At 35.4% G+C, this 549,344-nt stretch overlaps 6 protein-coding genes across 13 annotated transcripts; 2 read left to right on the plus strand and 4 right to left on the minus strand.

Moving 5' to 3' along the window:
• Window positions 1–20,575: 20,575 nt before the first annotated feature.
• LOC134748841 (uncharacterized) lies at window positions 20,576–34,593 on the minus strand. Its single transcript, XM_063683650.1, has 7 exons — window positions 34,492–34,593; window positions 32,278–32,442; window positions 28,880–29,058; window positions 26,523–26,736; window positions 24,395–24,827; window positions 23,270–23,373; window positions 20,576–21,787 (listed from the first exon to the last, which is right to left on the minus strand). The coding sequence occupies exons 1-7, from the start codon at window positions 34,550–34,552 to the stop codon at window positions 21,681–21,683; spliced, it is 1,263 nt and encodes a 420-aa protein (XP_063539720.1). The 5' UTR covers window positions 34,553–34,593; the 3' UTR covers window positions 20,576–21,680.
• A 19,144-nt stretch (window positions 34,594–53,737) lies between these two features.
• LOC134749076 (uncharacterized) lies at window positions 53,738–234,431 on the minus strand. The gene is made up of 9 exons (XM_063683981.1): window positions 234,326–234,431; window positions 233,429–233,536; window positions 232,879–233,345; window positions 232,469–232,571; window positions 231,431–231,526; window positions 230,085–230,240; window positions 58,097–58,105; window positions 56,882–56,915; window positions 53,738–54,123 (listed from the first exon to the last, which is right to left on the minus strand). Exons 1-9 carry the CDS (start codon window positions 234,341–234,343, stop codon window positions 53,738–53,740), a joined length of 1,377 nt encoding a protein of 458 aa, XP_063540051.1. The 5' UTR covers window positions 234,344–234,431.
• LOC134748817 (gonadotropin-releasing hormone receptor) lies at window positions 124,853–197,931 on the minus strand. The gene is made up of 6 exons (XM_063683623.1): window positions 197,856–197,931; window positions 158,740–159,408; window positions 154,027–154,210; window positions 137,035–137,234; window positions 133,317–133,441; window positions 124,853–125,040 (listed from the first exon to the last, which is right to left on the minus strand). Exons 2-6 carry the CDS (start codon window positions 159,373–159,375, stop codon window positions 124,911–124,913), a joined length of 1,275 nt encoding a protein of 424 aa, XP_063539693.1. The 5' UTR covers window positions 159,376–159,408; window positions 197,856–197,931; the 3' UTR covers window positions 124,853–124,910.
• A 6,140-nt stretch (window positions 234,432–240,571) lies between the features above and the next one.
• Window positions 240,572–487,328, minus strand: LOC134748806 (small conductance calcium-activated potassium channel protein). 8 transcript variants are annotated; one of them, XM_063683601.1, is made up of 18 exons: window positions 486,600–487,326; window positions 393,546–394,291; window positions 392,058–392,159; window positions 358,700–358,732; window positions 263,601–263,803; window positions 261,307–261,436; window positions 260,876–260,971; window positions 259,474–259,647; window positions 258,913–258,933; window positions 257,446–257,588; window positions 256,653–256,757; window positions 254,795–254,930; window positions 253,159–253,269; window positions 251,877–252,004; window positions 251,512–251,581; window positions 250,376–250,495; window positions 249,821–249,963; window positions 240,572–247,963 (listed from the first exon to the last, which is right to left on the minus strand). In XM_063683601.1, exons 2-18 carry the CDS (start codon window positions 394,284–394,286, stop codon window positions 247,816–247,818), a joined length of 2,604 nt encoding a protein of 867 aa, XP_063539671.1. In that variant the 5' UTR covers window positions 394,287–394,291; window positions 486,600–487,326; the 3' UTR covers window positions 240,572–247,815. The 8 variants fall into 8 exon arrangements, with proteins under 8 accessions (XP_063539671.1, XP_063539672.1, XP_063539675.1 ...); XM_063683602.1 differs by lacking the exon at window positions 258,913–258,933 and adding an exon at window positions 258,446–258,469 and having other exon boundaries at window positions 250,376–250,477; window positions 486,600–487,324; XM_063683605.1 differs by lacking the exons at window positions 253,159–253,269; window positions 254,795–254,930; window positions 258,913–258,933 and adding exons at window positions 253,324–253,434; window positions 255,293–255,428 and having other exon boundaries at window positions 486,600–487,328.
• On the plus strand, window positions 443,020–444,562 carry LOC134749077 (uncharacterized). The gene is made up of 4 exons (XM_063683982.1): window positions 443,020–443,877; window positions 443,983–444,112; window positions 444,202–444,336; window positions 444,438–444,562. The coding sequence occupies exons 1-4, from the start codon at window positions 443,020–443,022 to the stop codon at window positions 444,560–444,562; spliced, it is 1,248 nt and encodes a 415-aa protein (XP_063540052.1).
• Window positions 472,162–475,167, plus strand: LOC134749078 (uncharacterized protein K02A2.6-like). Its single transcript, XM_063683983.1, has 2 exons — window positions 472,162–472,342; window positions 472,673–475,167. The coding sequence occupies exons 1-2, from the start codon at window positions 472,162–472,164 to the stop codon at window positions 475,165–475,167; spliced, it is 2,676 nt and encodes an 891-aa protein (XP_063540053.1).
• Window positions 487,329–549,344: the final 62,016 nt, after the last annotated feature.

The following is a 549,344-nucleotide window of genomic DNA, read 5'->3' on the forward strand; positions in this document are numbered from 1 at the left end:
TTTAAAAACGCGGCAAAAATCGAATGATGGAATAAGTTCATACACATAGTTTTGTTCGGATTTGTGTAGTTATTAAATAAGTGATTCCTTATTGTGTAGTATAAAAAAACATCCCTCACACTAGGCTTTTGTTTGTCCAGCAGCAGAATATTTCCAAATAATTATATAAGTAAATTAATGTTTAATAAGCAGAAACGTCTGCGAACTATGCTATTAAACTTAGAATAAATTTAAAAGTGGAAAAATTACTGCCCTGGGTGAGACTTGAACTCACGGCCTTTGGATCGATACTCCAGCTTCGCCAACTGAGTCACCAAGACCTCATCCATAGTCAGCAAATCTTCCCACTATATGGGTCTAGGGGACCCTAGCGACATCTACAATAAGAGCATTAAACTTCTTAAACTTATTATTTCTTTTAATTTTATTGATAAGTACTTAACTGACAGTTTTAAAACTGTCAATTAAACAAAAAAATGTGCAAATACCCTTTGGGAAAAAGGTTCAACGAGGTAGAGAGTCTTAGTCTGAAATCCCTTACTTTAATTGAACGACGATGCCAAGGTTTCTTCAGCTATCTTAATAGGCAGATTTGCAATCGGAGCACTTAGTTATACCGCAGCAGAGCAGTAAATAACACCGCGTCTCCAGCATGTTTATTTATATCGTTCCTCTTCGTATTGTGCGTTTTCGTATCTTAGTAATTAATAGACAGAGTATAAAAAAGTAGATGTTTAATAACCAAAAAACAACTGTAACTGTAAGTAGAAGTGGTAAAATATTACATAGGATGTTAACTCGTATTATTAGCACTATGAGTTACTGGTATAGTAACTCGGCACAAATTTAATGGTACCCGGATTGGCGCTGAAAGGTTCTTGAGTAGCGACCACACACTTGAAGAAAAAGGAGAGAGAAAGGTGACCCTGGTCAAAATAGCAGAAAAAATCTAAGCGACAGAGAGATAATGAGAGACGACCGATCGTTGTGGTGGTATTTTGGGACGGTTCTTAAATTGTATAATTTTTCGTTATATTTAACACATGATAAGATAATTAGTAATGATTACTAAGTCAAGGCAAAGATGGTGTTTTTCAATTTATTGTCTGAAGGCTAATAATGACATTATAAACAGAAGATCACTTACCACGATTGTTAATTCATGAATACCTTAAAATAAGCAAACATTCAAAATCTTTTTTCTCATTCTCTCCGCATAAACTGGAACAAATTCAGGGAACAACGTTGCATAAAAAGCAGTATAACCGCATTTAAACAAAAATATATCCTAAACCCAACTGCGTAAACATTAATTTTGCTCAACGTTAAATTTTAAATTTTACACACCAAGCAACATCAGCCAATTTATCAGCGAGCTAGTTTTGCGAAGGCATTTTTGAACAGGCACAAAATTAAATATTTGTTGCCGCACATTTTTTTTTATACCACGTCGGTGGCAATCAAGCATACGGCCCGCCTGATGGTAAGCAGTTACCGTAGCCTATGGACGCCTGCAACACCGGAGATATTACACGCGCGTTGCCGACCGTAACACTCCTCTCCCTCGTTGAGCTGTGGCAACCTTACTTACCGGCAGGAACACAACACTATGAGTAGGGTCTAGTGTTATTTGGCTGCGGTTTTCTGTAAGGTGGAGGTACTTCCCCAGTCCCCGACTGCCTACGCTTTGGGCCCACAATATTTTTTTTACCTTAAAATGGTAAACCACTTGTTTATTAACTGGCGAAATTCTGTGTCCTAGCCCTAAAATGTGTTTTTAACAATTCGCATTGGATGCATGCCATTGTTTTCTCTAACGTGTAAGAAAATATTTGCAAATAGGACAAATATATTCACGGTCTTATTGGGATATGTCGTGTATAAAAATCTGTGTTGTAGTGAATAAAAGGTAAAAGTAGATTGTAGTTGTTGGAAAGGGACTATGGTGAATTTAGGATAATGCCTAAATAAGCCTACGGCAAAGTATTGTCCTATTGGAGTACAAGGACCTCTTGTTACATCTAAACCTAGCAGGGAGATTTCAATTGACAAGGCCATCGGTAAGAAGGTCCCTACTGTACATGGCCGCTAGGGCAGTGGTCAGTTTACACCCTTATTTCTATGCTAGCGGTCGCGAGGTAGAACGGGACGTGAAATTCCGGCCGGAATAAGGTACAAAAGTTAGTGCACTCACGAAACTTTCATGGACATCGCTGCTGGTACGATCCCGATGTCGGTAGCGGCGACCAGAGCGCCGGCCGAAAAGTGCGGGCGTCCGTCAAGCCGGGCTTAGCAAAGCCGGGCTGAGGACAGGCCGCAAGGGCTGGCCCTTTGTGTATGGGACCCACATGAAGCGCCTTGGAGTCACGGTTAGGTGCACAGCCTGTGGGTCAGAACTGCGTCCTACGGCGTAAGGTACGGCGTCACTGCGCCGCGCCGAAAAGCTGGCGACGGGCACCTGCACGCTGAGGGGCGCGGTGTTCCATGCTGCCGAGGGAGTGGTGGCGATAACGAGTCCAACCTCACGCGCACCACAGTAAATCACACGCGGAATCACGAGCACTCGACGCAGGCGTCGGACGGCAGGGGACAATGGTTTGTTCGTTCCCCGAGCTTCGCTAAAACGTTGCGTCCCGGGCCCACTCAGTATCCAATCTGTCTTTTCTCCAAGAAAAAATGTCCTACCCGCAGATAACGTTCCAATACGCGCTCGCCTTCCGAACGTCAAATCACCTCGAACTACTTTCTAATTCGAACAATGCTCAAACAAAATATATATTTGTTAACATTAATAATACTTTAAAAGACTAATGTTTATTACTAATAATTATATACTTAATGCCATTCTTTACTTCGTTTTATTTACAATGTCGTTTATCTGTGCGTAGAACTAAACCGTGAGAATTGTCACTTCAATGTTTGACAGATAAACGTCATTGCCTGATGTACCTACAATTCTTACTTTTAAATCAACCAATGCTTTCATATATGATTTTCAAAATACTAAATAACTCGAAACGTGACCGATCTAAATAGCTTCAGTGAACTGCGAGGAACATTTTGATATGCTTTTGGCCAAGTTCTGTACAGTGGTTGTGATGTAATTTGGATGTCGAGTTTCGCCAAAATCATGCGGTTCTCTTGACCTGTTCTTCGAAGTTGGCTGATTAAGAGGCTGGATATCTTACTCAACCTACAGCTGAAAAGGTATGCTTTAGTCTTACATAAGTGTTATACTGGAAAACATGTTATTTTGTTGAAAATACGACATTGATGTTTTGGAGGTTAAATGGTAGGTTCTCTTGTATATCAATGTATGTAGCATCGCTACAGATATTGGGATAAATAATGGGTTCATTTGACTTTACTTTCCCAAAATTTCTACTATTTTGAAGATTAAATCATCGGTATGTGATTTAATTTTCACTTGGTAGTAGTGATGGGTATAGACTTGATGAATGTTCCAAATTAATCATTTTCGGCTGTGATACGACCGTCGAATTTTATGATCTTCTTTTTTAATATCTACCTGCATTAGAAACGATTGGTAGTGTCCAAGTTTTATTTATTTGAGAAGAAACTTAATAAAAGAATGAAGGGTGCTTTTGTAACGCTTAAAAATTTCATTTTTTTTCTGTAATAAAATGAAAAGGGCATTTGTTTATACACTGACCTTTGGATTTAAAAATATACTATATTATTAGCCTTTGCCCACGACTTCGCCTGCGTGAAACTAGTAATTTTTTAGCTTATTTTTTATCCAATCTGCTTTTTATTGATACCCCATACAAACTTCCACTCCCTTTTTACTTCTAAAGGGATGTCTTATTCTTTATTTCTTACGAAAAGTTTTATCCTTTTTTTTTAAAAGAAACTATTGATTTCCATTACAAATTTCCACCTCTCTTTTTACACGGTTTTCGGGGATAAAAACATTAAAAACTAGTATCCTTCCACATAAGTCTAACTTTTTTCGTACGAATTTTCAACTAAATCAGTTCAGCAGTTATTGATTCCCCATACAAATACAAATTTATCGTCGGCGAGGCTTAATTAAAAAAAAATTACAACACTGAAATAACAGCAAAATCATGGGACATTTAGAAACAAACATTCTTGGCGATACTCCTCTAAAATAAAAAGACAGTTAACGGCTTTGTTTCATCAATATCTTGTTCAGAAGACCACTTACAGCCATTAAATAGGCGGTGAAGCCTTCTCTGCCCGTGTTCGTCTTCTAGGAGTGCTTATTAATTTTACGATACTAGTAAAAGAAAAACTGCAATTAACTCCCGGAGCGAAACAGCGAAGAATATTATTTAAAAACTCGTTTAAAAGTTTTGGATTACACTCGACCACTACTTCATTAAAATGATTTTGTCGAGGGTTTTAATGTTTTCTTGAAATGACAATGCAATTAAAAGTTTCATTTCTTCAACTGGGGCAAAAATAACTTGTTTCGATATAACCTTATACGGTACCTAAAATCTTGTGGGAGGTGATCATACGGTGAGTCGAATAATTACACATACCTACTTTACTACTTAGTACTTTAATGAATTTGAAAAATAAGGTATAATAAAGTTCATCAGTGACATTTAGGGTTGGTTGCACCAAACTGTTTGTCATCGTTAAAAATTTCGCAAAATTTTATAGTATGGAAAGTTTATAGTAGACCGCCGCGGCGCGTCGGGTGACGTTGATCAGTCTGTCAAGTGCGGATGGTGCAACTGGCACTTATGCCAATTGATTTAAAATACATACGAGTAAGTATTAAAAACGCAAAAAGTAGGGTAAGTATTCAAATATACCAAAATATTCACCACCTATCTTTGTACAGGCACAGAATAAATAATTAATAGTACTTACTAGGACTACTAGATACAATTAAGGTTCATTCTCTAACAAAACGCGTCTAGCGCAAGCGCGAGCAGACGTCCGTTCCGTAACGGTGCACGGCAACTTTTCTAGACACCAAAATTGGTGTGGGCCGCATGCAGTAGGGAAGACCAAGGTGAGTTTTGAGGTTTGACAGAGAAGAGTGCTGACATAGTCGAGTTTTTGGAATCTATTAACTAATAACGAGCTCGCAATAGCGCGCGTTTGTTAGTTCAAGTTACTAGCTAACAAACGCGCACTGTTGTGAGCTCGCTAACAGTTAATAGGTTCAAAAACATCGACAATGTCACAACTCTCCTCTGTCACAAGTCACCTTGGTCTCTCCTACTTGTAGCGACGCGACGAAATCGCGGAGTGAGCCACGCCAGCCGGGCTAGCACATGATTGGCGCGAGAGTATCTCGCCGCGACATAGACTACCCGTCTCCCTTTAATTCATACAGTTAGTAAAAGACGGGTAGTCTATCTCGCAGCGAGATATTGTCGCGTCAATCATGTGCTCGGCCTACTGGTACAGTATGTAGGTATACCTACTCAGCTACAGGAATATTTTGTTGCGCCATTCATGTGAATACCTACGTGCTACGAATTTGTTATTGTTAGAAAATACGCTTTTTTTGGCAATTATAGAAAGAAATCTGCTGAAAATAGCACATTTATTTTAGTCTCATTTAAAGGAATAATGTGAAAAAGTTGATGTTGACGTTGTTCAGTCAGCAGCAGAAGTTGCTAAGCGGGCGAGGTGTTCAAAATTACCTTGACACGCTCTTATTCTCTTAACAAGAAGTCGCGTCAAGATCATTTTGAACACCTGGCCCGATTAGAAACTTCTGCTGCTGACTGTAGTAGCCACGTGGATGCAAATTCATTGCGATGCGCCATGCTAACTTGCTACGTGCAAAACATAGTTACAGCCCGTCACTTTAAACTTCTAATTGGAAAACACATTCAGCTGATGCGATATCCGGGTTTGTTTAAATTCGAGAGAGGACGTTAAGGTTTGTTTTATATTAAATATATAAATCTGTTGCCTAGATTCTTTTTCACGACTTAGAAAGGCTATCAAAAATTAACAAATTGAAAGCCCATAACATTTATAATAAAAGGGGGACTTTCAAATCCTATGTAGTTAAAAAAAATTGGTTTCATCCGGTAGAAAGCTTGAAGGAGAAGATGGCCATTACGTACAGGCTATTACAGGTACAAATAAAAAGAAATAAAAACAAGTGATTTTTTCTGTTTTATTTATTTTTAACCTAATTACTCAAGATTAAAATAGATTTGTATAAAGAATCTAAATTGCGCATTTATATCCACCATTTTATTTTTATATCAATTATTACCTATAATTATTACATAATATTCTCTTCGGTTACCGCGGTAGTTACTCATGAAATAAAACAATGAAATCGGATTATATCGCGTATATTGAATTTAAAATAAATATGCACAGCTAAACTGTGGAATGAACTGTCGCCTGCGGTATTTCCGGTCCGATATGACCTTCAAACCTTCAAGAAAAGTGCGTACTCCCATATTAAAGGCCGGCAACGCACTTACAACCCCTCTGGGGTTGCGGGTGTCCATGGGCGGCGGTAATCGCTTACCATCAGGTGATCCGTCTGCTTGTTTGCCTCCTATTTCATAAAAAATATATATATATATATATAAATTTTATATATTAGAAAGGGATAGCATGATTCGACCCTGAACCGCTGTCAAACTTCGGTTCTGTAGGAAGTTTCCTTTCTGTACGGTAGTAAGTACTATTATTTATTCTGTGTCAACACGAAAGAGTACAAAACGTACAAATGAGTGCAAGAAACACACATAACCCCGTTTTGTGCATTCACCGGAGACGGATTAAAAGCAACTTACTCGTCCATCCGTCCATGCTCCCATGAGTCCCATGTCCTACATATTTCACTAAAATTATTTAGATCCCTGTGGTATGCTCTATGAATGTCAAATGGGGGAAAGTTTTCAAAAGAATAAAGGTAACTTATTTTTATTTCGCAAAGGGACGTGATAAAGTACAGAATTTGGCTGGAATATTTTTTATAGTTTTTCCCCTATCAATTTTTATGCACGTCGTATATCATCATATTCTGTTTTGATTCGTGGCGGTTATTTTATTTAACTTAGATTATTATTTATAAACATCACTCGTCATTTTTTCATCACTTATGAACTGTTTAGTTTAGCCTTAACCTAACCTTAGCGTAACCTTATAGTATCATAGTTTTGCTTTTAGCTTTTAGGTAATCGCTAAGGAAGAGCGGTGTCCGTTAACACAAGTTTTTATATACTTAAAAAGCGACACCAACCTGTATTTTGTTAAAAAAGCTTGTTACTGAATAAATCATTTTTCATTTGTTTATTCTTTTTTTTTTCATTTATTTAAAAAAAATTATATCATCATTGGTATGTTTGGGATGAAGCGTGTTGCTGATTTGCATTTGTAGCCTGTTCAGTATTTTGATATATTTGACTAGCAGAAACCATAATTTGGGAACTGTGCCGTAGTATGCAGCTTCCTCAGGGGCCCCTGAGGGCCTACCGCGAACCACGTTCGACGTGTTGCCTCCCTGTCACACTTACATATTATGAATTTTCAAGTCCGACAGGAAGGGCCTTGGTTCACTTCGATAATGTAGAATCTCGTAGGCTGGCGTCGAAGAACGTCTTCTTGAAGCACAAAATGTGCTGGGCACTTGATACGATTTTGATTTTAAGGCTTAAGCTTTCGGAGCGAGCGGTTAGCGACGGCGTGTTCAATTTGAGATTGTTGAGAATTGTATGTGGCAACACTCGAGCTTCGGTGTTGCGCGCTATGAAAAAGCGTCCCGTTTTAAGCCGCATTCAGATTTTTCTGTCGTGTTGTGTTGTAACGGGTATCGGTTTCATATATTTAATATGGTTGCGTTCACATTTGTCTGATGCCTGATGTAAAAAAAGTTTTCTTTAATTTGTAGATTTTTGTACATTACCTTAAGTTGAACCCTAGAAAACTATTGATACTGGATAGGAATGGAATCGATTGGCACAAAAAAATAACATGTGAAAAATAAAAGTTTTCATTTTCATACAAGTTGTATGGGAAAAGTTTTATTTGATTGTCTACTGTCTAGCTGTTAATTTGTTTTGGTCCTATGCAAGATTTTGATCCTGGATAGGAATAGGATCGATTGGCATCAAAAAAAAGTTTTCCAAAAATGACCGTTTTCTCGCACCTGTATGTTTTTTTATTCAAAATTTGTAAACGCCAAGCTTCATTCATTTGAAATTTAGGGAAGGTCTTCTAAGACCATATTCGCGTAGCAGCACGGGATCTGGTAGCTGCCCTCACTGACCCAATAAGAAAATCCACCCTGTATACCTTATAATACTGAAATCAGCCACAGGACGGCTTTTTCTCTCGATATATGACATCTGTTTCGATTTATAATACACTTACTTACTCGGTTGGCTCAGCGACCCAAAATGAGACTTGGCTTCCGACACAAGACAGCGCCAACTTTCTCGGTCTTGTGTGACCTCTCGCCAATTGTGGTGACTCGAAGTTCGCGCATATCCGCATCCACCATGTCGCACCAGCGATACCTGGGGCGTCCGATAGCACGTCTTCCTGCTGGGCGGCCCAGGAATGCCCTTTTCACGCTCAGATCTTCATCCATTCTCTCAAGAGATTTATAACAAACCATTGGCGTAAATACGGCGTGGTAAATAAGGATCGACACAAAAACAAGCCGTGAATTTAAACCACGTGTGACCTTAATCTCGCTATTATACACAAAACCTTTTACCGAAAATCCTATGAATCAATCACGTATATTGAACGTACATTATCGTGGACATAGCCACAGATACTTTTAAACCCTTTATAATATTAACAAGGGTAAAGTATAGGCTGATTATTGAGTAGGTAACTCAAAATACATGGAAAGCGATAGTAAGTATAACAGTAAAGTTAAGTATTGATAATGTTTTAGGCTTAGAAATATTATAGATTAATGTTTATATCAGTTACAGAATTTAATTTCCGTTCCATTTCGTACCTTGTCACAGTACAAAATGGTACTGAAATTAAATTCCTTGAGCTTACTTTGCATAAGAATTATTGCATAAGACAAATATTTCACAAATTTATAATAACATAATTTGTCTAACTTTTCATCCTTGTCAAGGTTCTTTATTGGAAGTCCTGCATACGAAATAGTTACTCACATTTTTTCTTAGAAATAATCCGTTTAGGAAAGGGATATTATTTATTTAGTGACTATGACTATGGTAGCAAAGTCACCTTTTACAACTTTCTGTCAATAATTGATCAACAGTACGTATTTTTAGTTGCAGGACCTCTTGTTATCCTAGGTTGGCTAGGTTTATAGTCTCCTAATAGGTTTAAACATATGTTTTTGCTATGCTCGGGGTTCCTCTGCGTGATAGAGTCAGAAATGATGATATCCGCAGTAGAACTAGGGTCACCGACATAGCTCGCAGAATTGCAAACCTTAAGTGGCAGTGGGCGGGGCACATTGCTCGCAGAACTGATGGCCGGTGGGGCCGGAAGGTTCTGGAGTGGCGTCCGCGTACCGGAAGACGAACTGCCGGTAGGCCTCCAACAAGATGGAGCGACGACCTGGTGAAGGTCGCGGGAATTCGGTGGTTGCGAGCGGCACAGGAACGGTCGGAGTGGCGAGCCTTGGGGGAGGCCTATGTCCAGCAGCGGACGTCTATCGGCTGATATGATGATGATGATGATGATGATGAGGCAAGCGCTGTACTTATAAAATCCGTTGCGTTAATACATAGAACAAAAACAGCGTTGACGAAAAAGTTTTTTTGATTGGGCGCGACGTAACGCAAAAATATGCACCAATGCACAATCTTACGCTTGCGTACGTTCTGATATTCTTTGTCAACGGATGGAGGAAATGAAATTGTCTGGCATAAAAAATGCTATTTATTTATTTAATTAAGTTAAGCAGCTTAGAGATCCAGGGCGTTAGTCCCGTAACTCCCGTAAGCTGAAGACGTCGGTTCGAATCCGGCCTCCGCTAATTAAGGGCATCTACTTAAAAAAAAACACAAATCAAACATTTAATTAAATAAGGCCTGATTCGTAACAAACTTGCCAAATTTAGGGTGCTTTTTCTTGAATATTTTCTAGCTTTATATATATATATACTGCACTATAAAAATTGAGAGTATCACGAAAAAGTGAACGCCGAAAATAATTGTGCGCCAAATTGCTGTCAAAAACTTGATACGTGTTGACGAAAGTTGCTTATAACTTATTTCCAACATAACCTGTTTACCATCATTATACCACTACTGATACTACTATAGGAGCAAATACCAAGGGAATCCATGCACACTGAAGGAGGCAGTTAGCAACCTGAAGACTTTGCTAGGCTTCGTGGAGGAGCTGGGTGGTTAGAGTAGCGCTACCGCATTTCACGCAAAATAGGCACATTTGGATGTCGATTTGTGCGGAAAATGCCCAGCAAAACTAATTAACTAACTAACTGTTGGCAACCCTGAGCGCGCCCCAAGATTCTACCTGCTGCGCGGCCGGCCAGGTGGTGGTGGCGCCCCTCCACCAGTATAAAAAGCGCTGCGACACCGGCGACCGCCTCTTTTGTGATTTAGACTTCGGCTTCGAAACGTGGCTATTACTGAATGCATTTTGATTTATTGTACATTTATTTTTAATTAAAAAAGTATTAAGGATATTAAACTAGTTTTCTTGAGTAAATTATAGTACTGCTTACATCAGAAGTGGTAAATTATTCACGCAGTATGGGTAGCTCTCGAAGAAGCCGTAAGCGTAAACGTGCTCGTGTTACCAGCAGTTCCAGTAGCTCACACAGTGAAAGTACCAGAACTCCGTCACCTCCGCCTCCCAGACGCAAGAAGGCATCGCGCTCGACAAGTAAGGCGAGGGATCATTCGACAAAAAAGGCAAGAAGTGGATCCGAAACTGTGAGTCACACAAATTCTAATACCTTAAATAATATCATACCCGAATTCGACCCGCTTAAAGACGATATTGACGCATGGCTCAGTATTATTAAATCGTATGCAAAGACTTTCAGCTGGTCAGACGAAATAACCCGGTATCAAGCATTAAATAAACTCAAAGGCTCTGCCAAGGTGTGGTACGATTCCCTGTTGCGTACTGATAAACAATGGCCGTCGTGGAGATGGGTTGATTGGCACAACAAGTTATCCGCGAGCTTTAGGATTCAGAGAAATATGTTTGAGTTGTTAAAAGAGGTGGTAGAACAAAAACCGCGCGAAAATCAATCGTTGTATGAATTTTATTTTGATCAAAAGTGTAGAATCGACCGTTTGCGTTTGAACTTTTCTGATCAAGATATTATATCGATTATACTAGGAAATATAGGAGACGGAAATATCGAAACAAACAGCTTCAGCTCATGCGATCAATTAGCTAGCTTCTTGCATAGTCGTACATATAAGATAAAAAAATCTAACTCTAACGTACCTTCAAAGTCGAGTCAATCTCAGTCTACCGTGTCTAATATTTCTACCAAGGTACCCTCGAGTCAAGCTGCGTCGTCACATTCCGGTAGCGTTGATGAAAGCGGATCACATTCACAAACGCGGCGGGTGATTAAATGTTTTACTTGCGGAGGTAATCATAAAAGAAGTCAGTGCGATGTGAAATGCGATTTTTGCAGTAAAAGGGGTCACATTGAATCTGCCTGTTTCCATAAAAAGGGCTTAAAAACTGAATCAAAGGTAGATAAACAAGAGATTAAATTCGTGTCATCTACGAATGCCCGAGATAAGTTTTTCAAACAGATTGTTCTAGACAATGTGGTTACCCATGACGCATTTATAGATCCAGGGGCTAGTTGTTCTCTTATTTCCAAATCGCTTGCCCAAAAACACAGTTTAAAATACGACCATCTCACATCGCCTGTTTTATTACAGGGGTTTCAAAAGGGTATTACAATAACGGCTAGATATGCGTTAAGTGCAAGTTTAAAACTCGATTCAGTGCATCTAGAAAGTGTTGACTTTTACATTATCGATGAGTTAGAAGGATGCGATATCTTAATAGGAAGGAATGTGACGGAGCGCCCTGACTTAATGTATTCGCGGATTGGCAACGTATTAGAATTTAATTATGCAAAACAATATGACGAGTTTTGTAAGATAATTAACGAAACTGAAATTGACGCCGACTCGAATCACGCTGAATTACTTAGTCTATTTAGTAAGTATAGTGATTGTGTAGCAAGAAATTTAAGTGAATTAGGCAAAGTAAAGAACCATGAAATGACAATAACCGTGACAGATCCGCGTCCTGTACAAAGTAGACCTTTTAGGTCCTCTCCCGCGGATAGACAAATCATTCGGGATATGGTTGAGGAACTACTAGCTAATGAAATCATTTGCAATAGCGATTCTCCTTACGCTTCGCCCGCACTTCTCGTTAATAAGAAAAATGGGGAGAAAAGGCTATGCGTGGATTATCGCGCATTGAATAAAGTAACAGTAACCGATAAGTATCCCATGCCACGCATCGAGGATCTGGTAGATAGGCTTCAGGGTAGCAAGTGTTTCACGAGTCTTGATCTGAAAAGTGGCTACTATCAGATACCTCTAAGTGCCGATTCAGTACCAAAAAGCGCGTTTATTACCGAGGATGGGCACTATAATTTTTTACGTTTACCGTTCGGGTTAGTCAATGCCCCGTCCTGCTTTCAGCAGATGATGAATAAGGTGCTGGGTAATCTGCGCTTTGGCAACGTGATCGTTTATCTCGATGACGTCTATTTGGTAACCCGAACGGTAGACGAAAACCTGAAATTGCTAGAGCAGGTGCTTAAGATATTTCGTGACAATGGTTTAACACTAAATTTAAAGAAATGCCATTTCTTCAAAACAGAAATAGAATTTTTGGGCTATAAAATCAAACCGGATAAGGTGATGCCAAATGATAGTAAATTAGAAGCAGTGAAGTGTTTTCCAACGCCCAGGACTGTGCATCAACTACGTCAGTTTTTGGGGTTAATCAGTTACTTTCGCAAATTTATAAAAAATTGTGCCATGATTTCATCACCCCTAACGAAGTTGCTTAAAAAAGATAGTGCTTGGGCGTGGGAAGAGACACACGAGCGCGCATTTCAGATGTTAAAAGAGAAGTTAATTTCCAATAACGTACTGACAATCTTCGATCCCACGAAAGATCACGTACTGTATACTGATGCGAGTAGGGAGGGTATCGCCGGAATCCTTATACAAATAACGGAAGAAGGTGAAAAACCCGTCCATTATTACAGTAGACAGACCACACAAGACGAAAAACGTTACCACTCATTCGAGTTAGAGTTGCTTGCAATTGTTGCTTCGCTACAAAAATTTAGGTTATATCTGCTAGGATCCCCATTCAAAATTGTGACAGATTGTAACGCGGTTCGATATGCACTCACTAAAAAGGAAATCATTCCTCGGATTGCACGATGGGTTTTATCAACGCAAGAATACTCATTTGAGATACAACATCGAGAAGGTGCACGTATGCAACACGTAGATGCGTTGAGTCGAAATCCCGTGCCATCTGGTGAAAGATCTGAGTGTGAGGTCGTTCTTTCAATAACAGAAGCTGACTGGATGCTGTCTGTTCAATTACAAGACCCCGAGTTAGTAAAAATCAAAGAAATACTCGAGTCAGGACAAGCCGATGACAATAGGGACACTTTTAATAAGTATGAGCTTTTAGGTAATAAAGTTTACCGAAGAACGTCCCGAGGTAGAAAATGGGTGGTGCCAAAAAAATGCATTTGGCAAATCCTAAGAAACACCCATGACGACCTGGGCCATTTTTCGGTTGACAAGACTGTCGAACGCATCAACCATCTTTATTGGTTCCCACGAGTGAGACATACAGTTAAGAAATACATCAAAAACTGTATAAATTGTTTGTATTTCAAAAACAAAGGCGGGCCAAAGGAAGGTGAACTGTTTCCTTTACCTAAGCATGCTCAACCGTATCATACATTACATATGGATCACTTAGGTCCATTTGTCGAGACAAAACAGAAAAATAAGTATTTATTAGTGATGGTTGACGCGTTCACCAAGTTTGTATTCATTTATGGCGTAAAAACAACAAACTCTGCTCACGTCATTAAAGAACTAGAACTCATGTCTAAAACGTTCGGATATCCCAGGCGCTTGGTCACTGATGCGGGGACAGGGTTTACGTCTAGTGAGTTTACACAATATTGTCATAGTAAAAACATCCGGCTGCATACAGTTGCTACGGGTATGCCACGGGGGAACGGTCAAGTGGAACGCTTTAATAAAACTATTTTAGACGCTATGAGGACGTTAGGCGCTAACACGGATGACGATTGTTGGGACCAATATGTTAAAGTATTACAACAGGGACTCAACAGTACTATACATAAAACCACCAAAGCAGTACCAAGTGAAGTGTTCTTTGGTTATCGTGTAAGAACAGCTAGCGATAATTTATTGACATCCGAGCTTGATAACGGGGTATTCACTGATATTTCTGACTTGCGGAAAAAGGTCGATGAAAATATTAAAGCCGATGCATTATATCAGAAAAAGCGATTTGATGAATCACGAATTCAACCGTGCAAGTATTCGGTGGGTGACCTTATTTTGCTGAAAAATCAAAGCAAAAATAACGATGGTCAAAGTAGGAAGCTAATGGCAACTTATAAGGGGCCGTTTCAAGTCAAGTGCGTCCTAGGGAATGACAGATACGAGGTGACGGATGTGCGAGGCTCTGAAAGAAGTACTAAGCGCTATTCGGGCACAGCCGCGGCGGAAAACATGAAGCCGTGGATTCGAATAGGAGATTGGCCTTCAGATTGAATGTAAGTCTTTATTTTTATTGTTGTTTCGTGTTGGCAAGATAAAAAAAAAACTATGTTACATTAAAAGCCTTGTCACATACCTACTCGTATAAATATATACTTCATATGTGACGTTTTCAATCAAAAGGTATCACATTGTAGCTTGTCGCTTGTCAATTTCTAATTGAAGCTATATGGAAATAGCGCCTTACTGACAAGCGACAGTAAGTAACCTTTTGGTTGAAAACGGCACATATATGTTTTGTATCAGACTTTGACTCTTAATAACTAATTTTTATCATGTGCTGCACCATAGACAAAGAAGACTTGTTATGAAGTGAATTTGGAACGCTTAAGTGAAGTTTTTCGCTCGTTGAGTGCAAATGACTTTATAATGAGAATGAACAGGTTCGATTATAATCTAACTCGGTCTCTTGGAGTTAATAAGTGCGAGTGATTATTATTCAGAACCTGTTTAATAGCTGTATTTAAATTGTCTGGTGCTAAGTGGTCAACACTTGGTAAAATATAAGTCTATCATATAAAGCTCATGTCGTGCAAACCAGTTGAAATAATTACTGGGAGAAAAAAAAAACGTAAAAAAAGTACATATTTTAATTATATGTAATTTCGCATATTACAGGAGTACAGGACCCTGGATGGATCATGGTGGTGTCAGGGGCTGACACATTGCAGAACGGCCGTGTTGGCAACCCTGAGCGCGCCCCAAGATTCTACCTGCTGCGCGGCCGGCCAGGTGGTGGTGGCGCCCCTCCACCAGTATAAAAAGCGCTGCGACACCGGCGACCGCCTCTTTTGTGATTTAGACTTCGGCTTCGAAACGTGGCTATTACTGAATGCATTTTGATTTATTGTACATTTATTTTTAATTAAAAAAGTATTAAGGATATTAAACTAGTTTTCTTGAGTAAATTATAGTACTGCTTACATAACCACTACTGAAAGGCAATTTCTTTGCGATTCCCATGGAACAATGAGAATGTAGACATGTCTTCAAATATATGGTGTATGGTGGTGGTAGGTGTGGCTATAGTAGTATTATGGTGGATTCCCCACTGTTACTTTGGTTCATTGGCTGGCTTACCGCTCGTGATATGTCACTTTATGACACTGTGCGTCAACGAGAGACTAGCGATTTATCACGCCATGACATTAAGCGGTAAGTACGACTGTGGTACCTGCGAGATGCCGTAGGTGCCATGCAAAAGAAGCTAACTTGTGCTAAAAGAAGATGGCAAGATACCCGGATCTATAATCTCGCCTCGAGTTCCATATGTTGCTGTGAAAAAAGTCAACTTTTTAGGAGAGTCAAAACAAAATTGGCACTTTTGTTTGCTATTATTTCATGAACTAAGTGGCCTACAAAGACCCATGTTTTAATTATTGAAAAAAGGCCTTATTACCTTCTATTCTGGATAAGTGACAACGTACTTTTTATACAATGGAAAAGGCGGTATTTATGCTAAATTTATTAGACTTTTTACTTACTACTTCGTTGGCTCAGCGACCCAAAATGAGACTTGGCCTCCGACACAAGACAGCGCCACTTTTCTCGGTCCTGTGCGACCTCTCGCCAATTGGTGACTCGAATTGGTGTTCGCGCAGATCCGCTCGCCGGGATTAGCCTTTGGATTTCACGCAATTGAACAGTACAAGAGAGGCATAAAGTTGTATTTTGACCTAATATTATAGGCAGGTCTCAAGTTTAGATCCAAAACGTAGTATTGTTATTAAAATTATAGGCAAAATGCCGTATCTACTGATACACACATCACAAATTATCTACATTTTAGATGCATAAAGTCTCAAGTCATTTACCGCCAACCAGTGTTGTTGGCCGAACGTTAATTGCAATTAACCATTTAATTGCATTAACGTTTCGGGCAACACTGCCGCCAACCACAATATCGAAACATTTGAGACGCAATAGTTGTGTTGATATTTTCTATGGAACAGCTATTTTTGGGATTTCTAAATTAATCCGAATATTACTATGTTCAAAATATTAAAACAATATTTACCCTTTTATTAAATAAGTTTTGGAACTCCAAATTGACTCTCATGACTGAATAAGGCACGTCAGTATATAAATGTATATTTTAAGTTGTTGAATTTAGAAACAAACTTCACTGCATATTCATGTAGTATGTAAACGAAGATGTATGTGAGAAAATGCTCCAACGTGCCGTAAGTCCAGTACAACTCCTCACAAAATAAGGGATCTAAAAGATACCTAGACATCATTTAAATAAATATCCTAATTGAGTTAGAAATCGGCAATATACCTAAACGATTCAATAAAAAAATAAGTTAGCATAAGGTTTATATTGCCTTGAACCTTCTTCTCAGCTCTAAACTTTTTATTCTCAGGTCACGTATTGTTAAAGTGCAGACTCGAGTACATATATGCGGGAGATTTTTCACAAAGATTTCGTATAGAACTTGGAATATTTTCTATAATAGAATGTAAATTTCATTTAAAATATTGCACAAAAGAAACCCTTACAGTACAAAAGACGACTTAATGGTTAAAAAAATGGCTTTTCAAGTATTTAACAATGACCCGGCGAAGGACTTTCAAGGAGAAAAACTTGGATTTAACACTATTAAAATAAAAAATAACAACGCCTTATTTAATGAAAAGTGAAATGTAGCATTTCAATGGCCTTATTAGAGTAATTAGTTGATCACTTTATTAGCTACAGCCCCGTACAATTGTAGTTCCATAATACCAATAATCTTTAATCTTCACAAATACACATGGATAGACTCGTGAGGCCGGTGTCGATTTTGGAGCAAAAATGTAAAATTGATAGATTTAGTCGTTGAAATTATACACGTTTTGTTACGTAATATCTAAATAACAAGTATTGGTTTCTATTAGCACGTCTTCTCATCTTGCCTTTTTATAATGATGTCGCGAGCGTGAGTCGCCGGTAATATATGAAGAGAAGGGGTAGTTTTTGAAAATTCATCAAAAAATTATGGTGGTAAATTATACAAATTTATGTATAAGAATAGTTTCAGCAAATGTTGTAGATTGTTTAAGTATCAAAATTACGTCGAAATAAGTAGATTTCGGGTTTGAGGTCATTTCTGGAAAAAATTGAATTCGTTTAACTTTCATTTCCTCGAACTCTAAGTCATATAACAAAAATGTAATCTGATAAAGGTCAAGTACAGAATATGTGTAATACAAATTTACCATTTTTAGCAGTGCAAACTTTACGAAATTTACAAATAAGAGTGACAAAATCAGTGTTTTACGCGCGTTTACCTAAACGTCCATCAGAAAAAATAAAAAAATTACTAATTTTGTGTTTGTATCTGTTGTTTTGATCTGATAAAAGGCAAGATAAGAAGACGTGCTAATAGAAACCAGTACTTGTTACTTCAGTTAGGTAACAAAAGTTGTACAATTTCACAGACTAAATCTATCAATTTTACATTTTTGCGACTAAAATCGACACCGGCCTCTTAATGTTGCATCAGATACTATCACAATCGGAGAGAGGTCGCATTAAGAAGGCACGTATCTACGTCGTACAAGAATCGAACCATAGACAAAGAATATATAAATGAAGACGGATTAAATAGCAATAAACCAGCCTTAAAAATATGTGTCGAACAGGACAAAAAGGGAGCTTGTAACCATTAGTACATACGTCGTAATCTCGTAATACGTAGCATTTACATTAAAACATCGTTGCCAACATCGTAAGCGCCAATAGCACTAAGGTTCATTTTTACGTGATAAAAGGTTTACACGGATTGTGATGATTGATTAGTTGATCATGATCGGTGCTTTTACTGAACATGTCTGCAATAAAACATTTTTCATTAACCGTGTTTACCATATTTAAATTAATAATTCACATTTCAGACTTACCAACGTTTAATAACAAACTAATACATATATTTGTACTAACACATTTTTTACTTTATATTTTGTCGCACTAGTTTGGTTTTGGGCGGGACATGTTGCCAGACAGAGTGATGGCAGGTGGGCCAAAATGTTAACGGAATGGTGGCCGCTTTCAGACGAAAGGAGTGCCTGGCGTCCGTTGGCTCGTTGGGTGGACGACATTCGGAAGACTGCGGGTCACTTTTGGATGAGATTGGCTCAGGACCGGGATAAGTGGCGTACGCGAGGAGAGGCCTATGCTCAGCAGTGGGCGATAGAAGGCTGATAAGAAGAAGAAGAAGAAGAGTTTGGTTTTACCTTATACTTTTGTATGTTAAGTTAGTAAGTTAAGTGTTTCGTACTAATTAAGTGTCATTACAGGACTTCAAAGAGAAAAGTCTAATAAACTTCCGCGTACAAAATTCCTCATTACTCACCCAAGAATTATTTTTGAAATAGGAATCAAAGAATTTCGTAATAACGGTGGAGTAGTGAATATAATTTAAAATTGCGATCAGAACGGACTAAGCAAATAAACGCGTGCAGGAAAAGCTCGTTTGTAGAATAGCGCAAACATTTGCAAATGATACGCCAATAAGAACGTACACTGACATTAGAATGATAATTTTTTGAATCAGATGTCAGTTTGATATCAGTGTACGATCGAATTGGCCTGTCAGTATGGAGATTTTAGCCTGATTGTTGATATAACAATGATCAATGATGAAATTAATCTAAATACATTATCTTCAAGTATGGATAGCTAATTATAAACCGAAATAGATATCATACACCAAAGAAAAAGTGACCAAGTCCACCGGTGGCCGAGGCGGGAATAAAAAAATAAAAAAACAAAATATTTCATAATTGGATAGCTAAGTTATAAATATGTTTTTAAAACGAAACAATGCATCACTAGGTATTCACTTTTTATGCTTATCCAGGTTAAAGATTTACACGAAGATTTCAGTCTGGATCGTGGGTCTTTTATTTACTCTAAACTCAACCTGTGACCGCTGAGATCACATTTAAATAGCATGCCGTATTTTACTACAGTGATAAACATTAGTAGGCATAAAATTATCTTGGCGCGATCTGTGGTCGGCAAATTTTTATGGTTGTTACTAAATAATTATATTTAAAATACCTCAAACAAAAATTGTAAGTGTAGGTATATACCTATAACGAGTAAATCACGAGTTTAATTAACATTTGCATAAAAATATACTGACATCAAACCGATATTAGAATGATATTGGAATCATATCAGTTAGCTGTCATGTGTGGGTACGTTAGAATTGGCCCGTAAGTCAAAAAAAAGTTACTTTTGTAAAATTAAATAGCAGCATTGATTAAACCAAATTTTGGCAATTGCACCACAGCCTTTATTATCTACCACGCAATACGCATAACAGCGGCAAAATCAATTGAAAAATCAGTTTCAAACAGTAGATTGAGATTTTCGATAGCTGTTAAGGCTATTATGATTGGTCAATCACACACACAGACAGAGTAGCGATATATTTTTTTACAGTTGTATTGCAAGTTTATTCAAGCTATAAATACCAAAATTGAAAAATATATTGAAAGTTTCCGACTGACGGCTTTACAATGGCAGCCATCTTAAGCCTCACATTGTTAATAGAAACATCAGCATCAGGGGTTCATGCTTCTTTATTATCAATTGAAGTCAGCTGTATAATTGATTTTCTACGCCGTCGACCCCCCTATTCCATTTTCCTGAAGAAGATTATATTGAAAGCGAGAGCGCGTTATATTCAAGATGAGGTTTATCTATTCAAAAAGCTGACAGAAATTCTGAACTCGCGAATCACGACTACGCACAGAGTTCAAATAATGAAGTAGGGAAATAAAACAGCGTGGTATCATTATTAGATTTATTTTATATAATTTACAGTTATTTAACCTTAGTCGCCTTGTTTCTGTTAAAAAAGAGAATTTAAGTGTTTGTTAACATAATTGTGCAACAACATATATAATACTTTTATGAATTAAAGAGCTAAATGGCTTTGCCGTTTATGATCGTTAATAATACAGATAAGATCTTTTCATTATTCACAATAGTCCAATCGTTTTTAACTGTACACTTACATTAAGTAAATACACGATGAAGTGATTATCTATTTGACCTACCAATATAACACTGAAATATATTACGAATATGTTCTTATGTTATGTCTTTACATAGAAAATAATTCTAAGTAGAGAATAAAACTCATTATTTACAGTCTACGTATATTAACGAGCATATTTTTTTCTTAAGATAACAATGATTATATAGTTAATCACAGTTTCTGTAATTTTTAATTAAAAATATAATTATTACGGTCAATGTTAGGTAAACACTTGAACCTTTGATAGTTTGTTATGATAATTTTTTAACATACAGGATTCTGACAAATTGGAACCCTCAAATAAATAAATAAATAAAATCTTTATTTACTTGAAACCTAATACATTAAGCCTTGCTTTTTTAAGTCAGTTAGAAATGGTTATTCATGCAAGTATTGTCCTTTAATCGTGTTTAACAATTCGAATGTACCTTTTTACCTAAATGAAATAGGTGTTAGGTATAACAAAATATTGTTAATACCATAAAGCAAGGAAAGTATCCAAACTCTGTTTCTATCTGTTCATCTTAATATTTAAAACTATATTTGAAGCACACCGGAATGACTTGATTATTTAATACAAAGGGGTACATTTTTTGTATTTTAATTGCATCAACGGTCTTATCAAACTTCCTGCTATTTTTTAACCATTTTTACTTATTACTATAGTTTGTTTACAATTTTGAAATAAGAAAATAATAATTTCAAAGTAATGTTTATCTGCTCTATTGAATTACATACAATACTTACTCCGAAAACGCAGTTTAGTATTTTTTTACAATATTCTCTAGTATCACCAATCGTGTACTATTTTTATTAAACAATGTTTTATAACATTCTCATAGTAATTACTATTTCAAGTAGCAAATATTAGAATAATTGAAAAATAAATTAGAGAAATACTTCGCCAAAATAAGGTCCCCTTGTTCCACGTGTCGTGGTGGACAGCAGCTTGGTTTTCACCTGCCAATAAAAAAAATAGGTATTATGTGCACTAAACACCTCAAAATTTAGATGTACAGTGAGATGCGAGATTTCATGGAGAAATTACGAATGAATTCATATACTTATTGCTATAGCAATTAATGAGAAGGTAAATAATTTTTGTTTTTAATTTAACAAATATTAAGCTACTATCAAAAGTTATTTGTAATGCATCCAGTTAAATTAACATGCAACGCTTTATAATCTGTTACCGTTTTAATAGCTTAACCTCATTCCCGGTATTCGTTTTATTGCATTATCGGGACAAAGGTTGACCAAACATCAATTTGCCAATGCATATAATACTGGTTAATTGACGTTAAGTAACACATGTTGCAGCACCAATTATTTTTTACCTTTTGTATGTACTAATACTCGCATGTGAGTATAATTTTTTACTTAAGGTGGACTGCATGTATTAACACTAATTTAAAAAAAAACAAGCTACCTGACACATGTGAAATACGCCTAGGGTGACTGCTATATTTATCGGCCACTCCATAGTAAGGCCTAAGCCGTCCCACGCATATACTTATAATGAACAAGGGAAGCTTTATTGTACACAGTGCGACCAGATATTTAAAACAAAGTTCGGTTTTGCGAGCCATATACGAGCTCATCAGAGGAGTTTGTAAAGGTCGCCGTTGTCGGACACGACATGGACGACTATATATATATATAGTAAGGCAAAAGGAACAAGGCAATAGAAGTCTCTTTGGATTTCACGGGCCTATACATCCCGGTCTTTTGATAGGCTCGCGTGGGGATATAGATCCAACACGTAGAGGCCCCTTGGAGAGCTTAAATGTCATGGAGAACGCCTGCAGGAACCCGTTCACAGGCGCAATTGGAGACAGGCATTGGGACTATTGTAAATAGAAAAAGTGAATTACATAATATTAACGGTCTATATATGGATTGAAGTTTGGGTGGACAATGAGACTGGGTTAAAGAAGTCTTATTGTTAAGTGGCCAATTAGCCTCATGCATGAAGTTTATATTTGAAAGAAATATGTTTTATTCGGATGTTTGTTACCGTTATATCATGTTACAAATGCATTTCCGTTTTTAAACTACCATTTAATTACTTAAAATTATAAATAAAAAGTACAAAAATTTGCCCGCGAAAAGCTAGCGAGCGAAACGCTCGAAACGCCACGTGACGTCACGCGTTCGACAGATTAGTGTCATTTGTAGCAAACGTCAGTTGGGCCGCCCAACGTGTGACGTCATCACGCTCTGTCGAATTCGCGCCAAAAATTATGAGCGTTTCAACCGCTCAAAAATTTTCAACATTTTAAATATTTTTTAATAAAATAATGTTAAGGTTTACAAAAGTATTTTTATCATTTCCGGTGTTCCAACGATATAAATTATGAATCCAAAAATAAAAATAAATTCATGCATGGAGCTAATTACTATGGAGGGGTTAATAACGATAATACGTTTCTCTAAACTTACCAATCAAAACATGAACGTTGATAATAACTTGAGAATGGTTCTGTAAGTGGCAAGTATATGTGCCACTGTCGTTCTGCGACGCTGATGTGACGCTGATTGTGGCACTATAAAGTTTAAGTTTAAGTTTAGTTTTGCCTATAAATATCACTTCAACTACTTAAGACCTCCAAGACCATGCAGGTGCTGGGCCCCAAAGTTTTTAACAAATTGCCAAAAGTCATCACCACGATAGAATCGCCCAACTCATTTGCGCGTGAATTAAAGAAATGGCTCCTCTCCCATGCCTTTTACAGTCTGAACGACTTCTACAATTTATAATTTAATTGACATCCAAAAAATAATTTTAATGTAACAATACTAATTAATATGATAAGGCTCACAATTGTAAAATTAATTGACATATTTGTACCTACACAACCCAAAACTTTAAAATAATGTAATCTATTTCATGTAATTAAATGTAATTAAAATAATGTAATCTATCTCATGTAATTAAATTAAATTTTTGACGTGTAATATGTAACAATATTATTAATAAATGAGTATGAGTATGAGTAAGGGGGTTTAACTTCTGATCCACGACGACCATTTCATGAAACTCAATAGCTAACCTTATCGCATCTAATGTAGTTGCATTTTCATTTGTACGCTTTGTCATGTATCAGATCAGGTGTTATCAAGTCAGTGGCGGTAAAAGTACGCTGAGAGGCATCAGTAATGAACATTTTATTATTAATACAAATAATTAAAATACATATTACTATTTTTGGTTGTTGTAAAATCAATGTATTCATTTTTGGTTTCGTTTAAATTAAGAATCAATGAAGTTTTTTTTCGCACTTAAACTATCGTGAGACATATTACAAAATATTTATCAGTACGGTTTTTACTTTGAAATAATAGTGAGTAAAAACCGTACTGATAAATATTTTGAAGTATTTTTTTACTGATTAAGGCACGTCTAACAACAGTTAACCATTATTTAAAATTACCTACGTAAAATTTAACGGAAAATGTTAACAATTGCTTGAACGTAGGAATTCGAGAGTAGATATATAATTATAGGTTATATTTTGCTGCAGTGCGACAAACTTTTAAAGATTAAATCTCCTGTAAACTACCCACCTCATATTCCGCCACGATACGTTCTCGTTAAATTCTTTTCCCTGCTTCTTCCAAACCATCCCGTAAATGTTATTCACCACCGTCGGGACAGTTGATATTATCACAGGGGCTACCGTTGTCTTCAATTCCGGCATATTTTTTGTAGTTGTACTAACACTAACTGTTGAAGTTATAGTTGTAGTCTCCACACTCCAACTTTTGTTCATCATCAAATCTATCCTATTAAAAATTGTGCTCATCTTTGTAGTCATTTCAGTTGTTGTAGTTAAAGGCGTGGTTGTGGTAGGGACAGCCGTAGTTAGGGGCACCTTCGTGGTTAGTGAGGCTACGTATTCATCTGATATGACGCAGGACAATTTTATAGAGCTTCCCGCTTTGTAAAATCTATCTTTCAGTTCATGAGTCTGGTCTCCATTTATCGTTAAAACTGGAGCTGTAAAAATAAACATATATAAGTAAATACGAACGTTTGTTGAAAATTGAAACGGCAACAAAAGAGTTCCTACGTTTATTTGATCAATCGGTCGCCTGCACAATATAACATTTCTGCAATAGTTCAATTTGATAGCTTAGTTTATTTTTATTGGTTCTTTGTGTTTGTGTCGCTATTTTATGTACCTATATAGGTTTGTAAATCATTAAAATTTGTAAATCATTGTATTAGTCTATTGCTTCACAATTCATTGTCGACATACAGCCCTGTATTGTATGGAAAAATCCTAGTTATAATATCTATTATTTTCTCACGTGTTGTTGACGAAAAAAACCTAGTGCGAACTTTTAGCTACTAAACTATTTAACATGTACATGTTACATTATTTGTATTTGCTTGAATGAAGTACCGTGATTGACCAAATCTTATATTAATCATACGAAAACCCTAATTCTCCAAGAAACAACAGTCCCCAATTTTTCGAATCTTTGTTTAAAAAAAAATGTATGCATTGAATATTCAATAAAACGTTTAGTTACGCTTTTAATTAGCGTAAATGCGTTTGTTTGTATTTGTACTATCACTATTCATAGCATAGTACATTCAAGTGCATAGTACTCCTGTACCAATCAACCCTAATTAATTTTCAAGCCAGGCCAATTTATCTAATTGCTACTAAAGACTGTCTGAATAAATGAATAAAGTAGAGGTACCGCTTGGATTCTGCCGACTGCTTTACTACACGAAATTACAAAAAGGTCATTTTGTCGAGATAATTATTTATATTAAATTTGATGTTACGTGCATTGCTGCCGCAAATGAATAAGTCATTCGCACACAAATAAGTAATTGCACAAGTAAGACATTTGCGACAGCAATGCAGTCGGCAGCAATGTCGCACTTCAATACTGTCAGTTACGCTGGTGTAGTCAACACAAATACCTACTCACCTACTTATCGCACACCTCAATAAAAATACTAAAAACCGGCCAAGTGCGAGTCGGACTCGCGTTCCAAGGGTTCCGTACATTACACAATTTAGACAATGTGTTTTTTATGTGAAACGTGAGTGAAATGTCAAAACCCGTAGGGGTCGGATCAAAAACTAAGTAATTAAGTCCGACTCACGCTTGACTGCAATTTCTAATTAGTTTTCCTGTAATCTATTGGTAAAGATCTATTTTGTGTATTTTTTTCAAAATTTTAGACCCAGTAGTTTCGGAGATAAAAGGGGGAGAATGGTCATTTTTTGCCTATTTTCTTGAATAACTTCTAAATTGTTTATCCTAAAATTATAAAAAAATATATATTTGAGATTCTCACAATGAGCTCTTTCATTTGATATATAACAACTTTCCAAATTTCAACTTAATTGGTCCAGTAGTTTCGGATAATATAGGCTGTGACAGACGGACAGACAGACAGACACAGACGCACGAGTGATCCTATAAGGGTTCCGTTTTATCCTTTTGAGGTACGGAACCCTAAAAAACAATACAGAAAGAGAACAGGAATAAAACTAATCTTACCACATACAATTTAGTGTCCCGCTCACACTAAATTGCATGACGCCTTTTGATCTTTAAAATCAGTTATTAACCTTTGCTTATAATTATAACTATAATTAGATTCAAGTTTTTGTTAAAGGCAAATCATACTAAAACCTTATAAAAATATGTCTCTTTCAATACTTACGCAGAACAGTTAAATTAGCTAATATTGCTTTAGGTGGATGTGTTGATATTTGGCACATATACAGGCCCGCATCAGACCTCTTGACGGGGTTCATGCTGAGCCTCCAATTATTGGGGTACTGGAACTTGACAGCTATCCGATTATCACCGGCGTACGGAGACCTCCCAACGGTGAGCAATTGTGCGGAATCGGTTGTACGCCGCAACCACATTACCTGGACAAATGAGGAATCAATCAAGGCAATTGATTAAGCTATCAATCTAGTTTGAGCGGGTCTGATCGCATGAAGCATTTTGATCTTTAAAATCATATTTTAACATTTGCTTATAACCATAATTAGATTCAAGTTTTTGTTAAAGGCCAATCATACTAAAACATTATAAAAAGGTCTCGTTAAAACTTTAATGACGATTTACTAGGACTTTTCAAAAAAGTATGCTTTTCCATTTACTATATCTTGTATAACGTAATTTTCATGAAAAAGTTACACTGATATTTTGAATCCTGATACGATAGTTGGCTAAATCAAATCAATCAACGACGTTAATCTGTAAAATGTTATCAAATATAGCAACACGACAAAATTATTAAAACCACCAATATATTATACTAGCTTTTGCCCGCGACTTCGTCTGCGTGGACTTAGTAACCCTAGCTAGAGTAAGAATAGCGCCTGGAGAAAGTCTTATAGCAATTATTCAATTTGAGCATATTATGCGAACAAATTAGCAGACACTTCTTTAATTATCTCAATTCCACCCCGCTTTTTACTTTCTTAAGGGATGATTTTCGGGATAAAAACTATCCTATGTCCTTCTCAGGGACTCAACCTATCTCTATGCCAAATTTCATCTAAATCGATTCAGCGGTTTAAGCGTGAAGAGGGAACACACAGACAGACAGACAGACTTTCGCATTTATAATATTAGTATGGATATGCACAATACGATTAGACCTGTATCAAAACATTGATATTTTAAATTCTAAATTTATCCTGAACAGAAATACTTTGTGCTTGGACTGGTATGAGCTTGGTATAATTAGTAAAACAACTGACATTATGTTGATTAGACCTAACTCATAAATAACTGGTTTTTCTGATCTTATCTACACTTACACTTTACACACCCACTTTACTGGGTACAGTGTAACCTATTTAACAAGTATCATCAAAAATATTTCAACAAAATTTTATAAACAAACTTTGTTTCTAAAACCCTGAAACTTCCAAAAACTTCGTTCTTAAAACTGTTTAACTTTCAGAATTATAATACTGTAACTTAAATTGTTTATGTTCTGCTTCGCGTTGTTTAGTACGCCTACGGATAGGTTGTATAATATTGACCTTTCCAGATATGTGTTTATCAAACATCACACATCAACATTAAAATTTCTTCAGCAGATAGGCCACAAGGGCACTTTTACACGTCAATATTGAATTTACAATAACAATAATAATAGGTACATCAACAATTATGAAATACAACTAACTGCAACTACCGATTCAAACTAACGTAATACAATTACTTAGAGATGTATAAGGTCTCTTAATATCGAATTACATAAAAAACCAATAATAATATTTAAAAAAAACATATCTACATTAGTTAGTAGGTGTAAATGGCTCTAAGTGTCATAACTATACCTAGGATTAGTTTATCAAATTATCCTCAGACATGTAAAGGATCTCCAAGAGTCAAAATCCTGTACAACACATTAATACTTTCGCAATCAAACTTGCTCAACAAACTATTTAGGTAAAATACAATTTATTTAACCAAGGTTACTACCACATTACTGATTCGTTCTAGTCAAGAGCACGTAGAAAACCATTGAACATTTTGCAATTCCAGAGGCCCCAGGGAAACAATGTCGGCACTCAATTTACTGTTTACCATACGAAGTCAAATCACGTGGTCCGTACAGGCAGACTGCCCACAAGCACACAAGCAGTATAGGGTGTTACAAGATTTTCTTTGTAGAAATTTTCATTTTCCCGTTCTCAAGGAATATACATTTAAACTCTTTTGTAGTCCTCAGTTTATGAAACTGCGAGCTAAGTTTGACGGAAAATAACTCCAAACTCTTATTAAATCAGATTTGAAAGTAAAAAAGAATAAGCACTAAATGAGATGACCGTTTGGTAATTTATTCCCCTATCACTTTTTTGTAGGGTTTGCTCCCGCGGGAATTCCCGGTTCTCGCAATACAAACTCAGTACCGGGAGCAAACCCTACTTTTATGGTTATATTTATGTAGAAGACCTTGATATGGTGGTTCTTGTTTTATTTGGTTTTATGTCGATTATATGGATTCAGCATGATTCGTTCTGTACAGGGACATCGTAAAACACTTACTGTTTTATCCTTTAGCATGCCAACCCTACAATTTAAAAGGGCCTCGGCCCCCACATGTGCCGTCACTTGCATCGTGCCCTCGGGATCGCCCACGTCGCCCTCAAAGTAGGGTCCCCAGTGGTGCTCGTGATGGTGGTAGCCCTGATACTGTCCATAGTGACGGGATTCTTCTAATTTACCTGTGGAAAAAAAAGGTTGTTTAGTAAATATATGTTTGTTATTACAGATTGTATTAGTTGAGTGTGCTCAGGCCATAAAAAACTCAAATACGGCGTTCTCTGAACAAAAGATTTCCTTTGGCAGAATAAATCTATGTGTTCCTAAGTTGTATTTAAGAAGTGGAGCCACTCAGATTTTTGATGCAGATGACAAACCTTTATGAATGCCATTAATATTGGAATTATGTTTCTCTTCGGTTTTGTAACAAGGTTAAAGAAAGGTTTTCTAAAGATGAGTCTTATATTTGTCTTAATTAAAAAAAAAACAAATCTGAATTTCTGATTTAATCAAAGCATAAAGTCTGTATCTATATTTAGTCGTATTAATTAAGATCGGGTTATAACGAATAATGACAAAACCGTAGAAAGCTTCAATGCAATTTATCGATTATCTGCCACTCGTGAAAGTGAACGGCACAATCGGAACTAGGCCAAGAAATAAGTTGATTTAAAATATGGAGACATTGTAGATGGATAAAATAAAGGTGGAAATCTGAAGCATCAGTGGTTATAGTCGAGGAACTTTTTGATGGCAGGAATGTTGGACTTAAAAAAATCAGATTCCTTAATAAATAGGTACTTAGACCTGACTGACAAAAGGACGTGTGCAACATTGACAGACTTCGCACGAAGGCCGATACCCAATAAGGGCAATAAGTAAATTCATTCTCACGCAACTCATTCCAAAATTTGACAGCAAAGGATTTATTGTTAAAGGGCCTACTGATTACCAGTCCGCCGGACGATATCGGCCTGTCAGTTGTTCGGAACTGTCAAATTTTTGTTCCAACTGACAGGCTGATATCGTCCGGCGGACTGATAATCAGGGGCCCCTTTATCAATCTCAATATCATACATCGTACTCGAGGGGGCATTTTACGTGTTAGTGACGTTTGAAATCAGATAACATATTTGTACTTACTATTTGTAACGGTATTTAATCGTAATGACGCATAATTTTAATTTGTTATACCTCTCGCGTCGAATGATGATTCCTATGACATTTTTTTTATACCACGTCGGTGGCAATCAAGCATACGGCCCGCCTGATGGTAAGCAGTTACCGTAGCCTATGGACGCCTGCAACACCAGAGATATTACACGCGCGTTGCCGACCTTTTAAAAACCTGTACACTCCTTTTTTGAAGAACCCCATACTGTAGCCCCTCGGGAAAAACTCGAGTTTCTACAAGTCTCTTTTGGTTGGGTTTAATAAAAAAAGAATAGATTTTTTTGTTATATATTTTTCTTTGGTTCGAGAGTAACGGTCTCAAACTAAATACTGATAAAACAAACTACCTAACTTTCTCTAGACATACCATTAGTATACCTTATGAGTTGCCGCTTCCCATAGTAAAAGCGGATAATACAAAGTTTCTGGGAGTTGAACTGGACGAGCAACTGAGATGGTCTAATCACATAGACTCCACACGAAAAAGATTAGCTAGTGCTTGCTATACTCTTAAAAGTTTATCCAAAACTCTTACTTCAGCAGTCCTTAAGACGGTATACTTCGCCTATTTTGAGAGTATTTTAAGGTACGGTCTGGAGGTTTGGGGAAGCAGTGTTCACGTAATTGCAATACTTATTTTACAAAAGAAAGCTGTTAGAAGTATTGGAAAAGCAAAACCTAGAGAACACTGTCGCCCTCTTTTTATAAAACACCAAATTATGACTGTAATATCGCTTTATATCTACTTAATTTGCACACATATTCATAAAAATAAATTTAAATACAGGTACAAAGGTGAAAACAAGGTGCATGCATTAAGGAGTAACAATAGTATTGAGTTACCAAAATGTAATAAGTAACTAATTACGTTTAAGAGAAGCCCAGAATATAATGGAATAAAAATATACAATGCTTTAAATAACGACATCACAGAATGCAGTAATTTAGATAAATTTAAACAGAATTTAAAATCATTTTTAATCAGTAGACCTTTCTATTCCTTAACGGAATTTTTCGAAAAAATATACGAATGAATATAATAATGTTGACTATTTTTGTTTTTTTTTTTTATCGTCATGACTGTTTCATTTATTTTAATTGTAATTTTGAACGTTTTATTATTTATATGTTTCACAATGTGTTGATTATTAATGTATAATATATAATATATTAATTTGTGATTTGTAATAAGTTTAAATGTATACCTATTAGTTAGCTAAGAAGATAGGCTAATTATAATTTTAGTGTAAGATTAATATTTTGCATGCCTATTGTGGCGTAATATGCACTCATGAATTTGTACCACACTGACATGACCAATATTGTATCTGTGTATATTAGCAAAATAAATAAATTGAAATTAAATTGAAATTTCTTATAAGCTACAGGATCGTGATTTTATGTGAGAGAACTACTCTTATTTTACACCATTATACAAATGGATGAGGCGAGCGCTACATTAAGTATTAATTCTTTGTTACATAAAAAATATATAAGCAATAATAAATAAGCATATAAAAATAACTATCTTCCATAAAGACCTGTAAAACCTTATCAACCTTAACTTTTGTCGTAAACTGTACTTAAATTAGCGGTTTAAAGAGTCCTATAAAATTTAAATATTATTATTGGCACTGTGCGAAGTGCATGGTGGGGGTAAGTCAAGCGATCGCAGCGCATGCGGTGGTAAGAATTGGCACTATCGGAAGTTAGCGTCTAACATTTCATACAACTTACATGGCCCGAAATGAAACTTTATTTTAAGATTACTCCTGAGATATTCATTTAAATTGTATGGTGTAAGGGACCATTGTAATCTGTACGAAATGCATAATATAACTAACGTATTTAATTTGATAATTATTAATAATGTATCCGTGTAAATAGCTTTGTAAATACCACATATTATGAAATCTTTTTGTAAAAGATAAGAATGGGTATAGTAAGTTATATTTGAAAGAGAGACATACACCATTGCGGACTTTTTTTATGTGTTTGCTGCTGTCTTAGAATAAATATTCTGTGCAACGGTACATAATTAGGTCTTAAAATTCTCGGGCCTGTATTTACAAAACTTCATTCCGTTTTGTAACTTCGTCCCTTGAATTTTAAGAACCCTTATTATGTATCTGTTATATATTTATCCTACTACTACTACTACTTATACATACTACTAAGTATAATACTTTTTTATAACACGCACGTACTCTAATAAATTGAACACTCACTATGTAACAAATGGTCGCTCCTATCGGTCGGTCCTTCACGCTTGATGTTCTCTCGGAGTTGCTTCGTGATATTCCTGAATATTTCTCTGGATAGGGCGAGACCGTCTTTTTCGTCACTTCGCCGAAATCGGCCATGCGTTTGGTCCTCGGTGAAGCGTAGTGGCTCTGTATAATACATGCAACAGATAAAATATGGAGATAATATAAATTAATATTGAATTCCGTAAAGTAACACCTGATTCTATTCATTATTTATTATTACTGTTTATTAACATCCGTCCTATTTAAGTGATCTGCTTAAATGTTTCGTGGCACTCGTAATAATAATTATATGTTTAATTAAATACAAAAATGTAACTACACTTATACTTGAAATAAAGGATTCCCTAATTTTTTAACACAATTCCATTACAGATTCGATTGAATTAGTGCGGTAGAGTTAATCAAGTTGAAGCAGAAAAGAAACTCGAAGCAGTCTTCCAAATGAATTCACTCGTAACTACGTGTTACGTCTAGTTTAGTGCTTACTCGATTTAATTCTAGCGTAAACAAGTTTTTCCTAAGCGAAACTAGACCATTACAATAACAGCTAAATCTTTTATGCTGCGATAATTTGGATTGTGTACAAAAAAGCACTCTAGTGAAATGAAAAATACTTATTTAATCACACATATTTTAATATTCTACCTTTTACGAGTATACTAACAAAAGTACAATTAATTTAAATATTTATACCTTTAAACGAGTAATTCTTGTATATGTCTATCTATATATTTCGGGGATCTCGGAAACGCCTCTAACGATTTTGACGAAATTTGCTATATGAGAGTTTTCGGGGGCGAAAAGTCGATCTCGCTACGTCTTATGTCTGGGAAAACGCGCATTCTTGAGTTTTTATATGTCTTTCGAGCAAAGCTCTCCCAGATAGTATAAAATATGCAAGGCAAAATTATTTGTAATAAGAGTAAAATAAAAGCAAACTCAGATGGATTCATGCATACATGCAGATACTAGGAAAAAAATAAAACGTCAATTAGTAAATTAAAGCGCAATTTTTAATTTCAAAATTACAAAAATTAAAGTTATGATGGAATATATTCAGCGAAAACTCACAGATGCCCTTTTTTAGGCCTCCGTACCCAAAGGCTAAAAACGGGACCCTATTTCTAAGACTCCGCTGTCCGTCTGTCACCAGGCTGTATATCACGAACCGTGATAGCTAGATAGTTGAAATTTTCACAGATTATGTATTTATGTTGCCGCTATAACAACAAATACTAAAAAGTACGGAACCCTCGGTGGGCGAGTCCGACTCGCACTTGGCTGGCTTTTTATTTATTCATTGTATTTTTAGTAGACAGTACTATAATTACAAATTATTTATAAACACAAAAGAACCGCTTAAATGGTGGTCACAAAAGAACCGTTTTATATATATTTTGTTGTTAAAATTGTAATAAAGGATATTGAAAAATCTATGAAACATTAGTTTATGCCTATTAAGGCATACTTAGGTATGTGCGCCTATAAAGGCCAAAATATCTTCTCTTGGACCAACGCTGCGTCTTACGTAAGCGAACAACGCGAAGCGAAGCGGCGCGGCGCGGCGCGACGGGCCCACGGCGTTCGCGTTCGCGACGAGATCGCCCACGTAGAACACTTCTATAGGTATCAAAGGATTGATCCACCCTGCGCCGTATCGCTGCGCTTCGCGTTCGCGTGTCTTTCGCCTACGTAGAACGCAAGCAAGCAGCGGCATTCAGAGTTTAAAAACCTGTTACTGATTTCGCTTTTGCTTATTGGTGAGAACGTGACTCGTAGAAAGGAATATAATATTGATACCAAATTATACAGTTTTTTTATAAATGCCGCTATTATAGAAGTATATTTAATTGTAGACATTACATTAACAACTAGGTATAAAATAATATTTACAAAAAATTTAAAGGTCATAAAAACAACGCAAAATAAAATAGGTGTTCACGTACATATGAACGGTGGGTAAACTAGTGAAAAACTAAACAAACTAGGTACTTTTTATGCTAGCTGAGCCACAAAGCAGGTTGTGATAAAGAACAAATGCATCGGAAGTGTAAGCTAACCTCAAAAAGGCATAATGAGCGAGTAATTTCAAACCAGCCTAAAATAATCCTTAAAGCTAGGACAATTAGGTTCAAACTCGTGCGTTAGCGTTAAATTTTAAAGGTTAATTACCAGACGTTGTTTGCAGGCAACACAGTGCTAAACACACGATGTAGACACTGCCCCACTGCATATTAGACGAAACATCACCGCGCGCATACGCTACTCGGTTACCTGTAATAAATATTATAGCATTAGTTCACTAGAGAAACGAGTCACGAGTACATACAGAATGAGATCCTTTGTTCATTTCGCCACAGAATAAATAATAGTAATAGGTACAGAAGGTTCACTCTTTAACAAAACGTTTCTAATACGATAGATATGACCGTAATGTGGCGCAAGCGCGAGCAGGCGTCCGTTCCGTAGCGGTGCGCGGCAACTACTATGGCTAGACACCAAAATTGGTGTGGGCCGCATGTACTTGTAGCGACGCGAAGAAATTGCGGAGTGAGCTACGCCTGATTTCGCTCAGACTTGTCCGCACAAGTAATAGTGCAAGCGAGATGCCCGCGCGAATGACAACTAACTGCTATGATTGCAATATGATTCTAATATCGGTTTGATGTTAGTGCACGTTCAAAATGGCCTGAGTAGGGATCTCGCCCGCGAGATAACTACTCGGCCCTCTATAATTAGGTAATACAGTATTTAACGGCCATATGACGTTGTTGGTTGAAGAAACTTTTGACACTGACAGATCGGTATCTTATCGCTGTGACATCTTAAAAGCATTATTCGAATACGGCCATGCGACGGGTAGGTAGTAGCGGCGCTTCTGAGCTAAGCTTAGCCCACTGGACATAAAGGGACCATGTTAGCTGGGCGTCCCTCTTATATTTTTTAAACGGTGAAAAAGAATACAGGATTATATTAAATAGTATAAAACCTTTTTTTTTCTTTATTAGTCACAATAAGTCAAAAAATTGTTATGTCAATTTTATAAAATATTATGTTAAAACGATCTATTTTATTTTGATTCAAACATGATACATTTCAACAAAGTAAACTATAGAATAAAATAAAAATATTGTAGGTATTTTTATTTTATAATTTATTGAATTATGTAATACATAAATATAAAAACTTTTACAACAAAGATAACTATAACATGCTTTTATTTAAAGTTCATCCTATCTCAAAACTCATTCCACGAAACGCTTCAATATTAAGACGAACGTAAAGGACCTCATTTTCCTCCCTGGACATTATTGAAAATATTTTTTGACACAATTATCAACCGTATATCAACCACAGCTATGCCCCTACGTTTGATTTTTTTCGAATGTTTATTATAAGAGTATTTAGAGTAGTATTTAAAAATTTCTATGAAATCTCCTTTTCGCTCCTAATTTTTACAATAATCAAATAATCGAAAAAAGTCAAACGCAGGGGCATAGCTATGGTTAATTTACATCAAATTATGTTAAAATCTTTTGCATAATGTCAATATCCAGAGAGGAAAAACTAAATGGGGACTACGTTTATATGGAGAAGCGGCCATCCCCTTTCCTCTTGATATCCTCTAATAGAGTTAAAACAACTTAGATTACTTCCCTAAGACGTACCTATACTTAATATTTGAAGTGTTTGAAATTGTTTCTTGCGTGAACTTGAATTAGATATGGTATCGTATGTGGTGGACTTAGCCGAAATTAGATTGGCAAAATTTGGTGGGATGTTAAGTTGTATTGAATATTTAATTACGTAAGTACCTCATCGCACAACGTATCAGCATTGCGATACGAGGAAATGCCGCCAGCATCCTTAGTACAAAATAAACGCCTCAAGGGCCTATTTTAGATTAAAGCTAGTTATTAATTTAGTTTAGTACTACGACTGTATATATGTTTTATGTAAATAAATGTTTTATTCATTACGTACATAGAATATTCCATGTCCATACCAATATTTTTTGAACAAATGTAGTAGAATTCATCAATAGTAGTTTATGCAACTGATACATAATGAAAGGCCTTAAAACACAAGTGTGGTTTTATGAAACGAGCATTAGTGAGTTTCATAATAGAATCACACGAGTGTTTTAAGGCCTAATTATGTACAGTTACATACACTACATTATCTACACACATATCATAAGTACTCTAAGATGGGTTCAGAAGCCGTAGGGAAATGACCTGCATTGCTACTAGTGTTACCTGTAAAATATCTATAGACTATAGATATTAAAATAATGCAATAAAAAATAAATTAAAACAAATACAGAAACAAACTACTCATATTTTCAACTAAAATGTAAATTAGAAACAACTTTTCAAAGTTCTACTTTCGTAACAGCAAAAAACCCAACAAACAAAATGACAACAGTAATGGCGGCAATTCGATCCTCCGTCAAGACAATTTTTTTTTAATTTTACTGTCACTCGAGACCAAATATCGTGCGGTTTATGTCGAGCTTTGCTAATAGTTATTTTTTGCAGTTTTGGCAGTATGATTTTTGGCAATAAAGTTCTTATATAACATTAAAAAATTTTAGGGTTCCGTACCCCAAAGGGTAAAAACGGGACCCTATTACTAAGACTCCGCTGTCCATCCGTCTGTCACCAGGCTGTATCTCATGAATCGTGATAGCTAGACAGTTGAAATTTTCACAGATGATGTATTTTTGTTGCCGCTATAACAACAAATACTAAAACAGAATAAAATAAATGGGTATTTAAGTAGGAGTGTGTACTCTCTCTTCCGAAAATCGTTTTTTCCAGATCGCAATTTTTGCCACTCGCTATTTTTACCATTTAATTTTTTCACAATAGCTTCCTTTCCCGAAAGCATTTCTAACAATTCGCATATTTTTCCATTAATTTTATTTTCCAGTAGCTTATTTTCCTGCTACGTTTTCTAACCATGCTCATATTTTCCCATTTTTTTTATTTACCAATATCTTATTTTGCTGTTAGGTTTTCTAACCATTCACATTGTAACTAGACGCACTAGCTGAACTAGTTAATTTATAAAACTAGCGTCCCGCCCCGTCGTCGCACGGGTGGTTCAACTGATTTAAACAAAATCTTTACAAGTTATACATATGAACCTTCCTCTTAAATCGCTCTATCTATTGGGGAAAATCGCATCAAGGTCCGTTGCGTGGTTTTGAGGATCTGGGCATACATAGGGACAGACATACAGACAGCGGAAAGCGACTTTGGTTTATACTAGGATGATCGACACAGCTGATCAGTCTATAATATTTTCATAAACTTAAAATCTTGATTACTAAGTATCAATGTTACATATAGAATACATGAAAGTAAATACGTATGCATTCAGTAAATCAATATGTAAATAAAAGCAAAAGTGTTCTCACGCCAAATTCCAAACAACAAACAAAAACTCTAACCAAATCATGTGTCCAAGTGGGCCGTTAACCAGAAAAAATGATTGCAGACACCAAAGAGAATAGTTTGTTAAGAGGGTTGTTGTTATGGTAAATTCTAGGTTTGTGGTCTTATAAAATCAGATACGTAATGCTACGTACAGTATTTTGTATGTATTAAAAGTGTTTGATATTTGCCTATTAGATATAGACAATAACTATGATTTGTAATTTTTATTATTAACAATTTGATTATGATTATAATTTGTTTTCTACCATCTGTCGACTCAGCATAGAAACTAAGAATGAAAATGTATAAAAATATCGAAAAGATTTATATATATATATGTAAATTATTGTTATTGGATCATCATATGATTTTGACCCATGTTATTTCGTTAATATGTGTTAAAATAGGATTTTTATTGTAGTTAAAATAAATGAAATGCATGGAATAAAGCATCGGATATTTATTGGAAAAACATAGATAGCAGTTGTTATGAAATACAAGTTATATTTAATAAATCAGATAGAATTATAAAAGGAGGATGAGATGACCGTGACGTCATTATGTGGTGTTTCATATGAATTCCATATTAGCGGGGCGATTTGACCGTTCTAAAAGGAGAAACTAGCTCGATTGGAGGGATAATACTCTATTGTTAAGTATCAGAGGTGTGGCACCATCTGTTTGAGAGTGATTGTTCCTTGGTTTCCGATGAGCGTTTTTTGCTTAAACTTTGCTTCTCTTATACGAGCCACATAATATCTTTGCAGAAACTATTCAAGTATGGTGCTCGAGTTATTAAAAAAGCACGTCGAGGAATGCGTTTTCTTAATGTGTTGTATGGTTATAAATACCCCTAAACCAAGCGGGGAAGGGGTTATTCAATTTTTGTTCGTCGGATTGTCACAATCTCTGGCTAATTCGTAGACGTTAAAACAAAGGTGGTTATTTTGACGGTTGAAAGCTTGACATGACGTAGTTATTATGCTACTTTTTGTCAAACTGTTCAATTGTTATTTTTAGTGTCAGTGCTTACCTATTTTTGTGATTTTTATTGTGTTTTAGAGCCAGATTTGTGTCAGATCGCATGGTCGATCTACCGGAAACGCCTAACCTTGCGGCTGTTAAACAGGCATTTCCGGGAATCCAGTAGAGTGTTAGGTCCAGGTCGCGAGAGGGGCCTGGCGTCAACCTTTTTACCAACACAGGTGACGAATATACCTCTTACGTTCTCTTCAAGGTCTGACAGAGGGATGTGAGGGTCTCACGTGTGGACCATTTGGAGTAATCCAGGCTCATTGAAATCTGTTAGTAATTGAAGAAGCGTGGTCTTGTTATGTATATTTATATATTCACATTATATATCTGGATAGGGCGCCTTACTCGTTTGTACCCTTAGCTTCGGCTTACACAGACGGGGGGAGGCAAGAACACAGACACTAGGGTTTGCATACCTCGGTTTTGTCGGCCGAACGTTTACAGCTTAGATTAGGGTCCCTCTTACACATTCCTCCCTGTAAAACTAGTGGTTCGCTTCTAGTTTTACTCATTAGAATAGGTGAAATTGGGGTAGAGTTAGGGTAGAGTCATTATTTGGGTGTTAAGTTTATTTATTTTCTTTCACACATAGTTCGATTGCGTACAGTATTAAAAAACTTTATAGTGTTAATTGGTTCAAAATACAAAATAAATATCTAGATTCAGTAGCATATGGATGGATTTCTGGGGCTCGTACATTAAATATGATATAAAGGTTTACACATTTTTTATATTGGGTGAGATAGGGGAACAAAGTTATTTGAGGACATACTAAATAATTTTGTTATAGGGAGCTAGTGACAGGCAGAGCAGTTCACTAGTGACAATTGAGCTTTTCTATAACTGGGTAAATAAGGGTATAAAATCATATTTAATAGACGATTGTTTCAGTATTTCATTCATTTAAAGTATATTCAGATGAGTTTCTTGGCGTTTCTTCTCGTCTGAAATTAGGTTACGAAACGCTGGTAAAATAAATATTACATAGTGCATAGGAATACCTATTAAAAATAAAAATAAAATAAAATGGGTATTATCTAGATTAGGGACCCGTCTTCATCCGGGCGTGGCAGTAGATAAAGTAAGTTTGTACGTACTATTTTTACATTACATTAATACAATTATTTTCCTTTAGCTAGCTAGGTTAGCGAATGGATATATATATATATAAAAGGAAAATATAAGTTTTAAATTACAAACTAAAAGGACTTACTACTATCCACGGTAACTGGTCACGGTAGGGCCCGGTAGGAGATAAATTCAAAAAAATATATATTTTACTCTTTATTTATCATACAATAGAGTCATAAAAGAAACATAGTAGCAATATTTACAAATTTATTAGAATATTTAGGGATAGTATTTGAAATCCAAATCTAATCAATCTGCACATAAAAGACGATGGGTACTAAGGTTCACAACGTATTTTTAACATTAGACGATCACATGGCCAAATTTATATATTTTATTTAATCTTTTTCAAACAATTCTGGTAGTTTTATTAAAGTAATAGTAGAGAGGTTAGGGTTAGGTACAACATGATTTCCCAGTATACATATATATATATTTTTTACAATCACTGAAGACAGAAAATAGTTAGGTGCGACGACGAGCGATGCGAGGAAGAGTGGGAAAATAAAAAAAATGGGAAAATATGCGACTGGTCTAACCAGTCGTATATTTTAACGTAACGTAGACGTAACAGGAAAATAAGCTACTGGAAAATAAAATTAATGGGAAAATATGCGAATGGTTAGAAATGCTTTTGGGAAAGGAAGCTGTAGTGTATAGACGTCTCGAGCGCTTACGTCATGGTGACGTCACTGACAGTTAGGGTCAGTCGATGACAGTCGACAGACCGCGGGCAGGGCAGTGTGTATCACGTGGTGTTTGCGTAGGCGAGCCGTTGGAAATACATTACATCGTATGATTTACTGTGGGAAATACAGTACATTACAGAAGCTATTGTGAAAAAAATTAATGGTAAAAATTGCGAATGGCAAAAATCGCGATCTGGAAAAAACGATTTTCGGAAGAGAGAGTACACACTCTCAAATAGGGCTCCAATACAACAAACGTGATTTTATGCCGTGTTTTGCGTAATGGTACGGAACCCTTCGTGCGCGAGTCCGACTCGCACTTGGCCGGTCTTTGAGTATAGACAAGACTCAAAATCGTATCAAAACAAGTTGGAAACCTTAACAATTTATTGAATCAAAATCGGTCTATATTTATATATACGGTTGTTTCCGCGAGACTTGAGACGAATAGCGTTCACCGTATCGATGGATGAGGTTATCCATCTTATGACGCCGACTCAGTGATTTTGTAAGTCAAGAAATGTTATACATAACATTTTATAATATTATTTATGTTACTACGATATCTGACCTTGTAGTAAACATGTTGAAATTTCATGGAGTAGGGATTCATACCTTAACATTAAAAGAATCTTCTACTCTTAATTATTAAATAGCACTTTTTTCTTAAGATTAGGTGTCACATAATATTTGATTTTATTCCAATTAGTTAGGAAATTACTGGGCATCCATCGTAAGGAAAAAGGAACCTCGACACGAAAAGAAGAACTTACATAGGTAATAAGTTATATCACAATAAATGAGAGACTGCTGAATATGTAGAGAAACCCCCTTTCAAGCCGTTGTCACAACTAAAGGGGAGTCTTAGAAAAGATTACGCTAAGTGTACCAACACTAATATTTTTATTTTTTATTTATTTTTTATACCACGACGGTGGCAAACAAGCATACGGCCCGCCTGATGGTAAGCAGTCACCGTAGCCTATGGACACCTGCAACACCAGCAGAATGAAGAAGAAAAAGAAGAAGCAGAGTGAAGAGTATTCACGAAGTTAAGTGTTCTTATTGTTATTAGCTTTGCAAAGGTACTGCAAACTCTCATATTGATTTAATATATTGCTCATTTAGCTAATTATGAGGAACTGAAAAACATTTTTATACTGTATTTTTAAACATAAACAAGTACAAAACTTTTGTACTTGTTCAAGAGTTGCAGAAAGAACCGAAATTTAAGTACAGAATTTAGAAAACGTAAACGTATGTTTAGATAACTCTTCGTCTCGAAAAGAGACATAACAAGAAACTGTAACAAGCAATTACAACATTACATTTATATTCAAGCGCCGAAATAGGCATGCATTATTTAATTTATATAGTATAAACATTTCCCAATACTAAATCACATTTATGATCGGGTCTATCGCGAAATTATTTTGTTACCTTTATTTACCGACGTTTACCGAGCTTCGAGAGATTAGTGCTCAAACACAAAGTAATAGTACAAGTGTCTAAATGCGAAAGTCGAAGTCCAAGCTCCGCGATAGAGGGCTGAAGGACTGAAGCCTCTAATAGGTACGTACGAATATCTCAATTGCGAAGAACCATGGCTGAGTTCTGCGTCGGGCAGAAGACCCGTAGCGTTCGGGAGAGAACAAAATAAATTCGCTATAGACCTGATTATAATCATAATCATTTATTAGACTTCTTCAGATAACAATGGTCCACAATGATAATTAAACATTACAATTAAAATAAAATAAATGTGATGTAATAATTATAAATGTGATTTAATATTATGTGTTCAAAGCACGGAGGTTTTAAATAATAATAAAGAAGGAAAGTTTTAATATGTTTATAATTAAATACATACTATTAAACTCCAACGAACTTTGCTCTAAAGGGATGAAATATCTATCAAGAGCGGAATGGGGCTGTGTAAACTATAAGTGAATAGTAATCAAACCAGAAACTAATAGGTTGATCTGTTTTGGTAAATTTACTCTCCACGGTATGTAATTACAAAATGTTGAGGGGGACTCAGCAAGCTCGGCCGAATTTCACCTTCCCATACAAACGAAGTTTCGTTCTCATTTTAAAACTACTATACGTGATCGATTGTAATGAAACTTTGCACATACGATGATTATATATGTTTTGTAATTAGTTTGTATAGCTCCAGTTTATAAAACAAACGAAATAGATCAAAAACAAGTTTGGTATGAACACCTTAAAATCGCTGTTTTTTTTTAACTATGATATCTGAAGCTATATAAACTAATTACAGGACTAGATATATATCTTATTCTATTGCATAGTAACTATGTTTGTATAGAGAACAGAGCTTGCTGGGGACTCTTAAATTGTTGAAATAAACATGGCTTCCATTTAACACAAATCTGTATTTTTAAGCTGATGAGTGCGAACACGCATGAGACATTGCGACAGGCGTTATTCAAAATGATTTTTTCACTTTTAATTAAAATGTCGACTGTTCGCTTAATTGTGATTGTAGTAGAGAGAAACACGTTAGTTATCACTACATAGTATAAAACAGTCGCTTCTTGCTGTCTGGATGTATGTCTGTCCCTATGTATGCTTAGATCTTTAAAACTAAGCAACGGATTTTGATGCGGATTTTTTCAATAGAAAGGTTTTAAGTATAACACCTGCGAAGCAATAAGCAAAAAATATAAACCGAAAATATTTTAATTATCATAGTTTTTAAGGTTCGTTTGGGTTGTAACAACTTTGTTTGTTTTTTTATAAATTGATCGGCAACTGTATTCTCTAATGAAAAGTAATATACCTATTGAAAATTTTAAATTTTGCTATAATAAAGTCCTTAATTACACTCGCAGCGACTGGGTTTGACACTTTTGACATTTTCCTTTAAATTCAAAACATTTATCCATTTCATCGGGTGACAAGCAAAAGTCACTAAGTACCAGCACAAGTTCATAGCCATTGTGAACCGTATTATTATCCGAATAACGTTTATTTTTGTTTAATTGCGTTTTCAGTAATTAGTGAGTTTTGCTTGCCACCTGACGATTTGATCTTTTTAGTTTAATAGAGTATCGATACTGTAATCAAATCCGGTCACAAATTGACATCATTGACTGACATGAATTGAAAAAGGTAACAGAAAAATACGTTTAATTAACACGCAGTAAAACTCAGTGATGATCTAGTAAATCAGTGAATAGGATAGGATCTATAGGATTCGCTCCAAAATGTGAGCCCAATCATTTTCAGAACATGAAATGGAAGCTTTAATAAAAGTCAATGAAAAGGTTGCGTCCTATTCAGCGTTCTTGCAGGCATCCATTGAGTAAAAACTAGGTACGTAGGTAAGGCAAAGGCAATTAAAAACGTAGCTTGGGAGATTAACCATGAAATAAGCAGGGCTTCTTGTCATAATTTTGATCTTATTGTTTTTTATCCGGTAAAATATCGTATTGTAACGTAAGTATCGTATTTATGAATGAATGATTTATCTCCGGCATTTATCTTGGAATTTTGTGAAATATTAAAAAAATATTTAAAGATAATTGGGTTCCTCGTTTACAAAGGCCAGGTTTGGTTGCGCCCGATTATAGATTTGGTATGCTTCCAAACCATTAAATACCATTCTATTAATACCAAATCGGAATTAGCTAAATTAAAAAATATCCTCTTAGTTTAACTATAGGTTCTTTGAACCCGACAAAATATCTATTTATACTATTTATATAGAAAATGTTACATCATACCTTGTCAGTTTTTCAGCAATAGGTACAGCTTTATTATAAATGTAGTTGCTCTTATTAATTCAATTTATTATATTTTGTGAAGATAATGATATATTAAACAAACTTCAAACTATCAAGAAAAGAGCGTACTCCCATCTTAAAGGCCGGCAACGCACTTACAACCCCTCTGGTGTTGCGGGTGTCCATGGGCGGCGGTAATCGCTTACCATCAGGTGATCCGTCTGCTCGTTTGCCTCCTATTTCATAAAAAAAAAAAAAAACAAATGACCGTGATAGGTAAATTAGCAATTTTACTAAGCGCACTAAACTTCAGTAAAAGACTTCAGTCATTGTCATAACAAAACGAAACGGATGCTTAGAAGGAGCACAGCATAATGCAACTGCAAGTCATCATGGCTCTGGTTTTTCGTGTTACTTCAATAATGAATAGCTAGGTAAATATTTTCAGGTTTCTAGAAATTTAATGAACCTCCATTTATTTTTTTAAGATATCTCCATTTAAGATAATTTATGTGGAGCCCACGAGGCAGGATCAACAACAACAAGCCACAACAAAATAATTATACAGGACCAAATAGTAATGACTAAATGTCATAATCACAATCATTACATTATGACTTTCAATAATTATGTCAAACAATAGAGACCCGTTACGTGGAACTTACACATTTATACACCTGCGCTGCCCGAGACTGCCCTTTTTCACTAGGGCCACAGAAATTTATATTTAACTAGCAATGCCTACCCACGTGGGATTCGGTTTGCCTTATTTCCTTTTCCTCACCCAGGGAGAGAATCACAACATTAAGTAGGTAGCCCATGTCCACATTTTGTGCTTATAGATTTTAACATCCATAACAGTATTTTATTCCGGATTTTATCATTATTTTAAAAATGGAAAACAATTTTAAGGTCCGTGGCTCATTTTCCATAATTTTGCTAAATGTTTTCCCGTTATTATTGTGTCACTTGATCAATCGCATTACCTTATTTGCGATAAGTTGATAAAATTTAAAAAATGATCGATAATGCAAAAAGAAACAATGTTTTACAAAAATGGATCACCATGATAGACCAAATTTGACATTAATAATATGAAATTGTTCCTTAAATGCTCCAAAAAACTGTTGCAACTTTAAACTGTAATAGATGTCTACAGTTTATAATTTATATATAGTAGTGTGACTACTTGAAAAACACAAATCAAAATGTTTAATAAAATAATTTGATTTATTTCCAAAACTTGTTGTTGAAACTTTATTATGATAATTCACCTTAAAGAAGTTTGCAATTCATCGGTATTTTTCATAAAACCTACTAAGATTTGTCTTGTCAGATTTGTACACAAGGCATTAACTAGATCGTGACGCGACAGATCGTAAATACTTAGAAGATTTATGAAATGTCCAATAGAAGCGGGAAGAAGCTCTCGCAACTTAAATTCAGCTGAGGTAAGGTGACTTTTGTGAAAAGTGGTGATGTCTGCAGCTAAAGGCAAAGATGTAAAAACATGGCGCGAGATATTTATCACTTTATAATTTCCACCATATCATATAAATGACTAGAATGACTATCACTAGAACAATAATCAAGACTTACTTATTTTTATTATTACAGATAAGTTATGTTTCATTGAATTCGCGTATTTAAAATTCCACCTAAGGTATACACATATCTAAATGCCAAATCGAATATATCGGACGGCAATTACTAGGCCGATTGTCAGTTGAGTTCTTGGAAGTATTGGCCGATTGTTATTAACAATGTATGTGGCTGTCTGTGCCAATCGATCATTATTAAGGTATTGTTCGGACTCAGACTTCAATTATAATTTAGTATTAAGACGCGATATTGCTGCCACAAATGACAAAAATCCGGTCAGCAACATCAGCTTTGATATTTGCGGCAGCAATGCAGTAGGAAATTATATCGCGCTGCAATACTGCAGCAGTAATGCTGCCGACCCCCTGAAAACGCCTAAAAGCTACTTGGTGGAGAAACCTAGACACATCATGGCGCAAACATGTTTAGAGAGGTGAGCCCAAATAATCTGATAAGAGATGGAAAGATTATTCGAGGATAAAAAAAAATTACAACAAAAATCTAAAAGAAATTAAAGACAGTCGACTCGAAACTTGTTCAAAGTGTAATGCGAAAACGATCAGAAGCATGTACTTAACAAAAAGTTAATACAAGGGAGCCTTTTAGTATAAATGTTAGCATTTGCTTTCAAAGTTGGATATTATCTAGTTTTTCATTATAAAATCCAGAGACCATTAATTAATAAATAAATAAATATTATAGGACATTCTTACATAGATTGAGAAGTCCCACAGTAAGGTCAAGAAGGCTTGTGTTGTAGGTACTTAGACAACGATATATATAATATACAAATACATAAATACATAGAAAACACTCATGACTCTGGAACAAACATCTGTGCTCATCACACAAATAAATGCCCTTACCGGGATTCGAATCCAGGACCATCGGCTTCACAGGCAGGGTCACTACCCACTAGGCCAGACCACTAGCTATTGTCTTTGTTTTTATGTTTTCGAAAATAACAATTCTCATTACTTTAAGCCAACCCGTCTAGCATAATTTATAATGTAATTTCATATTATGAGAATAAATATCGAAATATAAATCTTATCTTATTTTACTGCCCAATTTATATTTTCCATAAAGATAATTATAAGTAATTTCATATTATGAGAATAGATATCGAAATATAAATCTTATCTTATTTTACTGCCCAATTTATATTTTCCATAAAGATAATTATATCATTACTTTATAGTAATTTTATTCAGCAACATGCTTATTGAACATGTACCTACACTGTTCTGAATGTGGTGTGAAACCATGAGAACCTAACCACATTTTTCATGTAGGTACTTTTCTTAAGCACATGAAATTCTGATTCTCATTTCAAAATATAAATACGCCTCCGTATAACCAAATCTAATAAATTTCACTTTTTGGCTTTAATATAAGAAGCTTTAGAAAATTCAACGCAAATCACTCGATCAATTCATCACTGAGATGCTCGCGCTCGAACAGAAACACAAATCACGGACCCCTTTGGGGTCCATAGATCATTAGGAACCCCGAACTAGTGCAGTGAATTCGTACCTACTCACTATTTAGATAGATAGATAGATACAAACTTTATTCAAACATAACTTACATGCTTTGTGACACAAACAATAACAAGAGACAAAAAAGAAATGGCAACATACAATTTGACACTAAAGGCCCATTTACATGGTGCGAGTTTCTCGCCTCGACCATGCGATTATCGTAGCACGAGAAAAAATATCTCATCATGTAAACTATACGTACGATATCGTACAAGTAGGGGCGATAATCTCCTCGCTTTTGATGATTGGATGTCTCCGTGTAAACAAAACTTAAATGCGAGAATCGTATTTCGAGTTTATATGCTTTTCAGTCATCATCATGAGTGCATTGCAAGAGGCTGTTCTGATTGTGTCGGTACTTAAATTTATACGTTTTAAATTTTACTTTTACATTTTAAATGTTTTATTAATCGCCAAAACGCACAACAATTTTCTTTGAATGCTGCTAACTACTTATTTCCCGCCAACTTTTTTTTCTTAAGGGCAACGTCACGCCATTTCAGCCAAGAGCCAATATTAAAATAAATGCAACTTAAATTATTTTAAAATCATTAAATTAATTTGTTTTTGTTAAAAAAAAAAAAACATTTTTGACAGAAGATATTATCGCTGACTGTAGATTACTTTACTAATACTTTAATACTCAACTAATACACTTCGAGAGAATTTTAACGAACCCTAAACACATTAAGGTTGCGTTGTTTTATAAGAGTTTTCATGGCCACCTCCTCTGTTTATAATCAGACCAGTTCAATGGTACCATAATATTGCATTGTCACCCAACTCACATATGTATAGGAAAGATTTGGCCAGAACAAACATATTCAAACAAACAAACATTTGCAAGTTATATAAAAGCTTGTAAAAATAATATGAGAAACAAGAAATATTATTATATATAAGAAATATTAGTATACCTAGTGGTAAATGATTACCAACTAATCACGTAACTTGACTGGCAAAACTCGTATGAAAATCGGTTCAGACAGATTCGTGCGATACTCGCACGTACGTGAAAGATGTCATACGAGAACGAGTTTAGACGAGTCGAGAAATCGTAAGCAAATAGCTCCCTAGACTGCGGCTCCTCGTGTAAACTATTTCGCCTGGCGATAATCTCCGTGCGAGTATCGAATGAAATAATCGTAGGCGAGTTTATATTTCTCGCATGAATGTAAACATTTTTATACGATACTCACCTGGCGATTATTGCATACGATAATGTCATACGATTTCTCGCCCCAAAACGTGCGAGAAACTTGTACCATGTAAATGGGCCTTAATAGATGGATACAGTACAGTCTAAGGAAAAACGTCCCTCTAAAATCAAGAAAATTTGATTCTCGATTAGATGGCGCCACTACCTTTGGCCTACTCTCGTATAGATGGAGTTGACGGTTTCGTTTGTTATTTAATAATTTTAACGCATATCAGTCAAATAACATGGGTCAAAATAATATGCAAATATTGCAAAAGAAATAATTTATCCATATATATGTATACATTTTTTGATATTTTTAGTTTTAATCATGTGTCGATAGATGACAGTGAACTTACTGCGGCTACAAAATTTACTATGACAGTACCGCTCTATCCTATTAAATCCTGTTTGGTAGAGGGGTATTTTACGTTCGACCGTATGGTAATTTATGATAATTGCAGTAAGTAGCCTCAAATCACTATCACTAATTACTAGTGCAATTAATTATGTAAAATATGCAGTAATGTAAATTACCTATTTAGTTTCCGCAATGTAAATTCGATATTCATATTATGTAAGTCCTAATGTGTTCAGTAAAATGTTTTATTCTCATTCAGGTCCAATTTGGTTTGTGGTTGTAACTCAAAACGAAAATATTAAAATACCTAAATTAATTAATCTCGGATCAGCATTGCCATCCAGCGGGGCAATGCGGCCGGCCGACCTTCTGGGCACCGGGACCGAGCGAATTAGACTTAGGTCAAATATTTTATTATTGTTTTTAATTTTTAAGTGTTAGTTTAAATAATAAAATTAAGTAATTGAATAAAGAATATACCGAAATCTGATAGTAGTTAGGTACTAGGTATTTACTAGTATATACCTATATTATAATCCCTACTTATACTATAAAATGCGAAAATTACTCTGTCTGCCTGTTACGACGTCTAAACGCTTAATCCACTGAACCAAGTTAGATGAAATTATATAGTTTAAATTAGACAATTTAGATAGTTTTAGGCCCGGGGAAGGACATACGAGACGAAGGCATGGGCAGAAGCTAGTATTATAATGGTTCTCTGCCTTTTCGCCGAAAATTGTATTGCAGAATTTCACTTGGCAACCAACTTTTCGCCAAAGTTTCATTTGGCCGAATTTCATTTCGCAACTTTACATAATCCAACCTAACCTAACCCAACCTAGTACGTCATTTTTATTTCCCAACTATGGGGTTGGGAAATGAAATGGTTGCGAAATAATTATTTGGTAACAATTGGTTTGTCAAATGAAACTTTGGCGAAAAGTTGGTTGCCAAGTGAAATTCGGCAATACAATTTTCGCCAAAAAGGGAGTACAGCATTATAATAAAAAACCGGCCGTGCGAGTCGGACTCGCACACGAAGGGTTCCGTACTATTACGAAAAAAAAAACAGCAAAAAAAATCACGTTTTTTGTATGGGAGCCCCATTTAAATATTTATATTATTCTGTTTTTAGTATTTGTTGTTATAGCGGCATCAGAAATACATCATCTGTTAAAATTTCAACTGTCTAGCTATCACGGTTCATGAGATACAGCCTGGTGACAGACAGACAGACAGACGGACGGACAGACGGACAGACGGACAGCGGAGTCTTAGTAATAGGGTCCCGTTTTTACCCTTTGGGTACGGAACCCTAAAAAGCGTGTTTTTCGTATTCTGTGCTAAAATGTACCACTAGAGAGTTATGAAAGCGCCTACGCCTGTTATCTGTCTTTTATTCAGTATATAGGTAACCGTTTGATATATAATAAAAGGAAAATATTTAAATGCATATTTTTTATAATTAATTCAAACATAATGAAGGTTGGTATATTTAGGTACTTACTTAAACGTAATAAATTAATTAAAGTAGATAATTTAAATAGGTAACAGAAAAGTAATGCGAACTTATTTAAATTACTTACCATTTGGATATATGAATTAATTATTAAGTAACAGATGCATATTAAAAAAATACATAAATATAATTATTATATTTAACTACGTACGTAATTTAAAATTGTTTTAAAAGTAAACTTTAAAAAGAGCTGCCCATTAACGTAAACTTTTTCCCGTTAACTAAAATCTTGACAAATTCCACTGTTAAATTTTAGGCGATTTTACTTACATCTTAAATTGGGTAAGAAATCAGAAACAAATGCACACAGACACGTCAGACACTGCACTCCTCGCGCGACGTTCGCTCGGCGACGCGGCGCCCTAACCGAGAGGCTGCGTGGTACTGAACTAGGAGAGAAGTGACGCTCGCGTCACTTCACCCCCGGCTCGGCTCACACTGCATCCTTCGTTCAACTATGATATTGGTTACAAATACAGTTTATTTGGACGCTTGGAGAGCTTTTATACCTCCAAATCTTATTTCTGTTTTAATTTGTCTGACAGTGGGAATATACATTTTCAAGTTTAATGTTTTAATACTTAATAAAGATTCTGTAATAATGTATACTCAATAGAGATGGAAAGGAAAGAAAAAATTAAAATATATCTGCAATAGTCAACGATATAGAAAAATATATTTCACATGTTGTCCTCATTTCATAATAATAATTCAATGATAACCGCCTCTTGTGTCTGTTTCATGAGCTGCCATTTTGCAGGTACTTAGGGTAAGCTAGTCTAAGAGCACACATTCGATAAGTACATCAAAATCCACGAAGCTGTTTAGGATACGTGCTTAATAACTTATTCGTGTTCTGAAGTCAACGGAGGATAGAAGTGCTATGCGGAAAATAATGAAAAATTCTGTAAAAAATGTAAAAAACAGAAGATATGTAAGTTTAGAGATTTTTTCTAACAATCTTAATTATTTTTAGTATTTTGAGACAAGACTGTTATTACATTGTCAAAATTATGTATACAGTTAAATCTCCAACGACGTTGCCTACCGCGTTACACGGGAGCGTTTACGATATGGCCACTGTGTGCAAGAGTCCGCAGTAGTGTATCGTGTAAGAGTACGCGCGTACGCTTACACGCCAACTGTTTTTTTATTACAGAATCAACCGTTGCACGTTGGCAGAAGAATCTCGAGAATGACAGATGGCTCAAGCAATTGATGATGCCGTACAAATTTCCCAATCAGCTAATGATGACCGACCAAAAAAATTACCTATTATGGATTATCTAACCTAGTTCAAATTGCACAATGACAACATACAGTACAGTAATTGAGGCACATATTTTCCAGGCAGACAGAATATATAGACGGTGAGAACCCAGAGTTCGCAGCCCTTATGTTTAATATTTGATCAGTTTGTCTCCAAATTCCAAATGTTGAATCACCTTTTGTACCGCTCGGAGATAATGTCCCTCTACCATGCGCTGGATTTATTTCTACGCGCCAGAGAGCAAAGTCAGATATATTATTTTGAGTAGGTCTTCATACAAGCATGCTGTCGAGGGTCGAGAGGGCTTTTACCTAAAATAAAGTACTAAAGAAAGTGGCAAAAATAATCTCCAAAGCTCCTCTTCAAAGGACCCAAGGCTAGTAAAAGCTGTAACTTAAGGGTCAAAGAGAAACATTTTATGACTTCTGCGAGTAAAATAATGTAGTTTTTTATCGGCGTTAACGCGTACTCTTATCCAATAGGGGTTGTAATAGTACGCAATTAGAGTTTTGAATGATTTACGGTTAGTTTCACTAGACTTATATTATATACAAAATAAAACACACAAAAATAAAAAATACAATAGGTAATCACGGTCTATATCCCGGTCAATATAAGCCTACGTAATTCCCACTTTTGTTAATTGTTATTATTATTATTAGAAAACTATCTTAGTTTTGTTACCTTTTATGTCACTTTATGGAATATGATTAAATTACACAAGGAATAATGGCAAATTTGATTACATACCTTTCAAACTTTAACTGTGTACTCCCAGACCAGCTTACCCTAATCATCCATAAAATTTAATAACGCAGTAGGTAGGTACTATCGATCGTTACTAAAACTGGCACGCAATAAATTCCAATTCCAAGGTGGTTTTCCAATGTGCATAATGGTACAGAAAAGGCTTCTTTTATAGTCGGAGTTCTGTAAGAATACAATTTTAACAGTAACACCCACCCACATACCCAGATACATAAATATAATTAAGAAGCTGAAATCCTTAACTATACGTGGGCGGAAGAAAATCATCATTCGCTTGCCCTTGTCCCATTCACTTGGGGTCGGCGCAGCATGTCTTTTTCTTCCATACATCTCTGTCACCCGTCATCTCATCATTCACTTGCGTTAGTTTCATATCATCTTTCACACAGTCCATCCACCTTTTTCTCGGTTTTCCTCTCCTCGTACTTCCCTCCACATTCATTCTTAATACCTTTCTTGTCACATGACTTTCATCCCTCCGCATCACATGCCCGTACCATGCTAGGCGATTTGCCCTTACTTTTTCTGTTACTTTGTCTGTGGGCGGAAGAAAATGTTGCTGTTAATTGTTTGTTGTAATGTTTTACCGTAACTATTTCGTAGCCCACATTTAATTATTTCTATTTGTTTTATAATGTTTGTTTTTCTCCTACATGTTTTCCAAAACACTTTTTTTTTTCACGACTGTTGTGTCAACCGACCTTACCCTATCTGTACCACACCGAGTACTGGCCTCCGCAATACAGGCTTGCCTAGTGCGGGGACCACCGATACCGAGTTTGCATCGCATGTTACGATAAGTTTCTTACATAGTAAATTAGTGAATAAGTCTGTAAATATAGGTTACTTAATAAGTTTATTGTACCTACTTATCTTAAATAAATATTTTTTCATTTTCATTTTCATTTTTCAATTTTCCACACTTGTTTCCTTTGGGTCGCAGTGTACAACAACCTGCCTTGTGGATACAGTAACGCCGTCGAGATGACGAAAGCGTCATTTAAATACGCAAAGAATAGAAACACTGCCTAACGACACAGCTTTACATATTAATTAAATGTATTTATACAAAATACCCTTATTTGCATTAACATTGTTGCGACTACACCAACCAGCCGTCGAACGCCGATTGGTATGTGCCAGACGTTACTTCTGACAATGTACGGATTGGTAGACAGAGAACCATGGAGCCAGACATGCTCGGCATCAAGCTTCGAGACCGAGTGAGGAATATAGAGATTCGTCTCACCACGTAGGATACGTTATTACCAAAGTAAAATGGAGTTGGGTGGGATATGTTGCCAGACGTGGTGGACCAAAATGTTAAGGGAATGGTGCCCGCTTTTGGATGAAAGCGCCTGGCGTCCGCTAGCTTCTTGGGTGGACGAATTTTGGAGGATTGCGGGTCACTTCTAAATAGGATTAGCTCATCAGGACCGGGACAAATGGCGTACTCGAAGGGGTATATGCTCAGCAGATGACGAACAACTGAAATGATGATGGTGATAAGATGCTTGGTAATAAAAAGTGAAATGGATGTGAATTGGACCCGGGTATGACCTTAAACTACGTCCAAAAGAGAGGTATGGGCACTGTGAATGACATCTCGCTTTGTGTGGTAGGGCACAGGACAGCGGATGTCATTCCAGATCTAGAGCAGAGCCCAACTGGGGAGGTACCTCCACCTTACAGAAAACCGCAGCCAAATAACACTAGACCCTACTAATAGTGTTGTGTTCCTGCCGGTGAGTAAGGTTGCCAGAGCTCGAGGGAGAGGTGTTAGGGTCGGCAACGCGCATATAACTCCTCTGTAGTTGCAGGCGTACATAGGCTACGGAGACTGCTTAACATCAGGCGGGCCGTATGCTTGTTTGCCACCGACGTAGTATAAAAAAAAATGGAAAGAAGAAATATCAACGTAATTTTAATTGCCAGTGTATGGTCCGTATTAATTTTCTCTTCCGCATTGGTTTCTCGCTCCGATATCTGCTGAGTAACCTAATCCTTTGGCAGACTTGCTCTACTTTTTTTTTCGGACACATTTTTTTCTACCACTATAGGCTTTAAATGAGGCGGTAGGTAAGAAAATATTAAGGTCAGCTATTACGGACTGGTCGAAGGCTTGGCTGCATGAAGCTGATTTTTATGATGTTAAGTAGAAATTAACTTTTTTACCAACCGCCTAAGATAGCTAAGTGGTAGAACTATAGCAAAACCTAACGTTTTCAACCAATAGGTACCACATTGTCGGTTATCGATAAGGTTGATTTCAAATTGAAGCTATATGGAAATAGCTTCTTATTTACAACCGACAATAAGTACTAATACTTATTCGGTTGAATATGGCACAAATTATTAAATTATATTACCTATGTTATACAGGTTCCCAGAAAATCATTCGTAACTACTGAGGTTAAAATCTATTACATTTTAGGAGCTTAACGCTCTCCCATTCAGCTAGATATATAGATTCAGCTATACAGAAAATCGTCCCCGTCTAATATGTAGGTTGATTGAACATCTAGGTATGCTTTAAATTTTAAATTGACAAGTTTAAAAAGTTGTAACATACATCTTGACAATGATTTTTTAGGGTTCCGTACCCAAAGGGTAAAAACGGGACCCTATTACTAAGGGAGCTAACGACCGCAGTCAAACTACTGTTTTGTATGGCTTCCTGTTGAATACCTATCATCGCAGCGGAAATGGTGGGGGGCTTAATAAGATTATACCAATATTTAGGTGACCCACATCATAATATTTATAATTATTATTTACAATGTCACATGCGAGTTAAAAACATATAAAAGTACCAAAGATATTGCAGGGTGCGATTGCCATGCTGCTTGCAGCACGAATTAGGTAGGTTGTATTTTTAAGAGAGGAATAATACATTAACAGGTTATTAGTAAATATTAGTACAACATAGTTTTATCGGGTCTATCGCGAATTTATTTTGTTATCTTTACTGCAGACTTTCCGACGCAGGTTACACTGATCTTGTTCGCGGATATAATATAACTGATGTCTCATTAAAACATCAACATAGAGATTTGTGCAGGTATGTAACTACCTGGCGAAAAGTCGATGAAAACGTTGGGTGTAGAAATAAATTCGCAATAAATCCGATAACATTATCAATTATTGAAACGTAATAGTTAAAATGTTATAATTATTAGTATTCTATAGTTACTATATTTTAGTAAGTATATTGTAAACACGCACCGAATTGGGCTCGTTGTAACAATGGAAAAGTGGGGCTAATAGGTTCAGCATTCAGCCTCAAAATTAATTTATACACAATTTAATATGTATCTTCTTATGATGTAATATTATTTTTCTCTCCGAAATTCTCGTAGTACTTTACTGAATACAGAAATATTTCTCATTAACTCCCGGATAATACCATCATGAGATCAAAAACGCCTTACAATTTGAGTGAAATCGCAAGTGTATGTTCGTGGTATACCTATGAGTACGTCTCTCTTTTTGACATGAAAGACGCCGTCGCATTCTGAGGCAAAGAAGCTCTTTAAAAAAACTCGAGGTATTAAATGCTAGAAGATTTCCTAATAACCTTAATTAACTTAGGCGAACAACACGCAAACGCGATGCGGCGCAGGGTGAATGAATCCTTTGATACCTGTAGAAGTCTCCTACGTGGGCGATCTCGTTGTGAACGCGAACTCCTTAGGCCCGCCTCGCTGCTCCGCTTCGCTTCTCGTTCGCAAGTTATTCGCTTACGTAAGACGCAGCGCAATGAGACCCGAGACACGGCGGTATGATGGGTCAAATTTTCTCGAGAAAACGCAATCTCTTAAAGGTGCTCTTTGGCCAACTATAATGTAGAACAGTATGGTTCAGTGCGGTTTGAAATTTACGGGTCCTATTATTATGTATATAAAACGAAAAATTGCAAACAGTTCTTCAACAGGAAAATAAAGCACCTACAATCCACATAACCTTTTCCACGGGCTTTAGGATAATTAAAATATTTTCATGGAAAATAATTTAATTTGTTCTTAGGGCTTTAGGATGTTTAAAACCGTAAAGACGAGTTCTAACGAAAAACACCAATGTTCCCATTCACTCCCTTACCTTGTCGTCGGGATAAATTATAGATCTCCGAGAGCAATATGTCGTAACTGTACAAATCTGGTTTACAAATATTAGACGTTTTGTGTATGGAGCGTGGTAGTTGGCGGTTACAAGTTACAACACTTAAAACGTGCCGAGCATTACTTACTTGCTGGAGTGATGGGATTGTCGCTAGCGGTTTTCTATAAAAGGATGTTGTATAATACAAAATCACAGTATTTTGTTCCAAAAATACGTTAATGTTTGATACATAGGTATATTATATCAGATCAGAAAATAATAAAAATCAAATTTTTCAAATATAAATTCAAGCAACAAAGCTCATATTACAACTACCTTTAAACATACTGTTACGTAGGGTAAACATACATATTCATAAAATTAAAACTAAATACTATTGTACAAAATTTTCTACTTATAATAACATTTTGTTTAGGCATTGACATTTCCTGCTGAAACTTTAACTAACTTTTAGGTGCAACTTTACTCGTACTAAACTACACAAAAGTATACTATGTTTTCTTATTCTATGTTTTTTTATATTAGGTAATGTCTCATATTGTTTGTGCTTACGAATAAAATTATATTCTGTGCTAAGAACGTTTCAAGTAAAGTTATACCATAGATACTTACTTACTTTACTGCTGTGGCGCAACGACCCGAAGTGGATCTTGGCCTCCGCCACCAAAGACCACCATGCTACTCTGTCCAAAGCCATTTCTGTCCAGTCGACGGCGCCGAGTTCGCTGAGGTCTTTCTGTACTTCGTCTCTCCAGCGATACCTAGGGCGTCCAGACGGTCTTTGGCCACTTCGCTTGGCTTGGCTTACTCCCTCCAGATTGCGCGATCTTCTCCCATCCGGACTACGTGCCCGAGCCATCGGAGTCTGGCGGCTTTCGTTTCTCCAATGATGTTCAGCTCGAACACCAGATCTTCAATCTTCTGGTTCTTGCGGAGTCTCCAGGTTCCATCCTCTCGACCATAGATGATCATACCATAGATGATGTGTTCATATGAACTGAGATCGATTAAGGATCCAAACTTTATTTCCGAGGAGACCAGGGGACATCGTGTCGTTCAGGTGAAAATGATAATTTGTGTACCCCAAATAAAAAGTAAAAAAAGATAATTATCTGAATAAGAGAAAAGGCTAAAAAGCCTGTCCTCTATTGGCTTTATCGATTAGGTATTTATCGTCACTGCATGCACCCTAAGAAAACTTTTAATAAAAGTGATGCTAAACGTCATGGCTAGGCGCTATTGGGCTAACTAAGGCGTGGTTCATTACAAACTTCGAAAAAAAAAGCGTTGCTACTCTTCTGTTTATCAAAAGGAATAAAATGCAATACCCGAAAACAGAAACCTTCAAAATCTATAAGTCAATTTGTTTGTCGCTGAGACGCGGAATGTATGTTCTGTATCAAAATCAGTTATTTGGTTAGTTAACATTGTAAACAACAATAGCTTATTATTACGTTTCCCCGACTGAGTTAATCCACCTAATAAAATACTTCATAGCGTCGTAAAGTTTTGATTGTTGCGAAACAGCAGCGTTTAAAACTACGGCCACTGATATGCTTGTGCGAGCTCCATTCTAAACTCATTTTAGCCTTGAGCTTTGCTGTCTGTTGGAGCCATTTAAATGAAATGAAGAATAGTTTCGAAACAGAAGTGTTGAGCGTGCGGTGAGATTGGTGAGAATAAAAGTAGCTGCATACACTACGTGATTTTTACGGGGCGATGCATACAAATGAGGTTACGTAGGTACGTGTGTATTTTTTCTACTCGTCGACTGTTAATGGTTAAATTAAGATTTCGTATACCGAACTATAATTGCGTACTTTTCATGTATGGACTCCCAACTCAACTATAATATTCATTTCGATACGCTGTAGTTAACTATAAAAGAATTGACTAATCACGTGCCGCCGCGCTCCTATAGAAATGACATAAACGCGCGACTATTTTTGTCTGCAGAGATACTTATCTTTGATGAATTATTTAGGCTTTATAGTAAAAATAGTATTATTTTAGATGACTCGTAGAAAAAGTATTGTATACAATTAAATAGTAATATAATCAAGCTTTTCAATCTCTTACCTCACTTAGGCAACTAAGCAAGATTCGTTGCCTAAACACGGTACTCGACTGAAAAGCTCTCTATTATATCACGATTGTATAAAATACCATTACAGATCATCTGGTGCCCTATTACGACACCCTGTGCTATAATAAGCACATTACGTAGCTACGTCGAAAATTAAGAGGGCCATATTATGTACTGTAAAACGTTGTACGATACACGTGCGAATAGGTACTTGTATCGTAAAATTATGTATGTTAGTCTACAAGGTACTTATAATATATGTAATATGAGTCTTGTTTAATTGAACTTTAAAATAAATATGGTTATGGCTATGGTTTCTTCAGAACGTAATAACCTTTTTTTTTATCTTGCGGGCCAATTCGAATTTTAGTTCGATCTGTTGCCGATACCATACATTTCTTTAACCGAAAACGTCGCTTATGACACTGACAGGTCGAATAACTAAACATCGAATTTGCCCGTTGGTTGTGGAAAAAATTAAAAAAATCTTAGAATGCAAATCAGTTTCCTGTCTACTTCATTTAATGTCATCTTAGCTTCAATTAATATTATAAGTACTGAGTAGAAGTGCGTTAAAAAAATTTGTGTCTTAAACGCCATTTATTTTACTTAAGAACGTTTTCTGAACAGCGATGGAATTTCCTTAATGTTTTATATATATGTCGTGGACATGGGGTGCGTGTGGGGTGGCCTATAGCGGTGGCGGTAGTATGCGATGTATGCCTACACAGCTAAATAGTATACTACCACTGCTACCAGTGTATGAAATAATACTACGGACTCATCAACCTAGTGCCTACTATACTTTCGTACTGAATGATAAAATAACTAGTCACTCTAGCAACGGAAATCGATTTAATTTAAAATAAAAGAATTACAATTAAACGTTCAAATCTTTATTTAAGTAGGTGGGCATATTACAATGCGATTATGAACGTCAAACAAAGCTATTCCGGTTCCAACCGTACACCTCTTGACCCGAGAAGATTTAACCCTATAGGTATGGGACCGGCAACAAACTCGGCGGGACACATCTTTTAAAAACAACACTTATTTTCTAATTTTTACAATAGTAAACCTCTAATGACTCATAAGAAATCAAATTAACACTCGGGATAAAACACTTAGCTAAATGATTAAATAATGTTGGAATCTATAAGCTTTCAAAATAATCCTTCAGGTATAAGCCTTCAGGAACGTAGTGAGTTTAGGCACGAGGTTGGTTAACGTCCGATATCTAGCACGGTCTGATCGAGAATGATGGCGGCAGCCACATTGCTTCCGCCAAAGTGAATGTAGGCCAACTTGCTTGACCAGTTACCAACAAAACTGCCAACTCGTACCTAACTTCACGCAAGCTAAACCACTTGACGTTCCGAAGCCTGTACCTAATCTTATTTCAACAAGAATGCCAATAGATGGCGTTACTCTCTACATAACTCGATAAATTACATTATCAACTAAGTAATACATAGCAACACTTTGCTAATCGATTGTATACAGGCGTCTAAAACTGAAATGTAACGCTGCAATGTGTCCTTCTGGAGTCACGCTCCGACATATATATATATTTTTTTAATTGATTAAGAATAATATTTATCGATGCTTACAGCTTTGTTTGTCTTGGCATTGTCAATCTAAATCATTTTAGTTATATATATGTACAATGTTGGTTATAATACCCAATTTCCTCTTCCCTAACAACAGTTTATTTTGTAAACATTCTTAATTAAAAAGTCCAAGTAATTATCAGTCACAATTTTACTTTCCAATGCCAATATTTTATTATTTCTCATTCCAAATGTGTCCTTGCCTCCAATTTATAAGGAACGTGATTATCATAGCAACTAGGCAGCCAATTAATGGAGCTACGTACCTATTTCACTCGATAGCGTGAAGAGCTTTTGCGTTCTATTTTTGTATGGGATTTTGAACAGCGCTCCAAGCGGGACGTTTTAGAAAATCAAAATCCCATACAAAATGACACGCTATAGAATTAAATTTACACTAAGGGTACTATGTGTGTATGTAAAAATTGGGACTGGTACGGAATAAACATAAATGGATCCAAATTAACGCACCTCAGATTTGCAGACGATTTAGTCGTATTTGCTACCGATTCCAAGTCTTTACAGGACATGCTCATCCAGCTTACCGATGAAAGTGAAAAAGTTGGCTTAGTGATGAACATCTCTAAAACGAAGGCTATGACTAATAGTAATAATAAAGAAACAATAATGGCGGCACCCTAGGTTAGGTTTTTTTATAATTTGTTTATATGTATTTTGTATTGTTTTGTAAGTGTTTTTATATTTTACTTTTATATGCATATTATAAAAAACCTAACGTAATAAAAATAATAAATAAAGAAACAATAAAAAAAATCAAGAAATAGAATATGTAAAAGACTATATATTCTTAGGCCAACTAATATCTCCACACAAACAACAAACACAAGAAATCCAAAGAAGAATTATAAACAGCTGGGCTAGATACTGGTCTCTAAAAGAAATTATGAAGTCAAATTCAATGCCAATCTCAGGGAAAAGAAAAAAATACAACTCATGTATACTCCCAGTACTAACATATGGTTGTGAAACCTGGGCCTTAACCAAAGAAAATGAGCACAAAGTCAAAGTCACTCAACAAAGTATGGAGAGGAGTATGCTAGGAATAAAACTAAGAGACCGATGCAGACTCACAGATATTAGGAAAACAACCAAAATAGAAGATGTTTCCCAGAGAATCCGAACGCTCAAATGGAAATGGACAGGGCACATGATGCGCTCACAAAAAGACAAATTTAATGGACAAAAGATGTCACAGAATGGTACCCAAGAGGAAAGAAAAGACCCCAATGTAAATCATACAAAAGATGGGAAGATGACTTTCCTGAAGACTGGAGAAGACTCTCAAAAAACCGCGATGAGTGGCGCCGCCTGGAGGAGGCCTATGTCAGAGACAGCCTGACAAAGAAGCAAGAAAAAAAAAGAGCATAAATAAATAAAATATAGATACATATACTAATATAATTGTAATGTAAAAACTGAGTCAGGAATAAAGGCTATTTCAATTTTAATTTCAAAATTTCAAGGGTAATGTGTGCATTGGAATTCATCTTTTCATACTCCTATGTCATCGAAATTAAGCAAATCGTTCTAATAATAGAATTGTTTTCCTAATAACATTTTATGCAGAAATTTAACTGAACGTCTGAAATCTAACCGTTATTTATGGAGTAGATTATCTTTACCGCCTTAGAAGATAGTATGCAGGGGGGGTAAGTCAAATATGAGAATGCTGAATTAGTACAATAGCGCAGAAATATTCGATAGATACCTGATGTGGACTTGTTATACCGCGCCCTAGGGGAGAATATGAAGATGTATGTAATATAATACCAATTTATTCCAATATTACGCGTCGTGTTCAGTTTGAGGAATTTTTACACTATATGTTTTAACATGAAGCTTTATACTATTGTAATCAGTATAGGTGTCGTAATAATTTTAATTTAGTGGTTATGTATAGATCGCCCACGTAGGATACTTCTATAGGTATCAAAGGATTAATTCACTCCCGTGCCGCATCGATTCGCTTCGCGGTCGCGTGTTGTTCGCCTACGTAGTACGCTGCGTAATGGTTGCAGCTGACAGCTGTAGTTGACATTCGCATGTCAACTGCGGCTGCATTATTGTTGCGGCATAAATGTCGCCGCTGTATCTGTCAATTTACTTGGTAAAATGAGTGATGTTCGCCGCTGTGTTACTGTCGCGATTATGAAGTTCAATCCGTCACTCCACCATCCGAATTTCACCTTTAAGAAAAAAAATATGTAGGTAAACGACGAACAGTAAAAAAGGCCAAGGATGACAACTCTCAGGGCGCAAGTATGATTCACTTGTTATACTACTTATACAGGATGTCCCTAGGCATTGGACAAAGCCGAAACTACATATATGCATTGGGGTATTTAGAATTTTATACAAAGTTTTATAACAACCGGAGTAGCGGACAAAATTAACAAATTACATTTTTTCTACTTTGAAGCAGCCTGTATATGTTAATAGCTCCTTAGGTCTTAAATAGTATGAAACCTTCTTCGACCTTTTTGATGATCCTTTTTATTAATGACACTAATAAGACTTTGACGTCAGACAAATATGTAATCATTGCCGCATATTTTCGAACAAATTGTCAAAAGCACTGCCAATGATTAATACAGTATGTTTCTTTTTGTTGTCGATTATTGGAAATAACTTTTGTTAGAATTTTTTTTTTTATCTTTTGATTAGTTCTTATTTAAAAAAAAATAACGTAGAGCTGCATTCCTGCGAAGTAACCCTAAGTGGGATTTCAGGGTTTGTCCAATGGTTAAGGTCAACCTGTATATACCAAATAAGAAAAAGCACTGTAATTTATTCAGTATTACAGTAGGTAATATCCAATATCGGTAGAAATACCAACCATTTGGCAACGACGAGCAGCAATATTATGTATTACAAAGCGCGATTTCACTGTTGCTAGGCTTTAATAACCCTAGGGTGTACTTACGCTTTTTATAGGTCGTGGTACAGCCAACAGCCGAGAAAACTAAACGGGAAAAGTGGTAACAAGGATCTGAACAGTCTTTTTCCCTTAAATGTGACACCTTATCATTAAATGTGTCATATTATCCGCTTGTATAATTATAATTAGAAAAATAGTCTGCGTAACTTGTAATGTAAACGATTGTAAATATTTTGTCATATTGCATTCTGCGGCTGAAAAATATTGTACGATAATCTTATACTGCAGGATACCCCACTTTAATAATAGCGGTTTTCTGGCCTTGTGATATTAACTGCGATGGTTATTAGCAGAAGGCGTTGCTCATGAATATTGTTTGTCTAAGGTTGCATAGTTAAGAAAATGTCATATTTATAATATTGAATTTGTATCAAACAATAATACGGTTGAATGTTGTCGCACATATAATATGATTCAGCTCTCGTAAAGTAAAGTACTAAAATAAGTGGCGGTGTCAAAAACAACGTAAACATCTAAATATAATTTCTGACTTGACTGTCATATTATGTGCGATAAGTGGCATCATAATATTCTTGCTAAACGATGAGATCGACGAATGATAAACCTTTTAAGACAAATATGATGTCCCAGTTAAAATAATTTACTAGTTTTATTAAAAAGGCAACCAAAAACAAAGCGCCAATAAAACAGCGCCCTACTTTTTAACAACTCATAACTCACAATACAACAAGCTTTACTTTGCTCTCTGAGTAACATTATATGCCAATACATTAGCTTAGTAGAAATAGAAGTTGGTGATTATGAAGCAATAACAAATAATATTATGTGACACAGACAATTCCTGCTGTTGTGTTTATTTCATAAATGTGTGTATATCTAAGTGATTCATATCAAGTTATGACGTTTTCTATCATCAACTATTGGTGTCTGGCATGAAAATTATTCTCATAGCTGATTATGCGCAAGCGAGCTTTTATATCAGAAACTTCCTTTGCGCTCTTAGTTTCCTCAAAGCTAAGGTCACCAGATCACACTTGTAACTGGTTCGCGCCGGAGCGATTGCTCGCATATGCAGCAAGTGCTAATAGCAGCTCTGGTCGTCAACAATTGTTAAATGGAACGTTTCTCGTCGCTGGTTTCCTTTCTGTCCAACTATCCGATAGTTTACCCAACAGGAGGATCTGTTCGAAGTAATACTACACATTGTTCGAGAGTTGTCCGTACTTGCTAAATCAAACTATTCAGGACACACTTGGCTGGTTTTGTTTGTCAATAATTGTTGTATTAATTAAACGTTGCCGTTGACAGATTTCATGTTGATCAGCGCCAGAGCTTATGACTCATAATCATGTATGTCTATTGTCTGTGTGTTTAAGAATAAAAAATATTCTATTCTATAAGTCATAAGCAATTTAATACATAATTTCTGTTGCTACAGTAGAATTTGCTACCATTTTAGTAGATCTAATATAGAAAATTCAATCGCAATTTGAGAATTCAAGTTGAATGAAATAAAAATTAAGTGTTAAGCACATCAAAGCAATAACAGGCGGCTCACGTATTGAATACGAAAATCTAACACAAAATTGAAAAATACACACTGACGAAATAAAAATACAGCGTGTTGACGTTTATTCGTGCCATGTTCTTTTTCGACATACGTCAATCGGCTTAAAGGTTTATTTTTACGGGGACAGTTAACGGTCCAAATCACAACATTGAAACTAATAAAATATTCATCGTTTTAGGGCTTTGCAGGCTTCTACTTACAATCTATATGTATAAGTACATCGTTGTCCATCAAAGGGTACAATCGAGTAGGCTACTTAAGACGGAGCATCATGACAATTTTTGAATGTAATATTGGAAAAAGTAAAGCTGCGATTGTCTAAAATACTATAGTTTTCTTGTTAATGGACGGTAAAAAATAAATTAGGCATTTTGAGGACATTTTAACAATCTCTCCCTGAAAGGGATAAGTTTGCCTTTGTAAAAATAATGTGTTTTTCCTGTTTTATGTTTCTTTTTGTACAATAAAGAGTTTTACTACTACTACTAAATCACATTTACATTTTTAATCTTTTTTTAAAGTAACAAAATAAATTCGCGATAGACCCGATTATAAATATGATTTGATATACATTTTGTCTACCGGCTGTTTTGACTTACTAAGTAGCCAGTTACTGTGTGTGAGGTCAATTTAAGATATAGGATAAACAAAGGCAAGGAAAATCCGAACATTTTGTAGCGATTCCCTCATTGAAAGAAACAATCATCGTTGAATTTTCGCACGGTATGAGTTAGCTGATTGGCTGTCAGTGCACATGCACAAACGCAGTGAAAGAGGTGCGGGCATAATAGCAACACGATGGAGCATTGCTCTATCCACGCCCTGCGATGGCACCTTAGAAGTTGATTGCTTTGCAATACCTGTGATCTAGGGCTGTCTGAAATGAGGAAATTATGGAGAAAACGTGTTAGGATTTGGAAAACTCTTTAATAATTCAAGCCTCATTGCCAATATGTACTTAGCCTTAATTCAGCGTTAGTAAAAAGAAATAAAAGTTTACGGCGCAAATTTTTGCTTTCCATCAAACGATGTAAAGATGTGACGTGACATTTAAATGAAAGGCCAATAGCACCTAATCCCGGTAAGCTGCTAGATGAATGATAAATAAGATATTCTTATTTAAATAATTATTTAGAACAGTAGGTAGCTGCAGTCACCCATTACTACTCTCGATCAAGTAGACTTTTAGAATCTATATTATATGGAATCTATATTATTTGGAATATATATTACTACTCTCGATCAAGTAGATTTTGGAATTACTCTGCTCAAATGCCAGATCACGGATTATTCATATCCTTAGGAAGTGAATAATCCGTGATCTGTCATTTGAGCAGAGTAATTTGGTCTCCTAGGTATTTTAACTAATCAGGTATTATGGAAGAAGGCAAATTTAAGATAAATAAAAGTAAGGAAAATCTGAAATGTGTAGCAATTCACAGTGAAGAGGTTTATTCAACATGATAGGTGCATTGCTCCGTCCATGCGGTACCTAAGAAGTTAATTGCTCTAGCTGTCTGTGGTAATACGGTTGCCTGCGCTTTGCGAATTGACATGAGGAGCTGTGTCACGAATCTAATTTATATTTGTTACCTAACCTTTGAAAGGTTCAAATATAAAAGTAAAAACTTCTGCATAAATTGTACAAAAATATAGCGAAGTTAATTTCGCCTAACATAAAAGCGGTTGAAATTAAAACCTACGATCGAAATTTGGTGTTCAGTCACATAAAAGTAAGGTTCAGAAACGCTGAAACTTTTTTTCTTGTATTTTATCAACATGTCTTTTTACAAAGTTTCAAGTCCCTATAAAACTTGATATCCATACAAACTTTCATCCCCTTTTTAATCCCCTTAGGTGTTGAATTTCTCAAAATCGTTTCTTATCTCTTGTACATATTATAAATGTAATCTGGTGTGCAAATCTTATCTTTCTAACTTTTGTAGTTTCGGGTCTGCGGTTATGAATCAGTCAGTCAGTCAGTCAGTCAGTCAGGACACGCGCATTCATATGTATACCCATATACTTAGATAGAAGATAGATAAGAATCATGTATTATTGTGGTATTATGCAAGCACGATCACGCAAGATTGATGCACTTGCGATCGAGATAGGAAATGGTGGGTCAAAGTACCTACGAGATGTGCTTAGAGTCCTTGATTTAACTTATAACGAGATTAAGACACATGGATAATTTATTCAAAAATAACAAGAAATCAGTCCGACAGTGTTAAGCCAGCATCAATATAATATTTTTTATTTTGTTTTATTTAAACTATAATAATTTAACACGCTGACATCAAACTTCTAAGATTATAAATATCCTCTTATCGTTGCGAAAACGGTTATGAATGAAAATAATATAAACATGAAAGCACTGCTTAAAATACAGGTAGCATTAGTCGTTTTCTCGGGTAATTCCCCATGATACAGGTTGGCAAATGCTCGTACTCGGGACTATTTAATTCAGTAAAGAAATAAGTGACGGGTGCACTAATGGCTATGTCGGGGCACTGTCACAGTAAAATTATTAGCTATACATGCAGTATTAGACCTTCAAACAATAACCCTCTTATTTAAATTATATTCTATTCTAAAAAACTGTAATAGATGTTATATATTAAAGAAAAAGTGACGAAGCCCTCCAGTGGCCGGATTCGAACCGGCGTCTTTAGCTATCGCGGCTAACGCCATGAACCCCTAGGCCACCCCGCCACACCCGGCGGCTGTGTGGCGGGGTGGCCTAGGAAACATCTATTACAGTTTTTAATTTATATATAGTAGTGTGACTACTTAAAAACACAAATCAAAATATTTAATAAAATAATTTGATTTGTTCCCAAACTTGTTCATATTCTATTCTGTTCTGTTCTGTTCTGTTCTATTATATTTTATTCTAAAGTGTGGGTCACTACTTAAGAACAATTATTTTGTTGGCAATGAGTAGATAAGATACAGGTGTGCTTCACCACGTCTAACATCAGTAAGTTAAATTTTAAAAGGTACAATTATTTTCCGTATTCACGCATAATTATTTCCAATTTTAAACGTGGATCCAAAGTCACCACGGAAAGCTGAAGCCTTGTTACTACTACGTTTTTCTGTGAAATCGGAAAATATTGTCGTTATCGTTATGCATTCTGTTTCATTATAAACACAGTCACTTCAAGCTTCGTAGGTGAATATGCAGTAATTCATCGTGCATCGGCCGTGCTCACGGGAGTACAGCTTAGTGCCTATAGATCGTTCATATTCGTAAGGTACCTATCCGGTACGAATACTACCGGTAACTCTGGAAAAACAATATTTACAAACCACCAATTTTAATTCAAAAAAATCGTCTCAGCCCAAATTGAGGAATATTTTTACTTACGGGATGAAATAATTAAGCAGGGATCGAGAATACTGGATGGGATTATATTTTGATTGATTTTTAGTCACCTGGTAAATTTTCCTGTCTGAATGAAGACGTTATACTGAAAATGATGCATTTACTGCGACTCTGGTGGTCACAATTATGCACTCTCGCGGACCGCAATGCAGTTTGTGTCACGTTGCTGTTTAACGGACTTTGCTTTGTAAATAATAAAATATGTACATTATGTAAATTACATCCAAAGATAATACTAACCACATAGTTACTAGGTAAGTGGCTGTACGTGCTAAGTGGTTTCAATCTATGTAAAATTCAATCAAAAATGAATTTTTCACCATACCAAACTGGTAAAGGCTCTCTTGATTGTTCAAAAACTGATAAGAAAGTTGAAAATCCACATGTGTAGCAAAGTAATCAGATGCAAATTTTGAGTTGTTTCCTTATGTTAATCGGTATAATTGACTTTTAAAGGATGATTTTGAATGATATTTTAATTAAACTGTAGAGATCTATTTAAAAACTTTCATTTGGATTTGTGAAACAAAATTTGCCACCGAGTGAAACACAATAATTGCTCCTCGTGCTTTGAAACCCTCGCAACGCTCAAGATTCCATTTTTCGAATTTGGAATCTTCCGCTTGCTCGGGTATCAATATTAGGACGAGCGGTCAGTCAGTATCAAAGACTTTTAATACTGACTACTGCTCTACTAGTGCTACTTGCTACTGCGAATCAGAGAACGCGTCAAAAGTATCTATACTGTATCATTATTTATTACTTAACAAAAAGAGATGATACGTGTATGTCTATATGTCGAAGAATTAGACTATGACAGATGCCTACTAACGCGAACTGTAGAAATAATATATCTCTATTTAAAAAAAGTATTCCAAGGTGGCAAATACTTCTAAAAGTCTACTTCAACGGGCATTACTAATGAACTTTAAAGGGCCGTCACAATAGATCACTGCTCGACGTGGCAGACCCACAACACCCCAATAATAATAAATACTTGCCACCAGGGGGGCGCTGTATCTGTGAGTGAGTTCGCCGCCGCATTACTGTCACTCATTCTATCAAAGATATTGACAGATGGGCGGATCAACTTTTTTTATTATTCTGTAATGCGGCTGCAGTTGACTTTTCCTCCTCCTCTTCTTCATCCTTTAGGCTTACAAATACAGGTTTTGCAGCGAATATTATCACTACACCCTACCCCGCTCCACTTCCTTTTCGTAAGGCATACATTACAAGGACATTATGGAAATATTCACCAACAGCAAAGTTGCGTTGGTGAATATTTAAATAAGTAAAAAAAATCTCTCTTTCCTACCATATACATGAAAAATGCTTTATCTTCAATAAAGAAGTTAGAGTGGGCGGGAGATAAGTATGGAGGATATTATCATTTCCGCGTTAAAAACACTCATTCCAAATTATTCTGCTATGATAACAAGTTTGACGGGAGCGCTTGTTAATAGATTAGTCAAAACATTTCAATACATTATTATTATTACGCATAGGATCCTAATTTCTTTCAGCTTGACATTTTTCAGATCACTCAGCCACACTTTGATATATGCGCCTTGTAAGTAGGGGTGAAGTGGCATGAAGGAGCCAGGTTTTGAAAGCCATTTGAAAGAGCTCGTTGTAGGTAATTAATTTTCAACATAAAAAATATAAAAATTACTTATTTTGTTTCATAAAATAATTACAGTCACATTTTTGAGAACAGAAAAGTTTTTAGACTAAAGTCAAGATTATAAGACTACAGTCAACTTATGCTCATGAACTAATCCCAATAAGGTCTTGGGTTGGAAGATCAGATGGCAGTCGCTTTTGTAAAAACTAGTGCCTACGCCAGTTCTCTAGATTAGTTGCCAAGCGGACCCCAGGCTCCCATGAGCCGTGGCAAAAGCCGGGACAACGCGAGGAAGAAGATAGTGATTTCAAGTAGAACACTAAATCTACTCAGGTATTAAGGCGAAATCAATAATTAGATAGTATAAACTTGACCACCTTATTGAGTTTCAGGATAATATATGTATAAGTATTCCATCCATCATCCATTTGGAAATTAGGTTGACATGGCAAAGATAAGGAATATAGGGACAGTCTTTGATATTGCCACTGTTACTGGGTGTCGCGACGTATTCTGTAAAATGCGCGCGTACTCGTATTGGACGCTCACTTTAAGGCCGTTCCATCGGTTTGCCGCTATCACATTTCGCAAGAAAGAACGGGAAAGATCATACGCGCCAAGTGTCCATTTTGATCGAATTTTGTCGATTTTTATTTATTTTTAAAACGTTACCTTACAATATCGAAATTTGAAAGCTATGAAATTACCATTTAAGTTAAGATTGTTTTTTCTTCCTTTTTGTTTATAGTATCACATAATAAAAAACCGAGGTAAGTTTGATTTAAAGTCCGAGTTAGAGGTTACTTTGGGAATTAATTGTATCGAGCGAAGTGTCATAATTCGTGTATCGGAAGCTATGTTATTAAAGATAATATAGTCAAGAACTACATATATTTTTTCCACGGCTACGAATATCAACGCCTCTTAGAAAAACATGATCATATAAGGAGATTTTTCGCCTTCTGGCTCAGGGAACCGCCTTAAGATAAAAATTAAGAGCAATCGGATGTTATTGCGATTGCGGAATATCACTATTTATAACTTTTAAATGTAGGACCCGCTGACATCTCTAGATTCATTTAGATCGTGCACTAGCTAGCTCGAATAAAGTGTAGCCTCTATAGATATTAGACACCATATTATTGCTAAATAGCCACTACCGTGACCATGACCATTATTCCGATAACGACACAATTTTCCGATAACGTGATAACGACACAAAAAGGACACCATAAATACGTCAAAGTTTGCGAGCCTAGGGGAAAGCAGAAAAGGTCCGCAGGGTCTTATCATAAGGTTACGTATCGATAGAAATAATTAGCGCGCGGATATAAATCATGTTATCTTATATCCTCGGGTAGACCTCGACAGCCAATAAGCGTTTTACGTGAATTACGCCAAGATAAATTGCCAGCGTCTGACATTAATGCGAACTTTCTTGCGAAAATAAATTACCTGTATCAGTTCGTCCGAGACTGTCGGCAAATCGCTTGATAATTTTATAAAGCTCTTATTTTACCTCATTTTAAAATTATAAAATCAACCTTGATACCTTTAGCTTTAGTTTAAATTTGCAAATATTTTCGATGGAAATTAGTTCCTCAAGTTCCTAATTGGCGAACTTTAGGAACTAATTTCCTATATTCAGCAACGTATCTACTTAAAGTGTCGTAATGACCCGATAGATTTTTGGTTATATTTGAATTAACGTCAGTTGTCATATAGGACAGTCCAATTAAGTACTTAGCATGCAGCATTCAAATTAATTAGATTATTTCAAGTAAGCAAGCATACTCCATCTTCGACCATTACGTCATTTACCTTACAAAAAAGAGAAATGTCCAAACTTACGTTTATTTATGGCCTATACGGCTACCATCAGTTGGCACTGACATAAACGCTGGCGTGAACGTAACTTACTTTCTATGCATCTCGCTCGTACTGACATATTAGTGCGAGCGAGATGTATAGAAAGTAAATTACGTAGACGTTATGTATATGTCAGTTTTGACACTGTCAGTGACTCATGGTACGGGTACTGGTCTCGTGTTAGTTTTAAAATGATGAGTGAAAATCGTGTGTTTAAATCAGTATAGAAATGTCTAAGTCCAAACATTACATTTGATGAGAGATTTTTCCGGATAAATACTAAAAACTAATATTAGCTTTCTTGTAACATTCGACCTTGAAAGCAGACCAGTTCGATCATTAGGAGCCTTTGTTCAACAGCCAAGGATATCTTTTGTCTGATTGGCTGATTTTTATAATAGACAACTTGAAGCTTATCACTGTCATCGAATAAAAGAGATAAAAGTTTTTATTTTTAGGGTTCCGTACCCAAAGGGTAAAAACGGGACCCTATTACTAAGACTCCGCTGTCCGTCTGTCCGTCTGTCTGTCCGTCTGTCCGTCTGTCACCAGGCTGTATGTCATGAACCGTGATAGCTAAACAGTTGAAATTTTCACAGATGATGTATTTCCGTTGCCGCTATAACAACAAATACTATAACAACAACAAATAATAATAAAAACAGAATAATATAAATATTTAAGTGGGGCTTCCATACAACAAACGTGATTTTTTTGCTGTTTTTTTCCGTAATGGTACCCTGTCCCTTAGTGCGCGAGTCCGACTCGCACTTGGCCGGTTTTTTTTAGTTATTTAATCTGGTAGTAGGTTTAACAATCTTCTCTTATCTGTGCCTCTTTGACCAAGGATTTATATGGTTGCTATAATTTCATCGCTGACTATGCGGGCTGCGGCGTAACTTACTTTTGCAAGTTATGCTAACTCAGTGGCCTTTGAAACATGTGGCTGAGATGCTATCGTGCTAACAATTTGGTCTACCTCTACAGAGTTGGGCAAAAATTTTCTATTTACGAACAACCGGGAAGATAACTATATCGTCTTTTATTTGAAATAACTAAATTTAATAATCCGTCATTTGTTATTTTGAATTTATCTAGATCAGTTTCATTTTTATCTAGATAAATTAGTTGGGATTTTAAATAAAAGATGAATGTCAGTAGTACAGTGTCAGTGTGACGGTTTGACATACTATAAATTTATTATTATAAGCTTACTTCAATAACAAACGAGGCCAGTTATCTTCATCTAGATAATTTATCTAAATAAAAAAGTTGTCAGCGCACTATTTGTGATTGAATTTATCTTCGAATAAATTTATTTGAAATGATTTTATTTCAAATAATTATATAGATAAGAAATTATCTTAATAACGCCCAACTCTGCTCTACACTGACACTGCTCTACAAATAACGTACTAAATTAATTTTTAACAAGCAGAAACGTCTGCGATCGATGCTGTTAAGCTTAGAATAAATTTAAAAGTGGAAAAATTACTGCCTTGGGTGAGACTTGGGTCTTGGGTATCCAGAGGCCGTGAGTTCAAGTCTCACCCAAGGCAGTAATTTTTCCACTTTTAAATTTATTCTAAGCTTAATAGCATCGATCGCAGACGTTTCTGCTTGTTAAAAATTAATTTAGAATGGGTAGCACATCGTAACTGGTGAATTTCCAATATGACTTGGAACTCCGTGGCCGTTTAAGAAGTGTAACACTTAGTGGGAAGATTTGCTGATTATGGATGAGGTCTTGGTGGCTCAGTTGGCAGAGCGCTGGAGTATCTATCCAGAGGCCGTGAGTTCAAGTCTCACCCAAGGCAGTAAATTTTCCACTTTTAAATTTATTCTAAGCTAAATAACGTACTTTCTAGACTAACTCATAACAAAATATCTCGAACGTACACTTGACATCACAACGATAATATATCTAAATGACATATCATTATGCGCGTTCATTTTGTTTGGACTTGTACGTACCTACATGTATATTAGCGCGAGCGCAGCGAGACGCACGGGCGGATGATAATTAAGTGACATCATTCAGAATAATTTCAGATATTGTTTTGATGACAACTGTACGTTCGAGTTGGCCTGTAACCTTACCACGACTGCCTTAGCAGTATTCAACTGACATGCGAGTACGAGTGACACATGCATAGAAAGTAAGTTACGCACACGCATGCGAATATGCCAGTGTCAAACTAGTGGTAGCCGTAGGTACTGTTATTCGCCGTCACTTTTTTAGCTGTTGAACTAAAATAGAAACGATATGCATGTTACTTACAACGATCACGCCAAAAATTATGCATCTAATATTCGTCCAAGTGCAAGTGAGATTCGCACACTGAGGATTCCGTAGAGTAAAATTATTTATATGTAAAACGTTACGTTGTAAAGTTTTAATGCTCGATTTCTTATATTTATGCCCATGCCCAGTGCAGTGCCTACTTGCTTAGGTATACTGTTTAGAGAAAAGGTAGAATGTCATAGGCAAGACAATTTTTCTGCAAAACAATGCAGCCAAAAAGTACCTACTAAAAATGGCGTCCTATTACTAACGGCCCGATTCGAACAATGCTTATAAGATGTTACAGCGATACGATACTGATCTGTCAGTGTCAAAAGTAACATTTTTATTTTCTACCAAAAACGTACCAGTGAAAATCGATGTTTTAATTATTTTTTTCCCAGAATCAGTAAACAACTATGTAACACATTAATTCAGGCAAAAAGAAAAAATCATGCATTTAAGGGTTAAAGTGCCTTTTTGCGAACATGATAGATAGATATATAGATAATAGTTTATTCATCAACACATGGTAATAGATACATTTAAAATACACAATATATACATCATGTACACAATATCTGTACTACTAACAAGTGCGACTAGTCAGGAAATTATTGAACTAAGGTGCATGCATGACATAATTTGTAACATTTACATTTCATTGAATTCATTTATCTTATACAAAGTGTTTTTTAATAATAATGATTATTAAATTCAGAAGTAGTAGGTGTGTTTAACCAAAATTAAGTCGTTGAAATCTATGCCTTACCATAAATGTAAACGCCCGACTATAATAAATTACAGGCTAGTTCGAACGTACACTGATATCAGAACGATATTAGAATCATGTTATTTTGTTATCGTGCTTCTCGCCTGCTCCAATACATGTACGGACAAGTACATGCGAAATACACGATAACTGAATGACATCAGTTAGATTACGTTCTGATATCAGAGTATGTTCAAATTGGCCTGATAGTCTACTCGTAGCAGCTCTAATTACAAATAACAATACAAGCCCAAATAACGGAGCGGAAATAAATACTATACTTATTATTTAGTTGTACTTTTCCCCACTACGTTTTACCACATATTGTCACGGTTATAGGGTCCGAAATTGCGTGGCTGAGATTTCTTTTATAGACTCGGACATAATAAAATCCAATAATGTTTTGTTACGATTTACATTATTAGCTACGTTATTAAGGCTATATTAACGTTACCACTCGCTACATGTTCCCATGGGTTTTCCTTTGCGGAAAATGACTGCTATTGTATGTGGGTAAAATACGTTCTCGTATCATAATAAGAACTTGTCGGTGCTGTTAGCTGTAAAATTTGTTAAGAAGGCATGGTGTTCAAAACGAACACAACACACGTTTATTGTTAACAGGATAAGAGTGCGAGTGTGTGTAAGTCATTTTGAACACTTCACCCGATTAGTAGAAATATTAAAATGTTTATAGATTTCTGTAATCCACATAGGTACCATAGAAACAAATGTTCATAAAACCCGGACCCATGGACCCGGGTATGTCCTTAAACTGCGTCCGGACCCGGATATGTCCTTAAACTACGTCCAAAAGAGAGGTATGGGCACTGTAAATGACATCTCGCTTTGTGTGGTAGGGCACAGGACAGCGGATGTCATTCCAGATCTAGATCAGAGCCCAACTGGGGAAGTACCTCCACCTTACAGAAAACCGCAGCCAAATAACACTAGACCCTACTCATAGTGTTGTGTTCCTGCCGGTAAGTAAGGTTGCCAGAGCTCAACGAGGGAGAGGAGTGTTAGGGTCGGCAACGCGCGTGTAATATCTTCGGTGTTGCAAGCGTCCATAGGCTACGGTAACTGCTTACCATCAGGCGGGCCGTATGCTTGATTGCCACCGACGTGGTATAAAAAAAATCTAAAATGTATTCTGAGAGCTCTTTTACAAGTCAATAAAACATTAACAGTGACATCATATTTATAGTGACATGAAAAATAAGTAATGAGAAACCCTTGAATAAGTAAGAACTAATAATGGTTATGTCTATACCTATAAATATAGACGGAATATTATGCTTCAGAAAAAAAATAGAGCTCATTGATGGGTAACTAAAGAAGATTTTATTTATAATGAAATACTTTGCGAGTATGCAAAACATTTATTTTTTATGTCAAGAGCAAAACGGATACTTTTAATATTGATTAAGAACTACTTATCCCGCTATTAATAATCACAGCTTTGTTTTGAAATAAAGATTTTAGGCTCATTAGTAATTTAGTTACATGTACATGTTTACCACTGTTATTAAAGATTTGCAACAGTAAAAGTTTTCTCATCCATTATTTACTGCTGACATAGACGGATCCATTCCACTCGACTGTATCAGTGGCACTATAGGATGAACAAATAAACTGATATCTCGTTAGTGTAAAATACAGTATGCAATTAAAATAAATTGCAGTCTGGGTTTTACTACGAAAGTGCAATTTTATTCGTACTAGTAAGAAGACACGATTTAATTTTCAGATAAAAAACCTTTCTGCTAAACAGCGATAAGACTTGAGTTTATTTTCTGCAGAAGGTACAATATCAGGATTAAATGGTCTGAATGCGATCATCTGATACTAAAATATTTTTTGTTTTGTGTTTTATTTTAATTAGAACAAACAATATTGGCATAGTTGTACCGGAGAGAGAAGTACTCAAACAGACAGCGTTTTATTAAGGCCAACTTTATTTAAAATTCTTTTATCAAAATGAAAATGTTGTTCTTTTAAGTATAAAAAAAATAACTTTTTTATTTTGCCAAACATTATATCAAAAATAAACTATGACTTTTTAGGGTCCCGTAACCAAAGGGTAAAAACGGGACCCTATTACTAAGAATCCGCTGTCTGTCTGTCTGTCTGTCCGTCTGTCACCAGGCTGTATCTCATCAATCGTGATAGCTAGACAGCTGAAATTTTCACAGATGATGTATTTCTGTTGCCGCTATGACAACAAATACTAAAAACAGAATAAAATAAATATTTAAGCGCGGCTCTCATACAACAAACGTGATTTTTTGCCGTTTTTTGCGTAATGGTACGAAACCTATCGTGCGCGAGTCCGACTCGCACTTGGCCGGTTTTTTTCTTTTGAGTTTCTACATTTCTTTATGTCTTAATTTTAGAAGAGCGTGTGTACGTGTCCTTTAGTACCCAGTATTAATAATCCAATGTTGTGAGTGCTCCATTTCTTGGGAGAATTTTTATCGCCTGATAGCATCTATTGAACCGATAATAGAAGCGGTTAGGACATCTCCCGACTGTCAATACGTCCGAGACCGTCCCACTTTGCGGATAATGTATATTGCGTCGATATAGCTTTTGTTCTCTAGAAACTACTGGATATAAACAGAAATTATTATTAATAAATAACATTGAAAGCGATCCCAACGAGTATTTACGAGGCAACCCGATCGTTTCGTGCCTTCAGAGGCAATTTCTTTCGACAAGGCAACTGAATACGCCTTTTTTATGAACTTCTTACAATACAAGGAAAGCTAACAAGCAGAAATATTAGAACACTCACAGAAACCAATCAGCTTCGGTTGAATGTGTTTAGAAATACTACTACTGAAGTAGAGATACTTGAACTTGGATAAATAGATTTCTTTGTTTGTATAATTACTATTTTGAGAATTCGCTTGAACAAAATGACAGCCTAAATAAGACGTTCTTTTTTGTGCATTTATGCAGTAATATATTTCTTTTTTTTTTTTACTTTTACATAAAATTGGATGCTCTATTTTGTATCAGTTTCAACGTTAAGTACACACTCATTACACCAGCTTACCATGAAAACTAGTTACTGTAAGAAAAAATTGTGACACACTTTTATTGCTGACTACTTCTTCTCATTCGCATGTCTATCAAGAACATCTCGAGACCTTTCTAATGAACCCAAACTCGATGTGCTCGTGTTTTTCCATCGAAGAGTTCCGTTTGTTACCTTCCGACTGCATCATCAGATCAGCTCCAGGTTAGCATATTATTGCAATGTCATCTAAATTACGGATGTACTCCAAATTTCAACTGAATCAGACACCGGCAAGTGGTTCAAAATTTAAGTTACAAGATTTGAAGCACATAATATATAGGTGTACAAACATAGTTTGGATATACGAGGTCAAGCTAAGAAAAGTGTGTAATAATAACAAGTATAACCAATACTATATTACGTATCTTATGATAATATGCCTTATATACGCAAGCAGATTGATACAATTATGCTATGGGAATCGCGTTTGCACAGATGGCGCATTACAATATCTGCTTTTAATTCACGTTTCGGGTCAAGGAGCCACCCGGAGTAATCCAGAGCTCCGTATATAGAAAGGCATAAAAGACGGCTGTATAGAAATCTTAGAGAATAATATCACTCATATTGCTTTACAGGCAAAACATGCCTACATGATTCGATGAAATAATGATAAACTAAAAGGATAAAATAAGCCGGATGCCATTTTGTGCTCCTTATCTAATATTTAATATAATCCGCAAAATTTGTGATATCCGCTCCACAACAAAGAATTCAATCGCAAGTCTTCTTGTTAATATAAATTTTGTATTAAAATAAATTCTTCCGCTACACGTTGAAAGTCAACCACACAAGATCAAGACATTTTCTTTCTTTTCTTCTATCTCAGTTTACTTTTTCTAATTCCAGATACAAGATTAGTTTGTATAAAACTATGTCTATTTTAGGGTTTGTAGATAAAAGTATATTATGAGAAATATTATCAAGAATATCAAGATCATATTTAAATATCAAAAGCAAGTTTTTAAGAGCTCGTAGAGCATATGAATGCTTATCATATTAATTGAAAGGTTTTGCTTGGTTACCTACAAAAACAACTCCTGGAATGCAACTTATTATTGTATAAAAAATATTCCCAAATATTCCCAGTAGCTAAACGCAGCCGTCGGCTTCAGCTAGGCTCGAGCAGCGCTCCACATATTTTGTATCGCGGCCAATTAGAGGTAACTAAAATTAATCCATTTTGTACTGTTTCAAATCTTGCAAATCACTTTCATCATCCTCCATACAATAACCACCACTTCTGCACTTAACCGTTTTGGCGAGAACCTTTTTTCTAAACCATCCTTTTGGAAGATTAAAATAGTTTTGTACAAATCGTAGCTTTTTATTTGAGTCGTCGTATCCTAACCTGCACGGCGGCTACGAATACCATAAACATGAGTATTTTCTTCGACAATATTGTTATTGGCTAACCATTTTATCCTTATAGGGGCTACATATTTGCTCACATAACAAGGATTTCGCATAGAAAAAGAAATTGAAGGGTTCAGTGGAAAAAAAAAACTGATAATTTTACATTTTTTAAGTTATTTATTATTGACATTAACATTTGTGTGAATTTCTCTAATTATAATTACGTGGAAATTATTTTATTTTAATTAGATAATAATTATCTTAAAAATCAAAACGTTGAAGAAAAAAAAACAAGATTAGATAAGGGGTAGAGTAGAGGGATATCAGTTTAAGAACTTCTACGTAGACGAAATCGCAGCTTAATTCAAAGTACTAGAATAGCTATACCTATAGAAGCCTAACAAATATAACAAAAATAAATACCGCAACTGTTCAGCGCGCAGTTTGACTACGCCATTATAGGACATTCTTACACAGATTGACTAAGTCCCACAGTAAGCTCAAGAAGGCTTGTGTTATGGGTACTCAGAAAACGATATATGTAATATACAAATGCATAAATACATAGAAAACACCCAAGACACAGCAGAAACAAATATCTGTGTTAATCACACAAATAAAATGCCCTTACCGGGATTCAAACCCAGGACCATCGGCTTCACAGGCAGGGTCACTACCCACTAAGCCAGACCGGTCGTCAAACAAACCAACCAACCAATGACAACTTATTTTTAATAGCGGAAATTGTGTATTGAGTAATGTAACAATAGTGTTCAAAGCTCAAAGCTGGGGTGGGGTAAATTTAATTTTATGGCGAAGAGAAAACTGTCAGTGTAATATCCGGACCGTTGTCGGAAGCTGTGTTTGTTTTGAAAGCTTAGTTGACCCAAGTCCATGAGCGGTCATAAGTTTACTAAAATAAAAATAAAAAAACAATAGTTTTGTCGATTTTTTATAAAAGAGCGGGAAATTTACAAAACGAATTATAAATATTACGTATAAAGAATTTAAACTAGTACGGATGCTGACGACCTGTTTATATTGCAAAAGAAGTGCCTGCGTATTCTCTTAAATATGCGTCATGCAGAACCATGTAAACGTTATTTCAAAGAGTATAAATTCCTCACTCCTCCATCCATTTATATTTTGGAGGTTGGCATGTTCGTCAGGGAGCACATGCACTTTTCTCGCCAAATAAAAGATGCCCCAAGTTGAAGAATAGCAACTCGTCATGAAAACAGACTAGGGCTGCCGAAATCAAATTTAATGATACACAGAAACAGCCCATATGTTAGGTTTATAATACTATATAATAAAATCCCTGAAAGTATAAAAGCCGAGGACAAACACCACATATTTAAACGTAAATTAAAGAACTTGCTTACAGAAAAAGCGTATTACACTATTGATGACTTTTTAAATGATAATAACTTGACATGGTAATTTAATTTTCTATTTTAATTTATTTTCTTATAATTGTTTTAATCAATTAACTAATTGACTTTATTTCCTTTTGTATTATTTTTGGAATTGATACTTGAAATTTTATACAGAAAAACTTGACATGAAATATGATCTAGATGTAAGTGACTGTAATAATGTAAGTGCAATGGTTGTAAATATATAAATAACAAATGTGATATAATGTATAAAAATAGGACTATTACATATGGATTTAAAAAAATATTATGCATGCATAATATTTTTTTTTAATTAAAAAATAAGACTAAATAGAATAGTAAATGATTGCGATTATTGTAAATTAAAATATGTATGACATTGCAATGCCCTGTCAGGGCTCATAATTATGACTCTGAATGTACCTAGTTATTAAGACCTGTACTACACTATGGTTGCAATAAATAAATAAATGACTAAAATATATCTTGATGCAACGAGGTAGAGGGAGGTACGAGGAGAGGAAAACCGAGGAAAAGGTGGATGGACTGTGTGAGAGATGATATGAAATGAACGCAAGTGAATGATGAGATGACGGGTGACAGGTATGGAAGAAAAATAAATCGCCGAACCCAAGTGAATGGGACAAGGGCAAGCGAATGATGATGATTTTTTTTTTAATTATTTACTAATAGGACTTTCGTGAGACACAGATATATCAAATATATTAAAAACGGATCACTCGGGGGTTTTTGTCGAATATTACTCAACAAAGAGAAACTTCAACAAGAGCAACACGCGTTGGCTTGATTGCCCCGTTTTAATATATTTACTATCAAAGCCTTCCTTTTTTGTCTGAAGCTTTTTATTATAGACGCGTTTGACTAGTTTATCTACCTATATAAAATAAAGGCAAATCCTGTATCTGTTTTGATTGTTCAAAGTCGTCATAAATAAGCAAGAATTATTAACAAAATACTAACAAGAGGAAGTGCACTTTAGCATTTATTTAGGTATTTTATTTCTCGGAAGCTTTTCATTATAAAAAAGACGCTATAACTTGTTCGTTTCGTATGTATGTATGTATAAACTCTTTATTGTACAAAACACAGAACACAAATATGGCATAGAATAGAACTTATCCCTTTAAGGGATTTCTTCCAGTTAACCTTTGAGTGGATAACAATGGATGAGAACGTTTTGTTTTCAGAGAGAGTAACAGTAACGGTTTATTTACCCATATAGCATTAAATCTTTTCTCTGGGTGTAGCATCCGTCCATTTTTATTGTTTTTATGTTTGTAATTCTAGTTTGAGGTCAAAGCGTTGTAGCCTGACGTGCTGTTTACGCTGTGGTTTACGACTGATCCTGAGATTGGAATTGTTTACGTTCCTTTTTCGTTTCCACTAAAATGTTTACACTTTCTCATTCTACTATCATTAATTTTACGGCTTAGTTATATGAGAAATCAGTGATATTGGTAAGAGTTAACTGCAAGTTCCCAGGTGGGAATAATGTTATTGGCTTTATAAATAATACGTCAGACTTTAGTAAGTCAACTGATAGTATTTTACTATAATTATAGTAAGTTGCAAGCTTCATGCGTTTGAAACCGGTCACCTGCTGTTTATGACTTCTAAACGTAAAAGGCGACTTTCCTGGCCGCTGTCAAATGCACAAAAGTACTAGTACAATCAAAGCAGAATAAAATCGTTTTAAGCATAAGCATATTTTTATTTAATGGCACCATCTAGTTTTTAGGATTCCAAAACCTTTTCTAAGGGCTAAAAATGCTCTATTGATGCTTTAATCTACTTTGGTGACTATAATCATATTATTTATGTAGAAGTTTTACTTCGCTCAAAAGTTACGTTTTTTTTTGTTTTTTTCTCAGTGCACCCACCTAAATGCTTTTCTGTTTACCCCTATGGTTGACTGGTAGAGAATGCCTATATTAGCATTAAGTCCTCCTGTTGTACACTTTTTATATGGAATAAAGTTTAAAATAAATAAATATAACTGCGGCAAGTATAATTTTAGGTTTTGAAATTATAAATAGCTGCGGTGGCAGTTTTCATATGCAAAAAAACTAAAATATTTAAATAATACTTAAGGCCGTTCCATCGGTTTGCCGCTATCACTGTCACATTTCGCAAGAAAGAACGGGAAAGACCATGCGCACTAAGTGTCAATTTTGATCGAGTTTTGTAGATTTTTATTTATTTTAAGAACGTTGCCTTACAATATCGAAATGCGAAAGCTGTCAAATTAATATTTAAGTTAAGATTTTTTTTCTCCCTTTTTTGTTTAAAGTGTCACATAATAAATAACCGAGTAAAGTTTGATTAAAGTCCGAGTTAGAGGTTACTTTGGGAATTAATTGTATCGAGCGAAGTGTCATATTTCGTGTATCGGAAGCTCATAAATTAAAGATAATATAATCAAGAACTACATATATTTTTTCCACATCTACGAATGTCAACGTCTCTTAGAAAAATATGATCATATAAGGAGATTTTTCGCCTTCTGGCTCAGGGAACCGCCTTAACACAAGACACGACTTACGAGTAAATAATTTAACCCTTTGATGGAGCTCTGAGTACAATATAGTTAAAATATTATAAAAGAAAAATCACTAGCAAGAACAAGATACTAATTTAATGTTCTCGCTTGAACTAATTGTGAAGTCAGTGAAATGTTTCCGAGAGCTAACTGAGAAATATCACGCTATCATTCCCTGGAATTAACTAACGTAACAGCATTTCGTTATAATTGCAATTTTCTGCAATGAGTCATGGCTGTAGGTCACAGGGGATAAGTTGGAGTGCAATTACTTAGTTTGTTCAGTTACTTGCATCACTTGCACCATGTGAGTGTAATAATAATTATATTAGGAGTTTTATGAGTTATTTCTACTCTCAATAGTCACTTATGATTTCCACATTTAAAAAGGTGGAAGCTGAAGATGATTATTCGGTTGAATGTTTTTTTTTAGTTATGATCCACTATTATTAATTTTTGAGTTCCGCAATGAAGAGCTAACATCGTAATAAGTCATTTAAAATAGGCACTATCACAGACTAATCACTCATCGTTACATTACATTTAAAGTTTTAGGGATCATGATACTAATTGAATTTTATTATGAAAAATCATTATTGACCGAGCGTTAATAAAGGTCTCACATTCAGCTTCGTCAAAAATGTTTTCGTAGGTATGGCCACATTTCTCAACCGATTCTAGTGAAATTTTGTGAGTAGGTTTGGTAGTTAGATTTTTTTGTCTTTCAGATTTTTGGAATGGAAAATGTTCATAATAGTGAGAGCTAGTATTTGATATGTATTTGTTGTATTAATTTGGGGTTGACATCGCTCAATAGACTGATCTAAATCCGGCTGGTTTTAATTGAAATCCTGAACATAAGCCAACCAGTTTGTTCGTGCACCTGCTATGAGATTCTTAACTTCAAAACTCGGCAAGTACCATAACTCAATAAGTTCGCTTCACGAACTATTGGTAATCGGAAAGCAATGAATCCACCGCGGATGAGTTTTCTGTCACTGAAAACTAATTTCATACTGATTTATAGTTATTCCGAAACTGTTGCTTGCCGTTAAGCATAAAATTATAGTTAAGGGGCTACCTGAGGTTTTCATCGATTTTTGACAAGTTTTGAATCGTATCTCCTACTTTTGCACTACATATAGAATTATAAGACAAGCGGCTATCGGTTCTTCAATCTTTTATCTCCATTTTTGTCTACCGGATTGTGAAAAAAATGAATACTTATTTATTTATGATTGTTTTAAACATTGTCTAAAAAAACACTTTTTTCGTATCTCGATTGCTGTGAAAGATCTTACTTATACGAAATCTACATATTTGGGTTCGTCTTAGACGTCTCTAAAAATTTGTCCAAGGTTTTAATTTTAAACTAATTAACACAAAAGTTATGGCCAGAAAACCTGTTTTTTGGCCTAAAATTGTTCAACTTTGATGCCAAATATTTCGAAAACAATGAACTTTGAAGTAAATATGGGATACTATATTGCTGTTAATATGATAAGCTACAAAAAACATTAGAAAACTAAGGGATTCAAATCGAAGGTCATTGGGGCATGGGATCCCCTTAAGGTAATATTTTTCCTTTGTTTACAACTCGCGACAAAATACTAAATATCATAAGATCATACATTTCAGTTAAGTCGATTCTGGCAACTTTGAAGGTTTCGATAGCATTAAACACTGTTAACAAGTTTGGGTGTTTTTTAAGTAGTAAGATTTGACCTGAGATATTTAAATGTGTAAGTTTATTAAATAACTTAAAATATAGTTCTGTTATTACTTATTTTATAAATTCCATCTTCTAGCTGAGCATAGTATGTCTTTTTAAAAGTACTAAGCTTTTCTTAACGTTTACTTAATGTTAACTTAATGTTTTAAAACCTAAGCCTGAAATTAAGCATCTCGCTGTATTAAATTAAGTACCTTTTTAATCCTAATGACTGTAGTGAAAATTTGGAGAGCTTATGTTTAGACTAAGTGGTAGGTAGTAGGAATTCATTATCTGTAACTCTATGTAAATAATTAGATTGAGCACACTACTCAGCTCAATTAATGTCATTCACTCTGGTACTGGAAGCCTCCATTAAGTGCCATTGTAAAGGATATACTAAATAGGTTGGGTTTCTTAGAAATGGAAAGCGTTAACTCAGTTTAAGAATCTTAATGTTTTAGGGTTCAGGTAAGTTCATTAACCAGCAGTTTGTAAAGTAATGTATGTAAGTTATTTTACTACTTTTGCATCCAATCCGGAACCAAAATACCTACTGGTTCGTTTCATTGAAATGGAAAAGTTAAAATGTAATCAATCGATCAATCGTTTATTAATTACAAGCGTTAAACGTCATTTAACCCTTTCGACGCCGTGTCAAACACAAAAGCTGTCATCCAGACGCTACGTCACTGAAGTGTCAAAACTGAAATTGAACTTTATGCATATGCACGTAGGTCTATGTTGCTCTGTGGTATATGACCGATTAATCGGTCTTTGGCGTTGAACCTACGGTGCGTATATATCGGTCATTGGCGTCCAAAAGGTTAAAATGTTCTGTTTAGCACACTTTATATATCATATTATCATAAAGAAAAGCGGAGATGTTTGTAAGCAATTACTTTGGAGTCAGCGGTTAAGCCCGTTAATACTTAGTAAATAAAAAAAAATAGATTAATATGCTTATTAAAAATAATTCCCTCTGAAAAAAAAATACACCGCATTATCTTCACGAGATTGAATGATAAAAGTATCCGTCTTATATTTAGTTTAGTTCTACAACCATTCATATATATATCTCGAGCCATTTCCCGCGAGTTTGCCCGCGTAGAAGTCTTGAAACTGCGGGCCTACCGCGAACCACGTTCGGCGTATTACCACTAAAACCCAAAAGCTACGCTAACTCATTTTTGGAATGGCTCGAATACTGGCCACCGATACTTAAAAGGATCAACAAAACTGTCAAACAACCAATGTCATCGTATATTCGGTTAAAGAAACAGTATATAGAAAAGTTAAATTTTATTCTAATTTAAAACATTCAGTGTGATTAAAATTAGAAATAGGGAGCGAGCAATCATCAGAGGCCTTAGCACGCTTGGGGCCAGCAGCAACAACGGTAAGCCAAACTATTTACATCTGGATTAGCTTAGCAATATTCACATTTCTAAAATTTCAGTCCACTACCCACTTACGCAACACTCAAGGTACGTCCAATGCGTTCCATTGCATTCTCTGTGTACGGGGAACGGGTACGTAGGTAGGAACGAAAATCCAAACATTCAAACTTTCACATTTACAATATTAGTAGGGTCTTAAAGCAGCCTTCTTTTCTAGCTAGCAATACTCATACGCAAAACCTTTATGAAGTTTTAAAGTTTTCTTTTCTTAAAGTTAACATTAGAACTTTTCCGGGAGAATAAAATTGGACTCTACGTGTGAGTCTTTGCAGTAGCGAATAGTACGGTCTGTATTTCCTTCATAAACAGCGAACGCCTTCAGTGCGGGGCCAAATAACGCCGAGGAAAGTTTCCAAGTGCAAGTATTGTGAAAATGAAGAAGAAAAAAGGTGCATTACAGTTTGAATAATCCGTTTTTAATTCACAATTTACGGCATCGCTGCAGTAATGCGCGCATTGTTTGAGTTTCCAAGCTAATTAAAGCATTTTTAAACCGCTATTTTCTGCAATTATTGTTCCTGGTGAATTGGTAATGTCAGAATCAAATCAAATATCACAAAACTTATAATAAAGGTAAATTATAAATTAACTTTGTATCAAATTACAACATTATAAAGTTAAATTTGTTATTTGAACATTTTTATAATTGATAAAGTTTGATGATCTTGTTTCGTGATTTAATTGGGTTATTAGAATATAAATATTCGTTGCAATATTTCGTAGGTACCTCTGTTGTTGTTGGTTGGAAGCTTTTCCTCCATGGAATAATCCCCAACGATTCTTCACATGTCAACTAGCACGACTTACGTATGACATAGCATGAATGGAACTGTCTCGCTAAGCTCGGAATATACAGATTGATTACATTTAGAACAGACAAGCCTATTTTTATTTATGACCTCTTCCCTGTTCACATAGAATATGTATTTTTTGTGGTGAAACAATTTCTGTGTTCTGTTATTTTATAGTGTAAATAATAGAATAGATACACGGTACGGGTAAAGTAAGTAATATGTTGCCTAAACCAGAGAATTTAGTAAAAGTTACATTACGTACCAACCATCTAACGTTGTATTTTTGTATAAAATTAAATAAATAATATTAATATTTTTAATCTGTTTACGTGAGTATCCTACAAGGTAAATACTTATTATAATGGTATCACGCTATCCTAAGGTTGTAATGTTCGGGTTAAGTCATTTAGTAGGTAGCCCTTGAAACTAACAATCAAACTACCTACTAATTGGATAGCCCACATAAGTGGTACTTTTTAATAAATGTGTATTTCCTATTGCAAATACAATTATGTAATAAAAATATATTAATTTGGGCACAAAATAAGGTTTTAGAAACCTGAGAAACATAGTGTGCAGATTTTGCGCAAAGCTAATAAATTCTTCATATATATACACGGTGGCAAAAAAATAAGTGCATTCCCGTTGACAGGGAGGTTTTGGGATTATACTGAGCAACTTGTACTATAGGATCAACCTCGAAATCGCGAAAAAAAATTAGGCTGTTTCATACATTTTGGCTGGTCCATTTCCTATGGGAGGATAATTTTTTTTTCGCGATTTCGTGGTTGGTCCCATAGTAAAAGTTGCTCTGTATAATCCCAAAACCTCCTTGGCAACGGGAATGCACTTATTTTATAGCCAACCTGTATAAATATATTATTGCAAAGCACTGTAAATATTACACATAGCAAAATTTGCTTTGTGAACGGACGACGCTTAAATTGAACTTACAAAACGGATGTTAGTAAACAGAAAAGGGGCTTATCAACAAACTGTCGTCCTTTTCGGATATTCTTTAGATCTTTTTTATAAATACTTTTATATACGAGGCGGATGTTATGACTCCGATCGTAAATATTTGATATCTCACAAAAGTTGTCGCGACTTTGTGGTTTATAATCATGACGAGATCGACGCGAGAACAAATCAGGTTTTTATAAAAAAGGTTTCCACAGAGCCCTAAAATCGGATTTACGGGGCGTTATTGAGATGCCTCGAGAATTTATTTGGGAAACTATTGAAAAAGTATATACATAGAATGGTATTTATTGATAACATGCATAATAGTGCAGTATATAATATAATGTATCTATTCGTGTTATTAAAGTGTCGAAAGGGTATCAACGTATTCGCTTCGGCTCCGCACGTCTGCCAAAGGTCCCGTCCTTCTTCCGTGAATGGAAATGAAACAATTTCGTTATTAAATTTGTAGCCCTGCACAGCATGATTCTGACCTATTGTTGGATAATATCAGAATACAATAGGATGAAAAAAACCGGCTCGCGCACGAAGGGTTCCGTACCATTTATTTTAAATATTTATTTTATTCTGTTTTTAGTATTTGTTGTTAAAGCGACAACAGAAATATATCATCTGTGAAAATTTCAACTGTCTAGCTATCACGGTTCATGAAATTGATAGACAGACAGACAGACAGACAGACAGACAGAGGGACAGACAGACAGACAGGCAGACAACGAAGTCTTAGTAATAGGGTCCCGTTTTTACCCTTTGGGTATGGAACCCTAAAAAACGTTCATGAATTTTAAATTCGCGTATCAAGTTACATCAAATTTAAACCTATTGTTTGCAAAGTAGAAGAAAGTATTGTAGGTAAAATAAGAACTGTTTTTTTTGCAGGGAAGCTTAAATAAATTGTTTCTTTGATTTTCTGAAAGGTAACCGTTCTCCTTTATCTACTTGTCACTTGCACGTGCTCCATTATACTAAAAAAATTAGATAGCTGAAATACATTTTTAAAACGGCTATAATAGGGGAGGATTAATTAATTTGATAAAAATATACCAGTAAATTCTGGCTTGAGTCAGACAATGATATTATTATTACCTACTATAAATAGTTTGTACTAATAAATACACAAGGAACGTAAAATATACTTCCATATTAAATTTATTTCTTTACCTGCGAATTTATTTGTTTTTGTTGATCAATTTTCGAATACTATTTATCTTTTTTACACTCCTTACTGAACATAAGCTTGTCTCTTTCTCTTTCGGTTCGATATAATAGCACGTGCACATTAAATTTCTCGCTTGTAGGCGAGACTAAAGAGCAACATATGCGTACGATTTGTACAATTTTGGAATACTTATAACCTGCCTGGATTATTCATTGGAGTCAGAGCAAAATAATCTCCTTAATAATCCTTTGTATAAAGGTAAGGTAAGGTAAGGTAAGGTAAGGTATTTATTTAGGTACGTCGGTTCCGTAACATAAGTATCCACTTTTCTATACAATTAGTATGACGACGTGGACTTACGTTGGGACACCGACCTTACACTCTTTATTAATTTTAACATAATAATATCTACGATCAAGGAATTTAATTTCAGTGCAATTTTGTACCTTGTCACAGTGAAAATAGTAGTAGGTACACACCGGTATGAAAGTCGATATTGATTGTCATTGTGACAAGGTACGAAATGGTACAGAAATTAAATTATTTGATTGTATCTCTAAATAGTGTATCTCACAATAAGTAAGCAGATGCAGATCAGTTTTAAGAACGCCTGCCCTGAACGAACGAACTTTACTATCCTGTTTCTGCTATTTTATTAGATTTGGTCGTTTTCTAAAATAAATACTGAAGACCTGATTCATACAAATCTGGACATTATTGGGCTCATTCTAGTTTGAATCGACAGCATTCTCCATTTTGCCATTAAAAAAAGATGTTCCAAAAATGTCCATTCCATTACGTCACGTTTTAGTGTGAAATTTTTTTTTCACGTGTATGTGCGTGACGTAGTGTAATGTACAATTTGCATACAAATTATTGGGACATTTTTTTAACATCAGGATTGAATAAGCTAGTGATTCTGAGTTGAAAGAACCCAAAAACACCAAGATCTGTGAGAATCAGGTTTTCAATATTTAGTTTGGAAAACACACAGTTACATTATTGTCTTAATATCAATAATAATAGAATATAAAGCATCAAAGCCTAGATATGCGATACACTCTATTACTTTATTCAGGAAACCAGATCTAATTAATACGGTCGGTCTGGCGCTCTCCGTTTAGACCATTAATGGAATCAAGAGAACAGTGTTTGTGGTTGTATTGCTGGATAATCTATATATTTCTCCACATTTCATTTACAAAATTTACACTACTGTAATCTATTTATTTATTTATACATATTTAACATGAAAAACATTTTTGTACAAAACTATTGGATGATTACCAAATTGGTTTCCAATCATTTCACTTATTGCATTAAGAATAAAACGTGTTTTCTAATTTTCCACCATATTAAATTTGTCTTTGAAGATATTTGTGAAGTAGGAAAAATTATATTATACATTTTTCTTCATTAACTGAGTCAAAAGTCAGGTCATTCAGATTTTTGAATCTTTTTGGGTAATACTTACGGGCTTATTATTTATTTATTGTATGATGTGGTTACCAAAACTATTGTACACTTCTGTTTTTAGTTCACGTCACATCTCCGACTTTGAACATAATATAGGCCTCCTTATCTTTTTATTTACATGCCCATTTGCCCCTAATTATCATATTATTTTTAGCGTCGATTCAAACAATAATGCTGTATAACATTATATAGTTATTTCATGTTACCTAAATCCAAATTACCAAGAATCTCAGTCCAGTCACTGACGCAAAAAGGTCACTGCTAACACTTGGAGTGTAATTAGCAGGAATAGCTCGGTTTGTAATTTTAGTTTAAGGACAAGTCCACTTCAGTGTCAACAACCCCTAAATTAAGAGGTTATTCGCCTTTTAATAACGGCTTATTTTGGTTCCCTGTTTAATTCAGACGGATTTCAATCACTTAAGCGCTCTTTTAATTAACGACGCTAAAATGTTAATTATCGTGCTGCTAATTTATTATAATTCTTCGCTCTTTAATAGGTGTCTTTGGTTAAAACGCCATCTCTGAAAATACCAGAACGTGCTGTTAATGGACAATTTTATACTTAAAAAGGCGATGGATCATTTAATTTGGAAGTACGTGTAGATAACAATTATGACATCGAAAATGTTTACCTCATCTTCCTCGCGTTGTCCCGGCATTTTGACACGGCTCATGGGAGCCTGGGGTCCGCTTGGCAACTAATCCCAAGAATTGGCGTAGGTACTAGTTTTTACGAAAGAGACTGTCATCTGACCTTCCAACCCAGAGGTAAACTAGGCCTTATCGGGATTAGTCCGGTTTCCTCACGAGGTTTTCCTTCACCGAAAAGCGACTGGTAAATATCAAATGCTATTTCGTACATAATTTCCGAAAAACTCATTGGTACGAGCCGGGGTTTGAACCCGCGACCTCCGGATTGAAAGTCGATTATAATGGAGAACAATATTGATAGGTAAGTTTTTTTTAAATAATCTGTTGTGTAACCTCTATTCTGATACTTAAACCATTGATATCAGCTTTTGTTATTTGAAGTGTGAAATAAGGAGTTATTGTATCGTATTGTATTGAATATTGTACCTGTACCAATCTATACAGTGTGATATATTTTATCTTACTGCGCCTTTTAAACCCATAGTACAGTTATAAAAACGTTTAACATTACCAACTTTAATAACAAGATTTTGCCTTTTTGATCGTAGAGCTGGCAGCTTCCTCGCACAAAGAGTAAGCATTGCGATATAGCGAGGAAATGCTGCCAACATCTACAGCACCATGCCGCGTGTCGCAGGGGAATATTATAGTTTTTAGTTATTTATTTTTAGTTTTAGTTTTTTAAGTTAGTTGTTTATTATTTATTTTTAACTATATTTGTTTAGTAATATTAACTACATGAGTAAAAATTACATGGAATAAGTACTGGAGTCTTAAGGAAGTGTTTAAAAGTAAAATGCCAATAAAGCTGAAAAGGAAAGTTATGAACACATGTATAATTCCATGTTTAATATATGCAAGTCAAACGTGGAAATTCACCAAAAAAAATCCAGAATTTAATAATTACATGCCAATGAGGTATGGAACGTAGCATGTTGAACTTGAAAAAAATTCAAAAGATACGACACACGAAGATAAGAACCGCGCTTAAAACTATAGATGCTCTCAACCAAGCTCAAAAGTTGAAATGGCGATGGGCCGGACATGTGGCACGACTTAAAGACCGCAGATGGACGAAAATCGTCACCCTATGGAAAGGCCCTCAAGGCAAGCGACGCAGTGGAAGGCCACACTTACGCTGGGACGAGGACATCATTAAAATAGCTGGACCAAACTGGCATCAAACCGCACTTGACCGATCAAAATGGCAAAATTTGGAAGAGGCCTTCACCTGAGAGGGGTTCCTGTTATATACAAATTATTTAGTAAATATTTATAAGCAACTAACAACCAAAAACTAGTATATAAGCAAAAAAAAAACAAATTATTTTTTTACTAACCATCATAAAGCAAGAAATCGTTAATAATGTATCTGTAATAATTTAGCGGGAAATAAAAGGCTTTTTATTTTTTATTTATTATAAAAAGATAAGCCTAATGTAGGGGTTTTATAACAACTCAAAATAAACCGAATATTATTCCGTAGAAAGAAGCGCGGCATCTTTGATAGCAGGTAAGACGTCGCCATCCACATTACAAATTTCACAATTAGCTTTAAATAGGCTAAAACGAGTTGAGGAATATCTTGTTATAAGGCTGGCAATGTTACGGCTGTAACGGGCAGCCTGCAGGCGGCTTCATTATCACTTCAATATGACTTTAATAAGACTGCCTATGGCGCTCGGCATTGGTGCGTTCCGCTTATGAATCTTATTCAGCTTATGATAAATAAAAAATAAATAAATATATAAACGTTTATTCAAAGATCTTACTTACAACTAAATACCTATTTTCTTCTGCCAAACCACACAGTGGTTTGTTGGCAGACGAGGCTCCTTTGCGTTTGTGTTAGCTGTTGATATGCAACTTAACTTTATCTTAAACCTAAACTTACCTACTTAACCCTTTACTGCACGCGCAGCCTTATATGGTTGTTATGTTTTTAGCTATTATCGTGATCGCTATGATCGTGAGACGAGATTTAAATAACAATAGAATATATTTTTCTAGGTGTTAAATTATAATCAATGTATAATTCACTTGATTTTAAACAGTTAGTCAAAGGTACCTTATTGGGACACATTCATAAACATTCAGTCAGGTATTAACCAACAAACGCTGTAAAGGGTTCGAAACGTCGGGATGTATTATAAATTCCATATACGCGATATAATCCGTTTCCATAGTTTTATTTCAGGTATTAATTTGTATGCTTATTAAGGCTGTATCAAGACAATGAACTGAAAAAGTTTGGATATTGGATGTTTTTATTCAATAATTATAAATTAGGTATCTCTTCTAATTCTACTAGCTCTAAATGTAACATTTATATTGTGTTATACAAGCTTCATGTCTCTAAGGCCTGAAAGTATTAGATGCAGACGTGAGTTAAGAAACATTTTTTACCAAAACACAAGACCTATATTTTATTTAAAAAATTCTAAAATACTGAACCAGAAATTAGTTTTTTTTATTAATCTCCTACATGTTTAATTCATTTGGATAGAGAACCAAAAGTGGAACGGAGCTTGAACGACGAACGTCGCAGCATCTGGCGCACTGCCCTGCCTCTAAAATTCCAAGGTCTGCATGCTTCCTTGACAAGCCTGTATAGACTGCATATTATAAGATGGGTACGATTTTGAATGCTTTGTTTTGTACTCGTATTAAATACAAACCTTGCTTTGCATTAACTTGTAAATAGGTAATTTGACTAATTTGTAACCAGGATTGTTCTGAAAACTGGCTGATCGGTATTTTTTTGGTAAATTTCAAGAAAAGTAGGGTACAACAAAATTCTCCTCTGAAATTCTAAGCTCTTTAAATAAAAAAATAAATAATTAGTAAGCGGGATTATTAAATTGCTTATCGGTAAAATTTGCAATTCAACTAGGGAAGAAATAAAAAAATATTATTTTACTAGCGACCCGCCCCGGCTTCGCACGGGTGTAATGCTGATAAACATACATAAACATACGTCATAAACCTTCCTCTTGAATCACTCTATCTACTAAAAAAACTGCATCAAAATCTATTGCGCAGTTTTAAAGATCTAAAAATACATAGGGACAGACAGACAGCCGGAAGCGACTTTGTTTTATACTATGTAGTGATTAATCTAGTGGTCAAGACGTTAGCTGCGCTGATGAAGCGGGCGCGGGTTCGATTCCCGCCTCGGCCACCGGTGGATTTGGTCACTTTTTCATTAGTGTTCATATCGACAAAGTAAAACATCTATTTAGCTAATTGATTTGCTTGCTTTTGATTTTGTTACCTAGTACATAGTTATAGTTAGAGTACAAGCATTGCCCTTGTACCTATACAAAGCCCCCACCCCCCTAAAGGCAGAGCCCTAGCTCAAGCTTTGGCAAGTTTGGGCTAGGTCAAACGAGTATAGTTGAGCCCAAAACCCCAATACTTTTCCTTTCTAGAAATAATGTTGTCTGAGCAACACTCGTTCCAAGATATTACACACAACACCATGTGTATAACTGTAAGCAATTGTATTATAAATGTGTGACCTTTCTGAATTATACTACGATTGCGTTGAAAGTCGACAACATGACCTTCGATGATTCCCTAACTAGTCTAAATACTAATATTTTACTATTTTGTATTTTATTTTTTTGATAATTTATTTAACAGAATTCTTAAATGAGTTACTGTAGGCATTAATAATTCGTGTTAACTTTAAGACCTTGTAGCTGAAGTCTAGTCTAAATTATTTAAAGATATCGTACAATTTTTTATTAAGCTTACACATTTGGTAAAATATAATTTTTAGGGTTCCCGTACCCAAAGGGTAAAAACGGGACCCTATTACTAGGACTCCGCTGTCCGTCTGTACGTCTGTCCGTCTGTCTGTCTGTCACCAGGCTGTATCTCATGAACCGTGATAGCTAGACAGTTGAAATTTTCACAGATGATGTATTTCTGTTGCCGCTATAACAACTAATACTAAAAAGTACGGAACTCACACGAGTCGGGTGCCGGTCACCGAGGGTGCACTTGGCCGATTTTTTTATAGGTCACGCGGTCACTAAGACTGGAGACTTCGGTCCATTGCGCACTAAAATAAATCCTCACTTAATAACGCACCATGCCTTTGTCTGATTCTCCCAAAAATCTCTGTGCAAAAATAAAATTTCAACAGTTTCCACTCATTGCGGGAATGCTTTTCAAAGATTTTATTGTTACGAGTATGAACGTGAGCCCTGGGGTCCGTGTAATTTCGTAAAGTCTCATCCCACGCACGCACACAGATGTACTTAAGGGCAGTGTATTTCCAGTCGTTGGGAATCCGTATACCATACAATGTGTTTGTGTATCTGATATTTAAGGTTTGGTATGGAATTCATATGCAACATGTCTCTTTATAATTGTGTCAAAAGAACAAGAGCCTGAGTGATAGCTAACGGGGTGGACTGTATGACGAGATGGGATAATGGAAACACGTATTATAATTTATACCTTTAATTAAATATTAAACCACAAAATACGGCACAATATTTATAGGTGACAAGGCAGACTGACAAAAATAGTATCTGACATACAAGAAGAAGCAAGAGCAAAATGATTTTACAAAATCACATGTTCGAAAGAGGTCGCATGCCAGCCAGTCGCCAACACTGAGAATATAAGAATGTTTAATTTTTTTGGGTTTTTTTAGTCTGACATTATGAGAGCACAATGTATGAATGCGAATCATCATTGGCATTGCCTACGACGTCGTAAATGCAGTTTTCTTATTTTGGTTTTACTCCAGTTAAAATGTTTTAAATATTACAAAATAGCACAGTGCTAGCAGATTAATTATTATTCATTAATTCGTCTTAGGTATTCTGAAAGCAGATCTATCGTTGGACACATAGCTTAAACATAAAAATGTACCTAAGTATTAAAAGTACATAGAAGCCATAGCATTTTAAATTGTGACTTGCAGTGAATTTAATGGCATATTTTAAATGAAGTAATATTTAAGTGTGCTTCAGCACTAAAATCTACTTAAAATGTTACCGAAATGAGCAATTATAAGATGAGATTTCCGATGTGTATGTAAAACATCATTCATTCATCATTATTCTATGTATTTCATCAAATCAAATCAAATCAAATCACTTTATTGCCAAAACATGATAGTACAAAGAATAGCAATACAACAATACAATACATCCATATTTCATCATTGATTCGTATATAAAACATTAAAATTAAAGCTACATTTATTTATTTTTACTTATTTTATCGTCGTTTTTACCTTGTATTACGGTAATTAATAACTAAAAGTCACTTCTTAGACTATCGAGGCACGATAGTGTTCGATGCATGTTCAAAATTTTTAAAAAGCTATGATTTTCCATTGTATCGGATATCTTCGCTAAATAACGCGGCGGTAACTACCTGTTTTCCTTAAACAACAAGCTAACATCTTCGCTAAATAAAGGTTCTTTTCATTGTAATATTTTTGTAAAATACTCGACTACTTTTTAGTATGAGTCTGACTCGCGCAACCAGACTTCCGTGCCGTCATAGGTACGTTTTTTTACAAATACGATGCCGAGATAATATATAGTAACCACTCAAATATAAATGCCAGACTCATTCGAAATATATCACGCTAAATATGAATGCATATTATACATTCCTGAACTTAGACAAAAGATAGGAGCATTCAATGGAGGTGTCTACCGTTGCCCCGTTCAAACGCGAATTTCCTGAATATGAGAAATGATCAAAACTATGTCCATAAAGGAATCATCGGCTGTAACGCCGGACACAAGTTCTAGTACACGAATTAAAATGCATTTGTGCGGACAGCCCGTGAAATGCTTCTAAAAAGGCAGATAATTTTATATATCTAGGAAACAATTGTACGGTAACCGTCGCCAAAACTGAAACTCCGGTCATTTCCGCCGACAAATTCTCGACCGGTCACCAGATGTGTAAGTGGTAATTTTGCGGATGCAGGCTTATTATATAATGGAGTAAATACGCGCTCTGTCTGTCCAAATAACACTGTTTGTTTTGCATTTAATTTATTTAGGTACGACTCGCTTTTTTGCTTATTTACTTAGGTCGGTACGCTACATGTTAAGTATTACCTACCTATACTTATGTATAGTTCTCTCACTTACTTAGTTGCATAGTAGTAGTTACTAGAAGTAAAAGCAGGGGTGCGAAACTCGCCCTTTCGGGTATTCTCGGCTTCGTTCGTTGACGTCCCTTTGCGTGTGCAACCACAGATAAGATAATGACTTGAATTTTGACAACCCTAAATAGCCGAAAGGGATAGTGCCATGTATTAGAAAGGGACAGCATGATTCGTTCCTGAACCGCTGTCAAACTTCGGTTTTGTAAGAAGTTTCCTTTCTGTACGGTAGTACTATTGTTTATTCTGTGGTAAAAGGTAGCTTAATTTTGTGACTGAATCTGGTTGAAACACATTTTTTTAAACAAATAAGCAGTTAAGGGTTCAATAAGTCCGTAGTTAATTAATCATGATAACTTCTAACCAGCCCCTTTTAGATGATTGGTAGACCTTCGTAAGTCAATCGAACATTGTAGCGTATTGTTTGAGGATTTTACTGGTTTGAGTTTACTTATAGGTAAATATAATATAATATATGCAGATAAAGTTCTATGATATATGTACTGTAGGTACAGTACAAGATGAATTAAGATTGTAAAAACATCTTGATTTTATACTCTTAGCGGATAATGTTTGCACTGAAGTATTATTAATATGTGATGTGGTTTATAGGTAGTTCATCGAATACAAGTGCTGTCTGTATACCCTGGCAAAGTACACACACTATTGTTTAGGAACAGTACTGTTTGTCGGCAAACAATCCACGTTGCTTGCTTAGAAGCCACATATACCTATATAATTGTCTGGTCAGGGGCCCGTTTCTCAAAGGCTTGTAACTTGTAATACAAGTGGAAGTCCTTTTTTTAAAAAAAGCTGTCCAAAAGTGACATGTATTACAAATTACAAGCTTTTGAGAAACGCGCCCCTGGTCAATGTGGTGATGTGGTGGTGAATGTGTGTATGAACGGTGAACGTATTTTGTAAGAAACTTACTAAAAACACCAATATGAGAGTTCGAACCCACGACTTCCGTGACCAAAACATTGCCCCTGTGACCACGCATATGAATGATCACCCAAATCGTTTGATTAATTAAGAACATTGTCACCCAATCTGTCGTCGACGTGTCACTAAGTCAGCAACTGTCCTTGATTGAAAGCCATCTAAATGCATTGCTAAACATGTGGCACATCTCGATCGATAACTAATGCTGAAGTAATGAAGTTTGATGATGATGCGCTTTGAGTACCGACCAAATAGGAATATCGCAACATATTACTAGGAAACATACTTTTTATTTAATTATTTTTATTAATAATTTTAAATTGTATTATTCTAAGCAGACGTCTCCATTAAGTATAAACTAAAAAAGTGGTTGCAGCAGTAGTAGAATCAGTGGTTATCACGTCTGTCACGAATGCAGAAGACGTTGCTGAGCGCTGGTTCAATCCCAGGCACTTGAGACCTTGGTCACTTTTTCTTTTCTATCTTTATTTCAGTTTATCGCAGCTTATACTCAGTACAAACTATTAAGTAATACCTATAATTACTGGCTATAGAGGTTGATTTTTCTGATAACGGCAATATAAAAGTTCAATTGACATTCGCATCAGCATGTGCATTGCGAGTATAAACTAATTTTTCGGTTTAACCACGTATTTTTAGTCAAGCGCAACATGTTTCGGAGAGTCTAGGTCTCCATTTTCCAGTACCAATAGTGCTAAACACTGGTTAACGTTGCATTGTAGTGTAGGCATGACGCGTTTCTACGTATAAAAGGTTTTTTTTTTTTTAATCTTTATTAGAAAAAGGGTTTTTTCACAAATGAAAATGTCACCCTTATTGTGACATAGCAAGACAAATCAACTCTTATTATCTACGCTTAATACCTAAGTTAACAATTTAATATATTTTCATCGCCTTTTTGATTGCGGGTTGGCCAAAATGAAGTTAACTTCACCTATGTTATATAAATTACAGTTGTACTTTTGCCTAAAGTTTATTCTCTCTGCCTCGTTTCGGACACATTCCACCAAGATATGGAACACATCTTCTTTTACTCCACATTCAGTACAATTTTACTATTTTATTTAATTTTAGTATTTTAAAGTTTTATTTTATAAAAGGTTACGTCCTAATTATAGATAATAGAAATATTAATTATTTATTCAAATATTAAATGTCATATATAATCAAATTAGTATTGTTCCAAGTATCTGCCAATTACTACCCCTAATGCCGCACAACATAGCATAGCTAAATTTATTTGATTATTGTATCTCAGGTTATTAAATTCATGCCTTTGATATTTTATTAGCGTAATTATTAATATTTATAAATTGTACTTCCACTTTAATACTCTGGACCCGTAAGTCGATTAGTATTTCATTGTTTTTGATGAAAATTTGATTCATAACCATTGTCAACAAATATTCAATAAAAAATTGTGTGAAAAAAGACTTAAAAAAAAACTAAAGACTTTTAAGGAATTCAACGACGCACGATTCTTAATTACTCGAGAATTATCTCGGTGCTAAATTGCTTTAACGAATAGCTCGGAATAAAACATTATGTACGTGAATAAATTTAATGCGGTCTTATTAAAACTTTCTTTCAAATTATGTGGGTTCAAGTTTTATTATAATGTTGAACTGATAATCGTTTTATGATACATTACGACATAATGTTTAGGCATGAGAATAAAGCTAAGTTAATAGTTTATTTTTGTTTTGTAAGAAAAATCCTCATGAATATTATTCAAGTTGTAAAATATTTGTTGTGATTTATAATTGCATAGGTAAATAATAATAAGTATATCAATATATTTTTCTGAAATGAAATAGTCTCGGTTTGCTCTTCTAATATTTTGTAAAGCAGCTAAATTGAATTGAAAATACTTAAAATTTTAAAACATCTAATTTTTACATTTACCGTAGTCATGACCACAATAAAATGTATCTAAACCCAACTATAACTAGAATGCTTATACATATAATAGAAATAAACGGCTCAGATGAAATAATTCAACAGCTAAACACGATACCCTAAAGTTCTAATTCAGTAGACAGTGTCACGACCGGAATAGTTTAGGGATAATTCAATTATAATGTGGACTTTGCGGAAAATAGAACAGATTGTCCTGCTGCGGACACTTTTCTTACGTTAATTCATTGTTTCTGTAGCAGTTAGGAAAGTGTGAAATATTAAATGTATCCAGACTTCACTAAGGACATACACTGATACAAGTATGTAACGTAGAGGCACCAATGACCGATAAGAATCAATAATCGATACTTTTTAGGGTTCCGTACCCAAAGGGTAAAAACGGGACGGGACGGGACGGGAAACGGGACTTCGCTTCTGTCTGTCCGTCTGTCACCAGGCTGTATCTCATGAACCGTGATAGCTAGACAGTTGAAATTTTCACAGATGATGTATTTCTGTTGCCGCTATAACAACAAATACTAATTAAACAATAAAATAAATATTTAAGTGGGGCACCCATACAACAAACGTGATTTATTTGCCGTTTTTTGCGTAGTGGTACGGAACCCTTCGTGCGCATCCGACTCGCACTTGGCCGGTTTTTTTCATTGGTTGGCTAAGTTTCATGGTAGGATTGTAGTGATCTAGCAGATGAACATCACGGGTAATAATCGATAACTGGGTGTCGGTAACTGGTAATGTCGATAACTGGGTGTTGGTTACTGGAGATTCAGTGTCGATGATTGGAGATTTAGGTATACCCTTTTTCCTTTTTTTTGGATTTTGTTTTAGCCTGTGTACAGTTAAGTAATAAGTTACTTTTGGCTTAATGATAACTCTTTATTTTATAGAGAACCCCACTATCTCCTAAAAGTGTCGATCATTGGTGCCACTACGTTACTAAGCTGCAAAAGTTTCTTATTCGTGTTAATTAATTATTTCGGTAGAAGTAAGGAAATTGTGAAATATTAAATGTACCCAAACTTTCCTCTGGGTAGCCTTAATATAAAAATAATTACTAACGTAATTTTTTGCTTCTCGTTTGCACTTTGGTGAGAAAAATGCTAGTTTATCGCGGTCACAATAAAAAAAAAACAACAATGGTATCTGATTTCTGTTCCGCCTTTTTTCAATCTGAATTTTTTTAGTCATTCAGAATACAATTGTCATTAAGGTTGAATACAAAAAGACAAGTATTTCAAGAAAACTCATTTCCTCAACCACCACACTTGATTTTGCTAATCTGCTTGACGTTATCGTATCGCCATCTCTATCACCTCTTAATGTTCAAAAGACATACTTCCAATTTATCCTTCCTCTAATTTCCAGTGCCTGATACCATGATTGCGTTTCTCCAAAACAGCTTGGTTAATACACCGTCAAAAGACGGCAGTTAGGTGCGTTTGCGCGTGACAAGTAATTAGCAAGACGTCTATTGTCGGCCTGCCATCGGTCAAGATGGTACAGATGTAGTGCATAATAGGGATGTTGACATGAATCGCGAATATATAAAATGTTATGCTTTTACCATAGCAGGGAATATTAGAATGCTGAAAATCATATTTTGTAAGTGTAAATATGCGTAATAAATTAATGAAAAATAATTTAAAATAATGCCCAGCATCACGTGACTGCAAACGCAAATCAGAGCGCGTGATGTCACGTTGTGAGAAACACGCACAGACAAGTTGTCAAACCTGGTGGGGAGGACCACCAGGTCAGTGCCAGAGGCGGCACTGACAGCAGTTTGTTTATCACATCGTTACGTCTTCAAGATCACGTGACAGCTTGGAGCGTTTTTGGGCGAAATTTAAACACTAAACGCACCTGTCACCGTGGTGAAATAGGGGCCTGGATGAATTATTTCTTATTCGTCTCATTATTTAATTCATTCTATACAATAAATACCCACTATTATCTGAATCCGATTTTGAAAATAAATACGTTGGGCTTGCATTCAGCTAAAATGATTTCATTCTATTTTAATAATTAATTTAAATACTTTAAGCTCAATACATAAAATGTATTTCGGTGTATAAAATAAACAAATGAAATTCACTCATATTTAATCATGATTAGTTCAAATTCAAAATTTTAATCGAATGTCAGTAAAATATTTATAGTAACATAATTTTATGATGACTTGCATGATAAAATATAATTCGAAGTCCAAATTGTAAAATGTTTTGGAGGGGTTGCCAATGGTTAATTTCTTGGCTAGATAGGGGATTGGGTCAGCTTAATATTATCCAAAGAACAAACGTTCCAAGCAGCATCGCCAGAGACAAAAGTGTGTACTTACTGCACTTACTTCCCCCCCTAAAAGTATATCCTAATATTCCCAATGCTTCACTCACACACACAAGGGGGCTTGAACTGAGTCTTTACCTATAGAAGCCTAAAACGAAAGCAATCTTGGTTAGTGAGGTTAGTCAATAGCACAATTTTTGCAGCAATAAGTACACGCATATTTCATTTCCTAGGAGCAATATTCGGCACTGCAGGATGTTGGCTTAGCTTTTCCAATTTCCCCCTTGCCAAGCTTTATAGGTTTGATTTTAGAGCTTGAACAATTTAAGAAAAAATATCTAGTTTCCTTCAATGACATATTTTAACATTGAGTTATTTTTCTATACGCGTTTTATTATTATTGTGTGGAATTCGAACGATGTCACGGTTTATTCATCCTGGTCAGAAAAACAATTCAGCTACATTTTATACACTAGAGTACTTTGTATGAAAAATCAAAACAAGTCAGCACTTTTCTTTGGTATTGTATTCAATTCCTATTTTTTTCTCGTTTCGATCTCTAGACTGTGGGTTTTTACACCATCTAAAGTGGAATCTAGAGCATTGAATGTCCAATGCCATGCCAGCTTATACTGCTGTAAGTTATTATCAAACAAACTAAGGCAATATTTTTGGTAGTACCTACTCGTATTTAACGCAAACAAAATCCGATGATATCGAACACATGTGATTTTAGTTCATTGCTTTTTATCAAAAGTCTGTGTAAACAATATGCCTATCGGTTTCAATTTCTATTCGAGTAGGTATCATTTTACGCTTTAGTACTAGCTATACTAGTAGACTTTACGGATCTTTATGCTTTGCTAAATTGCGGTATAAAGATTTGAAACATGTCGATGAAGTATTTACCCTTGGGTATTATATACCAGGATTATCCTTACCTATTTATAGTCAGGGCAAGTCCGTCCTACTTATTTAATATTATATGAACAACTAGTAGAATATATCTACACTCCGAGTAACACTATTAAAGTTTTTCAATTCTTGAGTTGACTTGTTAGACTTGTGTTTATAACAGCACTCTCAAAAATATCCTCGGTGCTGGTACTGCAGCCTTTCTGGCCGCAACACCAATCTTTTAAAAACTTAACCAGTCACTAGTGTTGACCAAACGATTGATTGTAGTCATTGTGAAAAATCTAATTTAAACAGTCTTAGCAAACAAAGAACGCGGTACACCGTTCTTTCTTTTCTTAGTTAGTCATTATTTTATTAGTCCAGCTTACAAGGATAAGAGTAGAGTGCGCTATTGTTGTAAATATTATGCATAATATTTTACCATGTCAAACCATGAAGACAAATACCGGGAAAATATTTTTAGAAGAGAGTTTCTCTTAAGTAAATTAAACCAACATGCAACACCCGTAAATAGCCCAGCTGGTTAAATTATTTTGAATCGAAAAATATTAGCCCGAAAAATGGGCATTAAATTCTTTACTTTGGATTGGAATTCGTTTTCAAAACCTACGTTATTCCAGTTTCCATTAAAACTGCTTGAATTATGCATGTGGGACTGTGCGTCAGCAAAAATCATCACCTGGAAATCGTTATTTTGTCTGACTAGTTTTGCCAGCCTGCTTTTAAGCTTACGTACTCTTACAGGTCAGGAGAGACCTAAAACTTTTATTCATTTGACGTCATCAGAAATTAAGCTTTGGTAGTGAGTTAGAACCTCGGTTTACACAAATGAGTTTCATGAAACTCATATCCTAAATTGAATTCTGCACTTAACCTATTATAGCCGGTACCTCTTAATGAAGACAAATAGTTACCAACAGTACGATTTTTGCCGAAGTTTTAATGCTGATTTAATTTTTCCAGCTAATTTTGAACTGAACTTATTCCTATGGCCACATTCCAGAAGGTTAATCCTTAGAATCTCCTGAATGACCTTTAGGAAAAAGTTATCGAGAGACACTGCGAAGTCATCGCCGAGTCTCTTAAGCTCAATGCACACACACGGCGGGAGTGGGCCTGAGCGGGTGTGCGCGGGCCTGAGTGGGCCCGCGGCGCAGTGTGAATGGTTGGCGGCGGATCCTACGACCGTAGACCGTAGAAGTTAAGGTCCATTTTAGGACGCGGGCCCGGTCGTGCGCGGGCCTGAGAGTTCGTGAGCGAGCGTGCGCGGGTCGGGCCTTTTTTCTACGTTGTACATATTTTATTAAGGCCCTCACGCTCTCGCCGTATGTGTGCATATGATGTTTAGACGACATCCTTTATTAACAGGCTTTGGTCCCTCTGTTGTGTTTCGATGAATGTTCTAAGAAAATATTTCTGAGAAACTAATCTATTCGATTTGATTCGATTGAGTTGGGTGCTGGTCTGATTTTTATAAATATTAGTGACGGGTTTCCTGAGGGACACGACACTTTGTTTGCTATAAATTAACGATGATGCTATAGCTCAAATTATAACATAATTTTATCGGGTCTATCACGAATATTTTTTTTTTTACTTATTGTACAGCTACACCATGTGAATGATTTATTTCTCAAACGTTTTTTCCTACTTCATTTTAATATAATGTACAAATTTTGTACATGGTGTAGCTATACAATAATAATAATAAAAAATCGTGATAGACCCGATAAAATTATGTTTTAATTTGAGCTATAGCACACATATTTATAAGTGTTTCTCAACCACCACTCAAAATTGAAAAAAAAAATACATTTTATTTTTATGTTTAAATACAATGACTTCCATCTTTAAATGAGGTTACTTAGATATCATAAAAATTATATTAAATAACCTACCATTAGGAGTAGAGTAGGTAAAACCTCATAATTCACATTTAATGTCCGAACTTGATTGAGGAAAGATTGGATTTCATATTTCATCTTTATTTATTGCAACCATGGTTTGGATTTCGAGGGGTATTTCGGCAAAAAAAAAAACAATTAGTTATAGATAAAAGAAAAAAGTAATGAAACAATTGAGAGATTTTCGTTTATAGACTAAACTTATAATTTTACAGTACATATGGTGCTACTTTTTCGCACTAGTGCGGGAATGAGCACTTTTCGTGCATATGTCGAAAGTTTAAAGGGCCATATGTACTGTAAAACGTTGTACGATACACGTGCGAAAAGGTAATTCGCAACTCGTGTCGATTTAAAAGACTCCCTGCGGTCGTGTTTTATTTTATCGCCACTCGTTTCGAATTTCCTCTTTTCCGCACTTGTATCGTAAATAACTAATGATTATGTTATATAATTAGGATTTCCTATTTCTGATGTTAACATTTCAAAAATGTGTGTTTTGATGTCGCTATAGCTCAAGCTAGCTATAGCTACACGTACACATTTGTACTACATATATGTACGTGTATTAGCTATTCAATAGGTAAGATAGTAGCTAGGAATTTATGTTAAGTCTGGCAGATGTGTATAAATGAACAATAGTTATTTGTTATACAAGGGTGCAAAGTTGTATTTTACCCGCGAGTGTGGAATTGAAACTTCAACACACGAGAAGTAAAATACATTTGCACCCGTGAGTAACACAAAACTTTTCCCCTCACTATAGCGAGGAAAGTGCAACATCCGCAGGCGTTAGATCATCTTCATCAATGGAATCACTCTTTTTTTTTACAATAATACGATATTATAACAGAAAACTCTGGAAGTTGTGTATTTTTACGTGTCGGAGTCGGCGAGAAAATTTTTGTTGACAATGTTGACATTTCTGACAATACGTTTTGAAATTGCATCGACTCAACTTGTGCGTTCAGAATTACTTTCAACATCATTTAAAAAAACAAATGTTTCTTATGGAATTTAAGGTTTATGACTTAAAATCATTAAATAAAGCTAAATTTGGTATTTTTTATTAAATTCTCAAACCATTTATTTAATGATAATTAATATCGAACGAACCATTATTATGAGCGTTTTACGTTTTGTTATCTGTCAAAAGCTGCTTAAACACGCTACATCCAAGGTCAAATTACTTTCCCCACTAGTGGATGAACTGCGTTTTTCCCCGCTTGTTTTAAAGGATAAAAGACGGCTTTCCGAGCTAGTGAGGGGAAAAGTATATTTTGTGTCAAGACTGCTTTTAAAAGCCTTTAAACTAAATGACGGTTGCGTATTTGTTTTGACTCAGCTGGACTTCGTTCAAGTGGAAATTAACTAAGGCAATTTGGCCCGGTGATTTATATGGGTAACAATGGTAACATGCTTCGTTTAAATCCTAAATTGTTTTATTATAGTATTCCTATCGTTGATCATTATAGATACTTCTGTTGATATTTCTTCTTGCCTTTAATTCAGCTTCATCTTCAAGGATCCCAAAAAGGGTGTAAGCACAAATGAAAAAATGAAACTATCATCTGATTGTTTCCGTAAAAAGGTCTTAAAATATTTTCTCATTTAATTTTTTTTTTGTTAACCGTGGGGGGTATGCTAAATGTCAAGTGATACTCCAAAGTGATGATAATGTATTTGTTACAAGCGGTGCAAGGTTCGATCTCTCGATTTCAGGCTTGGAAGCCGCGAGCCTAACCACTCTCTCTTTATAATAAAAAAATACTTACAGAAGTTTAAAGACCACCCCACTTTAGCGTCTTTTAACGTCGGCGTCTAATCAGCGCTATGGAAAATGGCGTCGCGACACAGTTGCGCCAACGTTGTGTCGAGCCGCCCATTGACTTGACTAGACGCTGTAGCTCGGGAGACGCTAGTCTAGGCTAGGCTCTAAATAAATAAAAAAAAACAATAATTTATTCTGGCGAAATAAACCCTATTTTAATAAAGAAAATTGAATAATAATAATTATCATGCATAACAATAATATTGCCCGCAGGGCAGCTTGTGGCGAGCTGTTGGGGAGTGACGACCCCACGGACCCGAGTGCTCCAGAGAGTCGGTCAGGGTCTCCGTCTCCGGCGTGTCTTCGTCGGTCGGAGTGGACCCCAAGGGGACCCGCAGGACTCTCAGCTCTGGCTTGCCTTCATTGGCCGTCCAGAGGGGAGTCGTAAGAGCTATATGCTCCAGGGGTGGAAGTGAAAGATGCATAAGACGCGAGTTGGCACAGTGGCTGTTAACAGTCACTGGGTAGAAAGCGGTGCACACCTCTCGACACCCCTGAGCCGCTCACACCGGTGTTGCTCCTGGTCGTCTTCACGACGGCAGTTTCAGGGGCCCATCTAGTCAGCGGCAAGTCACCACCTGCCGCGATAACGTGTATTAACATTGTTATGGCAGGTGTCCGGAGTTCTTTACAATAGCCCAGTCTCATTGCCCACCCAAACTTCAATCCATAGACCGGTATACTGTTCACTTTTTCTGCAATAGTCCCAATGCCTGCTGCGACCGGTTCATGGGTGTCTATTGTTGCGCCTGTGAACGGGTTCCAGCAGGCGTTCTACATGACATTAAAGCTCTCCAAGGGGCCTCTACGTGTTGGATCTATATCCCCACGCAAGCCTATCAAAAGACCGGGATTTATAGGCCCGTGATATCCAAGGAGATAATAATAATACTAAATGTCTGCATGATAGAAGGCAGAGGATGCTGGTGATGCTTTCTTTAATATTAAGGATGCTTGAGGCACGAGAATGTACCCCAAACGCGGCGGAAAGTAAAAAAGTATAAATATTTTCCAAGTCCAGTCAGCTAACAATTTATTTATAGAAAAGTATGTATGGGATGGGATGGGATGCATTTAAATATTTTTAACTCAATTTAACAAATGCTCAGCTGTTTCTTGACATACCTTGTAAAAATGAAACATTGTTATATTCTCTTATTTAAAATGCTATGAAAATTAAAGTTCCCCGCGTATTCCTTGTTTGTGCTTCCTTTTACATATTTGATTATATTTACCATATAATGTGGTAGTGTTTTGTTCTGAATTCATTTTAGGAAGGCATACAACGTAAGTGAAATTGGATAGGTACCATATCAAGTCACCCCATGTTTTTGGATACCCAAGGTTGTATTGTAGTTGGTTTTTACAAGTTGCCACTTCAATTTTAGCTCTTTAAAACGAATGCTGTATCATTATAATATAAAGTATATAGGTTTTAAATGGATAATATAACAAAAGTACCTAGCTAATGCATCCAAAACATCATGTATGACTATTCAAATGTACCAAAAAAATGTTGATAAACAGTTTTTTATTTACTATTAGCCATTCACTGATTTAAAATTTTGAAATATTCAGAGTTCATAACTTTAAATTTATTGCGATCATTTTATTATATAACTGCTGCAAACAAATAGGTCTACAGATCGTCCGTGCATCTTCAGGATATAATGCTCGTTTTCTACCTGTTTATCTAGATTATTTTGTTACTAGCCTAAAATAAACAGTATACGGAATATACCATAAACAATCTTACTTTATTAAAACATTGCCATATTGTGTATTCATACCGCAATCGCACGAAAACTCCATTGCAAGTCAAGACCCTCAGCTAAAAGCCAATTTGCTAAAATGACTCCCGTTAGAATGATAGCAAAGTCAACACTCCATGGCAGTAATGTTAGGTTCTTCACATTTTACTCGAACAGGAAGCAGGTAACGTTGAAAGTTATTTCCTGAACCTATTTTGTTCAAAAGTTCCTTAAGTCAAATATTTTGTATGTATAGGTGTATTAAATTGATTTCAGTATTTTGTACTCGTAAAGCAATTTTATTAAATAGTTTGTATACAATATCTTGCTAGCAAGACTTAAGTCAGTCCCCGCTACGTCTAATTTAATTTAAAATAATAATTTAATAGACAAAAAAAAAAAAAAATCTCGTCTATAACCGAAAGTTAAGGATACTGGAATCTAATAATATATCTATTCGTAACTTAAAATATCGCCCGAAACTGGTACCTTTTCCTACACTTTTAAGAACAGAAAATAAAAAATAAGAAGTCTAAGTCTGGTAACTTCCAGCACTGCCAGCTAAAATAAAAGGCACTTATAAATGATAAAACAAATGAGGATAAAGAATTATTTTTTGCTTGTAGCAAAGAACACGAAAACATACTTAATAAATGATGTAACCTCCCACTCTCGCTACAAAAACATTTTAGGTTAAAGATTATCTTGAAATATGAAATTCAAGCGGAACGAAGGTATGTTTGCTCATATTTTTATCGGGGCTAAGGCAATCTAGGCACAAAAATTTCCCCAATCGATCCTTCCCATTCTATTTTCGAGGATACTGGACAAAAGCTGGCAATGTACCTACTGGATGGCTCATAAATTTGAGCGCGCATAGTCAAATCGTGAGGACTACGCTTGTAAAAATAGGACTTGATTTTTGCTTTAATTAATTATTACTACGATTATATATTTTGTTATTTGTATAAGCTTTGGTTGACGCTGTTTTGTTTAATGAGTGTAGAAGCAAACAATGAGGTCTTATAAACATTTTTGACGATGAACCACAGACTGACGATGTATCTGTCAGTCTGTGGTTTTGTTAAAATATATTTGATTTTTAAATATTTAATTGAAAAAATACTTGATGACTATGTATGTATATGAAATATATGGATATGTATATGAAATTAAGTACTAGGTAGCCTATGGAAAAAGAAGAATCAGATATAAGGAAATAAAAGGGATACATGTTTAAAGCTGTGTACCTAATAATTGCTGTAAATAGCTGAACATATATCTTATATCTTAAAATATGAGTACAAAACGACATTTTTTTTATTCTATCAAGGACCCCACTTCTTATTTTTAGATGCCTATTTACAAGCGGTAATTTTAATAAAATACGTAATGAGACTCGTGACTTGCATGGAGATTAACCGTCAAAACTAAATTATACAACCTATGCGTATGAAAAGTAATAAAAATGCGTATGTAAATTCTATTTATTTCCATTAAAGTAAAACGTCTTTTGATTTTATTTATTTGCGTTAGGTATAGAAACAGTTTTCATATAAAATACACATTGAATAACTCAGCTATTCAGGCTTTTACATATTGAATGTCTCAACAAAATAGTAACCTTTTTGCAAGAAGCACTTACGCAAGTTGATATTCTTAACATCATTTTACCGTTTTTCTGCGAAAATTGATTTGTATTATCGAGACGGGCCTGTTGAGTTGCTAAAGCTAAAGCGCCTTCGTTACCTGTATTATAGGATTTTTAGGTGTCGGTGTAAAATATAAAAACTTGTTATGTAACTACTAACTTGTTATGGCATTAAGTTCGCCTTATGTACATTAAGTTTTTCTTTTACGCAATAAAGTTTAAATAAATTAATTAATTAACAAGAAAAAAATTACCACCATATACCGTCATCTTATTGTATTTTCGTAAGCAGAATTTTTGGTACCTACTAGTTATAAGGTTGAGTAACAATGAGTTTTGAATAGAGGATTTCTAATAATCTGAACCATAAAGAGTTAACATTTGGTGTTAGGTAAATAAGTATTAGTAAATATTTTTTCCATATATCGACATATAACTCTTTTAGATTAAGTTGTTTTAATAATAAAATTGTAAACCACACGAACGTTTAGCAAATAAATAACGGTGTAATTTCCATTTCCCTCAAGAGTCATACAGCTGATAGATACTTGCAGGATAGAGTGAGTATGCCGGCTGCGAGTGAGTGCATCCACATGTTTCATAAACCACTATCCACGTCCATGAAATGAAAATTGATGGGAAAAAGCATCATTCTTTTTCTGATTTTCATTTTTGTGTGACTAAACGAGCGCGCTGCTCGAGCAAAGCGTCTTCGTTTACAGGCAAACATGTTTTTGTAATTTTCATATGTCCGACTGTTTTTCCGTAGGTACATTTTGCATTTCTCAGGTGATTTTAACCTTCTAAAACCCAGCCATACAAATGGAAAACTCAAAATTTGCCACTAAAATTTGAACCTATAGTGCAGGGAATAGTTGATCTTTATTTGTTTGATAATTTAACGAAACAAAAGAAATGCAACTTTGTTCCAATTGAATATGGTTTAAATTTCGCCGAACTGAAGAATTACTTGGACCTAAAGTCCGTCGTCAATGGAACTTGCAAATAATGTTAACAAACCATTTTACCTTCATTACTTCGTAATCTCGCTCTTTAAAAGGACAACCTTGACCTTATCAACAGTCTATATACTTCAATATTTTATTTATATAAATTTTTAGGTAAAATAAATATTGCTTATTAATATTTCAGGGAAAATAACCTTCGCAAAAATGTTAGGTTATGTGTCAAACGCTAACAAAATCTGTCTTATTTGTTTACATTATATGCAAGTTCTATTGACGACGATTTTAGGAGGTTAATTTTGTGAACTGTTACAGTTATTAATAAATTGATTTGATTTGAATAAACTTTATGTAGTTTAAGTATTTCGTTTTTTTTCTAATACCTTTGAAGCTTTGAACCTTTGGGGCCAAATTAAAATGTCAGCAGCAGAAGTAAATAGCTAAGCAGAATAATACGTTCATATAATGATTTACACAGAACCTTATTCGCTTGACATTAGAGTCCGTGTGTAGATCTTTTTGAGCACTAGGCCTACGTAGCTACGTACTTCTGCTCAGCTGCTGACAGTACAATCCAGCAGTTAATGTGGGGGTTTTCAGAAAAAAATGGTACCATTTATTTCTTTTTTTGAAAAATCTTCAACTTTTGAGTTATTTAGACTCAGAATCACGAGTACTATTGAATGAGACAAAGAAATAGGTGTCCTCAGTTTTTCATACAAATTTTGGGTGACAGTTTTGTAACGGTCCATACAAAATGTATGTGAAAATGCGTTACAAATCTGACATTTTTTTGGGACATATTTTTTTTACTTTTTAAATCGATAGTCTTCGTGATTTTGAGTAGAAATAACCCAAAGTAATGGATTATTTATCAGTACGGTTTTTACTCACTATTATTTTTAGTCGCTTGTGGCGACATGTTTCGGAATCTTTGAGAATCTATCCTCAGGCACGAGTGTCCACGGCGGTTGTACGTCGTGCACTGATAAATATTTTGAAATATGTCTCACGATAGTTTAAGTGAGTTAATGGATTTTCGGAAAAAAGTAAATGGTACACTTATAAGTGAAAATGCCCATGTACATACATACGCAGCAGCAGAGACGAGACGTTGTTGTTGAAGAGACGTTAGCAGCAGCGTAGGCAGCTAGCGTCTCTACAAGATATATTGTATGTTGTAATGCATGAATGATAAATTGATAATTTTGAATACCTTTTACGCTTGGTTACTGCTGACTTACTACTGTAAAATCACATACTATAGGTGACATCTATTGATATTTAACCTGACCATAATCATTGTAGTCTTACCCTGTAAGAAATAAGGAGTATTACTGCAATGTTCTGCCGCCAGAGTGCAGCACTAGTGCACAATACTAAACCATAGAGTAACATACTAGGCCTTAAACAGTTTTTTGACAAGTTTTCATTATGACATTGATGCATTAAGGGGGTTTGTTTACAGGTGGCCTACCGCGAAACGCGAAAATCGAAATTTCGTTATCTGCCTCTCTATCGATATCAGCAAGAGTGATAGAGAGGCAGAAAGCGAACTTTCGATTTTCGTGTTTCGCGGTAGACTATTGTACTAGTGACGCCCTCTACGCAGAGTTTTGCGTAATATTCCCTATAGACACGGTTTTGTCCAACCAGTCAAGGACTTGCCTCAGCTCAAGTTCAAGAATAGCTTTAGTATAACCAGTGAGATGGCATTAGTTTGCCTTTGCTTTTAGCGCCATCTAGCAGTAAATGCAGACACTGTAAACGTTGTGTAAATTGGGCTAAAAGTTTAAAACCTTGAGAGGACTTTCAAATGTATAATACTCTCTTATTCCTATAGATGTCGTTAATTTCGTGTACGTTTATGTACAACGTATTGCAGTTTGATGAAGATTGATGAAGATAAAGGGGCCATCGAGAACTATTGCGAAGTATATTAAATTTCCATTAATATTTCCTGAGAAATTGTGGCTACAATATCGCTTTTATGTTCTCAACAAGAACGTGAAATCAATACGCAAAGAAATATAAAATTAGTTGAAAAATAATTATTTACTATACAAGTGCGAAAGATAGGAAATTTTAAAATACGACCGAAGGGAGTGTTTTAAATCGACACAAGTTGCGAATTACCTATTCGCACGTGTATCGTACAACGTTTTACAATACATGTGGCCCTTTAAATTTTCGACGTAGTTACGTATTGTGCTTATTATAGAATAGGGTGTCGTATCGGCTACTTGGTGCCAATTTGAAGTACGCTGACATAAGAATGATATAATTTTACGGCGCTTACGACGTTTTCGTCGCGTGTTACAGGCTGTGATTGCGACAAATTTCATTGTTTGGTATGTCGTCTCTGTAGTAATAAACATTGTTAAAATCAAGACAATAAGTACCCAGCTCCTTCACTAAAACATCAAAGTGACAAGTTTATTCATTAGTTTGCCAACGGAAAGAGGATATAATAGGATAGAGCGGTACTGTCATAGTAAATTTTGTAACCACAGTAAATTCACTGCCATCTATCGACACACTTTAAAACTAAAAATGAAGATTTATAATGATATGCGTTAAAATGGTTAAATAACAAACGAAACCGTCAACGCCCTCTATACGAGAGTAGGCCAAAGGTAGTGGCGCCATCTGATTTAGAATCAAATTTTCGTGATTTTCGTGGCACGTTTTTTCCTTAGACTGTATCCATCTATTACGGAGTTATATCTATTTGGGCAACGGAAATACTATTACGTCACAAACAATCTAATCATTGTGACACGTGTGTCATACGGCCATCCAGAATAAAATTATAATCCAGTCATAGATTAGCAATAATATAACCCAATTACCCATTTCAATTGACTATTGTTTCCTAAATAAGTGACTATCGAATAGAGTGCTGCCTATACATACTGCCGTATTTAATTTAAAGTAGGTATTTGGCCCCTTTGGCCACGAGTCCGACATATCCGTCCTAGTTCCCCGGCTAGGCGGAATGCAAATCGGCCATGTGCGAGTCGGACTCGCGCACCGAGGGTTCCGTACTTTTTTAGTATTTGTTGTTATAGCGGCAACAGAAATACATCATCTATGAGAATTTCACCTATCTAGTTATCATGGCCCATGAGATACAGCCTGGCGACAGACAGACGGATAGACGGAGAGTGGAGTCTTAGTAATAGGGTCCCGTTTTTACCCTTTGATTACGGAACCCTAAAAAAGATTTCTTATTCATCATAGGATAAAAACAAAATTCACCAGTTTTCTAGGAACTAAACTCGGCTAGAACTTTTTGTTCTGAGAAGCCCCTTATATTTCAAGTTGGTTCAGACAAATGTACTAATAATATACGGGGTGGTTAAAAAATAAGTGCAGAGGTTTCGGGATTATACTGAGCAACTTTTAATATGGAACCAACCACGAAATCGCGAAGAATAAATTTACCCTCCCATAGAAAATGGACCAGACTAAATGTATGAAACAGCCATTTTTTTCCCATAGTAAATCTTGCTCAGTATAATCCCAACACTTCCCTGGCAACGGGAATGCGCTTATTTGTTAGCTACCGTGTATATGCACTGCACCGTGTATTAGCGCAGCTCAAACTGGAAAAGGAACCTAGACTATCCACCATCTGTCTTCAACGAGTACTGAGATACTACGGTGGTGACGGGAAAGGTGAACGGCAGACGGCCCAAAGGACCGAGTCCAACGAGACGGTGTGACCAAATATCCGCCCATATGGACATCACACTAAGCAAGGCTTTCCACAAAGCCAACCAGCCAGTTGGCAGGGAGAAGTGGACAGCTGGCGTAGGGAAAATTAGTAAGCGGAGTCACGATCCTGAGCAGTGAGGGACCGACTTAGAATAAGAAAGATATGCACTGCACCACCTGTCACTGATTGTTGAGCTTACGAACTAGCGACATTTCTTACACAATATTCCTTAGACCGGGGATCGAGCCGCGCGACGTTATCTCAGGAGCGTCAGAAAACGATAAGTTCGCTTTTCCAGGATACTATTTTAGAACTAAAAGCATATCTGTTCTACTCATTTCCTCAAACGTTAACTGGAAGAGATCCCATACAGGGATAAGTTCGCCTTTTTTGTTTTATTTTTTAATTTTTTATTATAGGACATTTTTACACACATTTGACTAAGTCCCACGGTAAGCCCAAGGAGGCTTGTGCTATGGGTACTCAGACAACGATATATATAATATATAAAAACTTAAATACATAGAAAATCCCATGACTCAGGAACAAATATCTGTGCTCATCACACAAATAAATGCCCTTACCAGGATTCGAACCCAGGACCATCGGCTTCACAGGCAGACCCACTACCCACTAGGCCAGACCGGTCGTCGTATTTAATTTGCTCTGTAACTATGTTTCACGTGTTTTTATTAATATGTACAATAAAGTATATATACATACATACATACATACATATTTCACTGCCAAGGGAGTCGCAAAAAAAATAGGAAATTTAAAAGGAGTAGCACTGTACAAAGATGGCTTACACTAATACAGTCATATTTGATTTTGATGGTGTAAAAATGCATTTTTATCTGATTTCATTTATATTTGATTTTGAAGGTGTAAAGCTTTTTGCATATTTGGTAATCAGTTTTATTTCATTTACTCTGTATACTATTACGGTTCAGAAAATAGATTGGATTTCATTTAGTTCCAGCGACTTCGATAACATAATAAATTCGATAACATAAAATCCGATATAAAAAAGCTAGACACATATCACCTAAGGTGTCTAAGACATATACTCAGAATCAAATGAGAAGACCGAGTTCCAAATTCTGAGGTCATGCGTCGTTCCGGGCTCTATGGTATGGAGACTCTGCTAATGCAGCGACAGCTAAGGTGGTGTGGGCATGTCCTCCGTATGGATGACCGCCGCTTGCCCAAAACCGTATTCTACTCTGAATTGGTGGAAGGCAAGCGGAAGCACGGCGGTCAGCATCTGCGTTATAAGGACGTGCTCAAACGACACCTGAACGCTTGCAACATCGATCCTGAGCGTTGGGAGGAGCTTGCTACAGACAGGTCATCTTGGCGATCGACCATCTTTAACCGCATCAAATTATTTGAGGAAAACCGCCTCAATACCTTAGATGTCAAACGCCAACAACGTAAAGAGAGACCGAAGCCCTCGTACGCATATACGCATAACGCGTCTGGGCAACTATTGTAGCACCTGCAATAGTCTTTAAAACCAAGTTCGGCCTGGCCAGCCACATTCGAGCCCATAATAGGCGTAATCCATAATTGCTGAGGTCGCCGTCATCGAAACCGATGAGGAGGACTATATGCGATGTTGTTCGACAGATTTTATTAAAAAGTAGCTGCTATTATGTTTTCCATGAGAGTTCGATTTGATGTGTAAATTCTAAGACTAATTCGTACTTTAAATTTAACAGTTAATATAAATGGCGGTATACGGGCCCGTCTATAATATTTTACAGTAACTTTACAACTCTGGTTACCAAATATTTACAATAAAGTGGTGAAGGCCTGCAACATAATTATCTAAAAAGTCTCCTCTTGAAGCAAAATTTGTAATTAAGAACTGGTTCAAAGGTCTTAACTACAGTCAAAGTGCGACGCTGCTGAAGGTCATCACCTAATCACTTACCTACATGCTGACACACACACACACACACACACACGCACGCACGCACGCACAAGAGACAAACTTTTTCTTTCTTTGCATTACATTACCTATTAAACGTACATCTCTCTTGATAATGTTGCCTAGTTTTTACTTAACCTTTGGCTGTATATTATGAATCCGGCTACCACGTGACAGAGCCTAGTGTGGGGCCACACACAGGACATTAACAAATATGAATATGAATTTTTATTTTAAATAAATATTCTTGTTCTTAAATGCCAGTTACCACAAAACGTGTATGAAACCATATAGTGCCATCTAGTGCAGCTATCAAATTAGGAGTAACTTAATTTTTTTAAACTACCTACTTCTTACATTATGGATTACATTACCATATTGGATATCCAATATGGTAAACAGCAAATTATTGCCTTCTCGCATTTCTTTAATGCTACAATTGTGTAACAGTGTTCGAAAGAAAAGTGCTCAGAAAGATCTATGGTCCTGTAAAAGAACATGATATCTACCGTCAACGCATGAACCACGAGTTGGATTTACTCATAGAGCACGAGAATATCGTCAGGTTCTGTAAGTCGCAGCGGCTGAGATGGGCAGGTCACCTTGAAAGGATGCCGGACAAGAGGGCAGCAAAAGTAATGACAAGGTGGACGCCGCAACAAAAAAGACCGCATGGCAGGCCTAAGAAGCGTTGGATGGATTGTGTAGAGGAAGATCTAAGGAAGATGGGAAAGTTTACCAACTGGAAGAAGGTCGCCAGGCACCGCGACAACTGGAGGAAGATTGTGGAGGAGGCCAAGACCCACAAAGGGTTGTAGCGCCAACGGAAGTAAGAAGTAAGTAAGTTGTGTAACATCTCAAAGTAACCTTCTTTAATAGGGTACAAATGTATTTATCCTCAGTAATTCGCCTTCGGTATTGGGAAACTCCATGCTAACTTTTGAACCTGTCGCTAACTTAGCTTTTACTGGAATATCCAACTTTCCTAACCGTAGGTATATATATTTATATAGATAAACGTTTTGTATAAGGCTGTAGGGACATCTGAAACCCTATACAGAAGTATGTGTGCAGCAGGAGAAACATGTCGAGCAGTTTTTAGACTTAAATACTTGAGTGATCCGTCTTAAAATATTGAATTATGTCTATGTCCCATGGAAGTTTTGTTACTCGACACTTGCTCTCTCAAAGCCGTCAAGACGGTTGCCTTCATATGGCTACAAATACACTATCACAAAGTCTCATATTAAATAAGAAAACGTATAAAGGAAATAGTTCTGCACATTATTCGACGAGTTATCCTTTCTCTATGAAGAGCGTCGCCAAATGTGACGCACATTACACGCATGAAAAGTCCGACACGTAATCAACGGCAACGGGAACTGGAATGGGTCTTAATATTTCATACGACGTGGCAATCTAATCACAAATAAATCTATTTATAAGTCTACTGTTTACCCGACGCGATTGAAGAAGTTAAAGTTGATTTGTATAAAAAATGTTAAGTAAGTAAAAATGTATAAACTAGTTTTACACTGAAAACTAAGCTATTTTCTAGTAATAAATAATTGCGCAACTTCTTTACCAACCCCCTCAGACAAGTGGCAGGCAATTAATAGGTATGCCTGCATCTTTCAAACGGTTCTATGATTAATTCACTGACCAATACGTGTTCACATGATTCGCTGAATTTGAAACGTATTTTTATAAAAAAGGTGCCTATCTCTCACAACTAAAAGTAGGTTCATTTCTTATTTTACAAAGTAGATAGATGTACTAAATCTAAAACTGGTCATATTATTACTGAAGAAGAATTTTCAATATCCTTTTGCAAACGTTTTTTGAATACTGAATATTATTGATTGTCGACTTGATGGATTACCTCATCAGTTTTCAGTGAGGCCAATTAATGGTGTACCAAATATAAGTACGATGTATAGCTACGATAATAGGGCCTTTTTTTGTCGTCGATATATTTCTAAATTAGATTATGGTGTAATAAATACGGAATAGCAGCAGCAGAACTAGAGTCACCGACATATCTCGCAGAATTGCAAACCTTAAGTGGCAGTGGGCGGGGCACATTGCTCGCAGAACTGATGGCCGGTGGGGCCGGAAGGTTCTGGAGTGGCGTCCGCGTACCGGAAGACGAACTGCCGGTAGGCCTCCAACGAGGTGGAGCGACGACCTGGTGAAGGTCGCGGGAATTCGGTGGATGCGAGCGGCACAGGATCGGTCGGAGTGGCGAGCCTTGGGGGAGGCCTATGTCCAGCAGTGGACGTCTATCGGCTGACATGATGATGATGATGATGAAATACGGAATCTCATTTTGGGACCAAAAAAAAAAAATTTTTTTTTTTTTTGTTTGCCTAGGTAATTTTCCGTTGTTACGAAAATACCATACATTTTCGTAACCGGGTTTCGTAACAAGACAACGAAAATAATTTTAATTTTCGTTGTCTTGTTTTTTGTCCCCAAAAAATGTGACGGAGTGGAGCTCTTTGTAAGGCGTGAAATTTAGGTTTTAATTTTCCTTAAGGTATTATAATCTACAGCCAGAAAGACATGCAATAGCACTGAACTATTATTTATTTATTTGATAAAAGACAAAAATAGAAGCGTGACAGTGACAGAGTGATCAGAAACAAGACAACGAAAATAATAAAATTTTGACCTAACTCAGTGGAAGATTTTTAGGAAATATGGTGAAACTGCACGTACTATGTACAAAACAGGAAACTCCATCTATCGTCCAAATTTATCGCAATCTAACAAAAAAAAAACAACAGCAAAATAGTAAAAGGTATAATCTAAAAATGTCATAATTTTAAAAAGTTGCTGAACAAATGTTGGTCAGTTTGAGGCGTATAGCCTCCAGTTCATTTTTTTTTTATACTACGTCGGTGGAAATCAAGCATACGGCCCGCCTGATGGTAAGCAGTTACCGTACCCTATGGACGCCTGCAATACCGGAGATATTACACGCGCGTTGCCGACCCTTTAAAAACCTGTATACTCCTTTTTTGAAGAACCCCATACTGTAGCCCCTCGGGAAAACCTCTTATTGCTCCTGTTACAGGAAACACCCGGTAAATCGCCGTTTGCACTTACTAAAACAGATGTTTCCGGTGTTGCAGGCGTCCATAGGCTACGGTAACTGCTTACCATCAGGCGGGCCGTATGCTTGATTGGTACCACCGACGTGGTATAAAAAAAAACTAATCGGCCAAATAAGGCAAAAGTGACAAAATTTAAATTACGTCTTTTGGCACTTAAGACTTTTTAGACAAAATGTGAGACTACGATAAGGATATAATGATAATAGCGTTTTCTCTGCTACTCCTGTTGAAAGTGCCATAAGACCATCTTTTTCGGATTTGGTACCATTATTAAAGCTAATAGGTAAGTCTACGCTATTTTATACTTGCTCTTACGTTTCCAACTTTTGACGCAAAATATTGTGACTGACGTCATCTAAACCCTCGGTGCGTGAAGTAGACTCGCACTTACCGATTTGTACTTAAATGTTTTTTTACTTACATAATTACTAGGTATCAATTAAAAATACAATATGATTTTAAATCTTTATTGGTCTTAAAACTTTTTTACGTCACAATAGACAAATAGATTTCGTAGAAATACATAATTCGATTTATTGTTTTTACACACGTTTAAATTTAATAAGTAATTACATGTGCGTGAGGGGTCAATACTGCAAATTCAGCAGCTGCAGCTGCTTTACTGTTCCAATAGTAACGTCAATTTATTGTCAATTTCCTTGATAAAATTAGTGACGGATTGATCGTTCTAATTGCGGCAGTAATAAAGACAAATTCCACGCGTTTACCACGTTCAAGACACATTTGCCGCCGCATTACTGCCGCGATATGACGTCGCTCATTTTATCCAGTAAATTGACAGATACAGCGGTATCAACGTTGCAGGAGTAATGTCGCAGTAATAGAACTGCAGTTGCAATCAAAATGTCACATAATAAGACACTACAAATACTGTTTACCTAAGCATCTCCGTAACTATCTTTTTTATCAACGTGTGTACCTATATTAATTTACACGACTAGACTTCTGTACCGATGTTGATGTTATTTGGTATGTAGAAAGCTGTTTGCCCTAGGAATTAACAATTGAGCATACCCAGCCAATTTTAGTTTTAGAATGCCACCCTTAAGGAGAGAAAATTACACATGTCATGAAATCCTACGGGGTGGATTGTGGGCACAGCTTATTAACGTATACATATGGCAGACTTAAATTAGGCATTACAAAATGTGTAGAAACTGATAGAACATTTGTATTTCCTCTTTAGGGTTCCGTACCTCAAAAGGAACCCTTATAGGATCACTCGTGCGTCTGTCTGTCTGTCTGTCACAGCCTATTTTCTCCGAAACTATAGTTTACTACAGTATACTGGATCAATTAAGTTCAAAATTGGTTCTTTATTAGATCACAGGAAAACCTATTAGAAATGTGCAGTCAAGCGTGAATCGGACTTAATTACTTAGTTTTTGATCCGACCCCTACGGATTTTTAAAATACATTTCACTCAACGTTTCGCATAAAAAATACATTACATTGTTAATAATTCTGTAATGTACCGAACCTGTGAACGCGAGTCCGACTCGCACTTGGCCGGTTTTTAATTAATACAAATATCAAATAAAGAATGTAAAGTGGAAAACGTCCTTATTTCTATGTTAACAAACGTGTGTTACAATGTATTTGATGCAGACTGTATCTACGCAGTCCATCACAACAACAACAACAACAAGGTAATAGGGATATTGACATGAATCGCGAATATATAAAATGTTGTTTTTACCATAGCAATTAAAATGCTGAAAATCATATTTTGTAAGTGTACATATGCGAAATAAATTAATTAAAAATAATTTAAAAGTATTTAAAATAATGCCCAGCATCACGTGACTGCAAACGCAAATCGGAGCGCGTGACGTCACGTTGTGAGAAACACGCACAGACATCACAAGTTGTCAAACCTGATGGTGAGGACCACCAGGTCAGTGACAGAGGTGGCACTGACAGCAGTTGTTTGTTTATCACATAGTTACGTCATCAAGGTCACGTGACAGCTGGGAGCGTTTTTACGCGAAATTTAAATACTAAACTAATAAAATTAGTCAATTTTTTATTCAAAATTTAAGAATAAAAATTTTAAAAACTTTTTTTTAATAATTATGTGTCTATCTATATAATGAAAACAGTTCAAAAAAATTGTCAACATCCCTATTGATTACAACATTTTTCAATTGTGAAATTATGTTACATTATACACATCTTGATGCCATGTAGTTTCTACTTAAAACATTTATTTTTATGCTACTTACTCTTAAATCTACTTTACACTTAGTTTTTATAAGTAGTATTTACACTAAATCAATTATTTTCTTAATTAATAACTTAACAGAGCATTTTATTAAATTTCTACTTTTAATTTCTTTGAGTTAAATTACCTTAGGTCTAACAGTTTATTTCAAAGCTAAATGCATTATAAAATACATTACTTTTATTATTTACTAATTATAAAAAAAAATAGGTAGGCGATGTATACAGGGAGCATTTTCATACATATTTACCAGTAATCCAGAAACGTATTCTGATTTTAATAACAGGTTATGGATTTGATCTGGTTTTGCTATGGATTAATACCAAAATATTACTTTGCTAATCCTCAAAAAGATTTGCTTTTCGTGGATAAGCAAAGTAATATTTTGGTATTTATAGATATGGATTTCCGCAAAGTAACGGTTGATTCTATTCATTATTTGCTATGGATATAATTTATCAGTGTCGAAAGTGACATTGCTTTAAACAAAAACGTTGCTTTTAACACTGACAAAATACACCCAGTACAGTGATCGATGTCCTATCATAAGGGAAATAAATCAGACTATAATTCACAAAGTCGTGATAGTAATCATATTTGTTTACAAACTATTGCCGCATTTTGTTTATTTTGTTTACTTTTAAGTTACATTACTCCTATGTTTACATTACAAATTTAAAAAAGATTGAAACAGTACTATCATTGCTTAGGTAAAGTAAACCTATAATAATATAATAATAACTTTATGATTAAAATACAATGCAATATATTTTACAAGTAATAAATTCGTAATATAAATCAAGGGCAGGGAAACTTTTCAAGTAATTCTTGAGAAACTGTCTAGCAAACAACTGGAGGAGTATTAAAAGTCTTCTCGTCTGTTATTTTCTGAGCTCAGTTCAAAAAGTAAAGTTCAGTAAGTAATGCATTTCTTAGTTTTAAACGAATTCAAGTCTCTGGCATAAGCAGTTGTAAATATGTTTATGTTTATGTATACATGCAGTCTGACGGGTCTAAAGCACTCAAAGCTCTTTATACAAGGGGTAGACTCTGGTTGGAGCAAAAAGCTTTGGAAACTTAGCAAACGGCAACTCCAAATAATAACGGGGGTGTTTACTGGCCATTACGGGGTCAAGGGAATCCTGGCCAAGATGGGGCACGCTGACAACACCGATTGTCGTATGTGTGGCGAAGAGGAAGAGACAATAGAACACCTTATGTGTGAATGTCACGCCCTCGCCAGACAAAGAATGAAGGACTTTGGAACAGGCTACCTGGTACCAAAGGAATTCAAAAAGCTACCCATAAGGTCCATCATCCGGCATATGGAGATGGTGGGGAAGGCTCTTGAGTAGCGGACGGATCTTTTCTAGGGGGTAACTGCACAAAAGATCCCTATGGGTCGAAGTGTATCCGAAAGGGCCCCCGAAACTATAAGATAAGATAAGATAAGATGTATACATGGCGTGCTACAATAGACAATTTTATTTGAATAAACATATTTAGTAGCACATGATTTTTGGTAAGTAATAAAATTAAACCAGGGATTCACTAGGGTATAATTACTGTTCCGCGGCCAGCCGTTGACATGTTTATCAGTCAGTTGAGCAACTTAAATTTACATTTTAATTGCAACATCATGGCTTCTGACTCCCATGATGTAAAAAAAATACATTTTATTCGTACATTATTATTAAATTCGATATTTTCTTTATTTTTTTATTATATGCATAAAAGCACAGCAATGCTTTCGTTATTATAATAAAATCTTGAGCGAGGCTATATTTTAGAAGATGATTACCTACTTTAATTAAAATTCAATGGCATACAATGAAAATTGAAACTTAATAATTCAGAATTTAACACAGACCTAAGAAGTAAATTTTACGCCTAACGGAAGATAACATAACACATAAATATAGAATTAGATCTAATTATATATCTAATTAGATCTAATATACTGAACATTAAAGCTAAGTCGAAGTTCTCTTTACAATTGGGTATAAATTACTGCCTCTACGTAGTTACAATAAGCTGACATTGTTTCCGTTGGTGTATTTGCCTGAGGATCTTATAGACCTGATCGTAGTCAATCTCACGGATGATGTGTTGTCCCCACGTCTGAGGAGAGATGCATGTTGTCCACCAGAATCTCTGAAACAAAAAATACTTATTATAAATTTATAGGATGTAGGGATGTGCGGTGCGAATCTTTCCATTCCTTCCCTTAATGCTAAATGCCTTAGGATGGCAAAAGCGGCTTCTACCTGTGAAATTCGGTCTTAACAGGCACCGGAGCCTCAAATTACATTGATAATTCTTTAGTAACAATGTGCTAACCCATACTAAAAAAAAAATTATCAAGCAGAAACGTCTGTGAGCGATACTACATTTTTTTAATAAAAGGCATAATGGAAAAAATTCTGGTAGGCCTCCGTGGCTCAGTTGGCTCCAATGGTCTCAGGTTCGATTCCTGCCGGAGGTGTAAATTTAGGATATCACGCATAATGGATATTTATGTTTTAGTTTTGTACTCTGCTTTTTGCTTCAATTTAGAGTTGTTGTTGTTGTTGTCCTATGGCACCCCAGAGGTGCAAAGGGCCTTCACGAGCTCGCGCCACGCCTTCCTATCTTCAGCGACCCTTCTGGCCTCGCTCCAGCTCAACCCGACCGCTCGTAGCTCACTCATGACGAACCGCTGCCAAGAGTGTACAGGGCGCCCGGAGCCACGGCTTCCGGCCGGCGGTTTCCAATCGAAAGCGACGGTTGCGTTATTCGTTTCCCCTCTTCGAATAGTATGTCCTATCCATCTCCATTTCCGTATCGCGATTTCTTCGCCAATGGGTGTTTGCCGGCATATACTCCATAGGTCTTCATTTCGAATAGTTTAGAGTCAATTTAGAGTAGGTACAAGTATGTATTTGTTTAAACTAACACTACAGTAAAGTTCCGCACTGAATTAGTGTGACTCCTGCTCGACAGCTTTGTGACTGTACGCGTTATAGCAAAGATACCGTAATCTCGATTAATATACTTATACATATTCCAAACCCAGCCTCTATTCAAAAACCTATGTCCTGGTAGTGAGAGAAAGCCGACCACGGGATAGTTTACCGTGTCTATTTTCTGCAACCTGCATTTATTTATTAATGACGAACTTTGCGAAAACGAGAAGCGAGAAACTACTTTCTGTAAGACTTGTTATTGCAAAATTGTGGAGTTTTTTAGCTACTTGAAAAGGACTGATTGACATAATAATTCGTAACGTTTGAAGGACTGTAGCGTAAAAGCAAATCGGAGTATCACAGACAGGAAATTGTATTTTGCTCTTACCTTAACCAACAAGGACTATTTTTTATTATATATTCTGATTTTGACCATCGTTTTTGATATAAGAGAAACACGCGCGTATATGGTCTCAATGTTTCTAACGTACCTAATAAACAATCCAGTTTATTACTTTTTACGCTGAAATTACGTTAAAAAACTTATTTGCTGTTTTTCCATTCACACAGATATTATTCATAAGAGAATGCCTCAAGGCATTAAGTCCGCCTTTTGTACTTGTTCTTGTGCAATAAAGTTTAAAATAAATAAATAAATATCTCATCGGAAGATCAGCGCTGGAAGTCGCCAGCAGCATGCTGAGATGGGGCCATTTCGTGACACTTTAATTTCACTATGTTCTTTTAATGTATGTCTACCTGTCTGTGTGTTTACGTAAAGCAACGCGAAAAGAACAGACGAAACTATTTCAAAATGTTTAATTAATTTTATTCTTCTTCATTTCTTGTCCTAAGCCTTATCCCATTATCTGGGGTCGGCTCTCCTTGTCTGCCTTTTCCACTGTTCCCGGTTTTGGACTACGGTGTTGTCTTTTCCTATCTCTTTTAGGTCCTTAGGTCTTTAGGTCCTTAGGTCTCTTAGGTTTTTTAGGTTTGATTAATTTTATTATTCATCTATTTAAACTGTATTGCACTGTAATGGCGCGCACAGCCGCGCATCACAACACCACGCCGCGGCCACGTGACGGACAGCGAAGCTACCTATCGAGCCGCGGCCACCGATCGAGTGCCAGCCCACTCGCCCCACCCGCCGCGCGCCGTGCCGAGAGTATAAAAGCGGCGCGCGCCCATACAACAGCGTCAGTTGGGCTCACCGCCTTCCGCAGTGAGGACAGCTGATCTCCCGGTCGAGCCGGCGTGTTTTCAGACGCGTAGGCACCCGGTTCCCCTCCGACCCTTCCTGATTCCCGTAGCCCAGTCAGAGCCGGCGTGTTTTCAGACGCGTAGGCACCTGGATTACGTAACCTGTCCTACCCTGTATCTTGGTCAGAGCCGGCGTGTTTTAGACGCGTAGGCACCCTTGATACTCCCTATCGCCCTGGTCAGAGCCGGCGTGTTTTAGACGCGTAGGCACCCTAGGCGCTCCCCCCCGATTCGCATATCCTTCCCGTCTCGCCATCCCCTTCACTCTTAGGGGATACCGTTCCCGAATCCGCGAGTAGCTTAGGGTCCGCGCCGTACCGTTGCGATAATTAGAAGCCACCCCGCGTCGTACCTAGTTTAGGATACCTAGACCTAAGGAATCTTAATTTATAATAAACCGGCATAAAAGCCCGCCGATTTGTATTACAGCATTAAACCTGTGTTTCCTTATCTCACTCTGCACCCTCTCTCTCCTCTGAGCTAACTAGGAAACCCTTGCTCCCGTCTGGAACAAGGGAGGTGTATGAGGCCGCGCCCGCCCCGGCGAACGTGACCCCATCACATCTGGCGCCCAACAAAAAAACTCACGTAGGAGTCTATACGGTATCCTGGAAGGAACCATTGCTCGAGAGAGGGCAGAATAAATGAATAAAGAGAGAGTAAATAAATAAATAAATATTTAACATATACCGCACCGTGTACTTATATATTCCGTACAGCCGCTACACGTAGCATCACCGCACCGAGACAACTGGGACTGTCGCATCCCGCCCACCCGTAGACCATATCTAGCTCCCACGAAGGTACAACAGGAGCCCCGACGCTCCATCCAAGTAATAAAGTAAAAAAAAAAAAAACCGCACGGACAACCGTGCACCGTACAACCGCTGCTTACCGGTAGGTATTAGAAATGCCTACAAGTTGGATATACCGACTGAAAAAACCCGAATTATTACAAGAAGCCACGGCACGTGGCGTACCGACCGAAGGCTTAACCATAGAGGAGATACGTAAGGGCTTGGTGGAGATCCTGAAGGAGGAAGAAGCCGAAAAGATGGCAGAGAACAATGCAAAGGTAATAACAAAGCTAATAAAAGAGTGGAACCTGTCATTTGAGACCACAGACGACGCCGTCGAGTTCATAGAAAGGATGGAGGAACTCATCAAGGCGAGCAAGATTAAGAAGGAGGACATACTGCCCGCATTACCACGCATCTTAAAAGGTAGAGCACTGCTCTGGTACAGAAATTACGTGGACTCATGGACCGATTGGAATCAATTCCTGCAAACATTTAAGCTGTACTACTTCCCGGCCAATTATGAAGAGGATCTCATAACCAAAATTGTCACTAGAAAGCAAGGAGCCCAAGAGAAGTTTACCGACTACGTCACAGACATTCTGACGCTGATGCGCAGGTACGGAAGTCTCGATGAAGCAGCGAAGTTACACCGCATCCACGAGAATATGTTACATAGCTACAAGCTATACATCAAAAGGCAAGACTATAAGACCTTACCAGAACTATTGAAATTAGGAACCGAGTATGAAAATATAAGGACACCCACGTACGGTGCAACGACGTCGTCAGGAGCATGGCGAGACGCCAGCGACAACAACAAATGGAGGGAGGACGAACAAGCAAGCAGCGAACAAACGACCCAAGGTAGGGACGACCGACGCCATAACAACCAGAAACCGAAACCCGAACCGAGAGAGAGTACGAGCCACACAGTGCATCCGAAGTACGACCCCAAGACCAGCTGCTGGTCCTGTGGGAAACCGGGACATAACGCAGACACCTGCAGGGGCAGACGCCAAATGTTTTGCAGCCAGTGTGGAAGACTGGGAGTGCTAAGCAGGACATGCTGCAAGAAACCAACCTGGATAGGGCAGGAAAAGCTAGGAGCAGCCGATAGCCCACAGGCGAGCGACAACCGCATATACACCGATTTGCACATAATGGGAAGAAGATACCGAGGCGTAATAGACACAGGATCCACCAACTCGTACATCAACCAGCAAGTATATAATGAATGTAAGAGCAGCGCTTACCAGAATAAGGTAAAAACAAGAGAAGTAATTCTAGCGAATGGAACCAGGACACAAACCCACAATAACCTGTTGGTCGACATAGTAATCAAGGAGGTAACAATCAGACACTGGCTGAGGGTGCTGCCGTCAGCCACGGACATTATTATAGGAATGGACATCCTGAAACGACTTGGAATGTCAATAAAATGGCCAGGAGAGAGCCAAGACGAAGAAGACCCCGATGAAAAAGTAGACACTCCAGAAGAAAACCAGAATAGCACAACCGCCGAATCCAGTCAACAGCAGCCAACCACACCGTTCACAAAGGTACATCACAGAATAGAACTAAAGCACACAGGACCCGTAAAACCGAGATACAATCCGCGAAATCCGAAACAGCAAGAAATAACCGACAAACACGTGAGTGACATGCTTCAACAGGGCGTGATCGAGAGGTCACACAGCCCACATAGTTTCCCCGTCGTAACAGTGGAAAAATCGTCAGGTCAGTACCGATTCCGTGTAGATTACCGTGAGAATAACCAGATATCCGAAAAGGATGCGTACCCGCTACCACAGGTAGATTTACCACATACCAGGAACATTGACCAGATATCCGAAAAAGGTAAATACACAACAAACCGAGTCCCGCACCGCCGAGCAAAAGCGAACCTTACACAACACACACAGAGTCCAGCGATAAAATACAACCGGAAGATGAAAATTCGAAAAAACACAAACCACGCAGCGCGGACACGAACCGACTTCAGAAATGGAACATAAACGTAAATTTAATAAAAGAAAAATAGATATCGGAGGGATAACAAAAAGTAAGTTACAGATCGCCAGCCCCCTGGCACCGGCACCGTCCTCGAGACCAGACACGGAGGGCGGAAACAAGAAAAGGACGCGCAGGGCGGGCAGAAAGAGGAACGGCGGCCAACAACACGGCCATACCAGAAGGCCGCGAACGCGGCAGGCGCACCCGCCCTACGAACGTCACAGCAAAAGAAAAAAGGGGGGAAAAGAAGACTAAATAAAAAAAAATTGTGAAGTGAAATAATATAAAAATATAACAGTGATTATATTAAAGTACCGTAATAAGAAAAACAAATAGTGTAGTAAAAAAAAACCGTAATAAAGTGTAGTAAAAAAAAACCGTCAACAGATTTAAGTACCGTAGAAGTATTAAAAAAATGTGTATAAAAAAAAACCTATTGTTTAAATAAAGTAAAGTAATAAAATGAAGAATAATTAACATGCAATCAAGTGTGACCAGTAAACCGCAATAGATACTTAATATAAACATAAATAAACCCGCGACATGGTGAATAAATAGAATAGAATAATACAAGCACATAGAAAGAATAGGTTACAGACCAAGTGGGTACATGACACTGAAGTGAACCGATAACATTAAGACAAGTGAACAACAATACGGTGTGGTATAATAGGATAGCAACATACTTACAATAAATAATTTAAAAACAAATAACTTTACGACGCGGGTCAAACAAGGATCATAGGCTCAACTTAAATCAACATATTACAAAACAAGAGAACAAACAGGGAAAATAAATAGAAAAATGATAAATAAACACAATAGCATCCAGTAAATAAAAAAAAACAATATAAAAAAAAATAAAAAAAAAAAAAAAAAAAAAAAATCCTTCAGCCAGCATCTTCTAACGGTGATTTTTCCCCATAGGTAAAAATCTCCAGACGGGCGACGGGACTGTAATGGCGCGCACAGCCGCGCATCACAACACCACGCCGCGGCCACGTGACGGACAGCGAAGCTACCTATCGAGCCGCGGCCACCGATCGAGTGCCAGCCCACTCGCCCCACCCGCCGCGCGCCGTGCCGAGAGTATAAAAGCGGCGCGCGCCCATACAACAGCGTCAGTTGGGCTCACCGCCTTCCGCAGTGAGGACAGCTGATCTCCCGGTCGAGCCGGCGTGTTTTCAGACGCGTAGGCACCCGGTTCCCCTCCGACCCTTCCTGATTCCCGTAGCCCAGTCAGAGCCGGCGTGTTTTCAGACGCGTAGGCACCTGGATTACGTAACCTGTCCTACCCTGTATCTTGGTCAGAGCCGGCGTGTTTTAGACGCGTAGGCACCCTTGATACTCCCTATCGCCCTGGTCAGAGCCGGCGTGTTTTAGACGCGTAGGCACCCTAGGCGCTCCCCCCCGATTCGCATATCCTTCCCGTCTCGCCATCCCCTTCACTCTTAGGGGATACCGTTCCCGAATCCGCGAGTAGCTTAGGGTCCGCGCCGTACCGTTGCGATAATTAGAAGCCACCCCGCGTCGTACCTAGTTTAGGATACCTAGACCTAAGGAATCTTAATTTATAATAAACCGGCATAAAAGCCCGCCGATTTGTATTACAGCATTAAACCTGTGTTTCCTTATCTCACTCTGCACCCTCTCTCTCCTCTGAGCTAACTAGGAAACCCTTGCTCCCGTCTGGAACAAGGGAGGTGTATGAGGCCGCGCCCGCCCCGGCGAACGTGACCCCATCACAGCACAAAACACAAAAATAATGTACAAATGGCGGACTAAATGCCTAATGGCATTCTCTACCAGTCAACCATCGGGCCAAACAGAGACACGTAAAAATGGTGCAAGGAGAAAAGTAAAAATGAATTTCATTAACATTTGCGGATTTATAAATACTTACGTGCCCAATGAACTTTGGAGTTCCAAGAAGAAAAATTAAGCCGTCGGAAAATAAGTTCAGTATAATTATAACATAACATGCCTATTGACATCATCTCGACATCGACTCTCTTGTCGATTGGTCTAACTGTTTATTACAAAACGAACTGACACTGACACTTCCGCGGGTAATTGCAGGAAATAGGATTGTTTACATATAAGGAAAGAAAAAACGAAATCATCTTTGTCGCTCTTACGAGAAATATATATACAAATTGTCTTCCCGATGAAATTGCGATATAGGTAATTTATAAAAGGAATTCAGAGGGAAAAAACAACAACAAAAAATAAATTGGAGTTTCTTTTCGTGGCTTTCGAATAATTATTACGTTAACATATGGATGGTATAGAAAGGATCGCAATCTCTTATGGCAGAATTGTTGTAAAAGTGACCGCGTTCAGCTTTAAATAATAGTTCCTAATCTCTCCGGTGGCGCTAGTTAGGCTCTGGGACATGAGTATAACATGAACCATATAAGGCAACAAATAACCCGACCAAATTACGTAGGTTGTTTTTGGTAGTATTTCGGTGTATGGTGGCGCCGCCTAATTACTGTTTTTTGATGGACACTTTTCATACATAGAGATTTGGCTCCTTTATACAGTCTCCATGCGTTAACAGAAAGGCGTTACAAAGTATTTCTTACATGACATGAGCGAAGTTACATTACATTATTTTGTTTTCATCACACTTGCTCGAAAAAGATCTTATGTCATGCAGTTGTACTGAAGGACAAAGGCCTATATTGTTCCTGCGGGAGTTCTGGATTGTGAAAAAAAAAGCTTGAACTCACTAGGGAGGCCTTTTTTATTATGATATACTAATTCATACGATTAACTAGGTATAAATGAGTTTCACATTTAAAATACTAACATTTGTTATTTACTATTTTCATTTCATTAAGAATATTTAATTTGATTAATTTAATAGGCGTTTAAAACTTTTTAAACAATTTTCTATTGTGGCTGAATGCCGGATAGGTATGTGCCTTCGATGCCCAAAACTGTCAAAACATGACAGACGAATGTTTGACATGTCACCGTATTTAAGAATAATTTCGTTTAAAATTTAGTTTTTTCGTCGCAAATGTGATGGAAAACATTTGTGTGTTTCGGTCAGAATATTGCAAACTCGAGTCTTTAATTCACTCCAGTTTGCGGCTGTCGCGAATTAACACCCTCGTTTCCAATATTCCACTTACCCCCTCATTGCACAAATATTTGGTTCTGAGTCATGGGTGTTTTCTATGTATTTAAGTATGTATTTATCTATATAAGTACTATGTATATCGTCGCCTAGCACCCATAGTACAAACTTTGCTTAGTTTGGGGCTAGGTTGATCTGTGTAAGATGTCCCCTAATATTTATTTATTTATTTATTTATATTTATATATGGAACAACATTTGACACGAGATGTATAAGCTAAACAGGGTTGTCAATTATAAGGATCTTCATAATTGAAGTACCTGTCACTATGTCTGTGTGAGGGTTTCTTCCGGGGCCACAGGTGAAAGGCGCCGTATATAACAGGATTCACCAGGCTGTTCGACATCCCGAAGAAGAAAATTCCACTCAGGAGATCGTCACTAAGCTGTAACAAAAAATAAATATTTAATTGATTGAATTACTGATATATACTACACCACCAGTAATACATCTAAAACACCATATGAATGCTGCTATAGACTCTAAAGATTTAACATTTTCTCAATTTATTTATCCGATAACAATCTCGCTGGGCTCTACGCAAACTATACTAAATTATTTTTGCGTTTATACGCATGGCCTTTAGCAGCCAGTGTACCGGCAAACTAACTTCCGAAGTAACGAAAATCTAAAACCCATCATAGCCACCTTACAACAGCTGTACGATAGCGATTGGAGAGAGATCAAAATGATACTCTGAACATCTGTGACGTTATCTATGAAGAAAGACCTTTTTGTTTATGGCGGTTAAGTCACGCGGCGTAGCATTTCTATTGGTGTATGGTTAATAATTAGGAAGATCCTCCGTAAGATACTGGGCCCCAAAAAGACCGGATGGAAGCTGGACAGTCCTTAAGAACCGTGAGATTGAAGAACTAGTGACTGAACCTAACATCATGGGAGAGACTAAAGCTCACAGACTCCGTTGGTTGGGCCATCTTGAGAGAATGGATGAAGATCGGAACGTGAAAAGAGCATACCTGGGCCGCCCAGCAGGAAGACGTCCTATCGGACGCCCCAGGTATCGCGGAGGCGGATCTGCGCGAACTTCGAGTCACCAATTGGCGAGAGGTCGCACAGGACCGAGAAAAGTGGCGCTGTCTTGTGTCAGAGGCCAAGTCTCATTTGGGGTCGCTAAGCCAACGGAGTAAGTAAGTATCGTTAATAATAGCGTAAGCGACACAGTCAATAAAGTCCTTCTTTTAAATAACATCACATTTTATCCCGTATCGCATTTAGAAAATTAATTATTCTGACTTAGATTCTGATTAGAGAAATATTCTGTTAATTTAAGATGCTTATTAAGGAAGCCACAACAAAACCCTCGATAAATTATGCTCATTTCATTTTACGAATATTCTAAAAGATTTTTCCTGGAAATTAGAAGACGGTTTATCTTATCTTTTTGTAAATCAGACGACTTCAACAAAGATATTAAATCAAATTTAGGTACATGCTAATAAATGTATTTTTGAACCTATTGATAGGAATACATGAAGCCATAGCTCCTTATTTACGATGAAATATTATAATAAATATACCTACCTGATATATAGCTTTCTTTTAAAGGGAAATAATCTCTATTTGTCAACTCGATCCTAAATATTGCTACAAGTTGTTGACTACTCTTTGATTATTGGTTGGTGTGTATATGCTCAAAATGAATGAAATGAAATAATTATGCGTCGCGCCAATAATCGTCCTTATTTTAGTGATAAATTGTAATATAAGGTAAGATGGGGCAAGCGAAACACTTGTGGGCATTCCTCATACTGTTTATCTTGTCCCACATGACCTTGAGTACGTTACTTCATCATCATCATAACTTAAGAGTTTTGCTCTTGTCGGTGGAGTATTCGCCAATCACTTCTTTTTTGTGCCAGTCTTTTAATTACCTCATATAATACGTAACACTGTCCATTCCACACTTGTGGGCATTCCTCATACTGTTTATCTTGCCCCACATGACCTTGAGTATGTTACTTCATCATCATCATCATAACTGAAGAGCTTTGCTCTTGTCGGTGGAATAATCGCCAATTATTTATTTATTGTGCCATTCTTTTAATTTCCTCATACAGTACGTAACACTGTCCATTCCACACTTGTGGGCATTCCTCATACTGTTTATCTTGCCCCACATGACCTTGAGTACGTTACTTCATCATCATCATAACTGAAGAGCATTGCTCTTGTCGGTGGAGTAATCGCCAATCATTTATTTCTTGTGCAAGTCTTTTAATTTCCTCATACAGTACGTAACACTGTCCATTCCACACTTGTGGGCATTCCTCATACTGTTTATCTTGCCCCACATGACCTTGAGTACGTTACTTCATCATCATTATCATAACTGAAGAGCATTGCTCTTGTCGGTGGAATAATCGCCAATTATTTATTTCTTGTGCCATTCTTTTAATTTTCTCATACAATACGTAACACTGTCCATTCCACACTTGTAGGCATTCCTCATACTGTTTATCTTGCCCCACATGACCTTGAGTACGTTACTTCATCATCATCATAACTGAAGAGCATTGCTCTTGTCGGTGGAGTAATCGCCAATCATTTATTTCTTGTGCAAGTATTTTAATTTCCTCATACAGTACGTAACACTGTCCATTCCACACTTGTGGGCATTCCTCATACTGTTTATCTTGCCCCACATGACCTTGAGTACGTTACTTCATCATCATCACAACTGAAGAGCTTTGCTCTTGTCGGTGGAGTAATCGCCAATCATTTATTTCTTGTGCCAGTCTTTTAATTTCCTCATACAATACCGTAACACTGTCCATTCCACTCGACCCATCAGCCTCGTGTTAACTAGTTTAGTCACTTAACAAGATCAAATAAGGAACTCTGAAAGCCCTGGAACTGTACCTACTTCATTAATTACTTTCGAACAAAACTCTCTAAATCGTCGTCTTATACCAACTTTAAAATTGAATAAATCGTATTCCCGAGAACGCGTAATACGTTTTAATTGCTTTGAATAATCATTACCGGAGTATAAAGCATGATTGATTTATTCACGATAAATACTTAAGGATGACAAAAATTTAATAAAAAACAATTCGTTAAAACAATCGATCATTACCGGAGCCACGATAATTATTAAGAATAAAATATTTAAAAGGAAAAAAGTATTCATCAATTTGATCATGTAAACGAGTGTGGTGTTGGTAAATCAGTTTACTAAGCGTGGGGTGGATGGGAGCAGTGGGATGGTACAAGCACCATTCCACTAACCCTGGGTTAACCAGTGTGAAATTGTACTGGTAACCATGGTAACTCCAGGTTTAACCGGTTAACCCCAGGTTAGTGAATGGTGCAAGTGGCCCTAAGTAATTAAGGTTCAAAGGCTATGATTTATTTTTGTAAATTCCCTTTTATTCTTTTTTAATTTGTGTCAATCGCTTCACCCACTGCACTGCACTGCACTATATAAAGAGAGGGTTCTCTTTCTCAACTACTGGAGTACATTTACTAGTAGAAATGCTTAGTCATTCTGAGTAATTTGAGCGAAAATTATTCACTTAACCTAACACTGAGCGAAATAAATTTTATTAAATTCAATTTCTTGCTCTTCTGGGATCAAAAATTATAAGGCACACTTGCACACAGATAGATTGCACCTATTTCGCACAAGATGTACTGCAAGTTGCGTCAAAATCGTATCATAAAAATAACAAATCAAGTGGAAATTCATAGTTAGAATCGTCACCCTGTAGGCTACTGCAGACTACCCCCTTTATTCATAAAACTTTACAGGCCTGATTTAGTTAAATTATGTTTTATCCCTTTCTTAAAAATACATAAGTCAAAATGACAGATAAAGACAAAACGATTCATGGCTAATTCAGGCCAGTATCGCGAACGCGTTTATGAATAGCGACATACTACTACTGTAGTAGCCACGTAGCGCCGCAGCGGCGCCACTCGTGCTAAGCCAAATGAAAAGAATTTAGCACTTACATTCTTGTCAGGATCTAGAAATGTGAATATGATCATCATGACGTAATACGGCGTCCACCATATAATAAACGCTGCCACGATAACGACGGACATCCGCAAAGATTTCATCTTGGCTCGGTCGATGAGTCTCCGTCTATTCATGTCTGGCGTGAGATATTTTTCGTGTCTTATCACCTCCGGTTTGAAAACTCTTTCGCTTTCTGAAACAAGAAAGGATAAAATCAAATAGAAATGATCAAATTTCACTTTCCGTTAAGTTATTATTTGGTGATTCCTAGATACAATTTTAGTGTTACTATAACCTAAACAGATAACGTCACAAAATTTATGTGTTTCTACACATTTCGTAATAAAAAAATTCTGGTTGTCTAAGATACAATCGATTAACATAAAACAATGGAATTTACGTCTCTAAAAAGTTAGGTCTAAGAAAAAGTATCGTATACCGTCCCTATCCCCCTAAGGCCCAAGGATTATCCCTCTTCAGTTCAATGAAATCTAAATCCCATTCAATTGGAACAGTCACTTTTGATTCGTTTCGTTTATTTTTCCAATAATGCAAAATTAGCTCTATTTTCTACACTACCTATATTATAGGTTCAAAATTTCAGTGGCAAATTTTGGATTTTTCATTTGTATAGCTGGGCCTTAAGATGTTATGACAGTTCCTTTAAGTCTCTTTCGGTTGGGTGTAGTTTAAAAAATAATTGAATAAATATGTTTTTATCGTATTTTTATTACTTTAATTTAAATGTTTCAAAAGAAAATAATACGGTGAGACTTCAAAAAATATCTACAAACATTTTACTTAACAGCTGCTCCATATAACAACCGGCTAAGTGCGAGTCGGACTCGCGCACGAAGGGTTAAATACGTTTGTTGTTGTTATAGCGGCAACAGAAATACATCATCTGTAACCTAAACAGTTAACATTTTACGTCAAAAATGTGACAGTTACGTAGGAAGTGGCGCCCTCAATAATAATCTACAATTTCTTGTCGGACTAAATGGGGTGCGTTGGGGTAAGATTGAAGGGTTTTTTATGAGGGGTAAGTTGAAAAGTCGTCCGTAATGCGTTGGCATACGGATTTTTTTTGTCTTACCGCTCATAAAAAACCGGCCAAGTGCGAGTCGGACTCGCGCACGAAGGGTTCCGTACCATTACGAAAAAAAACAGCAAAAAAATCACGTTTGTTGTATGGGAGCCCCATTTAAATATTTATATTATTCTGTTTTTAGTATTTGTTGTTATAGCGGCAACAGAAATACATCATTTTGCATGGAGATGGACGACTGTGTACCGTGAGTGTCTGAAGTATTGTGAGACGATCGATGATAGGCCTTCCACAGTCGGTGTATGTGATGTGTTATTTCTGTTTCTTCCTGTGTATTTTGTATCTTGTACCTACTTTTGTATTATATTTTTCTTGAAATGAAATATTCTGTTAGGTTAAGTTTCTCGGCGCATTGGTGTTTGCTGTAATGCCGTTAAACCATAATTGTATTAAAATAAATAAATAAATAATCATCTGTGAAAATTTCAACTGTCTATCACAGTTCATGAGATACAGCCTGGTAACAGACAGACACGGACGGACAGACGGACAGCGGAGTCTTAGTAATAGGGTCCCGTTTTTACCCTTTGGGTACGGAACCGTAAAAACCCTTCAATCTGACCCCCAACGCACCCTACGGCAGAATGAGCTAAGCGTTAACTGCCTACTACGTTCAATGGCGATTTCAATACATTTCTTGTCTATTGTCACTGTAGGATTTTCTCGTAATACATTGTTAATGAATGACTTTGCAAACTTCGGAACGGAAAGCTTCTAATTGACAAGAAAAGGGTCAGGATCCATTCAGGTTGCGAACTTCAATACTGACGCAGACATGATTTATAGATGGTTAATAGTGAGCGTATCTTTTGCAAGGTAGAATACCCTGTCATCTAAAAATACCCATGACGTTATCCGAAATTACCAATCATCTGATATCTTTTGATAGGCTTGCGTGGGCCGTTGGGATATAGATCCAACACGTAGAGTCCCTTTGGAGAGCTTTAATGTCATAATTATTATTATGATATTACTCACTATTGCACTATTCTCTTTATATTATATTTCACTTATCTACGGGCGAAGAATAATACCGATATCAAACGTGCAAAACTTTTAAAAAATCCGAATGCCGCTCCAAGTGTACCTAAAGCTAAGCGTTACACACATTTATACGTATAACTACCAATTAATAAACCCCTACTTAATATTATAAATGCGAGTCACTCTGTCTGTCTGTTTGTTACCAGCTCTTCACGCTTAAACCGCTAAATCTAAGTAGTTCAAACTTGGTATGGAGATAGGTTGAGGCCCGAAGATGAACATAGGATAGTTTTTTATTTTTATCAATCACCATGATCATCTTCCACACGCAGACGGAGTCGGTGGCAGATACTAGCTTCTGCCACCGACTCCTAAATCTCCTAATATAACATGAATTGCCTATATACAACGTGCACCGGTGCCAGACAGTGCGCGATTCTTATTAAATAATAGCATTAGCGCGAGAAGGCTGAAATTGGAGCATAATAATTCCCTCAGAGGTGATGTGAAAAGTAGCAGTATGTGTCACATGGTAGCAAAATTATTTCCACCTTGGGCGTAAACACTTGAATCCCTCACTTCGTTCAGGATTCAATGTCCGTAATGTCATTTTGCTCCTTTGTGTCACAATCTACTAATATGGTATATATTATAGGGTCGTTAAGTTTTATTGTATTGTCCACAAAAGTTTTTCTAAAATGTGTTTGACCCATTATACAAAAAGTACTGATTATGTAAAATTACGCATTATCTTGACCCAAGTAGTAAAGCAAGTACAGCTCTTCAAAATTACTCCAGCTACTAGATGTAATTTAACTAAATTGCAGAACTGAGGTTTTACAAAAGACTCCTCTTACAAACAAACATCTAAATGTGTTTTATTTCGAGACCTAATATTATTTTTATAGGCACAGATGGCCAATGTTTATAATATTAGATTTTTTTTCTCACTTGATACATTGTTTGAATGTAAATTATACGGAACCAGGATTATTTGAAATGCTTGTGCTATGCCAAGCCAACATGTGAAGGCCTTCTAGAGAATTTAATGAATGTTAGGGACACACTGAGCGGATGCTGCTGCCCTTACCGTTAAGGACGCACGCATTGATATTGTTCGCTAAGACTATTGATATTCAATGGATTTCAAAATTTCTTAAGGCTATTGAATGAAATAGAATAACCTATTTTGTTATTAATTGAAAATACTGAAACCTGTCTAAACTAGAACAGTATCGACTATCAGCAGATGGTGCCTTTGTGGCGTTATTCGTCAACGTTTTTCGAATCTAACAAACCGTTAATAATCGTTTGTCCCTATCCGTAATTTAGACATTTGGATTTGTTAGAAAGAGACAAACTTTAACAGAGGTTTGTGAGAGATTGCTGCTCAGTTTTATGAATATAGGGGATAGTCTCTATAATATACCCTCACAAAAAGCAACATCAATAATGCGACTGCCCTACAAGTACACGTCTCCAAAATTTTCAAAAACAGTTATTGGATTTTGGAATCTTCTGATTCAGGCGCATCTTTCACTGAAAGAAAAATTGTGAAATAATGTGTATTTTGAAAAATATAGGCGTTTTTAAAATCCAAGTATCTTTTTTTGGCTCTGTATTTTACGCTAAAATCAAGTAACTCAAAAGAGATACTTTTTATTCACATATATGACTGAAACATATGCTTTTATTATTTACCATTTACTTGCAAAGTTATAAAGTGGGTACCCTTTTTATTACATAAATATACGAAACAAGTTTGCTTATATTGAGTCTTCTTCAGGTGCCTCTCCAACTATTGAAGATTAGCAGTCAGCTTCGCATATTTATAACTAACAGCCCAAAACAAAAAAAAATGTTTCTCGGTAGGTTATATAATTAGCTTTCATTTAATACCATTTTCTTCAGGGTGGTATGAAAATTGTAAAAGTATTGTAAAGTATTTAAGAAGGTAAAAGTGCTTGCTATTTCAAAGCTAAACACAAGATACTTGAGTTAGATTTTCGGGCAGTAATCTACACAGAATACAATTTTTGCCTGTACAAAGTTTAATTTACAAGAATTAAAAAAAAAATCTGCATAAGCTTAATTTTATCGCCCTTAAAATAATTGCATACACAAATTGACATTTTACGTTTGTTTGCTCTCCTCGTAAAATTGTCAATTGTTTTCTGTTTAGGACAGTTCGTAGCTCGACTGTTCAGAGGAGAAGAAGAGTTACACTAAACTTTATTAACAGTGAAACAACTCTCGTAGTAGCATTTAGGTAGGGGACGTCACTAGCTTCAAAACCTAGCTATAAGTTTCCCTGTGTTGACTAATTGGGCGATGGATTCAAAATATTTCTACGTATCGTTTCATCATTATCATCATTATATTCATTGCTGTTTATATTTATTATCCAGTTAGTGCCTGAAGATACAAAACTTTATGTGTTTTCCTGTAATAATAAATACATGTAAAAAAACAATGTAAGTAGTTTAGCATCTTTATTACACAATAAAATATCTTTATCTTTATCTTGTACCTACCCCTAATCTACTCTATTACTACTTTAATAATACTACCAGAATTGTTTGAAAAAGATTAAATTAAAATATATAAATTTGGCCATGTGATCGTCTAATGTTAAAAATACGTTGTGAATCTTAGTACCCATCGTCTTTTATGTGCAGATTGATTAGATTTGGATTTCAAATACTATCCCTAAATATTCTATGAAATTTGTAAATATTGCTACTATGTTTCTTTTATGACTACCTATATATTGTATGATAAATAAATAGTAAAATATATTTTTTTTGAATTTATCTCCTACCGGGCCCTACCGAGACCAGTTACCGTGGACAGTAGTAAGTCCTTTTAGTTTGTAATTTAAACCTTATATTTTCCTTTTATATATATCCATCCGCTAACCTAGCTAGCTAAAGGAAAATAATTATATTAATGTAATGTAAAAATAGTACGTACAAACTTACTTTATCTACTGCCACGCCCGGATGAAGACGGGTCCCTAATCTAGATAATACCCATTTTATTTTATTTTTATTTTTAATAGGTATCCTATGTAATATTTATTTTACCAGCGTTTCGTAACCTAATTTCAGACGAGAAGAAACGCCAAGAAACTCATCTGAATATACTTTAAATGAATGAAATACTGAAACAATCGTCTATTAAATATGATTTATACCCTTATTTACCCAGTTATAGAAAAGCTCAATTGTCACTAGTGAACTGCTCTGCCTGTCACTAGCTCCCTATAACAAAATTATTTAGTATGTCCTCAAATAACTTTGTTCCCCTATCTCACCCAATATAAAAAAATGTGTAAACCTTTATATCATATTTAATGTACGAGCCACAGAAATCCATCCATATGCTACTGAATCTAGATATTTATTTTGTATTTTGAACCAATTAACACAATAAAGATTATAATACTGTACGCAATCAAACCATATGTGAAAGTAAATAATTGAACCTAACACCCAAATAATGACTCTACCCTAACTCTACCCCAATTTCACCTATTCTAATGAGTAAAACTAGAAACGAACCACTAGTTTTACAGGGAGGAATGTGTAAGAGGGACCCTAATCTAAACTGTAATCGTTCGGCCGACAAAACCGAGGTAAGCAAACCCTAGTGTCTGTGTTCTTGCCTCCCCCCGTCTGTGTAAGCCGAAGCTAAGGGTACAAACGAGTAAGGCGCCCTATCCAGATATATAATGTGAATATATAAATATACATAACAAGACCACGCTTCTTCAATTACTAACAGATTTCAATGAGTCTGGATTACTCCAAATGGTCCACACGTGAGACCCTCACATCCCTCTGTCAGACCTTGAAGAGAACGTAAGAGGTATATTCGTCACCTGTGTTGGTAAAAAGGTTGACGCCAGGCCCCTCTCGCGACCTGGACCTAACACTCTACTGGATTCCCGGAAATGCCTGTTTAACAGCCGCAAGGTTAGGCGTTTCCGGTAGATCGACCATGCGATCTGACACAAATCTGGCTCTAAAACACAATAAAAGTCACAAAAATAGGTAAACACTGACACTAAAAATAACAATTGAACAGTTTGACAAAAAGCAGCATAATAGCTACGTTATGACAAGCTTTCAATCGTCAAAATAATCACCTTTGTTTTAACGTCTACGAATTAGCCAGAGATTGTGACAATCCGACGAACAAAAATTGAATAATCCCTTCCCCGCTTGGTTTAGGGGTATTTATAACCATACAACACATTAAGAAAACGCATTCCTCGACGTGCTTTTTTAATAACTCGAGCACCATACTTGAATAGTTTCTGCAAAGATATTATGTGACTCGTATAAGAGAAGCAAAGTTTAAGCAAAAAACGCTCATCGGAAACCAAGGAACAATCACTCTCAAACAGATGGTGCCACACCTCTGATACTTAACAATAGAGTATTATCCCTCCAATCGAGCCAGTTTCTCCTTTTAGAACGGTCAAATCGCCTCGCTAATATGGAATTCATATGAAACACCACATAATGACGTCACGGTCATCTCATCCTCCTTTTATAATTCTATCTGATTTATTAAATATAACTTGTATTTCATAACAACTGCTATCTATGTTTTTTCCAATAAATATCCGATGCTTTATTCCATGCATTTCATTTATTTTAACTACAATAAAAATCCTATTTTAACACATATCAACGAAATAACATGGGTCAAAACCATATGATGATCCAATAATAATCATTTACATATATATATATGTATATATATATAAATCTTTTCGATATTTTTATACATTTTCATTCTTAGTTTCTATGCCGAGTCGACAGATGGTAGAAAACGAATTATAATCATAATTAAGTTGTTAATAATAAAAATTACAAATCATAGTTATTGTCTATATCTAATAGGCAAATATAAAACGCTTTTAATACATACAAAATACTGTATGTTGTATTACGTATCTGATTTTATAAGACCACAATCCTAGAATTTACCATAACAACAATCCTCTTAACAATCTATTCTCTTTGGTGTCTGCAATCATTTTTTCTGGTTAACGGCCCACTTGGACACATGATTTGGTTAGGGTTTTTGTTTGTTGTTTGGAATTTGGCGTGAGAACACTTTTGCTTTTATTTACATATTGATTTACTGAATGCATACGTATTTACTTTCATGTATTCTATTATATGTAACATTGATACTTAGTAATCAAGATTTTAAGTTTATGAAAATATTATAGACTGATCAGCTGTGTCGATCATCCTAGTATAAACCAAAGTCGCTTTCCGCTGTCTGTATGTCTGTCCCTATGTATGCCCAGATCCTCAAAACCACGCAACGGACCTTGATGCGATTTTCCCCAATAGATAGAGCGATTTAAGAGGAAGGTTCATATGTATAACTTGTAAAGATTTTGTTTAAATCAGTTGAACCACCCGTGCGACGACGGGGCGGGACGCTAGTTTTATAAATTAACTAGTTCAGCTAGTGCGTCTAGTTACAATCTTTTATCTTTATGTACTTAATTATAACATGAATACCCAAGGCGTAAACTTTTTTAATTTGGTACGAAAGCCATAACCACAGCTGTAGCATGTGTGGCACAACTTAGGAATCTATTAAATATATTAATAACGGGTCACGGAAGTTTTTTAATCAACTTAGGAATCTGTTTAACTTGTTTGGAGAACCATGGGTTTTTAATGGTATAGACTTCTAAAAACTACTATCATAACAAAATGAGTTCCGATTCCAGCTATTAAGATGTTGCGAATAATATTAACCTATAAGATAATTGACGACAAATTAAAAGTAGTCAAAATCGTTATGAATTAAAGTGAAGACATATTTTATTAAAATCTACTTCCTCGTTGGAATAAGGTGTGAATGTGGGCATTGGTTAGGTAAGCAAAAGCTTTATTTTAAGCAAAATTATTTCTCCATTGATAATTTTAAGACTTGTTCATAAAAGTTACTCTTTCTACTGAAAATTACTTGTGACATAATATACTACTATATATATAAATAAGTACAAATAATGCCTAGTGACTTACGTTAGTTTATTTGTGGTGAGCGTGTAATGGTCTGTGAGCTTCTGGCTAAAATTTATCGTATTTCAGCTCAGCTAGCGGTTTTACAAGCAGCAGACGCAAAAGAGTCACGTCACTTATTGTGTCATCTGAGTCATATTTTAGTTTGGTTAAATGGTATTTATTTATGGGCTGTTGATTCCTATCTTCTTCTTCTTCTTTGGGTGCTATTGCAGTTTGGCAATCATCATGACAATCTGAACCTTCGACACAGCAGCTTTGAAGAGTGACATTATTGTGCTTCTTTGGATCCATTGACGCAGATTTAACCACGATATTCTATAAAACCCTTATATATATTAGTTGTTTTACTTAATTCAGACCGAAATGGCCTATATAAGAGTGATTATTTTCCATTAGTTAAAGGTACCTTTATAATCTCCTTTGGCATTACTAAGGCAAGCTGCGCATATGTAATTTAAGAAACCCTGTCATAAACTGATAATTATTAGAATGGTATTGAGTGTATAATATAAAATGTAGATATACCTTAATTGTTTTTAAATTTGGCAAATATATCACTATGAAACACGTCTTCCCAAACAAACGTAACAAGTGTAAATAGCAGAATATACATATTTCCTATTATTGTAAAAAAAATAAGTAATACCTACCTACATACATCATTATTTTTCCTAGAAGCAATGTACCTAAGGGAAAAACGGAAAATATCGTAACTAGATGTCGCAACCAGAAAATCCTTATTATATGTACGAGTACTGAAGTCGAAAGCTCTGCCTCTAAAATGTTTAGCATGTCTTATTCAAATGCCTTGTTGCTTTCCGCATTCGATACCAAAAATTAACATAGTTACCTAACGCTTTTATATTTTAGGATTTACTTACAATAATTTAATTTTCATGAAAAGTGATTGTGATACGTGGCAATACTAATCTATCTGTATAATAACATAAGAGGTATATAAATCGAATGGGTTATTACACCATTTATAACTCAAGAACGGCTGGACCAAATTTAATGATGTTTTGTTTGTTGAATTTGTCTCTTTCTCGATTCAATTCAATGTTGCTGTCATTTATTACGCACAATATATAAGTTTACAGTACAACTATTGAAAATGAAACTATTTGAAACTCTAGGTCCATGGGGTCCCAGCGCGCATAAGTTGTTTGCAGAAATCGCGAAGCGACTGGTTGACGTAACTGGTGACCGAAGAGCTGGCGGCTTTCTCGCACAACGTATCAGCATTGCGATACAGCGGGGAAATGCCGCCAGCATCCTTGGTACAATGCCTCAAGGGCTTATTTTAGATTTAAGCTAGTTATTATGACAAACAAAACAAATAAAAAATAAGTGTGTTAAAACGATTATCAGAATAGCTATAAAAAAATCGAAAAATCACGAAAAAAAATGGTAAAAAAGTTACGGCTGACATGTTGGTACTTTTTCGTGAAAGAATTTAGTAAAAGTCATCATGGATATTGTTTTCTGGGTTCTCAGTGGTGCGAACCCGAATATTAAGACCATTTTAGAATATATACTTTTATATATACTTTTACGTAATAATCGTCATGGCCATGGCTATCGTTTTCTAGCGGATTTCAAAAATTATGCAAAAATAACAATTAGGTATTAATTTGGTTTTGATGCCAGCGTACCCATAATAAAAAGGGAGATGCACTTCAAGTGACTACAGACTATTTGTGTATCATCTTACTAAGTTTAAATAAGAAATGCAATATATCTACAAAAGTGTTGTAAATAAAGAAACATACAGCAAATCATCCCCATGCGGATCAGATTTAAGATAAATTTGGAAGAGATATGTGGATTGTGGGACTGTGGGTGTCATTTGTATGCGAACAATTGCTATCAAACCACACACAGAGAAAAGGAACAAGGTTATCGTGAACTCAGAAGAAATAAAATCCCTAAGATGCGAGTTCGTCCCAAATAGTTTGGAGGACCTGAAAATTGTGAATTACGAGTACCTCAAAAAAGGGATAACAACTGGAAATCAAACTCCATTGTCCATTGCCTGAAATATCTAACTTGTGCTTGTATCTACATAAGAATTTGTGGCATTTTGAAATACTGGTGCTGATGATAAATATATATTTACAGTAGACTTATATTGACCGGGATATAGACCGTGATTACCTTTTGTATTATTTGTGAGCTCCCGGTATATATTTACAGCCCTAATTTGAAGCTATACCGACCATTTAGGCAAACAAACATAACTTGAGGGTTTTTACTCATTAGATGTTTTTTTGTGGTTGTTGGATATTGGACAGTTCATTTATTCTTTATATATTATATATGTCGGCGGCAGATCGTAAAATCGGGCATATCGAGATATTCCTAGCCGCCGGTAGTGTTCCGGATGCAATCTAACCGCAAAACGTTATTAAATTGAGTAGACAGTAGACAGTTGGCAAGCAATCAGTAATAATAGTACTGTCTATAAAAACCAGTCGGTGATTTAATTTTAAACCCTTTTATTACCTTTTTTATATTACTAAAACGTAATATATTTAATTGAACTGTCTACTTTCCCATAACTTTTCTTCGTAAAATGTATTTTTACGAAATAAAAAGTCAATCGTTGCCGTGACTTTTTATTTTAAATATCATCTTTAGGAAATGAGCCTTTTAAAAATTTTAAAATCGTATTTCATTTCATAATAAAGCGTAACATAACTGTAACTTATTTTTTAAGGTCTTATAAATGCTCTTAAACATATTGAAGTGAGCTGGGTTATTATTAAATATATAAGTATTTACTATATACAATGTAAATAATAACACAAACAATGATATATGTAATAAAAGTTTACAAAATAAGCCAGGGAAAGTGTCATGCGCTGACGAAGAAATCTTTGAACGCGTTTTACCACAATTCTCGTTTTTCGTCTTGTTCCCGTTTATCACTAAGCGAGCGATATATAGGTATGCTAAAGTAAAGCGGTTATCACAATGCCTATCTGATTTTATTTATTACATGTAGGTATTTAGGAGTTTAGAAGAGACTAAAACAAACATGTGTATGTTGTCATATTATCTATCTGAAAGTATACCCTTCCCTTCAAACATTTAACGTACCCCTTTAGAATATAATACTCTATATGCGGGTTCAATACTCGAAGAATTCACCGCAGGACCAGTGACATTGACAATTAACGATTTAGTGACGAGATTTTTTTGCATTTTACTCTAAAATGTGGGATATTAGAGAAAGTTCCTTTTGTAAAATAGAATATTATATCACATTTTACTAGCATGCTTAGTAAATTACCCATTAGGGAAAGTGCTTAAAACTACCAAAAATTCATGTGTAGTGAATTTAAATAGCATAAAACCCTGGTTTTTAAAGCGTTTCCATGGTGGACATTGGGGGACGTAACCTTGCCACGGTTGTGCCACGCCTGAAAAAAAAGTTGATTGACCCTTAAACTTACTTATCCTCGTTACATTCTATCTTTGGAAAAAAAAAGAAACGATAAACCACTATCTGTCAATTTATTTCCACATGAGCTACCATTTACGGGTAATGAAGGTTTAAGTGTACCGAAAATGTCAACGATTTTATTTTACGTTTATTACCAAGCGATTCAATATCACACGGTTGGGTCATGGTCGAGGATAACTGGTCCCATCAATGGAGATGCGGGTAGCAATGGTTGTTCGACGAGATTTCAATAAAATGTATGGTGAATCACTGAATCATACACAACGACACAAAATGAAACTCGACAGCGAATAACACTAGCCTTGCCACGAGTTTGACACTGACATGTTCGCTAGCGTGTGCGTAACTTACGTGCATCTCGCTCGTACTGGCATATTAGTGCGAGCGGGATTTATAGAAAGTAAGTTACATAGACGTTAGCGAATATGTTAGTGTCAAACTCGTGGTAAGGCTACAGGACGGCCCTTCTATTATTTGCATGCTCTATTGACTGTACTTAGCTAAGAAACCGATAAAGGCGGGATTCCACCGTCCATAATGCAGCACTGTGCGGAATTTTTGTACTGAATATGGTTGTGCCGCACACTAATGGAATCCCGTCTTAAGAATATAAAACATACAAGTTGACGAAACTGAACCGATGAGCCTATATGTTTTTTTTTCTTAAAACTATAATGTTTCTTGGCGACGGTTTCGAGTAGATAAAATGTTTTATTATCCAATAGCTATCCTTACAGACACATTCCAAACTATCCCTCTGTTTAAACGAACGACTTATGCAACGTCAACAACAGATAAATCCTGATTTTATTAAACCGGAATTTGAACTTTATCTGGGATTCAATGTCAAAATTGTATGGGCTAAGCTGAACATTAATGCTTTGCAAAATGTCAAATATTATTTCGCAAAATAAAATTGTACAGAAAATGGTGGACTTAAGAGGCCGTAGTCGATTTTGGAGCAAAAATGTAAAATTGATAGATTTAGTCGTTGAAATTATACACGTTTTGTTACGTAATATCTAAATAACAAGTATTGATTTCTATTAGCACGTCTTCTCATCTTGCCTTTTAATAATGAGGTAGGGAGCGTGCGTCACTGGTAATGCATGAAGAGAAGAGGCAGTTTTTAAAAATTCATCAAAAAATCATGGTGGTAAATTATACAAATTCATGTATAAGAATAGTTTCAGCAAATGTTGTAGATTGTTTAAGTATCAAAATTACGTTGAAATTAAGTCGATTTTCAGAGAAATTGTCACTTGTTTTGAAGTAATTTCTGGAGAAATTTGATTTCGTCTAACTTTCATTTACACTACTTCAAAGTCATAATAATAAAAATGTAGTCTGATAAACGTCAAGTACAGGATATGTGTAATACAAAATTACCATGTTTAGCAGTCCAAACTTTACGAAATTTACAAATAAGAGCGACAAAATCAGTGCTTTACGCGCGTTTACCTAAACGTCCATCAGAAAAGCAAACATTACTGATTTAGTGAGTCTGTTTTCAAAAAATTGATCTGATAAAAGGTAAGATAAGAAGACGTGCTAATAGAAACCAGTACTTGTTATTTCAATTAGGTAACAAAAGGTGTAAAATTTCACGGACTTAATCTATCAATTTTACATTTTAGCGACTAAAATCGACACCGGCCTCTTAAGGCATCCTCTACCTATCAACCATTGACAACTTTTGAATTAGATTTATCTAATGGTATAACATATTATAAGGCTATACAGCCTTATATAATAATAATAATAATAATAATAATGTCTCGTGTTTGTATTGATGCCAAGTTGGCATCTCCAAAATTTGTTTATTATGTTGGCATTACGTAGTATTTTAAGATCATAATACTGCTAAATATGATGTGGTTCATTAGGTTGATTTTCTTACATTTTTTTTTAAATTTGAAATGTAAAAATACCTATGCCTCTAAGTCAAATGTTAACTTTTTCGACAGCCGAGAAGTGAATGATGAAAATAGGGGTATTTATAAACAAAAATACCCATTAACACTTAGCAGCTTGTTAGCCCTAACAGCTGTTTTTATAGGAAACATGGAGGCTTAGAAAATGTTATTTAGCAGTTGTTATTTAGTATTAAATTCAAGGGAGTTTATTTGCTTCGTCGCTGTTTGAATAATAAACGGGTGTAAGGATAAAATAACCAGCGGACAGAATTAAAAGTTGTGGAATTTTAAATGGATTTGAAATGACGGGACACGGCTTCTTCAGTATTAACGACCTAAAGAAATATAATTTTAAGGCAGTTCGCTGAGATTGGCCTCACACTTAACTTCAATAAGCATGAGGTTTTTATTTCAGAAAAGCTTTCAGCCAGCGCCCGGGCTGCTTTGACTAAGTCTCAACTCTGTCGCGCCCAATTTCACCTTTGTTACACGAGATTCCCTCGTACTTCTCGGCGCCCCTATTTTCGAAGACGCATCGCTTTAGCAAAAAATTCAAAATTAGATAACTTTCGCATATAGCCATTTACATCTTACGATTGTGTTTATTTTCTCCAAAATTCTTATACATTTTACGTCGTAGTGTTTGGAAATTCTCGAGTCTCGCGTCATCCATAGACAACATATAAAAAAAATCGGTATGCAAAATTCTAAACATCTCTTTTAGCTCTCAAAGCTGGTCCCAGGCAATTCTGCCTATTGATTATGGTGGCCTGGGTATTCGCTCTACGGGCGATCTGGCTCTCCCCGCTATTCTCTCGTCTGTCCACAGCGTCGCCCATTTCATCTGTCGCATTCTTAATGTCACCAATCCCACGGTTGTGGTAGCGGCGAGGTTGGCAGATGTTGACTTGGAATGCTGGAATCCCGGCGAGAGCCCACCTACCAAAAAAGCCAGCCAAGCAGCCTGGGACCTGATAAAAATAAAAATAAACCACAAATCCCTTTTGGACAATAGCTCGAACCCCTGCGAACGTGCTAGACTGCTCGCAGTATCAGAACTCGAGTCAGAGCCTTCGCTGCGCGCCTTTCCGTCGCGGAACTTTGGTTCCCTTTTGGGCCTGGTGTCACCGCGCGTAGCCGTACGCCTCAGGCTAGGTTTGAAAGCCTGCAAGCCACACGCTTGCTCTCGCTGTGGAAGCCATGTTGACGCTTATGGGCACCACGGACTCCACTTCCAGTCAAGCGCCGGCCGATTTTATAGACACACGGCTCTAAACGACCAGCAACCCTGAAGCCAGTTGGTCTATCTGCGGCGGATGTCTACAGGCCTGACGGCTGCCCGCTCGTACCTTGGTTCCTGGGACGGCCCCTGGCGTGGGATGAAACATGCGTTAATACGCTAGATGGCCCCATCTCACGTCCGGCGCTCTGCCAGGAAGCCAGGGACGGCAGCAGACGACACCCAAATTTCCAAGTGTCGCAAATATGCATTTTTGAAAACTAATTACATATGAATTTTTGTGGCACTTGCGATTGACACTTTCAGTCCTTCGTCGTCAGACACCAAAAACCCGTTAAAGAAATTTCTACCAAACTTACGACTTGCGACCTACGAGCTGGCGCATTTTTTGCGCAAAAAAAGCCTCTTTGCAGAGGGGGAACGCGGCCAGTGTCCTGGGAACAATGCCTCAGGCTAATTTAGGTTTAGACTTATGATCATTTGTTAAATCTCTGTTTTAAATTTGGATATTATGGTGTGTATGTGTATATAAATTTTATTGAATTGCATTTTGATCCAATTTGAAATAAACAAACAAATTATTGGCTGTAAGCCATGTCGGTACAAATCTCAATATTGCAACTGATACATAAATATTGAATTTACGACTTCCTTGATAATATTCCGTTAGTGGTTCTTATTCTCGGTCTCTACCAAAAATAACACACAGGGAACTTTGAACTGCAATTACCTACCAACAATTTAGGCCAGGAAATGAATGCCCAAAAAAGGTTATAGAGGGAAATGCTTGGAACACAATTTTTGACTTCGTAGCTTTGTTTGGACTAGTTAGGGGGTGAACATATCAAAAGTCCCCGGCCGTAAACATGGTGCTGGCGGGGAGAGGGGGGACTGATGCGAATGAGCGACATGGCCACTTATACAAAATGAAAAGTGATTTAATTTGTTACAAGTTTTATTAAATCAAGTTTTTCGATACCTTGTATAGTTTTTGAGATATCCGCTCTTGAAGGTTTATTTGGGGTTCTCAATTTTATTTTGATATCTACATCAATGCTTGATGGGTAGGCTTAACAATTCGTAAAATAATAATAATAAAAAAGAACGAAACTAAATCTAACTACATATTAATCAAATACCTAGTTAAACAGGCAAAACTTGTAATATATTTTGTAACTGAAACGGTACCTCATCTGTACGCCAAATAATCTTTAGATTATAACTCCCATTCTGTACAGGTTTCTGCAATAATGATTCATCAACACGCCCACGCTATCTTTGCATATCCATACTAAGAGCACGTCATACATTTTGTGCGATTTATCTTGTAAGAGTCTTATTTAGTATCACAGGCTATACAAAAATGTTGATGATTGGATACTGAATTAGGTAAGTACATATTTAATCAAGACACATGATTAAAATGTTCGGTTATTGACTCTAAATTGAGACACACAATGGGTATTTATTTATTTTTGATTTATCGACTAGCAATGTTAACGAAAGGATAATAAAACCTTCAAGCCCTAACCGCCGCGCCGTTATTGATACTCAGCATTTGCATAATCCGATCGTATTGGTTTTTTACACGTGTAAAGAAGTGAAACGCGTGAAGTAATTTGACGTTGACATCCAATCTGTCAGTGTCAGCGAGAATTGGTTCATTAAACGTAGTATACGGGGCTTCTTGTCGACCGCCATCTAGGTGACATCGGCTCGTGATTAATTTCTTTGTTTTTTTATAAACTGATCGGCGATTGGCCCTAGTCACACCTGATGGAAAGTGAAGACAGGGCCTAAGATGGAGCTCACCACGTGTATTAGCGGTCCTTGATTAAATAAGACAAATCCTTTTTAAATCAGTGGCTTGTATTTTGATTTAGTATTCCTTTACATTGATTTTTCTTTAAAAACCACTGTCCGTAACCACTGTATCGACTGTTGAGTTCAGCTCCGATCGTCCTATGGCCGCCTGCGCACCCGCCTTACCGTCATTTATTTTTTCAAAATCAGCTACTACCCTTTTAATTTCGCAATTTGATTTTATGCGTTTAAGAAGGATGCTAACACGTGGAACTTTCACGTTGGCGAAATCATCGACACTATCGATGGAGCCATATTACCCAAAGATTGATTGAACGTAGTATACATTATACAAGTGACTCACATTATACACAATAGGCAAATAAGCCAAATAAATACTTACGAGCAATTGTCCGAACAGTAGAAACGTAAGTCGACACAAGAATCAGGAGTGGCAGAATGAACATAAAAATCAAGGACAGCGTTGTATACAATTGCTCTTGCCACTTCGCTGAGTAAACTCCGTGCGTGACACATTGGTAGAACTCCTCAACAAAAGGGCCTTTTGCTACTTGAAACACTATCATCTGAAACAATGTAAAAAGCTGATTAGGATAGCATCGTCACCCTCATCTTAATTTAATTTACGGCCCCATTCGAACAATGATTATAAGATGTCACGGCGATACGATACCGATCTGTCAGTGTCTAAAGTGACTATTTTGCTGGTTGAAAAATGTTCCTTTTGATAATGACAGATCGGTATATTGTATCGGAATCGGATCGCTATCATGACGGAAATTTTAATTTAATTTTAATTTTAATTTAATGTACCTATTTCACTACACTTATATTGACCGGGATATACTTAGACGGTGATTACCTTTTTGTTTTGTATAATACAAAAGGTAATCATCACGGTTTATATCCCGATCAATATAAGTCTAGTGAAACTAACCGTGAATCATTCAAAACTCTAATAAATAAATAAATATAAATAATAAATATTATAGGACATTCTTACACAGATTGACTAAGTCCCACGGTAAGCCCAAGGAGGCTTGTGTTATGTGTACTCAGACAACGATATATATAATATATAAATACTTAATTACATAGAAAACACCCATGACTCAGGAACAAATATCTGTGCTCATCACACAAATAAATGCCCTTACCGGGATTCGAACCCAGGACCATCGGCTTCACAGGCAGGGTCACTACCCACTAGGCCAGACTGGTCGTCTAATGTACCTATTTATTGATATTTTAATTGTGCTCGTGATTTTAATGTAATATAGATCTCGTTATGTGCAATAAAGACGAATAATAATAATAAAAAACCGGCCAAGTGCGAGTCGGACTCGCGCACGAAGGGTTCCGTACCATTACGGAAAAAAAAAGAGAAAAAAAGTCACGTTTATTGTGATTTAAATATTTATATTATTCTGTTTTTAATAGTATTTGTTGTTATAGCGGCAACAGAAAATCCATCATCTGTGAAAATTTCAACTGTCTAGCTATCACGGTTCATGAGATACAGCCTGGTGACAGACGGAGAGACGGACGGACAGACGGACAGCGGAGTCTTAGTAATAGAGTCCCGTTTTTACCTTTTGGGTACGGAACCCTAAAAAGTATCGCTGTGACATCATTGTTCGAATTGGGTCGTTAGAAGTAATAGGGACAAGGTTTGGTTCGACAAATCCCGAAAAGGATTATTATCCTAAATTGGGTCTATTTTGTCCTATTGTAATTTTAACATTTAAGTACCTACAGAAAATAAAGCTTTGAAAAAGTTGTTTCTTATTACAGCGGCGGCGGGCCTTGCGTATTACAGCGGCCACTATCAGCAAAAACTGTTTGTTGGCTTAGTTGTCAACACAGCAAAGGGTCAGCCCAAAAAGTTTTAGGCGTTTATCTTTTATTATAATAAACACAAAGAAATCTCCGTTTTTTTTAGTTTAACGTGAAAAATATACTAAATACCTACAGTATATAATATTACCTACTAAAAATATATTTAACCGATTTTCTTCTTTCAATGGGCAGAGCTACTAAACTTCAAGTATATTATATGTTCGTAGTTCCTTCAAAAACTCGTTTTTAACTTTAAATCTGCCCGGTGTAACCTAATATCTATCAACTCTAAAATTAAACTAGTCTAGACCAGGCAGACTTAAGACTACCTGTCTGAACTTTGGATTTGACCTAGAACAAAATTAAACCGCAGAGAACAAAGATAACGTTTTAATTAACAGCATTAAAATTGGGCTTTAAAATTAAACATTTTTATTTTCCTAAGAAAATATACCACATTCTATAATTCATAACTAGTAATTAACACAAACTTTGGACAGATTTGGGACATAATAATTATGCGGTATTATTTAAGAATAGTGAAGCCTCATAATGGAAAGTGGTTTACGCCGACGAGCCATTTGGGTAGATCAACAAAAGCTTTCGCATCCTCGACAATATTGTAATCATTACTGACTTGTAACACGAATCATTGACTTAAATATTACTTCGTAAAGACCTTACACGGTTATTACTAAGTGAGCTATCCTTGGTATTAAAATCACTTTTGTAACACCAACGCGGTTTATACGTCGGCAATTGTTGGCGTTAACACGAAAGTGGAGGACCCGCCCATGTAACAAAGTTTTTCGGAACTTATGTACGAAATATTATTTGATATTTACCAGTTGCTTTTCGGTGAAGGAAAAACATCGTGAGGAAACCGGACTAATCCCAATAAGGCCTAGTTTCCCCTCTGGGTTGGAAGGTCAGATATCAGTCGCTTTATTAAAAACCAGTGCCTACGTCAATTCTTGGGATTGGCTGTCAAAGCGGACCCCAGGCTCCCATAAAGCCGTCGCAAAAATGCCGGGATAACGCGAGGAAGAAGAGACAATTTGTTACAAAACTGACGTTACGTTTATCTACTAAATTCAAATTGACAAAATATTCTAGACTCGTTTTACACTATTTAACTATGTTTTTTTATGAGAAACACTAGAAATATTATCATACTCCTTCTATAATATTCGAAAATAACGATACATGTACTATACCAATAGAAAATTCGTTACAAACCTGACTAAAAAAATGTGAACGGTAACCAGTCCACTGAAACAGACTCATTTCATAGAAAAGTTTTGTACACTGGAGGTTTAAAATGGTGGCCGTTTAATCACATGATATGCAGTGTTGCCATATATATATAATATGAATTGGTAAAATCTTTCATGCAGTTTCGACCGTTACAAGTCTGACATGTCAGGTGGCATCAGTTTTAGGTACCGTTATTTAAAATTCGTTTTTAATTTAATAGTCAAATGTAAAAAATTTAAAATACTTTCGTGTGACGGGCTTCCCAATCTAGATTAGGGACGTCATCTTTCTTTATGGACGTTTCATAGTAAAAAAATAATGTCTCCACTTGTAAAATGTCAATAGTACCACTGGACACCTCAAAAACTGTTACCCGCGCTGCTTTAAAAATGTAAAATAATTGCATAATGCGCATTAACATAATAAGTTATTATCGCAATCACTAACTTAATATACGCTTTATACATATATGTCTATATTGTTCAAATTATGAAAAATACGTAGCTATCACAGTAATAAATTTTTGAACGCGAGGGACACCATCAAGACGGGGGTACATGTTAAAGTGAAAATGCCTGTTAGTACTGCTACCTCTCTCAAACGTCTGAGTTTAACCTGTATTTCGCAAACCATAAAATTTCATTCCCTGTTCTTACCGGTAAGAAGAGGAGACGATTTTTTCTTGTTCGCGTTATAACGAAAAACCGTTTTTTTTATTAACGATAGTTATTTTTGCCACCGAGTGAAACACAAAATTGTTTACCATACCAACGCGAGGAAAATAACAATAGTAAATACGAAATCAAATCCAAATGAACGTTATTAAATATTTATCATTCAAAATCATCATTTAAAAGTCAATTCTACCAGCCAACATGAGGAAACAACTCAAAATTTGCATCAAATTACTTGGCCACTCTTGGGGATAAAATGCAACTTTAGTTTCTCATCAGTTTTTGAAAAATCAAGCGAGCCTTTATGAGCCGGTGTGGTCAAAAATAATATAACGATTTTGGATCAATATTAACTGCTATTTCAACACCTGTTCGGAGACCTGCTGACAAGTATTTTAAGTTACACGCATAAATATTTTCTCTCATTCAACGCTCTAATAACTGTTCTAGTTTAGGATCGGATTACCTGACCTTATTTACTCTTAATCTGTAGGTAAGTAGTTGTTAAATTTACTGTTTAGATGTTTATTATAATTAGAAGTTCTAGAAGATATTTTACTTATATTTTTCAGTAATATCATACGCAGTACTGCTTACATTTTAAGACCCAATCATTGGTATATAAAGCGAAGGCGGAAGTTGCCTAACGCTTCTTTATCTATTTTGGAATCAAATTAATGAACGTTAGGGGTTTCTTGCTTCAATTCCACGTTAATAATCCAAATACTTTACATGTAATAAATAGTCTCTTTTCGTATTTAAGCTCGTCATTTTCAAATTACGCAACTTCTTTTGTCAACCCACAACAATAGGTAAAATCCAATTGAAAGGTATTTTGTAGATTTTGTACTACCTGTTATTTAATGCTTTTGTCGCTTTCAAACACATAATTGAAGGGAGAGTTGAGGCAAGGAGACGGAGGGGGAGACCAAGGAGAACATATTACAAAGATCAAGTAAAGGAAAAACTCAACGTAATTTCGTATCAGGCTGTCAAGGAGAAGGCAGAGGACCGACACACATGGAAATCGCTCCACCGATAAGATAAAAATATGATGATGATATCGCCTTCAAAATGTATTCTAGGGATGAAATAGAAATGGTCTATTTTATCGTTCTTAATGAAATAAATGGCACTGCTTCTATGACTGAAATCTTCCTAAAATAGAAATAAAAATTGTTTGGCCATCGGATTCAACGAAACTATCATATCATATTATTCATTGTCATATATTAGGACGTCTTTTTACGGATCAATCATTTCATTTTAATATAATTCCGTGATTACCTAATAATTGACTTATTTAAATGAACCATAACACTTACCTGTGGTATACTCAATCCGAAACTTAAAATCCAAGCTAAAATGACTAGTCGTCCACTTCTCGTCGCCGTACCAATACTCTTCATAGGGTATTTAACAGCCAGCCACCGATCAACTCCAATCAACACCAATATATTTGTACTCAAATGTAGTGAGAACATTTGCACAAACTTAAATAACTTGCATCCCACATTGCCAGCGTACCACTGCACTGTAAACATCCAGGCGGCTTCCCCTCCAATACAAAATACTGTTACGAGCAAATCAGCGATGCTCAGTTGAAATATTAGACTGTATATCGCCGTCCAGGATGGCCTCGCCCTGCCTCTGCTTCGCTTGCCTCTTCTTATACTTATTATAGTTGCTACATTCCCAAAAAACGATAATACTGCTATAACTGAAAGCACGCTACCTCTTATTAATGTCCCATTCTTCAGTACTGGTGAGTGCTCCCAACATCTTAGACGAGTATCGTTGTACAAAAACTCACTTTGAGTTAGATTTGTTGGATCTGTGCTATTATCTATTATCGCCAATCTGATGCATTTTTCTATAGGCCAAATCTCAAATACAGGTAATCCTGGGAAACTCAGGTTTTTATCGTCATATAATGTGGTATTGTTGCCTAAACTCCCCATGTTTCGTCATGCGTTAGTTTTTTTTTTGCCAATCTGAAACAAAGGATAAGAAATATTTTTATATGTATATGAACAATACTCGTAAATAAACGGTTATTAAACTTATCCTAAGGTACCTTGTACAAAGATGTTCTAATAACTTTTATTTGATTTAATTATGTATACTTGATTAAAAAAGCAGCGGCTGAATTGCAAAATTTTACATAGTTAAGGAACTACTAGGACTAATTAGTCAATTAGTCTAAAGTTAATTGATTCCATTGTGTTACGACAATTAAGCCTAACGTAATCAAGTGCAATAAAATTATTCTTTAATCAAATTTATTCTTTATTTAATTTATATTTAATTTTTAAATATTAAAATTGGAATCAATTGATACTCAAAACAAAAAAACTGAACTGAAAAAAATGGCATTAACTTATTATGATTCACTTCTTAAAGCGACGCTCAAAATTCAATATACCTAATGCACGTGTCTTTTAAGTTTATTTTACTTTCTAAACATCTAGACAGTTACGCACCCAACTGAACATTAAGAAACACCAAGTAAATACTAGAAGGACAGAAAATACAGATGTTACTTCTCATTGTTAAAACAAGTCTTTATTATTTAGGCAATTCAAGCTACTTGAATAACAGTTTAGAAATAATGTAAAAAATATACGTAGGAAAGATATTTCACTAATAACATTTTCAAACGTTTTGAATAAAATATCGTCGTCTGTAAATATTTCGAGCGTGATTTCTACACAAACGTACGTATTTTGTACTTAGTAAGAAAATTGAGAATTTATGTGGGAGCCCCTTTTTTTTAAACGAGTCTCAAAGTAAAATTTTTATTTACAAAGCCATCTTGAGGTTTTTACATGGGTAATGAGATTTTTATTATTCAACCTCGAAACATCATGGCGAAGTAAAACAGGCCTTCAAAGGAATTAGGGTTTTGCACTAAAAATAATAAAATTTCATCGACCCGTTAATGGCATTAATTAAAGTAAACCGCTCTCATTAAATAATTTTACGGTTTAGACTCACTTGTTTTTGGTCACTCGCGCAACTTGAACCAGTCACCTTTAAAATTGTGTCTTAGGTCAGATTTAATTAATGTTGCATTTATGAAAACCGCTTTGTATTTGAAGCTAAATGCAACATGAGGCACTTTCATTTGCGGTAAAGCAGACTCTTTACTTATAGATTTTAGTACATTGATCTACTTGTTGCTGTTGCACGCGTATAATTATAAAATATTGCTGTCAGCTTGCTACCTACCCCCACCAGCTGGCTCCCCGTGTTATCGCATATTGCTCCTCCGCACATCAGAAGAACTCAGGCTGCTGCACGAGAATGGTTAAAACATCCACACAGGCACTACCCTAGGAGGATATAACTAAACGGAGCCGCCACATCTGTAATTTGCTGTACAAGAAAGTCTGCCAATTTTTGCGGGGGAGGGGAACGTCAAATGTATACGTAACGTCAAAATAGCCATGTCAGATAAACGTCAGTCCATACATTGTGTATGACCATTGGCCGACTATTTTCGACAGAGGGGAATGCCTGTTAATGGCTACTCCGTTTGGTTATATCCTCCTAGACACGTTGGACCACCTTCCTCGAGCGCGCCTTCCATCTCGCAAACCTATTTGGTCCGACTACCAGCTACATAACAGGCCCAAGAGCCATTTAATGTCTCCGCGTACGTATTTAAGTATAAGATAGAAAAGCTTAAAAACGAAACATCGTCAATAAAAGGTAAAAGAGCTTCCCGCCGGGGCAAGACTAAGACGAAAAGAGACGACGACACGTGACCACTTTTCCATACAAACATACGTCTCACTTTTCCTCTCTGGATATTACTACGTTTGTATGGAAAGCGGTCATCTACTATCCTCTTAAATCCGAAGAAAATTTTGCACATCACGTTTTTTTAGGAAGCGTAATATTCGCCCGTGACCACAGCTGCTAGTGTAACCTGGCTGAAACCACAGGGATCACTTGCGTTTCTATGTGTGAACGGCATGCCTGTTATGTACCACGCGTCATGCGTCATTGTGTGAGTAAGTTGCTTAAAAACAGTACTGAGCGGTCGGCAAAAGGTCGTCAATCTGCTGTCGCGGGGCGAGGTAATTCGAATCGGGGCGGGGCGGTGCGTGGCCGTTCTGTATACTATTACTTATTCTGTGCTGAAACGTCGGATAGAATGTAAAAAAATGAAATTTAATGGCGTTAGACCCGTTAATGAGATTAAATATGTGTACAAAACGCGAGAGTTTAAAGTGTTATAAAATACATATTAGGTTATTGACAACTAGGTCCATTATTGTAAAGAAAGACTGAAACTAATTGAGAGATTTATGCTGCTCGCTAGCTGATGAATGAATAGAACGCTGAAATGTATTTAGTTGAAATTGTTGAACTGTTTTAAAACGAAAAGTGAGTTTGCGTATAACGCAGAATGTCTTAATTTAGAGGATTCAACGCGTGTTGGACAAATATTCAGGATTCTGGTTCCCTCCAGGCTCAACATTCTAGCACAATATATAATTATTAAAAGAATGCTTAGTTAATGTGTTAATGTTGAATCCTTTGCACAAGGAACCGTCTCTAATAGTGAACAGTGAAGTTAATTTATTCCAGTAACCCACATTTCCATTAAAGCGGCTTTAACCGGCCCCATATTCTTTAGGATACTTAATAACTAATTATCCCTTGTTGGAATATTTTTGTTGTTATGCACCGCAAGCTTCAGCAAAGTTTTTGGTCTTAGCAAAGATCTTATCCCTAATTATACTCACAATTAATAAAATTTTACTTGAATATGAAAATAATATTAAAATTCGTAAGTTCTTCGTAAATCTTTCATTAATAAGCGAACACTTAATTATTGTTGGTATCTTGAATGCATACAGTTTGAATTATGCTTACAACAACAAACTAATTTAAACTTTTGCTAGGGCTGGCGCTGCTGCCGATGCGGCCGAGCGTCTCAAGCGGCGCAAATATGCAGCCATTGACACCGGCTGCATGTTTGAGCCGTTTGGTGTGGAGACGCTTGGGCCGTGGGGTCAAGGCGCGCTCAGCATATATAAGGAGTTGGCCAAGCGCCTAATAGATGCAACGGGTGACCGGAAGGCTGGAGCATACCTCGCCCAACGCATCGGCGTTGCCGTTCAGCGCGGCAACGCCGCCAGCCTTCTACCCTACCGGACGGCACAGACCTGGGGCCAATTTTTTATTTATAGGACTTTTTAGGTAGTTTTAGTTTAGTTTGTTTAGTTCGTAGTTAAATTTATTTTTATTAGTTGTAATTTGTTTTTAGGTTTATAGGTTAATTTTAATAATAGTTTATATGTTTTGTTATTGTTTGTTATTATAGAGATTATTAAATAATGAAATTACATTTAAACTCGTAATAACTACATAGGTACGTAACGCATAAACTGCTCCGATAAAAGCGATCAAATAATACACTTTAACACTATTAACCACTAATAGTCAGATTTATATTTATAAATAATAAATCGTTTAACTCACACGATGTCTTTTGTTACACATTGTAGGCACCACAGTTAACAAATCACCCGTATAATTTATGCAATGGCTTACTTGACATTGGCATTGGTTGACTCACTTCAAACAGTGCACATTTAGATTTCGTGTGTCAATCTTGATAAGCCACACTTTAGTTCAATGAATCGTATGGTAATAAATGACGTTCAGAAGAATAGTCGGGCGAATATCGAAAAAAATGGAAAGTAATTAAATAATCAGCCGTTTTTAACTTATTTGCAAAAAAAAAACAGACATTACATCACATTACAAATTATATTGTTAGCTTACAAACGAAAAAAATTGAACAATTTGTCTCACCTCTTCAAAACCTTGTGTGTTATATTTAGGATATTTTGGATGTCGGTCGACGATGATGCAGATTATTGATGCTTATATGTTTTACTTGCGTTTGCGGTGCCGTGGACAGGACCGTCACTTTTCTTATCGACTTTAAATAATGTATGTATTGGATGTGGGTCTTTCTTTCCGTAGGTATAAAAAGTAAAATTTTATTCTGCTCAAAATGTGAACAAGTTAAAAAAGGTATGCATACTAATAAGTTGGAGTGCATAATACATGTGTATTGTATATATCATAATTATAATATTCACAAGTACTACTTGTCTTATTTTTTAAATTAATAAAAAAAATATATAAACATTTTAGTTTCAAGAATTTATTATAATAAAAAAACACTACCTATATTGTTAGATTTGATACGCAATTCGTATTCAAATGAGGTCTGTCTCAAAATTAAAAAGTCATCAACATAACAAATTCAAACGAACTTGCGTGCCTCGAATCGTTTGTAAAGTTACGAGTAAGTAGTTTTCTAATGTACAAGAACTTCTCCCTATTTTCAGTCAAAATAACTTGGGCATAAATTAATCAAAATTTAATATAGATCTTATGATATATTTTTTACAATATCCCATTTGTAACAACACAATTTTATTAATGTTTACCTTAAAATCATTGAAATTCCAACATTTAAGAACAAAAGATTTAGAAGCTTCATCGAGGTTGTAGTAATTGGTTTTAAGTAAAGTTCACTGTAAAGTCAAGTTGGGTAAGTGAAGCATTCTTTATTTTGCATGGGGCAAAAGAAACAGTATTAAGTTTCCATACAAGTGTTTCTCTTACCCCACTTGACCTTAATTGTCTTTGTTTGTAATATTTTGACTATTTGCTTTGCATTCCATTTGGCAAGGACATACTAAATCACAATGGTATGTAATACCGCCGTATTTGTTTTTCATTACAGCTCTGTATCACTTACTTTTCAATACTATGGTGTATGTAAAGTATCGGCATAAATAGTTTTGTTTATCCCTAATTTTGCTTGAATTGATATTAAAGCAAAATATGATATACTACCTACTACTTTTTGAAAAATATTTCCGTTTTTATAACGATAACTAATCATGACGTAACAATCGTATCAAGTAACGTTTTACCTTTACTTAGCTATCTTTTATGTTATGTGGGAAATTGGGCCTAATTGACGTCCAATTAATTAGGTTTGGGTATTTGAACGAGTATGACGCAAACTGAGCTTAATAACGTAATGAAGTGCTTAAATAAATATTTAAATGGGGCTCCCATACAACAAACGTGATTTTTATTTTATTTGAATTGACAGCGTGCCATGTAAAGCGGAGCGGGACGGAGCAGCAATTGGCAGAGCGTCGAGCGAGGGGCGAAGGGGGATGTCCGCGGCGTTCTGATATGCGCGGACGCATTTGTAGCGAGAATATATCTTATTTACTGTTAACATAGAGTAACTTATACTAGAGCGGTACTGTCATAGTAAATTTTGTAACCCCAGTAAATTCACTGCCATCTGTCGACACGCTTTAAAACTAAAATTGAAGATTTGTAAAAATACGAAAAAATGTATTTAAATATAGATAAATGATTTTTTTTATTTGCATTAATTATTTTGATGATTTTGACCCATGTTCTTTCACTGATATGCGTTAAAATTGTTAAATAACAAACGAAACCGTCAACCCATCTATACGACTGTAGGCCAAAACTAGTAGCGCCCTCTGAACGAGAATCAAATTTTCTTGATTTTCGAGGCACGTTTTTTCCTTAGACTGTATCCATATTTTACGGAGTTATATCTATCTTTGACTGTTAATAAATCAACCGTAGCTTAAGTAGAGATAATTTAAGATGGTAAGTTACGCTAAAAAAATAGACATCTAGACGGCACTCAGGTTCTAGACTCCAGAGAAGACGATGCGGCCGATTTAATTAGTTTCTGTTTTATAATATAATTTTATTGTAATCTGGTAAAATCAGTGTTTGCGGAATCTGCAGTTATGAATTTTAGAATGATGTATACTACAGTTGGAACTGTGACGCCAAAAAACCTTTTCCTATTCGGTAATTAAAAATACCCAAAGCTTTTTGCGCGGTTAGATAAGATAGTCTGGTTACATTAATAGTTATCGATTTGCGGTTCAGTCACAAACAATCCTGTTACGTATGCTACTGTATGCATGTAAATATAACATGTTAAAAAATAATTGTGTCATCGATCTCGAAAAGTTCACATTATAGAAACCATCTCTGAATGACGTCATACTGCACAGTAAGTGAGTCACATTTACATACGTCAGTATCTGGAAGCCAAATCAGTGATTGACTGATTTAGGTGCCGTATGGCATTCAACCACAGTGATAATTTCCTGGGCTCTGATTTGAGAATGCGCTTTAACTGAATCTTATTAATTTGTGTGTCGAATTATGTTAATGTACATTATATAAAATGGGTATTTTCTGAAATCTGTATCATTTGTTCTGATAGTAACGTTATTAGGTTGAAAGTATGTTGTAAATGTACACGTAAAAAAATAAACAATATGTTAATTTAGTCGAAGTGAGCATTTGAGTACATAGGGAGATTGTTATCAAGGTACAGAGAATCCGTCTTTGATCAGGATCAGACTATTAATAACTTAAAATACTGATTAAAAATACGGAGACAATCCGACGTCTCGATCCATTGTACTCTGTAAGTAGGTATACCGGATATTTGCAATATGTATCATTGCAGAAACCTTTTTAATCAAAATGTTTTATAAAATTCAGTGTTTTAATTATGCTTGAACCTCGTTACGTTAGACAGAGATATGAGCGTCGAAGTTAGAATTGAAATCTTTTCCAAATTGTATGTTCGGGCATAATATACTCTCGAAATGATACGCATGAAGTATACCTATATATAACATGCAGGGCATTCAATATCGTACGAATCTCAATACCGTTATCGGAAAAAATTAAATACCACCAAATAATGTAAATGTACATATGTATAGTTAGCATAAGATTGTTATTTATTTATTTAAGATTTAGAAGCTAAATATTAATATTGCCTACATGTAATAGAAATAAGTAATACTTTAAATATATTTTTTTTATACCTAATTAATTAAAAATGTATAATTATAAGTAAATGTAATATAAATCAGTAATATTGACTACATGTAATAGAAAAAAGTAATACTTTAAATATGTATATATATATTTTTGAAACCGAATTAATTAAAAATGTATAATTATAATTAAATGTAATATAAATCATTAGATAATTCATATAAAAATAATTTGACCAAACATAATAATGTACCTAATATAATTATTCCTGTGAAATGTGTAAGTAATGTTCTATGTATAAGATAATAATAATGTGTTGACATATAAAATACTTCTATTTTACCAATAAAAGTTTGATTGATTGACTGATTGATTGGAATACGATATGTACTTACTTACTGCTCTTGCCAAAATCTAGATTTTTAGTTTTCTTGTATTTTAGTCAGAATTGTGTATAACTAGGAACATAGTTTTACCTAGTTGATTAATTCAGATGTGATTTATTATCCACACAACATTCAGAAGTTCAATTAAGGCGCTCTTATAAATAGATGAATTTTAGGTCTTCGAGGGGGTGGTAGAATAGACAATAAAAAAAAAATTAATAATGTAAGCAGGGGTTGCATCCTCATATCCCTTAGCCCATATAATCTTAAAAATATAAAATTGGAGCTAGGAATGTTTTCTTGTTCTTTATAAAAAAAATAAACAGTTTTTTTTTTTTAGGCGGGCACGTAACTACCGTAACAACATTTTAGGTAGGACAAGCATAATTATTATCCCGTTATTAAATATAATCTGTTTAAAAGTTGGCATAAAATCATGTCTATAATAAAGAAATCAAAATAAAAAAAAGGTTTCCAGCTAAATTATAAAGCCAAAAATGGAACCAATGTGTTTGGTTGTAAGTAATTCTAGTTTTCATGTACATCGCAAAACATTTACATTCGGGTAAAACATTTACATATCGGTTTCATCTCTCACGTCATAAACCCTATCAAAATTTCGTGGAAAATGAAATCTTACACTGAATTTGTGATGCATCCATCAACTTAGATTGCAAATTCCTTTGCTGGAATATGAAAAGAGTAATATCATTAAAAATATGTTTAATAATAATAGCTTCAAAAGAAACTACGCGTATACGAGTAAAACACCTTGAGAGTACAAATCAACATTTGTTCAGATGTAAATACAACCCAATTTTCACGCATGCCGCTCTGCGATGAGTCATGAGCTTAAACATCGACGCAATATTATTTTAAATTGAAGTAAGTAAGCAATATTGATATAAAACAACATTTTAATATAAAAATAAAAACGTACATAATTGGTATACCCTAGGTACCTATGTACAACACGCATAAATACTTACATAACTGACTCTGGTAAAGCAAATACTGCAATAAAAATATAATATTAAAGGTTTCATCTATGTAATGTGCTTATTATTAACACATTAAGCTTTTGTATATTGGAAATATTATATTTTGGCTTAATTCATTAAACTCAAGCTAAATTTACGCAAGGTCCGGAAATGAGATTTTAAGTAATTTGAACTAAACGTAAATAGGAACGACTTAGGACGTAAACAAAGGGTGTCGAAAATCTGTTAGCGACGTATATATTATGTATTAAGCATTTACCTCGGTGTAAACACAAATTTATATTGTTAAAGTAATACGTAACAAATTGTTACTGTGTTATTTAATAACACAAGGGAAGTTTCCGTAGCTTCATGCGTAAGGCACAAAATATCAAAAACAAAGAGTATACCCAACACGTGTATCTTTACGACACTTTCGAGTAGATCCTTTTAACACTGCCTACGGTCTTGTCTTACTGCTTATGGTCCATGTCTCCTTGATCATTCACAGGGTCTAATTCAAAGAGTGCAAAATGCGTGCGAGATATTGCTTTAAAATCCCTCCCCGGGCACACGTTACACCATACTAATAACTCGGATCTAAAAATGACCTCCCGTCAGGATCATGTTCGAGTGCTTATTATTTGATACCATACAGATACAACTGCCCAAATGCATCTATCTTGTATTTAAAAAACGTGTAGGGCTCACTAACAACCACCACCAACCTAGAGCGTCACGAGCGGCCGTGCTACAAGTCCCTAAACACAGGTCCGCTGTTTTTAAAGGGAGTTTCCGCTACCGTGCAACAAAATGTTGAAACAACATTCCTCCGCCAATTCGTCATTAAAACAATTCAATTTTAAAATTAAATATCGATTACACCTTTTAAACCATCAAAAACTGCAAGGCTGAATCTCCCTCCTAGATGATGACTGTAGTCTCGGTATATATTTAATTTAAAATTTTATAAAATCTTTGGGTCACATTGTATCATCATATAAATAAAATCTCTTTACTTAATATACTTAAATGTAAAGAAATTACTTACATAAGACAAGTACGGGAAAGGATATTGCTACATATCATGCACAAAAGCACATGCCAGTACACACAATTTTCAATATTTTCATTTTCATTTTCATTTTTCATCATGCTGAGCCAGCGCCTATTATCTGCCACGACACAATATGATTTTATATTATGTATTATTTTCTTTTATTTCAAGAATTGGAAACTAGTTTTTAAGTTTAATTTTTATCTATGTACCATATATGTTGTGGAAATGAATACAATTTTTATCCATTTATCTATCTGACATTCTTTTCGTAGGAGCTTTTCGATACAAAGCTGAAAACATGTTATTGGCTACAAGCGTAGCAAGTAGCTCGCGCGAGCAGCGAACGCGTTGATAAGGAGGGCGGGCGCTAATTGTAAAATGTTAGTTGTTTTGATTAACACCCCCTGCCTACTTATACCTACCAAGTTCTTCAGTAAGAGTAAAAATGCTCTTCATTTAAGTTTTTCATCACACTTGCTCGAAAAAGATCTTATTTCATGCAACTGAAGGACAAAGGCCTGTATTTTTCCCGCGGTAGTTACGTATTCTGAAAAAAAAAGCTATAACTCGCAAGTGAGTTAATGATGTCACTAATTTAAATGAACCAAGTAGGCATAATTAATTATTTTTACTTTGAAAATACTAACGTTTTTTTTTTTGTTTAATGCTTTAAAATATTTAATTTGATTAATTTAATAGCCGTTTCAAAATATTTTTACATTTTTTACACAATTTTTAATTGTGGCTGAATGCCGATGGGTCTGTGCCTTCGATACCTAAACTGCGAAAAAAATTCAAAATGGCGGACGAATATTTGAAATATCACCGTATTTAAGAATGATTCCACTTAAAATTTAGTTTTCTCTTCGCGAGTGTGATGAAAACCATTGAGTGTAAATCCGGGGGTAATATTGTTACTAGTCTTTAATTCATTCCAGCCTGCGGCTGTCGTGAATTAAACTCTTGTACAATATTTCACTTACCCCCCACGTTATCACTTTATCTTTATTATTTATAGTAGCCATCAAAAGGAGTATCACTTACTTAGCCACTGAATAAATCGTAAAAGCTGACTAAGGATTTGAAGATAATCTCGAGAGTTGAGCCTCCATTTGCCATTTTATCACATCGTCCACACATTTTATTCAGGCCACATATGAATTTATTTAGGTAATATTACCTTACATAAAAGAAAAGTACCAGTATTTCAGACTGACGTTTATAATTTAACGCTCATTGTTGAAAAAAGGTCGTATTATGTATATGAACCTGAATGTTTTATTATGCAATAATATACCGTGTAGTCGCTTTAATGGTATTCTTTTAATTCAAAATCATAGGTCTACAATGTTCAAGATTACATGTCAAATATCAAAAGTGCGATCTAAAGAATGATGTGAAGTGTTAAGAGGCCCACTGACTATCAGTCCGCCGGACGATATCGGCCTGTCAGTTAGAACAAAAATTTGACAGTTCCGAACAACTGACCGGCCGATATCGTCCGGCGGACTGATAGTCAGTGGGCCACTTTAGAGCGTTTTCACATTGTACGATCCGATATCGGATGTAGGATTCGATATCCGCGCGCCCGGGCGCCGTCTTTAGCGGTCACGCACACGACAACAAGCATTTTTAACTGTTATTCTACTTTTAACTTTTTACACTTTTGTCTCATTTTTAATTTTATAGGTAATTTTGTGTTTGTCTTTTATATCGGTGCTTGCCTGAAATAAAATCATTTTTTTTTTATTATGGTCTGACAGCTGACGGGGGGCTCCGACATGGGTGAATTTATCAAGCGCCTTTCTGATATCGGATGTCGGAAGGTACCTATGACAAAAACAGCTGCAGAAGAGTGCCGTTGGCAGTAAGTCCGCCTTTTTGCGTTATTTATCGTTTTTAATAATAATATTTATTAAATGCGTAAATAAATACAGATAAACACATATATCTTACATTTTACTTCCTTCGAACATCCGATATCGGATCGGACAATGTGAAAACGCTCTTATGGGAAGTATTTGAATTGAGAAATAATATTTGGCAAAATAAAAGTCTAATAATAGATTTAAGCAATATTGTAAACGTCCAGACTATATTTTCTTTCTTTCTTTCTTTCTTTCTTTCTTTCTTTCTTTCTTTCTTTGTAATTTGTCTATTGGCTTTCTATTCTATTCTATTCTACCTATAGTCCAAGATATAATCACTCACCGTATCTATTCTCCTGAATACGCTATTAAGCTCGAAAGTGGTCACGTTTTTTTTATTTGTAGGCTGCCTCTTTCGCACTCATCAGATATTCATAGGTATATATAATATGTGTAATATGTAATACTTATGTGTCCATATGTTACACGAAAAAAAAGGTATACATGGTAGCTTTTGCACGCTTCAATTATATTTAAGCGTAAGCGTCATTTAAGACCCGCGTTCAAAACAAACATACTGACAACTTCCACTTGAATGATAACGACTTCTCAGTTCAACTTTGATGTATTTTAAACTAAAAATAATGTTCCTCAACGAGAATCTTATCCGATCAATATAGATTATAAAATGTGTATAAATGTAGCAATTTGGTGAGGTGCATTACGAGAAAGTTTTCAGAGCGCTTTATTGTTCAAATTGATGGATGAGCTCTTTATGCTGAGTGCTTTTAACTCTGTTACCAGCGGCGGTAGCACGGTCGCATTTTTATCGCTTGTTACCATGCCTGTCACGCTCTAACAAGTATGTGGGTGCAAAAGTGACGGACATAGTGACAGGTGATAAAAATGAAACCATGCTGCGCCTGGGAGGCCGATTCCTTACATAAGACTACTGGGTATGATTGGCTCGGGTCCATATTCTGTGTTTCTGAACCTTTCCTGGCCAGTTCATCCGCTGTATCGTTTCCTCTTGATCCACTATGCCCCTTTATCCATTGTACTGTTACTTGTGTAAAGTAAAAAGACATCGCTGTAAGAACCTCCTGCAATTATACACTTATAACATGATTTATAATACATTTATTCATCCATTCATTCATTCATACATACTTATTGCTTTCTCTCTCAAAGAAAAACTCGGCTTTGCACGGTTAAAATGCAAATCTCAACAGCTATAGATCACGCAGATCATCGCAGTATTGTATTTCCATTTTAAAGGTTAAAATGGAAATACAATACTGCGATGACTGCGGTTTTTTTATCGTTCTCAATTCGTTAGAATTTTGATGCACGTTTCCTGATTTCTTAATGTTTTTTTTATTTTATTTAAAATCTTACACATACCTTTAGTTTCATAATTTGCCCCTTCGGCCATGAAAATACTTGATTTGGCAATAGCTGATTTAAAATTCCAAAGTGGGTATATTTCTTGCAATTATTATTTTGTAAATACCTATAACATTCTGAAGCAAAGGCAAGAAAACAAATTCAGTGAATCACATCGGCTCGTTAGCATAAACGTTTCGTGACATCGTCGAAATGAAACATCAGTTGTAAGGGACGGTTGCACCAAACTGTTTGTCATCGTTTAAGAGTTCACTAAATTTTATTGTATGGAAAGTTACATAGTAATCATAACGTTGATCAGTGTGTCAAATGTGGATGGTGCAAGTGGCACTAGACTTGTAAGTTGTAAGATCCAAAACATTTAAATACTACAAGCTTGATCTGTTTACAATTCAGTAAGAAAATATGACCCAGACGCTAAAAAAATATGACACTGCTTAGGTTTCGTTTATTTTTAGATTTATTTTATCGTACATGGTATGAAAAGTTTGCTTAAATAACTACAGGAAACTACTGATTATTTGATCGCGTGAACATGGCGTACATTATCATTCCGAAACCAACAACCTCTGCAAAGATCGTTATGGATACGATACAACTACGAATCTAAATGGCTTTTCAGATCCACCCACGTACCTTCATATCACGCGAACGTGTATATCAGATCAACGCTTTATAAAGTGGAGTCTCAATCTAATTTGAATATTGAAGAGCATTGGAGGACGATTCTATTTTAACAATTTAATATGGTTTTGGTTTTGGTTAGGGTTTTTTACTACCTATCTTATTTTGATACGATTTTCTCACGCGCATCTATGAGTGCAAGCGCCTTATCAGACAACTGCTGATTGCATTTCGTGAGAACCACGCTGATTGGTCCTCCGCGCGTTGACTAAAGATCGTGTCAAAATAAGACGAAATCCATATTATTTGCAAATTGTAAAACAGAATCAGCCAGGTGCATTGCGCTCTCATACGTAGGATAGACTGAATAAACTTGACTCCAACAACCAAGCAACACAATTCCAATTATTCCCAATACCTACGAGTAGATAATTGCATATTGTGTCACTGTGATGTTTAGGCTCCGTTATGTACTGGGTAGTTAAATGAAACACCGTAATTAGTAGGGGCGACTGAGGTGAGTTGTGACATAGGAGAGTGGTGACATTGTGGTGAAAATCAGACAATAGCAAACAACCATAAACATAAAAAAAAGTCAAGAAACTGAATTATTTTAAGTGTATTTTGTTATTATTTATTCATATAATATCTGTTATTTATTATAAAGAGACTAGGTATACTAGACTCTCTGAACGTAGAAAAAGTGTTAGAAAAATCCTATATTTTGCATGTTGTTAAAATAAACTTTTCACGACCTGAGTTTGAATAACGATTTTGAGGAAGTTTTTTTAAGAATTTGCTGATTTTCTTGAACATGAACGTTGTTATAGTTTGTATTTACCGCAATATTATAGCTGTTTAAAATAATTTTTACACAATTTTCAATCGTGGCTGAATGCTGAAGGCCTGTGCCTTCGATGCCTAACCTGTCAAGAAATGACAATATACTCAATATTTTATTTCAATTTCACAAAAAACAATATGAAGAATACATATGGCGGACGAATGTTTGAAATGTCACCGTATTTAATAATTATTAAGCGAAATCATTATTTCGCTTAATAAATTATGTGTTTATTAAATTTAGTTTTTTCATCCTAAGTGTGATGAAAACCTAAGTGTGTGTAACTCCGGGGGTAAGAATATTGTATACATCGTTTACTTTCTCGCTTACCCCCTTCGTTACACAATGTACTATTATATACGGCTCAAGTACTGAAGGATATTATTTAGTTCTATTAATTTATGCACATAGAATACACTGGAAGAAACAAGGTCCCTTTATATCGCAGTTAGCTGACTAGGTACAAAGGAATGCGGAAGTCTGCACTAATAAGACAGCGTATAAGAACTTACCAAAAAATACTTTTAAATGTATGTAATAAAGCTTCCTTAAAGAAAGACAAAGCTACTTATTGTACACTAAAAAACTGCTGTCTTATTAACCTAATTACCTTTGAACGAAAGATACATCTCGTCTTTATATGGCTTGACTGAATGCCGTTCAAGCTTGAAGTAAACATTCATGTATGTGTGCAAATTACACACTGCTAGCGAAAAACGTTCCAAGCAAAAGGGAACGTTTTTTGTTAAACCTGTTCCGAGTTTCCGTTATTTAATTTTAAAGGTACTTTTTCAATTTTCTTTTTATTCACTGATCGGTTGTGTGTTAAAACGCGCTATTATCAATGGATATATCCATACAAAGTAAACCGTTGTCATCGCTCTTGAATGCTTTTGTTCGTGACGGACCCGATGATGAATAATTTTCATCATTTAAAATTAATTATAAGAAAGTAATTTTGCGGATTCCTACCTCAACATTAATTAACTTTACCGCTAAAATGGGTGAAACATTCGGAAATCGAACAAATTACGCAGTCACAACTATTCCTTCTAATTTAACAGTTTCGGTAGGTACTATAATAGTTACGGTTTAATTAAACTCGTTTGATTCGAATTTAGAACCGCAGCTGATAAAGCAAAATTAAGGTTAAATTGCTTCACTCGCTTTTGTATATACGTAAATATTACACCTCATTTGCTAGATAAATAAAATGGCTTAAGTAACTACTTACTCGGCATAAGCCTAAATAGTACCTATCTTGTGCGTACAGAAAACCCCAGCTTAAATTTACATAACACTTCTATTTACTTAATGGGTACATCAAAGTAACGAATAAGATTGCATCTGTTGTCACAGCCAGTATTATACACCGTGTTGGTGGTAACCTGTAATTTCCTTTAAGCCGGGGCTAACGCAAAATAAAATTGTAGTGTTTATATTCCGCCGTCAGGACGTTAGGCTCGTATAATGAGGAGGGGCAATCAACTGCTTTCAAAGATAGCATATACTTGAGAATTTGGGACGGATACCACTGTGGTCTAGTGGTCAGGACGATATAGTCGCGTAAGCTGAGGTTCGATTTCGGCTTCGGCCACTTATTTATTGTGGAACTATGTTTATCTCTGTAGAATTGTCCTATAATGATTATTTATTTATAGTAAATATAGCTCGAGAGGAGAGGAGAGCAGAGGGCAGTCACAATAAGCCCCCATCGTGTTCTATCTCGAGCTTCGTGCATGACTAAGGCCTATAATAGATCGATCGCGATAAACTCATATCACAAGACAAATAACTACATAAATCCGAAATTTAAACGTAAGTTTTAACATTAAGTTCGTAGTGACACTAACAAACTTCCGATGCGCCCGCGTAGTTGCAGAGAAAAACTTCACCATCAAACAAAAGTTGAGTGTTTTTTTTTTACTTTTCTCCGGCTAGTGCACGCAGCGAATGCTTAATGTAGTTTGCTAAGTAATACGTACATATTTTTTTATTATTATTTCAAAATAGTTGCAAAATAGTTTTTTTTTTTCATTATTTCAAATAATGCGTATATAGATATCTTAACTATCTAGTATTATACCTTTTACCTCAGATGCGGCATTCTAACTATAAAAAATGCTATTGGCATAATGTAGACACAAACGAAATAATGCAAAGTGTTCAATGTTGACTTTATTAGATTCAAGATTTCTTATGTTAAACAAAAGCTCATATCGCAAATATATTTTAAAATAAACGACCATCTCTTGGATAAGGATAAGGATGCTTGTAAATGATAATAACATCCTACACGAGTAAAGGTTTCATTCGAATTGTGACAGAATACCAAAAGTTTATTATAAAATTCAATGTGCCATCAAATTAATTTATTTTAGTAAAAACAACATTAACAACGAAATAAAACTATGAAAACGGATTATATCGCGTATATTGAATTTATAATACATCCCGAGGCGAGGGATGTATTATAAATTCAATATACGCGATTTAATCCGTTTTCATAGTTTTATTTCATGAGTAACTATCGCGGTAACCGAAGACAATATTAACATTAACAACATTAAGCAATATTTTACTATAAGTACCTATACATCGTATAAAAAGCTAAGAACATTTCAAATGCTGCAAAATGTATTTCGTTACCAGAAACACCCCTTGTTTACCTTTTTCCAAGTGAATAAAATCCTCGGAGAGTGCACGTGTCTACTTACTCTTCAAGGATTTTATTCGTTGAAGTACGTACATTGTCCAAGAGTTTTACACGGGGTTTCTGAATCTTGAGAGGAAATGTCTATACAAATAATGAAACATACTCGTACACATTCAACCAGGGAACAGATAAAACTTTTTTTCACCTTACTCGCTCGGAAAACCTCAGTTTATGGTGCGAAATCTGCGTGCAAAAGTCTATTTTATCCGCTAACGTGCAAAAGTCATTTGAATTTTGAACACGATGAATTTGTGTGCTCTTCTCTTGTTTATTTTGTTTATTTTTAAAGGTGTGTTATGTCTTTTTGATATGTTAAATAGAGGGCAAAATTAAATGTTTTTTTTTGCATCTCGCATTTTCCTCGCTGTAGTGAGGCGAAAAGTTGTGTGTTCCGCACGACTGCAAAATTATTTGGCGTCTCGTGTCTTGAAAGCCTCGCTACGCTCAGGAATCTATCTTTGAACCATTCGCTTCGCCCATGGTTCAATTATAGATTCCTTCGCTCGCTCCGCTTTCAATTTCAACACTCACGCCAAATAACCACTTTGCAGCCTTGCATAACAAATAACAATTTTTTGTGTTTTTATGTAGTCACACTTACTATTTAATATAAATTATAAACGGAAAATATATGTCATACCACAAAGAAAAAGTGACCAAGTCCACCGGTGGAGGAGGCCAGAATCGAATCGGCGTCTTCCAGCTTAAGCGGCTAACGCCCTGTCAACTGACCCGGCCTCCGCCACTGGTAGACTCGGTCACTTTTTATATATATGACATCTACCTATAGTATATGACATCTATTTCAGTTTATAAACATACAGGATTATTGATTAGGCTCGAATATACCTACGGATATGTAGTGTGGAAAAAAATTATGAGCCCTGGAAGGAAAGTGCCTTAAAACCTTAAAGGAAACATTCTTTTATTTTTAAAATAAACAAAACTGCATTCAAAGCTTTATTTTAAATTTGCTTGTCTCACCCGGGAATCGAACCGACAAAAAATTCCAAAAAACTTTACACGCTATTTTATTCTACTAGTCGATACAGTTCATGTTAATGATAACATTTCACCAAGAAACATTAGGTGTTATACGAGTCTCTACTGTTTCCCATAAAGTTTTAAGTCATAATGTATTGTTTGTCCACATTTTCGTTAGTCATAATTTGGTTTTTCTCAGAAACGCGTAACTTTTCAGGATTGCCATAAAACAAACCTAACCTAACCTATCTATAGGATAACCTTACGAAAATCCTGAAAAGTTAACGGTTTCATAATTATGACTAATGATAATATGACAATCATTACATTATGTCTTTTAATAATTATGTCAAACAAAGGGACCCCGGTCTGATACACTTGTCTGTCGTACAAAATATCCATAAAGTCGAATATTTAGTACTCAATTATATTTTTAGCCAAGCGAAATTGAAAAAAAAAGATTTTTTTAATACAGTTTTGTTTCTTTAAAAACATAAAATGTTTTCTTTAAGTAAAAAAGGAGCTAACATTTAAGGCACTTTCCCTCCAGGGGCCACTATTTTTTTCCACCCTATATATAAACAAGCTTTGATATAGTCAAGATAGAAGAGATCCCTCAAAGGGATAAGTTCGCCTTTGTACATCTTATTATTTGTACCATGTAATTTTTAATATGTATATTTGTACAATAAAGAGTTTACTACTACTACTACTACTACTAGTGAAACATACAAGCGCGTGTTATGTTAACACATGAAATGGTTAATCATACTAATTACAATAAAAACTAATCACCAAAACGCCGCGCTAACAAACACAATATATAATTATATACGCATCGATTTCTCGCCAATGGGAACAGGTATCTTAAACCGTATATTTCTTTGTTTAATTTCCTTCACATCCAAATTTCCAATTACAGCAGATCAGATTCCACAATAAGTAAAATAAGTATTAAAAGACATTGACACGACTCGTAGTGCACCTTGGGAGTACCAATAAGCGCAAACCTACCCATTTTATGAATGTAAGTAATTCATAAAGGATGACACTTTAGACCGGGCCGAGTCCGGGCCCGAGCTTTCGGCGCTTCGTTTTCTATAGAAATCATCCCGTGATCACCGGTCATGTGTTATAAAAAAGTAAGCGCTGGAAGCTCCGGCCCGGTCTAACGTGTCACCCTTAAAGTACACTTTTGCAACTCGCTGCATGCTGTTTCGCGAGCACCAATCATACTCAAACTCAAACATTTATTCAGCAATATTTCACAAGGGCACTGTCACATTTACACAATAAAAGTGTTGTCAACGGTCGTGGCGAGTATATATAGTCCTCCTCATCGATTTCGATGACGGCGACCTCAACAATCAAGGTTTCTCCCTCTCATGAGCTCTTATGTGGCTGGCCAGGCCAAACTTGCTCTTAAAAACTCTTTTACACTCTCGACAGTAGAGTTGACCGGCCGCGTGGCGATCGGCGTGGCGAGTACACAGGTAGCATGCACACGACTAAGTGAATTTTATTTATCTCTCTTTATACAACGGAGCCTAGACGTCACAGGCACGTTTACATGACAATTTACATTTACATGTAACAAGCAATAAAAATAATCATAAAAATATTATTAAATTCAATTACAAATGTCGATTCAATTAAACATAATCAGTGCGATCGATGGTAAATTAGAATACCGCTCCATAACATTATCAAACATGGGAACTATGTTATAGTTAAATATATCGAAACCATTACCCGTAGTTTATATGCGATCTGATCAAAAGCATTAGTACATTATAGCTTATCTTAATGACTATATCTGGTATACAACTGCAAAAGACGGAGGCGTATAAACAGTCGACTGACGTACATAATACGATACAGTACGACTAATGACTGAATAGCGTTTTTTTGTAGTTAAGAAGGGCGTAAAGCCAAAAAATTAAAAGGAAACAAAAGATATGGTGCGCCGCGCGAAACTTTTTACGGAAAATATAGACGTCGCGCGAGTTTTTACCTTTTATCAGAATTACTCTGAAAAAATATATATTTTAAATTTTGCTCGTCAGATCCATATATCACTAGATATTTTATACTAAAATTCTTCAGCTATAAGGCTGATTCTTAAATTGTGGCCAGTTTTTTTTTTATTATAAATGTTTTTATAATAACTACATTTAAACCTACTAAACTGCCTTGAATATAAAAACTACAATTTTGATTTAACCCCCTTTTAATACAAATCTCAATGACAAATTCAAATACATCAACAAAAAATCAGAAAATCAGGATATTAGATTGTTACAATCAAATACAATATCATATCTGACGAGTTGATCGAAGACTCGAGCACAGCTAAGATTCAATATTTTTTATTTACAATAAGAATAGCATATCTACATATAAAAAAAATCTGTATTCTTTGTAAATATCTGAACTGCAAAACAGTAGGTAATATGCCCTTTTTCTCACAATATTTTGTCTATTAGTTTAAAACTACTTTCGCTTTTAGTACACAGCTGATAATATGCAAAAGCACTCATATTCGACATTAAATTATCTTTCGGTTGCAAAATTGCCAAAATTGCGGTTGCAAATTGGTTTTGTCGCGGCATTATGCTGAGTGGGGGGGCTTTAGCGTCCAAATTTTTTTTTGTTTGCATGCCTTTCCTCCTTTTTTCATGTAATTTGTTGAGGCATTAAATAAATGTATTTTATTTATATCTTTATTTCTTTCAAAGGACGTCACCGTTTAAGGCAACGTAATCAAAGTGATAGCACGATTCGAATTAAAAATAAAACTTCAGCATAATATGCGATTCACGTGTTCGTTAGGGGGTTGCCCCCAATTCCCTTACGCAGCACGCAAATAATATCGGTGGTTTGAGGATGGCAGCAGATGTAATAAAATAAAACGGCGCCCTTACCCAGGTGAATGAGGTAAAGAAGGTAGGAGGTAAGTAAGCTAGAGTTTTATATTTCTCAAAGGAGTTTCATTCTCACGAAGTTACTATATTGCTTGGTAAATTTTGCCGCACACAGGCATATTTTCGTCAATCACGTAGAAAGTTTAAAAAGTTCGTGCTCTCTATACAAAAATGTTAATGTACTCGTATATTGCAAATGTTTATGGAAAGAATAAATTTATAAATTCGTCAGGTAAATAGCAGAAATAAGGTATACAAAAATATAGTATTTGACGGCTCTCGTCCCTTGAAACCATACGCCCGGTTGACTTTTATTCCTAATAGGATTTTGAAACCAATAATATTTGCAGAGACTTTGTGCTTTTATAGTTTTGCGTAGGTAGGATGCTTTCATAAAAAATATTGTATACATTAGTGATATTATCAAGCTTTTCAATGTCGTACCCAATAAGGCCACTAAGCAAGCTTCGTGGCCTTAACACGGTACTTGACTGAAAACCTCTCCATTATATGACTATTGTATAAAATATAATTATTTTTTCAGCTTCATCGGAAACCGGGAAGTGGGTCAAATTTAACTTGCAAGATTTGACCCTTACAAACATGTTCCATATTACATACATACTTACTTACATACATTAGACATTGCAAGTTAAATAAAACCTTGTAAAATTGATAGATTTAATCGTTGAAACTGTACACGTTTTGTTACGTAATATCTAAATAACAAGTATTGGTTTCTAATACTTTAATAATAATAATGAGTACACATAATGAGTATACAAAACTATCATTTTTGGCCGTCCAATCTTTACGAAATTTACAAATAAGAGCGACAAAATCAGTGCTTTACGCGCGTTTACCTATACGTCCATCAGAAAAAAAATCATTACTAATTTTAGTGAGTCTGTTTTCAAAAAATTGATTTGTGAAATGGCAAGATGAGAACGTGCTAATACAAACCAGTACCTGTTATTTCTACTACGTATCAAATGGTGTACAATTTATGGGACTAAATCTATCAATTTTACATTTTTGCGACTAAAATCGATAACGGGTTCATAAGATTAATTGGAACCTAAAAGAGTTTATTTGATAACGCTATATTTATCCGATGTATGACCGTAAAGAGACAGTAGGCAATAACAATATTATTTTCCCCTCACTAGCTCGGAAAGCCGTCTTTTATCCTTTAAAACAAGCGGGGAAAAACGCATTTTATCCACTAGTGGGGAAAGTAATTTGACCTTGAATGGAGCATGTTTAAGACAAGTAGCTTGACAGATAACAAAACGTAAAACGCTCATAATAATGGTTCGTTCGATATTAATTATCATTAAATAAATGGTTTGAGAATCTAATAAAAAATACCAAATTAAGCTTTATTTAATAATTTTAAGTCATAAACCTTAAAATTCCATAAGAAACGTTAGATTTTTTATAATGATGTTGACGCACAAGTTGAGTCGATGCAATTTCAAAACGCATCGTTGATATTTCATACGTCAGAACAGAAATGTCAACATTGTCAACAAAATTTTTACTTAAAAAGTTAAAAACACTTCTCATCGACTCACGTAAAAATCAGAATTTCCAGTGTTTTCTGTTATAATATCGTACAAAAATAAGTGATTTGTGATGAAGATGATCTAACGCCTGTGGATGTTGCACTTTCCTCGCTATAGTGAGGGGAAAAGTTTTGTGTTACACACGGGTGCAAATGTATTTTACTTCTTGTGTGTTGAAACACTCGCTACGCTCAGGATTCTATTTTAGAACCACTCGCTTCGCTCGTGGTTCAACTATAGAATCCTTTCGCTTGCTCCTGTTTCAATTCCACACTCGCTGGTAAAATACAACTTTGCACCCTTGTATAACAAATAACTATTTATCTGCCCGCATGCCGTTACTTAAATAAATATTACAGGTCTCTAAAGGTTATATATAAATATTCAGGAGCCATCCAATTGCAAGCGTTACGCGTAGGTTTTTATGAGTGATATTTATAAATGTACCAGCAAGAATTATGGGTACTGATGTAAGGTTTATAAAACCGGACAAGTGCGAGTAGCACTCGCCAACCGAGGGTTCCGTACTCTTTAGTATTTGTTGTTATAGCGGCAACATAGATACATCATCTGTAAAAATTTCAACTGTCTAGCTATCACGGTTAGCGGTCACGGCAGTGTAGAAGCGGACTTGCGACAGCTTCAAGTCAATAATTGGCAGGAAACGGCGCAGGATCGGGAAAAGTGGAGTGCTCTCGCTTTGGAGGCCAAGACCCTCTGGGTCGCTGAGCCATATTAGTTAGTTAGTTAGCTATCACGGTTCATGAGATACAGCCTGGTGACACAGACGGCCAGACAGACGGACATGCGCATTATGGTTGGCATGGTGGATGGAGGGCGGGGTAGTGGACATCCACCAACCCGCTGGGTAGACACTGTAAAGAAGGCCTAGGATCTACACAGGCGCCTATTATCAGGAAGACGGAAAATCGTGCTGAATGGAGAGCCTTGGTGCACAAAATAACGACCTCATGTAGTCGCGGGTCTCCTTCGGAATCCCTAACAACGTTTGCCCTAAAGTCACTTACCCTAACCGTATCCATCATCCATGAGGAACCGAGGAAGAAGAAGATATGTCAGTTTCCTTGATAAAATGTGTGACGTTATTATTGCCGCCGCATTACTGCCGGTGCCGCGATTATGACGTCCAATCCTTAACCACTGTATCAAGTCAATGCGTTAAGGCCGCAGCAGTAATTCTGGTGCAGTTGTCTTCCGAGCGTCATCTTTAAGTGGAAGTGAAATACACAGCAAGTCGTGTCAAGGCGATTTTATATTAAACTAGCGACCCGCCCGGCTTCGCACGGTGTATTATACATATAAACCTTCGTCTTGAATCACTCTATTTACGAAAGAAAACCGCATCAAAATCCGTTGCGTAATTTTAAAGATCTTAGCATACATAGGGACTGACAGACAGCAGGGAAACGACTTTGTTTTATACTATGTAGTGAAGTTGAGATTTTAAATTCTGAATGTAAATTCAGTCTTTGTGAAGATATTCAAAAAGTAATGTGATTATCTGTATTCTTATGCATGCTTTGTTATCTTAAAGGGCTTTATAGTGTTTTAATCCGTCTTATTTAAATTGTGCTATTTTTTAAATTTATATGTTTACGGTAGTTTAAACTACGCTCGTGGATTGTTATTGCATTACGTCGGCGTTGTAGCGTCCTTTCGTTTGACAATATGAAAAAAAAAATACGTTTTCTCCAGTTTTCCTTTGTCTTTACATTTTATTTACTGACAAAGACACAGAACTCATAATACTGCCTTGATCTACGTTCAAACCACAATTCTAGAAAAGAACACGGAGTAAGTTTATTAAGGCTATCATAAAAACCTTTGTCGGTTGATTTCTTTTCACAAACAAAGCATATCGCGTGCCCGAGAATGAACCAATTATTGAAAGAAAGCCTTAATGATGGAATACAATTTTGTATTTCATATATTGCATATTTTGTTTGTTCTTAATAATTCATATTATACGTTACAATTACATTAATATGTATGTTATTAAAAAATAATTTACAACACATGATTTGTATCATTTACTGATGATTCTGTAAAAAGTAATATCAAATCTAAGTAATTTTTTTTGGGCCTTGCCAATCAGACTTTTTATTTAATGGGTACATAATTTGGTGTCGTTTTTTTTTCTGCAAGAATCACTTGTCCCCCATTTATGGGAAGTTATTTTGTTTTCTAATTTATATTGAAGAAAACAAACAAATAATAACATAAAGTAAAGCGAGGTTTAGACTAGCAAGCAGGTTGCATGCAATTTACGTTACATTTCTGACTACTAAGGTAAACTGCATTCAAAATGTTTATCAGATACCGCAATGTAACGAAAATTGCATGCAAGTTCTAGCTAGTCTAAACCTCACTTAAGGTGTGAAGCCTGGCGAGGAATAATTATAAATAAAACCTATTTTGCATTGTATGTTGCATTTTTTCTTCAAATTTTTACAATTTAACAATTTGCACGTGCAGATTTTAAATTATTTTTAAATTACGAAGCATCAAATTCAAGGCCACTCTTTTGTTATATAATAGTTTCCGTAGAAAATTTAAAGCTTAGGTTCTTCCGCCCGTCCACCTATCCTGCACAGGACTCCTGTCTTATATGCTATCGAAGTTAATTCGTTTTTATACCTATTAGGTCGGTGAGTTAGGAGGTTAAAATTTTACTTTGACCGGATGCCGTGAAGAAAGCCCTATTTCAGCCAGTAGACGTTTGGTATGAAAATGACTTCTATAAAGTAATATACCTACTGCGCAACATAATATATTTACACTGTAGAGGAAAAACAGAAACTTATTTGTAAGACCGTCTAGGGACAACAATGCTACTGTAATCAGAAAAACGGCCGCGATAACAAATATTTGCGTAGGTGGTCACATATTACTTCAGTCCCAAGCTTGCCTGCCAATACTGCCGAGTTAATATAATAAAAAGGCCTTATCTAAACTTATGTTGGTCATTGGATAAGAAAACAAAGCCTTGTACTAGTACGAAATGAAAGATTTAAAATAAATGGAATCCAACCATTGCGCTGCGAAACGAGCACAAGAGTAAACTAAACGGCATTCTATTGAATTTAAACTAACACGATTTTCACTCATAATTTTAAAGTAACACGGGACTTAATGTAATCGCGTAAAAAACACGTTTATTTATGGCCTAACGTTTCGAACGTGACGTTACGTTCGTGGTCACAGGCAGACTGGCGAGGAATCCCCTGTTCCTCATTATGACATTTTCAATCAAAATTAGGGACAGGGGATTTCGTCTTCGTGGAATCCAGTGATTAGCAAATGTAAGGGGGACAACATCCCATCATATACCATCGGATGTTGTGTGTTGTGTGTAGGAAAAGTGACAACCCCAGCATAATCAAGATTAAGTGCGGGTAGCTCGCAAAACCCGCGCAGCAAGAAGATGTTGATACAATTCCTCGCCAGTCTGCCTACAGTGACCACGAACGTAACGTCACGTTCGAAACGTCAGGCCAAGAGTGTACAAATAAAGGAGCATATATTCATGATACTGGCAATTTTTCCGCACAAATCTTCCTGATATTTCCTTCTTCTTAGTCTGGTCTACATTTATATTATTATAGTTTCTCACTGCTTGGCATAAAACTTGATCTCCACGACTTTCGATGTTTTGCTTTTCCCAGTTTACCCTAGAGATTGATTAAAGCTGTTTGAAAATAAGTTTTGCAATTTAGAAAATGTCATTAACAGTTAGGTAGAGTTTTGAAGGACAGGGGACTTTCCATTAAAATATTTGCTTAAAATAACGGCGACGAAGCTGACGGATTATAAATCATATCTTAAAACAAGGCAAATGTGTGACTTGCACACAAATTATTAACTTCCGTCATATAAATTAGAGACCTGTTTTGGAGATAATAAGGTTTAATGTTCAACGTCACAGATCTAAGATATTAATGATCGATGAATTGAAAATTTCATTAAAGCAATTAAAGTTCGCTATTGTCTTTATTAATACATTTACGATGAGCCTAACTACGACTTCTGCGGTCACACCCACCTTATTGGAATGTTGAAGTTTGGCTGTTTTTTTTTGTAAAAGTACAAGAAAGCGATTAAAAGTAAAGAAGACGTGACAAAGTTATAGGTCAATAATAAAGTAATAGCTGAGAGTAAGTTTGGTAGAATATCATTCTGTCGTCATTGCTAATTCACCGATTATAGCTACGTTCTATAAATTTTATCCAATTGAGCCTTTGGTCAGCCTCAATTTACACGACTGAACCATGGTCTTCGCATGCGCTTCGCATTTTGCATGAACCAACCTTAAAATTTATAGTCTATGATGGTTCATTATTTTTAGTATGTGAGTATTTTTGCACTTTGTAGTTTTTCCTCAGTCACCCGTTGACCACGAACGCTGTAAAGGGTTCGAAACGTCGGAATGTATTATAAATTTAATATACGCGATATAATCCGTTTTCATAGTTTTATTTCAAGAGTAACTATCGCGGTAACCGAAGACAATTGAAATTGAAATTGAAAATAAATTTAAAAGTACATAAATTTAATGATGTATATTCTCCATGATTAGATCCGTAAGTCTCGTGGCCGTATCGCGGCGTAGGCGAGTCGCAGGCTACTCGAGATAAAGCAGCAAGTTAACAAGAAGGGTCGAATTCTAATTATTTCTCGAAAATCACTTAAATGAAGTAAGGAGGCTCATTAAACGTTCCTATATCGGAAGGAGGATTATCAGCATCACAACCGAAATATTTACGTCTATTGCTGCTAATGACATATCCCATAAAAGTAATGAGGCAAAACAGTCCTCCCGCCAAGTCAAAAAAAACAAACAAAGAAGACAGCCGTACCCTCTTTTCTCGAAGCCATTCACGGCATTTTCGAACTCCTCTCTGTCTTTACCTTCGTTATGGATAAAGCCATAAGCCTGATGGGCATAATGAAACAAAGGTATGTTCTTAATTAATTACATTTTGTTATAACCTGCACTTTAAGAATTGCAACTCAAGTTCCTTAATTTTGTCACTACAAATTTAAGTTTTTGATGGGGAAAGCTGATAACCCTAACTCTGATGATTGTGGAGGGAATGTGTGCGAGGGGAGCCGCTTCGTGCAACTTTTAACACAGGATTAGGCAATGTCGTGCTGGCTAATCCTGAGTCAGAATAAGCAAAATTACTTTATAAGACGTATAAATCGTGTACTAACTAAGTGTAACAATTTATCTTATACATAAAGCTACTGTATTTTCGCGAACGTATGGAGCGACATAACCGCTCAGTGACTAAGCTCCTTAAATTTATGAATAAAAAAAAAAAAAAAATTGTCACTGATTAGGCGCAGTTCATCTAACATCAATAATCTAAGGTCTCTATCTCTTCTTGCCGACACGGAGGCATCAAATTGAACACAATTAGTGTTTAGCCTATTAAGCACTAGAAAAATATATCCAATTCCGGTCAATAATTCTCAACGAAACTCAACTGTCATAAATTATTACCTAATAATGATAGTCTAAGTAATTTCCTATTTTAGTGACCGAATAAAAAAAAAGAGATTATTTTTTAATAGAATGACTTACGAATGGCAAATTATCCATAAATTTCCTAGTGGTAGCACTAATCTATCTATCTATCTATCACTAAAAAATCCTTACGTGAGTACTTTGCTGGCAGAACGATGAATTCTTAGTGTTTCTGTTTTGAAAGTTTCATCTGATATCTTATGTATTTGTATGTATGTATATTGTATGTATTTATATGAATATTATATATACAGATATATGTATGTATGTCTATGCCTATCCATTATTTAACTATACTTGTATATATGTAATCACTATGTTGCACCGCCTACAAATTATCTGCTTTGCCCGAAGGTTGACTGGTAGAGAATGCCTCATAGCATTAAGTCCGCCTTTTGTACGATTGTATTTTCTTTTGTGCAATAAAGATTAAAAAAAAAAATAAAAATTATTTAATTTGGACTAATTTAAATATGCGATTGCAAAGTCATTCTATTCCCTGCTCGGAAACTTTGTTTTATCACACGGTTTAAAAAGTGAGGACAATTAGCGTAAGATATTAGGTAAATCCTTCAAACAAAATGATTAACGCCACGAAATGTCTACAAGAAAACGGACCATTACTCGCTGGTAAGACAAAAGTTAGATGGTGGATTTTCGAAAATTGTTGTTCGCTTTATCAGGTGAAGATTGGAATCCTTCGAAATTCCTAGTAGCTATGGCACTATTAACAAATCAATGGTCAACATGTTTACTGAATGTACAGCGAGCAGCAAAAGTTGCTAAGCGGGCGAGGTGTTCAAAATGATCTTGACGCGACTTTATTGTTAAGAGAATTAATAAGAGCGTGTCAAGGTAATTTTGAACACCTCGCCCGCTTAGCAACTTCTACTGCTGAATGTACAGTCAGCATCAAAAGTGGCGCAGGCATTACCTATACTTGACAAACAACGGATAATTGACCGGTTTTCATTTTTTTTATCATTTTTAAAATCCAGAAAAAACACATCACAACAACGACAACAAACAACAATGTTTTTTCATCTCACATGTAACCCGTGGGCTCCCTATTGTGTTGCAGAAAGTTTTTTGACATATTTTTGTATTGCATAATGTTACTTGGCAGAAATGTCGTTTGGCAGAATTAACTTTCGCATAATATTATTTTGCATAATTTCTTTTTGCATAATATTATTTGGCAGAAAATCCTAACCCTAATACTAACTTAGAAAATTCTGCTAAATGAATATTATGCGAAATTACTATTATGGCAAGTATATATTATATTTATGCGAAAGTATCATACGACTAAAAGTTACCTGCGATACGTATTATGCGAAGTGTATTTCTGACAAATAATATATATTCTGCCAGATGAGGGGAATATATATATTTATTTTAAGCAAAAGATATTTGACTTAATTTATTTTGGTAATTTTAGACACTTGTTACGTTTTACATAAATTGCGTACTAATCTTAAATAAATACTTACAAGAATTTAGCAAAATTAAATCGATTCGACCAAAATACACATCGTTATATTCAATGATTGTCGTTTTATCTTTTAATGCAATTTTGTAAAGGACGTTAAAGTAAGGAAACATGTAAAAAATTCTTTGTCAACGTATTTTGGGGTACTATGTATAAACTTCTACAACTCGCATTTAACTTCTTGATTTAAAAGTGCATTTCCAAGTACTCTAACGAACCCACAAATGACAGGAAATTAATGTAAATAGGAATGAGATATCAATCAGAACGAATCACAAATTCACTGTCTACATTTCCGTGTTATTTGTGACAGGATCCTGATTTACATCAGCATTTTGAGAAGAGAAAATATAATTCACTGGCTTAATTTTAATTCGGGGTAAGAAAACATTTTGACCACTTAATATTTAGAATCTGTTCTAATTAGGGAATGGCAATTCTATTCGAATCGTCAGATTCATCACTTCATCGAGTATGGCGTGTTCGTAGGTCTTCCTGGACAAGAATTGCCGCGGACAGAAATACATGGCACACGATGGAGGAGACCTATGTCCACAAATGGACATCTCAATAAATACAAAAAAAAGTACAATAATTATATTAATTAATTAATTAATTAATTAATTTAGTACTTAACATAGTTTTTAGGATTTTTATACTAACACCGTTATGGATCAATGCAGATCTGAAATAAACGATTTTTTAGGGTTCCGTACCCAAAGGGTAAAAAGGGGACCCTATTACTAAGACTCCGCTGTCCGTCTGTCCGTCTGTCACCAGGCCGTATCTCTTGAACCGTGATAGCTAGACAGTTGAAATTTTCACAGATGATGTATTTCTGTTGCCGCTATAACAACAAATACTGAAAAGTCCGACTCGCACTTTGCCGGTTTTTATTATTATTATTAAATTACTTATAGAATTAAATTATAAAAAAATGGATGAGACAATAATTTAAAACGAAATTCAGAGGTATCTTTATAATTGTATAATTTTAAACTGCACAAATTATGAATATAGTTATTATGAATACTAAATCCATTTACAAAAAAAACATTACATGTTTTGTAAACTAATGTAATATTTATTGGAATAAATGGCTCTACTACTACCTACATATTTACAATGTATTCAGAATAAACTGGAATGCGTTATTTGAACGAAAACAAATGATAAAAAACCTATTGAAAAATAATAAATCACAACACATCATACACAACACAAAGGTTTTGACGTTGATGAATCAAATAAAGTTTACGTAGGTATAATAAGTTAGTGTGTTGTCGACGCTGTTGACCATTCGTAAACTATATTGTAGTAATAGTAATGCTACATATTATCGAGATTGCTACTCCCATTATTTTTGGGTATTGATAAAAAGCGAGTCAGCTCGACCTTGTTTCTTTTATTGGCAATATTCCCATACCTATGCAATAAATCTATGCATAGATTTTAATAAAATAATAAGAGTCTATAAATATATTTTAATATACATGCCATCAAATTTGTTTACAGGTAAAATATATATTATTTAAAAATTTAGAGACCACTCAAGGAAAAACAGATGAGTTTCAAATGCCACTTAGTGGTAAGAGGTTAAATTGATTATCACCGCTGCTGTTTTAAAACTATGTTTATTTTACTTATAAGTTTCCAAATAGTTATTAAACTCGAAAGGAGTTAGGAAAACTCCACGGGCTTAAATTAATTCGCTCGGAAAGGTCCTCAAGTATGTTATTGCTATCAAATACCGTAAGCATGGCAGTTTTAAAAGATGCTTCTTCTTCTTCTTCCCGCTAGACCTGTTCCCATTTACTTGGGGTCGGCCTTCCTTGTCCTCAATTTCCATCTAGCGCGGTCTTGCGCTACGTCCTTATTTAAATGAGCTTCTTTTAGGTCTTTTTCAACCGTCGTCCACCAGGTGGTAGGTGGTCTGCCTGAGCCGCGTTTAGTGGTTGGCAGTTTTAGGGCCAGTTTCACCATATGGTCTTCTGAACGCCTTTGGACATGACCATACCATCTTAAGCGTTTCTCCTTGACCTTTTCGATAATCGGGGCGATCTTGAAGCTTCCTCTGACATACTGATTTCGGATTCTATCCAGTAGCGTAACACCCGCTGACCAGCGTAGCATACGCATTTCTGTGGTGTGCAGCTTGTCTAGATGCTGCTTATTGGTTGCCCAACATTCAGATCCATACAGAACAGCCGGTCTTATAGCGGTCTTATACAGATGCCCTTTCACTTTGAGGGGCATCTTTTTGTCGCACATCACGCCTGTGAGTTGACGCCACTTCATCCATCCAGTAGTAGTTCTGTGCGTAACGTCCTTGTCAATTTTGCCGTCATTACTGCACACAGATCCTAGATATTTAAATTGCGTTACCGTAGGTACAATCGTGTCCCCTATCATAACCTTGATACTTTCGGGATTAGTGACATCATCGAAAATGCAGGACATGTGTTCCGTCTTCTTTCTGCTAATCCTAAGGCCATTGGTTTCCAGTGCCTCTACCCAGGAGTCCAAACTCCGCTGGAGTTCTTCCACGCCATCCGAGATTAGAACAACATCATCGGCGTAAAGAATGTTCCAGGGCAGAGGCTTTTGACATTTTTTCGTGAGATGATCCATGACGGTATTGAACATTAAGGGGCTTAGAGTGGAACCTTGATGTACCCCTACGCTGATTTGAAACTTTTCCCCTTTGCCAGCTGGGCTTAAGACTTGAGTAGTAATGTCCTTATACATATCTTGTATAAGATATATGTAAAACTCTGGTACTAATTGCTGTCTTAGTGCTTCCCAAATGAGATCGCGTGGAACATGATCGAACGCCTTCTCCAAATCTATAAAAACCATATGAAGGTTTGTCTTGTTTATTTTGGCTTTTTCGATCATGATCCTCACCGTTTGAATAGCGTCGGATGAACTTCTCTCTGCTACAAACCCGCATTGATTTTGTGTTAGCGATATAAAGGTTTTTAATCTGTTATTTAAGATACGCTCCCAAATTTTAAGCGTGTGTGACATTAGCTTTATGGCCCTATAATTACTGCATTCTCTGACGTCCCCTTTTCCTTTGAAGAAAGGGATTAAAATGCTGTTTCTCCACGAGTCGGGCATTGAGTTTTAAAAGATGCATGCATATTAATTATAACATTTAATGTTTAGATGTAGTTTCTTGCCGGTCCCATATCTGTCTGTCTGTTTAGTTGAAATTTAGCTGAAAGTTGTATTTAGTATTTAATAAGAAAATTTGAGTCCTGGGAAAGGACATAGGGTAGTTTTGATACCAGAAGTTATCCTTTAAGGGGGTGAAAAAGGGAGTGGAAGTTTGTACGGGGAATCGATAAAAAGCAGATTAGGTAAAAAATAAGCTACCCAAATTACTAACTGCACGCGGACGAAGTCGCGGGCAAAAGCTAGTTATTAAATAAACATTGCAAACAGGGGTCATGAGCATAGGGGTGTAGAATTTAATAAGCTTTAATGTTGCCTTACACCATATTTCCATAGAATACGTATTTATATTGTTTATTTATGTAGTTTATAAAGGTATTATAGTATATAAATATTACTAGTTTGTATATTGGCGTTAGTATTAGAATTTATATTTAGAAATTATTTTTTTCGCATCGCACTGCACCCACCTTAACAATTTCTGTTTGGCCCAGTGGTTGACTGGTAGAGAATGCCTCAAGGCATTAAGTCCGCCTTTTGTACTTGTTCTTGTGCAATAAAGTTTAAAATAAATAAATAAATAAATAAAATACGTAAATTCCGAATAAAATGCGATTTTGCCAGGAAGACACACATTTTACAAGATAGCTGCGGTCAAATGGTGTGGACATGAAACCTTTAGAGTAAGAGATTTTCCAGTTTGTCCTATTCCGATTGTGCTATAGTTCCGACCCAAAAACCGAATATTATTCTTAGAGCTTATGGACTAAGTAGATCAGTAATTTTGTATTTATATTCAATCTTAATTATGTTACTTTATGGATATATACTTCAAATATAGCAACAAACTAAGAAATTACAAGATTCGTCTCAGAATATGATATAAGAAAAGCGCACTCAGTAGCTACATAGACTGAAGAGATATCGCAAAACCGCGAGTATAATAACAAGCGTACCGTAACTAACAAACATACCTATTTTAGTAACGTCTTGCCACGGCAATTTAATTGTAAATAAGGCACACAAGACTCGCTATTATACTCTGTCCACTCGAAAACTGAAATGTTAATTTACCGCATTTGGCTGACAGGCGACTGACATAACCATAAGTAAAACCCCTCTTGCATCACTTCATAGTATAAAACAAAGTTCCGCTGTCTGTCCGTCTGTATATATATATGCTTAGATCTTTAAAACCACACAACTGATTTTGATGCGGTTTTTTTTATAGAGTGATTCAAGAGGAAGGTTTATATTTATAACTTGTTAAGGTTTTGTTTAAATTAGTTGAACTACCCGTGCGAAGCCGGGGCGGGTCGCTAGTGTGTTTATAAAACGTATTGAATGCATTTTCCGACATTGACAAACTATCTATGCTGAATATTTCTGACAGTTAAATTAAAGGCGAAAAGGACTTCAGCTAAGTAAATAATGCGTGTAATATTACGTCATAATATTACAAATTTTCTAATATGTAATTTATCCGAACACTTCACATTGTAGTGTTCTAATAGTCGTATACCTACAAAAGAGACCTTACATAACTTATTAACGTCTACCGTCTTAATACATAAACATTTCGGTAAAGTTGTCAAAATACGGACGGTCGGTAATACAAGTGCCTCGTTAGTACTAATTTTGCCCCGAAAGATCCTGCTATGATTATCCCCTATTCGAGTCTACTCAAAGGTTTGTTCTCCGACATTGACAAACTATTCATGCTGAACTGAATTTTTGACAGTTAAAGTAAAGGCGGAAAGGAGTTTAGCTAAGTAAATAATGCGTGTAATATTACGTCATAATATTACAAATTTCCGATATGGAATTTATCCGAACACTAAATAGTAGTGTTTGAATAGTCGTATATCTACAAAAGAGACCTTACATAACTTATTAACGTCTACCGTCTTAATACATAAACATAGACATTTCGGTAAAGTTGTCAAAATACGGACGGTCGGTAATACAAGTGCCTCGTTAGTACTAATTTTGCCCCGAAAGATCCTGCTATGATTATCCCCTATTCGAGTCTACTCAAAGGTTTATTCTCCGACATTGACAAACTATTCATGCTGAACTGAATTTTTGACAGTTAAAGTAAAGGCGGAAAGGAGTTTAGCTAAGTAAATAATGCGTGTAATATTACGTCATAATATTACAAATTTCCAGTATGGAATTTATCCGAACACTAAATAGTAGTATTCGAATAGTCGTATATCTACAAAAGAGACCTTACATAACTTATTAACGTCTACCGTCTTAATACATAAACATAAACATTTCGGTAAAGTTGTCAAAATACGGACGGTCGGTAATACAAGTGCCTCGTTAGTACTAATTTTGCCCCGAAAGATCCTGCTATGATTATCCCCTATTCGAGTCTACTCAAAGGTTTATTCTCCGACATTGACAAACTATTCATGCTGAACTGAATTTTTGACAGTTAAAGTAAAGGCGGAAAGGAGTTTAGCTAAGTAAATAATGCGTGTAATATTACGTCATAATATTACAAATTTCCAGTATGGAATTTATCCGAACACTAAATAGTAGTATTCGAATAGTCGTATATCTACAAAAGAGACCTTACATAACATGTTAACGTCTACCGTCTTAATACATAAACATAGACATTTCGTTAAAGTTGTCAAAATACGGACGGTCGGTAATACAAGTGCCTCGTTAGTACTAATTTTTGCCCGAAAGATCCTGCTATGATTATCCCCTATTCGAGTCTACTCAAAGGTTTGTTCTCCGACATTGACAAACTATTCATGCTGAACTGAATTTTTGACAGTTAAAGTAAAGGCGGAATGGAGTTTAGCTAAGTAAATAATGCGTGTAATATTACGTCATAATATTACAACTTTCCAGTATGGAATTTATCCGAACACTAAATAGTAGTATTCGAATAGTCGTATATCTACAAAAGAGACCTTACATAACATGTTAACGTCTACCGTCTTAATACATAAACATAGACATTTCGGTAAAGTTGTCAAAATACGGACGGTCGGTAATACAAGTGCCTCGTTAGTACTAATTTTTGCCCGAAAGATCCTGCTATGATTATCCCTTATTCGAGTCTACTCAAACGTTTGTTCAACAATCTCTATTATGTCGGAGTTCGTGAGCCTGATTCAGATTTAACAAAATGTTATGGTTTTGAACATATTTTGATACTACCTTGAGGATCGTCTTAGTGATTAACGTGCGTCTCCCGTACGACTTTCTTCAAAACGCACGCAAAAATAAGAATGAGTTATCTTCAAGATCAAAATATTCAATTATTCAATATGGTCAAAATCGTACCAAGTTGTTAAATCTGAATTGGGCTCTATGAGTGTGTAGCGTTTTGAATGCCTTGCGTGGTACGTTGCGCCACGTCTAAGTATTACCAGTAGGTATTACCAGTAAAAAGGGGCCCATTTCTTAAACGGTATTAGACTAATAAGATTAGTCAACGAACTGTCAAATCGTATGGGTTTCCATGACGACACACTAATAATATTAGACTAATACCGATCGAGAAATGGGCCCCTGGTTTAAAAATCGCCTGACTTCAATGGTAGATCTTTAACTGCAACATAGATAGGTAAGTGTTTGCTTAGATAATTTTATTGCTGCTACAATATAAATTTTTGCAGCTACGCTGAGTTTTCTTTAACATTATTAAGAATATTAAAACCGAGGGAGTTTTAATTACGTTACAGAGAAGATCAATAAATCAGCTTAAGGAGATATGAGACGTATTAAAAACCCGGCCAAGTGCGAGTCGGACTCGCGCACCGACGGTTCCGTACATTACATCATTTTAACAATGTATTTTTTATGTGAAACGTGAGTGAAAACCTGAAAAGTAAATTGCGGTTTACGATTTATGACGTATTAAAAAAAACTACTTACTAGATGGAAATGTCTCTCGCGCAAACTATTCAGTTTAGAAATTGATATGTTAGTTATGATATTAGAAACCTCAATATCATTTTTGAAGACCTATCCATAGATACCCCACACGTATGGGTTTAATGAAAAAAAAATTGAATTTCAGTTCCAAGTATGGGGAACCCCCAAAATTTATTGTTTTTTTTTTCTATTTTTGTGGGAAAATCTTAATGCAGTTCACAGAATACATTGACTTACCAAGTTTCAACAGTATAGTTCTTATAGTTTCAGAGAAAAGTGGCTGTGACATACGGACGGACAGACAAACAGACATGACGAATCTATAAGGGTTCCGTTTTTTGCCATTTGGCTACGGAACCCTAAAAAGGTACCTTGGGCCCATTTCTCGATCGGTATTAGTCTAATATTATTAGTGTGTCGTCATGGAAACCCATACGATTTCACAGTTCGTGGACTAATGTTTCGTACCGTTTGGGAAATGGGCCCCAGGTAAACTAAGTATGTAGTAGTCTACTTTATTAGCGATTAAGCTTAACTTAAGATACAAGTCAAATCAGTTGCGAATAAATCAGTTGCATGCAACCAAACCTTAATGACTTCTTATCAACCGCCTCATCAGTTACATAATTGGTAGCGGGTGACCTATAACACAAATCAACTTTATTTTCACTTTTGACCTTACCTTTTTGACGCTTTGCAACCCGTATATTATTGCAATTATTTTCATGCACTAAATGCAATGAGTAACAATGATATCAAGACGAAGGTTTGTGCTTAGTACCTAATTGGTTTGTTGCTAAGAATTATATTAGACGTAATCGTGTATTTTCAAAAGGAAGGAAGCGTAATTCCGTAAAGGGACTCTTATTACAATAGAATATGAGCGATGTTTATATGATTTTCGGGTTTACCCAATTTCCGAAATATCCGATATTCCCCGCATACGCCTTACAACTAGCTGCTTCTCATCTGTGCTTTGGACACACGATACTTTAAGTATACAGCCTTATCTTTGAAAAAGTACTTACGTATAACCTAGTAGAAATTCAAGATATACAATTTTATACTTTAAGAAATTAAAATATTCTTTCAAATTATGTAAATAAGTATAAAAAAAATTCACTAAGAATTTGTCCAAAAATGGGATTTGTTTGTGTAGTAAAAAATGAATGAACTCAAGAATTTGAATAATTGTAATAAATTTTCAATAACAAACATAAATGTATCTGTAAGCATTCGTACCTATCTTAGTTTTATGCTATAATGCCGTTGTCTTTTCGAGACACACGAGAGAAACTCAAGAGAACAAATTTGTGGCTGGAAGATAAGTGATATCACATGTCTGACTGAAGATTAAGCTTACCTATAACTAATATTTAGCGTTATTGCGTCTGTGGTTGGATTAACCATCTATTTCCATTATCGGCCAGGGGACGCCAGTGTTAGGACTGTATTTGATACAATCAATAGTCCTACTGTAATATGTGTCTACTTTGCTCCACACTGGGCATTTGTGCTCCAACACTTTTTGTATGTGAATACTATATCACAACCGCATGACATTACAACATGATAGTAATGCTGGTGTGCCTACTTTAAATCGGCATATATATTGACATCTCTACTACACTTAAATAATTTTAAATTAACTCGAATTTTGGAGTTAGTTTTGGAGAAAAATAGGCAGACTTAACGGTACAGTGTCCCCTGGCTGATGGGACAGATAAATAACGAGAAATATCTTTCTAATGAAATTAATAAAACTAGGATTTAAAGACTGACCCAAAAGATTGTAACAATGGCCATGAGAAAAAGTAGATTTACCCGAATATTTAACATTATAAGGTTTTTAACACTACATACTTCTTCCGAAACAATCAAAAGATAATATATGTCTAATACCACGGTAATAGCCATTAAGAAACGTTTAATGTTCTCGGATTTCCTCTAGACGCCAAGTTTTTCCAGTTTTCCCACTTGATTTTAACTAACTTCCGTCGTTTATTAAGTTTATTAACTACTCGTAACTTATAACTATTTTGAGTTCACTCACCTTCCTCCACTCGTGCTTGAAGTTTTTAACTACAATTTTGTCACAAACTTTAAGTCACTATAAAGTGGTCACTTTATGTCACTTGCAAATTCCCAGTTATAGCAGAACACAGTACAAACTTTTTTCAGCGAACACTAAGATTCGAACGGATGCGACACGTCGCGCCGCTCTTATCTCCCTCACAAGACTGCGATGAAACGCATTTACGCCGTTTTCCGCACAACACTTGTCTCGGACACTTGTTACAAATTAACTTTTCCAATATTTTTTCAGCTGCTTTTCGGATTCTTTTCCATGGGCCCAAACGATGTTTTTAGAATTCTTCACTTGACATTATATGATGCGGGGTGCATAATATTAAATACTTTTATAGGTATTACTGAAATTATTTTTTACGACTATATATGAGTGAACATTTCTACGATATAAATAAGTATTTAATTTCATAATAGCTAAGAACAGGAATAATAAAAGTAATAACATATTTTTTTTCCAAAAGAATATTTTTCTTTTTGTGCACCAAGTAAGGCATCAGAATATCAAGCGCAAGGCATATTTTATGTATTCAGTTAATTTCCCTTAAATATGTGTCCCTTAGTATGTTGTAAATCTTTCTTAATTTTATTGCGTACATATAAGTTCTTCAAGCAAGCTTAACTGCGGATGGAGGATACTTCACACACATCTCACACGAACCTGCCGCCAAAAAATGCTCTTGTCAAATTTCATGTTGTTTTAAAACGAGACCGTAACTTTGATTACAGTACTTAGTATTTTTAATAAAGTTAAACTGGTTGTGATTATACAATATAAAGACATTTGGAAAGCTGGCCAGATACAATAGGCGCTATATTTCAAAGTTATAAATAGCTACAAGATTTATCTCACGCACAAGGGTAAACTGCAAACAATAAGAAGGTACAACTATATTAATGATGATTGATACATGCGGCATTGTGTGTTTTAGACCCTTTTTTAGGGTTCCGTACCTCAAAAGGAAAAAACGGAACCCTTATAGGATCACTCGTGCGTCTGTCTGTCTGTCCGTCTGTAACAGCCTATTTTCTCCGAAACTACTGTACCAATTAAGTTGAAATTTGGTATACATAAGTAAGTTTGTGACCCAAAGATGGACATGTAACGTAAACAAATGAATTTTAAACACGGGGGCCACTTTTGGGGGGTAAATGTGAAAATTAAAATATAAAGTTTCTCAAATTATATCGTGTTACATATCAAATGAAAGAGCTTATTGTGTGAATCTCAAATATATTTTTTTTACAATTTTAGGAGAAACAGTATAGAAGTTATTCAAGAAAATAGGAAAAAAATGACCATTCCCCCCTTTATCTCTGAAACGACTGGGTCTAAAATTTTGAAAAAAATACACATAATAGATCTTTACCTATAGATCACAGGAAAACCTATTAGAAATGTGCAGTCAAGCGTGAGTCGGACTTAATTACTTGGTTTTTGATCCGACCCCTACGGGTTTTTTAAAGACATTTCACTCACGTTTCACATAAAAAATACATTGTTTAAATTGTGTAATGTACGGAACCCTTGGAACGCGAGTCCGACTCGCACTTGGCCGGTTTTTAATTTAATTATCTCTTCTATTAATTTAGTACCCACGCACTTAAGAGTCACATTAACCTACTGCAAAAAAGCCGCTCCCATACAATCAAGGTTATGCTCTCACTTTAAATAAACATGCTTAAAAATTATATGAAACTTGTCATGAACAATTGAACATTTACGTAACATATTATGAAATTATTAAATATATTTATAACGGGTCACTCACGTATTTTAAGTCGAAAAACGCTCGACATGTTTCACTCCGTACCGAAGAGTCATCAGGAGCTTGCGTTGACGGTGACGGACCGGCGCAGACCCGCAATACGTGCACGGGAAATACGTGAGTGACCCGTTATTAATATATTTAATGCCTGTGTCTCATAGGTAATATCTATGTCCGTTACTAGTTTTCGTTGCAAAAATTGTTATACAAAGAAAATAAATCGACTACAAGTTTTGTATGTAGTAATGAACTCTAAGTGGCAGATTTCAGTCTTCAGAACAGTCAGCATCGAAATTATAGCTTAACAAAAACAGACACGACTCTATGTACCTGTTACATAACATGACTATAAAACTCCCTTGAGACTCAAACATATTAGATTATTTTAAAACGGGTCACTCACGTTTAAGCCGTCCAATTTACGAGGATCGTCTTCACGGAGCAACTTAATAATACGTGAGTGACCCGTTTTAAAATAATCTAATATATTACAAAACAACATACTGCAAAAAATAATTTTAAAAGTGAACTGTAGAGATTTATCTCTATTGGGAGGGGGTGGAGGATACTTTTGGTGTGTTACTATTGAATTGCCGATGCTGCCTGTACATTACTGTTTTATGAAAGTAGGTAATGTATTATTGTTGCTGGTCTGAAAGCTCTTAACGCTCTACTTATCCTCCTAACCCTTTAGGGCATATGCCCCGGTTGTGGCCACTGGCCCGGTTTTGGCTAATTATTGTCTAAACAATATAAAATAAACTTATTCGTTATATATCATTACAAACACAATTCGTTACCATACAACGATATAAAAACTAAAAATTTTTTTTTGTAATATTATAGTTTTCTATCTATTAAATTTCCAACTGGCCAAAAAGGGTACTAAGATAGCCAAAACCGGGGCATCTGCTCTATAATACGCAATGCCTATAAAGAATCAATATAATATTTAACTATTTGGTGTTATTTACTGACTCCTGCGATTAGAGTTGTCTCGTGTTTTATTGTTCCGATAAACCCCCGGCTAGGCAATAAAACGTTATACACATAGAGGCAATAGGAGTCAAGGGGCCATTAAAATATCCGTCTAAGTAGATCCGAGCTTATTCGAGTCAGACGCTAATAAAATACATGTAAACAAACGAACACGGTTGTTTTGTAAACGATTATTAGTTTTACTGGGCTCTGTGAGAAATTTAGATAATATAATAGTACATTTTAAAGCAACAAAAAAGGGACGCTTTACGTACGATGCATAGTGTTACGTTTGTATAGTTATAATACAGGCCAAATTAAAGCTTTCATCATCATCATCATGTCAGCCGATAGACGTCCACTGCTGGACATAGGCCTCCCCCAAGGCTCGCCACTCCGACCGATCCTGTGCCGCTCGCAACCACCGAATTCCCGCGACCTTCACCAGGTCGTCGCTCCATCTCGTTGGAGGCCTACCGGCAGTTCGTCTTCCGGTACGCGGACGCCACTCCAGAACCTTCCGGCCCCACCCGCCATTAGTTCTGCGAGCAATGTGCCCCGCCCACTGCCACTTAAGGTTTGCAATTCTGCGAGCTATGTCGGTGACCCTAGTTCTACTGCGGATATCATCATTTCTGACTCTATCACGCAGAGAAACCCCGAGCATAGCTCTCTCCATTGCCCTTTGCGTGACCTTGAGCCTTCTTATGAGGCCCATCGTTAGCGCCCACGTCTCAGATCCGTATGTCATCACTGGCAACACACACTGCATTAAAGCTTTGCTGTTTAAAAATTGTACATAAATTGCTTATTAAATGTATTTCCAAAAAAAATTAATGGATTTTTCTTTAAAACAAACCGTTTAGAAATGCGGATATTGTCGCTAAACAACAACAATGTCGATAACGACCAAACAGCGACATTTTCTTTTAATTTTTAACACTGAAAATGTACTTTTTTTACAATAATAGGTATAAAAACAGTAAAAGAAAGAAATCCGTGTGATAAATGTAATAATATATGAAGCTTATCGCTGTCGGAAATGAAAGACTGATGAATGGTTCGATTTAAGGGAAATGAAAAAGAAAAACATTAGATAATAGTTAGCTACCAAAAATTGCGTGTGTTAAACAGATTTTTGAGTGATTCATTAATTGTGGCTTAATTTTTGATAAAAGCTCTGATTGTCTGGCTATGTATATTAAGTTTAACCATATTGGTAATCATATTATAAGTATACCAGGAGTCGTAGCACGGTACGCTTATCACCATGCCTGTCACGTTCTAACAAGTATGTGAGTGCGAAAGTGACGGACTTAGTGATAGGGGAAACCATGCTGCGCGGGCAGGCAATATTTTTATATAAAAAAATATATCATATGAAAATAAGGATTTTAACAGAATGAAATATAAAAAAACAGGCGGATTTATTTTAAGTTTAGAAAAAATTTGAAGTTTACATTAACACATTTATAAAGTGTAAGTTTTGTAATCCGTTGATAAAAATCAAAACATTGTAATTATACTTGTAACAAATTAAATCACTTTTCATTTTGTTTAAGTGGCCATGCCACTCATTCGCATAGTTTCCGAGATATAATCGAAAAACCGAAAACTGGAACCTTCAAACCCCCCTCTCCCCGCCAGCACCATGGTTACGGCCAGGGACTTTTGATATGTTCACCCCTAACTAGTCCAAACAAAGTCTTACGAAGTCAAAAATTGTGTTCCAAGCACTTCCCTCTATAACTTTTTTTGAGCATTCATTTCCTGGCCTAGTAGTGGGGAGTTCAGTTATATTACAGGTACCACTTAAGTAATAGATTCTTTAACGATACTAAGTTACACAACGAAGGCCGCAAAAATATCTGACACGTTCGTATTTGTAGCGCAATAAAAGCGCATGACGTCTTTTTCAGCGCTCGTTTATAACATATTCATTGCAGGTGACGACATTACTGCTAACTGAATTGGTGATATTAATCCGAACGGTACCTTTAATTATACATCTTATTAAATGTAATTAAATGCTTGTAACATGCGGATGAACGTTAGCCCGACACAATCGTTCTGCTTTAAGGGGTTACCCGAGGCTTTCATCGATGCATGGTTCTTACATATACGAAATTTAAATATTTGTGTTCGTCTTTGACGTTTATAGGTATAAGTACTGGTCAGGGGTTTTAATTTTAAACTAATAAACACAAAAATTATGGCCAGAAAACCAGTTTTTTGGTCTAAAATTGTTCAACTGATGCCAAATATCTCGAAGACAATATACTTTGAAGTGAATATGGGACACTATATTGCTTTAAGCCGTTGCTGTTAATATAATAAGCTACAAAAAACATTAGAAAACTAAGGGATTCAGATCAAAGGTCATTGCATGGGGCATGGGATCCCCTTAAATATTCGATCGAAATACGAAACCGTTTATTCGAGTTCCAAGAAAAGGAAAACTTTACGAACGACGTTGGCGATTTATTAGCGTTGAAAACTTCATTCACCGTGTGTCAATTAGGGCGTGTTTACACTGGCCTACCAAATTTAATAGTCGACACATGTGCCCTGTGTTTTCTTACACACCAACGGAAATATTGATCTTATTATGTTTATAATAATGAATTAAGTCATCAATGTCATCATGTTTGTGTCGCCGAGGACCGAGATATTTCATATAATTTATACATTTCGGCCCGGAGCTGTTTAATACCCAATCACAACATTTAAATTTAATGTCACGCCGTATCTTGAATAAAAGGGAAAAAAAGAAAACCAAGACAGGAATCCTAGGTAAAGGAAAGGATCGAAGAAAAAAGTAAAATTATACGTAATTATGTAATAGAAATTGGAATTGATATCCGGAAGCAAAAAAAAAACCGGCCAAGTGTGCACGAAGGGGTCCGTACCATTACGGCAAAAAAATCACGTTTGTTGTATGGAAGCCCCACTTAAATATTTATTTTATTCTGTTTTTAGTATTTTTTGTTATAGCGGCAACAGAAATACATAATCTGTGAAAATTTCAACTGTCTGGCTATCACGGTTCATGAGATACAGCCTGACAGACAGACGGACAGACGGATAGTGGAGTCTTAGTAATAGGGTCCCGTTTTTACCTTTTGGGTACGGAACCCTAAAAACAGTTATGTTACTCGCTTCTAAGGATTCTAATAATGAAATTAATTCAACCTGAAGAGTCTGTCAGAAAACTACCCACAGACGGCGTGACGTATATCAAATTAGCTTGAACAGGCAGTTTCCTCATTTTCCTTATATTTTCGCTAATACTTACCAATAACATAATTATGTAGGTATCTTCTAAACCCTCCAAGTACGTTTTCTGGAAGTAGATTTTATTTAAGGAATAAATAAGTAAAATAACTGTAACAACTACCGATGCATTTTTACTATCTTTTTCTGATATTTGAATTGTATTTGTAAGTTATTAAATTTATAATAGAGTTTTAACCTAAAAACCTATCTTACCTGAAATTTTCAAAGTATTGTCTTAAAAAAAAAAAAAAACGGACGATATTACAATCCATATTTTGTTAGTTACAAATATACTAAAGTATTTTCTAATTGCAATGGCATTTCATACGTCATTTGCAAAAAAAGCTTCATTTAATACCTAACAGTTTTGTTTATACAAAATAGGTATAAAAGCGCACACAGAATGCATAATATAATATTTTGATTTCTGTTTTAAGAAGCATTCACAATTGTCTAAACTTTTTAATGAATACAATCCGCAGAATGTACTAGAACAAAGTTTTCTTCTATCAATAAAATTAAAATAAATTAAATGAAAATTAAAATAAATTATCTTTATTTAACAAAAAACACAATTTCCATAGATGCACATTGCAGTGAACCCCGCACTAGGCATGGCCTGTATCGCGGGGGTCAAGGTCATCACAAATTACCAATATATTTATGTATATTAAACATAAGGATAGGAAAGAAAGAAGAGTGTGAAGTGTGAATTTGTATGTGTGTAAGTTTGTTGTGAGGAGGGAGTGAAATGTGTGTGTGAAATCTAAGTGTAATGTAATTTAAAGTCTGTTTGAATTTAATTGTGTTCGCGCGTTATGAAAAGTGTCTACAAGAACTCGAATAGGAATGAAGAATTAATCCTATGAATACGAAATGTTAGGAATCTCTTGGGAAGGTTTCAGAATTGCTTCTGATTCCTCGTAGTTCCAGGACTTTAGCAGGTTTAGTATACGATTTTTTGCTTCATTTACGTTACAATATCTAATGTCACAAATTTTAACTACTTTATTATAAACGTGCGAGAAGAAAAATACCGAGAAGCGCTGAGCAAAAGAAGTGATGACACGGGGTTTAGGGATACAATAAACTCTTCTTGAAGTAAGCGTTTGATGTTCCGGCAGACGACTGGCCATAATATGAGCATATAAAGTAACACGCAGCAAAAACAATTTGCGAACACTCAGAACTTGGGCTTCTTTGAAGAGTTCAGCTGTTGGATAACGTCGTGGTCGCCCCAAACATACCTTCAGAATCGCTCTTTGTGCGCGCTCCAACATTATCATAAACGATTTACCAGAGCCTCCCCAAGCAAGTATACAATAATTTAAAATTGATTGACACAACTTATATAAAGTTAGGTACTTCATTTAACTCTACCCAGCTGCATTCCATCTGTTCAAAAGATGAAGTTTGTGGAAACTGTGAATTTATTCATTTTATTTTCTTTTTGTCATCACCTCAACTTGCTAGGTCACCCAAAGATTGTCTGGAAAAGATATTGTTAACGATAAGAGCGCCTGTTGTTACCTAGTATTAAACTTATATTTTTAACTTTATTGTACAATATAATTAATATTTACTTACATTTATTATTTTTTGCGAATCTGTACAAGGTCCTTTTATTTTTCTCACTTTCTTGTAAACAAAACCACCTAAAATAATATTTTTGACGCAGATTGCCAATATTTCACTCACTGTCTTATTGATGACAACATTGTATTTTGAGGTTCTAATTTTGTTTTCAGTGTAAGTAAGTAGGGGAGACCAAGGAGGATTGTGACAGAGGGAAGTTGTGACGAAGAAGATTTCTCAAAAACTGATTGTTAGCGAGCTGGAACCAGCGCTCTTAAACCCCTTTACCCCTTTAGAAAATTAAATGCGCATTTTGACTTAGTACCTGCCAACGGCGCATATTATTATAAAGTGGTTTTGGGTACAACATTTACGTACAAAAAGACGCGATTTGCGACCCAAAAATTTTGATTCAATATATCATAAGGTATTACGTTTACGTTGTAATATTTTTTCATATATTCTATGGTTTACCATGTTTCAAGATATGACTTTGTTTTATACAGTTTGCACATTGTTTGGCAATTATAAATAATTATTATAAGGTCACAATAATTATTATCAGTAATCACAAGTTTGTGATTTTCTGTACCTAGGCGAGTTGTGACAGTTTGGTAGGTGAGGTGGTTTTTTAATCTTTAAATTTGGTGCACTGTCGAATTCTAAAACCTTATTTCTTGTTTCAAATGATTAACAACCCCTACGATAACGATTTGGTAAAAAGTTTAGTCTTGCATTAAAAGCGGTAACATTACATGTAAAGGGTTTTAACGTTAGTATTAATTACCCCTTCAAGTGGCATTCATCATTTTAGAGTCATTGGAATTTTAACTTTGTGTCGATTAGTTAAATTTTAAAAATAGACAGTTCCGCTACACTGAGTTATTATTACTATAGAGACGACATACTAAACAATTAAATTATCGCAATCACAACCTGTAGCACGCGACCAAAACGTCGTAAGCGCCGTAAAAATCATGGCGCTTACGCTCCGCTTCTATGGTTTGATGCTATCTGTGCCGGTTCTATACGTTAGTAATAACAATATTTTTATCTTAATGCATTTTATGTTAAACATATGAATTATTTCTACAACAAGGCTAATACTATGTGAGCAATAAAACTGTGATTGATCTAAGTACCTACGTTATTTCTTATTTTACTACCAAAAGAAACCTATGAAAACGTCTGATTAACTTTACTTAAAGCATTTTATTTTCAAATTTATATACAGGAAATGTGTTACGACTCCCATTTAACGATCTTAGCAACACAAAACTAATAGATAATTCAATGTATTAAAATACCCGAATTTTATATAAGTTCTCACAAATTTATTCTAATACCTAACTCGCCCATATGCCGATCAAAGCAGGGTTTCTTAAAGTGAGGTCCACGGACCTCTTAGGGATCCGTTGCATGTTTATCAGGGGTCCGCAGTAGATCAGTTATCTACTGTAAACATACCTACTTATTAGGAAATCTTGTAGTAAACTTGACGAGACCTAAGTGTAATGAAACTTATAATAAAAGTAAATTTTAAAATATGAATAAGGGTTTCCATTATTTTCCTTAAATATTTTTTGCCCTAGGTCCGTGGTATTGTTTAAATTGTGAAAATGGTCCGTGACTGCAAAAACTTTAAGAAACCCTGCTGTATAGGCGACAGGTTAAATAAAAGGCGTAAATTCGCGAAATACAAGGCCAAAACTATGAGCGAGCGAGGAGCCAACGCGGCGGGTGTGAATTCTGGAAATGTACTCCTACCTACAGTTACATATAAGTGCAGCGTATGACTTGGGCTCGCTACCGTTCATTGTTTTATGTAGCTTTAATTAGAATAGTTTACACTAGATGGCGTTACAAGTACCAAAATTAACCAACAACAATAAAAATTGATAAACCTAAAAGTACAGTTCACATAAAATATATGCGTCGCCTACACCTGATAGAGACTTCACCTTATTAAATCGAAAAGTTACAAAGAATAACGATATTCCAGATATTTGAAAAAGCGTTTAGGAAACTACAAGTGATAAACCTTTAGTATACCTACCTTATTAAACATATTAATAACGGGTCACTCACGTATTTTAAGTCGAAAACGCTCGACATGTTTCTCTCCGTACCGAGGAGCCTACCTTATACCTACCTTCTTTATAGTTACATATTTGATATATCTGACCTTTGCACATACCTCTGAAATATCTACTCACAGTAACGTTTTGTAACGAGATACTTCACATAATTATGAGGTCCGTGTAGAGTAGATAATGTCCATTGGGGTTTCTGGGGAGGTGTAATTTAATCTCATCAACGAAAACACCGTACACGATAAATAAAGGATCTGAAATTACAATAGCTTTCGCTTTAGAGGAATTGTAAAACATGAAATACACTAATCTAATAAGTAAACCTTTAACGCAACAAAAGGATCAGCCTTGCTTGATGTGCTGTCATATTATGTGTAGATTATCTGTTCATTTAACATTGTTGTATTAGACCAAACAATTAGCCTCATGCATGAAGTTTTTATTTGAACGAAATATGTTTTATTCGGATGTTTGTTACCGTTATATCATGTTACAAATGCATTTCCGTTTTTAAATTACCATTTAATCACTTAAAATTATAAATAAAAAGTACAAAAATTTGCCCGCGAAAAGCTAGTGTGCGAAACGCTCGAAACGCCACGTGACGTCACGCGTTCGACAGATTAGTGTCATTAGTAGCAAACGTCAGTTGGGCCGCCCAACGTGTGACGTCATCACGCTCTGTCGAATTCGCGCCAAAAATTATGAGCGTTTCAACCGCTCAAAAATTTTCAACATTTTAAATATTATTATTTACAACGACGGGACTTAATCGCGTAAAATAAGTATTAAACCCACCTCCGACGTTTCGAGGACGGCGTTGTCCCCGTGGTCTTGGAGAAAATCTTTGAGCTATTCATCAAACTCGAGACCACGGGGACAACGCCGTCCTCGAAACGTCGGAGGTGGGTTTAATACTTATTTTACGCGATTAAGTCCCGTCGTTGTAAATAATAATGAGTAAAAATCGTGAAAGTTTAAATCAGTATTTAAAAAAAAAAAAAATAAGATAATGTTAAGGTTTACAAAAGTATTTTTATCATTTCCGGTGTTCCAACGATATAAATTATGAATCCGAAAATAAAAATAAATTCATGCATGGAGCTAATTGCCCGTAATGTGGAGGAGGCGTGTCATCGTATACCTTGTCGGTATGCACGAATCATTCAGTCTTTAAAGGTCAAAGGGTTTGCACGTAACTAAATAAATAAAACAAATCACAACCGACAGTAAAATGTTTTGGCTCTCTACGAGGCGTACTATTCTGATATTACGGCATTTTCAAAAAAAAAACCTCTGTTTTAGTTTTAATTCTTTGTGTACTTTGTTAGTTTATCATGTCTCAATTTGTAGTTTTGTTATTTTCTAACTGACTCAAATAAAGCCATACAATCAAAATAAAAATACTTACGAACTGGCAATATCGTTAAGTTGCATGCTATTACTGCTATTGCTAACACACTATAATTCTTTTATGAGCACTTATCATTTCGTTTACTTTAAGTATAAAAACTTATACTTACATGAAACGCAACCACAGAATAAGTAATAGTATTATCATACATACAGAACGGCCACGCACCGCCCCGCCCCGAATCGAATTACCTCGCCCCGCGACAGCAGATTGACGGCCGTTTGCCGGCCGCTCAATACTAAGCAACTTACACTATGATGCATGCCACGTGTACAGACATGCAGTTACACATGGAAACGCACGTGATTTTTTATGTATATCGTGTCCGCCCTGTGCTGTGACGCAACTAGAGCATAGTCAGTGGGCTGGGCATTTTTGCATCGCTGGTGTTTTGTCCAGAGCTGATGTATAGTAGTGGGATATTCCAAGAGGCAGGCAAGATGTTTTTATGCCGTTATTATTTATTCTGTCTGTACCTTTATTTATTTAGAGATTGATTCGAATTGTATTATTTTTCCTTTTACATCCAATAATAAATCATAACACAAAGCTAGAAATAGAACCTCTTTGACCTTACTCAGAAACTTGCAAAGTAACGTTATCTCTAATGTCCTTCTGGAATTCAGCTTGATAAAAGTTATCACCAAATAATTAAAAAATTGGATGACTATTGGATTAATTAGAAAATTGGATGGCGTTGGCATGGGAATACCTTACAATTACTATGTAGAATAGAAAATTATTATAATTATATAATTAAAATTTATACCGAAGCCGCAAAGATTAATTTAATCAAGAATCATCTACTTAAAATGCTCAACATTGTTTAGCTTTATTCATTTTGGTCTATTCTTGGTCTTATCTATCTAGTAAATAATTTACTTAAAACAGTATTCAGATTTGAGCTTTTCTTAACAAAATGCCACTTGTTTTGTCTATGAAATTGATTGTTACTTAATATTATTCTAGCCAGACACGAGTTTTTTCGATCGTAACTGAAAACAAATTGCCAGTTTTTTTTCTAATATGATAGGTAGGCTATCATTATTTGACAGTATGTGTTACCGTCATACACCACTTTCTTTGACGTTAACACTAAAAGAGATTTTTTAAATATATGTTAATATTTAGGACTAGTTAGTTATTTTCTGTTGAGATGGAAAGAGCTTATATCATTTTCATGAGAAATAATATAAAATTCAGATAAGATTTAACAAATAAAGTAGCTTTTTTCAGATACGCTCATTTGTCATAACAAATACGCGCGAACGACAAACAGTGCGCTCTACATTACAATTTTTATAATTTATTACTTTAACTCCATGCCGACGCTTTATCTAAGGCCAGGATTACACTTGTAAGTTTTACTTACGTATTAAGTAGGGACACAGCTATACTATAGAATGAGATATGAATATTCATATCTCATTCTGTAGTATAGCTGTGTCCCTCCCTACTCCCTGATAACGATATCGTTATCTCATTCTAGCAAATAGCTTTGTCTCTACTTACGTAAGTAAAACTTACAAGTGTAATCCTGGCCTAAAGCACGTTCACGTGGATCGTGTAACAGATTCCAGCGGTGTCAGCATGGTTGCATTTTTATCACCTGTCACTATGCTTGTCACTTTCGCACTTACATATTAGATAGAACGTGACAGTCATGGTCACAGGCGATAAAAATGCTACCTTGCTAAGCCCGCAGGGAATCTGCTTAATCGAGATGACACCATTCTAAGCCGGTGTCTTTGAGCCATTACAGCCCGTGTCGAGTCCCCGCTTCCGGTTCCACGAAGCGCCATGAGCCATTAGACTCATTAAGAACCAAATTTGTAACCGCCCCGCAGGAATCTTGAAGCTAACACAATTTCACACGCACCTGTGTTTTATTAGTGAATGTGATTGTGTGTGTTAACGCGTATGGTATGGATGCGTTGACTTTCGATTCTATGGTTCTATTTTCACTGAAAAATGATAGGTATCGATTACGGCAAACCACTTACTATCACAAAAACCATAAGAACTAAACGTTCTGCACTTACAGTAAGCCAGGAAATAAATGCCCAAAAAAAGGTATAGAGGGAAATGCTTGGAACACAATTTTTGACTTCATAGCTTTGTGACTAGTTAGGAGATGAACATATCAAAAGTCCAAAATTACAAATGCCAGGAAATAAATTTTGATTACAATATAAAACAATAAAAATGTGCACACTACATTAAAAATAAAATTTACATTAGTTTCAATATATATTGGGCCATCATTTTGTAATTCTAATAATCTAACACTCCCATAGTAGTAAAACCAGATTTTACAGTACGTGTAGAATGAAGGTTTTACGAGAAGTGTGATGAGAATGATTTACGATACAGGAACAAAGTAACGATTTATCTTGTGCTCATAAAAATACCTGCATTGTATGAAACGTCTTTCAAGAATATCCTTTCACAGGAAAGCCCCATAGATTTTCATAAAAACATATTTTCTCGAGGTCATTTGAGTATAATTCGATGAAAGTTTTTTTTTTGTATACCTACAGTAGTACCTATAATAATAGTTATAAAAGATAGTTGCTCAGTATGACCTATATTCTTATTTTTATATTCATGTCGCAAATATATTTATGGGTTAAAAAACCGGTCACGTGCGAGTCGGACTCGCGCACGAAGGGTTCCGTACCATTACGCAAAAAACGGCAAAAAATCACGTTTTTTGTATACGTTCCCCCCTTAATATTTATTTTATTCTGTTTTTAGTATTTGTTGTTATAGCGGCAACAGAAATACATCATCTGTCAAAATTTCAACTGTCTAGCTATCACGGTTCATAAGATACAGCCTGGTGACAGATGGACAGACAGACAGACAGACAGCGGAGTCTTAGTAATAGGGTCCCGTTTTTACCCTTTGGGTACGGAACCCTAAAAACACCCATTTCAAACCGTATTTTATTATTTTTTTCTAAATTTACATAGCGGAAGAATAAATTGCAGACCAGCACAAAACCTTGGGTTGGAAGCGAATCCAATAAACATCCGATTCGATGCTTTTATTTTGACACGGACCGGAATTCGCACTGAATAATAGATTTTGATCTGATGGTCATTTAACATTACTCGCAGTGCAACTCGATCTAATGGCACAGGGCGGACACGCTATACATCAAAAATCACTTGCGTTTCTATGTGTGAACGGCACGTCTGTTCACGCGGCATGAGTCATAGTGTGAGTAAGTTGCTTAAAAATAGTACTGAGCGGCCGGCGAACAGCCATCAATCTGCTGTTCTGCTGTCGCGGGGCGAGGTAATTCGAGTCGGGGCGGGGCGGTGCGTGGCCGTTCTGTATGATAATACTATTTCTTATTCTGTGCCAATGGATATTTATGGGTTACTTTTACATGTGATATTTTATAGTGTATTAAATAAGAGCCAATAGCCATTCAACAAGGAAACGCTGCCAATCTGCTAGCAACTATTTCTTACAAAGGTGACCTGGGGAGCATTTTTTATTTGTAAATAGGTATAATAATAATTTAAAATTTAAAAGTTTTAAGTTTTATTTAATTGTAATTATTGTCTTATTTTGTTTTTCTTTGTTGTACCATTAAAAATAAAATTAAACATCAGCACAATATGTACTATAATTATGATTATATACTGTGACCGTACCTATTATACCTACACACGTATAATTTTTTTTATTTTATGTGATAGTCAGCAAACGAGCAGACGAGCCGCCTGATGGGAAGCAGTCGTCGTCGCCCATGGACGTAAGCAACATCACAGGAGCCACTTAAGCATTGCCGACCTTTGAGAACCCTAAATACCCGCTTCTTGAAGAATCCCATGTCGTAGCATAAAGGAAATACCTCAGGAGGCAACTCATTCCACATTCTGCACGTTCTGGGAAGAAACGAGCGGGATGCCCGCTTATTCATGGTGTGCCATGTGTCTAAGAAGTGAGGATGAGCTTTGCTCCTTTGGCGGGAGGTGCGGTGATAGAAACGAGACGATGGCACCAGATCAAAAAGTTCTTCGGAACATTCCCCATTGTACAGACGGTAGAACATGCAAAGAGAGCCAACGTCTCTCCGAAGACTAAGAGGAGGATAATATTTAAAAATACCTATCTTTTCTGCTTGAAATTGAAGAAATTGTAATTTAGGTTTGTGATTTTATTAAAATCTTTATGTCTGCCTTTGTGATATGGGTCGGAAAATGCTTTTATCTGATGCCTACTATAAACTCTTAAACTACTCTGCTTTTCGATCAGATATATTATATGATATCATCTACTAGTTACATACGAGTATTATGGATTATGGATTTTTCGTCATATCCGTTTTTGGATATTTTTCAGTCTTGCGCCGTTGTGACATCTGTTAAATAAGGTTTAAAGAGATTCAGTCCACTGCATGTATAGCAAATCCTTAAAAAGCACTTAAATAGGATTTTCATAGCAAAGATCAAACAATATCGGTGCAAGCTTGTGCTCAGTGACCTTCCCCCGATGACGTCCAATTATACTTCGGCACGGATACGTCAAATAATAGCAACAGAATAGCTATTGTGTTATTGCTAAGTGATTGGACCGTAGACCACCTATTGTTTTACGATACCCTCCATTACTTAATACCTACTGATACCATTTACGTTTATAGCTTTTAAATAAGGCTATTAAGTCGAGTATAATAGGCTGTTTGAAGTACAGAAGTAAAAGAAGCGCTTTAAGCTTATGTCATAATTTATAATAATTTTTAATTTTTGCTGTAATTTGAATATTTTACGTACGTACACACTGTCTACGTGTTTGAATGCCAAAATGGCTTACTTACAAAAACAAATGTCTAAAATTTAATGGCTAAATATTAGGGTATGTTGGTCTAAGAACACGCATCCGATAAGAGTACGCTACACCAAAATCTACGAAGCTGTTTAGAATACGCGCTTAACTTATGTCGTATTTTAAAGTGAACGGAGGAGAAGTGATGTACGGATAATAATAAAAAATTCAGTGAAAATATAGAAGTTACGTAAGCTTAAGATTTTTTCTTACAATCTTAATTATTTTTAGTATTTTGGAAGTATTTTTGAGACAAGACTGTAATTATTTTGAAAAACTGAAGTATACCGTTAAATCTCCAAGGACGTTACCTATTGCGTTACATAGGAGCAGTTCTGGTCAGAATTAATAGATAGTGTTGCCATTAACACGTTTAAGATATGGCCAATGTGTGCAAGAGTCCACAGTAATGTATCGTGTAAGAGTACGCGCGTAGCCAGTTGCTGATTTAGCTACAGAATCTACCGTTGGTAGAGGAAACTCGAGAATGACAGATAGCTCGAGTAATTTGATGATGCCGTACAAAATATGCCTTTCGTTAGTTTCCGATGACATACAAATTTCCCAATCAGCTAATGATGACCGACCACAAAATTTACCAATGGAAAGATCTCACGAAGTAAAAATTGCACAATCGGCTGACTACCTACAGTACAGTAATTGAGGCACATGTTTTTCAGGCAGCTGCTGACTTGGTACAAAATATAGACGGTAAGAACGAGGCACTTTGGCAATACTTCGCAGCCCTTATGTTTAATATCTCGTCAGTTGCTGGTCTGTCACAGACAGAGTGCGGTACATCATCTGCTTGTCTCCAAATTGCAAACGTTGAATCACCTTTTGTACCGCTCGGAAATATTGTCCTTCTACCAAGGGCTGGGTTTATTTATACGCGCCATAGATCAAAAGTCAGATATTTTGAGTAGGTCTCCATACAAGCATGCTGTCGAGGGGGCTTTTACCAAAAAAAGTACTAAAGAAAGTGCCAAAAATAGTCTCCAAAGCTCGTCTTCAAAGGATCTAAGGCGTGTAAAATCTGTTGGTCAAATTAAATTATTTTGTGACTTCTGCAAATAAAATAATGTAGTTTTTTATACGCGTACTCTCATCGGTGTTAACGCGTGCTGTTATCCAATAGGGGTTGTAAGAGTACGCAATTTCCATTTTTGTTAATTGTCATTATTATTAGAAAACTATCTTAGTTTTGCTACTTTTTATGTCACTTTATGGAAGATGATTAAATTATAAATATGGAAACTCTAATACATTAATTCAAATAAGTACCTGTCTTCTCTCTTAGAGTACAGAACTCGGAAGTCTGATTCACTTAATTTTCATGACAATGGCTTCTAAGCCGGGAGGCTGTGTTAATTAATTACTTAAGTGAATATTAAAGAGGACAACACACCTACCTTTCAAGTCCTTGTTTCTCCTTCAGCTAATTGTCATCTCCAAAGAATTCTTTGAGTTCATTCAATCTTCCTAAAAAGTAATACTTAATTAAGAATTTGAAGCTTTGGCAAATTAATTTAATTTAAATTGTAATGAACAGACAATCCAGTAGGTACTCGGTATTTAATTTTTTAAGGCTTCAAATATTTCTAAATAAGGTTTGAGCAAATTTACCATGTTATAAATAGGTTTTTAAGTTAAACTTGGAAATAAATTAAAAGCGTAAAAATTCATTGTCTTGGGTCGGACTAGAACCCACGACCACTGGATCACTAATACAGTGCTCTACCATCTGAGCCACCAACACCGTACCCAATGCAGCGAATATTTCCACTATATATTATAGCCATTAGGGAGGCACTAGCGACATCTACCGTAAAAGTGTTACACTTCTTAAACGGCTACCGGAGTTCCACTTCCAAGTCATATTGGAAATTCACCAGGTAACGATGCGCTATCCCATACTAAATTAATTTTGTATCAAGCAGAAATGTCTGCGAACGATGGTATTAAGCTTAGAAATAAATTTAAAGTGGAAAAATTCAGTGTCTTGGGTGATCACTAGTACAGTGCTCTACCATCTGAACCACCAAGACCGTAGTACCAATGCAGCCCAACCACCCAAGACAGTGAATTTTTCCACTTTTAATTTATTTAAGCTTAATAGACGCAGGCGTTCGCAGACGTTTCTGCTTGATACAAAATTAAATTAGGTTTTAAAGTTTTTATTCATTTAGGTACGAACAATACTTAAAGGAGAATCAATGTCTGTATCTGTCTGTATATTCAAATGATTAATGCTATACATTGTAGTTAATATTCAATTAGATTATTATTTGAACACCGCTTCAGAACCCAAATACCCTCCTCCTTAATCCTTCCTCCTCCTTTAACTCCTTATTTAACTTTTTCGTAGAAACAAGCTTCTGAATCTCTTGCTCATTAATTTGAGTATCCCTTAACGATGGCTGAACTTTTTAAACCCTTCATTTAGTTAACATGGGTTATTTTTTGCTTTAATTAAATTTTATGTAATTCTATTATTTTGAGTGAACCGACTTTTCGGATTAAACTTTTACGTTTAATAAAGGGACAGCATAAAATTAACTATAATAGAAATACATTGTAGAAAATAACTTACAAAATCAAAGCGAATATGCTTTTTCATACATTTAGGCTGATCAGGTGTCGACGTTTTGTAAGGAAAAGCCACAATGTTTTCGCGATTTCGGGGTTGGTCCCATAATAAAAGTAGCTCAGTTTAGCGAGTAGTATCGAGCCCTGAATTTAAAGCCCCATGTTCAGATACATCCTGTATATGAATCATGAATAAATTGTAAAATTTACAGGAACAACATATACTACATATACACATATACATACATACATACACGATTAGTATTGTTAACCTATCTACCTACATTGCTGCGCCCATCAGGGTTTCATTTGTGTCATTTGTGTACCTACCTATACTCTTAAGTACTTGTAAAACCTGTAATGTACATGTGAAATGTAATAAATAAATACAATACAATACTTCATAATACAAAATATATTTTTTTACAACCGACAAAATAGCAAAATACCTAGTGAAGGATCAATAATCAGTAAAGAGGTTAGCCATCGTAGTTTGTACAACTGGCATACGTCTAAACACGAGCAACCTAGAATATTAACCTTGAAAATAAAAGTACTCCGTGTTATTTAATTACGTCTTCAAGTCTTGTCTTGAAGTACGCCCTTCATTCTGGACCTGAACTAAATTTACTCAGAAGTGACCCGCAATCTTCCAAATGTCGCCAACCGATCGAGCTTATATAGTTGGTCAAACCTAATTGTCAGTAAATAATAACAAAAAACAAAAACTATATATACTCATCCTTTTCTTTTAGGTGCTAGTACTAGTGTAAGACAAAGATAGTATGATTCTCTCTGTCTATGTTTGAAATGAGACAGTCCTTTGACAAACTATATTTTACTAGCAATATACAAATTTCCCAAGTGTACTATTATGCCAGCAAACAACACTGCTACGATACATCTCCAAATATGTTTTATAAATGCGAGGCGTTGTTATGTCATGAACATTTGATATTTAAAGCACTTAAATTGATGAAATGATATTGAAATATTTCAGTATCCATTTTGCGAGAAATTCAATTTGAGGAGTCATTACACGGACCGGCGGTGGTAGCACGGTCACATTTTTATCACCTGTTGCCATGCCTGTCACGTTCTAACAAGTGGGGTAGGTGCGAAAGTGACGATCATAGTGACAGGCGATAAAAATGGAACCATGAACATTACCGTCGTTGTAATCATATTAATATCTAATGAACGCCTCCACGCCATTATGCCTATACGTTTTTCCGGTTAGCTCGCAAATGCAGCGGGTAATTACACACATTACCGGTCTTAGTCAAAGTTAAAGCTTTAAGATAAACGCGAAGGAATGGGATCAATTTGTATTATGTTACCGTAAAACCCGTACCCGTTTTAAATTAAAATGCGTTTTCTCTAGTTAAAACTAGTCTAGTTTTCCGTATCGTAAAATGTGTTTGCAATAGAATAAAACTAGTTTTCGCAGTGCCTCGGTGAAAAAATACCCACATGTTTTACTTACTTACTTACTTTACTTGAAAATAATTGTAGTGTATAACTAGCCTTATGAATCGATTTTGCATGTACAACCAGCCTTAAAGTTTGTAGTCTATGATTGTTCATTATTTTAGTATGTGGGTATTTTTGCACTTCGTAATTTTTCCTCAGTCACCCGTTGACCACGAACGCTGTAAAGGGTTCGAAACGTCGGGATGTATTATAAATTCAATATACGCGATATAATCCGTTTTCATAGTTTTATTTCATGAGTAACTATCGCGGTAACCGAAGACAATATTATTTAATTTTCTAAATTTTTAGTTAGTCTTATACCTGGAATCTAGAAAATGACAGAAATTAAAATACAGAACTACCGAAAAGGTCATGCCATATTTTTGATTAAAAACACGGCCAAGTGCGAGTCGGACTCGCGTTCCAAGGGTTCCGTACATGACATAATTTAAACAATGTATTTTTTATGTGAAACGTGAGTGAAATGTCTTTAAAAAACCCGTAGGGGCCGGATCAAAAACTAAGTAATTAAATCCGACTCACGCTTGACTGCACATTTCTAATAGGTTTTCCTATAATCTATAGGTAAAGATCTATTTTATGTATTTTTTTCAAAATTTTAGACCCAATACTTTCGGAGATAAAGGGGGGGGGGGGAATGGTCATTTTTTGCCTATTTTCTTGAATAACTTCTAAACTGTTTATGATAAAATTATAAAAAAAATATATTTGAGATTCTCACAATGAGCCCTTTCATTTGATATATAACACAATACAGTTTGAAAAAGTTTATTTTTTAATTTTCTCATTTACCCCCTAAAAGTGGCCCCCGTGTTTAAAATTCATTTATTTACGTTACATGCCCGTCTTTGGGTCACAAACTTACATATGCATACCAAATTTCAACTTAATAGGTCGAGTAGTTCCGGAGAAAATAGGCTGTGACAGACGGACAGACAGACAGACGCACAAGTGATCCTACTAGGGTTCCGTATTTTCCTTTTGAGGTACGGAACCCTAAAAAGTAATAAAGTAAGTATACATATGACTTAATGCAAATAAAGCATTTAAACACGATTTTTGGAATAAAAGTACTATGTTTTTTCTTCTAAATATTGATGGAAATTATTATTTACGTCATTTATATCATTTTATAATTCAATGGAATTGAATTATATTAAACATTGGAAAACTGTTCACGTAGGTTGTCTCGTAACTTAGTTTATTTATTTGCACTATTTATTTTTTGTTTAAAATCTGATAAAGATATCCTTATTAAAAAAGAATCGTAATTCCTTTAATTACTTATAGACCTTATAGTATAAAACAATTAATTTTAAAGCCTAGTACAAAGCTTCTTATGTTTTTTTTTTTGCAAAATAAAGAACAAACCCTTAAGCCGACTTAATCATAAACACAATCCCTTGTTCCCTCGAGCATCACAGATATTTTCTATTAAAACTTTTTACAATAGCTTTAGAGAATGGAACACCTTAAGTGCTTTCGTAATTCTAAGGTTGATGAAATGATATGACATTTCATAACAATAACACATTAAACTTATTATTGCGAAGATGACTAATATATTTGAACATCTATCGTAATTTCGCATTGAAAGACTAGGTATGATTCATCGCATTCTTTTGCCCATATGTTAGGCAACAGTGTTTAATGTAGTTTAATATAAATAAATACATTTTGATGTTATATTGTCTTCGGTTACCGCGATAGTTACTCATGAAATAAAACTATGAAAACGGATTATATCGCGTATATATATATATCTTTACTTGAAAAATAATTATAGTGTATAACTAGCCTTATGAACCGATTTTGCATGTACAACCAGCCTTAAAGTTTGTAGTCTATGATTGTTCATTATTTTAGTATGTGGGTATTTTTGCACTTTGTAATTTTTCCTCAGTCACCCGTTGACCACGAACGCTGTAAAGAGTTCGAAACGTCGGGATGTATTATAAATTCAATATACGCGATATAATCCGTTTTCATAGTTTTATTTCATGACATTTTGATGTTACTAAATTCAATCAAAACAGGAATATTCTGCAGATCGACTAAATGATACACAATACTAACATGGTGAAAATCAGGTAAAGCTCAACCGCTGTACAGACTATCATTAATTTAAATATAGTAGATATATAAATAAAATAAAATAATAAAAATAAAAATTATTTCTTTTCAAACAATTACAGTGTAATAGTTGTTAGTATTAACTTACAGGCTATGTTACGTTACAGTACAGTAAAGTACCTACGCTAAATTATATGTACGACACCTCTAGTCTACAACAATATCTAAGATTGCTAACTTTTGCAAAAATTTTCATTTTGCGCGTTGTTCTCACCATTTTTATGAAACTCATGAATATTATGACAGGTATTGTGCTTCCTTTTTTAGAATTCCGTAGTCGAAATGGCCAATACGGAACCCTTATTAATCCGTCCGTCTGCCCATCTGTCCGTTATCACAGCCATTCGATTCGAAAACTACAAGCTAAAGTTTAATTAATTTGTAACATAGCTGTATTTTGTAAGCCGCTACTTAGAGAAGGTAAAAATAATAAAAATGTATTTTTAGACTGGAGGGGGGGGGCATAGTTATGTAAACTAAGAGTACAAATAAAACACACAGTATAAATCATCGAGTGGCATATCATTCGATAGATTTTAATAGCTTTAAGTTACCGTATCTTAAAAAAATATTTTTATACAGTGAACAGCCATGACAGCATGGTTGCATTTTTATCGCCTGTCACTATGCCTGTCACTTTCGCTCTTACATATTTGTTACAACGTGACAGGCATGGTGACAAGCGATAAAAATGCGACCGTGCATAGCCCGCAGGTGAATAAGTGATAGGAAAATAAAATAAAAATGTCCCTCCACCTCTAACTGTTGAAACGGGTGTACAAATAATTTTGACAAAAAAAAATATAGCGTAATAAATACTAACCACGAAAATTGTTTTGAACATGATCGGTTGACGCATTAGCAAGTTTTTTTCTAATAAACTTCATTTTATTCAAAGGACGTAGGTAAGTGCCGCGAAGGTACGCCCTTTTACTTGTATCGTATAATTATCGTATATCGTATGAAGGTACGGCACCCTCTATTATTCGTGGCCCGACACGCATTTGGCCGGTTTTATTTCTTTTTCTCTTCTGCTGCCAACAAACAAGCAACATTTTACCGGCATATTGTACTCCCTTGAACAATTTGCACCTGTCCACTCGCTGCGAAAAGTGGCATGGCAAACTGATTGATTCAAATAATGCCATCCGTGTAATATGATGCATGCAATGCGGACAATTTTAACGCATTGGAATTCCGTTTGCGGCGGATATAGGTAGTACTTGAAGTAAAATACTGAGATACTCGTAATTAGTTACTCCTGAATTTTTGTTTTGACATAAGTGGATAAAATTATGATTACTTACTCAGACATTTTTAAATTTGGTACGGTCATGTGATGAGACGGGATGACAACTATTCCGTAAAAACCGTGCTTAATATCACCACCAAGCAAAGAGCATCGGGTAGACCTCCGGCTTCCTGGTGGTCCACTGTCAAAAGAGACCTGAAGACGCAAAACATCCCACCACTGACAACACGGGACAGATTGTCCTGGCGCAGATGCACAAGAAGGCCCGACCCCAAATGAAGTTGGGAAAAGGGCAGGATGATGATGATGTTGATGACATTTTTAAATTTGAATATTTTTGATAATGTAATGTATATTATGTAATTAAATTGTATTTTTGAGTTTATCAAATATGTAAATTATATGTACTGACGATCATAATATAAGTTCGTGTAGAGAATAAAATAAATTAGTTTTAGGATAATTTATATTGTATTTTTATACTATGAGAATAAATATCTAAATTGAGATTCGTCCAGTGCGGAATTATGGACGTTGAAGTTAAAGTCTTTAGGTAAAATAATTACCAAGACAATCAACTAAAGCGAATGCCAGATAGGCATCGTCTAAATGTACACGATCCTATTAAAAAGCATTTATTACTAAGTAATTTAGTAAACGTTTACAGTGATCATTTCAGCTACAGGGAAATTAATCGAATATACAATCTATTATCAAACCCTAATACGGTAAACCCTATTATTCAAATCTCGAGGGGCCATCTATTTTGTCTCACTTTAAGAGCTTTTAGACAAATGTCCGGATTATATGTGTATACCAATGTTTGCCCTAGTTGGAATGAACTATCGCCTGCGGTTTTTCCGGACCGATATGACCTTCAAACCTTCAAGAAAAGAGCGTATTCCCATCTTAAATGCCGGCAACGCACTTACAACCCCTCTGGTGTTGCGGGTGTCCATGGGCGGCGGTAATCGCTTACCATCAGGTGATCCGTCTGCTCGTTTGCCTCCTATTTCATAAAAAAAAATAGTTTAATATTGGACTGCACGGATAAAGGTCCACTTTCAAGACAGGGGGTCCTTAATGAATAACTTAACATTATAAAGTAAGTAAGTTTAATACAGATTACTCCATATACCTATAGAGTCTTAGGGAAAAGCTTATCATTGTTAGCTTACAGTTTCTTCCTGGGAACCTGAATGCTTATTTTGAAGATAATAAATTGAATTTCAAAAAAAAAACACACCATGATGAGAATAAGAACAAATTTAAACACAGATAAATTTTGTCTATGAGAATGTGCTGCCTTTAGCTGGTACAGTCGCCATCAGATATATCGGAGCGGCTAAGGCGCTCACAAATATCTGAACGCGCCTCTATTGTCAGAGCGTTAGAGTGCGTGTTCAGATATTGTGAACACCGTGGCCGCTCCGATATATCTGATGGCGACTGTACACTCACCCTATTCTTATATATTCACGTGCAGCGTTCACAATGCTCCCCCCTCCCCATATAGCCCAAAATGTAAAATTAATTAAGGCCTTACCCCAATTAGGAACTGATACTATATCTCCCACCACAAACTATTAGTACTAACGTTTGAGGCACAAGTGATCTCCTTTCATCCTTGCTAATTTAATAAAATTATTTCTTTGAACTAAATTCCAGTTCGATGGTTAAAGTAACGTTATAACTAGTTAACATGAAATTAGCACTCTAAGAATGAATTTGTTCCATTAAGAGTCCTAACTTACGTAATATTTAAATTTAAATTCTAAATGAAACAAGTTCCCAATTTCATTAATTAATAGGTACTAGCAATCAACTTGAGTAATATTTAAAGACCTTATTGATTGAGAGTACCTATTAATTAATGAAATTGATTCGCGTTTGCATTTTAAATTTCAAAAGCTACAATTTAATTACAATTACAATTTTGTTGAACATAAAATTAAGTACAGTCAGCAACAAAAGTAGTGAATCAGACCACTAGTCAAAAATATCTACCATTATCTGATTCCTTAATACAGTTCCAGTTCAAAGTTTAAATACACTTTATTCATGTAGGCCTAGCAACAAGCACTTATGTATGCAAAAATACCTGCATACAAAAATAATGAACCATCATAAACTATAAACTTTAAGGCTGGTTGTACATGCAAAATCGGTTCATAAGGCTAGTTATACAATACAACTATTTTCAAGTAAAGATACGCGATAAAGCTACGCCGGCTCCAACCCTACACCTCTGACCCGAGAAGATTTAATTCCCTCCTAAAATTGTAGGAGGGTATCCCAATATGGGACCGGCAACAAACTCGGCGGGACACATCTTTTCAAAACATTATACTCAGAATGTCCAACATCATCCAACACATCATTCAATATACGCGATATAATCCGTTTTCATAGTTTTATTTCATGAATTTATCAAAAATCGTATAATATTTATTTTGATAGTTCACTAACTGGTTTATAATTTATGGAACTATCAAATTACGTGGTACTGTTAATAACCAAAGCATGTTGACACTTTTTTAAGTTTCTTTTGTCGGCGGCAAGACCTTGCGGTTAATTTTAACTGGTTAAAAAACGTTACGGGTTTCGGGTTTCAAAGAATATAGTGGATTACGAGTAAGTGTCTTTTGTTCTTTTGATAACTTGTGGTTAAAGGGTATAACAACTTTTGGAGTATTTAATTAAGGTGATTTGACCTTTTTTTCAGAGGCATTTCAAGGCGAAAGGTTGTTTTACGGCAGTTTGCGTTAATTAAGTACCTCTTTTTAGGCTCAACCTCATACATATTTTATAACGAAAAAAAATGACAAATTTAAAATGAAGTAATGATTTATGGATCGAGCCCGGCACAGAACAGATAAGTTAAATTTGAGAGAGTTACGAGTAAGTATCTTTGTATTTTTGTAGTTAATATTTATTTGACTGCAGATAGATTGTTTTGAAAACGTGACATACTCGTAAGTATAACTTAATGACTTAACATTACCAGCTAGGAAAATCTCTACAAATCAGGTGATGTATCAACACTTCTTAAATGCCAATAGGGATCATATTTTTATTTGTACATTTTATTGTAATACTTATCTCGTTCGCGTCTTTTAAGAGAATCATAAGCTTATTTTTGCGCTTATGATTCTACAGCTGGGATAAATTTTTACCTGCTTGAGACTTGAGACTCAAATAAGAAAAGCGTGATATAATTATATGTACCCGGGTCGTTAACTTTTATTTTTTTGCCCACAGAATAAACTATTTTCTAAAACACCCCATCCCCATAGGCAATGTCTTACAAGATGGTTTTTACAGAGATATGCTATTAAGAAGTTGTTGTCATTACTAAGAATACAAACGAAGCAAATATTTTTATTTGTAATTTGTAGGACAGCCTAAGTAGTACCTATATAATAGTCAAAACTAACTGATTTTTATAAATTCACACATCACTATGGTTCTACTGGACTGTGGTCCAATTTACACGTTTTCAACATTGAATAGCAAATCGATCTAATTGATTGGGGCCGGAACTTCGGGCAAGAAGGAAAGTTGGAAAGCCTCACTGACTGCCATAAAGCTGGATACCGCTTAAAGTTGTAGCGGTAATTACCAATTGTTAGGCACTCGTAATTAAATTCGGTGATTTGGTTAACAATCCTCATAATATAAATGCCATAAAACCAAGGTTTAAAGGGTGACCCGTGCGACCGTAACCATTGGCTACGAGTGACAAGTAGAAGTTATTGAAGGTATTGAATCACCAGTCCTGTGAGAAACACATAAATTATGACTTACCGCCATAATCACATGATTTATGATGGCCAATTGAAATTTCACGAGTGGAATGAGCGGTTAATGGAGATTACGCCACTTCTCTCATGACTAATTGGGTTGTCGAGTAGCACTATTTGTATCTCTTTCCTGTCGAGGAAAGAACATGTCGATGTTCAATGAAAGTGAAGCAACGCAAACAATAACAATATACAAAGTGCGTTACTAATACCTACCGGCGTTTTCTTTTGTCTACAACTAAATTGCTATGTATCAAACTACGCCTCTTAAAATAGAGTTGCAATAAAATCCCTTAATTTATTTATTTATATAGTTACGTTATTTAGTACAGAGGTACTGCAATAAAATATATACTAAACTAAATTAATAACTCTAAAATATCTAAAATAGGCCTTTGAGGCACTGTACCAAGAATTGTAATGGCATAAATTATTTCAAATACATAGTCGTAAAACAGGAGTACAAGTTTTTATTAGTTCACGTTCTTTAGTTATAACATATAAACGCAAAACGGAATAATATGAGAGTAAAATCTATAAAACCTACAATGAAAACAACCGCTTTATGCAGACTCATAATGCTTTTTATGAACTGCATGCTTTCGCGAACGTCTAACTGTTTCATGAATTTCATTGCATTTAAATTGCGACCCGGGCGACATCCGTCATTGTATGTCATGAAATGTGTATTCTCGTCCTATTTCCTCTAACGTCGACGCTTTGTGAATATGAATTGCTCTTTGTGGGTTAACGCTCGAATAATAATAAAAAAATACCCACCAAATGGAGCATACCGTAAGCCTGTGGTGTGTACATTTGCATCCAGGGTGTCTTAAGGGGCCCACTGATTACCCTGGTCAGTTGTTCGGAACTGTCAAATGTTTATTCTAACTGACAGGCCGATATCGTCCGGCGGACTGGTAATCAATGGGCCCCTTTATTAACCAGCCTTTTTTTACTCACCATGTTTTAAAAACACTTCAGCAGTGACAATGAGAAACAGTTCATTCCACAAATGGGTATTTGTATGAGTCCCAATCCCAACCTACGTACATTCTGTCCCACCTCGCACACCAGCCGAAACATATTCAATTGTTTACCGTGTTCTGATACGATATATCTGCACTACATTGAAAAAATCTCGTATCTCACACCACTGTGTAAGGCCTGAGTGAACGCTCACACGCGTCGGGCTCACAAGTGATTTGAGCAGCGTGCACTAAGGCCGCTCCTATACGTTTGCATTTGTTTAACATGCACGCCACGCGCCCCGCCCCGCTGCATGCCCAACTCGAGCGACCACTCAGGCCTTACACTAATACTTAAAGTTGAAAGGCAATAATAATTAACTCTACTACACTATAAATTAGGGCTATTTTTACTTTTGGCGCGGTAGCTTGAAACAGCGATCCGGTTTTCATCTTGAACCAGCACCTGAGGTTTTTTAAACCACGAGGTACGCCTTCTTCCACGTTTTCGTTTGCCTTGGATTTTCCCCTGTATTATCAGCTGGAGGAGGTGGTACTTGTCATTTTATTTCTATTTGCATTTATTCACCATAAAGTAATATGTGCATTACATGGTATGTCGATACAGGCATCAAATACTTAAAATAAGTACATAACAATACATTACAATATTATTATATAGAAATGAATTAAAAGTAATTGTTGTTAATTATAAAATTTCCCTTCAATTACCTATTTAACAATATGCAAAGTAATTCATGTCAATATTACAGTTTAAATATTCGTTCACAGAAGGCATGCTTCCTGAAATAATTAGATATTCGCAATACATGACCAAAGTACTACAAATCGTGCTTGGTAATTAATAACAACATGACCGTCAACTTAGTTAAGGACTACTTAGGGATGTAATGAAACAAGCATATGCTGTAATACTTAATAATGTTTAGTTTTTATTAATAGTTCCTTAAATATTAATAATTAGTAGAGATGACGTTACAATCGACTAGCAATTACGTGGAGTATTAAATATAGCTGTGTAGTGCAAAAGTCGTTTTCCCTCGGGACGGGGATGATGATTATTATTATGGTGGGGCGGAGAATTGGGCAACAAACGATAACTAGATCATTTGCAAACCAGATTTTGTTTATGATGTCAATCTACTACAATTTTATCAAATGACCAACTAGATCAAAGCTTTAAAGCAATACGAAAGCCAGAAAGAAGAGTCAAAATATTATTTTCTATAGTACATAATTTAAACGTTATTTATCGTGTTGATTGACCACCATCGTGCATCGCGTTTAAATGAAAGAGTACGTACTTTTAAGTATTAAGTACTCTTTGTAATCACGTTCAGATAACAAAAAGAAATAGACTTTCTGAACTGTCTGAACATTTTGAACAATTTGTCATTTCAAATTTTATGTCATGAATTAAAGTCGTTCAATTTCTCAAACTGCTTAAGTAACGAACTAAACTGGCGTTCAAATGACGGTAATATTGAATAGAAATATATAAATTACACAGGTTTCTGTAAAAATATAAAATTTCTTTTCTTTTTAGTTAAACATTAGTGGCCAAGTGTTTTGGAATGAGGAGAGGCTTATTTAAATGCACCATTAGGAGCGCTCCACATAACCTGTATCGCGGCCAATTAGAGGCACCTAAATTTAGACTACCATTTTAACATTCAAAATTAGCTAAATCACTTTCACATCAGCCTCCATACTATTACCACCACTTCTACACCTTTAACCGTTTACGCCAACTGTACCTTGTAAAGTAACCAGCACCTATTACTTATAAGTTTACTTCAAATCGAAGTCTTTTTATTTGTCGTCGAGACCTGCACGGCGGCTACAAGGGTACTAAAATAAACTGTTTGTCTCCTGATATTCCTTTTTAATTAACTGTAAAATTAAGTCATCTTAATCAGCTATATAGCTAACTACCCTATGCTTTGCCATTGAACTATTGTTACTAATGTATAGAACCGGCACAGAGAACCTGTATTTTGCGCCATGAGTTCCTGCCGATTTGGTATCAAACCATAGAAGCAGAGCGTGAATCTCTCGAACTAAACGCGTAAGCGCCATGAATTTTTACGGCGCTTACGACATATTGGTTGCGTGGTACAGGTTGTGATTGCGACAATTATATTGTTTGATATGTCGTCTCAATAGTAATAATAACAGTGTGCTTTGCTAATATGTCTATTATTTTTCGATAATGGGCAAAACATGCCAATTCGAACGTACACTGACATCAGAATGACATTTGAATCATGTTATTTAGCTATCGTGTTTCTCGCCCGAGCCAATTCATGTACGGACAAGTATGAGCGAAATGCAACGATAAATGTATGACATCAGTTAGATGTCATTCTTATATCCAGTGTATATTCGAATTGGCTTGGAAGTTAAGACTTGAGCACGAGTGAATTTAACGTGTATGATTGTATGTGATTGATAGAAAGATTTATAATAACTCAAAATTACATGTAAATCTCTATTTAGGTACTATTTTTAACTTCAAGACATTTCTTCAGTAGCGGTCACCGTACGAAGCATAATAAAATAAGAAAAGCACGTCTTCAAAATCTGTAACCAAAAAAAATCAATTTTGTAACGAAGGCGACTTGTAATAAGTACCTACTTGTAGATGTGTTACTAAAATATTGTGGGATATGAATGCTTAAATGATAATTTAAAAAAAACCGGCCAAGTGCGAGTCGGACTCACGCACTGAGGGTTCTGTACTTTTTAATATTTGTTGTTATAGCGGCAACAGAAATACATCATCTGTAAAAATTTCAACTGTCTAGCTATCACGGTTCATGAGATACAGCCTGCATGGTGACAGACAGACGGACAGACGGACAGCGAAGTCTTAGTAATAGGGTCCCGTTTTTACCCTTTGGGTACGGAACCCTAAAAATAGTACATTATTATTTGACTAAACAAGTGTTAATGTGTTTGATACGATATTCGGAAAACTGCCATAGGAAGTTTCAACAATTTTTTATGTTTACCAAAAGCTGTTTTCTACATAATATCTAAAATGAATCAAACTGAAAACCCGTTTATCCCATAAAGTAAGTAATATTATTATTTCATAATTATTTTCCATATAAGTCCAATGTGTTTGGGTACTATCTAGACTAATTCAAAACATAAGTTATTATTGGTCTTATATTATTAACATAATATTATTTTTGTATATTAAATGTTATCTCTTTAGTCTTAATGTTATGAGTCCAGTTTGACCTATCTGACCAAGTTCAGTTAATAATTAAAACTTTGAATATCTTAATTTTATTTGCACAAGTAAAATGTAGTCTATTCGGAGATAAAAGTACAAAATCCCTTATTACTACTACTTTCGTATCTAACTCATTTTACTTAGATACCATTACTTTTTTACTATAATGTATATATTATATTGTAGTGTTAGCGGTTTTTTGACGTTCGCCCCTCCCTATTACGAGGAGTGGTTGCAACACTAGCGTCGCATACGCCGCGCTTGGGCGTGGCAGATAGATTTCATGATGGCGGCGATAAACGCTGTGACTCTCTAAATGTATCTTGCTAAAAGTAGGTAGATGGTACTGTAGGTATGTAGCCTAAAAACTAAAATATTGAAAACTAGCTTCTGCCCGCAATTTCTCTGCATGGGATGATGATGATGATGATTGGTAAAAAATATCCTATAGTATGTGTCCTTCGTCAGGCCTCAAACTATCTCCATACGAAATTGTGGTATTTTCTATAAAAAGGACCTTATTGTCGATGGCGCTTACGCCATTATTAACGATGCTACGATATAAACAGAATGCCGCGCGAAGCTGTGCGGCGTAAGCGCCATCGACAATAAGATCCCTTTTAATAGAAAATGCCCCAATTTATTTATCTTAATCAGTTCAGCGGTATAAGCGTGAAGAGTTTACAGACACATCGACAGACAGTTACTTTCGCATTTACAATATAAGTAGGGATACTAACCGCAGCCATAGTTTGAACCCCTACTGATATCATGCCACAAGCCTTCAAGCTTATTGGCTTTTGGACGTTTTGTAAGAAAAATAAAATGAGTTTTCTGTTTTTCAATTCCATACATTCCCAGGGCAAACCATAGACTGCATCGATTAGTGTTTCACTCTGAAAATCATAATAAATAGTGAGTATATTGTAGATTCCATTAATTCTCTATAATATAATAGTCCTGACACCCTACCTAGCTTGTGCTGCTTTTGCGTGCATCCCAATGACACGGACAAGGGCAACATCCGTTCGGCTTACCTTTCACAATCCATTTAAGAAATGAATCAAATCCCTTTATTAAACTTAAACATAAGTCTAAAACACAAACCATCACTAAATCCCGGGGGTGACATCGTCACTGATAACGAAACCCCATCCTTTAAACAAAATATATAGAATAGAATAGAATATATTTTATTTGTAGTAATTGTACATCGTCATATTCAAAAAATATTTAAAATTAGAAGAACAATACAATTATTATTACAATTATAAAATTAATAATACATTTAAAAGGCATATGCAAGTTTAATGCAATGCAATACGTTTCTATTAAGTGAACATAATTGTATTGTCTTCGGTTACCGCGATAGTTACTCATGAAATAAAACTATGAAAACGGATTATATCGCGTATATTGAATTTATAATACATCCCGACGTTTCGAACTCTTTACAGCGTTCGTGGTCAACGGGTGACTCGGGATGTATTATAAATTCAATATACGCGATATAATCCGTTTTCATAGTTTTATTTCATGAACATAATTGAATTATAAATATATAAAAAAAAAATTGAAATGTCATGAAACGATTACATTAAATAAATTATAAGGTTTCGACATATTTAGTCATTCGTCTAGGAATTCTTTTACCGAGTAGTATGCTTTTTTTGTGCAAAACGTTTTGAGTTCGCGTGCAAAACGTTTTGAGTTATATAAAAAACACTAAATCCACAGCGCAGGTTTAGTTAAAAGCGTAGATACTAAACGGCAAATACAAATACAAGTAAGTAAGTATTTGCTCTAATGAGAACAACGATTTCTTATAGTTGTTTAGCTAAATATAAAAAGAGCCGAAGATATTTTGTTTCCAAATGTTTGCTAGATATTTATTTTTGAAAAGCAAGTCCCAGGTAGCAAAATGACGTAAAATGACGTCAGCGACGTCATAATGACGGCATTATTACGTCATTACGACGTCGCTGACGTCATTTTGCTACCTGGGGTGTTTTGTTGACATAATATGGATATTATCCTTAATTTATTTAAATAATTTTTAATTGTAAGACACTTTTTACGAATTCACCTGAGATGCAATAAGTTCAAATATGACAGATATTTGTATCAATTGCTGAAATAATGCTACTGTTAGAGGTCCATAATTCCCTAGAGATTCGGGGTCCTGAAAGAAAACATATTAGGATTATACATTTTGTATTAAATTCTAACAACTACACTACACAACTATTTATGTTTATAATTTCTCGTTAATGGCAATAAATATAATAAATATTGGTAACTAACAAATGAATTACCAATATTTTTACAGGTGATAGTACTCGGCTCTTGGAGTATATTTAAGTATAAATTCCAATTTTATCCAAAAGAAAATTGGAAAATAGCTACGTAAACATACTCTGTTAATTAAGATTCTAGAACCTCTTTGACCTAAATGGGCCCACAGATTATCAGTCTGCCGGACGATATCAGCCTATCAGTTAAAACAAAAAGTTGACAGTCCCGACAGGCTGATATCGTCCAGCGGACTGATAATTAGTGGGCCCCTTAACACTTAACTGGCCACTTCACGTTGTTAAATCAAACGACACGTTGATTTAAGACAAACAATAAAATTGTTGACATGACAGAAAGTGTTAAACATCATGTCAGTTATTCACATGATGATTATTTTTAGACAGAATTCAAATTAATTATTTTTACAAAAAAAAATTATATTAAAAGTTTTCTTAATTTCTATTTAAAGTTAATTGTTTTAATGTAAAGTGCCTTCTCTTAAAATATCGGTAACTAATTTGTTAGCAGTAAATAATTTTACGGTTTAGACTCACTTGTCATGTCATGTCATTCGCGCGCGCAGCGGGCGACACGGCGCGCGGAAGTACGCGATACACGGCCGTCGTGAACGCTGCTCGCACTGTTAGTGCTTGAGAAAGGAGACCTAGGCTCTCCGAAACATGTCGCGCGAGTGACTAAAACAAGTGAATCTAAACCGTAAAATTAATATTTAATGTTAGTATGTCTCACAACAGTTTAAATTCTATAATATGTTAGCACCTTATATAATAAAATATGTATGACAAAGACAATTAAAAATGTTGAATACCAATTTAGAGCATTCCAATAAAATAATACAACCCACTATTTGATAGAATGCGAAATTTAAGAGTAGAAAAAAGCTGTATGCGCTCGAGGTCTTTGACATGAAGCTGTAACAATTAAAGTCCATACTTACATAAGAAACATCAATAATTAATTATGAAACATTTTAAAATCTGGTACTTGGTCCTAATTATTTTCGTTGTCTTGTTTTTTGTCACCAAAAATGTGACGGAGTGGAGCTTTTTGTATGAGATGAAATTTAGTTTTTAATTTTTCTTAAGATAAATTATAATCTACAGCTATACAGACATGCAATAGCACTCAACTTTTTTTATTTATTTCATAAAAGACAAAAATAGGAGCGTGACAGAGTGGTCAGAAACAAGACATGGAAAATAATTTTGACCCACTTACTCCATTATATTCCGGTGATAATTCACAAGTTCCACAATTAATGTCGATATGTTTTTAGACTCCTCTTCCGTATACCATGAAATTCCTATACTCGTCATTTGAGGATTAGCAGGTTTAGGGAAATTGTCTAAGTTGTATTTCAAAATTTTCAAATTACCCCATATATGAAACACAATCAAAGAAAGAAGGAGATGGTATAAACAGAAAGTCGTGGACCCGATGTATATAAAAATCCAGCTGAAGAAATTTAAAAAAATGTGTCCTTTAATATCACTAAGATACTCAAAAGGGAGAGTAATGTATACTGCTGTCTCGTAAGTACCATTAATTGGTTTATCAGAGCTATACATGCCCGTTTTGAAGTTCTTATACCCAGGAGTTATATTAAATAACAAAATTCCGCCGTACAGTTGAATGTGAATAAATACCGTAAAGATACTGCAGATTTTTTCGATGCGTTCATAAATCTATAAGGCAAACAAGTAAATTAGCTACGGAAATAAAAAAATACAAATTTAATAGAATCGAAAAACGGTTATATTTTAATTACCTTATTAGCATATTCAGATTTATTCTTTTGATGAAAAAGGTGATTTTTTTCCAAGAATTCTTTGATTACTTGACGATATTCAGCCCTCCATGGCATAGTGAGTCTTTGCTGCATTTAAATAACATATTTTAGAGAACAAAAAATGCACTTAAACATCAGGATTATATGTATACAGTCATAATAAGAATAGTTTTACAAGCCAGCTCGAAAATAACTTTACAAATGAATAAAATAACAACACGACAACATGAATAAATACTAAACATGAATAGTTTTAAGCAGTACTTCCTCGAAGTTTAAATCATTTTAACAGTTTCCTTTTTCAGTTTCCTTCTATCTCGAGTTTTAAGTATGTGTTAGTTTTGTGTTACTCGAGAAATTGTGAAAGGTACCTACCGCCGCGCCGTGACCGAGTGGCCTAAAGGTACCTACTTAGGTAATAGCGTCAGCCACGTAAGCTGTAGATTTATGTGAATTGACAAACTAAAGAATGACGTTTTCTTGATTAATCATAGATTTTGATGATATTTATTTTATGAATATAATATTTGATATTTGTTTGGGTTTGTGGAAGCCACTCGTCGTCGTCGTCCTTGAACACTACTATACCATATACCTATTACAACAGAATCTAATACGAATTTCCTATTCCACTTTTCTAAACATGTTTCTTATTTTCGATATTAATTCTGTTGCATAGGGTTTACATGCAAGGCCTCTTCCTTTATGAATGGATTGGAATGGATTCATGTGCAAAACTATCAACCATTTCGTTACCTCTAATATCTATGTGTGATGGAATCCATTGAATTTTGACACATATATATAGATATACATATATATACCCGGTTGTAAATGTGATTTAATATGTATCAGTAATAGGTTATAAAAACTTACCAGACAAATGGTAGTCATTGCCAGTATTATATAACTGTGTCCAATAACGACGAAACTGGTTGTGCTTATGTTATTTCTTATATAAAAGATCTGAAGAACAAATAAAATGCTCATAGTTAAGAAACAAAACATGTTCCTTTTTACTGCGAATGTGTGTTTCTTATTCGTTGACTCGACCCAAGGCCAGGAACCTATGCGATTCAGAGAAGTGGCGACCTGCTTTATGTAACCCAAATCCTTTGGCGAAATAATTTGTCTGTAAATTAAAAATTATAAAAGTATTTCAAGCGTCACTATAGATTTTAACGCGGAGCTTAAAAGTACGAAAACTATTTTATTTCAGCGACAGAAAGCGCGATTAGCAGCAAGATAATCATTAAGTAAACTAAACGTAAATGACACGAATTTATTAAATTTAAAATTATTTAACATTTTATTCAACAATATAAGCGATATGAAATGTCGTAAGTATCGTTTAATCATAATACATTTTAATTTAAATAATATAATTATTTATCCTGAAATAACAAAAACTAAAAATATATCCATACATATTTCTGCAAAAAAAAGACATTCTTATCTCGAATTCGAACGATTCGTTGAGTTACAACTTAGTAAGTAACAAATGTAACTGATTTGTTTAGTAGTAACATTTACAAAAACCGGACAAGTGCGAGTCGGACTGGCCCATCAAGGGTTACGTACAAAAACTTTATATTTTTTTTTTTTAGATCTTTCCCTGTACTTGTAGTGTATGACGATATGTCAAATTTGATAGTTCTAGGTCAACGGGAAGTACCCTATAAATTTTGATTCCCTTGAGTGTCTTTTTTTAAAGTTAAGTTAGAAGTTTAACTTTTTCACAGCTTTAAGGGACCATAAACCTGAGCATATTGTCTTAATTTTAACTCGATAACTCCACGCGTTCCCGTGATAAAGGGTCTTAACAGACATACGGACGAACGGACGGACAGACAACAGTATAAGGGGTCCGTTTTTTACTTTTGAGGTACGGAACCCTAAAAACGAGATAGAATACTCAAAGTACGATTTTTTCCCTCCCAAATTGATTTAAAACCTTAATTCGTATCATGGTAAATAATGGTTTTCTCGGCAAATCTCATCTTCTGCTGATTCGATTTGAGATGATGATTATATTTTTCCTATTAAAATGCTTGTCTAACGCATGATTAAAGGCATGAAAAATATGATATTTAGGCAGATTCTCGACTATAATTTCTAGAAAATTAGAGTTTAGAATACATTTAAAAGTGAAAAAATTACTGCTTTGGGTGTCTAAGCTTAATAGCATCGTTCGTAGACTTTTCGGCTTGTTAAAAATTAAAATTAGAGTTGTAATAGTTTAACTTAAATTATTATCTTAAACATTTTATAGGTACATTAAAAATTATCTAGTATATATAAGTAGTAATAATTGTTACCTGTTTTCATTTTGATAACTAAGCATAGTGTTATATGATTATCTACCTTCTTAATTTCTTTCGACGCCGTTTTTGCTCTCTTGATAGATGCAGAATAAATGATATTCACTTCGAACGGTAGCATAAAAAGGGGTAAGAATTTGAAATGCATTACAGTATTCATAAAGTAATTTATAATTCAGTAATAACTTAGCTGCTTCATTGTTCAGCACGGGGCTCTTGCCCTCCGCTACTGACCGTAAATTGAGTTATTTAAACACAATGTTGAGGAGTTTTACTGTGTCTTTTGTGTTAAATATAATGGTTATATAATGGTCATGGTGGTGGAATGACGTAGTGAGTGTTGTGTGCAACCCATCATTTGACAATAATGTCGTAAACGAGGGTAGTTTCTCGCCCCCCCTGCCGCCACCGGCGCCCGCGTCGATTAATCGGTCGCGGAGGTGCGGCCCGCAGGCAGTCTGCGCCGGTCCGTCATCGTCAACGCAAGCTCCTGATAAACTCCTCGGTACGGAGTGAAACATGTGCGTTTTTCGACCTAACTACGTGAGTGACCCGTTATTAATATATTTAATATAATGGTCAGTACTAAATGTTAAATTACCTATTGCTTAAAGTTTTTTTATTGAGGTCAACATACAATTTATAAACAGACGAAATTAAGAATAAATAGCATTTTCCCTAATACTTACCTACCTAAAAAAGATTGTCGGTGTGCTCGAATCCATGATTAGGATGACTCACGCTAGGACGCGTCAACCGACACTTCATTTTTCTATGACAGGTGACCGGTGATCACGTGATGATGTCTATAGAAAACGAAGTGTCGGATGCCGGCCCGGATCCGGGCCGTTCTAACGTGAGATCCTTTAGAGCGCTCTGCCCCTACAGACAGACAGATACTTACATCTGTTTAAATTTAAAAAAATCTACTGTACAATGTTGACGCCATAGAAGTCATGTTTTATAAACCTTTGACAGATTAAATCGTGAAAATTCAGGACTGAAAAGGCTGGCCTGTGTGACATTGTCCTAAAATACTGAATGTCTAATCACAAAAAAAAAACTTCCAATTCCTGAAATAAAAAGTATACTTTGAGAATTTTAATTCAATTCATGATTGCAAATCTCGCCTTGAATTATTTATTTGTTCGGTAAAACCTAGCATTTAGTTTTTTCAAAGCTTATCATTAGGTATAAAAATGCTAAGGACAGTTTGTTAATATTTAAATAGATTTTAAATATGAACGAAGGACGTGGTTTACTTTATTACAACTTCATGGGTTTTCCATCAAATTCTAGCTAAAGGTAACATTGAATAAATTGTACATACCTACATTGTGCATTGGTGTGTTTTTGTTTGGCCTGGCCTATATTCAATTTTTATCAAGTCATCATTATCATCTTCCTCGCGTTGTCCCGGCATTTTTACCGAAAAACTCATTGGTACGAGCCGGGGTAACTCCCCGCGGGGAGGGTGGGGTACCCGCGACCTCCGGATTGCAAGTCCACTCCCGCCCTTACCGCTAGGCCACCAGCCCTTTTTAAATTTATATCACGTGTTTTTCACAAAATGTCAAGTATGATGAAAAATAGCTGTTTTTACCATTATGACTGTTCCCAATCCCAATTTATTGCGCAACCTGAAGTAGAGTTGGGCACTATAATTTATTATGTCTACTAACATCGTAAATTGGTGAACTAAAAAGCCTTGCCATGTTAGATACAGAAAATACACAACATGATCAGTTTGCATTATAACCTAATTTGTCGCATAAACTGAAATCTACTTAACTATTACAAAAATCTTAACCTAAATTAAACTAAATCATAAACTAACTGTATTCACAAAATACGCCCCGCGATCTCCAGATGCAAATGAGCCCATCACGCTCGCCGCGTTACCAATACAATGGAGCCCATTACGGTTGCCGCGTTACCTAAATATATACATACATAATTATAACATACATACATATAATCACGCCTATTTCGCGGAGGGGTAGGCAGAGACCACGGATTTCCACTTGCTACGATCCTGGCATACCTCTTTCGCTTCCTTCACTTTCATAACATTCCCCATACACGCTCGCCGGTTTAGGGTGCTCTTGACCTGGCCTTTCTTCAGGATTTCCCCGATCTGATCAGAAAAAGTCCGCCGAGGTCTGCCCCTTTCAACTGCCGTTTCTACCCCTCCCTTATACACTCTCTTTGTTAGCCTTCTATCATTCGTTCTTTCCACGTGTCCAAACCATCTCAACATACCTTTCTCAATGCCTAAAATAAAATACCCGTATATATATATATTATACGCCTATCTAGCCAAACATTGCCCGAGTTGAATAAACAGTGATCGGATGGCAACTATAGCTGCATTACTGCTGCGGCATTGCCGCCGCGGCGTCGACGAGGGCGGTGTTACTGTTAATTTCCTTAATAAATTAAGTGATCAATTTCCTTAATAAATTTAGTGACGTATTGAATAGTAGTTCTAACGAGGCTACAGATGTCGGTGCCACACGAATGTCACCGGATATTGGTTGGTAGAAAATTACTATTGTAAGGCAACCTAGATTTGCCATGGGAGACTATTGACCAAGTTGTCAGTGCTTATACAATTAAAACAAAACTCCAAATTACGGCCTGATTCGAATTTTAAGATATGTCTAAAATTTGCTAAAGAAACGACATGGATCCGATATGTCTGTGTCAAAAGTGAAGTTTCTTTAAACAAAAACGTCACTTTTAACATTGACATGTCTGATCTATGTCGTATTTTTGTAAATTTACATTTATATACATTTTTAAGTTCGAATCGGGCCGTCAGTTTGTCAACAGTAACTAATCTCCAACAAGTAATTGTCTAATTTCTTTTTGTGACACACTTTTATTGTTGACTGTACTTTTTCTCATTTACATGTCTATCGAGTACTTCTTGATACCTTTCTAATGAGCCTAAGCTTGATGTGTTTGTGTTTATCCATCGAGGGGTTCCTTGGCTACCTACCGGCTGCATCATCAGATCACCTCCATGTTAGCATATTATTTCATTGTCACCGAAATTACGATAGCACTGCTCCAAATCCCAACTGAATCAGATACCGGGAAGTGGTTCAAATTATAGTTACAAGATTTGAAGCACTAATATACGAAGGTATACACGCAGTGAAGCTAAATAAAAGTGTGTAAAATGTGTGTAAAAACAGATCCAATATCATTCTGACCTAAAATGGGATTAACGCCGCATATAAATTAAGTGTTAAACGGATAAAGCCGAATGTATTACCATGAAATTGATTGATCACAGACCGTCCACCCCAGCTTAGTGAGCTTTCATAAACTTACGGAATGTTGTACCTACTCGTATTTCCATAACATAATATATACTGATATTATGAAGGGCGAGTTTGGTTAGGTTATAACCCTAGTGCTGTATCTAAAATACATCTTATTTAGTCGTATCTGATCCTATTGCTGCTAATAATAATAATCGCTTAAATTATTTCGTAAAAGAATAGAGCGGTTATTCATATTGATCAATATCTCAATTTTTCTCTATAGTCCAATTTTAAACGTAAAAAGTATTTCAGCAACCATCTTAAATACCTACTTACAGTACTTACCTAGGTATTTAAATTGTGCTGCGTTCGTATATCAGTGATATACCCAGCGCAGAGGCGCCACTGGTTGTAGATTTTGAAACCTTAAACAACGACCTCTAGTGTCGAATAGTTGAAATACGTTGATCTGTAGCCAGCTTGGAGGCGCTAAATAGTAAGAGGCACACCGTTTGGCGGTGGACTGAGATTGGTCCTTGAGGGTATTCTACGTCTGTGGTAAGCAAGCGAATTGCATGTCTTAAGGCTTCTGTACACCATGGCCCAGCGTAGGCCAGTCTAAGGGACGCAGCCAGCTATGCGGTGGAATGAGATAGCAATATCACTTGCTCCCTCTAACGCCTAAATGCGTCCCTTGCAGGAGCCATTATGGTAAGCAGCCTGACATGATAGTAATGGCAAAAGCCTTTGGACGATTAAGACTTTAAAAAAGGCAAATAAAAGTCATAAAAATTACTGAAGTATGATGATGTGGTGACTACTTTAGATCTGGAGGGTCACATGCTTGTTTGCCACCGTCGTGGTTTAAAAAAAATTGTAACCTTTCAATAGCCTAAATATTTTGCCTATTTACGCCGTTAGTTGTATATAAACTGAAATATTTTTCTGGAAAATTATTCGTAGCAAATGTTCATCTAGTCATTTAGGCATTACAGATGTAGTGCATAATTATTTTCCATCATTTTTTTACGGAAACGTACGAAGTTACGAACGTGTCTTGCTATTTAAGTCAGTCTTGGTACAAAAAGTACGTAAAATACTAACGTTTCCGAGAAAATACGATAGAAAACAATTTAGGGGTAAAATCGGAATACATGTTTAAAGGAGGAATAGATGCCTAAGGGGTATAGAATCTATACCCCTCAGGCATCTATGCCTCAATTTTAACGTAGCGATCTGTGCTCCTATTCTAATGTGTTGTATTCTAAGGTGCATTGGGGTAATTTCGAAGGGGGGTTAATTTTGAAAATTGCATATAATCTACTAAACTGTAACAACTTTCCACTTAAGCAACAGTAAACAAGATTCCTTGGTAAGCATTGCAGTAGCTGTGTTGCCGAAGTACAAAATCCTTCTAGTTTAGTAGATATTAGCGATTTTAAAAAATTACGGGTTCGAAGCTCCTAGTATAATCAACGGGAGAGATGCAAAATTTATTCAGGTACACAAAAAATAAAAATTCAGTCTGAAAAATACTACAACTCATATAATCGAAATTACACTTTCATTTTTTTCATCAACAATGATCACAAAAATTTGTCTCATCTGTGAGCGCACCGCATGGAACATTCCGTATGAATAAAACTAAAGAATTCATTTTATAACTGATCGTTATTAATTAAAAAACAATTTTCTATAACGGTATAATTGCATATTTACAATAAAATTTGCAAATACAACTTGTATTTACACAGTTATACTATACATACCGTCTTACTGACTTTATCTAAGAAATTATTTACAAATCCTAGGTATCTATTATATAGGTATTCAATCTTAAACAACATTTGGTCAATTCTTATTATAAATAAATAGGTAATGTCAATTCCACTAATAAAGGGAATATTTTTCATTGTAAAAGTTACGACATGCCTTATGTATGTATTACAAAGGATAAAGTTTGCTTGTGTTCGGCCTCACAGACAATTATTATGAAAATAAATTACTTAATATGTCAAACCACCTAACCATAGCTTAAAATCTCCCAACTGTGGGTGCGGTCCAAAAGTGACCCGAACATCTTCGTTTCGGTGGATCTATTATTTGAATGATGCAGTAATGCAAAATCAAGCAATCTGTGTAGTAGTCCTATAATAATGCCTGCGTAAAATATCGCAAAAAACGAGGGTTCGTACTCAACTGTTTCCTCCTCCAAAACTTAACCAAATGTAACGAAATTTTGAGATCTAAATGGTAATAAAATTATCTGTGTAGGACTGTTTTGCTTTTTAGGCTAAAATATGTCAGTTTCGAATACCATGCCTCTATTTGGCCGGCGTAGTAAATTAGGCCGTTTTTGCGAATATTCGAAGTGCTCTAGCGCCTTAAAAAATAAAAATAAAAGCACAACAGTCCCACACAGATATTACTAACAATAATCTGTGTTGAAAAAACATTGCTGTAGCTTCAAAAACCACGGAGGAAACAGTCGAGTACGTTTGTATGGAGAAATGACCATTCCTGTTGCCTCTTAACTAATTGCCGCAGCGAAGGTGTTATAGCGTCAATCACAAACTTTTGTCAAATCTAACAAACCGTTGATAATCGTTTGTTAGAAAGAGACAAAAATTTACAAAGGTTTAAGAAGTTGCTAGGTTTTATGAATAAGGGGTAGACCACAGTTGGTGTTTTCTCTGTAAAGTCTGTGAGACTGCACATGTACCATAATAGGTAGTTATATTTCGAATAGTAAAATCGTAATACAAGATTTCGCTATGTTGTTTTTTATGATAAGTATGCGAACACTTTTATTTGTGAGTACCTAAGGAATTTAAACAAAGCAATTATTCTACTGTTACAACAAGAATCAAATTGGTAATAGGAAGATAATGTTGAATGGTTTTGATATTGTGCGCTTGGAATTTAATTAAAGCGTCAATGTTGAAGATGGTTTTTATTAAGTGAGGATTTACTTTCCTATATTTCAGACAATACCTATTATATTTGATGTGGACTTGTCTCTTAGGCTACGCGCGCACTGCGGATTTCTGCGAAATCTGTGAAATATGCAACCTCCTTGAAGTGCGCGCACTGCGGAAAATAATCTGTATGCGGATTAAAATCTGTGGTTTGCTGCAGATTGGTTGCGGTGCGGCGCCGCACGAATTTTCTGCATCCTTTGGACTATTGAATAAATCCGCGCACTGCGGAATAAAATCCGTGCGGACACTGGCCGGTAGCCATCCAGTGACGCAGTTGTTCTCGCGGCACTGTGCTGCGGAGTCATGTCGTCGCCGAGCGTAGTAGTCCATTTTCAACGGCCGTTCTTAACTTGAGTTGGGACTAGAATGGCAAAACGTGCGGATATTGCACCGCTGTGCGCGTACTGGACACACACGGTTTTTTTTCCTTTGCGTTTTTAAAAACGCACCGCAACTCGCTGCACCGCAGTGCGCGCGTAGCCTAATATGTGTCTTTTGTTTCATCAAAAACTTTTTTGGTTAGAAAAGCAACGGTGAATTTTGCTGATGATTCCTTGTTTATTAAAACCTCACATGTTATTGACGGCAATATTAGGTCTTTTCTTCCCTCATCGGACAAGAAGGTGTAATTTCAGCTCAAGCATCCTGATCTTCTTAAACACGTTTACTGTTAGGGTTAGATCTAAACAAGAAAAACTAATAAAAAATGTGACAATAAAAAGCTTGCAAAAAGACGTGTCTCCAAATCAATTCGTTATAATCAGGTAAAAAAAAAACAATGAAGTTGCCAAAAAAATTGTTTTAAGCTTCTTATTAAATTAATCTAAGCCCACATACAAATCTAAATTGGCATGTAGATAGGAGGAGCGAAATTTATTAAATGCTATATTAAATACAAAAGAGACGTGATAATTTCGAGGTAGTTAAAATACTAGAAAATGGAAATATATTAAATTTAAAATACTTTTTACGATACTTTGAAATGGGAAAGGCAATACAAGATTTCATATTTAATTTTACTATGCAAAAGAGATTGATTTATTTCTACTTTATTATTGATTGTATCTCTAAAATACTAGTTGGTGTTTCGCATAAAAACTAAGTTAATATTTTTAATACACTTCTACCTCAAACTTGAATTCAAAATATTAAGTTAATCTATGTGTTTTCACAATAGGATTTCAATTAAGATTTCTTCTACTTGTTTATTTTTAATACAATGTTTGGTACGTTTAGTCTGGTCTTGTGTTAAAGTACATAAAAAAGTTTTAATTTATTGAGTTTTAAAATTATCTATACTCGATTAAGTTTATGTGAAGGAGCGCGCGCGGAAAGCGTCATACAACTACCAAATAATATTTTGTAAATAAACTGCAATTACTTCTAAGGTATAAACAATATAACTTTGGTATGTTGACTAGGTTATTATAATAGTAGGTAGTTTTTTTTATAAAAGCGGCGGTTGTTATTCTTTTCATGTTGATTTCTTATATTTCTTATTCAAGTGTAAGTGCTTTTATAAGCATTAATGAAGTTCAACATGGGTTTATACATTTTATTATGTATAATTTACTTTGAGAGATTTTCTGTTAGCCCCTAACGTTACTTCGGAATAAACAATGAGGGCTACCGCTTTTAATTTCGCCGCTAGGGGCGCTAGTGTGGGAGATCTTTTACAATGTCAAATGCATAGAACGTTTTAAGCTTTTTTATCGGGAATTTTCACTCCTGATTCATAATTGTGGTAAATCTTTGTCCGTCTTTGATTAATCATGGTAAACAATAGATATAGCTCAATAAATGTTAGTGCTTTAAAAAAAGTGCCAACTAAAATATATGCACAATAAAACATGTTGAAAAATGACACATTTAGACGTTAAAATACCTTTGTGTATATTAGAACGTATTGATTTTATAAAAATAAGCATAGAAGAATATTGAGATCTGTTTTTCTTGACCTACATCTACAGTGGCGCCAACTGGTGAGCACAAAAGCGGTAGCCCTCGTTGAAAGTAAATGTGTTACTGCTTCGAGTTTTTGTGGCTGATGATAATGTTTGTAATTAATGTATTTATTTATTTATCGTTTTAACATATTTGGCTCGTATTCTATTTGTAAACGCTCTTCGTCGTCGTCGTTTATATAACAGTATGTATGATTTTATTGCCAAAATATTAAATGAAATACTGTGAATACCTTGTATTTGATTAAACATAATATGGCGTCAAAAATATCGGTAATAGCATTTTAAAAAGACTTCACAATTGATTTGGATTAGTTCATGATGATTCATTTATTTACAATGTGTTATCGCCATTCGCGTATTTTAGGTACTAGGCCGGGCGATCAATGAATATTTAATTTTTATTTGATTAGGTGCACGAAAAGATGATATACGAAGCTAACCTGAGGGCCGTGAAAAAAAAACGTTTTGAGCAAATTTGTTGAAAGCAAACTTTGGCAGCAGTAAGCCATACATTTAATTTATTTTTAACAAATGTATCGCCCTATGACTGCTATCCTTATCGTAAATGAAATTCGCTCAGCGTAGAATATTTTCATGGCCACGATTTAGCCGTAGGGTTTCAGATATAATTATTTATATTGGCGCACATTTTTTTTAAACATAATATAACAACGTCAGATTTCACCGAATGATTGTTTTCACGGACTTGTAAGCACTCGTCCATGACTAAACAGTCATATCTGCTTAAAATAATAGTTGTGTTTTAGCACTACTAAACAGTGTGTTACATTAATGAAAGACGCTACAGAACTAAAATATACAAAGTTATTGATCCCATCGCACGTACTCATAACACTATTAATTCAGATAATCCTATAAAATATTATGCTCTCAATTTTAAGTTTTTCGTCTATTTACAAATTCATACTAGGTAATAAAACTGAATTATCGAAATTTTCGTAGTGTTTTAGGCACTATTTAGACAGCCATCAATCTTAATGTCTTATCAAAGCTTGACCTAATTAATCTAATGTTATAAAAATTTGACAAACTACGTGTCAATAGGCAGGTAGTAACAATTCAATTTATCTATATCTAAATAAAGTGTGTATACGGCTTATAGATCGTATGATGTGCTGACGTCCGTCTGTCGCGTTACAATTGTTACATTTCCTTTATAGCTAAAACTGGCAAGCAAGATAACGTACTATATCGGTGTTCAAATCTGCTCTTTAAACAAAGTAATTTAATTTTTTTCAGTAGGTACTTATTTAACATAAATATTTTTTTTTAACAGGAAAAAAAATTTGGTCTAAAAACAGTCGCTATGTGCTCTATTATAATTAATATAGGGTATTTGTCAAAAAAGCAGGTTCACAACACCTTTATCTTAAATTATTATAAATAAATACTCTCATAGGAACTAAAACCAATTTATAGAAATAACTGGCCATTAAGTATCTTATTTAAGTCTGAGTGTTCAATAAAATCTCTATGTACTATATTTTTCCCTAAAAGACATACTTGTACATAATGCAAAAAACTTAATTGTACGATACCTCAATATTTCAGACGAGTCAAAGTAACTCAAACAATATTTGACATATTTATTTTGTAGCAAGTTGAAACACGTAGCTTTTTATGCCTTAATTTCAATGTGATAAGACAAAAATAGGCACTTGTTTCTAGATTAACACAAATGTCTTGTAAAAAAACATGGCAAAAAGGATTTTACACAATCTTTGTAGCATTTCCAAATACAAGGTATTTATATAACCGATGTATTGAATGATGATAAATTATCAGTTCTTAAAATTGAATAAAATAAATTTAAAAGTGGAAAATTTAAGGCCTCGGGTGAGTTTTAAACTCACGGCGTCTGGATAATACCTACCCAAACAAGCTAAGGCAGTATTTTTTCCAGTTTTAAATTTATTCTAAGCTTAATAGCATCGTTCGCAGATGCGAGACGTTTCTGCTTGTTAAAAAAAATATTTTTTTTAATAAAATAGTCGATAAAGTTTTTTATCCTGGAGTACAGGGTGAGTACAGGTTATGAATTTGATCTTGGCGATGGCGGATTGTACAGTGTACAGGTTATGAAAATTTACTTTGACTTTCACCACTGACATAATCGTATTCATTATTACTAACCCTGTGCAAGTACTTTCATAATTTTATTAGCTATTTCAAAATTTTGATGACTTCCAACATTTTCATACTTAATATAAAATCCTTTTTGTCGTAATTAAAGATAAAATACATGCTCAAAAATAGTGGAAAGAACGGTTAATTGGTTTTATACTTTTATATAAATCAAATAAATCTTATTATGGAAATTAATAAACAGTTGAAAAATTTGCACGCCTGATTCATTGTTATACTAAGAGGCCGGTGTCGATTTTAGTCGCAAAAATGTAAAATTGATAGATTTAGTCGGTGAAATTGTACACCTTTTGTTACCTAATTGAAATAACAAGTTCTATTAGCACGACTTCTTATCTTGCCTTTTATCAGATCAATTTTTTGAAAACTAACTCACTAAATTAGTAATGTTTTTTTTCTGATGGACGTTTAGGTAAACACGCGGAAAGCACTGATTTTGTCGCTCTTATTTGTAAATTTCGTAAAGTTTGGACTGCTAAAAATGGTAAATTTGTATTACACATATTCTGTACTTGACCTTTATCAGATTACATTTTTGTTATATGACTTAAGAGTTCGAGGAAATGAAAGTTAAACGAATTCAATTTTCTCCAGAAATTACTTTAAAACAAGTGACAATTTCTCTGAAAATTTACTTAATTTCAACGTAATTTTGATACTTAAACAATCTACAACATTTTCAGAAACTGTTCTTATACATCAATTTGTATAATTTACCACCATAATTTTTTGACGATTTTTTTAAAACTGCCCCTTCTCTTCATATATTAGCGGTGACGCACGCTCGCGACCTCATTATTAAAAGGCAAGATGAGAAGACGTGCTAATAGAAACCAATACTTGTTATTTAGATATTACGTAACAAAACGTGTATAATTTCAACGACTAAATCTATCAATTTTACATTTTTGCTCCAAAATCGACACCGGCCTCTATTTACAAAAAAATTGATGCAGTATGCGATGTCTTAATACAGTGTTAATTGGTTCTTAAAACAAAGGATAAAACGTGAACAGACGTATTGGTAAGTAAACTAACCTATATCTATCTTGATAATGTATTCAAAATATATTCTAACGTACTCTAAAGCGCGTATCGATAAAGCATTTTTGTATAATCACCACAGCAAGTCCTTTCTGGCTAATTTTTTTCACTATCTAAGCAATACCTATTAGAAAACAGTCCCACACATCCGAAACTTTTTGGGAACAGCGAAAAACTACGGCTGACCTTTTCTCGCTCCGAGGCGTGGTCCATTGGCGATAGAATGATATCAATAGACCTGAATTATTTTTTGTGAGGAATCTCCCTTCTTAATATTATTGTTAAATTTTATTTATTAATAATCTTCTAATGTGCTTGTTAAATTCATATGCTGGTGTCTAACGTTGGTTTACTTATTAATGGTAACATTCATGTGTTTGATAAAATTCAGATCACTAAAGTAGTAAATATGCTTAAGTGCTGGTACCTGAGATATGGGTGAAAAAGATAATTTAGCACCAAAAGAGCAGCTACCGAAAGTCATCCTATTTTCGAGGTCCACGATATCTTTCTTTCGCCATTATCTGGTCGTAGTTATATCAAGGGAGGTCAGAGGAGGGGCGCCGAGTTTTGACGAGTTCAGCATAACAGTTCGGAGTTGGAAGGCGGTACTCAGCTGGGTAGCGGAGGTCGAGCTCCGTGAGTCGCTGGGCTGGTCGGAGCGGGGGAGTGGACCACGGTGCTCTCCGGGGCTGAATGGGTCCTGACCCCCGGCAAGATGGGGCTCGGAGGCCAGGGGTGTGATGCTGTCGTTAATGTTCTGAAAAAATAAACAACTAAATTTAATGTTTTATGCTGCTTAAGACCGTTGTCATACCTAACGTCAGTATATTTATGATGTGTATAAAATGGGGTCCCGTTTTTATACATAATGTAATGATTATTAAATTATCATTAGTCAGAATTCTGAAACCGTTAACTTTTCAGGATTTTCGTAAGGTTATCCTAAAGGTAGGTTAGGTTTGTTTTATGGCAATCCTGAAAAGTTGCGCGTTTCTGAGAAAAACCAAATCATGTCTAACGAAAACGGGGACAAACAAATAATCAAAAACAAACAAATACTAGTGAGGGTAATGGGGGAAATGGGGACATTATGACTTAAAACTTTATGGGAAACAATAGAGACCCGTATAATAAACGTCGGCAATAGTATATTCGCGCTACTGATGAATGACCTGCCATTCCCTAGTCCTATTGCAAAATTCATCATGTACGCGGATGACATATGTGCAATAATCCACGGTCGTAGCCAAGAGGAACTGCAGTCGAACGCTACAGACATAATTCTAAAATTGCTGCACTGGTTCCAAGCTAACGGCATGCAGTTAAATATCGAGAAAACGAACCTCCTTCAATTCTCACTTAACAGTAGGGTACAGCTACGGCTGGATTTGACTGTTAACGGGGTTCAAATAGAACCCGTAGGCGAACCCGAACCTCGATATGTTGGGTTTTGTTTCGATAGCGGTTTGCAATGGAGCCAACACATAGACGCGATCTGTAAAAAACTAAACTCTGCCTTCTACGCTATAGGACGCCTAAAGCATACGTTATCGGAACAGGGCCTGCTGACAGCATACTATGCATATTTCCATGCACACCTAACGAGAGGTATTGACCTTTGGGGCCTAGCGGCCGATAGGGACCGACCATTCATCCTGCAAAAAAAGGTAATAAGATTGATATCCCGAGTCCCTGAAGAAGAACCTGCACGGCAGCTATTTGTTAACCTTAAAGTGATGACTGTACCTTCGCTCTTTATATTTGAGATAGGTAAATATGTAAGGAAGAATCCTGGTGAGTTTTCTCTAAGCAAGCCCTACTCAGCGAGAAGAAAACCGGCGCTGTCGATACCCACCCATAGGCTTCAGAAGTCAGGGAAGTCCTTAAGGGTAATAGGTGCAAAAATTTATAATAAATTACCTGAAGTAATAAAAAACTTTAGTACTGAACGACGTTTCACACGCGAACTCAAAACGTTTTGCACAAAAAAAGCATACTACTCGGTAAAAGAATTCCTAGACGAATGACTAAATATGTCGAAACCTTATAATTTATTTAATGTAATCGTTTCATGACATTTCAATTTTTTTTTTGTATATTTATAATTCAATTTAATGAAAACATGCTTAAAATTATGTTTAAATGTATTATTAATTTTATAATTGTAATAATAATTGTATTGTTCTTCTAATTGTAAATAATTTTTTAATATGACGATGTACAATTACTACAAATAAAATATATTCTATTCTATTCTATTCTATAAAATACGGGTAGCACAGTGATCATGGCCTCATGCCATTAAACACATGAATAAATATCATCACACAAATAAATGCCGTTACCGGCTTCATAGGCTCATTATGTAATGAATTCATTTATACTTAAATGTACATCAGATTTACTGTTACATAATATATGATATAAATCTACTGTTTCATTATGTATTGTTAAATACTGTTGTTAGCATTATAGGCGCTTTGGTATTGTAAGCTTATAATTGTAATTAAATAAATAAAATAAAAAATAAAATAGGCAGGTTCACTGCCGGTACCGGTCGTCAAAGGAATATATTCAGCAGCTGACGGAAAGAGGCTGAAAGTTATGTACATACCTGGCGTGAGGGGTTATGACGCTAGCGGGTGGAGTAGGTGCCGCAGCAGTGTCTGGATGCAGGTAGTTTTTACGAGACTCTGCCCGCTCCCAGCACTGCTGCAAGCACCTGGCCACCACATCTGGTAGGCTGTTTACTTGTTCCTGTAACATACAATGCATGTTGTTGTTACTGACATTATCAGGGGTTCCTTTGTTTGACCTAATTATTAGAAGTCGTAATGTAATTATTGTTAGATTATCATTAGTCATAATTTGGTTTTTCTCAGAAACGCGTAACTTTTCAGGATTGCCATAAAACAAACCTAACCTAACCTTAACCTATCTATAGGATAACCCGAGGAAAATCCTGAAAAGTTTACGGTTTCAGAATTATGACTAATGATAATATAACAATCATTACATTATGACTTTCAATAATTATGTTAAACAAAGGGACCCCGATTTTACAGTATTTATAAATAAGTATTTAAAAACGTGGCAAGGTTATAATTAGTAAATTTAATTATGTTAATATGTCTTACTAAAACAATTGAAGTCCCTAGCCAAACCTCACCTGTAAGGCGGTAAGTTTTTCTTCTAAGCTGGTTAGTCTCTCTTCTATACTATCTTGTCTGGTGCTCATATCGGATACTATTTCGTAAACAGTATTTTGGGTCTGCAAAAGAAAGGGGTCCTACTATCAATCGCTTTGCAGTTATTTATTCACTGTTGATTCTAATTTAAGTATAATGTGTTTTTAGTGTTTTCAGTAGCCTGCCCTATTTTTGCGAATGTCTGTTGGGTGTGTGTACAGAATGCTGTTCATGTTTGGAAAGTTGAAAAAGTATTAGTCTTAAACTATGTAGGTACTAAGATTCTTCTACATTATCTAAATAGCTCATGCTAGATGGAAATTGAAATGGAGAGATTGACATGCAGCTAATAAGGCACAAGTATGCTAGCGACTAATAGTTATTAACTAATTTAAAAGAGCCTTCTAAGGCTAGGTAATAAAAGGAGTCAAACACCAGTTTATCTGTAAATACTAAAAGACTGGACAAAAATAATAATTACACTGCTTTACTAGGGACACGCTCTGCTTGAGCCAAAACTTCCAAATATCTTGTTACTCTTTTTCTAATGAAAAGATGCACCATTAATTGTAAGTTTAATCTTCAGCTGACAACCAAAAGTTCCGAGAATATGTTTTTAGATAGCTCATATATCACTACCAAATAGATACTGATCACCTTCTTCCTTGTTCTCTCATGACTGAAGGGGGACCACATCAGGTAATTGCTTTAGGCACCACGGCCCTCTAATCAGCACGTATCTGCACGCAGTCTTTCGCCTTCAGAGATTGTTCCACTACTTATTTTTCTGGCTCCCGTCTACTTATAAATATGTCCGAAATACCTACTGTAGTTATAGAATCTACCTTATGCAAAGGTTCGACAAGTGGCACTAAATTTTAGAGGTAATTGCGCCAGTCGCACTAATAACTCGCTATCCAGGGATTTTCCGATATCTTGCGCGAAGAGCAAATTGTTCGATACTGAGATATGAGCATTGATTTAAGTAAGAATGGTTGATTTTGAATTTTAGCTGTCAAACAACGAAATATGGCCAAGAGTAGTGCCAGGGAAAACTAAATGAGTGTGACATGGGATGAGTGTAGCAATTAACATTATAAACTACTATACAACTAACCTTTGCCATGTCAGTTATTGTGTTGGCATTATCCATTAACTTTCTTTGATCCATTTTAACTTTTCGTAATCTGTAAATTTACACAAAATAGGTACAGTCAAGGGCATAAATGTATATACATTCCCAAAGTTTCAAAAATATGTGTACGCTCTTAAACCTTAGACAATAAAGTCGTGTTCACATATTATTTTTGAGCCATTTGTCTGGATCGATATTTTTGCCTTCGACTGTACTTGATTTTAAATTATTTTTACAAAACTAAACATTCTATAACGCTACATCACAGTGTAAACTTTAAGACATAGATATAGAACATTTTATTTTTATTTTATTTCAATCTGAATATCCTATAATTCTATACTTACGCATATATGGCTAACAAGAACTTCCTCTGGTGAGTTCGGACTCGACCCGGATGAACTCTTTTGACCAGTCTTGTGTGTTTATATATTAACCACGTTTCTCGTAACACGTTGGCTGCTGCATTTTTTAACTGGAATATCCATTAAAATGGTTATATTACGCACTATTGAGTTATGAACATAATATTGTATAACGAGCAACAAACAACACAGTTTTAGTAACAATAGGGGGAAGTCCCGTAACCACGGGCGGCATATAGTGCCGGCGCCGGACACCCGTACTATCTCGGCAACTTACAACGCGAGCAAGTAGTGCGGGGGAACGTACCAATGTCGAGAAAACGGGATTCTCTTTGCTAGTTACGCGCGCAGCGACTGTGGGAGCGTGTTTTAGTGGTTTCCCTACGGAAGGCGCTGCGTTGCATAAGTTTCGCGTGAGTGTTTATCTTTAATAAACTCACTAATCACTTAAATTTCGTAGTCTATAAAAGCTGTTTTACATAATTGAAATATTTGAGGTACACAATAATTGTAATGATTTCCTATCCCTCAGTACCGGACACAGTATAGTAGTCCCGGAATGGCGGACAATGAATATGTTTTTTTTTTGTTGTATTTTGTACCTACAATGTTTCAGATGGAAGAACGGGTAAGAAAAATGAAAGAAAGAAAAAAGAAGAAAAAATGTTCGGAAACGAAGGTGTGAAAGAAGTGAAAAAGGAAGCCTGTGCTTGACATTCCAGAATGTTCAGAAGATTAAATTATTTTGTGATCGGTGTCAAATGTTTTTAAGCCGTCCAGTGCTAGGGGTTCGAAATGTATTCCGTCCGGTACTGGGTGCCTCTTGCAAAGAATGAGTTGTTTTTTCACTAGTTTACGTTTTGTTTTTGAATTAGTTTATGGAGAAGTTGTATTTGTGTTTGACTCTAAAGTTTGTTGAGTAATTCATAAATAACGGTACATTTAAAATACTTTTTTATTCTCTTCAAATTGGCTTAGATGTCCGCCACTGGGGGACTTCCCCCTACGCTTTAAATTAATATTTTTTTTAAATTTTGGTTTGGCGTGGTTAAAAATCTTATACTACATTGCAAACATATTATACTAGCCTATAAAGTGTAACAATAATTATCTGTTTTTAAATCATGTTTATTTAATGTAGAATTTAAACTATTTGTGTCATTAGCATAAAAATGTTGTGTTAAAAGGATTAACATTACCTAGCTTGCAAAAACTTACCTCATTTTATCTTCGTTAGTTGTTACGTGAGTAACAACCACCTTACCTTTTTTGTTAGTTGCGTTTCCATCATGAAGTTATGCACGTGTTTCTCCGCTCTAGTTAACTCTAACTTTCTTGAAGCAACGGTCACTAATAATGCTGTACATCCAGCCCCCTGTTAATTAGATTAACAATACTTGTGATGAACTGAGGTCACCGTAATACTTACTCTTTTAGTAAGTTGTGTGTCCATCATGAAGTTATGAACGTGCTTCTCAGCTCTAGTTAATTCTAATTTTCTTGAAACAACCGCGACTAATAACGCTGTGCATCCAGCTCCCTGTTAAGTGAATATCCTTATGTAAAAGCGAACGTGGAAGCATTAAGTTTTCCATTCCAATAAATAAAAAGTTGAAAGGCTAAAAAGAAAATAATTTTTGGCTATGTGCTCAGACTTTATTTATTTACTTTATTTTATTTTATATTTGGAGGATAATAGACACAATTTTAAATTTTATTCCCTATTCGAACAAAGATAAGGTTCGTCTAATATTTTGGCCAAGTATTGCCTCGATTACCCTCGCTTAATTAAAGAGTAAAAAGATTTAATTTTATTTATTTCTTCAAGAATTATAATTTAATTCATTTTATATCTAGATGCACGTGAAAATTATTGATGTCATAACAAAATAAAATAAAAACAAAAGTATTGGTTACCTTTTTTCCATATTTCAAAACGATACGAATAGGTATCAATAATACACTATTGCAAAGACGTTTTATTGATGATTATCCAATAGTTCTTAAAAACAATTCTGCACCTTGCCACGATTATTATTCCTTACAATAGTGTACCAAGTTTTAAATTGCGACAATATCAAATCATTTTTTTCAACATTAAAAAATTACAAAAGCACTACTTTAGGTGCAACAAGTTTATTGTGTAATCTTTGTACTTAATAAAATAATTCCAGGAAAAGTGAGCCATTTTAAAAAACAAAGTTATTGTGCAATTTTAGTGAAATATTTGTGAGGAGAGTTCTAGAAAATAGTAAGGAGAAAGAAGCATTCCATTCTACAAACGTTTCTAATAGCTGGCTTTAACAGGGAAATGGACGTTACTTTACTTTACAATCATCAAAACCGTACTTTACTGTATCCAAGAAACTCAATTACCTGCAAGCACATAACTACAAATAGTTTATATGGTGAAGTGAAACATGGTGTGGGTTCAATAAATACAATGCATTTTAACCCGACAAATTCGTTAACATTTGAGTCAATGGTGTAAGCCTACAGAGTATGTGAATTCGACATTACCTATGTGATGTGTTTTTGACACTGCATTAATTACATAAATAAATAAAGCAATATTTACTGCGATATTAATCACAGATCAAAGTAAACATGAAATTCCAACTGATATACTGTAACATTGATACACCAAATACAATGTGAGCATTTCCATCAAATGTGTAAAGCATTTATGTGTTGTGTGTTATGTATTTTACATTGATGCTAAATAAGTGTTGACTGACGAGATTTAAAAAAGTTGTAAGATTAGAACACGTTTATAAATATCGAGAAATATTTAGATTGCATTAAAGATTTGTCAGTGATAAAGTTTTGTGAATATCAATCGAAATTTAACACCGGTGTCAGTCAACACAAATAAAATGTGTTTTATTATATTAACTTACCATAATGCCGGTGCTAACAGCAATACCTCTGCCGCAATACGTGTTTGGCACAATGTCACCAAAACCGACGGAGAGAAACGTAATTGCAATAAGCCACATTGCATTCAGTAGATTAGCGTGTTCTTCATCGTGAAACCTGAATCGTCAACAAATCTGTCTGAACGAGATGTTTTACACCTGCGACTACGAAAGTGTTAATGTAACAGACCTAAGCGTTTCTTGCAAGCCGGCCTAAGCATAATCATTTTCATTGAACGTGAAGTGAGGTAAAAGACCGCGCAGGTTTTTAGTTTAAAAGAGTTTGACTTTGATTGTTGAGTTGATTGTGAAATTAAAATAATATTGTATAAAATGGCTCACCTTTACCTTTTTAGCACTTTCTACACAATGCAAGTCCAAGTCTTGCGTTGGCTAGAAAACACATGATACGTAATAAACTAAAATAAACTCGCGTAACCAGTGTTTTGTTACGCGTAAATTGCTGTATTTGATACATACCACCATACCGCAGGTGAGGGTAATGCCGCGACCGCAGTAAGTGTTGGGCACAATGTCGCCGTACCCCACACAGAGGAAGGTTATAGCTGTCAGCCACATTGAGTTTAGCAAATTGGCATGGTCTTCGTCATGGAACCTGAGAGCCAAAACGCCCGACAAGAACCACAGGATAACCGATTGTACTGCCACGATAATCCTAATTACTTATATCTTTATAGTAAAGAAAATTTGGTGGCCAAACTTTCATTTAAGTAATTCAAAGTTATGTTTCAAAATTCCACCATTGACAAACCATTACTTAATGAATTATGTGATGAATATACCCAAATATCAATGCTATGTCATTTAATTAATTTTGCATGCCCATTGAACGACGACAAATATTGTTTACTACACAAATATTTACTAATACCGCATACGTACAGCGTGCAGACTAAACATTTATTGGGGTTCGATATTTAACAAATATTTTTAGCCATGCGTGAATAAAATTTTGTTACATTTTGATGTTACGGGACACAAATATAGACAACCAATAGACTCGGTAAAGATAGAAGGAAGATATATAATAATGAAAGGATAATTTTAAAATACCAATTTATTTTAGATGATAGATAAAGGAACGTGGTTTGATAATGATTGTGAGACAGCAATGCAGTGATTTGGTGCTTCTTGACGAGGGTTCAAGCTCTAACATGAGCTAGTGCGCTACAGTTTCCGTGTGTTCAAATTAGTTATTTTTTTAACTTCTTAGGTAGTTCAAATGTAGCAAAATTTTAATTATATATTGTGTGTTTGTATTTGTTTTACATACAAAAGTGCTAGTGCATTGTTTTCATGTGACGACACGCTACAATGTGTCTACGACATTTTGAGTGCGGCCAACACTTGCTTTGTGTCTAGCTAACATATAAACAGATATATAGCATATGTGTATTGTACCTTATTAAAGCTATTGATTAATCAAAGTCAAACTCTTGTCTTGTGATGGTAATGAACCTGGCTTCGCTACATACAATATTCCGCAAAAATGTAAACAGATACCGACAACAAAACAGACAGTGGATAAATTAAGCACAAAACAATAAATACGATACCACAGCACAAAAGCGATAGCATGCCCTCGTAGGCAACACCGGTGGATTCCGTTACAACTGTAACGGAATAGGTTTACAAGACTACAAACTGAGTATGAGTATGAGTATCATACTAATAATGAAAGCGACAATACTGGTGGCGAAAGAAAGAAAAATAAAACTGTTCAGCTTAAAATTTATTTGCCGACAAACTGCGTGTCGGTTCCAACTATATACGTCACCAAGTAAAAAATGAAACAGACATATTTGTATTTGATACTAACCTTTCACATTGTCTTAATGTCCAGCTTGCAATTATCCAAAGGGAAACCATAAAAACTAGTAACACCGTCCCGGGGCAAATGGTCATAAGTGTCTTCAAGACAAACCTGTAAACATTGACGTAAATATAAATTAATAAATCGCGTGGCCTTGCATTAATCACTACTGAAATTTTAACTGATTTTTTTCTTCTTTTATAAATAAATGACATACATCCATTATGAATTATTAAGGTATCAAACACAAAAGAATTTAAAAAGGTAAACCTACAAACAGTCTGACCAACTCTGCATAGACTTTGCAATGACAAAATGTGAATTGGGCATTTTTTTGTAGACACACTCGATTTTTTTTTCTAAGGTAGGTAAATGTAATGTTTTTCCTTACTGACTATCACGAGCTCTTTCGATCCTACTAGGAGAAAAAAAAGCGTCCTAAGTTTTATTTTTCCATTCCGTTACCATTTTTCAAACACTATGTACGGCGGTAACGGAATGGAGAGTACGTAAAATATATGACAGTTTTGGGACATTTTTTTTCTCCGAGGAGGTTGGATCAGCTCATGATTCTTAGTAGAATTAACATTAAATGTACTTACCTTAAAAATATCGAGTGTCTTTGTTCACAAAAAAATGCCCAATTGTCACTATAAATAGGTATCAAACTATAGAAATATGGCATTTTGAATTTTCTTAGTCAGACTTTATTAAAGCACAAGTTCTTAATAACGGTAACGAAAAATAAAATTGGTAGATAATAAATTAAATTAAGGAAAATACGACCAGTAACACTCACCTTGTGTTAAAATTAATTCTGTTTAAGGCTCCTATACTTCGCGACGAAGCATCCGTAAATAATTTACTATGAAGAAGCATAACCCTGCATATTAGATATAGCCGAAAGAACATAGGCAGCGACAGTGTGACGTCGTACGGTACCTGGAATCAGAAATTAAAATATTTTGAAGCATCATTGGTGCAGAAAAAAGGGGGGAAAAAATTGAACGACATAATGTCGTGCAGTATTTTCAAATATTTTTTGAACAATTTCTTATTTACATTTTTTTTAACTAAGCGGTCTGGAGAGTAGATAACACTTGTTACAGCTGTTACCTAAAACGTTATTTATGTTATCACAACTATAACAAGGGTTTTATTGATGTATTTAATTTACTACGATGAAAAATATTTAAAAATTCACTGGAAACATCTGCTTACGTGAAGATCTCTAAAAACCTATTTTATTAAGTATAAAATCAATTAAAAAGAAGGATAACAATTCAGCAACAGTAACATTATAATTGATTACAAGTTTTGAGACTAGCTGGAAACATGCACAATCTGTCTGTATATGGTGTTAAAGCTCAATTTTTATTTATTTTACGTACCTATACATTTATTCTAAATTTTAATTCATGAGATTATAACTGGAACAGTACAAGTGCTACAATCGTGTTTAAGGTGAAGAAGTAAAGAACAAACCACACATTCAAAGTTTGAGACAAGTTCGAGTCAATGTTGTTTACATTATACCTCAAACAAAACGCACACGGAAAAAATCAGACCACAGACACAAAACAATGTGGTGTCGAATTCTATATACCAGTAGATCAGTTGTTTTTCTATTGTGATTCCATTGATAATGTCTAATTATAGAAATGCAGGTGGACAATTAGGAAAACATGAATAAATTTAAAAAAAGGACGAATACAACCGACGTCATTAACGACATAACATGCCATCACACATCGCCGCTAACATCACTGTCAACTGTACCAATCTGATTTAATACAGACCTGAATTTGCTTATACATTGTGCCCTATGGGAGAAAATGAAAAGAAATATCAGATTATACAGCACCAACGGAGCCTTTCGTTTTGCCAATAAGCTTTTTGCTAAATATATAAATGATGTACTTTACTATTGCACATACCTGGTCTATTATTTTTTATTTAATTTCATATACAACTACAGAATATTATGAAAAAAGTATTGAAATGTGAAATAAAGTGCCAAATAAAATATTTAGCAAAAACTTGTCAGGCAAAATGAAAGCATACCAGCAGAAAGTCGCATAAATAGTTTATACACGATTAATGACAAAAATGCAAATAAATAATTCAAAGCATATTGAACGTGCTATTGCAGACTCACCATTTGTTGAATATAACTACTTACAAGAAATCTATTTTTCATGTGAGAATGAATACTAAAACTATTCAAAGCTAAAAAAACTAAGTGTTAAGTTACTCAAATACATACGTAGGTACCAATTTTAGGAAACTATGAATGAATAATTACAAAACCAAATATTACTTTTTACGAAAACCATCGATATTATACTACTTGGGACAAATTACAATGAAAAATTGTAACATAATTATAAATTTTAGCAAATTCAAAAGTACAAATTATTGAACACCATTAAATATACCTACTTATACAAACTATTAACCTGTAGTTAAAATTAAATCGAGTAGAAAGTTAGAATATTTAATTTAAAAAACTGAAGAGCTGAAGCTTATTAGTTTCACAAAACGCCTGACGTTATTGATAAAGTAGAATGATATAAATCTACTCAATAATAAACATATTTAATCGTATCCAATAAATAGAGATATAAAAAAGAAACATATTTCAAAGACTACAAAGTTAGACATTCGCCTGTAATGGTTAAATTAGAGACACAAAGTGAAATGTTTTATATCGCCAAGACGTACTGCGTCTCATCTGATTTTACTTTAAAAGTATTATTTTTACGGTTCTTTTTACTTAAATTTCCTTTGTGCCTGATGGTTCTTATTGATATAAAAAAATACTTACAACTTCAACGCCTATAACGCCTCCTTTGTTGGCCAGTTTCGTAGTCCACGTGAAAGTGTACTGGCCAGGGATCGGGTGGACGGCACAAATGGCGAGTTCCAGTGCAATCTGCGCTATCCGCTGCCACGTCATTGCTATCCTCCAGTCGTCAGCGCAGTTGTCTATCATAAATAACTGTAATTATAAATAAATACATGTTTAGCAAATAAATTTTCGTTTTTTTTTGTGGGATATACCGCAATACTATTTATAAATTGTATATATAGATGTCAAATACAATGAAAAACTTTACGATGATCAAACTCTGGTTAACGTGGGATTCGAAACCACATCTTTGGATTGCCGATGCGGGTCCAACGCGTTACCAATGCCGCTAGCTAACCATCCATTATTCACCACGAATTTAACCATTAGTGAGTCACAGTTGATCAATCTGTGATCACTGACACAGTCTGTGACAACGTCACTAGCGACCTTTTCACTTAAACAACCCTGAGGACATGCGTTAGCGCATATTACCTCCAGACCTATAAAAAAGGTTTGAACGATATGGCTGGTAGTCGCTAGTCAGATCATGAAATGGCGACGTTTCATGTTATGCCTAGGAATATCTCGATCTGCCTGATTTTACGAACTTCCGCCGACATATACAATTTATAGATATTTTTCTTATTTTTTTTATACTACGTTGGTGGATAACAAGGATACGGCCCGCCTGATGGTAAGCAGTCACCGTAGCCTATGGATGCTTGCAACTCCGGTGTTACATGCGCGTTGCCGACCCTAAGACTCCGCACCCTTTGTCGTCGTTCTTATTTGCTACAAATTTAGAAAACTAGAACCACTTCAAATATTCTATACGGCTCAGATTTATTATAAATAAGAAAAAACGGTCGATAACGATACATTATAACAACATCAAGCTGATTTTATGTTGTAAACGAAGGTGGCTCTATGGCCAATGAATTGATATTTGATATTTATTAAAACAAATATTGAAATGAATGAATGGATGAATATATTTTTATTGCGTGTAACACATGGACACATGTTTTTTTAGTAGAACTTACAAACTTAAAACAATACGTCAGGCACGAGTGTCCGCGGCGGCACGACGTACAACCGCCGCGGACACTCGTGCCTGAGGATGAATTCCCAAAGAATCCGAAACATGTCGCCAAAAGCGACTAAAAATAATAGTGAGTAAAAACCGTACTGATAAATATTTTGAAATATGTCTCACGATAGTTTAAGTGCGAATACGTTGTTTTATCACTTATTGCATAGATAACCTGTAACCATATTGAGTTCGGTGACAAAAAACTTATTCGTGAACTTAATTTTCCTATTTTTTTCAATCACAAAAATTTGTATATTATTAAGTACTATTTTTAAAACTTACCTGTACTTCTAAAGCGTGATACGCGACGATTAGGCCAAGTAAGATCACAGTTGACATTGATATAAGCGTCTTTAACGCCTGCGAATATATTGATGCCTGAAATCGATTAATTATAACTATATTATCACACACATTGAAAAACGGATAAACGTTAGAATATAACATACTCGTATACTTATAGCAAAATGAGTTTTTTTAGATAAAATGAAGCCACTTGTTTTTTATTTTGTAGATATTCGTTCTACTTAATATTTAAAAATAAGGTGTGTTATTTGCGATAACTATCAAACAAGCCATAGAAAAGAACTGTTGAAGGTCACCTTATTTCACGAAATAAAATCGTAAGCCTTTTTGTATAGCTATGAGTAAGTTCAATATTTACTTTTAGCTGCCTGTAGTAGGTAAATCATAAAATAGTATTAGTATATTACCTTTGTATAAACACCGGCACTTGATAGTTCATTTTCTATAACCATAATTATAATACCGAACATCCCCATCACTAGTGCGTAGTCACTTATTCGTTTTCGCTTTTCGAATAACGCCTTTCGCCTACCTAATCTGAAAAAAAAAAATAGAATTCTTAGTTTACTATTTAGTCGTTTTTTAGTCGCTGCACGTGACAATTTCCGCAGAACTGAAGTATCTATTTTCAAGCACCGAGTGCCGAGTGAGACAAGTTCACATTGACAACGCGTCACGGACAGGCAGTCTGCAGTCTCAGTACTTAAAACTCGCCTCGAGTTCCATAAGGTCGGATGTGAACAATAGTTATTTACGATACAAGTGCGGAAAAAAGGAAATTCGAAACGAGTGGCGATAAATTAAAACACGACCGCAGGGAGTGTTTTAAATCGATACGAGTTGCGAATTATCTTTTCGCACGTGTATCGTACAACGTTTTACAGTACATATGGCCCTTTAAACTTTCGACATATGCACGAAAAGTGCTCATTCCCGCACTAGTGCGAAAAAGTAGCACCATATGTACTGTAAAGTACTTTTCAGGAGAGTTAAAACAAAATTGACACATTTGTTTGTCAATATGTCATAAACTATGTGTGCTATCTACACCATTTTTTTGTCATTTAATTACCTATACTTAACAACAAAACATAGAATATGTCCATAACCCAGGAACATAATAAATATTCGTGATAAACACACAAATAATGGCCGGTCTGGGAATGGAACACGGAAACTCCAGATTTGTAGACAGGGCCTGCCAACTAGGCTAGGAAGCCGTTTAAATTATGAATACATATATTAATTCTGTACCGACAATCTTATTGATTAGGGAATTAATATCATATACAGATGTAGTGCATAATTATTCGTATTTTCACGGAAACGTACGAACGTGTCTTAAATACAAATACAACAAATACAAAATACAAATACAAATTGACATAACAGATTGAACTTAACAAAAAATTAGATTTTACAATTAAACTAATATCCATCGGCCCCAAACTAGACGCAGCCTGTATCTCGAGAAACGAGAAAATAGATTTTACTGAGAGATTTTAACGAAACGGAATATGATGGCCGTTTTTTGAATGATAAATATCAAATATAAATCTTGCTATTTCAGTTAGTCTCGATACAAAAAGTACTGAGGTTGACTGAAGTAACATGACGAATACGAACGTTTCCAAGAAAATACGATGGATAACATTTATGCACTGCATTTGTACATACAATGTAATGATACCTAAATGCATATTTGTCTTTCTAGTTCTTTAATAATTCCAAAGGCGGAGAAATCGATGCGTCCCTGATGCAAGTTATTTTCGTTCGTCCAAGGCTGAAGTCATTATTAAAACAATCGGCAGTTTGCTCAAAACTCAATATCTGTTAGTCGCTGTGAGTAAACTATTAATTTTGTTATTAACTGCTAATCGAGTTTCGTAGCACGTGTAAACGAATAATTAAACTTTCATTAGTATTTTACTAATTATTGTTGTTACTATTTTCACCTAAAATAAAGTCCAATTTGTAAAATAAAACATTATTTGCAGACAAACGACCAAATTATTTCATAATTTCACTAGGTTGTTATACATACGACACCCCTTTGCATAATTAAAAGCTTGTAAGCAATCAGGAGGGTATTATTATTTTAAAATATGTTAATGTTTTGAATCATATAATTACTAATCGAATCATATAGTTACTATTGAGGTAGCTAACTGTGCTTAATGACCGACATTGCATCGTCAACACAATTTGAACGGATGGGGAATCCGCTAAACTACTACCAATATCCTGGAGCTCACAATTCTGCTGTTGTTTTTTTGTTTTATTATTTATTTTAAAGCACTTAGATCGGTACTTGGACTTTTTAAAACTGTTAAGGTTCGTCATTAATATGCCAGACAGAACTTTTCCTGACAAAAACGAGTTAGCAATGTCTCTTTCACTGGTGAGTTTGGTCGCTTTTTCTTTAATATGTGATGGCCCAGCAACACGATAGCCCAGTGCTGGACCAGCGAGATAGCCATGCGATGGTTGAGAGCACGCACTATGGAATGGGCCAAGTGTACTTACGTATGCACCATCTCTGACCCACTTTGATGTGCGGACGAAAAACCGACACCGTGGCCATCCCATCGCCATCCCGCCGCGCCATAAGCCATCCGACACCACTACCCTCTCTACACGCTGGCCCACCTTAGTGAGCCAGTATAATTTTATTAAAAGTTACATTGAAGTGGGTACTAACCTATATCCTATGTTAGGTTTGTGCTTAGCCGCCCCCCCGCCCTTGTAGGTGCCGCCGCCGAGCGCCCGCTCCTCGCCGAAGCGAGGGTACTCGCTGTGCACGCCGACGAGCGCCACCCCAGCCTCCTCAGTGGACGCGTCCCGCCCGCCGGAGTACGCCTTCATCGCGCCGGGGATCGAGAGCGTCGACACCGGCTTTCGCAGCTGAAACGATTAAATATTCATTTTTATTTGTGAAATCATATTATTAGAGCATAAAACAAACGGGGTGCATTACAGCTGCTATTTATATGGGAAATTCAAAGTCCATTTCTGGAAAGCAATCTGTTGCGTAAATACGCAACAATATAAATATATTTAGGATAATTTTAAAGAGTAATATACAGGGTCAAAGCCGAAATGTACATATGCATTGGGGTATTTAGATTCAGTATACCAAGTATCATAACAACCGGTGTAGCGGTTACGAAGAAATTAACAAATTACGATTTTTTACTTTGGAGCAGCCTGTTATCTGTATATGTATAGCTCCTGAGGTAATAAATAGTATGAAACCTTCTTGGACCTTATTTATTATCTTTTTTATTTATGACATTAAGAAGATTCTGACTTATGACAGATGTCAACATTGCCGCATATTTTCGAACAAGTTGTCAAAAACACTGCCAATAATTAATACAGCATGACATTGTTTATTTTTGTTGTCGATCATTGGAATTAATTTTTGTTTGAAAATTATTATTTTTATCATTTGTTCTAATTAAAAAAAAAATAACGATAGAGCATTCCTGAGAAGTAACCCTACGTGGGATTTTAGGGTTTGTCCAATGGCTAAGGTCGCCCTGCATAATAATGTAAAAATAACGTTACAATTTGCCTTAAGTTGGCATGAATGAATTTAATTCAAATGACTGAATAAAAGTTAAAATAACCCAGTGCTGATAATCCGACTGAAGAAATATAAGTTGTTATTTGAAAGTATCTACTGAACGGAAGTGGAAAATAGGAACTTATTCACCTTAGGCTCTCCTGAGGTGAATAAGTTGTATTTAATAAAAATGACGTAAGTAGCTTTACGATTCTACAGTACTATCAGAGCTTTTCTACTACAAAGGCATGTCATGTAAGTATGACGCTACGCCTATGAGATAACTATAACATTTGTCTAAATCTAACTATAAGTAAAGCATACTTTTATCTTTTTCGATTTACCTATAAACTAAAAAGCTATAAACTAAAAGGCCCTACAAGTACAATATAATAACGCGTTTAGGGCGCTGATGGGGCTGCCGCGATATTGCAGCGCGTCAGGGATGTTTGCGGAGGCGCATGTGGCGTGTTTTAAAGCTACTATGCGCCTGCGAGCCGCGTCCCTGGCGCGACGCGTCCGCGCCAGCTCCAACAGCGTCCTAGAAATGATTGCGGACAAGTTTTGTCCCTATATCACATTTTGCTGCGGACTTCATACGCCCAGCAGCACTGTGGTAAACACGTTGAGAAATAGATGAAGGGTGTCAATGTATTTACCACAGCTACCTACTTTAATGTAATTTTTGTAATTAATGTAATTTAATGTAATGTAAATTAATGTAATGTAATTTTTGTAGTTTTTGTTTAATGTTATCGTGTTAATGTTTGTGTTTTGTTTAATCTTTGTAATATGTATTATGTACTTATGAGTCAATCTATAAATGCAATGATATGCGGATTCGTTTTTATGATCCGGATTGGAATTAAATTCCAGAATATTATTTACACAAAAACACTTAAAATTAGGTACTAAATAAAACATTGCCGTATAATATTGTAACATAAAAAAAATCTCGTTCTTTTTTTGACTTTACACGAGATAAATAAGGACCTATTAAAATTGACCCTTAATACAATTCAGGTATAATTCATAAAATATAGTATTTTTTTTAAATATCATCGTAAATAGGATATAACCTTTACTGCCCATGAATGGAGGCGAAATGTGGAGTACATAATCATAAATAACTCCTAACTATTTATTTCTAAAAAAAATACTAAAACACGACCTCGGGAACTCAACAACAACAACTCCAATATAACGGTACAACATACCACAGCCAATCGATGCTTCACAAAAATGTCAGTTTGTCACGATTTTTTTCCACTTCACTTCTCAAGGCCAGTGAATTGAGAATTTTTCTCTCCATTTATAAATTTGAGCAAAACCCTTGTTCATTTATGGCGACCTTTCATAGTTTTTACTAAAATAATATTAATGGTTATAGTCGCAAAAAGGGAGAGTACTTAACTACTATTGAATCCGTACTTACTATGTGCTAAAACAACCGACCGATGTTGAGTTAATACGAGTAAGATGCTGTTTCGCGTTATTTGTGGAAGTGATAAAACGCTATCAATATTCGTTATACTTATTAAATATATTAATAACGGGTCACTCACGTGTTTTAAGTCGAAAACGCTCGACATGTTATGGGTGTGTTCGTTATACTTGTCAATCGGGTTCTCAAATAATTACAAGTTTATTATAATAACAAATAGTTACTTTAGTTCTCAAGAATCATAAAGTTTAACCTGGATAATATTGCTTTTTTTGTTAGTAATAAATAAGGTATTATGAACCCTAGATGCGTTTCTCAACTTATATCAATTTTATTATTTTATCGTATCGACATAAACGATTCGCGTCTTATATGTAAAAAATTTCTCGCAAAAGCGGTTAGTTTGGAAAAAGTTTCGATCACTACTCGGGTAGGAATTTAATCTTTCTAACAAAAGGGACAATTGACTCAATTTGAATTTAAGGAATACCTCGGAAGAAGTCACTCCAAGTAACGTGAATTGTTTCCAAACTTTGCAAGCCCCAAACAAACAATTCTGATTGGACTTTAGTTTCAGACTTAAGGGTTTAGTAAATAGCGACGCGATCTACTCTTTGAATCAATAAACTTCGATTTCGTAAGTTATTAACACATTAATCCGTCTACCACGGAGCTTGAGTAATAGATTTGCTCATCTTTCTTATTTTGTCACAATAAAATAAAATAAATACATAGGTAGAGTTTGCTATTCAAATTAACTTACACATTAGTCGACGTCTGACACAGAAAGATATACCTATAAGTAACTTGTTTAAAGGATAAAGTCCTAGAGCTAAATCAATAGGTATTTTTACTCAATTACTAACTCTGTTACTTACTCCAAAGAGGACTGATAAAAACTTAACTTTAGAGTTTTGAACAACTGCACCTACAGCCATATACTTAATCGCTAATATACAAACCCTTTGCCCAACTTTTGGAAGTATTAATATAAATAATTGTTCACATTTCTGTCGTCAAAAACTATGCCTAGCAACGCGTTATAACTGCGAGTAATACATCCATCGATCCACGTCCATGTGAACAAACATAGATCAAAACTACAACCCTCTCTGGGATGATGGATAGTAGTTACGGTTTTGTATCCGATAGCACCGATAGCACGGTGTGTTAGCTTTCCACTTTGCTACAATAGTAATAAAGAAATATTTTTTGGTTTTATTCTAGAAATTGACTACTATGCTTTGCGATTACAAATGGGATAGGTACCTACGTAGTTACAAAAAACCTTACTAATTAGTTGATGTTGAACCCTGGAAACGTTGGTTATTTGTTTACACACCATTTTTATCTGACATTCTACGCCGTTCGCTCAAGAGTCCAGACGCAAGCAGTACTGAATGTCTACACCGTGCACTATGATCAAATTAAGCCAACTGTTGTTCGGCTGTATCTTTATGTGGCAATTATTAAGGCGTTTAAAATTATTATTTTACGTTTCAAATAAACGCCTGATAACCTTGGTAAGACTTGATTTCCAAAATAATTTAAAATTAGAGCATAGTAAATTTGTTTGAACTGCATCATTAGGATGGTTCAAAAAACTATTACTGAGATCAGTGTTGGCCGAACGTTAATTGCAATTAACCATTAACCAGTACAAATTGAACCGTGAACCGTAATGGACGGTTACAGTTTACGGTTCAATTTGTACTGGTTAATGGTTAATTACCGACCGATTACGGTTATGGTTATACTCCACCGACAAGAGCCATGCTCTTAAATTATGATGAATGGTTAATTGCATTAACGTTTCGGCCAACACTGACTGAGATGAGGTCCCTCACTGGTTCAAACTCTTGTCAAAGGGGCAAAAGCCTTTGTTGATTGTTAACACAACCAGTTACCGACTAACCTTTGTCGCTTTTGTAATGAAAACATATAAATGTTTGTATGTTTCTTCACAGTATAGTAAATAAGAGCTGCAGTCGCATACGTTCTCAGATAAAATGATTCTCGTTGTTTTATGTTTAATATTGTAAAAACTTATTTTTAATATTAATTCCAACACCAAGATGAGTTAGTAAAATTGCAAATAAAATGTATAGTCGACGAAATATAATTTGCACGACATACAAGTTATTCCAGAGATCGGTGCAAATATGTTTTGTCAACCGAATCTACTGATTAAAACTCTTAAAACAAACTACTGTTATGTTGTTCTTCTTCATGATCCTTACATTACCGTATAAGTATTTTTATAATACTAAAAATATAAATCACTTATGTACACTTTATAACCCGTTCAACAAAAAATATTTCTGTCTGAGTGGCCGTGTATCATCCGGAAAACACAGTGATTTAGTCTAGAACGAGGTAAGTGGCTTAGTTTTATATATCCATATGTCCTTTTAGGAATATTATGGTAACGCGGAGTAGCTATCATAAATCAACTGGCAAATAATGTCCGATAGCGTTCGTCTCATACCCAAGATAAATCGTAAACTATCATAGGAAATTGTGTGACGCACCACTTCACTTATTATCACAAACTATTGTGATATTAACTTTTGAATACCCGCTGAAAGTTAATTATTACTTACATTTATTTTTATGATAAGCAACGATGTTAACGTTTTTTTTTTAAAGAAGTTCGTTATATAATGCGTCGATAGTATATTAGGTCCAGAATAAGTCATTTTTTGTTTGGATAAATAAAGAATTCCAATAAAATGAGTTATCTCCCCACTTGAATAAGTCTGAAGCCCGATTTAAATTTATCAACTTGTTATGGTTTTGGTCAGTCGCATCAAAACCAGCTCAAATTATAACAAATTGATAAATTTGAATCGACCTTAGGTAAATGTTTATAGCCTATACATAGCAGAGCTAGACTACACTGATTTGTTGCTCTGCAAAATACAAGGAGCGACCATACATTCGACAGTTAATTTTACTCATAGATAAATCGCGACGTATTTTATAGGCACGTATTGTGTGGTTTTACCGAATAGTTTAGTCAGCTGCAGAGATAACTGACTCTTACCGCAAACAAATTTCTATGCAGTGGGAATTATCTCTGCAGCTGACTGTATAATTTAAGTAGTCATGAAAATTAATTAGCTTTTGTAATTTTAAAATGTAATTTGTAAAACTTAATTTAAACCCTATACAATTGACTTGTCCTATACAATTGACTTCCCTAAGTTCCTTTAATTTTTTCGATGTAATTTAAGTACTTATCGACTAGGAACGTATCTATAAAGAAATAGTAGGGAATTACTAAGGTTCTTTTGAGTTTTCAAATTTTCTGATCCGATATCGGATGTTCGAATGACCTTTGAAAATAAAAACCCTTAAATGGCATCAACTTTTATTTTTGGATTGACGGTTTCTTTTGAACAACAAATATAATTATATGTATAAAAACAATAAGAACGCAGTTTTTAGGGTTCCGTACCCAAAGGGTAAAAACGGGACCCTATTACTAAGACTCCGCTGTTCGTCTGTCCGTCTGTCTGTCACCAGGCTGTATCTCATGAACCGTGATAGCTAGACAGTTGAAATTGAGACAGATGATGTATGTCTGTTGCCGCTATAACAACAAATACTAAAAAGTACGGAACCCTCCGTGGGCGAGTCCGACTCGCACTTGCCCGTTTTTTTTTACTTTTACATCAGGTACTTATTTACTTTTTAACTTTACTTTTTGCTTCTTAGTAGTATCGGACAATGCGAAAACGCTCTAAAGCTAAAAGGAATTCTTTGAGCGTACAATTATTCAAGCAACACGTCATCATTTATCAGCTCAGGAAGCTAACCGACAACGGACGCATTCAATGGATTCAGTGCAAGCAAGTGAACACCGAACACGTATGGAGCGGTAATTCGTTCAATGATAGCGCCGCAGCAGGTTTCACCGGCTGAATAACGATGCTAATGTGAATTTAGCTCTTTTGGTGAAACAAGGGAATTAAATGAATGCAGCTGGGCGACAAACAATATACGAAGCAGTTGTTTTTAGGATTCCGTACCCAAATGATAAAAACGGGACCCTATTACTAAGACTCCTCAGTCCGTCTGTCTGTCACCAGGCTGTATCTCATCAACCGTGATAGCTAGACAGTTGAAATTTTCACAGATAATGTATTTCTGTTGCCGCTATAACAACAAATACTAAAAAGTACGGAACCCGAGTCCGACTCCCACTTGTCCGGTTTTTTTTTATAATTACTTATAAAATATTTTATTTATAATTACTTACAATGTCAAACTTCTTAAATTGTAGATGTAACATGTCAATTTTAATACTGTTCCAAATTCGACTTTTTTTTCTTCATATGCATTTACACATTATCATTACATTAAACTACTACTGCTACTACTAATTAAATAACACCAATAGAAAGTGTATGAAGTTTTTTTTTTTTCATTAAAAGTTAATCGTTAATTTCATTAAAACAAACAACCGCGAGACGGACGGACCACAAAGTGATCCTATTAAAGGTTCCTTTTTTCCTCTTGAGGTACGAAACCTTAAAAACGTATTTAATATTTTAAGTAATAAATAAATAAATGATCTTCAATATAATCCTACAAGAAAATTCACGAGTTTAATTGAAAATTTCAATTGTAAAAAATAATAAAACAAGATAAACACTCGACAAATTTCTCTTCTGATTTGGCAAAAAGACTAACAAATTTCTGGCGCCCAGCCAGCGTACGGTCAAACGATATTTGTAACAACTACTGAAGAAAGGTTTGCTCTCTAGAAATTACGTGATATTGTCTCTCTAGAGCAGAAATTTCTTAATATTATGTTGTATTCCCTTCCGTATGAGCCGCTGATTCCTGTTAAAAATGGCACCTTATTTAATGTGGGACCTCTTATTTAAAAAAATCCTCGAGCGCCGTGCCCGGCGGCCGGGGCGCGTACGAGTATGAAGGTATCGCGGGCTGCGGCAGCTCGCGTATCTTAGCTGTATACTTTTGGTTTGTTTACCTATATGATTCTACTAGTTGAAAGTATTATTTTTTTGTCTCGTAGAAAAAGTATTGTATACAATAGTGATATGATCAAGCTTTTCAATCTTATCTTCGTTGCTTAAATACGGTACTCGACTGAAAAGCTCTCTATTATGTCACGATTGTTGTACTATTGTATTCATCGGCAATGGTTAACAATGAACAAAGCTAACGGCAATGATTTTTTCCTTACTGAACTACAAACATTTTTGTTCTGGTGTGTACTGTACTGCATACTGGACTTAAATGAATTATGTATATTAATTTAAAATTTATATTGTACCTACACGTAGTTTAATTTATAATCACAAAAAAATGTGGCTAATTTGTAATACGATAATTTAGACAGCTATAGTTATGCCTAATGCTCAGTGAAAATTGAATATATATATATATATATATATATTTTTATAAACTGATCGGCGATTGGCCCTAGTCACACCTGATGGAAAGTGAAGACAGGGCCTAAGATGGAGCTCACCGGTTCAGTAACAGCCTATTCACTCTTGTTTTAAAGAGACCGAGGTCATATTGATCAGGGAATACAGATGGCGGGAGCGCATTCCATTCCATATTTTTTTACAAAATTACACGTGCGAAAAGGTAATTCGCAACTCGTGTCGATTTAAAACACTCCCTGCGGTCGTGTTTTAATTTATCGCCACTCGTTTCGAATTTCCTCTTTTCCGCACTTGTATCGTAAATAACTATTATTGCTTGATAAAACTTTCTAGTAAGTGTCAGTAACTCGATATTAGGAAAATCCGTTCAATTACGAAAGATAATAATTTACTCACGTCAAAAAATAAGTAATATTTTACTAAAGATGCCGCAACAGGGATCTCGTTTTTGTACAGACCCAAACATTAGGTTTCATGTCACGAAAAATACCCAGAATCTCCAATAGACTACTTAAGTTTTCTTGTAGAAAAAGTTTTCGGCGACAGGGACGCAGTTTCGTTAATACTTGTATATTTTTTTAAGGACAAGTGCTTTAAGAGAACATTAATAAGTTGCGTAAAAAGTTGTGTAGTATTGGTAGCTCCAGTATTTTTGCATACTAAAAATAATGTCGGGGTGACAAAGATAGCTAAAAAAAGAATAAAAGAAATTGTTTTATAAACTTGTATTGATTAATGGAATCACACATGTACGAAAATAAAATTGTTGTATTAAGACAATATTGTGACAAGTCTGTGTCTTTCGCTTCTTGAGCTCGTGTACTAGATGTCGGATATCCAAACGTAAAATATAAACATAAACATAACATAATTTATTTAAAAGTATGTAGGTATCTAAAATATATACTTACAATCAAAACGTGGCCTGCATTTTGATTTCTGAAGTCTTCTAACGTGAAGCTAACGTGAACATACTACTCTTGAATGAACGAAGTGTTTGTTTGTCAAAATAAGCAGGTCAATACGAACATACACTGATATCAGAATTATGTCATTTAGTTATCGTGCTTCTCGCTCGCGCCAATACATGTACGGAAAAGTACGATTGAAATGCACGATAACTGAATGAGATCAGTTAGATGTCATTCTGATGTTAGTACACACGAAAATGTGTATTTAGTACTTATTTATAATCTGATAGCCACAACCGTTAAATCGCAAAAGCATGACAGTACAAAAATGGCTCCTAGTTCAAACATTTAAATTTAAAATTTCCAGATTTAGCTGAACTCCAAATAAAATGAAAAAAGTTTATCCTAATTTTTATAACCGTTTACACTAGAAATTCAGCTAATTTTAAGCAACGTGAGAACGTAAATGTTAGCTATCACAAATTTTAGGTTTAAAACGTCCACAGAATATTATTATGCAACCGTTGTTTAAAGAAAAGTAACGCCAGAAAAAACATATTATGTACAGTTTTCGTACATGCAATAGTATCTTACAGAACAGTAGATAACAGAATTTCGCAATTAAAATAATATGGATTTTATCGTAATCTAGATTGGCATTATCTCCGTGACAAGTTTTTCGTCGCTTTTTGCCAAACGGTTTCTTATTTAATTACAATTTCAGCATAACGAGGGTGAGTCGGACAGGCGTCAGTTAAAGTAAATTATATTTTTTGTATATTCCTTTCTCTATGTGACAGTCTTTGTATGTAGGAAAACCGACATTTAAAACTGATTTTATTATAAAGAATATATAGCATACTATTGCTGGGATAGCGTTTGCGTGTGCGTGACGAAACCGCCCTTTTTACGTGGGTGTGGATCAGCTTAATGATGAGTAAAACTCGCTAAGATTATGGTTATAAATAGTGAAGGTACTCATATTATAACTAACTTAATATCTTTATAAAATATCTGCCTTTTTAATGATACATGGGTAACATGGGCACAGTGAGCTAATTACATTTCTTAAAATAAAATTAGCACAAATAGTTATAAATTTCTTGACTTTTAAATACCTAAGTATCTTCGTATTTGCGATGGGTAATGCCAAACTAGTTAAAAGGATGACTTTACGAGTGTCCGCCTATAAAATTTGATCTTGGTTTGTGGCATGGAATAAAAAACGAGGGACCCTTTGAATATGATGGGCAGAAAAAAGAAGTTTTACGATAATGGGACCCTGAACAATTTAGGGTTAGTTTCAATAAATCATAACTTATTCGACATTTATAACTTACGCGTGTGTATGTGTGTGTGTGTGTACTGTCTGTGTGAGTGTGTGACTTACATGACGACATCAAAATAATATCTACATTATTACCATTTGTTATCATTCGACCGCGCGTTTCTAGCCAGTGTACAAGTACGAACAGCAGCACTCCTAACTGTACATGTGCACCGATCTACAGTTAACAGTGTGGGCGATGATATGTGCCAAATGCATACGGAAACGATTATAAGTTTTTGGTAAAAATAAACATTTTTGGTACAAGCTTTATCGCTGACTGTACTTTTCTTTCCACAGGCAACTAATACTCATCCGACAATTCTCAAAACCCCAAACACTATTAGGTTTCGTTGTTTTATCACTGAGTTCCCATGGCCACCTCCTGTATCATATCAGCTCGATGGTACCATAATATTGCATTGTCACCCGACTTACATTATGTATACAAATTTTCAGCTTTATTGGAAGTCGGGAAGTGGGTCAAATTTTAATTTGCAAGATTTGACCCGTACAAACGTAGCTAAATACTTACTAACATATAATCACATCATTGGCGTCATAATGTAAGTTTGAATTGGCCTCCTTGACGGCGTGCCAAGGTTGTATCATAACAAGATCAAAGCCATAACAAATTGTAACAAACAGAACCGGCTGCCAGCCTGCTTTTAAACCAACATTTTCCGTTGGAAGATTACATAATGAAATAACTTCAACGAACTAGTTATATACTTAAGCGGCATCATGTCCGAGAGGTTGCAACAGATTTTCACTTTTCAGTAAAGTTGGAGTAGATAAGAACGTTTCAAAGCCCCGGCCTCACACGGCTAGTTTTATAACAAAGTAGCTCCACTATTCTGGCACTTAGGGGAATATTAAGTGTTTCCACTCAGCATTCTTGTCATTTTCTCACAAAGCGTTCTAGTTTCTTAAGCAATATTCTTCTTCTTAAGTGTGTAATTTTTCTGTTTTGTGTGTGTACATATTTTTTATCTTTGTTTTGCTGTTCTTATTATTTTCTCTTTATATTATTTATTTCATGGTATTGTACTGTGTATGTGTACTACGGTCAGATCGGTTTGCTTTGAGTATTTATTTAATATATTAGTCAAAGTTCTTTAGTTAATTGACAATAGGGTTACAATATGGGGTGTATATGTTTATTAAAACATAATGATCATCATAACGGCCTTCTAGCCTAGTCGGTAGAGTGACCCTGCCTACGAACCTTGAGGTACCGGGTTCTTACCAGAGCAATTTGTGTGTTTATTACGGATAATTAAGTTATGGATGGTTATTAATATGTATGTAAGTATTTATGTATATTATCTATTATATCACTTGTTTATCATTCATGGTACATATATATTATACCGTCGTCAAGATAGTACCACAAGCCTTATTGTGTACTGTGGGACTACAAAGGTTGATTTGTGTAAGATTGTCCAATATATATTTTTTCATGATGAACATATTTTTTCGTGAAAGCTTTTAATTTTTATTTTACCATACAGTAATTAAAATAATAGTATTTAATAAAGGAATTTGGAATGGGTTAAAAGGTATAATTCTTATATATGGTCATATTATACCAATTTCAATATTTGGGGATAAACTTCTGTGAAAAAATGCTCAAAAAAAGGAAAAAAAAATCTTCGTATTAATTTTATTTATCACTTGTTTATCATTCATGCTACAGATAAATCCTAGAACGTTCATCAGTATGCGGTTATCAATAAAACAAACACGCAAAGATAGAATTAAACGATAACATCAAACATTGTCTTAACCAATAAAACTATAACTTGTCAAGAATTGCAACCTGTGGATTGTCTTATCACGCAATACTTGCTGCACGCACATTATTAAGAGTCACGCGAACCCGCCACCAGGAAGCCGCTACTATACATCCGAAGTTCAACTATCAATTAAAAACGACATGCTTAAATTACATGAAACTTATCATGAACATTCTGGTAGAATTAGACCAAGAAATGCTGCCAGAAATGCTGCTTGTGCTGCTGATCTTACAAAAATTTGCATGCCAAATGGCTGAATATTGTTACTCACTATTTATAAGGACATCTTTGTACATACATATTCTTGCAAATAAATTATTCTTATTCTTATTCAGAGATTTTGGCAGCACACGCTGGCACTGTTATTTATACGTCATAATTTCATAGAAGTTTGATATTTCAAACTCTGCAGACTTTTCTTGGTTTGACTCTACTAGTTTTCGTTGCTATAAAATGTTATAAAAAGAAAATAAAGCGAATACAAGTTTTGTATTACAATTTCTAGCAACAAAAACTAGTACCAGACATATATATGTGACTTAAATGTTCATACAAAATGATATTTCAGAATTTTGTTTTAAAAATGAGAACGTTAGATTGTATGGCGGCGGCTAGGTTCGTGTGACTCTTAATACGAGTACGTCAGGTAATTCAGTTGTTAGATATCGCGTCTTCGTCTGACTCAAATAATATTACTAGTATACGCTTAAGTCACAAACTTTAAAGTGGACACTATTCAATGCGCAAACTTGTGTACATTTATCAATTTTGAACACAACTGATAATTAATTGCAAGTGTAATTAATTATCTGGTCTTGCAGATAAGAATAATGAACGTTATAATAATATATAATAAAGGTACTGATTTCACAATTATTCTCGTCTACCAAAGGATTTTTTTCCAATTTTATAATAACAGCGGCTGTCATCATCCTTTAAAAGGCATCTTTCTAGGATGATTCTTGAAAAGTTTTCTTAATCTTAATTTGCTAAATTTATCTCGCAAAAGACAATTTTATTATGTTAAACACGAACATAACTCAATTTAATCTTATTTGTCCGGAATTTTAAATGTACCCTAATAATGATTTATTTTTCTTTAGACTGATAAATAAAATAAAACTATGAAAGCGGATTATATCGCGTATATTGAATTTATACTGCATGCCGACGTTTCGAACCCTTTACAGCGAACCCTTTGCAGTTTTCATAGTTTTATTTCATAAGTAACTATCGCGGTAACCGAAAAGAATATTCTGCTAAATAAATCAAATTTTCTTTTTTTAAACATCATACATGTTTTTGGAATACTCATAAAAATATTCTTACTTATATCAAACCGCAAAAGAAATATTCTTTTGTACGTGTAACATTAAATTGTCGATTTCCCAAGAACAAACGCGTACCAACCGAGAAAATTCCGTCGCAACACAATAATTACGCATCGTTTGTAACTCCGAAACAAATTGCTATGCATTCTTGTTAGCGTTGCTAACGTAAGGATATATTTTACAGGAAGCCACAAAGTCTCGTAGAAGTTTCGAAATCATTACGTACACCTAGATAGGATCGGAGTGTATCAAAGTGGCGAACTGGCGATGCTCAAGTTTTGCGATGAGGTACAAAGGCTTGGAGCTAGTTAACGATATATATCGTCAACTACCGGTGAGGTTATCTTATCCTTACAACTAAGAATAAAAATGTCCTATAATATTTATTTATTTAAGTATTTAGTGTATAGCTGTTTGTTCCAAAAACATGGACGTATTTTTTTATGATTATCTGAGAATTTGTTTTAAAAGAATATTTTCAGTATAATCATTTCGTGATTCGGGCTATTTTAATGGTGGGGTGTATATATATACAGTAAGCTAGAAAATATTTAAGAAAAAGCACTGAATTTGACAAATTCGTTACGAATCAGGCATTATTTTAATTTAATGCGATTTAATGTATAAAGCTAAATACTGCCTGGGATTTTTTATTGCAAATAATTACCGTATATAATTATTAATTACCTAAGAAAAACTTAAATTCGCTGTATTTTTTAACTATGGTATCTGAAGCTACATAAACTAATAACAGACATAGACATATTTTATCCTATTGTCAGGACAAAGTTTCAAAGCAATCTAGCCAGTCGTTTTTAAAACGAGAGCGAAACTACGTTTGTATGGAGAACCGAGCTTGCCGGAGACTCTTAATTATCAGATAACTCTATAACACGGTGTAATGTCATATTAAGAAAACATATTTTTTTTAATCTATGTACTTAAAACTTTTAGTCTAGGAGTTAGTTCCATTTCAAACAAATCTAGTCGTAATATTGTCTTCGGTTACCGCGATAGTTACTCATGAAATAAAACTATGAAAACGGATTATATCGCGTATATTGAATTTATAATTCATCCCGACGTTTCGAACTCTTTACAGTGTTCGTGGTCAACGGGTGACTGAGGAAAAATTACAAAATGCAAAAATACCCACATACTAAAATAATGAACAATCATAGACTACAAACTTTAAGGCTGGTTGTACATGCAAAATCGGTTCATAAGGCTAGTTATACACTATAATTATTTTCAAGTAAAGATATATATTATATACAATATATATTATATAAAAGAGTTGACCACGAACGCTGTAAAGAGTTCGAAACGTCGGGATGAATTATAAATTCAATATACGCGATATAATCCGTTTTCATAGTTTTATTTCAAATCTAGTCGTGTTAAGTCGTGATTAAGTTAACAAGTTTCATTGTTATTTACAATATTCTGACAGCGTCGATGTATCAGTATGAAACTGCTAAGATTATGTGCCAAGAAAACACCAATCGCAGTGAACTAAAAACCACCTTAGTTGAACTAAATATATAGGTACTCATAGACAAATTTAGTGGAACAAAAAGAGATTTAATTACTGGATTACAGCATAAAGTTAATTCAAAATTAGTAATAAAACTTTTTTTTGCGTTCTATATTTTGTCCACAAGTGTAATTAGTATTGCAATTTCAACAAGACGTATCTAAAAAAACTTATTCAATCCCACTATTCCACGCTATTTCAACTGGTCCCGCCTCTTTTTACTACTCTTAATAAGATTTAAATAAAAAAAAGTGTGACTTCCTTTTCACGCATAAAATCGACGCAGAAAATGGGCCGTAAATGCAAACATAAAAGTTGAAAATGTACAAGTGCAGGAATGAGGGAAACAAAGACGAACTTTAACCTAAAAGAGTATTTAAATAAGCCCTTGTTCACCTCGCGCCTTCAATTTCCGCAGATCGCTTTAGGATCAAAAAGGACTTTACAGCTATTATGTTGCAAGATCAAGAAGACGTCAAGCTTTGCATCGAATTTATGTCTGAATGCGTTTACTTGCTAAAATTATATTTTTGTGTCATAACTAATACTTAAAAGGGGGTATTACTGCAACGTTCTGCCACCAGAGTGCAGGACTAGCCTTTTTAGTAAACCATAGAGTAACTTATACATACTGTACTTTTATCAGGTTTTTGACAAGTTTTCAGAGATAACGAAATATGACATTGATGCATCAAGGCGGTTTGCTTACAGAGGAACTACCGGGAAACGCGAATCCGAAAATTCGCTATCTGCCTCTTTATTGAGTGACAGAGATGTTAGATTAAAAAAAAACTTGTTTCACGATATACCCTCAGATTGTGGTAGTGGCGCCCTGGCGCCCCCTATGCAGAGTTTCGCGTAATATTCCCTATTAAGTAAGGTAATTATGGATGGTATAGGAAGGATCGCAATCTCTTATGGCAGAATTGTTGTAAAAGTGACCGCGTTAAGCTTTAAATAATAGTTCCTAATCTCTCCGGTGGCGCTAGTTAGGCTCTGGGACATGAGTATAACATGAACCATATAAGGCAACAAATAACCCGACCAAATTACGTAGGTTGTTTTTGGTAGTATTTCGGTGCATGGTGGCGCCGCCTAATTACTGTTTTTTGATGGACACTTTTCATACATAGAGATTTGGCTCCTTTATACAGTCTCCATGAAGGTAATAATCATTCAAAAGCCTCCTTGTTATGTCATTTGAATATGATGGCTGTTAAAAAGGTCAAAAATAACTTGCGACAAAAAAGCGATACAATTAAAACGATCATAAAACGGGAATCCAAGCAGATTTAAAATGATTCCTTATTAGCGAGTTTTGGTCTCGTTCATTAATTATAAACTCGCAGCGTATGAACTGCGATCAAGTATGCACCGAGCATTGAAGTGGCGCGTCATAGAATGCTCGTTAACCAAAAGTGGATTCAATCGCTTACCGATCGCTGGGAAATCGAACACAGGCAAACTACTAAAAGTGCGCTCTGCTATTACCAACAGTTGCAAAGGATCTCGAAGTCCCAGTTATACCAGTTGTTTAGCGTTAGACTCGATAGCGCTCGGTATGCAATGGTTATAGTCGGCCTGGCGCCTGCATTGATGGAGGCGTTCACGAGGCTCTGAAAACTTTAGTAGGCGAGAATGGTGCAAGTAACTTCGAGTAGGAATCGATAGACCATAATGGAGTATTTTAACAGCTATTTTGTGCTACGGGGGATGAATTGCCAATAACTGCCCACTGAAGAAAGTAACATTCAGCCCACACGCATGCACGATAACGGGACCATTTTAGGATAGTCTGAACAACTTTCCAGTTAACAGTTTCATAAAATTTTACTTATTTGGTTAACTGGTCGATTTGTTTGTATTTGTTATATCATATTGTGTGCTGTAACTCGCTTACTACATTTGTGATGACTAGTCATAATTTCCTCTTCTTCTTTGATCCTTTTTCATTCATAATTTAAACTAGTCCACAAGTAAAGTATGAATCAGCAGATAAAATTACAAAAGAAGTGCCGATACCTAATATAAATAATGGTGGCAGGATTCAGAGATTATGTGTTAGTGTACAAAAATGTATTTTTTTATATTAAATTGTGTCATTTATATATAGACCTTAAACATTTTCATCCGAAGCACCACTTATTACGTAAAATATAAAAAGAGTGTGTGCTGTAAAAATTCAAATCACGTAAAATTTTATGTTTTACGGATCCAAAACATCTTTTCTACTTATTCCAAATCGTATTTGTTCCTTGTAGTGTCCATAAAAATTCCATCATAATAAATACAGCGTAGCAATAAAAAAATATATAACACAAAAGTTGGCATTGGGAGGCTTTCATCGGGGCCCGAAACCGAAACGTGCCTGGGGCACAAACAATAACTGTCTTTATGATTTTCTATTACTTGCCCTGTATACTCCAGACGACGAACTTTGTCCTGGCTAACTTCTGTTAACGGCTAAGCGAGGTTTAATGAACTATTTTGTAGCTGCTTTGAAGCAATTAGCTTGAACAAATTGTGTCAGAACAGCTAGGGTTTTAGGGATTAAAGTTATTAAGCTCATTCATTGTTTTAGCTTTGAAATAATAAATTACTTAGTTAAATTAATTAATTACTTTTAATAATTTATGAATTATGATTTAGGTTTAGTCGTTCGTAACATATTATAGCAAATTATGTTTGAATGTTTGTTTAACTACTTAATTATCTTAGGTCGAGACGAACTTGCAAAGGATCTCGAAGTCCCAAATTTGCCATACTTATACTATAAAAAAACATATACATACAACCACGGATATAAAGGTTTGCTCACATATGGGATTAAAGATTATGGATCTTTAAAAAAACTTGTAGATAATTGTAAAACAAATAAAAATATGCTGTCATACTGGATACCGGCGTTAGTACCATGTTATTTATTGTATGAAATAAACTATTTACTTAGGTTCATAAAAACCTCAAATAGAACTTTGCACAAAATGGCAGGTTTTTTTAATCACCTTAGCTTCGCAAATGCATGGTCCCTGTTGAAATAACCCCATTCCTTGCCCTTGCTTGGATTGCGTTCCCTATCCCAGTTGATCACTGGAAGTCGGCGCGTCTTATATTCTTCCGTACCGCCCGCTCTGCCCCTCATAATATCATGTCCCACTATCTTTCCATTGATAATTGTAGTTCCTTACTTAATGCATTCAACACCACCGACCTTAACTATCTTGCTAAATCATCATTTGAAATCCTATTGCTTTAATTTTAATATAATGTATTTTATCTTTTGACATCCTATAATAATATGAGATACTTATAAAACATTTAATAATGACAATGTCACTGCCAACTTGTTGTAAAACAGTTTAATCTAAGCATGTACATTTTACTTTAACCTTACTTTACGTCCTTTGATTGCCTGCAAGGTCTTTCCTTTATTCTCTAGAGCACTTTTCGTCCTCCGCGGTAAATTAATATTAACATCAAACGTACGTAAGAGGAATGTAAATTAATTATTTGCAAAGCAAGTTGAGAACGGTAGAGAATTCACTAATTACTTTATCACTTGTTTGACCTTTTCTTGTTTCACTAAACCTGAAATTACCGGCGTTATGTTTCGGTAAAGTTTTGTTGAACTACTAATTTAATTGAATAACAACCACAGACATACAATCATGCTCTTAATGATGGTCTGAATTTAATAGGCTTTTCATGTATTGCAGTTCTGTTTGAGCATGAAAACGGTCATTAGGACAGTATTAGGTATAAATTAGGTATAAGCTTGGTTAAAAGCTTCTGTTTTTACCGGGTTATTATTTTTAAACATACTAAATTATATTTTGTATTTATGTAAAGCTTATTATTTGTTTGTAAAGTGACAGTTCCTTCATGTGCGTTTTAAATAATTTTTATTAATTAGAAACTTTAATTTTATGTGCCCTTCAGGCAGCTTTAGCTTTTATACATACTTATTACGTCAGTGTCCCATGCAATCATGATAATATGTAAGTATACCATAAAGTTATAATATATTCAAGGATGTTTTTATAATAATAAATTATTTATTTGGCAGGCAAGAAACCCAATTTTTACAATTTACAATTTTTTTTTGTTAAAAGCTTTAGTGTTACCGACCTATTCGTTTAGTAAGAACAAGAATAAAGGAAAGCTTAACAGATTATTTTGTTTAAATATAGGCACAAATTATGTATAATTATTATAATAGACAATGGCTTACCGTACCATACCGTACCGTACCGTAAACTGGAGTTACTTTGCATCGCGGGGAAACATTTGATTATCGATTTTTAAGAAAAAGGGAATTGATTTATGAAAGCAGGCTTAAGAATTTTATGATGTGGTATCATGATCAATGCGTCCCCGCGATTCAAAGCAACCTCAGTTTACCGTACCTATAATATAAATAAAATATGTTTGTCCATTCGATGTAAATTTGGAGAAAGTTCTAAAAATGGTAATTTTAGTAAACTAGTTAGCTAGACTTTGTCTGTGTGGAATTAGTTACCCAAAGGTAACTAATTTTTTAAACATATCTGCTTTTTATTCCACCCTTATTTTCACCCTCAAAAGGGATGATATTGTTTAAGAAATGTTTTGACTTTTATTTATTTATTTTTCTTCTCTTTACTTCCATATCCGCGTCCAAGTTTGAGAAAAAGTTGAAGAAGAGGGAGAATTTGAAGAAGTTGTAAAAATTGAAGAAGATGGAGAAGTTGAAGAAGTTGGTGAAGTTATTAAATTGTAAAACGGGACTTAAACATGTATTTAAGTTTTAAGATTTACCTCCAACGTTTTGAGGACGGCGTTGTCCCAGTGGTTTCGGCGAAGTTGTTTCGGAACCGTTGGTAGCATAAATACATATAATATTGACCTGCTTTTAATTTAAAATGTTTTTTTTTACTAGACCTAGGCCTTAAGCCTTCACAGCCATCTTACAGATAGTTCAGACCTCTTTACCCGCAAGTAATTACATCTAATTGCTCTTATTTAAATACCTAAATTATAAGAGGGTATCATCAACCGACCCCAATACCGTCACAGTTGAAAATCCACGTACAAAAGTAAATGGTATAATTAATTTAGACGGAAATATCGAGTAACCAAGCCTTTACTTAATGTCAAAATAATGGAACGAAATGTTCTTATTATAACATTGTCGATAACGACTCTGTGTGGCTGTAATAAAGATTCGATTTATACATTTGAAACGTCAATTAAAGCTATCGTGTATCAGAGTATAATTTGGCAACAAAACCTGGTAGTTTTAACGAGCAGTGACTGATTGCTTTCACTCACGTTACACGCCTGACGTAACCTAAATACTCGTCGGGATGGAAGCCAAGTTTGGATCATATATTTGTAGATGTCGAACCTTTTCAAAAGAGATCTTTGATATTTTGTAGGGATACCAGTCATATCCTCTAGCGTCCAACGCTTCTAATAGTAGTAGGAGAGATCGGGGCTAGAAGTTACCGGGGTGTGTTGTAGGCTGTTTTAGGGACACAGCCGCAATGGTTTAAGTGAAACGTGGTGTTGTTATTGTGTGATGTACGGAACCCTTAAAACGCGAGTCCGACTCGCACTTGGCCGGTTTTTTTATTTCTTGTCATTATGGTGGGGCGCTAGCCGCGGATATTGTCAATTTCACTGTTTTTTACTAAATACATTTTTTTGCTAATAAATTGTCGTTGTCCTTCAAGTACTTTTTCCGGAGTATTTTGAAAGTTAAAGATATCTAATAAAAAATAATATTTGTCTCCGTTTGTTAGCTATCTTTATTAATATCTTTATCAATTGGACTAGTATTAATGAGTAGAAGAATATATTTGGTCATAATTTCAAACGCTAAATAAACCTTAATCCCCCACAATACCTTGGTTGTATGCATCCTTTATTAAGCTTTCAAGAAGCCAGCTAAACTTGTTAACCTAGATGCACACGGCGCCAAAATACCATCCACTAAATTATTTCCGACCCCTGCCAGCTCATCTGCCTGCGACCGCATTAAGACGTCAGTTTTAATTCCCGATGCATTGCTCGACCCACAGAGCGAGAAAATCGATCCACAGAGTGTGCACTCGAGAACTTTTCCATCTCACTTGCTCTGCCGCCTTGGGGACTCAAATTAACTGAAATCCGATATCGTCGGGAAATTTTCCAGTAGGTAGGTATGTTGTATTTAATGGTAACTGATGGTGAGAATAGTGTCACACTCCGATGGGGTTTTACAGAGTAAATTAGCCTCCGTCGCTTTACATAACAATTTTGCTCTCTTAATACCACCTTAATACACTTTTATCGTCCAAAATTATAGGTAATTGATGTAAGTTTTTGAAGCATAAATCTAAAGTTATTTTTAATTAGCATATATTTAATACGAATGAATTCAGTCAAATAATAACATAAATAAATTAAATAAATATTAAGAAGGCTTGTGTTGTGGACATAGACAACGATACATATAATATATAAATACTTAAATACATAGAAAACACCCATGACTCGGTAACAAATATCAGTGTTCATCACACAAATAAATGCCCTTATCGGGATTTGAACTCAGAACGATCAGTTTCTAAGGCAGGGTCGCTACCCACTAGGCCGGTCGTAACATTATATTTAATACTGATGTATTAATTTTGTTGCATTATTATCAGTTTAATTTTTATCCCGTATTTCTAGCGAGAAATTGACTCACACCAATCATACAAAAAAGAAAAAAAAAACGGTCAGGTGCGAACCGGACTCGCGCACCGAGGTTTCCGTACTTTTTAGTATTTGTTGTTATAGCGGCAACAGAAAAATACATCATCTGTGAAAATTTTAACTAGTCTAGCTATCACGGTTCATGAGATACAGCCTGGTGACAGACAGACGGACAGACGGACAGCAGTTTTAGTAAATTACTAAATAGGGTCCCGTTTTTACCCTTTGGGTACGGAACCCTAAAAAAAACCTTCTAACCTAATACCCTAAATCACTGACGCAATCACAAACCTTTTCTAATTCACTAACACCGGGTCACGATCTGACTAAACCACAATCGGATTTGTGCCGCTGATTTACTCCAATGACCATGGAGACAGAACCGACCACTTTAGACTAATAGATAACATTGTCATATAATATATCCAAATATAAACCTAAATCATAAATAATAACCTTTTTGGCTTCGGGGATGGTTGGCATACTGTTTTATGTGGGTCAGATGGGATTTACAGGTATTGAGTTTCTGGGGTTCTACTGTGGCAAATCATCGTGTTGTATTTTATCCTATATTTAAAAATTATAAATGATTGAGTAAAAATTGCCTACGAGTGTATAATTACTGAGTGTGTGTGGGTTAATGGTAGAGAATGCCTTATGGCATTAAGTTCGCCTTTTGTAATGTGTTTTCTTTCGTGCAATAAAGATTAAATAAATATAATTGTGTACGTCTTTTATACTACGTCGGAGGTAACAAGCATGCCTACACGTATGACAACAGTAAAAGTGTGACTTTAGTAGTAGTAGTAGTAAACTCTTTATTGTACAAATATACACATTAAAAATTACATGGTACAAATAATAAGATGTACAAAGGCGAACTTATCCCTTTGAGGGATCTCTTCCAGTTAACCTTTGAGTAGATGAGAGGAGAAAGTGAAAAGAGGGTGACAAATGTAGCAAAATGTACAACAAGGTACCAGAAAGATAAAGGATATAAATACATACAAAATTAATAGGATAAACATATAATATATTACACAAAAAGGAATGGGGAAAATACACTAAAAATTGGAAAGAAGTAGAAAAATATAAAGCAACATACAATACAAATATAGGCACATTAGTCAATCAGGTAACCACAGCTTCTTTAGACTCACAGACTTTAGTCACTGAAGCCATAATTTTAAAAGAATGATAGAATATGTACCAAACATTTATTGCAACAAAGAATAACATAATTTAGTGCTACTGCTCTGGTTTCACGAATACGGGTCCTAAATTGATTAGGCGTAGTTTACTTGGAGAATAAATCAGTCGCAAGCCGCAGCTATTTGCGTCGAGAAATCTAGTTTGGGATTCAGTGGAAATACTTAAGACGAAAGGGGATGACCACCTCGAAACTTGTTTTCCATACAAACGTATTCCCCATTTTCCTCTGGATATTAACATTATTGAAAATATTTTTACGCAATTTCATGTATTGTAATCATAGCGGTCGGGCCGTTTGATTTTTAATTATTATATAAGTTAGGAGCGAAAACAGGTTTCATACAAATTTTTAAGAGCCCCCTAACTTATAATAAATTGGAAATCGAAAAAATCAAACAGTCCCATAGCATAGTTATGATTAGAAATATATCAAATTGTGTAAAAATATTTTCCATAATATCAATATCCAGAAAGGAAAATGAGGACTACGCTTGTATGGAGAATCGATCGTCCCCTATCCTCTTAAGTACACTACAGTTCTGTTGTAAGCAACGTTGCTACTAGTTTACTAATTTTTGACCTTGTTTACGAATACTAGCTTAAAACAAAATACTTACATAAATAATTTCGGAAACTGTTAAAATACTGTTCATGGAAAATGTTTCGATGACTTGAGTAACATTTTTGAAATCTGAATAAAAAATACTTTGAACGAACAAACAGTCTCCCGAGTTGGTTAAGACAGGCGATTTAATCAAATTTTCAATTCTAATTGGATTGAGAACTGTGCCTGATAAAAGAAAGTTAGATTTTTTTCTGGCTTTCTCTTTGATTAATCTTGAGAGACACTTTAGGAGAATTTAATTCAAATATCACCCTTCTAACCGCTCTTGACATTTTTTGGAATTTTGATAAAACTTTCCTTCATCTAAACGTAACTAAATTCTATGATTGGCATTTTAGGAGATAGCAATATTAATCAATTTAACCGTATAAATGATAGTCATGTGTAAAGATATGAGGTCCTGGCGAACTATTTATTTGTCCCTCTTGCAGTGGAAATTACGGGGTGCTGGTGTACGCAAGGCCTTTTTCGGGGAAGTGGGGAGACGCATGCGGGAGAGGGGTTTGGATCCTCGCTCTGGGTCCTTCCTGATGCAAAGATTGTCCATCGCGGTTCAACGTGGCAACGCGGCGAGCGTCATGGGCACCTTTGCATCGGGGGGGTCGCGGGATGATTTTCGGGACGGCTGAAATGTGACATTATTATTAGTGTTAGTTTCTAGGATAGTATAGTCTAGAGTAAGAGTAATTTGTTATTGTGATGTATAATTGTATATTTGCGTAAAGATTACAAAAGGCATATTATAAGGTCCATGCACCGATGAATATTATATATATATTTCCGGCACTTACGTATTATATAGTCTCCATGCTTACGTATACTTTAATAAAAAGAGAAATAATTGAGTAATACCATTAATGAGTCAACCGATGTTCAAAAAGTAATATGGTCACTTGGTCGGCCACTTGACTGCATGAAGCCGATTTTTATTATATTTAGTTAGTATAAATATTGTACATAAATAAACTAGTTGTAGTCCCAAAACTCAGCTACCTTCTATTAGAAGATCCCCGCACAACTTCTATACTAACTTCTATACGTAGTAGATCTATAGTAAACCTTATAAAATAGACCTACGTAGATTCGAACATGAACTGTTCAAATTTGAACTTCTTTTACAGTGCTTACAAAGCAATTTCTGGCCGAGATGCTTATCTTCATCTTTCTCGCACCTTGTTCGGAATTATTAGGCGAGGTGAAATTCTTTGGTGTGAATTCTTTGAAGTGACAAAAATACATGGCACAAAGGGAAATGAAAATTCGTCTGCCTTTTTACTTGTCTACTTCGTTGTAACGTGGTAACATTAACAGGATTTGAGATACTTATATTTTAATTTGTATTAAAAGATAGGATCCAAATATTTCAGGTCTGTGCAATATTGGCACTCTGAATAGCAGCTACGAGTATATGTATATAATATGTACCTAATAAGTACAGCTGTTATTGAGGAGCGTTATAGTGCATTATTTTAGGAGGTGCTGACTTTACTATAGACCTGATTCGTGATTTGTCGAATGGCAAGTGAATAAATTAATATTCTCGACTCACATGAAGGCTTTGCAAAATTTTACGTCTCAATATTTTAACGACGAAATTTTCTTCTCAGTATTTAGACGATGAAAATCCATATTAGCAGCGGTAACTTTTAACTTCTTTTAACCACATTGAGTGTAACAAGTAAGTACCTAAGTGTAAAATTATCGTAATGAATTGACCCGCTTTCCGGCGACCGACGTTGGCTTAGATATTGAACTAGAATCCTTACAAAACTGGAGTATTTAAAATTGAAGAAGAAGAAGAAATTTTCTCTTTAATAATAAGAAAATAAATTGAAAAAAAGACAAGCCAGATAGTAAAGATACAGCGGAAAACAAAGCTGTTACCCGAAACGCTGATCCTCTACCTTCAATATTTGGCACCAAAGTATCATCTCATATACGAGTTTTATGGTCTACTTACACAACTAACCCATATTTTATCTTGAATATAGGTATTTTTCGGCAGGATAGTTTATGATATTACCGTAGTAACTAACACAAAGGAACATACTCGACAAGGTTAATGGTAAACATTTTATGTTTAAGTAATATAACCTATAAATGTGAAGTACGATGGGTAACATTAACTTATACTACAACAACTATTCCTTCCTAAAATTACTCGAAATACATGTACATTTTCTTCATCGTCTGGCACTTCTCCTAAGAAAACAGTTCGCTTTTATAGCTTTATTTCATTCCTTTACATAATAAACAAATAAACTATCCCTATTATTAAGCAAGAGAGTCCTAAACTTAGAACTTTTGTGTGACATGAAATTGTTATGAAATAAAATTAACTCTTAAAGGAGCTGTTCAACACATAAATTTCCCATACCCACTGCAAACGCATACCGAATGCACGACCCTTTATAGAATTATGTTATAATTCTGACTGCATTTCTAAGATAACACGGAATAGTATTCAGTTTGAGCTAAAACGTCTTTTCTCCTGTGAAACAATAGAACCCGAAGTTTGAGCGCAGCCAATCCAGAGGGACTTCCAATCAATTCAGTCTTGACTTATTTCGTACTCTAGCTATATATAAGGACCGTAAAGGAGAAATAAAAGTAGGTGAGTAGGTATTAACCTCAATAAAGCGTATCGTGGAGGAAATAAAAATATTCTTATTTCCAGATGTATTCAGTTATGGATTTTTGATTACGGTAATATTGCGTACTGTCAAATATCAAGCCGCGTTTTGACTTAGTGTTCGAGCAAACATTTTGTTTAGAGCAAATGTTTGCTCTTACCATTTACTATTGGAGCAAGTGTTTGCATTAACCAAACGTACGAACGATTACTCGCTCACAACTGTTCAGAACGCTAAGTAAAAATGCGGAACAAACCTTTAAATGACAGTATCAATGGTAAGGGTTACTAAACTATAAATTTTCTATGAAAATATCCAAAGAGTCCCCGTCAAGCTCGGCCAAATTTCCCCTTCCCATACAAACGGATTCGTTCTCATTTTAAAACTACGTCTTGGATTGTAATGAAATTTTACAAATACAATAACATGAGGTACATCTAGGTCTGTAATTAGTTTATATAGCTCTAGTATATAAAACAAACAAAATAGAGCAAAAACAAGTTTTGTATGAAAAACAAATTCGCAGATTTTTTAAAACTATTGTATCTGAACCTACATAAACTAATTAAAGTCCTAGATATACCTTATGCTATTGTAAGTACAAAGTTTCAGAGCAATCTAGCTAGCTGTTTTAAAATGAGAGCGTAACTACGTTTGTATGGAGAACCGAGCTTGCCGGGGACTCTTAAAAACATAAACACACCAACATTTAGTTAAGCTTAGTTACTCGTACATGTAAAACAAATAAAGTAGGTACCTAATCATTTATGGAAATCACAGAAATGTTTACTTTTGCTGAATTTCGTATTTACCATAACCAAGAACAATTAACTTAGTAGTATGCTTGGTAACTTTGTAAAATCACTGGGTATAACAAAGCTATCTGTGACGTCTAGTCCGGTACACATATAAAGGTATCGGTCTTAGCTACGTTGTTGTTTCTCTTTCTTCTCTCATTTACCACCAACAAAACACTTTACCACCTGCCTTTTGTCGCGCCACCAATTGTACACCCCAATTGCACTTCTGTTAATCCTAATTTTCACGCAAGATTGATTATCAGGAAGACGTTGCCCAGAATAAGGATGTAAGCGAATTGCCCCACGGATTTCCCCTCGCAAGGGGCCAGATAAAAACCAGGACCGCGCCCAGAGATTTATTTATTTTTATGGCCACCATTTGTAAAGGCACAGCTGATTTTCAGCTCACCCCGCCTTCTGGTCTGGGACACACGGACGTGATGTCTATGATCACGGTCGAAATTTCGATTCCAGATAGCTTTGATGCGGTTTTGTAATGTATATTGTGATACAGATTTCATTTTAATGTACGTTTATTCAGTTGTCTACTAATTGTGCAGTGTACAGTGGGTAAAAATATTTACCAAGGTCTATTAAAGATGACTCACGCTAGAATGAGCCGAGGCAACCGACCCTTCGTTTTTTTCTATGACAGGTGACCGGTGATCACGTGTTGCTTTCTATAAGGAACGAAGTGTCGGAAGCCTCGGCCCGGACACTGGCCGTTCTAATGTGAGTCATCTTTTATGCATTCAAAGGATGCACTGTGCTGTTATGGATATTTATTGACCTTTTAATGTATTTATTTATTTAAATTTTATTGCACAAAATATACACAACAATGTACAAACGGTAAACTTAATGCCAAATCACACTCTACAAAACACTAAATATCCACAAAATATAAAGGATCTATTGTACATAAGTAGGCATCCCTATCGATGGATGCTAGCAGCGTAGATACTAGATACCATATAAACGCTACGAGTTAAATTACCTACCCTTACCCCATATATAGGTAGTGTTACCAATGTAGTAATAGTAATAATAATAACCGGTGTTGCTCCTGGTCGTCTTCACGACGGCAGTTTCAGGGGCCCATCTAGTCAGCGGCAAGTCACCACCTGCCTCGATAACGTGTTTTAACATTGTTATGGCAGGTGTCCGGACTTCTTTACAATAGCCCAGTCTCATTGTCCACCCAAACTTCAATCCATAGACCGGTATACTGTTCACTTTTTCTGCAATAGTCCCAATGCCTGCTGCGACCGGTTCATGGGTGTCTATTGTTGCGCCTGTGAACGGGTTCCAGCAGGCGTTCTACATGGCATTAAAGCTCTCCAAGGGGCCTCTACGTGTTGGATCTATATCCCCACGCAAGCCTATCAAAAGACCGGGATGCATAGGCCCGTGATATCCAAGGAGATACAAATAATAATAAAAAGAAAATTGTGTACTACTTAATTTCAGATAAAAAGGAATACTGGACTCTTAACACAGGTATTTTCTTACTTAAAAAGAGGCCAACACTTACCTGTATAAGTAATTGTTAAACTAAATAAACAATTTTTCATTTTCATTTTTCATTTATACAATAAAATATTAACAGTTTCGTCAACTATACTTGCAATACTTCTGTATCTACTGGAAATTTAATGAATGTAAGCAGTACGCTACATGAAAATTGAATAAATCATACAAGCAAATTTAAATTGTATAACAAGAGGAACCGCCGTTACTCTTCCCGAGCATGGACTCAAATTCGTTGAAAGCATGCTAGCCATAATGTATGCAAGTTGGCCCCGAAGAGGCATTTTGTTCCTGCCTTAATCTTACGTTCTGTGTGTAAAGCACATTTTCTAAAAGGAGATGAGACCCTCAACGAAACGTGATTTCAAGCCTCGGAAAGAAATGTCGTGATTGAAACTTTGAGACGTTGTTTCGATTCTTTTTCCCTTCCACTTTTAACGTAACCTTCATAAATTTACTCTATTTATCTATCTTAAATGTTGCAGTGAAATTTAAGTAGGGAACTTAATAAGTAGGTCACCTTTATTTAAGTACTCTCATTTTAAGTCGGCATTCAATTTTAAAAGGGAAGTATAATAAAGTGTTGATGTAAGTCACTTCATTTATATTCATGTAACTTCGTAACGTAACTACTTGACAAAATCTGCAATATCACGGTTTCGTTTCTCATAACTCAGCTCAATTAAATTTATAGGTAACCGATCTGTTATTATCGTAACAAATATATAAATAGTTAAAGGCTATTGAGGCTTCTATGCTAACTACGAGGTTTAAGTCCGTTTACGTAAATATTCAATGTTAAGGGTCTCACGAATCCTTTGCCAAAAATCCGCTCCCATACAAATTGAAGTTATACATTTAGATAGCCCCTCGTGCAACAAAGCAATATTTTTAAAATTGCGCGCCATGCGCACAGTGCTGCGGCGGGCGCGGCGCGCAGCCTCTAGGCGGCAAGTTTTCAATACTTTTAAAAATGACCGCCGCATTTGTCCATTTTAAGGCATCTTGCCGCTCCGAGGGGATAATATCTACGTCTGGTATCAGTCTTATTTGCTAAAAATTGTAACATAAATAAAATAGAGTAGTAAAGTTTTATATACTAGCTCTCTTTTCTTTGTATTATAATTCTAGTTAAACTTCATGTCAAGTTTCTTGCCATTCTTCATGTATCTCATGTAACTTCGAATGGATGACTGAAGACAACTTTTTGAATAAAATCCAAAAGCACGTTTAAACAAAGAAAGAAAAGTAACGTCTTTGGATAGAACACCAACATTAAAGCCAAAGCGCATAAACTGAATCATGGTATTTTCAATACTGAACAACAACCTCGCCTTATTTTTAAACAATTTTCACACTCGACCTCAAATGAAACAAAGAATAGGCACTAGAATGACGGGCGCTTAGTGGAAGAGGTACGGAAATAGACAGTCGAGAGACACAAATCTGCGGGGTCACGTGTATAAATACGTTCTGATCGATCTGGCTAAAGGTCGCATTTCTATTCACTCGAGCAAAGGTCAATGTGGCTTGTCATGTCTAAAATTAAGAATACCTAATTACCAATCATAATTTATGACAAATTAAAAATATGGATTGCAAAACGTTTAAAGCGTGTACTTTTAGTACCTCGGTAATATTGAAGTTATTTTGAGTAACTAAAATGCTTTCCTCTATGGATTTAGAAACCGCAAACAAAAGCATTTTTTTTAAACTAGTTACCTATTTGTTATTAGGGTTCCGTACCCAAAGGGTAAAACGGGACCCTATTACTAAGACTCCGCTGTCCGTCTGTCCGTCTGTCCGTCCGTCACCAGGCTGTATCTCATGAACCGTGATAGCTAGACAGTTGAAATTTTCACAGATGATATATTTCTGTTGTCGCTATAACAACAAATACTAAAAAGTACGGAACCCTCGGTGCGAGAGTCCGACTCGCATTTGGCCGGTTTTTTTTTATTTACAACAAATAGGTAAGGGTTTTCGGTAAGACTAATAATTATATTAAGCGTAGTACAAAAAGTACTGAAACAATTTTCACCCAGCTGGTCTAATTTCGGGTTTTTTTCAATTAATATTATGACGCAAACAAACACTGGCTTCATTAATTTAATTACGTCACTGCCTATATTAGGCTTGATTGTTTTAATCTACCTGACAAAGAAAGAAACGAGTTTAAACGACAATCCCCTACGAGTACTCTACGATAAGCCATTTTGTATGGAGGCCATGCCTTTTAACAATACAATCGGAAAAGTGGCTCAGTCCAGAGCTTAGTGTCATCCGTCATCCGATTTACGCTGAAAAAGTGCAGTTACTTTAATTGTGTTGGTAGGTTACATGTATTATGTACACTTTTATTCCAATAAATATGTTATTTAAGGTTTCATTCAGATTCAGACTGCATCAGAGTTACTACTGCAGTATTGCGGCGCGACATTGCTTCCGGCTGCAAAACTCAAGAAATCAGGCATCAACATTGATTTTGAGATTTGCAGTAGCAATGTAGTTGGCAATGTCGAGCCGTAAAACTATATCTCCCTTGCATTCTGAATCGGTATCATGTTAACCGATCTTCAAATGTTTCAATAGACTAAGGGTCGGTTGCACCAAAATCTTTGTGATCGTTAAAGAGTTCGCTGAATTTTATTGTATGGAAATTTTCATAGTAAACCGGCGCGCCGCGGCGCACCGGGTCATTGGTCAGTCTGTCAGTGCCGATGCGATGGTACAACTGGCACTAAGTTTCTGTAAATATTTGCATAACCTTATGTTTTGTATATTAGTAAAAATTAATTGTTGACTTTGGAAAGCAAAATGGAAACAGGCGAGCTGTTTCATATATTAAGGAAAAATAAATTAATGACTTTGGAAAGCAAAATGGAAACAGGCGGGTTGAGAGGTTAATTTGTCATATACAAAGCTCTTAGGTCAAATAATGTGACTTGTAAGCTTGTAACTACTTTCGGAACGGATCACTAGTCTTATTTAGGTAAATGGTTGACCTATACCAGGTTTTAAACTATGTTTGCCAAATTTCCAAATGCGCTCTGCTTTTCAAAATTAAAAAAATCTAACAAAATGTTGGCTGGGCTGGGCAAAGACCTTCCCTTGTTTCCTCCACTCGACCCTATCGTTGCTATTTTCCCACCATTTTGGGTAGGATGCGTCCAAGTCGTCCCGCCATCTCCTTTTAGGTCTGCCTACACCCCGGATTGCAGGATCTATAGTGTTCCAAGTTATAAAAAAAATCGTAAAAATAAATTATCACCTGTTTAGGGTACCGTACCCAAAGGGTGAAAACGGGACCATATTACTAAGACTCCTCTGTCCGTCTGTCCGTCTGTCTGTGACCAGGCTGTATCTCATGAACCGTGATAGCTAGACAGTTGAAATTGACACAGATGATGTATGTCTGTTGCCGCTATAACAAAAAATATTAAAAAGTACGGCACCCTCGGTGGGCGAGTCCGACTCGCACTTGTTCGGTTTTTTGTTGTTATTTCCGTTACCATGTATGTATAGCCTTGAATCGCATAATTACTTTGATATATTGAACATCATCTACAAGACAAATAGCATGTCGTCACTACTTCCTTATTCCCTACTTAACTAATTAACAATACACTTTAGCCATCGTACGCCCTCGGTCACTTCTTATTTTCATCCGCTCAACATATTTTTGCCACAGGATTCATACTACAGAAGATACGAAACTCAGGGGACAAAACAACCGATCACAGCGACTTCTGTTCTGTGTCATGATTGTGCATAATTTAAAAACACAATTGCTTATACGATAACCAGTTTTACAATTAAACAAGGCAGCTTAACGATACATTCAACTTTAGTGTAGACAAAGAGAATAGAGTGTATAGAGGGTTATTGTCTTATCAAAATTTGAAGTCACAGTAAATTTACTGCCATCTTTCGACACAGGGTTAAAAGTAAAAATGAGATTAATAAAAATATCAAATAAATGTGTACATATATATATGGATAAATGATTTTCTTTTAGAACGCCATATGTGGTATTTTCTATAAAAAGGGACCTTATTGTCGATGGCGCTTACGTCAATATAAACGATGCTTCGATATAAATACAATGCCGCGCGACGCTGTGCGGCGTAAGCGCCATCGACAATAAGGTCCCTTTTCATAGAAAATGCCCCATATATGACTTTGACCCATGTTCACTGATATGTGTTAAAATTGTTAAATATCAAATGGTGCGCGGTGTCGCCACCCGAGTATAAGCCAAAGGTATGGCGCCATCTATTCGAGCATACATTTTTCTTGATTTTCCGAGGCACGTTTTTTTCTTACTGTTGAAGATAATATTATAATTATTTAAGTGAAAAAACAAAACAAATTAAATTTTAATAACCAAACTTCCATGAAACACAGGCATAAGTGTAAGAAATATTAAAACGGGTCACACATATTTTTTAAGCCCATGATTGGCGACGTGTGAAGAAGCTCCTCGTTATGGAGAGAAACATGGCGAGTGGCGTTTCTTTTCGTTTTATTTAATCTGTGGTCACACAGTCTGCAAGCTGCTAATAAACACGAGAGCGTACTTAACCCGTGTAGGCTTTCTTCGTGAAAACAAATAAATTATACGAATTCGGGTTAGCGTTCCGTAATGTGTAGCAGAGAATTGCTAAAGTTTTTGAGCTGAAACATTGACTTTTCATAAATTAAACTTAATATTTGTTATACATAATGTATTAAGTTTATACAGGGTGAAACTTTAATCAATAGCCTTACTCTGCGTAGTGACTTTATATGTCATACTGAACAATTTTATCTAGTGTAGACCCACGACTATTTGTATATATTTGATTCTCATGACTTCTCGATAGCCCATACACCAACTAGGTGGATGCTAGGGTAAGACCTCCAGTGAATGAACACTTAAGCAATTATCCATGTTTGAAAAATAATTTCTCAGCATTCATTAATAATTGGAATAGTTAACTGCAATTTAATAAATCCTCATTTAATAAATAACAAAGTAATTTCTGCGATTTTTTATTACTTTCATAGTTTTTGACTTATAGCAGAATTTATCAAAAAACTACACAAAAACCTAATGAATGAACATAAAAACTAGTATCTATCTGGATCTATCTGCATTAGAACTTTTTTCCCACATGATTTTGATTTAAAGACCTTTGGGATTCTTTAATCTTTTTATAAATCAAGCCTTGGAGAAAAGTTGCGACGTGACTTATTACACCAAGTAGTCACGGCCGAATCGTTTCTTAAAACTTTTTTGGGCGTGAAATGTTTCCGCCTCAAATAAATTAAAGTTGAGGTGACCTTTTAACACGAAGTAAAGAATGAAACTTGTTTAATATTAACTTTTTTAATATAAAGTCTTTTTTTTTATCTTTATTAAAGGGCTTTTTCGAGTGAACGAATATGTCTAAAGTCATCATAAGGCAAGTAGTTTGAATATTAGGTAACTACAAGTAAGGTAGTAGTTTAGTTTTTTCTTGTAATGAAATGATAATGGCTTCATATTTATTTCTAAATAAAGAAATATTAATGTTGACAGCTGACAGATCATATCCATAATCCCATGGAGACTATATAAAGGAGCCAAATCTCTATGCATGAAAAGTGTCCATCAAAAAACAGTAATTAGGCGGCGCCACCATACACCGAAATACTACCAAAAGCAACCTACGTAATTTGGTCGGGTTATTTGTTGCCTTATATGGTTCATGTTATACTCATGTCCCAGAGTCTAACTAGCGCCACCGGAGAGATTAGGAACTATTATTTAAAGCTGCAAGCGGTCACTTTTGCAACAATTCTGCCATAAGAGATTGGCATCGTTTCTATACCATCCATACATAATCCGTTTCATAACAAGATTTTAAAGTTCGAATTGCCTTCAGGGCTGTTTCTTTAGGTACATTTTCAATTTTCGGCACTATAACATTAGACGTAGGTAGCTTCACACAGTGCTACGATTTCGTAGACGAGCTACAACGATGCGCGTACGCCATAAAGGCCGGTGCACATAGGCTGCGCGTGAGCTAAAATAATGAGCTAAAATGTTGTACACGTGCACATCGCGCAAGTGATGTGCAGTCTCTCATAATGATCTGTATATTATAACGACCGTGTACGGCACGGACCTTAAGAAGTAGTGGTAGATTTCCGGTTTTTAAATATGATATCTACACATTATTAAACTCGTTGCATCTCTTACCTGCCAATAATTATAAGTAGATGCGACACACCGTTATTGATTTGTTATTGGTATTTTTAATATACAAAAATGCCCATTTTATTGCTATACTCTAACCCTTTTTTGTCACTAGTTCTAAGTGAATATAAGTTTAAATAATCAGATTCAATTAGCTCTATGTAGTGTCATGCAATTAAAAGTATCAAAAGGAAAGCAAATAACGATGACGGTTAAATTACGGAACAGTAATAAGTACTTCTCGACCTACTTCTTCAAATACATGGCTAAGATTGTGGTAAAGTAAGTAAGTAAGTAAGTTGTTATAACCAAACCGTTTGCCGCTATTGTTAACCCACATTGTTCAAGCCGCCGTAAATCCCGAATTTCGACAAGAATAACATGCTATAAAAACTTTAAAAAATGCCACAGCGGAAACGCGACCGAAATAACTGGCAGCATGGCCGACGAAAACAAAGCCATAATTTCCACGAAAAAAACTGTGCCTATTTACACAGAAAGAATTTATATAAAATAAAACCTTGGGGCGAGGAAGGGAATGCTCAGATGGGACATCCGAAGCAGATTTCGTTTTGCTGTTGATGACTGTCGAAACCCAAATCTACAAATCGTTGGGAGGGTTGAATGGGGGTGATTGTATATCTTAGTATTTTATAGGCGTACACAAAGGATAGTAAAGTGATGGATGTTACGTAGATAAATAAACTTAAATTGTATTCTGTTAAGCATGAAAGTCATAATTTTGTTTTGAAGTATTCATTTTTTTATTGTGTTGTTCTTTCATTACGAGATTTAAACACTTGTGTGGATTATAAATTATCATTATTCCTACAATGCCAATGGTATTCTAAAATTAGACAATCAACTGAGCTTTATTTCGTCGACGAAAATCAATATTTACAGAAAAAGTGACGAAGCCCTCCAGTGGTGAAGGCCGGATTCGAACCGGCATCTTTAGCAATCCGGGCTAACGCCTTGAACCCCTAGGCCACACCGCCACACAAATCAAAATATTTAATAAAATATTTTAATTTGTTCCCAAAGTTGTACATGTTATTTCTATATATTTTACAGAAGACTGCCTTGAAAAGCATTACTCGTAAAAAACACATTTTAAAGCGATAACATCACGTACATGCTAACTAGACAAGAGCCAGTCGGAAAACGTTTTTCCTACAAAACTACTCCACAATTTAGTTTCACCTACAGCCACTTTAAACTGTTTAAATTTATTTCGAACAACTGTAGTCCAAATTTAATTACGCAATACTGGTAAGTTCCAAAGCCTTTTATTCTCTCAATGTGCATTAAACGTATTAAAATTACATGGATATTGTATTGGTTTAGTTTTTTCGCTAGCGACACGTTTATTTTAAATAAATCTTGCACCCCATACAAACTTTCATCCCTTTTTTAACCCCCTGAGGGGGGGATTTTTATAGCCTATAACCTGGCCGTGGTTTTTTTCGACAGATTAATAAAGTTTGCATTAAAATCCGTTCAGCCGTTTTCATTTGATGCGCGGTCAAATAAACAGACAAACAGATAAACAGACAAACAGACAAAAATTCTAAAAACTGTTGGAAAGTGTTCTGCTATCGATTCTAAGTATCCCTAGCCAATTTTTTTTCGAATATCTTCCATGTACAGACTTTCGACCCTCATCCGCTTTATTATATTTCTAAAAACTGTTGGAAAGTGTTCTGCTATCGATTCTAAGTATCCCTAGCCAATTTTTTTTCGAATATCTTCCATGTACAGACTTTCGACCCTCATCCGCTTTATTATATGTATAGATAGATGCATGAACCGAACGAAGTGATATTTATATCCAATTGAAATTGGTGGAAAATTGGCATTTCCGAATACAGTACGTACACGATACAAGTGTACTCCAGCGAGCACCTACTGAATTAATTGCTAATGGGACTTTATGTCATTTTAAATATTTCGAGTAATTAGGAAAATAGGCGTACATTATTAAGAGATATTAATCGTTTTGAATATTGGCTATTAAATTTATGAGTTCCGTGAGCTGGTAACCATTACCTTTATATAAAAAAAATATTTGGAAATAATGTTATGGTGTAAAAAACATTCAGATATTATATTCAGATATTGCATTAAAAAACCATGGAGTATTCTATTGATAGGTCCAGCGAGTTAGATAAAAACAAAAATAAAAACAAGCCAACTGCGAGTCGGACTCGCGCACGAAGGGTTCCGTACCATTACGCAATAAACGGCAAAAAATCGTCATTGTTGTATAGGAGCCCCACTTAAATATTACAAAACGAATACAGGTCTCCAAAACATTTTTTTGATATAGTTAATATTCTAGGACATAATCGCTAAAATTGTATAAATATGAAAAAAATCGTGAAACAAAAGCTTAATAAATATACTTTCAATTAAAACTACACAGCAAAGATGATCGGTCATGTCGTTTTTGAGTTATTGCAAAAAATCTTCTTTCCTTAGTAAAAAGACGTACAAAGCGCTTCAAAGGTATACTTTCTTATGCTTGAATGATACTTACTTATAGCCACCGTTTGGCCTTTTTTGACAAAATGGTAACTACGAAACCGCACCATACTAATACTGTCAGACAGTAAATCGGTACTACAAGCGCTATGCAGCGACAAACTTACCTCAGAGCTTATACTTGAATGCCATCGGAGCCTCACTGAAGTGAGCAAAGAAGGCAACAAAGTAAGAGTACAATGGATAAAGGGGCATAGTGGATCAAGAGGAAACGATGCAGCGGATGAACTGGCCAGGAAAGGTTCAGAAACACCGGCATATGGACCCGAGCCAATTATGCCTCTACCAATATCCTACATACACAACCAGCTAGAACAACATCACAGACAACTGCACAACAAGTACTGGAATGAAATGAAGACATGCAGGCAAACCAAAGAAATTCTACCGGAACTGAACCACAAACTTACCAAAATATTACTGAAAACACCAAGAAGCCAATTACGTAAAATAGTAGGATTAATAACAGGACATAACACACTAAACAAACACCTACATATCATGGGTAAAACGGACAGCCCCATGTGCAGAGCGTGCATGGCAGAAGAAGAAACAACAAAACATATTCTCCTAGACTGTAAACAGGTAGAAGTATATAGGAGCAAATACCTAGGAAATCCATGCACACTAAAGGAAGCAACTAGCAACCTGAAGACCTTGCTAGGCTTCGTGGAGGAGCTGGGGTGGTTAGAGTAGCGCTACCTCGTTTCACGTAAAATAGGCACATTGGATGTCGAGTTGCGGAAAATGCCCAGCAAAACTAACTAACTAACTAACTACGAAACCGTACATCTGAGCATGGCCCGACATGCTCTTGGTCAAATTCTCCTTTTCGTTTGCCGTTTGTCGAAGAACGAAAGTCATCTTCGCTAGGCTCCCTGGTATATTAATTTAAATGATTTAAATATATTCAATTTTAGAAGAAAAATTAGAACTCTCTTTTCTTTTTACATTTATGAACATTACAATCCATTGGAAACCCCGAGATATCCTGACTCAGCGCTTAAAACGCTGCGTCATAGTTGCTCTATCATCAATATCATCCTTACGAAACCCTAATAACTTATATCGGTATTTCCATTGTAACATGGGTAATACCTTATTTTATAACCTTGTGGAAGTATAGAATTAAAATGTGTTTGGCACTACGCATGTTAGGGCACATGCTTAGTGTCAAACACCTTTCAAGTTACAAGGCCGCTTCTGAAATGTATGCCAAATTTAAAGCAACTTTAATGGGTCTTGTTATTGAAAGTAACAAAACGTATTATTATATGTTTATTGTGCCGGTGTTGAAAGTAATTTGTTTTCACTTTGTAGTTTGGTGATATGGTGTGTAATATAAGATTTAAAATAAATGAAAGATCTTAGGCTCGAAGGACTCGAATTCCACATTAAGTATATTTTAGGAAATCTATAACGCCATCTTTCCGTCACAGTTTCATAAAATAAGTGATATCCACTTTTAAACTATTCAAGTCCAATTTTTACGAGTCACATATTACTCCCAATAGTCTAATTGTGTAATATATAATCAGAATTATAAATATAATTACATATCCCGTTCATTGTTTTGTGTAATGAACTGCTTCAATCGATATGCCGCACACCTTACCATAAAATGTATGTTGACCTTTTAAAACCGACTCGCGGACGTGACGTTCCGTGACTTAAGATCGTAAGTATAACTCAAAATATAATTAACATACGCTGTATAGTATCAGCAGGGTTAGTAAACCATTACCTTGCTCCTATTTACCTTTCTGCGTTAGTTTCCGTGTCACGCGTTAGGCATATTAATGTTTACGCTCCTTTACATTTTACGCAGCTAAACGCCCGTTTTGTATGACAACCGTAATTATTTTACACGAGCAAACTCGCATGTCAGCTTACACGCTCGCGTTCCGTGGCACAGTCAGCATCAAGTTTGTGTTTGTCGTGGTATTTAACGAAGATATCGGCGAGTAAATAAGTAGAAATTATATTATTATAGTATCACGATATAAGTTTCGTTATTTCCCTTAAGATTTAATATATATATATATATATATATACGTTCGTTTCCTTTTTCCTATTTTATGACATTATGAACTAGCAAGAGCGGTTGATCTTAATGAAAATATTCGACTCTTTTACTTTATAATATGAATATTCGTTGATTAAAAGCAATTCAGGTTACCTTGACAGCGTAAGCCATTATAACAATAGTCATTCAACAGTCTTTCTTGGCGTTATAGTACGACAATCGCGTCAACATTAGGTGTCCTTGGGTAGAAAGTTCTTTGTTTACAAAATAAACGAGTTCCCACACTATTTACTACGTGCACGACAAAGGCTTTGTCGTATGCTTGTGGAAGCTATGAATTATTAGTTGATAAACAGGATTTTATACATGATTATTTATTATCAAAAAAGTTCAAATATATTATACTCAATGCGCCAAAGGCACGGGCGCTGCAATTAATTTTTATTCATTCCCCAGGTACTTTGGATATTACCAATACGTGAATGCATAAATAATTTACTCATATGCTACATTTATGAACGCATCAAAGTGAAATAAATAATCATTTATTACCAGACGGAAAACAGTAAATTAAACACAAAGTAATACTCCCTTACTTTGTGTTTAATTTACTGTTTTCCGTTTTTATTAACGTTGTTATTTGTATGTTGTGTAGTCATTTTTATTATATTTTCTTTTACTTACTTTAAACCAGACTTAGTAGGTATTGTAATTATTATTATTTTTTTTATTTAGGAAACAAACAGTCACATACAGATAAGTTTAAACTTGCAGATATACAATAAGATCTATATATAGTTCCATTAATTATAACATACTGATATTGATAACAAGTAGAAACATGGGTTGTTCGGCACTGCCTATAAATAGGAAGATACACAGAAGTTATTAATAGTTTTCCTTATTATTAAACAAAATAAACTAATAACCCCGTCTTATTTAATTCAATTCACAAGCTTTATTGCACTTTGTTATTAAAAGTGCATACGCCTCAAAAATTCCGTTAATTTCCAGACCACACATCATTATTACGGTCGTGGATATTATATACGGTTTAATTTCCCCTGTGCACAACCTGTAGGTAAATCACGCAGTCACGCAATCAGCATCACGCTTTACTTGTGGCGAAGAGGGTTGGTTAACTGACAGCTTTTGGCGACCCGAATGATTAACTTTAAATTTAATTTGCGATTTCACTTATATAATGACAAAAACGTAACAGGAGAAAGGCCGTCTTATTTTATAAAGTAATGTTATTAAAATATGTTTTAATTGTAATGAAATGAAGCACTTCAGTTCTTAAAAATAACAAAATAATAAGGAGAACAACAATAACTGGGACGTAGTTGTATATATAAGCGTATTATGACATTGTCGATAAGGAGAACCTTGTAATTAATTCTTAATAGGGATGTTGCCTGTGTTTAAAATAAATTATTTCACACTATGCACGAAATAAAGCACCAGAAAGATATTAGAAAAATCTAGACAGCAGTTATTTTTACACAATTTCTCTTTAAAATTTAATAAGGCTTTTTGCTGTCTTGTTCTACTTATGAAGAAAAATAAGTTATAGTAGTTTATGTGACTGCTACATAATGAAAGGCATCAAAACAAGAGTTTGGGTTTATGAAACGAACGAAGTGAGTTTCATAATAGAATCACACGAGTGTTTACCTACACACATATTATAAACTTTCTATGATATATTCACTAAGCTCATATTACAGCCGACATTGGGGCATAAATAGTTGTTCTCTGGCGGAATTCGCGGATATGAGGTTGGTGGCGTCTCCGTAATATCTTTATCGCACATTTTACACGAAACTTTTACCAGACAACAATTTGTTTTTAAAAACAACAAAACAAATTATTTTTTTACTTACAAACTAATTAAAAGATAAACTGCACGTAAAATGGCGGCAAAGAAAACTTTTTTCACGCATGTCACGCATCCGTAGTTTTTTTAATTCAGAGACAAACTAGAGTGGGGTCGATTGCCATATCGTTCGATACCAACTAACAAGCGAGAGTGGTCAAAATTGTATGCAATTGACATTTCATTTCGAATAAAACGTCATCTCGACTGATATTAGAATAGAGGTCAAATCAAATTTCTTTATTTTTCAGAGATGTTCGAAATTTGAATGAAATAATATTATCGGAATCGATGTTATTATTAAGCAATAATAACATTTTCACAGATAAAAAAATTGCTGCAATAGAACAGTTTATCTTAGGCCAGGATTACACTTGAAAGTTTTACTTACGTAAGTAGGGACAAAGCTTTTTGCTAGAATGAGTTAACGATATTCATATCTCATTCTGTAGTATAGCTTTGTCCCTACTTACGTAAGTAAAACTTACAAGTGTAATCTTGGCCTTAATGTTGGCCATTATTTAGGGATTTTGAAGACATCATAGAGGGTTTATGATTTATGTGAGTAGATAAAATATAATTTATTATCAGGCAACTAAGGCCCATAGTATGTTGACGGATTGGTGGCCGCTTTCGGATAAAAGAAGCGCCTGGCGTCCGTTGGCTCGTTCGGTGGATGACGATTGAAAAATCGCGGGGCACTTTTGGATAAGACTAGCCCAGGACCGGGATAAGTGGCGTAAAATGAAAAAAAAATGAAAATGAAAATAAAAGTTTATTAATAACAATCGTTACAGGCCTGTTTAGTGTACATGCGTACACGAAGAGCGATCTATGCTCAGCAGTGGGCGACTGAAGGCAAAAATGATACATCTAGCGTCAAGTAGCGGAATTATCAGTACTGCTACTCGACACTAGATGTCACATGTGTCGCGACTGACGAAAAATGTATTGTTCAGCAATTAACAACTAATATTATAAGCAGAAGGAGTTAAAAATAGAGTTCCGGTTAATCCGGTTATAATATTACCTGAAAATCGTTGAGCATTAGACTTTCCGTTTGCCGCGACATCTATATTCGAGTAGCAGTACTAAGAGTTCCGCTACTTGACGCTAGATGTAGACTACGAAAATAATAGTCTTTTCGGTAACAAAACCGATGTATGGAGTGAGCACTATGATTTCTTAATCATTTTTGTCTAAACGTTATTATCTCTAATGATTTTCTTACGATACCTAGTAGAAGAAAGTTTAGTCAAGGTCTGATCGAGATTGATTCCTTATAATATAATTTAATCTTATCCTGAAAAACTCGTCAAACTTCCTAAATCCGCTCAGATAAATGTTTCAAACATTGCCATATCACCGTTGGCAATTAGTTTGTCATTTGGTACTTCCAAAAAAATACCAATAAAATTTTACAAATACGTCAGTCAATGTTATTTACTGTACGAGTATGTTTCTAAATATGTTTTCATTTAAAATAAGTCAGTTATCGAACAATGGTATTCACGTATTATAAAATCCGAAAGATAACGTTACTCTAATGGAGCAGTCAAAGTCATCTATTATTAACTAATCCTAACCCCACCCATTACTTTTTCATTCGGCACTTCCACGGAGCCCATACGTTAGCGACCCTGTGAACGCGACCGTGAATGGGTTAAATGTATAAAAGCAGTACTTAGAATCGTTTGACGCAAATGATTATTTAATAGCCGCAAAGAACTTCGTCGAGGCAATTTGTGCGTTAGTACGTCGCATGCCGCTACAAAACGTTTTGGGCACCATTGTGCCTGGATCTTAATCATTTAGATAAGTCAGTTTTACAGACTTTTGATGAATGATACGACTACCTAATAATGAATTACTTCAACGCGAAGCAAGATGTACTAAAATATTCAAGCAATTTGTGCGTTAGTACGCCGCATGCCGCTACAAAACGTTTTGGGCACCAATGTGCCTGGATCTTAATCATTTAGATAAGTCAGTTTTACAGACTTCTGATGAATGATACGACTACCTAATAATGAATTACTTCAACGCGAAGCAAGATGTACTAAAATATTCAATGAAAATTCTACGTAGGTTTATTATATAATAAAAATGTAATAAATCAGCAAGGACCTAGTGTTATGAAGACGCGCTTCACAAAGGAAATTGAAAATATTCATTAGTTAACTAGATGATATTTTTCCCTCGCGGACAAATCTTTTGATAATAGATATTATTTCTGGAGCTAATATTTTATATAACCTATTTACGCCGTAAAAATATCGCGAAGAGATAATTTACCTGATAAACTCAAATTTATTTAGTAAATACAGCATTCTTCAATTAATTGTATAGTATGCACGCTCATAAGACGGTTCTCAATTAGAGCCTTTGCGATGGGACGTAAATTCATTCGTAATAACTTACACTTAAATATTGATTGTTCATGAACGATAAATATCATATTAAACGGTTCGTGTATTTGTATAATATTGTCCAGTTAAAAAATGCGTTTAACCGGTTCGAGAAATTACGCCCATAATACTCACGCATAGGTACCGATGCGAACTACTTTCCAAAAGAAATAAAGTTCAGTTTTAAGCAGAAAAGATATACACGTGTATTATAAAACGCAAACTTTTTACAAAAAAGCACGTAAGTAAGGTAAGGTGCCTACCTAATAAACAAAATGTAAAATATTTAGATCAGTACGGTTTTTACTCACTATTATTTTTAGTCGCTTTTGGCGACATGTTTCGGATTCTTTGGGAATCCTTCCTCAGGCACGAGTGTCCGCGGCGGTTGTACGTCGTGCAATTCCACAACACATCCGAAACATGTCGCCAAAAGCGACTAAAAATAATAGTGAGTAAAAACCGTACTGATCTAAATATTTTGAAATATGTCTCACGATAGTTTAAGTTAAACCAAATGTTACTATTAAGAGAATAGGGGACGATCGATTCTCCAAACAAACGTAGTCCTCATTTTCCTCCCTGGATATTGACATTATGGAAAATATTTTGACACAATTTGATGTATTTTAATCATAGCTTTTTTGGACCGTTTCATTTTTTCGATTTTTAGGGTTCCGTACCTCAAAAGGAAAAAACGGAACCCTTATAGGATCACTTGTGCGTCTGTCTGTCTGTCTGTCTGTCTGTCCGTCTGTCTGTCTGTCTGTCCGTCTGTCACAGCCTATTTTCTCCGACACTACTGGACCAATTAAGTTGAAATTTGGTACTCATATGTAAGTTTGTGACCCAGAGATGGACATGTAACGTAAACAAATTAATTTTACCCACGGGGGCCACTTTTGGGGGGAAATGAGAAAATTAAAAAATAAAGTTTGTCAAACCATATTGTGTTACATATCAAATGAAAGAGCTCATTGTTAGAATCTCAAATATATTTCTTTTATAATTTTAAGATTAATTGTTTAGAAGTTATTCAAGAAAATAGGCAAAAAATGACCATGTCAAAAATTTTGAAAAAATACACAAAATAGATCTTTACCTATAGATCACCGGAAAACCTATTCGAAATGTACAGTCAAGCCTGAGTCGGACTTAATTACTTAGTTTTTGATCCGACCCCTACGGGTTTTTTAGACATTTCACATAAAAATACACTGTTTAAATTGTGTAATGTACGGAAACCTTGGAACGCGAGTCCGACTTGCACTTGGCTGGTTTTTTACTTTTTTATACGAGTTAGGACCTTTTAAAAATTTGTTTGAAACCTGTTTTTCGCTCCTAGCTCTTACAATAATTAAGGAATCGAAAAAAATGAAACGGTCGGGCATAGCTATGATTGAAATACGTAAAATTGTATAAAAATATTCCCAATAATGTTTATATCCAGAGAGGAAAATAGGGAATACGTTTGTATGGAAAACTGGTTTTGAGGAGGCCGTCCCCTTTTATCTTAAAGCTATGTCAGGCGAAATTATTCTCAAAACTGTTACAGTAGGTAAAACAAAATGAGAAACAACGAGATAAATAGGCCTTGGAATATGAAGTTCATTTTAGTTGAAGCACAATCGACACTCGTTTTAATGAAGCAGGTAATGAGAGTCTGAGTCGAGAGCAAACAAGTCGGGGCAGAGCTGCGTGAGGACTCTTCAGTCCTGGCGACTCTTTGTCACGTCACATAACTGGATAAAACTAGATATTAGTATGAATCGTTTCAGAGGCCGGATGTCTATGCTATTATTTAAATACTTTTGTTACATTTCCTACATAAAAAAACTTATATGAATTTATAAGCCCACTACTACACTAATACTAACTAAAATTAAGTACTAAACAAATAAAATAAAAAAGTAAGACTAAATTTTGTAAATAAATTCTTGAACAAACATTTTATATTAAGTTTAGTTTTGATAAGGAAAGATTTTAGACCAACTTAAGAAAAGTATTTGTAATATTCTGCTTATGGTGGCATTGCAATATAAAATTGTAATGACTTAGTTTTACGATGTTATTTGGAGGGTGGAATTCTAAATGAAAAGCATAAATACTTAAGAAACACATTTACAACTCGTAAAAAGTAAAATGAAGAATATTTAAAAGCAAACATTTCTAATAAATTAATTAAAAAATAATCATGATTGGAAAACTGTAACACGGTCGAATAAGCAGTTTTAACCAACGGTTTATGGTATCATCATCGCTCGCCTCATTCGTTTTTCGTTTATTTCTTATTTCGTATAATTCTGTATTCATCACTCGTTGTTTATTAGTCGTATTCCTTTTTTCGTCAACGTCTTCCTTAGTCTCATTCGTCATTTTCGTTTTATTCATATTAAATTTTACTTTTTCGCCGAAAAATATTTGATGGTTAGTTCTGGGCATATTCGTAATTAATTTCCTTCGTTTTTGATTGCATTCTGATGATACTGGTATCATACCAAACCTGGCTTTATGTCGGGTTCAATCGATATGCTTATAGAAGTTAATTTATTAAACTAATTGTTTCGATCGACTACTTTTATTCATTCGCAAATCTTGTGACAAGGCCCTCATAACTCATAATATTTCACAACATATTTGAGTAATGTCAATTGCAAAACCTAATTGCTATTCAACACTTGTCAACAAACGAAATTATCCTTCTCCCATAAGTTGTTATCTGTTATAATCCACTACTGATTCGCAACGCCTATTAAATACAACGACGATTCCATTACCAATTGTCCATTTGATACCCGCTTAATACCCGCAGTTTGAACACAAACGGTGGGTATTAATCATGCAGGCATAATAGCCCAAATAGTTACCTAAAAAGTACCGCCATACAATCAGAAAGAATTTTAATACAGCTTTAAAAAAAGGGACCAGTTTATGTGTGTATTTGTTGTATGTTTATCTCAAAATAGTATTTTTACCCTTTTTATTAAACCCAGGTTCCAAAAGATATTCCAGTTTCTCTTTTTGTAGCTACGAAAGTAGCTATAAAAGAAAATTTATACTCCATATTCGTTTGTCAGGTGTTTGTCTGCCGATCCAAATGCGATTTAGCTCAGTAACCATTACCTTAATCTATTATATTATGTATATATATATATATTAATGCATATGCGCCTGACTGAATGACTCATCAACGCAGAGCCGAAACTATAAAAATATCCTTTTACGAACTTTCAATTTCCTAGCTTAAATAAAACTTGTATCACATACAAACTTGCATCCCCTTTTTAATGCCCCCTAAGGGGTTAAATTTTTCAAAATTGCGTTTTATTTCCTGTTCACATCATTTATAATGTGTACGAGAAATAAGATGCGATTTTGAAAAATTCAACCCCCAAGGGGGCATTAAAAAGGGGATGAAAGTTTGTAAGTGATACAAGTTTTATTTAAGCTAGGAAATTGAAAGTTCGTAAATGGATGTTTTGTTTAAAAAACAAGCAAAGTAATTTCACCGTTTTTTTTAAAAACTCATTCCCCATGGTGGTGAAAAGAGGGTAGTAACTTTGTATAGGAAATGAAAACTGAAAACTTGAAACTTCGTAGAAAGACACAATATTAGGAAACAAAAAAGTGATATCGCAATTTTTTAATGTTATTCTGCACAATGTTCATTTTTAATTCAACCAATATAAAAATCCAAGCGAACGAAGTCGTTGGCAACAATTAGCTAAAGGTTGTAAATTGGCTGGTTTGGTAACAAAATATGTGAGTGTGTGTGAGTTGAAACCTCAAATTGTTAAACATTTTAATCTCACAATTTTACCTATGTGAGAGAACATGTTGAGTGGCAGCTTATCGAATAATAATAATAAAAAAAACCAAACAATTAGACTCGCACCGCCCATTGTCAGTCCGTAGGATGTTAAAACTGGTAACAGGAAGGATTTGAATGTCCAAAACAAACTGGGGGCGGATGTCCTGCAAACTTCCTGTTAAATTAAATGGGTGTTTGCAGACCGACAGACGTTTTTTATATTACCGGGAATTATTTAAACAAAAGAACAGCTTTATATTTTTTATGTAGGCCTTGAAAATATGGCGCATATTTGGAATGGTTAGCCCTGCCATTCGCTGAAATGTTTGCGCTAACCTTTTTTTTGGGATCTCTAAACGTGGAAAACGATTCTGGCGAAGTGCGAGTGGGATAAACGGGTTTAGGAACGTTTTGTTTCACACCCTGCGGGTCGATATTCCTGTTTTATTTTTATTTTTTAAGGTGTATTGCTAATTGAGGTAGGTAGATTCACTATTTTAAATTAATGTACATTATTGTGTACTTTATTTTGTAATTACCTGACTACGACGTCAGAAGGAGGGTAATGTTTTTTAGTATTTTGTTAAGTAGTACAGAACTTCGCTGTTAGCTGGGTAGCACTCTAAAATCCTACAAACTGGCCTGGGGGTATTTCGTCAAAAAAATATTCTAGCTTAATGATTTTTCTACACACATTGTGCTGTGTTTATATTGTGGATAGAATTTATCTAGACACGCGGCAATGCGAGTATAAGTAGATGTAGACGCTCTAAGCTAAGGAGGGTCGCGCAGTTTATAAATGAATTACCGTAAAACGGGTTTTAGGATTTAGGAAATATTGGGGTTACTTTGATAGTTTTAAAACGGCCTTAAAATTACAATTATTCATTATTTACTGAAACTGTTCATGTAACTAGTTAGATTACTATATTTTGATGTACCTACTGTAAAAAAACCTCGCATAAAAATATATTATGGCTTAAAAACTAAAATTTCAAAGTCGCCCCTGCATTTAAAAGCCAACCGTTTTACGGTACGTCTACTAGTATTTATTACGTCGATAACGCATAAATTCGCGTCTTTTCTAATTACTAAATAACCGACTCATCTCATCTAAATTTAATAAAAGCCCCTAATAACATTGAACATCGAAGCCACTTCAAGGAATGCAATTTAAAGGCACAATCGACGGAGACCCTCAGAGATGCAAAGGCTACTAGCTCCTTACATTCATTTTCGTGCCGTCGATCGCTTTGTATGCAATGAGCCTTTAAATCCCCGAGGAATTCTGAACAATGCTCACAGCCAGTACCAAGTCATGTCATGACCAGAGTCCAAATAGAGAGCTCGTCTTAAAATATTCAGGTTAGGGCCGGTCGGAACGCGTACGGACAGCGGTAATTTGTATTTGGGTTGGTCGCTGCACGCAATAATGGTCACACACAAATGGTCCCACAGCGCGAGGTTTTCGACTTTTTTATATCTAGATAAACGTTTGTTATCTTGTTAAACGAGCTTTAGCGCTGCGCCATGTTATTACCGAGGTTATTTCTCTGGGGATACTTTAAATAATGCAAGAAGTCTTGGTACAATATGTCGTAAAAGGTAACCTGTGTTGTAAGTACCTTTAGGGATTTGCGTGGATGAATTAGCATCATCGCATATGCAAACATGAAAATAATTGAAGCACTTTTATATTTATTATAAAAACCTAAATTAAATATATACGTCCAAAGTAGTAAGCGAAATATCATTATGCCAAAAGTCTCTGTCAATGGCAGAACTAGCAGGTGTAAGAAAGAAAACCTAAATTATTAAAATCTAATGGTTTAAATTAGTTAATGATAATGTAGCACAATATATAAATATTTTTTAATCTTGTTAAATAAGTACAAACATGTGTTGCGTTAATTTTCTGCGAAATCATAGAAGGTACGACGCTAATACAATAATAATGTATGCCGTATGCCTACATCAAACATGTCACGCCTTAGCTAACTAAAAAAGCTCAGCATCGTAGTATTAGCATGATGCTATCAACTTTGATACTTTGCAAAAAAGGCAGCTAGCTATAAACAATCGCTTGCGTTTCGCGATCGAATCGCTCTGTGTCTCTATCACTCTTCCATATTAGTGTGACAGTGACAGTTGCGTTTCGTTCGCTACGTAGCGTTAGCGATTGGCATGTCGTCTACGGGGCCAGATCAGATACGTAACTGAGAGAAGGTTGATTGACTTGAGTGGCTCACAAATACCCGCTTATATTCACTAACACTATAAGACTAACAAGAAACGTAAATAACAGACATCCTTATTTTTAGCCGAAGGAACAAATATATTTTCTAAAAAGCGTCTCATGGTCACAGGTGTGTTGGTGTATACAGAGTAAATATATAACTATGAATCCCAATTGCAATGTCACTGTATAGAATTGCTTTATTTTGCTGCTAGCTAAAAGTGTGCCAGAATCTGGTTTATAGGTGTAAGGAATCCCTTCTAGATGATTAACCGTTTATCACTGTTTTTCTTTGAGTTTCTCCTTTATTTTTCCTTATCTGGGGATATTTGGTGGTTGAGAGGAAAGTGGGTGAGCTTGGTAATGTCTTTCCTTACTTTGGTGATAAAAGTCCTTAAATGGGTGATAAATGTAAGAAGTTACTTCTCTCGAATTCTCGAATGACATATTTTCCTGGTATTTCCATACAAAAAGTACACACACTTTACGTAATCAAAATAACAGCTGAATAGTCATAGTAAAAAATTAAATGTCATAGTGATATTTATTTATACTTTTTTTAAACTTACATTACAAATATGTATTTATTATTTAGTAATAAGATAAACGCCTGTATTAAGGAAGTTTATAGCTTTATGTTGACTTTCAAATATTCCTAAAAATTGATAAAATTCTTAGATGTTTTTATAATAGTTAAAATATGGATTTCTAAAATACAATTCAAAATGAAAAATATGTTGCTTATCCGACATTTTTTCACTTGTTATAATTGTGATACTGTACGACAAATCAGTAACTGATAAAATATAAATATGTTTATCTCCCTTTAATACTTCATGTCTTTACAAAGGTATTTTTTTCTTTTTGCTAATCAAAGTGTATGTAATGCAAAAACTACCTATAACTATGTATAATTGAATAATACAATCATAAATTACATTTAAGTTTAAACCTTAGTTAAACTGCAGATAGTTTCCTGGCTAAGTCCAGTAACGTCATGTTAGATATCAGAGCTAGCCATCAGAGATAAATTCCTACTGTCGAGTGGATAGCTAAGTGACATAACCCTATTATGCGTTCATTTCACTTAGTAATGACGTGAAATTGCACTCAAACAGTGCCATTAATTAATGATGCTATGTAAATGTACCTAAGCTTCTGCTAAGCCAGCATCAATAGTAACGGAAAAAACAACGCAACAAAATAATTATCCATCCAAATAGAAATAAAAATATACAGATCGCGATCAAAAGTCCCTCTCACCATCCAAATGTTCTACATACACAGACATAAGTATCTCTTTTTATTAAGCTATTAGATACTTTTGACGTGTAATCTTATCCGCTACTTTTGATGCTGATTAAACCTTAATTAATCTTTTAGTTAATAAAGTTTTATCAACTGAATAAAAAATACTGCCTTTTTATAAAAGCTGAAGAAAAAAAAATGCGCGTATTTTACTTTGTTATACATTTGTAAATTTTTATTAAATAAAATTTTAACGCCTACTCGTATCGCGAGTTTATAATTTGTAAAATTTACGAAACGTGTGTTCAAAACGCAAAAGTTTGAAATGTTATACTTACTGGTTTTCTTTTATTCGCATCAGGTTTGGTGCTATGTAAGTAATTGAGTTCAAATCAAAATATTTTTTTTTGTTATTATTTAGTGATTGTATTGAAAATCGAAATGGCTTTTGATAACCTACAGTGTCTGCACCTTTTTTTATCATTATTATACTGTTTGGCCTCACCTGGGGCCAGTAACTTGAGGTGTGAGAGAGCAGTCTTTGCACCAAGCGTTTTGAGTGTCAAACTTAAAATGTATAGCAAGTAATAACGCCGTCTTAAGTTCCGAAAGAATCGAATAAATCAGGCTGCGAATACGTATGCTTCGGCTTTTCCGTTTTGATGAAAAACAACATCATTACACCCGCTCCGAGTAATGTTGCGTAACGGGCGGGTTGTAACTAAAACTACGAAAAGCCGTACGAATTTTACGTCTTGCCTGTAAGGAATATTTATGGGATATGGCAATTGCTAAGCTCGAATACGGCTGGCTTATTTCGATAAAGGATTGCGAAAATGTGAGGATATGAAACGTTACCTACTTAGTTTTCACTTCAAAACACCTACATTGTTAATCTATGCTCACAAGTTAAGCTTTTAAATATTGTTATTGATGCTACAAAATAAAATCTGCCTTTTGATTGTATGCCATCTCATGGTTCCCAGGTTCGTAGCGTTTGGCCCATCATATTATATATTGGTAGGCAGCATTGCATTGTTTCTAGGTTTGCAAATACATATTATATTATGTATGCATATTGCTAATGTGACTTGGTTGCTGTGTAAAACATAGGTAATCTTTACCTACCTAACAACGAACTTACAGAAACGGAAGTAAAAAAGAAGAGTAAAATCTGACATATAAATAAAATAAAATTATTTTTGAGACAAAATACCAAATCGGTATTAAATGGTATCGATATGATGGTTCATATAAGTGATAAAAAAATAGACGCCGTTACCCATGTCAATAATTTTATTATTTATAGGGTCGATTAGCAAAATGCTTACTTTACTCCCCTTGGCCTTATCAGCCGAACAAAACCCAGACGCCAAAGGTGAAACGACCGGCCTATTATTTTGATGATGCGACAAAGCTTTGAATATAACTCGAATAAAAAGTCTATTATATTGCTATATCCTATGTTTTCGAGTTACTTTCAAGGCCTAATGGTTTATCTTCATAATGATGTACATTATAGGTGAAGGTTAACGTCGTTTGGTCACTTATATTAATGGAGTGCATGCAAAACCAGGGCGGAAATAAGTGGGTAGGCTACTATTATCATGTCGAGTCGAGACAATATAAACACAGAACTTGATATTTGGTAAAATTATACAATTATACATCTTTGAAATATTTAGTAAAGCAAAATATTAATAAAATATTTAGTAAGGATATATCACTACATAGTATAAAACAAAGTCGCTTTCCGATCTGTATGTATGTCTCTCCCTATGTATGCTTAGATCTTTAAAACTAGGTTACGGATTTTGATGCGGTTTTTTTTAATAGATAGAGTGATTCAAGAGGCAGGTTTATATGTATAACTGGTAAAGGTTTTATGTAAATTAGTTGAACTACCCGTGCGAAGCCGGGGCGGGTCGCTAGTTTAGTATAATGCAACCTTAATTGTCTCATTTCGAACTTCAACGATGAGGAGTTAAGTGATTCCAAATCTCACGAATAAAATGCAGATTACTAGTCTAACCTAAATATTAAGGTTAAAATTCACTACAACATAATGCAAGAGATAAACATGATCATTGACGATTAAATTAAAACTTACCTGCATATCTTTTCAGGACAAATTCTGATATATCGTAGTAGCAAAAACAGTACAGGGAATGGGTGAACAAACGCCTATAAACAAGGTATTATAGTTTTTTTTTTATATTGACCAAACAAAACACTACGTTCAGAGCAATGTAGCCCGAATAGTGACGTACCTGTAACGATGTAAGCTCAGCGACAAAGCAGACTATCATCGACAGCGTTATGTCGCAGCATCACCTAGTCGGACTAAACGGTGCGCGCTGGCGTCCACCGAGCATGCTCCGGTGCTGAACGCAATGCCGCATTGATGCCACCAAAGTCCCTTTCTGGGTTCACCTTTTCACTGTGAGTTGCATTGTTAATCACTACACTAGTGATATCATTGACGACAACACTGAATTTTGGTTTAGGGTTGTCACTGTTGTTTAAATTATGGCCTTTTCAAAGTTTAAATTATATGGTTTGAAAGAAGAAAGATTTTTTTATGACTAATAATATCGTGAATATGTAATATACCTTTTGAGATACCAATTAAAGTTAATTTTATATACAAAAATACATTAACATTTGACTAAAGTGCTGCAAAGTATACAGCAATTTTAGCAAGCGCAGTGAGACAACTTTAGTTATTTTATTAAAGCTAATAAACCCAGAACTTTTACCATATGTACCACAGGATTGCTAGAAGCGCGGTGACAAGAGCTGTTTTAGTTTTATTTGGACGATATACGAGCTTTCCGAGACTGTATACTAAGCGAAAACCTTCCGTTAGTCATCCGGTAGGGTTGCAACGCAATATTAATATTTATGTTTTTAGTTATTTACATATTGTAACATACAAACAGTAGAGTTTAAGATCTTAGTTCCTTTTTTTATGATCAAATTGCGTCATGACTGCAAATATGTAGGAAAGCAAAATAATAAGAGCGTGTCAAGGTAATTTTGAACACCTCGCCCGCTTAGCAACTTCTGCTGCTGACTGTATGATACAAAAGTAGGTAACACACGCTTAAAGTAATGCTTACACACAAATAATTTACAATTAATGATATACTAATTTCTGTTGGTAATTTTTTGAATAATTGCGGTTATTGTATTATGGAAAGCTTTAGTACAAAATGGCTATACTATTTTTATGAGTTTTTATTAAACCATGTAGAAAATTTATCTGTCCTATTACCTATTTGGGTCACGTTCCAATTTAGTTCAATTTATTTATGAAATTTAATTTGATACTGTTAATTGATTTAATAAGATTTATGCCGCTACAATTTCCGGCCATTAAAGAATTCGGATGAAAAGGGAATCCGAAATGCTATATTTTTGGTTTGGTACATTTAAGGAAATTTACAGATTTAGTTTGAGGCAAATTAATATTTGGTACTTACTCCAACAATTTTTATCAATGTCGTATTTGTAACGTAGTATGCAGGTAGTGTGTAAAATTGTTTTTGAATACCTTTAAACCCCAAATTATCCAAATTATTGAGAAAAGCTGAAAATTAACATAAATTTACTGTAAACGATAATATTACTGTGTCTTTATTCCCTTAACCTAAAACCGTTTAACAAATGTGCAAACTTGACATCTACTTAATAAACATCTCTTAAACATGTTCTCCCAAAACGCAAGGTATTAATTAATTTGTCAAGTAAATTGTAGTTCGCCGAGTCAGCCCTACAACCGACGACATCGTTTGATCCAGTGCAGACGGCTCGTGTACAAAGCACATCGATCAACTGGCCCAGCTCAGAGTTCGGTCACGTCATCACGTGTGATATTTAATTTTGAATTTTATTCGCTAGAAATAGGTTTGAAAGTGGCTTAGCAAGTCTAGGTGCGTTGCAGTATATTACATCACTGGAAAAAGGGATTTTACACACCGTCACAGAATAACTAATAGTACTACCGTACAGAAAATTCAGTCCTTCACAAAAGCCAGATTTAGGTATAAAATTATACCTACACTCGCCGCTTGCAAGCAAAATTGAAACTTATAACCGCGCACGAACCGTGAATCTTCTTTGCGCGCCGCAGTTTTATGACCGAGCTGCGAGTGTCGGCACGGGGTTGTCACTTGACAAGTTTTTGTACCTATACCTACTGATTTATTATTTTTTAAGATAAATATGTAGGAATTACAAACGTTGATTCTGTAAACATAAAATTTTTAGCCGGAGATAGTATATCTGATTCTCACAGAAGTAGGTATGCCACAGAAGTAATTATTCCTTTGAAAATATGTCGGTCAATATAGTCCGGAATTTAAAAGATGTTATTTCTGCTTCCTTGTTCTTCCGTTTATTCAGACATCCGTAAACAGAACATTATCTTTTATACAGATTAGATCGCGATTTAGGTTTCGAAGCCATTGCGTATTTTCAATTTTGCGCGAGCGCCACGTGACACGACTATCGTGCGAGCCGAGCGGCAGCCCACTGCCATACGCCTTCCCGGGCGGTGCGCCGGCCAAATATACCTAAACTGTGCAGTGACACCCCCCTGGTGTAAGTATTGTGTTTAATATTCAATATAGAATAGAATAGAATAGAAATAATTTATTCGTTAGCACACACAAATAGAAATTTATACAGAACAGAGAAACATAAGAAAAAGTGCCACGAAATGGTCTCACCTCAGCATGTTGCTGGCGACTTCCAGCGCTGATCTTCCGGTGAGACCATCCGGTGAAACAATCACGGCAGGTAACAAGATATTACGAATCAAATTTTTTTAATCATCATGTTTCCTCACTCGAATCTCTGGTTCATAGCAATTATTTAATGGTTTGACTATTTAATAAGATTTTTAAAATGTATTAATTTTATTCCGGAACTCTACTTTACGACTAACTTACTATGTTCAAGTCAGAGTCAAGTGCTATTATGCAATGCAACCATAGGTCACAAAACTTAGGTACTTGATCGTTAATACTCTTGTATTTTTGATACTACTATAGCCATGGGAATTCACAAATAATCAAATCATTTAAATGTACAATTAGCATTGTATCTTGATAAATGAGTTAGTATTAAGTTAGAATATTATTAGACTTCGTTTATCTACTTGACAGAGGAAACACGAAATAAACATAGCGTCATACTTTCACAGGCCCAAGCAATAATAGGCCAGGGCCTTGTGTGCATTTGGGCTTGCCTCAATATGCAGACAGCCAATTTGTTGAAGTGGGTATTTGATTAATAGAAGGCTGTCGGTCCAGGAACTCTCAGTCAAGTTACAGGGTTGGTCTTATTGAAGTTTTGACTTGAGATTAAGTAAGATATCAGAAACTTGAGCAGTTATAGTCCAAATCTTCCAACTATTACGGTCTTTAGTCACAGTGTTTGTTAGGGGTAATTTATATTGTAATAGATAAGGGGAGTTTGCATTGAAAAGTAGCTTTAGTGTGCCTAAGCAATAAACAATAAATTTAGTTTATAAAGTCTCCAAAATAAGGCATATTTAAGATTGGACAAAATAACTCATATTCTACAAGCACATAAGTCTTGTATTATACCCTGATGTAAACCAGTCACCTTAAATAAAAGAATCCGTTTTAGTATAAACAAACAAAATACTTTTCTGTTTGTAGATAGCTGAAAAAACTTCAACTTGTGAAACTTTTTGTCAGAATATCCCGATAAAATTTGTTTGTAAAACTTTTTTTTTAGTCTTGTTGTTATTCTAAACTTCAGTTGACATTTTTATGTGCTAGAAAACTATATTTACTAAAAAATATACGGAGTCGACTTCTATAATTTAACTTCAGCAATTATTTTAAGGCGGTTCCCTGAGCCAGAAGGCGAAAAATCTCCTTATATGATCATGTTTTTCTAAGAGGCGTTGATATTCGTAGACGGGGAAAAAATATATGTAGTTCTTGACTATATTATCTTTAATATCATAGCTTCCGATACACGAATTATGACACTTCGCTCGATACAATTAATTCCCAAAGTAACCTCTAACTCGGACTTTTAATCCAACTTTACTCGGTTATTTATTATGTGACACTATAAACAAAAAAAAAAACAAAAAAACAATCTTAACTTATATAATAATTTCATAGCTTTCGAATTTCGATATAGTAAGGTAACGTTTTTAAAATAAATAAAAATCAACAAAATTCGATCAAATTTGACACTTGGCGCGCATGATCTTTCCCGTTCTTTCTTGCGAAATGTGACAGTGACAGCGGCAAACCGATGGAACGGCCTTAAGCGTGAATCCAATGCTACGTCGAGTCGAATATAATATTATTAATATTAATCGACTTACACGCACAAAAATAATAATTATCCGAACCCATACAGTAATTAAAATAACTAAAACCTAACACATACATATGATACTTCGCAAGTCCCAATTTTTGTGCAAGCAGTAACAAAATATTTTGTTACTGTTATGCAAACTTTTTTTTCATTGCGTCCTCTATTGCTTTAAAGTTTATGTGCAAACAGCAGAAACTGATATTTTTAACCTTATTTCAATACTGGTTGCTCCAAAACAGATCTGTTACAATAAAACTACATAACAGAGCAAAAAATAAAAACAGTATTCGGTAGTGAAATAATGGGCCACTTGCACCATCCCACTAACCCGGGGTTAAGCGATTAAAGCGTTAACCTAGTGTCAAATAGTGTCAAACCTGCTTACACGATACGAGCTGCCTGTAGTTTTTTGCTTTTACTTACCACGTAGATTACGTTCCCTCTGCATTGCCATGGCACATTACTTTAAAAAACTTTGTTCTCGCCCTCTTGCGACTGTCTGTGAGCACTTAAGCAGTCAAATTTAGATGTTCTGATATAATCGACCTGTCTTAGCTGTCATTTTAGTTTAGTTTGCGTATCTGCCGCATGGCGCTAGTTATAATCTTAGGCATAATGTACGGCCAAGCTGAGTTCGGCCAGATATAACAGCTGTACGTAATAATAGTGTCTATTGTAATAAGTATTTTTAACTTGTCCCTGTCTTTTGTATGTTATATTATATATTAATTTTGTTGTTTTTCTTGTTACCTGTCGTGATTGTTTCACCGGATGGTCTCACCGGAAGATCAGCGCTGGAAGTCGCCAGCAACATGCTGAGGTGAGACCATTTCGTGGCACTTTTTCTTTTATTTATGTTTCTCTGTTCTGTATAACTTTCTATTTGTGTGTGCTAACGAATAAATTATTTCTATTCTATTCTATTCTAAATTGTACTGGTAACCATGGTAAGTCCAGGTTTAACCGGTTAACCCCGGGTTAGTGGAATGGTGCAAGTGGCGCTAAGCAACGAAACAGAGATCTCGCTGGTTCAATTTATGCCAGAGTGGAACGTGTTAACACGTAGCTTTGCCCAAACAAATTTGTCTATGCCTTCACTCGGTTTGCTTATTTCGATGGCGCCACGCTTTATTATTTCCACAGAATAGATGAGGCAGATATAGCTATGTAGGACAACTATTTCTTAGAGTTCCGTACCCAAAGGGTAAAAACGGGACCCTATTTACTAATAAGACTTCGCTGTCTGTCTGTTTGTATCTCATGAATCGTGATAGACAGTTGAAAATTTCACAAATTATGTATTTCTGTTACCTCTATAACAACAGACACTAAAAACAGAATAAAATAAATATTTAAGTGAGGCTCCCAAACAACAAACGTGATTTTTATCTAATTTTTGCGTAATGGCTTGGAACCCTTCGTGCGCGAGTCCGACTCGCACTTGGCCGGTGTTTTTATATACGCCAGCACATTTCCTATTTAAATATTAGTTCTATGGATTATTTCAATTGGGATTATAATTCATTGAAATATCATATAATATAGAAAAGAGCGTACTCCCATCTTAAATGCCGGCGGCGCACTTACAACCTCTCTGGTGTTGCGGGTGTCTATAGGGTAGTCGGTATATCATAAAAAAAAGAATTGATATTTGCAATTGATCGAACAGAAAACTATGTGTGATCTCATTAACATGAATAATTTTGTTTGCATTAAATATAATAATTAGCCGAACTCATTGAATAAGTCAAGTATTAAGTGAACTTCAGTCATAAATAAATAAGTTTTGATCAATTATGCTAAAACCAATTTTTGTCACAATTTTTGTGTAACTAGTAATAAAATATGTTACTGTTATGCAAACATTTAATTCAGTGTGATATTGTTACTGTTATATTGTTACTGTTGTTACTGTTGTTAGTTAAGTTAAAGGGCGTTATTCCGTTTAATAACACTTGTAACGTGCATAAAAAGTCATATTATACACGGTGGCTAAACAATAAGTGCATTCCCGCTGCCAGGGAGGTTTTGGGGTAATACTGAGCAACTTTTACTAAGGGACCAACCCTGAAATCGTAAAAAAAATATGGCTTTTTCTTATATTTTGGCTGCTCCATTTTCTGTGGGGGGGTAAATTTTTTTTCGCGATTTCGTGGTTGGTCCCATAGTAAAAGATGCTCAGTATAATCCCAAAACCTCCCTGGCCACGGGAATGCACTTATTTTTTAGCCATCCTGTATATATTGTATACAAATATTTAAAAGTTAGGGTTGCATGACCGACTTCAAATAAAATTCTAACAGTGTAACCTACTGGACCAATCGGTACCTTGCCTGAAATGTCGTTAAATGGACTGACACTTCTAGATTAGTTATCTGTGGTTTTATTGAGGCAGTCCAAGATTGAGGCAGACTCGCCGGCGGCGGCGGCGGTCGATGCATGAAATCGTCAATAAACCATGAAGATGACGCCCTATTCTCTTTGCCCTATTATGTTTGACCATTATTTATCAATTCAGGGATAGATCTCAATATTTTCGCAAGCCAATATAAAAAATATTTTTTTTCTTTATACAGTTTTATATAATATTTTAGAATCTTTTTATATTATACATGTATCTATGTAACTATGTATGTACGGGTCAAATCTTGCAAGTAAAATTTGACCCACTTCCCGAATTCCAATGAAGCTGAAAATTTGCATACATATGTATGTCGGGTGATAATGCAATATTATAATACCATCGAGCTGATCTGATGATGGCGACAGGAGGTGGCCATAGGAACTCTGTGATAAAATAACAAAACCTAATTGTGTTTAGGGTTTTTAGAATTGGCTCGATGAGTATTAGTTGCCTGTGGAAAAAAGTACAGTCAGCGATAAAATCTTGTAATAAAAATTATTTTTTTGCCAAACAATTATTTATTTCAATTCTGTGATTTATGTATTAGTGAATTAAATGTTTCAATTGATATAATATAAGGTTAAATTAGATAAAATCTATTTGTTCCTATATATTATTTCAATAGTAAAACTAATACGTTTTCCGATTTTTTACTTAAATTTACGCAGTAATTGAATTCATAAAAATTACATTCGTTTTAAGACGAAGTTGATGATTTTTAGTACTTATGTTATTTTGGACCGTTTTTTTGGGGTTTGTAATTATTTTATATTTAAAAACATTATCATAGGTATATAACAAATGGTGTGCCTTTCTGATGGTCGTAAGATTTTTCATATATCTCTTACTGATAATTATATATTTACATAAATATCATTTCTGCTTCTTCTAACTGCAACTTCTAACACTGATTTCGCAGTGAAAATCGATGTTTTAATTTTTTTAGCATTTTTCCCATAATCAGCAAACAATTACGTAGGTACCTAACATATGTATATTAATTTCAAGCGAAAAGACAAAATCATGCATTTAAGGGTTAACACCCCTGCAAACAATTTTTTTTATACCACGCGGTGGCAATCAAGCAATAAATATGTTAAGCATTATTTAACTACGTTAATGTTTCTCAACATCTACGACGTAGCTTTCGTAGATCCTCGTAGCATCCGTAGGCGTAGCAGCTATAATCAGATCTAATCTGCTATTAAAGATCGACGAGTTCATTTAACTGTATTGTAGATGCTTTTCAGGGTTCCGTACCCAAAGGGTAAAAACGGGATCCTATTACTAAGACTCCGCTGTCCGTCTGTCCGTCCGTCTGTCCGTCTGTCTGTCACCAGGCTGTATCTCATGAACCGTGATAGCTAGACAGTTGAAATTTTCACAGATGATGTATTTTTGTTGCCGCTATAACAACAAATACTAAAAACAGAATAATATAAATATTTAAATGGGGCTCCCATACAATAAACGTGGTTTTTTTTTTTCGTAATGGTACGGAACCCTTCGTGCGCGAGTCCGACTCGCACTTGGCCGGTTTTTATTTTAGAATTGTTTCGTCTTATCTGTTAGACTTATCCTCTCGCGAGCCTTATTGTTTGGTACTTTTTGCGAACATTTTTAGGGTTCCGTACCTCAAAAGGAAAAAAACGGAACCCTTATAGGATCACCCTTGTGTCTTTCTGTCCATTTTTCATAGCTTATTTTCTCCGAAACTACTAGACCAATTAAGGTGACATTTGGTACACATATGTAAGTTTGTGGCCCATAGACATGTAAACACATACATTTGAAACATGGGGGCACTTTTGGGGGATCAATAAGAAAATTAAACAATAACGTTTTTGAAACTACATCGTGTTACAGAAAGATCTCATTTTGAGAATCTCAAATACATTTTTTTTGTAATTTTAAAATAAATAGTTTAGAAGTTATTTAAGAAAATAGCCAAAAAAATTCCATTCCTCGGTGTATCTCCGAAACTACTGGGTCTATAATTTTGAAAAATGTCCGTGAAATCTATAAAAAATGTGCAGTCAAGCGTGAGTCGGACTTTATTACTTACTTTTTGATCCGAACCCTACGGGTATTTTAAAGACATTTCACTCACGGTTCACATAAAAAAATACATTGTTAAAAATTGTCTAACGTACGGAACCCTTGGAACGCGAGTCCAACTCGCACTTGGCCGGTTTTTAGGCAGTGAGTTTCTTTGTACAACTCGCTTTATTATATTCATTAAGCGCCAAAACATTGTCTTATTGCATGAACTTTCAATGACGAAACAATCAAAGGAAACAAAGTTTTACAATTAATTTATCTAACAAAGTTAAATTATGATCAATTTATTATCTTCATAATAAATCTACGATTTGTCTGGCCTAGTTGGTAGTGACCCTGCCTATGAAGCCGATGGTCCCGGGCCCAAATCCTGGTGAGGGCATTTATATAATATGTAATCAGCATGAAACTCTAAGAAGTAGGTCTTAAATATATGGACCATATTAAAAGATCTGGGTCTGAATTAAAGATATAATTATGTAATTTTGTTCAATTTAAAAGTAATTTTTTTTTGTAACAATGTCCTTTAATATCTTAAGATAGAAAAAAATCGTTAGAAATATTTTATTTTGCAAGCCTTTCTTAAATTATACCATATGTATAATGTATCATAAAATGATTGATAGCGCTAAAGTATGAGTTATATTTAAATAACAATCAAAGTATACATTCAAATAGGTCAGCCCGGCACTCCTATGTGGGTGTGGGTAAATCGTGCACAACAATAGGTATGCCTATAATTACGACCTTTTCAATATTTTGAAGAATACAACACAAGGCCGGAAATAATGAAGTCAAAGATCTATTTGATAAAATTAAGTGTCACCTTAGATTGATTGGACAGTGAGAAATTGATAACCGAATCAGCTAAAACTGTTGCCCAACACAGGCAAATTTTGCTTACCGGGCAGCACTATCCCCTACTTATAGACACCTGTATATTTTACGAAAATAAATAATTTTAATTTTAATTTTTTTAATTTTAAATTTAAAAAAAAACTAAATATTATATTACAAAAGAAAGGACGTACACGGACATAGATAAATATGACAATGTACGCGTGTTCTTTATTATATTATTTGTTTTATTTACAAAAAAATATACACAAGCTGGATATTTTCGTAATTTAGTTGGTATCTTTTCCTACTATACCTATAGATTGTCAATGACATAAATAATTTAACTACGGAACAAATCAAATTAATTTTATGAAATATTTTTTGATTTGTTTTTTTTTAAGTAGTTACACTACTATAATATATATTATAAACTGAAATAAATAACATACACTAAAGAAAAAGTGACCAAGTCCACTAGACCACCCAGCCTCTAGGGTGGTCTAGTGGACAGGACGTTAGCCGCGTAAGCTAAAGACGCGGGTTCTATTTCCGCCTCGGCCACCGGTGGACTTGATCACTTTTTCTTTAGTGTATGTTATCTATTTCAGTTTATAATGACATAATTGGTTTTGAGGTCATTCCATTTTGGCTACTCACTCATGGCTATTTTTGTAACATTATTATTTTTACTAATAAAAAATTGTTGATCCACACTTCAAAGTTCAAAAACTACAATTCGAAGTCGTTATAAAGAAGTATTGGGTAAAATCTATTTACGTAAAATAAAGTAGGTTTATATGAATAAAATATGAAGTAAACATTGCTCAAGCTGAAAGTTTGTCACAAAATTTTGTTAAAGTGCGTTACAATTTTTAGTTATAGAGTTCTATTAATTTCAAAATAGGTTTAGAACACTATAAATACCTAAGAAAAAAAAAAGTGTTATAAGAAAAAACTGCGCCAAAGTTATAATTTATTTATAAATAACCAAACCGGAATGCAAAAACCAGATAAAATTCAAATAAAGAGCATAATTTCTAAAACTACTTGCAAAAAATATTTTAAGCTGTTACGGTCTGATTCGAACTTTAAGATATGTCAAAAGTTTGCTAAAGATACGATATGGATCGGATGATGATGCTCTCCTAACCGATTTCGGCCACAGCGACTGTGTGCTCTGGAGTAGGCAATTTTTAATTCGCGTTATTAGCGTGTAGCTGGTCCGATCTCTGGTGCGCCCTTAGGTGGCTCACGTACCCTATCTTCTTGCTAAATACTCGAGCGCATTTTGGCCACGTCAGCGCACCACCTACATAGTTGTAAGGAATCGAGGTTGGCGGCCGAGCCTTAAGCTCATCTCGTTTCCTGTCGAGCTCACTGCGGCGTTCAGTCTCGAAATCGGTGACTCGATCGTGAATGAGGCGCCGCCACTTGGTATGTCAGTCTCAGACGGCAAATTTTTGACGTATCTTAAAGTTTTTAATCAGGCCGTTAGTTACTTTTATTACAAAATCTGAATTACTGTCAGGCCAATTCGAACGTACAGTCAGCTGAAGAGATGACCCCCCCTGCAAACAAACAGTCTATGCAGGGGGGTCAACTATCTCTGCAGCTGACCGTACACTGAACGTATCTAAATGATTTCTCGTAACTTATCTGTGTATAATTGGCGCGAACGAGATGCACTAACCCACACGACAAAATTAATCATTTAGATATCATCCTGATGTCAGTGTTCGCTCTAATTTACTGTGTATCTAGTTTTTAATTTTCCGAGAATAGTTCTTGTTATTGTTGTTACTGTTATTGTTGTTGTTGTTGTGTCTTGTTGTTGAATAGCAATTGGTAGTTTAAGAAATTATTTAAAATTATAGTTTGACATGCGTGAATTAATATAATATTATTTAATAATATGAATTATTGTAGTATGTAGCTTTGGTTTAGAACTGTGAACTTGCATTTTTGGAAAAAAAAAATCATAACTTCATACCACACAAAGCACACTGCAGCATTGGTATCAGTTGGTCGTTGCTGTTTTAGTAATTCATCTTCCTCGCGTTGTCCCGGCATTTTGCCACAGCTCATGAGAGCCTGGGGTCCGCTTGGCAACTAATCCCAAAAATTGGCGTAGGTACTAGTTTTTACGAAAGCGACTGCCATCTGATCTTCCAACCTAGGGGGTAAACTAGGCCTTATCGGGATTAGTCCGGTTTCCTCACGATGTATTCCTTCACCGAAAAGCGACTGGTAAATATTATCAAATATATTTCGTACATTTTAAGTCACCAGAAACCCATTGGTACGAGCCGAGGTTTGAATCCGCGACCTCTGGATTAAAGTCGCAAGCCCTTACCGCTAGGCCTTTGCTGTTTTAGCAATTATTTGTTTTAAAAAAAAGTTGAGTAAAGTATAGACTTAAAGCAAATAATTTTTGTTTTAACAACAAGTTAATTATCCGACGAGATCTATTTTTGTATTTTCTTTTGCATAATTTAATAGTAAGCCGTTCTACTCTTAATTGGGTAGACTTTTTGTACTTGCTTTGAAGTTCTTTCTATTGTTGAATATAACGAGACTAAGAAACAGAAAAACAATACCAAAACGTAAAGAAAACAGAAAGTCACAGCATTAGGTACATTGTTATCAAAAAGAAAAAGCTATAAGCTCAACATTTAGGGGAGCACTCTTTGAGGGGGTTTTCAGAAAAAATGGTACCATTAACTTTTTTTCGAAAAACCATTAACTTGGGTTATTTAGACTCAGAATCACGAGCGCTATTGAATGAGACAAAGAAAAAAAGTGTTCCCAGTTTTTTATAAACATTTTGGGTGTCAGTTTTGTAACGGTGTAATTAATGAAAATGCGTTACAAAACTGTCATTTTTTGGGGACATATTTTTCTTATTTTTAAATCCATTTAAATATATAAATTTTTTAATCCAAAAGTTAATGGATTTTCGGAAAAAAGTAAATGTTACACTTTTAAGTGAAAATGCCCTTAGTACTAACACTATCACTATAGTGCGAGTAAAACTTGCTTATTTTTGGTAATATTTTGATCAAATACCAAGCTAAACGACTAGCTCAATGTAAAATTTACTCGATATTTTGGATAAATAGTACGCGTTATAAATTATTTTTCTTTTTAAGAACTATTTACTGTTCGTTCTCTAAAACTATTTTGCAAACATAAAAAGCGACGCAGGTACTAATTCTGTTAGTCTCGCACTTTTCTCCATAAATGAAAAATATTTCGTTAAGTTTACTCATTAATCTAGATTAACATTGGTTTAGTCGTGGGCAATAAATATTTTTGTTTATCTCCGCTTGCTTTTAATGAGGATAAAACATAAGTGCTTTAATTACTTTCTGTTATTAATTGTTTTATCGTTATTTTATTATAACGAGCTGTCCTGCTTTTATTATAACGGAAACTTACAAAAATGCGTAAGTATTAATAGGAAAAAAAAGATAAAATAATGAAATTTAATCGCGTTAGACCCGGTATAATGACATTAATTATATTATAATATAACTATTATTTAATGTACAGTCAGCTGTGCAGACAAATTTCTATGCAAGGGTGGTCATTTATCTCTGCAGCTGATTATACATACATGCCTTCATAAGATGTGCAAACAATCTAGACTTTGATTGAAAAAATCATCAAGATTGAACCAACTTTAGTACCTAGCTCGATTGGATCCGTGTTTCTGAAAGGCGCGATATCAAATGTCAATAAAAATATAATTTAATTATTCCTGTTTTTTATTTTTATTTGGCATAATATCAAAAACAATCGATTAGAAAAAAATCGATTGAGAAAACGATTGAATAGCATATATAAATAATAAATAAAAATAAAAAGATTTTTATTTTCCGCATGAAAAAAATAAAACATTAATGTTATATGCATATTATATGCTATTTAATCGTTTTCTCAATCGATTTCTTTTTCTCAATTTAATACTAAGAGTTTAGGAAAAAAGTACCAAAAACATGCGTTTTTGTGTTTTGCGCGATAGAAAGCATTGAATTTTCTCTCACTGTTCGTTAAATAGATTTTAAAGTCTGTCGCAACGGAGCTGCATGCAGCCAACTGTGCTGACAAGGAAGAACTTTTTTCTATTGTGTTCCATCCTAAATGTCCCTTTTTCGTGACAAGAAAGCAGATAAAGGGAAAACTACCTATCAATTGGCTCCTCTCCGAATTATAAAAACGTTCAATCTTATTTGGAGGCAAAGCTGATAATAGTTCGTAAAAATAGAAGAGCAATGTCTTTGGGTACTATTACATTTTATTTATTGCTAATACATAGGTGTCTTGATAGACTAAATTATTTATTTATTAAAATGTACATCTAACCTCTGTGTTGCTTTAGTACTTTCATAAGAATAATTAAAACGCCATGAAGTTGTAAGTTTCTGATTTTTGGTCTGAAATTTACGAGTCATAGCTTTTTAGCTTAAGATTTAATTCAAGAAAACGGGATTAAAAAGTCACAACACTTACTGGTAAGGAAGTTGTTTCAGAATTGGACTCTCGAGTAATTTTTTTGTCTCAAATTAAATCTAATTATATTTAAAATTTGCTTTGACTGCCATTTACTTCCTGCATGAATGTCTTAAATATTAAAAATTTGCGTATTTAATTTGTACTTTTTACTTCGATATCATTAATTTATCTCGTCAAGTGCTTAATAACTGATTATACCTACGTGCATTATGTATTATGATTTCGATAATAAACCTGTTCTAATAATTACATATCTGAAATGGTATCTTATAAGGCCTATTAAAGTGTAAGACTAGTTGCACAAAAGCATTTGAATAATATGCATTAAATAAATGAAGTAATTTTTACTAAATATACTTTTTAAAGTCTTTTTTATTAATACAGTGCTCGGAATGAGTAAGCGCAGAATATGTGCATCCATATTATTTACAAATACAAATATTATAAAAAAAAATATTCTTTATATTTAATGATTAGGCCAGTAATTTACACAAATTTGGAATAGCTTTCGCCAAACATGTCTACAGGAAGCTTGAAAGCGTAATTTGACAAAATATATTAAATACCCAGCGACGAAGGTTTATATCACAGCCGTTGCAGATGCACTTAGGCATTAGGGATATCCATATAATTTTATTGTTGAGAACCCACCACTAAAAATCTACCAGGCACAGTTTGTTAAATCCGTGAACACTAATGCTTTATGCGACACTAGGCGTGCTTATCTTCTCTATTTATTTATCTACTGAGATTTGCTATTGAATTTTAATTCATGCATGTTCTGTGGACTGAGAAGTGACACGTCTGTTTTTATTGGCTTTCAACGCTTGTGACAGCCGGTGTGGGGACATGTAGTGAAAGGGTTCTGTCCGAAACGTGGGCTCGCGGAGTAACCGACCTCGGCATTCTATTGAATGGTTTCCGTGGATGACTTGAGCGGTGGCATCTCGAAAGTGGCTCAGTGGTTATCTACACAGCGAAGCACGGACGCGACACTGCCCCTTGCGCGGCGAGGTTCCAACTGAATAACCTGCGACTCGATGCCTCCGCCCAACATAACGCGCTTGCTCAACCCTCACCCAACCCGAGTATCAACCTTCCTGTTAACACTATAAGGCACAATATCGCTCTCAGGACTGATTGTAGTGAAGAAGCTTCGCGCTTCGTTTCGTATAGACGGCCAATACGCATGTCCACGGTATTGTATATAAATTCATATACATGAGGCGGAAGGCATACTTTCCTTATACATTTAGATTTTCTCGAGTTCAAGGACTTTTTGTTATTTGAGTTTGTTTTTTTGAACGATCTAATTATCGTGTTTCATGGGGAAATTGATAATCATTGTATAGCGTCAGAAAGCTTGAACTCGGGCCAGTCTAAGTCAACACGGAATTGATTAATGATGAAACAGTTCGTTAATACTTCATTGACTTAATACTAAATATGAAATTTGTCAAACTTGTACATTTTCTTCATTAAAATATTTGTTTCTCGTCTATGGGATTGTGTAATAACATAGACATCGAGGTAATTATTTTGTTATTTATTTACTTAATTACAAGGTTGCCATAATAATAACCTGTTGATACTTTCATTTTATTTATCGTATGGCGTTTACACACTGGTTATAAAAAATATTATTACAGTAAGTGTTCAAAATGTACAATTACCCAGATAAGAACTCGCATTATTCGTTAGGTTTTCGAAATATTCAGCGGGTCCGTTGTACTTTCATTACATACTAAGACTAATTACATTTCTTGATGAACCTCTTGAACATTTATGATTGTATCACATTGTACATTGACTTCATTTTAATATAACATAGCAATATTTAGCTCTAATTTGACTGTTTTTATACACTGTGTATAATTATTAAATGTATTTAAAAAATGAGATCTATTTACTGAATAAATAATTCAATTTGGTGTTTGATTTACTAAGTGTGTTAATAAATAAAAGGGTATTTGTTTTCTACACTTAAGAATTTAAAAAAAATCTGCTAACAATTTAAAAAACGAGGAGAGTACCAAACTCTCAAAATTTGTCGCAATGCAAATTTTAGAAATTTTGCAATTTTCAACAGTGGCATTTTACTATGTAAATGTTTCAATCAGCGCTGAGCAAGTAAGCCAGATTGAAAGACAAACTTAGATATTTGAAGCTGAGCAACTCGTACTTGTTGACTTCATTTTTTTACAAGAATAGTGGAAAACTTAAGGGTCTCCGGTAAGCTCGGTTCTCCATACAAACGTAGTTCCGCTCTCATTTTAAAACGACTAACTACATTGCTCTGAAACTTTTTGCTTACAATATTAGTTTATGTAGCTTCAGATACCATAGTTAAAAAATACAGCGAATTTGTTTTTCATACAAAATTTGTTTTTACTCTATCTCGTTTGTTTTATAAACTGGAGCTATATAAACTAATTTCAGACCTAGATATATCTCATGTCATTGTATGTGCAAAGTTTCATTACAATCCAACACGTAGTTTTAAAATGGGAGCGGAACTACGTTTGTATGGGAAGCTGTAATTCGGCCATTTCGGCCGAGCTTGCCGGGGACTCATGAATAAAATATTTATAAAATATTTTTTGAGTTTGCCTACTTCAACAAACATAGTTACAAGAATGAAAAACCAGACAAGTGCGAGTCGGACTCGCCCACCTAGGGTTCCGTGCTTTTTAGTATATTTTGTTGTTATAGCGGCAACAAAAATACATCATCTGTGAAAATTTCAACTTTCTATCACGGTTCATGAGATACAGCCTGGTGACAGACTAGACCAACAGACAGACAGGCAGATGGAGTAGATGAACAGGACAGGTCTTAGTAATAAGCTCCCGTGTTTACCCTTTAGGTACGGAACCCTAAAAAAGTAAATAGAGTTTGTCCAAGTTAACTAAGCACAAAGTGAAGGTGTCATAACAGACGTCATATATTATTTTTATAGAAATATGACATAAATGACGACATTCCACACTCTGAAATTGCAAATGGCTTGCAGAGTTAGCTTGGTCAGACTTTAGTACTTGAAATTGAGTTAAAAAAATCTCGTCGTTTAAAGCCATAACAGTTTACTTAGCCAATAACATGACAAAATAAAATTTTCCACAGAATTACTAAGTAATAAAAACACAGTAAACGTCAATTTATATCAATTTCCTCTCGAAGAAAACGTTACATAAATCCTTCCGCGGCTTCCAATTTTCAAGAAAACGCCTCAAACGCTTCAGGGTAATCATTCGCAGTCGATTTTGGAATTTATTACTTTTTTAACGTAGTGGCCCGATATTGGAGTGTCCCATAAATTGGCATTAGAGGGTTTCCCACTTTGCTGTTTAATCATAATTTGGTTCGGAAGTGTTTTCAGTAGAATGGCGAGCTAAACTTGATTTTTGACAAATTTTTATATTGATTAATCGTCTATTACAAGTGACCCGTTTCTAACGGCCTGCATCGAACTTTAAGATACGTCAACAATTTGATAAAGATACGACGTGCATCGGATATGTCAGTATCAAAAGTGACGTTTCTTCAAACAAAAACGTCACTAAGCTTAGAATAAATTTAAGTGGAAAAATTACTGCCTTGGGTGAGACTTGAACTCACGGCCTCTGGATCCAGATCCAGATCCAGAGGCCGTGAGTTCAAGTCTCACCCAAGGCAGTAATTTTTCCACTTTTAAATTTATTCTAAGCTTAATAGCATCAATCGCAGACGTTTCTGCTTGTTAAAAATTAAAAACGTCACTTGGCACGATCCATTATCGTATCTAGACCTAATTTGACGTATATAAAAGTTCGAATCAGGCCGTAATAATTATTGTGTAACTTGTAAGGAAATACGTAGCCAATAACAGGAGTTTAAAGCATACCTCCATCAAGCTGCAGAACATTCTCGGAAGTTTCTAGAAACTTACCCAAGAATTCAAAACAAGTTTCCATTCAGAAATATCTTGTGGGAATGTTTCCAAATGTAATAACGGTTTTGATAACACAGACTGTGCAAGTATACATCACAATTTCATAGAAATTTTAAGTTTAAAATAACACTTGCACAGTCTTCTGGGCTGCAGACTTATCTTGGTCTAATTCTAATAGTATCCCGGGACGTGGCCTGTTACGAGCAAATAATTGTGGATTCATTTAATTACTAGTTGCACTGATAAAAGTGCCATGCAAAATTACGTTTTGTACAAAGAAAACGCGTGGCTCAAGTTAACCTCGTGAATATCAGACAATCAGGTGGTGTGGAGATAATAATATAATCATAATAGTGTGGATACACAATAACAGCACGAGTCAACTCGATTTCTATCGAACATATTCTAACAAGTTTTGCAAGTCAGAAACTTAACTGCTGACGGTAACTTTGACTGCATTGTCTGCAGCTCTGTTAAAGTCATGCTTACCAAGATTGTGAAGCAAAGCAAAGCTGGTGATAGTTTAAAGTAGGTATATTTGTTTGTGTTTAATTTATATCTTCGTAATGCATGCGTTTAATTCATGTAAATGTTTGAAAACGATTGGTTTTAAATTATTGAAGTAAAACTTCTTTAGGCGCGACTAGAGGGTAACTCAGATTTTTTTCTGACGGAAGTAACGCTCAGTAGTTACACACGCCCAATAGGACACACGTCAAAGTGCCAACATAGCGATAAACGTCATCTTCAAAGAAATTTTACTTCAATCGCGCGTAAAGATTACACGCACACACTTTTTTGATTGAGATTAAGTGTTCAGTGCTATAGTAATCGAAAAAGTAGGTAAGCACAGTCACAATCAAATTGATTGCGACGACCACAGCAGCCAAATATATCGTAACACACCTTCGTTATAATAAAATTAAGGATGTGTCGCGCTATATTTGGCCACTTTAGCCTTATGTTATAAAAACGCCTAGTTTAGAAAATGAGCGCAATGAAACTTTCCAATGAAATCTAAGTTGTTCTCACAGTTACAACAATTTTATTCTGAACCAGATTATCTTGAATGAGTACCGAAGCCAAGCCATTGGGACCCGGATTAATGTTACAATAGAGATGAGACCTCGGGACCTCTCAGCGTAATGAGCAACTTCTACGTGATTTTTACTTCCAATGGCTATTTCATTCGAATAAGAAGAAGGCAATTTTAAACGTTCGTATAGTTAGCATTTATATACTGGTATTTTGACTCTTAATATCACAAATCAAAATATAAAAGAAAATGTCCATAGATTTAGCAATAATGCAAAATGGTCTCATTAATGTTGTAATTAAAGAGCAAATAAAATTTAAAGTGTTCATTTTAGGAGAAGAACTGGGGAATCTAACCCAATATATTTAAATATAAGCCTGCTGTTAAAAGGGTACCTATTCGCTGTTTTCTTCCGAGGAACGGCCGACGAGCACTTCTGAAGAGCATTGCCATTGAAATTTAATTTAAGATATTTAATGTTATTTAAAACAAAGTGAAGCTATTAAATTCCAAGCTTCCGAAATAGCTAAAATAACCCAACAATTTGTAATTGTGTCCTCTCCATTTTGTTATTACGATCAACTTGCAGACTAATCTTTATAAATGGAGAAAATGGTGATCCCTTGTTTCGTAGACAGAAATTTCATATAATTTTGTTTCACAGAAAATGTTTCGTATTATACTTGGTACTTGTATTTTTAGTTCGAATATTTTTGTTTCAAAGACTATTTACTTGAATGAAACATGTCACAGAATCACATTTCAATGAATTTTATAATCTCATTTTTTTATTTAGCAAACTTATCAAACAGTAGAATTATGTTTGGGGTATTCTTGTTTCCCAGACACAAACTTCACAGAATTTTATTTCACAAGAAACTGTTTCATATAATATTTGGTCCTTGTATTTTAATTTCGAATATTCTTGTTTCAACACCTATTTACTACAATGCATAGAAACGCAATTCAATGAATTTTAATTTATTCAATAAAATTATCAAACAGTAGGATTATGTTTTAAAGAAAACTGTTTGTCTTTATTTTATTTATTCATCGATATAATGATTCAGAGAAGAAGTTAGGTTAGGTTAGAATTGCGGCCCTTACAGAACCGAAATGTTACTAAGAAAAGTGGGTTAGGTTAGGTTAGAACTGCGAGCAAAACAGCGAGCCAGAACCGACTTATTTTATTGTACGATACTGATTTACAAACAGGAGTGTATAATATGAATATCCAAACATTAGAATTTCTTAGCAACAAAAATCTATACTTAAAAATTTCTACAAAATAAGTAATCTGCGAATGGATTTTTCTATGAAATGATAATATGCATTTTGTTTATGAGAAACATAATTCTATAAAACATATGTCTTGGTAAAAAGATTACATGAACTAAATAATATAAGGGTAAAGAATATATGATTAGAAATTCTATAAAATGAATATCGAAACTTTAAATTTACTTTGCAACAAAAATCTACGATAAAAAGTTCTACAAAGTAAGTATTCTGCGAAGTGATTATTCAATGAACTAATAATATTTGAATCATTTTATATGAAGCGAAATTCTATAAAAATGTAGTCTATGAAACAACGTACAACCGGAGAAAATAATCCATTCTCAAACAAATGGACGGAGGTAGCCATTGCTTGTGATCGCCCTAATCCCGTTACCTGATTTTATGTGACGTAACACAGGCCTAATAAGGTTTACTTGATTAATGAACGCCTGAATCCTCACCCTTGGGCTTTATTCTTAATCGGATGTCAAAACGGTATCGCAGAAATATTGACTGAGTGCGCTTACTCCCTCTAGAGGCGGCTTGATGTCATATTGAATTAGTATTGTATTGATATTAAATTTCCGATTCTAAATACGGTCCCTTTTTGTCTGCTTTGTTAGAGATTTGTAGAGGATGAAAACCGCGTAATGTTGTATTAAGTGTTAACCGCTCAAAGTTTTGTTGTATAACAATACAATTATAATTATTAATAATTAGCGATGTGGTTTCTGTTGAAATATAATAACATAAAACAAATAAATAACTGCTACAATTTATGTATTATCAAGGCCAATTCTGCAAGGTATTTCAATATGCTCAGCTCATTTGTCACTCAACGCTGACAATAATTTGGGAAATATTTCTTTATATTTACATCATTAATTATCAACTCATAAATGTAACTACAACGGATTGTCAAATTCAGTGGAATCCTACATAAAACCTATCATTGTTTTAAAAAACTAAGTCATTGGCCCATTTTAATAGATTTTTTTTAATAAATAACTTTATGTATGTTTATGTATATGGTTTTCTTTCTTGAGCTAAAATAGTTTATTTTCTCTTAACCCCTTTTTTCTGACTCTTTTATTACCTGTGCTTGTTCCACATGTTACGAATCAATACAGTTATAGCGAAGGTGTAATACACCTTACACAACAAAATTTATTAGGGTTCTGCGAAAAAACAACATGTTACAGATGTATACATTCGTGTTTATGTTATAATCAGAGCGTAGGCACACAAAGGTATCACTGCCATATGAGTTTTAGTTACAAATACAAACTGCAAACGCAAAAATGCGGCCACATTTTAAATAATTCCAATTATAGTGTGTACATGCAACTTTGCAACTCGCTGTACATATATTACAAATAAAATATAGTATACCAAGCTTTAAAATTATGCTTGAAACTAAAATTTTAGAACACAAAATACAGACAGCTACCGCCGAGTACCGCCTCGATTCAACTTAAAAATTTACACTCAAAATTTTAATGCCCTCAAGTTTTCCATGTTAGCTTTTAGAAATCGTAAATGATATATAGTTTCTTTTTTGTATCTCCTTGGATTTCATGGGCTTATAAATCCCGGTCTTTTGATAGGCTTGCGTTGGGATATAGATCCAACACTTAGAGAGAGCGTACCCTTGGAGAGTTTTAATGTCGTGTAGAAAGCTTGCTGGAACCCGTTCACAGGCGCAACAATAGACACCCATCAACCGGTCGCAGCAGGCATTGGGCTATTGTAGAAAAAGTGAACAGTATACCGGTCTATGGATTGAAGTTTGGGTGGACAATGAGACTGGGCTATTGTAAAGAAGTCTGGATACCCTGCCATAACAATGCTAATACACGTTATCGAGGCAGGTGGTGACTTGTCGCTGACTAGATGGGCCCCTGAAAGTGCCGTCGTGAAGACGACCAGGAGCAACACCGGTGTTAGCGGCTCAGGGGTGTCGAGAGGTATGCGCCGCTTTCTACCCAGTGACTGATGTTAACAGCCACTGTGCCAACTCGCGTCTTATGCATCTTTCACTTCCACGCCTGGAGCATATATGCTAGAGCTATAGCTCTAAGAAAATAACACAAACTACCCAACGTTTATAATATATATAAATACAAAACGACACATAAATATTTACAAAAAGGAAGCCAGAAATGGCACCAAACCTAAAAAACTTTTCCCACGAACAAGCAGAAACAATATCATTGTTCATCAGATAGTATTGAAGTTGTCTCATTACTCTAGCTAGATTGCGAGATAACTAGCGCACGCATTATGCGACTTGCCATTGTTACCTGGATAAACTGACGCACAGACAGACTTTTTTAACCTCATTTCAATGAGAATTATTGAGAAGCGTTGGTATTTTAGCAGTGGAGGGGGCGGTTATCAACCGGAAAACGCCGGCTCAAATCTCAGCTCGAACTAATCAATGAGTTTTGCAAAACTAAGTTGAAGTTGAGTTGAAAGAAAATGAGTTTTTGTGGTATTTAGGTAGGTACCAGTCGCTTTTCGGTGAAGGAAAGCATCGTAAAGAAACCGGACTAATCCCAATAAGGCTTAGTTTCCACTCTGGGTCGGAAAGTAACATGGCAGTAAAGTTGCTTTCTTGGAATTATTTGCCAAGCAGACCTGAGGTTTCAGGACTGTAGCAAAAAGCCGGGGTAGTGCCAAACGCCAAGGTGGGCAAAATATAAATAGGGCCGCAGTTTTAATTCTGAAGGTAGTTCACAGGATTCTTTTTCACATAATTAGATGGGGAGGAATTCGTTACAAAAGTAAGTAGGTATGAATAACTTTTTCTTGGCCACGCTTTGCATACAAAACGGCCGCAGATCTTAAGGGTCTCCGGCAAGCTCGGATCTCCATACAAACGTAGTTCCGCTCTCATTTTAAAACGACTAGGTAGATTGCTCTAAAATTTTATATTACTTACAATAGGATAAGGTATATCTACCTATATGTCTGTAATTAGTTTATGTAGCTTCGGATACTAAAGTAAAAAAACACAGCGTATTTAAGTTTTATGGAGCTATATAAACTAGTTTCAGACCTAGATATACATTGTATGTACAAAGTTTCTTTACAATCCAACACCTAGTTTTAAAATGAGAGCGGAACTACGTTTGTATGGGAAGGTGCAATTCGGCCGAGCTTGCCGGGGACTCTTAATGCGGTAGCCATGAAGTCTTGTTAGATTAAATTATTGTAAGAAATGGGGCCTCTAAACTTTGCTTAACTGGTATTGTTAGCAATTAAGCCCTGCGAGAAGCTTTAAATGGAACTTTAAAAGTTGTAATTAAATTTGAAAATGATAGAAACGAACAGCCGCCATCAGATATCTCGGAGCGGCCGAGGTGCTAAAAAACATCTGAACACGCACTCTAACGCCTTGATAATAGAGCCGTGCTCAGATATTTTTGAACGCCCCGGCTGCTCCTTTTTGATGGCTACTATACCTACATAATATAATGCGTAACAAGAGAACCAAAATAACTTGTTTACTGTTATCATACTCTTCGGATACGAAATACATCATGGAAAATTGCAAAAATACGTTAATAACATACAGAATTTCCGGCTTCCGGCATTGGGCACGTATGGAATTGTTTGTCGAGTTCCATTGTGGCGTAAGGCAAGCCAACTGACTCAGCAAAAAAAAATGCCACAGTAAGCCAAAGCTTCCTGATTTTCGGAGTGAATTTGGTCTGCGGTGCGGTTACGTAGGCCAAGCTTCGCCAAGCTGCGAAATGTGTTCGTATTGTTTTATTTGTGATTACTTTGTTGTGTTGGCAACTAATCATAATCATTTATTTGCACATAAAAAGGGTTTTACATAGATATTATAAAAGTTAGTTAGTTATAGTTAATCGATTTAAATTAATTGTTAGGTAAAACACTGATTTAAAACTTATTTTACGCGATTAAGTCCCGTCGTTGTGAATAATAATTGTTAAGTTTTGGCGGCCTCCTAAGATAAGTAGTCTGTAGTGACACTGCCTACAACGCAGGAGGTCCCGGGTTCGAATCCTAGTAAAGTCATTTATTTGTGTGTTTATTACACATATTAAGTTCCTGAGTTGTAGTTGTTTTCCATGTAAATATGTATTTACATATCTATATTATACTAAATGTATTGTTGTCCACATAAGCCTTTTTGAGATTACTATGAGAGAGGGGTCGGTCATTTGTACAAGGTAAATGTACATTGTGTACAGTAAGTACATTTAGTTTGTACAAATTTTCAATTGGTTATCTCTTTAAAACTGAAGCGATACTAGTATTTTTCGTTGTAAAATACGCAATTCCAAAAAACTTTTAAAATACATATATTATTTAGGTGCATAAAAATATAACTACGTTTGCAAAATTCCGCCAAGTGCGAATCGGACTCGCGCACAAAGGGTTCCGCACCATTACGTAAAAAACGGCAAAAAAATCACGTTTGTTGTATGAGAGCCCCACTTAAATATTTTATTGTGTTTTTAGTATTTGTTGTTATAGCGGAAACAGAAATACATCTTCTGTGAAAATTTCAACTGTCTTGCTATTACGGTTCATGAGATACAGCCTGGTGACAGACGGACAGACAAACGGACGGACAGCGGAGTCTTAGTAATAGGGTCCCGTTTTTACCCTTTGGGTACGGAACCCTAAAAAGATGACCAATAACATATTCCAATATTTACACAAATAAATTGTCAAACTTAAAAAAGTTCACCTGTCACGAAATTAAATTGAAAATGTTGCGACACTGCCCGTTCACATGTGACATTCAACCGAATACGCCAAACTGGTTTATATAAATTCAATCTCAGTTTTTGCTTTTTCCAAATGAAAATTAAATCCACCTCGACAGGGTAACCGGGAACGTCGGGTTTAGTTTGGCGTGTTTAAAATAAAACAATAACGAATGGCCGTCCACTACTATCGAGAGCAGGATGATGAAAGATTTCATATTTAGTTTGTTTATGCAAATCTTTATTATGTAGGTTGGTTGTTAGATAAAAAACTCTTATTTTCTCTTTTTAGGGTTCCGTACCTAAAGGGTAAAAATGGGACCCTATTACTAAGACTCCACTGTCCGTCTGTCTGTCTGTCTGTCTGTCAGTCTCTGTCTGTCTGTCCGTCTGTAACCAGGCTGTATCTCATGAACCGTGATAGCTAGACAGTTGAAATTTTCACAGATAATGTATTTCTGATGCCGCTATAACTAATACTAAAAACAGAATAAAATAAATATTTAAGTCCCATCCAACAAACGTGAGTTTTTTGCCGTTTTTTGCGTAATGGTACGGAACCCTTCGTGCGCGTTTTTTTGTGTATTTTTCTAAGTTATTATAAGCACGAGCGTGTCACAGATACGGTAATTAATTTTGATGATGGTCATAGATTATTATTATTATGTATAATTCTTTACTCGCACTTAGCCGGTTTTTTACACTTTGTAATGCATAAAAAACCTTATTCAATTTTCATATTCTCTTTCATCATCGTTTTCCCTTAACAGTATTATTTATCAATACAAGACAATGTAACTCTAAATTTTAGAGTCTAAAACGGTGGTTTGCTTTTTAAATAAATTATAGAAGTAGAAATTTTACAGTTTATTTGGTGTGAAATAAAAACATAACCTATAAGGCATCTTATTCTACTACATAACGCCAAAATGGATGCCACTCAGCATATGCCAATGCCTTAGACCCTTAGTAATATCTTTAAAATACATATTTACATCTATTTTCGTCTTCGCAACATAAGAAAAATAAGATACATGTTTTATTAGGTTTAACTGAATTAGCCTCATGCATGAAGTTTATATTTGAACGAAATATGTTTTATTCGGATGTTTGTTACCGTTATATCATGTTACAAATGCATTTCCGTTTTTACATTTAATTACTTAAAATTATAAATAAAAAGTACAAAAATTTGCCCGCGAAAAGCTAGTGAGCGAAACGCTCGAAACGCCACGTGACGTCACGCGTTCGACAGATTAGTGTCATTAGTAGCAAACGTCAGTTGGGCCGCCCAACGTGTGACGTCATCACGCTCTGTCGAATTCGCGCCAAAAATTATGAGCGTTTCAACCGCTCAAAAATTTTCAACATTTTAAATATTTTTTAATAAAATAATGTTAAGGTTTACAAAAGTATTTTTATCATTTCCGGTGTTCCAACGATATAAATTATGAATCCAAAAATAAAAATAAATTCATGCATGAAGCTAATTATTTACGTACATAGTTAGAGCCCGGTAACGATTTCAGATCAAAAATGTAAAATTGATAGATTTAACCGTTGAAATTGTACACCTTTTGTTACGTAATATCTAAATAACAAATATTGGTTTATATTAGCACGTCTTCTCATCTTTCCGTTGTTAGTACTTGTTATTTCTATTACGTAATAATAGGTGTACAAGTTCACCGACTAAATCTATCAATTTTACATTTTTGCAACTAAAATCGATACCGGGCCGGGCTCTTAACTACACGATCAACTCAAAAGTAAGGTAACAAACAGATTAGTTGGCAAGGTCGAAGAAAAACCTTGTTAATAACGACATAAAGACTTAACGGTAATTACTATTACGGTCGTCATCAGCCTGTAAGAGCTCTAATAGCAAGTCGTTGAGACTGACCTTTGATTTTTTTTCATGCTGTCCTGAAATGCTCCCCAAAGTAACAGGAAACCTTACATTAGTTGGTAACTATTTACAGTGAGGTACTAACCCCGTCTTAGGTGCTATCGGGACAATCGGTGATCAGTAAAGAGATATTACATATCGCTACCTTATACCCTTTTGATCTACCGTTAAATAATGAAACTAAACTACATTTTATGAAATTTAACGTAACCCATTTCATAATTTCTGACTAATAATATTATAAAAATCTAAAATTATGTTAAAATGTTCCTGAGAGTTCGGTAGTAATAGTTAATTATGCTACGAGTAGGTAGTTTGCAAAATTGCAATTTACCTATGTTACCACAACAGAGCCAGGAGCAAAACCACATCAAAGTCAGTTTCTAAAATCAAAATTAAGGCTGTAATTTTACTCTAAATTGTGGATAAAATGCGTACTAATGTGGTATTTTCTATATAAAGGGACCTTATTGTCGGTGGCGCTTACGCCATTATAAACGATGGTCCGATATAAATACAATGCCGCCCGACGCTGTGCGGCGTAAGCGCCTTCGACAATTCATAGAAAATGCCCCATATATGTTTTAAGTTTTTTGTCGCAATAAATAAATGTAGTTAAATTACATTTGTGATAGACAGAAGCCAGTAACGTCTTAAACTACCAACTTGATCTATTTGTTACCCCATAGGTATATTCATTACAGGCATATTCTAATTTTTATATTAGGGTATGAATTCGATCTGGATTCTATTTAAGATATGGATCTGCGACAGATCCGATCTAGATTGAATTAATATCCTATAATTAAAATTTAAATATATCTGTAAGTATGTGTCATTTAAACTGTAGGTATAATAAATTTAAACCATACAAAAAGAGCATGTTTTTTGCAGGAAAATAATCAATTATTGGTATTTAATAAAGTTTTGTTTTAGGGAATCACTGATCAACATACACCATGTGAATTCACGTCTTTCATTTAGAACTACGCCGGCTGGTGGAAAATGTGTTATTAAAAAGTTAAGCAAGGTCCAGTTAGAAATTTATGTTCGATACGAAGCCATTACTTGCAACTGCCCTTTTCTTCTTACAATAATCAAATAAATTGTTATAATAATAGTTAACTGCACTGTTTTTAGAAACTTTCTATATAGGTCTTTCGTCCTCAAAACCAAACTAGGTTAAAGATAATCGTCTTTGCATGTTTACATAATATACAATACACAAGTACGCAATAATTCTGATATCGAATTCGTTAATACTTGTGAAATATTCTTATCCTTATATCCTGCCCAATCTTAGGAAAAAAAATCGGTCGAAAAATTTAATGTTCTCTATTTACTGTCATCAGATATTCTAAACCATCGTGAAGGCCGAGGTCTGAAATTCCACAAGTCATTGTAACGCCGAATATTTTCACAGCACGCATAGCCATCGATGCGTCCGGGCACAGGAAAGCATTCGTTTTATTACACAAAAGCCCCACCCCAGTGAAACATTCTCCCTTAATACAAACAAAGAATAAACTATAAAAGCGGCACGGGCTATACAAAATAAACTTTCCGATGAGGGAATAGAGTATGTTTTCGTTTGGCAAATGATACATTTTATGGCCGTCTGTATCAACGGCTATTCAGCGGAAAAATGTAAATAAAGTGGTATGCATTAATTGCTAGGTTTTCACAGTTCGTTTAACGGCAAGGCAGATTCTAGTCTTTTTAGGGTTCCGTACCTCAAAAGAAAAAAACGTAACCCTTATAGATCACTCGTGCGTCTCTCTGTCTGTCTCTTTCACAGCCTATTTTCTCCGAAACTATTGCCCAATTAAGTTGAAATTTGGTACACAATTATGTAAATTTGTGACCCACAGACGGGTCAGACGGACATTGTAACGTAAACAAATGAATTTTAAACATGGGAGATGGGAGAGGAGAGGGAGATCTTAAATATATATTTTTTTGTAATTGTAAAATAAATTGTTTAGAAGTTATTTAAGAAAATAGCCGAAAAACTACCATTTAGTAACCTATTACATGTTTAACGCTGCATAAGTAAAGGGGCCCACTGACTATTAGTCCGCCGGACGATATCGGCCTGTCAGTTGTTCGGAAATGTCAAATTTTTGTTCTCACTGACAGGCCCATATCGTCCGCCGAACTGATAGTCAGTGGGCCCCTTAAGTAAGTAAAGGTGACTGTCCATTTCCAACCGCACCTGCATTACTGCTCCGACACTACTGCAGCGGCCTGAACGCGTCGGTGTATCATTTATTCTGCCTAAAATGTGGTACTACACTGCCATATTAAAAATATTGAAATATGGGAAAAAATCAGTCTATGGAATGCTTCCTTGCAAGTTCTGCGTTCTGTAGGACTTTGACAATAATATTATGTTTAGAATGGTTCCCAATATTTTTTTATTTACCTTTAAATAACATATTATTCACTTACGCTACCAGAAAAGTATCGCTATGGTTTAATATTTGGTGTAAAAAAATTCTTGAGATGTACAGTATAGTGAACATTATCGATTCAAGGGTTAAGGATATTTCACTCACGTTTCACATAACATAAAAATACATTGTAATTGTGTAATGTACTGACGGAACCCTCCTTGGAACTCCGGAGTCCGACTCGCACTTGGCCGGTTTTTTGTTTTTTGTTTTAGTGGAACTTTATTTTCAACTTACCCGCAATTATAAACTAGAGAGCCGTAACTTTTTAGAAATAAAAATGAAAAGGATATGAATTATAGGGGTTTGTTCAAAGGGCTACGTGCAAAGCAAACAAAGATCGACATCAGATTTAAATGTAAATAGAAGTCGGTTTTCCCGATAGCCGTAAAAGTTAACAACCTCAAATTAAACTTTGAATCGAGTTAAGCGCTCTTTGTTTCTATCAGACAGGGTTTTATTGGATTTCTGGTCTGGGCTTGGCTGTTCTCCTATTTCATCTTATACAATATATAAAAAAAAATTATACTACGTCGGTGGCAAACAAGCATACGGCCCGCCTGATGTTAAGCAGTCTCCGTAGCCTATGTACGCCTGCAACTCCAGAGGAGTTATATGCGCGTTGCCGACCCTAACACTCCTCTCCCTCGAGCTCTGGCAACCTTACTCACCGGCAGGAATACAACACTATTAGTAGGGTCTAGTGTTATTTGGCTGCGGTTTTCTGTAAGGTGGAGGTACCTCCCCAGTTGGGCTCATATTCATATGGGCTGGTATTCATAGAGTAACATGCTATTAGTTCTTCAAACATTCACCGACGGGTCTGGCCTAGTGGGTAGTGACCCTGCCTATAAAGCCGATGGTCCTGGGTTCGAATCCCAGTAAGGGCATTTATTTGTGTGATGAACACAGATATTTGTTCCTGAGTTATGGGTGGTTTCTATGTATGTAAGTATGTATTTATCTATATACGTATGTATATCGTCGTTGCTAGGTTGATCTGTGTAAGATAGTCCCCAAATATTTATTATTTATTTATTCATAAGAATCGGAAGGAAGATACTGGCGAATACACCTGACCTTTTTTATTATCGTGGATATTTTAATGACAATGGCTCTAGTTAAGGTAATTTGGAACGCAGGAATTATCCTGACAATTAAATACGGAGAAATAAATCACTACGTTTGTTAAATTTGTAAAATTGATTAAATTATTTTGTAAATAAAATATTTGTGAATACGTTATTTGTTTTTGGAAAATCTAAACAACAGGCTTTGCAGTTTGTGTGCAGTTTACCATAACTTAATCGGACAAGTTAGTAATGAAAAGTCGGAACCTCCTCACACTAGGAAAAAATACATGATTTGAAAGGCCATTCATTTAGAATTTATAACTCCTATTGAATCCTTCGATCCTTTGCAAGGTGGACAAGCATTGTTGAAAATTCAGGCGTATTACCTGAGACTTATTTCCTTTGTTAAACGATTTATTACGTGCATGAATGCGTACGTATATCTGAAGTTGGCGTGTACCGAGATTTGTATTTGTTCGTAAATAGGGGTAAGTAATGCAAGCTGACGTAGCAGCTTAGTTACTTGCGAACATCGTTTTTCGAATAGAAAAGGAATATACACGACAGGCGTGAGCTGTTTTCACCTTAAACTCGCTGTTCGCATCTCTCCGAAAGCCAGAGATTACAATAGAGGAAAATATATTTAGACTGCTTCTTTCTACGAATTTGTTGAACTTTTAACATTTTAAAGCAGCAATTTTATTGTGTAGCTACTTACTGAGATCCAGAAGTCTCGGATTCTTATGAACAACTTAAAAGCATATTTATTGAAATAGCTTTCTCAGACGTTACAATTTTTAATTTCTAACGCAAGAAGATCTTAATGTTTTAAATTCTCACTTTTCAATTCAAAATACGTTTTACTATTTATTTATCGTGTGGCATTACAGTTACTGTATTTAAATTTAATATTGTTTTACTTTAAAAACAACAAATAAAATATTTGATTTCAATGAAAGCTACATGTACTTAAACTGAAGCCTATATATTAAAAGTAACTCAAGATTTAAATGTTAATATATTTTTCCTTTTTTATTGTGGGACGTACCACATTATTACAATCTATAAATTGTATATACAACAACGCAATTGGTAACGCATTGGACCGGCAATCCAAGGATGTGGGTTCGAGTCCCACGTTGACCAGAGTTGATCATCGTTGATTTTTTCATTGTGATTGACATCTGTATATACAATTTAACTCAAGATTTACTAAATCATGTAATTCTATACTGCTGCACAGCTATTGAGCCTAACGAGCTGCCACACGAGGGCTGGGCTGGTAAGCCAAAATTGAACTAGCTCAAGCAGCTGGCGTCTTTCGCGGTTGCCAGTTAACTAGTATCTACTATCAGCTCGTTAGCGTATCTTGATCAAACTGAAATTGAGCTTCGCTACACTACCGCATGTGACGGATGTATGCGGCTATTGATATTGGAGGGTATCTTGGTATTTTATAAGTCGACGTTTATAATAAATATTTTGAGGATGGTTAGCGGAAAACATGTCTAATGAATTAATAATGTAGCGTTTTACGAATGTGTAAGGATTTGCTGTACGTATTGACAATTTATTGATAACGAACTGTGTTTCAACCGCTACTTGTTCTCTGTACTTTGCATACCTATTGTATTATGTTCCGTTGCAGATATCAGCAAGGATGATGTCCACCTATTTCGTCTATATATTCTCATCATTGCTATTTTAAATATTCTCATCAATGTGGAAATACTATACCTATCTACTTTGTGGAGAAACAGTTGGTAGTCTTATTAGTTTAATTAAAAGTGCTTCAAATAATGTATTTCTTCACAAGCACTGTCCAATACTGTCCATTTTTTTTTTTTACTAGTGTAGTTAAAACAATGTCTATAAACATACAGCGCACATTGATGCAAGGCCTTATAGAGTATTCAAGACATGTAATTACCTCGATCCTTCTACGTGTAATGACTCTTTTAATAGGCTAGTCTTGCCTTCCTTAAGCATCACCGTCGTTGAGATAATTTAACGGATTTATCTTCAAGGATTTGTATTACACGGGCAAAGACAACAATTTCGAACAACAATTTCTATGTGACAACGTGTAAACTTTAGACAAATTCTCAGCGGATGAAGTTGTTTCACAAGAAGAGCATAATACTAATCTGCAAGCTCCGAAAACAAAGTTCTTCCTCTAGCTGGTATATGGAATGCCGTTATGACAAATTAAATTTGTGTCATTACGTCTGATTGCAAGTAAACAGGACGCCGCTACGCTTTAAGTAGTTGAGACGAAAGTGGAGGACCCGCGCGAAGTCGCCTTTTCATATAAATGTAGTCCTCATTTTTCTCTCTAGATATTATTGAAAATATTTTGACATAATTTGTTGTATATCAACCACAACTATGCGCCTACGTTTGTTTTTTCGAATCTTTAATTATTACAATATTGGAGCATTTAAAAATATGTATGAAATCTGTTTTTCGTACCCAATATTTACCGTAATCAAAAAATCTAAAAAAGTCAAACTTAGGGGCATGGCTACGGTTAATATACATCCAATTATGTAAAAATATTTTTCATAATGTCAATAAAAATGAAAAAAAAAATGAAAATTAAAATATTCATTTCAGACACGGTGTCCATATTTTTGTCTACAAGACTATATTATTAGTACGTTACAATAAAACAGAATACTTCCAGAGTGGAAAATGGGGACCACATTTGTGTGGAGAAACAGCGGTCCCCTTTCCTCTTAAGAAATTCTCATAAATCCGGATCGCTGACGATTCTCCGACAATTTCAAGAATCTCTTGAGAACTCCGAGTTACATAACATTATCGGCAATCGATGTGGCTCGCGTGTGGCAGACGACGGTCGTCGGCGCTTCGCTAGTAGTAGCGGAATAATTAATCGGTCAACCGTCACTCGTTCCACTTTTCCTAACGGAATTGGGGTGCGCTTTCATTGGTTGAAAGAATGTTTTTTTAGTTGAATAGATCTGATGAGAATAGTTTTTATGCTACATTTTTATTGGCGGCTTTGCCGAAGTTGTTCGCACTGAAATTTCAAATGTCACCACATTACCGTAGCCGGGAAAAACCGTATGTAGCGAAAAGCACCTCTGAACATAGAACCAGCCAAGCGGCAGTTAGTCGCAGTGAATTGTGTTAAGGGAATAATGCCAATATCCCCGAATAGCTAACAAAAGTTTAATAAAATATTATAAACATACGTATACTAGGTACTTGCTGTTACAACAAGCACTGAAAATATTTTATTGAAATAGAAACCTGCTCAGCAGAATCACTTTGTATATTGCATTTCTGGGAATAAGCATTCGTGGGCGCTCGACGCCCGTGCAACAATCTCGTCCTTGTTAAGTATTTGCAATACGTATTAAGCCAGTGAAACATTTTATTATTTAGAAAATATTTCAATGAGATTATCCGAGAAAATGGAAAATTGTTGAATATTACACTTAAAGCGTAGAGAACACGTATTATTAAGCCAAACAATGTTTGGCATTCCAATTGCAGGCATGTGGGTGGTAGTTAGGCGAAATTGTAGTACAAGGATTTCGCCGCATCTTACCTACCTATTTATTCGGGTCTGATACTGAAATGTAATGATAAATATTTATGTTTAGGCAACCCTTGTACCCTATCGTATAAATATTTCGAATCTTACTATTTGAACATGCTTTTCGTTTCTGAAAATTGAAAAACATGTTTATTATAGACAATATTTAGTACTATGGTTGAAACTTCTCAGACTCTAGGCACTTCTAAGGTTATCAACCCTATGTTTACAGACAGAATTCATTTAGACATTTATTTGCCATTGTAAACAAGGCAAACCTATAATAATACCTAACGAATTTTACTTGTCTCGCCTCGGCTGGCTTATGTCGTGGTCGCTATTTTGCGGAAATTCGAGTCTCTATAAACAATAGCTACAGGAGTATTCAGAAAATATAATTCTCATCTTATAATCATCTAAAGTAATTAATGAATATTAATTATGGTTTAATTGTCCCTTCAAAATATTCAATTAAGTTTCTCAACACTGCGGAATGGTGTATAGAGACAAGCCTTACTGGTTTAACGATACTTTTATAAATTAGTTTATATATTGCTGTTATTACTTTTTTTGCATGTTTGGAGAAAAGCACTATAGATATATATAGACTCGTCAGGAATAGTAATTCGTGGATTTGTCTCTTTTGTCGGACTCAGCTTCACATCGTCCGACAAAATCGAATCTCATTCACGAATTGCCATTTCTCGGCCTCTGCAATAATGTACTATATATATATTTTGTTAAAGAAAAACTCACTTTGACCAAAGATAGATATAACTCCGTAATAGATGGATACAGTCTAAGGAAAAAACGTGCCTCGAAAATCAAGAAAATTTGATTCTCGTTCAGAGGGCGCTACTAGTTTTGGCCTACAGTCGTATAGATGGCGTTGACGGTTTCGTTTGTTATTTAACAATTTTAACGCATATCAGTGAAAGAACATGGGTCAAAATCATAAAAATAATTAATGCAAATAAAAACATCATTTATCTATATTTAAATACATTCTATCGTATTTTTATAAATCTTCATTTTTAGTTTTAAAGTGTGTCGACAGATGGCAGTGAATTTACTGGGGTTACAAAATTTACTATGACAGTAACGCTCTAGAGTATCAGTTACTCTATGCTTTGACCTTTTCACAAGGATCAAAATTTAATTTTTGAAATGCACGTTATAAAATAAATAGATACCGTAAGTGTCTGTGGTACCACTTACTTAGATAGATAAGTAAGTACATGCCTGGCTACGTAATATTGTTAAAATGCGTCGTTTTATGAAAGTCTTCTGATTTTCCTGACCCTTTTCTATGCTAAAAGTCGCTTGTAAGGGTCGAGGTCCTAAAAATATGTAAAGTTCCTTACCTCCTCTCACCTGGCGAACTGCAATATAACGGGAACAAAATATTTGTGCAATTTTAATATATTTTCAGGAAACGCGAACACAATCTCTGCAATTTTTATTAGATTTCATATACATAAAAGTTATTTCATTTCTTGATATTAACTTTAAAATTTTCTTTGCATTAGCTTTAGTACCATTATTTTTGAATTATAGCTTCATAGAATTAGGTACATAATTCAGCTATTTTACATTGTTTGAATTGATTTTTTTAATTAAATCAGTTTAGGACATCTGCGGTTCTCAACATAAATTCACTTATAGTGTAACAAGCTAAACCAATTAAAATTTTCTTAAGTTTACTTACAAATATTGCCTCACTAACTGAGTTAATGACCTCTTTCGGAAGGGTGTTATAAATCTTTACACCTATGACACCGAGTGACTGTCGAGACTTGGCCAGTCGGCATTATTAGGCTTTCTATATTTCTGTTTTATCAAATAACAATATTATTAAACGGTTACCGTTTAATTTGATGCACTAGGCAGCACTTTCTGACACTTACATATTTCAAGCTGCCAAAGCTATTTTTTCATTTCTTAAAAATGTCGTTCAATCCATACTAATATTATAAATGCGAAAGTCTGTCTGTCTGTCTGTCTGTGTGTTACCTCTTCACGCTTAAACCGATGAACCGATTTAGTTGAAATTTGGTATACAGATAGTTTGAGTCCCGGGGAAGGACATAGGATACTTTTTATCCCAGAACTCACCCCTCAAGGGGGTGAAAAGGTGGGTGGAAATTTGTATGGGGAATCAATAACCGCTGAACCGATTAAGATGAAACTTGGTATGGGGATAGTTTGAGCTGTGGGAAAGGATATAGAATTACTTTTATCCCCGAAATCATCCCTTAAGGGTGTAAAAAATGGGGTGGAAATGTATAGTGTGGACCAATTTGGGGTTGAAAAAAGGATGGTTTAAAAAGATTTGTTTAAGAATTAAGGTACCCAAATTACTAATTCCACGCAGACGAAGTCGTGGGCAAAAGCTAGTAGTAAGTATAATAATATAGTCATCACTTTGATATTTATGTCCGTTAGAAAGAGACAAAATCTATTGAAGTTATTAACAATAAGTTGGTAATGCAAATTTAAATACTGAATTAAATTTTGTAGCGCACAGGTACATCGGTTTTTTTTGGTTTATAACCTTTTTAGTTGCATTACTTACTTCCCTATTATGTTTTTTGAACGTGTGGGCTTAATATAAAGTTTTATAGAATGTACTATACAAGGTACACAACACAGACTTTGTAAGGAGTAAGCATTTTCACTACACAACTCTACTACCTACACAATAGGCTAAATACTTGAGCCTATTTGGAACGTGGCAGCACCTGCGAAACCCTACAAACACAAGAATAAGATATAATTAAGGCTGTATTACAACTTTATAAATATATAACTTAGTAACATTTTGTATCGTCGGTAATCATATTACTTTTTATGCAATAGGTAGGTGGCATAAGATGTATATTTATTATAGTTGTGTTAATATACAAATTATTGCATTTAAATTATTTACAAATAAATTTCTTTAATTACCTTTATTTAACATCGTCTCTGAATTTGAAAAATAGTAACGAAATATAGAAAATTAATATGTTTAATATCAGTACTAATGCATGCATGGAGACAGAAGAAACAGCCTCTCACGTGGTGCTGGAATGCTACGGAATGGCCCCATACAGGGCAAAACATCTCGGATACCCGAGAGACCTACCCGAGGTCCTACTCAGCAAAGTCTGATAGGATTCCTCGAAGAGCTGGGCTGGCAGGACTAGCCCACCCCCCCATGTCACGCAAAATAGGCGCCAGTCGTCGAGTTGCGGAAAATCACCCATACTACAATACAATCAGTACTAAACTAATTGGATTACAAAATTTTAGGCAGATTAATCAATGCAAAATTAAACTGTGACGTGTAAGACTATGGTAGATGTTGTTAGAGCCTCCTTATGGCTCATATATGGTAGAAATATTCGCTGTACTGGGTAAGGTCTTGGTAGCTTAGACGGCAGACCACTGTACTAGTGATCCAGTGATTGTGGGTTCAAGTCCCACCCAAGACAGTGAATTTGTGCACTTTTAATTTATTTCTAATCTCATGTAGTTATTTGCCGTGAATAAATTACGTTTACGTTTTTATAATAGATTTAGTACCTGAATGGTTATTCGTTCATTTAAGTTGTTCACAGACATCGGAGTTTTGGGGGGAGGTCCTACATCGATTTCAATTAGCGATACTTTCCCCAAAAATACTAGTTATGATTGACCCAGTTTTGTTTGTAAGTATTACTTCAGAGGCTATGGTAAAGTATTTACCAAGCATATTTGACTCTTTATAAAAACTCAATAAGTAATTAATATAATAATATAAATGTACATGACTTGGGAAACCGAGACAAACAAAAGGAAACACAGAAAGTTATATCATGACGTGAATACGTTATTACACCGTGAATAGCCATAGCCATAATTATTGTTTCATAAATATTTCAAAACATTAGAATGAAAACGCTATTTTACATTTAAAAGTGCGTTACATTACGGTAAAATTGGTTTATTTACATACAAACCGTTTGTATTTAAATACGTTGGTATTTTGGATAAAATTATTGTATGCATATGACGAATTAAGTACTTCAGACTCGGCGTAAGCTTTCCTGAAAATAAAGAATCGGTCAATTTTGATCGAATTTTGACGATTTTTATTTATTTTAAAAACGTTACCTTACAATATCGAAATTTGAAAGCTATGAAATTACTATTAAAGTTAAGATTGTTTTTTCTTCTTTTTTTGTTTATAGTATTACATAATAAATAACCGAGTAAAGTTGGATTAAAAGTCCGAGTTAGAGGTTACTTTGGGAATTAATTGTACCGAGCGAAGTATCATAATTCGTGTATCGGAAGCTGTATTATTAAAGACTAGCTGTGCCCGCGGCTTCGCCTGCGTGGAATTCGGTCTGTGTCAGTAAGCGGCTAATTCACCCCTAATTTATCTCAATGTCCCCTGGAGACGGAACTTAAAGTAAAGTTGACAGATGGATACGCTAGAGGACTGTAGTCCAGATAAAATATTTTATAATTAGGTACCTACCACCAAAGATAGATATTACTCCGTAATAGATGGATACAGTCTAAGGAAAAACCGTGCCTCGAAAATCACGAAAATTTGATTCTCGATCAGATGTCGCTACTACCTTTTGCCTACTCTCGTATAGAGGGCGTTGACGGTTTCGTTTGCTATTATTTAACAATTTTAACGCATATCAGTGAAAGAACATGGGTCAAAATAATAAAAAATAATTAATGCAAACAAAAAAAATCATTTATCCATTTTTAAATACATTTTATCGTATTTTTATAAATCTTCATTTTTAGTTTTAAAGTGTGTCGATAGGTGGCAGTGAATTTACTGTGGTTACAAAATTTACTATGACAGTACCGCTCTATAATATTATATCCTCTTTGCTACCTCTAAATAAAATTACACTCCAAAATTAATATTTTTTTTGCGCTTATTCAAATTTTTGACGTGATTTAAAAGGCATAGAGTAGTAGGTGTATATCGAACGATACAGTACCATTTTTGTATTTTTACGTCCTTGACTGTACCTATCCAAATCGACTACATAATTCCGAAAATTTTTATTTCGAATTTTAGAATGTCGAATTCCGATTCCGATTTTAAATGCAAATAAAAAAAATCCGACTGTCATAATTACGAATGATGAAAATCACGAAGATTTATATTTCCGAAAACCCAAAAAACCGAATTTTGTAAATTCCGAACTACATGATTCCGACTATAATAATTCCGATGGTGGCAAACACCGAATTTAACATTTACGATTTTCAAAATCACGAATTCAGAATTGCCCTTATTCCGAATTAACGTGATTCCTATTTTAAATATCCCAATTTTTAAATTTCCACTTTTCTGGCAACAGTTCGTTTTCTTGGGGGTCGCAATTCTAATCTAACCTAACCCACTTCTGGCAACAGTTCGTTTTCTTGGGGGTCACAGTTCTAACCTAACCTAACCCACTTCTAGCAACAGTTCGGGTTCGCAGGTTCGCAGTTCTGTCTAATTTATTTATGCCGAATTTTTATGCCAAAAACATTTTATGCCGAATTTAACATGACGCGGCACGACAGGTACCCGTAATAATTACTAAAACGTGAGTCTTCATTTGAATATCACGGATTTCATTTTTCCGATCTTGTAAAAAACCGAATTTCTGAATACCGAATTATTTTATTTCCGATCGGACAATGATTTTTCGGAATTTAGGAATTCGGAAAAAAATATTTTCGGAAAGTGTAAAATCGGAACTTTAAGCTTTCTGTCAAGTGACAATCGGATTTTAAGTTTTCGGAAATAGCACATTCGTGATTTTATTCCATCGTGTTTTTAAAAATCGTAATTTTGATATTTCGGACTTATAAATAATCGGGATTATGAAAGTCGTGGTTATAAAAATCGGAAAAACGTATTTCGGAATATTTGGGTGTTCCCATTAAAATCATGTCATCCTCCTCGGTCCTCCTGTCAAATCAGTCTAAGCATGACGCCGGCGGCGGGCAGAGTCTGCCCCTTTTTTTTGTTTTCGGAGTGGGAAATGCATCTGCGTAGCGTCTGCCCCTACGACTTGTTGATGGTCATAGCGAATCAGACGCTCACGGGGACCTGTAGGCGCTTGAAGCGGAACGGGAAGTTGCTCGGAATGAGGGGGATACGCAGGATGAACACGGCTTCTCCGGCGCCACACTCCGTCGGGATCTGCGCCTACATATGTATTGCGTACGATGTATTTGGGATCACAATCGAGACTCGCGCTGGCTTGCCGTTTCAGCCGAAAGCGAAGCGACCTGCCTGGCTAGAGCGCCACTGAGTCTCTCACCGTGGTTTTACAGACTCCTGAGACCGTGCCCCTTGTGGCCGCAATGCATTGCGAGACTCGAGAAAGATTTGATTGTTTTCGGGAAGGCATGGTAACGCGTATAAGTCCCAAATCGTTTGACATTTACTATAAAAAGTTTTTTTTTAAGTACCCACCTTCGTGACCATTATTAAGAGGAAAGGGCACGGCCGCTTCTCCATGCAAACGCAGTCTCTATTTTTTGGATAAAAACTACCCTATGTTCTTCCACGGGACTCAAACTATCTCTTTACCAAATTTTATCTAAATCGGTTTAGCGGTTTAAGCATGAAGAGAAATTAAAAAGAGTTTTTTTCATATTTTTTGTGTTTTCGTTTGGGCATGGTGTCATTTTGATATCATAAATGAATTCGGCATACCCGATTTATACAAAAACAATACCTAACTTAGCCTAGTAGCTAAAATGATATAGTTATCAAGATAAAGTTTTTAACCCCTTTTTCACCACCATGGGGGATGAATTTTTAAAAACGCTGAATGTAATTTTCTTGCTTTTTAATATATTAACGTTTTGCAAAGTTTTAAGTTCCTAGCTTAAAATAAAATTTGCACCCCAAGACAAACTTTCATCCCCCTTTCAACCCCCTGAGGGGTTAAATTTCCAAAAACGTCAAAATTAGTTTTTTTGTAATCGTCTATCATACCTTTCTAAGAAGTTTCAAAGCATTTGTAATGGATTCAAACTTTCAACCCCCTTTTAACCCTGTTAGGGGACGAATTCTTGAAAACGCTAAAATCATTTTTCCTGTTTTATTCCCGATATTATAATAATATGCCCATTATACAAAGTTTCAAGTAACGCACTAAAAAAAAATTGATCTCCATACAAACTTTCAACCTCTATTTCACCTCCTTAGGGGATGAATTTTCAAAAACGCTGAAATTAGTTTTCTTGTATTTCAATAATATATCTTCTTATGAAGTTTCAAATTGCTAGCTTAAAATAAATCTTGAACCCCATACAAACTTTCATCCCCTTTTTAACCCCCTTAGGGGTAAAATTTCTCAAATTTTTATAGCCTATAACCTGGCCGTGGATTTTTTCGACAGATTAGTAAAGTTTGCATCAAAATCCGTTCAGCCGTTTTCATTAGTTGCGCGGTCAAATAAACAGACAAACAGATAAACAGACAAAAATTCTAAAAACTGTTGGAATGTGTTCTGTTATCGATTCTAAGTATCCCCAGCCAATATTTTTTCGAATATCTTCCATGTACAGACTTTCGACCCTCTTCCGCTTTATTATATGTATAGATAATATAGTCAAGAACTACATTATATTTTTTCCACGTCTACGAATATCAACGCCTCTTAGAAAAACATGATCATATATGGAGATTTTTCGCCTTCTGGCTCAGGGAACCGCCTTAATAGGTTCCAAAACATCGACAATGTCACAATTCTCCTCTGTACCAACTCACCTCGGTCTCTTCTACTCTTAAATCGAATAGCATCTATATCATCTGTATAAGCATTTCGGAAACCATACCAATCCACAATGATTTAGCATTCCTAACAATATTTTAAGAAATATTTTTAAATAAGTACCTACTTTGCCTTAATACAACGGTTAAGTGGGAGCCTGGGAGCTGAAACACTTTTTCTTCTACAAGTTTACCATGCACTACGCACAACCATATAAAACGGAATAATACATATAACATCATTAATAAATAATAATAAATTAATTAAACCCGATAATGATATTTTAGGCAACAAATTGTCTGCAATCCGGCCGGATCAAGACGGTTCATTAAGAACAAAAGATGTCCCTCAAACTAAGCACGGAGCACCCAGAATGAACCTTTTCAAGTCACGATGACACGAGGAATTCAAGGAATGATAAACACATACTTGAAACACCGCGACACAAAATGACATAAAAAGAAAATACTTAAAGCCAAACATAACTTAAGAATATAAAATAAACTATCTAATAAAGATGCTCTAAACGTAACATGACAGACATTCGCTTTATCCAGCACGAGTACGTTTCTTATGAGACATTTAGGACTTTTGTTTACCTGTGCTGTTTGATCCCGATTTACTGTACAGGCCTAAAACAGAATTTAAAGACACTTTGAAATATAAAAACACTGTAATATTATAAGCAATCAGAAACTATATTGCAGTAAACAAGTGCTATAAAAAGTGATTTCATTCATCATTCATTAAATAGTGCTAAAAGCGAAAACCTCTAAATGCCAGCAAGCGGTTTAAATTCTTTAAAGCGATTTGAAAACTGAAAATGGAAAGTCCATTACCAGTTCCATCTATAACCCAATTGTTGATGATCCAATTTTTCGATCCGATGTTCTCTCATAGCTCGTTTATTTTTAATCCACGATATTATTTGCATTATGCAATGTGAAATGTCAATTCAAAACGTAACTATTGAACAACTAGAACACATCCAATCCTGTTCGTATAACATATTATGAACGATTTTTCAATAAGTATGACCGGCTACTTTATTTTAATTTTACAACATGAAAAGCTTTACGGTTTCGGCTAAGGGAGATTAAATATTATTTTCATAATTATTAAAAATGTGTATTCGTTGAATTTTTTTTTGTGTAAATACCTTTTTGTTTCAGATATCCGCGGACAAAAAAAAATGTTAAAAGTAAATTATATGTAGCTTATTTATTAAGTTAATTAATAGTGTTAAGCATAAATAAAAGTCATACCTACTTATGAAGTTAATTTCACTATTTAACTATTTTATAATAAATACATACATAGCTACAAAAAATATCTGAAAGCTTTCAAGCTACCGGATTTTACTGTAGCTATAGAAATTTGTAACTTTATGTCAGAGGTGAGAAAGGTTCTGCCGAATTGTATTTCGTTTAGGTAGGAACATAATATATTTACGGGTAAATCAAAACCGCATAATAAGAAATGAATCGTTTAGTTCAGAAATCTGGTTAGGTTACCTATTATTATTATTTTTAGAATTAAGTACTTATTATCTTTATAATATATACATATATATGGAATATTAAATAAATTTCATCTCATTTTATTGATTTTGTACATATATTAGGTACTATAAGATATTTTTATAAACTTTAACCATCATTATTTCCACTTTTCGTATCATTGCCTTATTCAAATGCATTAAAAGTAATTTTGAGGTTTATGAATTCATATAACATGCATCCATTTCAAAGTGGTCAAATTCTGGTATACAAGTTGTAAATATCAAAATGCTTTTAAGGTTTTAACATTTGATGGTAAGTGTTTGTGGAACACATCACCCCCGGGCGTGTTGCCAAATCCCCGAACCACGAGGTTTTCTATTAAAACCTGATAGTGTCTAGAGATTTTTGACGAAGAATATACCTATTTTATAAAAGATACCCATATTTAATACTTTATTTATTACACATTAATATAACAAATAGAAATTACATTAATTATTGTAAATTAAACTTATGCTAATACAAATTAGAACTTAAAACTAAAAACTAAATATAGAAGACGGGGAATTTATTTCTATCCTTATTTTATCCTAATATCTTACCTAATTTACCAAGATAATTTAAAATAGAAAATATAGTTCAACATCAAAATATTAAAGAAAAAAATATGTAATAAAAATGTGTAACTGGAACCCATAAGGAGCGAATCCTACTCGTACTTGGCCGGTATTTCTATTATATTTTCTACTTTATTAGTGTATTATATTAACTTATAAGCAGTTGTCACGTAAAATGTTAGGGAAGTTGATACCATCCATAGGAAGTAGATGTACGTCAAGTGCCATCGCTTTTGCGGGGAATTTAATGACAATGACAAATTCACAGCTTATTGGACTTTGGTCATGTCTAATTTTTTTTTGAGAGCTTGCTTTGGAAAGAGTGTAAATTCTTTAGACTCAATCATTGGTAGGGTGACAATATATCATCAGGTGATAAGCAAAATTCACTAATTACTGAAAAATAATTAAACAAAAACCGGCCAAGTGCGAGTCGGACTCGCGCACGAAGGGTTCCGTACCATTACGGAAAAAAACAGCCAAAAAAAATCACGTTTGTTGTATAGGAGCCCCATTTAAATATTTATATTATTCTGTTTTTAGTATTTGTTGTCATAGCGGCAACAGAAATACATCATCTGTGAAAATTTCAACTGTCTAGCTATCACGGTTCATGAGATACAGCCTAGTGACAGACAGACAGACGGACAGACGGACAGCGGAATCTTAGTAATAGGGTCCCGTTTTTACCCTTTGGGTACGGAACCCTAAAAATCAACCTTATTCGGATAATAATACGGTTCACTATGTCTATGAACTTGGGGTGGTACTTAGTGACTTTTGCTTGTCACCCGACGAGATTTCAATTAAAATTTAATTTCAACTTAAAAATTAGATACGACTTGAAAGGTTAGGTCTGTTGTATCAGTACATTCCGGGTTTTTTGCTCCTTTTTGGCCTATTCGACAAGCAGTTTGGAAAGAATAGTGACCGCATAGTCTTTTATGGCCAGATGTGAACAAAATGTTAACAGTATTGCAAGAATTATTTTATTAGTAAGTTAGGGCCGAAAAAGTTATTCTGTGTATTTAAAATATTATCAAAAATGTATAAACACATTAAAAAAAATCCTTTTTATTCATTATCATCTCAGGTGGTCATTTACTAATTGAGCCATTCTCAACCAAAAGCGTACTTATAGTCGGTTGTCAATAAGGCGGTATTTCCGTATAGCTTCAATTTGAAATCAACCTTATCGACTAGCGACAATGTGGTACCTTTTGGTTGAAACGTCACATATGTGTAAAATGTAAATCCGAGTATCGTAATAGTCTATTTTACATCAAAATGCAAACTCAAATGAATTCCAGATGTGTAAAACAAATTATTTACATAGATTTATTTGTACAATCTACGCCTAGACCTAAAGGCATGTACACAATTAAGCTGTATCCTGCATGTGACAAGCTCAGCAGCAGCGCGACAATTTAATTAACCGTTATTTTGCAATCACATGAAAAGGGTAACAAGACAATTATACTGGTATATGATATGATATAAATCCGCAGTCTAGAACTTTTCTGCTAGACGTTACTTTAATTTGACAGGTTTTAGGCTACCAAATTTATTTATCTGCCTCTCTATCGCTCATGTATGTAGTAATAGCGGTAGATAGGCAGATAACAAAATTTCGAATCTTTATTGCTATAAGTACAGTATCGCAATATCCTATTTTAATTTAGGGTTACTAATGATTTACCAAAAAGAAATTGCCAAAATTTCAGATCCCAAAAAATGTTTCCCAAAATTTCATTTGCCAAATAAAGATTTGCCAATATTATTTTTCCCAAAAAAATGTTACGCAAACGTTTTATTTAGTTTAAGAATGTTAAGGCAATGAATCACTTACCAAGTAGTGTTTTCACCAATTTACATTAAGTAAAATGTTTCAGTTGGCAAAACATATTTTGAGAAGGCAGCAATCTCAAGCCTAAGGTCCAATTATGAAGGGGTTTTTTGACCAACTGAGATCATTGTTGTTAGTACACATAAAGCTTAAATATATGGTTAGTTATTACATATTACAATATATTGTGTTGGATATTACTTTTTTACCAAATAATGATTATCTTACAAGCAATCAAATCCTAGAAGACTTAAATTACATGAATACCTACGTGTATTCAGCAAGTTAGTTGATGTATAAAAGTTACTATGAAACATGAAACACCATTAGAGAAAGGCATTTTAAACTGATTTTTATTGTTTTCATCTGACTTTGATTTATACACAACACAATGGAATGAGCAGGACTCATTTCAAAATAAATGTAAAACGAATTTATCCGGTCGGGATGGCTTATAGCCATCCAGCTTCCCATACCTATGGGGGAATTTATTACTAGGTTCTATAATTATTTGATTACATATATATCTGTTGCTAATAGTTATTTATAGGCTAAAATATTTTTCATATTTTTTTTATGTGATATTCAGCAAACGAGCAGACGAGCCGCCTGATGGGAAGCAGTCATCGTCGCCCATGGACGTAAGAACATCACAGGAGCCACTTAAGCATTGCCGACCCTTGAGAACCCTAAATACCCGCTAACTATAATAAACTATCGACCGAGTATATCGACAGTTAGGTAGTAAAAGCTCTTAATAATTTCGTTCACAATAAACGTCGGATCTGTACGTCAATATTGTTAAATACTTTGAAGAACTTTAAGCTTCAAGGAAGAACAGCTTATTCAATAAAGTAGCTTTGCATTTAAAAAGTTTCTTACTTATGTTTGTAGCAGTGCTTAAAGAAATCTGTTATTAAAGTTTGTAATAAAATAAGCTATCCTAGCAGCAGTTCAAAGTGCACTCCAGTAATATTGCTTGTTATTAGTTCTTGCTTCATTCATTCTAAAGACTGGACACTAATGAAACAGTAATGTTCTCATTGATCTTCTAAATAGTGCAGAAATATTGTAATTTTTTACCACAGATGATAGTAAATGGAGATTATCTATTTAAACTTTCGTATGTATTTGGCGGTCTTTAATCGTGGCTCGACACTGCGGTCGTGCCGTGTAGAGCAGCAAAAATTGTTCACGAAAAAATTTTAAAAAGATGACTAATAATTTGGTAAGAATTTTTATTATATGCGTATAATTAAAGTCTGTGGACTTAAGGTGGTTCGACTAGGTTACTCAAAGCTTAAACCCCGCTAGATGGCCCCACTTTCGCAAATTTTTAGGTTTTATTTTTTAAGTAGATAAATGAGCAAACATTTGTGTACTAATAGTGTGTAGTGCCTTAATTAAAGCCGATTGAATTTTGTATGAAAATCGAACCACCTTAAGGATTTATCACACTGGATGCATTCTGCGGTCAGCGGTCAGGTCAAACCCGCATTATGTATGAACAACATTGACAGCAACCTTTGAAGTTGAAGTTTGAACTGACCGCTGCCCGCAGAACGCATCCAGTGTGTAGTGTGGCAAATCCTTTAAGGTTAAATAGAAAAAGAGGCTTTTCGATTGAAACCAAAAATTAAGACGAGAATACCGTAGAGTAGAATCTAAATTTCCTCTTTAAAACATAACAAAATTCATAAGGCTTACCGCTGAAATAACTCGTAATGAAGGCAAAGGAATGATTTTGCAAAACTCTGCAAAAATCGCTTGTAACATTTATCGTTAACGTCTCATAAGCTGCGGTTTTGCTTCTAGATGCAAATTTTATTCAAAATGGGGCATCTATGCAAACAAGGAAGAGAAATGTTTATAAAGTCGCTCTAACGTTTTGCAATCTGGCTAAGTGTCCTCACTTAGCGGTCACGCGACTGGTTATTTTTAATAATATTTAAAGTTTACCGCTGGATGTTGTGGGTCATTAATTATGCTTGTTCATGTCTTATATTCAGTATTTGAACAAATAGTTTCTTTATAATAGTTATTACAATGAATAGGGAATTAATTATATATACTTACATAATTACAAAATAGGTAGTTTATTTCCATTAGGGGTCGTCCATGAATTACATCACACAAAATTTCGATTTTTTAGACCCCCTCCTCCCTTGTCACACTTTTTCATAGGAAATAGATAGGCCTTTAATACGTATTGTCACAGACAAATCACGTTTGTTGTATGGGAGCCTAACTTAAATATTTATTTTATTCTGTTTTTAGTATTCGTTGTTATAACGGCAACAGAAATACATCATCTGTGAAAATTTCAACTGTCTAGCTATCACGGTTCATGAGATGCAGCCTGGTGACAGACAGACGGACAGAGGAGTCTTAGTGTGTGTGTGCAATAGGGTCCCGTTTTTACCCTTCGGGTACGGAACCCTAATAACTTTTGTAATACAGGCAAGCACAAGACAGTACATCACTAGACTTATATTGACCGGGATATAGGCCGTGATTACCTTTTGTATTGTTTGTGATCTCCCGATATTTCGACGCAGTTACATGCATCTTATTCACGGTTGACTGAAGATAGTGGGTGGGTGTCAAACAAACACACAATACAAAACAATACAAAAGGTAATCACGGTCTATATCCTGGTCAATATATGTCTAGTGAAACTAACCGTGAATCATTCAAAACTCTTAGCACAAGCACGCACAAGTAAATGTGATTATTAATTAAATATGAATCTAGACTACTGATTGAGAATGGTTCAAATCTGCCTCCCGTTTGATGAATAAATAGCATGTTTTAAATCTTAGTTGCACTGCTAACTAAACCTTTTTTTAATTTGGTTTAAACATTCTTTAGTATTACACATAATTTGCTTATTTAGATTAGTTATTTGTACTGCATCACGTTTCTTAAGTTTATCGCTTATTATTAACGCAGCGTAAGAAAAATATTGCCAGAAAAACCGTTATTCTCGACCATTATACGTATCGGTTTTGGGCGAAATTGACTCGCGATTACAATAATACGGGTCCCATTCTTCTGAGCACCCTATTAGGGTACATATCGAACGAGATTTTTCATGGTTTATCTCAATACATCATTCAATAATATAAGTTATATAAGTTCGGGTATTAATATTATTATTACCCGAACGTGGGCTTCGCTCACATTCTTATTCACAGCAAAGAGGATAATTAATATAACAAATATAATTTTTAAGAAAAAAAAACCGACTTCAATGGGGGATGCCGTTGAAAGGTTACTTATTGTTGATGGTGCACTCCAGACAATAAAATGAAAAAGACAGCATCTTTTGCCTAAATAAAATGAGGTAAAACCACCCACGTTTCTAGTAGCATTTCGTTTCTATAAGGGTCATAGTTCTAACCTAACCAAACCCAATGTTCTGATAGCATTTCGTTTCTGTAAGGGTCACAGTTCCAACCTAACCTAACCCACTTTTCTGATAGCAGTTCGGTTCTGTGAGGATCGCAGTTCAAAAAAAGTCCAGGTCCAAGTTTGGGGTTGGGTCCATAACGAAGAGAATAAATCGCCAAACGTGAACTATGTGTCGTTGAAGAGTTCCATTCTGATCATCATCAGCAGTTCCACTTCATCAAATGTCACTTTTTTATGTAAAAGCTGGATTTGTTGATGAAAATACAAAAATCACTATATGTATGCCTTTCTCATTTGAGGAATTCCCTCGATTCCTCATGGATCCCATCATCAGAACTCGAGCTTGACAAAAATGTGTCTTGAAAACCTAACTTGCTTACCAATCATAACGAAGAGGACAAATCGCCAAACGTGAACTATGCGTCGTTAAAGAGTTCCATTCTGATATTTCTGATCATCATCAGCAGCTGCACTTCATCAAATGTCACTTTTTTAAATGGAAATGCTGGATTTGTTGATGAAAATACAAAAATCACTATATGTATGCCTTTCACATTTGAGGAGTTCCCTCGATTCTTCGTGGATCCCATCATCAGAACTCGAGCTTGACAAAAATGTGTCTTGAAAACCTAACTTGCTTACCAATCATAACGAAGAGGACAAATCGCCAAACGTGAACTATGCGTCGTTAAAGAGTTCCATTCTGATATTTCTGATCATCATCAGCAGCTGCACTTCATCAAATGTCACTTTTTTAAATGGAAATGCTGGATTTGTTGATGAAAATACAAAAATCACTATATGTATGCCTTTCACATTTGAGGAGTTCCCTCGATTCCTCATGGATCCCATCATCAGAACTGCGTTTTGACCAAAACGGGACCAATCTGTATGTATATACTTACAATCAAAAAAAGAATTTTCAAAATCGGTCCCGAAATGACGGAGTTATGGAGTAACAAACATTAAAAAAAAAAAAAAAAAAAAAAAAAAAAAAAAAAAAAAAAAAAAAAAAAAAAAAAACACAACCGAATTGATAACCTCCTCCTTTTGAAATCTTGAAGTCGGTTAAAAATAGAGCGGTACTGTCACAGTAAATTTTGTAACCACTGTAAATTCACTGCCATCTATCGACATACTTTAAAACTAAAAATGAAGATTTATAAAAGGAGAGTAAAGTGACATTGTTTAGAGCTTTTTGCACAACATTTTACACCTGCAGTCTGTGGCGAAAGTTCACCCTGAAGTCGTATAAGGCCCTACAAGTACAATATAATAACGCGTTTAGGGCGCTGATGGGGCTGCCGCGATATTGCAGCGCGTCAGGGATGTTTGCGGAGGCGCATGTGGCGTGGCGTGTTTTAAAGCTGCGCCTGCGAGCCGCGTCCCTGGTGCGACGCGTCCGCGCCTTTCCAACAGCGTCCTAGAAATGATTGCGGACAAGTTTTGTCCGTATATCACATTTTGCTGCGGACTTCATACGCCCGGCAGCACTGTGGTAAACACGTTGAGAAATAGATGAAGGGTGTCAATGTATTTACCACAGCTACCTACTTTAACGTAATTTTTGTAATTAATGTAATTTAATGTAATGTAATTTTTGTAGTTTTTATTTAATGTTATCGTGTTAATGTTTGTTTTGTTTAATCTTTGTAATATGTATTATGTACTTATGAGTCACAGATACTCGAAATAAATGAATTTTAATTAATTTAATAAAAATACGTTCAAATGTATTTAAATATGGATAAAATATTTTTTTATTTGCATTAATTATTTTTATATTATTTTGACCTATGTTTTTCAACGGATATGCGTTAAAATTATAAATAACAAATGAAACCGTCAACGCCCTCTAATACGAGAGTAGGCCAAAACTAGTGGCGCCATCTGATCGAGAATCAAATTTTCGTGATTTTCGAGGCACGTTTTTTCCTTAGACTGTATCTAACCAATTACGGAGTACGGGGATTACGAAGTTATATCTACCGAAATTATTAAATATTGAAAATTCCTATCAACATATATGCAGTATTATATAGGAAATAACAACAGGTTAATATACAATTTTAGTTTTTCAATAAACAACTTTTAGACTAATTTGACTAATTACGGAAGACTAGTAACGGTAATGATAATTAAATATATTACATATTATGTGTCTACCTACTGTAGGTATACTCATGCGACAAGCGCCCTAGCAAAGAAACTTTGAATTAAAGGAATGAACATGGAGACTATTATAAAGGAGCCAAATCTCTATGTATAAAAAGTGTCCATCAATATATCAAAAAACAGTAATTAGGCGGCGCCACCATAAACCGAAATACTACCAAAAACAACCTACGTAATTTGGTCGGGTTATTTGTTGCCTTATATGGTTCATGTTATACTCATGTCCCAGAGCCTAACTAGCGCCACCGGAGAGATTAGGAACTATTATTTAAAGCTGAAAGCGGTCACTTTTGCAACAATTCTGCCATAAGAGATTGCCAGATTAAATAAAAAATAACATCAACACTGTTTCGGCTAAACTAACTTAGATAAGCCATATCAACAAATCATGACGTTATGATGAATCACGTTATTGTTCTTGGCTGTAGCAAAGATTTGTGATGCCAAGAGAGCCAGGCCCAACCTAGTCGTAGTGAATATTCAAGAGATAGTTACACCCAGTAAAATATGCATGTCGTTTCCATGACCGCGTTATTGTCTAAGGTCGTTTCGATTATGTCTCGAGTAAATATAGTAACAATTTACAATATTCAGTCCATTTTAGTGCCTAAGGAAATAATGAACAGACTGTGTGAGACGATATAAAAAGGAATATGATGACGGGCGATAGATAAGTATAAAAGAAGAAAATGTACAATCCAAGTACACGGATAATGGCAAGGAAAGATTGATATAATATATAACCAGTAGTATAAGTATATATCATTTCCAGGCGAGAAGATGACTATGTAGTAAAAAAGGTCTTGAACATACCAAACCGACCCAGAGGACGAGGTAGACCCCCCGCTACTTGGTGGACCAAAATACAAAAAGAGATGAACCAGGACAGCCTAACTACGCAGACAACCCAGAACAGAGCTCTCTGGCGCAAACGTACAAGGAGACCCGACCCCAGATGAGCTGGGAAAAGGGTTGGCCAAAGAAGAAGAGTATAAGTATATATCACTAGACCTCATTAAAGGTTTCCTCATAATTAATCGTAATTTAGAACGCGATAGTTGAAGTTTACTTATAGAAAAGCGTTTGGGTTGAGAAATAGAAATATTTGTATCCTTAATATATAGTGGAGGGCCGTTCGGCTTAAAAATGCAAAAAAAAATAAAAATCTTGTGACAATACAATGCTAAAGGTTAACGAAAAACCGTTCAGAATACTCGCTGATTTCCAGCTAAATTGGTCTGTCCTATGCAAAACCGGTTTATCCCACGCGTGTCAAAATATAATAGTTTTTACAGTTTATACATGTCTGCCCAAGACAGACAGGAGGACTGTGATGTTTTGCCCAAAATAATCAAGTTTGATTTAAATATTTTTAATTTATATATAGTAGTGTGACTACTTAAAAAACACAAATCAAAATATTTAATAAAATAATTTGATTTTTTCCCAAACTTGTTAAATATTTTTGGTTTAGCTAGTGTGGTTTAGGCAGAAAAGTATTCCTACGTATTCCTTATTTCATAAATAGGTTTTTTTTTTCTATAATGAATAGGTATGGCATTAGGCACAAAAATAATTCCTATTTAAGTGTTCAGTATTGATAAAAACATTACCCTCCTCCTTTGGCAGTCGGGTAAAAACCTTCTGTTGGAAATGTATATGTATATCGGCACTACCCGTTCAAAGTTGTAAGTACTTAACTTTCCTGCTACCCAAAGGTTGTCTGGAAGAGATCGCTTTTTAGCGATAAGACCGCCTGTTCTTACCTAGTCTTAAGCTTGTATTTCGCTTTCTGTGTATTTTTTTAACTTTATGGTGCACAATAAAGAATATTTACTTACTTACTTAATGTATTCGTCAAAACATTATATCACACGTCCTTCCACACGCGTAATATCGTAATGGATCCATTGGGACTCGTTTTTCATTACCATTTCGCTATTTAGGTACAAAAACAGCCAGTTATTCACGGACAACAGGAACTAAACCGCGTTGTCAATGATTTAGGCGAGTGTAAAATTTTATTTCGAACGAGGGTCCAAAACCGTTCAATTCATCAACTTTTTCATGTCGACACAAAAAAGTGTGTCAGAACTGCGTAATAATCGTCAAAGTTAATAGCGGCAGTACAAATAAAAGCCTTAGGGCTCAGCGCCGGAGCGTACGCTATGGTTGATATTTGTTTCCGCTGCGCGCAGCAACATTATTTCTCTTCGTTCACCTAAAAAGACGTATGTCAATGTGAAAATGATTGGCATTTACATCGTTTTCACCAGTGAGCAATATTTCCAGGCTTATGTATTTATGTTCATATTTGTCTTGCACTCTCGCCTTTCTTGGAGCTCTTGTCCCGTATTTGAGCCATTTCCAACTTATTTTGTATAGTCGTCATTTTTAGGGTTCCGTACCCAAAGGGTAAAAACGGGACCCTATTACAAAGACTACGCTGTCCGTCTGTCCGTCACCAGGCTGTATCTCATGAACCATGATAGCTAAACGGTTGAAATTTTCACAGATGATGTATTTCTGTTGCCGCTACAACAAATACTAAAAAGTACGGAACCCTCGGTGGGCGAGTCCGACTCGCACTTGTCCGGTTTTTTATGTGTTTACAAACATTTATTTTTAAAATCCTTAATTCGCTTTCGCATACGTGTGAATATCTACTGTTTTACTCTCGTAAAAATAATTTTGGTTTAGTAATATCCTCCATCTCGAAATTTGAAAAGAGCGCCATCTACATCATGAAAGTATCAGTGCCCTTTTAAATTATGTGGGTATTTATATTCATTCATAATTCATTTCATTGACCGAAAGCAAATGTATCGTGTTGATTGGTTGTTAAAAAACTGTTGAAATGCTCTGGTCTGAATAACATATAGACTGATAGGTATATAGATAACTACCTTAATTATGTAAGTACCCTTGTGGGAAAATTAACAACTTAAGCTCGGAACTAAACGATGTTAGCCTAGACAAAGATTCACGTAGCGTACCTAAGCTTGTATTTTAAGCCTTAAATAATGTTGGCTACGCTGTATTGCTTCTGTTAAAATATTCTGAGCCAGCGTGCGCTACGCTACGCGCTACAAGCGTAGCCAATAACAACGGTAAAACCGTTTCTAGCGAAAAGCGCCTACGAAAATAGAAGCCGCTTAGCGCGTCGCTGGCTGTGAATATCTTGATAAAAATCTATGCAAATGTAGTTAAATAATTCAGTTAGTAAGCGAGCTTAGCTTAAAGCAATTTTTAAAAATTATTTAAAAAATACTTCATGTATGTCGGAAGTTAGTGCCCAGATACCTTCATAATAAAGCGATTGTTGATATAATGAAAAAATAAGAGCGCAGAGGTAGTCTAGGAGTGTACGTCCAGGTTTTAAAGTGTGTCTAGGTCGTGGATTCTCAAGCAACGAGTTGACGACATCTTTTTTGAAATATCCTGTACTTGATTTTTTTACGAAAATCAAATTTTCCGTTGACTGGAAAAAATTGTGTAACACTTTATAAATTTACTATACTAAAAATAACCAAAAACTAAAAATAAAACAATTATTTAGGTGTCATCTGCTAGTTCGCTATATCACATACAAAAAAAAGACTTCATTGTAACTGTAACAAGGTACGATAATTCTGTAAAAAAAAAACAACGAATATTACAGAAATATGCATCAAGCAAACTCGTTATATTTTTGTATAGTGTTCACGCAAATTTTATTGAAGTTATCAAAGAAAAGTGGCATTTAAATTAAAGTGGAAAAAATTTATTTTGATGCGTGGCGCGAAACTTCCGCGCCATTTCGGTAACTCACATTATACTAAAATCTTTCTCTTTTGGTTAGAACCGCATGCAATGTGATCACACGCTCGAGAAATATGAGCTACATTCCTTCATTCGTTCGTGAGTGGATGGAACAAAGAAAAGTTTCGACATTATGCTCATGTTATTATATCGAGTATCATCATGCATGTTATGTTTAACATGCATGATAGATGGATGGACGGATTAGATGTCAAGTGACGTTTTTGTTTGAAGAAACGTCACTTTTGACACTGACGTACCTAATCTATATCGTTTCTAGACCTAATATTTCACGTCTCTTAAAGTTCGAATCAGGCCGATTGAATCTGAGGGCATGTAATTTTATTACATATACTTGATCATACGGCTATACGTCCAGTATTTTGAACACACTTATATAACCTTCACTTGGAATAATGTAATAAACTCTTGCAAGTCGATTTTTACCCACTTCTAGTTAATAGCCGTATTACATATTTTCATATAAAAGGAAATATGGAAAAAAATATGACCGCTTCGGGCAAGACTCGTACTTGCGACCTTACGGAACACCGCACCGGTCGGATCGTTCTTAATCAACTATGTGTATGCACTGTAGTGTATAGCGCATGGAAACTATATAAAGGAGCCAAATCTCTATGTATGAAAAGTGTCCATCAAAAAACAGTAATTAGGCGGCGCCACCATACACCGAAATACAGTACTACCAAAAACAACCTACGTAATTTGGTCGGGTTATTTGTTGCCTTATTTATGGTTCATGTTATACTCATGTCCCAGAGCCCAACTAGCGCCACCGGAGAGATTAGGAACTATTATTTAAAGCTGAAAGCGGTCACTTTTGCAACAATTCTGCCATAAGAGATTGGCATCCTTTCTATACCATCCATAGTATAGCGTCTCGAGCGCTTACGTCATGGTGACGTCACTGACAGTTAGGGTCAGTCGATGACAGACTGCGGGCAGGGCAGGTTGTGTATCTCGTGGTGTCTGCGTAGACGAGCCGTTGGAAATACATTACATCGTATGATTTACCGATGTAAATACAGTACTTTACATGCACTAAGAGCAGCTTATTTATTCAAAACGAAGATCAAGATGGCGGGACAATATGACGTGTCTTGGCTAAACCGATCAGCTATATGGGGCTGAAAATAGGAAGCGAATTAAAACGTAGGTACTATTGGCCTGCAAGAGGCTTATTCTGATTGTAATAACAGGTTATGCATTTGATCTGGATATGTTATGGATATGATTTGTTAGCTGGTGCTATTGTTACATAATTACATATAATTAAATTTATGTTTTTTTACTCAGATACTAAAACTGGAGGCTTATTATTTGCTTTATTTTCATCAACTTGTCGAATTTAAAACTAATTAAAAATCTTCAAGTACTTTTTGCATAACTAACGCTTCTATGTTTTAAATAATATAAATAAATAAATCAGAAGCTCATTGAAAAAAAAGTAAACACGAAATCGGCAGTTATAAAATTTATATATGGTAGGTATATACCTATACAAGAGACTGTAGCATTTAATAGTTTATTGTTAGTTAGAAATTGCAAAATAAATAAAGTGAATTTAGTTTTATTGCTTCAAACTAAAAAAACAGATTCAATATATCTACGTTTGTTTAAAAGGTACCATTTGAAAGCATGACCTCAGAGCCCATATCCAAAACATCTGTATCGAAGTCAGGTCACGCCGCCACCCATTGACATGCAATGTGGGTAGTTATGGTAATGATGTAGTTGTACAAACTTTACAAACTTCCAAACATGCAGTAAACTTTATAGACAAGAGAAATACACAAGTTTCTAAAAGTAGGTACCAATTATAAGTAAAGTTGTTTTGAGGAAATCTGTATACGTATATGTGTATATCTGTATACGTCTGTCAAGAAATTTAATATTTAGCTTACGTGACACTTCAAAGGTGTACGTGTTACCCTAAATATTATGTAATCTGAAAAAGCAGCGTAGCAATTTTTTATACCTAATCTTTATTTGTGAAAAACTGATAATGCCAAACGCTTAGATTAAATTCTCAAAGGCTTTAATGACTGACAATGAATAAAGTGTTACATATTTAAGTCAAGATTTTACACATTATAAAACATCTAGCTTTAAAAACAAACACCCTTTAAGACCACTAAAAATATATACATAAATTAATTTTAATTACCTCCAACTTTTCGTGAAATTGCACCTGTACCCCTGAGTAATTATGGTTCTTAGAAGCAACAAAAAGACTAATTGTTAAGAGTCTCCAGCAAGCTTGGCCGAATTTCACCTTGACATACAAACGGTGTTTCGTTCTCATTTTAATACTACGTGTTGGATTGTAATGAAACTTTGCACATACAATGACATGACAGGTCTGTATTTAGTTTTTATAGCTGTGGTATATAAAACAAACGAAACAGAGCAAAAACAAGTTTTGTATGAAAAACTTAAATTCGCTATATTTTTTTACTATTGTATCTGAACCTACATAAACTAATTACAGACCTAGATACCTTATCCTATTGTAAGCACAAAGTTTGAAATGAGAGCGTAACTGACTACGTTTGTATGAAGAACCGAGCTTGCCGGGGACTTATTTAGGATTTTTTTGCCATGAAGTACATTAAACATAAAAAAACTCTCACAACTATATACTTGTTGACAGAAACCAGATAATCTCTGTCAATGATCTTATAAGGCCGCCGATCATGAATTTTATTAAGAAATGCATTCCGATCATGAATTTTATTATTTATTTCGTCAAGAGTAGTTTACAGTACAGCAAGTGAGTAATGTTGGAATTTAAAACAAAAAAAAAAGGATTTTTCTCATTAAGAAATTCATCATATCAAATCATTTATTTTCAGGCAACTATATAACTTATATAAAATAGTAAAAATCTTAAATACTAAAAAATATATTTTAATTCGTTTTTTTTATTTATTTTATTTATGTATTTTTAATTTAATTATTTTCTGAAATACGCAAAGTTACCTCGTTTTTCTCTTAAATTTTTATTCCTTCGAAGATTTTACATAACGTAAATTTGCAGACGAGAAGTTGAACTATTTCCGATTCAACGAACTGCACTCGAAATATTATATTCCCGTTTGAAAGCTTTCACGGACATTATCCCGGGTTGAGTCGATTCAATACCCCTTTTAGTTGGGTGTACAGTTTCCATCATTGCTGCGCTTTGTGTATTAGCTCGGGTTCCTAGAACGCGATAAAAGATAAACTATTTTCTAAACAAACAGGCGAAGAACTTGGAGTAGCATAGCTAGTATGACTTAAATTTGTTCAGTTTCGAGAAAATGTCGGAATGCGGACCCTTGGGTTCGAAGCAGTCAATAAAATGTTTTCACCATTTACGTTTGATGAGAGACGATTATTACCCTAGGCTAGTTTAAAATTACTTTTGGCGGTTGGTACACACTTCTACGATTGATACTGTCTACGGTATTAAGTAATTATGAAAAGTTGGCTAACGAAAGTGCAACTGATCGCTTTATGTTTTTATGTTCGGTCGTATAACGTGCAACTGAGCGTCTATACAACCCAATTACTTACTACAGCCTTGCATAACACACTGAAGTAAGGGACCTGGCTCTGTAGATACCTACACTGTACCTACACACTACAGGCGGCGCAACTCGCGTCTTAAGAAAAGGTGTTTTATTATTATTCCATTTTACAACCCAGAATCAGCTTTTGGCAAACACACGGTAACGTACCCAAGATTTATTTATGCCGCTAAAGTGGAAACTTATAATATTGAAGTTACCTTGTTAAATTGCTGTAAGTTGTTAATAATATACAGTCGTGTTCGAATTTTTGTTACATATATATATTTATTAGTGAAAGTTTATTAGGAATAATAGAAGCTTGCAATGCTATTACAAGACGACAAGTGAAACACGAAACCATACTAATACTGTCAGACAGTAAATCGGTACTACAAGCGCTATGCAGCGACAAACTTACTTCAGAGCTTATACTTGAATGTCATCGAAGCCTCACTGAAGTGAGCAAAGAAGGCAACAAAGTAACAGTACAATGGATAAAGGGGCATAGTGGATCAAGAGGAAACGATGCAGCGGATGAACTGGCCAGGAAAGGTTCAGAAACACCGGCATATGGACCCGAGCCAATCATGCCCCTACCAATATCCTACATACACAACCAGCTAGAACAACATCACAGACAACTGCACAACAAGTACTGGAATGAAATGAAGACATGCAGGCAAACCAAAGAAATTCTACCGGAACTGAACCACAAACTTACCAAAATATTACTGAAAACACCAAGAAGCCAACTACGTAAAATAGTAGGATTAATAACAGGACATAACACACTAAACAAACACCTACATATTATGGGTAAAACGGACAGCCCCATGTGCAGAGCGTGCATGGCAGAAGAAGAAACAACAAAACATATTCTCCTAGACTGTAAACAGGTAGAAGTATATAGGAGCAAATACCTAGGGAATCCATGCACACTAAAGGAAGCAACTAGCAACCTGAAGACCTTGCTAGGCTTCGTGGAGGAGCTGGGGTGGTTAGAGTAGCGCTACCTCGTTTCACGCAAAATAGGCACATTGGATGTCGAGTTGCGGAAAATGCCCAGCAAAACTAACTAACTAACTAGTGAAAGTTTAAGTGTATGACGCGACGAATCATAAATAACGATTTTATCCTCGACTTATATTGGTTGCCTCGGGTGCAGCGGGTTTTATTTTATGCTCTCGTTGTTTAATGTTCTAAATTTAAATTGCATTTTTATCGTTTTACGTTAAATCTGTATGTATTAGATTTTTTTTAAAAACAACTTTATAAATTTACAAATAACTACAGTCGAATAGGTACCTAACCGTATCGTAACATACCATTATTGTCGATAGATTCCAGTACATTGGATATCGACACAATACCCAGAGTGTTCAGTCGCCATCAGATATATCAGAGCGGCCAAGGTGTTCACAATATCTGAACACGCGCTCTAACGCCTTCACAATAGAGGCGTGTTCTGATATTTGTTAGCGCTTTGGCCGCTCCGATATATCTGATGGCGACTGTTCAAGCTAGTGTAAACAATAACAACATGCTGCTTAAGTACACGTTTATAAAGCTATAAAGTCCCTTCACGTACCTTCAAAGATATTCAGATAATAACATGCCCCTATTTTCATGTTAATTGATAACAAAAAACTTTTCTTTCAAAAAAAACAGTGTTACTTCCCTGTGGCAATTTATAAATAATTATGTATATTCTACTTATCTTCATCCATCAGACATTTTAAACTTATAAGTGTACCTATGTAAAATTTGTCAAGTAAGCCAAAGCAAAGCAGTTAAAATACTCTTACTCTACCTACATGACAATACGACCGTCTGTTGGTATAACTAGACTAATATATAATAATATTGTCAATTAGAATTTTGAATGATTCACGGTTAGTTTCACTAGACTTATATTGACCGGGATATAGACCGTGATTACCTTTTGTATTATTTATGAGTTCCCGATATCTCGACGCAGTTACATGCATCATGTTCACGGGTGACGGGTGATATCGGGAACTCATAAACAATACAAAAGGTAATCACGGTCTATATCCCGGTCAATATAAGTCTAATAATATTGTCTACGGTTACCGCGATAGTTACTCATGAAATAAAACTATGAAAACTACTACTACTAACAAGAATCAACATTTCTGGATCGATGCATTTAAAAACGTTTACTTTGAGAGACGTTTACTTTACTAACAATAAAGTGAAAAAGAGTTGTAAAAATATGCTTTTGCGTTTATATTATACTAGCTTTTGCCCGCGACTTCGTCTGCGTGGAATAAGTAATTTGGGTACCTTAATTCTTAAACAAATCTGCTTTTTAATCCATTATTTTTTCACCCCCAAATTGGTCCACACTATACATTTCCACCCCATTTTTTATTTACACCCTTAAGGGATGATTTCGGGGATAAAAGTTATTTTATACCCTTTCCCACAGCTTAAAGTATCCCCATACCAAGTTTCATCTAAATCGGTTCAGCGGTTATTGATTCCCCATACAAATTTCCACCCAATTTTCACCCCCTTGAGGGGTGAGTTCTGAGATAAAAAGTATCCTATGTCCTTCCCCGGGACTCAAACTATCTGTATACCAAATTTCAACTAAATCGGTTCAGCGGTTTAAGCGTGAAGAGGTAACACACAGACAGACAGACAGACAGACTTTCGCATTTATAATATTAGTATGGATTTAACAGCGCAAAAACGGTGAGAATTTGAATTAAATGGAAAGTAAAATTTAGTATGCCAATTCAGTTTCTGGCAGAGGCTAGCGTAGAATAAAGATATCACATTCAGCTTCTTTGATAGCAAACCTACGCTAGATAAAGCACTAGCTAGAATGCGAAAAGCGTTCACGAACACACTTTTGCCATTTCTCTCAATCGTTAAGGCGCAATTGATTCAATAGTGCTCCAAGCAGTCGTAAAAGCACAGTCTTATGATCGATAAGTAGAACACAATATCATTATATCACACAAGTCATGTATTGTGTTAGAGAGAGACAACATGATTAGCTTTTAAACATTGGTTTTGTTAGACAGTGAGACCCTCTGTACGAACACAGTACTTTTATCTATCCAGGGTGCCTAGCCAAAGTGCAAATTGTTAACGCTCCATGGCGTAGCGTAGTCATCTCTCTTTATCACTCACACTCCGAGTCTAAACTAGTGCGACGGAGACAGTCGAGGTTCGTTCGCTACGGAGCGTAAACGATTTGCACGTTGGCTACGCGGCCTGTGCTTGCCTTACGGCCTGATTCGAAGTTTAAGATACGTCAAACATTTGCTAAAGATACGATATGGACCGGATAATATCAGTGTCAAAAGTGACGTTTTTGTTTGAAGGTATTTATCGTATCTTTAGCAAATTTTTGATGTATCTTAAAGTTCGAATCAGGTTGTAAGTTTAGTACAAGACCAGTTTTGGGGCAGCGGCTCCGCTGGTGATTAATAGACCTTAAAGGTGACTGTCCGTTTCCAACCGCAGCTGCACTGCTGCTCCGACACTACTGCGGCGGCCCAAACGCGTCGGTGTTATTGTCAATTTCCATAGTAAAATTAATGACGATATCGACTGCACGTAATATGGTGATTTTAACGTTTTCCCGACCGCAGCTGCACTACTGCTCCGACACGTCGGTGTTATTGTCAATTTCCATAGTAAAATGAATGACGAGACCGACTGCACGTAGCATGGCCATTTTTGCGTATTTGGTGTATTATTGCAACTGCGGCTGCAGACCGCACGTCAAATCTGTCACCTGCACTGAATTGTCTTTGATCACAGATATTAGTAGTTTTAAGCAAAGAGGATATAACCACTACGTTCTAAGGAGTTATTACACCCACGGATAAACAACCCCGATGGTACCGTCGCCATATATAGCAGATATATCGGGGCTGCCAAGGAGCTCACAGATATCTGAACACGCCTTTATTGTCAAGGCGCTAGAGTGCATGTTCAGATATATTTAGCACCTCGGTCGCTCCGACATATCTGATGGCGACTGTAGTACTACTGTAAACTTTTTTGCTAATCTATATTGAGCCATACGAGTATCACAGAGCCAGTTAGGAAACTAGAATGATAGGTCCGAAGAAGAGAGTGTCAAATTCGGAAGTTAACTATAGTCTGGCAAACCCTTCGAGCAACACCGGCTTCCGACACGTCGGAAGGGAGGAGCCCAAGCGATATCTTACCGTACAAATCGTTCTGCCATTTTTTGCGGGGGAAAACGTGCACACAGTCGCACTTCTCACTCACTACTTGCAAAATCCAATCTCTAATTAGGATTGTTAATTTTTTTTTAATGTTCTATTTCGAAAACCATTTCGAGATATTAGGTTTTTAAACAGTTTCCGACATTTGCTGCGATATAATAATCGAGGATTGAAGATATTTCAACAAACCTTTGACCTTCTCGCGAGGCTGAATATAATAATGTCATCGTATAGTAAAAGTTATCGAACCATAGTAAATAAATCCGTCACTCACGTAATTGTCAAAGATGTCATTGTCATCAATTGTCATAATAAAAAAATTCAGTTAAACCGCTAGTTTCTTACGATTTGATTTATAATTTTTAATACCTAAACAGTAGATTTTGATTGCTTAATATATCAAAAACCTTGTTTCCACTTGTGGGAATGATTTACAAAAATTATAGTCCGCGAAGACCTACGTGAAAGACGGTGTTGTCGTGAAGTAAATGTGGAATGGAATACTTCAAGTGTTACACACAATATTGCTGTGAGGATCACGTCGATGTAAGTATAAAATTAATATTATTTTACTACGAATATTTAAAAGTCCATTTTGGTGGTCGGGTCACTATTACCTATTTATTTTCTGTGATGATGTGGCCAGAATATCTAAAGACAAATCGTTTAACACAGCTTGTCCGCTACTAGCTCCGTTTTACTGATTTGAAGTTAAATTCAACAAACAGACATACATATATGTAACTTGCAAGCAATAAATCATATACATACAAAAATACATAGTTATATTCAAAATACAACATGAAACTGAAAAGATAATTTCTAATTTCCAGGTACCTACAAGTTGCAGTTCAAGGCTCAAGCTGCTGATATCACGATCATGGCGGACAAAACTAAAGTTAATAAAGAGTTGTGAAAAATAAAACATGTCTTATTTTTTACTTTTTTATTAATTTACGAAAAACCTGTTTCCCAAAAAAGTGTATACATTATATGTTCAACATGTTCTGCACGTAAGGTTGACATTGAGGGCTTTGTTTAGTAGCATTCAGTTGAAGTTGATTTAGGTTCTACTCTTGTTGATCCAGAAAATAATTATATAGTTTATTATTAAATCTATGCCCACGCCCAGGCACTATTCTTGCTATAACTTTACATTCTCCGCCTTCTCTAGAAATTTGTACATTATATACATCCAATAAAACTAAGGTATATAACTTAAGGCAGATTTGTGGAATCAGCTTTCACAAATTTAGCGTATTTTGAGATTATTGATTTAGGGATTCAAATAATACGACGATATTATTTATAGATTCATTAAATAAACTGTTCTTTTATTTTTTCGTAGTTTTGCGAGGATAGCTATAAGCTCGACAGGGCACGAGCGATAGAGAGGCAAATAGAATACCGAATATCCGGCAAAGTGGCCAAATACCGAATAGTTGCCGAATATTCCTGGCAACTGTAATTGTATTGTAATACATCATATTATATAATGTCGTTTATGGTGACAATCTCTCATTTTGTCATTGCAAAGCCATTCCTGAGCTAAATAAAAGAAGCAATCATTTATTTTTATTACAAGGGGCAAAGATGTTATTTAATACCTCATGGTAACATATTGATATCCAAACATACGAAACGATACAAAATTGAACCACGAGAGAAGCGAATGGTTTAAAATTTAGAATATTGACAGTTGCGGAGGTCTCAAGGCATGAGGTGTGAGGCTGTGTTACAGTGCAACACGTAATTCTTCACACCAACACGAGGAAACCATTTATTATTCAAATTAATTTATTAAAAGTTCTTTCTATCGGCCAAGGCGAGGGAAATATCTTTCTTCATAAAGGATTTCTTGTCTCGCCCGTCAAGTTTTATATGGATGGTGCGGTCATATCATAGAGTGCCGTCGCCCATTCACACCTGCAACTGGACAATATGAAGTGTAAATTACAAATTATTTTATTCATCATACTTCACTGTTTGGTACCTAAGGAAAGTAAAATTGGCTTAATATGGATACTTAGAAAGATAAATCTGTAATATTTTGCTAACACCGAACGACTGCCTGCCCACCATTGGATAATTTTATTCTTACGTGTCGCATCGTCATCTCCAGAACCCACGAATCACTGCAGAAATCAATAAAAGGCCTGCTAAAAGAGCCTACCTGGCATGGTTTTGAGGGGACGTTTATTACAGACTTCTAAATCCAGCCGCACATTTCTGACGGCCGAGTACCTATACGTGATGCAGGTGGATCAAGTGCGCACTCCCCCCGTATATATCACGAACTCCATGAGTCCCGTTTCCGTCGGATTGCTGTGTGCGGTGGTCACGCATTTAGGCAAGAGGATGGGGAAGAAAATTTCACATTGTGAACTTACCTTAATGTTAAGAATAATTTTTCCTCTGCATTAATTTTATTTGAGTAATTTGATTGTATTTCGTCAATTATTAAGTCTCATTCAATGTTGAATTGCTTTTCATTTAATCGGCAATATTATCTGAATAAAGGATCACCATTAAATATCAGATTTTTTATTAATATTGCGTAGCTGCCTTCGTCGGACTCTGACTATTGTAGAAAGGCAAACTGGTCTTCTTTTTCATGTAGCATGTAGCATTATCGTCACTCGCTTCTTCACGTAAAAAATACAAAAGTAAATTAGTATTTTATTTGTACGTATGACATTATATGACTTGACATTGACAAGCCATCAACGAACGCTGTCGCGACTGCACGCCGCAACAGCCGCAGTCGTGCTGCTACAGTAGTGCGGCACCGCGTAACGTCGCAACTGCAGTGCAGCGGCAGTTACAATTGGACAGTCACCTTTAGGGAGTATACGTAGATAAATATATTCCTTGTTTACTATATGTGTTTATAATATACAGTGGTGTTATCGACTACATTCCTAATCTAAAGCTAAAGAACATTACATTTATCTTAACTAGATCAAACTCCTGTTCCTGTGTCTAACACTCTGTCTGTCTGTTTGTGTCTGTCAATGTGTGTGTGTGTGTGTGTTGTAGCTATTGTCACGCACTGATAATATTCTGCTAATCGGTATAACCAGGAACAATTGAGAGCCGCTAACTGCTAAAGTGTGAATATAAGATAAATACTTTAAAATCTAAATAGTATTTATGCATTTATGCAAATCGGAAACTGGCGCAGCTGCCTTTCCAGGCTGTGGTAAACCTCGCATTGCTAATAAAATTGAGTATCAGGCCACCCAAAAACGTTTTGCAAAAAAGTTTTTTCTGTAATGGCTAGATTTGGTCTTCAAAATACAGCTATTCAGTAGTAACACAATATTAAGATGATCAATATTCGAATCCCGGTAAGGGCATTTATTTGTGTGACGAGCACAGATACTTGTACCTGAGTCATGGGTGTTTTCTATGTATTTATATATTATATAAGAAGGTGAAATTGAAAGAAGGAAGACGTCCAAGCGCTGCCCACTGTCCCAGTACATGGCACCTTTAAACTTAAGTCATTAACAGTAGAAGTGACAGCACGGTGTCATTTATTGGGCATTAGCATGCCAAGCACCAGGACGTTCTCCTTCGTAATTGTTGACTACCTACTTAATATCTAAACATGTTACTGGTACATTATACATTATTGTTCCTTATTAAATATATTAATAACGGGTCACTCACGTGTTTTAAGTCGAAAACGCTCGACATGTTTCACTCCGTACCGAGGAGCGTCATCACGAGCTTAAAACACGTGAGTGACCCGTTATTAATATATTTAATATGTCTATGTCTCACGGAAGTTTTGTTATTAAAATTATTGTTCCTTACTTATAACTTGTGAATTTGTTATTAATTTTGATTTCAACCCTCTAAGTATTTATTTTTTCTTGAATAATTTCTGAACAAAGTTGACACACTCTCATCCTTTGTAACACCAAACTAAGTCGTTGCTAAGCTCCGATTTCACAGAAACTTTGTGGAAACGTCAACCTACTTAAGCAGTAAGTAGGTACTTAAGAAATATTAGCTGCAGGTTTTAAATATGCAGAAACAGTATGACGTCTGTTCGTTCATTCAATCAATAGACCCAGCTGAAAATAGAACTAGTACATCCATAATACAGCATTGTATTAATTGCGGTGTTGCAAGGATGTATTAAGTACATACAAATCATTATAAGTTTTCTTTAAATCAGCTAACTTTTGATGCTTTCTGTAAACTGATTTTAACTCCAATAAAATCGTCGAAAGAAAATAATGGCATATTTTAATTTTATTTTACCCGTGTTGGAACGGAGACTATTTTTTTAAAAGCCAAATGTTGCTTTATATGTTTTTGCATGTAACAATTTATCTTCGAAAGGGATCGGCCAATTAAATTGCAGTTTTCGCTAAAGACAAAACAAGGTTTTTAAAAAGATTTCGGCCACCAAATTGTTATTGGAAGTTAAAATCCCTACTAATAAAACATTACCTTTAAGGATTGAACCATTATCTCCAAGGTTTTTTTTAAATATTGTCTTCGGTTACCGCGATAGTTACTCATGAAATAAAACTATGAAAACCGATTATATCGCGCATATTGAATTTATAATATATGCCGACGTTTCGAACCCTTTACAGCGTTCGTGGCCTACAGGTACCCGTTTTTTTTTTAATTTTGAAAAGTATGCTACGCATTTTTAGACTAAACAGGCAGTCAGAACTTAAAGTGTTTGATCGATTAAAGAATCTCATTATATATATGTAAAGTTCCTACGTACATGTAAGTACTAGTTCGTCTAGTTATAAGCATTTTATTTCTAATAATTTTTACACGTGTTACATCCAACGATTCAGTAATGGGGTCCATAATATTAATGTTTAGTCTAGTTTATTTTGATAATAGGTATAATAAACTTAAATTCATGAACAACGACCAAGTAGTAAACATAAAATTCGCGCTAGGAATATTAATAAAATCAATTTCATTTTTATTGCCAAAGTGTGAATATAAGATTGAAAAGACTTAAAATACAGTATTTTACGGCAAGTCATAAATATGGAAACCTCAGCATATTTAGCACGTATTCTGGACACAAAATTCATTTGAAACCGATGCGACTCTATTTTAGAAGCGTGTTTGGAATTGCTTTTTTTTTTTTCAAAATAGCTACTAGCTTTAAACATAACGCAAATTATATTTTGAAAGGGGAAATGGCGCCAATGGGGTAATTGGATGTAAATTTATTTTTAATTATGATCATAAATAAAATACACTCATAGATATACTGCAATAAATATATTTTTTAAAGGTTTATACCGCTCGTAGTCACTTTACAAACGTGAATTAAGCCATAACATATGTTCCTTTTTATTTTCAGTCAGCTGAAATATTGGTTTATCTAGTTTTGTATAATAAAAACTAAATAATTACGCCAATCCCAAAGTTAATGATCAAATTAATTGGCGCATAAACACAACAGCATGTTAACTAGATCCTCATATCGCATCCTGATCACGACATTAGCGTCATAATAGAACGCATTGTGCGCTCCGAACCACAATAATTTATATGACAACGTACTATACACGCGGCCATTGCGGCGATTTGGAACCATGCCATAATCAGCGATATGCGGATGATCGGCGATATTTGAATTCTTGCTGGGTTCTGCTGTGACTGACCTTGCTGAATAACTGCAGTATAATGGGCAACAGTGGCAACACCAGGCAGCTTCGACGTTCCAATATTCCTTATAAGTACATGTTGAGCAGCTAGAGATTGTTCACTTTGCACGACATCAAGTCAGCCATCATCAGACTGAAACGTTTTAAGGGTTTTCTTTTAGGTTTAAAACTTGTTTTTAGCAATTCCAATACCGCAAAAAAGTAGTAATTAGTTTTATCTAACTTGATATTAACTTGTTCTATCCAATAACGTCCGTTACGTCAAAAGCTCAAAAGGCACATTAAACGTCAAATCTGGCATAAATTATAATTTAAGTAGCGGTGCTTCGGGGAAGCACCCGTGGGAGCCATACTTGAACACGTCTTAGAATGCGCAGAGTGAAATATTTCTAGGACAATCTCCATTCAAATTCAAATTTTATGAAACGACAACACTTAAAAAAGTGAAAAGGATTTAAGTTTAGACCAATATTCTTTTCTGTTAAAGACGTCATCTTAATTTTTCTAATTATGAATTAAAGATAAGTATAAATAGTCGTACCGCTTTCTTAAACACTAATTCTCCGTAGCCATTAAAAAAACCACTTTGATTTCAGATTTCACTTTGTGTCATTTTACACTTAAAACATTGCATACCATACATTACGGAAAAAAGGTTCATGCGACTACTCTTAGTAAATATAACTATACTGTAGACATTTCAATTATTCTCAAAACGTAGACTACGTAGCTGCAGACTGTTCTCGTCTTGAAATAAAACTATGAAAACGGATTATATCGCGTATATTGAATTTATAATACATCCCGACGTTTCGAACCCTTTACAGCGTTCGTGGTCAACGGGTGACTGAGGAAAAATTACAAAGTGCAAAAATACCCACATACTAAAATAATGAACAATCATAGACTATAAACTTTAAGCCTGGTTGTACATGCAAAATCGGTTCATAAGGCTAGTTTATACACTACAATTATTTTCAAGTAAAGATATATATATATACGCGGGTTTTATTTCATGAGTAACTATCGCGGTAACCGAAGACAATATTATGTTCTCGTCTTGTTCTTATGAATAGAATTCCCAAGCAGAGAGAGTCACGTACTCTGCAGCTTACTGTACTCGAAAGTATTACTTGTACTTAAATAATACACTCGGTCTTAAAAAACTTTATGCCATTACACTTCCTAGTATAGTTTTTATTATCTAGGTGTTCTCACCAGGGTATAAAAAAGTTCAGATGAAGTAAACGACCGGCTGTAAAATAACTATAACGTTCAAGAGACAGACACGAAACATACAGTCGCCAACAGGTATATCGGAGCGGACGAGACACTCAAACATTTCTGAACATGTACTTCGTCAGATATTTGTAAACACCTTGTCCGGTCCGGCGCGATACCTTTCAAAATGTTTATTGTAATTTCGGCGAAATGATACTCTCTAAAAAAATATATTCTAAATTTGTCCAGTTTAGAATAATTAACTTGTAGCACGATATTCTGTGGCAAAACGTAATTATCTTCTTATTGACTAGTAACCACAGGCCGGTGAAGTGGTGCAAAATTAAATGAGGCTTTTATGCACGAACCATTATCGCCGGTCGTTTTATTGGTTGATTATGGGGCCGAGTAAATAATAAGCTTGAAAAATAATGAGATTGCTGATAAAATTATTAATATCATACGTTTGGCTTGCGTTTTTATTGCCAAAGTTTTTTTAATAATTAGTATTTTTATTTTCGATACGTCTTGTTTTTCTAATAAAAAGCAATACATATATGATTCATCGGGTGGCTTAAAACTGACTATATTATTGTATATTAATTATATATCGGAATCATATATTATTGTATTCCGTGTTTCACAATGAAATATCTTGGGTAAATCGACAAAGATGGTATAATGATAATAATATACATTCAGTTGTGACCACAGCAACTGATGTTGTTGATAAAAGAACGATATGCAGTTTGCAGTGCATGCATGCGAGGTCATGTTGAATTTGCCCCGTTTACGTTGTATTCTCATAGTTTTATTAAAAAAAAATATAATCATTGTCAGATGACATCTCGTGCGTTTACCAACTTATGTACCCGCCTCTCCAAAATGATAATAGCCTTATTTAACGACACTCAAACTTCCATTTGCAAGCAAATTGCCACTTAAACTTCAAGTGTTGAAAATAATGTTTGTAAATTCAATTACATGTTCCTTTAAATTAGATAACAGCGTTTAACAATTCTATACAAAAACAATTGCTGGTTCCGCAAATTAGACACAGCTTCACTTGGTTCGAAATTAGTCGGAAAATATTGCCGTCTTGGGGATAACGGGCAACTGAAGCTGGGCAAGTAGCCAACGGCTGGTTACTGGCCCTGACTTGGATATATTCCCAAGAATGTTGTCGATTGTTATGATAAGACAATATTTGCCCTTAAATATTTACGACAAACGAGTCCCTAATGACTGGAGATTAAGACAAAATTCTGATGGGCCTATGAAACAAGTACATATGAAAAGGAGACATTATAAGAGGAAAAATTATTATTCAGGACTTGTTAGGAATACCTAAGTAGATATACATAAAAGGATTAAATACGGCGTAACAATATTTGAAACAATAGGTAAAATGTCACTTTTATATACCTCTAGAGACTCTAGACCTTACTTAATACCTTTAGTGATACCTTTTGAATGTTAAAAAAGTGTTATAAATGCCTGACGAAACTGTCAATTTGCGAATGAGGAACGTACAATATTTTGTATCTATGTAATTATACCAATGGGCGAAAGGATTTTTATCAATACGCATATCAAAATCGGGAAAAAATGCTAAATGCATTGTTTTTGTCAAATTGAATGCTCTTAGATATTTTGATTATATTTTATTTTATACTTGTAGACGTTTTCTCTTTAAACGATATTATGTGAGATTGCTCAAGATCAACAATCATTATAAGATTTGATCTACTTTTGCTAAAAAATTAACCAAGTTCCCCTAAATAAATAATGTGATTATGTGATGGAAGAATAAAAAATCGTTAAAATATTTCTGTTTCACCTAAAATGAGAAAATAAGCTTTAAATATGTCAATCCAACCTTATCATACAGAATGTTTCGCTCTTAACAATTTCCGAGTATGATTCGGAATATCTCGACGTTGCACCTACATAAATAATTTAACCGATATTCAACTCCCGCATAATTCTGTCCAATTACAGTTGGCTCCCAGCCAGACAGAACTCAATTGCCTTTTGTTAATTAGATTTAAATGCACATTCAGACGTACATCATTCAACCTCCGTTGGTTTCAGAGTGATTTCTTCTCGAAATCCCCTCAAGCGAAGAAAATAAATGAAGTGCTCAGCTCGCGCTACCATCAGATGGAAGCACTTTGTCTCTTATGACGTGCGAAAATAAATGATGAGGTGCTTTGATGCAGAATAATGTCCAATATCACGGTAACTTACTTTGCATAGGAAAACCTCTAGGCTCAATATCCGTGAGCGAGAATGCCACAATACTATTTCTTATATCCTGATTTATAGATACATATTGTTATAGTAACTTATTAGATGATCGGGAGTATATTGGCTAATATATGAGAAGTTATTACAGCGTAAAGCTTATATTAGGTACGTCCCTTTGTGTAAATTTTGCGGCAGGAAATCTCTGGATAGAGGATTACGCTCTCGTACAAATTTAGAATTCCAAGTTTACACGCGTTCATAAAATTATACGAGTTGAAATTATGAAAGCGGTTTAATTAATCGAATAGAGGATGTAATTTGTCTTTTGTTCCTTTGTAAGAATCCGTTTACCATGTGTAGTGTATTTTTACTACAACAAACTACTAACTGGCAGGTACACTAGTAATCACTAGATCAATAGTCGGTAAATATATTGACTAAGTCTAAATTGTTTTTTGAGTCCTTGATCTAGCTGTCTAGACAATTTAGCTAGTTAGTCTAGTATGTTCAAAAGGGTTAATTATATAATGAATTTGCAATTGTATTTCGTTTTAAATTTTCTTGATTAGGTATATAACTTAATTTAAATAACACTTACCGGGTTTTTAGCGTGCGACATTTCTCAACAATTTAATACAAAGGTTTTCGATTTACCCAGTACCTACTCATATTATATTTTTTCCATTTTTTTTATACCACGTTGGTGGCAATCAAGCATACGGCCCGCCTGATGCTAAGCAGTTACCATAGCCTATGGACGCCTGCAACACCGGAGATATTACACGCGCGTTGCCGACCCTTTAAAAACCTGTACACTCCTTTTTTTAAGAACCCCATACTGTAGCCCCTCGGGAAAACCTCGGCAGGGAGCTCATTCCACAGCCTTAGCGTACGCGAGAGGAAATTCCTCTTAAACCTCACAGTACGGTACGCCATTATAGCCATCATAACTATTAAATACTTAGTTACATTTTAATTTATTTTTTTCAGTTTTTAAGTCGTTCTTCATTCCTTTTCACCTAATCCTCAAATTAATATATGCCAACTACTACACTACGTTATAAATCACCGCAGTACGAAGCTACATTGCAGTGCAATCGACCAATCGATCTAAAGTGCAGTCTAATTAATATCCACCGGATTAATACGAGTACGTGAATAGCAAGCTGATGGTTGTGTAGGTGCTGTGTATCATTTCCTTGAATAATGGGTTCCCGAAGCAAACACTTCCAAGAGTGCGAACACGATGTAACAATGTAACATACAAATGAAACTTGATACCCGCAACTCCAAAGTTTAGGCGGTGAACCGGGGACAAGGTGCGAATGAGATGACAATTTTGCACATGTGTTAATTTGCGTGTGATTTGTGCTATTTGTGATAAGCTGGGGGCTAACCGGTCTCCGACCAAGCGAAGGGTACGAAACATTCGCCAACTAACAAATTACTTTGGTGATAAATTCATTGATAGCCAATTTCGACTGTACAACCGACATCCATCTCGGTTCTAACCCAGGTTAGGGGATCTTAATCTATTGGAGGTCAAACAATGCGTGATGCGTATACAGCACTGAGTTATTATTACTATAGAGACGACATATCAAACAATGAAATTGTCGCAATCACAACTTGTACCACGAGACCAAAACGTCGTAAGCGCCGTAAAAATCATGGCGCTTACGCGTTTAGGTCGCGAGAATCACGCTCCGTTTTTATGGTTTGATGCCAAATCGGCAGGAACTCTGTCGCAAAATACTGGTTTTCTGTGCCGGTTCTATACGTTAGTAATAATAGTTCAATGGTTTACATTTGATTGGATTCTCTAAATATCAGATAAATCGAATCTTATATTATAAACTTTGCATAGACTAGCTTTTATTCGATACGGACTCAAATCATACTTTGCTTTTACACTTGTACACTCAGCATCTAAAGTAACGTATCAGATTAGGCGTAATAAGAATGTATTTATCATTATTTGTAAAAGTATTCGAGGATGGCAGATTTTGTCTTATTGAGGCTTCCGGTGACCAGGGGGCTGGTCACTATTTCGCGCAGCGCATCAGCATAGCCATACAGCGCGGAAATGCGGCCAGCCTTCTGGGCACCCTACCACACGACCAAGACCTAGGTCAGATTTTTTATTTGTAAGTTTTTTAGTTTAGGTCATTATGTTTTTAAGCTTATTTTGATATTGACTGTAAGTTTTAATTTTGTTATTTAGTAGGTATAATCGGGGACATTCCTGGTGAACCATTCAGAAAAAAATTACCTCAATCCTTACGAGCGAGCTAAACTCCACCTCCCATTGGAGATAACCAACTACGATGCCTTTAGGATTTTTATCTTAATAAGGAAATGGTTAAAAACAGGTAATGAGACAAACAACAGGTAGTAAGGATTATTAGTTGTTGTTGTTTAGGCTAAGCTTCGTCTCCCCATAAAGATAACCAATTAGGATGCATTTTGGATTCCATATCTTAGTTTGCAAATGCCGACCGTCACAAAGGCAATGGACGGCAATAAACTTTACCGGAGCTAACTTTTTTTTCAACAACCACATTTTTAAGGGTCATCACTTTAATTTTATAATATCGCCTGACCGTCTGCAATACATTTAAACAATTTTTGCCCTTAAGGTGGTTCACCGGGAATGTCCCCGATTGTACATAATTATGGACGCAATATACGTATGTAAATGAGATAGGATAGCTGCATCCTTACGCTATGCAAGCTTTTACTTGTAACAACACAGCCAACGCCAAGCTAGCCCGATATTGCCAGCCAACTGAGCAAACTAGAGGAGTTGTCTTATACAGGGCGAGTGAGTCTCCGTCTTACCGTTATGAATCTCGTAGGAGATACTCGTAAATGCGACACTATATTTTCTAGCGATGCTAGACAAAAATTGCGTCAGTTCACTATTGAACATGTGTGGCAAAGTTGCACATCATGGTATTTTTTCTAATAGATATTCTTGAGTGTAACTTGATGTGCATTGGAAAACACGACAGCGAAAGTATATTTTCGCTCTTAACATTCACTAAGCCATATAATTTGATGGCGTATCGAATAAAGCACTTTGAAAATATTATAACTCTGTTCGGGGGTCTAATCTCTAAATATGCCTAAGGACTTGCCTATTTCAGTTTCATGCTGCTAAGTTTATTACTAATATTTAGATATCGGATTCTAGGAGGCAAAATTTTATGTCAGCTAGGGAGTTCTTATATCAATAACCTCAATTATAGGTACATCGTCTGTGTGTTTTATTTTATATTCCGTTATCACTCCATGTTTTGTTACATGTAATTGTATCAAAAGTATTAATATGAAACAAAATCCTCCATTTTATTTTAAATGGATTTTTTAAAACTTCACTAATCATATTTTATTTTCTAATCTAGAGATTATTATAAAATATGTTTTGTGTAAATTTTATCATCGACCCCGAAATGATACTTACTAATCATCACTAGTATTGGGTAAAAAAATCAATAAAATTTAATTTATCGATATAGGAACTGCCTCCCTGTCATTAAATTTTACCTCCTAGAAACCAATGTCTGCTAATGTTACTTATCTATGTGCTGTTTAGTTTTTAAATATGTTGTACAGTCGAGTACATTGGCGGTGCATTATAGTTTTGGAGCCCACCGTTCTAACGTAGGTAACTGTGTCGCCGGTCGCTTCAGTGAACGCGCGTCGCAAGCGCGCCCGTCGAGTCTGCGACAAGGTTTGTGGACATAGTAGCAGGCCCTGTAGGTAAAAATATCAATCAAATCCTGATTTGATTTGATTTCATTAGATCAGAACCCAGAATCAAGGGCTACACAGCACTTACACGCCATTGATTTTACAATGATTATGAGCGTATTTTTATATTTATCCTCGTAAATTCCCGCGTACTTGTACGAGTACAAATTCAATTTGAATTTTGAACTTATAGATATAAAAGAAAGTTCAAAATTCAAATAATTGTTATAAATGGCTGACTGTCAGTGAACTTTTAATATGATGTCAGTTGGCTTCCACTTTTTACACATTTTTAACAATATATATGTATTAAGTAGGTATATAATTTTATGTAGTGTTGGTTATCTAAGGGTATCTAAAATACACTCCAACTATCTTCTTCCATGCCTGATACTACTTTAAATACTCTATTTATATTTTACTACGTTAAAATACATTAAGTAACTCAATATACTATCAGACAACAAGAATAAATAAAGGAGGAGTAAACTAGACGGAGGAAAGGTTAAGATAATTATCCCGTCAAAGTAAGTTTAGTTTGTAATTGTTGTAAGTGTTTGGTGAAAAACCGCAAGTTGTTTGGAGGGGTGTTTGAGTAGGCTCATTAACAGCGTGTAAAGGCACTTACACACTAGAAACAGTCGTATTATATAAAAAATAAAGTAAACTTTTTTTTTGAATTACAAAATATTTTAAGTACGACCAAACAATTCCTTGTTTTTAATTATTGTGACGTATTTATAAAACGACAATGCCATTTTCCCATATAATTTGAGAAACATTGAGGAAAATTAGACTTGTTTCAATGACAGATAAATACTCGTAAATGTCCGATGTTATTATTGGTAAAAAATCTACAATAATTTTAATTTACCATGCCGAGCTACCAATAAATAGGAAATATGATATTAATCCGCGCTATGATATACGAGTATATCCCCATTTTCATAATTTTGGCATTATTATCTGTTAATGTTTTAACACGTGATAAAAGGTTAACCGAGAAAGTCTTATTAGTCTTATTACGATCCGCAAGGGGCCCAAGTTTTCCCCTAGTTGGCCACCGCAACTCTGCGGTGATTATACAGCTGCTTCCAGCAATTCTCTTAACGCCGTAATTATACCTATGCTTTCAGGGCTAGCTTATCGGACGGGCTACTCAGCATTTTCATCTTATTACAAATTCGTTTTTACTCGAAAATTAGTTTAACTCGAAGATAGCTTTTTGCGTTTGTCAGCAAAGTACTACTTCAAATTGAATTTGACGTCATTAATTTGTAGTACTATCATATTTCTTGTGGTAATGGTATGCGGGATGAAAATTGCAAACTATAAACGTAGCGAACTTTTCTCATACTAGCAGCGCCATCTAGTAAAAGACACACTTACCTGTTTGAAGGGTCGCATCCCTCCATTTATTCGGAGAGAGTCGGCTGCGATGCCCGCTATGCCGTCACCGGGTTCTCTTAGCTGCCGCAGCGAGGCGCTGGGATGGTGGTGGGCGTGGTGAGGACAGTGCCCCGCGCATGCGCTAGACTCAGGCTGAGAGCTCTGCCGAATGATTCTAGTACTTGTTGCCGGTATCAATAAGGCTGGCGGATGTATAACCGGACAAGTGCTGACAGCGTGAAGCGTGTTGCAACCACAAGGGTAGTGCAGCCCCGAGCGAACGCTTTCTCGCGACACAGATCGCGCTAGCTGTAGCGCTGACATAGGCGCTGTAGATTGCCTCCGCTCGCAAACGCGACATCTAGCGTACGTGTGTGGCACTAGCTGGCAGGCGGTTACTGACCCCCTATGCGAGCAGGTTGCTATGGGAGACACCAGTGTCTGTGGGCGGTCTGACACTTGGTCTCTGCATTGAAGTTCTATATCTGGCACGCTTCTAGCGGCTCCTTCTTCCATTCTTATGGATGTTCCGGATTCCTCGCTGCCGGGACCGCCGGACAGTTGAGGTCTTAGATGGGTGGTGCAGTCTTGTCGCTGTAGTACGGGTTTGGCGGTTCTGTTCTCCGAGGGGACGATGACGGTAACGGAGGGGCCGGAGACCAATAAGCTGGCCGTCTCATCGCTGCTCCCGTAACCGGAGTTTGTGATGGCTTCAGTGCTGTCGGTTGTTGGAACCGACATTTTTTCTGCAACAAAGAGTTATTATTTAGTATTATTATTATTATTTTAGGCCGTCGACTTAGGCAAAAGGGAGAGGACCCCCGCTCCGAATCGTTTCTGGTGCAGAGGCTGTCCATAGCCATCCAGCGGGGTAATGCCGTGAGCATTATGGGCACTATGCACCGGAAGTGATAACGAACGGGTTTGACTAAATTAACTTGTGTAATTATATAATTATTTGTAAGAAATGTAATCTTTTATTGTATTGTAAATAAATTTGCGAATAAATGTTAAATTTTAGTCATACTTTTCTGCACCGATTTCAGTACGTTAATTTCAAAAAAGTATTACTATTTACCTAAGTATATTTTGAATATTTTTTATGTTAACAGTTGAAATAAGGATTTTTGAAAATGGGCCTTCCACTTTTACCACATCTAATGTCTAATGGCAAAGCCAAAAAGCACGAAAAGTAAAAGCGTTTTAAAATTTTGATGAAGAAAATGGAGGAGGAAGGAGATGATGTGTAGATTGAGACTTGATGTTTCAACATATGCCATATGAAAAAAAATTGGGACAGTTTCCCTTTCACCTGAACTTTATCATCATCTTCCTCGCGTTGTCCCGGCATTTTTGCCACGGCTCATGGGAGCCTGGGGTCCGCTTGGCAACTAATCCCAAGAATTGACGTAGGCACTAGTTTTCTGACCTTCCAACCCAGACGGGAAAACTAGGCCTTGTTGAGATTAGTCCGGTTTCCTCACGATGTTTTCCTTCACCGAAAAGCGACTGGTAAATATCAAATGATATTTCGTACATAAGTTCCGAAAAACTCATTGGTACGAGCCGGGGTTTGAACCCGCGACCTCCGGATTGCAAGTCGCACGCTCTTACCGCTAGGCCACCAGCGCTTTTTCACCTGAACTTTATATTCTTTATAAATAGGTACCTATATAAACTTTTCTATTGAGGTTGATACTATATTACGAGTATTGAAATAAGGCAAAGAAATTGGGATGTACAAATAGAACATTCTGAAATAAAAAAAAAAGCTATTACTAAAAACCATTAACATAAGTAGATACTTAGAAATGTAATATGTCGAGACTAGACCGCTCGAAACCTGTTACCCACCTCCGCAAACAAGTCATGAAAAAACTAATTAAGGAGACCGCCATTTCCTTCCACAACGTATTTATCGTAGAATTGCGTTTCGCACGGTTGACAACTACGTGTATTTAGTGTTGATTGTTTCAATTTGAATAATACTTTTATGACTAAATTATAGTGTTGCGTGAAAAGCTTGTGCAAATGTCTGTTCATTTCTCTTGTGGCAGAATTTTAGTAGTTTTTTTCTGTCAAATTTAATAGGTACTTCAAATTGGCTAAAACATAAAAACTAACTGAGGACTTCAACAATTATAGAGTCTGTGCGGAAAGAGAAGAGTCGTGGAATGGGTCTATATTATTTCCCATAAAGTTTTAAGTCATAATGTATTGTTTGTCCACATTTTCGTTCGTCATAAATTGGTTTATCTCAGAAACGCGTAACTTTTCAGGATTGCCATAAAACAAACCTAACCTAACATAACCTATCTATAGGATAACCTTAGGAAAATCCTAAAAATTTAACGGTTTCAGAATTAGGACTACTGATAATATGACAATCATTACATTATGACTTTCAATAATTATATCAAACAAAGGGACCCCTCGTGGGAATATATGGGGCCAAATACCACGACTCTTCTCTTTCGACACAGACTCTTAACGAAACATGAAACATTTCTCTAATGCGATATAATACTTTCTTGAAGGTAATGATTTTAAATATTCAACTTGATTAGTAAAATACTGACATGCAAAATCAAAACCAATGCACTTGATCTAAGGACATGTTAGCTTAGATTATGAATCGTATAAGGTTCTAAAAGATGTAGAATTTTGCTCAATAAATATTGGTAGTTAAATCCATAGAATATACTGTTGGCAAGTCCAACAGAACATACTTGTTATATAATGTATTAACTCCTTTTTACACTCTGTTATTTTACTTTTTCTGTTTCCATGTAAACGGATAACATTAGAATCTATCCTTCATATTACAATAAATTGTGACCATCAAGACGGGCTTTTCTTCCTCGCCTTACTGAACCAGCCATTCCACCTCACCGCTGAACATATACTCGTACCTACCTATAGTATAGTACCTATACGATATTAAATCGCTGTTGAATCTGGACATTTTGTAGACATTGTCAGTATTGTTTCGCAAAGCGAAGTTTTATTTTTCCTTTTCTTACTAGAAACAGTAAAATATTTTCTGTTTTCTCCACAGGGACTCGCGGAGGGAGTCGCGGATTACCTTAGCTTTTGTTGACCCAAGAGGATACCCGGTGTTAGATGAGGATACATACAACAAACGAACTGTGAGGATGTAGGAAATATATTGCGTACCTGCGAGATTGGGATGAAAAAGAAAAAGTGAGTTATCACGCCTACGCCAACTTCTGATCCTTCAAAAGCTGCGACAGTGTGACTTATGAAAACGTACCTTTGAAAAAAATTACACCTTTCTTCTCTAGTATCTAATTTTATCTAGTATCTTAGTAAAAGAAACAAAGGCTTGGATTAGGGTCTGAGGCCTAAAAAACATTTGAAAAAATTCATACTTTACGCGATGCGCCTGCCTCGCCCCGCTACTGCGGCAGTCATACGAAAGTGCGTAACTACCTATAAACTCTAATAGATAATTAGTAATATAGAAGCTACTATTCGCTTATTTTATTTCGCTTTCTGTGTATTTTTTTAACTTTATGGTGCACAATAAAGTATATTTACTTACTTACTACTATATTAAGTGTCCTTTTTTCGAGTCAAATTAGGCATCTGAGAGATAAGCGCTAACATGTCTCCTGTTAGTGTCTTGTCGATAGCAACAGATAATACCGATGACACTAACCTTACTTTACGTAAATGCTTTTTTGGTTGCACTATCAACAGAAACGCTGTACAAAATGACGACTTAAATAGCATCTCAACGAATCATGACCGTAAATGTAAATAAGCTCAACAAAATTAGGATTATTTTTCATAACAAAAGATTATCCTTCGGGGTACTAACCGACAAAATTGCGGCCTTAGTTTGTTTAGGACCCGGAATATCATTGACGTTTAGTATTCACGTTTTTGGGGAAAATATTTTAATGTGTCGGCCGTTATATCATATTACTGCTGGTATATTAATGATCACACGATTTCTAACTCAAAAGGTCACGATAAAAAACGCGACCACTCGCAGCATTTTATTCGTGGCTGAGGATGAAGTAAAACCTATCTGCAAACAAGAATACTTTGTATTAAGTATATGTGTAAGTTTATCAATATAGTTTATATTCATTTAGTCTTGGTTACAAATTCGTTTACTTTAAAAGTCACTGCACCTACTTAATCTTTCTGGTTTAACCCATTGGTTAACTGGTAGAGAATGCCTTAAGGCATTAAGTCCGCCTTTTGTACCTTCATGTATTGTGCAATAAAGCTTAAATAAATAAATAAGAATAGTTAAAGTAACTGCAATTTTAAGACACGGGGATCTACTCATTATAGTCATATATTATTTATTGCCCAAAAGAAGCCGAGTTCAAGATACTTCTCAACTTTGGCAGTGCGCCTACCATGCGAAGTGGTATAGTTAGTTTAGTTAGTCAGTAGTGGAAGTAAAACATATAATTGTACAATGACAGATAAATTTGTACAAAAGTGAACCTTTTCCTCTATCCCCGTGTGTTAGAAAACACACTACTGAGTTATTTTTTTATGCAGAAAACTCTTTTTTTACGACGAAATAAAATCATAAACTTAATCCAAAATAAACGCGCTTGTACCTACTTAAATTCGAAACTGATTCAACTTAAACACACAGTAAGGACAAAAATAAACTTAAAAACCGGCCAAGTACGAGTCGGACTCGCGCACGAAGAGTTCCGTACCAATCTACCAATACGGAAAAAACGGCAAAAATATCACGTTAGTTGTATGTGAGCCCCACTTATAGTTATTTGTTATACAAGGGTGCAAAGTTGTATTTTACCCGCGAGTGTAGAATTGAAACACGAGCAAGCGAAAGGATTCTATAGTTGAACCACGAGCGAAGCGATTGGTTCTAAAATAGAATCCTGAGCGTAGCGAGTGCTTCAACACACTAGAAGTAAAATACATTTGCACCCGTGTGTAACACAAAACTTTTCCCCTCACTATAGCGAGGAAAGTGCAACATCCACAGGCGTTAGATCATCTTCATCACTGGAATCACTCATTTTTTTACGATATTATAACAGAAAACTCTGGAAGTTGTGTATTTTTACGGAGTCGGTGAGAAAAGTTTTTAAGTAAAAAATTTGTTGACAATGTTGACATTTCTGACTTGTGCGTTCAGAATTATATTTAACATCATTATAAAAAAACAAACGTTTCTTATGGAATTTTAAGGTTTATGACTTAGAATCATTAAATAAAGCTAAATTTGATATTTTTTATTAGATTCTGAAACCATTTATTTAATGATAATTAATATCGAACGAACCATTATCATGAGCGTTTTACGTTTTGTTATCTGTCAAGCTACTTAAACACGCTCCATCCAAGGTCAAATTACTTTCCCCACTAGTGGATAAAACGCGTTTTTCCCCGCTTGTTTTGAAGGTTAAAAGACAACTTTCCGAGCTAGTGAGGGGAAAAATATTTATTTTATTCTGTTTTTAGTATTTGTTGTTATATTGGCAACAGAAATACATCATCACTGTGAAAATCTCAACTGTCTAGCTATCACGGTTCATGAAATACAGCCTGGTGACAGACAGACGGACAGACAGACAGACAGATGGACAGTGGAGTCTTAGTAATAGTCCCGTTTTTGCCCTTTGGGTACGGAACACTAATAAAAGAATTATAAAGTCACACAATTGTTAAAACTGTCCCTATTTTATCATGCAATTTGAATAACTCGAAAGAAAACATCCATGCCCTCAAAGTTCCGACAAAATATTTCCTGCATAATTTTTAGACGTCATTGTTGGTAAAATGCGTCTATATTCAGTTGACGTAAAACTCAATTTTCTGAATTTCCCCGTAACACCACTCTGGAAGCAAAACCGCTTTGAATATAATTTCGTTCAGGAATTTCTTTCGACACTAGGTACCTCTAGCTCGTTGTTAACTCCAATTTTTGAAAGCATATTGAGGGACTCGACTTTCATTTCGGCCTGTATTATGTTCACAAAGCATGCATAAATAAAAATATAAAATAAACTTAGCCAAAAAAAATCTAAAAAAAATATTAAAACTAAACTAAAACTAAGTTCAGCCAAAGTTTGAGATACACGATTTTTAATTTTATAAAAGTTACTTGCAGTTCGTAAATTACAATTTAATATAAGAACACGGGGAGCGAATAACTTCTACTGATAATTTACAAACACTACAAACCTTAATGAAATCAGTTTAAAATCACTCAAATAAAATTTATCAACAGAATGCTTGAAAAACGCTTTTATAAAAAGGTTTTCGTTAATACTTTTAACTTCAAATCAATTGTTTTGTCTAAGCGATTTAAATAAATTTACGCATACGCAAGTAGCCACTCTCTTAAGATATAAATAATATTTAACTCGAAATTCGATTGTCTGGGAATATAGAATTGTGCTTGGAACAATTGTCTTTAGCAAAAATAAAATATTTATCCATTTGAAACGATGCTCAAAATAGGTAAAATAGGGCTGTATGAAATTTTAATATCAAAGGTAATAAAACAGAAAAATATAAAATTTTAGTTTATGTTTGGCCCCGCCGTATGTAGGTATATTCTTGTAATTGAATCCTACTAATTAGTTATGCAAATAAATGTCGTGTAAGAACTATTATTAGGTACTTTATAAGTTACAATGTGTTTAATTTGTGTAAAAATTGTAACGAAATTAAGCAAATATTTGAATTGAAAACTTGAATCAAGGTGTGCACCCGTAACGCTCCGCTAGTCGCTTGGCAGTAGTGATGGCGTGATTCTCTCTAACCGGTAACCAGGAATCAAAATTTGCAGGTGTCCATGGGCGACGGTAATCGCTTACCATCAGAAACCATTTTTTTTACAAATAGTCAAAACTTAGGGCCTATTTATGTGTACTATACGTAGTCATCGAATTGCTGGTAGGCCTCCAACGAGATGGAGCGACGACCTGGTGAAGGTCGCGGGAATTCGGTGGATGCGAGCGGCACAGGATCGCTCGGAGTGGCGAGCCTTGGGGGAGGCCTATGTCCAGCAGTGGACGTCTATCGGCTGACATGATGATGATAATGATACGTAGTCATCAGGAGGCTATATCTATAGTAATTAATAAGTTATGTATGTATGTAAAAACTTTATTGTAACAAAAGACAGATTACAAACACAATAAGGGATTTCCAGTCAATCTTTGGGCAATTGAGAGTGAAAAAATAAATAAATCGATATAAATAAATTTTCATTTCACAAATAGATTAATATTGAAATTATTATTACTGAAATTATGAATTTTTGTGGGATCGTTTAATTATTTCCCAGCTCAATCAACTTTGTCTTTTCAACCGCGTCGAAGCTTTTCAAATAACAGGAAACCGAGTATTAAAGGTGATTTGAGCCCCTCTTCGTTCTACGACAAATAATTCTATAGAGCACCGTTAAAACCCCACTGAAAGCACCTTAGCCTCTCTTAAGACCCACTCTTTGTTTAATTTTTTGTTTGTTTGTTTAATAAGCACTAACGACATTCAAATATGAGGAATTACAATTTCATTTGCACTGGTTGTTGCGGCGTTCATGATAAGGTCGAAGTTGCTTTGAATGAAAAAAAATATCATGAATATCGGTCAAGAAGCACTACAGATGTCCGAATTACGGTGAAGCGCTCTTCATTATATTGCTAAAAAAGTGCTTTTGTGCTCAACTGCGTTACTTTAATATTTTTTCTCAAACATGCAATGAACTGTCGTCCTTACGTGCGTTATAACAGGCTTCAAAGTATCACGTTTCGGGCGGAGCAACTCGAGATAACTTGAAAGGAATTTCATACAAAAGTGAAGGCCTAGGCGGGGAAGTAAATTATTTTTAATTTTAATGTAAACATGGCGTCTGATGTGGTCATGAACAGGCTATTCAGCTGATTTTTTTATCTTAATAGGCTGTATCTCCCAAACCGTGGGTCGTAGCGCAAAAATAATCAAAGTTTCGTTCCCCTTTAAGAAACCCGTAAGTAATATGTAAAAAACACAATAAAAAAAGAAAAAAATCTTTATAGGGCTGTATCTCCTAAACCTTGCGCCGTAACGCAAAAATAATAAAACACGTTTCCCTTTAATACCCCACGCACTGAATAACCTATCACATTAGGACATGAAACAATCATCATCATTTTCATATTTGTATTATTACTTCATTGCATGTTGGAGAAAAGCACTATACATACCTCGGCGTGAAAAAAAGAAGTCATTTATTGTCGCAGTAAATAAAAATAAAACAGTAGTAGGAGTAGTACCTAAAGGGGTTGCCGGCCTCATAACTATCCGGCCTCACTACATTCGGCCGTCTATTCTATTCTGCCGGGCTGCCGGCAACCCCTTACTTCACGTCCTCTGTAGTAATGTACTTCTTTCGTTATTATTTTTTATCTGTATGCCTATCTGGGTAATTACATTTCTAATAACCTTATCATTTAATATTAACAACTAAAAAGTGTCTAAAACTTAGGTGAATAATAAAACGAGTCAATACATGTAATAATAACTAAGATAAATAACTAAACAAAAATTTTCGGTCATGGTTTTTGCATGAATTCAATGTAGTCTATTTGGCTTTTCGCAGGCCTCATATCTTACAAATGTTCAGGACAAAATTATCCCGTGTAAAGCATAGATAGACTAAAAAGATTTATTAATGAAACAGATATTTAAAAAAAAAATGAAAATATACCTAATGAAACGGGGCACAAAACTCTCTAATAGTGTGCAAAATACAAGTATATTAGTATAGTCTGCATCTTCTCAAATAATTTTTTCGCCAAAGACCCTAATCTGTTAAACAAAAGCCTTTGTTGTTTTCGTGCGTGCGCGTGCCCATTGTTGGTGAGCGTATGCCACTCGCTGAAACACAATGGTCACGCGCTCACCAACAATGAACACGCACAAAAGGAACATAGGCTTTTATTTAACAGATTAGGGTCTTTGGCAAAAAAATATATTTGAGAAGATGCAGACTATAGTCTGCATCTTCTCAAACGCATACGTAAACAAAGCTCATAAAGCCTTCGCCGCGTGACATTCACGTCGGTTAAGAGCAGTAACACGTACTTTACGAACGTACTTATACGTAACACGGGTGTAAAAGCGAACACGCAAAGTAGTGCGCAGTCCTTGAGGCCACCTTGAGCTGTTAAACAAAGTGTAACTTTCTTTCACGTCGTGCTCTCAGCAGTTCCTAATGCACTAGCTAGATTACTCACGTATAAAGGAAACTGCAGTAGGTCAAGTCATACAACTGAAAATCTATTTTAGAACATACAATAGAGCTTTTTCATTTAACTATAACGAGTAAAACAGTAAGTATAAAGCATAGATAAGTTAGAAAAGTGTTCATTATAAAAGTATCATTATGAGCTGTACGGTTCTCAGTAGGATACGAAAATTTTGGATCAGGATGTTATTATGCATCAAGATAAAATAATGTTTAATAATAACAATTTGACCTCCATGATGCTTCATAAATAGTTGGTCAAAAAGTCCTTACTCGCCTTACATCAGAAATAAACAAGTTTTATTTTCTTAGGCATAAGTACTCTTCTTAACTTGCAAACTCATTCTGAGTTTTTATTTTGTACAAAACTCGCTTACAGAGCTCTCAATTACTGAGTGGCCAAAGTTAGCAAGTTGATCAATGTAGGAAATTACTTTGCCATGCTCTGATCAATATGTAACTTTATTCCACAAATTGTAACCATTTTTTTTTAAATCAACGTGCTGTTGAAGAGAAGGAATAACACAGGATCAGCTAAACACCCAATAGCACAATCGGATTAAGTCTCACCTCGAAATACTTCCAAAGATATGAAATTTGGTATGTATGTTAATTAAAGGTCTCTTTTTCATGTCCACACTATTTGACATTTGGGGACCTCGAGGAATCGCAGCCATCTTGGAAAATGTGTACCATCCTGGAGAAATTTGCGTTTTGGCGAAACGATTAGTAGAAGATGATTAAGTATAACCTTTTGACTTCTGAGCCATATTTCTAGAAGAAAGCTCCGTTTTAGGGACATAGTGTTTTATACCTTTTTTGTGTAGAACCTAATAAGCTTTTGTTGCGCAATACACAGTATTCACATTAAATCCAGATATTCCGAGAAAAAAAGAATAACCAAAAAAGACTTATACTTTTCAAGATGGCGTTTGATCCCCGTGGTCCCCGAAGCTCCAATTTTATGACACGCAAACAGGAATCCCTGAAATTGTAGGTGTCAAATTTAGTTACTGTCACTATTGTTTAAACCCCATTTAAGACCTAAAATCTGTTTTTGTAGTCACATTTTTAAGTTTTTCACATTTTTCCTCCATTTATTTTAGTAAATTTGTATTGCATAGCACTCGTGTACCAATTATGGATCTACTGATGTCTATTTTATTGAAATCCACTCAATAGTTTAGGCGCTAGAAGTAATAATATGATTTACTATTCGGCGTCCTCTCAAGGCGGCTGTATTAATTTTTCTTTAATAAAACAGGTGTAAACAAGTTGTGAAGGGCAAGAGGAATCTACCGATATGTCATTTTAAAAAATCCGTCCAGTATCCTGAGCTACAGGGTGTACAGATTTTCAGTATTTAAACCCATAACCCTACTTTCTGTTTAAGTCGCAGTCGAGTAAAATGTTGGTATTGGAGTAGAGCGTGTACAAATGTACATACAAAAGTGGAATTCATATTCCTCCAAGTTTCAAATTAAGAGAATATCCCCTGAAAGGGTATAAGCGCTAAATCTGGATTCAGCTATTATTTTCTATAACAAGATTTATCTTTTCCGCAAAGTTATCTAGGACTTTTTTGAGTAGAATTTAAAAAGCTTTAATGTTGCCTTAAACCATATTTTCATAGAGAACGTATATTTAGAGTAAAACGCAAATTTCTCCAGGATGGTACACATTTTCCAAGATGGCTGCGATTCCTCGAGGTCCCCTAATGTTGAATAGTGTGGACATTAAAAAGAGACCTTTAATTCTACAATCTATTTTCTATATTCTGGACAGGTACAAATTTTTTATAGAATTTTGAATTATCTACTGAACTAAAGTTGATTGTCTCGACGCCTACAACCAAAGATAAATAAAGTTGTTAATTATGTAATTTTTCTTTGATCTTTTTATGAAAATTAGCATCATAATATTTCATGAGATTTTATTAAAAATGAGAAAATTAAAATAGGTTAATATCGCGCGTGTAATATCTCTGGTGTTGCAGGCGTTCATAGGCTACGGTAACTGCTTACCATCAGGCGGGCCGTATGCTTGATTGCCACCGACGTGGTATAAAAAAAAAAAAAAGGTTATAACAAATTTTGTAAGATTTATAACTTTTTAATTTGTGATTTTACTTACGATTCAATTACCAATTTTTGTGAACTTTGTCCCAATAGGTAATTTAACATAGACCCTTATTGTAAATACAATTAATATTTAATATTATCTTCGGTTACCGCGATAGCTACTCATGAAATAAAACTATGAAAACGGATTATATCGCGTATATTGAATTTATAATACATCCCGACGTTTCGAACCCTTTACAGCGTTCGTGGTCAACGGGTGACTGATATAATCCGTTTTCATAGTTTTATTTCGTTCTAGACCTGTTGTTTAATCCTTCCTTTGTTCGGTCCTCTCCTCGGTTAGGTCCTTTACTTAGTTTTGCAATAAAATGATCCAAATATACGTAGGAATTCAATATTCTAGTTGAAACCAGGTTCTCTCTTATATAAATTCTTGATATAAATAGGATATTGACAATAACAAGAGCAACATAAATATACATAATTTCAATAAAGTTATAAAAAGTTCTTGTCTCGTTTTATCTTCTATTTTCTTGTGCAATAAACATATCAAAAACAATACACTTTGTCCTACCTTAACGTTAATCGTTGATTGTTTATACGGTCGGCGGGTACTTTTTAAAAGAAAACACACGATCGTTAGATAAAATAGTTTAGCTCTTTTTGAAAACTAGATTTTCTGAATACGTCGTCCAAAGTAACTTAAAAACTATATTTTAAACAGGAATAAAACTGTAAAATTTTATAGTGATCGTATTTAATCAATAATCCACTCATAATCCGAATTAAAAATGGCCGTCTAATGCTTGAACGATCAAAAACTATGCCGAGGACGGTCACGCGATACAAATATTAAATTGACATGAAGCACTACGGCTATGATAATAACACAGTCTGCCTATAGATATGTAAAATGTTTATTTCCAAACGGGTTTAGGTTTTATTATACGTGTTACTCAAACTATACTTTACGCTTAGTTACGAAAGTCCATTTTCAAAACACCAAAATCGCTCTTCATGAATAACCTTTTGTATGCCATTTCCTTTGAACATCTCTTTGGCAACAATGTTTTTATTTAACGTTTTATTATTTGACTTTGTGTCACTAAATATTCACACTGTATGTTCAGAACCTCACAGTCCTGAAATTGTTTGATTCTAGAAAAGATAATCTTTCAGTGCGCAGCACTTTAAATGAAATACATACAATATATAGCCCTTTTTGTTATTACTAATGAAAGTTTTCAGTAGTTTTGTTTGTTACTATTTGTATAACTACGACAGCTGGTATTACCTTATGTTCTATGAAAGTATTATTTTCATTATGATGAACACCAGATATGGAAATTTATGATTGAAAATTAATTTAAAAACGGCTTCCGTGACACTTGATCTCGGAGTCAAGGTTCTTGTTGTCACCGAATTATTTTGATAATAGTTATGAGAGATACTCCACTCAAACCGGTTCTATGCGTGTTTCAATAGTAGTTGACCTACTTCGGCTCAAGAGGTCCCGAGTTCTATTCTGGACGTTCGAATGAATAACGAATATCATACTTAATTATACCTACGTTTAACTCTGCCCACAATTTTATAGTGCGTAAAAGTAATTAAACTGAATTAGAGATTTTTGGGACTGTAAATAGGAGTCATATCTTTTGTTGTTCATGAATGTACATCATATTTAAAATCACATTGATAAATTTGTATCCTCATAGCTTCCCAAAAGCAGTTGTTTAGTTTTTGAATTTAGAAGTTTTAGTTAGGTACTCTATAAAAGTTCAGAATAGGTGGTGGAACATGTACAAAAATTTGCGGACTACACGACCAAACTATACTAAGTAAGTGTTTGACGAAGATAATTTTGGAAATAGGCAGGATTTCTGCTGTGTTAGGAACTTTTTATATACTATAGTTCATGTTGCTATGGTTGTCATAATAACAAGATTAACATTAAAAGATAAATATTGAATGAACAGAGTAGGTAATTTATTTTATTATAAAAGATAAGTGGTTGCATTTTAGGCTGATCCTGCATGACTCCATCAAACGCGTTCAAAAGCAAATAAAAAATCCAAAAAAGTAATAAAATACTTTATAAAATATACCGGGTTTCAATTTATCTTTGATCTTTTGTTAGTCAAAGTTAAGAATCATTATTCATTTTCGGCCAGCACAATGAAACTGGGGAGTTTACTGCGAACATCGAAATATTAGCTAATTTTAAAAATTGTATAGCAGCTCTCTCTTTATCATTTGTGCCTTATTGGAGTGGAACTTGATATCAGACGGGATGAGCTGAAGGCCCGCCCACCAGCGGCTATTACTACGACACTGGTGTGCTTTCCTGCCCGTCATGTGCACGGGTCTTCGCAAATAAAATCGGCTACGCGAGCCACATGCGAACACACGAACGTATACAGCAACGGAGCTGAAACTGCCTGAAACAGTCGCCGTGGCCGAAACCGGTCGGGAGAGTATATATATATATATATTGGAGTGCTAAAGTTGGGAATACACTAGTTACTATTTCAGATTTTCTCGGTAAACTTTAGTCAGAATGAAGCTGATGTAAAATAATAATTTGTTTTATTCATCTGTACACTTTTTAGATGCGCATTGACACTAATTTCTTTATTGTGTATTGCTTTTACACTTTTGGTCGCTGCACATTTGGTACAAAAAAGGGTTATATTCAGACGATAAGAAATAACTAGCTATTTACGGAACTTAATTTCATGTTTAACTGATTCCTCCCAATTCCTAAAAGAGCTTGTGCGATCACTGAAAATAACGGCTTTTTTAAATTAAAAACGATAATAAAAACCGGCCAATTGCGAGTCGGACTCGCGCACCGAGGGTTCCGTACTTTTTAGTATTTGTTGTTATAGCGGCAACAGAAATACATCATCTGTGAAAATTTTAACTGTCTAGCTATCACGGTTCATGAGATACAGCCTGGTGACAGACAGACAGACAGACAGACGAACAGCGGAGTCTTAGTAATAGGGTCCCGTTTTTACCCTTTGGGTACGGAACCCTAAAATTCATTGTACCTTAACTTGAAGTTTCGCTAAATTGTAAGGCAGTTGGTATTTGATCAATTTTTTAAATCTCAACTTTATTAAAAATTTATTTTAGTCGCAGAGTACCTACCTCACACGTATTTAAATTATAGGTATTATATTGCTACCGAAGAGATGCACAACGAGTCAATCAAAACAATATCGAATTAACTTTTTTCGTATAACGTAAGTAAATATTCTTTTCCCCTCACTAGCTCGGAAAGCCGTCTTTTATCCTTTAAAACAAGCGGGGAAAAACGCATTTTATCCACTAGTGGGGAAAGTAATTTGACCTTGAATGGAGCGTGTTTAAGTAGCTTGACAGATAACAAAACGTAAAACGCTCATAATAATGGTTCGTTCGATATTAATTATCATTAAATAAACGGTTTGAGAATCTAATAAAAAATACCAAATTTAGCTTTATTTAATAATTTTAAGTCATAAACCTTAAAATTCCATAAGAAACGTTAGATTTTTTATAATGATGTTAAATATAATTCTGAACGCACAAGTTGAGTCGATGCAATTTCAAAACGCATCGTTGACATTTCATACTTCTTCTTCTTCTTCTTTTAAAATTATGGCTTCAGCCCAGTGGGACTATTTCGCCAGTATCAAGGTATTAAGAGGTTTAAAAACGACAAAAATTGTACGGTTGTACAAGACAGTGTACGGTGATTTGTTAGCTCTTGTAAATCGATAGCTAGACTTTACAAGAAGCACGTGAACTACCGGCCGTTGACTCCAAGATGGTGGTTAAACGCGCTTCAAAATTAATTCTCCATTCACTGCACACTACCACATTAGTTTACTGTATAATAAGCTATCGATATTACACTTTAAACAATATTAATGAGCAAAAAACAAAGTAATTAATCACGATGCTAACTATCAAGATGGCGCTCGAACCGGAAGTCGACATTTCATACGTCAGGTCAGAACAGAAATGTCAACATTGTCATTTGTCAACAATTTTTTTACTTAAAAACAATTCTCACCGACTCACGCAAAAATCAGAATTTCCAGTGTCTGTTATAATATCGTACAAAATAAGTGATTCCAGTGATGAAGATGATCTAACGCCTGTGGATGTTGCACTTTCCTCGCTATAGTGAGAGGAAAAGTTTTGTGTTACACACGGGTGCAAAGTTGTATTTTACTTCTCGTCTGTTGAAACACTTGCTACGCTCAGGATTCTATTTTAGAACCACTCGCTTCGCTCGTGGTTCAACTATAGAATCCTTTCGCGTGCTCGTGTTTCAATTCCACACTCGCGGGTAAAATACAACTTTGCACCCTTGTATAACAAATAACTATTATTGCACCTATAATTATACATTTTACATACATGTAAAACTACAAAGAAATCCTAAAGAAAAATAGAATCAGGTAACAACAGGCGCTCTTATCGCTAAAAAGCGATCTCTTCCAGACAACCTTTGGGTAGCAGGAAATATTATAGAACATACAAAAGTCAACAGACTCATTCTCGTGTTTAAAATTGTAGCCGCCAACTTACTATAAGTTGAGAACAATAATTGTCTCGCAACAAAATTGTGTGAACGACGTGTGAACTTGGAGGTGGAAGAACTGGTGGGCGAGCCCAACATCATCGGCGAGAGCAAGACTGCTCGGCTTCGCTGGCTCGGCCACGTGGAGAGGATGGGAGAGGATCGTGCGGCCAAGAGAGCTTATCTGGGGCGACCAACTGGGAGACGTCCGGTCGGAAGGCCTAGGTACCGGTGGATCGATGAGGTCCAGAAGAATCTATGTGACATCCAGGCGGCTGAATGGCGTCGGATCGCACAGGATAGGAACGAATGGCGAAACCTAGTATCGGAGGCCAAGATCCACTTCGGGTCGCTGAGCCAGCGAAGTAGTAGTAGTAGTGTTAGTACCAACGTCAGATTAAGCCGTGCGACTTAGTTTGACACGCGCCTGGCTCACGAAACCATATAACTGCTACAAGCATTTGAGTAGCGAGAAAGTTATTCTCGTGAACGCTTGTGATGTTTTTAATTCATGATAAAGTAACCAATAAAAAGCTTACACTACATTTATTGAGCATAAAATAATTGCCATCGACATGAGCAAGTTAATAATAATATACGATAAATACAGTACCAAATATTAGAAAAAAATACGTTTAAAACCTTAAAAGTATGTAATAGTAGATTGTTAACCTTTCATTTCGACTATGAGGAAAATCAAACACAAGAAATGTGGGTTTATTATTGGTAAGTACATATATTTCTTTAGAAGAAATTATTTAAAAAAATGTTTATTATTGGTAAGTATATTTTTTTTAAACAAATTATAGGTAAACCACATAACAACAATGACATTAAATTAGTTGAAGAATTAGAAGAAGAGAGTAAAATTTTAACAATTCAAAAAATCAAAGTTTTGCTAGACATATTTATATTAGAATTACTTTCTATCCTAGGGTGGGAAAATCAATTTTCCACCCGGCTATCAGCCTATGAAAGGTGAACTTTCCAAACAGGAGAGATGAAAACGTAATTTCAAACAACAAGTGTACGGTGAACTTTATTACTACCAACAAAAGTTAAGACGTACGTTCGCCCACCTAAATGTCGTTTTTCAAGAACAATTGCTTTTATACACTACGTTGTAATGATAATAAAATGTACACTCATAAAGTTTAGTTTACGAGACGACTGTAAAAATAATAGTATAGATCGTAAAACATGTCCACTACAAAATTGCTCCCGCTAGGTTTCTTGTTTCTGTGTAAAATATGATTTTGCCAGGCATTTCCTTATTTTACTTCTACTTTAGCAATGCGCAATAGAATTTGATCCTTATAATAAAATTGAATATTTTTTAATGGCGTATCGTCAATGATTTAATTAATCGTTGGTTAACGTTAACACTAATGTCTTTCGTATATTTTAAGAAACAAGATTAAGTAAATATTCTCTAAACTTATTCTAGATTACAAAAAATACATTAAAATTAACTATTATACTAAATTAAATAAAAACTAAACCAAGCGAAGTCACATAAAAAAACTAGTCAAACAACTCGTTTACCGCTTTCTTCCAGGCACAAAGGTGCCCATCACGCTTGCCACGTTTGCACACTGAATCGCGATAGACAACCTCTGCTCTGCTGCTCTCCCTGACATTTTGAATAAAAGGAAGTACCTAATTTGAATAATTTGGAAAAAAATATACCTACTTAGCCCATGCTAGAATAGCCTTCCCATAAATTCCTTTAAATTTATATTGCCAAGAATATACTTGCAAAAAAACCTCAGCAAGAAGTCTATACAAAACTCAATTTAAAAGTGCTGAGTTGACGAAATCCCAAACTCGATAAATCAGTCTCGAAATGGTACGAGTATCAAATTTTAAATCCTGGTTCACTAGGGCGGACAACTCAATTTTACTTGGCACGTAATAGGAAGAACATACATCAATCAAGAGTTAAGAAGCGTAGAAATTTCCAATATAAGGAAGACTTACGACGCCCAAGGGCCTCATCACACGTTCAGTTTCTTAGGATAACTTCGTATCACATAATATGTCGAGTAATTAATACGAGTTACTTACGGAGTTTAAATAACCGTTGTCTGAAATTCACAATGTTTTGTGTTAGGTACATTTTGTGGGAGTATTATAATCGACAGTTTTATTAAAATGTAGGTATGAGACATTTTTACAGATACATACTTTATTGTTACGTAATATTAACCACTGTTTTGTAATTTAACCACTGGTGAATTGACACATATTGACTGAAACTGAAATCTAGACAACATGTTGATTTTTGTGGCATTAGTCATATCTCTAATGTACCTACATGGTACCTACCATCAGCCGCAAAAGTGCATGGCGACTTTATCAATTAATTAATTCATAATATTTTCATGCAATTTCAAATTCAAATTCAAATTCAAATTCAAATGTTTTATTCACGATAAACTTAAAACTAAAATTACATACAAAAGTATACTAAAGCTATAGAAATTTATAAAATAGGTAGGAGTTAAAGTTTACCACGAAATGGTCTCGCCTCAGCATAATGCTGAACCGAAGGTCAGCGCTGATCTTTCGGCGGGACCATTTTGGGTCACGATCGCAGCCGTACGACACGGCCCAACCATAAGCTGAACGCAGCCTTTGCAGCAGCGACCAGCGCCATCTTGTCTACTGTCTATGGCAGTACTTGACAATGTCATTATTGACAACAACATGTGTATGAGAATAAGAAATGGCTATGCCGTACAACGCGATAAAATATATTTTTGCCTTTCATACGTTTAAATGTACAATTAACAAGAGATAAAACAAGTACAACAGAACAAAAGTGGTGATATTTACTTTGTCGAGGTGAAAGTTTCAGCAGTTGACCATGGAGTGATATAGTTGGGAGTTTATACTGTGCACTAAGGGAATTACATATACTCGTATTAAGGAAAATAAATAACGAGATAGCTACAAGAATATAACCACACGGGCAATTTCGCAGCTTACTATATCAAACAAATTATCAACTAAATTTTAATACTCTTTAGGCAGAGTAAGTCACTTTTTAGTTACTAGGTCACGTTATGAGGACGTTACTTTCGAGGTAGATCACTTTTTGAGGACTTCAATTTCTTAGGACCACACTTTCTCGGGATGTCACTTTCAATTTAGACGACATTCTGAGAACGCTACTTTCTGAGGATGTCATTTTCAATGTAGGTCACTTTCTGAGTTTGTCACTTTCTGAGTTCGTCACAATAACATTAAACGATTTGACCGTATCCCGTTATTATTCATATGTAGGCTGGCAGTAAAATATTTCTGAAACTTACGCTTGTTTAACTCTGATTTCTTTCCCCGCGTTCATTTGCATTGGAAGCATCGGGCGAAGCTATAACAGTTTAATGCTCTAGTGATCACGAGGGCTGTAATGTAGTAGCATAGCAAGTAGAATAATTTAGTTAACTATCTTACCTGCAGGCAAACTGTGAAAACAGTTTTGCAGGAAACTGTATTAAATTTTTGTATAATAAATCTATTTATCTATCTATCTATTTATCTATCTAATGGTTACACTTAATGAGAATGAGCAATAAATATTGTTAAGGTACTAGTTTCTGCATCTTGAGTTTTCTTGCATGCAATAAATAAAAATATGATGGACTACTAGAAACAATCTCAAAAAACTGTTTTACATAGCAAAGGCGTGAATTACGTTGTTTATTCATGTATTTCAAATAGATGATACTTGTATGAAAACTCGACTAAAAATTAACAATTCATACACTAGCAAGACTATTTATGCATGCTTTGGCTGAACTGGTTTGATGCTGTTCCAGTTCCGCGTCTCGTTGTTCACAATGTTAACTTTCAATCATAGACTTTATGGTAAAGTCATAAGGTCCAACGTGGGATAGTTGAGAGTATTGCAGTTCGTACAAAAGCATTAATCGTTCCACACAACGCTGGATTGTTAGAGTCGATTACTGATCACACTGGCCTCGCGGCTGTCCCATATCAAAACCTAGTAAGGGACAAATTTCTCAAAATTCGTTTTTTTATGTTATTTGGACCCACCTAGTAAGTCCTCACCCAATCACAAAGACACTCCTGCTCTAAAATCGGCATAAATAACAGAGATTTTGATACCCCCAAACCTAGTAAGTAGCATGTCTAGTGACGGTTTACCATTATAAAACTCAGCAAGTCACAAATCCCATATCTAGACCTAGTAAGGGACTGAGACATACTAGGTTTTAGCGTGGTTATCCAGCAAGCAGGCAGGCTTTACTAGGTTTTTGAACTGGGTATCAATGCATGGCAGACGCGCGGGGCACTGCGTCTACCCCATATCAAAACTTAGCAAGGGCTTCAGACCGAATTTTAACAGACAATTCCAAGAGCGTATATGCTATAATTTATAGTATGATACTGATACAGACACAGATACAATCAATTCCCAGTACCTAGCTACCAGCGTCTCACCCACTACGTATTTACCACCAAAGTTTGGTGGTAAATACTAGTAAGATTTTTTTTTTCAGTTTTGACTAGTGGTAAAAAGTGAGAAAAAAATCTCAGTGGTAATAACTTGGTGGTAACTATATACTAGTGGGAAAACGCCCGAAATGTCTTGAATGTTGATAAGTGATGTATACCAGGTTACCAGGTTCACTTCTAAAAAGAGCACTTACTAGATATTGGAGTGGGAATACGTAAGACACTATAGGTTTTCGCGGGCTTGGTTTCCGCAACTCGACGTCATATATTGCGCCTATTTTGCGTGTACGTAATCCACTAACATCGGTGCTTATACTTTCAGTTAGTAAGGACAATGAGGATATAATAAGATAGAGCCGAGCGGTACTGTCATAATAAATTTTGTAACCACTGTAAATTCAATGCCATCTATCGACATACTTTAAAACTAAAAATGAAGATTTATAAAAATACGTTAAAATGTATTTAAATATGGATAAATGATTTTTTTATTTGCATTAATTATTTTTATATGATTTTGACCCATGTTCTTTCACTGGTATGCGTTTAAATTATAAATAACAAACGAGACAGTCAACGCCCTCTATACGAGAGTTGGCCAAAACTAGTGCCGCCATCTGATCAAGAATCAAATTTTCGTGATTTTCGAGGCACGTTTTTTCCTTAGACTGTATCCATCTATTACGGAGTTATATCTATCTTTGGTAAGGAGCATAAAACGTGCATGATGTTGATACATGCAATGGTTAGTAGTCAACCCGTTCATGTAATTTTTTTTATTAAAAATAATTTAAAAAATTGAGGCTGACACATTTCATGTTTTTACGCTCTCCTGTAAAATTTGGTTTGAAGCGCTTACTGGGTTTTGATATGAGACAGCCGCTCGGGCGACTGAAAATAATTGACCTCCAAAGCCTTAACAAATAAATGTATTCGTAGCGCACGAATTGTGGTTTGACTCGGCGATTTGGTAAAGGATTTATTAAGCGACAATATGCTGGACTGGAATATGCAGATGGCATCCATCATAAAGTACGGGGTTTTATTTTCTACTTCTCTCATCAGTGCCACTAAAACAATGCTTTCAGTGCATGTATTTTATACTTACTTATGTGTAAGCGTTTTTAACTTTTGATTAGTTATATACCTACATAGTTAAATCCTTGTCGTCGTTTTAGGTTTCCTTGCGATATTGTGTGGTTTTTATTACCTACCACAAATGCCTTACATATTTTTGTAAGTTTTAGTCACAATAATAATATTTTAGTTTATTTAGGTATAACCTTCTTTTACGTTTAATAACCTCGCTAAAAGAAAATAATAGCAGTACGAGTACAGAGTAGCAATGTATCGCCGGCAATACTACAACAGGTGACATTCAGATGGCTACTAGCTGCATTACTGTGGGGATATTACTGCTGCGTCGTAGACGCAGCTGCCATTACTGTCAATTTCCTAGATAAAATGAATTATGGACTGAACATTCTAAATTAACAGCGACAGCGACCGCGCTAAGGCCGCATCAGAAATGTTGCAACATTAATGGAACTGCGAGTTGCTTGTCGTCCGCCATCTTGGTGATTCGAGTCGGGATTATTATTTTTTGTTTTTGCTCATTAACGTTGTTTAAAGTGTAATACTGATAGCTTATTATGCAGTAAACTAATGTGGAAATGTGCGGATAATGAAGAATTAATATAGATACGAGTTTATCCACCGTTCTGGCGTCAACGCCAAGTAGCTCTCCACGTGGCCCTTGTATAGTCCTGCTATCGCTTTACAAGAGCTAATAACCGTACACTGTCTTGTACGAACCGTAACAATATTCGTCTCTATTATAGCTCCCTATACCTTGACACTGGCTAACTTGTCCCAAAAATTTTTTTTATACTACGTCGGTGGCAAACAAGCATACGGTCCGCCTGATGTTAAGCAGTCTCCGTAGCCTATGTACGACTGCAACTCCAGAGGAGTTACATGCGCGTTGCCGACCCTAACACTCCTCTCCCTCGTTGAGCTCTGGCAACCTTACTTACCGGCAGGAACACAACACTATGAGTAGGGTCTAGTGTTATTTGGCTGCGGTTTTCTGTAAGGTAGAGGTACTTCCCCAGTTGGGCTCTGCTCTAGATCTGGAATGACATCCGCTGTCCTGTGCCCTACCACACAAAGCGAGAGGTCATTCACAGTGCCCATGCCTCTCTTTTGGACGTAGTTTAAGGACATACCCGGGTCCCAATATGGACTGAAGCCATTTAATTTTAAAAACTGTAACTGTAATGGAACTGCAGTTGCCATCCAAACGTGACCTTAATGCTGGTGCAGTCTGAATCCGAATGTGGCATCACAATGATTTATTTTAAGCCATCGGCGACACTTCATTTTAAATGCGAAATCTATTTCCGTTACAAGTCCATTGCACTTTCTGAAGCGGCGCGCATCGGCTCACTCACTGGTCACTAAATATTGTAAAAATAAGCATCACGTGATAAACTACCTAAATGGTTTTTGGGAAAACACAAATGTTTTGCTGTAAAGTAACTAAAATACGATTCATATTTTGCGAAAAGTAGGTAGGTAAAGATTGAAAAATAGGTGGTCGGCGATTACGGCTTGTAATTAGGTACAGTCAAGGGCATAAATATATATACATTCCCAAAGTTTCAAAAATATGTGTACGCTCTTACACCTTAGACAATAAAGTCGTGTTCACATATTTTTCAGCCATTTATCCGGATCGATATTTTTGCTTTCGACTGTACCTACGTATTACCTAGTAGTCGTATGGACACTTACTCCAATATAATAGATGAGGAGAAGATATCTATTTTTATGGAATAAACTTCCAAACCTAAGTGTTCTAGTGTTAAACGTGCGTGACAGAAGACCTAAGACTGTTTAGCGTATCTACCGCCGGCCGGTGTGTGAAAGAGGAAAAGGTGTTGAACGTTAATAAGAACCAGTCGCATCTTTAAGGTTAGTCCAGTGCATGGTAATCCCATCGGCTATTCTATCTTGTTGAGAAACAGAGACAATCTAAAACTATGAAAACAGATAATATCGCGTATATTGAATTTATAATACATCCCGACGTTTCGAACCCTTTACAGCGTTTTCGTGGTCAACGGGTGACTGAGGAAAAAACGCATGTGCAAGAATACCCACATACAAACATAATAAACCATAATAAACTTAACTTAAACTTTAAGACTGGTTGTACATGCAAAATCGGTTCATAAGGCTAGTTATACAATACAACTATTATCACGTAAAGATATACGCGATAAAGAGAGCTTGAGAGTTATTTCGTGAGTAACTATCGCGGTAACCGAAGACAATATTAGAGACAATCTAGTTAGTGCTCATCAAGTGATTCCATTGGGGGTGCGGAAAACTAACCACAATAATATTTTCACTGGTTCTGGTTTGCTCCTTGTGGAGCGTCCACTGAACGGCGGCACTTAGGGATCCCTTTTGGCTTTCTTTCATATTCTTATTATTTTTCATGCAATATCGCGTATCTGGTGAATTCTCTTTATTGATATGTATCATACTTCTTTTTTTGCCTTGCCGTATATATTTGTATACCCGACAAGGAGGTCAGAATAGATATATAAAAAGGTTTTTATATGTGGCGCAAACACTATAATTATTTAGTAATTATATATTGGGAGCTACCTAAATATTATTTTGTATTTGAATATGTATGTTTTTATTTTATTTTGTAATTAATTATAATCTTATATGGAAATGTATTTCTTAAATAAATTAATTTAATTCAATCATTCATTCAGTATTTATTTATTCTTCATTGTGTATTACCTTAATTTATAAAAAAATATATAATAAATACTGCGGTTGTACTCCATCGTTCCTTATTATGGTGTTTTTATTTAATGAAATATTTGAAATGTGACTAAATTTCTTAGTTCCGCTACTATATGAATAAATAACTGTCTTGGCACAAAACTTCGTTTTTATATAACAAATGCGTTACTTAACGTCACATAGGAAAAAGGTAAGTAGTTCCGGTAAAGCTTATTCTTTTTCTTTTCCTTGTCTTCTTATAATATAAACAGATATATTGCGAGGAAGTAAGTCTCTGGAGGTTTATACATGTTACTATACTAAAAGAATACAATCGTAACACACGAAAGAATACACGTGAAAGAAAACGCGTATTTACTAGTTATAAATAGTTTTCCGAAACGTTTCGATGAAAAACAAAGTGCCTTCTTGAAAACTAGTTTTAACTAGGCTATATGCATATGACTGAGAAATCCCAGGGAGTTAAAATGATAAATTAATCCAATGTTAGTACCTAACTACGACTCACAACAGTTTAAATCCAATTTTTGCTATAGTTTAGCAACACGAATTTATAAAGTTTGTTAATATTCTAAAACATTAACTCCACAAAACATTTAAGTAGTCTTCACAAAATATTTTACGTATCGGTATTACTGCGCCCTGCCGCTTTGGAAATTCGCGTCTCCTCATATTTTCAACTTTATGACTATGAAAACTTTTAACTTTATGACTTTCCAAAGGGTAATGAATTATTATACTTTTCTGTACACTTTACTCTCGACTTGGAATTTCCCTTCAATACTTGTTACGATGTTAAACTTTCAGATATTATTTTCGTATTTGTACTTTTGTTCGCCGTTATTTAACTTATCGTTTGCACTTTGCTACATTTTGATTATTTTTAGGGTTCCGAACACAGAGGGTAAAAACGGGACCCTATTACTGAGACTCCGCTGCCCGTCCGTCTGTCTGTCTGTCTTTCGTCCGTCTGTCACCAGGCTGTATCTCATGAACCGTGATAGCTAGACAGTTGAAATTTTCACAGATGATGTATTTCTGTTGCCGCTATAACAACAAATACTAAAAACATCATAAAATTAATATTTAAGTGGCGCTCCCATACAACAAACGTGATTTTTTTGCAGTTTTTTGCGGAAACGGAACCCTTCGTGCGCGAGTCCAAGTCGCACTTGGCCGGTTTTTTCTTATTTCCGTGTGGTAAGTACTTCTACTTTATTATTCAATAACGCTTTTAGGGTGTTTAATTTAGTATTAGAATATTTTTTTGTTGTTTTTTACTGTGAATTTACTATTTTTAATGTGATTATTTCAAGTGTTTAATGTATGTAATCATTTTATATGCATGAATTAATATTCAACACAATGTATATTGTTAAGAATTAAATAAATAATAAATAAAAATAAATGATGGGGCTGCCGCGATACTGTGGTGCATCGGGGATGTTTGCCGAGGCGCGGGTTGACTGTTTTTACGCGACTATACGGAAGCGATATATCCCTGGTGCGCCGGATCCGCGCCAGTACCAACAGCATTCTGAAAATCATCTCGGAACCACTGCTGTGCTATACACCTAAACCAAAATGTAAAATACGTACACTGATACCTGAAAATCCTGAGAGGCGAACTAGGAAAGAGCAAAAATTGAAATTGATCGAAATGACATTTGATAAAAATTTATGTCATTTTTATTAATTAACAGTATTAATTTTAATTTAATATTTATTTTTAATCAATCAAGTTGTTATTATTACATTTTATTTTTGATTTAATTTCATTTGTTATTAATTTCAATTTATTTATTTATTCTTGATTATTACTTACAGCATAGAATAACTGTACGCGTATAGCTCATAGATTATAATATTAACCATATTTTATATCATATTTGTACTAACAAAGAAAACATGATCTCAGTTGGTTCTTAATAAATGAAATTGAAAATTGAAATTTACTTTATCGCGTTTGTTCATAGCATTATTTTGGCATCTGTTTTTTCACACGAGATGTACATGAACCCATTATGACTAAAAATACTTTTTGGCTTACTTATTCAATTATTGTATCGTTAGTGTAGAATACATGTAGGTAATATTACTACGACACTGAACGGAAATATTATTAAGTATATTACAATATAACAATAGGTATCTATACCAATACTAACACTGTACCTACAAGTAGGCAATGAAGATATAAATAAAAGTAGGTACTAACATATAATTCCAGTTATCATAAAATTTCTCTCTTGCTTAAACAATTTGAAAAAAAATCTTATTTTTCCTTCCCTTAGTCCCAGTTCTATCTGGGCTCGGGCCTCCAAAAAATAAAATAAAAATTGTTACTAAATATTTACTAAGCGCCAATTGCACCATCCCTAGTGGGATAACCCCGTGGGGTATGTACCCCGGGTTAACCCGTTAAGCCTGGAGTTACCATGGCTACCAGTACAATTTGACACTGGGTTAACGGTTTAACGGCTTAACCCCGGGGTGCAAGTGGCGCTATTAAGAATAATTAGGCAACAATTTATTATCCCAAAGTTAATAAAGCAAAGTAAGCATGCGGAGCCAATTACTAATGCAAACAGCTTGCTCAGTCTCGATATTATACTCAATGAACGTTAGAACATTATTAAGGGAAATCCAAATATTTAATATAGTTGTTAATATTATTTTATTTATTTAGTCAACACACATTAATAAGTACCCAAATATTTAACCAAACAAATCAGAAGCAATTAGCTTATAAATACCGTCTCAATTTTTCTATACTTCAAAATATAGGTACATAAACAAATTTATGTTAATATTACGTTTCTAGTGCGGATATTCTTTTTACAGACAATAAACTGGAGTCTTATTCCGATTGTAATAATAAGGTATGAATTTGATCTGAAATTGTGATGGATTTGATGCGTCAGTGTCAAAAGTGACGTTTCTGGTTGATGAAATATTACTTTTGACACTGACAGAACTATCCATTCAAAACCAAATGAAAAAATACGTAGCCTATTATTACAATTAGAATAAGCCTCCTGGTGTGATAAACAATTTTCAGGATTCCTTGCGGCATAAAAAATGCATTACGAGTAATTAATCAATCAATGTTTAATGTCAAAAACACATGTCAAAGATTATAATACAAATAAAATTAAAAATACACAACACCCTAAATTAAATACCAAAATCACACATTAAAAAATAAAATATAGTAATAATTATATACAAATGTCAAAAATAAAAAAACATTAAAAATCAAAAATACAAATGTCAATAAAATCATTTCATGTTAAACTTACTATGAAATTCTTTTACCGTGAAAAATGCCTGGTCAATCAAAAACGCTCTCAACTTTTTAACAAATAGCTCGTAAGAAGCCGCCTCTTTTATTTCACGGCTCAGGCTGTTATAAAATTTTATGCCAACAACCCCCAACGAGTTGGACGATTTTGCGAGCCTGACCAAGACGGATTTAATATCACGATCAGTTTGCCTCTGATCAGGTCGACGCATCACAAATTCACTCTTATGCTTATACATATAATCATGAGTATTAAAATTGATATTTCCTATTTAATAGATATTTGTTTCACTTCACTGATTTCCTCAAAATGCCGTGTGTGATAGGCATTGTCGTTATTTTCTGACAGATGAAATTTCAATTTATTGATCTACTAATCCTATCTAATCTAATCATATCTCACTGATCTAATTATATCATAAATGCGTAAGAACAATCTGCTTGGCAATTAGGAAACTAAACAGAAACAATATAAGACAAGAGGGTTTGTACGTGAAGGTTATTATCCTCATTTTCGTTTGACTATGATCCGAACAAATACTAAGCAGGACTTAAAACCAGAAAGCTTGATTCGTGGTAGACTTCATCCATGCATAACAAAAAGCTTGATCGAAAAGAGTAGGAGAGGGTAGTATGGCAGCTGATAACGAGTAGCGCGGCCACACTACATCCTTCTCTGCCTAATTCCCTAGCTATACTTACCATGGTATGGTGGTGGTATGGTGGGGCATGCATGCCACTCGTCGAGTATGTGGCCGAGGTAATTAAAATTATATCGACTCTTAACCCATTTTCTTTTTTTTTTGCTTTGTTTTGGCCGGTTTAGCGCGTGTTTTGAGTGCGTGTAGTGCGCGAAGCTTAGTCACTTTTTCCTATTGGTTCTATATGAAATGGAATAACTTATAAAAAAATTGGGATCTGGTAGACATATTATACCATTGACTGAAATAAAATAGTGCTGGCATGTTTACAATTTAGTGTAGATAATTGGCAATGTTACTCACGTCAACCTTATGACATAATTCGCTTAGACAATTATCGAGCGTTAATTTAATTAAATTCGTCAAGTTCACTGACCTTGCTTAGAAGCAAGTTGATAATAAAAAAGGTATGTTATACATAACGTCACTACGTTAAAATACATTAGTTTTAAGTAAAAGCTTTTAGTGACCAATTAATAAAACTCAATTAATGATCAAGTAAGTGATTAAATATTAAACTATTTGTAAAAGAGCTAAAGCATATTAATGACAGACAATGGAGGAAAGACCTTGAAATTAGAAACTTATTGTATAGCTCCTAAAATAGTATTTTGGGAATTCATTTCAACTTGCATTGTGTGTTTAATGATTTTTACTAAACTTACCGGATACAGCTTAGGTCTTGATGATTGTGTTGCAGCCAATATCAAATGATTCTTAAGTTGAACTTGGTAAGGTCTGAAAATAAAGAAAAAAACGTATATTTTTAACTTAAAAAAACGTAATACAGTAAATATTGTTCAATATTATCATATTTCATTAGAGGTAAGAGCTGGGGTTTGCAGCAAGGCGAAAATCGTTAATTGTAAAAAGCGCCAATCAAACATCTGTATGAAAATTATCACGTGGATTTCGTTCGATTTTTATTTTCTTTTCAATTGACGTTAACAAATTACGATTGGCACTCACTCTGGATATGCTTCGAGGCCTATAATTATGTTTTGTTGAATAATTAGATGAATTTGATGATTTATGATTACAAAACGTAATTCGCAATGCAACAAGCACTGTGGTGTGACAGTGTTGTTCGCAAGACCACACCTCACCTAACAGTCGTAACAGCTTTTGAGAAAACAATTTGTTTTTTTTTTTATGAAATAGGAGGCAAACGAGCAGACAGATCACCTGATGGTAAGCGATTACTGCCGCCCATGGACACCCGCAACACCAGACGGGTTGTAAGTGCGTTGCCGGCCTTTAAGATGGGATACGCTCTTTTCTTGAACGTTTGAAGGTCATATCGGTCCGGAAATACCGCAGGCGACAGTTCATTCCACAGTTTAGCTGTTAATGCTGTTAATTACGAAAATACGGTATAAGATAATAACGTATTGTCAGAATTTTTTTTCAAAATCTAGGGTTATCTATAAAAACACTTAAATGCTCCCACGCTGCTTCTTAATAGTGCAATAACAATAAAGTTTATGTTTTATGTTTATGAGTATACCGCTTCACATAAAATGTCCATATTACGAGTAAACAAGAAGTTTTTGATTAAACTCGCATCTTAAATATAATATAATACAACAAAATTTCTGCAAGATACTAAAAGATTGGCAATACTTGACAGTCGCCAGTCGGGTCCAAAATACCCTTAGGCTTCAAATTATTAAATTTTGCACATTTAATAATTTATCCGAAACTTAATTATCCTTATAACTTGCAATCCGCCCTTAAAATTTAATCAAATTTCTGTTCAATTTATGTGATTTTGTCGACGAAAATATTTACCCACTCAAATCAGAAGCAATTAGCTTATAAACTCCGTTTCAATTTTTATTTGTTTTCTGAGCGCTTATGATTTAAGTTACAATTTATTGGAAAATCAGTCAGTCAATAATTTCTCTGACATTGAATTTGGTGAAGCACGAAAGCACAGTCGGGGCCCTAACATAAATATCCACTTTTCTATACAGTTAGAATGGCGCCGTCGGTAGGTACTTAAGTTGGGGCACCGACCGTCCATAATATTATGTACTTATCTCTTACACAATAACAGGCATTAATGAATATGAATATGATTGAATCCTAATACGAAAACATATTCTTAAATTTGATTTCTGAGTAAATAAACTATGTGGTCATACCAGACAATAGCAAATTAATAAAAGTATTAATGAATGGACCAGTTTTAAGATATTATAGCCACTCGTGTCGGACTATCCATACTAATATTATAAATGAGAAAATCTGTCTGTCTGTTACTTCTTCACGTTTAAACCGCTGAACCGATTTAGTTGAGGCATAGAGATAGTTTGAGTCCCGGGGAAGGACATAGGATAGTTTTTATGTCGGAAACTATTCCTAATTAAAGTAAAAAGGGGGGCTGATAATTGATGCAAGCAATTAAGCTTATGCTCAAATTGAATGATTGCTATGCTATTACAATTTATCCAAGCGCTATACTTACTCTAGCTGCTGTAACTGATTTCACGCAGACGAAGTCGCGGGCAAAGGCTAGTTGACAATAATTAATATATTATGTACGTGTGGTGTTTAGATTATTTTCTTTGGTTTTGGTTTGGTTTTGCTTTGTTAGATTTTCGTCGTGTTGTTACAGAAATTTTTGTTTTGAGATTTTACGCGTTTGAGCATACCTTTTTTGTGTGTATAATATATATAATAGATATAAACATATTCATGTACAATTAGGTATAATGTGTAAAACTACCCACTTACAAAAGGTACTGAATAAAAATCATACATTTTAAGGTCTGGTTATACATCCAAAATTGCGTTACGCTAGCGATTCAGTTCACAATTCAAGCCGTAATTTACATTATATGGGCCCTCATGCTTAAAATCGGTGATTTGACTAAAAATCTTTATGATTATCATCCCTGATTAAATCGAGTTAGCTACAGCTATTTACTGCTTCGGAGGTCAGGTCAGTAATCTATATATATAAACGTAAAAGTCCTGACTCACTTAAATCAACGCCCAGCCCAAACCATTGAATCTAGAGAGCTGAATTTTTCACAATAGGTAGCTTTTATGACGTTAGTATCCACTAAGAAGGGGTTTTTAAAAATTCATCCCCTAAGGTGGTGAAAAAGGGGTTGAAAGTTTGTATGGAGATCAAATATTTTTGTGAGTGTGGGACTTGAATCTTTGTATAAAGGCATATTAGTAGAATACAAGAAAAGTAATTTCAGCGTTTTTAAAAATTAATTCCTTAAAAGGGTTAAAAAGGGGTTGAAAGTATAGGGTCCAAAGTATATTTTAAGCTAAGAGGTTGAAACTCCAACACCAACATACAAATCCACGCGTACGAAGTCGGGGGCAATATATATTTCGAGCAACTTTATCTCCACGGAGTCCTATTTTAAACAATAATAAAAGCGAATTCATTTCAAATGGTACTAAATATTTTCTCCTAAATAATACCCAGGCGTACTATATCACAAACAAATCCACTACGGTGGGTTTCAATTAGCTCGATTAAAATTCTCGGTAGCATTTCTAATTTGCCGCTGCCCACCGAGATAATAATTATATGGAGGTTTATTATTCTACGTGGAGATTTTTAGAAATAGGTGTATTCTGTATTCCTAATAGAAATATTAGGTTTTTCCTACTATATTATAAAAAAGTTGATTTCGCTTTAATAAAGAATGTGTTCATACGTAAAAATTTTAAAGTCCATTACGTTATAAATAAGCGTCCTTAAAAAGTAGCTTCATTGATTACTTATGTGTGATCAACTTGATTTGGAATAGAAATAATCGAATATTGATCGGACAATCCAGCATTCTCAGTCAGAATTATAGATCTAGATGGTACCTACTGTGAAAAATTACCATAAAGTTGTATATCTGTCGGCGGCCGATCGTAAGATCAGGCATGTCGTGAAACGTGAAAATCTTTGACTAGTTCCCTGAGTCGACGGAGCCCCGCTAAGCGGGGCTCCTATTTCTGGGCAGTTTGCCCTTCGGGCATATGAAGCAACCTAACGAACCTATCCTACGTATCTACTGGTTTAATGTGACTGTCGTCAAAACATTACGAATGTCCTACTCTTTTCTCTTGCCTTATGGGAGTAATAAAAAGAAATAAAGGCTTATTCAGTTTGTAATAACATGTTACAAGTTTGGTCTGGATTTGTTATTATGACATATCCATAACAAATCCAGATCAAATTAATAGCAGAACCATAGTTGACCCACTCATATCCATGCTGATGAAACAACGCTTCGGCATCGGCATTGTCATCTTTTAGATGGATAGATAGATTTATTTATAGGTAGTAACTAAGAATTACAATTATGATCTAAATGAATTACAAATTACAATAGGTATATAAAATTACAATGATCAAATGAAAAAAACACAATTATGATCTAAATGAATTACAAATTACAATAGGTATATAAAATTACAATGATCAAGTCGGGAATTATTAATCAGTGCAATTAAAAATTACAACAGATTTCAGTTAAAAACAATATTAATAAGTAAAAAACTATAAAATTGTGTCAAATGTCAAAGATGTTCAACGACTAGTTAATGTATGTAAAGCTGTTTCGTGCTATTCACACTAAAGAAAACCAGTCCCATGAATTATATTAACGTGTCAACAGCTTTTCACGCGTCACCCTAACTACCACGAACAATGGAACCCGTTCAGGAAAATGTTACAATATGTAAATGAAGCATTTTCCTCCGATATTTCAGGCTCTCTATTTCTACCGCTTGCCTAGCACAGATAAGCGTTCACATTAACCCATTTTCTTAGCAACGTATATCTTAAAATATACGTACTTAATTTTATACCTTCTATTTTTATTTTTTCGCAGATAATTATTTTTGCTCTATTACGCGCAATCGAGGCTTGAATTTTTTTTTATGTAATAGGAAGCAAACGAGCAGACGAGCCGCCTGATGGGAAGCAGTCATCGCCGCCCATGGACATAAGCAACACCAGAGGAGCCACTTATGCGTTGCCCACCTTTGAGTACCCTAAATACCTGCTTCTTGAAGAACCCCATGTCATAGCGCAGGGGAAACACCTCAGAAGGTAGCTCATTTATTTGCCAAGAGAAGAGTTAAGTGACTCAATATAATATTCCAGCCCTTCTCAAAGTGTGCTCCGCGGACCCCTCGGGCTCCGCAAAGCCTCTGTGGGGGCTCCGCGAGAAAAATATATTTTTTATTTGGGGCTCCGTCAAATATTTCGCTTTCCAAAAGGATTCCATCGCCAAAACAGTGAGAACAGAGAAACAGGGTGTTTTTGTTAGGTCTGACCATATTCATAGACCATATTCATGTATGTAGGTAATACTGAACAACTTTTACTATGGAACCAACCCCGAAATTGCGAAAACAATTTGCTATCTCATACATTTCGGTGAATCATAATATATGTCAATGTTTTTATGAATGATCCATTTATTTGCATACAAGATATTATACAGTGGTACTACTAAACGAAAATAATAACTAGTTTAAATCTAAAAAAGGCCCTTGAGGCATTGTACCAAGGATGCTGGCGGCATTTCCTCGCTGTATCGCAATGCTGATACGTTGTGCGAGGAAGCCGCCAGCTCTTAGGTCACCAGTTCCATCGATCAGACGCTTCGCGATTTCTGCAAACAATTTTACACAATGTTTCTATAGAACAGCAGATTTTTTCTTAGTAAAAGTTGTTCAGTATGACCTACGTACTCATTCGTCAGGCTATGGCCGGACAACAAATAAACCCTGTACCTATAGATCTATAAAAACTGTGCATGATGGGAGTTTACGCAGTCATAATCTACTTAAGCGTTCGGATTGGCACAATTATAATACAAGGAACAATAGCAAACTAATACTTCCATCACTAAGATTAAAAAAGTGTCAAAAACAGAGATAAAAAAAAAAAAAGTTTTTTAATAAACTGCCCACAGATGTCACGGATTTACCTTTTAATTTATTTAAAAACACAGTCGACATTTTTCTAAAACCATGCCTTCTATTCGATTACTGAATATTTATCATTAAAACATATTTTAATTGACGCAAACTGTAAATCTTAGATTTCAATTATTATTAAGCGTATTTACCTTGTGTAAATCCATAATGCTCTCTCTATAAGTATAATATTGTATGAAATGTTGACTTACCACGTAATGATCATATTACGTTATGGTTAAGTAAGTAAGTAAGTAAGTAAATATTCTTTATTGCACCAAAATTATACATTTTACATACATGTAAAACTACAAAGAAATATTTAAAGAAAAAATAGAACCAGGTAACAACAGGCGGTCTTATCGCTAAAAAGCGATCTCTTCCAGACAACCTTTGGGTAGCAGGAAATGTAGAACTCATACAAAAGTCAACAGGTAGTGCAAAGAGCTTAAATATGGAGACTATTAAACACAAACACACATACTACAATTACTACTTATACATATAAGTATTAAAACGAAACCTAACACACAAATAAATATACAATACAATATATATATATATATATATATATAATATATATTTATACAAGCATATATACAATATATAAAATGGCAACTTAAGGCAGAGATAGAAAGTATAGTTTTAGCTGATTTTTGAATAAACTAAACTAAACTAAACTAATTTTTGGTTGGCCTGAGGCAATGGCTTGGTATTTCCTGTTAAAAGAGGAATACAGGGCTCGGGTAGATCGACCGGACTCCATTGTGGTCGCAATTGCATGCAAATTACAACTTCTCGTAGTGTAATTTTGAAGACAGCATAGAAATCGACTTAAAAGTTAATTGAGTTCAAGTGCAACGTCTCTGTTCGAGTGTTTTATTTTTCGTTAAATGAAAAATCATTTAACAGAGTAAATTCACTGCCATCTATCGACACACTTTAAAACTAAAAATGAAGATTTATAAAAATACGATAAAATGTATGTAAATATGGAAAATTGATTTTTTTATTTGCATTAATGATTTTTATATGATTTGGACCCATGTTCTTTCACTAATATGCGTTAAAATTGTTAAATAACAAACGTAACCGTCAACGCCATCTATACGAGAGTAGCCCAAAGGTAGTGTCGCCATCTGATCGAGAATCAAATTTTCTTGATTTTCGAGGCACGTTTTTCCTTGATGTATCCATCTATTACGGAGTTATAACTATTTTTGGTTATATAAAAATATATCTTCCCTTCTATTGAAGCTGCCTACTTTTAAAATTTCGATTCCATGAAAGCCTAATTAAATCCGCCCGTCATTTGTTGTGAGCGCCCGAGGTCAAGACGGACCTGACCACTTGACCTAACCTCTCTCATTCTCTCTACCTTACAATACATATATATCTTTGGCTACGTTGATAAAGACAACGTTTCACGAGTTTTAAAACCCATGGTCATTGCTAACCGTAACAAGTTTAACGTTACTTATTTTCAAAATTCAGAGTGTTTTTATTTGTGAGTATATGTCAAACTGATTACAGTAGCACTATACCCTGCCTGTGATGGCCTACAAAAACTTGAATAATTTCCTTACATACTAACATGCGAAATAAATTGACATATCTATATAAATGCCTAGTTATTATTAATTTTGTGTTTAGATACCTAGTTATTATTATGTTTGTTTATTTATTATAATTTCTGTCCAGTTTTAAGTATACAACTTTTAATCTAAACTTACTGTTAGAATTAATATAGATATTGTATGTATTTGAACTAACACTTTTACAAGAAAAAGCTGTAAAAAAATATACCTACATATACGGCTTTCGTTCTCCTACAGGATTAGGTAATGTACAGACATAATGAAAAGTCGAACATTCATTTTCACTGAAAACCCATAAATACGAATCTCATAATCTCGCTAACGAAGTCGAAGCAGGCTCGTACTAACGAGCTGAAACAATCGGGATCTTTGAACGACAAAAGGCAGCCAATTAAATACGAAAAATTGTTCACAATTAAGGCATTGTATACGATATCAGATTCAGCTAAAGAAATAAATTATAATCCAATTCAGATAATAAAGTGAGTTAGGTATATTCTTGAAAATTCCTTTTGTTATATTTGAGATAGGATACAAATTTTGTTGCAAACGATTTACAGCTTTGTCAGATCTTTAGAATGCGACACACAAATTATCATTATAATAATTGTTTTAAATTCAAGTGTGATATTACTGATAAGCAAAGATAGATATAACTCCGTAATAGATGGATACAGTCTAAGGAAAAAACGTGCCTCGAAAATCACGAAAATTTGATTCTCGATCAGATGGCGCCACTAGTTTTGGCCTACACTCGTATAGAGGGCGTTGACTGTTTCGTTTGTTATTTATAATTTTAACGCATACCAGTGAAAGAACATGGGTCAAAATCATATAAAAAAAATAATGCAAATAAAAAAATCATTTATCCATATTTAAATACATTTTATCGTATTTTTATAAATATTTATTTTTAGTTTTAAAGTGTGTCGACAGATGGCAGTGAATTTACTGGGGTTACAAAATTTACTATGACAGTACCGCTCTAGTATAAGTTACTCTATGCTGATAAGTAAACTGAACTTTTAATTCGGTTTAAATTTTAAGTGTTCCGGAATTATTTATTCTAACCAAACGGAGGTAAAAAAACAAATCAAGTGCGGGTCGTTTGACACACGCAACTCCAGCTGTCAGATTTTTCGAAACTCACGACTTTAACCGACTTCAAACTTATGAAAGGAGTGGTTATAAATTCCTCAGGATTATTTTATTTAGGTATTTTCCTTGTTCGATAACGAATTGTTTAGTACTTATTTATTTCGGGAACCATTTTTTTTGCTCTACGCCAAGTTGGATATTTTGGACCTGCGCCTTTAGACCGCCATATGTACATAGATGAAAGGTTAAGGTAACTTGTAGAAACTTGTAATGTAACTTGAGCATTTTCTATAATAAGTGACATTTGGTAAAGTGAAATTGCTAATGAACAGAATAATATAAAATAATATTGTGAAGGAGGTTATTTTTTTGTTAAGGATTATATCAATTAATGTCGATGGCATCATATCACACATCAAAATATCACACAGATTACCATATGATTTTTATTAAATTATCTAGTGTTTATACTTTAGTGTTTCTCAATTTAGCACGTTTCAACTCTAAAACTGAACTATATTGGACTTGGGACATCAAAGAGGCGTTAAGATGAAACGTTTTAATGAGAGCCCACATTGTGTATGAGGTAATTTTGTTCGAAGCCCAATACATCTTGGTAAAAAACTTTTAAGCACTTTGCCGGTAAGTTGGCTTAAAATTGAGTTCATGAATTGGCGTCCGAGGTAAGTAACGGCCAAAGAGGATATAATAAGATAAAGCGGTACTGTCATAGTAAATTTTGTAACCGCTCTAAATTCACTGCCATCTATCGACATACTTTAAAACAAAAAATGAAGATTTATGAAAATACGTTAAAATGTATTTAAATATGGATAAATGATTTTTTTATTCGCATTAATTATTTTTGTATGATTTTGACCCATGTTCTTTCCCTGATATGCGTTAAAATTATAAATAACAAACGAAACCGTCAACTCCCTCTATACGAGAGTAGGCCAAAACTAGTGGCGCCCTCTGATCGAGAATCAAATTGTCGTGATTGTCGAGGCACGTTTTTTCCTTAGACTGTATTCATCTATTACGGAATTATATCTATCTTTGGTAACGGCAAATTGAATTCCGAATAATCCAAATTGTTTTAGTAGTATAGGTACTTACTGGATTTGGGTTAAAAGCATAGGACGTGGGTATCTTGTCATATAACTGTTTCATCATGTGAGATAAACCAGTAAATGTTTGTACTTGAATGTTATATGCAATTCATTTGCTTTTGTGGTGTTTAAATGGTTTTGTTCCGTTTTGTCTGTTCCGCCAATAATAGGCAATTCACAATAAGTGTCATAAGCCATAATAAACAGGACTGGGTCATGTTACGCCAAGAGAAAAAAATGTCTACATATATTACCGGTATGTATCGGTACCTAGAATATAGCTCACCGGTCCCGAATTAGTTTTGTAGTGTATCAAAATTATATCACGAATTACTATTTCTTTCTTTCAGAAAAAGGAAAACAGACGAGAATGCTATGTTTAATCATAGAGCAATAAGTAAATAGGTAATCAGGCGGCCCGTCTGCTTGTTTGCTTCCTATTACATAAAAAGAAAGAAAAAAGTTACAGTGATCATGATCATTTATACATCAGTGTTATTACGTAATACATTTTAAACTCGCTTAAACTTGACACATTAAAATAGACACTCGCTTAAACCTTATTATGAATGAGTTTTTATATAGTAAAATTACTTATTTCGCTATGTTTTAGTATAAGAAGATTCTCTGCCACATCTAATACTTACCAGTTAAATGTCAATATATCAGCTAAAAATGTCAAATTCTGCTTAAAAGCCTCCACAAAATATTTCGAAAACGAGCCGTTATCTTTAATCATTCTATAATTGTTTTTAGAATATTAATTCAGCCGGCAATATCAATTCAGATATCTCCTAGATTTCCCTAAGTCGAGTTCCAACTATCAAACAGAATAATATATTAATTTGGGAATATTCAGTTACTAGTTCGTAAAGTTAGTTACTTATTCAGTATCAGAGGGAAGCCAGTTGTATCGGAACTCCTACTTATGGAAATATTTATGCCGAATGCGGTCCCAGGTGTGCCCAAACTATTTAATATGGAACAATGCCCTTATCCGTTGCCACATCATCCCATTCGAAATATCGTGTATTTACTATACATATTTTCTGCATGCCAGTTGCGGCGTCCTGGCGGTTATATGGCTAAAAATTAATTAATTAATGTTAGGTTTACATTAAATATAAAAATAAATACACAAGACAAGTATCTATAGAACACAGTTAAATTTCCTAATAACAGAATAATACAGACAGCAGTCATGAAAATTTGATTAATCGTCAATCATTTGAAATTCACTAGTCCGGCTTATTATCAAATTGATTGCATACTTATTTTCTTTTAACTATACATACGCTTTTGATCAATGTGTGTTATGTGTCTGTAGTAACCTAGTAACATTAGCGCATCACAATCCATCTATTATGCGGGTTAAACAATAGTACTATCTGTCGAGTACAGCAGCTGCCATATCGATAGGGTGTTTGTGTCTCGGCAACTCCATTTCAAGCCTGCTGAATGCTTAGGGCCTTCTCAACTATTAACTAAAGTGTGTTCGTTATGCTAATATACTTATTATAACCATATAATAGATACCTACCTGGATTTGTTTGACACTGATGATCACCATTCTATTCAAAAATCAAAAATTATATAATTTTTACAAGCTATAGAAATTCATCCACTACTGTGGGATACGAGTCATTCTGCTCATAAAAAGATAATATAATAGGATAGGTTAATAAAAAGATGATAATAAATAGGAATAAAAAGCATGATGCATATCAAGTTGGCTTAAATGTTTTAATGTGACTCGAATATGGAAGAATATTTAGGCTAAATATCGAAGGGAGAAAAAGAAGGTAGTTGGTTCATTTTTTTTATTTATCAGATTATATTTCTAGGAACATTATTGTATTGTAAATAATTTGCAACTAGAATCTTTATGCATGCAAAGGAAATATAAAAAAAAATGTACTTAATTATGGTGGAATAAAGGCTTTTTTTTTTCTAGGAACATGTTCGTGTACAAATGTGCTTCACACAAGTATTAAGTACAAACTTATCGATGATCTAGTATGTACCAGTATTTTTTTATGATATACGAGTAGAACGAACAAGCAGGCATCTCGCCTGATGGTAAGCGACTTCCGTCGCTCATGGACACACGCAACGCCAGAGGAGATATAAGTGCGAGCCTTTAAGATACACACATTCTTTTAAAATATTTAGATCAGTACGGTTTCACTCACTATTAGTCGCTTTTGGCGACATGTTTCGGATTCTTCGGGAATCCTTCCTCAGGTATGAGTGTACGCGGCGGCTGTACGTCGTGCACTGCCCGCGCCGCCCGCCTCGTCGCTCGTTGCGCGCGCGCTGATCACACACATGACACGTTCTTTTCTTGAAGGTCGTATTGGTAGACGTACGAATATTATATACATATCGCTTGCTGATTTGAAATCAAAAACCTCAAAGATAATTCCAATTTGTTTTTATTTATTTGAGCCACAATGCAGTTTTGTCTCGCAGCTCAAAACAGCCCTAAAAGCTATTACTTTGAACATTACTAGGAACATTATTTTAATCATGACTTTATTACAAGGGAGTACGATATACAATTGAATAAGCTTTCTGATTGCTGTTAAGGTTGTTATGCGTTGTGGTGCAGAGTAAAGTTGACTTTAGACTCAAATCGGGGCCATAGTTTATGTTTCTTAACAAATTTCCCTGCGACTAAAATTACGATCAAACACAAATCGAAATTAGCTTCAATCAAGTGTATACGGCATGCGTTTTAGGTCTCGGAAACATCCGTCAGTTTGGACAGCAGTGGCAGTCGGGCTAGCTAATTGCCCATCTGAAATGTTTGAAATGGATTCTCTGTGAAATGCTTCAGTGGCTCATTATAGGATGTGATGTTTGAAATAAGGAGCTCTAAAGTGATGTTTTTGACATGATAGCATGTTCATGTTAATGTGAAATGTCCACACTGTCACTTAAAGGCAATAATTATAAACAGATAGCTTAAAAGTTGAGACCTCGCCAATTATTATGGAACGAATTTTATTAAACCACAAAACGGATAAAATATAAAATAATGGTCCTTATCACTCATTATCTTCTCACAAAATTGATTTGTTAGTACAATAATGGTTAATAACTTGCAAAAATATTAGTTGTATTAAAAATTTAATATTGAGAGCGTTTTAAAAAATAGTTTCAATGTAGTCATGTACGAGTATAAAGCATGAATTAGCTTAAATGTAAAAACTGTAATAGATGTCATATATTAAAGAAAAAGTGACGAAGCCCTCCAGTAGTGAAGGCCGGATTCGCTTAAACGTGTTAAAGAATATAACGTAAGTAGAAGTTATTAACCATAATAGGTGCCGCTCGATTAAACAGTAGGTAATAACCTCAATTATACACTGTACAAGATTAAACATACCAGCTGTTTGACTTGAATATTTATTAAAACTGCAAAGGTTTTAAATGTATTAATGTTTCTATTTAACATTATTTAATAGCTTAACAAACTGATACCCAACTGGTGGAGCGACGCTTTCGCTTCTTATAATGTTATCACAGTCGGTGGTTTCTACGGAAATCTCTCTTAGCTATTTTTTGAGCTCGCTAATGCATACACTTCGCATATCTTTAACTTCATGACATACCTATTATGTTTTCATATATAGAATAATTTTAGAATGCAATAGACATTTTGACCGCGAACTGCGGAGATTTATTCCTTACCTACCTCGAATTTCAGTTACCTTATACTGTGCTTATGGAACCAAAAGCAGTGGATTTGTAGACATATTCATATTACAGGCTATGCAATAAATCACAGCCTTCTGCGGGTTTCTTGTCAGGCAAATGAAATATGCTCACGTGTAAGTAATGCTAGCGTAAAATTTCAAGTTTGAACTGAACTGTGCAAAACGCAAATTAATGCTCCTTACTCGAATCCTATTAAAGAGCGAATAAGACAACAAGCGTACTTTGTTGGTATATAAAGTAATAAATAACATTACATTATATTATATTCCACTGAGTAACAAGTCAAATGATTTTCTGGGATGTTTTAATTTGTGTTTTTAAGTACATATAATATATTTTTCACTATATGTTAATTGTAAACTGATCAATGAAAAAGTGACACTTACACAATAGAATCAATCCCTTCAGTAGCTGAGGCGCGCAAGGTTGAGATGCCGGTTCGATTTTAGTTTTGGTCACTGGAGGGCTTGTTCACTTTTTCTTTAGTACCTATATGATATCTTTTTCAGTTAAACTTTGAGTGCCTAACTGCTCCATCTTGCACGTGCCTAAAAACTGCTCCTTCTTTCACTTTGTTATTTATCTCTACAAAAATTGCATTATTAGGTGGCTTTAAAGTAGATCTTTTTTTTCATAGGTTCTTATTTATTGTATCAAACAACCAACTCGGGTGGTTCTCGGCCGTAATCTGATCTACTTTAAAATATTATAAAAGTGCTGAGTCTAACCTTATTAAATAATATAACTCAGTTTTGAATTAAAGCCGCAATCTGCAGGGAGCAGGGACCCCCGCGGAGCCTCGCAAATTGCTAGTTAATATCAAATGATCTCATTACTATCTATTTTCCACTAGGATAATGAGCCCGCCCCGACCATAGAGCTGATCCTTCAAGAGGATTTAAAATTGGAATGCTCCAATCCTAATTAAACGAGATACACATGTTTTGTTAAGCTTTAAATCTGAGATTTACGTAACACAATTAGAAGTATAATCCATACTCCATAATTATTTCGAAACAATTAAAAAGTTGGAATACTGGAATAAGTAGATTACAGAATGGAATTATAACATACATCTTTCAGCGTATTTACGTAAAGTTAGTGTTGTCTCTATCTGAATTTATACCTTAACTGAAATGAGACATAGGTATAAGTATGACACATGTCTATAAAAATGTTGACATATATTTTGTATAATACAAAAACTGATCAGAGAAAGAAATCAGACACCGATTCCTTTCATTTGTCAGTCAAGATAACGTCAAATAAAAATAGAATGGCCGGAAGCGCGTGGGCAACCTAAAATAAACTGCGATCTGCACTGACGGTCGGCAATGAAATTGTATCGTAAATTACGTAACTTATATTAGTTATATAACGTCAGTGGTTTTGTGGTCATCAAAAAAAATCGACCGTGCGAGTCGAACTCGCGCACCGAGGGTTCCGTACTTTTTAGTATTTGTTAATAGCGGCAACAGAAATACATCATCTGTGAAATTTTGAAGTATGAGATTTAGCCTGGTGAAAATGAAAATGAAAATGAAAGTTTATTAATAACAATCGTTACAGGTCTGTTTATGTTTTATACATATTAAACCTACAATCTACATACACGTGGTAAAGTTGAGGTTTTTTAGGTGACAGACAGACGGACAGACGTACAGGCGGACAGCGGAGTCTTAGTAATAGGGTCCCGTTTTTACCCTTCGGGTACGGAAACCTAAAAACAAGTCAAAGAATACTTACGAGACAGTCCGACACATATAGAATACCAAATTTTGGCTATCGTATGAAACATAACAAATCGGAACAATTCCATTGACTTTCGTGGTACTTTGCTTGATTTGTGTTAGTCTCATGTCGGTATTATTTAAGTTTTACATATTTATTTATTTGATAGTAGTAGGTATAATGTATAAAACTGTTGTAACAAATTCAATTTTAATTAAATATCTATGCATTCCAATAGCCCACTTACCTTATATATACCTACTCATATACATAGGTTACTCAGAAAAATGGTATGAAAACAAAAAACCGGCCAAGTGCGAGTCGGACTCGCGCACGAAGGGTTCCGTACCATTACGCAAAAAACTGCAAAAAAATCACGTTTGTTGTATGAGAACCCCACTTAAATATTTATTTTATTCTGTTTTTTGTATTTGTTGTTATAGCGGCAACAGAAATACAACATTTGTAAAAATTTCCACTGTCTAGCTATCACGGTTCAAGAGATACAGCCTGGTGACAGACAGACGTACAGACGGATAGACGGACAGCGGTCTTAGTAATAGGGTCCCGTTTTTACCCTTTGGGTACGGAACCTTAAAAACATAACCTAACTAAATGCGTCATTGTCCATTATTGGAAATCAGTTTAGTATCAACTTGTATAACTATTCCGTACCACACTTGGTTCATTCTGCACTTATGGAATTTCTTCAATATTTCAATTTTCGCTCGTATGCGAAGAAAGCAAATTTCGTTCTCGATGGCGTTTATGTCAGTGCCAAACTGATGGTAGCCGTACTGTCCTCTATCACAGGCATATTTTTGAGTTGCTTGACGACCGCCATCTTGGCGACATCGAGTCGGGATTAATTTTTTGTTTTTGCTCATTAACGTTGTTTGAAGTGTAATACTGATAGCTTATTATGCAGTAAACTAATGAAGACGTGTGCGGATAATGTAGAATTAATCTAGATACGAGTTTATCCACCGTTTTGGCGTCACCGCCAAGTAGCTCCACGTGGCCCTTGTATAGTTGCATTAGTTGCTATCGCTATACAAGAGCTCATAATATCACAACTACCGAACAACGTCGTGCTCTAAGAGCATTTGGTATTTCTACCTCTAACCGTATCTGGATAGAGCCCTAGAGGCCATAATTGTATTATTTATACTTTTACCGTACACTGGCTGATTTACATCAAGATTGAAGAAATATAACTCGATCCCACGTGGATCCCACTTTGACGTTGGCGAAATCATCGACAGTATCGATGGAGCCATTCTACATAAAGATTGATTGATTAGGCATATTTTTGTACTTGGAGTGGCAATTTATTAGTTACATAGCTTCCACTAGTGTAGTTTTAGCCTGCAAACCTGCATGTTTGATTTATTATTAAGCTAGCAAAATGTCACAAATTGTTAGACTTGTTAGCTTTTAGTCAACCGGTATAGGTTAAAATATTCATTGCATATGCGAATATCCGGTTCAAACGCTTTCCCGAATTCGCAATCCGAATAAATGTAACCATGCAAACAGGCTTCCGTAACAAATTAGATTGATAAAAACGGACGCATATTTTTCACAGCGGAAAAAGGATGGAACTGTAAAATAAATAGTTGACAGTTGATATTTGACTTCAAAAATCAAACTTATTCTCCTACTGTGTACTTTTTATAAAAAGCTCTTGTTTTAACATTAAAATATTATGGACTATAACTACTTGTTGCAAAAAGAATACAATATCGTATATATCGGTATAAATTTATTAATATTAAATCGGTATAATTTAATAATTTAACAAAATACTCTTAATCGGAAATCCCTAGAAATCATTCGTTTTTCACTAAATTTGTTACATTAAACCTAGCAGAATTTCATGAAAGATGGCATTCACTTCTCTGAATTGAAATAGCTGCTGGAGCTCTGAAACGAAAATACATGTTCATTTATTCACAGTGGCCTATCCAAAGCATGTTTTACGTTCACACAATACATTTATATTGCAAATATCTTGGAGGTACCATTACTCTGCGTCGGAAATTTTACAGTCTGTATAACCGTGACTGGTATGATAGTCAGTGAGAGCGGAGATCCTCATATTAGATGGAATTTGAAATTGTACAAACTTTTATGTTTCCCGCAGCGCAAGATGGAATTACGCAGACGTTACATTTTTTATCACTGGTAGGTACTATACAAAATCTCAGCGTTAGTACGTACACTGTAATTACTCTAACATAACCATAAGTACAACATTTATACAGGATGTTTTTTGGGTTCCGTATCCAAAGGGTAAAAACGGGACCCTATTACTAAGACTCCGCTGTCTGTCTGTCCGTCTGTCACCAGCGTGATAACTAGACAGTTGAAATTTTTACAGGTGATGTATTTCTTTTGCCGTTATAACAACAAATACTAAAAACAGAAGAACGTAAATATTTAAGTGGGGTTCAAATACAACAAACGTGATTTTTTTTGCGTAATGGTAATGGTGGTAGCGTGGTGGTTTGTGCGCGGGACCGATTGGTCCACCCGTTCACGCGTGATGCCGTGACCAAGTGAAATAGGGATTGATTCTTATATATATATAGATAGATTAATTGATGTTTATTATTTACCCGCGCATTTATGTAGACCTTTCAAGGACTTGCAAACAAAAGGATCCTCAAACAATTGAGTTTAAGGTAAACACGTGGATCAAGCTACCTGCCTGCCTGTGTGTGCTATATGTGGTTTTATTAAAAAAGGTTTTTTTTCTTTCAATTTATATATTATTTTGCTATAATATATATATTATTATGGTACGATAGGAATTACTGAATGCAATTTGGTGTGCAAAATGTGACATGCTAGATTAAATAGGTAAACAGTTATGTAAAACCTAACTAAATGTAATGTCAGTGTTAAAACCAAAGAGTTTGTAGTTATAATGATTGAAATGGTTCCTGTGTTGGTATCAATTTAGTGCGTCCGTAACATATATGAGCCGAATATTAATTACAATATCAAAAAATATGATAACTTTTATTAATATAATTAATATTGCACATGCCTACATCTGCCGGTCCAAATGAAAGAAAAATGTACACATGTTAATAATGCATAATGTAATAATTTCATATTAGAGTTCTCATGTAAATGTCTAAATAATTAATTCAGCTTCAATAATGCATGGTTTATCTATAGAAAAATATTTCATAAATAAGGAATCATAGACGAAAATAGAAAGCAAGAACAAGAATAGTCGTGAAAAAAGATCAAATAAAATAGCCCAAGCAGGTGTACATTGCCACGGGGGCGATAAAACTACCAAGCGGAAAATATCTCAGGACCGGCCTGAATTACGAGTAAGGTGCCACTTAAATGTCAGCAGGTATTACACCGTAAAGCTATTGTATGGAAGGATTATTTATTTCCAAAAAGAGAGCAACTTGCTAATGTTATATAAAAATACCAGCGACCCGCCCCGGCCTCGCACGCGGAGTAAAGCGTAATAAAACATTACACCTTCCAATAACACAACACTCAAAAAGGCAATAAAATACATAATGCCTCAACCATTCACTTCGAAAGTATTATTTTATCATTATTAGGTATCCGATCCGCGCGTTTTAGACGGTGTAGGCCAGTGAGTGTGGAGGGGCGCGGGCGGAGTCCCGTCTAGTCCCGCTTGAATTTTTCTTGCATTTTTTTAAATTTACGATAAATCTTAAGATATTCTTTTTAATTGTATGATGTAATGATTTAAAATGTTGTTCAGTGATAGTTATGGAGCGCCACCAAATTAAGGTTTATAACACAGTATGCAATACTTGGACACATTGTAAACAATTATGAAAAAATAACAACAAGTAATACACGTAAACGCCATTATTTATACACATGAGTATGTAGCAGCCGATGAGTGTACCCTGGCTCCTGCCAAAATAGAAATACACTAATAATACTAATAATAATATAAATAATTTAAGTTAAGTTGCTTAAGATAGTGATTTCGTGAACAATCTCAATCGTAATAGTCTTAATTTGTTTTTATTGCATCCAAAATGGCTACATTCAAGTATTCAACTCGCAACACTGCGTGTGCACTGATCAAACGCTGTCACCAATCAATCTATCCCTTTTTCGATCTACATCGCTCCTCAAACCGGACCGGAAACGAGTCGGATTGGCGTTTTGTAATCCTCGCCTGTGATTGGCTAATTAGAAGCGGGCTAACAAAACTGACATTAGTGTTGCTAGCCATAATAATTGTGACCAGGAGATCGCTAAATATTTATTTATCATTGAAAATCATACTAAAATTACCTTATTAATTAAAAATCATAACACTCGGCCATCCGACTCGTACACCGTCCCGGTGTACACTCATTATTACACATACTAAACTCGATAATCTTATTAAAATTCGACTACAAATAACACATTAGGTAAGGACTTTACATATAAGTGCAATCTAAATCTAACTTATGACTAATTAATGATTTAATTTATTACATATATTCAGTGCCTTTTTTTTATGGCAATGAACTATTACTATTTTTATTTTTATATTTCTATTTTTTTTAATTTTTCTATTTTTGTATTTTTACAATGGCTTGTATTATCTTCTGGAACCTGATACTATATCAGGAAATACTAAGTAAAATCATAACAGTATTAAGTAATAACATGTATGGACCATTATGAAGTCTGAAATAAACGAATTTTATTTTATTTTATTTTTAACGCAACAATAAAATGATTGTTGGACTAACACAAAATAATAGTCCATGCATAGGTTGCATAGTAATTAATAGCATACGTAACTTAGTTCTAGTCAGTTGCTTACTAACCTGTAATTATTTAACTTGCCTTTATTATGTTGGCTCTTTACTGAGCTGGAAATGTTAGGCCGCGTAAATAACTAATGAGATAAGGTATCGTTCTGATAACTAGCTTTGTGGCTTATTTGTAGGATAAATTTATGGCAGTAAATTCTTTTGATACGAGTCATTTAGCACCAGTACCTGTGGTTTTATTTGTTGTATTGTAACAATGATATTCATGGTTGTATTAGTTATGTTATGGTCCAAGGTTATGTCCAGTATTTTGGACAATGTATAATTAAGCGTGGAAGAACCGATAGATCCGGATCAACATCAAGATAGTTATATTTTATACTAATTGGACCAAGATTACACACGCTACCCGCGACTTAACGATGAATTAGATGTGAGCGTAAAAACATCGGCGGAGCGACGGACATTTCAAGATACGTCAATTTCTACCTACACATGAATATACAAGAAGTAACAGAAGTATATATATTTTTGACCTAACTACATTGACGGTGCGACTGCAGTAGCACTGCAGTATACTGTTACTTACGAGGGCGATATTACTGTCATGTTCTTTAACAAAATGAGTGACAGATTCATGGAGATTGACAGTATTACTATACCGCCCGTGGCACGCAGCACTATCAGTAACGTTGCAATTATAAAATACTGTTGTAGTCGTCATCCGAATTTAACTTTTAGAGTACTGTACCGTAAAATGGGGTGAGTAGGAGCAAAACTGACATACAAACCTCGATAACATTTTATTTTTACATATGCAAACTGAATGGTATATATATGTAGAAGTAACAGAAGTATATATATTTTTGACCTAACTACATTGACGGTGCGACTGCAGTAGCACTGCAGTATACTGTTACTTACGAGGGCGATATTACTGTCATGTTCTTTAACAAAATGAGTGACAGATTCATGGAGATTGACAGTATTACTATACCGCCCGTGGCACGCAGCACTATCAGTAACGTTGCAATTATAAAATACTGTTGTAGTCGTCATCCGAATTTAACTTTTAGAGTACTGTACCGTAAAATGGGGTGAGTAGGAGCAAAACTAACATACAAACCTCGATAACATTTTATTTTTACATATGCAAACTGAATGGTATATATAATAACGTTTTTAAGGTGGGTTGAGGCTGGGAGGCCTTCCTCAGGACCTATCTACGCAGACATGTGTCTGAGTAGGCGGGTCTTTAAGTCCAAGCTTAAATGGTGTCAGGATAGGCAGGAGCAGATAAAAAGAGACATTCTCGCTATGAACCATGCTGCGAAGGATTTTAAAGGCTTCTGGAAGAATACCAAGGTACTCATCGTAGCGCCCGGAGTCCCTGTGAGCATCGGAGGCGTAGTTGATTCTAGGGACATAGCCAACAACTTCAGGGAGTTGTTCACTGTAAAGTCACCTCTTGCAAACGGCCACGAGGAGAGGGTTTTCGATGGTGGGACCATTGTGGGAGACAGTGCCATTAGATTATCTGCCAAAGATGTGGCAGGAGTCATAAAGGCCATGCAGTGCGGTAAGTCTCCGGGGCACGATGGTCTCAGCATTGAACACCTCAAATATGCTGGAGTTCATCTTCCTCGAGTGTTGACTATGTTCTTTACGTTATGTCTGCGACACACGTATCTGCCGGATCGTCTAATGAGAACGGTTATTGTGCCCATTATCAAGAACAGAACGGGCGACGTGTCTGATATCACAAACTATAGGCCTATATCACTAGCTACTGTAACCTCAAAGGTGCTCGATAGCCTGCTTACTGAACAGCTCAAAAAACACGTCAAGCTGCATGATGCACAATTTGGATTTCGAGCTGGTTTATCCACAGAAACGGCAATTGTGTGTCTTAAGCGGGCTATCGGGTACTACAAGGACAGAAAAACACCGATCTACGCCTGCTTCCTGGTCTTGTCTAAGGCTTTTGACCTGGTTGCTTACCACCTATTGTGGGAAAAGCTAAGCCGCACTACAGTGCCAGTAGAATGTATTACCCTTTTAAAATATTGGTATGGCAACCAGGTCAATCAGGTGAGATGGGTAAACACTATGTCCGACGAGTATAGGCTTGGGTGTGGTGTCAGACAAGGAGGGTTGTCGTCGCCTATTCTGTTCAACCTTTATGTAAACCAGTAGATCAAGGAGCTCAGCAGCACGCATGTAGGATGTCATATTGACGGTGTCGGCATCAATAATATTAGCAATGCAGATGACATGGTGCTGCTGGGTCCCTCCATCAATGCCATTAGGCAACTGGTTAGTAAAAGTGAGAGTTATGCCGAGCAAAATGGCCTGAGGTACAACGCAAAAAGAGTGAAGTTATGATATTCAAATCGAATAAATATAATCCTACAGTTGTGCCTCCGGTAATGTTGGGTGGCGTTCCACTAAAGGTAGCGGACCAGTTTAAATATCTGGGGCACATGGTCACGCCGGACTTGCGAGACGATGCGTATATAGAGAGGGAGAGGAGGGCCTTGTCTGTGCGAGGTAACATGATTGCCCGCAGGTTCGCGCAGGAAGTGAAAATAACATTATTTAGGGCTTATTGCAAAACCTTCTACACCAGCAGCCTGTGGGTATGTTCGCAGAGGCGCGCACTGATGGCTTTCACGCCATCAGAAGGAAGAGAGTAGCGTCTCTGCTGAACAGAGTGTGCGGCAGCTCCAACACCATCCTGAGCATTTGTTCGCTGAACGCGCGGACTGCCCCATGACAAAACATCAATTATTTACTAAATAAATTACGAATCGACACTGGGTACAAATCATCACTGGCCAAACAAAGTGATGATTTTTACCTAGTGTCGATTCGTAATTTATTTAGTAAATAATTAATTAACGTACATATATATAAAAAGCATGTTTGTAGGGTTAATAATAATAGGGTTAATGTTGTATAATTTATTTTTTTAATTTTTATTAATGTTATTTTATATTTTTCATTTTTTATTTTCTATTTTTGTTTTTGTAATTTTTTGTAATGTGGTAAAAATATATGGGTTTGTAAGACCTGAAATAAATGTTTTTTTTTTTTTTTTTTTAATAAGTGTTCCGGACGTTTGTATTTTAGTTTTTGTTTTATTTTGGGTAGTTCCATTTCATAACTTTGACGATAAACAGGAAATCCCACCTCACCCCGTAGTCCCTCGTAATTGGGGTGAGATGGGTTTTCATACAAAAGTGATTTTGGAAGATTGTTGGATCGATTTTTTTTTATTATGAGTAGTACTATAGCTCCATTTTAAATTGGAATATATTATTTTTGTAGCAGTAGCCTAGCTCTCCCGGCGAACCCTACTCACCCCATTTTACGGTAACTGGTTAATAAAAGAAACGGCAAATTGTAAGTTATAATCGCAACAGCATTATTGATGGCAACGACATCAACGCAAATTTTCATGACAGTGGCATTGCCCACGTCAACGCATATTAAGGGACCCACTGATCATCAGCCTGTCAGTTGTTTTAAGCAGTAACGAAACAACACATCAGTAATACTGCTGCAATCGCCATACAATCGTACGTAACCAGTGGGGGGACACTCCTACTTTCGCGCTTTCTCGGCTCTGTTCGGCTCAGCATTGTTCCGAGCAATTATTAGGACCACAACTTTACGTCTTTTTGCGTGCAAGACCACAAAAAAGATAATGACTTAAATTTTGACAACCCTAAACAGCTGAAAGGAATAGTGCCATACATTCGCGTGACGAAAGGGAAAGCGTGATTCGTCCCAGAATCGCTGTCAAAGTTCGGTTTTGTAGGAAGTGTCCTTTATGTACGGTAGTACTCATCATCATCATCATCATCATCATCATCATGTCAGCCGATAGACGTCCACTGCTGGACATAGGCCTCCCCCAAGGCTCCCCACTCCGACCGATCCTGTGCCGCTCACAACCACCGAATTCCCGCGACCTTCACCAGGTCGTCGCTCCATCTCGTTGGAGGCCTACCGGTGTGTTGCCAGTGATGACATACGGATCTGAGACGTGGGCGCTAACGATGGGCCTCATAAGAAGGCTCAAGGTCACGCAAAGGGCAATGGAGAGAGCGATGCTCGGGATTTCTCTGCGTGATAGAGTCAGAAATGATGATATCCGCAGTAGAACTAGGGTCACCGACATAACTCGCAGAATTGCAAACCTTAAGTGGCAGTGGGCGGGGCACATTGCTCGCAGAACTGATGGCCGGTGGTACCGGAAGACGAACGGTAGTACTATTATTTATTTATTCTGTGACGTAACATTAAAACGCCCTAGTGCTCGACACTGCATGATGCCCAATAGATGACAATTAATGACAGTCATGTACTGGGACAGTGACCAGGTCTCGGACGTCTACTTTTACTGTATCTACACAAAAAACGATGTATTGTAAGTGTGTATATACTGGGTCATTTTGGGGTCGTGATCTCGAATGTCAAAAATGTATTGAAATGGTCATACTGAAGAAGGTTTCCCAAGGGCCCGATATGAAAATCTTAAAATCATCGTCTACATCGGCCCCTCTTATGAGATTTTTTTCGCTATTTCGTGAGTAATTTCTAAATTTGTATAGTGTTAAGATGTAACACATTTTGGACATTCAGGATCACGATCCCAAAATCATCCAGTATTCATGACGTGACGCCATTTGTCAGTACGTGTAGCCAATATAGCCAATAGTACGACTTAGGTCTTATTACCCGGAAATTGCTGGCTCATAAAGCACACTTTATTAACTTCAGCGGTTTCCAGCTCGAGAACGTAGCAAGAACATAATTTTAAGTCTATTAAGTACAGCGTTTTGTTTTAACGGGTTCGTGAAGGAAATATGCTTTGGGAAATTTTATGTACCCATAATCAAGCACTGCAAAAGCATAGCGGGGCAATTTTACATTTTCGTGCCAGTTGCATGTTTTGAAACAAACTATCAAACGTATGTACCTAATACCAGGTAGGTATACTTAAGACCAGATTTTTTAAAATGTGCATAGGAAAAAATAAGTAAAGATAAAATATGTTAATATATTTTTTCCTTTTTTATTGTGGGACGTACAGCTGCAGATATAAGGCACCTCCCCTGCATACAAAGTTCTGTAAATTAGTATGGACGTGGGGTACCTTTTCTCTGCAGCTGTACGTCCCACAATAAAAAAGGAAAAAATATATTAACATTTAAGCATTTACTTAATTATTTATGTGTCTATCACAAATATTTGTTTATGATTTATGGATGTTTTATATGTATATAACGCAGCGTACTACGTAGGCGAACAACACGCGAATGTGAAGCGGCGCGGCACGGCAAGGCGCGGCGCAGGGTGAATCAATCCTTTGATACCTATAGAAGACTTCTGATAGGTATCGAAGCTGCCACGTAGGACACTTAGGGCCAGTTGCACCAACCACAACAGACTGACCAACGTCAAGCATCAGAGAACTATGAAACTTCCCATACAAAAAAAAATTGCGAACGCTAAAACGGTGACAGACGGTTTGGTGCAACCCGACCTTAGTGTCTTACGTGGGCGATCTCGTCGCGAACGCGAACACCTTGGGCCAGCCGCACCGCGCCGCGCCGCTTCGCTTCGCGTTCGCGAGCGTTCACATAATTATCGTCGCCTACTACCCACAACACAAGCCTAATTGAGCTTACTTAAAATAGGTCCATCTATATAAAATTGTCCTATAATGTTTAGTATTTATTTATTATAGTTATTCATTATACACTAACATATACAGATAAATCATAAATTTAACTTCAAATTATTACTACTATTTATTTTATTCTGTAATCCATACTACGGAGTAAAAGTGGGAGTCGTGTCATATAAAAAACTCAGAGCTGACGCAAGTGTAAAAAATCTGAAAGCCCCACCGACAAGAGAATTACTCTAAAGTTGATTAATTTGACTACCAACTCTTTGAAACCATACTAGTCATACTACCCCTAGCCAGGGGTGCGAAACTCCTCCTTTCGGGTATTCTCGGCTCCTTTCGGCTCAGTATTGCTCCGAGAAATTAGAGTTGACACAATTTGACGTCCCTTTGCGTGCACGACCATAGATGACATTATAATGACTTGAATTTTGACAACCCTAAATAGCCGAAAGGGATAGTGCCATATATTAGAAAGGGACAGCATGATTCGTCCCTGAACCGCTGTCAAACTTCGGTTTTGTAGGAAGTTTAGTTTCTGTACGGTAAAAATTCTAGATCAGCCTCCACAAGCGCTATTGCTATTCGCCGCTCACTTTTGCATGTGTTTCATTGGAATAGCAATTACCCCAGTGGTTGACCGCGGGAGAACGTGACCTCTCTGTCGGTACAAGCACGAAAAACACAAATATTGATCAAGCGTTTCTATGTACGTATCGATTGTCACGCTCCATGGACACTGTTAACACAGGATATATCGCTTTACTAAACGTTGTGTGACAAATACTGATTAATTAAAACGATATAACAGATACGTGGTCTAGTAGTACGCAGTAGTATCAAATGGCCGTTTTTACTATGTACGTGACAGTGACAACTGTAATGTCAACAATGTCATTTTATAAAATAAATAAAAAATCTGAATACTTGCAGAATAATACATTTCTGTCGTTTTCAAGCAAAAGGTACATTGTCGCTTGCCAAAAGGACGCTCTGACAGGTTTTTCGTATAAAGATACAAGCAATTTTCGTCCTTATGGTGACAATGTGGTACCTTTTTTAAAATTTCTCATGGTATTTTTGTCCATTAAGATTTGCCCTTTTTAGGGTTCCGTACCTCAAAAAGAAAAAACGGAACCCTTATAGGATCACTCGTGCGTCTGTCTGCCTGTCTGTCTGTTTGTCTGTCCGTCTGTCACAGCCTATTTTCTCTGAAACTACTGGATCAATTAAGTTGAAATTTGGTACACATATGTAAGTTTGTGACCCAAATATGGACATGTAACGTAAACATATTAATTTTAAACACGGGGGCCACTTTTGGGGGGTAAATGAGAAAATTTAAAAATAAAGTTCGTGTTATATCGTGTTACATATCAAATGAAAGAGCTTATTGTGAGAATCTCAAATAAATAGTTTAGAAATTATTTAAGAAAATAGGCAAAAAATGACCATTCCCCCCTTTATCTCCGAAACTACTGGGTCAAAAATTTTGAAAAAAATACACAAAATAGATCTTTACCTATAGATCACCGGAACACCTATTAGAAATGTGCAGTCAAGCGTGAGTCGGACTTAATTACTTAGTTTTTAATCCGATCCCTACGGGTTTTTTAAAGACATTTCACATAAAAATACATTTTTAAATCGTGTAATGTACGGAACCCTTGGAACGCGAGTCCGACTCGCACTTGGCCGGTTTTTTTTTGTCCAACTAGACATCAACGTTACATTATAAATGCTTATTATTTATTTCCCCTTTAGTCAATACATATAATATGTAAGTGTAGCAGAGTACCAACTTACCAATTTTATCAGATCGCTCGTTAGTAATAAATAGCAATAAAGATAAAGAGAGTTTCTTATTCAAGTAGGCACAGTACAATGCGCTTATGAACGTCAAATAAAGCTACGCCGGCTCTAACCCTACACCTCTGCCCCGAGAAGATTTTAATCCCCCCTCAATTGGAGGAAGGTATCCCAATAGGACAAACTCGGCGGGACACATCTTTTCAAAACAATACATCTTATAATTAACATGCATTACGAGTAAATAAGAAAAAATATACAATTTAATTTACTATACCAATTAAATTAGTACGAGTAACATGAATGAATTATTTTTTCACACCTAGATTCAATGTAACACAGTTTCAACCGTAAATACAAATACCCAAATTGTATAAAGCCTTGTCTTGTTAATGAAACTATAACAGGTTTTATTATAGCAATGGACTACTGGAATACTTTATTGTGTTTACTAAGGATTACCCCTATTTCAGAATCGAAACAAAGCAAAGTTTGACGTGATGGATGCCCGGATTTCCCATGTCATGCGATAGCTAACAGCGGTAAACATAACAACGAAAGATAAACATCTCACTATCTTAAGGGGATCCCATGCCCCAATGAGCTTCGATTTGAATCCCTTCGTTTTCTAATGTTTTTTGTAGCTTATCATATTAACAGCAACGGATTTTAGCAATATAGTGTACCATATTCACTTCAAAGTTCATTGTTTTCGAAATATTTGGCATCAAAGTTGAACAATTTTAGGCCAAAAAACTGGTTTTCTGGCCATAACTTTTGTGTTAATTAGTTTAAAATGAAAACCTTAGACAATTTTTTAGAGACGTCTAAGACGAACCCAAATATGTAGATTTCGTACAAGTAAGATCTTTCACAGCAATCGAGATACGAAAAAAGTGTTTTTTTAGACAATGTTTAAAACATGAAATAAAACTATTGAAACGGATTATATCGCGTATATTGAATTTATAATACATCCCGACGTTTCGAACCCTTTACAGCGTTCGTGGTGGGTGACTCACCCGTTGACCACGAACGCTGTAAAGGGTTCGAAACGTCGGGATGTATTATAAATTCAATATACGCGATATAATCCGTTTTCATAGTTTTATTTCATGAGTAACTATCGCGGTAACCGACCACAATATAATGTTTAAAACAATCATAAATAAATAAGTATTCATTTTTTTCACAATCCGGTAGACAAAAATGGAGATAAAAGATTAAAAAACCGATAGCCGCTTGTCTTATAATTCTATATGTAGTGCAAAAGTAGGAGATACGATTCAAAACTTGTCAAAAATCGATGAAAACCTCAGGTAGCCCCTTAAGCTAAATTGACGCGTGTTACTTTGGGCTTGTATGGATATATTACATTTTTAAGAATTGTGAAAGCCCTTCATTTCAATAATTACGTATATTGTCACGAGTTTCAGGTGTTTAACCTCTAATGAATCTAAATTGAATTTCACCTATCATCTCCCTCATAAATTCTGTTTGACAACTGGATTTCAATAGTTGACAACCGAGTAACTATCTCCTTAGCTAATAATTGAGATTTAAATACATATAGTACAGTATATTATTACTTATTTTTATGACGATTTAATTTAAAGTTATTTCTGTTATTAAGATTAAATTTTTATTTTCGTGGTTCAGCTGAATTTTATATTGGTACATCACAATACACCTCAACAGGTAACAGTAGGTATGTAATTACTACTAAACTACTCGTGCGTGTAATGAAAAAAAATCCATTGACTATTAAAACGCAATTATATCGGGCCACGCATGTTTCATATTTGCCATTCCGAACATGTAAATTTGATAAGTACCCACGGAAATGACTCGATCAAATTATGAACAATACGTACATCCTCATTTCCATACATTTGTGAAGCTGCCTCCGGCGAAGAGCGCGGTGTCGAGTTTATTAGACAGTACTTGAAATGTGAAGACGTATATTAGGAAATGGCTACCATGTCTGAAAATTTGTACCTATAAAATTTACTTGCTTCTTACTATTTGGAATAGGGTCAATAAGGATGTAGTCTGATAAGTGTAACGATCTCTGGTTAGAATCGTAACGCTTTCTCTTTTCAGCAATAATTATACTGAAATGTCTCTTTTGTGTATCTACTCGAAACAAAATTTGAATAGAATAGAATAGAATAATATTTATTCAGGCTACACATCATTATTACATTACAAAGATACATTAACAACAACAAGAAAGAAAAAAAAACAAAGGTGAAAAATACAAAACTAACAGATAAGGATGTGAGGCTGAAATGGTCTCCACTCAGCAATGCAGTTGGCACGACTAAGCGTTGTCAAAATTCTTATTCATACTAAAATTTCATCTAGTTACGCCCTTTTTCCTTTACCGAAAGGATCCTTGGAACGGTGCGTGAATTCTTTTGATGTCGTGCGTGCGTTATCGGCGGTCGGCGCGGTTTGTCGGAAACAGATACGTTTCCCGGCTGGCGACATTTTCAGCTTGTTAAAACGGGCTGTAATTTTGTTTGATGTATAATCAAATTACTTAATAACAACCCTAAGCACGGTTTGGTACAGCCAAATAATTTAATTTCCTCCCATTTAGTACCTTGTCACAGTGACAATCAATATGAAAGTCGCTAGATACTTCATACTATTGTACCAGCCGTCTCAAACGTAATAAAAAAAACTGGCCAAGTGCGAGTCGGACTCGCGCACCGAGGGTTCCGTACATTACGCAATTACAATACACAACACAACAACAATGTATTTTTATGTGAAACGTGAGTGAAAGTTAAATTGCGGTTTATTACTAGATCTCGTTCAAACCAATTTTCGGTGGAAGTTTGCACGGTAATGTACATCATATATTTTTTAGTTTTATCAATCTCTTATTTTCTCTCTATATCTCATATTTAATTTACAGGGGGGGGGGGCACACATTTTACCACTTTTGAAGTGTCTCTCGCGCAAACTATTCAGTTTAGAAATGAAGACCTATGTAGATTTGATGAAAAAAAAATTGAGTTTCAGTTCTAAGTATGGGGCCCCCAAAATTTATTGTGTTTTTTCTGTTTGTGTGAAAATCTTAATGCGGTTCACAGAATACATCTACTTACCAAGTTTCAACAGCATTAATAGTCCTTATAGTGTCGGGAAAAAGTGGCTGTGACATACGGACGGACAGACAGACAGACAGACATGACGAATCCATAAGGGTTCCGTTTTTTGCCATTTGGCTACGGAACCCTAATAAACAGCAGTGATAACTGATAACACGTAATTTTGTATAGGTAGATGTTCCATGTAAAGTGACAAGTTTTCTTATCTCGAATCTATTTAATTACTTACGACTTACGTACATTTAGCAAGTCACTATGAGTTTGAATTAGCCAAGTCATCGATTAAATACAAAGTAGGTACTTACATTGTATTTAATGTGAATGATCCATTGGTTGCCTATACGTCAGACTGAGCTAAGAGGCTTAGTTTCAGGTATCGCTATCACTTCCACAGCAGTGGCTGTGTTGTGGATCGTATGACGAAGCTTCTACAGCTTTAGGAACTAAGCTACATAATTACGAGGAGCAAATTTCAATTAAGATTTTGTTAGTTTAACCCCCTGTCACGTAAAGCGCCTGGTACATGACAATATTCTATACCTGTTTCTTTTTTAGGATTAGAAAAAAATCCGTTCGCTCACATTTTTTTATGTCAAGAAGGTTAACTTTTAAAATAACACTTGCACTGCGTGTGCCATCAAACTCGTTGCAAACTTATCTTGGTGTAATTCTAGTTCTTAAATCATTTTGGACACCACAATTATTTTAAGAAAATAAGAGACGAGATGAAATTGACTTTATAGGTCATACTTAACGCCGCAACGAATTTCGCGATATCGGCCTCGGTTAAATGGTCCCATAATGAAAGTTGCTTGGTATGACCTCTAAAGTCACTACGCAGAGTATAAACGGTAGTTATAATTTCACCCTGTATAATATAGCCCTAATAATATCGTTTTCCTCAAAGAAATCACAGATCAAAGAGCGTGCGACTTTCAATCCAGAGGTCGCGGGTTCAAACCCCATCTCGTACCAATTGAGTTTTTCGGAACTAATTTGAGAGTAATCAGTCGCTTTTCGGTGAAGAAAAACATCGTGAGGAAACCGGACTAATCCCGATAAGGACCTAGTTTACCTTCTGGGTTGGAAGGTCAGATGGCAGTCGCTTTCGTAAAAACTAATGCTTACGCCAATTCTTGGCATTCGTTGTCAAGCGGACTCCAGGCTCCCATGAACCGTGGCAAATAGCCGGGATAACGCAAAGAAGTTTTTTTTTTATAGAATGGGTACAATGAACAACAACAACATAATAATTATCTAATCAAAATGAACCATCTTATTTTCAGACCAATCATTTTGCAGCTATTCGTAGGATATGCAATTCTAAAGTTGCCAATATACTTATTTCTTGACAGCGTTGTTCGACACAAAAATTGATGGATTTTCGAAAAAAAGTAAATGGTACACTTTTAAGTAAAAATGCTCACTGCTTATGCTGAGTGTAGTATTATGTGTATAAATGCAAGATTATAAAGGCGATTATCCATATCACAACTAAACTTATTATTGTTCATATATATAAACTGATATCCATATCAACAGAACTGATGACACTTATGAATCTTCATATAAGTAAGTGGAAATAGGTAAAATTATTATAATAATAAAAAAAGACCCATTATTATTAAATGCATTGCGCGCCCTCGATACGGCCCATTATCGAACTCGTATACTTCATTCCCACACTAATAAGTTGAAAGCAAACAGTTGGTGGTCTAATGCATTCAATAAGGTTTTTTTTCAAAACAAAGGATTAGTCTGGTTGCTAACGCTGCGTCTTACGTAGGCGAACACTCGCGAACGCGAAGCGGCGCTGCGTATTTTCAGTATAAAGGAGACAAGCTTTAAAAAGCTTAGCACTAAATGAATTACTGCAAGCCAAATTTAAGACTGCTCCAGCATAATAGTAGGCAGCATTTCTTTTGCGTATGGAAACAATATTATAAAGAAACCAAGTAAAGCGTTCTTAAAATCGATCAATCTTAAAATGTAATGTTTCTACTTAGTGTAATTTGAAGTAGACATAATTTCATCGGCACGAGGAAACAATTTATTGCTGTTAAAACCGGTGACTTTTACACATTGCTGAGCACAACCTTTGTTACAAATACAAAACCACATGAAACGTGCTCCGGAGGAAATAAATTTTGCTATTATTTGTCACTTTGCCTTGTTTGCGAAATAAGAGTTATTCAATGTAACAGAGATATATTATATAGCGTCTAGGTAGGTAAATAAGGCAAAGTAAATTGCTATGATACGTTACAAAACGTACACTAATTTATTTTCGTGACGCACAACTTAACACTAAGCTATGGCGTGCAACTTCGTCTTACATTTCGGCCTACAAGATTCTTAATATAGGTATTTTGTTACTTAAAACTATTTAACTAGGGGCTCTGTGAGCTGTAGACCTCGCAAACCCCCATGGCTCCGCCATAATAAAAAAAACGCAAAAAACTGAATAAACGAAAAAAATCTATAGTTACTAGACTTATATTGACCGGGAAATATCGCGAAATATCGAAATATCGGGAGCTCATAAATAATACTAAAGGTAATCACGGTCTATATCCCGGTCAATATAAGTCTAGTGAAAAAAATCTATTTAATTCTTGAACCTGGTCACAAAATTTCGTCAGAATCGGCTGAGAAATGCGACCTGTACCTAGACGAGAACATCCGGACATACGAAAGCATTCTTGTCCATGCTGAAACTGAGACCTTCGCTAACGCTCGGTTAATAAATTCATTGTTTTCCTCCATTATTTCTGTCATTCTTCATTCCAATCATTACACTGTCAATTGTGCGAATTAATGTAATGCCATTGACATTACTCCAATACTGAAGCAAAATAATTAAACTTACTGCATTCCAATCACTACACTGTATTAAACATGACGTTTCTTAAAAGTAATGTCATTACTTATGACGTTACTTTCTGGCCCGTCTTGATCAAGTCTCATTATTGCAACGAATTTACATACTTAGTAAATATTCCGTGATCAACTATTCAGGTTAAATTCGAACATACACTGACATCATAATAATATTTGAATCATGTTAGTTATCATGCGTCTCGCCCGCGCCAATATAATACATGTACGGATACTCGTAAGTACGAGCGAAATGCACGATATCACCTTCTGATATCACCGTACGTTCGAATTGGCCTGATAGTCACTTTCATTCAACCTAGATCGCAGTCGCGTGTGTATATAAAGTTATTTCTGCGGACTGGTCACCCGTGACCGAATTAATGGCGTCGTCGTGGACAAAGGGTGCACTAAAAGGAACGACTGTCTACAGCTAAGTGGACGATCGTTCCGATTCCATTAAGCATGATTATAATGAAACGGGGTGCGAGAAACGATTTTGCAATGATTTTCCTCTGTTTCCACACCATATTTTAACGGGTTGTCTAAGTGCTTTTTTTTATTTATTAACACTTTTTTTTTAATTATATTTGTATGTTTTCCTCTCTACATTAATATAATAAATATTTGTTATAAAGAAAAATAAATATATACTTGTTTGTTACAAATTTCTCTAATTAAAAAATGTTAAGCATTCAACAACTATAATAATAGCGTCTTGGATTATAAAGAAAAGTCAGGTAATTTTGAAAATAAACAATTCAACGGCTATGATCGAAACAAACAGATACCTAACAGATGTTTTTCTAAATGTAGAAACATATTTATGAACCAGCATTTATGTACCAGTTGGAAGAAAAATATTTGACAGAGGAAATATATTTTATATCGGAAACTGGTTTTAAAAGGTTTATTTTTTGTTGTTGTATCGCTATAAATACACTTGTATTTTTAGAAAAAAAAAATCTATGAAAAAACATTATATTTATTTTAGAAAGTAAATGAATATAGTTGCAACTCACAGACATAATGTCCTATATTATACTAATTACATGTTCTACAATAGAGTCTCGGGTTACCTCGGGTTAGGTTTTGTCGAAGCTTAGTTTTATCAATGTTATGTTAATTAATCTTTGTATATTTAGGTATATTATTAACTGGCGATTAGTACGATAGACGCGACGAATGAAAAAATATATACATTATTATTATCAATAAATAGCTACAAATCAATTTGGTATTTGTCAGTGCTATGAATTATTATTTTTAACACACCTATAGTATAAACTTCACTTTCTAAAGAAACGAAACTGGTCAAATGTCCAACCAACCCTCTTTAAATCTGGTAGGCGTTGAAATATTTCAATTCAAGCTGTTGGGTTTTGAGTGGTGTCAGGCCTGACAAGTGAGTTCACTTATTCTTGCTGGAGATTTATAAGGGTACCTAATGTTTAGGTTCCTCTCATATCCGTTTTAAGGTACCTATTTACTCGTAAAAGGCAAAATTTGTGCAAACTTTTTCAAGTGGTATTTTGTTTTAGGAAAGGCAGCAATCATTTGGAAAAAATGGATGGATGGAAATGGATTTCTTATATCAGCTAAGTACTTAATGTATAACTAATGTATAACTAACTAATCCCTACTAATGTTATAGATAGAAAAGTAACTAAAGAGGTAAGTAAGTACCTCTTCACACATAAACCGCTAATCCGATTTAGATGAAACTAAGTATGGATACTTAATATTTGAAAAGGACATAGGTAGTTTTTTATCAGGGAAATCATCAGGGAAGTGAAAAGAGGGAGGGGACAACGCAGACAAAACCTGGGGTAAAAGCTAGTTATACCTAATGAAAAACACGGTAAATAAATAAGTACGAGTAAATATTCTTTATTGTGCACCATACAGTTACACAGAAAATACTAGGCAACTGGCGGTTTTATCGCTACAAAGCGATCCCTTTCCGACAACCTTCGGGTAGCAGAAAACTAGGTAAGTACTTACAACTTTGAACGGGTAAATAGTAATATCGATACATAATATAATTCAACAAACAGAAAACAAACAGTCTTATATACTTTTAAATAATTAAAACATACAAACATAATAAATATATTATACACATATACATACACATATAATCATAAATCAAGGCAAGTTATGGCAGCGATAGGTACCTAATGTGTGTAAAAGGTTTATGGATTTTACTAACAACGAGAGAGGGTTTTTTAGTGTAAGTTAATAGCAGTTACCACTCATCGTATGACATGAAATACTGCTATGCCAGTGAATATTTTTTTTTGCTTCCACAACGAAACACAAGAATGCACTCCAATGAGGGTTTAGATAAATATAGTCTGACTGATTTTTCATCTCACAAGAGGATTTCTCTCTAATAAGAATTCATAAAAGTTTATCAAATATAACAAACCGATGATAATCGTTTGTGCCTATCCGTCTATTTGACATTTCTGTTTGTTAGAAAGTAACTAAAAAGAGGTTGCTAAGTTTTATGAATAAGGGGCTCAGAATCTATCCAAATTATTTAATTTTAAATTCCACCGAGAACATAAAATTTTAAGCTTATAGGAATACCAGTTTTAACCAAGGCAAAATGCGTTTAAGCTAAAAACTAGTTATAATTATGACCTTTTAGAGACATTGTCTTCTTGTGCCCCCTTATGTTTCAGTAACACTACCTAACTCGCTTCTTATCGTTCTAGCGTATGGCTGAGTATAATAAGATTGAATTTTGATATTAATCCATTACTATACATTATTTTCGGCTGCAGAGCCTCCTTCAATTTTTCGATCAAATAAAATTGTTTCAGGTTGATATTATTGGTGGCCAAGGGAAGGATATTACTCTGCAGGGAACGATTGATTAACGACCTTTAATAAATAGCCTGCCAGTTCCCCGCATGGAGTAGTAGTACCCTTTAGGGTGATACTTTAAGTAACAGAAAAAGTAGTGTGGCCTATTAATTGTGCGGCTATTTATTATACTATCTCCTGCATTTTCTCTTAGAAAAACATTGGGCAAAGTGGAGTTTTCCATTTATAATATGTAGAATAGAAAAGCTCTTTATTTTGAGTAACAAGACATAAAGTCGCAAAAGGAAACACACACTCTTAAAAACGACTAAGAAATGCTGTTTTAAAAGGAAATGTAATGTAATTCGTAATAGCTGCGTCATTATTATTTCCGCGTCGTTTTTAAATGCGGACTGTATTTTTTTCGGAGATTAAAATTTTGATTTATTAATGACTGACATGTACCTAGGGAATATCTCATTATTATAATTGGTAACTCATCAGGTAGTCTGTAATTAGCTGTCGTTAAAAGTTTCGTATTCAAGTTTTGATCAATTAAATTCCATTTTAGCACAGCTAATTCCACATTTGATAGTGAAATATTTATAAATTTTGTAGTAACCCGTTAACGAACTAAGTGCGATTTAAGTAAAACTTTTTTAACGATGACGTGACGTCTATCGGTATGTTAGCACTTTGACGTGTGTCCTATTGTGCGTGTATCACTACTGAGCGTTACTTCTGTCGGAAAAAAATCTGAGTTACTCTCTATTCGCGCCTAAAGAAGTTTTACTTCAAAAACACGATTCAATTCTTATCGCCTTTTGATGTCTTAAAATTCCTGCATGAGAAAAAAATACAAAAAGATGATGTTATGAGGTGGTAATTTTGTCGTTCATTATCTATGTGTGCCCTAAATATAAGGGATTAAGCAAAAAAAACACCTGCAAACAACATTTACCGCAATGCTTAGGAATAAAGGCAAAGTGGTGTCTCGGGCAAGACTCGAACTTGTGATTTCCAGATACGAGCCCGCTGCTCTTTCAACTAAGCTACCGAGACTCACTTGTTGACAGCGAAGATTTCTTCCATGCCCAAGACAGTCAGTTTTCCACATTTCCTTTACTTCTAAGCATTGAAATTTTTATCACCTCATGATTCCTCTGTTAACGTTAACGAAATTAATGGCCATTAATAAACCTCGATCTTAATCGGTTCATTAACAAGCCTCTTGTGCTCTGGAACGATGCCTCTGGGACTGCAATATTGTTAATCACCGCCATCTTGGCCCACGGCAACTGACACTGAAGTATTATATTTCATGGTACTTAATAAACAGCTAGGGGATATTCTGTCATGAAATTCTGTAAAAAAATACTCCAGCTTTTTAATACCTAATTTAAAACAATATTTTATTTTGTGTAGAATTTCAAAGAATATAAATTTGTTATGGAAATAAGGTAAAATTAATTATGAATATAAAAATAACACCAGAAATCTAAGTTTGATAATCATTTTAGTATGTTTACGAAACAATAAAATCTGCGCTGAATTAATTTTATTTAAAAACATATTCAACAAGTAGGTAACCAAAAATATAGTATTCAATCGACGTCAAACTATACGTCAAATATAAGACCATTTTTACATTTTTTGCCCGAGTAAGACGCAAAAGTGTAAACATATTTTTAACCGAAACTGCGTCGAAATATCGGTAAACTAAAAATAATACAAAACGTAATCACGGTACAGTCGCCAACAGTAATATCGGAGCAGCCGAGGTGCTTAAAAATATCTGAACACGCACTTAACGCCTTGACAATAGAGGCGTGTTCAGATATTTGTGAGCACCTCGGCCGCTCCGATATATCTGATAGCGATTGTACCTACGGCGAATCGGTGCAAATTGTATTTCGTCAACTATAACATAGTTCATATATAATAATAAGAAATGCTTTTATTTACATAAGTACCTATTCCGGTGACAGTTCCCAAACAGTATAAAAAAGAAAACTTGAATTTTTGCATGTCATGCGATTTTTGCTCCACTTCGCTTGTAGCCGCTTCAAGGGCTCTTGGCTTGACGAGGTTGTATCTGTATTGATCATGCACTAAAAATATATTAGGGAGACAAAAAAGGTTGTTTTTTAGTATATTGTACCTATAAGATGAAGTAAAAATTAGAAAGCTTACAATGTTACAATTACTTACAGTTTTATGGTTAAGATTTAAAAAGTCACAAGGTTTCTAGCTGGTTGCCGGCTTGTTTCTCGAACATTTATCTACCTACATTACAATTTAGATGTTTAGACATATTACAATTATCATAGAGTAACTTATACTAGAGCGGTACTGTCATAGTAAATTTTGTAACCCCAGTAAATTCACTGCCATCTGTCGACACACCTTAAAACTAAAAATGAAGATTTATAAAAATACGATAAAATGTATTTAAATATGGATAAATGATTTTTTTTTTATTTGCATTAATTATTTTTATGATTTTGACCCATGTTCTTTAACTGATATGCGTTAAAATTGTTAAATAACAAACGAAACCGTCAACGCCAGCTATACGACAGTAGGCCAAAGCTAGTAGCGCCCTCTGAACGAGAATCAAATTATCTTGATTTTAGAGGCACGTTTTTTCCTTAGACTGTATCCATCTATTACGGAGTTATATCTATATTTGCAATTATGTAATCACTATGTTAATAGATAAGACAGATTAAAAGTTACTTAACTACCTAATTTAGTTTAGAAAATCAGCTATAAATCAATAACATTTATAAATTGGTAAATAAAAAAAAAATATTTTTAGTTTTGGGGGAAAAGGCAAAATGTGTCTACACTCTACATGTATCTGGTTATTTATTTATTTATTTTAAACTTTATTGCATATAAAAAGTGTACAACAGGCGGACTTAATGCCATTATAGGCATTCTCTACCAGAATCACACATATCTGGTTATATTATTGGATTGTTCATAATTCCGTAATTACGGAATTGCTCCTTTTAATTACGTAATTATTTAAAGTTCAATAGTTATACGGAATTATGTAATTACGGAATGGAAGCCCTAATTACGGCCACAGTCCAAAAGTTTATCACCGAAAAAAGCTAATATCCTTAATAGTTAACTCCCCACTTTATCTACGTGCTAGTACGTTAATACGTGTATTTTTAGGGCTGACGTAATGTTCTCTAGCAAACAACTGACTTGTTGTGTTTTGCTATTTATAAACACTTTCTGTGTACGGGTAGCACTTACCCGATTTACGTATAGCATTTCAGCTGTTCTATAAACGTTTCACTATGGGATGGATATTATATTATTCTGTATAAAAAAAATTGAGCTATTATGATTTATCAAAAACATAAAATTTTACTACAATAAAACTTTCACGTTTTTTAGTGACAATGGTTTTAATTTCAACCCTTTGAACGCCAAGAACCCCTAAAGGTGTCGTCACTAGTCGTGGCCACAGCGACAAGGACCACTATAGGTGTTGTGGCGGACGGCGCGGACGCTGTCAAATTAACCTTGACACTTTCAAGTAAAGTTTACATTCGCTCGCTTGCGCCCGTTACCTTGGCGTGTCAGTGACGTTTTTGTTTATGACATAAAGCGTGAAGCGTGAAACATTCAAAAGGTTAACGAATAAACATAATATCTACTTATTTTGACCTCGGCTACAAAATAGTTTTGCCGGTAGAAATCCACTGTGAAGAATATGGGATAAGGCAGTTGCAGTCGAGCAAACCACTTCCTCCTTTAAGAAAGCTCTAAGCTGCGAAGGATTCTTTTATAAATGTCCAACATACTCGTACATTGGGTAAGTACCGGGTGAGTGAGCACCAGTAGGTTAGAGTCGAACTAAGCTCTGCATGGCATTTCAAATGCCAAAGTGTGGACGTGTCATCATTATTGTCAAATTTCTAAGAAACCATGACGTTTGTAGTCTCTCTCACTTTGTTCAGTTCAAGTTGGTGCAAAGTTATCTTAAATGGACTCTAGAACTAGGCCAGAAGACCGTTAAAATAAAAATAAAATATTTGAGATTTTCGAGCACAGTGAAATGTATTGTCGTCTACATATCACAGATTATCTCTTTTATATCTAAGAGTGATGGTACGATCGTGTCTATACCTATAGGTATACGTTACATATCGATTATCGGATGAAAGGATTTATGGTAATACCTACCAATATTAATATTGTCTTCGGTTACCGCGATAGTTACTCATGAAATAAAACTATGAAAACGGATTATATCGCGTATATTGAATTTATAATTCATCCCGACGTTTCGAACTCTTTACAGCGTTCGTGGTCACCCGTTGACCACGAACGCTGTAAAGAGTTCGAAACGTCGGGATGAATTATAAATTCAATATACGCGATATAATCCGTTTTCATAGTTTTATTTACCAATATTAAGTTAAGGTTCCCAATAACGTCAAAACAGCGTAAAGCGCTATAAGCAGTTTCTGAGCAGACTTCAGAGGTAATCCAATAAATATATCAAACGCACCCGAACCTTGCTGATATTGGCAAACTAATTCAATATTATTATTGAAATATTATATTGGATCTGTTCTATAAATTCATATTCAATGTTATTATTTCAGCAATAAATCTTTCTAGTGACTTTAATGTGCAGTACTAGAGTTAGACCAAGAAAAGTCTGCAGAGATTTTGACAGCATACGCAGTGCCAGTGTTATTTATACGTCATAATTTCATAAAAGTTTGACGTTTAAAATAACACCCTGCACTGCGTGTGCTGTCAAAATCTCTGCATACTTTTCTAGGTTTGACTCTAAGAACTAAGTGCATTAGAATTGGAGCAATTTATTGTTGTATGTGTATACAGGCCGCCATTAAGTAATTTTGAAGTAAATATTTTAAAAGTTTATGGAATCCGTACTACTTAAAATATCACCTAGTAAGAAATTACTTATATACGGCGACTTTAATGTAAATATTTTGGAAAATTCAACAATGTCTTTTAGATTGTTAAATCTTTTCAAATCTTGTAATTTCAACCACATGTTTATGGAGCCTACTAGTGACTGCCATTAGTGCATTCTGTATAGATAATATTTTCACTGATATTAAAATGATATAAAAGGTTATCAGCAATTTAGAATCAGACCACATAGGCCAATTTTAATGGTACTTGAGGCATTAAGGAAAAATACATTGAGAAAACAAATAACTTTCGTACCCGTAACCTCGGACCGCGTGGAAGGAATGAAGCAAAGTCTAGTTCAGGCGCTGCCCTTGTCTTCTTCCGATATGAGTCCTAATAGTATATATAATTCGTTCTTTCACACTTTTATGGAACATTATAATACAATATTTACTTCAAAATCGGTCGTAGTTAGTGGTGCATCAGTTTTTTAGTGAGTGGGCTACTGCGGACTTACATCGACGAAGACGTGAACTGTATGCCTTGTATGAGGAACGGCGGTTTAATACGAGTGATGAATTTAAAGAACATGTCAAGCAATATTCAAAGAAGTTTAAAATAGATTGTCATATAGCTAAGCGAATTTATGTAACACTAAGTCAGAAAATAAAAATAAAATAGTTCCGACACTTTTCACACCTTGGGGGTCAATGTCCTAATACTAGTACAAATTACCTCCAATAAATCTGCCTCCCTGCCTTTTGTATCTCCTGTGATTTGTCAAAGGCCTTCGACTGCGTTTGTCATGAAACATTAATCAGAACACACACACTATTATGGAATAAGAGGATCGGCACTAATTCTACTCTAGTCTACTTAAATGGTAGAATACAAAGGGTCGATGTGAATGGACAGCGATCACCGGGGTCATTTGTCTTTATGGGTGTACCACATATTGGGGTCTTTCCTGTTCCTTATCTACATAAATGACTTGCCAATTCCATGATATACTATTGTTTGCAGACGACACCTGACTTATTTTCAAAGTCAAACGACAGCAACAAACTTACAATGATGTAAACGATGCTATTTCAAAAGTAGTAAATTGGTTCAATGCTAATAATTTATTGTTAAATAAGAAAAAGACTAAATGTATTAAGTTTGCCACTAAGTAGTACTAACGTAAGGCATGTGCAAACAAGTGCCATTGTGCCTCATGCTTATGAGGAATTGGAATTAGTTGATAGTACAGTTTTTCTTGGTATAACTTTAGATTCTAAACTCCAGTGGGGTCCACTCTTTCGAATTTACTGAGTTCTGCAGCTTTTGCAGTAAGCAAAATCCGTCAGTTAACTGATGTAAAAACAGCTGGATTAGTATATTTTAGTTACTTCCATAGCGTTGTCATACGATTTTTTTGTCTAAAAATAAATAACGAATATTCCGTCAAAAAGCAATATCTGCAAATCGGGTTACATATATACTATTTACTTCGTTAATTAACTTTTGTTTATATTATTTATGTCAGTGAAGTAAAATGTAATGGAAGTGAAAACCGCAGCCAAATAACACTACTCATAGTGTTGTGTTCCTGCCGGTGAGTAAGGTTGCCAGAGCTCAACGAGGCTGCGGAGTGTTACGGTCGGCATCGCGCATGTAAATAACACCTCTGGATTTGCAGGCGTCCATAGGCTACAAAGATACGGGTAGAGCTAAATAGATAAGTCGTGTGTTTGTTTGCCAGCGACGTCGACACGAACACGCGGTGGACCGCGGCTGCTTCAATTTTCAATACAGACGTATGGTATGGACCGCACTTCATCCGAGCCGAACCTTTAAAGTTAAGAAATTGCCCTGCTATTCCTATATACCTGATCTGTGTTCAGCCCTTCAAAGTAATTTAGTAAAAAGGTTAGCCAGTAGGCCGCTATCGATTATTCTTGGAGCTTCAAATAAAGGGCTGCCGCCGGCACAGATCGATGGCCGCGTTTATTTTACATTTAATAGAAACCTCGTAACTGGGCCGTTATATCATGTTTAATATATTTTGTTGTTATTATTAAGAGCGTGCAACTTGCAATCCGGACTCCGTTGGTCGCGGGTTCAAACTAAACAAAAAAAAAAAACTGTTACCATGGTTTAAAGTAGATTATGTATGTATGTATAGAAACTCTTTATTGTAGAAAACATAAAAACATAAATATGACACAGGACAGGCAGTACAAAGGCGAACTTATCCCTGTAAGGGATTTCTTGCAGTTAACCTTTGATTATTTGTTGCTTATGGAGGTGAAAAGTTTATTTTTATCACACTTGCTCATAGATTAGATACAGTACAAATTACATTAATGTCAATTTATAAGAATCTACATTGTGATTAGGTGGTACTTAACTCAGGTTTAGTGGGAGAATTTTCAAAAAAAGCCTAAACAGATTTTGATTTAGGTACTTACTTATGACACTAAGTTATATAACTAAGAAGGTTACAAAATATTGTCTTCGGTTACCGCGATAGTTACTCATGAAATAAAACTATGAAAACGGATTATATCGCGTATATTGAATTTATAATACATCCCGACGTTTCGAACTCTTTACAGCGTTCGTGGTCAACGGGTGACTGAGGAAAAATTACAAAGTGCAAAAATACCCACATACTAAAATAATGAACAATCATAGACTACAAACTTTAAGGCTGGTTGTACATGCAAAATCGGTTCATAAGGCTAGTTATACACTATAATTATTTTTCAAGTAAAGATATATATATATACGCGATAAAAACTACGCCGGCTCCAACCCTACACCACGGACCCGAGAAGATTTAATTCCCTCCTAAATTGTAGGAGGGTATCCCAATATGGGACCGGCAACAAACTCGGCGGGACACATCTTTTCAAAACATCAGAATGTCCAGCATCATCCAACACTAAGGTCTCACAGTCTATGTCTCGCTTGCTCCTTTATCAGATGGACTACAGGATCCCAAGCTGGTGGTAGAGAAAAGCCATCTTCCCTATTAAAGTATGGATATTTCTTAATCTCAATGGCCTCGCCGTCGCAATGGCGTCGGGATGTATTATAAATTCAATATACGCGATATAATCCGTTTTCATAGTTTTATTTTATAAGAAGGTTACAATTTAACATAATACAAATTAGCTTCATGCAGTCAAACCTTCAACCATTCCGTAGCTGAGCATCAGATAACTTAACTTCTTCCCATTTAACCTAATAGATAGACCTATAACAGCGCTTACTTTAAAACTCAATAATTTACTATTACCAATAAGTGATTGACAGATTATAAACGACACGTCAATAAGTAACTGGGTCAACGCAGGGACACACGCATGCTAAATATATAATATTATGGTTTAACGAAGTGGTAATAAAAAAAGTATTTCGAATTACTTAGTCGTAAAAGGTTCAATAGGCAGCAAGTGCCTGCTATTAAGTGTACCAAAATTAATTTAGGAAATAAAATATTTACGCACCAAAGCGCCTTGGTAAACATTGCACTCAGTTGAGTACAATGCGCGTTGTTACGTTGTTACGTTGCTAGTGCTTCCAGTTTAGTACATAGGTTGTAACATGGCAAACCTGCATAGTGCAGCCAGTTGTAAAAAAAAAACAAAGCCATACGCCCGTCTTTTGTTTTTTCTCATCAATTTTCTGCTGGAATTTTGTTGCAAATAACACAACTTTGATTTTATTTATTTAATGCGACAATGCTTGATTTGTATTAACAGTATTAACGAGGGTTGAGTCTAAAGCGAGGTTTAGACTAGCAAGAACTTGCATGCAATTTACGTTACATTGCTGACTACTAAGGTAATCAGATACCGCAATGTAATGAAAATTGCATACAAGTTCTTGCTAGTCTAAACCTCGCTTAATGCAGCCCTTTCTTTTGGTTTAAAACTGAAGATGCATGATTGAAGCTACTTATTTTCTGGATATTCGCTCCTGAAGTTTTTATCTGCTTGCGCCTGGTGAGGTGAGCCCGCGTAGCCCGCAGTAGCACCCGCTGCCGGAATTCATCGTTCGGCTCGACGAAGATTGGAATTCGAAAACGTTAAGGCCAGTGACGATATTTTATTGGTTTTGACTCTCGTACTGACAGAAATTAGTTTAATTTATTATTGTACATATTTTTACTATTATATTGTGTTACTTTAAGGACCTAGTTTTCATTTTCTACCGCTCCAGTTAGCCGGCTACAAGGTACATGGAATTTTCGATAATAAATAATGAAGTAAATGATGTGCATATGATCGCACACATACATCATATACTTATTTATTAGAGTAATAAAATAAAAATAAATAACAACATGATAAGCCCAAAAACTAGGCCTAGGTAAGTGTGCCTACCTGCAATGCAAAATATTTATTTGATCAAAATTAGGTATATATACATAAATATCCGTCATAATTTAATTTGCTTGCAAGGGGTATCCTGTATATCACAACGAATGCGTTGCTAAACAGGTAGATAGATAGATACTAACTTAGGTAGATAGATATTAACTAGTAGGTAGATACTAACTTTCGAGTATGAATAGGAGGGACATCTTTTGTTTTACATCTAAACTAATCCGCCCCTTTCATGTCCTAAGGGTACATTAGTTGGTTACAAGGATACCTACAGCAGTTAGACGCAGATGTAAATTCCTGTATAACCAAGAGGGCTGATTCTGATATAACAATTTGTTTATATTTCTTGTTTTGATAGGTCCTTGAGTCATGTCATTAGCTAGCTAACGCTAACTGGTATGCAGAAAATGCAATCAGTCGTCGTCTCGTTAGGCATCTCGCTTGCACTTATTGATGCCTGGCTTGACTCAAGGTCGGATGAAAAATCAAAACCTTATCAAATTATTAAACCATAATCGCCGTCCAGGTGTAAATTCTTGCGGAAGCAAGCACTCCAGAGAGCGTGTAATACTGGGAATCCAATCTAAAGTTTAATTGGTAACGTAATTATCACATTAAGATAATGGGCAGCGTTTGCCTTAAGTTAGGTTTGCTTTGGACATTGCTGGTGTTTCACAATGGCAGGATAATTGTTTAGACCAAGTTAGCTCAGATAAGTCGTATGCTACTAACTAACTAAACTAAACTATTTCATTTAAAAACATTTATATAATATAATTATGCTATGCACTATGCACTACAACCTAAACTAAGATACTATCCGAAAAGCGAACATGCATGCATGCATTTAAGTGGGGCTCCAATACAACAAACTTGATTTTTTTGCCGTTTTTTGCGTAATGGTCGGTTTTTCATATTATGTCAACCCTAAATAAGAGTATATTCAGGTTTTCCTAATTTTGATGCATATGATACGTAGGGTGAACTACAACCAGAACAGGTGATCCAGTCTACAAAACGGCGGATTTTTATAAATGTTTGAAATCTATGGTATATTGAAGATACATAAAATAATATTAGGAGTGAAACAAGAAAATTTCATTAAACATTAGTGACATTGAATTGTTGCGGATGTTTAAAGAACTAAACGCCAATATTTACCTACCGAGCACTCATATTTTCAAACAACCCATGTTGTTTGCCCGAAATTCTCCAGATAGCTTTAAACACAAAACCAAACATTCCATAACTAAATCTTGAACTCGAAAACAGAACAACAATGGTAACGTGATTTGCCACAAGTTTCTGAATGAATTTTTATTTACGTGAGCGGTTATTGATTTTATTTGTCGGGTTTGACGTTAATTATTAACACATCAATTACTAGTTAGCATTAGATACTGTCGCCGTACAATACTAAACATAAAGCTATAAGAGCATATAAAAATGGTTACATTATTTTGATATTTAAGACTACTCATGCTTAGGTACATCTATAATTTATAGTGCAGGGTCCCGTTTATCAAAAGCTTGTAGCTTGTAATACAAGTGGAAGTCCCTTTCTAACAAAACCTGTCAAAAAGGGACTTCCACTTGTATTACAAGCTACAAGCTTTTGATAAACGGGCCCCAGGTACTTGTAATCTTTGATTCCTCACTTTCAAGTTGCCCTGTATAGACAAGTATACTTATTTAGGTACCTAGTCGGCTCATAAGTTCTGTCACTGGCCTTTAAAATTTAAATTTGGAACTCCTAAAACAAAAACCGTTCTGCATTTGAATTTCGAATCTTTATTAAATATTTGAGTAGTATAATTTTGCAATTTTCTGTTTTCTTCAACATGGAGTGGACGCTTAAAGATAGCCGTACCGCAATAATTGCACTATATCGTTGTGGTCACTCGCCGACTAAAATTTTTAAGCTACTTGAAAATTTAAAATTCTTTCTAAGATTTGTGTATCGTACCATAGAAAGATACAGTGAGGTCTCTAGTTTAAATGACAAGAAAAGAAGCGGTCGTCCGCGTACAGCTAGGACTCCAGCGGTTGTACAAGCAATTAGGGCACGCATTGCCAGAAATCCCGCTAGGAAACAAAAAGTTATGGCCCTCCAGATGGGTTTGAGCAAAAACACGGTGAAAAGAGTGCTTAATCAAGACCTGAGACTTCGTGCTTATAAACGAAAAACTGGCCATCTTCTCAATGGTCGACTTAAAGCTTTAAGGCTTAAAAGATCTAAAGCTTTATTGAAGAAGTACGCTAAAAATAAGCACCGTTGTATACTGTTTTCGGACGAGAAAATTTTTGACATAGAAGAAAACTGTAATAAACAAAATGATAGAGTGTACGCTCGCAATAGTTAAGAAGCGTCTAATAGCATTTCCCGTATTCAAAGAGGTCATCACCCTTCATCTGTGATGGTTTGGCTGGGAGTTTCTTATGCGGGCGTCACTAGTATGCATTTTTGTGAGAAAGGAGTAAAAACTAGTGCCAAAGTGTACCAAGACACGGTGTTGACTAATATTGTGAAACCACTATCCCATACGATGTTTCTAAACCAGCATTGGGTTTTCCAGCAGGACTCTGCTCCAGCCCATAAGGCAAAGTCTACACAAGCCTGGCTCGCCTCCAATAAAATCGACTTTATACGGCATGAAGATTGGCCCTCCTCTAGCCCAGATCTTAATCCTTTAGACTATAAAATATGGCAGTATTTAGAGGAAAAGGTGTGCTCAAAACCTCATGCAAATCTAGACTCGCTGAAAAAATCTCTTGCTACGGCAGTGGCCAATATCGACATGAAAGTGGTGCGTGAATCCATTGACGACTGGCCACGAAGACTTCAAGCCTGTGTAGATAATTATGGCGGTCATTTTGAATAAATGTTATACATTTAGATTCTCTAGTTTATAAGCTTTCAAACGCTGTACAAATTATACGGAATAAACTTAAACTTTTGATTTTATTTGATACTATGTATATGACAGAACTTATGAGCCGACTAGGTACATTCAGGGTTTGCAATCCGGATCCGAAATGTATGAAATTATCCAGATCTGGATCCGGATCCGCGGATCTTCTCATACATTTCGACTCCGTCGTGCAAACCCTAGGTACACTTAAGTTACCTGTAGGTGATGTTGAGTGATTGTAAAAAATATATTTTAGCAAACAAGGATAGTCCGGACCCGGACCCGACTCTGGATAGGTATGTCTTTAAACTGCAACCAAAAGAGAGGTAGGGCACGGTGAAATGTCATCTCGCTGAATCTCAAGCAGCCCATCTGGGGAAGTACCACCTTACAAATAATTATATCCATAATACCATTGCTACTCACTCTACCTATATAGGTATGTAGTGTTGTGTTCACTTTCGCTTTACAAACAGGCCAGAAATATAAAAATACATTTTCTTATGTCCAAACAAGAAACGTCTTTTGTTATCTTCAATGTAATTAAAATACAATGTGTTATACCTATTTTGTGTTATATATGAGACCTACGGCCACTGAAGAAAGAGTGAATTGTCTTGTCACTCGTGTCAATGTCATTCAATAAAATAACGTAAACATTTACATATGTTATTATTAATATAAATTATGAATACATAAAACTGGCGACGAGGATGGAGGAATTAGAACGCTTTACGCGCTTGCGGGCATCGGTACGTGGTCAACTTACAAAATTAGACCAACAACTACAACAATTACACATAACATCAGACTTTGAAATATGTCAACGGCTTACAAGCCTTGAAAATTACGAGAAAAAGTTTGACAACATCCAGAATGAAATAGAGTCACGAACAGATAGTATAGAAACCGAAATCGAGCAACGCCACACAACAGAGGAAAGTATTTTGCAATTAAAATTGAAGTTACACGGCTCACGCCCTACCCCCGCTGTCGATGCATCCTCAACTTACGTGTCGGTATCGCAGCACGCTCGGAGTCTTGAAAGCACGCGCGATAATACGTCCGTGGCTGTACACCGACCCAAGATCACATTTCAACCATACAATGATCGCGAAGACTTCACAAATTTCATACGAAGGTTGGAAACATACATGAAATTAAATATCTGTGAAGATTCAAGAACCCGGACGCTAATGCTTTTAAGCTCTATACCACCAGACTTACACCAAAAAGCCTACGACTTATGTGCACCCGACGATCCATGTGAAATGGATTTCAATCATATTGCCAAAATGTTGAAAGATTATGTAGATCCAAAGCCTAGCGTATGGGCTTGCCAGCATAAATTTATTACGCGAGTACAAGATACACATGAATCAGTCATGCTTTATACCTCTGAATTGAAACGTTTGTGTCAAGATTGCGAGTTTTCGTGTATTCACTGCAAGAAATCAATCTGCGATCAATTTCTTACTCTACAATTTATAAGAGGTTTACGCGACAACGATATAAGAACAAAACTCTTACAGGAAGTAAAAGTATCAAGTTTCACAGACGTAGTAAAAAATGCAACTACACTCGAACTGGCAAAATCGGACAGTAGTTACATGTCGCCTGCACACTGCTCTACGCAAGAACCGAAAGATCAACACTTCATTAAAACTGGATTCAATAATTTTAAACGTAAAATGGATAACAAACCTCTTTCGATTAAAGATTTAAAGGGGAAATGTTTCCGTTGCGGAAGTCAAGAACATCAAGCGAATACGTGTCGAAGCATAAATGACATATGTACCAAGTGCAAACGAAAAGGCCATCTTGCTCGAGTTTGTTTACGATCTATGCAAGCCAGCAAACAAATAGAACATGAACTTGCGGAAGAACACGACGTGGATAGCTCGTCTGAAACAGTCGATGACAACACACCCTGGGATATGAACTTGATACAATCGTGTAGGACAGACAAGTTCATGATAAACGTGTCTCTCAACAACAGGGACACCGTCATGGAAGTAGATACAGGTGCGGCCCTGTCGTCCATGTCTTACAAGGATTTTAAGAAATTAAATACAGGGTGTAAAATATACAAAACTAAAATTACAATGAGAACATATACGAAGGAAGTCTTCGTACCATTTGGCGTAGCTTATGTTACATGCAAATACAAGGATAAAATTTTTGACGGAAAACTTTACATTATGAAGCAAGACTTGGACGCTATCTTTGGTCGAACATGGATACGCGCAATAAACCTATTTGACATGGACAATATCAATCAAGTCAACTTAGAAACACATCCAGAAGTCGAAAAACTTATGTCTGAATATTCCAATGTATTTGATGGTACCCTAGGTTGTATACCTAACTACAAAGGTCGTCTCACCTTGAATGAAAATTCAACGCCAATCTTTGTCAAACCTAGACGCATTCCATATGCGCTAAAGGATAAGGTAGATGACGAAATAGAACGATTATGTAAACAAGGAGTCATTACAAAGATTGACAACTCAGAATGGGGAACACCTGTTGTACCGATTGTCAAACCTAACGGTAGCATACGCTTATGCGCAGATTATAAAGTTACCCTAAATAAAGTCATTAAAGATGAACAGTACCCCATCCCTATCATAGAAGACATCCTTGTAGAGATGAATGGCGGAGAGTTGTTCTGTACATTAGACCTTAGCCAAGCCTATTTACACATGATGATGGACGAAGAAAGTGCCATGATGCAGACCCTCAGCACACACAAGGGAACTTTTAAAGTAAACAGACTCATGTTTGGGGTCAAAGTAGCCCCAAATTTATGGCAAAAGTTCATGGATCGACTCCTACAAGGAATCACTGGCGTTAAATGCTTTTTCGATGACATCATCATCCAAGGAGCTACAGAAAAACAACTGCTGGCTAGACTACGACAAGTATTACAAAAACTAAACGAAAACAACTTGAAACTTAACAAAGAAAAATGCCATTTTATGAAGGCGAGCATCGAATATTTAGGACATATTATAGATAAAAATGGTTTACACAAAAATAAAAACAAAGTAAAGGCTATTACAGATACTAAACCACCCAGTAACGTAAATGAATTAAGGATTTTTTTAGGCATGGCTAATTATTATAACAAATTCATACCGAACTTAGCTTCAATATCTACGCCTTTGAATAACCTGCTTAAGAAAAACGCACACTTCGTGTGGACTCGCCAATGTAACGAAAGTTTCAATAGGATCAAAAAAGAAATACTCAGCGATAGGGTTTTGACCCACTTCAATCCAGAACATCCACTGGTTTTAGCTACAGATGCATCACCTACGGGACTTGGAGCTGTTCTATCGCACCGCTTACCCGATGGTTCTGATAGACCTATAGCATTCGCATCCCGCTCATTAACAAGTAGCGAGAAAAAGTACAGCCAAATAGACAAGGAAGCTACATCGCTGTTCTGGGGCCTTAAAAAGTTCTTCCACTATTGCTACGGACGAAAATTCATACTTGTGACTGATCACAAGCCACTAACTACTATTTTTCATCCACACAAGACTTTGCCAGCAATGAGCACAATGAGGCTTTTCCACTACGCGCATTTTCTATCCGGCTTCAATTACACAATCGAGTACCGGACTTCGAACGATAACAGCAATGCTGACTATTTGTCAAGATTCCCAGTAGATACAATAGCTCCCAATATAATTGATGTACATACTGCATTTCAACTAAATCAAATAAATACAATCACGGTTGACCGGGGGAAAATTGCTGAAGAAACCTTAAAAGATACCGAATACAGCAGCCTGTTACAAGCGTTGATGGCGGGTACGACTGTTCGCAGATATGGCTACAATGATAATGAACTTACTATTCAAGATGGATGTCTCTTAAAGGGAGTGCGAGTCATGATACCTGTAGCGCTGAGAAAACGGGTATTAGATGAGTTACACTCGGGACACCTCGGTATGGTGAGGATGAAATTACTAGCACGAGGCTACGTCTACTGGAAAAATATGGACAAGGACTTAGAAGAGATGGTTAGAAACTGTCGTGAGTGTCGGCTACACCAAAACGAGCCTCCACCGGTTACACTACACCACTGGGAGCCTCCGACAGGCCCGTGGCAGCGACTCCATATTGATTTCGCGGGACCTCTGAAGGGACAGTCATTGCTTATAGTTGTCGATGCTTACACCAAATGGGTTGAAATCTTCCCAACCAAAACGACAACCAGCTCTTGGTGTATCAGAAAATTACATGAGATTTTTCTTACGTTTGGGTTCCCCTTAACACTTGTTTCTGACAATGGACGTCAGTTCATTTCAACAGAGTTCGAAAACTACCTTAAAGAAAAAGGAGTAGTACATAAAACATCCGCACCGTACCATCCAGCTACGAATGGGCAAGCCGAGAAATATGTTCAGACCATAAAAAAGACTCTAAATTGCATGAACGCTGAACCAGGTAATCTGCATGACAAAATTCTAGCAGTAAAGGAACGCTTATTAAGAACCCCGAGTACTACAACCGGCAAGAGCCCATATGAACTTATGTTTAGCAGAACAATAAGAAACATGTTGCACGTGCAGTTCAAGACCAGGGGGGAAGATGTGGGGGCAAGGCCCGAAAGATCTGAAGAAAACCGCATCGTGCGCTCATTTACCGTTGGCCAGAGGGTTCAAGCTAGAGATTATACTAACGGACGTAATAAATGGCAATTTGGAACTGTAACTAAAACTCTAGGTCGGCTCCATTACGAGATAAGGATGGATTCTGGAGATACTTGGAAGAGACACATAGACCAGATGTTGTGCACCGTAATACCAATTCAAGATGCAGAAGACCGATCTTAGAGATTTGCGACGGAGGTGTTATACCTATTTTGTGTTATATATGAGACCTACGGCCACTGAAGAAAGAGTGAATTGTCTTGTCACTCGTGTCAATGTCATTCAATAAAATAACGTAAACATTTACATATGTTATTATTAATATAAATTATGATTACATAAAAATGCAAATTCTTTATCATTGTCGCAAGCATTTTCACGCTGCGGCTATTATCGGTGGCTTACTTTTACTTTATTCTCGTGAATTCCGACGTAAAACAGCGTATTCGCACTTAATGCTAAACATTCTGTACCTAAGCACTTTTGAGGCTCATAAACTAGTGCCTTTTTTTGGCTACCTATGTGTAAAAATACCTGGGGCCCGTTTCTAAAAAGCTTAATAATTGTCACTTGTAATACAAGCGGATGTCACTTTTTGACAGCTTTTGTTAGAATGGGACTTCCACTTGTATTACAAGTTACAAACTTTTGAGAAACGGGCCCCTGGAAGCGTATTGGCGTATTGTAATAACAGGTTAAATTATACAATTGACCGAAGAACCAAAAAGAAAGGTCACCATTTCAGGTTGGTCAAAAATTGTTTCATTTGTCCGGATGTTCTCTACAGGACGCATTTCTCGACCGATTTTTGTGAAATTTTGTGTGCCGATTACAGTTATGTAAAAAATTTTTTGATTCAATTTATGGAAATTGTTCAAACTGGCGGAGTCATGGGGTATCGCGAGGTGTGGAGCTCACAGAGCCACTAGTATTGTTTTGGATATAATTTGTCAGTGTCAGAAGTGACATTTCTTCAGCCGGAAACAAAACTCATAACCTATTATTACAATCAGAATACGGCCCCTGGTGTAGTAAAATAAATAAATCACGCTGTGGCACACAAGTAAGCTTTTCCAGAATATAATTCTATAAACTAGCTTGTCATAGTTGTCATCCATCGATCCAAAGACAAATCGTTGAATAATTAATCATACACAACTGCTTCAGAAAAAAATACCTATTTTACGAGTAGGAACTAATTTTAAATACGGCTGTAAAAGTAGTTGTGTTACTACTCGTAAGAAATGCTACAAATATTTTGAGGCCGACCTCTCTAGCTCGTTTTCTCACTCCCAATCTAATCACAAACATTTGAAACAGCGCTTTATCTTCACATTAAATAGCATTGAAACATCAAACCGGGACTTTTATTTCCAAAGCCGCGGATAGAAGCGGGTTTATGGGGATGGGCGGAGTGCCGTGCGTGAAACACGCTGCGTTGTCCAAACAAGCTACCACCTGCAGCGTGATTTATCGCTTTTATTTTTGTATCGTCATAATATATATGATGTATTAGTTGACCAAAAGAATCGTATAGACATTGAAAATTTGTCGGCATGGCGCAATATTTTCCTAAAGACTGAGATAGTTGTTTTTAAAATAATTGTAAATTATAAGATTACATAATTACATGAGGTAATCAGTCACACCAGTTCGTTATCGCTTTCGGTGCAAAAGTGCCCATAATGCTCACGGCATTACCCCGCTGGATGGCTATGGACAGCTTCTGCACCAGTTACGATTCGGAGCGGGGTCCTCTCCCTTTTGCTTAAGTAAGTCGACGGCCTATGTCACGCACAAATTGTTTCTCGTCAGCACCCCAGCAGCCCGCGGTTTCCACCGCAAAAGGGACGAAAATATACCCCGAGCCCAATGGCGCATACTTTTGGTGCTTCACCCCCGCCTGAGACTCGGCCGCCGCTCCGGCCGCGCGTGCTGTGCGACTGATATGAGAGGCGGCGAAGGTGCTGACGCACGTAGCGTCCCAGATCAAGCACCGTCCTCTCTCCCACGGCACTAATGTTAGGCCACTTGCCGTCCGTGCGACTTAGACCCGGAGGCTCAAGCACGGATGGAACACCAGCTGACCTGAGCGCCCTCTGGACCACGTCGTTCTGAGCATGGTGACGCGGATGCCTCCCGACGCATCGCCGGCAACTCGATGCATGATGGCCGTCAGCCCCCACCGTGGTACCGCAGATGCATACGTGTGGTTGACATACATCGCAGCCATGGCGGAGAGCGACGGACACCCCGCAACAAGTCACCGTCGAGTAGAGGTGAGGGTAACGCCTGCAGCCAAGCCCCTGACTCCGGCCGCGCCACTGCCAGAATTAAGCCTTGCGCGGTCTACACCCGAAGCCTTCCCAACCAGATCGCCCAAGGTGGCCTTACACCCTACGTAATCCCACGCGCGCTGGAGTCTTGGGTTAGTTGTTTTATGTGTGAAGTGAATGTAATCTTACAAAACGAAAGTGACAAAAAAGACAATAATGCCCATAAGCGTGTTAATGCCAACTAAATAAATTTGAATGCAGCTAAGTAATTTTTAATAACAACCTTATAATAGGGTTGTTGAGACATGTTGAATTTTATAACTAAATCGAGTTTAGTAGATAGAAAATGAGCAATTTATAACCATAAATTGGAAACCTACAAAATATATGGGTTTTTTTTACTTTCAAATAGGCAAAAATAATGGTTCCATTCGATTCCTTACATTTTATTTAAAACAAATATTATATAGCAATAATATACATAAACGCAATATTTCACCGACAAAATTGCAATTTCCTTCTTTTCCATAAACGGCTTCTAAGCAATAGCGAAGTTACATGGTGACGCTGAAGTCACGATGTATTGGCATTTTGTAAGAAGCGTTTCGTCAGTTAAGTGCGGGTTCCAAACTTTGACCATCATTTGTGATTTTTGTATTGCGTTAAGACAATGGGTCCCATACAGACATTTGATCCTCAAAACAAGCAGGAAGCGACTTTGTTTTATACAATGTAGTGATATCTTATCGTACAACCTACCTGCATGCCTTTATTATTTCCTCCTAATTTGACGCGAAGCAATATAACAAAGTAGGTCACCAAAACATAGGTGTAGAGTATTTATTTATAGCTGTGCAATACCGTGAAGGTTTGATGAACTGGCAAAATTTAGCAGGCAACTGACGTCACATCATACAAGCCTACGTAACTTCTTACTTGCACAGGCTTTAATGCAAATTATTTATATTTTAATACTCTTTTGACATCTTAAAACTTTACTTATTTCTTCCTCTTTACTCTTTAAACCTTTTTTCCTTTCTTTTTCTTCTTTTTTCTTTATTTTTTTCTACTTTTTTTCTTTTTTTTGTAATCTTTTGTTATTGAAAGTAACAAAGCATCTATTTTTGTAGAAAAGTCGCAACCAAAGAGTGTGATAATATATGTATAGTAAAAGAGAGCCAACTCGCGAGTAAATATCAAAAAACGTCGACACTAACGCCCCAAGCGGAATATTTATTTATTTATTTAATCTTTATTGCACAAAAGAAAAAACCTTACAGTACAAAAGGCGGACTTAATGCCATAAGGCATTCTCTACCAGTAAACCTTAAGGCTAAGCAGAGACATTGTGGGCGGTGCTACAAATACAACAGCAAAAATAAAATAAAAATTACATAATTATAATCACATATAATATTGGTACTAACCTTTACGTATGTGTGCGTGGCACACATGCATACGAATAAAAAGTCCTTAACCATGTACAAGTGAACTACGGCGAGGTTTCCATTATTTCACCTTATTGCAAAGCAATCAGGTGAAAAATAAATACACCTCAATGTAAGTGCACTGTACATGGTCAAGAAAAAAGGCGCCAATATGTACTGCCGATTCATTCAATGACGACACCAAAGAACATTTTAGTCACAAAAGTAAAAACACGATGTGTAAAAAATTTAAATATCGTTTATTTAACATTACTTACATGCATAACAAACAAAAAAATATTTTCTATGGATACCACTTATAGCTAATTAGTTCGAAATAATACAATCCATTATTAAAACTTGAACGTAAATTTGATTAACTAGCACGAGCCACGAAGCATTGACGCGTTTTAGAAGTATTTTTGTTTTCGTTCGCAAAAATACGTTTTACTTTTATGATTTGACGGTTACTGCCTTTTTTTAAACGTTTCGTTTCACGTTGGGCACGTGGCGAAACTATTTATTTACTTAGTAATGTTGTTAATAAAAAACTATTATATTATGTTCATATAAATAAAAGTGCTTGAACCACAGAAAATTTTAAACGTTTTATACTTGAAACGGAATTTGTGTTGAAAATACAGACAAAGTTATTTTTTTCGTTTTAAGAATAAAGGAGTTTTGTTTCACGCGGTGATGACATCTAGTTAATTTATTTAAAAGCATCAGGTAAGCAAACTTTGTCTCTCATATGACGCTGACGTCGCCAGTTTCTATGTAAACCCTTTTTAGTTTCGCCCCCTGGTCGCAATAGGGTATTCTCCTACTAGTCAAATCAGTTTCTTTTTTAGAACTGTCAAAACGATTTGCTTAAATAGAACAAAACTTGTGTTCAAAAATAACTGCTAAGTTTTCTTATAATTATCTGGTGCTTTATTTCATGTATTGCATTAATTTTCAAGAATTCAGCCAAAATGTAAGGTGTTCCCACTGAAACCGTAAAATAGGGTTCGCGGGGAGAGTTGGGTTATGAATGGGGAGAGAAGGGATGAAAGGGGGGTGAGATGGGATTTTAAGGCTACTGCTACAAAAATAATGTTCCAATTTAAAATGGAGCTATAGTAATACTCATAATAAACAAAAAAATAGATCCAACAATCTTCCAAAATCACCTTTGTATGAAAAAATTTAAGGTGTTTCTACTGAAACCGTAAAATGGGGTGAGTAGGGTTCGCGGGAAGAGGAGGGTTATGAATGGGGAGAAAAGGGATGAAAGGGGGGTGAGAGGGATTTTAAGGCTACTGCTACAAAAATAATGTATTCCAATTTAAAATGGAGCTATAATAATACTCATAATAAAAAAATCCATCCAACAATCTTCCAAAATCACCTTTGTATGAAATCCCATCCCACCCTAATTACGAGGGACTACGGGGTGAGGTGGGATTTCCTGTTTATCGTCAAAGTCATGAAATGGAACTACCCAAAATAAAATAAAAACTAAAATACAAACGTCCGGAACACTTATTATATACACCCCTCAGTTTGCATATGTAAAAATAAAATGTTATCAAGGTTTGAATGTCAGTTTTGTCCCTACTCACCCCATTTTACGGAACACCTTTTTGTTAACAATAACGTTAAAAAAATAACTCATATTTCATTATTTTCACGTGATAATCTTCTTGCATAAATCATCTTGTCACCTTTTAAGAACATTTGCAGATAAAATACCCTATTACTACATAGGTACATTTTGGCACGTTCAGAAATGTTTTCGCGCTCCATTAATCCACATTTTGCTAAGTAAGATGGCCGAATACCGGCATGTACGCGCATTATCTTAAACAGCGCTTTATTTATCATAACTTAATTTGAAACATTGTTGGACTTCGTCACAATTAGAGTACCCGGGACCCGGGTATGTCCTTAAACTACGTCCAAAAGAGAGGTATTTGTATCTATGACATAAAAAAATTACGTTGTTAAAAGAATCGACCAATTAAAATTATCATTTGTTTTTAGGGTTCCGTACCCAAAGGGTAAAAACGGGACCCTATTACTAAGACTCCGCTGTCCGTCTGTCCGTCTGTCCGTCTGTCTGTCACCAGGCTGTATCTCATGAACCGTGATAGCTAGACAGTTGAAATTTTCACAGATGATGTATTTCTGTTGCCGCTATAACTCTATCTACTTAACCTACTAAATACCGATACCGATAAATTTAACTACTTGGATTCAGATATATACTGGATACGTGACACGAACAATGTTCGTAAAATACACCAAACATACTTCACTCGCGGTCTTTACAACCGCATCGTAAGTCACCTGGGGGACTGCGAGTATCTACATATTATACAAACTTAAGCGAGATATATTTGGTCAGATTAGTACCTAAAGTTTATTGTTCGGGTACATGTAATATATTTACGATAGGTGTAATCCCCCCTCCAACTTTCCCCCCGCGGAGATACTTGGTTTCTAAATTATGCATGGTTATAATTTAAGATTATGACAGTGCCAAAGATTGTAATGCAGAGAGGGGGGGGGGAGAATGAGATGGACGTAAGAAAGTGCGGCACCAACGCTCGCCTCCGCAGCTCAGCCTCAGCCGCTCCGGCTCACTCGATGCCTGCACTTTCTTACGGCGGGCGGGGGCTGCCCTCCCTCCGCGCCTTCGGGCTTTTATATACACTCTAGCGGTAGGGACCTAGGGACCAAAAAGACCACGTGGGGTCGGGGTTGACAAATTCGGTTCCGTGACAAATTTGAAATTTAAAACAGAAAATATGCTCGGCTCAGGATAGTAGTTCCGATTCGATTTTTGATATGTATCGTGTACAAAAGTATTAGCCCAAAATATTTAATGAAATAAAAAAATCAGGCCGCCTTGCGTTTTGTTTCACGTAATATTCAATAAAATAAAAAACTTATTTCCGGCGGCTAAAATTGCTTTAAATCATTTAAAAACAACCCAAAAAAGCCCCCCCCACAGCGTCAGTTATCCTCAAACAAGGTGACTTATTTTAAGATCCAACCCTTTGATTTCTTTAACATAATATAAATTTTTGTCTAAGGAATCGTTTGGTATATCTCAAAATTTTGTCGGTTGACACAGTTTTGCTTAACCACGTCCGTAATTTACTACGGACTGGTGGAAGGCCTTGCTACGAACACTCCGTTAACTGCAAAGCTACGCTCGTAGTGCCGTAGTCAATAGCATAAGTACCGAAAATTTTCGTAGAGGCATAACGACAACAGTGTGTCGTGACGACTTCTGAATGGGTTAAGTAAACAAGAGTTAAATGGGGCATTTTCTATGAAAAGGGACCTTATTGTCGATGGCGCTTACGCCGCACAGCGTCGCGCGGCATTGTATTTATATCAGAGCATCGTTAATAATGGCGTAAGCGCCATCGACAATAAGGTCCCTTTTTATAGAAAATACCACAAATTATACCTTTACTACTCGTAGTGTTAGTCCCAAAACTAAGCTACCTTCTACTAGATAACTACTACACAACTACTTTACCAACCACCTGAGTTAAGTTGTAGTTGTATTGGTCAACAATAATGGGCTCTCTATTTGGAATTCGAGAAAATTCTAATTAAGAGTCCGCAGCAAGCTCGGCCGAATTTCACCTTCTCATACAAACGGAGTTTCGTTCTCATTATAAAACTACTCGTTGGATTGTATCGTAATAAAACTTTGCACACTAAATAGAGCAAAAACAAGTTGTGTATGAAAAACTTAAATTCGCTGTATTTTTTTAACTGAGGTATCTGAAGCTACATAAACTAATTACAGACATAAATATACCTTATCCTATTGTAAGTACAAAGATTCAGAGCAATCTAGCTAGTCGTTTTACAATGAGAGCGTATAGGTTATAGGTTTTCGCGGGCTTGGTCTCCGTAACTCGACGTCATATTATTGCGCCTATTTTGCGTAATGGGTTGTCGGCACTACTCTCGCCAACCCAACTCTTCCAAGAAGCCTAGCAGACCCTTGATGTTACCGAAGATCAAGAGAGATCATCGCGAACCGAGCTATTATGCCCGGTACTCTGCCACCCCTGGGCATTCGAGAATGAAAATGAGAGCGTAACTACGTTTGTATGGATAACCGAGCTTGCTGTGGACTCTTAAACTTAATTACAACAATACAACTTTCAAATGAATCTGTCGTATGTAGGTACGAGGTTTGCCAAAACGTTAACCACTTTCGGAAATTAATTAACGCCAGTCTTTTGGAAGTAATTTGGCACATGACTTGTTTGCAAGGCATACGATTGGCAGAAAAAGGTGACGCTCAATTTTTATATGCAGTTTCTGTTGAACAAATTGGGCTATGTATTATTTAGACTCATAATTAAGTAATAGGAGTAAGTATTTAATCAGGTATTTAATTTCACATTTTCTTCGTTTGTCATGATCTAATTACCTACTCTCGTCTCGTCTCGTGACTTTTTCCCTACCTTATTTAAGTTTCTAGGCCCCTGGTAATTTACCTTTTTATATATGGATCAAGTGCCGAAAGACACTCGTACCGGTAGCGTCATGAAGTGAGTCATCCTTGTTGTTAAAAAATTCAGATTACGACTCGTCGAGTTCTCTGCACAGGACAGAAATCCGTGCACAGGATATTAATAAAAGATGAACTCGTAACACACCCGCGGCAATGAACTGACTCGACCCAATCTAAATTAAAATGTATATGTGTGTCAATAAATGAACACTTATTGAAGAAGAAGGTTTAAAAGTAAATACTTAATACTCTTTTTGTTTGTCCTTTATATCAAAGAGATGAAAACAAATGTTTAATGCTTTTCAGACTAGAAAAGTTTTGTATTCAAAGTCTGTCTGAATGTCACACATTTTGCTCGAAAACTTAGGTAAGATAATAATACTCGCCTATTTTTAACGATTTTGTAACCCACGCCACCAACGTGAAACTCTTCAAAATTTTCTTAAATAACTGTCTTAAGATTCTATTTTACTTTACTGTTCTTTTAGTAAGTATTTTGTTATTCGTATCGAACAATGCTACAGAACATTCAATTTTTCGTGGCTCGACACGCACTTGGCCGTTCCTTTAATAATGCACTTGATCAATCAACCTTGAAAGCTTTTTCCAACCTAGAAAGCACATTAACTCAAGCTTATTTTCTACTTTTAAATCTCTTCAGCATTCTTTCTACTTTACTTCAGGTATACATTGCGGCGCTAATTGAGATATTTTATTATCTATCATTATTTTGTAAAATATCAATCAATGTGTACAGTCGGTAGCAGCTAAAGTTTCCTTTCCATATAGATCATACCTCCTCATTATAGATATCTTCTCCTACGGTAATAATAGTATTTTGTGAAACAGGTACATAATAAGGGTTCTTAAAATTCAACGGCCGAAGTCACAGTAAAGACTGGCCCGAGAATTTTAAGACCTAGTTATGTATCGTTGCCGTTGCACACAATATTTTTTCCAAGACAGTGGTAAACACCTAAAATTATAAATAAAATCAAAGTAAATAATTGTTTGTAGATCTTTGCCTAAAAGTAAGAATTAAAAAAATACAACAGTTGCATAATATTGTATGAATATTCCTAAGAATACTGCTGTTAGGAGCTTAAGAACACTGCGCCGGCGCCGGGGCCCCGCGCGCCACACTCTTCTTATTAAATTGATTTCGATCTCACTGGCAGTCATTTAATCTACAAATGAGAGTGCCTGGAGTAGAAAAATATGTCTAGTACTTAGGTTTATGACTAAGACTAAATATTCATATTGTTGAGTAACTAATAATTCTTTATATTATTATTTTAGCTTTAATACAGTTCGTTTTAACAGAAGTCTTTTTTTTTTACCTGTTTTATCGTACGTTAAATGCTAAGAGAAATTTCTCGCTTTAGTTTATTAGTATTTACGCCACCTTAATTTTGTCATACCCTCGAAGTGTAGAAATATTTTTTAACACAGGCCATTAAGGAGTAAGAATTATATCAGCCGGGCTAGCATATGATTGGCGCGACAGTATATCGCCGCGAGATAGACTACCCGTCCCTCTTTAATTAATACAGTTAGAAAAAGACGGGTAGTCTATGTCGCGGCGAGATACTGTCGCGCCAATCATGTGCTAGGCCTACAGGTACCTAGTTTTGTTAAAGCTCGTCTTCTTATTAAACATTCTGAACAGCGCAGGGCCTCGGACCCTGGACATGATACGAAGTAGTAGTAAGTAAGTATTAAAAGTTGGAAGAATTATGTCGGACAAACTTTTTAAAGAGGGGAGTCCTTTAGTGGACACCTTCATCGTAGCTATTTACGAGTAAAACGTGGCATACGCTTGCATACTTTTCACAGGTCTAAAGGGCTTATTACACTTTGCTAAATTTAGTCATCCTAATTAGACTGCTTAGGATAGGAAGGACGCTCCTGATTACACTGTTCTAAACGCGATTACACACTACTAATTTAGAATTCTAAATCATTTAGAATCCTAAATTTAGCAGTGTTAAATATTATTACACCTATCCTAACTAGGACGCTAAATCATTCAGCTTGTCAGGACCCATCATCCGTGCTCCTAATTAGGATATCCTTACTTGGTAAACGCGATTACACTTTACTAATTTAGGATTCTAAATCATTTAGAATCCTAAATTTTTGCTTGCAATTTTAATTATGTAGTTAGTTGCTAAATTGACATGTAGGTTATCAATAGATGAGGAACAGCTATCGTCTCTATTAAATTACATACACACATATATGTTATGCATTTATGAAATGTGTATTCAATATTCTTACAATATAAGCTTTATGTTTCAGCGTTTAGATGAAAAAAAGAACGAATATTCAAAGAAGAAAGTCAGAATACCCAACGCTATAATCTTATTTAAAACAAAATTACTGTTTGAGTTAAAGAAAATATGAAACGGCAAAGTATTGTTCGAACATGAATGGCTTCAAAGTTGAATCAATAGAATATGGCACCTTTTAGTATATTACTGTCCTTGGCATTAGCGCTGCGCGCTGTATTCACGAGGTTTCATTTCAAGCCGTTTTTAGGAAATTTTATTACGTGCCAAACTTTTTTTACAACCATATCCCTTGCTATTTTCCAAAAATAATACAACCTGTTTTTTGATGATTGGCTACTGAGAATATGGGCCTTTAATCGCAGGATTTTATGCGGTCAATAATATTACTCTGATTAGCCACGAATTTTTTTTTCTATGATTCTGATATTTGTCTATATCATTAATGCATATATGTATTTTTAGCGAGAAAACAAGAAATTACCCTCAACCCCCTGTCACTGTATAGGTATACATTTGAAATAGGTACTCACGCTACGCGCTCTACACCCACTGATCAACCCAGAAATTATAGGTTTAAAAAAGGTCAAATATGACACATATATTATTGCTGTATAGGGAATCTTACGGAAAACTCTGCGCAGGGGGCGCCACTACCACAATCTGAGGGTCTATCGCGAAACAAGAAAATCTAAATTTCGTGATCTAACATCTCTTTCACTTGCATATTCGAGCGATAAAGAGGCAGATAGCGAAATTTCGGATTCTCGTTTCCCGGTAGGTCCTCTGTAAACGAACCGCCTGTGATGCATCAATGTCATATTTAATTATCTCTGAAAACTTGTCAAAAACCTGTTAAAGGTACAGTATGTATAAGTTAATTTATAGTTTACTAAGGGGGCTAGTTCTGCACTCTGGTGGCAGAACCTTGCAGTAACATCCCCTATTAATACTGATAAGTTTTCATTCATAGTTGATGATAGTCAAACTTTTTGACATTTTGAAAGTCTAGAACTAAATTATTGGATCTAGTCTAAACTTAAATATTAATGTCACATTTGACCTGGTTGTTAAATATAAATTGACTTACCCAGTTGAAATCGATAGAATTTCGTTGAGGCCGCTTGAAACTTGAATTAAGTTGCCGAGGCGTGAAAATTGCTGTACAGATAATAAATTTCACTAATAATCACAAAATGTTCACTACTCACTAGTCATAGTCTACACTATTTACACTAACAAGATATAATTACATCAAGCCAAAGTTTGGTCCGCGCACCAGAATCGATTTTTTTCTCCCGAAAATATATTTACAGTTCTTTGGATATTTGGGTTCTAGATATGAATACGTAATTGGTTGATATAGTTATGATATCAGTGTTTTAAGTCACTTAGTTTGGACCGACGGGTTTATATCTACATTGGTTCACTTAGTTACGGGTATAGATAAATAACTTCTAAAGTTTTTGGCTAATAGGTTGAAAGGTAAAGTATTCTACCTACATAGTTGATAAAAGTAAAACACATAAACACACATCCATCATACACATTCACTAATTATAAAAAGTACGTCTGTGAGGATGATAACAAAATTTAATTACTGTGCAATCGATTATGTTTACTGATGTCTGGACTGATACTCATAAAATTATAGTTAGCACTCGCTTATGTTGTCTTCGATAAGTTCAAAAAATATTTACACATCCATAAAAGCGGCAATGTTTCAAATATTTCGCGGCAACTCTGGGCGGCTTCAGCATACGTCCGCCCTGCCGCACTAACGCGGACCGACTGAACATACTGAAACCTTTTCATGCATTTCTGGAACCGGTACTCCATATTCTGAAAGCACTGAACCGATTTACCGTTTCCACGGGTAAGAGTAGGATAGCACGATTTTTGCTGTTGCTATCTAACCGCCAAGCTTGAGCCGTGCCTATCAAAATAAACGCTACGGCGTTCGCGACCGGTCTGTTTTTGGTGGATTAAATAGGAACAATAATGCACTTACTTCCCTGCTTTATTTCCAGCAGTTTCTTCCGTATTCACTACACAGCTCCAAATATGAATGCATAAAAATGTAGATGCTGCATGCTGCTTATTTGTTATGCCCGGGATTTCGTTACTTGTAAGTAATTATAGTGATAGTCATAAGTAACATCCAAATTACATTTGTGATTAAAATACATAACTTCCTGTATGTAATTGAACATTTCTAGATGAGGTATTTATTATATAAATTAAAATAAGACAAGTTGGCACGAAATAAAAACAAGTAGGAATATTTCATCATCATCATCAACATTGCAACCGAATATAAGTATTCCAGAACGCTAAAATAAACGCTTCAAATTGGTAAAAATATTCTTGTGATGAATAGAGCTCCTAATGAATAAAACCCCTGCAAAACAAACGTTAACAAATGAGAGAACAAAGTCTTAACACAATTTTCGTCATGTCAAGAAAGAACCTCGAGACCAATAATCAATTTATCTCGTGAACAAACATTTTAGGAGATGTACAGTTATTATCAATACTAGCGGATAATATAACGCGTCAAAAGTATCTGGAATACTTTTCAAACTAGAGATAAATCGAATTAAAACTGTCATACTAACATTAAGCTAATTTTACGGTTCAACCTACTTGTTTTCACACTTTTGTGATTATTACACACTTTTATTTAGCTTCACTGCGTATATGCCTTTGTATAGTGCTTCAAATCTTGTAAGTAAAATTTGAACCACTTCCCGGTATCTGATTCAGTTGAAATATGGAGTACTATCGTAATTCCGATGGCAATACTTACTATGCTAACATGGAGGTGATCTGATGATGCAGTCGGTAGGTAGACTAGGTAGCCAAAGGAACCCCTCGATGGAAAAACACAAACACATCAAGCTTAGGCTCATTAGAAAGGTCTTAAATACTCGATAGACATGCAAGTGAGAAGAAGTACAGTCAATGATAAAAGCGTTTCACAAAAAAAATTGACAGTTACTTGTTAGTCACTCATGTCACGCGAGGGACTAAAACACGTGAGTTAAACTGTAAAATTAGCTTAATGCTAGAGATAAATCTGTACAGTTCGGGTTCAAAACTATCTGTTACGGTCTAATTGTTCAAATTATAGAAATGTAGCGCTTTTTGTTAAGCTGTTAGAATATGTAACTTTATTTTTGATGCGTTACTTTTGATGCCAACTGTACACAGTCTGACCTTAGCATTAAAAAATAATTCTCTCATTTCTCTAGTGGCCAGAAGTTGATCACTTTTTCTTTAGTGTGTGACATCTATTTCATTTTAATAACTCACTAAATTGTATATCGACTTTATCGTATTTTCGTGAAATAAAGGCCTTTTAAGCGCGCGCGAATTCCGTGCACGGCTGAGGAATATTAGGAATAACGCAGCGGGCGCGCGGACAGTAAAACATTCAGAATTTGATTTCAGAAGTTTGTGATGTTTTGAAACAATAAATTAATAGTAGTTTATGTGACTGCTACATAATGAAAGGAATTAAAACTCGAGTGTGGGTTTGTGAAACGAACGTAGTAAGTTTCATAATAGAATCACACGAGTGTTTAATGCCTAATTATGTACACTTACATACACTGCTTTATCTACACACATATTATATATTTTCTATGATACCTCATATTAAAGCCGACATTGGAGCATAGTTGCTCTCTGGCGGAATTCGGAATTTTTTACCTACAAACTAATTAAAAGATAAACTGCACGTCAAATGGCGGCAAAGAAAACTTTTTCACGCATGTCACGCATCCGTAGTTTTTTTATTTTATTCAGAGACAAACTAGAGTGGGGGTCGATTGCCATATTGTTCGATACCAACTAACAAGCGAGATTTGTCAAATTTGTATGCAATTAACATTTCATTGCGAATAAAACGTCACCTCGACTGATATTAGAATAGCGGTCAAATCAAATTTCTTTGTTTTTCAGTGATGTTCGAAATTTGAACAAAATAATATTATCGAAATCGATGTTATTATTTAGTAATAATAACATTTTCACAGATAAAAAATTTGCTGTAACAAAACAGTTTATCTTAATGTTGGCCATTATTTACGGATTTTAAAGGCATCATAAAGGGTTTATGATATGTGTGTATGTGTGTAGATAAAAATTATTTATGGAGCTAAATACTTGATGCGATATTTTCACGGGGTAAGTAACTTGGTAGTCATTAATTCATACCCCGGATTTTAGGTGCGGGAATTTACACTAGCCAAAAACGAAGTAAGAACTGTATTAAAAATTAAAGTGCGTATAATAAAAAATAAATCCTTTATTTCAGACATACATGGTCCATATTTTGTTAGTTGTTAATTGAAACTTATAACTACGGTTAACTTGATAAATGCAGAGACGACCAGTACCTTATCAGGCCACTGTCCCATTATCTGTCACTCTGTCAGCTAATGTTAATGTTAATGTGATAATTTGTATTAATTTGTGTAAATAAGCTGGTAATAATTTGTAATTGCAATTTTTTTTATCTAATTGTAATTTCTTATTTGTAATTTTAATGTGTAACATACCTATGGACTCTGATTGTGTAAATGCTGTAATAATGAAATGAAACTATTTGAACACTTGTAAGCCCGTGTTGAGCGTACTACCTATTTTTATTCATAGTTTGGTCACGTTTGGTAACAATTTTACAATAAACAAAGTTATAACCACACGAAATCATTCCCACTCCCAAAAATCCGGGGCATGGCTCATTATTCATTGTTTGATTATCTCCAATTAGCGAGTTTAAAATATAAAATTCAGTTTGCAATGAATGCAGAAAGTTTTAAATCAGGTAACAAATTGCCTCCCAACGACACCAGCTTCATTTCAAACACAATGCCATAATGAAGTTTTTAATATTAAAGGGTTTTAGCTAGTTAATAATCGTTTAAACATGAATAGGTGGGAAATATTTGAGTTTGGCCTTTAAATTAATGGAATAAGGTCTAAAGATGAACCTATGTACATTTGCGAAGGTAACGCTAATTCGGCGGGACAAAACGAGGCCGGTCGTCGAGTTGTTTGTAAATTATTAATTACTCGAATTTCCTTCCATGAGGCATATTCAGATTTAAAATATATGATATTGATCTCATATTAATCTCAGTATATCCCTTTTGTTATAAAATGCTATCGAAATGGAGTGAAATTATTATCAGATCAATATTTTTTTAAATCCGAATGCGCCTACATTTTAATTTGCTGCGGAAATTGGGATTGGTAATGGCCCGCGTTCTTTTTAATTTTATACCGAGCAATTTCGTCAGCTTCTTTTGTTTGATTAGAATTTTTAACGGATTTAATGGAATTTGTGGCATTCTAATTCTCGGTTTCTTTTCCAAGTTACCTATGTAATTAATATCATCAGTTGTTGAATGGATGGTTTCACTCTTTACATTTTAAGTGTGAAAGATGACAGTTAAATACCCAGGGTTTCTTGCTTACGCGACTATTACAAAATGACATTAATTTTAAAACTACAATCATTTAACTAAAACGTACGTATTATTTTCAAAATTTTCTCCATTAGCATGCCGCAGTAAAAAAATTGTCAACGAAGTTTTAAGCCACTCTGTAATATTAATTAAAGTTGAAATTTTAAGTCCGAATAGGTCTCCTGCGAGCGCTACATGGTTCCATTTTTATCGCCTGTCACTATGCCCGTCACTTTCGCCCTTAAAACGTGACAAGCATGGTGGCAAGCGATAAAAATACGACCGTGCTACCGCCGCTGGTAAGTGGTAAGACTAAGAGTACTGAGACGAACGGCTTGTCAGCACTAGAAAAGCGATGGAAAAAACCTGGATATTTCGCTGCTAATAGCACCCATAGACAAACAATGCGTCGGATACGAGTGATTATTCATTGCCAGAAACTTCTACTACACTGATCTAGTAAAATAATCAGAAAGTGTATATTTTTGGCATGGCCCACTGACTATCAGTCCGCCGGACGATATCGGCTTGTCAGATAGAACAAAAATTTTACAGTTCCGAACAACTGACTGGCCGATATCGTCCGGCGGACTGGTAGTCAGTGGGCCCCTTATAATTAATGGCTTTAACCGCGATAATCGAAGTTCGTAAATTTCGAGCATCTCTGTCTCTCTGGCTCTCTGCCTTAATTGGAGTAAAAGAGCCAGACAATTTACAACTGATGAAGATTTTTTTTTTCTGTTAATGAGGTTTGAAGCACATTTTTTGTACTTTATATTGCAATCTCCTGCTTTTGTATTTTAGATGCTAGATTAGCAATAATATTGTATTGAGTAAAGTTATAAAAATGCCGATAATTATGATGTATATCCGAATTTATTTCCAACTTGTGAAAATTAATCTGATATGCTAAAAACCAATCAAATCCAAATGATAAGAGCGGCCTAAACTCTGTGATGATAATCGGTAATTTCGAGTGCTCTTCAAAGGAAATTGAAAAAGTTGTCAACGCAATCGAATTCACTACAATATTTTTCCTTTTCGACTTTTTGTTACGTTTAAAGAGTGATAGAGTAGTACTTTGTAGTAATCTACAAAGGAAAGGAAATAGTTATATGGTGATTTTACGGACAAAAGGGCAAAATGTTAGAGAATATTGAAGGGTCAGTCGATTCGGCTTAGTAAGATTCTTAATGGTATAAATATGAATGTAATATCAGAGCGTTGTGCCTTGAGCCTTATTTAACAATTTGTTAAAGTTTTGATCATGTTTATGATCCTGCAGCTGTGCAGTGCATCTCACGCGCACCAATAAATACGAGGGAGAGGCCTAAATAAACGACTTCTCACTACATTTGGTAATCAGCGTAATCCAATCCCACCAGCTATCGTCAATCAAAGTATTTTTATCAAGACGTATTATAACAAGACCAAAGCCAGAATCAGAATCGGCCACATAATTTGTTAATAAACAAAGATGGGCATGCCTGAAACACTAAAGGTGTTTTATGAGTTAAAAAACACGAATAAAATAATATTTAAAAGGTACCTCAACGTATCTCGCTCCCACTTATATTGCTGCGAGAGGTTTAAGCTGAAATACTAATATTAAATTCGTATTATTTAAATCTGATTGCGCCTCGATTTGAATGAGATTATTTTCAAAGCGGAATTTAAATTAGTTGAACACTGTGTACCATGTAAATCGAGTTATTATTTACCTGGGCGTTTACTGTAAATATATGCAGATACCAAAGTAATAAAGTATTTTATTATTATTATTATTATTATTATACCATAGAGAGGGCAAGGCAAGAAACCCTTCATGTACATACAAAGCTATCATTATGCTTCGATAACAGCCTTAACGTGTTTTAATTAAATAATGATAGAGCAACTAATCAGTTGAAAGGGTCGCAAATACTACTTTACATACGTTCGAGGCCGATATAAGTGTGACCCAGATAATGTTACTTTCCATGTTTCCACGAAGGAAATTTAATTACGTAGGTATCGGTTCTCTTTCGCATTAAATCTCTTCCGTGAATGTCACTATGGTGGAATCTGTGGGACTGATAAAAGGATAATTGCAGACCCCTTGTCTCTCTCCATTCTCTAGACATTCCTTTAGACGGTCTCAGACAACATATTATATATTATGAGAATAGTCGTAAAATTGTCCACTTTATAGTTAAGATTTCGGTTAAAAGAGATACTAGGTAGGTACTTAATAATAAAATATATTAATAGGAAGATATACATCAGCTTTACCGCAAATATTAGATTGTGTCACACCGGAGCAAAATGACAAATCTACGGCGAGGGCGTACATTTAATCCTGAACGTAGCGAGGGATTTTAAAATAGAATCCTGAGCGTAGTGAGGGATTCAAGTATTAACGCTCAAGGTGGAAATAATTTTGCTACCACGTGACACACTGCTTTTCACATCACGTATGAGGAAATGATTATGTTCCAAAATATTCTTCTTCTTCTTTATATTTAAAAGCTGTGCTTTTGTCGGTGTCACCATGGTCCCACCGCTGTCACCATGAAGTGAATGAAAGGCGTATTCGATAGCAATTGATTTTATTCAATCTACCCGCTAGTAAATACCTGTACTACATATCTATATGAATACCCACACGACAGAACAATCTTCAACTCGTCCAGTCCTCTGCCAACTCCTTAACCTTCTGGTATAACCAGGTATAACACGACCTGAACCTTTTCTTTTTGGTTGAAATTATTTTTTCTCGGTCTTTCTCTTCTTCTGTTTCCCTCTTTTTTTCCTTCTATGATGTTCTTAAGGAACAAGTCATGTAGTAGCAGATGTCCAATTAGTACTCTTCTATTTTCTAGTATTGTAAATACTTCTCTATGGATCGGAAAGTTGGACTCGTTCTGAAAAAATGCTCAATAAACTTGATGCGTTTGAGATGTGGTTATACAGACGCATACTTAAGATATCTTGGCGAGACAAAGTTACCAATCAAGAAGTACTAAAAAGAATGAATAAGAAAAAAGAATTTGTACTTACAATCATGAAAAGAAAAACCGCTTACTTTGGACATGTAGACATGACAAATTTAATGTCAATGTTATGGGGAGAATAGAAGGAAAAATCGAAGGAAAAAGGTGCAGAGGGAAAAGAAAAACAACTTGGATGGATAACCTTAGGAGTTTGACGGGAATCGACGCTGCCACGCCAGGCAGAAAAACCGCAAATAGAGAAGAATTCCGGACTGTCGTAGCCGACATCCGTAGAGGATAGTGCACCTAAAGATGAAGAAGTTGACCCACAAACATTAACATGCTTTTTTTTAAATAAATATGAGCATCACTCAGCCATTAGTTGGTTGCTGGAACATAATTTATAAAATTTGCAACGTTATGTTCATCACAAAACTTACTTGTGGCTTTCAAAACATGCAAATACATCCATGCTGCTTTGCTGCTATAATAGTTGTTAGTTTTTTTTTTGGAGTGGCATGGTGTTGTTCTAATTCCAATTAAGCACATGTCGTTCCAGTTATCTTATCATAAGATATTTTATTAACTAATTTTGATAAAATTAAGAGTACACGCTGTAATGCTACTTTCATTATGTTAAATGAAAAAATACACTGGACAAGTACCTAAATTTATAAAAACAAAAGAAAACCGTTAAAAAGGATTATGTCAAGCCTTGGCTCTGTGATAATAAAACAGGGTGTTACATGAGTTACCGCCAGAAGCAAAGCAAAAGGAAGTACTTCGTGTAACAAACAAGATGTAGCTCGGTGTAAGAAAATAAGACGCGCGACAGCAGGCGGATTAAGGTATGAACAGTGATTTAAGAAAAAAAAATGTAACTTAGGTTCCTTCCTAATATGCTTAACGATATCATTGACTTAACTGTTACGTAACGGTTTGTACTCTTTACAATTTTATGCTCTATTAACAATTATTGGTGAATGTCCATAATGGGTAAGGTAAACTAAATAGTTACTACCACCCCATTACCCCTTTAAGGCTTGGTTATTTTTGTACCTAATACGACCTTCAATTACAAGTGAACTAACCTCAATAAAACTATAAATGTTCATGTTCTTTAGGTAAATTATCCGGCACATCTCAGAACAGCGTTGAGTGTCGAGGACGAGCAGGTCTACCACGCTCTATAGAAACTGTAGGCTCTGAATAATTCATAGACACATTCAGAGCCGTAAGAGTTGAAAATGAAGGCTTCGTTGCCTAACTAATTAAGTTCTTGGAAGCGAATGGAAGTACGTCGTAAAAAGTTCCACAGTTCCCTCGAATATAAGATTTGTAATTATTTAAATGTTCGTTAAACGAAAACGTGATTCAGTATTCATTGACTCTTTGAACAAGCTTTCAGTTATACCGAGTTATTGAATCGTTGTTTTTAAGTCACATAATGCTTGATGCAGTTGTTTATAAAACCTAAATCATACTTTTACAAGATATGCTATTAGCCCTTTTATAATTGTAAGCGCAGACCATAAGTACATAATTTTTATTTTTTTATGAAATAGTAGGCAAACGAGCAGACGGATCACCTGATGGTAAGCGATTACCGCCGCCCATGGACACCCGCAACACCAGAGGGGTTGTAATTTATTTTTTGGGTCAGTTTGTGTATGTACTTATATGTAAGCAGAACATCAACTTAAGAAAATCATGATTGTGTAGTATGTATGCGCGCATTAAAGTAATTTTCCTTGTACCCTGTGCAAAAAAATATTTTTTTTATTATAAGGTCGGTTTATTATGTATTGTGGTATTATTATGTATCATAATATATAAATTGTGTACCTACCCTAGTCTTAAGTGAAACATATACGATGTCACTTCAAGTGTTTAAATAGAAGATGAAAAAAATCCAATATTAATTGGAGCGGCGTTAATAATAGCGTAAGCGCCAACCGCTATAAGGTACCTTTACCCGTAGGACGTCACTAATCTTTACTATTTCATATCTAGTGAATCTCTAATTCATTTCCCGAATCGCGCCGTCAGTCAACGTCACCGTACTTTAAGTTTGACTGTTCTCTATAGGATAACAGGCTGTCGACGCTATATATAACATTCATCAATTGTTAGATTGTGTTTGGGGCAACCTGGGGGCAACCTGCCCTATAAGTCCCACTTTAACATTGCAGATTGATAAGTAAAATAACTAATGATTAAGATTGATAGGTAAATAACTAATAATAGTACAGTCAAGTTCGACGACCTTATTGTCAGTGTCTTAGAGGCGTGTTAATATATTTTTGGATCATTGGTTTGTAAACTTGACTGTACAAGTCTCTTGTAGCATATTATATAATATTTCGCTTGCTAGTATTTAAAAGTATAAAATTAAAGTGAAGCCTCATTAAAAAGTTAGGTTAGACTCACTACTTAAGGACTTTTAACTCGCTGAAGGCGTAAGTCAAAGCAAAGTTAATTAGGTGTAAGTAAGAACTAATTTAAAATAGTTTTATGTATTTTTTACTAGCAAAAAACCTAGAATAATTCGCTCTTTTAGTTATTACTACATGACAATCAAAGTAGTCGATTAAGCTTCTGTGGCATTGTCAAATAAGTTTGAGCTTGTACTTTATTGCCTGAGAATACGGTAGAGAATCGAATGAGTTTTTAAATTTATATTATAACATACGGTCAAAAATGTGACGGGGCAGACTTCTTCGTATGTATTTCTCTGTAGGTACAAGTACACCTAGGGTGAAATTTTATCTACCAGCCATACTCTGCAGAGTGACTTTATAGGTCAACTAAACAACTTTTATTACGGGATCAATGCCCAAATCGCGAAAAAAAAATCTTTCATACATTCCGGCTGATGTGATACTACTGATTTCTATGGGACTGCCAATTTTTTTTTTCACGATTTTGGCATTGGTCCCGTAATAAAGGTTGTTCAGTATGACCTATAAACTCACTGCGCAGAGTATGACTGGTGAATAAAATATCACCCTGTATAAAATGTCTACTACCTAATACATAATTTCTAGTAGTTCACATTAATTCACAGTGTTTAAGAGCAATATTTCCACGACAACTATTCTAGTTAAATTTATTACCTCGTAACCATTTATACAACTATTCTAATAGAGAGATAAATTTCCACAAGGAAGCCAATTTAGATCGAAATGTCAACTGAAATTGCTAGGCCGAACCAGCTTTGTTCGAGAATTGACCTCGCCTGATTTGAGTCCATCTTGGCCCACTGCTCCCTTTCCTTAACGAGTTCAAGGGGCCTAGTAAGGTGACAATCGATGACAAAAAACGCCAATCGCAATTTAAATAATGGTAAAATGCGGAGTAACGCTGCTAGTGTTATGGGGACCTTTGGACCCGGCATGGCTCAGAACGGATTTTAGTTTCTAATTATTATTATTTTTTTTCGTATTTCTTGTATTACAAATAGTACAGCTATAATGTAGTAATGTTATTTACTTTACATAAGATAGTTATGTTAAATAATTAGTGTCTAGGTCAGGGATGTAACGGACGTGGTTTTATCGGAACCGAAAGCGGAACCTATTTAAATAATGTAAGGGATAGTCACGTCACTTTTCGTAGCATTTGTCATCCCTATACATTTTTTAGGGTTTCTCACCCAAAGGGTAAAAACGGGACCATATTACTAAGACTCCACTGTCCGTCTGTCTGTCTGTCTGTCTGTCTGTCTGTCCGTCTGTCCGTCTGTCCGTCTGTCCGTCTGTCCGTCTGTCCGTCTGTCTGTCACCAGTCTGTATCTCATGAATCGTGATAGCTAGACAGTTGAAATTTTCACAGATTGTATTTCTGTTGCCTCTATAACAACAAATACTAAAAACCAGGGACCGGCCCGCTATCCCTTATCGGGGTTTTACAAGGGTATTGCATAAGGCTTAACTCACCATACCCTTTGCCAGACGAAACCCTTTGTTTTGGTTTTAAAAACCCTTATATAAAGCTACCACATTTGAGCAATCGGTAGCCCAAATACCCTTACAAAACCCTTATCATCCGCTCACCAACACCTTGCATATTGCTTATAAGGGTTAGCCTTATAAAGGGCTTCCCTTTTAGCATATAAGCGTGCTAATTTAAGTCGTCTACCTTGTTCATAAAGCACACATTACTTCGAATCCGAGCGATCGTCGGCGGCGACGGCGGCGTTCTTTGACTAGGCACGTATTTTCTTTCCTTTTCATACACTACCGTAGATATATACTAATCCTGTCTCTTTCACGCAAAGGGAAACCTTTATAAAAAGCGCTTAAAGATAAGGGTAACCCTTATTAAGAGCTAGCCTTATTTTTGGTTAGCTTTTCGGTAAGGGTTAGTCAAAGGTAAGGATATGAATGGGCTTGCAGTTCAAAAGGGAAAGTCTTTCAATGTGTTAGCCGTGTTTAAGTGTCGCCCATTGAAAGGGTTTTATCGCGGAAAGGGTTGTCCGGTCCCTGCTAAAAACAGAATAAAATAAATATTTAAGTGGGGCTCCCATACAACAAACGTGATTTTTTTGCCGTTTTTTGCGTAATGGTACGGGACCCGTCGCGCGCTGGTACTACTCGCACTTGGCCGGTTTTTTATGGTTATTTTCAAACTCGTCACAAACACTATAAAGACACTGTTATTAGTACAGTTAGATTTCAACTTGAAAATTATTATGCATTTTTTTTACAAAAGCTTTTTTTTTACTTAGAACTAGTTGAAAATATAGCGCCGTCACTGCGTAAAATATAGGTAGCCATCAGTTATCCATACAAGCAATTTTACTGAAAAGTTATAATGATTAGGTACAGACGGTTTAAGCAACTGGCCCTAATTTGCCTTGCCTGCACCTGTAGGCCTAACACATGATTGGCGCGACAGTATATCTACCCGTCTTTTTCTAACTGTTAACAAAAGAGGGACGATACGCGAGATACTGTCGCGCCAATCATGTGCTAGCCCGGCTGCTAATAAATTGATGTGAAACACGCTTATGCGTTCCGGGTTGCGATGCCATTCCGTGGTATCATACTGTGCTGCGGTTATATACATGCGTGTCAAATGTCTATCAAATGGAGGATATAGGTACCGTTCGGGTTCAGACCAAACCGGCTTTATTGCCGCAGTATTGCTGCCGACTGCATCGTTGCACAAAACGTCAGAAAGGTCAAATTCCATCATGAAACTAATATTAAATTTGAAATTTCCTCCACCAATGTACATAGTCGGCAGCATTACTTAGGTGCAGTGTCTTTTATAAAGTAAATGAAATTGTATCCAAGACGATGAAGAAAGTTTTTCAAGGAAATACTTGCGCAACATGCGGTTGAAAGTGAATTGCAGCGCGACATTACTGCGGACTGCATTGCTGCCGCAAATGTCAAAATTGACGTTGCTGTCCGCATTTTTGGCATTTGCGGCAGCAATGTCGTGCCGCAATACTGCAGCAGTAATGCTGGTGAAGTCTGATTTTCGAGCGGAACCATTAGGTATAATTGTGCGCCGCGGCGTCCTGAGGCACAGTAGGAACCGTGAGGCAATCCTCCTCACCACGTTACCTATCTATTTCGAAAAGCCTAGCTAGGTTAGGGCGCCGCCGCCGAAATTATAAACTTACAAGTGCGCCACGGACTGAAAAAGATTGTGAACCCCTGATTTACATAAGTGACCATTAAAACAAAGACTGACCACCTCATGAAAAAAATGTCAAGAAAATTCTAAAATCCTGAAACAGTACAAAATATTTACATCGGCTGTCGGCCCATGCCCACGCCAAACGCTGGATTATTGAACCTGCCATGAAGCTTATTTCCAAATACCTAGAATCGGTGGCAGCTATTTTTAGATTTTATTTGGCAGCTGTGCCTGACTGGACTTTAATATTGAAATGAAATAGGCAGCCTGGTAAATCTCGTTGATTTGGTTTTAGTTAGGTTGCTTATCCCGCGTAGGATTTAAATCTTTGTTATGTTTTTTTTCCTACTCCAAGGAATAGATTTCCACAAATAAAGCACTTTATGTCCTTCCCCTTAGTCTCTTCTTGATAGTGCTTTTCAGGTAAAGAAAATGTTAAAAAAGCGAAATTTCGATATCGAAATCATCTCATTCTTAAATTCATTATGAAATAGTTATTTTTAAGTGTTATTTTTAAGTTTACAAAATTGGCACGGTAGTGGGCTCGTTTTATTTTTATGGCAGCACTGTTAATAGCTCCGTTAAAAGCTAAAGGTACTAGCTATTTCAAGCGAATTGGCTAATTAGGATAATTTTTAACTGTAAACTTTCCAGCTAAATTGGCTGTACCAATTTATTTAGCTCACCTACACTCCCATGAAATGAAACTAAATTGTCGATCACTAATAGGAAACTAGAGCAAAATCTAATACCTAGATAAATTACGTTAAAAGTGTAACCAGCCATCCGGGTTAAATAATTATAGTGCGCCCAGAATGTCCTCTGGGAAATCACCACGTTCCTACATCCGGACGTACCGTGCACCGCAGAGAACCAACAGGAACAAATGATGACTAGCGTGTATTGACAGGCACTGTCCGGTTATGTATGCACTGCACCATTTGCAAGTTCTGGGGGATATTTAGTGATAGTTTTGCAAGTTTGATAATAAGATAAAGCTAACTTTGGCTGTAAAAGGTTTGAAACGTTGGAATGTATTTTAAATTAATCAAACGCGATATAATCCGTTTACATAGTTCGATTTCATGAGTAACTATCGCGATAATTGACAACAATATTAATAAGACAACTTTTATCACAGGAATGCTCTTGTTCGGACCGGAGATAATATCTTTTATTTTTAACATATCAACGGAGGATATCAGTAGTTAGTTGTAACGATTCCCACCGGCTTGGCTTACATATTAAAATAATCGAGCACGTTATCAGGTCTTAACGAAAAAGTATTATCAAATAAGCTTTGGCTTAACAACCTGCAAATACACTACCCTAATATCAGTAGCAATTTAACCCACCACTGGTTAGCAACTCCAACCTTGTTTTTAAATAGCAGCAATGAAATTTCCTAATGAAATAGTTGCAAATGGCTGTTTATTTTTAGTGTCAAACTTGGGGTTTTCAGCCTAAAGATTTTGCGATGAGCAGGCGCACCTAGCACCTACATAATTTTATTTTCATATTAATATTATGAACTCTCCACGGCGAGTTGACGCCTTCTAAAATTTATATTAGGTACAATAATATTATGCACGTAACTGAACGGACAGTCCTAATTAGGGTCTTCGTTGAAGACAATAGCAGACAGTCCCTTTGTTGTGCAAGTATGTACCTAAAGGAATTTCATCAAAGGCCATTTAATTGAATTAAGACGACATTGAACCTAGCTCATATTACGACAATTTGCATGTTACGTCCGTGAACTTTTTGGAAACTTTTCAAAATTTGCATATTTGTAAAATTATTAATAAACAAGGATTTTGATTATCTCATTTACAGAGTAAAAATAATTAAAAATGTCATTCATGCATTTTCATCGTGTTCTACATCCAGCTACACATTACGTTGAACCAGATAGCAATAATATCATTGTTTACAAATACATTAAGGCCAGTTCAAAGTATTGATGTTATTTGATCCACCCTGTGGTGGGCGATGGCAAAGGGGTGTTCTTGTTTGAATAAATTTGATTCCACTTAGGGCTAATTGCAAACCGTTTTGTGGTTGTGAGAAATGTTGTTTTAACCCAAAATTCATTTACTTAGTCCATTCAGACCTTGAATAGCTATAAATTCGGTTATTTATTAAATCACATTTACAAACGGGTATATCGCGAATTTATTTTGTTACCTTTATTTACCGACGTTTCGACACAGGTTTCACTGGTGGTGGTTTTCGCGATAGACCCGTTTGTAAATGTGATTTAATATGTGTTCAAACCGCGAAAGTTTAAAATGTTATATTCGGTTATTTCTATGTAAAGAGAATGTTAAAAAGGATTAAACTATCGGCCCTAATATTAAACACATGAAGGCGTGGCGGAAGTAGTTTTAATAGCATATTGGTATGGTTGACGAAATATAATTTGCACTAATCTCTCGAACAACTTGTATGACGACGCTATATATTTCGTTACGCAATTATGTCAAATATGATGATAGTGTTTTTTTTCCAGATACGCATCAAAATGATGTCACAAATAAAATCTTTGAAATCTGAAATAAAATTGATTAATTGAAAGCCCTTCACATAATGCAATAAGCAGACGGTTTAAAAAAAAATTACAAATAAAAACTAAACGCGTTCCTGGCTTATCGTGCTTCGTAGTAACGCTTCCTATATAACTAATAAAAATATTTGTTTTAATTTTTATTTATTTACAAGTACGATTTACGCTAATTACCTCCAGTCAGCATTAAAAGTAGCGGATCAAACTATGCATAAAACGTATAGCTACTACAGTATACTACAGTAAACTACCATTCTCAATAGCTTAACTAAAACAGATAATATGTCTCTATAGGCAGAGATGGGCGTTATTCGAATAAATTTTTATCGGAATAAAATACGAGTTTTGAAATTGTCCAACATTAATTATGAGTAAATTAAGAACTCGTCCATTTAAATGATTCACATAATTATTAGTGTTTACACAGCAGTGTCGTAGTAAATTTTATATTTTCCTTTGAAGTAAATTATGTAAAACTATAAAATTTTATGTCTCGTTAATAACAAACACGACGACACGACATAAATTCTAATAATAATTTTCAGCTACATTATAATTATAGTTTAGATCAATTACATTCCTTAGCGCTACTTGCACCATTCCGTTAACCCGGGGGTTAACCGGTTAAACCTGGAGTTAGGTACTATGGTTACCAGTACAATTTGACACTGGTATAACGGTTTAACCGCTTAACCCCGGGTTAGTGGGATGGTGCAAGTGGCCCTTAGTGGAGTTATTTAGTTAGGAAATGGACTTTTATATTGTTTATTTCATATACTTAAATGTAAAAAAAACGGCCTCCTATTAGTAAGGTTTGATTGTTTTAAAATATATTTTATATAAAAGAAACATTATTTATCCAAATAACCACAGCAAATCTAAAAAAAACTGGCCAAGTGCGAGTCGGTCTCGCGCACCGAGGGTTCCGTACTTTTTAGTATTTGTTGTTATAGCGGCAACAGAAATACATTATCTATGAAAATTTCAATTGTCTAGCTATCACGGTTCATGAGATACAGCCTGGTGACAGACAGACGGACAGACGGACAGACGGACAGCGGAGTCTTAGTAATAGGGTCCCGTTTTTTCCCTTTGGGTACGGAACCCTAAAAACTATAGAATACAGTCAACAACAGTTCACCCTGGATAAAGGAAAACAGCTAAGATGAAAAGTTGAAGGGATCAAAGTGTTATCGACTGCGCATGGTTTCACTTCAAACAAGTGATTCTAGTCGGTTCAAGTCACACTGAAATTATTTTGTCACCAAGCTACTAATTGACTGAAGTCCCCGGTATCCATTACGGACGCCTCGCTAAACGTTAATTTTATTACGCGTAATGGTTTGTTTAATCTGTACAAAACAGACACTGAAATCGCTCCATTTATCGAAAACAAACACCGATTTGTCTTCCGAGAATCGATCTTAATGAAAAGCGGACCAGTGTGGTAGGTACAGTTTTTAGGGTTCCGTACCAAAAAGGTACAAAAATGTGTCACATTGCTAAATATCTCGGGAACTTTCAATGAATATTACGATTTAGGTCTTATTGCGTGTATTTTTTTCTTGAAATGTCTTTAAGATAAAATTGGAAGACAATTTCTATGAAATTAAAAATATATAGGTATATAATAATAGATTGTTAAACAAGGGATGAAAGGCACTAATTTCAGTCGAGGTAATTTGTCGCTCGAACGTTGTGACAATACGCAAATATATTACTGCTCCAGATTTTGATCAAATTGAAAAATATATAACAGAATAATTTTAATTTAAAACCGTTCATAAATAAATATTCCGGATTGTTTCCGGAATATTAATGGCTCGCTTTGAAGAGAACGTTTTCGCATAGCTATCGAAAACGATTAAGTAAATAAATAACACTTTTACGATCTCCAACTGAAGATAACAAATGGATACGACATAATTCCCTAAGGAATATTTGGAGCCATCCTAATATTTATTTGGTTTTAAAACCTAATTTATCTAAATAAATTATTGAAGCCGGAAAACGCTGGGATCGGATACGAGCGTAGCGCTGCGAAAATGTTGGCAATGAATGCGTTAAGAATCACTCTATTGATAGTTGAAAACCGCATGAAAATCCGTTTAGTAGTTTTGGAGTTTATCGCGAACATACAGACATACAGACAGACGCGGCGGGGGACTGTTTTATAAGATGTATAGATGTCAGCTTCGTGTACGTGAACCAAAAACGTTTTCGTTTACGTCTTCATTTGTTTCCCTGACACAGAGTCTACATGACACGTCACAGTGTCATCCATCCTTTTTACCATTATTACACTTAGCCGGGTTCCACGTCATAAATAATTCATAGTCACCTTTGAGGTCGCTTATCGAGTAGGCCGAGTTATTCCATTGGCTGCGAGGGAGTGGTGTTCTCCGACCAGGGAAAATTATTTTTAAATTTAGTATAGATACAGTCTGCAAAGCCGTCTAGTAACCATTTTTGCAACCTTAGACAGACAAAGACCTAACATTTTAATTGGCACGGAATTAATTATTTTCGTAAAATTAGGCGATTGATTTTATTTAAAGTAGATATTATGTTATAAATAAAAATAATAATATTAGGGAACAACTTACACTGATCAACCTAGCCCCAAAATAAGCAAAGCTTGTGACGATATACACACTTATATACTTAGACAACATCCATGACTCAGGAACAAATATTAGTTTTCATCACACAAATAAAATGCCCTTACCGGGATTCGAACCCAGGACCATCGGCTTCACAGGCAGGGTCACCCAGCTACCCACTAGGCCAGACCGTTCGTCTTATTCTCTTGAAAGCTACGAAGTTTCTTTCAAGAGAATTACCCTAAAGAAAGACATGCAAAATGAGTGTGACATCGGTTAAGTTGGTAAGATAAACATTTGCGCTTCGAAAAATACGCAGATGGTATCCAACTTGAATTATTTTTTCTTTGCTTCTAAAATTGAACCCAATGTGACGAGGCCTAGAGTTGACGAGGCCTAGAGATTGCTCTCTCAATTTCTAACAGTAACTAACAACTATAATAAGTAACCACAATGTGCGTTTATTTACACAAGTTCACCTAAAGCTTGAGTCCTCGACACGCTTGTGCTTAGCAAGCAATTGCAACGACCTCACACCGTTGTAGGACAGTTCTGTTTTGGTAGTAGAAAAGACGCATGTAATATTGAACATTATATGTTATAATGTCGTACCGACCTTTCAAAGTTAACACATAACTGACGCGCCGCATCGCACGTGTTTTATCTGTCTATGTCTGGATATGTCATTGAATAAGTAACTAGTTGCTATAGTCTGGATATGCCAATGTAATAAGCGTTTTGCTTGATTTGTTATTTAATTAAAAGCTTAATTACTGAGTATTATGTAAGATATAATTAGGGTTATTTTTATAGCTTATTGAATCACATCAGTCATTCGGGACAAGATGTACGACTTATTGCAGCAAGGGCAACTTTGGACCTAGGTACCTACATGACAAAGTAAAGGTAAAAAGATTTAGACATTTATTCAGAAAAAAATATGGTTGTCTGTAAAGTCGGTTTACGGACGATAATTTTGCGTGATAACGTTTTTTTATGAATTGAATTTGTCACGTTACCATGGAGATCTGTCCACAACGTTACTATAGAGATCTGTCCACAACGTTACCATGGAGATCTGTCTACAACGTGATACTTTTTCGTGCATGCTACCGGTGTTCATCGATTTATAAGACGTTATCACGTCAAGGAGTTGTCAGTCCAGACTGATTACTGAGTCGTGTTCTCATGATTTACCTACAGAATATCAATATTATGTTGTAAAGATCAGAAAAGAAAACTAAAATAATTTTAATGCACAGGTTATAATGCTAAATCTTTTTACTAGTTACCAGAAGTCTGCTACCTAAATTCACCTTATCACAATATTATTTTAAAAGAAGAACGTTTACAAGGAATCTCAAAAAAAACTTGTTTTTAATACTTATATTATTGTTACTGCAGAAAAACCTTTTACCTTGACTGTAGTAATTTAAAATTCAGGCATGTCAATTTTATTTGTGCAACTTTCTCAAGCCATTTTGATTATTTTCGTGTTCAAGGTTGCACTTGACAGTAAATACCTAGTTATAATTGGTCAAACGAAATTGTCAGTAAATAAGAACAAAAAAAAAACTCATCAATTTCTTTTGAGTGCTAGCACTAGTGCAAGACAAAGATAGTATGATTCTCTCTGTCTATGTTTGAAATGAGACAGTCCTTTGACAAACTATATATACCTACCTACACGAGCTTGCTGCTTATGTTTCAACCTCAATTTCTGTTGCATGTGAACGTCAGATAAGAAAATGGCAGCTTTTGTATTTAAACAGACAGCCAGACAGTAAAATTGCAGTGTAAATATTATTAACGTATGAAAACAGCACGAAGCATAAAATAGTGCTCAAATACTGGTGAAATAGTAAGGCAAACGTAGGATTTTGAATTTGTTGCACATAGACCAATAGGCATAATTTGGTTACACTATCTATGAACGTTTCTGGCGGGCGAGGGCAAGGTCATCCGCTCTGCCGCTGGCGAGACGACATAACGCGTTGGCCACGACATTGCATTGCGACCATAGGTTGGAGCGAGACACAGCGATCGGGCCTTTCGTTCCCACCTATGGTTGTCATCTTAACCTAAGCTAGTCGCGCAATGTCGTGGCCAGCGCGTAACCGAGCAGGCAGGCATACTGGCCGCCGACAGACACCTATGGTGTAACATGGAGGAGGCCTACGTCGAAAAATGGACAAACCCACATAAAAATATTACTCAGCAAAACTTAGTATAAATTTATTTTCTTTGTACCTTCTTAGGGTTCCGTACCCAAAGGGTAAAACGGGACCCTATTACTAAGATTCCGCTGTCTGTCTGTCTGTCTGTCTGTCTGTCTGTCCGTCTGTCACCAGGCTGTATCTCATGAACCGTGATAGCTAGACAGTTGAAATTTTCACAGATGATGTATTTCTGTTGCCGCTATAACAACAAATAAAAAAAAAAAACAGAATAAAATAAATATTTAAGTGGGGCTCCCAACAACAAACTTGATTTTTTGCCGTTTTTTGCGTAATGGTACCGAACCCTTCGTGCGCGAGTCCGAATCGCACTTGGCCGGTTTTTAATTTTTTAAATAATATATAAACTATTTTTTTTTTGTAACATTTGTATATTTGGGAAATAAAAGGCTTTTATTTGTATTACTATGAACGTTTTTAAAACTGCAAATGTCAAGGTTTTGAAATTAAATTGTAGGTATGTCAAAGATTTAATAACATAAAGATAGACAATAAAAAAATTGGTAAATTCTGTGGACTATGTTAGAAGATTCCAGGAATTTGCAAAAACAGGGATGGCGCGTCTATTTTAATGAAAACCGTATTTTAGAGGTTGCGTTTCCTTTGTCAAATTTACGCGCCCGTAATGTGTGCTAATAATGCTCCGTGCCTCACTACGTTCGTAATTTTGGTGACAAATAATGTCATTGTGAGCGCTGTTTAACTCGAATTAACATAATGATCATGGAGGATTATGTAAATGTATGTCTCACTAAAATGTATTGGCCCATAATCAAATGTGACTTCGCTACAATTCCAACTAATTGATACAGAATATATGAGTTTGTAAAAAAAAAGTTAAATAAGTTTAAATTGTAACTTAAACGACGATAAAGAGAAGAGAATTACTTTACACATACATTTTTATTCAATATAATTTAAAAAATAAATTTAAATACCTAGGTGATAAAGTGGTTTAAGATTTTTTGTGAAGATTGAGATAGAAGTGTAACAAAACTCATCCAGCCTGGGACAATGGAAGATTAAGTTCACGAGATTTTATCAGACGAAGAAAAATGAATATTGTGTATTTTAATTAAACTGGGAAAAGGTTTAACTGAATCACAGATTATAAAATGCTAATCTTAATTGTATAACATAAAGTGTATTTGAAACCGGTACCTATTTGAAAAGGTAAAAAATGCATGATAAAACAATTATTTTCTTGTGAGATGGTATTGGGGATCGCATTTCCATACAAACGTATATATACTCGTCACTCCATGGAGTGAGGAAAGTGCGACTTTCCTCACTCCAGGGAGTGAAACAAAGTAGCTTTTTAATTTAGTGAATTCCATGAACTGCCACTTCATACTTCAGGGTCTATTACAAATTCGATATACATTTTAACCTTTAATATGTTCTCACTACTCAGGTGAAAAATTATATGTCACACGAGAGCAAAGTTATTTTACATCTCGTGTTTTTGACTCAAAATCAACACTCCCAAGAAAAACCAACTTTCCTCTCTTGTTGCACAAATAACTATTCTTATATATCACTGAAGACTTGCTATAGTACAACGTTGAATCTCGTTCTTTCGTCTCGTTCTTCGTCCAAGACGGATTTACTTGCATCAATGGATTTGTACGACGGAAGATACGGCTTGCTGCGCATCGAATAAAATACTGGATATACCTAAACATAAAATATATGTATTTTATATCGTCCCGGTGCTATACCGGACATTTTACTCTCGACCTTTCGAACACCGAGCAGATAACGGACTGCAGCGGCGCCGTGTATCTGCATGTGATTAATAAATAAGTTGTAATGTAACTGAATCATAAAAGTATACTTGGCCAGTTTTATAGCTACCTAATAAGTGACTACATAATAATTATGTATATTATACCTTTTGGCTATAATTTAATTGTTGTTAACATACCCAACCTGGGGTCCCTTTGTTTGACATAATTATTGAGTCATAATGTAATGATTGTCATATTATCATTAGTCGTAATTTTGAAACCGTTAACTTTTCAGGATTTTCCTCGGGTTATCCTATAGATAGGTTAGGTTAGGTTAGGCTTGTTTTATGGCAATCCTGAAATGTTACGCGTTTCCGAGACAAACCAAATTATGACTAATGATAATATGACAATTATTACATTATGACTTGCAATAATTATGTCAAACAATAGAGACCCATCTATAGATGTTAAAAAAATCTATTTTAGGACTATACCTATATTTGTCTTGGGGGCATGATTTGAGGCGCATTTTTACACTTAACATTTTGATTCTTTCAGGATTCGTTTTTCCTACCAACGTCTGTGTATTTGCTTAGGCATTTTAGTCAAAGTTTTATTCGCTTCTCTACGATCAATAATTATGGAATAAAATGATGTTTTTTTTTTCCTTTTGCTTGTTTTAAAGTTTGATATTGTGTTCGTATTAGAAATGGTTTGTTATCTTTAGTATGAAGTAGTTATGACTCGTAACTTATCTGATTATAATGTAACATTTAATCAACGACATCAAATTATCAAGAACTTCAGCTTCATATATGAAAGATCCTCCGAGAATAGTAGGAACATCAATCAAAGTTACAATTAGTGTCACGGGATCAAAACCGTTGTAAAATTAAATTGAGCTTGCTGGTTAATTTAGAAGCGAGCCGCATCAAAACTAGGTATTTCAACTAGATTTGATAATAATTGACATTACCAACAGGCTGCTTGTGCGTGGGCGTTTTTTATGTTGTAAATTTATTTGTATTCTTCCGATTTCTAGAAATTTTAGGTTATTCCTACTAAGAGACACTTGCACTGCTGATTTCATTGCAAGAAAAAAAGTGTCTCAATTTAATCCTACTATTTTCCATTTTCCATTACGTTACCTCCATACAAGTGCCCATCGAATAGTAGCGTTTGTGGATTTTGTATGGCATTGAAATGAATTTACAACAATAAAAAATGTCCATTATATTGCGAAATTTGTCATTGACGTGTGTCATTTTCTATATATTTGTGTCGTCATTACAGATTGGATTTTGTATGTAGTAAGTAAGAAATGAGCCTGTGTGCACGTTTCCCCTCGCAAAAAATGGCAGAACGATTTGTACGGTAAGATATCGCTTGGGCTCCTCCCTTCCGACGTATCGGAAGCCGGTGTTGCTCGAAGTATTGGTGAGTCTGAGATGCACTGCGGCACCAGTCTCAAACCAATATCAAATTAAATTTAGATTTTTAAAGTTAGCATGAGGCTTTTTATTTTTAATCCCGTAACTTTGTAGTTCACGCTACCTCTGTTATAAGTTTCCTCGTTAAATTAGATACTGTTTGCAAATTCTGCTAGCGAGCAATTTAAAATGCATTTATAAACAATCTAAAAATGTAACAGTTTGTATCTTTGTTTTAGATCATGACAACTATCAACTATATAATAACTAGCTGTTGCCCACGACTTCGTCCGCGTAGATATCGTTGGGCTATATAATTATTACCCAATACCAAACTTTCAACCCCCTATTAGGGGCTGAATTTTCAAAAGCACTAAAATTATTTTACGTATTTTGTAATATGTTCTCTTCCTACTAATTTTAAGTTCCTACTCAAATCGTTCCCGTTACAAGCTTTAAACCCCTTTTTAACCCTACTAAGGGATGAATTTTCAAAACGGCTGAAATTACTTTTCTCGTATTTATGAGAATGTCTTATTAAGAAGTTCTAAGTTCCTAACTTAATATCTAATTATACAATTTGATCCCCATACAAACTTTCATCCCTTTGGGTAATTTCAGCGTTTTTGGAAATTCATCCTTTAAGGGAGTTACCCTTAGAGGATGAATTTCCAAAAACGCTGAAATTACTTTTCTTATATTTTAATATAATACGTTTTCAGAAAGTTACAAGTTCCTAGCTTAGAATAAAATTTTTCCCAATACAAACGTTCATCCCATTTTTACCCACCTTGAATTTTTCTTCTATTTTAATATATAATACCTTTTTACGAAGTTTCAAGTTTCTGACTTAAAATAAAACTTGATTGAGCACTGAAATTACTTTTCTTCTTTATAATGCTAAATATCCACATTCATTTAAAAGATTTTTTACCATATCATGCATGACCAGATTCTTTCGTGTCCACACTTTAATTGCAACTGTACCTTTTTATGTGAATAGAAAAATTTTAATCAAAAATATTTGCATTTTGTACTTCAAGTATTTGCATTGTAAAAGCGATAACAAATATTCGGTTCAATAAATCAAGAGATTAACGCGCTCAGACGGCAATGTAAACAGAATGACGTGGCGCACCGTCACAATTGCTCCCAAATATATTATACATCATTAGTCACATTTTATTTAATCAATGGTTTATCGCTTTTTGGGGACCGTACCCAAAGGGTAAAAACGGGACCCTATTACTAAGACTCCGCCGTCCGTCTATCTTTCCGTCTGTCCGTCTGTCCGTATTGCTAATGCGTACCTAGGGTTTTTTTTAAATTTTTGGTTTCTTATTATCATACATCGGGGTTTTCGCTGCGGGAATGATTTGAGTAAGAGTAAAGTTAAACAGAAATCGTCATATTATGCCTAATAATTAACAACTTTTCTGTGAATGTGATACATACTATGATAGAATTTTATTTTCACCACACAAGCTCGTAAAGACCCCCTTTATCTTTCAAAAATGGAAGAGGAAGTTGCATTTTATCCACAAGAATAGCGAAGTAAACAAAGACCTTTTTACCGACGTCATGTAGTAAAAAAAGTTAACAACAATGAATTGTTAACTTAGGTATTAAGCGTAGATAATAAGAGTTGATTTGTCTTGCTATGTCACAATAAGGGTGACATTTTCATTTTGTGAAAAAACCCTTTTTCTAATAAAGATTAAAAAAAAAAACAATGACGCATGCATGTCACTGTAAAGTTGACATTTGCTAGAGTCCTATCATAGACATGGTATGCTGATATTGTAGAGTATGGGGTTAATAAAAAGGTTTAATACCTACTAAAATTGTTAATTATCTTTAGGTTCCTAAATCATTTTCTTTCTTACCACATTTTACTATTTTTCAAATTTTAGCGCTAATTTCTGAATAGTAAAGTGTCTCGCGAAGAGTAAAAAAATTTGAAATACAGACAAACCTCTTTTAAAAATGGCGAAGTTTTTGGTTTGATGATTGATTGAATACTATTAAAAAGTTGACGTGCTTTGACATAATGTCACATATCGCGTTTAAAAATGCCACAATTAAATGCTAACGGTTATTTGAAATTACACTTTTTATACGCCGAGTGCAATTATTATGCTGCCGAGGATTTACGCCATTACCGAAACAGATTCCCATCACCTCATCCAACCGGATATAGGGTAATACTTGAAACAAAATAGTAAGTTCATGAAATAAAACTATGAAAACGGATTATATCGCGTATATTGAATTTATAATACATCCCGACGTTTCGAACTCTTTACAGCGTTCGTGGTCAACGGGTGACTGAGGAAAAATTACAAAGTGCAAAAATAATGTAATGTAATGTTTGTAGTGTAATTTTTCCTCAGTCACCCGTTGACCACAACCGCTCGGCTGTAAAGAGTTCGAAACGTCGGGATGTATTATAAATTCAATATACGCGATATAATCCGTTTTCATAGTTTTATTTCATGAGTAACTATCGCGGTAACCGAAGACAATATTAAAATAGTAAGTCATATAAAGTGACATTAGGTATATATATACCTTCTCCACCCGCGTCTTGTTCCCGGTCTGTCGGCCGGCCCTCTTCAGTGCCCGAGTCGTAGTGCTCGAAAATGGAAGTAAAAAAAATGGAGTAGTTATTTTTATTGAGGGCATCCGATAATCTACAGTTATACTGCACTGAAAGAGATGCCACCACCTTGCAACCAAATTTTAAGGGGCCCACTGACTATCAGTCCGCCGGATGATATCGGCTTGTCAATTGTTCGGAACTGTCAAATTTTTGTTCTATATTTGGCGATATTTAAATTTAATACTGTTTATGTACATACAATGTATGTACCTACCTACTACATTGTGCCTAAATATTTCAAAGGTAAGGTGGCTTAATGTAAGTATATTTTTCCAGACTGTTTTATAAATGAGAGAAACTGTATATTTTAATTATCTTACTCGCGTTGTTTATCTCAGCGATAATCTCGAACGTGTAATGTCATTTCATATTAATTGAATTGAATTATTGATTTGTATTTGAGAATGTATAAGTTATTACTGTTAGGCTTGATTACGTTTTATGAGCTGTTGTTGTTGTGTCTGTTGTTGTTGTTGTCTGTTGTGTTGTTGCTTTCTTTTTAAATCATGAATGATTAGACATCTTTTAAACAAGCATGTTGCAACCAGACTACATCGGCACTTATCATCAGGTGATATTATGGTCAAATGCTAACCTTTTTCCGATACAAAAAACATACCGTTTTGCTATTTCTACTTCGTTTACATTGACAAGATAAATATCGTAAGCCAACACAAACATCTTCAGCTTTCGCGATCGTGATAGTCGAGGCAATAAAAGCTACTGAGACTACCATATAAAATGGAATTGGATTGCAATATTGTCTGGACCGTGGTAAGGCGCCGCTGGCCGTCACAGCGCCACTTTATGCACTAAGCTTTTAAAACGTTTGACTGCTTATATATTTATAAAGGCTTGTACACAGTTTATAATGATTGTAATTATTGTAAATAATGCAAACTCATTATAGGTTTAATGATGTCCTGACATTTTCTAACCTAGTGCGATAACCAGAGCTTAGGTTTAAATTATACAAGAACTGCATGACTATTCTAACTTTGATTTGACTGTACCTATTTTTTCCAATCCACTTGGCCGTATTCATTTGCCCAAAATATTTGAATTGTATAAACGCAAACCAAGTAGGTTGTCAATCTATAATTTTACATACAAAAAATGCCGCCTTCCCTTAAACTTTGTTCACACTTTATCCATTCATGTAACACCTGGCTCGGCGTTGTCTGACGACCGTCAATTTTTAATTGGAGACATTTCCTTTCTACTGGCTTGGGTCACGTACCATGGGGCCTAAAATATGTAACGATCCATTTAAGCTGACCTTCAGTTTTGTTATCGATTAATTGGGTATGTGATATCTATCTGTAAACGAAAACATGTTAAATTGAGGATAAATTGATATATATTCGTAAACGAAAGCATGTTACAGTGCCTATTTGAATAAAGAATATATTGACTTTGTTACTCACGTAGGTATATAGATAGGCATAGGTAGCTACGTAACATCTTCTCGTCCAAAATACCGCAGTGTCTTAAGACGAAACTCTTCAACCAGTGTGTGTTGCCAGTGATGACGTACTGCACAGAAATGTGGTCGCTCACAATGGGCCTCATAAGAAGGCTCAAGGTCACTCAAAGAGCAATAGAGCGAGCTAGGCTCGGAGTTTCACTGCGTGATCGAATCAGAAATGAGGAGATCCGCAGGATAACCAAAGTTGTCGACATAGCTCAGAGAATTGGCAGACTTAAGTGGCAGTGGGCGGGCCACATTGCTCACAGAACCGATGGCCGATGGAGCAGAAAGTTTCTAGAGTAGCGACGACGTACCGGAAGACGCAGCGTGGGCAGGCCCCAGACTAGATGGACCGACGATCTGGTTAGTTGCGGGAAACCGTTCGTTGAGGGCAGCGAATTACTGTTCGTTGTGGAGATCCTTAGGGGAGGCCTTTGCCCAACGGTGGACGACTTTCGGCTGAGATGATGATGATGACGATATAGGTATTTTGGGGTGGTTTGAATTTTATTGTGTTACACAAAATATTTATTCGTAACATCTTGGAAGGGAAAATCGACGGCAAAAGGAGCAGAGGAAGGAGAAAGCTAATCTGGATAGACAACATTAAAAGCTGGTCCAATATTAATGACACTGCCAGTTTGTCTAGACTGGCACAGGATAGAACCAAGTTCCGTAAGATGGTCGCCGACATCCCCTGAGGATATGGCACAACAAGAAGAAGAAGACACAAAATATTGATCAGATAACCAATTTAAAAAGCAAACAAAAAACTATTTTACAATATTTTAATAGCAAAAATTTATTTTATCTTTATAACGTCATTATTGGAATTCGATATACATATTATTATAGGATAGACTCATTATGATAACTATGAAGTCATAAGTAGGTCTCTCTTGCTGGTATATAATAATTGTATATTTACTGTTAAGGACTTTATCTTCTGATTTTATAGCATAGGACTGCTTATAAAAAAACCAATACCTATAAACAATCCACCACCGCTATGTGTTCAAAGGTTGTTCTTAGCTACCAAAATGTACCAAATACATGATCTATAACAACGGATACGTATATATGTACCTATCATCAATATTGAAAAATACTTATTCTATTTGAACCCCGATAGAAGAACACTTCTTCTTTGTTTGAATTTTTTTTTTGTTTGTAATGTTTAACCTTTTCTACTTCGTTAAATAATGTCACTTCTTTTTCGAGCATTATGTCAGGACATGCCTTTGCCTAAGGCGACGGATTTTCTTATTTCCGTTTCTAAGATCAAAGTATGATGTCTGAAGTTTTTTCTTCTGACAAAAAAACGTTTATAATTGAAGTGAAACTTCTAATGCGACTTCCAACAAGGTTGCGTTAGACGTTTAACGCTACCATAGATAATTGAATTTTATACTCTATTATTAACTCACTAAAGTTAACTTTCGCTCGACCAGCACGGTGTCTCTTATCACTCTCCCTCTCTCTCTGTCTGTCTCTCTCGCTCTCTCTGTGTATACTTGTTTGAATATACATACATGTACCAGGCGAACATGACTATGAAGGAGGTTTACGCTTAATTTTTTATAAATTATCAAACTTCGAAACAAGAGTGTGACCAGTAAGTTGAATAGGGTAATTTCCCGGAAGTAGGATAATAGTTTCACTTCTTTCGCGCGGAGGGACTCCACGCACAATTTTTTATTTTTAAGTAGGTAAGCTATTTTATTCGTTAATACGCAAAATTACTGTTTCATGAAAAAGCCTAAAAGTTAAAAACATTACTTTCTAAACCTATCACTACATAGTATAAAATAAAGTCGCTTTCCGCTGTCCGTCCGTCTGTCCCTATGTATGCTTAGATCTTTAAAACTACGCAACGGATTTTGATGCGGTTTTTTTAAATAAATAGAGTGATTCAAGAGGAAGGTTTATATATATATAATTTGTAAAGGTTTTGCGTAAATTAGTTGAACTACCCGTGCGAAGCCGGGGCGGGTCGCTAGTTTTATATTAATTGCGATACCCTAGCCTAGCCTACTTCATTAATAATGAAATCTCATTCTCCTCAAACTCAAGACAAATATTACGATAGGTATTATGTATTTTTTAATGACATAATGTTGTAAAAAATTTAGTTAGTGTACTTACTGTTTTACAGAACAGACCACTGAAACTAGTGTAATAAAAAATTAGTGGAGATCCGTTTAAGGGCATATTCAGTGTCGTATTTTGATTAGGAAAAGTAGGGGATAACATTTTTTAAAGCGAAAAAAAAATTGTATGGGGCAGGTCGTCCAATTCGGCCAAACAATACAAAGGTCAAAATGTTTTCGAACTCTTTCGAATCGACGAACAAACACACAAATCAAAATATCAAAATATCAAAATATTTAATAAAAAATAATTTGACTTGTTCCCAAAGTTGTGTAAATATGCAAAAGTTATGTAGTTATGTGACGTGTATCGAAACAGCTTATTACCCATCACTGCACCTTGTAAAACAAAGTTCCCCGCCACGTTTGTCTGTTTGTGTGTACGTATGTTCGCGATAAACTCAAAAACTACTGAACGGCATTTTTATGTGGTTTTCACCTATCCATACTAACTTTATAGAGTGATTCTTGAGGAAGGTTTAGGTGTATAATTTGTTATGGCTTTGTGTAACCCGTGCGAAGCCGGGGCTAGTTAAACTAAAAATATTCAGAATACAAATACTTACATCTACAGGTTTCTATGGTAAAGGTGGCATGCTACATAAATAAAACACATACCCCGTCTACACGTAACAAATACACTTGTGTCATAAAATACCTCATTTGTTGGCATATAAATAAAAACATCGCTATTTATGGCGTCAAAAAGTCACGGCACAAGTTTCAATGGCATTTTGTCAGTCTACTTTCAATTCCGCTTCTCGTGGTAAGGAATGTCACGAAACGAAAACCATTTTCCGCTTTTCGCTTTTCTGAAGCATGAAATTTAATCGAACTTCCCTTCAAACCCCCATTTCCCCTTAACCCTTATCCCTTCCATGTTATGTAATGTACCTACAATAAAATAAAATATCAAGAGAATAATATCATAGCAAAAGCATTAGTGCATGTTCCATCAATTTTATTTAAATTAAGTATTTTACATGGTAGCAACAGGCATTCATCAATTCAAAACCTTTCTAAATTTTCATAGAAATTCATAATTCGCAATTTGTTTTTTTCTTAAACGCTGACAAAGCATAGGTATATGTTTCAATAATTTAATAGCCAAAGAAATACCTACATCAAATATTTATATCCTAGCTCTTCCGCCTTACATTAACATTTTATGTTGTCGCATATAATGTAATGTCATCATAGATATAGCAGATTTTAGTGCGAGTGCTTTAGCTCCCTAGCACAATGGCCGAGAGATAATATTGAAGTTAAAGGGCCATGAACGCGATAGCATACTAAGAAGTTGCAGGCATTATTTTAGAGAGTAGATGAGCACAAGGTGTTATACCTATGTTAGAATATAAGTACCGAGCACTTAAAATGTTTAAATTAACCAGACCAAAATTCAGAAATCAGGTTTATTAATGTCAAACTACGATTTTGGTTGCTGATTTTCCTATATAGGGCAAAGTTGTTATGTGTTATGTATTGTGTGTTCTTTGTGTATTCTGTGTGTGTGTGTTGCTATACTTGCAATACACAATACGTAACATGCTAGTGAAAGATCATATAATTATAATTAGGTACTATTAGCACCGCAACGAGCGATTCTAATAGTAAAAGAATATTAACCGTAGCGAAACACTTAAAAGACTTTTCTACTCGGTGTTTATTAAAATAAAGGCTTTAATTTAGATTTAGGTTTACTGTGTATAACTATACTTACCATCTATAGTTCTGTCTTATCATTAAATAATTGTATAAAAGCAACAGAAAGTTTCGGAAACTTTCTTAACTACGTTTTGCCAACCTTGTTAGAGACCGCAAAGTAGTTTCTTGTTTATTTCCCTCATTTGTTACTGACTTAGAAATATCGGGGCGTTAAGAGAATGGATTCTTAGCAGGATCTAAGGAATGGATTACTTATCTAGAGACGTTTCCTTCAGATCTTCGCCAGGCACACTGTATGTATATCCCTAGCTTAATAATGCGTCGATGAATTTGTAAATAAGTCGCAAATGTAGGGACATAAATACTTATAGGTTTTGATTATTAATTAAACGAAAGCTAAAATAATAATGCCTATACACGTTATAGATCATATTTCGCTTCTTGTGAAATGATTACTGACAATCATTAAATAAATTTACCTACTCTAAAAACTTTGTGTAAAAGTAGTAAAAAATTCGACATATTTTCAGCTTCAAAAGTCAGACAAAGCACAGCTTAGAGAAATATTTCCAAAGACTTTTCGAACTAGTAAAACCAAGTTCTGCAAAATTTTACAACGCGGCGGTTTATAAGTAATTTCTGATAGCCGCCTAGAATGTTTTAGGTAACATAGGTAACACGAAGTGTTTAGTTACTTAACTCGTAAAGTTGATATAGCTACTACATTAGAAGTAAGTTTTGTTTGTAGTTCTAAATGGCAGGTATAGAAAAGGTTATCTGTTATAGGGCTAAAATTAAGTTTATATTGCAATGCATAAATGCTTATTGCTTATATTGAAAGCACAATATCCAAAAAATTTAGAAATTGACACACAAAATTAACTTTCGATCATGACATACAATTTTATTACTTTGCCTTACTATTTTCGTGCAAAAATTTACTGTAGGTATTATAGCTAGCGTGCACGTTATATTAGGTACTTTTGCGCTTCATAATAAGGTAAAATTTCTACCCATAAATGATACATTTTATTTTACTTCTGATTAATAGCAAATATGTAGAAATTTATATCAAATGTTAGTGATTATTATTCGTTCTGTTATTACTTGAACAATGAAATTATCTCGTTCTTATTTTTGTAATATATTTTCGCGAACCTTATAAGATTGACTTCTGGTGAACAACGGCCAACCCCCAAATCCTTCGTAATTCCTTGAACTATATGCCCGGACGAAATAGGAAATTCCACCAGCAGGCAATGCATTCCCAAGGGATGAATGTTGTGTTCTCCAACAAACCAATGTACTGCGGCGTCGAATTCTGTACAACTTTGGGTATTCGGGGAGTTGCACTTTTACTGGTTATTCATAATTTCGTTCGAACGAATTTGTAAAGCGCTTCGAATAACAGACGCCCCAGTGCCGCTACGTGGAAAATGATTCATTTTTAGGAAATTGTTTGCCTGCTACGAGCCTCTAAATCGTTTCAACGTCTGTTGTTTAGTGCAATTCTTTACGTTAGAAATGTATTAGGAGCAATTCGGGCTTACATAATGTACAGTGTTAAATAGAACAAAATGGAAATTAGACTATTATTTAAAAAAAAATATATCATTTTTTATCAGATTTATCAGGCAACAAGGGCCTATAGGTACATTACATACTGGGTACCAACCTAACATACGTACAATATAAAAATCTTAAAAGTTTAAATACCACCTTTTAATATTTACTTTATTCTAGAGCAGGTACCTTTGCTGGTAATACCTGAGTCTGCGGAAAACCGTCTCGACCGCCTTGTTTGACATTTAAATGTCAATCAATGAGTTTGCGTGGAATATGAACGGAGCGAGAAACAAATTGTTTTTTTTTTACACTGTTAGCTTATTGACCGAACGAAAGCGATGGACTCCATTTCAGAATGGACAAAAATGCTTTCTTATGTCTATCCGTTTGTTCTCCTCTACATGTAGTGTTTTACTCAACCGATTTTCGTGAAATTTTGTGATCAGGTTATATTGTTATATAGATTTATTTTTGTCGATTTAGTAGTTGGATACATTTTTTTTTTTCAAAATATTGGAGTCAATGGGTGTTTGCGCCATCTAGAGCTCACAGAGCATAAATAGGGTAGTTGACACATGTTGAATTTTATAACTAAATCTAGTTAAATAATAAAAAAATACAAGATCTCAATGTTTCGAAAACAAAAACTTTTTTTTAACTTTCCTTATTCCTTACATTTCATTAAAAAAAAGATTGTACAGCAATTATACATTATACATAAACACAGCATTTCACCGACCTTGTTTTCCATTCATCGAAACGGCTTATAAGCCAAGCGGCTTCTAAGCAAAGTGACACAGTGCAGTGTCGTCACGATGTGTTGCCATTTTGTGTTAGAGCGTTTGCTCAGTAAAGTGGCGATGCCAGACTTTGACCATCATTTGTGACTTTTGTATTGCTTTAAGACAATGGGTCCCATACAGACATTTGATCCTCAAAACAAACCTGATCGACTGATGCCATTGAAAAAAAAAGTCAACTACACTATTTGTACATACATTGCACGTGGTTGCACATGTATTGCCAAAAATCGTTTCCCGAAGTATTACTTCCCAAACTATTTTACGCAAATTATCATTTGGCAAAATTTCATTTCGCAAATTTTCATAATCCAACCTAACCTAACCCAACCTAGTACGTCATTTTCATTTCGCAAGTATGGGGTTGGGAAATGAAATGGTTGCGAAGTAAAAAACTTGCTAAAATTTCATTTGGGAAATGAAACTGATGCCATAAGTTTGTTGGGAAGTGAAATTTGACGAAAAATATTTTGGCTAAACGGCGGTATCCCATTGCACGTGCATAAAGGAAAATTCAAAGATAGATATAACTCCGTAATAGATGGATACAGTCTAAGGAAAAAACGTGCCTCGAAAATCAAGAAAATTTGATTCTCGTTCAGAGGGCGCTACTAGTTTTGGCCTACAGTCGTATAGATGGCGTTGACGGTTTCGTTTGTTATTTAACAATTTTAACGCATATCAGTGAAAGAACATGGGTCAAAATCATAAAAATAATTAATGCAAATAAAAAAAATCATTTATCTATATTTAAATACATTCTATCGTATTTTTATAAATCTTCATTTTTAGTTTTAAAGTGTGTCGACAGATGGCAGTGAATTTACTGGGGTTACAAAATTTACTATGACAGTACCGCTCTAGTATAATTCAGTTACTCTATGGAAAAGTTATGGACTAGTGACGTTCTTATTTCTTAATTTAGAAGGTCCCTTATACGTTGTTGGCTGTCACTATAGTACATTACGATACATAATTTGAATTATATTTTATTGATTTCCTAATGTATTAGAATTTTAAAATTGTTGACATTATTTTTTACCTACGTGAATTTGAATAATTTATTAACATGTGAATTTTAATTTATTATGATTTTTGTAATCAATTTTTATTATGTAATGAACAGTGTATGATAAATACCTAATAAAAATCTATCTATGTGTGTACAAGCGCGAAAAATAGGAAATTCGCAACGAGTGGCGATAAATTAAAACACGACCGAAGGGAGGTTTTACAGTACATAATATGGCCCTTTAAATTTTCGACATAGGTAAGTAATGTGCTAATTATCGCACTAGCGCGGTAAAGTAACACCATATGTACTGTAAATAATATTTATAAGTTACTTGGTGGTGGCTATTTTTATTTAGTGACAGCCAGCAATATGAGGCATATTCAAAAATTATTTTGCCATCGAATTTCACATTTACATCCCCACAATAACATGGTGCGATGGTTATTTTCTGCTACGTAGCGAAAATGGTAGGTTGAACCGTGACGCATATGTTACGCCATTATTTAGGTCAAATGGTTGAAATATAGTTTATTTGTATAACTTTATTTACACAGTGCCTTTACATTTTTTAGCACGTACAAACAGTAAAACTATTAACTTAGCAACCCTGCATACATTTTTATAAGCTAAGCTAATTATTTTGCTGACTACATAAATTAAATAAGTAAAAGAAAATAAGTGTGTTTGCTAGAACTGGTAGTAGGAGGCATAATATTAATGGGTCTTTAGATAAGTAGTGTGAATAATATATGTTCTAATAAGATATATATTAGGTATCATTATTGCATCCCTATATTGTCTCTAGCATCAATAATAATAAGTGATATTAACCGTCAATTCTGGCTCGAACTAAAGGTTACAATCGGATTCAGCCTACACCAGCGTTAATACTGCTGCAGTATTACTGCACATCACTGGTGCTTACTGCATTGCTGCCGAAAATGTCGATATTCTAGGCATCAACAGACGACAGCAATAAGGGAGTGCTCCCTATACCTGGTTTTCTACAAAAATTCAGTAGGTACCAAAGAATAAAAGAATAAGAATAAAGATCATTTATTTTCAGCTAAAGGTTACAGACATTCCAGGGGTCTCCGCACTAGGCAGTGCCTGTATCGCGGGGAACCAATTATAATTTAAATATCAGACTTTGTTACAATTAAAAACTATCATTTATTAAGAAACTACTATCTACAAACTAAGGCTTAATCTAGACACAATATTGAAACTAAATTTTGTTAAATATGGCTTCTGTCTCGGCATAGTTTTGTGAGTGCAGCAGTTTGAAAAGCAGTTTTTTCGCTTCCATTTGTGTGCCAGAACCGGGAATTTGCGATTCTCGCTATACAGACCCAGTACCGACAGCAATTCCTTAGCAGCAATGCTGCACAGCAACGCTACAACGGTAACGCTGATGCAGTCTAAATCCAAATGTAACCTAAATGCGAGCTTGTGTGGCTTGGCTATAAATCGGCTTTATATGAGTGTAGAGCAAAACCCCTATAAATACGTCATTGATCAACTTGAGAACTCGAGAACCAATGAAGTAGACTTAATCGTGTTAATTTAGGATTTGTACTACGACCTATCCAACCACACACCACATGACACTATGATGGGGTTAAATAGAAACAAAGAGCGGGAATGACTTTACGTGTTAGATCTTTTTTTTTCGATTTTATTTTCATACAGTAGTTACTTAGATATGAAGCTAAAGGATATAATAAGTTGACTACATAACGCAAAAAACGGGAAATTAGTTTTTCCAAAAAACTTTTCTTCTGAAGGGTGCATTACTTTCATACGATATAAAATGTCATAGGTATCGGCAAAATGGCGTATCTTTCCGGCCACTAACGTTACGGAATTTCATAACAACTGAAATATAATGCATATTTCAATTCTACATCCACAGAATCTAAACTAAAAACAAAGACTGAAAATTTCAGCATGCAACCGTGATTGAATGCAGGTGCATGATGCAGGTTCGCATTATAAAAACCTAACCGGTCCAATATTTCCATTGCCTAGCGAGCGAGCCTCGGAAAACCAGTATATTCTTAATTCACGATTGAGCATAGTAAGTAGCTAAATACGAACTTTGAAATTATGATAATGATTATTTGTGAACAATTGTACAAAAAGAACAAAGATTATATGAAACAAATAATTCGAAATAAATTTGTTCTTGAGTAGTCCCTTTTAAAGGGTAAACTTAGACTTATTTATTCCATACTAACTAGTGCCTAAATACAATAATCCTTAATCTACGGTGATACAAACATTATCTTAAATGGATCAGGCGCGTGCGCTAACTACCTATACAATCTACTTATCGTCACACGCTGACCGTCACAGACTCACAAATCAAACGCCGCGATTTAACTTTACTTTAGCTTTAGCCACGAAAATAAGCGGTCAGAGCAAATTTGTTTCGTTTTTTTGTAAAAAAAAATGATTATGCTCGCTCTCAACACCGGCCGCCGTACAAATGTGAACACAAACAGGCAGTCATGATTTTTCTGAAGTGTACGTTTATTATGCATTTAGAAAACGATTTCCATGTTCCAGCTCGCTTGGTTTCCCATGTGTCGAATCAGCACAATAGTGGCATACGAGTACTAAGCTCTCAAGGCCACAGTTCAGTGGTTTTCTAAGCCATTGAGACCTATATGGCCTGCGCACTGTACTGGGGCTAACTGAATTTGTTTGTCCGGGTCAGAGGTGAAAGAACTCTCGCGTGATCAAGCCGTGTGGCGAACTGCAATGCCTCTGATGTACGAAGGTGTGGTGAAATGCAAAATTTCGACAAATAAGCTTTAGATCAAAAAAACAACGTTTTTTTTCTATTGTGATGCTTAATTTTATAAACGATATATACGACATTTTTGATAAAGTAATGGCAAATCCCATCAAAAACATAAACGTGAAATGAGAGCCAAGTTCAATATTAAGAATTGCGTCGTTGTTGACTTCGCCGTAAAAAGAATTCAGATCTATATGGGTGACAAGTTCGCTTGAGATGTATGTAACTAAAGTTCAGAATTTGACTTGGCTAGTTTTTACGTAGGTACCCGCTATATTATATTTGTCTATGTTATTTGTCTTAAATTTAGTTTGTTGGTATACAAACTAGTCAAGACAAATCCTGAACTTTAATTTAATCCCAAGCGGTTAAAACAGTTTTTTTGGAAAATAATACAAATCGCGAAAAATTTACTGTTTCTTTATTTCAGTTTTGTAACCGTACAATTGCCCATCTGGATGCCAAATTTCAACTTGCTAGGACATCTGGAAGTGGGTTAGGTTTTTGATATTACTGAGTCAGTAGGGTCAAAAGTGGCTGCAAAATGGTTCTCTTCTTTTGAACTTGGCTTGACACGCTGCCGCGTGTCTAGACGCTAGAAAAAGTTAACATTGTTATTAATAAGTAATTATTTGGTACCTATTATAGCGGTAATACATTATCTATATAATATTTTTTTTATTACTTACTCTCAACAATGTATCATTATTAGGAACTATTGTGTCAGCGAACAATAAAAACTGTCAGCTCAGAATCCCGAGCAATGTTGGCAGTTTAATGTAGTCACGAAAATTAATAACATGTTTATCAGTCAACACATATGGCACATTAATTACACGGGACTCTGCCTAAATTGACTTAAATTGAGTTTCGGCGCGTGTCTGATAAGCCTCGTGTTTACTTGACGCCACTATGTGTAAACTATCTCTTTAAAATGTGTACAATATGTACTGTATAAAACAGTTTAATTGTGACGTGAAAATCTTCAAATAAATATTATTTTTCCTTTTAAATCTATGTGTTTAATTTTTTAATCGATTGAAAGGGAAACAATATTTTGGCATGCCCTACTGCTTAAACATTTGAGATTTTGTTGTTTTTGTTTACGTTACATTAGTAGTACTTTACTACAGAGAGCAAGGACTGGGGAATTGCTGGCTGAGTGTGAATATAGGGACAAGAAAAGCAAATCTGTTAAGTAGTGTTAAGTCATCTTCAGCTACTTGGCACGAGTATCTCGTCTAACCTGAGCTTTGGGGCGTATATTGAATCTCTGGCCAAATCTGCAGCTAGACGATTGGGCGTCCTCTCTAAGGTCAAGCGGTACTTCACACCGGGGCAGCTTCTTCAGCTTTACGTAGCTCAAGTCCGGTCGTGTATGGAGTACTCCAGCCACCTTTGGGATGGATCCGCCAAATATCAGTTAGCCGCCTTAGATTCCATAGACAAACGCGCTAGGAAGCTTATTGGAGATGCGGGATTAGTAGAGGCTAGACTACAGAGCCTTGAACACCGTAAAAAGGTAGCTTGTTTATCGGTGTTCTACAGGATACATTTCGGGGAGTGTGCGATGGGATTACATAATTTAATCCCCCCATCACCATTCTGCCACCGTGGGACTAGACGCGGACTTGCGTTTCACCCTTACGTCGTTACTCTGCCACTGATTCGTACTAAGCGCTATGCATCCAGCTTTATCATGCGAACGGCTAAGGAGTGGAATTCTCTTCCTGCAAATGTATTCCCAGTCCCCTATAACTTGGATCTTTTTAAATCGAGAGTGAATAGACATCTTTTAGGTAAGCATGATCCATCCTAGACTGCATCGGCACTTACCATCAGGTGAGATTGCGGTCAATGCTTGCCTTTTTGTAATAAAAAAAAAAAAAAAGTAACACAAGGTTGGTAATTCATTTTCTAGACGAGGTATAAGTACAGTACGAAATTACAAATGCAGAGCAGCGCGCAGTCCACGAAAGGTTCAAGGTCATGTTTCAGAAAAATATTTTATTTTATTTTATTGGTTTTTCCGTATATCGTGTTGTGATACGTACAATTTTCTCAAAATCGTGTCAATGCTATCCACATAGGTATAGCGGGAACCCTACATTATGGAGTTTTAAAATAAAATTTTCAGCATATTATATGACCTGACCTCTTTTTAGAATAGGTAAAGAACTTCCAACTTTGATAATAATTAAGAAAGTATTTTACTCGTTTATGACTCTTTTCAATAAGTTGTCAGCCCTATCAGCTAACGACTGCAAAACACGCTATATTTATTGCCCGCGATACTTAAAAAAATTATGTTACATAGTTGCCGTACAAATTGGTTTCTAGGTCTGTCATTTTAAGTTATGTACTTTACTAGTATTTTTATTAATATATACATTTATACTTCTAAGATTTCTACAGTGATAAAATAACAATTAATAACTAGTTTATAATAATGTAATAACTACTTTCGTTTATTTTGGAACATAAAGTACTAAAAATATTTTTAAATGACTATAAGTAGGTATTTAAAAGCGAAGTCAAGTATGTGCTGGAGTCTTGTCTTGTCTTGTAATTGTACTGTAATTTTAATATTGTCACTTTATTTTGTATTGTATTAAATTACCATATTTTAATTAATAATCATTCCGCTCGCACCCCCCGTACCGTTAGCACGCATTCGTCGTTGTACTGAGTGTTGTTACTTGAGTATCTCGTAATGCAGAACAATAGGATAAGGAAAAAATGTGCTAATATGCACTCAGTGCAACGGTGTCGGATTGTTGTAATTTAAATAATAGATTACTTAAATTGAGCATGTTATGAACTTTCTTATGTTGTTGTTATATTTTATTATTGTATCAAATCTACTACGGATGGTGTACCGAGACAAACCTTACTGGTTTAACGGTACTTTTGTAATTAAGTTGTATATTACCTTACCACTTACTTACTTACTTTGTTGTTACCTGAATAAATAAAATAAAAATAAAATAAAAATTAACATGTTATTAGTTTTAGGGATAAACTGAGTGTGACTGGAGTATAACCGTTAAAAGTTTTTTTTTTTTTTTCAATTAAACAGTTCATCCACAACATACCTTACTATGCGCCCCACCCCACACCTTACTATGCGCACTGTGCTCTAAAAACGAACAGCTCTTACTAATCTTCGTACGTCGGCCACAGGGAAGGCCGTTAATTTATAGACATCGGATATCCGGAGATAGTGCCGTCTAGCCACAAATTTACCGTCTTTAGCGGCTAATTTCATTGTACAGAATGTGGTTAAGAATAACTTGGTGTAACAAAATACATTCCAAACAATGTAAGAACCGAATACTCCTAAAGAACTGAATGATATCACTGATATTACATAGTTAACTACTACCATCAATTTATCGTTAAGGATAATAAGTTTCTTTTCTACGCGGTCTTGTCCTCGTGCCAGTTAAGATCAACAAACCTTATAAATATAAAAAAATATACCAAATCAGAAACTCACTTCAAAAAGATTGATATGAAATATGTATGATTAGTGGCTAAAATGTGATTTTTCTTGTATAGATAAATCTTTTTTTATTTTATTTAATACTTTAATTTAAGCTATAGGTATTACTTAGTACAAAGCCAAAACTTCAGCGCAGGAAGTTGTAAATTAAAAATTGTAATTGTTTCAACTGACTCCACAAGACAAGCCAAGCCTAGTGTGGCGATCATTGGTTAAAAAAGCCTTATGTATTATTTTTGGTAAATAAACTTTTTTTTTATAGTATTTTTTTTATATCTAATACCTGCCTAATATGTTTAAAGTCGGCGATAAATGATTTTACATTCCTTTGTTGCCTGCTACTCTGGCCTGGCGTATCAGACAAATTTAATAAAGGAGTTTTTACTCCATTTCTTAATTGAATACCTACCTATACAGGGATCAGCTTTTGATTTATAGTTTGACGAATTGATTCGGCGTAATAGAGTACTCCTCCTCTCCTCTGGAGTTGCAGGCGTAGATAGGCTATGGAGACTGCTTAACATCAGGCGGGCCGTATGCTTGTTTGCCAGCGACGTAGTATAAAAAAAAAACTTATGTTATGTTGTATTCTTTTTTTTTTAATAAACTCATTACGTGCCTACAGCTTGCCCAAGTTTCCATTTTAGCCTATAACTCATAATGTACCAAAACTAAATAAACACTTAAGTACCCAAGGTAAAAAAGTCGACACGAGTATAATTTATTCAGAACATTTTTTCAAGGATTATTAGCTAGTAAAAAAGTATAGTAGAAAAAGTGTCAGGACACGTGTCGTATCAGTATCCATGTGACCTTTACTATCCCTTCTGATAAATAATTACATTTATTGTTATCATAGGCTTAGAACTAAGACGCCTGGGATTATGGTCTAGAAATACGTTTTTCTCTTTCGGGTAAGTCAGTTAATATTATTAGAGCTAGATTGAGTAATCTACTTAGGATACTTCGAAACAACTACCATACAAACGACGTATACATATTTTATACTTTATACGTATTTTATTCCTCGATTTAGTGGCAGCTGTAATGTTGTGGCAGCTGTAATGTTTTCTTCAGAGTTCATTACAGATGTAGTGCATAATTATTTTCCATCGTATTTTTACGGAAACTTACTCATACTCATACTCATACTCATACTCATACTCATACTCATACTCATACTCATACTCATACTCATACTCATACTCATTTATTCACAATATTCTTAAAATATTACATGTCACGAACTTGCTAACGAACGTGTCTTGATATTTCAGTCAGTCTCGGTACAAGTTCTTTGTTTGACATTGACTGAACTAGCATGACAAATACCGAGGAGCATGAGAATACGTTACCGACGAGTTGCTTGTCGATCGCCATCTTAGTCATATAGAATAGAATACTTTATTCGTAAACACACACACAGACAATAGACATACATTAAAAGAACATGAAAATAAAGTGTCACGAAATGGCCCCATCTCAGCATGCTGCTGGCGACTTCCAGCGCTGATCTTCCGATGAGACCATCAGGTGAGAATCACGGAAGGTAACAGACAAAAAGAAAGCAACATAAAAGAAAGAGACATAAGATATGGCGAAAAATAAAATTACACATCGTTTACACAAACTAATACAAAAAGAGATACAATATGGCGACATAAGAACATAACATAAGTACATAACATTAAGTTACACGGATCAACCGACCGAACATGTGCCGGTCCGGTCGGACCATATCGTGGCGCGACATTAAGCGTGCATAACTAGCGCCAGTGGTGGCTACATGACATTAAATTCAATGACAATGACAGAATTAACAAACAAGCATAAATATAGAAGTGAAGTGAGTGAATCTAATATTTTATTAATTGTAATCCGTTATTGATCATGAAAACCATAAAACAATGTTATAAAGTTGACTAACATAAACAAAACAAACAAGAAAACATATAATGACACACAGACAAAAGGATGGCATGTCTGGAATGATTCTACAACCCATTTCGGGCAGTCTTTTCGTCGTTCGATTGGTGTCAACTCCAAAGTGGAAGGAACAAAAACATTGTGGTAAGTAACAATAGCAATAGCAAAAGTCTAGACTACAGACAACTTGTTTCTAATCTGCAGGTTTCCTGGCTAAGCTGGTGACTAAGCAGATACTGTTTAAGTTTTGTCCTGAAACTATGTATACTTTGCAGGTTCCTAACTGGGGGCGGCACGTTGTTCCAGCAGCGGGACGCAGAATATTTAAAGCTTCCTCGGAAAGCGGCTGAGGCATGACGCGGCGTCAACAGATGAATCCCACAATCCCGGCGTTCGCGGAGCTTCGTGCAAGATAATTTCTTGAAGAGATATGCAGGAGTTTTATAGTTCAGTACGCCAAAGCCAAGCCAAATGTAGTTTACGGCGGTGTTGCATTTTAAGGATCCCATGGCTATTCAGATATGGGGTCACATGAGCTCTCAACGGAATATTGAAACAGAAGCGAGCACAGGCATTTTGAACACGCTGTATGAGTCGCTTAGTTTTTGCAAGAAGTCTTGGCCCAAACACAACATCCACATAGTTTAGTTTTGATAGGACGAGTGATTCAACTAATTGAATGCGCAGGTTTTCACTTAAATATGGCCGAATTTTATATAATACCTTAATTTTATAAAAGCAACTCCTAATGGACTCAGCGGTATGTTTCTCATATCGTAATCCGCAGTCCATTATGAGACCTAAGTTATCGAGATATCGAGTCGGGGTAATTTTTTTGTTTTTGCTGTTACGTTGTTTAAAGTGTACTACCATAGAGTAACTTATACTAGAGCGGTACTACTGTCATAGTAAATTTTGTAACCACAGTAAATTCACTGCCATCTATGACACACTTTAGAACTAAAAATGAAGATTTATAAAAATACGATAAAATGTATTTAAATACGGATAAATGATTTTTTTATTTGCATTAATTATTTTTATGATTTTGACCCATGTTCTTTCACTGACATGCGTAAAAATTGTTAAATAACAAGCGAAACCTTCAACGCCATCTATACGACAGTAGGCCAAAGCTAGTAGCGCCCTCTGATCGAGAGTCAAATTTTCTTGATTTTCGAGGCACGTTTTTTCCTTAGACTGTATCCATCTATTACGGAGTTATAAGATATCTTTGGTAATACTGATAGCTTATTATGCAGTAAACTAATGTGAAAGTGTGCGGATAATGAAGAATTAATATAGATACGAGTTTATTCACCGTTCTGGCGTCAACGCCAAGTAGCTCCACGTGGCTCTTGTATAGTCCTGCTATCGCTACAAGAGCTAATAACCGTACACTGTCTTTTACTAACCGTACAATATTCGTCTATATTATAGCTCCCTATACCTTGACACTGGCAAAATTGTCCCAATGGACTGAAGCCATTTAATTAAAAAAAACCGGCCAAGTGCAAGTCGGACTCGCGCACGAAGGGTTCCGTACCATTACGCAAAAAACGGTAAAAAAATCACGTTTGTTGTATGGGAGCACCCCTAAATATTCATTTTATTCTGTTTTTAGTATTTGTTGTTATAGCGGCAACAGAAATACACTATCTGTGAAAATTTCAACTGTCTAGCTTTCACGATTCATGAGATACAGCCTGGTGACAGACAGACAGACAGACAGACAGACAGACAGACAGACAGACAGACAGACAGACAGACAGACAGACGGACAGACGGACAGCGGAGTCTTAGTAATAGGGTCCCGTTGATACCCTTTGGGTACGGAACCCTAAAAACTGAAACTGAACGTTACCGAGAAAATACGATGGAAAACAATTATGCACTACATCTGTATGTCATTGTACTTTTGTATAAATACAATACTGAAATATTAAGGGAGAATCAATCATAAAGGCATTTAGACTAAAATACAGCTTGTCGAATCGAAGTCGGTATTGTGAAATGATTGATTCAAATTTCATTGCCTCAATAATAATTTGTTAATGCGGAGCACACTCCATCCCCTGAATAATGATTTTAACGTTTATGTGAAATCGAAAAATCTGAAATAAGTCCAAACGAGATCATAAAATTGGTTATGTTGTGGTTTTTGACAGAAATACAACAGAAATACATCATGTGTGAAAATTTCAACTGTCAAGCTATCACGGTTCCTGAGATATAGCCTGGTGACAGACGGACAGACAGACAGCGAAGTCTTAGTAATAGGGTCCCGTTTTTACCTTTTGGGTACGGAACCCTAAAAAACGATCCAAAGATAAAAACATCCATTCATCTAGCTATCATTGACTAAAAAGTGTTTTTCAACTTACAGTCGTATACGTACGTTTTTCCGTAAGCTTAAACTTGAGCTAAGACCATTAATCTTTACTTTCTTACAAATCATTTATTCTTGTGTAGTCATCACACTGTCGCTTTTGTGAACTTTAGGCACTGAAAATTTACTTGAATAGAAAGGTACTTATTATCGTCTTTTTAGGGTTCCGTACCCAAAGGGTAAACACAGGACCCTATTACTAAGACTTTGCTGTTCGTCCGTCCGTCCGTCCGTCTGTCCGTCTGTCCGTCTGTCACCAGGCTGTATCTCATGAACCGTGATAGCTAGATAGTTGAAATTTTCACTGATTATGTATTTCTGTTGCCGCTATAACAACAAATACTAAAAACAGAATAAAATAAATATTTAAGTGGGGCTCCCATACAACAAACGTGATTTATTTTGCCGTTTTTTGCGTAATGGTACGGAACCCTTCGTGCGCGAGTCCGACTCGTAACTGGCCACTACCCCGTGTCGAACATTGTCGAGCCAGTTTCATGAATCAAACCTTATTATATAAAATTACAATAAACAAATAACAATTTGGGGGCAATTCTTATTAATTAAAAAGTGTTACAGCTTGCAACACTGAATGGAGCTGTGGACCAATCATATGCATTTATGGCAGCAAACGAGAGCGCGCGACGCTAGCACAACACAACCTCAAAAGCGAATGAGCGTGTCCTAGACATTTCATCATCATCGTCATAATTTAAGAGCATGGCTCTTGTCGGTGTAATATACGCCAGTTTTCGCGGTCCTCGGCCTGGTTCTTTAAGTCCTGTAACTCCTATAAGACGCGGCATTTGCCTTTGCTTTTAAATAGTTGCTGTGTAGGTACGTATAGACAATTAACGAACCTTTATATATATTCGTAAAGAAAACCTTATTTAAGAATGGTTGCTTTGAAAACCTCGCTAACAAAAAGTAAAATATTGATCTAGGCAATGATAATTCAATTCAAGCATTCAACATTTATATCGAGATTACCGCGATATATTATATGCTCTGCACCAAAAAGCACGCGAGGCTCTTTTAAAATGAACGCCCGTTTTTGCTTTAACTTTAAATTTATACTGATATTTACATGAGTGGGTTGGGAGGGCAGCATCAAATTATATATCGTACCTACATAAATCTCACGAAACTCTTTCGTACGGGTCGAATCCACGACCTTCGGCCTCGCTATCGACTTTCAGTCAACAAATTTTAATGAAAACATCTGAATAATCTATAGAACGGTGTAAAGTGAATCAGTCACTTAATCAATCTGTTTATGACGAGTCTTTATACTCCAGATAGTCTGAAATCTAAAACGGGCAAACTTTGTATAAGCCTGTTATTAGGCACAATCTTATTAGTTTGAAATATTATACGAGGACAGTTGCAGTTGTGAAGCCTTAAAATATTTGTATGTAGTGAGGTAGTGACAGAAGATCGTTGTCCGTTCATAGTTGTAGTGTATAGGTAAATTAAGAAGCATAATATTCATATATTCCTAAATTGTTACAAAAGTAGGAAAAGTCTGGAATAGATATTTTTTTTTACATTCCTATTCTTCCAATTCAAATCAACTCTTTGACAAGACGAGCAACAGCAAGGAGCAGGAGAGAGAGTCATAATATATTTGTCGTCTTACACTAGTACAGTCAGCTGCAGAAAAGCCCCCCCCCCCCACAAACTTCTGTAAATTCTCATGGACGTGGGGTACCCTGTACTATTAACAACTAAAAGAAAAGCATGAGTAAGCATAAGTATTAGAAATATGAGTTGAAACAAATTACATTCAAATAATGTTCGTTATTTATTTAAAATTTTGACATAGTGCTATCTTCTTTAATCATCGTAAAAATGTAGTATCTAACGTGTTTTCTAGTGTTCACAAAAATTGATATTTTTTCCGATATTCATTATTTTTAAATTGCATTTATTTTCTATCTACCTACTTCGCCAATATTTTTTTGACTTTACACTAACACTATGCTACAAACTTCTATAAACTATAAATATATATATACCCACAAATAAGCTTACAGTCTAATGTATTGGTACAATACATTAGACTGTAAGCTTATTTGTGAATAAAATGAAAGAATTGAAATGAAAACTGACGCGACAGTAGTTAGTCAAATTTGTCGGAATTTAACACCATGTAACACGTTAAACACGTACCAATTTAACACGTACGTACACGTTCAATATACGCGATATAATCCGTTTTCATAGTTTTATTTCTTAACACGTACGAGTTACAGGACTTACAGGAGAAGTTAAATAATATAAAATTAGCTTGTAAACTGAACCAATGATATATGAGCGAAGTTTTGACGGTTCACTCACTAAAACAACTTCGAGTTTATTTTGCTGCACGGTTTATTCAAGTAATGAATTTTCAACTCGATCAAACACCATTATTTATGTAGACCAAATAAGAAAAAAAATCTCCATTTCTTACTAGAATGACAAACTTTTTGAAGGTTGTTTCTGTTTTTATTTGTCTTATGTGTGTGTCTTTTTGATGACTTTTTTGATAACGTATTTTACAAAATGTTATTTTATGTATACCTAGAATTAAAACTAAATTAAACCAAATAAATACTGAAACAAAGATAAAATAAACCTACTAGTACGTCTATAAAAATATCTGTTACTGGTAACTTTAGTATTTTCGATACTAGTATTTTTATTAAATCTTATAGTTCAAGCATCTATTCGTCTCTTCGGGGTTCCGTACCAAAGGGTTAAACGGGACCCTATTACTAAGACTTCGCTGTCCGTCCGTCCGTCTGTCACCAGCCTGTATCTCATGAACCGTGATAGCTAGACAGTTGCAATTTTCACAGATATTTTTGTTGCCGCTATAACATCAGCAAATACTAAAAACAGAATAAAATAAATATTGAAGGGGGGCACCCATACAACAAACGTGATTTTTTTGCTGTTTTTGCGTAATGGTACGGAACCCTTCGTGCGCGAGTGCGCCTCGCACTTGGCCGTTTTTTTTTATATCTTAGTACTTATTCATTCGATTATATATGTTCGTACATACTGTAAGTATATACTGGTAATAAAGTTATTTACTGAGCTGTATTGTTAGTTAATAAAGTTATACTTTTGTGCTTAAACGATTATGACTACATGTCGTGAACAATAAATTAAGAAATATATAGTTGGGTACGGATAGTGTTTTTCACTTAAAATCCCAATACCAACGTAATATTTTTAACAAAAATAATACAGAGCTCGGGTATTGCCAGTATTATAACTCGGATTCCTTTGATCCCGCCTCACAAATTATCTGTAATGAGATCTAAAGCCTCATTCACTCGATTTCGCGTTGAAAATTTCGAGCTGATTAAATAAAATGAGTTTTCTTCTCTTCTTGACTTTTATTGCGGATTGAAACTCATTTTTATGGAATTATTATGACCCATTTATACTATACTAGCGACCCGCCCCGGCTTCGCACGGGTTACACAAAACCTAAACAAATTATACACTAAAACCTTCCTCAAGAATTACTCTATTGGTACGTGAAAACCGTATCAAAATCCGTTGCGCAGTTTTAAAGATCTAAGCATACATAGGGACATACAGACAGCGGAAAGCGACTTTGTTTTATACTATGTAGTGAAGGCAGTTGATTATGAAGTGACCGTTGATATATATATATATATTATCTACATATTTAAAAGAATCCTCTATCAATGAGACATGTCGGCTCCGTTGGACCTCTACATTAGAGAGTTTCAATAAGTGTTACTAGATATTATCAAAAAAAAACTGTACACGAAATTCACAGATTTAGACAGGGGTTCCGCCAATATCGAGTAAAAAACCCCAATATCAGTTACTGCATAACCCCTAGCTTCAAATAGTTGCGCCCTCTTGTCTAGAGTCCGAAAAATTTTTATTAGGAAGTTATGTACATCCTCGACACATTCGCAAATATTGCAGTTTGGCGACTGTGCTTTCCTCATTTCATGAGCAAACATATTTAATGGAATGTGACCGGACCGAAGCCTGTGAGCACGTACAATAAAATTGTCGCCCGTTGATATTTAAGAAAAGAAAGTACATCTAATACAATGGTATCAATAATCAAATGTGTAGTATATCACGAACAAAGTTTTTTTATACACATTTGTAATTTTTAAACAAAATCAATGGCAATCGGCCCGCTCAATTTGTCTTAATTTTATTGCCCTCTGTGTATAGGCTTTTTGTGTTGCGTCTTTGACAAACAAAATAGTACAGCGGCCAGATGGCCTAAAACACCATTCGATGTGACTGGACAGTATACTACCGACAAGTGGTGTCGTTGTGTTCGGTAGAGTCTACCGAGTACGAAATAAGAACTTGTCACTTTCTAAGAGTGTGGGGGGATAACTGTGACGTCACAAAATCGGCAGTACAAAGTTTTTAACTTTTTTCTTTTAAACATACCATGTGGGGTATCAAATGTAAGGGCATTGTGAGTAGATTACAAATGGGGCTTTAAATTAATATTTCAAGATAAGCGAACACGAACTGGATTATAATTTTGCAAAAATGATATACACCAGGCTCGAGGAATAAATTTGCGCCGTACTTGCAGTTTTGCTGACGCGAAGTTACAAAGTATGGTAATTTTATTTTGTACGATGATTCGAAATTGAAAATTTACATTTTAATGCTGTTTATTAGTTCTGTTCTGGAACCACCGGGTCTCTGTCGCACCGGAGGTCTTTTTGAATAAAATATTTTAGTTAGTTTTGTAGTTTATTGTTTAATTCCATTTTTTTTTATACACTGTAATGTCATGTAAATGTGTTTTCAATAAATATCCTAATTGTTTATTAGTTTGAATATGTTATAAAAACTAATACTTCTACTAAGCAGAGATTACTGTTACCTAGCTATATTACTTTTTTTTTTATTAAATGATAAATGGAAATTTATATTCAAGGCGTGTAAATAAATGTGTAATGATGAGTTTAAAATACCTATTGTCAACCAAAGGTTAACGAAAAACAGAGATAGTAATAAATTGCTGGTACCTAGGTTTACGAATTACTTTGGCCAAAGATGTAGAAAATATTTAATCCCTATGATCTGTAACGAGTTGCCGTCGGATTTAAAGACCACAAGGATGACAAAACAAACATTTAAAAAGAAATTAAGTTACTTTTTATTAAATAAAATAAAGGGTCAAATACATTACAATACATAACCCTTATAATACATTACATTTGTAAACTGTACGCTCAGATTGGAAAGTTAACCCCTTACTTCATGTCAAAAATAAAATAAGTATTTGGTTAAAAGTAAACTTTAATAGCTAAAAACATAACAACCATATAAGGCTGCGCGTGCAGTAAAGGGTTAAGTAGGTAAGTTTAGGTTTAAGATAAAGTTAAGTTGCATATCAACAGCTAACACAAACGCAAAGGAGCCTCGTCTGCCAACAAATCACTGTGTGGTTTGGCAGAAGAAAATAGGTATTTAGTTGTAAGTAAGATCTTTGAATAAACGTTTTATTTTTTATTTTTTTTTAAATAATAATTAATTGAAGGGTCTGGTCTGGTCAATTTTCAGGGTCTGATTCTGTAGCTCAGTTGGTCAGAGGTGGACCGGTGTTTTGAAAGGTCGCAAGTTCGGATCTAGCCAAAAGCTATGAATTTTTCAATTTTTTCTATAATTTATAACGAATTTGAAGGTAGGTTCTTGACATTCGAAACGTATGTACCCAGTTTGTCAGTAGAAAATTAAAAAAAATTAGGCGCAAAGTTGACTTCCTTTAGAATATCTGAATTTCGCGCCTTTTTCTATATATTCTTAACACATACTAAATAGAACTTGACTTAAACGTAGTATTTTGGTTTACGATCTGAACATTAAATTTTTTCGTCTTTCGTTCGTGTCGTGTATGGTATTTCAGTTTCATGCGAAATTTAAGCTCAAAATACCGTATAAAACGAGCCGCTAGAGAAATCACGTTATAGTGAAGACACAAAACTGTAGGTAGCCTTTTAGTTAGAAAATCTAAATGAAACTTTAACGAGCTCATTGCAGTATGTGCAGACATATTCTAGAGAAGAGAGAATTTTTGTATGTATTACTTTTATACACGCGGTGCCTAAAAAATAAGTGCACTCCCGTTGCCAGGGAGGTTTTGGTATTATACTGAGCAACTTTTACTATAGGACCAACCCCGAAATCGCGAAAAAATTTTTGGCTGTTTCATACATTTTCTATGGGAGGATAAATTTTTTTTCGCAATTTCGTGGTTGGTTCCCAACGATTGGTCCTATAGTAAAAGTCTCTCAGTATAATCCCAAAACAACCCTGGCAACGGGAATGGACTTATTTTTTAGCCAACCTGTATATTGAGTTGGCCGTTCACTCCAATGTAGGTGTAGCCTAGCCCCATATTTCTTTTAGAAACAGGGTTTTGTATCAATACCTGTAAAATTTCGACTTAATTTACTTTTTAGCAGTTTTTAACGGCACCTAGAAACTAGTACTCAGAAAACGCGCCTTTGTTAAAATAAGAGTTCAAATCTTTGTTTTATTTTTGTATGTATATTGTATGTCCTCTAATCAGGCTTTCTTGGCGTCAGAAAAACCTCTACAAATAAATGCCTCCTAACAATAACAAAAAAAAACACAATTCACAAAAAAAAAAACAGTCAACAGTCTTACAAAGGTTTGTCGTTAACTTTTGTCGTGTGAAGATAAACAAACGTCAAAAAGTGTCAAGAAGACGATGTACAATATCACAAGCAAGTTGCAAACTCACAAATTGCCTAAGGTGCTCTTCAGTTATTCCGTGCCACAGAGTATAAAAGATATTTTCTAATATCTAACCTACATCCAGCTCGAAAAATTGATTAGTGGTATTTTTGTACACTGTGACAGTTTCAATCTTGTGAGTGACATGCACAATATTTTGAGTTTGGATTCATGATATGTATCTTCAACTTGAGCACTATAAACAGGTAATAAGAATACTCCTTAATAATACACAATATATTTACTTACAGAGTGATAAATCATTTTAGCTGGGAAGTCATAATGTTAAGTTGCCTAAGCTGAAACAAAAATCTTCGCTATCGCTCGACTTGCATTTTCCACAGGTAGCTATTTTATTAGTACAATTTTTTGCTTATTGTAAAGAATTTCCCTTCTTACCTATACTACCTATCTCTGAAATGTCAAGTTTACCTAGGAAATGCAATAAACTCTGCAAAGTTTGTTTAGTAAGATCCAATACATTCCATTGGTCCATTTCCTTCCTTCAACTTTCTTTTGTTACACTTTCCAATCTGCTTTAATCAAATGAACTTATAATACATACAACTAAGTTTTACAACTTTCTCGTAACGAAGTTAAACTGCCAATTTGATGTTTATACTTACTTACATTTTTAGGGGTAGGGGGTTTATTGAACTTTATTGTCCACCCGTTTACACTGGCCAATTGTATTGTATTGTATTAGACTGTGTCATTACAACACGTTACTTCTATGTCTAACTTACTGTCTATCTACTAATAAGATCTCGCAGTTTTAAGTTATAAAAACACTCACAAGAAAGTAGCAACTAGGGATTAATGAAATTAAATCTAAAAAATACATTATAATCAACTACAAAAGTTACGTGCCGTGTGTAAGGGCTTTCATTTGCCACTCGTCTGAAGGCACTGTGGGTTGAACATTTCTGGTTTGCAGCAAAAATTGAGGCTACCAAAATTCTGTTTATTTATTTTATATGCGAGAATTGATAATGAAATGAAAATTATTGCATATCTACTTATCCATCTATCTATTTACTACTGGTACCTACTCTTAACATAATAATTATTTTCTCAAAAATGGACGGCAAAGTCGACGTTGCCGGTTAAAAAGTAGGTCGCGAAGTGCGTAGTTTATGGTCAGTCAAAAAATTAAAAAGTTAAAAACATTGCAGTCTCGATTTCGGGACTGCAATGTGGCATACAAATTCCATTATTTGTCGAGTTCCAAATTGTTTTAAAGTTGAAGTGGCCATATCAAATTAAGGCATAGGTCCATTAAACAGCCAAACAGATGATCAGTACTTATTATTATAATGTTGGTACCGCGACTATTTAGGTGTCTCAAATAGGTTGGCGTATTTTCAGCAGAAAAATACACTTCCATTTTTAATTAAAAAAATAAAACGGCGACAAAGCAAATCTTTTTATTTTTTTCTGTGAAAATATATACATAAGAATGTTGCTTCTGTAAAATATTTCTATTATATTTGCATTTATTGCGCCATTTTTGAGAAAAGCACTATATATGACTCGGCTGGAAGGCTACTTGCTGGATTCGAATTCAATTAAACGGACTCCCAAGGTCGTCCGTTTAAAACGAATCCTCAGCCAGCAAGTAGCTACTTCCGAGCCTCGACAATAATGTACTATTAAATAATGAATACCTTAGTAGTATTTCCATTACAATCAAGTAATCGTATTAGAATCAAGTTCGCCGAAAACAAAAAATAATAGTTATTAACTAAGTTAAATTCTTTAACGAATTGTAGGAGAAAAAAGTTACAAGCTTCACTTTTCTTTCTCCCCCTAATGTTTTGTAACAAACATAATTATATAGATTAAGCTAAGCTGTAAACTACCTATGTTGAACACGATTGATTCACTTTGTTAGCAATATTGTTAATATTGTTAATATTGTTAACAAGCTTACCTACTGGTTTATAATAATTATAATGATATTTTTTCTAAGATTGTGGTATTCAAATTCCAACTGTCATAAAGATATTTAATAATTAATTTTAATCTGCTGAAGGCCTTGATATGAGTGCTAAGTTATTGGTGATTTTTCGTGTAGTTTACCTATGCCTGCTCTGCTCGAAGTCATTTCAATTAAAGTCTTTAAATTCAATTGAATTTAGATAAAGACTTTGGGATTTTTCAATGTGATTATTTATATTCTTTATATTTACAAGTTTTGCAAAAAAATCAAACAAAATCCGCCACAGTGCAGTCTTAATTTCGGTTTGTGTAGTGAGTGTAGCAAATTGCTGCAGTGCCGGCGCGGCGTTCTGAGTACCTCGTCTGGACTTGATGGAACATTATATCTCTTAGAACTCTTAGAACAACCGAACAATGAACATATTGTATTTGATATTTGAGCGCTATAAAAATAGTATAAATACGATATGAAAGCGCGATACGATGTACGGATACGATTTTTAAGACGTAAATAATATCAACTATTGGGGGGTATGGTTTATCATTAGAATCATTAAATCATTTATAATTAGGATTTCATAGTATAATAAACCTGAGACTTTACAGATATTTTCCATATTTTCCATTAGCCTTCAGGGTGCTGATGGGACTACCTCGTTATTGTAGTGCGTCGGGGATGTTCGCGGAGGCCAGGGTAGACTGTTTTTACGCTACAATACGCAGAATGCGGGCTAGTTCCAGCGACATCTTGAGGGCGTTTGCGGAGAGGTTTGACTGCCAGTACTTGAATCACTGTCAGATGATTCACGTGCTGGTGTCCAAGCCTTCCTTAGGCTCGACTGGGCGTTATTGTTTAGGTTAGATTTTAAGTAATAATTATGATTTAATTAATTAATTTAATTTTAATGTTAATTTTAATTTAAGCTGTAATTTTATTATTTAATGTAATATACTAATGTAATGTGATATGATCCTAAGTTGGTCGAAATAAATGATTTTATTATTATTATTATTTTTTCTCAAGTTTATTGTTAAAACAACGTTATGTGGCTGAATAAATTATTGTTTTTTTAATACATACAGCGGGTATAAATAACGTACATACTCATACGTAAATACCGTTTTCGTAATTGACTTATTTAGTTCTTAATTTATTACTATTTGTTCTAAAAATACATCATGCTAATTTCGAATTGGATTCTTGAAACTCTACTTTTTCTACTATTATTTCAATAACGTTATTTTAATCCTTGTTATGTTATTCCTTCCTTGTTATTTTTACTACGAATACACTCCCGAAAATTACTGGTGAACGTTATTCGCTTACATATATTACGTAAATTGGCAAAAGATAAAGCTGCCCCTATAAAACCGTTTTTGCGGTAGTCTGCCCCGGGTAATCTCAATGAAAAGAAAAAATACTGGTTATAGCTGATGATATGGATGTACCCTTTTCAAAATAAGTCTTACCCGTTGTTCTAGGTGAGCGCTAAAGGTGACGCTAGGCTAACCATACATTTTTTCAAATAGATTTCGATTTTTGCGACTTCATAGGACGTTGGGCACATTGAAAGATAATAAATAATAGTGTAGTGACCTAAAAGGGATCTCATTATTTAGCATATACAGTGGCTAAAAAATAATGGCATTCCCGTTGCCAGGGAGGTTTTGGGATTATACTGAGCAACTTTAAAATGGGACCAACCACGAAATCGCGAAAAAAAAATTTACCCTCCCATAGAAAATGGACCAGCCAAAATTAATGAACCAGCCAAATTTCGCGATTTCGGAGTAGGCCCTATAGTAAAAATTTCTCAGTATAATTCCAAAACCTCCCTGGCAACGGGAATGAACATTTTTTAGCCACCGTGTAGGTATTATCGGTATATACATAAGTATAGAAAATACCTACATAACGGAGTCGGCGCGCATTTCACATTTGTACGGCCACAAGCCGGTCGGCTGCTCGCGGACGCGGACGGCTCCGGTGGGATTCCATCGCTTCTGCTATACATAATGTATAGGCACATTGAAAATGCCTTCCGGCGCGGCCCGACTCCAGCCGGTCGGTTGGAATCATACATTAGACTGACCCCGCGCCTATTGGTTGGAAAAGAGGCTTCAATAAAATTTATCCTCGATATGTTATCACTATTTCAATTTATGTACCTAATCTCAATGCCTTGGTCGTAAGTTTATTTAGTGGGAAATTTTATATATATTGTCACTCGATCAGTTACGTAGTTAGATATGCGCCTTAACATTTATTTCATTGAACCTAAATACATATCAAGGCATATCATTTTTTTGTAGGCACGTGTTTATTAGGGTTTACCTTGATGAACAATTTAAATTTATTTTTTGATAACAATTTATTTTCTTAATGAAGACAACATTTGTTTAGTTGATAATACTCCCTACCCCCCTACCCATTTCTGGAAAATATGAAATACGAATACTACCTACCCATTTCTAGAAAATATGAACACAGCTAAACAACGCAATATTACGAAAAATTCCATTATCGTTTTTCTCATTCATCACCATTTTTCTTGACAAAGCGAAATAAGTCCATTATTTTACTCTAAAAGCTAAAGGAGGATGATTCACTTGTAATTTATTTCCCTCATTCTTTCCAAGATTGAGTCTTTTGTAAAGGGACACCTGTCGAAAAATCGACACCAGGGCCCTACTCCTTATTTATCGCTTCTATATATTGTACTTTGAGACGTAAGTATCGAAAACTCGTTGTAATACTGTAATATAATAGTACATTACGATACAAGTGCGAAAAATAGGAAGTTCGCAACAAGTGGCGATAATTTAAAACACGACCGAAAATAAAACCTACCTATAAAATGTCGTCAATTGATTCGAAACTAATGCATAAAGCTCGTTCGATATCAATTCGAATCAAAATACCGAAAATCAGCATTTAACCCCCTTTTTCATAAAACTTTAAGTGCCATAATTACAGATAAAGCCAAACAATTTATAGCTAATTCAGGCCAGTAACGCGTTTATAAGTGTTTCTCAACCACCACTCAAAATTGAAAAAAAAAATACATTTTATTTTTATGTTTAAATACAATGACTTCCATCTATAAATAATGAGGTTACTTAGATACCATAAAAATTATATTAAATAACCTACCATTAGGAGTAGAGTAGGTAAAACCTCATAATTCACATTTAATGTCCGAACTTGATTGAGGAAAGATTGGATTTCATATTTCATCTTTATTTATTGCGATTCGATTCGATTTCGAGGGGTATTTCGTCAAAAAAAAAACAATTGGTTATAGACAAAAGAAAACAGTAATGAAACAATTGAGAGATTTTCGTTTATAGACTAAACACGTTGCTTAATTCGGTTATAATTATGTTATATAATTAGGATTTCCTATTTCTGATGTTAACATTTCAAAAATGTGTGTTTTGATGTCGCTGTTGTGTAGGTATGTAATATGAGTGTCAGAATCAAAACTGTCTCGCTTTCCAAACGATTGTTAGGGTTCCGTACCCAAAGGGTAAAACGGTCCGTCTCATGAACCGTGATAGCTAGACAGTTGAAATTTTCACAGATGATGTATTTCTGTTGCCGCTATAACAACAAATACTAAAAAGTACGGAACCCTCGGTGGGCGAGTCCGACTCGCACTTGGCCGGTTTTTTATAATTTTTATTAGCAAACTTTGTTGTCCCACTGCTGAGCGAAGGCCTCCTCTCGGTTTCTCCACTCGACCCTGTCTGGTGACAGGGAAAATGCTGATGCATTTTCCTACCATTTGGGGTAGAATGCGTCCAAATCGTCCCGCCATCTCCTTTTCGGCAAAATAACATATTTTAATATAACAAAAAACAACTCTTACGTCTTTCTAAAAATACACGTGGATGAATTATGATCTTTGAACCTTGACTTCAAAACACTGGGTACCAGGCCGTGCCAATGCCAACAGTCCTGCCCATTAACCGGCATTTATTTTCCTGCAGTACTTAACAAACTGGGGCTGCTTGTGCGATCCCGCTAGGCTGATAATTTAGGTCAAAATACTTATTTTACATGTGTTGAGCGTAGACTGTTTTTCCGATGAAGCTCGTACGCCGAAGACTGGAACGCGCTGGCCGAAGTGAAGCTACCGCTGCCAATTACCTCAGAAATACCACCACCATGTTACCGGGTTAGTGTGAGGGTTAGTAAGAACACTTATTTTAGAGTTAATAAGATGTTTAGTGTAGACTAGTTGTTGACGGACTGACGAGGCTAGGTTGGGCAGTCATATTTATATGATAGCGCGCCCGCGCCCCGCCCACTGTGTCACGTGGGTGTGTTGTGCAGAGTCAGTATCCATTTATTGGCCAATCAGCTTACGCTATTTTACAAAGTTAGGGAATAGGTAATATTTATTGTGGGACATTGATTCTTATAACTATGCACAAAAAAGAAGTAAAACATATAAAAGTAAAAACATAAACACACGAAATGGAAATAAAACAGTTATCACACAAACAGAATATAAAACAGAATCGTCAATTATTTACACGTTATTTTATGCCTAGACCTACTTATACCTATTCGCGACAGTTCTCCCCCACGTGTGTCAACACCGTATATAGTAGAGGAGCGTGTAGGAATAAGCCTGGAAACTGGGCAGCGGACGTCACCTGCGCTCGTGTGTACAATGGCTACTCTTATGTGGCCATCTGGGCCGTGAAAGAGTTGTGCGATTTCGCCTCTAGACCATTTACTTTGTGGCACGGAGCAGTCGATTACTGTGACGCTGTCGCCTACGTGCATTTTCTGTTTCTTGTTGTGATGAGAGTCGGGTATACAGGAAGTTGCGACGGTAGATGATAGTGAATTCGTTCGAGGCCTCTCTAATGGTAAGTCGCCCACGGGAACCTTGAGGTTGGCCCCGCTACAGGTCCGACACCATTGGCGCTTACGTGATTTATAACGAACACTACCGCGCAGTCCGACTATGTGATATCTATGTTTCAGCTCGCTAATTAATGTCGAGTGATTGCTGTTGCACAGAGTGTGAAAATGATGGATCAACAGTTTGGCGAAGTCTTCCTTAGCGTGCAGGACGGGTACTTGCTTGCTTCCGACGTCTGTCACGATGACTCCGTATTCATCTAATTTTACTGCGATCGCTCGTAGCGGAGATTTTGTCGGTAGCGCGTGCCCAGCTTCCAGGGACTCCATCTCTTCTGGAAAGGCTTCATATTGGCTCCGTTTGATTAGCGATATTTCCGCAATAATCAAATCCCCTTTGTTCATATCTGTGTCTATTTTCTTAGAGAGCATCTTGGCATTATTTACCTCGGCGGCAACCAGAACCCTAGCCGTGGCCCTAACTAAATGCGTGTATTCGGAAAAACATTTTACCTCAGGTAGGTACTCGAATTTACTTTTAGTTTTCATGTTTGGGCGAACGGACTTCGACACGCGTCGTCGCTTATGACGTATCGCGGCGTTGTCGACGACGGGCGCGAGCGTGCGTAGTGTGGACGATCGCGGCTTATAATCGCGTTTGGGTTCGGGTTCTACAACCCACCGAGAGGTTGCTCCAATTTGAGCGGGTTTGTTTCGGTCGAATAATGACGCTATTTCCCGTTTTGCAGGTAATATCGGAGTGGTGGGCACGTTCTTGAGCGGGTCTTGGAAGCTTTCGCTCCCCCACGCGAAAGACGTATTGCCTGCACCACTGCCAACGCTTGATATTACTGCGGGCTTATTCGACGCGAAAGAAATTGTATTTACTGCGCTCGTTGTGTTATTACCGTTCGCGGACGCGGCCGCGTTCAATCCGTGTAATAACTTATGGTGGCCTGCCTCGCATTGGCCGACGCCACACGCAACGTATTTACATTTAAATAGTTGATGATGCGCAGATTTTAAACAATTAAAACACAGCCTCGCTTCCTTCACTAGCTCCCATCTTTCAGGAATTGCTGCCGCCGTAAACTGTGCGCACGTGTCTACTGTATGTTCCTTTTCACAAATAGGGCACGTATTGCGCGGCGGAGTAGATTCGGACAATTCCTGGCGGAGTCTAGGTTCGGACGGCGTGGGTTTGGTTTGACTACTATCGCGATGTTTCGCGAGCGCGACGGTAGTATACTTTTTATTTTTAGGTTTGTACTCATCTTCGCGTGTATGAGTTTCGTGAATATCTGACTCCGAGCCACTACTACTACTACTATCGCGGGTAGACACGGGGGCGCGAGACCTATTAGGGAGAGTTCGACTCGATCGCTTAGATCCGCGCTCAAAAGACGCCGCATTTACAGTATAGCGCGATGTAGCTGGCCTATGTCGGTTGATGCGTTTGGCTGCAGTGCTAATTTCGTTCAAAAACTCCGATAATGCAACTAGACCGGGAGTTTGACTATTAGACTGCCTATATTTTGCCCATTCGTAACGCACAATCAGATTAAGTTTGTCCACGATTTTGTTTACAAGTTCAGGCGCGTGTAAGTACTGCTCTTGTCGCAGCGAACGTATGGTTGCGACGGCATTCGCAATATGTGCGGCGAAGGAAGTTATGTTCGCGTTGTCTTCTGACAAGCGCGGCATACGTTTTATATTATGCAACTCCGTTAACACAATTTCCTCCGGGTCGCCGAATTGCCGTTCTAGCGCCTCCATAATTTCGTACGGGTCCTGAACTGTGTACATAATTGATTTCACGGCGGTCCGAGCCTCGCCTTTGAGCGCGCGCCTAATACGACTTACGTTATTGACGGCACTAAACATGGGAGACGTGTCCTCGAACTCTGCCCTAAATGAAATCCATTCGGTTATATCTCCTCCGAATGAGGGTAACTCGGGCGGCTTATGGTAGATAGGTGCATAACTGCCGTGTGGCACCTCTAAATAACGCGGTTGCGGCCTACTAGTACCCCGCTCAATGGCGGCGGCGCGCGGCGGCGGCGCTGTCTCCTTCGGCAAGGGAATTTTACTATTCACGATCGCGACGTCGTGCTCCTGCGGCCTACACTGTTGTCCTACCCAATTCCTAGTACGCCGTTCAGACTCGTCAGCCACGGTACTGCCTCTGTCAGAATTCGCCTCTAATTCGGCGATCTGCAGCTTTAATTTGGCAGTATCGGACTGCTTCTGAGCGACAACTAGAGCGGCTTTATGAACCTCGAGCTCGGCCATGAGCACCGATAATTGACTATCACGATCCCTATTTACCGATTCGCGACCTCTGATTGATCCACGAACAGACGGCGCCCGCGGCGGCGGCGGCGCGACCACGGGGTCTTTATTTACTAGCGTATTCGACCTACTGCGTTCTACTACCGTATCTTCGAATGCGTTCGAGTGTACCGAATTGTTGTCTATCTCTCCACCGCTATTCACTTGGTTGCCGGTGGAGCCTTTGCTCCATGTATGTGTCTCGGTAGACGTGGTCTTGCCGGACGAGGGGGTAGGGGTCTCTGTGGGCGCGGGGGCAGGCGGGCCCTTAGCGCGCGGTCGAAGATTTCTCGTACTCTTCGTAGACATCTTCTTCTTTCTTGACACACACGCGGGGGTCCCTAACTATATACAAATTTACCTGCCTAACACCTATGCCCTGACGCCACAGAGCGCAACGTCAGTGCCCCTAAGCGTAAATCCCTCGGTGCACTGAATCTCCCGCAATGACAAAGTGCAATGCCTAGAGCGTTCGAAAGCAGTGTGATGGCATCACCATGTGACACATGCAACGAAAGTTGCCAGGACGCGTGAGTGGAGGAAAACCTACAACACAGCACGGTCCGACCGGCAAGCCGGTATGGTGGGGTATGGAGGGGTAATTGGGTAAGGGTCTGAGCCGAAGCGTACTTCAAGGCTCAGCGCGTTCGTTTTTCAAGCTTCTTTTTTCTATCTGAGTGGAGAAAAATCTCGACACTCAGCGCGTACTTGTTTCTTTGTTCTTTCTTCTATCTGAGTGGAGAAATTCTCAACACTCAGCGCGTACTTGTTTCTTTGTTCTTTATTCGGCTATCGAAGGACCATAATTGTTGAGCGTAGACTGTTTTTCCGATGAAGCTCGTACGCCGAAGACTGGAACGCGCTGGCCGAAGTGAAGCTACCGCTGCCAATTACCTCAGAAATACCACCACCATGTTACCGGGTTAGTGTGAGGGTTAGTAAGAACACTTATTTTAGAGTTAATAAGATGTTTAGTGTAGACTAGTTGTTGACGGACTGACGAGGCTAGGTTGGGCAGTCATATTTATATGATAGCGCGCCCGCGCCCCGCCCACTGTGTCACGTGGGTGTGTTGTGCAGAGTCAGTATCCATTTATTGGCCAATCAGCTTACGCTATTTTACAAAGTTAGGGAATAGGTAATATTTATTGTGGGACATTGATTCTTATAACTATGCACAAAAAAGAAGTAAAACATATAAAAGTAAAAACATAAACACACGAAATGGAAATAAAACAGTTATCACACAAACAGAATATAAAACAGAATCGTCAATTATTTA

The sequence above is a fragment of the Cydia strobilella genome, chromosome 17 (genome assembly GCF_947568885.1).
Source record: "Cydia strobilella chromosome 17, ilCydStro3.1, whole genome shotgun sequence".
In the NCBI taxonomy this organism is placed as follows: Eukaryota; Metazoa; Arthropoda; class Insecta; order Lepidoptera; family Tortricidae; genus Cydia; species Cydia strobilella.

Bases quoted from the DNA above. Each gene is read 5' to 3' on its own strand.
- LOC134749078 (XM_063683983.1), top strand. From the start codon at position 472,162: ATGCAAGCCAGCAAACAAATAGAACATGAACTTGCGGAAGAACACGAC. The intron at 472,343-472,672 runs GTGCGGCCCTGT...ATGGTACCCTAG, and splicing joins CGTCATGGAAGTAGATACAG to GTTGTATACCTAACTACAAA.
- LOC134748841 (XM_063683650.1), bottom strand. From the start codon at position 34,552: ATGCAGTGGGGCAGTGTCTACATCGTGTGTTTAGCACTGTGTTGCCTG. The intron at 23,374-24,394 runs GTGGGTAGTTTA...TAAACTTTATAG, and splicing joins GTATCGTGGCGGAATATGAG to TGCCACAATCAGCGTCACAT. The intron at 21,788-23,269 runs GTAAGTTTAGAG...TTTTATTGGCAG, and splicing joins CAACGTTCATGTTTTGATTG to GTGAAAACCAAGCTGCTGTC.
- LOC134748806 (XM_063683601.1), bottom strand. From the start codon at position 394,286: ATGTCGGTTCCAACAACCGACAGCACTGAAGCCATCACAAACTCCGGT. The intron at 392,160-393,545 runs GTAAGTGTGTCT...TTTTACCTACAG, and splicing joins GGATGCGACCCTTCAAACAG to GGCCTGCTACTATGTCCACA. The intron at 260,972-261,306 runs GTAATATACTAA...AATCGATTTCAG, and splicing joins GTGCCGGTGTTTATACAAAG to GCATCAATATATTCGCAGGC.
- LOC134749076 (XM_063683981.1), bottom strand. The intron at 233,346-233,428 runs GTAATTAAAATA...TTTGCCTTATAG, and splicing joins AATCTGAATATGCTAATAAG to ATTTATGAACGCATCGAAAA. The intron at 54,124-56,881 runs GTAAGTAATGCT...TCATCATTTCAG, and splicing joins CAATCCCATCACTCCAGCAA to TTGTTCGTCATCTGCTGAGC.
- LOC134749077 (XM_063683982.1), top strand. From the start codon at position 443,020: ATGTGTCTGAGTAGGCGGGTCTTTAAGTCCAAGCTTAAATGGTGTCAG. The intron at 444,113-444,201 runs GTGAGAGTTATG...ATAATCCTACAG, and splicing joins TAGGCAACTGGTTAGTAAAA to TTGTGCCTCCGGTAATGTTG. The intron at 444,337-444,437 runs GTAACATGATTG...GTATGTTCGCAG, and splicing joins GAGGGCCTTGTCTGTGCGAG to AGGCGCGCACTGATGGCTTT.
- LOC134748817 (XM_063683623.1), bottom strand. From the start codon at position 159,375: ATGGGGAGTTTAGGCAACAATACCACATTATATGACGATAAAAACCTG. The intron at 154,211-158,739 runs GTAAGTGTTATG...ACATTGTTTCAG, and splicing joins TCGGATTGAGTATACCACAG to ATGATAGTGTTTCAAGTAGC. The intron at 137,235-154,026 runs GTAAGTATTTAT...TTCTTGTTTCAG, and splicing joins TACTGTTCGGACAATTGCTC to AAAGCGAAAGAGTTTTCAAA.